At 44.0% G+C, this 520967-nt stretch overlaps 15 protein-coding genes and 2 long non-coding RNA genes across 41 annotated transcripts; 12 read left to right on the top strand and 5 right to left on the bottom strand.

Annotated features, from left to right (window-relative positions):
• Positions 1-857: 857 nt before the first annotated feature.
• ANHX (anomalous homeobox) lies at positions 858-8842 on the top strand. Its single transcript, XM_038152871.1, is given in 9 exon segments — positions 858-1133; positions 1749-1873; positions 2088-2211; positions 3105-3291; positions 3772-3889; positions 4141-4442; positions 5146-5293; positions 8639-8757; positions 8760-8842. Coding segments are annotated over 9 exon segments (1461 nt in total). The 5' UTR covers positions 858-878.
• A 9778-nt stretch (positions 8843-18620) lies between these two features.
• Positions 18621-25916, top strand: YWHAH (tyrosine 3-monooxygenase/tryptophan 5-monooxygenase activation protein eta). Its single transcript, XM_038152658.1, has 2 exons — positions 18621-19040; positions 24497-25916. The coding sequence occupies exons 1-2, from the start codon at positions 18954-18956 to the stop codon at positions 25151-25153; spliced, it is 744 nt and encodes a 247-aa protein (XP_038008586.1). The 5' UTR covers positions 18621-18953; the 3' UTR covers positions 25154-25916.
• On the top strand, positions 19051-20049 carry LOC119707532. Its single transcript, XR_005258781.1, has 2 exons — positions 19051-19795; positions 19888-20049. It is a non-coding gene; the product is annotated as an uncharacterized LOC119707532 (long non-coding RNA).
• Positions 25917-52081: 26165 nt separating the features above from the next.
• Positions 52082-78622, top strand: SLC5A1 (solute carrier family 5 member 1). Its single transcript, XM_038152904.1, has 15 exons — positions 52082-52381; positions 54525-54596; positions 61748-61852; positions 63876-63935; positions 64286-64390; positions 68827-68932; positions 69141-69221; positions 69558-69778; positions 70713-70848; positions 71611-71718; positions 72646-72796; positions 73366-73534; positions 74595-74810; positions 75676-75778; positions 76573-78622. The coding sequence occupies exons 1-15, from the start codon at positions 52295-52297 to the stop codon at positions 76794-76796; spliced, it is 1944 nt and encodes a 647-aa protein (XP_038008832.1). The 5' UTR covers positions 52082-52294; the 3' UTR covers positions 76797-78622.
• Positions 78623-83734: 5112 nt separating this feature from the next.
• On the bottom strand, positions 83735-155422 carry RSPH14 (radial spoke head 14 homolog). Its single transcript, XM_038152603.1, has 6 exons — positions 154922-155422; positions 153561-153663; positions 153264-153382; positions 86484-86709; positions 85027-85163; positions 83735-84056 (listed from the first exon to the last, which is right to left on the bottom strand). The coding sequence occupies exons 1-6, from the start codon at positions 155118-155120 to the stop codon at positions 83797-83799; spliced, it is 1044 nt and encodes a 347-aa protein (XP_038008531.1). The 5' UTR covers positions 155121-155422; the 3' UTR covers positions 83735-83796.
• GNAZ (G protein subunit alpha z) lies at positions 99449-149770 on the top strand. Its single transcript, XM_038152602.1, has 3 exons — positions 99449-100154; positions 120399-121674; positions 147684-149770. Exons 2-3 carry the CDS (start codon positions 120952-120954, stop codon positions 148026-148028), a joined length of 1068 nt encoding a protein of 355 aa, XP_038008530.1. The 5' UTR covers positions 99449-100154; positions 120399-120951; the 3' UTR covers positions 148029-149770.
• A 3422-nt stretch (positions 155423-158844) lies between the features above and the next one.
• On the top strand, positions 158845-172311 carry RAB36 (RAB36, member RAS oncogene family). Of its 3 annotated transcripts, none has more exons than XM_038152647.1 (11): positions 158845-158919; positions 159636-159732; positions 160872-160960; positions 163472-163537; positions 164197-164298; positions 165932-165996; positions 166591-166642; positions 168043-168124; positions 169103-169193; positions 169736-169855; positions 170088-172311. In XM_038152647.1, the coding sequence occupies exons 2-11, from the start codon at positions 159664-159666 to the stop codon at positions 170150-170152; spliced, it is 801 nt and encodes a 266-aa protein (XP_038008575.1). In that variant the 5' UTR covers positions 158845-158919; positions 159636-159663; the 3' UTR covers positions 170153-172311. The 3 variants fall into 3 exon arrangements, with proteins under 3 accessions (XP_038008575.1, XP_038008577.1, XP_038008576.1); XM_038152648.1 differs by lacking the exon at positions 158845-158919 and adding an exon at positions 159023-159070; XM_038152649.1 differs by lacking the exon at positions 163472-163537 and having other exon boundaries at positions 158848-158919.
• Positions 172312-175404: 3093 nt separating this feature from the next.
• On the top strand, positions 175405-275217 carry BCR (BCR activator of RhoGEF and GTPase). 4 transcript variants are annotated; one of them, XM_038152639.1, is made up of 24 exons: positions 175405-175765; positions 176095-177642; positions 222776-222960; positions 233179-233283; positions 233781-233966; positions 237545-237652; positions 239062-239122; positions 239573-239625; positions 239977-240117; positions 248768-248889; positions 250113-250281; positions 251559-251678; positions 252279-252354; positions 252940-253044; positions 253629-253703; positions 254270-254367; positions 255035-255166; positions 262192-262251; positions 262377-262486; positions 263300-263439; positions 264781-264915; positions 265510-265615; positions 266438-266600; positions 267305-267394. In XM_038152639.1, exons 2-24 carry the CDS (start codon positions 176133-176135, stop codon positions 267392-267394), a joined length of 4050 nt encoding a protein of 1349 aa, XP_038008567.1. In that variant the 5' UTR covers positions 175405-175765; positions 176095-176132. The 4 variants fall into 4 exon arrangements, with proteins under 4 accessions (XP_038008567.1, XP_038008566.1, XP_038008568.1 ...); XM_038152638.1 differs by having other exon boundaries at positions 175985-177642; XM_038152640.1 differs by lacking the exon at positions 176095-177642 and having other exon boundaries at positions 175406-175765; positions 267305-275217.
• LOC119707525 lies at positions 264924-278606 on the bottom strand. Its single transcript, XR_005258780.1, has 3 exons — positions 278484-278606; positions 275579-275710; positions 264924-265521 (listed from the first exon to the last, which is right to left on the bottom strand). It is a non-coding gene; the product is annotated as an uncharacterized LOC119707525 (long non-coding RNA).
• SPECC1L (sperm antigen with calponin homology and coiled-coil domains 1 like) lies at positions 278161-337441 on the top strand. 5 transcript variants are annotated; one of them, XM_038152646.1, is made up of 16 exons: positions 278161-278324; positions 292229-292418; positions 297676-297835; positions 298554-300187; positions 301614-301821; positions 307422-307495; positions 307983-308158; positions 309367-309533; positions 311161-311252; positions 316400-316490; positions 318379-318462; positions 319669-319825; positions 323190-323292; positions 332880-332996; positions 333529-333588; positions 335301-337441. In XM_038152646.1, the coding sequence occupies exons 2-16, from the start codon at positions 292266-292268 to the stop codon at positions 335388-335390; spliced, it is 3366 nt and encodes a 1121-aa protein (XP_038008574.1). In that variant the 5' UTR covers positions 278161-278324; positions 292229-292265; the 3' UTR covers positions 335391-337441. The 5 variants fall into 5 exon arrangements, with proteins under 5 accessions (XP_038008574.1, XP_038008571.1, XP_038008570.1 ...); XM_038152643.1 differs by lacking the exon at positions 278161-278324 and adding an exon at positions 278563-278691; XM_038152642.1 differs by lacking the exon at positions 278161-278324 and adding an exon at positions 278692-278824.
• Positions 337442-348270: 10829 nt separating this feature from the next.
• On the top strand, positions 348271-378291 carry ADORA2A (adenosine A2a receptor). Of its 6 annotated transcripts, XM_038152596.1 has the most exons (4): positions 349611-350002; positions 353514-353828; positions 364175-365050; positions 372331-378291. In XM_038152596.1, exons 3-4 carry the CDS (start codon positions 364701-364703, stop codon positions 373289-373291), a joined length of 1311 nt encoding a protein of 436 aa, XP_038008524.1. In that variant the 5' UTR covers positions 349611-350002; positions 353514-353828; positions 364175-364700; the 3' UTR covers positions 373292-378291. The 6 variants fall into 6 exon arrangements, with proteins under 6 accessions (XP_038008526.1, XP_038008524.1, XP_038008523.1 ...); XM_038152598.1 differs by lacking the exons at positions 349611-350002; positions 353514-353828 and adding an exon at positions 348271-349577; XM_038152595.1 differs by lacking the exon at positions 353514-353828.
• A 20086-nt stretch (positions 378292-398377) lies between these two features.
• On the top strand, positions 398378-411774 carry UPB1 (beta-ureidopropionase 1). Of its 2 annotated transcripts, none has more exons than XM_038152466.1 (10): positions 398378-398548; positions 399173-399344; positions 400785-400872; positions 401558-401652; positions 401907-402068; positions 405013-405182; positions 405848-405929; positions 406770-406812; positions 407512-407700; positions 410524-411774. In XM_038152466.1, exons 1-9 carry the CDS (start codon positions 398448-398450, stop codon positions 407682-407684), a joined length of 1086 nt encoding a protein of 361 aa, XP_038008394.1. In that variant the 5' UTR covers positions 398378-398447; the 3' UTR covers positions 407685-407700; positions 410524-411774. The 2 variants fall into 2 exon arrangements, with proteins under 2 accessions (XP_038008394.1, XP_038008393.1); XM_038152465.1 differs by having other exon boundaries at positions 398379-398548; positions 407546-407700.
• Positions 411713-421073, bottom strand: GUCD1 (guanylyl cyclase domain containing 1). Of its 2 annotated transcripts, none has more exons than XM_038152468.1 (6): positions 420941-421073; positions 419129-419213; positions 417497-417662; positions 416670-416761; positions 414829-415070; positions 411713-414352 (listed from the first exon to the last, which is right to left on the bottom strand). In XM_038152468.1, exons 1-6 carry the CDS (start codon positions 420975-420977, stop codon positions 414261-414263), a joined length of 714 nt encoding a protein of 237 aa, XP_038008396.1. In that variant the 5' UTR covers positions 420978-421073; the 3' UTR covers positions 411713-414260. The 2 variants fall into 2 exon arrangements, with proteins under 2 accessions (XP_038008396.1, XP_038008397.1); XM_038152469.1 differs by lacking the exon at positions 420941-421073 and adding an exon at positions 420578-420848.
• A 127-nt stretch (positions 421074-421200) lies between these two features.
• SNRPD3 (small nuclear ribonucleoprotein D3 polypeptide) lies at positions 421201-424830 on the top strand. Of its 2 annotated transcripts, none has more exons than XM_038152470.1 (4): positions 421201-421334; positions 421879-422028; positions 422637-422829; positions 423669-424830. In XM_038152470.1, exons 2-4 carry the CDS (start codon positions 421903-421905, stop codon positions 423728-423730), a joined length of 381 nt encoding a protein of 126 aa, XP_038008398.1. In that variant the 5' UTR covers positions 421201-421334; positions 421879-421902; the 3' UTR covers positions 423731-424830. The 2 variants fall into 2 exon arrangements, with proteins under 2 accessions (XP_038008398.1, XP_038008399.1); XM_038152471.1 differs by having other exon boundaries at positions 421249-421364.
• Positions 424831-433463: 8633 nt separating this feature from the next.
• Positions 433464-453809, bottom strand: LRRC75B (leucine rich repeat containing 75B). Its single transcript, XM_038152891.1, has 4 exons — positions 453345-453809; positions 448636-448764; positions 445605-445717; positions 433464-435134 (listed from the first exon to the last, which is right to left on the bottom strand). Exons 1-4 carry the CDS (start codon positions 453600-453602, stop codon positions 434612-434614), a joined length of 1023 nt encoding a protein of 340 aa, XP_038008819.1. The 5' UTR covers positions 453603-453809; the 3' UTR covers positions 433464-434611.
• A 7016-nt stretch (positions 453810-460825) lies between these two features.
• Positions 460826-493229, top strand: GGT1 (gamma-glutamyltransferase 1). 8 transcript variants are annotated; one of them, XM_038152436.1, is made up of 15 exons: positions 460826-460943; positions 462331-462448; positions 462693-462795; positions 481796-481957; positions 482613-482740; positions 482970-483059; positions 484027-484219; positions 485357-485514; positions 486288-486437; positions 486930-487066; positions 487891-488078; positions 488880-489007; positions 489295-489407; positions 490419-490532; positions 492396-493229. In XM_038152436.1, the coding sequence occupies exons 3-15, from the start codon at positions 462782-462784 to the stop codon at positions 492537-492539; spliced, it is 1719 nt and encodes a 572-aa protein (XP_038008364.1). In that variant the 5' UTR covers positions 460826-460943; positions 462331-462448; positions 462693-462781; the 3' UTR covers positions 492540-493229. The 8 variants fall into 8 exon arrangements, with proteins under 8 accessions (XP_038008364.1, XP_038008368.1, XP_038008366.1 ...); XM_038152438.1 differs by lacking the exon at positions 460826-460943 and having other exon boundaries at positions 462297-462448; XM_038152440.1 differs by lacking the exons at positions 460826-460943; positions 462693-462795 and having other exon boundaries at positions 462296-462448.
• Positions 493230-495577: 2348 nt separating this feature from the next.
• Positions 495578-512390, bottom strand: GGT5 (gamma-glutamyltransferase 5). Its single transcript, XM_038152446.1, has 12 exons — positions 512118-512390; positions 505730-505860; positions 504095-504184; positions 502884-503073; positions 502427-502584; positions 501865-502014; positions 501312-501445; positions 500718-500920; positions 500208-500299; positions 499315-499424; positions 498869-498976; positions 495578-498660 (listed from the first exon to the last, which is right to left on the bottom strand). The coding sequence occupies exons 1-12, from the start codon at positions 512276-512278 to the stop codon at positions 498514-498516; spliced, it is 1674 nt and encodes a 557-aa protein (XP_038008374.1). The 5' UTR covers positions 512279-512390; the 3' UTR covers positions 495578-498513.
• Between the last annotated feature and the right edge of the window lie 8577 nt (positions 512391-520967).

Genomic DNA, 520967 nt, shown 5'->3' with positions numbered 1-520967 from the left:
AGTCGCTCTGTGTCACAATTATCAGTGCTTGTGTGATCCCCATTAACGATTCAAAAGTACTCTACTATGGAAAGAACTTGCTGTCATCTATTCTCTACCGTTCTGCATCTATTCTGCACTCGGGCAGTCCTGTGCGCGCAGCGGGCTGGGGGTGGAGTGCAGGGGCAGCCTCGGAGCCCCGCCTGGGCGGTGTCTGGGAACCCGACGGCGGCTCCGCACCTGACCCCGCAGTGCCCCCGGCGCCGGGAAGCGCTTGGACACTGAACGAGGCCGCGGTGAGGACAGGGATCGGGATCGGGAGCGGGGCGGCTGCAGGGACCGTCGCCTCGCGGCGGGGGGAAGCAGAAGGGGCTGCCGCTTGCGGCTCCTGCACTTCGCAGCTATTTCCCAGCTTCTCCCGGTTTGCCCGGAGGGTTGGAGCTGGCCCAAGGGTGCGGGGAATCGCGCCGGCGTCCCTTTCCCAGGAGAACGGGCGAGAGCCAGCCCCGACGAGCGTTTTGCGTTTTACGGTAACTGCGGTCTGTCCGAGCCCGTCACGTGCAATTTTGGAGAAATTTCACCAAATTAATCTCACCTGGACTTAATGTTTTGTAAGTTTTAACCTGTAAGCAGGTTTTGGGAGAAGTTTAATGTGTCTTTCCGAGCTCAGTTTTCTCAACTGCAAGCCTGGTGTGTCTTTGGCTTTTCAGGGCTGCTTTAGGCCTAGTTTTATTTTAAGCATTTTGAGGTCCTTAGGCTGCTTTTAACAGCACAGTGAATTTATTTCCTTAAAAAAGGAAATAAAATAAAAGCATACCATAGAAGCTAAAAATAGGAGATAAAGAGTTTTTATCTAACCACAACTTTGTGCATTGCATAGAAAAAGCTTCCAACAGGACATGATGATGAAGCAGTTCATGGCCATGTTAAAGAAGAATGAAAATAAGCATCCCCCACCCACCAAACTGCTGAACCTAGCAGCACAGCTTTGCCGGGAGCTCCAGAGCTCTTCTCCTAGTCTGGAGAAGCTGGTTGAAGCCATGATGGAATGCAAGAACAAGAGAGATTTTCTAACTAACATCCATGTTGTCCGGGCTTGTGTGTCCGTTCATATCCATAAAGGGCAACATGATGCAGCCTGCAGACTCCTGGAGGTAGGAATGTGTTCTTCAGTTCTTCACGGAAACAAAAAGCCGTGTTAGAAAAACAGTAGTTAGGAGCCGTTAGTACAGAAGCACCTAAACTGCAGCACATGGAGCACTTCCAGCTTGTGGAAGGCAGTGGAAGGTGATAAGTGTGCATTGCTGACCTGCCGAAGCCTTTGCTACAGGCACTTAGAGTTATCAGCCAAGGGGAGGAAGGGAACTGGGTGATAATGGGGTTGGTTGCAGCAGGGTTTTTGTTCTGCTGTGGTGGTTCTTGGAGTTTTTCACAATCTTAGGGCTCAGGACATAAAAGTGTTGGGAAGCCCAAGATTAGGGGGCTTGGCAGGATAGGAATATATGAGGAAGGCTGGATGGTGCCATTCAAGGTGAGGGGTTTTTGGCCTCTAGATCTGGTAATGCAGACGTTTGCACCAGGGGAAAAGAAGGAATTAGGCAACTCCCTGTGTACAAAGGGAAGGTGCAGCGAGCCATACACTCAGATAATGCTACTAGCTCTGTCAAACCAGTAGGAATCCTCGAGTACATTTCTGTTGAGGGTTTTCTCCTTTGTACACGGTCTGGGTGACTCTCTGGAACGTTTACTTATGCACAGTTTTGTTTTAGCATTGCAAGGCAGAAGAGAAGGAAGAACTGGTGCAACTTTGGCATGAGATTCACTACCAGAGGGTTATGGAGAAACAGCAGACAGATGTTCTGACACCACTGCAGAAATTCCGTTGCAGGAAGAGGTACTGCACAGTGGGGAAACCAAGATTTTTTTCTCTGTAGTTTCCAGATGCAGGGTCTACAGATGCAGAGCCTGGTTTTACACGTCAAGATGCTGCTTCTTGGAGCTTGGTTTTTCTTGGTATTTTGACCACTTGTGGCAATGTGAGAGAAATCCCATGAATGTGAATTATTCCTTTTGGGTCCTTTTTAATCCTTTTTTTCTCCTGTGTACAGGAATCCTCCACCTATTTCCCTTTGTCCTGAAGGTTTGAAGAATCGAAACTACTCAGAAGAAGTACGCCAGCACCTGTACAGGTTTGCTGCAGAGGTGACAGCAAATCCAGACAAGAAACAGCGGGTAGGGATTTGCTAGGGATGCTTCCAATCAAGCCTTTTTGTCACAGAAAAGCAGGACACTGTGATCAAGAGTCTATAACTGGTTTAATTTCTAAATTCTTGTTTTCAAAAGGCTTATTTGGGCTAGGATTCCTCATATTTGATCTTTCCCTAAAGGTTTCTTTAAAAAATCATCAGGTTAGTGCTAAGTAATTTCTCTTGCTGTGGAAAAAAAAGTTGAGGGGCAATAAATTCCTCCCAGGATTTTTAACAGTTTTAATTTTGTAGTGATTGAGCATAGGCAGCCAAACAGCCATCACTCAGCAGAGCTCTATTACAATGATAAATAATTCTGACTTGGCTGAGTAACAGCCTATATAAAATTGCACTTTGTTCACCAGAACATATTTTGTGCTGACTTTTCAAATGCTGGTAATTTGATGTGATAACACAATAGGCTGCCTTGGTGTATGCATGGATCTACCTTCTTTGGACAGGGACACATTTGTAATGGAAGAGATGTGTGAATTAAATCAACAAACACTGTTGATCACTTCCTTGCCAGGTGAGGGCTTCAGACTTCAATGTCTGTCTCTGTGTGTCATTCTGTGGGAAGAGCATGGTTTCGTGAGGGCATTATCTGGTGAGCAGTATAGAATAGGTCTAGAATAGCAGTGGCTTCCTTAGCAAACAAATTGTCTGGGAGTGCAGGGTGGAATTTGTGTTTTCTGCCAGCTCTGAGTTTATAAAATAGCCTCCTCGATCGGATCCACTAGGCCTCTTGGAGACCTAGTGAGTAAATGTCTCTGGCTTTGGAAGGGCTCTTGCTGGACTGCTTTTGGAACCGAAGGGAACTGCTTGATTATTTGGATGTGATTTTTTTCCTTTGATTTCTCCCTGCACCTGGGTTTGCAGGAGGGATTGGCTCGGACCATGAACCTGCAGCCAACTCAGGTCTATAATTGGTTTGCAAATTATCGACGACGTCAGAAATCCCGCCTCCTTCAAGTGGAAGAGCTCAACAATTCATGTCCTGAGAGGGCTTTGGCTTCCCACAGAAGTGAGCCACGGGATAAAGGATCCGACACTCCACAAACTGCAGGTTTGTCTCTTCCTAATGGGTTCAGGATGTGGTCCAGAGAGGTGAAAATCAATTTTAAATTCCCTCAGGAAAGGAAGGATATTGCTTCTTCAGAACAGCATGATGTGCTGATGGATCAAGTGGATGCTGGAGGACTCTGCTTCGGTGGAGTGCTTCATTGTTTGGCTCCAGGCTGTCACTCCAGAGGAGCAGACACTGTTAATGCCTGTGCAACAACAGGTGAAAAGAGATGCCTGGCTTTAAGGAGGCACCAAATGAAAGCAAATACATGGGAAGCAGCAGGTTTTAGCTCTCAGATTCTGGAATCAGGGCAGTGTACTCCAGGAAAACCCAGTATTTCCATGTCCTTCCACAGACACTTAACCAAACTTCAGTCACAAGGAGCACAGGGGTCTTGCTGCATTTGGCAGATTGGACTTGTTTTGTTGCCTTTGGAGTAATCATTAGCATTGTTTCACCTGCCTGGCCTGCACCTTTCAGATGGATCTCATGAGCAAACAGAGATAACCCATGTGCCCTGTGAGCCAGGATGGGAGCAGTCAGCTGCACCTCTGTATAAGCCTCCTGAAGGAACATATTTAAAGATGCTGCAATCCAGGTGATGTATGGCATCTTTACAGTGACAGTTCAGAAATGAAACAACATTTACACGTATTCACAGAACTGACTTCCATGTCGGTTTCTTGGGGGACATCACTTGGGAGTCTTGCCACCACTGATGGAAACGTTCCATGTCCAGTCAGAGCAGTTCATCCCCCAGCTGTGGAGGGCAGGATTCAGAGGTTTAGCTGGGGGTTCCCTTTTGGCACAGCAATATGTCTGGCTGATTCATTTTCTCCATCATTGCAGCTGTATGCAGAGCCCTGAGCTGTATGAAGCTGGAACAAGCATGGCTTTGTTCACCACTCACAGTGCTGAACAACCTGTACCTTTTGGCCCTGAGGCTGTGATGGATCCAGGAACCTGCTTTGGCTCTCCTGTGCTGCTGCCTGGAGATGCAGTGAGCAGGGCTGCTGCCAGCCCCTGGCAGGGGAGCTTTGTCCTGCGCTCTTACGAGTCCTTTCCCTCTGTGAATTACTGGGTGCCCATGTGGTGGGCCCCTTACAGCAGCGGAGGAATCTCGGGCCCCGTGTGGACCCCAGGTGCAGAAGGTTAGTAAAACTGCACCCAGATTGTTGACCTTAAGATTTTCCAAGCTTCTCTTCCCATTGCTGTAAACATTCTTGCTCACTTAAGTGTCCTGATGAAGGAGAGCAGGGCTTATTTGGAGCTTTGGAGTTCCTCTTCCATGATAGTTCAGTGAGAAAATCTGTGGATTTAAGGTGTTGAAACAGACATTCTTACCTGCTCTTTTCCCTAAACTGCAGCCACTTCCATAAGATAGTGGTGGATTCCTTTTGGTATTTCCATTGAGAGAGTCCCTCCAGGTGTTGTCTGTTCACCTTGCCTTTTTGCAAGCTTCTGGGTTTTTAATGCCTGTCATCATTAAAATATTGCCTGAGAAAAAGTCTGGGAACTTAACTGTGACATGATGCTTGTCTTCAAGCACATGTTTTCACTTTCCTCTCCCTCTTGCTGCTTTTTCTCTCTTCCTCTTTGTCTTCTTCCTGTCCAGTCTTGTTCAGCATTCCCACCATCTCTTTTCTTCTCCCTGTTCTTCAGAATAGGCTTGATAGGATGCATAAGTGATGCCCACTTGCTTTTGCCATCAGTCTGTAGAGCAGGAAGGGCTGTAACTGCCATTCACCCAGGCTCTGGTGAACGCAGAACAAGGAGAGAAGGAATAGCTGGGTCGGAGGCTGGGGCTATGTTATCTGTATCTGTACTTATGTTTAATTTGAGCATTTACTTCAGCAGGTATCAGAGTTCCCTTGAGCACAGTCCCTCAAGCTGGCTGTGTTGAAGCCAGTTCAGAAAGAATCATTCAGCAGTCAGATTTACAGGATGAAAGCTTAATCCTTAGAGGAGGACAGCTAGGGACCCTGGAATCTATTCTTCACAGGTAAAAGGAGGGAAAGCACAGGGCTGCCTAAAGGCAGGAAGGAAATGATGCAGAGTCCAGCCATGTCTTGATACCCTGTTGAAGAGAGTTGCAGAAATAGTGACACACCTCATTTCCAGAGACTGCTTCTCCTTGTGTCCATCCTTCTTTGCCAGTATTTAGATCTGCACATGGGTAATCTTGTCTAAGCATACAAGTGTGTGTGTGGCATAAAGGAGATTTGCAACCAGCCTAATCAGAGAAGGTATGACCCCCTGCTTTTTAGGCAGGTTCAGTTTCTGAACTATTTGCTTGGTTTTGGCAGAAAAGCCTAACCTGTGCTGATCCAGTGAGGGCTGTTTCTGTTGGTTCTGTGGGCTGGGTTGGTAGGGCCTGTACTTAATCCTAAAATAGTTCTTGTAGCTTCACAACCTCATGACAAGATTATTCCATAGTGCAAGCCTTCTAAATTGGAAGATGGAAAGACAGGCACTGTTCTCTTTCTGTTTTCCACCTATAACAAAGGTTTCAGATTTCAGATTTTCTCTGGGAATTGAGAAATTCAGAGAATGCAAAACAACAGAAATTTGTGCCATTTTCCATATGTTATACAACTTCCATAATGTTACATAAAAATAAACACTGCCAGACATTATGGGCTTCCTTTAATTTACTGATCTGCAAGACAGAGCAGGAGCAGCAGCCCCATTTTATAACCCTTCTGCCTGACACTGACCAGTGTTTGTGCCAGCATGACGCTGTCAGTTTGTCAAAAGGAGAGGTAGAAGAATCTTTATTCCCGCTTCTTTAAAAATGAGGAAGCAGAGGCACAGAAGGCTTTGTGGCTTGTTAAACAAGTAAATGCAGTGATTCACTGGAGATAAAGATTGGTGAGGCTTTGGCCCCAGTTCCCTGCAGAAAACATTTCTGCCTTTCACCCCTGTTTCTCACTTGCCCTGGTGCCTTGTTCACATTTATGTCAGACTCCTTGCTCTGAATTGCTGGGGAGAACCCAGGTCAGGCTGTGAAAACCTCAGGCTGTGTTTTAGGATTCACAGTTTAAAACAGTGGCTAAAGATCATGAAAGATCAGCAAGGCTTGCTGGCAATATTTTGGCTGGATTTAAAATTGCATGTTCTGACTCTAGAGTGAGCTCATGTTTATTTTTAAAATATGTTCTGCTAGTAGAAGAAATCTATGGTGAATGTCTCCTTGATGGGTATGCCAGTGTGCCAGGCATCCACACACCCTTTATCATATTCCTGTGAGGGGCAGGACTTGCTGCTTTGTTGGCACCTTTTGGTGAGGATATAGTTATTTGAACCCTATTTGTAAACACTGTTTAGTGGCCTGGTCCAGGTCCCCCCAAAACCTTGAGCTCCTCAAAATTCCATGAGTGCTATGGAACATCAGTCTTTTTCAGAAGTGAGTAATGCTTAGGCTGCAATTTCAGCAATTTCATTTTGCAGTTTCTCTCTAGGGAGCCAGGAGAGCTCATGCAGGTACTCTTAGGTAAGATCACTGCTCAGTCAGTGAGGATCACCTGTGTTACAAGGCAGAGCCCTCTAACAGAGTCAGGGATTGGAGTATTGTTTCCAGGGTCCTCTTGAGCAGTCATGGTGCAATGAGCATTACTCCTCTGGGGACTCGTGGGGGCAAGAGATCAAACTGTCTGGTCGAGGCAAATGAGGGTTGCTGTCCTGGAAGGACAGGGCAGTGATGTTATCCTGGTTTTAGAGGTAAGAGTAACACGAAGAGAAGGAAATTATTTAGCCAAGATCACCTATGTGGAGTGGACTCAGTGTTACGCTTTCCTTCTTCCTGAGCACTGGGATAGAGCTACAAGTCAGCTAAAAGACCCTTAATCTGCTTGTCTCATTTTTAAAGATGCTCACCTGGAAAGGATGTGGCCTCAAAGCTTATCAGAACAATTCCTGTTGATTTCTTTCATGGGCTTTTTACAGCCACTCCTACACACCTGGGCTGTGTCCAAACCTCTTCTGATCTACAGGGCTGTGAGGTGGGAGTGTGAGAGGGAACCAGGCTGGAAGCTGACTGTCTCCATCTGCTTCTGCTGCCTGAGAGGAGGGGTTGATCCAGCAAGTGGACTGGAAGCCCCCGTGGGACACCAAACAGATGCTCCCCTTTACAGACAGTGGTAGTGTATCCTCTTCACTCTGCAAGTCAGGACAGGTGGAATGTAGCCCAGCTAATGGCTCTTGCAGAGTGGAAATCTCGTGCCTTCCATTTCAGAGAGAAAAGCACACTGAGCTCTATGGAGCAAGGCATTCTGCATTTGTGAGCCAGCACATTGATTTAGAAAATGTCAGTGCTGAGATGTTCGTGGTAGCTTGCATTTCTGGGATTCCAGCTCAGAGTGCTGAGAATCCTCCTGCTGTTGGGCTCTCCCCTTTGGACAGCCCAGCATCCTGACACTGGCAGCCAGCAAGTCCCAAACCCACCGTCAGAGGCTACTTTTTTGGCATGTTGCATAACTGAATTGCAGAACTCGTTGCTAAGGGCACTGTGCATGTCGGTGTAAGTGGGCTGTAAAAAAGCATGAGACAAATGCTTGAGAGGGTGGGAGAGGGAGTTGAGCCCATTTGTCATTAGGAAATATGGCTCTGAATGCAGCTTCCAGCACAGGAGTCCCAGGGCTGGTCACTGGAACCTGGGGAGCATTCCAAGGAAGGGCAACTTGACACTTACCCTGTTGGTTCTACTTCTTTCCTGTACTCTCCTATTGGGCACCTCTTGTCTGGGCCCGTATGGACACGCACACCTTGGCTGTTCCTAGTGGTGGTATGGGCACTGTTGTTGCATTAGAGAGACTTTTGAGTTGGTGATGATGGGAGAGAGCATCCCATTCTTGAGTACCCAGTGCCTGCTACTTGACCCAGTGCCCACAGACTGATCTGTTTGGGGAGGCTGGCAGAGCCTCCAGGGGAGTGTGGATGGGGAAGCCGTGTCCCCAGACTCTACTGGTGGCCTTGGAAAGCTGTAGCAGAAGCATAGCCAATGTTGTGTCTTTGTCTAAAGCCACATGTTTTGACTGTTAAAGTCTCTGCTTTTAAAACACGTTCCAGGAGCTTTGGTAGGCACCTCCTTGTTTATGGAGAGTGCTTTGGGACAGAAGGAAAGTTGCAAATTGAGATGTGATTCCCTGTATACCGCTCCTGGTCAGGGCAGTCTTCCCACTGCAGAGCCTGTATTTTCATTTTGAGAAATGGGGCAGGTGTGTAGACAACAGAACTCTATCGAATGAATAATCTTGCCAACAGCCCCTCTTGTCCTGCTGCAAAACATTACAGTAAGTGGCAAACAGAACATAAATACAAATGCACTTGTATATAATTTTTTTCCCAGTTCCTCTCAGACTGTGTTTGGCAAGCCTCAGTGCCCACCTGTTTCTGCACCCTGTGTGGAAGAAAGCCAAGTCCTGGGACAAAGCCAGGTAAGAACACACCTAAAGTTCAGAGAAAGGAGCTCTGTACACACAGTCCCCTGCAGCTCTCTCAGAGGAGATGTGAAATCTCATATCATATTTAGTATGAAATATGTTTGATCTAAGCACAGCTTAAGTCCAGTTCAGAGCAAGCTGAGCATTCCCTGGCTAGCACCCGGCAGATAGTAGAAGGAAAAGTGGTTTTGTTTTTTCCTATCTGAATTGCTAGTCACACCCTAATTTTACTAAATGTGTCATTGAAATGGTGGCCAAAAGATCCTATGCATATCCAAAGTGTCGTTTAAATTTCCAGCAATGGAGGGCTCACCTGTAGAACAGTCACACAAAGATGGCTGCTTGAGGTCCGACCCTCTAAGGTGTCTTGCACAATTTGACTCTGTTCTCTCAGATCTCTTAAAATGTTTAATGTGATTTTCATTTGCAAGTCTGTGTTATTGTTGAGGAAAAGGAATTTTGCCCTGTTCTGAGATGGCTGATGGCAGTACACAGAGCAGGGTGATCATTGGCCAGGATGAAGAAGATAGTTCCATGCTAGGGGTGCAGTCTGCATGCCTTCTGATGGGGACTTCAAGGCCGTAGAAAATACAAGTTAGAAATCTTGTGCTTTAAGGGGATGGGAGCACACCTCTGAATTGTTACCTAAAAATAGGACCCAAGAAAGCCCTCTAAGCTGCACATTGATGTATTTTTTGGCTTCACCTTTGTTGGTCTAACAGTCAGTCAGCATCCATTGCTGTTTCCCTTTCAGTGTGAGCTGCTGGGGAAAACCTTTTCAAAAGAGATTACAAAAAGCAGGACCCATATCTGCTGGCCTCATTATGAGAAGTGGCTGCAGCTCTGAGGGCAGTAACAGAACCTCTTTTGAGCCACTGAAAGCATCAATATAAAGATCTGTATCTTGGAAAGTGCCCTTTTTACCAGCCATAATGTAAGCCAGACGAGAAGGAAAGCTTTGGGCATTAATAATGAATGAGCCTTTTCTAAGATTCCCAGAGCAGGCTGTCTCTAGCTAGTTTTCATCTTGCTGTTCTGCATCCTTGCACTGATTTTTGCAGTGGTGAAGAAACATGACACTCAGTACACTATGGGCTGGGAGCAAGATACTGAGTGATGCTTGTAGATGTCAAATGGGACATCTTCAAATCTTTGTAATAATTACTCAGTTCAAGAATTCAGAAAAGCAATTTTTGCTTATTTTAGTGTGTGCTCTACAAAAAGGAAGAGCTTGAATGGGTAAATGATTTTACAGCATTCTACAGACTTCCTGGGCACTTTGCTTCTTGCTGAATTGACTTACTCTGGGCTTGTGGCAAGAATATGCAGATATTTGGTTCCTATGCCTAAACCACAGAGGTGCAGGTGAAAACTTTCTCTTGTCCACGACTCAATTTTTTTTTGGTAGGTCACGCATCCTGTTAGAACCAAAATGAGAGTAAAATGAAAGCAAACAAACAAAAAGTTAATTCATTTTGGAGATATTTCTTTCTCTCCCTGAGCAGAGCTCCTTTCCTTAAGGCCATCACTTCCTTAATTATTTAATTCCTGTCTTACCCTCTGTCAGTTACTGGCTTTCACAGGAGCCAAAGCCTAGGGCAAAGCAAAGGGAATTGCTCTGCTCTGAATTCCTGGAGTTGGATTGGGCATTGGGCATGGATTGTGCTCATCACTTCTACACGCACTGATGCATTGCTGTGGACTTGGAGGGGAAGCCGGCCTTTGTCTCTTCATGCACACAGCCCTGACCAGTGCCATTCCCTGCCATCGCACACCTTGTGCTGCTGTCTGCCCAAAGGAGCTCTTCCACCATAACCAGCTGTGTTAAAATCATACCTGGTGAGGCTTTGGTTCCTTCCTGTGTCTTTCAGGTCCTGGAGGATCCAGTTGTTGACTCACTAACCAACGACATGTTCCAGGCAGCATGCCTGCTCTGTGAATTTTCTGACAGTGGACGGATGTGACCTGCCTGCAGATACACTCCATGTGTCTGCAGTTCCCCAGGAAATACCCCATTGCTTCCTTTTTTTCCTTTTCTTTTTTAATAGAAGAGGAGTCTAATGGGGAGAGGAACAGAGTGAGGGAGAAGGATGGAGGTGTGTTCAATGGTTACTAAGTTCTGTTTAGTTACAGTTTTATTAAGAATTTTGCAAAGGATAGAAGAAACCAAAGGTTCACTGTGGATTGTAGGTTTTCCTGGAGCTGTCTGAAGCTGCACTGTAAATGTTAAAATAATCAAGGCACTGGTTCTGTGGCAGTAACATAGATCTAATCATAGCACTGGCCCGATCCGAGTCCTTGGTTGCATCATGAAGGTAAATGACGCTCCTGTGCTCAAAGGAGTAAAATTTGGTTACGTTGCCTTGCAGTGGATATTGGATAACCTTTTCTCAGGCTTGGAAAATAAGGTCTCAGTAAGTGCTGGTAAAACACTGCTATTTCTTATCCCTGCCTTCCTGTTGCACTGCAGGGTGTAACTTCTGGAGTGTTCCATACTCCGTAGTGCCACAGGTGACACAAACTGGAGCACAGCAGCATTTTCAGTGCTAGGGCATGCCATTGAATTGGTGTTTAATACAAGAAGTAGCCCTTCATGCAGGTTTAAAAGTAATCCTGCAAGTTATAGGGTGGGTTTTATGGGTATTTTCCTGAAGTGTTACTGTTTTTTAAAAAATCTGTATTGCAAAATGGGTCCCCATTGCCAAACCTCCAGACAGGAGATACAGGAGGAAAATGCCTCCCTTACCTTTTGTTACAAAGTTTTCAAGTAAAGATTTTCACTTACTGTTTCTCTGGAGTTCGTTTCTTTCAAGGTAAGGATGTGAAGTGATAACTTTCACGTGGCAATTATGTATTACAACGCAGGACCAGCTGCCGTGGGAACACTTGTGGGTGCCGAGAGCCTGAAGTCTCCATTATTTTGGGGACCTCACTAGGAATAACCCCTTTCTTGTTTGTGTTTGGAACAGCGGTGCTTGGAAAGGTCACACACGTTACCGTTTATTGCCGTCAACAGCGGGCCCGTGAGCGAACCGGGCATTTCTACAGGGAGCAAAGATGCCGGGCTTGTAGGGCCGCCCGAACACCCGTGAGGGACGAGCCCGCCCTGCCCTCACAGCCCCGGCCACCGCCCGCCCGCTCTCCTCCGCTCGGGCCCGTTCCCGCCGCCCGCCGCCGCCTCCCCATTGGCCCTCGGGCCGCCCGCCGCCGCCTTCCCATTGGTCCGCGGCCGTTGGCAACAGCGACAGATATATCGTGCCGCGCCCTGATTGGCTGTCGTCTCCCGCCGAGCCATAGCAACAGCGGGGCGCGCGCGGCTCCTCAGGGGGCGCGCGGGGCGGGGGGACCCCTGAGGGGCGGGCGATGCGCGGGGGCCGCGGCAAAGCCCCTTCTCTCGGCGCTGCCACCGTCCCTTCCGCGGTGCACGGAGACGCGACACGGTCCGGAGCCAGCCAGCGACGCGGCTCCATACAGAGGCAGCAGCCCCATAGCAAAATTCCCACTGGATCTTGCTGGGCTGCTGTGCGAGATCCCAAATAAGGTACTTCAGTTTTCATCCCTGCTGATGACATGTCGCTACAATGACTCTGACTTAGGCAGCCAGTGGTACATGATACATGCGGATGAAAGCCAGGGAGGTTACACTTCCCTGCTGTTGAAGATGTATTGGAGTAAAGAGGAATGACGCCTCTCCTACAATGAGATGTATTTTCAGTTCCTTTCAAACACTTAGTTCTGCTTCCTGTCAGGGGAGAGAAGATTAGATTAGCATTGCCTGTATAGAAATTTTAGATAGCTGTCATTCTATATAGGTTCTTTTCTAAGAAGCAACCCCTGCTAGGGAATGCAGGTATTTTGGCTTGGCATATAAGTGACCTTTGTTCTACCACATTAACACCACCAGTGTCCTAAGACCTTGTAAGTTTTAAAAATAGTTCAAGAACACAGTTGTTTTGAGTTTTTAGTTAAAAAGAAGAGGCTCAATTCAGCAAAATTCCTCAGGACTGCTAGAACAACAAGTCTCTTTTCCAAACTTAAATCTGAAAAAGGATTTTCAGCCAAAGCAGAATTAAGGCCTTTTCTCTTATACTTAATGAATTTCATTTCTGAATTTGGTACAGTTGCTCTCTAGAGGACAACTGAATTTTCTAGGTCATTTCCCAGGTGAAATAACTTATTACTTTTCTGTAAATTTATGTTAGACAATTCAAAGTTTGATATGTAAAATCAAGGAAATTAAAAGTATTTCCCTTTAAGAGATGTAAAGTACCATGTATTTTGGCCCACTATTGCTCCATGTCACCTGGATATTGAACCTGCACAAAGCCCTTCTGAGGAGCTAATTGCAGTTGGACAGGAATTTGCAAGTGGTGCCTACAGATGATCTCACGGGACTTGGCCATGCTGGGTTACAGGGGGCTGAGCAGGATTCAGAGGTGTGCTGCTGCTTCCCCATCCATGAGCCAGAACAGATGGAGTGCCTGGCCATGCAGTAGGGGAAGAGAACGAGTGAATCTGTGCTGAATGCCAGTAGTGCTTTTGACCTTCTCTGCTTGTGCTGCTGGCTGGAGTTAGTCTTTCAAGGAGAGCCTAGGGGAGTTCTTTCCATTTTATTCACATTGGGGTAGCAATTTGTTCAATTTGTGTCTTACCCTGTTCTGGTTTCCTAGATGTGATTCGTGTCCCCATCATGTTCTGCTTAACCTATCCTACCATCTGGAGCAAGCTCTGGATGTGTTTATGTTGTTCTTCCTTGGAGCTGTACTTAGAAGCACGCTGAGCACGTGGCTGACCTGCCCTGAGCTGAATGTGCTGTACCTGCTGTTGTCATTCCTCCTCCTCCACATGGTTTGCCCTAGCAAAGGAAGGAGCTTGCCCTAGATAGAAAAAAAACAAAGTTATTTTTATCTTAAAATGCATATAAGGGCCCAAAGTACAGTGTCTGTATGTGTTGATTGGTCGCAGAAAGGGGATGGAAATCTAGGAGCACTTTCAGAAGTTGTTACTTGGCCCTCCCTGAGGTGAGAGGGCGCTTTCCCGGTAGGCAGCATCCGCGTTTTCCAGCACTGCTGCTAGAGGTGGCTTTTCTCTTGGCAGTTCAGCAGACAGCCCTGAGCCTGGCAAGGGGGGAGGCTGAGGGTGCTTCTGCCCTGGGAGTGTGCTGTGGAAATGGCTGTGTGGAGGTCCTGCACAGCAGCTGCCATGAAAACTTCCCTGAACTAATCCTTGTTGCTACAGAGGATCCAGGATGTGAGCGGCAGCTTTTCCTGCTCGCAGTCCCTTTGGCAGTTCTGCTTACTGTCACAGTCACTGGTGCATCCAACACCCACTCAGGACAAATGCTGGGAGACACAGCTTCAAGGAGGTGTTTTCAGGCAGTCTCTCATTCTGGATGCCTGGCTCACCTTTCTTGGGGCCTCATTCTTAGAGGAAATGAGCACTTTGTGCAGTGACTCAAGTAGGGCACCCAGAATAAGAGGCCACGTTTGAAAATGTCGGGAAAGGCATTTTATTTTATCTCTGCACTTCATTAGTCTTATCCCCAAAGTCTTTCATGTTATGTTCTGCAGTGAAAGGTCATTGTTTCAGATCAATCATTTTCAGTGGGATTCAATCCAGTTCTAAGTCAAACTAATCCACTTTGGTAAAGGTTGAAGGGCAGTAAAAATTCATTTGTTAAGACAGATCTGGTCTTATTTTTTAAATGTGGCTGTTGATGCTGAGTCCTTAATTTTTTATGCTCAGCATGAGGTGTCTTTTGGAGAGATTCCAGAAATCGTAGGGTTGAATTATTTTGTGTTCATATTGTTCTTTTACTTCCAGTATTTTCTTAACACAGGTTGTTTCTTTTTCCTCTTACCTGTAGAGCCTCTTTTCAAAATGGTGCTCTGGTGGCAGCTGCTGCTATGCAGGCTTTTTTGTGTTTTCCTGTTGAAGCTTCTGAATCCTGGTTACTTTCCCCTCATTATATAAAGAGTAAAACTGCATTCTTCTATCTGGGCAGGACTAGCAAACACCGTAGTCTGAAGTAGCTCATGAGGAGTTAAAGCTGCTTTCAGTTAGCTACTGTGCTCTCACCACTTAAAGGAACCCCCACAACTGAGCATGCTTGACACCCCCCTGTGCATATCCCTGAATCATTCTGGCAAGGAAAAACTGCCATCATCTTTTATTCAGACATAGTGCTGTTTCCTCACTGGACTCTGAAATGAGCAGGTGCTGGAAGATAGCACATTTTGCCAGAGAGTTCTCAGGGTTTATCAGCTTGTGTCTGTGCAGGATTTTGAACATGCAAAAGGCTACTGTGTGTGAATACTGAATGGTATTAAATACACTGCAGCAATCCCAAATAGGCTTTGGGGCACAGACCCTTTCCCAGGAGGGAGCAAGAGCTTCACAGGTTTTGTACAAATCAGTAGCCTTCTGTTTTAAAGTGTAGGTTAATAGATACACAAAGCACTTCACCACAATGCGTGGCATGAACCCTGTTGCTGCTGCTGCTCCGGCACTGTCATCTTTCTTCATTGTAGGATATACCCTTGAGTTATGAGGGAGCTTCTGTGAGTGATTCAAGATTAATATGAAATTGAAATATGACAAAGAGTAGAATATTTTCACACACTGTGAGAGCCTAGAGGCTTGTTAAACTGTGGTGCATGGTTTGGCTAGAAGTATGTCACTGAAATTGCAGTCCCTTGTGGTTTGGGAGAGAATCATCACACTACAGCTACACCCACTGCTATCTCGTGCTCTGATCTTGTCGGTGGTTACACCATCTATCCTCCTGATGCACATTTATCTCACTGGGGGAATGTGCTGCTAGAATTCTAACAATAAAAACTACAGATAATCCTAAGCCTCTGGAAGAATCTGTCCCTACAGCACTATCTGAGCATCATGCCCCACGTAAGGGCCAGTCACAAGTATTTCCAAGATCAGATGTTAACAAACTCCATCTCTTCCACAGTTGTCTCTACTTCATTTGCTGTGATGTGGAAGCTGGTTAACCTCCCCCACCAGTGGGTGGTTTCTCTTCTCTCTCTCTGTTCTTCAGTATCTTGTCCCAAAGACTTTCATCATTTACCAGTTCCCTAAATAAAACATTTCCTTGCTGCAGAAAGGAGAGGGAAGATCATTTTCTCCAGGGATCAGGAGGATGTTAGTGGCAGGGACTTTGTAGCAGCACTTGAGTCTGGGAAAGAGTGGCACAGTGTGTGTGCTCCCTCAGTGCTTCCAGGACAACAAAAGGGGAGGTGTTCCACCGTGGGGAAGCCTGGGAATGGCACATGGTGCTTTCCTTGTGCTGGTGCTTCTTCACCAGTGTCCCTGCAGCTAAACATCAGCACTGGGGAGACCCCCTCTGAGACAGCTGTGGTGTCCCCAGTGCCCCTGTGCGAGTGAGCACTGAACTGGAATGGCATTTCAGCAGGAAGCTATTTATGGAACATGGGTGCTGTCCAATAATCAGATATGCCTGTGGAGCAGAGCCACTGCCTTAGGTCATAGTGCAATTTTCAGTGCCATAAATTTCTCCATCTACAAATTCTTGCTGGGTGTGGTCACTTTTTGAACAATTCTCAGTCCTGCCTCATGAGAGCAGTATTCCTGAGCTTTGACGGGAATCACGGAGTGATGCCTGGCATCTGAGCTCAGCAGGGGAACCACAGTCAGGCACTGCTTGCACCCCATTCAGCACTCTAATAAAAGGCCTGTTGATTTTTTCTTTTCCTTTCCTTTTTTGTTTCAAGACATTGTGACTCATAAATATTGTAGAAGATTATAAAACTCACTGTGTGAGCTCTGATTTCTGTTTATTTGTACCTCTGTGTAACTGTGGAGCCTGTGCTGAGGGTGGAGATCCAGATCACTAGGCACTGCATGCACAGGAGAATATGGGTTCTCTCCCCCAGGCCTGGGATGTGAAATGCAATCTCTCCCCTTTCTTTAGGTTACAGTCAGACTTTGGAAATGCTGCACACAACGTTGCCTTATTTTAGCACTTTTTCTTGAAACTGTTGAATTTAGATGTGTATCTGGTTTTAGAGCAGCGAGGTTACACGTGACCTCGTGGATTCAAGGTTAGGAATTTTTGAGATGCTTTAGACTGAGAAATAGCTGTTTTACAGAAGCCTCCGTTAAGGAAACCAAGGCATTTAATGAGAATGTTTTGTGCATGTGTAGATACATCCACATATATTTGGCAGATTAATGCAGATTGGTTCAGTGGGTGAATAACTCGTTTTAAAAATACTTTGTAGTCCATTTCCCTGGGGAGTCTGAAGCTGCTGTACAAGACTAGAAAGCTGCTGGTAAACCCTACATATTTTCAGAGCTGTTGGAATCCTTTGCAAACTGACTAATCTCTATTGAGAAATTATTACAACTGCAAAGGTTCCCAGCTGAAGTGAACTGGGCAAGGAGGATTGGCACATCTCTCACTACTCTTGCTTAAGGGTCAGATGCATTAAAAATTGTATTTTTACATGGAATCATATATTTTCAAAATCACATGTTTGCTGTCTATACCTAAACATTTATTCTAAGGTAAAATCAATGCAAGTTTTAAAATAATTATGGTAATAAATAGGGATGCTTGGGATTCATTCTGTTCAGGCTTTGGATGTCACTGCCTTCTCTTAGAAACAGCGAAAACAAAATCCCAGTAGGGAAAAGCCCCATTTGGCTTGCTGGGATGCATGCACGGTGGTGTATGTGCTTCACACTACTGCAAGGGCTGTTTCCAGAATGTTCTGGCAATCAGTTCATAACTTGCTACATTTTATCTTTCATGCCTTATTACATATAACTCTAATTTATTCTTATTTGTCATATTTATTTATGTCCTTTAACAAGCAATATTAATCGAATCCCTTTTAAAACCACAGCATTTATTTTAAATGGCATTAGGGTTTAATGCACAAAAGCCAGCAGCATTAGAGTTAAGGCTAAAAACTTTAGTCTGACACCAGGGACTGGATTGACTCATTTGAAGCAGTGTGAGAGTACCGAGGGTAGTGGAGAGCGTCGGGAGGAGTGCGAGCAGCCTTGTCCCTGCTTCCCGCCTGTGCTCATGGACTTTCTTTCCTTCTCTGGGGGTGAGGACAGATGTGAGCTTACATTGCCACAAGTGCTCTGGTGCTGAACTGTCTGCAGGTGAGCACACCTTTGGCTCAGCTGTACAGCAGCTCCCCATAGCTTCAGCGGTGCAGGCGTGTTTAAATGCTGGCCAGGGTTGAATGGGAGAAGTTAATCCATGATGCATTGTAAGAGATGAGTAACGTGGCTCCCGGCGTTTGTGCAAGGTTCTTACTTTGAGGTAATTTTAATGTAAGAATGGTAGTCTGTTAATTTATGAAAGAAGAGTTTGACTATTACGCATTAAAATACGTAGTAAATTGAGTTTAGCTGCATCTCTTAGGTAAGGCAGTAAATTGGTCCGTGGTACCAGCCGCACAGCTCGGGCTGTTTGAGGGCAGCCGGGATGCGAGGTCCACTCGTTTCCCCCACAGAGGCGCAGCCTGCGGCCGCACAAAGCAGCCTTGGGGCCGGGCAGGGTCGCACACGTGAACGCGGAGCGCGGTCACCCCGACCGTGGTCAGCCGGCGGTGGCCCGCCCGCGCCTGTGGCGAGGCCAGGCAGGGCGGGCGAGGCGGTGGCGGTGTCCGGGCCCGTGTCGCGCCCCGTCCCGCAGTGCCCGCGCCCCCCGCCCACCTCCACCTTTGCAGCAGGAAAATGCAGCACTCCCAGCGCGCACGCGCGGCCCGCGGCCGGCGCCCCGCGATGGCTATTTATAGCAAGTGACGTCACCTAGAAATAGAGCGCGGGGGAGCGGCGCCCCCTCCCCTCCCCTGCAGCACCGCGGCTCCGCCCCCTCGTTGCCTTCCCGGCGCGCAGGCGCGGGCGGCGGCAGCAGCGCGAGGCTCCGAGCCGCACACGCCGCGGTCGGTCCGGGAGCGCGGCCGGCGGGCGAGGGAGCGGCGGCCAGCGCGGCACAGCACAGCCCAGCTCGGCACAGCCCAGCGCGGCACAGCCCAGCTCGGCACAGCCCAGCGCGGCACAGCCCAGCTCGGCGCGGCTCAGCCCGGCACGGCCCAGCGGGCGGCTCCGCTTACGGTTCCTGCTCCCGCCACCCCTGCGCGGCCAGCCGCACGTCCCTGCCCGCCTTCCGCTCTCTCTCAGGGGCGCGCAGAGCCCAGCCCGGCAGCCACCACGGAAGCGGCCATGGGGGACCGAGAGCAGCTGCTGCAGAGAGCCCGCCTGGCCGAGCAGGCGGAGAGATACGATGACATGGCCTCGGCCATGAAGTCGGTGAGTGGGGCCGGTAGCGTGGCGGCCGCGGGGCGTACTCGGGGAGGAGTGTGTAGGGGAGTAGCGGCGGGGGAGGGAGGGAGAGGAAGTGCGGGCTGGTCCGAGGCGGGGTTGGGTCCGGGGAGGATGCGAGCCGCCGGCTCCCGCCCGTCGCGGTGAAGAAAGGAGGGCGGGAGCGGGAGCCGGACCATCCCGCCGGGACACCTCGCCGCCGTGCGGGGCGGTGCCCGGTACTACCTGCCTTCGGCAGAGATGAGACAAAGAGCAGCCGATCCAAACCGGCCCTAGCACCCCCTTTCAAAATGTGTTTCCTCCCCCCCTCATTCCCTCCGTTCCCCCGTAAGGGCTGTCTCGCAGCCCTCCCGCTCCCCGGCTGTCCCTGCCCCGGGGGTGTGGCTGTCCCCGTGCCCTCCTCTCCGCTCCCCACCGCGCCAATCGGGCTCGCAGTGCGGCCATTTGAATGCCGCCCGCCTCTCCTGGCGGCGGGAACGCTGTGCGTTCCTCTGCTGCAGACGGGGCCCATCCTCGCCCACCTCCCTCCCGCCCCCATGGGGTGGGGGCTTTCACCTTGGGGTGCGTCTCCCCTTCTGGGCATCCGCCAGCGTTTGGGGGCGCTGGTCCTGTGGGATGGGCGCTGCGGCGGGGGCTGTCTGGGGACACAGCGAGAGGAGCCCCTTCCTCTTCCAGACGTTTCTATTGCCTCGCTGTAAAAGACACGAATAGAGACCTCACTCGTTGACATCGGTGACTCAATGGTAGTAGCTGCGTGCAGGTGTGAAAGCTACCCCCTGTTCTTCCAGGAGCGTTTCCCGAGCTTTAACGTTGCCTTTTTGCCTCTTCTTTGTAGGGTAACAGTTTCTCAGTGCATTCCATACCCTGTTGAATACTGGAATGTGTTTAAACAATGTTACATTTGCAACTCTGCTCCTTTCAGAACCAAGCAATGGAAATTATTTGTACTGATCTGACTGTACTGATACATAATAAAATTGTAGAATGACCAAACCTATCAAGTCTAGTTCCTTTTTTGAAAACAAAGCATTCACACGATCCGAATGTTATGGGTAATGTTAATGCCACTGGATGCTTAGCAGTGTCTTTCCATATCAGATTACAGTTGGTTTGTTCTTGCTGATCTGTCCTCTGTGAACACCAAAGGCCCCAAGAGGTACTGCTTCTCTTGAGAGTTCTGCTCTTTGAAGGCAGAAGATGATTTTAGTTTGAAAAAGAGCAGCTTCAAATGGAGTCCACATTTTTGTTGTAAGAATGTCACCTCCCTTAAATGAAGGCAGTAAAAAGACACTTATTTTGCTGCTTTTGTTCACTTTTGCTATTATGTTGTAATAAATGTTACAACCAGTCCAGTTCTGAAACGGTGATACTTCTGAGTATCTCAATACCAGAGCCACAAGACTTTAAAATAAGGTGTATTTATAATTCTATCTCTAGAATTCTTGCTACAAATAATGTAATAGTAACAGCTCTTCTTTCAGTTGGTAATTTTAAAAGATGAAAGAGAGAACCTGCTAAAATGTACTGCTCAAGAAGACAATTTCTAGCTGTTGCTAGTAGAATGCTTTCTGTTTCTCCAAGAACTGCAGACCTGCAGTGGATGTGTGGTCTCTGGACACATGTGAAACCATGAGAACACAGTTGCTTTTCCTTAGGAAGTGTGTAAATAAAGTACTTACAGCTAGCGTGTGTGTCCAGTTGTCTTCAAACTGTTCTAATTGCTATGCAAATTTTCATTCATTCATGTGGCATTCTCATCTGCAATGCTGCTTCTGCTCACAAATAAGTTCTGTGATCATGAGCTTCTGTAACTGGGAGCTCCAGAACACTTAGTAAGTGGAGTCTTGAAACTTATAGATACTTTTAAAATACAGAAAGCAATCTGAATTTAAAAGCAACAGTTCATTTATTTAGAGCTGTTCACGTACTGTTGCATATCTGTGATGCAGCATCTGTTGGTTATTTGGCTTTCCCAGGTGTTCACTCCAACATGGCAATTTCCAGAATGCTCTTCAGTCTTGAGGTTGATTATGCAGGTCTGAGCATAATCTGTGGAATGCTCTGAGAGCTGGCTCTCCTCACAGCTCATACTTCTGTTTCAGTGATTGCAAATAAGTGAGAGAGAATTCAGAAAGGTTTTCATCCATATAGGTTAATATTGAAGTAATCTTGTAATCCAGAGAATTTAGACTTCCTCCGAAAGGAAGGAAATCAGTATTTTAACTCCGAAATCTATTCTCCAAGATATCTTGATTTGAAAGGTTTATTTTAATATTTTTAAAATCTCTGAATGTAACACGTCTGATACTTTTTAAAGGTGCTACGTCAATGTAGTGTGCTTTCAGTGTAAACTGAAATCTGAACAACTAATTTCAATTTTAGATATTACTACACTTTACAATACAGAATTTAGCCAACAGCATGGTAGTTAGTTCAGAAACATAAAGTAACAAATGCTTGTTTTGGGGAAAGTGTGTTTGCCTGATTTTTGACTCTGCCGCTGGAGAAAAAAAGTGACAAGGCTGCTGTTTCATCTGTCAGTGTAAAGCTGGAGAAACATTTATTTTTTATTCCCATCAATTCTTTCTATAAAGAAAAATGCTAGACCAAGTAGCAGTTGTAGCTCAAATAAGGAATTTACTGCTCAATGCAATTTTTTGTTGTAAACTTTTTTCATGGAAGAATTCGTCTTTTTGATTGTAATGTGTGAAGTGGAGAGGAAAATGAAATAGTTGCTGTTACAAATAATTTGGTTTAGTTTACTAAACATTAATTTGTAACTATTAAAGTCATTTTAATAGCAAATACAGTCATATGCAAATGGCATTCTTCCATGGGGCATGGCATTCCCATTGCATTGAGTGCTGCTCCAGGATTCCAGCTGTTTCAAATAAAGCTTACACGGTAGGTACAGAATTGTTTCTCAACACACTGGAGAAAAATGCTTTGGGTGTCAGTGTGAAAGGTTCTCAGTTGATGCAACAAATGCTTCAGCATCCTGAGATTTCAGCACTGAGTACCCTTTGGTTTAGATGATTCCAGAAACCATGAGAAATTGTAGCTGTGTAATCCCTTTGGTTTTTGGACAGTATTAATCCTAATAACTAGTGCTTAGGACCTCTATTGATTTATGTTGCTTTTCCAATATAGCTACATAGCGGTAAAAAATAATTTACTTTTTAAAATTGGTAAACATGGGTGTGAGATACAGAATTTCAAAATTAGTCATGTGAAAAATACCACACAGTGAAATAAATTGAAGTATTGAACTGAAGTTTTTGAAACAAAATAGCTTGAGGTTCTAGTTTGTTATGTAGGCTTTCTTTATGTGTATATGTAAATGGACTTTAAAAGTGTGGGATATTCTATATTTTTAGTACCTATCCCTGAGTGTCTGGTTTGGGGTTGATGAAGTGTGTTTGTGTAGGAGAGGGAAATGAATAGTCTTTAAAGTAAGCAGTGCCCTCCCCTGCTGGGAGATGACTCCCTCATGGCCTTCTCTGGGGTACCTGTAGCTATAGAGCTTCCAGTTCGTGGTATAGAGCTCAGAAACCACATGATACAAGAAACTGATCTGGTTTAAATTCATTAGTTGGTTTCTGTTTGTTCCACAGTGATGGGCTGCATAGCTTTGTATCAGGCGAGTTTTATTAATTTCCCCTGGCTTTAGACTGGCTCAGGTACAGTCATTTTTGCAGCACCTGGTTCAGAGCTGGCTCTAGCTGAGTGATGTGCTCTGGCTGACAAAACCAGTATAATCATAGGCCACTGACCTGGGCCAGGTCATGGATCTGCTCTCCGTGGTGGAACGTTCACTTTGGGGTGTTTTCCATGGAAAACAGCTCAGCTTGGTGTATGGCCTGCGTGGGATCACACACAGAAGTAATTTCTGAGCTGATGGAGTACTGCCACGCTCATTAGCATGGGGAGTCAGGAATTCAGGGTTATAGTCAGGATTCCTTTTATATGCTCCCAGTGAAAGAAGTATTAATATCTTTACTAGAAAAGATTTAGGTAGGTTGTGGCAGAGATTGTTGAGGAAAATATTGTTTGGGAGCTATGATGAAGATTCTGAAGATGTCATTAGAGTTTATTCCTGGGCATTTCATCCTCTGTAGGTTGCCTCTTATTCCATTAGGACAAGCAGAGCAGTGTCTTTTGGTAGTTCAGGTTCCTGAAGTGTGTAAAAGTAATTTTGGAGATAAAACTAATTGACTTAATATATTTTAAGAACAAAACCTAAATTTGCAAATAAGTTCTCTCTTACTGTAAGAGTTATAATTAATGTAAAGTATTTTTTTTTGATTTGGAAATAAGCACATTTGTTAGAAGGTCCACTGCCTACACCAGCAGTCTCAGAATAGTGTAAATATTTGTGACTTGATTGTTTGTAGTATTTAAGTATTTGACTATAAACAATCTGGTGCCTGTCAAGCAGTGTAAATGTGTACATTTTTAAAAGAAGTAGTTAATGATTTGAACAGTGTCTGAGCAAGGGCGAGTTTATTTTCACACCAAAATACATATCCTTAGAATTCTAGTGACTACCTTTAGACCTGTATGGCTAAGGTAGAGGAGTTGCATTTTTCATCCTAATTCCTTTGAGTTTAATTTCATGCGTATAAATTTTTAAAAGTAGAACAATTTCAAGTGACCATGGGTGTGATAGCCTGAATTAAAACATGAAGTGAAATAGGCCTAAATATACCGTGTTAGAAGTATTATCCTTCCGTCTCAGCTTTTTGAAGCAGCAGTTCTAAGCTGATCATGGCTTCATTCCTGATTTGCTGTCCTATTTCTATACAGATTCTTTCACGTCCTATCCCTGGAATTTGTCTGCAGCCAGTTAGCAGAAATCAGGGTAACTTTTGTGTTACTCTGAGTAATCGCTCACTACATGTCTGAAAGAGACCATGAAGCACTAATTCCATTTGTGCTGTGCAGAGCTTAAAGACTGCAGCGCTTCCTTCTCTGCTGTCGAATGGAAGCAAGCAGCAGGAGACTGAAGTGTGAGAACTGCACCAGCTTCCAGTGTTGCTGCTGTGCTCCAGATTCAAAAAACTGGTGTTCTAGGTACATTGAAATTCATCATTAAGTGTGTAGTCTGTATAATTACAGCAGACTTCATAAAAAACCTGAGCCTTCCTCTGTGGTTGCTTCTTCAGTACACAAGCTTGACTCACTTTCATTCAGTGAATGTTCTTTGCAATGGCTTCTAAATACTCCTTCTATTACTTCAAAACGATGGGGATTTCTCTCTTTTAAGTCCTGACTGCAGAACAGTTTTAAACTTTCAATGTTACAAAGTTAATCCCGTCTAGAAGGAATTTTGGGGTCTAGAAGAAGTTTTGAATCTTGCACTTCGTGATGAGAGTGTTGAAGGAGGTTTGCACACTCTTGTCTAAGGCAAACCCTTTAAATTTGCTCTTTGTCTGTATTTTCAGGTAACTGAGCTGAATGAGCCCCTCTCAAATGAGGATAGAAACCTGCTGTCTGTAGCCTACAAAAATGTAGTCGGAGCCAGACGGTCCTCCTGGCGCGTCATCAGCAGCATAGAGCAGAAGACTATGGCAGATGGGAATGAGAAGAAGCTGGAGAAGGTTAAAGCCTATAGGGAGAAGATTGAAAAGGAGCTCGAGACAGTCTGCAATGATGTTTTGGCTCTCCTAGATAAATACTTGATCAAGAACTGCAATGACTTCCAGTATGAGAGCAAGGTCTTTTACCTGAAAATGAAGGGGGATTACTACCGCTATTTGGCAGAAGTTGCTGCTGGAGAGAAGAAGAACAGTGTCGTGGAAGCCTCAGAAGCTGCCTATAAAGAGGCTTTTGAAATCAGCAAAGAGCACATGCAGCCTACTCACCCCATTAGGCTTGGGCTGGCACTCAATTTCTCAGTGTTCTACTATGAAATCCAGAATGCCCCTGAGCAGGCCTGCCTTTTAGCCAAACAAGCCTTTGATGATGCCATAGCAGAGCTGGACACACTAAATGAGGATTCCTACAAGGACTCCACTCTCATCATGCAGTTACTTCGAGATAACCTCACTCTGTGGACGAGTGATCAGCAGGATGAAGAAGCAGGAGAGGGCAATAATTAATAAGCTTTCCTCTGATCCCTCTTTCATCCACTTGGCCATCCCCACCATCACCAATATTTCCTTGCCACAGTCACACTAAATATCTAGTGCTAAGCATATCTGTATTGTACAGCTGTTCAGATCTGCTGTCCACTTTATCAAGAAGCAGTTTCAGATGAGTATTCGTGGGCATTGATGGATTGATTGGTTTATTGGCCCTATTTATCTTAGTTGCACTTGAGCAGTGCAGAAGGAGGCATTTTTAATTTGCCTGTTGATTGGAAAATGTGGAAAAGAATAATGGAAAGTGATTGAGGATAACTAGATTCCAGTTAAAGTTTTCTGTTTGAAATGAGCTGACAGTTCTGTTAAGCAGTACATTTTGTGCATGCAAAGTAAGTTAGCCACCCCAAATTTTTTTCAAAGAAAACAGTTAAGCTGATGTGAAATGACAACTCTGTTCATCAGTTTACAATAAACTATTTGAAATGTGAGGTTTCAGTAGCAATTTGGTTTTTTTGCCTCTAACTTATGTGCACAGTTTCTTTAAATGCAGTGCATCTACCTAAGAGTTTTGATACTTGTAACCTTTTGCAGTTGTTTTGAAGAATCATGAATTTATTTTTTGTAAACTCTTTGGCTGTTTAGTTGTCTGTGTATTCTGACAACTCTATGTCAATATTTGCCCATGTTAAGATGGATGACTGGGAAGCCAGACTTCTAAATTAAATGTTTTGGAATTAAGTGAATAAAATAAAATGCTGCTTCAGGGATGTTATCTCTACATGAGCTGTCCTGTCTTTTGTTCAGAGCAGAGATAGAGTTATCCAACACATCACTGATGGGTTAAAACATATTGAATCAAAAGTTTATTGAGAAGTTGACACATGCTAAACAACACAAAAACACTACAGTGTGTGCTGAGAGAAGAAAAACCCAAACCCACAAACCCCAAAAGCACCTGCAGTGGGGGTCACCTCTATTAAAGTGGAGTTTCCCAAGGTGGTATATTTAGTTGTTTGCTCAGTACAAGAGCTGCTGAACAGTTGTAAAGCACATAACTTGCCATATCAATGCAGAGACTTGTTTGCTTCTGTCCACTGCAACTTCTACGCTCTTTCTCTGAAGTGCTGATCACCAAATCAGCTTTATAGCTGAATATCCCAGTAGCTATTTCATATTTACCTGCTTCAAACAGAACCAATACTTGTTTCTAAGGTCTACCTTTCTCTATTTAGCTCACTTAAGTCTAGTCCACAAACTTAACACTGTTTGTTTTCTCCCAACAATTAGAGTACATGCATGTTTATTGGTGCTGTACACACTTCTGTCATGGTGTGTCCCAGCAGCAGGAGAAGTTAGCTGTATCCAGAGTGCCACTGGCACCTGAGCTGGCTCAAAGGTCATGTGAGTTCTCATTTATCAGAACTGAGAGTTTTTAATTATAGAAATAATTATTACTGGTCAGAATCGCCCACAACAGCTGCTCATACTTTTTAAAAGCAGTGCACTTGTTCTTTTTAAGTATCCAGAGTTTTAGAATTTTTAATGGTAGGTTTGTGTGCATTTATGTATTCTATCATCTTGGAGATAATTCTGCCTTTATTATATCAGTAAAATTGACAATTGAAAGAGTAACAGAACATCTGAAAAAGATGAAAATAGTGACACACCTTCCTACTGCCCCTGTGGAACCAAGGTAAAACTTGGCCATGAGATTGCCTTTTTACATTGAAACACTCTAGATGGTTAGTAAAATATTGGTAGCTGGTAGGTTAATTTCCCTTTTGATAGAAGTACCTGTCTTTTTGTTCCCTTTTTTATTAATATTTTTTCTGAATTCCAAAGCCGAGGGGTGCTGTCTCATCTCAGTTACAGTCTTGTGCAGACCCTTCATCACAAACCCACGAGCACTGTGTGGTTTGCAGGTGAGTCAGCGGGGCTGGCCTCTCTGGGCTGGCAGCTGAAGGGTGCCTGTTGCCCTGGAGCACAGGATCCCAAGTGGAGACTGAAGCCATTCTGCAGGGTGATGCTGTGTAGCGGTGAATTGCATTCCCAGGAGGAAAGCAGATATTTCTCTGTGTTTTCCAGCTGTCAGTGAATGAGCCCATGACATGCAGAGCATGTTTTTGTGGTTGTGTTTTGGTGGGAGTTAGTAGAGTTTTTTACGGAGCGAGAAAACAAATGCTCCAGTGCAATCCATATCCTTGTTTACACTTCAGCAGCTTTTTCATTTCCTGGGCCCTGGGATTGCTGAGTGCTTTTTTGCAATCCTTACTGTGATCTGGAGGAAACCAAAGCTGATGAATAGCCCATGTTTATTCCAATATTTTTCAGTAGACCACAGGATTCAGGTATTTTGGAACTGGTATTTCTCATAGGTGGCTCCCTATCACTCTCTAAAGTAAATAAAATCCTGGGCTATGCCCAGTTTCTTGTTTGAAAACACCAGATGTATCCACCAAAGGTGCTTAGTTGAAGTTCACAACGTTGTTTGAAGCAGGGGCAATTCCAATGGAAAGACTCAAAATTGAGTGACTTTGCCCCCTGTCCCTGGGGGGGATTTCTTTATGTGTCCTTGAAGGCATGAAAGGTTCTTTGCTGCTCTTGGCAAGGTGAGGGTTTCATTAGTGTCCATCTGAGCATTACTTTTGCCCAGAGCCACAATTTTCATTTCTGTCACAGGCAATCTTTGTTGAGAGGTTCAGTCACTCTGGGGGTGCTGGTATAATATTATTAACAAGGCCTGTGCATATCCTTGAATTTTTAGCATCCTGACAGCTGCTAACAGTAAGGCAGCATTTCTGTGATGTTAAAGGAACTCGAAAGTTATGGTGTAGTTAGCCCTTAAATTATTTGTGTGGACTATACAGGGACAGAGATACTTTCAGTCTATGTCCTAATCTGCTCAGACATGTTCAAGTTTCACAGGAAAGGTTGTGTTCATCTCTCAGAGTACAAAAACACCCCTACCCTATGGAACCCACTGGAACAAAATGTGCCAATGCTATGGGACACCAAAGTATGTGCTGAGAGGCTGTTCTTCAGCGTGAGCAGTAGCACTGAAAACGTGAAGGTTCTAGGGAAGGAGAAGCCTTCAGAAGAGAGGTGAGACTGGAGGCCCACGGATAACACGTATCAAAGGACCACAGTTCCTCTGGTGGGTAACCATTCACTCTGTTACTACTTGGGTCTCACTATGGCTTTGAAAATAGATTTTCCACATTGCCTTTCCTTTGCCTGTAACTTCAGGCTGTGGTTTTCCATTCTTAATCCTCACACCTGCGATCTACATCTGTAAGTTGGATGGACTGACTTCCAGAGCCCAATCTCTTTCCAAAGGAGCATGGAGGGTGTTCCCTAACCCACTCTCAGGGCCTCTTCCAGCAGCTGCAATAGGCTGCTTTATAATAATCCAGAAAAAAATCAAGTGAGTGTACCTCACATTGAGGAAAAGAAAAGCCTGGCTGGATTTTAAGTCATGTAAGAGAATGACTTAATGATAATGGAAGTTAGGAGGGTGAAAACTGATGTCATTATACATTATAAAACATTTTCTGTCAGCATGGGAACAAGTTTCAATAAACCAATGTGAGTTTAAGGACAGAGAGAAAACAGCAAAAATATTCCAGTGCTTTGTATCCTTGGTTTTTTGAAATTCTATCCACACCACATATCTGAATTAATTTAACATAATTGATGAGGAAAAATTGGCTAAACCACTTCAACAACACAAGAGACCTATTTGGATAGATCTTGGGTTCATTGAAGCAGCTCCTTGAAATCAGTGGCAGATTTTGAAGGATGTGAAGTTGATTATCCACATAATTGACAGAGGATGTTTAGATCTTGTTCTGAACAAGCCTACAGTACTTGAAGTTCCATAGAAGCAGATGGTTTAGTGTCTGAGCTTTAATGATTTCTGAGAAAAATGAAGATGTTTTTTGAACACTGAGGTCAGGCCAGGTAAATTTTTAATTGAGGTTAGAAATGGAACCATCTGTTAGAAATAACAGTGTTTATTATGACTTTCCTATATGCCAACTGTGATTTAACATTGAATAACTAACATTGAATAACTATAAATGTAGTAATACACATTTATATATATATATATATATATATATATATATATATATATACAACGCACACACTTCAAGTATACACATTTTTCTGAATCTTCAGTGTTACTTGTCTTATATTTTAGTCTAAATGATTTTAACTAATGATTATGAACCAGCTTGGTCTGTCCCAACTCAAACATTATAGCCAGATGAATTATTTTCATTCAGTTGGGTTTTTGTAAACCCCAGAGTGCACCGAGGCAAAGCACTGTGAGTATTTCAGCAGTTAATATATATATTTTTATATATTAGGAAATCATTAAGAAATCACTTATGTGCTGTAATGTACTCAAATTAGTATGAGCTATTTTCACATAATTCAATAATGTGATCGATTCCACTTTAGGACTCAATCTAATAGTAGTTGAACTCTTCCACCTCTGAAGAATTAAGGGGTTTAACAACACGTCTAAGAGAAGAAACAGATCAAAATATACTGTCCATGTGACTTTCAGTGATGTTTTGCCAGTTGTAAATATTAAATATAATAATTATTTGTAAATTGTAAAAAACATACATTATTAGAAATATAAGCCTATTGTATTTGCAATAATTGTATATAACGTTTATGGCATTTAGAGAACTGCATCCTTGTTTGAACATCTGAGGAATGTCCTTTATTCAGGGATTTCTCCAGCAGAGGCTACTGAAAGAACAGGGCTGGCAGAAAAGCATTGATTCCTTCCCCAAGCACGTAAGGCACACATTGGAGGGAAGCAGGAGCCGCAGGGGGTTGGCAGGAGCAGCATTTTCCTAACAGGCTTTGTGGCTGTGGCTGTGCCCTTCCAGCACAAAAGCACATCTGACTCTTGCAGAGGGCAGAGTAGGTGGATGACAGTGATTAACTGCTTTCCCTGCTGAGCAAAATGGATTGTGTTCTCTGTCTGCAAAGACAAACCAGTGCTTGGCCATGGTTTCTTTGTTTTGACTCAGAAAAAAGCCAAATCCCGGGTGGATATTTGTTTGTGAGGTCCAGCCCAGTTACTCCAGTGACACACCTGCCCAGGGCGTGGGGCTTAGAGCACTGCCCAGAGGGATGCAAGGTGTGGGCCCCGTGCTGGGGCAGCCTGGCCACCACCTGCAGTGGCTTCCTCTCCCCATGGCAGCCAGAGCCACCCTGGAGCAGCCATCTCTGCTCCTGCCTCCCAGATCCAGAGCAGGGAGCAGAAGGCTGGGCCTGCCTTTGGCAGGAAGTGGCCCAGGTCTCTCCAAGGTCTCTCTGGCTTGCTGTCCGAGGGGTGAGTGAGATTCCAGCATGTCCTTGAAGGGCAGAGACATCTCTGCTCTCTCGTGCCACCCAAAGCTTTTTAAGGACTGCTATTTGCCTCTTCTGAAACAAGTCCTGTTAAGCTCCTCTGACTCTAAGATGGCATGGAAGGATTGGGAAGTTCAGACATTTTCTGTCGTTGGTGTCATCGGAGCCCAGCGTTGCTCAGAGAGGAGCATGCTTTGGTACCACTGCTGAGTCATTCTCTGGGTTTCCACAGCTGACACTTCCTCACTTTGAGATTGGCCACAAGCCTAGGCTAAAAGGGGACAGAATTAACTTATTTTTAGATTAGTGAAGCTCAGCTTTAGCTGAGCTTATTAGCCCATTGTTAGTTGTGTTTAAAACAATTGCTTTAAATTTTTACTAAACATATTATGTGTGTATGTATGGTGTTAATTCTGCCATAAAGATTATGCTGAATCCTTGGATTAGGAACTTATTAGGAACCACTGAAGTGCCAGATCTCTGGGTAAGGTATAATGAATTATTCATACTGTTATCCTAGTGCAATCACAATAATGTCTTGGTGCTAATAGCAAGTGGATGGGCTGACACAAAGTAAGGAATACCCAGGAAATATTTTATTCAACCTATATTCTGATTCCTCATGACAAATATATTTTCTGACCTCACAATTTATTTCTTACTCAATAAAAACAAGCCTTATTTTTTCTCTGTTATTTCAACTTTTGTTTTTGAAATTAACTCCTTTTTTAGGGCTAACTAGCCTGAGAGCTGAAGCCTTTAACAGCTTCTGGGACAGCTGCTGCAAAGTTTTGCTATTGTTCCTCACTATTATACTTTGTCCATATTGGTGAGCTGCATGTTACCATTTCTTCTGTTATATGTGATCTTTATCGTCTGTATCAATCAGAGCAGAATTTGTCTTATTCTTAATTAACCTAGGACTTTCATGTGCACTTGTAAAGCATGGCACTTACAGTGGGAATGAATTAGATATTTATGCATATTAATCTTTATTACTTAAGGCAACACAGTTTATAGCAGATTTATTTTTGCTTGACCATTAGTCATTACTCTATATTTTCCTCTTTCTCCCTTTTAAGTAAATTCTCAGCATTTTGTTTTACTTAATGTTGTCATATATCATTTTTCATCAGAGAGATTTATCAGAAGTCAAACAAAAGGACATAGTTTTGTATTTTGCCACAGTTTCTTAAAAATTCCTAGTTTCTGAAATAAGACTGCAGCCTGAAGCATAGCTTAATGCAGATTTTTCAGTCTCACAGCTCAGCCTGACAAAAGCCCATCCCACGACCAAAACAGTCCTCACCACCTATTTCCCATTTCTTTTTTTTTCTAGCAGTTATTTTCCTTAATTCTGTGCTGACCCTGCTGAGCTTTCCTTCCCCTCCACTGCAGAAATAATTCTGATGAATTCATGAAGATGTAACTGGTGTGTGAGACCTGTTGATTGTATGGGAATGCCCAGCTTAGCCTGATTTTTGTGTGAGATGAGCAGCTGGCTGCTCCATGAATATCTTTCGATTTAGGGAGGAAGTGTATAAGGACAGAAGAATAACTTGGGGGAACCACTGCTGGCCTTCTTTGTGTCTGTCTCTGGTGTTTGTGCTTCTGCTCATCAACAGCGTGAGATATTTATTCTCCCTTTCCTCTCCTCCTCCTCCCCTTTTCCTGTTTCTCTCCCTCAGCCACCACATCCTTCCTTGTGCTACTTATCTCTGAGAATTTTTCTTCCCTCTCTCAGTTCTCACTCTGCTGTGATTAAGCACCTGGAACACTTCCAAGCTGATGACTGCAGGGTTTTGCAATGAAACCCCTTGGAGATTTACTGAGTGGGCTGCTCTGAAGGAGCTGGACTTTATGAGCCCTCATGCCTGCCTTTGTAGAGATTTGGGAAGTGCTTGGCGTATGAAATGCGTTGTTGCTCTCTGAGTTACAGCAACAGTCTGCATGCGGTCTTGAGGTACAAAAATGTTTCCTTGGGACAAACTGTACAAAGTCCTTTGAGTAGGAACGTGCTCCTTTCCTTTGTGCTGAGCTGTACAGACAGCTGGGCTGGTGGGCACTGCTGCCAGGGACCCATGAGAGTCTGTGGGTTAGTCTGAGACAAATATCTCACCTACAGCCACGCTCAAATTAGGTTTCTGCACTTCACATTATTTGAAGTTTGGGTCTGAATAGACCAGCTGAGGTTCATCCTCACTTCCACTGTAGAAAACAAGTCACTTTGAGTAGATGTTGCAGGTGCAACCCTGCATTGCTGAGCTGCAATGTTACAATCACAATCCCTGCATCTGAGTCTACATTAACTCCATCTGAAAGGAGTGCTAGAGGGCAGTAATTGTGCTGAATAAACTATACTAAGGTTTTGCTTTAGAGAGACTATGTGAGGGTGCTTTGCTGGATGCTGATAGAAAAATACTGTGTGGTAGACCTGGCAGCTTTCTCAGGAGCATCGCCCTCAGCTTTTAGCCTGCAGGCTGTCCTCAGAAGGCAGAGCTTTTTGTTACTTTATCTTGCACTCAAGGCTGTATACACGGATAAAACACTGTGTATCAATAATGCTGGCCTTTTATTGCCAAGAAGCTTTTTCCCAGGGGTTTTATAGCCATTTAACATAAAGCTGGCAGTAGCATTGTCTGCTGGCTGAGACTGGCCAGAGCCAAAACAGGATTGAATGCAGAAAGGGTATTTGTACTCAGTAAATTTAAATATTTGGGAGTATAACAGAAGTGGAAGAAGATCTAGAAAATGAAAAAGAAGGGACACTCTTCCATCTTGGTGAGGGTCTGAAAGGGCTTTCAGTAAAAGGAAAACACATTTTCATCTGTCAGCTGCCAGGGTTCTTATTATTGTGGTTTCAACTACAAAGAGCAGAAGGAAGAGGGCAAAGGAATCTCCTGCTTGAGCCCTGTACAGGTGTGGCAGCAGCACCTGGTTATTGGCATTGCTCTGACAGAGCCCTGGGTAATCAGTCAGAGAATGGAAATATCTTAGAAAATGTACCTATATATTCTACGTAGTGTGACTTCCCTCAGTGTCTCTGGAGATTTCTGACAGCTCCTTCTGGAGTGTCAGAAGTCCCTCCAGTGAATCAGTGTTTGAACCATGCTGAAACTTCCTGTGACCATGCATGCTTTGATCCAGAATCTCTGACCTAAATAACATATTAGAGGTTAGAGAATTAAGATCTTTTAAAAACAAATTGTAGTTCAAATTACTTAAAATTTCTCCTTTTTTGTCTTCTATCTGTCCTTCAATCTGTCCATCCATTCCTTTTCCTTGCATCTCTCCTCGATACAAAGTTCATATTTTTACCTCAATTATCTTTTATCCTGCTCTTCCCTGAGCCCTCTTTTGTCCTTTCTGACCTATCTTCCCACTTTAAAGCACTTTCTTCCTGGCCTCATGGAGCATTGCCATGGTGACCACATGACATCATTGCACTGGGAATGGTTGCCTTGGGAACCAGATGATGTCATCGCACTGGAGTCGGTTGCCATGGTTACTGAGTTGGCTGAGGTGGCTGGGAAAAAGGGTTTGTCATCTGATGGGTGCCAGGAAATGTTCCCATAAACTGGAATAAAGAAGAGACTTTTATTTATATTTTTGTATTCCATGGAGGGCCACCTGTGGCTCAAAGCCCCCCTTGCTTTACGTGCTGTAACTTCTCTGGCTGGGCTGTTTCCATTGCTCTCTGGGGTCTTGCCCACCCGTTTCTACTGTTGAATATTGCTGCGAACATCAAACCACAAGAAAATGGAGAAAAGCTGCGTTGTCCTGTGGTTCTGCATAAGATGGGATTGCAGTTTCTATTGCTCTTTGTTTTTTCCTCTTTGGTTCCCGTGGTTTCTGAGATAAATAACCCAGCCCGGTATTTATTGGAGCAGACATCAGAGGTGCTGTAACAGTGAATGTCACAGCCTGAGCTTGCTGCATCTGCACCAGGCTCTCTGCATGCCTGTAATTTGTTTTCCACTTCTTTCCTACCTTTCCCAATTTCTGTTTCATCACTGCTGACATGTACCTGTCTTGTTTTCATAATTCCAGCAGTTCCCAGAAACGTCTCCTGTGAAAGGCGAAGCAGAGGTTAAATAAAAAGTAGGAGGCAGCTATTGGAGAGAAGAAATGTACTCAAGAACAAGTTTAGTGAGGGTGTGTGATTCACGTAGGGATGTGGGGATGTAAATAGTGGTTAGCAGTGTTTGTGATGTGCAGATATGTACCTCTGGCAGCACTGGTGTACGTACATAAACACACATGCAATTGCTCTATGGATAAATAAATTAACTTTTAATGTAAATAGCTTTTCCAAGCTTTCTGCAGTTTGAGAGAATTACATGTCTAGGGCATATTGGTCAAGTCATGCATGTGTGAATGGGACTGCCTCCACATGTCAAAAAAAATCTCTGCTCTCAGTACCCCTGCAGATGCTCTGGAGTTCACCAGAAACTAGTTACAAACTTCCCCCTGAAGGTCATGGAACGAGCCATTCTCTGGCCCCACTGTGTGCAGTCATCTTCAGGCTGAAAATCAAAATCCTTACAATTACTGTGGAGCTGCAAACAGGAATGCAGCCGAAGAAGCTATGGAGAGTGCTGATGTCAGGCCAGGTAACCGAGGAGTTTAGGGGCACCTGAACTATTTACTGAAATCCAGGGCTCCTGAAATGTTGGGAGGACGCTGGAATGGGGGTAGCAGCTCAGCTCTGGCAGAACTAGGAGGAAAATCCAGAGGAGGAAACGTAACTTCATTGGGCAGGGAGCAGAATTTCCACTTAGGTATGGGGAGAAGAAAGGGAATAGAGGTTGGGGGTTTTTGATGTTTGTTTATTTTGGATTCCCCTCCTTATGCTTTACAAGTACTGCTCGATTGACTGTTTAGTTATTCAGCATACTGAACAAAGCAGTTTCAGTCTTTGTGCCATAGTAGCTGTAAAAGAAAGTTGTGCTTCATACCTGAGATAATTTACTGTCATTTTGATCGGATGGCAAGGAACAAAACAGCTCCCAGAGGGGGAAAGCTGCAGCCAGTCGGTGCTCAGGTCTTCCCAGCAATCAGGTGAGACATGAATAGTCACTTGCTTGTGCTTCAGATCTGTGTGTAAATCCTTAAATTCTAGTTTGAAAACAGTGTTTAGTTAATTTTCACGCAATGGTGGGTTTGCAGATCAGGCTGTTCTGTTCATGGTGAGCCAAGGGACTTGCATCACTGTAAAATATGTCAGTAATCATGGCCCTTCCTGGGCTTTAATGCACTGGAGCAGCCTTGCAGGTACCAGCCTGGGATGTTGCTGAATCTGGAATTGTAGGGATATTTGACCCTTCTATTAATGGCCACTTGTGTTACTTTTTCTGTTAACTGAGCTTCAGAATGACCCCTGAACATGGGTTTGTTTTATTTCAACACTCTACCTGGCAATTTGAGGGTATTGTATTTAAGTACATTTTAAACAGTTATGTTTGGATGACATTTACTGGTAAAATATGAGAAAGCAAGCAAGAAACTAGACTGTGTTTGTTTAGCTGTCAGGGAGGTGTGGGAAAAGTTTGGTAGAGCTTATGGGGTTTTGGTAAATTTTACCAGAAATCCACATTTTTATAATTCAAACTCCAGCTTTTCCTGCCGCTGGACTTTCACCAATGTCAGGTTTCTGTAAATATTTAAATAATAATTGCATGCTGTGCTACAGCAATACTGGAGATCTCAAGAGGTACAAAACTGTAGATTTGTTTTCCACTAGTGTGGAGCACTTGGGGTTTGTACCTGGTGAAGTTCTGTGAGTAGCAGTGGAGGTGGGTTGTGGTGCTGCAGGACAGGCAGTCCTGTGAGAGCTCAGCTTTTGCTGACTAATGCTTCCATCTGCTGGAGAAGTTTGTTTGCACAGTATTCACTCTGTACTCAGAGAAATGAAATCTTGCTCATGAAACCCCCAAGGATTTACTCATCCTTAGTTACTACAAGAAAACAAGTTCCTCTGGGATTTTAAGCAGCTAACACAAATCACTTGGGTGCTCTATAGCTTTACATCTAAAAGATGTAGCTCTGCCCACCTGGAACCAGTACTCATGATTTATTCTAAAATATCATCACTTACACAGTAGTTAAAGTACAGATTCTACAAACATCTTCCTAGTGGGTGATTTTGGGACTTGTGACTCAAAGTGGTGCTTTCACTGAGGGACTGCAGAGGCTGCAGGACTGTGCCTTTGCACTTCATGGCCAAGCAGGATGGAGCAGATAGCCATTGGGACAGGCTGGATTCCAGTGCTGGGACTACAAAGTTCACTCAGTATTATTTACACTCCCCTGTACATCAGGATCTGGGCTCCCAAAGCATATTTTTGAATTGGGGAATTAACTTTGTCTGCAATAAACTTGAGAACTTTGAATAAAACTTGTGTCTGTACTGTCTAACAGAGTACTTCCCTGCCCACCTTTCTCTCTTTAATGAGTTATTTTCTCATTTTTTCCTGCAAATCCATTGATTTACTGAAAGAACAGCATGAGATAGTTACTCTATATTTGCATTATGTTTTTATTCTTATTAAGTTACGTAGGAAAAGTGTGCAAATGAAAAACCACACCCAAAACCATAAAATTTGTGGAGAACAAATTTTTTCTGTGTTACTTGTTGTTTATGACAGTGTTGTTAGGAGTAATGATATCAGAACACCTTTGGACTTGATACAGTGGCATTACAAATAAATACAACATTCTTATGTTAGATAAAAATTGCAACTTTATAGACATAAATGATAAATTATATATAAAATTTATAAGCTTATCAATAAGATTAGATGTACTAGTTCAGGATTATTAAAATTAGTTCAGGATAATTTTAGAGGACGTAATAAAGATGTAGATTCTTCTATATAACATAATCCTATTTGAAGATTACATACTGAGATATGTCTATTTATATTTATTTAAATATATTCATTCAGTAAACAATAAAAAGGACAATAAACAAGAAAGTGAGAGCACCTTGCCCCTGCCTCCCTGCAGTCTCTGCAATTTTGTGTCCTTTGGGATCATCCACGGGATGATCACTTGAAATTTCACTTGATAAAAGTTATAAAAGTTATTGTACAGGTGAAAGTTTGAGATGGCCTTCAACAGCCAACCCATGGCACATATCAGCTCCACCTCCTTCCAGTTGGTGTGCTCCACAGGGCAGCTGTCATTGGGGTGTGGGGCTTGGCTGTGCAAGGATCACCAAGGGCCCTTAGCTTCAAGGCGAGGACTTGGAATTAGGGTCAAACACCAAAAAAGGGATGGATTTTAGGGACCTAATGTTTTTAAAATGATGAGAGTGGTAGGAAATATAGACTTTAGATTTGCTTTTGTTGTTCTTCTACTGCTAAGGAGAAATCATTCAAGATGTCTTTCACTGATGACACTGATATGTTTTGTGAGTAAATGGATCCAATATGTGTGAGGGTTTGTGCTTTTTTTTGAAAATAAACAGCTCAGTACTTCTAGGCAGCCAATATTCTGCTCTGGGTGTTGAGAATGGGGGAAACAAATTTATGAATGGTAGGAACACTACAATCTGGCTCCCAAAGCCATCATTTGTGTGGACAATAGCTGCTGTTTACCTTAGCAGCTATCAGAAGCTGTGTTTGAGTAGGATTAATTGAACTGGAGGTGCAGTTTGAAAAACCAGGTGGAACCCAGAGGCAAAAGCTTAGGCAGTTATTGTTTTCCTTGTGTTGTTACTTCACGAGGAGAAACATATCTGAAAACATATCTTCAAAACATATCTTCACTTTGCAGGAGAAACATATCTGAAGCTGCCATTGGTAGTAATTTAATAAAGAGGATTTTCTTGCATTAAAAAAAACCCCAAAAACCCCAAACCAACGCAGGCTGCCCACCCGTCATGTTAGGCATGCAAATAAAGGCAGAAGGAGTGCTTTTCACTGAGTGCCCATGCAGGAGCACATTCCATTGCTGATGTCTGTGCTTTGGTCCTCAGAGGGTTTTGGCTGTCAGTATCTTTATGGCTCACATACCTTAGCAGGCTGTCACTCACACCTGCAAGTCTCTGCACAGGGAGCTTGAATTTCTTTTCACTACCTGTGAGCTGAGATGAAGCTGCTTACTGTCCTTGTGGATGGATGCATTTGCTCTTGCTGCTTCAAACTGTTTTCTTGAAAGTTACTAATAATTTAGTATTTAGCCAATTGTCAATTCTTAATTTTCATTGAAAATCTGCTTAAAGTGGCCTTAATTGCCTCTCGCATGATGTCATAGCTTTGGACAGTGCCATATCCCAGGGAAATTATGTTTTTTATGTGCTTCATGTAGGATTGTAAACACAGAGGTGTTGGGATGTTGTGTTGATGGACATGATTCAAATCATAAATTGCCATAAAATTTCAGAACCAGTTCCAGCAGGTCAAGAACATGAATGCAAAATTGCCACACCCTGGTTGTCAGTGACCAGATTCACAAGAACTGATGACAAATTTTTCATTGAATTAAGTAACAGGCAGAAAATGCTTCCCCCTGAAAAATATATTTATACCACATTAAGCACAGTAATGTTCTGTAACTTTGGAGATGATATTGTTTATTTTAAAGGAAGAAAAACGTCTGTGTGTGTACAGGAGGAGGGGAGGGTGAGTATTGATTTGAGCAGTTGAGTCATGGAAATCAATTTGCTCTTCAGTTCCTGGAGGATGGCATTGCAGCTGGTGACTGCCTCATCCTTGGTGCCACTGACGGGGCAGAGAGCAATTCTGCTCGAAGCAGGACCTTGCTATGCCTTGGACAATTTGTCCAGCTGGGAATAATGATTTGTTTCCAGTGCTTGAATGATGTCAGCAACATTCTCAGGTGAGACTGTGGCTGTTTGCAAGCTTTCTAGATGTTGTCCTCTCTACACGTTTGTGATTATGGAACACCCTGAGCTGGACTGGACCCACAAGGATCATTGATTCAAAGTCTGGGCCCTGCACAGGACACCCCAAGGATCCCACCCTGTGTCTAAACGTGCTCTCCAAATGCTTCTGGAGCTCTGGCAGGGTTGGCACAGGCTGGGGACGCTCTGTTGTGTGGTGTCAGGGCTCGTTTTCAATCTCATTCTATTCCATCTTGGGAGCAGCAAACGGAGGCAGTTTTGTTGGAACACGCTGAGCGTTGAGCGGTGCTCAGCCTGGTGCAGAAGCAGCTGAGGACTCCTGATTGCACTGACCAGCCCAAAGGCACAGAAACAAGGCAGGGTTCTCTGCCCACACAAGCTTGCCTGAACAGTTTTGCTGCCTTCTTTCCTTCCCTGTGCCACCTGTACTAGTTCAGTGCACACCTTATCTATTAATATCAATCCTGTTCAGTCTGATTTGCAAGATGTCTCTCATACTAATTGTTCCATTGTAAATTTTGGTGTTCCTTCCACCTTTTTTCCCCTCCCTATCTATAAGATCTTGTTTCCATGTGTTTAATAAACCTTTTGTTGAGTTTCTTGGTTCAGATGCAACAGTAGAACACTCTTTTTGCATGTTTGGAATTGTTTCTTTCTAACTTTCTGATTGCTTTAATAAATAAGCCAAACAGATGAGTGGTGATTATAAATTTCCTCTTATTTTTGGTCCTGATGCCAATGCACATCAGCCTCCCTTAACTCTGAGCACTGCATGGATTACTGGTTAGTAAATGTTTTAAGGTGCTTATGGATCACATGATTGTACTCTTCACTGCTTGGTTTAGCTCCTATGTGAATGACAATCTAAGAATATAAATGAGTCAATTACCCAGTACTTTGTGTTAGAAGTTCAGTGTTCCACCCCTTTTACCTTTGCTGTTTTCAGAGTCAGAAGGTTGGAGCCAGCCAAGATTTATGTGGTGTTGAGTATTTTACTTTTTTCCATGGACATGATGTAAAAAAATACCAATTCTTCACCTCCTGTCACTAAATCTTTCCAGACTTGTACATGGAGCTTTTATATTTCTGGTGAAACCAAATGTCAGCAGTGCATCAGAGTGGCACTGTGATGTCTCAGCTGACTTCAGCCATGGGAGTTGGCTGTGCCTGTGCATATTCACCACGAGTCTGTTTTTTCACCAGTACAGTTTGTGTAGTTGAGGATTTCTTTTCTGTGGATCTGGGATACCCTCTTGTGGATCACAAAGCATGTTGAAGTTCTGTAACAGATCGCAGCCTATTTCCTGTAACAAGCTGTTCTGTAGAAAAACAGGAAATAAAAGAAGTAACTTGTTTTTTCTCCAAGGTTTCTTCAGGATAAACCACAATGCAGCCTTACAAATTTAATTCCTGGGATATCATTATGGATTTGTTTTTTTGGTTTTGGTTTTTGGTGGGGTTTTTTTGTTTGTTTGTGGGGTTTTTTTGTGTTTGTTTTTTGTTTTTGTTTTTGTTTTTGTTTTAAGTGTAGAATATTTAAGTGGATAACCAGGGAGTTAATGAAATTTACTGATGTAAAAAAGTAAAGATGGTCTTTGCATGAATAAGGACTTAGATAATAAAAGCAAGCTCCAGCCTGCAGTTGGAGCACCTTTTAAAGACTAGGGAAGGCTCTTGTTCTTCTGCCAGTGTGGACCTTGCTTTGTCAAAGGGTAGATCCACTCTTCTGAATTCATAATGTTTTAGAAACCTTATCAGCAGGGACCTCTGGCATGGTCCTGTACAAAGCTCATGTACAAACCTTATTAAAAAGCACATGATATGTTTGTTGCCAAGGAAACACAAGCCATTAAGCCCTAGGAACATAATTCATAAAAACAGAATTTTATCTATTAACATCTACTTTCCCCATTAGTGCCACGAAAGCTCCATGAAACAGCCTCGCAGGCTGCAGCTAATGGATGTGCCATAGCTGGGAACGAGGAGGGGAACGAGGAACTGCAACTCACTGAGCTCCAAGGGAGGAGAGGCCAGGACGAGGTTTGTTTTCATCTCTTGTGCTCCTCAGGTGCTGAGCAGCTGTTTGTCCCACTCCTGTTACTGCTCCTTATCAATCGCATCAAAGACGAGTCTTTGCTAAGCAGGGAAGATCAGGCCTGCATTTTCCAGCAGGTCTATTGGTATATGAAAATAAAAATTAGGCTCGGGAAAGAGTGAAGTATTTTGTATTGGTTTCAGATTTAATGTCTTAGTAATTTTAATTTTTACTTCTCTGGATTTAGTATGTGTATTCTGTTATAATTAGCTAACTCAAAACGGGTTTAACATGAATTGTGCTTATAGATAGCATTTTAAAATTTTTTGTTTATTTGTTTTGGTCATTCTCAATTTGCTTTTAAAATCTATAAGCTGTATTCTTCCTCTTTTTAGGAATTAAATTGGATTCATTAGTTTTTTTCATCCTAATACTGCAAAGTACTTAGAAATTTCTTGTGAAGGATCCACTATGGCTACACAGGGGTCCTGTGCCAAAATTCCACTGTACTCGTGTTCTAGGAAATATTTGTAGAAAAAAAAAGAAAAAGAGGAGTAAAGTGAATGTGGCTCAGTTTTTGCCTGGTCTAAGCTATTGGCTGCCACTCCCGAGTGCTGTCCAGGAGCACAGGCAGGATCCCAAGGCTGGCCTGAGTTATTGTTTCTCCTCAGCCTCCTGAAGGGTGGCTGTGCTCAGCTGGGGTCGGTCTCTTTCTCCGGGCAACCACAGACAGAACAAGAGGACACAGCCTCAAGCTGTGCCAAGGGAGATCCAGGCTGGAATTGAGGAGGAAGTTTTTCACAGAAAGAGTGGTCAAATACTGGAATCATCTGCCCAGGGAGGTGGTGGAGTCACCATCCCTGGATGTGTTTAAAAACAGCCTGGATGTGGCCCTGGGTGCCATGATCTAGTTGAGGTGTTGGAACATGGGTTGGACTCGATGATCTTAAAGGTCTCTTCCAACCTAGAAATTCTGTGATTGTTGACACTTTGCAGCCACACATTTCAGCTTTGGGATCAAGAAGCCAAAGTGAACTCAGGGTCCTTGCTGCACCCTATTCTCAGCCATTCCACCAATTTGGAGCCATCATTTCTGTATTTGAGAGCTGAATTAACACTGCTGTCTGGAAAAAGTGCTGAATTTACTGGAGTGGGATAAGGCTTATGAATCACTGGGATGTGTAGCCTCAGTCTGCAAGTCACCCATCAACAATTTAGTGTAATAAATCAGTTACAGTCACTTGGTGAAGTCCATTGCCAGCTTTTCCCAGAAGTTATTTGGGCACCTCTCCTGCAGCTCTGGAGAGATCTGTGCATGAACTGAACAAATGGTGATTAGGAGCTCCCAGACTTTGCCCCCTCAGCCCTGGTGTGGTTTCAGTTAGCTCACATGCACTTTCTGCTCAGATTAGTCACAATGAAGTGGGGCTCTGAGGTACACTCTGCTTTCTCCAGGATTTGATGGGCCTTTACTTGGTAACAGCCTCAAGGATTTGGCAGTGAGTGATTAGTAAAAAATTAGTATGTGGCACTATTGACTTTTTCAGCTCCGCTAGAATTACAATTTGTCAAATCTCTGACTTGTGAGCCTGTGATAGCAGATCTGAGTGCAGAGATGAGCTTGTCAAACAGCCTTGTACAGCAGGGTGGATTTAAAGAAAAGGAAACGTGTCGGGGATCTCCAGATAACATAGCTTAGTTTGAAGTGTGCCTCCAGAGAACATGAAGGACAAGGCTAACTTCAAAGCTGGATCAATTGCTCAAGGCTTTGTCTGATCAGATTTTGAAAACCACCAGGAACAGAGATTTCTGTCTTTCTAGACAACCTGTTTCAGGACTTGAGCCCTTACACTTAATTTTCCCCCATCTATATTCACTTGTGATTTCTCCTGCCCCAATCTGACCATTGCTTCTTGCCCTTGCACTGTTATCTCTAAGAAGTGTCTTTATCTCACATGTAATTAGCCTTTAAATGTTTGATTACAACAGCTGGATTCCTTTCCCAAACCTTCTCTTCCTGAGGCTAAACACACTCAGACCCTCAGCCTCTCCTCACATGCCACATGGTGCAGAAAATCAGGGTTTAGTGATTGTCCCTGAGCTCTCTGCAGGTTACCAGCGCCACCTCGGTGACAAAAAGCCCAGGGTGGGACACAGTGTCCCAGGGCTGCCTCACAAGTACCTCCAGCCCTAGCTGCTCCCTGTGCTCTGCCAGTCTTACACTGCCATTGCAGGGTTAGTGCTTGCTGCTAGCCCAGTGCACAAAAGGATGTCCTCAAATGATCTGTGTCCTGATATCCATGTGTTTTCCTCTGCAAAGCAGGAAATCAGGACAATTGTGTAACACAGAAGTTTGTGGAGAAGTTTCTTCTTTGATAGTAGCTTGCTTTTTTTTTTTTTTTTCAAGTTCAATGTCAGGAAAAGCACAGAGCTACTGCAAGGACCCTTGAGCCTCCTGAGTGCCTGGCTATTGCAGCATTGCTGATCTCCCATTCAAGCACAGCACGCCAGGCTGTGGCAGAAAGCATCCTGAGACTGGGAGAGACAACATTTCTGTTACTGGTGGGGATTCCAGCGCTCATCTGGCACAACAGCAACCAGCACTGAGCAGGGACTAAGCAGTGAGAAGGGAAGCCTTGAAACCTGGGCCTGCCCTGCACTATTTTCAAGCAGTTTGGGGCTTCAGATCTGCCACCACAATCTGGGAGGTGACCCCAGCCATGTGGGAGTTTTTATCTGTGTTATGGATGCACAAGTATGAGTAGCAGGCTTCCTTTGTGCAGCTGTAGGGAGCTGCCTTTACTGCTCTGACAGTGAAGGTGTCTCCTCCTGTCCCCAAAGTGTTGAAGAGGTTTGTCTTGGTGGATGTTATTGAACAGTGATTTGCTCATAGAAGTCACCTGGCTGTGGCATGGTCTGAGGCCGTGGGGGACTCACTGAAGCGCCTGATCGTGATGAAAAGTCTCACATGGTAAAATGAGTCTTCTTTCTCTTACTGCCAGCTGTTCTGGACTCTTAAGGAATCATTAACAAGTAGTAAAATAATAGCCACTCTAAATCACTTTGGTGTCCTGTGGTTGTACAACAATGATTATTATTCTCTACCCCTTGTGATCTCCTTGGAGAAAGTACAGTTTAAATACTATTTCAGTCAAGTGAGGTAATTTCTAATGTATGAACATGTAAAAGTAGCTTTTTATGTGTTTCCTAATTTGAATTCTCAGCTTTTTTATAGAAACTCCTATTACTGATAGACAGGGAATATCTCAGAATTTTTCAAAGTGGCAATCTAGTGTAAAAAAATAATGTTTCAGGATGTGGAAAAAATTCCAAAAAGTTACAAGTATACAGCTTTTCAGTAAACACGTGTGCTATTCCCCTGACAACTGAAAGGGCCTCACTGGTATTGTCATCAAATTATTTTTTTAAATTAATGTGTGATTTGCTTGCTCTCTAAAATACTGAAATAAAATTTTATCTGCAAGCACAAATGGAAGCTCAAACTCTTAACTGTCCCTCTGGGCTACACCCAGGGTGTTCTGGAATGTGCATCTCCCATTCTATCTGTGATCTTTGCATGATGTGCCCTAAACATTTACTCTTCTTTTGCATGAGCTTAAGGGAGGACCACCAACATTTGAGAAGTTAGCAGGGATTTTTGCTCTTCTGGGACAGATCTCTCAGAGCAGATTGTGAGCTTGTATTCCAGTGGGATGTATTCCCTCTGCATGTGATCCATCTGGGTGGTGTTGGAAGCTGCATTCTTGCCTGGGGTGACTTCGGTCCTCCCCTTGATCCACACAGGTCAGCCTTACATCCTCAACCCTGTTTTCAATAAGCAACGTCCTGATCATGTGAAACTTCTTAATTGATGCTGAAAAATATGTTCCATATTTTACACACCCTTCTTAAACATAGTGTTCTACACGGTGCAACTGCATCTGAATCACCCCAGTTCCACGCCTGCAGGGTTGTGAAAGTGCAGGGCTTTTCAAAGCTCCCCACCTTCTCCCTGTGCAAGCAGATACAGAGAACCTGTCATCAGTGCTGATCTTCCTGCCAGCTGCCACCCTGCTCACACTCCCAACCTGCGCTGTGGGCCAGGCTGCCAAAAGCTTTGTCCCGTGATCCTTGTTTCTGATAGATCCACGTGTGGATTTTGTGTGCTGTGCTAGTGTGTGGGGGAAAAGCAAAGGAACGATTGCTGTAGGGACAAGAAACAGAACAAGTGTAGGGCTGAAAAGCTGGATGGAATTATGACCTGTTCTGTGGATCCATCACAGGTCCTGCTGGGTCCTGAGCTTCCTGGCAGCTAAACAGGCTGTCAGAGCAATGCAAGCCCACAGGAGCTTTTCCTTTCAGCAGTATTATTTGAGAAATGGGTGAAGCTGTTACATTCTCCTGTTAGAACTGTTCTTTATTGGGCTCTTATTGATTTCCCACTTCTAATTGCTAATAGTATCCTTCTCTGGCTTTAAAGAAGGAAACTGCAGATGTGGAGTCCCCATAAAACCAAGATGACTTTTATGAGGGTTTTTTTTGAGGGGGTGGGGAGCAAGGGAAAAAGGAAAAGCATTCCAGGAATTTGTTCCTTTCATATTGGTATGGTTATCCTATTTATGGATGTGTTTCATTGTTTCCATTCAACGCTGTTGAGCTGAATAAATTGGTGTATGATAGTAAATGTTGTTCTAGGCTGGAGCTGTAGCTTGTGCCATGGATGAAAAATATCGCTGTAATAACTGGTTTGGGAACAAATGATAATTTTGTATCAAATCTTGGAGCAAGAGCCTGGCACCGCTGAAGAGAAAGGAAAAAGGATACAATGATGAATTTTTAGTTGCTTTATGGTAATCCTGGGATGGCGGGAATGCACAGAACTGCTCCAGGAGGTTTTCTCCCTGAAGAACATTTCTGGTGGAGCACATCCATACCTGGGTCCCCTGTCCCCCCCGTGTTCCCGGGGCTCTGCAGGGCTTTGGGGAATACCGGCCCATCCGGTCAGTCGGGCTTTGTGCCCTTTGCAGCTCGCAGATAAGAGGAACGATACGGCTTTTGAAGCCAGTGTGTTCCTAAACCTTCTCCTCCTTGTGCCTGAGCGGTGCATTCTTAGGCGTAATGGGCCTCCGTGCTCCTGGAGCAAGGGGCAGGTGGCTCTGGCTTTGGGAATGCTGATGGTCCCCACTGCTGCCTCTCTGAGCACCGCTGGGATTAGCGCAGCCGAAACGTGAGGTGTGGAGCATCAGCACCCTGCCTGCAGCAGGGCCAGCCTGTGCCACAGCTGCGGGAGCTGGTCTGCTCAGCAACAGCTACACACTTTGGAAGGGTTTCCTGCCGTGAAGAGTCTTATTATATTTAATTATCAGTTTGTCCGTCTCCTTACATCACAATGTGAGGAAATAGATCTCGCTGCACCTGTAAAGAACAAGGAGGAGTTTTTGATGCTCTGCTGCCAGTAAACACTCGGCTAAAAATGTCAGCAACCAGCTTGTTCCTCAGCCAGAATCCCGGAACCAGCCCCACCCATCCCTGGGTCACCTCCCGTGGTTCCTGATGCTCTGCTACACCTGGAGAAATCCTCCCCTAAATGCACACGTGGGCCGAAATAACATCGATCGAATGGAGAAAACCATTGATATCTGGGGTCCATGAACTATAAATCCTTTCAGAAATGTCTTCTTTCTACAAAATGACCTTTAAAGTCTATCCAAAGACTGCATCACACTTATTTCAGGGGAGAAATGTACCTGGTAATTTATTGATATTTTTTGTTTTCGGATGTCAGTATATTTTTCACACTCCTCATTATTGCCATTTCTCTCCTTTCTTTTTCCAACAGTGACGTGTGTATAATCTGTTTTGTTGTTGGTTGGGGGGATTTTGTTGATTTGTTAGCTTTTCCTTCCCCCTTGTAGGGATTTGTTTGCAGGCAAATTTTTCACTTTTATCCTGACCAGAGATTCCTTAAAGAATATTTCCCCAGGTTCTCTCCAACAGTATTTTCTGTTCTCTCTCATTTTCAAGAAGCTTCATATATATTTTGTAGAATACTACTGAGATTATGTCCCCATTTTATTTCTCAACCAAACACTTTACAAACACTTTTAACTGAAGAGCCCCTGGGACCCTGTGCAGCAAATTGGACATTAATATTAGGCTATGACATTAGTAGATTATGATCTTTTCCCCCCATCACTTAGATTTCTTTAATCAAATTAAACTGTCAGATACAATAAATAATAACATATTTGTGGCTGTTTATTGCTGGAGGGCAATCAAAACATACCCACAAAGGCTGAGGCTGTCTGCTGTTCAGGAGTAATTACATTGGGTTTGAGCAAATCAAGCAGGGCAACTAAGGCTGTCATTGGGTCTCCTGGAAAAGTGGAGAATTATTTCAGTGGAAGGGGCATCAGCAGCTCAGCTCCTGTTCATTTCTCTCCTGTGTTTTATGCAGCTGAGATGCTGTTTTCCCTAAAGTGTTTCTGGAACATGAGTGTTAAAAATACTTGTGAGAGCTGGGATGATGATTATGCAGCTCCTTTGCATAATTCCTTCTGTTATTTAGGTTTAGCAATAGCAGAAGTGGCAGGCCAGCATGTATCCATCTCTGAAAAAAATGTTTTTCTGGACACATTGTTTCAAGGGAAAAGGGAAGTCCCAAGAAAGCAAAACTGTAATATATACAAAATACAATGGATTAGATAATGAGAATAAGGCATAATGTCCTGTGTTGTTTAGTCTATTATTTATGAGATAATAATTATAATAATAATACTTTGTTTTAAAGAGAATGCTACTCAGTTGAGAAGTTGCTTGTGGGCATTAATCTGCTATCAGGTGGCTAAATCTGGAGACAGCCTGCATTGGCTTTGGGGAGTAATTTTTCATCTGTTATTCAACTTTATTAGTCCCAGTGAAAATTTCAAACCAATCTCTTGACATTAGTCCTCCCCTATTAACCTCCTTAAATATGAGAATTAATAAAACACTAGTAAAGAACAACAACAAAAATTATTTGCTCTCTTGACCTGTTTTGTAGGAAGAAGCCCTGAGATTGTTGTTTTTATAAGATTGGCAATGCTGAGATACTGCAGGGCTGAGTGTACTTAGTGATCACACAGAGATAATTTAATCAGTTGCTGAAGAAGTGAATGTATTTCCTTGCTTCATTTCTGTTGGTCTATCTGCATATAGACCTATTTTTATGTCCTCTGATATTTCTCCTCTGCAGAGATACTGATCAGAAAATTAGCCTTGAAGGTGTTCATTTTTGTTATCTCTTTTGTCTCTTGATAAATACGTGGTTTTGTTCATGTTTCTTAACCTGATCCTCTCAGTGAATAAGAATAGAATGACCTTGCTTTCTTTCTGATAACCTTTTAGGAAAACACCTGTTTTCCTGCTGATTTTTTTTCCTATCTACGTCATACCTACTGGACTTCAGATCTTTTTTTCCTTTTTGTAATTCCTCTTCAACTGATTGCACATTTCAGTTTCCCACATTTTTGCCATCCTTCTGTGACTAATTCTTCTAATTAGAACCAGGTTTTGCTCACTTACTCGAGATTGCAGAAAGAGAAAAAGGACATTTGGCATTAAAAAAAGGTGTTAAACAAAGGACATTTGGCATGAAAAAAAAGGTGTTAAACAATCCTCTAACTGCCACCCTCCATTATTAGAACCATATTAGGAAAGCTGTGCTGAGAGCCTTTGAGTTATATTTTGTCCACTTGCAAATATGAACTCTTTTCCAAGTTCACACTGCATGACTAGGAAACCATCAAAGGAGAGTAGAGAATTTGCTAGCATAGTATATGGCCTTCTGCAAATAAAAGAATTACAGATTTTTGTCTGTGTTTGTCCTTCATTACTTGTACAAAGGATACTGTATGAGTTAGCATTTCTGACGAGCATAAAAATAAATCTAAATAAATCAAGAGATGTGAAGGAACGCCAGGGAAATGGTTAGAGGAGTTCCTCTGTGGGAGGTACTTTGCGTGCTGATGCATCTTTCTCTTTGTTTGTAGTTTATTTGTTTTACCATTGCTTTATCATTTGTCATCCTCAGGAGGAAGACTTTTGCACAAAAGTTTGTAAGAGACTTGGCTAAGTGCCAGTAGCTCTCACATTTTCTGTGCTACAGTTCCATTTTCTGAGGCCAGCACAGCAACTGCAGCTTCTACCCAGCTATGAGCTGCTCTGTGCCCCATCAGACAGTTGTGGCTGGTCAGCTGGGAACGCAGATCCATCACATTTACTCCATTTGGTCTCCATCAGCAGCCTGGGGTGGGAATTTGAACCAGCTCCTCACTGGTCTGTAGCTAATTGCCCTCTCCTCCATTCTCTGTTTTGTCTATCAGTTCTGAACAGACATATTCATGAGAAGCTTCATGTCACCAGGCTCTAACCAGAGGGGAGCATTCCTTATAGACAGGGATCAGAGACACTGTGTTATCTTACTTCAACTATTTGGTTTTCTCACTCCCGTTAAAATCTCTCTTACTTCAATAAATTGCCCTGGCTCACAGGCAAAACTAGAGAAATACCCTCAGTATATCAAATTATTTGTCAATTTGTCTAGTATTGGAAACCTAAACCTGCTTGAGGAAACTCTTCAGGATGATGAGAGACCCACAGAAGCACATTGCTAGCTGAGAGTGAGGAAAAGAAACTTGATTCCTGACATGGTGTTCACCCATCACATGAGGAGATTCACTCCCGCTTATCTTTGAAAGCTTCAACACCAAGGAAGATTTAGCCTATTTTCAATCTGAAAACCTGCCTGCCCTTTCAGTGCATACCTTTTCGATGCATTGAATCCAAGCAGTGAATCACTGAGTACACCAACAACCTGCAATGCTTCCAGGTTTCTCTTTGGGCTGCAGATATGAGGATGTGGAGATGAGATATTCAGAGCCTTGACAAAGCTGCCTCCCCTTCTGACAGTCATGTAGATTATGTTGGTTTCTGTTTAATTTCTGTTTGTGGCCTACAGAAAAAAAAAAAACAAAACAATAAAGTTTGTTTCCACTGTACATAAAGATAGGAATTGTGTGATGATTATTTTTTAGATGTTGATTCTCCATTAGTGTTGCAAACCTTGGAATTTTGTTGGTGTGGCCATACTAGGAGCTGTGGGCAGAGGCTGCAGTATTCCTCAGCCTCTGAGCTCTCTTCTGCAGAGCCTGGGGTGACAACACAAGGCACATTAGGGTAGATCAGTTCCTGACTAATGTTTTCTTTTGCTTGCCTCTGCAGGCTGACACAGAAATGGAATTAATGAAAACCAAACTTTTTGTTAGGTGCAAGGACCTGGAGGAAAATGCGTCAATCTCTGTAAAGAAGTGCCATCTGCAGCCTATCTTAGGCAAACTGTTTCCTGATAATTAAGGTTAGTAAATAAGTCTTTTATTTTCCACTGAAATACACAGCAGGGAAGGTCAGAACTAATGGGAATTTTGGATGCTCAGCAGCTTCCAGGGTTAATTTTTTCTCTGTTGGATTTAAAGCTAACATTTCACAGTCATGTAGGACAAACTGAAGAATGTGTTTGGGAGAGATGCCTGAACTATCAAAGGGTTAGCACTGTTTTATAAGAGTATACTGCTCAAACAATAGAGAGATTTTAAAATTTCCCTCTTTCAAGTAATCCCATTGTATTATAGGTTCTTTGTTGCTTTTTATTAGCCACAATTACCACAGGGTAGTTTACCCAGGAGAAAATCGTTGCCAATGAACAGAGTGCCAGCCCTCGATTTCATCTCCGAGGAAATAACACCTGCAAGATCAGTCAGGCCTGCTTGCTTCCCATGGGCTGCTTGTTCTGCTCACTGTCACTTCAAGGTCACATTTCACACCCAAAAGGCTGTAAATGAACAATGATTCCCTAATATCAAGCAGGGAATGGGACTCTCAGACATCCTCAGAGCCCAGAAAAGTGCCTGGCACCCGGATATGTTGTTCTAAATACCCTGGATTTCTCTGACCCCTTCTAGCTCAGAGGATCACGGGCATTATTGGGGGAAGCCTCCTTACTCAGAACTGTGAGGATCTGTCTGTAAGCAGTGTGCTCCACATCTTTGTGACCACTTGCTTTGCTTAGCTTAATTCTGAAGTCAGAGGAGCAAATAAAGGGAGAGCAGACCCAAGCTCTGATGAACTTTGAACTAACTCAAATGTGAAGCTGATTAGCTACAATAGACAGAGCCAACACCTTGGTCTAAACAGCCTGAAATTCAGCCCAGTAAGCTCCTGGGTCCAGGTCTTGTGTTCACACGCATCTTTACCTGTATCCATGTGAGAGATGGAAGCAGATTGAAGTTTTCTCCTCCCCAGAAACACAGGACTGTTTCTCCATTGACTAATGCTGCTGAGCTGAGAGATGACACAGAGGTTGTCCCAAATCCTGGACCCCTGGGTTTTCCCCAGGTGCCAGGTCACTCCTCACAGATAATTGCTTACCATCATCAACTAAAAGAACTACATCTTCCATGACTCGATTTACAGGTACAACCACTTAAAAAAAAAAAAAAGTATTCACCCACAGTGAGGTAAATATGCAGGTTTATTGCAGCCAAGCCACTCCTTTCTGTGTCATTCCTTCTCAGACATCTGCTCGTGGATGTTAAAACCCCGAGCACCTTTGGCAGGGACACTGAACTGTGAAATCTGCAGCACCTGTAGCAGAGGAGCACTCTTTGGGAAAAAGTTGTCCAGGGGAAAGCAGCAGCTTCAACTTGTGTCCCGTTGGAGACAAGTGAATCTGAAGTTATATATTATATAAGACGTAGGTGATGGCAGCAGTTTATCATTAACCTGAACTCTGCAAGAAGCACATAAGGAGAGAAAGAAGAAGAAAGCCAGAGAAGCAGCCAGGATGGAATCCATCATAAGGATCAACAATGCTGCAGACATCTCTGTTATTGTTGTCTACTTTTTGATAGTTCTGGCAGTGGGACTATGGGTATGTTGGGATTTTATTTTGTTTTACTTAATGAGCGGGTAGATTATAGAGTCTTGGCAAAATAGCTTAGTACGAGAGAATGTGTAATTAGATGAAGATTTTGATGCTTAATTGCAATAGTTAACAAGTGCGTGGTGGGCAAAATGTGGGCACTCAGTTACATCAGAGGGGACGGTGACCCAGGCAGGCATCCCTTCGGTGGATGAATGGAACCAGTGGGGAAGGTGGAGTGATGGGGTTTGTGTGGGACGGAGCCGAGGGATGCGATCGGTAAAGCTCAGCCAGGGTCCCTCTTGGACACAGCTGCACCCGAGAGGCAGCGTTTGGCCTCGGAGCCCTGGGGCTGCAGGGAGACCTGCGGCGGGAGGGATGGATGCCGCGGGAAATGCGCGGAGGGGGAGCTCAGGGCTGGCAAGGGAGGGGACGCCGTGTGCGGCGGGGTGGGGTGGCGGTGTGGCAGCGCCGACAGCGCTGGGACGGGGACGGGGACAGGGACGGGACAGGGACGGGACAGGGACGGGGACAAGGACAGGGACGGGGACGGGACAGGGACGGGGACAGGGACGGGACGGCAGAGCCATCTCGGCCGAGGCTGCGGGGCGAGGGCGGCGTTGGCGGGGCTGTGTCCCGGCCCCAGGGGCAGAGCCGGGAGCTGCGGGCAGAGCAGCCCCGGGCAGGTGTGGCAGCGCCGGCGGTGCCTCCTGCCCGGCCCCAGGGGCAGAGCCGGGAGCTGCGGGCAGAGCAGCCCCGGGCAGGTGTGGCAGCTCTGGCGGTGCCTCTTGCCCGGCCGGCAGCGCTGCGAGGGGAGCCCGGAGCCCCGGGAAACAGCCCCAGAGCCAGGGAGAAAAGCAGCGCTGGCACCTCAGAGCTGAAGCGTTTGAGGGAACGGGCCGATGCGCCGAGAAACGGGAACGGCGCTGAATTGCCCTGGGGCAAGCCCTCCCGGCCACCTCAACATCTGACCAGAAACAAGCAGAGAGGAGGGATTGCCCTTCAGGAATCCTCGGCTTTCCAGGAGCATCCCAGAAACATTCCACAGTGCAGAAAAGTCAGCTGCAGAACAAGCATCCCTTTCCAACAACCTGGCAATATTTTGAGGGGCACCAACAATTTACAGTTAGCACAAAGTGGACGCAGCATTTTCTTTGCCTCTTCAGCACGGGAGTAGAGGCCAAAAATATAGCCAAAAATCTGAAGCCCCGGTCCACAGGGACACCTTGTTGTCTGGCAGGAGGGAGCTGGGTCTTACCATGAGAGTCTGGCTGTTGCTGTAGTTGAACTTCAGGCTAAAGATCTCTGACAATAAGGGGCTGATCTCTGGCTTCTCAGGCCATTGTGTGCTGAGTTAATTCCTGGAACCTTTTCCTTCCAGCCATGAAGACATCCTTGTTGGACAAATACTTACTCAGTTGCTGTGTGTAGTTAAATGTAAATCCATCATATTTACTTCCTTTCTTCTGCATTGGAAGAAAATACATGGATAATTTTCCCAGGTCTTCTTTCTCTATTTACCTGTTCAAAGTCCATCAGAGATGACAATGGAAATCCAGTAAATAGTGGCTCAGGGTCATTAATAAAAATTGGAGGAAACTTCCCTCTAAAGCCCATCCCTTGACAAAGACAACACAAGTTTGTAAAAAGGAAATTTTAGCTGGCTTCTTCTTTTGGAACCTCAGAGGGAATTGGGCACAATGCTGATATCACAAGAAAACAGATACCTGTAGGGGCAGGATGGTATTGAGTAAAAAAGCTGCATACCTTCTGTAAATAAACTTGCACCTTATAGTCTATTTTGATGCCTGAAAGCAAAGGCTTTTCACCCCAATGAAAAATTCATGTGAGCTTTTACTTGAGTGAAAATTTTTCTTGGGTAAATTTAATTTTATTTAGTGTTTCACACTATAATGAAAGGTGAAGGAATGAAACTTGAAGGGCTAATGCAGATGTAGATAAAAGAATCATTGTTCCATTGTATTATTTTCTTTGTCATAAGGTTGTTCTTTTTAGTCACTCTGTTTCTTTCACTTCACCCTGCCCATGTGTTTTGTCATCGCTTCATTCTAGCTGTTTGTTCTCAGCCTGTGTACAGCTTGCCTAGTACACTTGACATGTGATTAAAACTTTCTTTGTTCCTTTTTTCCAGGCTATGTACTCCACCAACCGAGGCACAGTGGGTGGGTTTTTCCTGGCTGGACGGAGCATGGTGTGGTGGCCGGTGAGTGCTGTGTGCATACACACGGGATGTGCATCTGACTGTCCACTCCTTCCATACCCAGAGCTCTGTGACACTGCTGGGGCTGGGATGGCTTTGTTGGGTGGCTGCAAATCCAACTCTTTCTCCAGCCAGTGGTGTCACAGGGCAGACTGCACAAACAAAGCCACGGGATGGGCAGGGAAAAGTGTTGAGGGAAGTTGTCTGTGTTCAGCTCTGAGCTGTCTTACTAATGCGATCAACTCGTTTGAATATGGTTTGAATTGGTAATGTCACTACAGACAAATCCAGTGCTTTGCCTTCCATCCCACTTAAAAAACTGTCAACATCCTGGAAATGTTCTGATATGTTATTGGTAAAATATATTTAAAATGTTGTTAAAGATTAGCTGTGGGTTACACTGATTGTCTTCTGTGGATCTCTATTATCTTCCAAGGCAGAGAACAGGAGTCAAAGCTACAAAGTGTTTTTAGGCATCCATTCCATCAGGCCATTTGGCAGAAATGATGTTAGAAACAAATATCTATTCCTTCCTGATCACACTGTCTCTTTAATATGAAAAGCAGACAACTTAGACAAACCTGCATTTTCTGTATTACTGGAATACAGGAAATGTAATAGTGTTTTATATTATTACATGATTCCATTTGTTTGAATGGAATTCCTCAACACTTCTGATCTTGCATTCAGTCTCAGAAAAGGTTTCTGCATTTCCTTAAGGTTTGGGAGTCAAGACTCCACACACATTGATTCAGTTACAGGACCAGGAGACTGAGAGTTAATATTGGCTCCCTAAAGATTTAGGACTTTTTTTGAAGCAGGCTGCGGAAATACCTGCACACCTGTCGGTCCTATGCTTCAGAGAGCTGCTCTCTGCCTTTAGAAGGCATCGGGATAGCCTCTTGAAGGACATGAAAGGGTTAAAGGCCAATGACAGTAAAAGGTTTCTTCATCTGATGTAGTAGATCTAAGAAAATTCAGGTTCCTTTGGAAGATTGAGGAAAGAGAAAGTTTCTGAGTTATTTTAAGATAAAATCCATTATTCTGGGAGAAGAGAAGAAAACCTAACAGATTACTCTACTTAACTGTCACTTTAATCAGGGGGCTGGTTTTAATCTTGTGCAGTTCTGTCTGCCTGTCAAGAGGATGTGAATACCCTTTTGTGCAGATGTAAATGGTGATGGAGGCAGCAAGGCAGCGAAGACTCACCACAGGAAAGTTCTGTCTTGCTCCAGTGGCACTGAGAGCTCCTAATGATCCCCCTGAGACCTGGGGGAGAGGATCTGACACCGAGTCCTCTGCCAACACAAACCCAACAGAGCCAGCAAGCTCCCCTCCTCCGGTGGGAGGCCAACAGGGATCACCCCACAGCTCCCGCCAGGATCCCCTCTCTCCTTCCCAGACTCTGTGAGCTCAGTGTGGACAAAGTGCTAGTCCTCAGTGCAGTCCTAGATCTCCTCTTCAATCCTTCCCTCTGGAATGCCAGGAGTGGCTTCCCATGCCATAAAAATGAACCCTTCTTGCTATTCTTCCTCGTATCACTCAAAATAAACAAAGAGCAAGCCCTCCAAAACCACAAACTAAATACTATGTCAGCAGCACCACCCTGGAAAGTTTGCCTTGGATAGAAGGAGATTCCAAAACACCGATTCTCGCAGCTTAGCAGGTAGATGTGATGTCAATCACCCAGAGCAAACTGGGCTGAAATGATGAGGAAACCAATGAAAGTATGGAAAGTTTAGTCAGAGATGTGATCTTAGCTCTGCAACTGCTAAAGCTGTGTGGGATGTTTTACTTTGTGCTTTGTCTTCACTTTTGTGCCAAGTCAGGGCTAACCTGGAATAGTTCTGGATAGCCTCAGTGCATTTCCACAGGAGGGGTGGGGGCAGTTGTTTCGCAAGTGGACTCTTGTTTGTCAGATTTCTCCCCTGCCATTTCAGGATAATGACCCTTGTCATGTAATTGCTTTCTGGAACAGAACATAATGAAGAAAAAAAATCCTTCCACAAACTTGGTATAAACCTAAATCCCCTAAACTAACTGCATTTTTCAGTTGCTGTCTGTGTTCATGCTCTGCAGGGCACCCACAAGTGGCTTTTCTGACCCTAGAGGGAAGGAGGCTTTTGAGCAGTGTGTGAGGATCTCTTACTGACAAGGGAAAGGGATTCTCTTCACTTGAACCATCTAATATCTGTGGTTTGGTAGACTAGAGGAGACCCTGGTAATGTAGGGCTAGAGATTATTCCTACCTTTAGTATGGATTTTGAATGTTTGTAGTCACTGGCAAACTGTGATTGTGATTGGACTTCTCAGTGTATAAAGCAGGACCAAGGACATCCTGGGTCAAAACTGTCCTGCTTTGGCTCTGATTGTTCTGCTCCAGCAGAATCCAGGAAAGTTGCTCAGCATTTTGCAGAACCAAGCCCAGAGATAGTTTTCTGGCTGAGGTGAGAGTTCACTTCCCTGGAATCACTGCCCTTGTGCAGTGGCTGAGCCATCTCAGTAGCTCCACGGTTAATTAGGGATAAAGGTGTATATGAGCATTCTCCCAGATTACCCGAAACTGAGATCTGCTGTTGGTTAGTCATAAGGTAAGAAATGCTTACGAAATGCTGTGCCCTTTCCACTGTCTTTTTATAGAAACTGACAGAAAATCTTCAAGAAACTGGTCTTGGTCTCTCGGGCTTTGAGGGAAATATCTTCAGGAACGACTCATGGCTCTTTAAATCCCCATAATCAGCTCTGCTTTTTCCAAAAAGACACAGAGAAGTTCAAGGCAAGTGACAGCTCTGTAGCAATGGGCCTTGCCAACTTCAGCTTCCTTTGCTAGATGAAGGAGTTGGGTTCAGCCAAATGCTTCCTGCCATTGTAGGACGCGAAGTGTCTGTTCCTGCAGAACAGCCAGCTTTGGTAGCAGCCACTCTCACAGGATTAACAGCCCTTCATGCACAATTAAAAAACCTCAAACTTTTGAAGCTTTCCTGCTTTTGAATTTTCTTCCTCAGGTTCTGCAGTTTTGCAGACAGATCTGTCTGTACAAAATTATGGGTTACCTTCTACACCTCAGTTCCTGAGGAATGAATGGTGATAGGACAAAGAGTATCTGCTGAGCAGGAGAAGGCCAGCTCTGTTAGCAAGACTAACTGAACAGTAGTGCAGGGTCAAGGGCACTCCAAAGAGAAATGTAACTCAGCTTGTTTCTGCTCATGTACATTTAGATCTTTGTGAGACAGATAAGAATTAGGGGAAAAACCCAACAGATTCTTGCTTCAGCTGTGCACAGCTAATCTTTGTGGCCATCAGGACTGACCACTGGCAAGATTTCTCTGATCTTTGCAGCCAGTTAAGTTTTACATAGTCTCAGGATTTTGCCCACTTGCTGAATCTGACACTGCTGTGAGGAACCAGGAACAACAATTCTGCTGTGAATAAGATTTGCGTTTCCTTTTCTTAGGTAAAGTAGAATGAAAAATTACCTTGTCAAGTTCCATGGAAAAAAAAGTGCTAAATCAATAGGGTAAAAAGAATAATGAAGTCATCAAAGCAAAGCTCTGATAGAAAAGTAGAAGTTCAGTGAAATGGATTTCTACAGAATCCATGAGACTTTCCAGCTGGCTGGGAGGGGTTGTTTCTGTCTCAGAGTACAAAGTGGGGAGGTGTCCCATCCTCCTGAGCCTGTGCTGTTCCAGGTTTGGTGGAGCACAGGTATTTTGATGATTATTGTCCATCCATCCCTCCTGCTTAGTACACTGGGAATTGTAAAGATGTGGTTTAATTGGGTAATAATGCAATTCATAGAAATTTCAGATTATCTCAGAGCCTTGGAAGTGTGGCAGTAATAGTGCATTGTACTGATTTTTTCCAAAGTGACTGAGGGTGATCCCAAAAAACTCAGGTAGGAAAAGTAATGCCTTTGCATCAGAGTAAAGTCCCATGTTGCAGGGCAGAGCTGTTAAAGAAAAGCATGAACAGTCTCAAGGAGTAGGAATGAGAAATGTGTCAGGGAAGAGGCATTTGAGAAGCAGCTTCTTCGGGAGTCATACCTCAGGGATGGCTCAGGACCCTGTGGGGTGAGAGGATCCCCTGCTGTTCTAAGGATCAGTAGGAAAAGGGTTTGGTACTGAGCTAATGCCTCCAGGAGGGTGGGCACGGGGCAGGGGGATGTGCTGGCAGGTCCTGGCAGGGAGAGGAGCCACGGGCTGTGCATTCTGCACACTGCCACTGCAGCTGCCATGGCCTGCAGAGTGCATCCATCCAGCTGGGAATGGCCAGGGCCAGGATGTCACTGCATCCTCCACCTAATGAGAAGAGCAAGGTGAAAGAGTTAATGAGTAACAGGAAAAAACACAGTGATCATCATCTGTTTCAGGGTGGTGGTACTTCTGCTGAACAGAGTGCTCTTGTTAAGGCCTGACCTCTTAAAATATATTAAAAGAGTTAATGTTCCACATTTGCCTCAGGTTAGTTCAGGTTTTTCATCCTCTTTCCCTCTTAGCAGCTTCTGTCCCTTTCAGCCAGCTTTCTTCTTCTCCTTGCCTCCTAGATCTGTCCTTAAAGTCAATTCACTCACACATTCACTGAGAACAGTGAACACTTCCAGAAGATTGTTTCCCTCTGCCATTCCCAGTTTCAGCCCAGAGTTTTTAGGATGTTCAGCGGCATCTACCAATGGCAAATCAAGGATTCCAGTAATCAGCCTTTCCAATACAAAAATCCCATAGCAGTAGGTTGTTCAGCAAGGCAGCTCGGGCCCAGAGCCCATCTGCCTTCTTTCCTCATCCTTAAAATATGGCAGATGGGAAATTTCTCTTTCCCCTCTGGCATCAGCAGCCAAAGGAGCGTGAGGGTATTTGGTCAGCACTCTTCTTGCTGTGACCATGCTGCAGATTTAAGGGTAATCTGCATTTTCCTGGCCATGAAGAACATGAAGCCATGTTCTCCTTTCCCAGGTGTATGACATAATTGAAACCTATTCTTTTAATTGCATCCATTATTAGTATGTGTTGATCTAAAAGTTCTGCTGTATTTGATGTTTCCTAATTCAGAGAAAAAAATTTAGCATGTCAATGTGGGATCTGCATTCACATTGTTTTGTCCTTGTGCTGGTCCTGAATATGTTGGTAGTTCTGCATTGGTTTGGTTTGGTTTTGTATTTGTCTTTCAATACAATGTTCTTTTAGATAAATTTGAGAACACAGCATCAGCAGCATTGCCTACACAGTATGCACTGGGGGACAAAGCTTGTGCCTGTCACTTCTCAAAGTTCTTCTTTAGCTGCTTTTGTTTCTTGGATCTGCCTTTAAGCTTTTCAACCAGGAGAGAGAACACATTAAATAAAATCAGAGATTAATGTGGTTAATATTTTCTGGTGATTGTATTTCTAGTAACCTAGATTTAAGTTTAATTATTTATCTCCAAGGAAAGCATTGGGCAACAGTGCTACTGCGGGGTAGAAGTGGTACATTTTTCTTCACTATCATTTCTGGAAAAGCATTGCTGTCACAAACAGGTTAGAAGAGACAGAGGTCTTTTGTTTGCCAATGTTTGTTGCAAAACTTATCAATCCTGCAGAAATGTCGTATGACCAACTGGTTACAGTTCTGTAGGGCACAACTGGCTTTTAGAAATGTGTAAAAAAACCCCAAATCCAGAACCCAGTGAACTCAGAAACATAAATTTCCTGTCCCAGCAAAAGAGCAGTTCGTCTGCAGGAAAAGACTTGAAGAAGTCAAGAGATCAAACCGAGGGAAGATAAAAACAGTAAGCCTGGAAAAGAAAGAGTGGAACCCTCTGAACTGCATTTGTGTGCTGCAAATAAAAATAGGGGAACTTAATCTATTTTATTATCAGAGATCAGGATTGTGGGTTGAAGAGCGTGGTTGCTGCTTATGGCTATGCCATAGCTCTATAGAATAAATCTGCTCTGCAGAGGTGGATTTCTAGGATGAAATCCTTCATCCTCCCAAAACTCCCAGACACACTGATTGAATATTTGCTGCTATTCAAATCAGTTGGACTCAATGATCCTTGTGGTCCCTTCCAGCTCAGGATATTCCATGATTCAAATGAGAGTATTGGAAGAGAAATTCCCTTGCCTGCTTTTTATGTGGTTTTCTTTTTAACCCTGTCTATTGTTGTTGTTGTTTTAATTTTCAGGGCATGTAAGAAAAAAATAGAGAAGATTAAAAAAAGTTCACTTCCATTTTTTCATCTCAGAACTTTTCCAGCTTCCTTGTCCTCTGCCCACAATACTCAATCCAATCCAACCTCTTTTTTATGCCTGACTTCTCATCCTGCATTCTTCAGTACCTGACCCAATAAATTATCACTGGGTATTTCTGCTGCCTTTAATGTGTTCATTTTGAGGAAATGAAGCTCATTCCTTTTCATCTTTTCTATTGTCTAAGATACTTGATTAAGAATTAGATCTTTGTGGATGGCTCCTGCCTGTCTGTAAACCAACAGGAGCCTTTCAATTTTTTAATTTCTCCCTGTTCATCAATTCCCATGTTCTCCCTACTGTTCTGTTTGTATGATCAATGCAATATTGGGGGGTCTTAAAGATCCAGCACTTCTTAAATATAACTCCTTGATTTACTATTGCTCCTAGCTTCCAGAGGCATTTTCTCAGCAGACATTCCTGCTAGGCAGCTTTCAGAATTTAATTCAGTTCTGAGATACCTTTTGGCTAAAAGTGAACCAAGTCCAGCTGTCACCAGTGGCACATTTGGACGCACAGGCTGTGCAATATGGAACAGGGAGTGCAGGTTTGGCAAGTGGGGATGCCCTGGTCATTTCCTCCTTGAACAAGGAAGATCACAGTCTCCTTCCCTGATTGCCGGGATATCATCCCAATGCCAGTTTGGCAAGTTTTGCAAACATTTAAAAATATCTATTGGTGTAATATATATTTTGGACTCAACTGGGAGATATTTGATTCAACATCCTGTTCTCCCTCACTATTGTAGATGGGATGGCTGGAGGCTCTGGTTTCAGTGGGAGCAATGAGTGGGAGTCCTGAAAGCTGTCAAGGAATTGATTGTCTGTCATTGTCATCATCACCACCACCGAGTTCAATGTGCCAAATGAAGGGGATTTTTTAGCAATTCCCATGAACATAAGAGCCAATTTTTGGTTTTTTTTTCTCTTTGCAGATTGGTGCTTCTCTGTTTGCCAGCAACATTGGCAGCGGGCACTTTGTGGGAATAGCAGGAACAGCAGCAGCTGGAGGAATTGCCATTGGAGGATATGAGTGGAATGTAAGTGGCATATATGCCCGGGAAATACTTGGGACATCTGGATTATATGCAGAGCTTAATCAAAATAACATTGCCTAATAAATGAGGACTGTCAAAGTTTGTGCTTGGCAACACTTGTTTTTTGCACAGACCAGTAAGAGCCAATGTAATCTAGTATTTAACTGTCCAAGCCACTGGAAAAGGTTACACTTTTCAGCTGAGGCTTTTTAGAGAGTATTTGAACCAAATAAGTTGGTGGATTTTCTTCTCTATGCATATATTTTTATTACTTTTAAAATATTTGTGAACAACATTTTCAGACTGCAGGATGCTGGGAAGAATTTATCCACGGTAATTTTTGCAGCATTTTGCTATGTAAAAATTATTGAAGGGGCTTTGATTTCTTCACAGGCTGTAGGGAATTTTGAACATCCTTCACAAGCACCTGCATTCCAAAAATCTTTTCCTCTTTACCTTCTCCTTCCTGTAATTATGCTCGTGTTTTGCTTACGGTTCCAGTACGGGGTAGAGATCTCAAATAGCATTGCATATATCACTGATGTATTAATGAGCTTCCCGGAGTACGAGGGTCAGCGTAAGCTGCAGCAGCACGGAGACTCCCCAGAACGACTGCAGTCCATTTCCTTGTGCTGTCAGGCTCCGAGGGTGCGGCTGGCAATGTCGTTGTTGTGCCCAATTCACCCTCGGGGAGGGAATTAGCCATGACACAAAGGGTTGAATGAGCCTCCACAGGTCGATACTTCCCTCGCATTTAATCCTGAGCAGCGAAAGAATCCTCCCACCCCGGGGGATTTGGCTTGTGTTCCTTAGCAAAGAAATGCTTGGTGCAAATAATCGAGTACTGGTATGATATAAATGTTTAAGGAGAAGGCCAAAGCTCAAAATGAACTGTACGAGATGTGCAGTTTATCTGTCAGCTCCCTCTTTTTGATCATATCAGGCCCACGGCAGACCTGATTCTCCTTCTTTCTCCAGCAGAACAAAGCAAATCAAAACAGAACACGAATCTCTAGGGCCCATATCCTTCTCCAAACATCTCTAACACTTTATCGCCTGCGAGGCTCCTGCTGGAGCAGTGTCAATGCACAGGGCACAGCAGTGGTGGGTTGGGAAGCAGCCCTGATGTCTGGGGGTGTCTGAGCAGACACACTGCAGAGTTCATGGCTTACAGTGGCACAGTTGACACACATTACAGAAGTAATGAGAGTAATACCAAATTTGACTGTCGTCATCCTTGTGTATCCCTGTTCCATTCAAATAATTTCTATTTTGTATCAGAATGACAGCAGAAGCTGACTCAGTGTTTCTTGTCCATCTTACAGTTTTGACCTAACGGCAGAACTTAAAAGACACAGTTTAAAAGCCCTCTAAGCCCTGTGGACAAAATATATACAGAGTGAAGCTCTGAGGGTAGGAAAATGTTTTGAATTTGTTGATTTAAGTATGTACAACTCGATATTGAACAGCATTCCAACCATTTAAATCAGAAAACTGTGGCACTGCTATACAGTAAGATTAGTAGTTCACAGAATACACTTGGACACACAAAATACATTATTAAATTGTAATATAACAATACAACATATTTTACAAATTGCATGTAGTGCATCCTGTACAGTCTGTGAAATTGTTGTAAAGCATTCAACCATCCTGGGCTTGCTCTGAAGAGAGCTGGGGTAGTCTGGTGCCACTGGTGGAGTTGAGATTCAATCCTAGAGGGCAATCCTGTGAGGAGAAATCAGCTGGATTTGTAGGAAATACACAATCATGTGTGCTTCTTTGGGACAGCTAGCATGAAACCCAGGCTGCATTATACCTGATGAAGTTTTTAGCCAAAATTCCATCCCCACATTTTCAACTGTAAATCAGAGGACAGAGCAGGACCTCTTCCCCCCACACCCCTGCAGTACTCAGGTTTTTGTGATTTCACTGGTCTCTAGCTGCTGTTGGCTCTGATAAATGGTCTTTGGCAGCAGTGTCTAGAGACAGGAGGCTAATTCAGCTGATCTTGTCTTGGCTGCAGGCTCTGATATTTGTGGTGATTCTAGGATGGATCTTTGTACCCATCTACATCAAGGCTGGGGTAAGTCAAACCACTACATTACACTTGTCTTTGCTGCTCATTTCTGCAGCTCAGGGCTGGAGTATTGCAATCTCATTATGAATGGCATGAGATCCCAGTGTGCCCGAGCAGCACTTTGTTGTATCTGTGTACTTGAAAAATGAGGATTCTCTGTTCTAAGACCCGAGCTGAGAGGTACTTGGTGCTCTCTCCTTGTTCTCCTTTGATTCCTGGAGCTGCTCTTCCTTGAAACTGCAATTACAGTCTCCTAATTTTGTGCTCCACTCTCACAGTATCTGAGTACCAGAAATCTTCCTCTAATTTGATTTGTACCTGTTCCCCATTATCTAAAGCCTTCTCTGCCTCCCCAGGTGGTGACAATGCCAGAGTACCTGAGGAAGCGTTTTGGTGGGAAGCGGATCCAGGTCTACCTGTCAGTCCTTTCCCTGATCATATATGTTTTCACCAAGATCTCAGTAAGTGAAACTTGTACAGCAATTCTTCCATTCTACACTGATCTAAAGAAAAGAAATGCCCTTTTACAATATTGCTCTCACAACTGCTCCACCATTTCAGGTTTGGAGCTCTTGGCTGAATTAACAACTGTAAAAGTAGGATTTTGTGTTTTCTTTATTCTGTCCAGTGAGACTCTGTGCTGCAATCCAAAGTTTTTTCTTCCTGGTAGTATCTCTTGATGCTTGTTGTGCTTTGTCCTCTTTTTAAAGTTTTAGGGTTTACTTTTACATTTGCTCTTGTCTAGAAAACATCAGAGTGGAGGGAAATTTTTATTATATTATGGTCAGTTATCTTAGGGGTCTGTGAAACCCAAGGCAGGAATTTTTGTCCCTAGATTTCATATTTATCTGTTTTAGTATCCTCTGGTGAACATGCCATCAGTAATATAGATAAAGGAAAAAAGCAAGGGGACTATGGATAAAAAAAGAATAACAAGAATTAGAAAATGGAAGAGTGGGGAAATGGAAATGAGGGAAGTTGTAACAGCTGAGGTGAAAGGAGGGAAGAGGAGAGATTCTTTTAATGGGCAAGTGATTGGTGTAAACTTTAAGGTGCTATGAAGTTAATATTTATTAAGTAAATGGATGTGTTTCTGTGGAGTAGTAAAGGGAGCTGGTATTTTCCATATGTCTTGAAAGTACCAAGCTTCTAAGGAAGTCCACAGTTCAGGCATACTTCAGTCTGTTGTTTTGCAGAAGTTGTCATGGCAGATTAGTCTTTGCCCTCTGAATGGGAGCTGAGTGATAATAGTGCAATTTAAGCTAAAAGATTGGCCTTTTGCTCTCATTCTCACATTATAACTGATCCTTAGAGAGGTTATAAATTAAACAGGTTGGTAGCACGAACTGGCCTCAGAGCTGGATTTCTATATATTTCAAAAGGATTAGAGAGTTTGCTGTAGTTGTGCTCAACTATCAGAACTCCTGGTACAACACAGAGTTCTGGATGTTCCAGCTGCAGAGAAACTCCTCCAGTCAGAGACTCACAGCCGTTTTCAGCAACACATGTTGGTGGTGAGCCTATCAAGGTGCTGTGCAGGTTCTGAGTTTCCTCTCCAGCTTTGATTTCCAGCCTGTGTCACGCCTGAGGCTCTGATTATGGGATTTTGCACTGTTGCAGTTGGAGTGTCCTGTTTCCAGGAAAAACAGGTTCTGCATTTAAGCTTCCGGTGTGGTCATGAGGAGCAAACACCCTCTCCACAGTTAAGGCATCCATACAGCAGCAGGTTACCTGGGCCCCACTCTACCATTGGCCCACCCCAGCTTCCCATCCACCCCTTTATTCCAGGTGTTTGTGGGGAAGTGCCATGGGTCACTGTGCTGTGAAGGTGAAGAACATGGTGTTTGATCTCCTCTAAGCATTTCTTTTGTTTCCCAGCTGCCCTGGGCAGCTCTGGCAGTGTCTGTGCCTGTACAGGTGAGATTCCTGCAATGTGCAGACAGGTCTCTGCATGGCTGCCTCGGGTACTGCCTTTGGATGGGCAGGATCTGCCCAGGACTGATTCACTGTCTCTATCTGATCCAGATTAGGCAGAGCAGCCAGTCCTTGGGGGTTTCAGGCGCTGTCAGAGGATCTCAGAGGAGGTTTTGCTATGCCATGCTGCGCAGCACCGTGCCCACACGGTGGCCAGAGCAGGGAGGGAAGGGCTGTTCCCTGGTGGGCTGCAGGGAGCTGTGCTGTGGGGAGAGGCACAAGCACAGTGAGGGAGCCCAGGCCTCCTTCCCCACTCACACGTTGGATTTCCAAACACATCCACGTGTTGACAAGCCATTGTATTTTACTTCCTGCAGCACTGCCTTGGCAAACACTCCCCTGTGATCTCTGGGGCTCTCTGAGATTTGACAGGGGAGGATGGGCTGCTGCCCTGCCCTGGATGGGAGGTCACATCCACCAGCAATTCTCACTGCCTCTTATCCTTGCAGAAGAGCGGCATCTCTTCCTTCTGGGGTAGTTATTTCATGTGCTTCTTCCTTACTGTGTTGAAATATTATGTAGTGTACTTAATAATATAATTATAACAATGCTTTCTAGGGAGCTGTATCACATGTCATGTTGTGTGACTCCTGCTGTGCTTTCTGGCACAGTGCCACCACCCTGTGAGGATCAGATTCCCTTTGCACACCTCTACAATGTCCTTGCCATTTCTCTTTCCTTGCACATTTTCTGTGGGTTTTGTTGATTTCTTACCTTGCTTTGTGGCTAATCAGCCACTTGAGAGACAAGGACATGCTGCAAAGCAAGGAGTTCATCCTTGGGATCAGGACACACATGATTTTTGAGCCCAAAGGATTTCTGTCATACAGAAATCACCTGTTCCTGCTCCCTAAGTGTGCAGCACATTGTGAGTAGTGCCCAGAGCAGCTTGCAGAGGCTTTTTAGCCACTAGTGTTGATGATACTGGTCATTATGCCAAAGGAAATGGTCAGGTAAAAATAAAGTCTTGATGGATAGTAATAGGCTAAGTTACGACAAGACAAAAAGGAGTTAAGGTCTGAATGTTTTTGAGGAAATCAGAAATTGTAAACTGGAACTTCTAAATCTGTTACAGCATTTTCTCTCTGTTCATTGCGCATAGTTTCAGTAGGAAATCTATGGGCAAAGACTTCCCAGGGGAAAGAGGAAGAGAAGAATAACCTTGTCCTAGGAGTGCACAGTGCAGGGGTTAGAGCAGGTGCCCCTGCTCTGGCACCCGCAGGCTGAACTCAGCTGGCACTTGTCTGGCCAGCTGTTCCTTAGCGATCCCTGCCTTTGCAGAGATAGCCTGTAGTGTAAAGGAAAGAGTGACTCATTAGAGATTAGCTAAAGACTGTCTTTTAAAGAGTATGAATGGAGAAACAGGGAAATATTGGAAGGCAATAATCGTACTGAGGAGGAGGAGCAGTGTAACTGGAATATAACTCAGCAATTTGAGGAAGCTGATGCATTTCTCAGAATGCTCAATAATTAACTATACATTTCTTTGTGGGAATCATTTTAGGCCCATCAATATTCAATGATATGTAGGCTAAACTAAAGCCAAGAGCAATAGGAGGAATGTCTGGAACACGGACTGATTAGTGGTGTGAAAAGATAGGAAACAAATTACCATAGAGAAATGGGGCAAAGGATACAGACTGATAGCCACTGGGGTAAGAGCTACAGGTCCTGGTTCCCAGTGCCAAACGAAAGCCTCTCAGAAATCTGCTCCAGAGGCAGTTTTGGGAGTGGGAGCTCTGCTGTGACTCCCACTCTGCTCCACAGAAGCAGCTGTCTGCTGCCAGCACAGTGGGGCTGCCGAGCTCCGGCCTCTTCCTCGCTCTTCAGCAGGAAGCAGGGCGAGGTCCTGCCCTGCAGTCTCAGTTTGTGTCTCGGGAATGAAGAAGGTTTTCCTCTCCGGCATGTCCCAGCTGCATCCCTCCCTGTGGAGCGTGTGCCTGCTCTCCCGGGGCAGCAGCAGGGCTGGGCTGGGATCCCCGGCCCTGGCTGGCCCTGGAGCCCCGCAGGGCTGTTGGGGGAGGCTTTAGCCCAGGGCTCGGGCAGAGCTGCGTGTCATTGCTCCAGCTGGTGACCCCCACGGGGACTCGCTGTCGGCTGAGGAGGGCAGTCCCTGGGCCATCTGTGGGCGCTGGAGATGCAGAAGGAGGAGGGTGGCCGGGCTGCAGAGCAGCCCCGGAGCTGCAGGCTCAGAACCAACCTCTAATGAAAGCATAATTTACAGTAAGGCATCACAAGTGCACCGGGGCAGATTATCCTGATTGCAAACTTGTATAAATAACATTGATGCCAATTATCTCTAAATCAGGAACTGATTTAATGGGATTAACGTCCCAGTGTTACTCTGAAACCTGAACAACTCCTTCCTTATGCAAGAGCTAAAGGTTTCCTCTCTTAGCCAACTGCTGTCAATTCTTCTGACAGGAACTTAAAAATGGAAGATATAAGATGTTTGCCTTTATAAGATGTTTGCTTTTAATGCAAATACACTATTTGTCCTGAGCCAGCAGGACGAGCTACACCACACGTGAGCAGTAAAGAGATTTGTGAGGTGACACTGAAGGAAGAGAACTGTTCTGGAGGTGTCGCACAGTCCAGCCCTGCACACAACAGCAAATGGAACTCACACCCAGTTTTAAGCAGTTTGTTTTGAATCTGTCTCTTAGTGCCTAAGTACTGAGCAGTGAGGAAACTGTCTAGAGAAAACAGCCCTGTTAAAAAAGGCCTGGGAATTCTCTGAGAAGTGTTACACCTCTGGTACTAAGAACTTCACAGTTCTGAGGGGACACTGGCAGATGCACAAAAATGGCTTCTATTTTCTTTTTGATTTGTGTGTGCAGTACTGTAAGGGGCAGAGTTGTGTATTTCAGTGCCCTCATCATGGAACTATGTCACCATGAACCTACCATTTTTTCTTTTCTAGGCTGACATCTTCTCTGGAGCTGTATTTATCCAGCTGGCCATAGGGCTGAATCTTTATTTGGCCATAATTATCCTGCTTTCTATTACTGCTCTTTACACCATCACAGGTGAGTTTGCAGAGCAGTCTGGTAAATCAGAGATGTTGAGGGAGCCAGAAGAAAGAGAAGTGGAGAAAAAGGGAGAAGTGAACGGGAGGTTATTTATAGTGGTCCTTGAAAGACAGAGGTGGTGAGAAAAGGGAAAAAATGAAAAAAGCATTTCCTCTGAGACATTTGTCCAGGGCTAACTAATTTGTCCTGACTTCTCTGCCATCAGGTGGCCTTGCAGCTGTGATTTACACAGACACCTTACAAACGTTCATCATGGTATTGGGATCCTTTATTCTCATGGGATTTGGTAAGTAAATCAGATTAATTAAACTGGAATGTTCAGCCACAAATCTTGCAGTGGTTACAGGAATGAATCCTGCAGTGTAAAACTGCTACCTTAACCAGGAGGTTTCAGCTCCTGTATCTATTTATCAGGGAAGAAAATAGGCATGTTGCCAAAAGTAGGCCTCTTTAGTCACTGGGTCTCTCTGTCTCCCAAGCACAATGAATGTGTAAGGTAACAAACAGCATCCCATGACAGGATTTTTATGTCCACATTAAGGAGCCTTTTCTCCTCACGCTCTCAAGCTCTGAGATTTCAGTAATAAATCCTTTATGGCTACCTTTATTTTCTGTGTTTCAGCATTTGCTGAAGTGGGAGGGTATGAGGCTTTCATGGAGAAGTACATGGCAGCCATTCCATCCAACATCTCCTACGGGAACACGGTGGTGGATTCCGCGTGCTACACCCCTCGCCAGGACGCCTTCCACATCTTCCGCGACGCCACCAACGGGGACCTGCCCTGGCCAGGGCTGGTCTTTGGCCTCAGCATCCTTGCCATGTGGTACTGGTGCACTGATCAGGTAATGTGGGAGCCCAACACCTTGCTAAGGCCAAACACAGAGCTCTGTGCTCCAGGGTGATCTTCCCCTGCAATGCAAAGCTGGGCCACAGAACTGGCTCTTACTTCATGACTGGTCAGCGACTTTTCAGTTCCTGGTTTCAAGGCATCTCTCACATGTAAGAAAATGGAAGGGTGTTCTTTCAAGTCTTCCTGCACACCTCTGCCCAGCAGATACCGTGTCTGCCTCCTTTCTCATTTTTATGTGTGACCATGTGTGAAAACACAGAGAGGTTGTGCTGTGAACACTCACTTAGGAAGCCATGGAACAAATGGCCCTTGTTAGACTGGGTCTAGATACCATTCCCTTTTCAGTAAGACAAGTTTGTTTCCTATATATGCAGCTTTCATCTTTGCTTGCATAGTCTTGGGGAGATGTTCTTTATATGTTTGGTCTTTCAGCCTGGAGACTCTTCCCCAATCATCTTCCTTCTCTCTAAAACCTACTGTCCAATTTCCTCAAGAGATCACACTGACATGAGTAAAGAAAAATGTGCTCCTGCAACATGTGAATGGGTCTCCAACAAATGATCTCTCTGTATCCTGAATTGTGAGAAAGATCATCTTCATGATTTCTCAACAAATTAACAAAATCCCCAATGTAACTGTATTTACTGCTCAGTTAAATATTCTATTCCTTTTTGGCTTTTTAGTCTGTCTGCTTAAAAAACTTCTTGTGAGAGAAGTCTTACCCCTCAAACATGCACTGGATAAACAATATTTTCCTTTACTTATTTCAAACATATTCTTTGATTTTCATGTAGTTTTCATTTTTCCTAGTGGCAGAAATGCTAAATAGGCTCTTTTGCTATCACAGAAATTAAGAAGTACCTTGTATGTGGAACATGGCATGGTGTGATCATGGAAATGTTATAGCTGCCATGTGTCATTGACAGGTGATTGTCCAAAGATGTCTCTCAGGCAAGAACATGTCCCATGTGAAGGCTGGCTGTATCATGTGTGGGTACCTCAAGCTCTTGCCCATGTTTATCATAGTGATGCCGGGAATGATCAGCCGGATTTTGTACACAGGTATGATATGGATATGGAAATGCAAAGTTCTTGCTGCCTGCCTTTCATTGCCAATCTCTCTGTCCCTTCCAAAATACCTGTTAGACTGTCATCTTCTCATCCAAATAGTCCAGGACCTTCAGCTAACTGCACTGTTAGAAGCCACAGGCCTTCCTCTTTTCCCTGATCCCAGGTTTCTGCTGATACTATTGCTGCCTGTTTTAGGGGAAAGAAACGCCACAGTCCCTCCCCAGCTGTCTGCCTGTTGCAGCCCCACTCTGACTGAATGAGTGGAAAATGCTGTCCAGGACAGACACTGGGCTGGCAATTGGAGGGACAGGGCCATCAGACACAGGCTGCAGGGTTTGGGGCCATGGACAGTCCCAAGGGCAGCATTGGGAAATGCCACTTTCCTGTCTCCCTGACCAGCAGAGAGCTTGGCTGTGTTTGGCAGGAGGCAGAAGAGAGAGGTTCAGGCTGCAGGGAGTGGGGTTTGTGTTCCTCTGCTTGTTTTTCTACTTGGTCTCCTTGTGTTCTTCAGCCCTGGTCTGACAAATGAGTCCAGATTTTCTTCTGACCTGCAGCACTTGTCAGTATTCTTTTAGAGAGGAAGGGAAGGAAAGAGGCTTAGAATCACCTTCCTCCCTGCCAGCAAACCAAGGATGAAGTCAAACGTGTCAATCCAGTGGCTCACACAGAGATACATTCTAGAAGCTCTGTTAATTTGGGAGCAATCTGTTGTTTACATGACCTTGTCTCAGCGTCTCACTATCCTCTCCTCAGATGTGGTGGCTTGTGTTGTACCTGAAGTCTGTCAGCGCTACTGTGGCACCGCAGTGGGCTGTACAAACATTGCTTATCCAAAACTGGTAGTGGAGCTTATGCCAAATGGTAAGACACTGTCTGTATTTGTTGTTTCTTTGTTTTAGGAAAGCCAGACTGTGAAAACAAGTGATAGAGGGAGTCCAAGACATGTATTTATTTCCAAAATTCTTGCTAGAATTATGTACCATTAACCAAAGGGGTTGTCTGTATTAGCAGTAGGTGCAGAATAGCTCCACACTGACAGTGCCAGCTCTCAGCTGGCACATGCTGCATGCTGAAATGGTAAATGAGCTCCCTTTTTGTGAAGGTAAAATATAACCTGCTTGGCCAATCATTTATAAAAGACTCTCTGCCAGGATCTCTGAGCTGGAGGCCTATTCCTGTGGTCCTCCTGCCAAGCCCAAAGAGATGGGCGCTGGCTCATAAGGCAAAAAGCCAGGTTATGATATTACAGAGACCATGGCACTTCCCTGATAGCTTTGGTACTTTCCCATCCTTTGATAACTGTTGTTAAAATCCTGCAGTACTTCCCCATTCTCTGTGGCTAGACCAGACCACCTGGAAAAGTGGCTCACTCTGGTTTTCAGACAGTACAAGAAACCTGGCTTTTTTGGCAAATATCTGGTTCAAAAATATAATACAACCATGTGAGCACTCTTCTGCAAAGAAAAGGAATAATTTTTGTATCTGTTGGGAAAAGTCTGCTTAATATTATTTTCTTTTTATTAATTTAATTTCATTTAATCAGGCAGAATTTACTAAAGAAATACCTATGTGCTAAAAGCTCAAGAGTTTCCCTGGCACTGCTGTAAACAGCTTTTTGCAAGCTCTGCTTGCCCAGCAAGGGAATGTCAGGCAGGATTTTATGTCAGGCACGCAAATGTGCCGCACACGCTCAGAGCTGGCCGATGGAAAGGGTCGGGCAAGCAGCTGGTGCCAGGCACTGAGGCTGTCCATGGAATGCTCATCCCCGTTCCCATCTTTGCGTTCCAGGTCTGCGGGGTCTGATGCTGTCGGTCATGCTGGCCTCCCTTATGAGCTCCCTGACATCCATTTTTAACAGTGCCAGTACTTTGTTCACCATGGACATTTACACCAAAATTCGGACGCGGCCATCCGAGAAGGAGCTGATGCTGGCTGGCAGGTGAGCCGGCCGAGCCTCCCCTGGGCACACCCCGGCCCGCCGCCTCCCGGAGCCCGGCCCGGCCCGGCCCGGCCCGGCGGGGCTGCCCCGGCTCCTGCGGCCGAGCGCCGCTCCCGCCCCGCCGCTGCCGCGGGGACAGCGCGCCCAAGGTGCTTCCGAAGGAACACGCAGTGTGTAGCCAAGCTGATTGTCCCTGCTTCCCACTGCTGTTCGAAATCCTTTAAATTGCCTTCCTGGGCTTCGTGCTGCACCAGGCTGTAGCATCAATGAACTGGTTCTAGTTCATCTGCTATTGATTTGTCTCTGGACATAACGACCACAGGAGAAAAGTGATTCTGTATGTTTTGATTGCATATTTAACCATGTGCTGATGGATATTTGACATACACAATACCCTACTTGGATTTCTTTTGTTTGTTCAGTGCTAATTTGCCATTATGATTGATTTCACTAGTTGAAAAACAAAATGAACATGTAAATTATTGATTAATTGATGTTCTTTTTTCTTTCTGATAGATCATAGATACTTCTTAGCAGATGACTAATTGAATATCTGGCTATGTTTACAGGGCATTTATGTTGCTCTTAATTGGCATCAGCATTGCCTGGGTTCCCGTGGTGCAGTCAGCTCAGAGTGGGCAGCTCTTTGATTATATTCAGTCTGTTACCAGCTACCTGGGACCTCCCATTGCTGCTGTTTTCCTTCTTGGTATCTTCTGCAAGCGTGTCAATGAGCAGGTAAGTGCAAATTAGGAAACAGGTATGCCATATGTTCCTGTAGGAATTGGGACAACTGTGGTTTTTTTTTTTTTTTTGTTTTTGTTTTTTTTTTTTTTTTTTTTTTTTTTTTGTTATGAGCAACTTCTTCCTGTTTATTTTAATCCCAGTATAGCCCAGGGATTTTGTGTCACTATACCCCAAAGCTGGAGGTTTCAGAGATGAGTTGGATAAAGTTCTTTCATAGTCTGATTGATAAACCATCACCTAGGAATTCATAGATAGCTCTGAAGCTTAGGTTACCTATCCCTTTGCCAAGAAGTGTGTGAAAAGGATAACCTATGGACACATATTTGAAAATTTCATTTAGGATATTGGTCACCAAGCTGCTTTACCAAACAAACCACCTCTTACCTATCCTGTCCAGCTGGGTTTTTAATATCCCCAAGAGTGGAAACTCCACAGTGTCTCTAGGCAACCTGTTCCAATGATCAAGCACCTTTGCTGTAAAACAAATCAAGACAAAAGTTTAAACAGAATTTCCCATGTTTCAGTTTGTGTCTGTTACATTTGGGCTGGAGTACTGTACACCAGGCACCCACCAACAGTACTGAGAATTAAGCACTTACTCAGGGCCATTAGCAGGTCACTCAGACACACTGATTTCAGGAAGGATGACACAACGTTCTGGCTGGTTCCATCGTGCCAGAGCTGTCAGAGATTAAGACCTCAAAGGTAAAAAGATATGAGAACAGCCCCTGGGGTGTGCAATCCACGACTGAAACCTGTCCTGTGGAAGGGGGCAGTTGTGCGGAGCCAGATGGACTGTGAGAAACGGTCTGGACGCAGTCCTGAGGTGTGCCTAACATCTCAGAGCTGTTCATTGCCCCTTTCTTTTGGACTCATACACTGAGCTGTAAATAAGGTCACTGAAAGCATCTGGGTTAAAACCCACATGCCAAAGCCACTGTAACACATAACTACATCCATGTTTCCTCCAGCAACTGTTTGAGAGCTCAGAGTTTATTTCCATGCCTGAAATGACTCATTTTGATCCCTCTTGTCACACCCTTGTCTGCAGGGTGCCTTCTGGGGCCTGATCATTGGGCTGCTGGCTGGACTCAGCAGGATGATTGCAGAGTTTGCCTATGGAACTGGCAGCTGTGTGGCCCCTTCCAACTGCCCCTTCATCATCTGCGGCATTCACTACCTTTACTTTGCACTGATCCTCTTTGGGGTTTCTGCCATCGTCATCCTGGCAGTCTCCTTCATGACCAAGCCCATTCCTGATGTACACGTGAGTATCACTGCAGTCCTGCTTCTCAAGAAATGGGACACGATGAAACCACCAGTTCATATTTGGTATGTTACCCCTCAACACTTCAGCCACCCCCAGCATACAGCTCTTGTAAGAAAGCAAAGGAAATAGTCTTCGACACCGAAATAGTCTGTGACACCTGTCACAGATCTTCAGTGACTCCTAATAGCCTGGGACATCCCAGGCATCTGGGATGTGGCCTTACAGCCAGCTCAGGTGCTGACCAGGCTGTAATGCTGCCGGCTGGGCTACGGGGTGTACCCAGGAGCTGCATCAAAGCCGGATAGCTCAGCTCTGAGGGGGGCTAGTCAGCCCAAGCTCTGGCAGCACCTCCAGCCTGTGCCTTAGCAAGCCTTTAGTGATATTCAGCTTAGTGATTCTCAGCTCATGAGTGATTTCAGCTCTTGGGCTTGCTAGGCTTGGCTGGGGCATGCAGCAGGCATTCGGAAAACCAGGAAAGAGAGGAGAGCGCTGTGTGAGGTTCCAAGACGATGTCTTTATTGGTCTTCTTTGTAGCTCTTCCACGGGGTGTCTCGAAGGTCTCAGGGACAGCGGCTCCAACGAGCCAGGCAGAAACAGGGGTTTATATAGGGCAAGGGAGGATTGAGGATTGTCCAATGGTAAGGGTTAAAGGAAAGTGGCCTATAGCCTTACAGAGAGATAAGCAAGGGTCCGAGAGCGGGAGAGAGGGGCTCCTAACATCCAGTCCTCATGACTCAGCATCCTGCCTGTCTTAGGCCTCTGAATGCCAAGGCAGGTTTGCAGGGCCTGCACCTGCCACAAGGCTGGTTGGTCTCTGTGTAGTCAGCCCATGACCCATTCAAGTCCTTTTGTTTCATGGCAGCTTTACCGCTTGTGCTGGTCCTTGCGGCACAGCAAAGAAGAACGGATTGATCTTGATGCAGATGAGGAGCAGGACAGAGCTGATGAAAAAGATAATGAATCAGGTAACTGTTGAATACCTAGAGATTCTGTCATATATTTGAGTATCCCTATTTCATTCCTGAAGGAACATTAACTTGCTTGATAGTTGAAGACATCCTCCTTCTCCCCAACAACAAATCCTCAGCCCCCACAAATTTAAATGGCTTATGAGCTGCCTTTTCCAATCTCTCAAGCTCAGTGTAAATCAGAAGTGAAGTGGTTTTGAAAGGAGAAAATCTTATTCTCTTGGTAGCTGGGTGGCAGCTCTGGAACTAAACCAATGGCAATGCTGTGGGTCAGAGGCACTGTGCATTGGCAGAACTGTGTGTGACTCCAGCACTCGGAGGGAATTCACCTGCAAACAGTGGGTTGTGGTCAGGATTGAAGGCACCATGAAAGCAGACTGCAAATCCACCTGCTCTCTTTACTGGGTTTCTGGTGCTGCTCCCAAGTTCCTTTTCATCAGTATCCTCAAATTAATTTATTTGTCTTTCAATTAAGAGTGTAGAAAGTATTGAAAAAAATGGAGTTTAAGCTTTGAAGCACAGTTTGCTTCTCCAATACCAGGCCAAGTCTCTGGGCTGCCAAGGCCCAAGTGTCTTCTGCAGAAGGATCTCTTGGAACATGTAGAAAATCACTCTTTTCCAAAACGAGGTGTGAAAATACAATATTAACTTTATTCTTGTACTGTTTTGTACTAAAATTCTTCCACTGAATTACGACCATAAATCAGAATGAGAATATCCTCAGTCCCAGAGATCAAGTGTGTGCCATGATCTGTACTCACCTTTCCTGACCAGAGTGTTATTCCTTCCAGTTAATGAGGAAAACCAGGAGGACCCGGGATGCTGCAGGAAAGCTTACAACTGGTTCTGTGGCTTGGACCAACAGAAGGGCCCCAAACTGAGCAAGGAGGAAGAAGAGGCACTGAAGAAGAAACTGACAGACACCAGTGAAGTGCCACTGTGGAGAAACATTGTGAATATCAACGGCATCATCCTCTTGACTGTGGCTGTGTTTTGCCATGCCTACTTTGCATAACCCTCAATCACAGTCCTGAAATTGTACTGCATTGTCCAAGCAAAAATGATGGTTTGTAGATTTACACAATTAGATACACATTGTATTTTCATCATCTACATTTGTAAAACATCAGAGTGATTTACTCACTGATTTTGTGATCATAATTTCAACAATTTAAAGATGAAGGCCACTGGGATTTCAAGAGAGAGAATTTCTATTTAGACATTGAACCAATCCAGGGCTAACTGAGGTTCAGAATTTCCATCCAATATTCTCTCTGCTCATGATACATTTCATTCTTCAGGTTCAGAACAAGGCTGCGTGAGCCATATTTCATATCAGGTTTTGTGAACTATGTTTTAGGGTTCATGACACTTTTTTGGTTTTCAACCCTTCCACTGCTCATTCAGTTTTCCTTTTCCTTTGGCTATGATAATTTGATTGCAAAAAACTCACAACCACTGAGGGACTGTATTACAAACTCAAATTAAAACATTGCTTTTGTCCCTCCAAACATGGGATATCTTAAGGATTTATGCATATATCAATGTATTTGATATTATAGATAACTTTCCATTATCAGTTTTCCCCCCTTTTTGTCACTTTCCACTGGGTTGTGTTTCTCAGTTGTCAGTGGAACACTAACCTCCGAATTGATCACATTTTGAAACTGGGGAATACCTGTCTTGATGATCCTGAAAAGAATTTTGCTTACAGTAGATTATCTGTTTAAGGTTAAATTCCAAAGGTCCTCCTCTCTTGATATTTTAATATAAACCTCTACTTGAATGTGAAGCTTTTTATACAAAATACATGTATTATATATACACAAGCAATACATTATGTATATGCACTATATATATTATATATATTTAAAATATGTATTTATGTGTGTGTATAGATATTTATTTCTTACTGATCAATTCCCACCCTGGTGTGCCAAGGCCCTCTTTACTGTGGGCTTGGAGCCAATGTACTGCCTGTCTATGGACTGTGCCACAAACCAGCCCACGCCCATGGTGGAACATCCTCAGCGTTGGAATGCTGGGCTGCATTGTGCAGATACATCCAAGGGCTCTGTACTGCTTTTCTGCAAAGCTATAAATCTTCCCTCTGAAGATTTCATTGAGAAATAGGATTCCTGCTGCATGGCAGCATGAGTTAGCAGTTCAGGAAGGAGAATAGTCACAGCTGTGGGATATCAGCTAAACCAGGCTGATTGTCTCCACTCGATAAGTTTGGTACCAGCTGGGGACACAGGAAAAGACAGATTTAACACTTCAAAGCAAGAAGCAATAGATCTTCTTTTCATCTCATTCAGCTTCCTGGGGATCAAGTGTAGGAAAAAGATGCTGGTTGCTCAGTCAGGCAGTGCCACAATTCCCTGCTCCCTTTTGCACACGTTGGTGGCACTGTGCTGTCCCCGAGCATTCCGAGGTTCTGCCACAGGATGCTCCGGGCTGGCAGCAAGTGCAGCTGGAGGGGAAGGCAGAGCAGCCCTGCAGTGCCACAGCACACTGCTCTGCCTCCTGGGCTGTCACCACACTGCCCTGCCTCCTGGGCTTGCAGCACTGCCACTTCTTCATCTCCTGGCAGGATCTTTGCTTCATTTGGATGTCACCCCAAATGCTCTGGATTCCAGCAGAATTGCTGCTCTTCAGTAGAATTGATGCTACTCAGCATAATCCCTGCAGGGTCCTTTGCACAGGCCGGATCAAATCAATACTTCAGAAATACCAGTGCAAGCCTTAACACGGTGATAGAGTATTTTAAAGACCATGGAATTAATTGTATTTAATGAACTATGAAGACTTGTATGTATTAAAGTAATTGTATGTTTTGAAGTATTTGGTGTCCACAAAGTGATGGGATTTTTATATAATATGATGGAAGACAGAGAAACTTCATTTGGTGTCTAGGTTTTAGCTCTGGGTAATAGTAATGGATGAAAAACAAACAAGGAAGATGTCACTGAGGATTACCCAGATCCCTCTTTGTCATTCTTTGCTACAAAAATACCGTGAAATTATAAAGCTATTTGGATAAAGACAAATAACACAAGAGATTTCCTGGCAGTCTGAGCAGCCTTTGGATGACATCCTGGTTAATCAGGCATCATTGCATGATTTTGCTCCTCAGAACCACAGAGTTTTGAAAATCTAACCCACAGTTTCTCAGGGATATTCACTGTATGTCCTAAGCCACCTGATTAATTCTGGTCTGAAGGTGGATGCTGTGGAGGGAACAGCTCAAATGTTTACATAAAGTTTGACAGCTATTCTTGACTCCTGTAATTTTGTAGAATTTCAAAGAAAAACTGCTTTATATTGTGAACAGTTGATAAAATTGTAATGTTTAGCTAACATTAAATGCCAACAATTGCATTCAGGATTTTAAGGAAGAAAATTACTTTCCTTCAGTTTTCACGGGAGCTCTGTCCATGAGCTGCTGTTGGGGACACTCAGCTAAAAGCAGTAGCTTACACTGTTCTGGCCATTGTCATGCTTTTGAGATGGGAACTGTGAGCACACCTTTTCCCCCAGTGTTTGACTATACATTTGAAAAATGTCTGCTTAGTGGTGAGACTCCAGATAAACCTCTGGCTCACAGCACAAAGTACCTGCATGGGATGCACAGCATAACACAGCTCTGTTTCAGGGGATCTTGAGACATCCCAGCTTACCTTGTCAGGTAAGACACATGGTTAAAGCTTATTTTAATGGACTTTAGTTAGATATACAGAAATATTTTAATAAAATAAAATATGCACTTAGTAGCACTGTCAGCAAATTGTGACACTGCTCTGTAAAGAACACACACTCTACAAAATCCTCCATTTAAGAAATACTACATAGTTCTCAGGAAAAATCCTGAAAAATGGTAATCACTGTTCATTTAATTTGTCTGTATCACCCACAAAAATGTATCCAAGTATCTCACAAATGTTTAGTATCGATGATGATGAGAACACTCTGTTCTTAGAACTCAGAATTTGGGTTTATTCCTATTTCATTATTGAAAAACCTCATGCACTGAAATGCCAGGGGAGGGAAGGTCTGGCACTTTGTTTGGAATCAATCTGCAGTAGCCAGGGTTTGGTTTCAAGCAGACTGTCTGGCCTTGCTGAATTAGGCCATGGCACAAGGCTGAGCTCCTCAGGTTCAGGTGATTGTGGTGATTGGAGCCCAGCAGCAACTGGGATTGCCAGGGGACTCAGCTCCCTGACCTTCCTTAATTGGCAAAACCAGGAGTGTTCCTGTAAAGTAAAAGCCAACACAAAAATGAGGAGCAAAGCTAAACAATAAATCCATGTTCTGTCAGTCATTGTATTTGAAGGGCACTTGAGCTCATTTGGTCTGAAGTGTGGAGCCAGAGGAGTTTAGAGCTGACATTTCTGGGGACAGACAGCACAGAAAAGGCTGGGCACAGGCTGTGGGGTGGCAGCAGAGCTGCTCTCAGGAAAGCTGCTGGGTGCTTTGATTTGCTTAGTGGTCTTATGTGCCAGCTGCAGATGTCTGTGCCCTGCAGTGTTCTCTGGGGGAGCAGAGAACCCACAGAGAGGGAAGGGAGCAGCAGTCAGAGACCTTCCCTTGTGCTGAACTGAGAATCTGTAGTCCCAGATCCAGTAACAGCAGGCAATACACTGCTGAAAGAGATGGGAAACGCAAAAACCTCTGGCTTTATTTGGTGATTCATGGCATTTTCTCATGGAGTGTGTATTGTAGGCCTGTGCTGGAGAACCTAAAGGACAGACAAAACTTCACTCCCTCCAATCTCTACTGGTTGTTTTAATGCAAGACAGTATAAGCAGCGCCTCAAGTGATCATCCTTATTATTAATAAAAGAGGTTGCCTTTTTTGTGCCTCCTGAAGAATATTACTTCTTGCCCTCTACCATGGGCAGCTGTGAGATAGAATAATTCCCCTCGAGCTCCTGAGGCCACCCTCCTGTCACCTGGCAGAGTTGAGGCCAGAGCAGCTGTGCCTGCCTGGATCAGCACCTCCCCTCCTTTTCTGGAGGTACCTGCAAGAGCTTCAAGCTCAAGTGTGAGTTTCTTGTCACTCTGCAGCATTTTTGTTTATAGTAATAAAGTTATACAGCCTATAACTTTAAAAATGTAGCTTATATGCAAGATATGCTAAAACAAATTGTTAAAATGGGTTTTATTCATTCCAATGGCAAACTTTGTCTTGCTAAAGAGAAGTCCTGTGCTTTGAGCATATTAGCTTCGTGTGTAGCTGTCTCTGCTCTTCTGGTTTCATGTCATTAGTCAAATCTGATTTTCCCAGCCAATTTGGTCCTTAGACAAATTTCTCACTATATGATTAAAATTTTTTTTTAATAGAAAAGGTAGTAGTGGAAGACAAATATACTATCTGCTTTGAAACATGAAGAGATGGAATTAAAAGCTGCCGTTTTCCAGAGCAGGACAGAATTATTTCTACCCCTCGGCCTTCTGAAAGAAGGAAAATGAGTCTGTAGTTGCAAGAACAAAGAGCCATAACATTCTTAACCTTCTAGAAACTGTTAGAAAAAATTCAACGTGACCTCTGCCTGGGTGGGAAACAAGACTCCACAGGGAAGTCTTGTTTCCCATGGACGCAGCTGTCTTGTCTTCTGGTGCTGCTGAGGACTGCTGGGCAACTGGTTTGAGAGCTCAATCTGTGTAGAGTGTAACTGCATTAATTCCAGTATTGACCTGGGACCATATGAAATATATCTGGGCCATTATAATTGTTGGCTTCAAGCTAAAAAGGCAAATTTATTTCATTGATGTTAAAAATTTGCCTTGGTGCTAAAGCCATCAGGGCATAGAGCACTGGGGAGGGTCCAGTGCTAAAACCAGAGACTTGCTGTACACACAGCATTTCCTCTGAAAGGGTGAGTTTAATTAGGGTGTGGGGTGCCAGATCCTGAGATGTTAATTTAAGTATTTGTAATGCGTATGAAGTAATTCCAAAAGATCTTCAGTATTTTTGTGACCAAGTCTGTGGTAGCTTTATTATGGAGTGTTCCTGACTGCAAGCTAAGTCAGTCCAGGGAAAGTGTTCATAAGGTGTTCCTTTGATGTAGCCAATTGTTTTACTGGCACCTACAGTGCTAATTAATTCCAGCCTCATGAAATGGGGACTCCAGTCTCTCATCCCAAAGCAGGGAATTAGCCCTCAGCACAGCCTGTGCCTTTTGATTATTATATCTGCAACCACCTTTTTGTCAATAATGTAGCTTTGTAAGTAGAAAACCCCAATTAACAGTGGTTATCAGTGGCTGTTCCATACACAGACTTTAAATCCTGGCATTTGCAGAGGCAGCACATGGTCAGTACAGCCCAAGGGAATTCCTGTCGTGTTTGGAGTGTGATGGTTTCATGTTGTCAGATGTTAACAGTGCCAAAGAATTGCTGAGACAAAAGCTGACATGTGGGAGGGCCCCAGTAGTGTCCATATCTCAGAGTTCACCTGAGGCTTTGTTCCGTTTCTGTACTGTGTGTGTAAGATGAGAACACTGATCCATGGAGAGGCTTTTTTGGGAACAGTTTATATTGTCTTTAAAGCATTGATCAGGCTGATACTTGGAACACCCTACTTAAGGTCCAAATCAATTTCTTCTAGTCAGAGCAGTTCAGTGTGGATGGTCTTATTTCTGCATCTGAACAAGCTAATTATTTTGGGAACTCACTGAAGGGTGAAACCTAAAATATCAGGGAAGGCTGTGACAAGGTTGGACCTGGGTTAAAATGATGACTGTTACCAGATTTTCCTGCAGTTTTGTCAGAGCAGCTGAGCCTACACTGTGCTGCTCTAGTCCTTTAGCATGTTATTAAAGCTGCCTGGCTTCTCTTATTGAGTTGGATGCACTCTGGCACCAATATGTATTACGTATGAGTGCCTTATGTGTTTAAAAGGCAGAGTTCCTCTTGCCTGGAGGGAATGAATCCAACTGACTCAATACTTTTAAATCACATCTTTATAGGAGAGGAAATTCACCCTTTGGTTACATTATGGAAGAGAAACATTTTAACTGCAATCAGTCCTACAGGAAGAGTTTATCCTGTGTGTAAAGGTAATGCAGTTGGAGTGTGACTGTGGGTTTGAATGGAAAAACAGCCCTGACAAATAACCCCTTTTATAGACCTGATGCAGCTTCTTTGTAGCTACAATTCTGGATATAAAACTCCCATGTGAGAACAAAACCCCAGTGAAAAAAAATGGGACTTGCTGTGAAGCTGTGCCAGCCACCCTGTCACATCTTCCTTGGCGGCTGAGAATGGCCAGGGCTGTCCTGCTCATTTTTGTTATTTCTTTGCCCAGGCCTCCTGTTGAAGCCTCTGAAATGACACTCTTGTAACTGCAGACAGAAATTTGCAACATGTCAGCAGTGACCAGGCTTGAATTCCCAGAGAATAAAATGCTACTGAAACTTCCCACCACTTCCACTGCCCTTCAGCTCAAACCCAGAGGTGCTTTTGTTCCCTATTACCAACAATTCCAATTAGGGAGCAGAGCCCTCTCCTGTTGGAGGGGCCCCAACTCAGCTTTACCAAGGGCTATCCTGGTAAAGGCTTTCTGACTTTGGTCTTAATCCCATGTTCAACAAATGTTTGCAGCAAAATTCGAGTGAATTCCTGTTGTTAGATCTATTTGTCAGCATGGACAAATTGCTGGAGGGGTTAATTGTGAACATTTCTAATATAATTAATTATTGATTAGTGTTTGATAGGCTGAGGTTTTTTAAAAAAAGGAGAGAATATTATGAAGAAAACAAAAAGGGTTGGTGTCTTATATCATAGGAAAATCTTGGTAATTTGGGCATTAACTCCTAGTGGAGAATTTCACACTTCCTATCTTTTCTTCTCCATTTTTCTGCTTGTGACCTGAAATATAGATGTGAAACTCTTGCCAAATAACTTTTCAGGAGAAACCCATCCAGAGTAAGTGAGGAAGAGAGCTCTAGTGTTGAAGGTCTCATGTAATCATGTACCTTTTACAGCCAGACAACAACAGAGGGCAATAGATCTCTAGAAAAGATCGCGGCTGCAGAAGGGTTTCCAGTCGATCACGGTGATGGCGATTTCGGCAGCTCTTTGCACGGCCTCGCTGGGATCATCCAGACACCGCTGAAACGTGTCCCTGTGAGCCAGCAGCGTGTGGCGGCCCTCTGGCAGCTCAGCCAGCAGGGTGAGGGCTTTGATTGCATTCAAACGCGCTTTGCTGGTTTCCTCAGCAACCAGCATCAGTAAAGGTGGAATGGCTTCAGCACCCATGGCTGAGGATCTCCCTGAAAGGAAATAAACTGGCTTTGAAATGTGTAATGACATCTGATCATCATCCTCTTGGGCTGACACGTTCCATTCCCTGTCTGGCTGCAGCTCTGAACAGCCCTGGAGGTGCAGGGCACAGAGGCAGAACATGCTCTTCTTTCGGAGACCAAGGTTGGCTCCCAGCTGTTTATTTTTAAGGAAAAAAAATCTTTCATGGTTAACTTTATCTGCCTTGAACATTAGTATTTCATTTGCAACAAATTATCCAAAAATACATGAGGCACTAAATGATAGAATAAACTATGTTTTGGAGGGGGGTGAGGAGAGGAATTCGTTAGATGCCCTCCAGAACATCCTCCAGTCTTTCATCTTTAAAAACACTTCAAAGACCGAGATCCACTCCTGAGTTGTCTTTGGAAGCCCGAGGAAGGTTTGCAGAGGAGGACTGGAACACAACTGCTGTTATTGAGTCTTTTATGTCTAATTACTCATTCATCACACTGGAAATTTAGCAGTTAGTATTTTCTGTGTCATGTAAGTTACTTGGGAGAGCTACAGACCTTATTAATATTCATTGCTCTCCCAGCTGTGAGAGAGGAGCTGCCTCTAATCCCAGAGTGTATCCAGAGAGCAGCGCTCCTCTGCTGAGCACTGGTGACTCAGTGCAGCTCCAGGTTTCTGGATCTCTGTGTGGTCTGGACTTGAATGGAAAATGTTCCCCCTCTGGAGGGAAATGATGCAGGTGAGGTAGATAAATAACTTGTTGACCTACTTAGGGGAATGAAATGTGAAATATCCCGTTCCCGCTAGGCACTGTGACGGAGCAGCAGCAGTTGCTAAAGACAGCGATAAAGAAATGTCCCAATCTTAATTTCTTGACGAGCACTAACATTGTCAGAAACCGAGGACTTGGGGAGTGGGGGGCAAGTGTTTTGTTACTTAGTTGCCCTAGAATTGGATTTCCCCAGCAGAGCTGCCGTCTCTCACCCTGAGGTGTAACGAGAGCGAACATCAGCGCTCCCGTTGAGTTGACTTGGACTTCGGGCTGTGTGTCTTCCAGCAGCCTCAGCAGCACAGGAATCACCTCTTCTTCGCACACGGCGATTTTCCCCTCAGCATGAGAGCTGTGTAGAGAAGATGGTTAAACTCGAACTGTGCCTGCTGCCCGTGCAGCCCCCTCGGCCTCTGGCCACCCCGGGAGCCGCAGCCCTGTCCCGGTGCCACCAGCCCTGTCACGGCTGCTGCGCCCCTGGAGGGACCGTCCTGCCCCCCAGGCACCCGAGGGGATGGCTGTGCCTGTGGCTGCTGAACCCCCTGCTGATACAGGCCCGAGGACACCACACCGACCTGCCTGGACGAGCTTCACAATATTCCAGGTTATTTTTAGGTACTATCTGGATTTTTAAAAAAGCTTTCTATGATGCATTGGACCCCGATGGGCAGCTGCATGTAACAGGATGTGGGATTAAGGGTGTTGCTGGTCCTAATTGTAATAGAGTTACAAACCTGGCTGGCGAAGCCTCTAGAGATTTAAAAACTTGCTAAACCAGAGGGCTAAAATGAATTCTTCCCCCAGATCACTTTTCTCTCTTTCTATCCAGCCTCTCTAATGAGGAGAATATTTAATGCAGCCCAGCCATTGCAGGGACCTAGAACGTAGCTCATGTCCATATTTCAGTTACATTTTGCTTTCTTTCTATGACTGATGTTAATTATACTCTTTTATTCTAATACCTCTCTATTATAGAACATGAGGAAATGTGTAGTGCCAGTTGATATGTAAACTACATCAACTGCAGACCTTTTAAAATTAGACATTTGTCAAACACTTATTATATTTTCTGATTGCAGTGGAGTGGACTTAAGTTATTTCTTTCATCCATTCTCTGATACACAAATCTAATATAAAGATTGCTTTTTCTGATCACTGATGTATGTGGCAGCCTGTGGCAGAAAACTATTTCTATCTTCAATCACAGTGAAAGTTTCCAAGGATCTCTAATTTTCTGAGAGAGAGCACTTCTCCAAAAACTTAAGGGAGATTCTCCCTACCTCCATAGTGGTCAGAATCCTGTTTCTACAAGATTTTTCATGTAAGATTTTTTTCCTAGCAGGGCTGTACCAGGAAAAAAATCCTGATTCCACTGCCAATACTGAAAACAAACAGAAGGAGAAGGAATGACTGATGAGCATCTGCTCTCTTCAGTGATTTATAGCACTTAGGAATTTTTTAAGCCCATGTGCTTCATTTTGTTTTACCCATGTGTGCATTCAGGCTGATAGTACTTTACATGTGAAATGTGGCAGCTTCAGTGTGTAGTGGAACACAGCTGTAAATGAATGGCATTTATTTACTCCTGAATTGGTTCTGAATTTACTCCTGAATTTATTCCTGAAAGAATTAGTTTTTTTCTTGTACTTAAGCATTAGAGATATTTCTTTACCTGATTTCTAAGAGGACCCAGGCTGCTTTGCTCCTGATGGCTGTGGAGGGGTGTGAGAGCTTTTCTTTCAGCACAGTAACAGCACCAGCTGCCAGGGCTTCAGAAACCTCCACACGGAGGCAGTTGGAGAGTGTACCAAGGATTAGCTCCTGGATCTCATCCAACTCTGTCTTCAACTTCAGGACCAGTGGGGGAATCAAACCAGCCTGCAGGACACCACCAGCCCCTGCAGAGAGGACAGGAAGGAGCACGGGTGAGAGCTGAGTGCAGTTACTATTGCTACCTGCACCTGGAATTTCTTCAGAGGATCAATTCCATGTGGGAACTCATTTCCTTACACAGAAGTGGGATTGAGAGATGGAAACTGCTCCAACACTCCCCTGTTTATAAATGTCATCTCAGCATTGCTTCTTTGGGAAGCTTCTCCAAAACTCCTCTAAAGAAATTAATACCAAGTAATAATCAACATGACAATTGCTTTGATGTTCCCAGTTTCTCTGTAACATTTCTCCCAAAACTATCCTTGCAAGGAAAATATAGGAAACATACATACATTACAAAGTCACCTTCTATGCAGCCTTTCTAACTGTTCTCAACATGAACAAATGCCAAGAGAGACAGAGATGTTGGCCTTTAGAGCTCGTTCTTTTATTCTCATGGTGGTTTCTACTGGGGGGAAGTCAAGATTTTGGGAACTGTCAGCTTCCTCACACATTTCTTTGTAGTAGTTCTGTCAAGGCAAAAATTTAAATTCTGAACTTTCCAGCAGTCAGTACTCTTGCACTGGCTCCTAAAATATAATATCAAAGGCAGAGAGATCATAACTTGCCTGGCAAGTGATGTCTTTGCTCTGAGCAAGAGTCTGATTTGTACCATTTCTCACCCTTTACTAAGTCAACACTGCAACAGCAATGCCAGGGGAAAGCAGAATGTACTGTCCACGAGTAACTATGTGAAAACAAAATTCTCCAGCTTGTCTTGTTGCTAAGACTGATTCTTTGGTTGCTATGAGAAATGTGGCTCCTTTCAAAGTGATTCATATATGGTTAGATAAGGAAGTTTTGTGGTAAGAGTCATCAAGGTGTTTTCAAATGAATCTTTACAGCAGAGGCAAGTGGGAAAGACATTTTAATGACCCTTGGTAGTGCATAAGAGAAATCCCTCACCTTGATAATTGGGTGAAAACCAGGATTATAATCTAGAGGTTATTCTGTTGTACATATTTCTGAGGCTTTGCTAATACTGAATAACTTATGGTACTGACTTACTAGGATCCATGTTACAATGCCTTGGGGTGATATTACAGCTCTACTACCTGTGCTACATTTGGAGGTCAGTTTCTGTGAGAATTCAAATAAATAAGGAAAATCAATTCCAAGACAATTCACATTGAAGGCTAACAGCATTTTACAAACAAGGATTTCTCCTTGTGCCAGAAAGCCAAAGCAGGAAAGGAAAGTGAAATAATGTTCTTTGAAGGTGTGGCTCTGTGTGTCACTACACAGGGGAGTTGGTGCTTTCACTGTGAAAAAACCCAACCAACCCTATATTGTTCCCTGGAGGAAAAAAAGAAATTTGTCAAAGAGTAACTCCAGCCCATTTATACTGTTCCTGCAGAAGGATGTGATAAAGGACACCTGCACTATTGCTCTGCAAAGGACTCTGTTGGAGGGTCCCTGGGAAGGTTAGACAGCAGCAGGAATATGTCTGGGAATTCTTCGTGCCTTATGGAATGCCAAGCAGTAGGGAACCCACTCGTGAACTGCTCCCAAGGAAGCAGACTAATGCAGTTAAATCGTATCCAGAATTCCTTTAGCCACACTTCCCAACAGTCTTTGGAAATGGCCTGTGAAATAAAAGATTTTTCAAATGCAACTTTTAAAACTCCTCCCAAAGTTTTTCATGAAACAAACTGTGTGGCCTGAGTGCATGAAAATGGGATCCCCAGACTGCTCATAGTCACCATATGCACTTCTAAATTCTGGGTGGAAATCAGTACAGAATGTCAGTTTGGGAGGCACAGTTTTGGAGGAAGAGCAGTAAATCAGATGCAACAGCCTTAGGCTCACACTGCCTGTCACAAGCACCTGTGTGTAGCTTTAACTCACGTGGATCCCAATGTTCCTTGGGACAGTCCATAAGCAAACCCTTTTTGCACACTGCAGACACACTCCAGTTAGAGCCCAGACAAACCACTGCTTGATTTAACTTAACTTTCCATCTGTCTGAAACAACTGCTGCTGTAACATTCTCTCTATCTCCCTCAAGCTGGGAGATGTACTTGGCTCTTTCCTGTTTTTTGTACTTGCTTTCAAATACTTACTAGCCTTTTTTTAACCCATCATGTTAAATTTCATTTTCACTTTGCTGCAATTCCCTCTTTTTCAGGAACTTCCTTGCAAAGTTCTCTCAATTCTCTTGATCACTTCATCATCATACAGCCAGGTAGTATAACCAGCACTCAGGTTTCACTTCTTTCTGTCTGGGTGTTTCAATTATCTTTAATGTATTCCAGCAATACATTCACACAGCCAGGGCTGCTTTCACTTGCCTTTGGCTTTATTCCTTCCAGTTAATGTTTATTGACTTTCTTTGCCTCAGTCATCCCTCATTTATTGCACTTCTTGTCTTCTTTTGGTGCTGGCCTTTACTGTGGCACTGCAGTCCTGGGTGTGAAACCCAATGAAACCACTTTGTGTCTGTGTCCATAAGCTGCTGAGATAATGTATAATGTTGTCTAGAACAGCTTTGATTTTGTACAGCCATTAACCAGTTTTTATTCTGAGGCTACTGGTGCTCATTTTGTCTGAACACTTGGGATGTTTTAATGTTTGGTGTTTTTTTTTTTTTAATTGATTTTGTTTTACCGGGCTGGGTCTCTCTACCAGGAGCTTTCTTGTCTACTGTTTTTGTCAAGCTGTCTGAGCTCAAACGCTGTCGTGCTACGAGAGGGAGCTTCTCAGATATAAATATAGAAATAAAGATGAATTGTTTGACCTTGTCAAAACTCTCAGTGTGGTGAAGAGAAAGAGGGTGGAGGGGAAAGGCCATCAACAACAACAAAAAGAGACTACCTAACATTGAGACTGAAATTTCCATGTGGAAATTCGTCATGATTTTCCCAGGGGAACCACAGGTTGAAAGGTCTAGGGAGGGAAAAGGGAGGAGGCAAAATCAGTGGCAAGTTGTTTGGGAGTCACTTCTAAATGAGAGAGGTCTCAGATCCTTGGATCTTAGTGCGTGAGCAATACGAGGGGAAAGTAAGCTGGGGTTTTGAGTAGTCCTGTACTGAAAAATACAGTGGCACCCTCAGGATACAAACTTTTCATCCAAATGCTGCCCATTCAAAAGGGATTTGTCTATTGCAGAGAGTGTTCTAGATACCCTGGGCCCAGTGAAGAAGTTGGGAAAAATGTTTTCAAAATGCAAATAGTTGCATTTGCAGCTGCATAGTTAATGTCATTATTGATCTGTTTTTCTGAGAACTTGCAATCTTCCCTTGGGCTGCTTTTTATCTGAGCACTCATCTCTTCCTTCTCATAACTGTCTGGCCACTCTCATCCTCCCTTTCCTGATTTTTATTTCAAATAGGCCCAAAGAGGAGTTGCCATTTATTCTGTTCTCTCGATATGGCTGCAGGGCATGTAAACAAGTTAAATTTAGTAGAAGATGAAGGAGTTATTTACAGTACATAAGAACGGTGTTTTGTTTTGGTTTTCAATTCCATAAATCAAATCACATTGCAAAGCCTTTTCCTTAAAAATGCTGGTTTTCAACTCAAAATGATCTGGTCTGAAGCATGTGCCTCATGCATGGCCACAAAGCGATGACTGGTGTAATGGAACACAGAAAAATAATATGGAAACACAGATTGTCTGGAATATGAATCTTTGTTGGCACCTTGGATGTGTCTCTGCAAGGGTCACACAAGTATTTGAAATGCTCAGTAAAGGCATTTTTGCTTAGGAAGGGATGCACAGGAAAAGCAAAGCAGAGCCATGGGAAGGGAATCTTCTGCCTGGCATCACAGGTGATCCTGACTTAACTCCCAAGTTAAGTGATCCTGCCTAAACTCCCAGAGCAGCAGCTCTCTTGCTTGCCCTGCAATAGTTTATCAGCATTTCAGAGGGAAGAAAGGGTTTATTACTCTTGTGAGTGCCACCATACATCACAGACACTGGCTAACTGTGCTGGGTGATGCTTCCTTGGTGCCGAGAGTGACACTTTGAGTGACAGGATGAGCACAAGGGATGCTGCCCCTGCACACCTTCCTTAATGACTCCTTGCTCACTACTGTTTAAATGGAAAAAATATAATTTATTCTGGGAAGATCTCTGAGTCACCTGTCACGAGAGCACAGTTTATGAACCTTGTAGTAGCTTATTTAATGCTAAGATTCAGCATCTTGATTCTCAGTGCTTCCAGCATTATGGCTGTGTCAGGGAGCAGATTGAATATAATACTAGAAATACTAGAAAACTGGGCTGAACTTTCTGGTGAGTTTGGAGCAGGAGGCAGATCACATTCAATGAACTGCAGCTCACCAGCCTAGAACCCATCAGCTTCACCAAGACTCTACCTGAAGAGGATAATTCTCTTGACCTCTTCGAAAAGCAGAATATTTTGCTCTTCTTTGCAAGAATAGTTCTCTGTCTCTCCATGACAATCTAACAGGAACAAACAGCAGTGTCCCAAAGGATGGCTGTGCCTAGAGACAGAGGCTATCTCTTATCTGAAAGGACTGAGGGGTGGGAAGTCTCTGTTTACATGAACTGAAGAGCTACTGGGATATTGAGAGAACTGAGGAATACACTGCAGAGATTGGATCAGACTAGAAATAGTAAACAATTCTGTATCAAATCATTTCAAATGGAAGCATTGGCTGGAGGCATTAATCTTATGAGAGCCCTTAGGGATTCACCAGGTACAAAATCACAACCTCAACAGTAGCGTCTGCCAGATCTTAATTAAAAATACAAGAGCTTTATAAAACTTTATAAGCTTTATAAAAGCATTATGTGATCTGCTTTTGAAGCCACTGAGAATTTTTCCAATACTCAGGATTTTGGGAAGCTGTCTGAATAAAAGATATGACAGAAATGAAGGTTATAAAAATATTAAAAAGTCAGTAGTACCCTGCAGGGGGACATAATGTGGCTGCCTCTAGGGATGATTTAAAAACCCAAAATGTTTCCAGTATTAACAAGGAACAGGAAAGATTGGTCTGATAAACAAGAGGTTCCTAAGCCTCAGTAAAGAATGAAAGAGATTCCTGCATATCTTGTTTTTGTTTTCAGAAACTTTGCTTTGAGCATGTGCAATTGTAATATCAAAACACCACTGAAAAAAATTAGCATAGAAACTACACCTGATATATCTGCAATAGCTTCTCTGGTATAATTTAGAAATCCAAGAAACAGGCTACTTAAAAAAAAAAATTGTCATTTTGATAGTAATTAAGACTGCCTGTGACCACCGGCTTGAAAGGAGTGGGTTTAATTATTTAAATAATTAATGGCCAGTGAAAAGAGGAATAATATCTAAATAATTTTTAAAAATTAGTCTAGAGAACATATTTTACCATATCGCTAAAAACTCTGAGAATGAATTAGATAGAATAGACTTGTGTTTCACATAGAAATTATCTAAAATGAGAAATAAACCCCGTGTTCTGTTTTTGTACAAGAACTAGCTACAGTCCAAGACCAATAACTGACCAAGACCAGACCCCTCATTCTGACCGAGGGCAGTGTCAGATCCTTCAGCGGGAAATCCCCCAAAACAAAGATGGAAATAATTAAATGTGCTCTCTGTTGTGACAGCTCATAATCCAGCAACTGTGGATTGCTGGTCATTCATGTGGAATCTGAAAGCAGTCTCCACAATGAAAGCAACTTTTCCTTCTTTTACTGAGACTGAAACTTGTTATCATATACAAGAAAGCAAACGATCAAAATGAAGGTGAAGTAATTTTTTCCTTGCTCAAGTTGTTGATAGTCTGCCTGTAAGTTGCAGGAGAAGCTGTGCTATCTTCAGTGTTTTATTTACCCCTTCAGAATTCCAGGTGCTTGCACCTCCCTTTTAAATAAATTTCTAGAAGTTTTCTAAATTTTTAACCCTCACAGTCATCCTGTGTACCCAAATGTGTGAATGCATATGCACACACACAGCATGCCACTGATCTTCCATGCAGATTGATCACACAAACTGGGAAAATGCTTGGATTTTACTTCTCTGACAAAATATCTTTATCATTAAAAAAACCCCACAAAACAAACAAACAAACAAAAACAAAAAACAAAACCAAACAAAAACAACAACAACAACAAAAAAAAAAAAAAAAAAAAAAAAAAAAAAAAAAAAAACAAAGAAAAAATTTGTAAAAATTCACCCAGAGAGCTGGAGGTGTTTTTTTCTTGCTCTTTTAGATGAAGAAGGAAATGTCACCCTGAAATTTATTAATTTTCTCTACAGGGAAGACTTTGCCAAAATACATGGAGGAAGGAAAACAATCTGACATGTGCACTACTTGTGCCAAAGTCCTCAGATCAATGACTGTAGAGAAAATTAAAGCCTTAAGATACCTACTCCCAAAAAGCTGAGCCTCAGCCACTGAGGCTATCCCATTTCAGATTTTCCAAGTCAGAATTTGTCCTTTTTTTCTGCTGGTCAGTGATGGGCACGTGTAGTTCTAGGATGAGAATAGGAGGGAGCAGTGCAGCCCTTAACCATAAGAGCCTCTTGAATTTCAGCTTTCACAAGTACCCACTGGGACATAGAGTGTTCTCAGAAGGCAGTGGATTTACTGTGCCTGACAGAAAACATTCTGAAGAGAACCTGGACTGGCACATCCACAAACACTGACTTAAATCTTGGATTTTCTACTTTATACCAAGCACGTACATCAAGTGTTTCCAGCTCCTGTAGCAAGTTTCAGTCACAGAAAAATGGATGCTGTAAGGTGAACATGACATTATCAGTTCGACAAACATTCTTATGGTTATTACTTCCATTGTGGCAATTTTTAGAGATTCCTGTGGAGAAAGGTCTGCCTTGTCTCAGAGGTTTGTAAAGATGTGTGAGAGCTCATTTCCTCCAGAGATGATTGTCTGGCTGGCTGGGGTGGAAGGAGTGGCTGGGGAGGAGGGAGGCAAACATTTGTTTCAGACAAGCCAGTTGAACAGCTGAGAAACCATTCAGAGCCATTTTACACTAATAAAAAGATATTTTAAGTCCAAGTGTCTTGCAAGCCCCTAATGTGAGAGCAAGGCACAACTGCAAGTTTTCAGAACTTCTGCTGAGAAAATAGGTTGAAAGAAAAATAAATCCTCTTTTGGGGCAGAGTGCTAAATAATTAAAGCAAAATGAATGAAGTTCAAGAAACAGTTTTCTCAACTATCTTAAATTCCTATTCCTGGAAGTATACCTCTGCAACTGGAATTCTGCATTGCAAAATGGCATTACACAGCCAAGTGACCTTTAGAACATCCTGGTTATTTTTAAGGTTCACCTTCTATAACCAGTGAATTGTCCCCACACATGCTCAGACATTAATAACATATTTTTCAGTTTTGTTTCTTAGGAGAAATATGTCATTAAGATGGTGAAAGTATTCTCGGAACTTCCACAGTACAACGAAATGGCAATCCATCAGAAACAGAGGTATATGAATGAGAATGTTTCCTATAGAGATTTGATTATACTACTGTCAAACATTAAAAATGAGAGGCTTAAAGCAACCAAATATCTAGAATTAATTATGTGTCAGATTCTGAAGAATTTTGTCTTGAAAATTAACATAAACTTGCTTTGAAGATATGAATCATTGCACAGACTGAAAATTGAACAGACTGAAAGACTGCAAATAGTGGTAGAAGAAAACAGGAAGAACTTAACGGGAACATGAATTCAGTCTCATTGTGTAAGCACAGCTTTTTTGCATTTTCTCCATTGTTAGAAGGGCAGGAGATATGTGTTATGTGTTATATGATATATTATTTCAAAAATTACCTGATAGAAATTTCAAAGTAGGAACTGGAGAAATTGTAGTGCTGACAAATCCACTGCTTCTATTTACTGGTCAGGCCTGCTGGCAAAGCAGCAACAGGACAATTTTATCCTACAGTTCACACTGCTTCCACTGATGCCAAGATGAGCACAACTGACTGTGAGAACTGATAAAACCTCCTGAAAAGAAGAATACAGTGCTACAGGTGGCTGAAATCCTTTTCTGCTTCAGATGCTCTGGCTTGGCAATTTTGTTTGGAATGAGAGCAGAAGAAACACATCTTGATTGGAACCACAGGCCCAGATGGCTGCACGACATGAGTGGAGCTGGGTGGAACAGCAGATTGAGCCTCCCCTCTCCACTCAGACTGCTACTTGCAGATTCCATGTTTTCCATGGGAAGCCATGTTCTTTAGGAAAACTGCTTTCTGTACTCAATGAAAATTGCATTCTGTTCAGACTGAGCTCTACAATAGTGCTTTCCAGTGTCTTTTAGCCTGTATTTTATTTCAAGCAGTGAAAAATTAAAAAACCCTAATTGAATACAAGCCTGCCAAGGTGTGGGCTGCTTTTAGGATGATTTGTTTTTTAAAGTACCTCCACAGTAAATGTTGGGCACAACAGCAAATGAAGCTGTTACTTAACCTGAACTAAAATATTAGGTCTAGCTTCTGTAAACATGCCAGATTAAGCATAGGCACTTCAACAGTACTACTTATGTGCTTATCTATTAGAACATTATATACAGAGGATTCAAAACTCTGTTAAACAGAAACAGAGAACACACTTTGTGTGTCTACTTTGTACTTTCTATAAGTGGGCTGGTAAATAGATGGAAAACTCTCAGAGTTTATGTAGATGCAAAACCAGCTGTGGGCCTGACATTGAATAAGTGGACAATTATCTAAACCAATTACTTAGTCCTGACTGCAATACTACAAATTTTTAAAGAACTGGACTGGCATTTGAAGTCCCCATAGTAAAGCTACCTGGATGTTCCCAGCTCTTCTTCTATAGCTTCCCAGAGTTACTTTTGTGTCCTCAAAAAAAAATTGTCTGTTTTTATTTTTTTAATTACCAAATAATTTCTGGTAATCAGACACAAGGAGGTCATAGAACAGATCAATAACAGTGCCTTATGAAATTGTAGTTATATGTGATTCTTACATGAAGTGGAATTATTTTTCACAAGAAAATGTGAAGTCCAATTATAACTTGTTTTTCTAAGTATCTATTAAATGATATATAATCCTTCTGAGGGCCCAATTTGGTACTTCTTCATCTGGTAGGAACATAAGTGGCAAAATGAAATATATTTGAAATCAGTACATTTCTTTTTGTTTGTTATTACAAAAAATTTTTAAACCCCCACTAAATGCCTACTGATGTCCTCAAGTGGGAGAGATCTACTTCCAAGCCACTCTTCAGTGAATATTTAATCGCTCTTATGAAGTGCAAAACTCCCAACCAGGAAGATTTCAGGAGGGAAGAGGGTACCCTAAGAACAACCAACAACCTGTTGCTCAGACCCCTTTAACAGAAGATCTGAAGCTGGTACAATTTGTTTTAAAAGCTATGGTTTCAAAAAATTCCTGGCACTCTTTAATTGAATCTCCTGGTGCAATTCCCAAAGATTTTTGTATTTTGATCTCAAGTGATTTTTTCTGTTCAACCCTCATGGATCCTTTGTAGTATACTTTACTAAGTGATCTCCAGTTTGGTTTAATGTTTGAAGGGTTTTGTTTTGGTTTTTCCCCCATTCCTTTGCCCTTAAGAGTGAAAAATGAACAAAGAATACTTTAATTCACCCTTTTTTAAAATAACATAATAATGTAGTCTTGAAGGATGGGCTCTTTACAAAGAACTATGTTCCTTTATCTTGTTTCACAGTATCACTGTAGCTTTCTTCCCACTGAGGCTCTGAAGGAATAGGAGTGCATGGATCCATCCCTAAGCTTAGGATAAGCAAGGACTGCTGTGGAAAGTTTACTGCACAGGAAAGCCAAGGTATCTTCCAGGGCTCTGGGAGAGCAGCTCTCCTCCAGCTGCTGGATTTAGTGTTTGTTTTCCTCAACTTGGCTTCAGTAGCAACTGCTGATGCAGCAGCTGAAACAATGAGCTGCACACATAGTAGGTACATAATAGAACCGTGAAGGAAGGGGTGTAAAGCACTCAACATTTGTAGGGTTTGGTTGTTGTTTTCTTTTTAAAGTTCTTTTTTAGTTGATTGTGATATTAGATGTAATGCATTGTCTGGGTTCACATTCTCAAATGTCTCTCATGATTTGATCTCATAGAAAGAGTAAACTGCTGATATTAAGCAAAACCCTCAGTCACCTGAAGGGTGAGAGAAGATAAAAGGGTGAAATCCTGGTAGAAAGTGAATTTTCATCCTAAATGATGAAGCCAAATGAGGTCAGGATGATACCACCTGATAGAAGGTGCATTCATGATTTTTTCCCCACCATCTCACAGTCACTGATACAAAGCAACAATATATCAGATAGATATAAATATCAGATCCCAATCATCTGTACATGATGCTATTTTAAACTTTTCCACGTGAGAAAAATGGTTAAAAATAAAAATACAGTCCTTTTATGCTCCTTTAAATGTTCTGTTCAGTTCTTCATGCTGAGAGAATCACAGACCTGTCTATAAATATCTAACCCAGATCTACAATTGCTTGTTAAAAAGAGAGTGTTTGGTAGAAGATTGAATGAAATACAAAATGTCTTTTATTGTATTTTTATTAGAGACCAGATGTGGCCTCTCAATTTACCCTCTATCATTTGGAGATGTACATTCACCAAGAACATTGCATGTGTGCATATAAATATTTTCACGTTGTCATGGTATAATAAAGGGTAATTGATTAGAAAAATCCCTATGGGACTTTCCACTTAAGAGCACTTTTTTGTTTTAGCACGATTGTCTTCAAAATAAACATGTAAGAGGGCATCTATTTCGATTGATCCAGCAGAAAGCAGCAGTAAACAGGCAAGGCTTTGGCTTTAGGTTAATGAATAGCACTGGCAAGTTAAATGAAACTCGTGCAGCCAACGAGCCCAGGAGGTCGTGTCTCGGATGCTGCACCTCAGCAGTCAAACGCTGCTTCCTCCAAATGCAAGCCTGCTCTGGTGGGGCAGAAATGGTGACCTCGCCGACACAGAAGAGTAAAGGGAAATCCAGTCAGATCGCACAGGTCCTTAAAATGACTCTTTGCATTTCCACACAAACTATCCACTTTCTATAGTTATTTCTGTGCAATCAGTCTGTTTACGGAGTCCTGGGCTAAGGACCTGGATTTCTGCGCTGTTTGACTTTGGCTTTTAATCACCTGTCCAGGCTATTTGGAGACTTATTTCTCTAAATTCCTGTGGGAGCTTAGCTACATGTAATGCAATCAATCCATGCTGAAAGGCCCTAATTGAGGATTTCTGGATGCAGGACAAGGCAAAACTGAAGAAAACTTAGACATATCTGCTGAGGCATTTTTCAGGCAAGTTGGTTTTTAACTGTGCCATTAATCAACAGCAAGCTCCCATATGGTGGTGTTGAAATAATAGCCCCCAAACTTCTCAGACCTGTCCCATTACTCAGGTACTGCATGTCTGTAATTCCTTCACTGCCAACATTTGATGTATGCTCTGGTGCCTCTCCCAAAGCTGGAGGAAAGCAGGTGTTCTGTCACAGCAATGCAAAATGCCTAAAGCTGCTCTCTCTGTAGACAGCATGCGAATGATGATCATCCTAGCCAGGATGATGGTGGTTGGTGCTCTGCTTCTGCCACAGTTGGTTAGTGTGTGGAAGATGCCTTTTCTCACATATCAAGTACTAGGCTAAAGATACATGTAATGTGACAGTTTCTATAGTAACTACTTTTTCTTTATGGAATTGCAGATTAAACCTGTACACCTTGTTATTGTTCTTCTATCCTATTATCTAGACTACTCAGTTACCACAGATACTTTTTTTATTCTATTCCCTTGCCAACATAACTATATCAGGGATTTATGCACTTGTAAGTAAAGAGTATATATGAAAAACAAAACACTTACAAGTTTTTAATTGACCACTATCTATAAATGCACTGAGATGTTTGTGCATGTATATTGAAAGCTAAAATTTCAAAACAAGACTGTAGAAATATTTTTATTAAAGCAGGTCAAAATTATAATTGGAATATTATTGTTTTTCTGGGAGAGCAGTGCAAGTTATGTACATGACATTTATTTTTAAACAAATTTTACTAGAACAAATTTGCCATTCTAGATGTACTGGCAAACTATTCTAATGTGAATGACAACTAAGATTCCTTATTATAGGAAAATTTTCTCAATATGGCTTACTGATTTTTACATGGAATTATTTCATTATTATAATTCATCAATGCTACAGCTCTGCTGATAATATCACTAGTGGAAGTGATATCATTTACAGGAATCAGATGCTTTCTGCTTTGTATTATGTGGGAAAAAATGCCTGCATCCCGTCTGTGTGTGAGTCTCTATTGCTATCTCCAGCAGAAGTGTATCAGTTACAAATCAAGCTTATAAAATTAGCAGTGTAGGGAGAAATCAGCTACTTGATCAGGGCTGCAGATTCAACAATGCAACTAGTATTGTAGCCAAAAGGAAAAAGACACTAGGAAAAATGTAAAATATGAATTGGGTAAATCCATTAATGAGATAAAATAAAATGATACTCATCGTTAATTAAAAAAAAAAAAAAAGCTGTAGTAAATTACACATACAGAAATGCAAAAGGCAGAAGGGGAAAATCAGAAAAAAAAAATCCATCCAGTACTGAGCAGCTGAGTGACGGTAGAAGCGGAAAGCAAACAGCAGATAAATTCCGTGTAACTAAAGAAACTGTTTTTTCTCCCTTTACCCTTGACCGTATCCTTCCAACATGTATGCGAGTGGTTCGCCCTAAAACACGCATTGTGAAATCAATGCTAGAACTGCTGCCGCTGCCAGAGCCGGGCACCGCTCTGCTGCAGCGAACATGGACCCGCGGAGCGGCCCCGGGCGCGGATGCAGTTGTGCAGAGGCAGAGCCCGCGGCACGTCCGTAGCCGCGCATTATGTAACGCGCGAGTGCGGCGGAGCGTACGAGCCGGGAAAGAGCCACGAACCCCTCGCCAACACCCAGCTCCTTCTGCGCCGCGGCGGGGCGGGGGCTCCGGGGGCTGCGGGCCCGGCCGCCCCCCGGGCGGGAGCCGGAGCGGAGCCGGAGCGGAGCCGCCCGCCGGCCGCGCCGCCGCCCCGCCCGCGGTACCCCCGCCGTTGGCGTGGAAACGGGCCGGCGGCTCCGGCTCCTCCTCCAGCGCCAGCCCCGCGCTCCCCCTGCCCGGCTCCCCGGCGAGAGCGCGGAGCACCTCCCTGTCTCCCGCGGGGGGCCGCCGGACAAGTGCTCCCGCGGCCGCCTTTAGAACAGCCTGGGCTTTTACGGTTGTGTTTTCTAGGGAGAAGATGGGAAAGGGCAGGTTCCTGCTTCTGCTGGGGCTGCGGGGCTAGTCCCTGCAGTCGCGGTGTGTCTGCTCGGCAAATCACAGATGCTGATGTGAAAAAGGGCCAAAGCAGGGGAGAGGCGTCAGTGGATGCGAGCGTTTGTACTGATGGATTGAGGAGGTGGAGGCTGCCTGCCTGGTGCTGGAGAGGTGAGTGCAATATTCCGCATTTCCTTCTCTCTTAAATCAGTTCAGTGATGAACATTTCCAAAATAAATTTTAAAAAAAAGCACTTTTATAGCAAGAAGGAAAAGATGTCATTTTGAAACAATAAGCTGTGCTTCTGCTGGATAAAAAATCTGAGTGTCACTGTGAGGTAGGAACATTTTGCTGTGTGTAGACAAAAAATAGTAAGGGAGGCAGGCTGCTGATACAGTGAAAATGACCTTCTCAAGGGATACCGGCCTTCTATTAGCTACTGCTTCAGCTTGGGCCCTTCTTCTAAAAATTAAGTGGTCTCCGTTTCCTAGCCTGAATCGTAACCCGTTAATAGCCAATACCTGAGCCTTAATAAGATCTGTTGTGTTCCCTTAATGATTCAGAAAGATAATCCATTAGATTCTGCCTGTTGGGAGAAGAACCTCCACGCTATGTAGCACCTCCTCCCAGGGAAATGCAGCCTGGATAGCATTCTATCGGAAAAGACTCCTGCTGCCAAATTTCTGTAATAAGTCGTCCTGGTAGCAGTCTCATGTGCTCGTTGGAAGGATGTGTGGCTCTGCAGAGCCTGGATGCGTTCCCTCTCCGTGTGTGCCCATGCATGTGAAGGAATGAGGAGGGTTCATATTAATCTGCACCTGTGGACGGCTCCCATCTGCACTTGTGAACCACAAGTTTTTTCGTATCTTTGCATTTGCATTTTGGGTGAGTGCTTCATACACAGAACCCCCAAGCCTTCAATGTTAGCTGAGACAAATAGATGTCAGTTTAATTTCTGCTCGTAGAACTGATCTTATCTGCTTTTAGCTGTTTCACTGTAGAAGCCGTTTAATGTGTGTTCTTACAGTATTTATTCTGCAAGATACTGACCTATCTCAACATTTTCCTGGGAAGATTTGAGAAAAAAAAAAATCACTGGATTTCCCTCCAGCATTTCTACATATTTGTTTATATCCATTTTCTGATAGCCTGACACCCACAAATTGATTTGTATTTGGGCTCAGTATTTCGCGCCATTGTGGGTCACACCCTTCGGGTGGCCATCAACATTTCATCTATAAAGGTTACAACATCAGGTCAGGAGCTGTGAATACCTACTTGTGGATCCCAAAGGGGCAAAAAATGAGTGTGTATTTTGGACTTAGGAGAAATTTTGTATGGCTTTATAGATATAGACGTTGGAAGTCCGAGCTGATGCCTTAGGTGCTGTTATAGGCAGAAATCCTCACTTTTCTTCAACAGGCACAGATTTGACAGCTGAACAGACACAGCTCTGCAGAACAGAGAGTGTTTTGCCATTAATGTGGCTGTCTCCATCAAAGCATTTGTTTGGAAGCTATCATGCAAAGAGCACAGATCCCTGCCCTTGGATTAAGGACATTATCAGAGGAGAGGCCTATGTGTATAGAAGGATGAAGATCCAGTCTTCAAGAAGCCAGTGACAGGTGTAATCAAAAGAAAACCTCTTAGTTATAAGGCATACTTAGGAGAAAAACTCATGCTGTCTTTTGTTACCAAAGCACTGATTGCATTTTCAGAGAAGAAACCCCTTCTGTGTACATATGTATGCTCATAAGGAAGAAAAGCTGATTAATTCTGTGCAAGGCATGGACATTTCACTGTGACAATGGACCTTACAGAGAGGAATAAACTCCGAGTGCTACATAAAGAATGCTACACCTCTGGCTGAGATTATGTGCTTGTCACTCCACAGGCCACTGGTGAGAAGAGTTGAGTAAGTCTTCTGCAGGTACTACCTTGAATTTTGTAAGCCTTCAGAACAGTTTCATGTTTCAGTTGCAGACCTTGGTTTTTAATTTACCGTTGATAATCTAAAAATAACCAGTCAGGTAGCTCTGAAGGACTGAAGTAAAAGTGTTCTGGTTGTCTCAGTTCTGACTATGCACTGATGGAACAAGGTGTGTTAAATTTTAAGAAGTGTAGATGGAAATAGATATTTGTCCCTTCTTAAGGAATCTACCTGCTAAGCAGTGGGGGAGGGCATAAGGATAACAGAAAATTCAGTAGGTAATAAAAGCTCAAATCCTTAAATGGTGAAGTCAGCTCTTCCTCTCCAGCTTAAGCAGATAAGGATTTTGACAGCAGCCTTGCTTGGTACACAGGGGTGAGGCAATATAAGGGAACGATGCCTTTTTCTCTCTCCCCCTCCATGAATTAAAGAAAAATACTTTCAATTCCTTTGGGTTAAATCACAGTAATCCCACTTATTTCAGAAGAGATTCTTCAGATTTATGTAACTGAAAATGAGCGTTGAATCTGACTATCTCTGCTACAGCTCTGGTCCTGCTTTCACAGGAGTCACTGGAGGTTTTGTCATTCATTTCAGCTGGAGAGAGCCCAGTACACACAGTTTCACTGATCAGGTTCTCCCTTGCCTTTGGGAACAATGCTGAACAGTTTTGTAGTTGGTTTCAGTGAGGTCACAGGTTCAATGACAAATTCAGTAAACTAATTCATAAATTTTCAGTTACTTGAATCATGCTTTTTTACTGAGAAAATGGGAGTATTATTCCCATGTTAAGGTTGAGAGTACCCACCCTCAGCAATAACAGTTTCTATACAAGCAATCAACTCTTTTCTTTTTCCTAAGAGAAAACTTATTCAAAGGCCCTTAAAAATCATAATCTTGGCCTATGTGCACAAAATCATATTTATACTTAGAGAGAATTGTCCTATTTTTATTTAAAAAGAAGGCTAAATTTTGTTCTTTGTGATCCCCAAGGTATCCAGAATTAATCCACATCCATTACTAGTTACAACAGATTCCCTTCACTTACTTGAGAGGTTAATTTGACTTATATTTGGTATGTTATATTCAAAGTTCACATTTTTATTAAGCTTTCTGGAATTCAAGAGTGATAATTAGGAAGTCCAAATTTCAACTATTATATTGAGGAAAGAATAATCCCAAGAAAAACGATACTGTTCCAAAGCAACCAAAATCGATTATCTTCACAAAGTTCCCAGACAATTCAAGGTATGTGGAATAGACAAGATGACAGAGAAGGGCTAAATACAGTTTGATTAATTCATTATTGCATCAGGAGTTGATACATATTAACAATTTAAGTTGTCTTAGCTTTCAAGTGGAATCAAGGACAGAATTTTACCCTTGACATGACGGCCACAGAGAAAATACTATTCTCTGAACTGTTGCTTTTCCTTAACACTGAAGGGCACTGGTGGAGTTGGATGGAAGGAACAGATTGGTGATGGGGCCATCTCTTCCATCCTACCCAGACTTCAAATATCAGTTACTACTAAATACATTTAAACTCACAACTAACAAAACACATGGCAAAAATTCAGAAGACAACAGCTCTGGGTTTTTGTTTTTTTTTTGTTTTTTTTTTTTACTTCTTCAGCTCAGAGCATTTTCTGTGGTTCAGCAGAAGCTCGACTCTACTCAGAATCCCATTTTATTATTTAGTATTGGACACCCAGTGAATCATTAGGGAACACGGTTTTACCCAAGAAATTCTATTTGCCTTTTGTTTTCTCTTTAAGCCCCTTATACCAGAGAGTTGTTTCTTCTCTGGATTCCTAAGCCATCACATCAAAAAGACAAATGTGATAACACTTCCACATGATTCTACATTGCAGAAATAACCTGTTGGATTACCAGTGAACACCTTGGCCAACAGAAAATCTTAAAGAGGCAAATCAAAAAATTCTAAGTATTTGTTTTGCTCACACACATCAAGAATAATGACTGGAAATTAAATAATAATTTCATAGGAACTACAATTGGTTAACCTGTTATTTTTACAGTGGATTTATGAAATAGTAATTGCCTGGACTTGGCAGTTGGAAGGAATTATTCTCATCACTTTCAGATGTCCATAACATGGACATGTACGTACAGAGTAGTTGTTGAGCTTCCCTTTTAGCTGGTGGAAGAAAAAGAGATTTCTCCATTGGAGTTACCCAGACTAGTTTCTGACTACCATGTTAGTGTGAGATTGAGCTGACCTCTGGAAATGACAGCTCCTCTCCGCTGCTTCTGAGGGAAGCACTGTGTGAGTAGCTCTGAGATAGCCACCTACATGCAGATGCTAAATCTGCACAGATGAATCCCACTCTTACTGGCTATAATGTAATGTTTAACCAAGATTTAGTAATTAATTATGAAGATATTTTCATGGTTCATCATAAATATTTGTAAGTCATAATGCATTTGCCATTCCCTACCTACCTGCCCTGTTTCCTTGATAGTGACTGGGTGGCGTTGGCTTCCTCCTCGGAGTATCTCAACAGCGGTTTGGTCATGGCACTGGAAAGGCTTCACTGGAACAGCACCAGTAATCCAAATCTTTTATCAGTTTTTCCTGGTGATCCAGGAATTATTCTAGCATACATTCCCGGTGTGTTTCTACTGATTTCCTGTGCCTGCTTTCTATATTTTCAAACCTTGCCCTGACAATGTGAAATAAGCACCTTTATCTTCATAAACCACACGAATGCAAATACAATTAGGCAGCATAGCAAGTGTTGATGTACAAATACAGTTGACACAGTTGTGTTGTGGAAGGAAACAACACAGTGGAGCTGAATTGATTACAATTCAGTGTCATGGCACAGTAACAAAAGCCCAGCTGGGTGTTTAGCTCTGAGAGGGCTTGCTGTTCAGAGGGGGCATGCACCTGGTTATTATATTCCTTCCTTTAAAAGAGAAAAGTGTGTATGATTCAAAAGGATACTTACCTACCAGCTAAGGGAACATCTTTCTGAAGATAATACAATTTGAGCTATTAGGTTGGATTTTTCAAGTAAAGAGTTTTGTCTCTGAATATTACCAGCTAATACAAACACTGGAATGCGTTAACAAAGTATGATTTCTTTTGGATGTATAACATCTATTAATACATATATATGCATTAGAATTTTTTTTTGATGTATTATGAGGAAAGAAAGACCATGATACTGGCTGTTGCCCCTCTCTAGTGTTTATGTTACAGGAGAGGATTCAAACCAATACCACAGCGAATATTTTTCATATCATTTAAAACACTCAATTCAGTAAATTAATGCATATGATGCTAACCAAACCTCTTACAAACTACAATTTTCCAGAATTAACACCATTGCACAGGAGTATCTCTTGGTACTGCCAGCAAGTTGATTATTGCAACAGGCCTTGGCAAGAAGATCTTCTCTCAAGATGCCTTTCTGTGCCTGACCTTTTAAATTTGGCAGAGTTCAGGGTACCACAGCAGAAACCATTTTGTGATGGGAAGATATTAATATATTCTTACCATTGCTAAGAATCTATTGAGCTTCCATGTTATATTGCTCAGTAATGGTAGAACCTCACCTTAATCAGTCATTTCAGAGACATGTTTTTAATCTCTTTTTCAATCCATCTATGTCCATGAACAGATAAACTCACCTTAATTTGTAATTCAGTGACATTTATGTAGGTATTTAAAATTCTAAGGCTAGCCTACTCCAAATTTGAACAATTGTTCTATTATCATATTGTTTCTGTTCCCTGACTAGATGTGCAGTAAGTCCTCTGATTATGTTTCATGCTGTGAATGTTCCCGAAAGCAAATCTGAACTTTGCCTCATAGCTGTGATTACACAGGTGTGTCAAGTTTGCTTTTTGCATGTGTGCTTACAAAAAGCAACAGAATACTGAAGACTTTATGTATTTTTTTTTTAAGTTACAGGAACAAATTTTTGGCTACTAGGTTCAAGGGATCAACAATTGTTTTAAATGTGGCAAGACTTGAGGCTGATGTGCTGTTCGGTATTATATCAGCACAATATTATTTGCTCTCACAGGTCAAGTAAATATACAATGATTTAAACAAATTAAAGTATCAAGTAGCATCAGGAAGAGGTAGGACCTTTAAGACTGCAGACTACAATTCTCCCTTTTTCCAGAGAGGCCTCATTGTACCCTGCAGTCCTGAATGGTGCAAATTCTATATAACAGAAGTGAAAACATCTATAAAGTAATAACAGTAATAACCTACCATATAGACAAAGAACTGAATTACTGGATCTCTTACAGTCCTGACCTCTGTCAGCGCACGCGGGTTATAAACTGAAATTAAATGTTTACAGAGGATATTACTCTGGTCTGTGACAAGAAAAACCTCTCTCTTTGCTGTATCCATGGCCTAGCAATTCTACCCTTTTCCCACTTCTGCAGTCAAGGAAACCAAGAACAGCCAGTGATATTGTGGCCTCTTGGGATCATACCTGGAAACTGTTCTAATTCACACTGTGACTTAGGCAGCCCCAGCCTGGCTCTACAATAAAAGCTGGATCACGAAGTCCTTTCTCCCTCAGATTAAGACTAGAAATGTTTGAGTTTCTCTGTATTTTTGATTACTTTATGTTGCTTTCCTAGTTGTGTCTTCTGGTACTGGAAGGCAATGAACCCCAAGTAGAAAATACTGGAATATTCCAATTCAGAAATCATTTAGGCAGAATAGATCTGGAAGAAATGGGTAATGCCCATTATAGTAAAAGTGTGCTTTGAAGGGGAGATTGGGCACACAGGCATATGGAACTCTGGGACTACCTTTAAATATTGTAGACTTAATCACCAAGTGATGGGAGAACTTCTCAGTGAGCAGCACAATTACAGCCTCCAGGTATTTTCAATCAGTACTTCTTCGTGGTGGTGGATACCTCCAGTGGCAGGAGCCTGTAACTCATCAAAGCTTGTCTATACAATTGTAGCTTTGCATTTTGGATACCTTATGTTTTCATGATTAACCTGTCAACAATTATTCACAGACCTCATTGAAAGTTTACATAAATAAGTCAATTCAAGAAAATAGTGACGTGTTTGTTTTAAAGGAGACCAGATGGAATGCTGTCAATCTGTGCAGCACTGGTCTTACTCAGCTGTGAGATATGAAGTGCAAATGGAATTTCTGAGACATGGCGTTTATGATCTGTCTTTATGTTGCAAAGATTTATAGTTGATGGAGGTATGTTAACAGTACATCAATCTCATTGTTTACTTGGTGTCTGCATCTTAGTATCAGAATCATCAATTACAGACCCCATAATTTCTAAGATGTAATTTAGAAGGATATGTTTTTTCAGAGTGAGCTGGTCACAAAATACATAGAAAATACTATTTTTCACTACAGTTTCTTGAGCTTCTGTTGGGATTAGTCAGAGGCAAGTGGTGATCAACCACTTATACAAGAAATAGAAGGTCAAGATTAAAAGATTTCAGAAAATTACACAGGTGTGCAAGAGGTCAAGGACTTGGTTCTTCTTTTTAACTTTTGCAAAATCCTTTAGAAATGTCACCATTACCAATGAGCTCCCTCCTGCAAGAACACAAAAAATGGGAAGGGGACAGTTAAAATTATTTTTGTGCAGAGCACTAGTTAAGAGTGGACATGAGAATGTGAAATACAAACTAAAATTTTACCTCATTCAAATTTTACCTCATTCCTATGTACTGAAAAAAAAAAAAAAAAGAGTAAAGAGTTCTCAGAATAGCCAAGGAGACACAAACAGTGTCATGATGACAATGTACTGACTTGTTCAGTGCCACTCCTGTGTTTCTAACAGAGCAAAACTACTTACAGCTTTTAGTGGAGGTTTCCTTATTGCACTGAGCCTTCAGCCAGCAAAGAGGTGACACAAACTGGGGTTTATTTATCCTGAGCTGTTTGGCACAAAATATTCTTTGGGATGAGGAGACTGCCAGTAGGTGTGTGTCCAGCAATCCTAATGGGATTGCTGCCAGCTGGAAGAGATCGAAACCAAATTGGAATTGCTGTAAGGTGGGTTTGGGCTGAAAACTAAGCCAGCTGTGAGCTCTGTAGCTATTGCCTGCTTTTGTGCCTTTGGCAGAGGTGAGGAGATACTTTATCAGGCATTTTCCTGGAGTTGAAAAGTAAGAAATTTTATGTGCCTTGTTTTCTGGGAGCTTTTTTTGGGTAGATTGTGGGTTGTTTTCTTACTACAAAGATGCATCCTGTGGGGGAATTTTTCAGCCTTGCTACAGCAGAGATGCAAAAGTTGTTTGAAAGTCAGAGATGGCTTTAAAAGGCAGTATCCTTTTTCACAGTTAAAATACTGATTCCAAACCCTCAATTAAACAGTCTTGAGGTATGCTGTAAATGAACCAAAACATAACAAAAGCTGTGCTTTTAGGCACAATTCTCCTGGTAGTTACCAATCAAGGAACAGTGTGGTACCTAACCAGTGGCACCTGAGATCACTGAAAGTGCAGACCCCACACCTCATCCCAGTCAGCCAAGTCATCTGAGTGCCCTCAGAGATGTCCTTGTAGTCCTTTAATGAAGTTTTCAAGATGAATTCTTGTTCTGCTGTGCATTTGGATATTTCCCTCCCATCGTCTCCTCTCGGTAAATCTGCTTTGTGAGTTCAAGGTGGATTTGGAGGCTCTACAGCTGCAATAGCTTTTGCACTGTTTTGACCCATCATGGCTTGCTGAGAAATTTGTGTCCAGCCCCTCTGCTGAAGGCTGGATGTGCTGTGGGTAACCTCCACCATATGTATTATTTCATGTCCCAGATCTGTGCCTGTTTCACAGAGCTGCTTCTACAATGATATCAACAGTAGATTTTTAGCGAGCAAAAAGAAATAAAATGGTGAGTCATCAGCTTTTTTCCTGCATATCTCATCTGTGTGAAATACAGAATGCTAACTAGAATAGTTAGGCATCAGCGATAAAATTCCAGCTTTATGTGCCATCTTAATAGTAGGCTAGAGTGTCACCAGAAGTATTTTTTTCCTGGTAATATGAGAAATGAATAACTAAGGATCCACTGCTGAATAATGAATAAACTAAACGCTCGATTAGCAGCTTTCAGATAATTTTAGTGCTGCAGCTAGTTGAGTCAAGAAGAGATGTCACTGAGAGTAAAAGGAACAGAAAAGCAACTACCTGAGATGCTGCTGTTAAAGCTGTGCCGTGAGGATGGTGGTGTACATTGGGCTGGTCAGTGAGGCTCCCCAAAAGCTGATAGGACAGCCTCATGCAGGCAAAAACTGTAAAATTTGGGGGTATTACTATTAACAGTAACAGTAGATCATGTGTGTAGTCTCATAAATCAACCCATCAGTTCTCAAAGCATGATTCAAGAGCCTGCTTCAAACAAAAGCAACGAAATTACTAAGGTCCCAGAATGGTGAGCTGACCTCTCTATACCTTAAAGAGGAGGAGACAAGTCCACTTAGGGTGTGATACAAAAGGGAAACTTTTCTGACTCAGCAAAGGAGAACTTGTACAACAGGAGAGAGATGGATTATTTAGAGACAGAATTGAAGGGATAAGTAAAATTGGCTGCATGACTAGGAAGTTTGCAGGACTACAGAGAATAAAAAAAAAGGGGGGGGCAAATATCTGAATGATGAGACTGCCCTTACATGCAACACAACTTGAACAGGAGCAGTGATTAGCCTCCTCCCTCTCTCTCTCTCCACACACGTACAGACAGAAAAGTACTGGTAGTGTTAATGGAACACCAAAAAATCATCAGTATGTGCAACAGAATTGGAAGCTACACCTGCTAATATTACTAGTAGTAGTACAGTTACCAATGAAAAATAAAACATCAAGAAAAATTACTGGATTTTGGTTTATCCTTAATAACAAAATTAAATCCATCTATCATTCCTATGTTTCAGGTTTGGGAAAAAAATAACAATTTACAAGCTTGCTTGAGGCTGAAAATTAACAACTTTGCCCAGCTAAATCTAAATCATGGTACTCCTATGTTAAAGTAAATACTCAGATTAAAAATCAACACAAGCTTCCCCAAAAGATGAACTTACATTTAGCAGCTTATTTTGTTACTTATCCATTTTAAGAGTAATTAATGTTAATCAACATACAATACCTAATGTTTTGTATTTGTTTTATAGACAAAAAAATCTATTCTTGGAATGATATGAAAGCCATCCACAATTCTGACAGAATCAGTATAGCCCTATGAATACGTGAAGTCATCCAGTCAAGTCTTGTCATAGCATGACTCAAAATGGATGTGGTCAAATCTGGCCTCTGCTCTTCTAAGGTTGATGAAACTAGGAACAAACATAGTGAATACCTGCAGAAGCCAGGCTGGGAACATGTGCACAGAGCAAGAAATTAATGTTGAAACACAATGATACTGATCATGCTTCAGCATTTCCTAGAAATGCAGTCATGCTGAGATCATACAAAAGCAGGGAGCTGAAAATTAAACTATTTTCGTATCTATTCTTACAGAAGTTCTCACCATAGATATTCCAATATATGAAGAGTATGAATCATGCACGGAATACTAAATTTTCCTCAGTAAAACAGTCGTTATTGCTGGCACTTTGGTATCCTGCTTGCAGCATTGTTAAATACATTGTTTTTATTTTCATCCCGTTCAAAACCAAATAGAGGCTCATTTCAAAACCTAGTGAAGTCAACAAAACCATTACTTTTTGTGGTAAGTAGATCACAGCCACAGCACTTTACAGCGTTTGGAATGTTTTTACTGTTATTTTCTCCTAATAAATACTGTGTCTGTTTCTGATGAGGAAGAACTATGAATACCCTCACCCCAAAGTGTCGCTTATCATAGGGTGCCATTTCACCATAATTACTTAAGTTCCTCCAGCTCATTTTACGTTCTCATTTAGAGCCACATAGAAATATTTTTCATCTCAGTAGAAAAAGCAAGGTTGAATAAATGGAAAAACCTAACATTATCTAAGGAACTTAAACTCTTCAGAAGTGGTGAAAAACACACTGAGACTATTGCTAGAGATGTGTGCACTGCACCCTTAGCTTCCCTTTTTGGATAAATTAGGCCTTCATACTCTTCAAATCAGTAACCTGCATCTCTATCCATGACCAACTTGCTTATTAAAAGACTTCTTTAAAAGTCTGATGAAAGGAATTTAACCACCAGTGTCCTCTAATATTCATTGTATGTTCAACATAAGCTGCTTAGAATCAATCGGGAGTGAGGAGCCAGCAGGGAGTGACTGGGATCCCTGTGCCGTGTGCTGGTGGGTGTGTAACTGCAGCAACTGCAGCTGGGGTGTGAGGAGGGTGTGATCACCCCTCCAGGGGGAGAGAATTGAAAGGAGAGACTGAAGATAAATCCTCGTAGCTGCTAAACCTCAAAAGGATGTTGGGTTCTTTCTGGCAACAGCAGTTAGTCGGTGGTGGGGTTTTGTGTTGGTGTTTTGCTTTGGTTTTGTTCAGGGGGAGGTGTCAGTGAAGGAAAAATGGGAGCTAAAGAAGTTGATGCATCAGATACCAAGGTCTTTTTGCTTTACTTTGAGTGAAAAAGAACTTAGTTTCTATAGGTCTCTAAAGAACTTTATCTAGCTGGCAAAATGATGGTTTGGCTTGGCTTTTGAAACCATGAGCTTATTGGCCATTGTACAATGTTGTACTTAAATGTTTCTGGTTGCAGAGTAATTTTCTGTGAAATAATGTGTATCTGTGTTTTGGATTTGGCACAAAGCAATTTCATATCAAAACCAGAACATGGGTAACTTCCTTCATATTCATCTTATAAAAAAAAGGTCCTTTGAATTAGAGAGTGACTCCAACAACAGCTCAGCTGTCTGAGGTGTACCTGCTGAAGCTCTTGCAGGGAGCAGAAGTGTACGACTGTTAAAGCTTCTGAATTTCAAAAGAGAAGCAGAATGAGACCAGGCGTAGGCTGCAGCTGTAATCTGTGCTTGGTAGCATCCAAGTCCTCTCCCATGAGTCACACTGCTGAGAACATTGTGGATTCTCTTTAGCCTCTTGGGATTTATTTTTTTGGCCCTGGACTGCAGTCTAAAACTTCTTCCACTTCTCATCTCCCTTTTGCAGATAAAATAATGTTTAATTTGAGTTGTTAAGAAGAAACCTAGAAAATCCACAGTTCTGATGTAGATACCTTGTGACAGTTCATATGGTTAATTTTATGTGTGGCCTAGGGCTGGGAAATACTCTCTACCCTACCTCCCCAATTAATCCCTGATGATAGCCCTGCCTTTTATGCTGATATTGACATTCCCTTTCTTTCTCTTATTATATTAGGAACAGCATTTTAATCCATAATTCTGTCTTGCTGTGAGGTTAATAACCTGACAAAAGTGCTGAAGTTTTCTTGTCCTTCCCTAAATTCCCTTGTCCTTCCCATCATGTGAACTATTGGCTTTATTCTTCCACTGTGCTGCTTTCCTCTCTTCCATTTCGACCAGCTCTTCGATGTTTTTTCTGCACCATGTTGCTCTTTCCTCTCATGCTTTCACTGAGCTGCTGCCTCTGAACTCCCTTACGATTCATGTGAATCTTCTATAATCCCTTTTTGACTTTTTCTCGTGTTGGGAACTTACTGCTCCTGCATACTCATTCAACCTATGTCTGTTTTTCTGTTTTTTCATTCACCGAGGTTCTTTTGATTTGTTCTCTGTGAAACATTACTCATTCTCTGTTGCTTAGTTTCCAGCTTTAACTATCACATTGCCAGTCCTCCCCTGCTTTCCCCCAGCCTTTCCATGAATTCACTGGTTATTACTTCTACTGAAATGGTTCCTGTATTTTGCTCTTCTCCTTCCAAAACCATTTGCTCTGCCTCTCCCTGCAAGTCTGTTCTTGCCAGCTTTCCAGTCCTGATCCACTCCCAACAACGTCCTTTCTCTAGCAAAACCATTCTGATGGAAGTCTGATGATCTAGGCAGTTTCTTCCACCATGAACACCCTGGATTTATTCTCCTCTTTTTTTTTTTTTCCTAGTGTAATTAAATTCCATATGTGCAGGCCCATCTTTACAGATTCTGAGTCAATCCTTTCCCTCTGGTCTTTTTTTTTTCCTGTGTACAGATTTCTGCTGATCTTATGCCAGTATGATATAGTAAGATGTGCCCATCTGCTCTTCTCGCCTCATCTTTCCTTCCTCTATTGCTATCTCTTCCTTCTTTATGGAGACAGGATTTCTTGCTTCCTGTGAATATACCATTCAGTTTACCCTAGAAGTCTTACCTACTAGCCTCAGTGACTTTATTCTTTCATTCCTTGCCTTAATCTTTGCCATTCCTCCAGTTCTTTCTCTTAAAACCAGTAGAACAGTTGTGATGTATTTCTGTCTCCAAGATGCTTTCTTATGCATCATCACACATAAAACTCATCTGTTGTTTCCAGGATTCCCATTTGCTGGAGCATCTTCTCCTTGTCTCTTGCTTGGCCTTGAGCTTCAATCTTTGAATCTTCACTGGCTGCTTTTCTCTATTGCATTAAACAAACCTCCTGTCCTCAGGACACTGTTATCTGTACCCAGACTCTCATGTTCTCACTGCAGAGATTCCCATAGCTCATGCCTGCCACTGGAACAGCTAAAGCAAGCATGGTTTTGCTTTATTATGTCAACTTTAAGGCACAGGAAGAGAAACTTCCTTTTACAAGGCTATACTGCTCTCCTGTTACAAATCCCTCTTAAAATTTCTTTAGCTAAAACTATCAAATTCCCTTATCTTTCATAAGGTATTGTGTGCAGTAAGGTTGTATGAGTTATAGGAAATTTGCCATTACATTAATGAAAAAAATCTAATGTTTACTAGTTTACTTTTTTTTTTTTCAATGTAATAAAATAATCTCCTTAGCCCTGTAAGATTTATGAAACAGCAACCCTGTGATAGTGAGCCTTAGCTCTTGAATCACCCACATAAGGCTTACGGGTCCCACTAATGACAAAAGCCAAACAGCAACACTAATGAAGACATAACCTCCACTGCTGTCATCACCCGAGTGCTTACAAAACACTGAGTGGCTACTGCATTTTGTTTGCTGCTTTATTGCACACTTCTAAGTGGGTCTGATGTTTGTACATCCCTAAAGCAGATGCTGTGTGTGTTGTTTCTTCTCACCCTTGTCTAGCAGCCAGGATTTCCTGCACACCCACTGCTAGACCCACTGTAATATTCTTGTTCTTGTGGTGCTTTTTGATGCCAGTCTAAAGGTCACCTCGAAAGCGGCTGCTGTGGCAGACTGTGGTTTGGCCAAACCGCTGTGAAGCACAGCAGCTCCCTGTGCAGCCACTGCTGCTGCTGCTCTGGGTTCTGGCCATGCAGCTCAGTACAGAACTGTGGTGTACCTGGCTCTAGTCAAGAGTCAGTCATTCTCATGTCTGCATACTCGTGCTTCTTCTCCCTTCTCACTGTCTTGTGGATGTTGCTAAAACAGGTCATAATTTAAATAACTACTAAGTATTTTAGGTATTAATGCTTCACAGGATTTATGTTTCCAACTTCCTCTGGTAAGTGGGGTGTGCACAGTTAAAAGAAAAATAACCAATAGGTTTTTGTTGAATGCTTGGTTCATAAGAAATACTATGTTTTCACTTTAAGTTCTTAGGTTTCCCTAAATCTTGGATGAAGCCTGTATGCTAAATTTTGGCCGGGTGATATACTTGGCTGGTGAATATCCCTGACCAGCATAATTTGTATTGTGGTACTGCTAAAGTTTATTGGATATTTTCCAAACAATAGACAAAGATGTTTAAGCTAATGAATAGAATATCTCACTGCAGCAAATCTGTTCTGTTGCATGTCAGGCACACTTGATTATACACTGATAGGTCTATGCCTACACAATAAGTAATTTTCTTTGGGTTCTCCATTATCTCCTTGTAAAACTTCCTTCTGCCATGTATCACAGAATGGCATCCCTAGGTGGCAATTCTATTAGTTGAGCTCAGATTTTATGCCACAAATCTGAGTATTTCTATAAAATCACAGTGGGAATCAGCAGATGAGAACCTAATGGAGCTACCAATTGTTCTTCCTGTAAGGGTGCTGAGAGCAGCTGGGGCTGGTAACAGTCAGTGCTGGTGACTCTAAGGAGCTCATGGTATGGCATCATGATCAGTTCTGACCAGTGCCCTTCTCATCCCCTGCCTTGGACTGAGTTCTGAATTAAATTTTTTTAATCATTGCCCTTTCACCATCTTGGACAACCTTTATTGTAAGAATCCCATCACTACACAGCAGCTTCTGTTATTTGGTGGTGTTTACTGTGGCTGAGGTCCTGTAGCATGAATATGCATTTCTTGACTCACTTTGCTATTCCTCTCATTTTGGTATCTTTTGCACAGACATTAAAAATTTCTTGGCTCTGTCTTGGGGAGTTGGTATAGAGGACAAGTCCTATTCCTCAAATAGACAGCAAGATGGATCAAGTAAAACAAAGATTATTTATTCAATATTTAAATATTTAGAGCACAGCTATCACTGAGGCTGATTATACTTGGAAACTCAGTGCATTTCTTTGTCACAAGCAGTATCTCAAAATGGGTATCTAAGAAATGGACAAGCAAAAATCATCTTTGAAAAGATGTGCTTAAGGGAGTTAAGTGGCATCACAAAGAACCCCCATGACAAAAAGGGTCAGAATTTGGTAGTGTCCAGTCAAACACTCAGCTCATTAAATAATGACACTTCTTCCCTCACTCATCTGACTAACAGAATACACATTTTAACTGCTGCAAAAAATAAACCTCAGATACATCAGCTTTCTCTGCTGTTTTCTTGTTCAACAACTACATCTGGCCTATCCTTCGTTTTGGGGGGGGATTATAGTGCCTCAATGTGCAATTGAAAGTTTTGTCATAACTTGAACATCCTTGTCTTTCAGGTTTCAATGATTGTATGAAGAGAATGTCAGTAACATCTGTGGCCACAATTTTAAAATAACTTTCTTCTGCTATAAATGAACTTCAATCCCCATACATTAAACAGTAAATTAATTTCTGTGAAGTTATTTCAACCTTGTATTTCTACAGTATGCATGTCTGGGACTCTTTCCTGGATGCTTCCCAGATCCAAAAATCTGCACCAATTTTTCCATTTCTTGTAAGCCTCAGGTCCTTTATTTTTCTCTCTCTGCCTAAAAAAAAAAAAAAAGCTTGCTTAGTAGAACACTTGATTTCTTCCTTAGTAAATGCCTTGGGTATGTCCTGATATATCACACTCCCTTGTGTCTTCTTCTCTTTCATTAATAGTATAAAAATGATTGAAAGTTAAAACATGCAGAAATAAGGTTTTGTTAAAGTACAGAAATTCTCAGTGGATGTGTATAATAATTTGAACCTGATTACAGTAGCTTGGCTTACACTTGTAGGTCTTACATGAGTTCTGTGCCACTTCTTTCTAGATTTGCTTGAGTTTGCTTTTATGGGTATAAAAGCTTTTTACTGTGTGTGAGTGGGCTGGTGGTCATGAAGCTAAATTATCAGATCACTTGCATTTGAGGGAGAATACAGCTTTGTGCCTACATCTCCAGCTGAAATTCCTGCTGCCAGCAGCATGCTGTGTGCAGTCTCTGCTGTGACAGTCACAGCCACTGGTTTTGTTCTCAGCTTAGGAGTCAGTGCCTTTCTACAAGATCGTGGGGGAAGCATCTTCCCAGGCAGGTTCTGTAACTCTGTTCCATGATGATGTGTCAGTAGCTCATGAATCCAGAGACAATACTTGGATCTTTCCTTATGGAAGTGTTTACAATTGAATTGTGGTGGTGTGTCATTCTCCTTCCCTATGCCTCTTCTCCCTCTGCTGCCATAACTTGAGAACATGCTGGAAAAGGGATAAGTGTTTATATTGCACACACACAGATCAGTTTGCACAAGCCAGGAGTGATGGATAGGGGCAAAGATCGAGCCTAGATATGAAACCAACAATAATGAATGGTTTCATTGGCTACAAATGGGTGGTCAGAACATGGTAGCACATGGTAGCTCAGCTTAATGGGCTTCAACACTTCAACATAATAACCAGTGCAGAATTTTGTTCAGGCGTCCTTCCCACTCCAGGAATTGGTAGCATTCCTCTTTGGTAGTGGCAATAGATCACCATTAGGTCAGGATTTGGGGCATGTTAATCTTATCTTGTGGGAAAAGCTACCCATTCTAGTGATGACAAAATAGCCCATCTATATCATCAGACTTAAAACCCCCATGTTTTCTTAACATTTTGAGTCTTCAGTTGTCAGGAGAAGGCAAATATGTTAGTTTAGACACACAGATACAGTATAATCTGGTCATTTGAATAATAAGATTTTTTTTTAAACAAACTTTAGACAAGTGTGCAAGTGAAAGGAAGCAATAGGGCTTTCCACTAGAGTAAATGAAAATACACTTACCTAATTAGAAACTTACAGCCATAAAACACTTACATGTTTAATATGAAATCTGATTTTAAGAACCCAACAAATTCTAGACTGCCTTATTTTCTGACTGTATTCCAAGGAAAAGGAAACCTGGCAAGAGGAAGTTCATCTGTATATAGCCAGGGCAGTAAACTGCAGTAATGTAATAGTTTGTGAAGTTTCCTGAATTTTAAAAAGTATTGATTGTGAACATGAGAGATTTTTTTCACTGTATATGGGAAAACTTACTCAAGTACACCAAACCTTCTTCTGTACTGCCTATTTGAAAAATAGAATGTACTACTGTGCTTTACAAAGCAATAATATAATCACCTCATTGTGTTACTACTTGAAATAGTGATATCCAGTGTAAGCAATAGGAATGAGTAGAACTAAAAAACAACAACAAAAAAAACCAACCAGGAATTCAAGAGTGCAAAACTGATATGTATTACATACTCCTGGTCCTTCCTACAATAAGTGGATCCTACTTTACCTTTTTTTGGTGTTAAACATATTAATGAATGGCAAAAAAAAAAGTTGATATGTAAAACGTGGAATATGAATGATGCATCTGAATGTGGTGTGGAAATATGCAATAGGAAATACTCTACAGAATGTACGAGCTGAATGAAAACAAAAGATTATTCCTGAGAGAGTCCTTCTACCCAACTATTTGTCATAAGTGTTTGAGGCAAATAACATGAAGTTTAAAAAAGATCTGCTTGTCTTATATAGTTATAAAATCTCCAGACTGCTCCTAAGACTGCTGCTTTTTGGCAGGAATGTGTGCCCTCTTGCTGCTCATTGCTAGCAAGCCTCTTTTGTTCAGGATGGAACTGAGAGAATAAAGAGAGGGAGTCTCATGTGTGTTTCTTGCAAAATTCTTCACCTGCAATCACCACAATACATAGAAAATGTCATAAAGAATTCAGCAAGTGGTTTTATCAGTTACATGAAAATGAGGCCTGTGATGATGCAGATTTAAAGGAGAACCAGTTTGAAATGTCCTCAACGTGTCAGAATAGGTGAGATTAGTGGAAGCAGCTCTGGTTTTTACATAAGTACAATAAGAATCTGGCCTGCTATCTAATACAGGAATTTCATTCTCTCTTCATGGCCAGAAAGTTATTAATTAAGAAACAGCTTTCTCAATTCTAATTTCTCATTTTCTGTGATTATTGGAAAAAGTGACTTATTTAAGAAAGTGTAACTCCTCACTTGGGAGGGTTTTCCTTTCCACATCTTCAGAGTAAGTAAAGTTGTGCTAATTGCCATTCTATTAATGCGTACACTATTATTTTAATTTTTCACTGATTAATCTGTTCTTCATGTGCTAATGTCCTGTCATTCAAAGAGAAGTATGATAAATATAGCTGATATTAAGACTCTCTTGTAGAATTTCAGACCAGATAAGAGCAATACATGGTGCATTTGGGGCAAAGGATTTGGATGTCTTTACATTTAAGATATCCAAAAGGCTTAAATTGCCAGCCTGTTCAAGCACTGTGGTCCCTATAGGCAAAGACAAGAGACAGGCATTTCAAACTGCTATGGAGAGGTGACTCTGTGTACTGACTGGATAGTTTAGAACAACTCAGAGTAAGATTAGTTTAGAATATAATTCTAACTATATTCTATAACCATATTCTAACCATTAGAAAGTCAAGTACACGAGGTTGCAAGTAGTTGTAGTTATACTTTTCTCACAAAAGCTTGAGTCTCAACTTCTGGCTTGGAACATTCTGTCTCTCTCCTGGTAGTGTGGAATCATTCTCTTTAACACATATTTTAATTTATTGTCACATCTACATTTAAATATTGGTAAGTTCAAACAGGAAAACTTCTAAAGGCTTGTAGGGCAACTTTGAAAATGGTATTGGGAGACTTAGTTTTATTAAAATGTGGTAGAAATTTTTCTTTAGTAGACTGCAAGTTTCTGTAAGGATCTCAGTGCTGTGTACTTTGGTTTGCAAATGCACTCACTGAGGAGCCTCCAGGCCCAAGTAACCAGGCAGCAGGAGAGGTGCCAAGGTGTGCTGGGGCAGCACTCAGGGAGGAAGCCGTGACATCTGTGATTCCGCTGCCCACTGTGCTCAGAGCTTAGTGAGAGCAGCAAGCCCTTCCTAGAAGAGAGGCAAATGATCACCAATCAGCTGTTAGGAATGTGTTTTCCCTCTGCCAGAGTAACTGCTTCCTGCTGCTGCCTTCTGCAGAGTTCCAACTAGTAGGCTTAAACTCTAATCTGGGAAAGAATAATTGCTCTAACAGTCACTGAAAAGCTCTCTGCCCTTGCTTGGGATGGTGTTTCATGTGCTTCTTGTATGAAAAATTCACCTTGTAGTCTCTGTTCTCTTCTACTGTAGCTCAGAATTTTCCTGTATTGAAATGGAAAGAGAGGAGGCTCAAAACCACTTAGCTGCTTGGCTATGGAAAGAAGCTTATAAAGTTTGCATCTCTTTTTTGATTAAGCAAGATGCAGGTACTGTGTTTAACAATACTGTTCTCCAAGGGGAAAAATGAACTGCTACAAAGCTCAGTAACTCTTCCTTTCTCAAATTCATGAAGCAAAGTTAATCAGTGTCTTTTGCTTCTTAATTTAGTTATTTAAATGTTCAGTGGAGATAGATAACATGAAAGAAAACTCAGGAGGACATCTATCTGAGTACAAGATATTGATATAAATAGAGAGGCTGGGAAAAATAGTTGTGAGTTTTCATTTTCTCCTTCAGACAAACCAGTCGGAGCAGAACTGCAGGAGAAGCACTGCCATAAGCTCTTGCTGAGGGAGAAACTGGGGCACAGCTCAGCACTGTTTGTTTTCACGTAGGTTTAGATAATAAAACACAGAAGGCTAAAAGGGAGATTTACTATTGTTCAGAAACAACATTTTCTTCATTTGTGAGTTTCAGCTGTCCCTATGCTTTTACTATAACTTTAGGTATTTGCTTTTCTTTACATTCTTTTCAATCCGTATTTTCCATTTGGCATAAGAAAAGGTTTAGAAGTCTAGAAGTGGAGGAAAAAGTGAGTGGCTTGCTGCAAGGAAGCAGAGTCTCTCATTCATTTATTTTCCCATTGTTCGGCAGGTGGAAAGCACAGATTTACAGAGCTGAACTGGATCAGCTGAAGAAGTGGGGGAAGAGAAACCAAACAAGTACAGTAGCAGTGAAAAGAGCTTCAGCTTTATCTTGCAGCATCACCACAGCAACCAGAGAACACGATCACAAGAAAAGGCTAGAGCGGAGAAGGCAAAAGTGCGGCTTCTTACCTTTGGACAGAAGGCAGCAAAATCATTATGCAGAACAGAAATGGGTATTTGATGGTTCTAGACAAACTGTGGCAAAGGGAAGTGTCCCGTCATTAACAGGAATGTGCCACAGTTCACGCACCGGAAAGGGGAGTGCCATGAGATCTGCTGAAGAGACTATTTCTGTGGCTGCATACCTACATGGGTTTGCACCCTTGCTGGGACTCAATTAGGTGGCTGTAGGCATTGGGGATCATCAGGTATTGGATAGTGACCTTTATTCCATTCGGGGTGTACCTGGCACGAGAACTGAAAGACAGTGCAGATCTTGAGAGACGCCAACAGAGTGAGCCAGTCTGCACCCTTTCCCTTCTGTACCTGCCTGCTGTACCATGGGATGTCGGCAAAGCTCGGAGGAGAAAGAGGCAGCGCGGCGGTCCCGTAGGATTGACCGCCACCTGCGCTCTGAAAGTCAGCGACAACGAAGAGAGATAAAACTCCTCCTCCTGGGCACCAGCAATTCTGGGAAGAGTACTATTGTAAAGCAGATGAAAATCATTCACAGCGGTGGCTTTAACTTGGAGGCCTGTAAGGAATACAAACCTCTGATTATCTATAATGCAATTGACTCTCTCACACGTATCATTCGAGCTCTGGCCACCCTCAAGATAGAATTTCACAATCCTGACAGAGCATACGATGCAGTGCAGCTTTTTGCCCTGACAGGCCCAGCTGAGAGCAAAGGGGAGATCACCCCTGAGCTGCTGGGGGTGATGAAGAGGCTGTGGGCAGACCCTGGCGTGCAGGAGTGTTTTTGCCGCTCCAACGAGTACCACCTGGAGGATAACGCTGCCTACTACCTGAACGACCTGGAACGGATCGCAGCCCTGGACTACATCCCCACGGTGGAAGATATTCTACGGTCTCGGGACATGACCACAGGGATTGTGGAAAATAAGTTCACCTTCAAAGAGCTGACTTTCAAAATGGTGGATGTGGGTGGACAGAGATCTGAACGCAAAAAGTGGATCCACTGTTTCGAGGGGGTTACAGCAATAATTTTCTGTGTGGAGCTGAGTGGGTATGACTTGAAGCTGTATGAAGACAACCAAACAGTAAGTGCACCTTCTGCTCCTTGTTCTCTTTCCTTCTTTTCCTTTCTCTTTCTTCAGTATTTGGTCTTTTATCTCCCCTCCTTCTTTCCCACTCAAGGCAGTAATCCCCAATCATCAGGAAAACCCAGAAGCTATGGTTCCTTTATTTGGATAGTTTTCCCCACTGGACAGAGTTAGTGATTTAATGTTACTTTTGGGAAATGGAGGCGCTTTTCACATGTCCGCCAATTTTTAATTTTTTTGGTGCCTTTAGCTAAAAGTTTATATGGTTAACTGTTACTTCAAACACCACTTAGAAAGGTAGGCAGTAGTGACATCCTGGTGTACAGGGATGGTTCATTTGGGCAACAGAAGGTCCTGGGAAATGTCAAAGGTAAAATAATAGTAAGTAACAGTTTTCTCCCCCTTTTTTCCCCAGGATTTTCATTAGGAATTTGGGATGAAATTAATTTTTAAACTTAATTAAACATGTTTTTTAATTAATATGACATTTTTATATTTAAAATATTGACTGTTTCTAGTTAAATGGCCAATTTGCCTTGTCCAAAGAACAGCCATTCCCATTTAATAGTCTTTAATGTTAGCTTCTGGTTTTCACAGCATGCAAATACAGTAGCCGTGGGGAGTAGATGAATGCTTACAGATACACAAATATATATTTGCTGTGACTTTCAAAGTGCCTGAATTAAGCTTCACAGGGGTTTTACTTTAAAAAATTTTTTTGACAGCCTTGTAAAACATGCTGTTTAAGAGAAGGGAGTTTGTGGGTAGGAATGCATGATGGCTCCTTTTTGTTGGTATAGCTTATCACATATATAATATTTCCCTATTCTAATCTTCTGTAGTAACTTTACTGTTTATAAACAGCACTTCTGTTTTCTTCTCTGTACTATTCTGATGAGCCATTCCACAGTCCTGTGTGTGGACTTACCCTTCATTATCTGGAGATTCTTGTCTTAGAAGGCATTAGTGCCTTCTTATTGTAACAGATTTCTGTATCTGCTTTTTGTTTAGTAACCTCCTCCTGACGTGAGAGAAACATTGCCACTAATTATTTCTCCTCATTTTCAGACATATTAGGAAAAGCATTTTACATTAGACCCTGACTAGGAGTTTCTTGCAATTCTTTTGACTTTTCCTGCCTTACTGTTCAGATTTAAAAATCAAAAAGAACTACCTGAATGGGAAAAAAATCAATATACTCTGAAAAATCCTTATGAGCATTGGTCCATACAAGATCAACAATAGTACCTACATTGGTATATTACTGGAACTGCAACATTGAGACTGCCACTCATGAGAAAAGCCCTACAAGTGATTGAATTGCAGAGTGTAAAATGCTTCCTGGTGTAGTATCTGTGGTGAAGAGAACTGCTAAATAAAACTAGTCGACTGCCAAACATAACTTACTGCTTGAGATAGCATGTAAGAATCTGGCTGATTTATAAACTGTGAAAGTTGAGCAAATGATCTGGATGAATATGAAAACTTGTGTGATCCTGTTGACAGAAGTGGAGAAATGCTATGCGTGAACTCTGTCTTTATTGAAGATGCGTTAAAGTAATGATTGACAGATATGGTAAAAAATGGGGGGAAAACCAGTTCTGCACACTGTGGGTTCTGATTATAGCTGAGTCGTGAAGTCGGCTGAGGGTGAGATTGTTGTAGTGACACCAGTGAGCAGAACAGGAGAACAAAAATAATGCCTGAACTGTCGGCTGCCTGGACAACTTTTCCTTTGTGTGACATTTTAAGTGACTAAGTTAAATTTATCCTGAAAACAAATAACAGAAGGGGAAAGCTGACTTTTTCAGGGGCTTTTGTCTTTCTCCTGCCATGCTTTATTCTGGGTAACATCATTCCCAGGAACAAAATCACCTGAGTTGATAGTTTGTAGACGTGGACAAACCAATATTTTTGCTTGTTTGTTGAACATATGTGATATTTAGCTGTTTACTAAAGAGAAAGCCAAATGAATAATTATGGTTCACTTTTTTCCTTCACCTTGAATGCTCTGTCACTCTGTAACAATATTTTTCCTGCTTATCTAGGGTTATTTGGAAATGTGATCTGTGTCTGGTTTCATTTCTACAATATCTTGGGAGGTTTTTCCCCTACCTAATCTAATAAATACAGCTTTATCATTTCATGCACCATAGCTAGTTAGCATGACTCAACCACGTAACAGCTGCCTCTTCTTTTGACACAGTTGCAAAATTGTAAAATACCTTTGCGTTACTATTGATTTATTGTATGATTATTATTCCTGACCAGCACTCTGAGAAGGTTGCCTTAAGTTTTTATATCCCATGCTGATTTCTTCTCTATTATGTCAAATAAATTACTTGTCTTATTTTTCATGTTCCTTAGCAGCTGATTGACCCATTGTATCTTTTATTGCATATTAAGATACCATCTCTGGCCTTTGATAATGTTACATTATCAAGTAATCCTTTTTTTGCCTTCTTGCATGTTGCATCCTGCACTTCGAAGGCACTACCCATTAATATCTAAATGTTTCATCTTCATTTCTGTTTCTCTTTTAATGAATGTGTGCTAGAGAATGTAAATAATCTGTACTCTCAGAAGTCACTGCTGCTGCCTGTTCCCATGGAAAGGACTCTTGGTTTCTTTGTCAGTGTGCCCATCTGTCCAGCTCTGTCCTGCTGTACATTTCACGGATGATTTTTTTCCACAGCCTGTAGCTGCAACAGGGTTTGAGATGTTAAAGGTGCAACAATAAAGTACCTAATGAACTGAGTTAAACAGGAGTGTGTGCCTGAGAATTTCTGAGGTCAGTAGTCACTAGAGATTCACATGGTGCAGGAGATACCAAGTAACTGTTGTGCAGGTCTAAAAATGGCACTGGTTCAGTAATAATGTAAGTAAGGATGTTAGAGGAAAACTGCTTGCAGGTAACAAGTAATTTTTATTCCCTTTCTTACAGCTACTGCAACTGAATATAAAAATTAAATTTTTGGCTTTCTGAGGCTATTTTTTTAGTATATTGTTGAAAGGAAGATGCAGATGAAAAAGTCAGAATGCTGCAGCAAACAGTTCAGGTTGGAGTAGGCCTCATGCAACCCTAATTGCTGGGGACATAATCGAACCTCTCAATTATCCAATAATAACTGGGAAGCCTTCTGTCATATGTTAATTGTATGAATTTTGAACAGAAATCCTGTTTCTGTAAGGAATTTTTTTATCAAGTAAATAACATTGGTAACATTTTTTTCTTCCCTTTTTTTTCCCTGAGGCCAAATACTTAAGGGGCTTATTTGCCTTTCCTGACAGTTCAGCTTTTTCAGTAATTCAGGGTATTAAAAATCCTTTCTGGCATGCAGCTCTTTTTCTGCAATGCTAATACTAACAGGACAGAGGGGAAATTGTGATCTGTGTACCCATAGCCCCTCTAGTACCTGTTATTACCAGTGGTAAAACATCATGTCAGGAAACATTTTTCTGACAAACTAAGTCACTTGGGAATCCTAGAAAAAGACTGACCTACTCTGTTACATTTTTTCATGAAGCTTTTCCATTTCAAGACTTTTCATAGTGAAGTTTGTGTGGGAGCCTAGATGACTTCAGTACTCGTGTGTGTAATCTTTCAACACTGCCAATGAAATTCTAGCCTTTTTGCACTTAACAAAGTAATATATATATATATATATATAGTCCCTTACCCAGCTGTAACTTTATATAGTAATGCATCACAATTCCCACCTCAGGACCTTCTAAAATACGTAAACAGCAGTAAAATAATGAATATACATAACAGGAAATGATTGATCAACTGCCAATTTGCAGGTTTTTTACTAGATATTCTTTCAAGTCTGAAGATTTATTTTTGTTTACATTGTTCATTATAATTGTATGCTTCTTATGTGGATATTCTCACATAGAACACATGGGACAGCAGTTTTTCATATTTTGGATTTGTTGCCATACCCTGAACTTTACATTCTATGTAACTTCAGATACTAGCAGTAACTTCATATGCAAATAATTCTGTTTGTGTGTTCACTAAATTATTTCCTCTAATTTGGAAAAAAAAAAGGCAATAAATATGATAATGTGCCACACTATGGAATTAAAAATAACAGACTCATTCTAATGGCATTGTATGATTGCAGGAAGATGCCAGTATCAGGCTGTAAAAGCCTGGGAAGCTTTGCTTATCTGTTTCATGTCAATAGACTAATCCCTAAGACAACCCTGTATTTAAACCTACAGAGAAATATTTCCATCACTATAGAGCAGTAGGCTTAATTAGAAGAAATGCACAGGGGCAAAACCAGAAAGATTTTTACCTGTTTTGGAAAACCATGGCACAGAAGTAATGGACCTACTGGGCAGTATTTGCCTGCCTTGGTATCCAGGGCTAGTTGTCAGACTTACATCTGAATTAGATGACTGAATTTCCTGACGTATTTAGGTAGCAGCAGGCAATGGCTAAAATCCCCCATGACAAATGCCTGAGAGATGATGTAACTCCCTGGTTTTGGTCTCTGTGACTGGCTGTATTCAAAAGTCCTAGACTGGGTAAGGTGTTTTGCTGTGATTTTTAAATGAATTCCAAGCATTACAGCACTAAGGTAAGTAAAACACTGAGGCATCAGGAGTGGCAGAATGCTCCTAAATATCCTATGAACTTCAGGCTCAGAATAGTTCTTAGGTGGAAAGACACAGGTACTGACAGATGAATAAACAGAACTTAAGTTAACATCTCAGTGATCCAGTAACACTGCTGCTCTTCAAACTATAAATGAAGGAAAAATCCCCAAGCAAAACCCAGCTGAATTCCAGGAATGCCTACCAGTGTAGAGGCAGTAAAGCTTGCTCTGTAACTGCAGGGTTAAAGCAGCATAGTACACATGAACACAAGGCACCTGTCAAGCACTGGGAGAATTGTCATGAGTCAGAAAGCCACAGCCACTGTCAGGCAGAGGAGCTGATCATACACACTGGATAATATCAGTTGGATAAAGAATCAGTTTGTGAAGGAAAGAACTGAATGTCTCTGCCTCTTTCAACAGGTTTGGAAAGGCATGAACATCTCAAATATATTGTATAGGAAAGATCCAAGTGAAATTGGAGAACTGGTTATAGCAAGCAAGGAGTTAGAAGAGGAATACACCAGAGCAATACGAGGTTCTTTGACAGCATATTGTCATCTTCATGTGCAGCTCTCTAGATGACTCTATTGCAAATCATTTCCTTAAAAGCAAGCTGCAAATTTGCCCTCAAAGAATCCCTTGAACAGTAAGGAATGCCACATAATTTTAGGGCTGTGAGGCACATGTGACAAGCCTGGCCTAGCCTTATGGATAATATGCTTCTTGGACATGTAGAGGTTTAATTTTCAGAAGTTAATTAGGTTCTCTGAAACTTAATGTGTATGAAGTAGAGTGGCATAGTTCAGGCAATCAGTTTTACTTCTTTGTGATGAAAATATGTAGGTTTTAATGCAAACATAACAATAAACGGAGCAACTTTTAAAAGACTTACTAGAAACCTTGATGTTATAGATGTAGCTTGGAAATTCACTTGACTGCAGTGTAAGGGGTCAAGATCCCACTCAATCTCAATGCCACAAAAAGAATAATGTGGTCTGAGTTTAGAAACTTAGAATCCATGTAGTGGGAGAGAAGGGTTGATATCATCTCTCATAATTCTGTATGTTGTCTACTTAACAATCACAGTGAGTAGAAATGTGCCAACAGGGAGAAAAAAAAAAGAAAAAAAAAAAAAGGAAAATTCCATCCTGTTCTAGAAAAACAGCTACTTTGGTTTATTTTTGTAGGTGTATAAGCTGTCACAACTCTCTGTGGTATGCCAACCCTGGACAGAGTAGTGGGGTCCAATTAGCTTCAAAAACCAGCAGAAATGCTGGAACACAGAAGGATCCTTGCTGTTAATAAGCTTCAGAGTGAGTTTTGGTGGTGGTGGATTTCTCAGAACTTTCTTCCATTATTACAAGTCAGTAATTTAGATTGCAGGTCAAATCAACAACCTTGTCAGGCCAGCATTGGCCATGGACTGGTCCCTGAGCATTCTTGTTCTTGGAGGGCTACAGGATTCATCATGTTCTCTTTTTCAAAATTTACTATTGAGTTTGTCCACTGCCTTTACACTAATATCCTTACAGGGTAATCATCCTAATAACCTTTTATACCGACTAGTGTAACACTGGCTGAGCATGTTCTGGCTGAGGTAGACAGCACTGGTAAAAGGAGCCATTCTAGGCCCTGACAGAAACTTTTCAACTTAAGAAAATATAGATGTTTGTTATAGGCTCTTGCAAGAGGTGGTCAGTTTTATTTAAGCGATAGAGTTTTGCAAATCCAAATACTTTATCATCAAACCATACCTAAAAATATTCTCATGAGGCAGTTTGAAGCAGCACTGAATCTAGACTAGAGCCTTTTCAGATATAACTTTCTTTGTTCCTTGGTTTTTTGCATATAAAATATTCTGTGTATGCAAAACTCTTACTCAACTTGAAATTCATTTTGCTTGTTTCCTTTGTAAGGATCATTAGTGACTACTCTCTGTCAATTCTGCAAAATCCCTGAATTGAATTACTTACATGAATTTTAAAAAATCTCCACGATTTGGCATACAGCTGAAATTAATTCTAATTCTGCTATATTGTTGTCTTAAACCTGGCCTGTGTTCATGGCATGTATTAATGTAATGTTATCTGTTACTATAGTTACTCCTTCTGTCATTAACTAAGGTATTAAATAAGCTTGGACATTAAACAGATCCTATACACTTACAGAGCTTTAGTAATTTGCCCTTGTTGCTGCACTTTTACTGCTTTTTTTTTTTTTTTTTTTTTTTGATTGTGTGCTGCCAAGACTGAATACATATGCCTGTATCTCGGGAAAGATTTTTGAGCATCAAAATGCATTTTTTGAAAGCTATTAATGTGCTTAGTTAAACTTTCAACTTGTCAACCAATGACAGTGTCCCCTGATTATACTTCAAAATTAGCAGACAATGAATAACTCCTCTACTCCAATTAATTCAGCTCTCTAACTCCTGTCATTTATTTTTTAGATATTTAAGCTTGATACTGTCCTTTCTTTCCGTTATTAAGCTGATTGAGACAACTTGCTTTCAAAATACACAGTCCACATACTCTCTGTGTACTTTTTCTCATTATTTACTGACTGGTCATATTTTACTTTGCTAATAGGAACCAACTCCCAGCCATTTCCCATCAGTAATAATAAACTGTTGATAATAGTTTATGCCAATTTAGCATAAAATGAGAAGCAAGAATCCTTTAGTCAGTTGTGGGGAGGAAGCTTGTGCCTAAACTGATTTTGTGGAAGACCACTGATGGTGTGTCAGACGTGGTGCACCTCCTCCAGGACAGCCAGGCCCCTCAGTTCACCACCCTGATGTTCTCCCTCTGCTCTTTCCCTGCCAACACAGCACTGGGTGTCACAGCTGCTGACAATGGCTTCAGCCCAACCCTGCCAAAGCTCCCAGCACTTCAGCAGCCTGAGCCTTCCCACTGCAACTCTGACATAGCAATGAGCTTATTTCCATTAATATTTCCCCAGATCAGTTGGAATTCTGCTGGTGTAAATGTTTTGCAGTAGCACCCTGGTAATACTGATTAGGGATGTCATTGGACTTGTCAGAGTACACTAATTTTTATAAAGCCTGTACTGATAGTGTGCATTCTCCTGGCAGTGCTACAGAGAGGGATGGCTCCAATAGGAGCTTGCTAAGTGCCTTTGCTATTCTTCAGAGATCAAATCAAAGCAGGAATTAGAAATAAATAAATCAATAACACCTCAACAACCCACACATGGAAAAAGGAAAAAAAAATCCAACTGAATTGGAAATGTGAGAGGTTAACAAAGGAGGTTAAAGATATGTTAAAAAAAAAAAAATAAAGTTGACAGGAGTAAATGCTTTGTGCCTAAAATGTCCTGGAGGCAGTGCTTTGCAGAGCATGTGGCTGTCATTGCTATCCAGCAATCCAGACTGAGACTTAGAGCATTTTAAAAAGTTTCAAAAGGTTAATTAGTTTTGTAGAGCTAAAAAAAGTGAAGTACCTGCTTAGTGTATAAATACCTGAAGGAGCAAAAAATACTCAATATTTAAAGAAATACGTAATCTGAGAGAGAAAGGCAAAGAACAACTGTCTGGAAGTTAGGTCAGATAAATACTGACTTGAAATAGTGGGGGGTTTAATTCTGTTGTTTTAGGAAAGAAGCTGAACCAACTTTTCTCTGGCAGCTAAGGCTGATCCAGGTGGCAGCAAAGACATAAAGGTTATTGATGTGTTAGAAATCATGGAAAAGCCTGAGAATGGTCACGAGTAGGAGTAGTGCTCATTCCCCCAGAAGGTGGTGGGATCAGTAGCTCAGCTGAAGTGCATCTACACCAACACCCACAGCATGGGCAACAAACCAGAGAGCTGGAAGGCACTGCACAGCAGGAAAGCCATGCCATAGATGCCATCCCAGAAATTGGAGGGATGACTGGCACCACTGGAGTGCTGCAATGGGTGGCCAGAAACTCTGCAGAAGGAATAGGAGAGCTGGTGGCTGACGTGCTGCTTGCAGGCTGCCCTGGCACAGCAGTCACAAAGCGAGAGTTTGCAATTCTCAGAAGCAAGGAGGGAGCTCAGCAGAACTGGCACCTTGCACTTGGCCTGTTTAGGGGACTGGCTGTCCTTTGAGGGGACAGCCCTGAGGCCAGGAAAGCTGGACATCCTTCAAGAAGGAAATTTTAAAGGCACAGGAGCAGTACAGGTTGTCCCCATGTGCTAAAAGATGAGCCAGTGGGGAACAACTTGCTTGGGAAACCTGTCTGGTCCTGGCTTGGATGGGTGTAGTGGTTTAATAGAGTCCTGTAAAATATACAACTAAATGATGAAAATCCTTATATTTATATCATCACACATGGAGCTTAATACTTGAAATATTTGTTTTACTGAAGAAGTACTGGGAAATTGTACAGAATTCCAACAGATCGTATTGTAGATATTGATTTCATTTTATTGATAGTAGTTTTCAAACAACAAAATGAATTAAAGTATTACTACCACTGATTTCAATATGAACAAAACCAGGCTCCAGATTTTAATTCTTTGTATTTTGCTTTCCTGATTAATACTTCTGTATTTCTGTGCTCTTTGCATTCGTTATTTGCTATGAGGAAATTGCTCATTTTTATTAGTATGAATTTTCTTTATTAATACTGCACATTCTCAATTGTTTCCTTTATTGGTAAATAGATCCTGGATGATATCTTGCTTTCTGACTCATGAAGCTGACTTTCCTATTTAGAAATCAGTTTTATGTGCAATTTGTTGTATTGCTCAATGTACAGGTACAATATAAATAGGGAAGCTCTTGTACAATATCAGAGAAAAGTGAGGCACTGTACAGCTAAGAAATACAGAAGAAAAAAGTCTGGCTTTCCTCAGTTTGATTTTTCAATCATTCTCCCTCATCAATGGAAATATTTTCATGAATAAGTCATCCCCATTCTGTAATACCACTCTTTCACTTTTTGAAGTTGACATAGCTCAATAAGAGCTCCTGCTAAAAGGGCATCAGTCACACAGCAGGGCAATGTCAAGTGAGGTGCAGCTGGCCAGCAAAGAGAAGATGACTTATCAGATAAAGTCTTGGCTCACCTACATGATTGTGTATTGAATTTACAGCCCATGCTGGTAGATTGACTTATTGCTTGGTATCTGAACTCTTTCCCATCCATAAACCTCTGAAAAAATCTTGGTTTGGTTTTTTTTTTTTTTCATTTTTTATCCCACTTATAAGAATCATTATTAGGTTGAAGAGGGCATAAATTAGTTTTCAATTTTGCACTAGAGGCAGAAAAATTAATAAATAATATGATTTTATCGTTTATGCAGTAGTATTTTTTCTGAGGAGCCCTGTCCCATGTTTTGAGGTTTTTTGCTCCAAATTAGCCAGCATCTGTCTTGAATGGAAGGTAATTGGGAGTTATTAGTTAGAGATTTACTTGAAAAGTATTCTGAATATGGATTTTACAGATGGTATGATTTCAGTTAGTTGCAGATTCTACTTAATGTTAAGATTTTAGAGAAATTATAACCCTTGTTCCACTGAAGGCTTTTTCAAGGTGCCTTCTCAGTTGGATTACACAAAGGATTCTAGGGCATGCTCATTAAGAAGTGATCAGAGTTTTCTGGAACAGCTTGACAAATGCTTTTATAATTCAACTGTTTCCTCTGTTATGAAGATGATTATCCTCTGAACAATAGGGAAATTACATGATTATCCAAAAGTGCAAGCTGGAAACCAACAGGTTTTCTATGGTAATAAATCCTGGACATAAAACACCTCCACTGTTGTTAAAATTCAGTGATAAAGTGGTATCTGTGTCATACAGCTCTGATTAGGGCAAGGGGCATTTCTGGTGGGAGAAAGAAGATAAGTTTTTTAAAAATGGAAGTGTCATATGATGACAAATGCACCTTCCAGAAAGAATGATTGAGCCATTGCCATCTAAATCCCCTAATGTATCCTCGAAGGATCTCTCCTTCAATAGTTGTTTAGTGTCCTGCTGTTCTCTCTCATTGTTCAGCAGATGACAAATACTCCCTCTAAGTCCTTGCTGCTCCTTTTGATGTGCTCCTCTTGATTCAGTGTTGGTATTTATGTCATACATTGCTGTTCCAGGAGCCCAATCCCCAGAGCTGAGGCCTGAATGGCAACATCGTAATATAGAATTGTGTATGAGAGGGTGTGTATTGGTTTTAAAATTTTAGTAATTATACTTTATAGATGCAGTCAAAAGAGCATAAATCTGCAGTGACTCTACAATAGCAATTCCTAAACTTTTCCATATTATAATGTTCTTTCTCTGTGGTAGAGCAGTGGAGATGAGGGGTTCATTTCTTGATTGTTCTATCACTTTGCATCAGTGGCTTAATCTTCCTTGTCTGTCTTGCTTTTCTCTGTTCCAGATGTGTATGGCTTATTAAAAAAAGATGTTTTTTGAAAGAGATACTTCTTAAAACACTTTTTTAGCATAAAAATGTCCTAGAATATTTGTTGCACGCAGAGCTTGGATAATTGGTTTAGCAGACTGGCATATTACCCTTGTTTGAATGTCTCTCAAAAAAAAAAAGGAATTACCAATAAACATGCCAGAAGTCAAGCTGATTTTATAGATAAAGACTAATAAACATTTGGATAGATCTTCATCAGTATGCACTGGTCATCTGCCTTATGATTTACAAGTTTTTTTGAGAGTAACTTCATGCAAACAAGTCAACACAACATTCTTGACTTCCATTATTAAAAGGGACAGCATTTTGACATAGTGAAGTGTTTATTTTCATAGACTTATATTTTAAAAATACTTTTGTTCTTGGAAAATGAAAACCACACCAAGCCTCTATGCAGTAAATGTTCTAGGAGCAAGCTTTTAAATTATACATCTATTTACTGTTTGGTTTTCATACATTTTCAAAAGCTGCCTTTATATGACATACTGTACTCCATTCTCCTTGAGGGTCAAAGTACTGCAGTGAAATCTGCCCATGCAATGGTCTTTTAAGGACTAGAGTTTATATTTTGAATCAAAAAAACAGATTTCCTAGAATCCAAATGCTTATTTATACTACTAGAATAATTTTAATAGTGCTCAAGTTTCAAGTCTCTATAATGAGTAAACAACCAAAATGATTCATCTGAATAAGATTCATTAATAAAAATATAGATAACCCAGTGCATTTCCTGCTTCCAGATAGATTTTCTAAGATTAAAAGAATTTTGAGGTTTTTAGAATATTCAATGTACTCAAGAGTTCAAATATGAGAGCCTTTTTGAAAGGGTTAAATTTAAATTTTGTATGAAATATTCTACTTGCAATAACTGAAAGGAATTAGAAGCTTTATACAGGTAATATTTTAAAATTTAATTAAATAGTTTGGAGTTATGCAATGTTTTTTTTCAATTAACAAAAGTAATTCTGTAAGCTTAAATCGTCTTCTCTTTCCCTGAGAAAGGCTTCAACTTCTAATAGCAAAATCTTAGCAGCATTTTATTTTACATTGTTCTGGGAAATCTTGCATCCCATTCCTGCCTTCTCTGCAGGTCCGGTTTGTCCTGCCTATCCCTTCTCCTGCCGCTGTGAGGAATTTATTCTGGGCCTGTTCTCTCCAGAATGCATTCGCTTACACACATGATCATTTACAGACAAGAACCCTAAATTTGATTGCCTGCTTCAGCAATACAGCATCTGTCATTTAAACCATCTCTTTATCCCTTTTTATGAATATTTTAATGCCAAGAATATAAGCACACTTCTGTGCTATTTCCATGGAAACCTGAAGAGGGACTTGAAATGAATGCAGTGGAAAACAGAAGTTGGAGGAGAAGGCATCTCAGGTTCTCTCTGTGCTTAGGACAGATTCAGGGGTCACTGGACCAAAATTATTTTCTGCTATAATTGGGTACAAAATTAATTACAGTATTTCTGACCTAATATTTAAACACTAAGTTGAAAATAGGAAAGCAGTACACAACCCAAGAGCTTTTTCCCTTTTAATGGATTGAATAGAAAATCAGTCTACACTTCCTTAAGGAATACGAGAAATGGACAAGTGATAAGCAGCCTTGCAAATAAATTAAATCCCTTCCAGCCTGCAAAAGCTGGTAACTTGGTTAGTTTTCCTCCTTGTTTCCTCTGTTATAAGTAATTCTCAGAATGTCCCTTTCTTGATTCAATCCTAGATCCATTAATTAAGACTCCCCCAACCAGAAAGGAGTTATTTTACAGAGACAACACTAGAAGTTGATTTGTTGCAAAAGACATCAGGCAGGCTGCCAAGGCTACTGCATTGTTACTCACATGGAGTAAACATTTAAGAAAAATGTTAGTGTTAAAAAAAAAGTTAGTAAACGTTAAAAAAAAAGTAGTTCTGTAATATCAGAAATAATCAAATGTTCAAATAGCTTCTCTTTTTTCCTTCCCTGTTGCTCTGTTCTGTTATCCAACTTGTCATTACTCCACCAGCACTTCCTGTGATTCCCCTTGTGATCCCACAAGAACCAGTTCAAGTGACATGGTAATGTTTTTGAAATAAGCCAATAATGCTGTTTCTATTGTCTCCTGAGAGCAGGAGAGTCCCACGAGACACCTCCTTGTGTAACTCAGTCTCAGCACATCTGACACCCCTCTTGATCTCAGCTATCAATTTCAGCTGGAATTATTTGATGGCAAGATAAAATAAATAATGTGATGTGTTAGATGTATGGAATCCAACAGTTTAAGGAAAAACAATCTGGTCTCACTGAAATTCACACACACAATCAACAATAAAATTTGGTGATGGATGTACAAAAGGCACAGCCCTATCTTCTAGCACTGCAAATTCTAGGATTAAAGTGCCACAAGAGTGGTACTTTCCCCAGTGTAGGAGAGAAGGAATTTTATAATAATAAAAGAGGATCCATTTAGAAGTAGCCACAGCCAAGATTCTTTCTCAGATTCTTTCTCTGATACCTAGAGAGACCCTTAAATACACCAAAATGACTCTTACTCTACTAAACATGAGGAAGCTGGGGACAGAAGACAATAAATCTGCCTTTCTGCAAATGGTCAAATGTATGGTGATTTTAAAAAAATTACTCATTTGCAGGGAAAAAATATTTTCAACCATTATTATAAAAGAAAAACAATTAGGAATTTCATTATTTTAACAAGATATTTATATTTTAGATGGCACAGCAAGGGTATCAGAAGTTTTTTTTCCTAATTCCTTTGCAAGTTTGAATTATTTTAAACTGTGCAAATTTCTGTGCTAATATGAATGTTACAAACCATTATTATGGAGATCTGCTCAGCCTCTAATGGTACAAAATTATATAAGCACTGTTTCTCATCTGGAATGTACAAGTCAGAGGAAGAAACAGCACTGGAAGAGTGAGGAGGTTGGGAGTAAGTTTGAATTGTGAAGCATTGTGGGTTGAGGATGAGGTGGAGAGGAGTTTAAGTGCTCTGGTGCAATCAAATAATCAAGAGTTAGTAAATGGGAGAATGTTGTTGTAACCTTATTTTGACTGTCTTGTTTGTGTATATTTTGATTCCAACTTTATATTGATGACGGGTTTTTTCCACAGATTTTATGCCTCTTTCAATGGATGCAATGATTTTTCTATGATTAATGGGGGCTCATGTGATAAATAAGACTGTCAACTGCAGGAGCACTGCCATCATCTCTAGCAGAGGGAAGAAAATGTGAAATGAATGGAACACAGGCTAACAGGAAAGCAGAAAGTTAATGTGGCTTAAGCAGTGGAACACTATTGGAAAACTGTACTAGAACCTGGCATAGGTCCACGTTCCTTTTTAGTTCCAAATGTGTTTATTAAATGACAATTTTATTAGGTAATCCCACACTCTTCCTAACTTTTCTCAAAGGAACCTAATTTGAGATGCTGTGATTTGATTTGTAGTAGTTCTGATTATTCAGAGCTACACCAGATATCATTGATATCTTGAAAAACCTACTAATCTTGTTAAATACATTAATATATGTGCTGAAAACTTATGTTCTAGAAAATTAGATTGGGTGTCTAGAATTACTGGGTTCCTTCTAACTATAATTTATCATTGTATAGATTGTTTCTTCCCTATAATTTCTCATTGTATAGATTGTTTCATTCCCTATTTATAAGTTCCTTTCAACAGCACCTCTTGATCTGACAACATGCTGTGGAAACAAATGTAGTCAATGAAATATTCAGATACAATAATTATAAGCTTGAGAAGAAACCAGTAATTCTGGTTTTTGAGCAGTTCATAAACAGCAAGTCTGTAGTAAAGCATGAATCCGTAAATTGAGTTGTGACTCTAAAGACAAATGTTGACTATCACAGGACATTGTCCATCTTGCAAGTTGAATGAGACAGAGCTCAGTGAAGAGAAAATGTGTTCCTGTAACCTGGGACCACAACATCAAGGTGTTTGGGGTTTTCTTAAATACAGTCCCGATTGAACAAAATTAGTTCTACTTCTTTGTAGCCCAACAGATTAGAATTTCCATCTCAAATATGAGAGAAGCATTTGTTCAGCATACCTCATCATTTCTTTCCTTCTCCAATTGCTCTGAAATAACTTCGTAGAAATTATCTCTTGAAACTGATTTGTTCTGAATCCCAGCAATGTTGCTTAAAACCAGAAGAATTTATTGAAAGTGAAGACAAGATTCTCCATGATGCCAAACATGCTGGTTTTGCACTTTTAGTACTTTTCTCAGTTAATGCAAAAAAGGCCAAGATCAGACCCAGATTCAGACCCTCTGCTTGTGGCTGCTTTGCAGTTTCCCTTCAGCTTTCTTCCTCTTGCCTTTTCATTCTTGACTCTTGCACTGACCTTTGTGCTCCTCAGCCTTTGTTCCTTCCAGGTTAGTAGGAGGCAACCTCAGAACCCCCACAATGGGAAGAACTTTTTTAGAATTACAGGCAAGGGTGCTAAAAATATCCACTTGCTCCTGCTACCTTAATCTTGCAACATGGACAGGCTACAAAGGGAACGCAGCTGTTGTTCCCACAAGAGCTCTTGCTGTGCTAAACTCTGTAAACTCTACCCAAAATATCTTCAAAGGTGCAATAAAACAAGAAGCCAGTCTCCTGCAAGAATTTCAGGGTAAGTTGCATCCCTCTCCACATCTCCCACAGTCTGAGAAGTGGTCTCAGGATTTGTGAGACTTTTTTCTGTGCAGTGAATTTCTCAGTATAAAGCGCCATTTACCTTTTTTTGGTGTATAATAGGCTGCTTTTATTGCTCAGATACTACTGAAGAATGAAACAACTGGCCAACTTATTCTGGTGAAAACTGGTTCAGCATCAATGTGAACCAGTCTCTCTCTCTCTTTCTTTCTTTCTTTCTTTGTCTATCTGTCTTTCTGACATTTAAACACTCCAGATTGGACAATGCAAATTTCTAGAGGTCAGTACTTTCAGTGCCAAGAGCTTTTGCCTATCTTTCAATGAGAAACACTCACTACTTCAAATGATGGTGAAGTGTGTGAAACAAACTTTTTCTAAGCTGGGCAAGACTAATGGGAAAGGCAAAATTGCCTGGGAACTGAAGCGATTTCACATGGGTTACATAAAGGAGAAATTTTCACCAACAGGGAAATAAACAACTGATTTCTCCCCAAGGATGAGCTGTTCTGACAGCCAAAACACACAGACAAGCTGTACTAGGTCACAGCCAGTACCTGCAGCAGTCTGTGTCTGACTGTGGGCAACAATGGACATTTAGGAAAATTATGGGAACAGATCAAGCATACACTGATATTTCCTGCAATTTACCCTCCCAGGTAACTGAACAGCAGATTGCATCAGCATCAACATCAACATTTGTTTAAGTGCCCTTTTAATTTAATTGCTTCTTGAACCTAATTATACTTTTTTTGACTTTTACTATTATCATTATGATTCTCTAACATCTCATGACAGAGTTTTACATTTAATTATGCACTGTATGGAAGGAATACTTGTCTGCTGTCAGATAAATTAATTTGATGTTTCTTACTTCTTGCATGGTAAGAAATGGTGAAAAACTAATCTGCTATTCAACATTTCCATACCATTCATGGTTTTATGAGCTATGACGTGTTCTCCCTCAGATATTTCTTTTTGAAAAGAACTAGTTTATTTAAATTCATATCATAGTCATTCCATGCTTATGATAATTCTTGCTGGTTTTCCCTGTTTTCTCATCCTAATGTTACAAATGACTCCTCATCTTACATCATTCATAAAGATCCAGAGAGTCTTGTTTGAAAGCTGGGCTTGAGTGTGTTGAAATGAAATCCTACTTACTTAATAAACACTCTTTTCTTTATATCATATGGGTATTTTCTCCAGAGAAAGGGCATTCACAGGCACGAGATTTTGCAATCTGTCCCCATGTCATTTTAAAAAGGAATATTAATTTCCTCTTATGTAGCAATATATTGTTTTACTTCAATTAAGACAATTGTCAGAAAGCAATATTCACCTATTAATACCCTTCCCCACCCTGCAATGTATTAGAAAAATGCCAATTTCAAAGAAGGTGTAATGAAAAGCATTCTTTCTTTACACAGACAGTATCAGCAAAAGCTTGGATTATGAATAAACTATACAAAAGTAGGTTAGTCAGTAGCCTGAAAGAGTAAATAAACATTTCTCTTTTCACTTGTGTATTCCTGTGTAGTTCTCTTGCAGATTTCTGCACTATTTCAATAGCTTAAGGGCTATTCCAAGGACCAGAGAGCATCAAAGAACAGAAAAGAGTAAACCCTGGATATTCCAGAAAGGCCACAACTCCGTTCATTAACTATTTCCTTTTCATCCTGCCTCAACAACATAATAGTGACTCTTTCCATCAAAGGACAGCCCTTGTGCTTGAATTCAGCTCTTTGGGAGGCAGAGTTTGAGACCTGCTGAGAACTGTGTGTGTGAAACTGACTTCTTATTTATGCATTCAACTATAAATATGCTTTTACATTGCATGGAATTACAGAAATGTAGGCTGGATGTGATCCCTAAAGGTCTGGACTACTGCCAACAGTAAATCAGGCCAGCTATGGCTTTATCAGTTATTTGAGTGAAAATCCTCTATGGATGTAGATTTCACAAAACTCAGCAAATTGTTGCAGATCTGTGCTAGTCTTCTAGAGAAAATCAAACATCTAATCTGAACATCCTAAACTTTAATTCATGTTCATTGCTGCTTATTCTTTCCTCTAATACTGCTGGAAAGAGTTCTGTGTCATCATTACTTCAAGTAATTGTAGGCTGTCACCCTTTGGCCTCTTCTTTGGCAGCCCAAGCAAGCCCAGCTCCCTCAGCCTCTCCTTGAAGGTCACTGCAATGTTCTGTCTTTTGGGTAGATGCAGACTGGAAATTAGGAAGAAATTAACTATGAAGGTGGTGAGGCCCTGGGACAGGTTGCCTGGAGAAGCTGTGGATGCCCCATTCCTGGTGTGTCCCAAGGCCAGGCTGGATGGGGCTCTGAGCAACCTGGTCTAGCAGAGTGAGGCCCTGCCATGGCAGCAGCTGGAACTAGGTGATCTTAAAGGTCCCTTTCAACCCAAACCATGCTGTGATTCTATGAATGTCTAGACACAGAAGGCTGACAGTAAGCTTAAGGGTCTCAAACAAGGATAGCTAAAGTCCTGGACCACTTTATGTGTAAAACTATGTAATATTTCAGCTGTGAGGAATATATGCTTGAAATGCTCCTTTTGTCCTTGAGTTAAGCAAGCAATCTAAAGACCTGGAAGAAAACAAAACCAAAAAAAACCTACCCTGCTTGAAAACACTGAGTAAGTGTTGAAAGCAAATGATTATTACCAGGAATAGAAAAGCTGGACTCTATTACCATATAAAAAGCTCAATCTAAGGATAAAACATCCAGGTATTTACAACTGAAATATGAATTTTAATGACACTTTGAATATCTTTTCAAGAACTGTGACATTTTAAATGAATATGCTTTTATCAAGAAAATGTTTTCAAGCTAGATTTTTGCTAACCTCCAGAAATATGCAGCTTGCCTGGGATACTGTACAATGCTTAAAAAACTCCACCCCCCAAAGCAAACATGGGTATTGTAGGCTGCAAATTTACTTCTTAGAATAACATGAAGATCCTAATTTGTACTCAGGAAATCTTAATTTGCTGCCACTGTGAAAGACCCTGGAGATTTATTTTTATATTCCCTTTATGGGATGTTTGCCCTCTTAGTACTGCTTGTGCCCCAAAATGATCCAAAGAGGAGCAGAGCACATGCACTCATAACACAGCAGCCAGAGGCTTCTGTAGCATGAAACTTTGCTGACTTTGGGGCAGTAAAAGCAGAGTGTTAACAGTTGTTTGCTGAGCAACTGAAACACACCAAACCCTCCCTTAAGGATAAAAACCAAGCTACCTGCCCATTTTGTGATTCTCTTGGGTACTTTTACTGCAAGCCTGGCAGCACTGCCCTGGCTAGACACTGGCTGGGAAATGTGTAGGTTTTATTATGCTGGCCCATTGGGACATTAAGTTTCTTTTGTCAGCTGCAGCAGCATTACTTTTGCCAATCTATCCCTATTACTGCTTCTCAGAAATGTTGACTTGGTGGCTGTTCTGTCAGGCACAGGACCGATATTGACTGCCCCATATTTCTATTTTCTTGAACATACCTTTTTCTAGAACTTTCCTCTGGACTTGCAATTCTCTTATGGCTAGTGATAAATATAACACCTATCACATGCCCATTTTGTGACTTCTAAATATAATTTTCCTGTACTTCAGCTTACTTAAAAGATACGTGAAGCCAGTCACAAGCAACAAATCAGTCTATGAGCCCATTTCTATTTTGCCCTTTTTTTTTCGCTTGTGGCACAGCCTTTAATACTCTGGCCAGACATACAGGAGTAGTCTTTATCTGGATCTTCTAGCCTTTCTACGGAATGATGAATGTCCCACCCTTTCTGGCCCTTGAACTCAGTAAACTTTTCCACTGTTCTTCTAAGAGTTTTCTATGTATCCTTTCTTTAAATTCCCTTTAATTTATAGGTCCTAGCAGAAGCACCTGTTGTCCTGCTCCTTTTCTTGGAAATCCCCCGGCTCAAAATCTAATCCTCCAGTCAGGAAATTTAATCAAACTTCTTTCTCAGCTCAGCTTCCTTTACTACAACCATAGCTTGGTGTCAGACTGTACTTAGTAGGATTAACAATTCTGCATTGTTCCTGATCTAGGAATACAAAATAGTTTTGATAGATAGTATTAAAGATTGCTTTACCCCAGTCTGTCACTGGCACAAGTATTACTCGCATGTAAGAACTACATACCAATGTTTACCTGAGCATGCACTCCTAAGACATGACTTGCTGCAGGCCTGAAAAGTGTCAGGGATTAATTTTCGAAGACAAATGTTCAGGACTCCCTTAAAGTAATATTCCCAATTAAATCTGCTTTGTCTGGTTTAGTCCACAGTAAGCCTTTGTAACACTGCAGGATTTTCTCAGTCACAGAGAACATACATGGTAAAATATTAATGATGTTGTTCATTGTCATCCCATACAATAGCCAAGCCTAAAGGTCCTCTTGTAATTCTCGTTCACACTGCCAGATTCAGTTATCATCTACACAGTTCTATGTAAAGATAATAGCAATATTCAACAGGAAACCATCATGGGAGATAGTATGCTGCACTACCACTTTATAAGGTTTATTTTCCCTTGCTTCTCTGAAAAAGAGGTATCAAATACTGACTACTGCCTCCTTTTCCAGTTTTACATTTGCATGTAAAAAATGTAAGTATGAACAATTACAGTACATTACTTTTAAAATAAAGAATAATTAATTTTGTAGCTTACAAATTTTGTTTACTAATATATAGTTTCCTCCTGATTTGAGAATGAATATGATTTTTAAAAAACTCAAAACAAACTTGTTTCATGCTTAATAATTTTTTTGCCTTCACAATATAAATAGATATCTCCCTATCAAAATCACACAAAATTTCTTCAGGGCTCCACTTCATAATACATATGTTTCTCAGCCTTCTCTAAGCTCATTTCATAGTAGAGATTCAATATTCCTACAATATAAAACCTTTTACCATCCCTTTCAATTTCCCTTCATTGTGGTGGCATAAACTAACATGCTATGTTAGGTTTTCACCTTTCTACACTTCACAGTCCTCCTATATGCAGGACACTGAAAGGCATTTTGGTAGGAAGGACATAAATAGATGGTGTGTGTGCGTGCATGTATCTGTATGATAGGTGCACAGCTATCATATACAGCTGCTTTTAATTATCCCGACCTCCTTCTTGTTTTGTTTACAACGTGACTGAGCAGGATTTCCTGCAGTGGTTTTAGACCAATGTAATAAATTGTTTGGGTGATGGGATAATGAGTTTGTCTGCTGGCAGAATAAGTTAAGCTGCTAAGTGACTTAGGAAGATTTCTTAGTGAATTCACACAGTGGGACTTACTCTTCTATGTCACCTCTTCTAATTTTGACAGTTTAGAATGCCAACATTTTCCAGGAAAACTTTGGGCTCCCAGGATTGGGAAGAAAAAGTTTAGAAACCAAACCAATTTTGTCTAGTCAAATCCCTATTGCTTATCCCATCCCTTCTGGGAGATGACAAGGCTAGGAACAGATATATACAACCCAGGTAAAGAGTTTTATCCCAGTTTAATTCTACCTCAGTGGGGTTCATAATTTCTTTGAGAGGTGTTGGATTAAGTCGATTTACTTCTCTCCAACAGATAGTTTCTTCTTTTGGATTTTTAGATGAAAGAATTTTTTTAAAACTCATTAAATTGTCATAATTGTTTCCCATTTTGTCCAGCAGCCACCTGAGCATATACATTTGTGCAGAAGCCTTCTTCCTTTGAACAAAAGAAGAGTCATACAATAGTTTTGTATGCCTCTCTTACCCAGCACTCAGTCAGGACTGCCTGACTGCTACACGGGAAGGACATTTCAACTAGCACTCATTGTAGTCTTTTTTACAAGAAAAGAGTGCCTCTTTGTATTTACCCAAGATATCACTTGCTTTCTGTATTTTTGTTTGTGCAATTCTTCTGTTTTCCCTCTGCCTTTACTCAAGCATAGTTTGAATTCCTTAACTACTTTGACTATGAATGTCCTGGGCAATGGTATTTCTTCATTTGTTTTGTAGACTGTCCTTATTTCAGAATGGATTCCTTTTTTTTGTTTTTTTGTTTTTTTTTTTTTTTTTTTTTTTTTTTTGTGTTTTTTGTTTTGGTTTTTTTTGTTTGTTTTGTTCTATTTACTAAACTTAAAGAAAAACATCCAACTGATTCAATTACCTTTTTATCCCACTACCCCTTCCTCAAATACTTTAGCTTCATCTGCTTTCTTCAGAAGATTTTAAATCATGGATCTCTAAAGAAGATATTTGAAATAGAGAGTTTCATGCCATTTTGTGAAATAGCTCATAGCTACCAGCATATGCTAAATGTCAGCCACTATTGTAAGGAAATCCTTTACAGGAAAATGGCAACAGCTTCCACTGGTTATTCCAAGATTTACTGACATTTAAAGATTTTCTAACTTTTCTAGAAAGTAAATATTACTATTCCTGTGCACATTTTATTCATTATTGTTTATGGCTTACACCAGAAAAATTTAACTTGGTTTAGTTAGGGTTTTCAAATCCTCAAGTGCCTACCAGTTTTAAAATAATGATGATGAAAGAGATACAATGACTGAAAGATGAAGTTCTTAAGCTTTTAATACAAATGACATTTAATTCCCCTATTTGTGATAGTTTCTCTCTTCACAATTTTTCATTTTTAATTTCAAAGCTCTCCCAGCTGTGACTAGAAAGATTTAACGTGAAAGCTGAAAGGAGATACTACATTACAATTTGGCTCCATTTACAAACTCTGTTCTTTTAATTACTTGCTATCTTTATAACTGGGTCTTCCCTTTTGAAAATGCTTACTTGTTCAGAACTCTTTCCTGCTAAGCACACCTCTACTGTTCCAGAGGATGACCAGGGATATTTGTGCCTCTGCAAACTGGAAGCGTAGAAGCAGCCATCTGTTCCTTAGCATGTTCTTTCCCTTAAGCAACCAATTCTTGTTCTTATGGTCAGAGAAGAATTTGCAATTAGCCCCCAACAAGGCCATCTGGGTAAGGCATTGGCATTATCTTGCTTATACCCCAGCTTGTGTATAACTGTAAAATTACAGCAGCACATTTTTTTCTGACCACCTGGCTATGTACTCTCTTCAGGATTCCAGAACTGGAGAACTGGAAAAGACACTGCAGAGAAGAATTCCTATCATTATTTTACTATGTTTTATTACACCTTTGGGAGTCACACAACAATTTATTCTATTTTTATTATAATAAGTCATAACCCTCTCAAGTTCACTTTCCCTATGATATGTAAAGTAGTTTTACAATATTGTCAAAAGCAGAAATGAGCCTGTTATGCTGGGAGTAGATGAGTGGATATACCATGTATGTTTAGCGTCAGCCTTGACCTTAGAACTGTGGATATATCACTTAAGGTATGGCAAGAAATCATGTGGGATGAGAAGATGGAACAGTACTGGGGAGAAGGACTCAGGGATGCTGGTGGGTGAGTGCTGGCCCTGCCCTGTGTGTGCTGGGACACGGAAACCTCCCTGTGCTGGGCTGAGCCCCCAGCGTGGGCAGCAGGGGAGGGGGGGATTCTGCCCCTCTGCCCCTCTGAGCTGAGAACCCACCTGCAGAGCTGCATGTAGCCCTGGGGTCCCAGCACAGGAAGAACATAGTGAGTCCAGAGCTGGAGTGAGTCCAGAGGAGGGCCACCAAGTTGAATAGTGGGATGGAGCACCTCTCCTATAAGGAAAGGCTGAGAAAAATTGGACTGTTCAGCCTGAACAAGACAAGAGTTAGGGGTGACCTCAGTGTGGCCTTCCAGTACATGAAAGGAACCTACAAGAAAGATGGAGACTGAATACAAGGGCCTGCAGTGACAGGACAAGGGGGAATGGCCTCAAACTGGAGGACAGTAGATTCAGATTAGGCATTAATAGGAAACTCTTCCCTGTGAGAGTGGGGAGGCACTGGTACAGGTGTCCCAGAGAGTCTTTGGATGCCCCATCCCTGGAAGTGTTCAAAGCCAGGCTGGGAAAGAGTGGAAGGTGTCCATGGCCATGGCAGGAGATTTGGAACTAGATGGTATTTAAGCTCCCTTCCAGCCTGAACCACTGTATGACTGTAAGATTTCAAGACTTGAGTTTTCCTTTCTGATAAATTTCCTCATTGTTCATTGATACATTTTCCTTCTTTGGCTATTAAAATCCTGATCTGGATTTGGGGGGTTCATTTCCCAAGGTATATCACACATTTATACCATGCAACCACAGCCTGGCATAGTATCACGTGCATCTTTGCTGGAAATGATTCTTGGTTGGCTTACTTGCTTTTTAACTAAAAGAAATGGTATTCAGTTTAGTTAAGGATATTATGATTTTCAGATGTTGAGCCAATATTAAAATATTACACTGAAGAAGAAATTTCTTAGGTGTCAAGATCAACAATTTGCTAATATTTTTTTATATTCTACAAGAGATCACCAAGCTTACAATAATTTAAAACTGTCTTCTTGTACGTGTTCATAACATCTCCCAATTTTTGGAAGGGTTTTAACTCTCTGCTTTTGTCCTTGGATTACAGATTCCAATGGAGGATTTGGTAGTAGAGAGGCAGTGTTATGATTCACTACAAAATACAGTAATGAACACAAACCTCTTAAAATGCAATATCCTGTTGGTAAGATTGTTCTGAGAGTTGGCCAAAAACCTGTATTAGCTCTAAAAGATTTTTTTTTCAGACTATTAGTAGTGAAAGCATTTTGACTGAGATAAAAATTTTCTTGCTTGGTTATTTATCAGCTACAAAACCAGGAAAGGAAATCTGGAGTATTCGAAAACAGATCTATGATGTTTCAGGGGATTATCTGTTATGTCAGTATTTGCACTGGGAAAAGAAATGCACAAACATATTTTTAAAGCTATGTTTTTACACCTATAAATCGGTTTATATATAAACTAGGCTGGAGTGTCAGATGACCCCACCTTACATGGAAGAAGTAAACAAACAGCCCCCGAATCAGAACTGTCTGACTGAGCTTGTGTTTCAGTGTGCCTCGAGAGGCTGGTGAGTCAGCTTTGCCCCTGGCTGCCGAGGCAGTGCCAGCCTTGCCGGTGCTCCCGGGCCTTTGGGAATGACCAGCAACTGCCACCAGCCCTGGCTTTCACTGTAAACACACAGCTACATCAGAGCCTTCTTGGAACTCAGAGAACACAGGATGCGATTCTGACCAATTCACCTCTTAGCAAATGAAAAGGAGTAATAACACAAAGTGAGGAAAGTATAAGAGGTAATTTGAAAAGCTTATGTTAACCAGTCCTCCTATTTCAGCAACTATGCATTTTAAAGGGACATTTTTTTCTGTACACAGCTTTAGTGTAACAATAATGATCAAAACTGTTGCAGATTTCCCCTGAAATAATAACAATGCAATGTATTTCATTTCCAAATAAAACAACATAAAAAGTAAATTTTAAATAAATTATATTTTCATATTAATTTTTTGTGTAATAAACAGGACATTATTATTCTCTCTTCCTCTCACCAGGTGACTCTGCTGAAGTCAAGGGAAGTGCACTAGACCAACTGACACAAATTTCAGGAGAATTAGGCCCAAAATACTTTATTTCTATTAAAAGCCAAAGTCATCATCTTTTCTCCACTGTTTGTTCCTTCCAAACTGGAGAACTGGCCAGAATACTTCACAGTTAAATAGCAACAAAAATGCCCAGACTCTGATTATTTTCATCCCCTCTGAACACAAGCCAGACAAATGGAACACATACATATTTGCAAATAGTCTTGTAAACCAAATATACCCTTGGCTTTTGATATCCCAAATCCCTGCTGTTCACTTACCCTGGATCACTCCCATGACTCATGATGTATGCATAACATTTTCTGAAACCTAAACTGGCTGGAAAAATATTGACCTTGCCAAAAAAAGCCTGATTAAGACATTTTCTGTATCTACTTTTGACAATACCTGAGTGATATTTCTTTTAATAATCTATAATATTTTCTATTCAAACCATTACATTTATTTACACCTACTCGTAGTTGTAAACCAAGCAATAAACACAGCTTCTCAAGCACGTGGTACCATGGACAGCTCCAGCTGCATCACTTTAAGTGTCACAGTGGCAACAATAGCCCAGGAACATTCAAGACAGCCGCTGATTTTTAACAGAGCTCTCTTCTTTCAGTCTATAGCAGCATTGGATTTTAATTTCCAAACATAATTGAGGGGGTCATGCTCAATTGTTCTTAAATGGAGTTCACCTGCTCAGGGCAGCAGACAGAGCTGTGAGCTTTCCACAGTTCTGCTGAAGCACTATTGCTGACACTGTTGTTTCCTCTCCCACAGAGTCGAATGGCAGAAAGTTTGCGTCTGTTTGATTCCATCTGCAACAACAACTGGTTTATCAACACTTCCCTCATCCTTTTTTTGAATAAGAAAGATCTGCTGGCAGAAAAAATCCGACGCATCCCCTTAACAGTCTGCTTTCCTGAATACAAAGGCCAAAACACTTACGAGGAGGCAGCAGTCTACATCCAGCGCCAGTTTGAGGACTTGAATCGCAACAAGGAGACCAAGGAGATCTACTCACACTTCACCTGTGCCACTGACACCAGTAACATACAATTTGTGTTTGATGCAGTGACAGATGTCATCATTCAGAACAATCTCAAATACATTGGCCTCTGCTAAGAATCTTTGGGTTTAATCTGTTTTTCTGGAGTGATAAAAAAGGGGCTAACTGCTTCCACTTCAATGGAAAAAAATTGGGCAATGCTTAATAGCCCATGGAGAGAAAAGGGGAAAATCTGATATATGAACACAGTTCCTCTTATGCCCCTTAACCTACTACGTAATTTTCCCCAAATATATGTTCTGGAGAGTGAGAACCTCCTCTCCAAGAAAACCAAACATCCCCAGTGAAAAAAAACCTCAACCAAAAACTCGAAAACCCCAAACAAAAACAAAAAAAGAGATTGAGGCCAAACTCTGTGGAGATATTTCACCACAGTCACTGCACTTTTATTCCATTTGTTTCATTCCATTTCCTACAGTGGGAGTGTTATCATGTTCTGTGTATGAAATGACTCTTCATCCAGTTGTCCTAAAATCTTATTGACATAAAAATATAAATCTGGTGAGTGACAGATGAACTTGTTTGCAGGGTGGGGAGCAGAATGCTTGTGTTGGGGATAAAAGCTAGTTCCAACCAGAAGCTACTGAATGAGAGAGTTTAAGCAAAATACTACTTAAATCTGTAGAGAGTGGGCATGCACCCACAATACTGGTATCCACAGTCAAGAGTATGTACACATCCATCATGTATGCACATGCACATGACTCTCAGCATATACTATGTACACACCTCTGCTTTACTTTACTGTTTCTTATGGACACCTTGCCTATTAAAGGAATTGTTGGTGCGCAACTGTTTTGTGAGTTCCTAACTGACTAGCAGCTCCTTCTGCTCTTTCTGGCTTCAAATATGCAGCAAAACTACATGAAATGAATCTTTGAATAGGCCAAATTAAGGTCGGTGTTTCTTCTACTGTTAAGGAGTTTTATACATCAAAACAGTCTTCTTTTACATCTTTTTTTGCCAAATCTTGTGGTGTTTCATGAAAAACCAAATTATATTTAAGAAGTAGGTTAGTGTTCCTTTTTTAACACAGATTTAAAAAATAAATCACAAAGCAATTTTTTAAATTATTGTTGTAGTGTCTGGATTGCTGAATGTGAAAGTTGCCAACGGACAATTCTGTTCCACTGCTCCAAATACCTTCTGGGTATTGTAATATTATAACAGATTTCCCAAGAAGCAGGAGCCATGGAGATTGTGTAGTGTATAACCTCAAAAGTCTTTTTTTGTTGGTTTTTTAAATTATTTTTAAAATGTGATGTGTTATTAGAAGGTTAAAGATGAGCGATATGAACAACAACTAAATGTCTTGTTATTTCAATTTAATAATTTAAATTATTTACAGTTTAGTGAAGTTAAGGAAACTGAAGAGATGCAATCCTCCGCTCCAGGTTTCATCTCGTAAAGAAACACTACTGGATGGAGTAACCTCCCTGCAAAAGTTTGAATGCATAAGAAGCTCTGTGGGACTACACTGGAAAATCTCATATGGATTATATAGACCTAAGTCTTTGGTCAGTTGGTTCTTTCCCTTGCCATACAAAAGACTTCTTAAAGACATCAGTGTAAAGTTGGTGTGTAAATAAATGTTTGATAACTGTAAAGCACATACGTACACAGAGACACAGACACACATGCACACTGGAAAATCACCTTCTACTTTTGTTCCCCTTATGTACTATGATTAGTGCAAGAAATCTCAGCCAAGGGCTCTAAGAAAATTAAAACAAAATGGTTAATAACATCAACATTTAAATTGTCCACTTCAAAAATAAATAATTCAAATGATACTGAACGTGCCTATAGTGTGTTCATTAAGTAGTGTTACAACAGTTACTTGATTGGATAATGCTTGTGAAGTTTTCTTCAATCTAATTTTGAACAAGATATTTTATCCCTGTACTGAAGACATGGGGTCCCTTTAAGCATTCCCTGCCAACTGTTACACCTGAAGAGTAGAGGCAAAAGAGCAAATGAGGCTGTGCCTTCAAGGTATAAAGGGACACAGAGATCTGTCTGCCATGGCACACAGAGAGTTCTCACGTCTCACTTGTAGTGAGGAGCTGCTGCCTGCTTGAGATATTTGTACTCAGGCTGCTTGGCTTTGCAAGTTTACTAAAATCTCTATACAGTAATTGCTAGTACATGCTCCTCTAAACTTTGTTTACTATTAAATTGCTATCATTTACCAGGGAAATTATGCAGTATTTCTAGTCCAATTTGCTTTTTTACATGCAATATCCAATTATTAGCCAGCTGAATGGTGGAAAAGGTGGGAAGTGAGTCAGGGCTCCCTTTCCCAATGAATGGCCTGTTGGATGTTGTGTCTCCTTCACCTCTTTCTTTCATTGGACTGTGGCCTATTCACATTAGTGAAAGAAGAGACAAGAAAACGCCAGCATTCATTACAGCATAGCTTCGAGGTAAGAAAGGTGGATAAAACCAAAAGTGGAGTCAATTATCAGGGGGGTAGCAGACACTTTATATTAAAAACCAAATCTTTATTCAACTAAGAAGGTCTTTCTAGCATAAGTATTAGAGATGATGAAGTGGAGAACCTAGGACATTTTAACAAAGGCCCAAGGGGATTTCTAAAGGAAAGCAGCCAGTTCCATTCCTCATTGAGTGAAAGCTATCTTGGAAAGGAGAAATGAAAGTGAAGCACCACCTGTGCTCCTACTTGACTTAAAATCAGAGGCATGGGGATAAACAAATAAATAAATAATTATGTTTTAATAATCAAGTCACATAATCATGTTTTCTGAATAGCTATTTCTTGCTATTAACTCTCTAATAATTTAATTCCTATGATGTTTTTGATTTTAGTATTCTGAGTAATTCATGGTTACTCTGTTTTCTCTCTGAAGAATTCAAGATGTTAAAATAAATTATGTTTCATACAGAGTTTTCTTTATAAAAAAAATCTGTATAAGAAAACTGAGGCATAGCAAAGTTAGAACTAAAAAATCTGTTGGCTGAAGACAGGTGCTGAAATTAAATCCCTTGACTCTTAGTCATCCACCTGGATAAATCATGCAATAAATTTGCATCTATTTTCTCAGTTCTCAGGTTTATCAGTGATGCAGTGCACTGCCACCTGAAAGAGCTTCATTAATACAGCTGGGATTTCACTTCACCTGGGCAACAATGACATTCACAGAAGAGATGTCCCATCTGCTGCAGTAAGAATGCCATCTGTCCTTTCAGCATTTGCACTCCATACAGCAAAACAAGTTTTGAAGGGAAAAAGGTATCCTTAGAGTCCTTATCCACACATTCAATTAGTTATGATTTTTCAAGAATGAAAAAGTGGAGACCCTAAGAGTCAGTAGGGTAGGAGAAATGTTATCTCTTAGGCTCTTCCCAGACAGAGGTTCTGGTAAGCTTAAAAATCCATTGCCCCATCCATTCCACCTCAATTTTCACCTAAAAGAATGAAGTACCCATAAATGACAGGATAGGTAAAGGTAAGAATTATTAAACCTTTCCAGTGTTAAAGACACCATAATGAAAGATATTTTTTTCCTAGAACTATTTTTGCAGTTGCTATTTCTGAGGTCATTTATCATTGCATAACACCCTTTCACTAACATTATCAAGTATTATATATGTCAGCTAATTGTTTTTATAAAGAGAGGAAGTTTTGATATTAATTTCTTTAATGTTCCTAATTTTCTCCTCCTGCTGGCCCTTCTCCCTCTTCTATCCTCTACTGAACATATATATCTATCTATTTTTGTCTTTCTTCTGCCCATTACTTTTTTTTCCCTAAGTTGTTGCTCCTTCTGGAAATGTTACTCCTCAGTGTTCTCCCAGTCTTTGTGCATTCTCCTACCTTTTGGGTTTTAACTATTCCACAGTTCCTGGAAGATACTGTTACACATCCTTAAATTTAGGAATCAAAAATACTCTGTAAGTGGATTTGCTCAAAATAACCACATTTTCCTAAATTACTCCTTTTTGGAGAAAGACCAGGTGGCCTGGCATAGAGCTAGCTGGAGTCACTGACCACTTCCCAGGTAAACAGCTACCCTTCATGCCAAGGGCATGTACAGCTTCTGTTCCTTTTTGTCTAGCACAGAGCACGTTGCTTTATTGGCCCTGCAAATTACCTCAGCTCTAGAGAACAGCACAAATCGAGCTGTGGAGTGCTGCAGTAGTTGCTGACCTCCTCCAGCTGATCCAAGGTACATCTGTTACCCTAGGACAACATCCTAGCTCATTTTCTGGATGTGAGGTGTACAAGTGAACGCAAAGAGAAAGACAGTTTCTTGGCCAGCTGAAAAAGGCTGAATTACCAAGCAGAGACTATTTCTGTATCTGTAATATGGCAAATGAATTACATCAGGCCTCGTGACTCTTACTACTTATTGGAAAATATCTGTGGTTATCCTTGATACTTCCCCAAATTGTCTCATAGCAGAAAGTTCTGCACCTTTTCGTTTTCCTTTTAAATTGCCCTCTCTATGTGAGTCCATTCTACACTGACACAATTCTGCTCCAGGATTTATTTTCCAGCCCTTAAATACAGGCATGTATATGTTTATAGATACATTATATTTTTATCTAAATAAACAGAATACATGACTCAAAAAACCCACCTTTTCCAAGAGTAATTACTCAGAGCTGCTTTTACAGACTTTTCCATACTGATGTTCACAAAGTTGTTTAGCCCAACATATTAATATCCTTCATATGAATGGAATTATTGGAGACTTTGAAAAGGATTGCTTGCATGTTAAAATACAGCTTTAGGTTTTTTAGAATTCATGTATAGTTAGCAAGGCTCTAAGTGTTCATTTAATTGTTTTTAAGCATCAGTAGTGAAACAGAATTTCTCACACAATATACTTTGCTATGAATTTAAACAGTATGGCTTTTTAACTGATCATTTCTACTGAAATTTTATTTTTAAAACTGTAATTTTTATCAACTGGAAGAGAAGTTTAAGACTAATGCTCAGATTTAAACACTTATGAAACTAATGCACTGTGATCAACAGCTGCTCCATACCTTGAACAGAAGGGAAAAAGTGAAATTTTGATGCAGGGTTTTGAATACCAATTCAAGCATGTAGTGCATTGTATCTTGAGCAGGTAGCCTTAACTTGCATAAAACCTAAGAAAGTTAACTAAGGAAAACTAAGATAAGCAAAAATAAACAAGATACTGTTTTAAAATATGAGTTTCAAGGGAAATGGAATAAATTAAATCTGGAGCATAGGTGAATTTACCTGATTTCCTCTCTGCGTTGTCTACTTGAACACTTAACTGCTTAAAACCTCCTACCTTCAGGTAATTTTGCCAGCATGTCGAAAATCTGATGGGTGTTCTTCCGACAGATATCTACTGGATCATCCAGGAGCCCAGTGAGGGCAGAAATGACTCCACTTCGTATTAGCCCTTCCCTAAAAACAACAATGGAGGATTTAACACAACATAATAAAACTTGTATATGTTTGAGACATTTAATCTTCACTGCTCTTCTTTATGCTGCATCTGTCTGACAAAACTTAGGAACTGTTCTTATTTCTCACTGAACCATCACCTCCCACAGGGTTCAGTAAACTTTGGAATTGCACCTACCTGCCAATGCTGTGCAAAGCCATTATAGAAAGAACTTCTGTTGTTTTCCGCCGGACAGTTTGGTCTTGATGCACCAGCAAAGTCTTCAGGCTATCCAAGAATCCTATGAGACATCAGAATTCATTTTAACATTTCTTACTTCCGGCATTAATTTGAAATAGCAATATGCATCCTTTATCTCACAATTTGAAGGGCCTCAGAATTTTCAGCTTGTCCTGCCAGTGAAATTCTCATTGCTATATCTCAAGTAAGGAAGAAACTTTCAAATTTCAAGGCCTACTGCCAAAAATGTCACGCTACAAACAAGCTCCTGACTCCTTATCAAGCTAAATCCTAATCCTGCAGATATAAAGTGACATAACTCTAAAAATAAGACAGTAGAGCTACTGATGTCTTTAGAAAAGCATGGTTTTGCAGGATTGACAGTCACTTGTCTTTTTTGAACAGAAATAAATGTGGTGAACCATTAATGATTGTGTATGCACATATGGCACTCACCAGAGCCAAAAAACCTAACAACCCCAAACTAACAACAATCTCACATTGCCTTGGCAATCAACTGTTCATCAAACACTAACTTAATAAATTTTGAACATGACTAGTCTCTTTTATGAGAGGAAAAAAATGTAAAGGAAGTAAACAGAGAAAAAAGCAGTAGCAAACAAGGATTTTTTTTCTGTGTTACATAATGAGCTATGTAGATATACCACAGACTGCTAAAAATTGCAAAAATAAGCTTGTGGTTAGGGGCTTTTTGCCCCCCCAGAAATCAAAACTCAGGATTCTTCCAGGCTTTCAAAATAAGTATTGGCCAGATGTAGTTCTGATGAGTAAGATAAATTTGGTTATATTCCTTTCTTTTCTAATTTCTCATTAAGTTCCAGGCAAGTGGGTGATGATGGTGAAGGGGTTCTAACTTTGAACTAATTAGGTGGGGGTTTTTTTATTAGCCTATGTTAGGAATTAGCTAAAATTGGAATAAAGTCTGGGGACATGGTTTAGTGGTGATCATGGCAGGGCAGAGTTAACAGTTGAACTGGATTATCTCAGAGGTCTTTCCAACCTCAACAATTCTATGATTGCATGGAAAGAAAGATTCTGCACTACTTTTGTATTTAGGGGTTGATAAAACTTACAGTGAGCCAGTGATGAATCCTAAAGTGATAATTCTTATAATAACTGTCATGTAAATGGTATTATAATATTCTTTACCTTTCTATGGTAAAACAAACAGGAAATTTTTCCTGGGCATCTTGCATCATCAAACATATTGTAAGGAAAAAGTAATGGAAGAAAGTGAAGTGGGGTTGTCCCCTCAGCCTGCCCCACTGTGTCGGAGCTAGTGAGAACAGACCACTTACCTAATGCTATTGCCTGGTAGACTTTTTCTGGATCGTGGACCAGATCGCAGAGAGCCATCAGCGCTCGCTGCTGCGTCAGCAGCTCGGGAGACTGCAACTCCTCGTTCAGTTTAGGAAGGGCCCTCCTCCCAAAGGCCACGGCAGCTTTGGTGGGGTCTATTTCAGGGGGGAGGTAGGCCGAGATACGAGGTTGTGCCATCCCAAATCTTCCTGAGAGTCTCTTCCTGAGAAAGATACTCCCTATCCCTAAAACCAGTTCCAAATGGCTGTACTTGGTGACTGGGCAGATAATGTACCATAAAGACACCTACTGACTTTAAACAGTGCTCTGTGTCCCCAGGGAGCTCTTTTAGCAAACATACACTGTCAGGAAGCTGTGAAAGAGGCTGGAATCGTGCATCATCAGCACTAACGTGTGTCCATCTGCTGAATTGTCTTAATCTGGTTTAATTCTCACTGAACACTGTAAAGAAAAGAGAGAGAGAAAGCTTAAAATTTCAAGGAAGGATGTTAAAATTGATAAAGGGAATGTTTTTTAAAGGGTTCAAGGGAAGCAGCCCAATGCCCAAAATCGAAGCAGACTCAAAATAATAAAATTAAAGCAAAGGAAAATAAAATACCTCTTTTTTCCCAAAGGGAAAAAAAAACCCCACCCCAAAAAACCCAGCCCAAAACGCATTTTAAAGGGATCTGGTTAAAACCAGCCCTCAGAATTCGGCAATGTTTGATAGAATATGTGAGGGCTGCCTCCCCCTCCACCCCCCCCCCCCCCCGCCCTTCCCTCAGTACGGAAAGCGCCTCAGCTGATTGAATACTTCGACCTCCAATATAGAAAACTTTAAAAATAATTTTAAAAACCCCTAAAAAACTAAAAAAAAAAAACCCAACAAAAAAAAACCCCAAAAAACCAACCAACCAACCAAACAAAAAACCTAAAAAAAAACCCAAACAAAAAAAAAAAAAACAACCCCACACACAAACAAAAAAACAAAACAAAATCAAAACAAAACAAAAGTTAAAACAGCCTCTAAACAACTCCACTTCTCCCTTGAGGGCAAACAGAACAGGCTAAATAACCGAAGGCTCCGGGCCCCATTACCGAGCCCCGGCTCCCGCCCCTCAGCGCGCGCGTGCCCGGGTTGCCACAGCGCCCGCTCTTTGCGTACGCGCCTCTTCGCGAATAGCGACTAACGCCGCCGAGCCCCGGGTCCGGCTGCGTCACCAGCGTGAGCACCGCGTTTGGCTGCGCTCGCGCTGAGGGAGTTACGTCAGTGGCGTAGTTGGCGGCGGGGCGCGGGGCGGGCGGGGGCTGAGGCGCGGCCCCTGAGGGGACCCGTGAGGTGTCGGAGTGGCGGCCGTTCTGCCTCGGTTCTCTGCTGAGTGTGGTTCTCTGCTCATTGTCCCCTGTTTTCAAAGTAATTTTACTTGAACAAAATCGAGGAAAATTCAGAGCGAACAAAATGGTGGTCTAGTTAAGGGCAGAAATACAACAGGCGAGTGCCTTGGGGTACAAGGACTGAAGGGAGCGCAGTAGTTTTTGACTAGATTTTCTTTCCTAATCTTCTCCAGAATGTCACTATGAGCAGCTAGAATGTGTAGTAAGGGTTTCCATTATTACTTAGTTTCACATAACTGTTCAGAGGAAGGTACACGGGAAGAATGGATCACTGCAATGTTGTGCCACAATTTAAGGGTGTTCTGGATTGTCAGATGTTATCTGGCATCAGGAAAAAACTCTGAACAGCTTGTGCTATAAAATGATAGTGCAGATAGTGAAGTCGTTGAGATGTTTTTCATTATGTCTGAGTAACAATTGTAATAATCAAAGTTCTTAAAAAGGATTTTACAAATCCAAAGTAATTCTGATGAGCCGGATTAAAATGCATCACAGGAATAGGTTCTGATTTGTTGATCTTCAAAATCCATAAAAGAAAAATTGCTACTTTAAAAAGGAAAGGATTCATTTTTCTGCAACATTTTAGATCTGATTATTTACTTTACAGGTGATTTACCTGAATTAGATTAGACTTCTACTATGTACTTGTAAAAGGTCGCCTGATTTCCATAGGAAGAACATGAACTTTTCTCAGTGTAGAAAGAGCAGAACCAAATCAGAGACTTGTCCCTCAGTGTTACCTCTGCTTTTGGTGCGAGTTGTTCTGTCTTGTCCTTCACTGCAGCTTGGAATACTGATTTTGTTAGTGGTCATGACATTAACTTATTTTATGTATGCCTTCCTCATATCCTTTGTCTATCCACAGAAGCTGCTGGCACTACTGTTCTTGCAATGTTGAGATAAGGAGGGTTGTGATGCCATGGAGACACTGTTCCCAGCCCTCCCTGGTGACTGAATCCCCTTTCAGCTCTTTAAGAAGAGATGCTTTAATGCATCATTCTCAGTATGTTTAGCAGCTTTTTATTTCTTAAATTCTTTTCCTGTAATGGTGTGTCTTATTTGTTGATATGGTAAATTGGGATATGCTTGTGTGTGTGTGAGATATAGACTAAATACATCAAATATAAGGGAAGATGGCCTCTCAGTTTTGAAATATATCTGTGTGGTTGCCTTGGTCCCTCCTGTACTTTGCATTCACTGAGATGGTTGAACTGTGGTTTTTGTAGCTTAGTTTGTGAAAGAGCTCTAGGAGAGGTGCACTGAGTCAATCTGTGTACACATGACAGGTGTTTACCATGCTTAGGAGGTGTTGAACTACAACTAGAACATGCAGAAAGAAAGTTAGTGTTTGAAACTCTTACCAACTCATGGAGTTCTTGTTTTCAGAACTATACTAATAGTTCTGACATTAATTAAGACATTAATATTGCCATAAAATCATTCAAGCTGGCCAGAAGGGCAGGAGCACACCGTAGCATGGGTCTGGACCTCTTGAGGTTTATATGGTCACAAGTAGCATAAGTAGAATTCTCCATATGGTAAAAGATAAATACGTAATGTCACCTTCTGTGGTGAATAACCCATCAGCTACAAGTCTGGTTCTTTGTGGGGAAGTGGCTGTCTTGGTACAGATCATATTCGTACCTGAAGTGATTTAAAAGCAATTTCTCATGGAGGAGAATAGAACATTAATTCTAAGCAGTGGACTAGTGATTTTCTTGAGTATTATTCTTTATGTGTGCTTGTAAGACACAACTCTGGGTTTTTTTTCTTCTGTACTTGCTCACTGTTTAACATTACTGGTCTGTTTTGATGTGCCCTTTAACATTTTCAGTCTGCTGCAGAAGTGGGAGAGGCTTGTCTCCTGGTTCAAAACCTCTTCCTTTATTAAAATATGACTGTTAGAATGGGAGAGCTTTGTTTTCTCCTGAAAGTCGAAAATTTAAACCCTAGTAAAATACATAGCAAAATCCTATGTTGCACTCTGGCTTACTAAATAATGTCTAAATTAATGAGTTAATTGACAAAACTTATGTAATGCAAAATGGCTGTGTAATTTCTTATTCCTTGTCTTTGGTGTTTTGTACATTAGAAAGCAAGATTATTAATGAGTAGAAAGACATTTATATAATTCAGAATGTCTCATTAGTGGCATGCGCATTCTGACTTTAAAGCTGAGATGAAATCAACTTGAAATGCTGGAAAAATCCCTTGGGAGTTTCTTTATAATTGCTGCTGTGCTTAATATTAGCACTGTAACAGTTCCCCCCTCCATTCGTTTCTTGTCTAATAGGTTAATCCTGCTCTTTGTCCCCATATATACAACGATCCTTGAAGAAAATAGAACTGTTGCCTTATTCAGGATTAGGGACCATTTGGTTTATTGAGGAGCAGTTCTCGATCAAAGGAATCTGTATGACCACTAAAAGGAGTTTGTTGTTCTAAACTACTGCTCTGTGTATAGTTCAGTTACTCCATCTCCGCCTTCCCGGGCTGTGGAAGAAGGGGGAGGAAGGGAATTGTTGCAAACCTGTTGCTATGGCCACGGAGCAGGGGCTGGGCTGCTTGTGCGGCTGGAATCCTCTGCATCAGCTGCTGCTCGGTGAGTCCTTCCTTACACTTTGCTACAGGATGAAAATGCTCCCTTTAGAAATGTTCTTTCGATTGCCAGTGAGAAATCAGTACCCTAATAAGGGTCCCCTCCCCCAGCAGCCCACGAGGTTTCCTTACATAACCAAATTGATGTAGCTCAGGTGAGACATCTGAATGCATTTGTGATTTTCATGTGAACATTATTCTTTTTTCATGTCAGACAGATTTCATTCTTTCTGAGCTGATCTTGGATGAAAGTTTGATGTTATGCCAAGAAACGTGGCAGCTTCATCTTTCCTCCCTTCTTCTGACCACATGAAATCTGGGATCCCTAACATTAATTAATGTACTTAGTGCAGAGGGATTTGAAACAATGATGAGCAAGATTTTTAAATTAAACACTGCAGAGTCCTTTGAGGGCTAAACTGCAAGCACTTGGCTTGAATTAAGTGAGCAATTCTCTGTCCTCCCAGGGAATTAGAGTTGGTGCCTTGTAGTTTCAGAAGGCCACTGTTTGCTACTACAGCTGTGCATACTGAGATGGTCCTGTTTGCATGAGGAACAGCTTTCCCTCCTTGCAGACTGAGTTGAAGAGCCACCAGTTGTACTAAAAAGAAAAAAGGAAAAAAAAGATGACAAGTCTGCAAGAACTTGGTTAGTCTTTATCATGTTGTCCCCGTATTGAGGTAATTCCTGAATACTGTGTTTCTCTTTACATATTTTCAGACTTGTAGAATTTAACTGAACTTTGAGAATGAAGTCCAGCCTAATGCATTTGGTTCCCCCAGTGAGCAGAGAAAGAATAATCTCCCAGTTTCCCAAGGTAAGTATTTTTTATCGCTTTGGTCACAGTATTTAGCTCCTGCCACACTGATCTATCTTTCCATTGTGCTAATATGGTATTTTAATTTAATTTAATGTACGCTTGTTGTCTTCTGTTATAATTGCAAATTATTTAAGATTCTTTCAAAGTTTAGTGTGACCTCATAGTCCCATTCAATGCTGATCTCTTTAATAACAATCCTCATTCTTCTTTCTAACCTTTACAAAAAGTGACTTCTGTGACAGAAGTGGTATCTTTCAGCAAAACAGTAATAATTACACGCATAAGAGCTCCAACACTGAGGGCAAAGAGGAGCCAGAGCTGACATTAAATTTGCCAAAAAAATCTAATTAGGAGTCTTTGGTTAGAGAATTTGAGGCAATTTTAATTTTCTGTTTGTACAAGAACCTTAGTCATACAGTAGATCAAATGTAGTAGGTACTGCAGAAACACAGACAAAATACCTTTGATGTCCCCAAAGACTTCTGTATTTGAAGTATAATAGAACCGTTAAGGACAGGGAAGGGCAAGGAATTAACACTTGTTTTTTTCAGTTGTTCAAAAGATCCTTTTAAGGGAGCTCACTTTTTTTTTCCATTCTTGATCTCAGCCACATATTTTGATTTTAATTTTATGAAAATACCACAGGTGTTTTAAGCAAATGCAAGGTAAAATGTATTTTCCTCATTTTTAACTAATTCTCAGTTAAAGGGCTAGTAGTTAAAACAGTGCTTCACACTTACATAAGATTGAAAAACTTCACAGTAATAATGACTTGCTGGTGGTATACTCCCCTCCGTGTTTGTCTTGTGTGTCTTAGATTGTTGGGATAATTGAAGGCATTTCCTGTGGCACAGAATGACGAGAAATGGATTTGGTCATGAGTGCTTAGGCAATGCTGGACACTGACACTCAGAAAGGTGCTCAAAGGATGGTGTTGTCCCAAGGAGTTTTAACAAACACAGCTCTGGGGAAACCTTCCTGCCTTCTAACCCAACCTACCCCTTTTCTTATGCCAGGATAATGCTGTTCTTGACAAACCCTGTGAACAATAATTTTATCTGTTTTTCCTGGCCAGTTTGACTTCTTGCCAAGCAGCCATCACCCAGTTTGTCCCAGCAGCTGTTCTCTCTTTTCAGTGGTACACACCTGAAGCCTGTCTGCAGTTTAAAGAGCACTTCCACGCACAGGTCAGGACTGCTTGTCAGCGGAGCACTGGAACAGCTGGGTAAGTTTGTAATAACCCAGGTAAGCAAGGAAGAAAGTATTTTAAGCTCTTAATAGCCTCCTTTCTTCATTGGCTTCCCCCCACCCCTGCCCCATCCCCGTTCCTCATATTCCTCCCTCCAGTTCAGCCCCTCCATGGGCAGTTCTCTGACCTGTTCCACAGTATGTTAATCAAGTGCCTCTTCTTCTGCTGGGATAGGTAGCATTGAAAAAATGGTGTCGTAGTTTAGAAATAAAAAGGTTTTTAACACCCTTTAAATAAACACTTAGTTCAAAAGATCTAACAGATCCAGCCTTGCTGTGTTCTCTGTAGGTGTTCCAAAGCAGCAGTTAATAAAGGCTTTGCAGGGATATAAAGGCAGCAGTTCTAAGTTTCTTGAAAAATCTGGGAATCTGGTTTTAGTCTTTTTGAAGTATACATGCTGAGGAGTTCTCTTAAAAGATTCCTTAAAACTGGAGCAAAAATCTGGTAAATATATAGCGTTTAAAAATGAGAATAAGCTGGTTTATGGTCTACTAATAATCTTGAAGTTGGTTTTTTCCCCTGCATTATCTCTCCACCAGAACTGTTACTACTACTGATTTGATCTCTGAAGCAAGGCAAGACAGCTAAACTGTGTTGAAATCATGACTATTCAGTAAAAATAAATAGCTGTACATTTTAGTGATAAATGCTTCTGGTTTCAATGTGAAGGATCCTCCATAAAGTGGAGCTCCTATGAATACTGACAATTAGCTCACTATTCCTCCAGCTCTAGAGCTGCTGACATGAGACTTGTCATGATATCCATCTTTAAATGCAACTTTATATTCATTTCACTCGGGAGTCTTGCTAAAAAAAAAATTTGCCGAAAATATGTCACCCTGAGAGACATCAGTGACTTTATTCCTTTTTTAGAAACACAGTCACTATCTTAGTTTTGTGTAAATTTGTTACAAGTGTCTGGACAATTTTCCAAGTAAGATGTGCTTATTGAATTGAGGTATTTTTTCCTTCCATTTCCTAGTTGTATTCGTTTGGGATTTTTATTATTAGGGGTTTTTTTATTTCTATAGTAAACCAACTCTCAATGTAATTTATTCTGGTAACAGAGTATAATGAAAAAGCTATATGGTTTGTCTTTGTGAATAGAATTAAACTACTTTTCTGTCTTTTCTGCTTTCTAGATATGATTATTATTTGGTCATTTAGGTAATTTTTTGGTGGAACGGGAGTAGGAACAGCAGCCAAAGTGTTTTGTACAGTACTTGTAAAGCTTGACAGGAATAGCCATTATCTTGCTTTTCCATTACCCCAACTAATAAAATATTTCTTTGTCCTTTGGAAAGCTAGTCTGATAAATTCAGCAGCTAATGGCTTTATTTAATACTCTCCTAACAGTCCATCATTGTGTTAAATGGTCTGATCTAGGGAGTTTTTTTCCCCCAGCAAAAATTAATGGAACTCACACCTCTAAACCATTCCTTACTCTTTGGCTTTTCCCTTAAGGTCATTGATTTTATTCAGTATTTTCTCAGTAGCAGTAATCAGGAGCACAGGGGCCTGTGGTCACCCAGTTAATGTTGACTGGCACATATAACTTTTTTTTTCTTTTCTTTTTTGGAAATGTTAATCATGCAGTTTACCAATCAATTTTTCAGCTATTTAGAGTAGATAACTTGGAATCAGCATCACATGGAAGTTGATGTAACCAGAAATAGTATTCAATAGAAGATTAACTCCTTTATTAAAAAGCCATTCCTTGATGGAAAAGAACTTTAAACCTCTTAAGCCATTTTTGTACCATTTGCACAGGAAATGTCAATCCAAGTTTAGGTCAACAAATGAACTTAAATTCACTTATCCACCTGGATCTCCTAAAAGAGACATGGGTTCAATTTGAAGAGTGCAGGCTGAGTCACCTAAAGCCCATCTGCTGTATCCTGTGGAAGGACCCAGAGCAAAGAGGATTATTTGCATGAAGCCAGGTTCAGATTAATATTATTCCAGATAGTCATAAAATGTATTGGCTCTAACCCTGTGGGTTGTTTTTCCCAGAGGCACATTCTGCAGTGGGTTATTTTCATTATCAGCAATTTCTTATTTCTGCACTTAGGACTTCATTTGTACTGTTAAATTCAATGAGAAACTTGGGATAAATTGGAATGCAAAGGATGCAGATACACTATGGTCTTATGTGTAAACCTATGTAAAATTATGCCAAATGCATATACTTATAGTCAAAGCAATTTTAATAGGATAAAATTTGTTCCACTAAATTGAAATTAAGAAAAAAACAGAGTAAGAAATGAACTATTTCTGCTCCAGAAGGGTTTGGTTTCTTGGTGGCTTTCTTTCTCGCAATTAAAGACTCAGACCATGCAGCACAGTGGCACGTAGATAGACTCAAGTCACGGGTACATGTGCTCCTCACTTGCAATTTAAAGATCTAAATCAGAATTTTTAGAAGGAGACTGTGAAATTACTACTAACACTACTACTACATGTAATATTTTCAAATACTTATAACAGGCTGAAAATATCCAAAGTGGTTGTGGTAGGAGACCTGCATGTTGGGAAAACCAGTCTTATCAACAGGTATGCTATATCTCAGCTGATGGTTGATTCTCCTGTTCCTCAGATAAATGTTGTAACGTTTCCATTGCTGGCTTTAGAGCAGCGCTTCATGGTTCTGGATTGAACCTGAACCAGTACTTTGTGGTTTTGTTATTAAATGAAGACAAAATGAAGTCAAGAGTATGAGACAGTCTTGATACATCAACACAGAAAGTTGTGCTCTAGCACTTCAATCAGTATATGTTACATTCTTAGGCATTTTTATCTAGTCAAATATGATACAGTGTTTTCTTAAGGAATCCAGTCTAAAGGCTAAACAATTAGAAAACAATTTGTGTCTGAGTCTAGGTTTCATTTGGGTCAATATTTATGACCCAAAATATGTTCCCTTGTAACTAAAACTGGAAGATACTGTACCTCCCTTGAGAGCCCAAAGATGTTTTATTCTGAGTCTCATATTATCCTGAGAGCTTACTAGATATATGTGCTTTCTAGTTTGTTGAACAGTATCTCCTTTTCTTTTAGTTAATGTCTTTATGGTTTTTTTGTCTGCTTCTACATTATATAGCAAATCCACAGTTAGTTTTTTCTTTTCTTCATAATTTACCCTAGATAGTGTTAGTTTTGCAGTTATTTGTACTTGTCTTACTAGTTTTTCATCCTCTTTTTTTCAATTGCAGATTTTGTAAAGATAATTTTGACCGAGACTACAAGGCAACCATTGGAGTAGATTTTGAGATTGAACGTTTTGAGATAATTGGAATGCCATATAACCTCCAGATGTGAGTTGAAAGAGCATGATTAAGCATTGCACAGAGTACAGTCTCAGCAGAGCTTGAATTGCTGCAGGCTGTAGTGGAATAAATATTTAAAAAATATAATACAATTGCACAAAGAATAATGTGATCTGAAGAAAAGATTCTGTCTCTGGACTTGCAGTTTTAGTAGAAATTTTACTCTTGGATTTCTTATGCCTAAAAAAATATTACAAGCTTGTAAATGAAAATTCATCTTGGATGTCTTGCACTTTTTCAGTGGAGTTCTGTCACTTTTACTCAACATTCATGAAAGAGAAGTGGAAGTTTTTGTCACAGCCACCAGTGCTGGTGTAACCCCAGTCTGTGATTTGAGTTTAGTAGGCACAGTGAACACTGAACTTGAATTTACTGGGGATTTTATTCCTGCAGTCATCAAAATTAATTATAAGATATCCAGTATTTCAACATCTCTTAATTAGCAGCTAATTAATTGTCCCTAAATCATAGAAAGGCTGGAGTGGTTTTATTAGAATGTGAACCTGACATGTTTGATTTTCAACTTTGCTTGTCAGACGAGTGGGAATCCTGCCTTTCTTCCACCTGCTTTGGGTCTGTGGAGTGGTGTCCCTTTGTGTTTCTGGTGGCCAGCAACATTGTTCTGTAGAGGGCATTATGGAATCATCTGTAGTGTGACCTAGAGCAGAAATAAGATGCTTTGCATGAGATATTTTAGTGCATGAATTTTAAAAACCTTTTTACTTAGGGACATTTTTTTTTTATGGTGAGATTGCTTGATGTTAATAAATGGCTCGTGGTATTTATTGAAAAATCCATTTCCCACTGATTTCACTTCAGTTGTGTTTGGGAAGTTTTGCCAGGTACTATCCTTTTGGAACTTGAGTCCTTCTAAAAACCCAGACTCATGCATTAGCGTTTTGCAAACTGAAGCAATACGGTCAGGTTGCATTATCTGCAAAGTCTTCAGAAGCTGGGTAGAACATTTCCATATGATAAGCACTAGTGCCCCCTCTTGCTGAGAGATTTCTATACAAGATATATTTGCAAGCATCCGTGGCTGGCAGTACAAGGCTACAACAAAACCTCTGTAGTGCTGGCAGTAGCTGAGGGCACTGCATATCGTGTTCATTAATGAGAAGGACATTCTTGATTTTATTTAATGGTGTCATTAGTACCTGCTAGACTGAGCTGCAGGTCTCTCATTTGTAGTGTAGAGACAGATATCTTATCTGGCAGTTGTAAGATTCTAACATGGGCTAATACATGACTTAGCTAGTATTAGCACAAAAAATTTACAAAACTAGATTGCCCTAGAAATACGTGCGAATTACATAGGTAAAAGAAAAAAATATTTTAAGAAAAGGACATTACCATGCAGAATACAAATATTTGAATTGTCTCCAAAATTATTAGTATTTATTAAGAAAAAGTAAAAATGGTGTTTGCATGTCCTCATTAACTAATAGAGCTTTACTGTATTTCTACCAGTAGTTAATGAATAACGTGTTCCAGATGGTGACACCTCCCTGGTATCACATTCTTCTCTGCCTTGTACCAGTCTGCTGCTTCATTAACATGTTTACTCAGGTTACCCTGGGTTTCATTAACCTGAAATTTCTTTTTTCCCCCCATTGCACAGATGGGACACAGCAGGTCAGGAGAAGTTCAAGTGCATTGCATCTGCTTACTACCGAGGAGCAGAGGGTGAGAGCAATATTAATTTGATCCTGCTTTTGTTGGGAGCCTGTATTTTGTACAGCAACCTTTATCCATATGTGCTTCTCAGGAAAGTACCTATAGACACACTGTGGTGGAATGGATTGTCTATTGTTGCAGGGAAGAAGGGATGAAGAAGTTAATGACTTGATGTGTTGTCACATCTGCAATCTCTGAGTGTTCTGATGGTGCTGTGATAGAAAGTGGCACTTGTGACTAGCGGGAAAGAATTTGAGGTTGGGTGAGATTAATGCTAGAGTTGGAAGTGGATATTTCTGGCTTTCCCTTTGGTAAGAGACAATGCTGTGGTAATTTGTGGTCCCACAATGAAAGGGTTGATAGCACTGTAGACTGCAGACTATAGATAAAACACTGAAGATAAGGACTTAGGTCTTATTGGGTACTAGAAAAAAAAAAAAAAAAGGAATGAGCAAATGGATAGTCTTCCACTTCCTATGTGGTAAATCTGTTCTTACACCTTATACATAAACATTCTCTCTGTTTAACTAGACAGGTTGGAGACACTTCTGATACACTTTCTAATTTAATTAACTTTTTTTCTGGTCTTCTCTTTTATTGCAGTTATAAAAACAGTGTTTGATCTGGCTGATATCCAAACTTTGGATCACACCAAGTAAGTTTCTGCATTTTGGCTTATCTTTTAAAGGTTTTTACAGCAGGTTTAATTGCCTTCCATATGTAGGTGTTAAGAGCTTGCTGGATCATGAGTGTATTTTCTATTGAGCTAAGAAATTAAAAATGACAGTTACTACTTTGGATTACATAGGGAGGGATTTTTCTGAAGAAAATGCAGAGCATAAATTTGAACTGCTTACACTTGACTTCCTTTAAAGTCAGTGCAGAGAGAGAGGCACTTCAGTGAAAGCTTGATCCTTCCAAAGCTAGACATGCAGCAAAAGATGAAGTGCACTCCAAAAGCTTTTCTTTTTGCTTCATTTGGTATAAATAGAATAACAGGCTGGAATCTAATGTAAATGATAAAATTGATGAGATGCATCTCATGCATAATGTCTCATGGGCCTTTCATTTTCTAGGTGCACTGTTATCCCAAATTTTTTTTCTCTAGTTTCTGTGGTTCTGATGGGAGATAGGCTGTCAAAAAGAGGAGAGAAAATTAAAACTCCAAGTATGTGTAGATACAGCTAAACTTACTAGTTCAGATCCTTGTAATTATTTGGTTACAACAACACACTAATTGTTATGAGTAAACTCATTCTGCTTCTAGTGCAGGCTGCAAAACCCTGCATGGATCTATGATCCACACTGCTGTCACAGCTCAGAGTATATGTATTTCTAACGTGCTGTTGTGACTGTAATGCAGGTACAGACTTCTTTACAACCTGTACTCTGTCTTATTTGAATGTGTACTATGGTGCTTAGCTCATTTACATAGGACTTTGTAAAATAATATATATATTAGTGTCTCTGCTTGGCTGAAAGTAATTGAAGCCTGTGAACCTGATTTCCCACACACGCACACACTCCCTCCCCTCCTTGACTTGTGTTGGATGACTCAAGAGAAACTTGATTGCCAGAGTAACAAGAATATAAAAGCTTGTGAGACAAGAATCATACAGCCTTCATAGGGAGCTGTTTTATAATGCTGAATAGATTATTTCACTCTTTATTCCCATTTGGATCTAACCTGCTATGTGGTTCATACCTTTTCAGTTGCTTCTCGCTTTCTTATTCCTTATCTCGCACCAAACTTTGCCCTCTCCCTTACACTGAGAAATATCCTCTCTGGGTGCTAAAATGATTATTGAATTTGTACTCTGCCATGGGTATGATTTTTCCTTAGTGGGAGACATGTATTCAAAGGAGTTGGAATAGCTACTGCTCTCTCTGTCTAGAAAAAAAGGCTTTTGATACTCTCACATAAGTTCTTCCATTCACTTTTCTTGTGACCCTATTATCTGTCATATTCTCCTGTACTCTTTGTTCCCTCTGACTGATTCTTGATTATTTTTTTCTTTTTTTTTCTTTTTTTTTCTTTTTCTTTTTTTATTTCAGACAGTGGTTAGAAGATGCATTGAGGGAGAATGAGCCAGATTCCAGCTTCATCTTTCTGGTTGGAACAAAAAAAGATTTGGTGGTGAGTAAATTGAGTGCAGATAAGGAAATCAGATTTCCTCTAGTTCCTCAAGCGATTTCCCTTGCAAGTTGTGCACAATGTCATTGAGATAAAGACCTTGAGTGAAAAACTTAAAAGGTAAATTGAACAGCCCACTTGAAACCAATTAAAGAAGAGACTCTGAAAAAAAGGGTAGTTAGTGAAATATTTATTGCATGACATTTTTCAAGCATAGTGATCTTGAAGGCTTTGTTGTTGTTCTGTAACTGTTCATAGGTTTTATTCTTTCTCTCCATTTAAAATAACTGCAGTATAAAATTTAGAGCATTATATGTATTTTTGTTATGGCAGCAAGCTTGACATGCTGGATATGAATCCTAGAAATATGGAATTCTAAGCTAGATCCTCACAAGTGAGTGTTAGAGTTCAGAGAGCTATTGGAAAAATTAGAGGGAAATTGGTTTTTAAGGAATGGTGTGTTCATTACTCAGGAACAGGGAAGGTTTCTTACTTGATTGAATATCACATAATTTTCAAAAGAACAGGGTGAATGCAGTCTCTCTATACAATTCTCAGTCTTGTGTTTGTCTTTCTGTAGAAAAAAGATTTTTAAAGCTTTGAAAACAAACTTGTTTATTCTGTTACTAGTTGGTCCTACAACTCTTCTGCTGAGAATGATGGAGTGACAAGGATTTAAAGACCATTAACAGGGCTGCTGACTTGATAGTTCTTTACCAGGGAATGTGTTAGATACAAGGGTCACTTGTTAACTCTTGTTTTGTTTCAGTGCTGTGGGAGCTGAGTGGAGATTTCCATCAGAAGCCAGTACTGAATAGTTGAACGTTCTTGTGGTCATGTCTGATTGCCCAAGTCTAGGCAAGGTCAGAAAGGCCACTGAGAAAACTGGAAGCATCACAGTGTAGGTGCTATGGCAGTGCCTGTGTGCTGTTGCCAGCCCAGGCACACTTCTGTTCAAGCTGTTCCATGTTGTTTGCTCAGTCAGATGCTGTGTGTGAAAGGACAGAGCTGGATGCCATCCGTTTTGCCAAGGAGATGCAGGCGGAGTACTGGTCGGTTTCAGCCAAAACAGGTAAATTACTGCAAAGGATGTAAAAATAGCATAACCACGAGGGCTGATGTTGGAGTGGGAGGAACTTATTATGCCCCCATTGCCAGTTTTTTTGTTGTTGTACTTGTGTTTTGTTGCTATGAGAAACTTCAGGCTTATTAATGGCTGATTTTATTTGAGCGTTTGTATGTGTGCTTTCACTGTCGAGTGTGCAGAAAGAAATAATCAAGCTGCTTTGCAGTATCTGAGCATGTATAATTCATAGATAGTTACATAAATACACATGTGCACTACTACTCAACGTTTGCAATGGAAAAAGATTACACCACAAAATGAATTCTCTCTGTTGCTGGCTAAAAATAAAGGTGCAGCACAGGATACAGTATTCCAAAATATGAAAATTAGAAATTCTTTCTGCAGTTATCAGAATGGGGAACAGATTGTTGGAGAGGCCTGTTCTGTCCCAATATTGAGCAGTCAGCTGTTCACAGATGTGCTTGTTATGCTTGATCATCTGTTGATGGGCCTTTATAAAAACACATAATTTCTGTCTTGTTTCCTAGGAGAAAATGTCAAAGAATTCTTTTCCCGAGTTGCTGCCTTGGCCTTTGAACAGTTCATGATAAAGGAGCTGGAGAGCACTCCTGGGCACAGGGCCCAAATTGGGGCAGGAAATCTCATCAGTATGTGGAGTTTTGCTTTTGGTGTGCATTTTTCTTGTTTAAAGTCTGAAGGCTTGGGGAGGTTTTTCAAGCATCAGAGCCAGTTTCAAACACCTGCAAGCATATTCCTATCATTGTCCACCCAGGTTTTAGCCTACAGGAGTGACTGAGCCCACATCCAGCTTTTGTTACCCTTAATATCAGATGGTATCATTTCTTGTATGTTGATTTTATAACTTTTTTCTTTCCACAGAGCTGGAGAAGAACATTGTGGAAGTTCCAGAAGACAATGCTCAAGTCAGCCTGAGCTGCTGCTGACTGTCAACTGTTTCTGCAAGTGCCACGCTTCTCTGCAGCAATGCTCTCAAACCAGAAATAGTGAGCTTTATTTTTAGAAATGAGGGAGGAAAAACTTACCCAAACTTTCTTGCTGAGAGTTCCCTCGCTGCTGCAGGCTCCCTGTGCAGGGTGGTACAATTGTTATGTAAACCTCCTCTGTGTAGCTGAAACATAGCATCCTTGTCTTAATGCAAGAAGACATTGCCAGTGCCGTGGGCTCACCTGTCTGCCAAAAAGGCTTGTAGTCAAAAATGATGTCATTTTAGTGTGGTGTTTTTTGATAATTCTCTAGAAATCTTAGCTAGTGAAGTGGCATTCTCTCGTGGGAGCAGGAAACAAGTGGCAGTTCAGAATGAAGGGTGGTATAAATATGGTTTTGCCTTTTAAAACAATAATGTAAAATAGCTCAGATTGCTTTTATGTATTCCAAGTATTTGAAAACTATTTGAAAATAAATATTTTAAAGTATCAGGCTTGGAAGTACACAAATGCAGACTGCATAGTTTCCACTCTGGTTTCTCCATCCAGCAAAAATGTTTATTACTTTTCATTTTCCACTTGAGAATCAGAGCCCAGTATTAAATATTTCCAAGCCTGAAAGAAGTCCAGGTAGGAACTTAGTTGTTTTAACACAGCTGTCTAATATTTTGAAAAATGTTGCCAGATAAGAATGCTATTCTTTTCCATTCTCTTGACTAAGAAAGAATGGTCACACAGGTGCATAAAATGGAAAACCTATAATTTCCCTCTAATTTTTCCAATAGCTCTCTGGACTATACTCTGCTGTATCTAGCTTAGAATTCCATGTTTCTAGTATCAATATCCAGCACGTCAGGCTTGCTGGCATTAAAATTATATAATGCTCTAAATTTCATATTGCAATTATTTTAAATGAAGAGAAGAAAAACCTATTAATAGTTACAAGGTACTGTTTCTTGAGTTATTTATTCAATCATTGCAGAAACAACAGTATCTTTAAAAATAATTATAACAGGACTCAGATTTGAGCTGTTGAGAAATAAAGACATTCGTAATAAATAAATGCATCAATCTGAAAATATTCTGGATTCTCTGCCATTTTCCCCACTTTGATAAGAAATTGGAAAAAGTGGAGAAAAGATAGCTTGAGCATGCTTTTTATTACTTTTTCCTTTTGACGTAAGTTAGAGCAGCTTCCTAGAATATGATGAATAGAGATCTAGGAACTCTGTGTCTTTTTTTATCAGACAATCTTCACTTTGGCAATTGTGCTGCCTGTTGGCAAGGACACAAATGTAGCATTTGGTGGAAAAAATGAATCTGTGAGGGTACAAAAGGAGCTCTTTATCCAAATGTGTAATATTTCGACCTTATGATGTTCTGTGCAGTTGTTCAGTTCCAAAGTCTGTTTCACAAGGGAGGTGAATTTACACTGTGCTCGTAACACAGGCTTTGGCTGGGTAGCCATGGCCTTTGTGTTTCCTGAGCCTGAGTGAGAGTGGAGATGGTTCACTCTGCTGCAGCAGATCAGGTTAGCTGGGCTTCAGTGCTGGCATGAGAGACAGTGTTTACACTGCAAAATGACTCAGGAACAAATCTAAGAAAAGATCCATTTGGGGTTTGTTTGGTTGGTTTTTTTTCTCACCAAGAAATACATCTCCTAAGGGTTTTTCTGTTGCTGAGCTCAATTATTGTACAAAGTCACAGAGATGCAATCTCTTCAACAACACGATCATGTTGCCTGGGAAATCAACTGGGACAGTTTTTTCTTAGGGATTCAGCACATTGCATGATGTCATTACTGTTTTGTATCATCTGGAGCTCCAAAAGCTTCACGTACAAATGTAATACTCTATCAGTCATCAGCTATCATGGGACAATAGCCTGAGTCTGTTTATTAAATGGTGGATGCTTTGAGACTGGGTGGTTTTTGTTTGGTGATTTGTTGGGGTTTTTGTTGTAGTTTTTTGTTTGTGTGTTTGTATTTGGGGGTTTTTTTGCTTGCTTGCTTGGTTTTAAGGGTATTAATATTTTTAGTGTGGTATTATATTAATAATTTATCATCTAAAACGAATCTTGGATCATGTTGCAAATGATGAGTTGCTTAGGAAAGCACAAAGGAAACTAACCATAGAAAATAAATATAAATTTGTAAGTTCTACCTGGCCAATGTTTTATCTCTGTAAATCCCTTCTATCAGCAACAATTGACTTTAAAGAAACCTTAATATTTTGGAAAACAGTGTTGAAAAAAACTTTATTAACTCTAGGTAGAGTAAACCACGATTTCTATACCAGTTGAAATCCCCTCAGTGATCATGGCAACAGTCACAGTCTCAGCTTCCATGTGGAATTTGCAGATGAGAAATTGAAGTAGCCTTTGGAGTCAGTCTGAAGCAAAGGTAAAGAGCAAATGTAATAATCCATTTCCCAAAAGAAGTACTGAAGTTGTGCTGTTTCTTGTCTTTAATAAGTAAAAGCTAATGTGTTCATGGATTGTGGATGCATTTGTGCTGAGCAAACCCTCTGGTAATGGATCAAAAGCCATTTAAGAAAGCCACCTGACAAAGTTAATTTCTTACTATAAAAGCCTTTTCTTTTAATTTTTAACAGTGTTATTCATCTTTCGAGTTATTATTTGACACTTAAGGTATGATTGTTTATACTTACATAGGTCATGGGATTCAGAATTCTCTGAATCCTGTTGGTTCCTTGCTCAGGTTCACATTGTGGTGGAACTGGAGTCCATTCTCCATGAATAAATCTGTCCCCCTCTGTGGGTTTTCAGCTTCCCATTAATAGTTAGAGGTTGATCTAATGTAACACACTGGTGAGTGAGTGCTCTGAACACTCTGTATCACATCTCTGAGCATGCAAGTCATAATGAAATGTTTGGCAAGTTGTAGGAGAATATGTATTTGGTGATGGAGAGGGTTGATCACTTTCCTGCATTTTTGGCCTGGAAGTTGTTCTCACAGTGAGAAATTGCCATTGTGTGAATTTGGAGAAGGAGAGTTCTTTTTTTTTTCCTCCAGGTTCATACAGCGATTTAGACTGAATGGGACTTCCCAGGACTTGTCAGCTTTGTCAAACTCCTCCAAGAATGCTGCTTTGTGTTAACAAAAATACCATTTTTTAGTTTCAGCCACATATTAATCAGAAACCATGGTTTATATCTAATTTTAAAAGTTCAGCTTATGTCCTACGGTTTTTTGTTTGTTTGTCCTTAAAAACCCCTGGTTCTTCCGCGTGGGATGGTGCTGAAGACCAGCTCTCGAGTGCCAGCTCTCGAGCGTTACCCGGAGCCAAGCGGCTCCTTCTTCCCGCAAGAGGGAGCCCGGCGGTCACTGCAGGATCGGATCCGTGCCGGCTCGGCAGCGCTTTGCGATCTCTCAGCGGCCAGCAGAGGGGATGTGCCGGGAAGGCCGGCCCGGGTTTAGCCCCTCAGCGCACGATTCTCAGTCTCAAATCACAGGTATGTGTCTGCCACCGTAGTTTTAAAGAAATTTTGTATCCAGTTAAAATACTGCTCTCTTCAATGCATAAAGTATCAGCAAAAATTCAGAGAATACTTCAAATCCCAGTGGAATTTCTGGAGTTGCGCTACCTCAGTAGATAAAGAGGGTGTAGCTGTTTAACAGTATTATTCACTAAAAGGTAAGTGTGCACACACAAATCCCTCATGTGACTCATTACAATTCTTACTACCTCCAGAAAGGACACAAATGTCAGAAAAGCGGACCCAAGTAGAAACCACTCCTGAAATAAATCAGAAGGGTGAGCCTTCAGTAAAAGTTCTGTATGAATTCAGAACAGATCCCAGTGATGGCACATAGCTGCCATTGTTTATAACCGTGCCAGTACAATCTTATGATTTCTAGGAATACATTGCATGTCAGAAATTTGTTGGTCAAACTGCCACTAAGCAAACAAATAGTATCAATAGAGAAATGGCAGTTTATTTTATTTCTGTGACAGACTGAGAAGTCTTGGATGATTTATAGAGTTATTTATTAAACATATAGATTTTATGACAATTTAGCTCATAATCTGTTTTTCATATAGGTCAGCCAAAGCCTGTTATGTGTTAAAAGCTGAGGAAACAAGTGCAGGAAAAGCAGTTAAAGCCAGGAAACAAAACCAAGAGGGATGAACTATGCAAAAGTGAATATATGAGTAGCCATTTGTGATATAGCTGAAAGTACCCCAAAATATTTTCATTGGCATATAAAAAAGCAAGGAGAGGAAAACTGTTTTATGGATTTTGAAACAGCACATATCTCAAAGGTAAAACAGCTACTCCTGTGGAGTTGTGCTTTTCATTCCTATGGGATTTTATTAGTTCTTATCAGGACTATATCCCACTCTCTTTTCTAGCAACACGTACAAGAAAAATATGCTTCACCACAAACATGAAAGAAACAGTTTTATGGGAGGGTATGAGGGGCACATATCATCTTTGCTTGTCCTCCAAACAGGAAAGATGCAGCTTCTGTTGCTTTTTACCCTTTTTTCAGAGGTTGAATTAGTACAGGGAAAGGACACATGCTGTAAGCAACGTTAAGAAGGAAGTGTGGTGGTGTGATTTCAGAAGGAAAATAATACCCGGCAGCCAGATTTCTGTTTCAATGATTTGCCACCCCTTCACCCTCAGAGGTGAAGTGTGGGACTAAGTTACTGGGGCTAAATAATGTACAGGACAAAAGTGAGACTAATGCCCAAACAAAACAGCCTTTATTGTCAGTATCAGAGTTATTTTGGAGTAGCAGTTGCCCATCTCAGAAACCCATCTTATAATTTATTGGCAAGGAAGGTAGGATTGAGGGAATGACAAGCCTGCTACTAACCAGCACTTACATGAGTGGGGGAAAACGTGACCTTTGAAGGTGAGCTGCATCAATGCCGGGGGGGAGAGCCTTGCTATGAACACAAGAGAGAGCACAGAGACGTGCTGGTGTTTATACATAATATATGAGGGCATGGCTGTATGGACGGGAATGGATACCTCCCTATGCGCACAGGGCTGTGTGCACGGCATGTTCTTAACCAGTCTCAGCTACGGTCACGTCTCTGCCGTGTGAGGATGCCCAGACCTGTGGCTGGAAGGGCGAGCGGCCGGGACCGCTCACGACTTTGCCTTTGTCTCACGGGCAGCCATGAGGAAGACGCTGCGGCCCCCCACCCCTGCGGGTCCCCCGGCCCGGCGGGCCAGGCTGCCCCTTTAAGAGGCCCCAGCGCCGAGTCAGTGCCTGCGCCGGGTCCTTCCCTCCCCTCCCCTTCCGCAGCGCCGCCGGAGCCGGGCCGCGATGGGCCGCCGCGGGCAGCGGGGGCTGCGCCGCCGGGGGGGCTCTCGCGGGGCCGCGGGGCGCACGGGCACCGCCGGGTAGCGGCGGAGCTCGGCCGGGACGCGCCGCCGCATCGCCGCCCCGCGCGGGGACCGTGTGCGCCCCGAGCGCAGCACAATAGCCGGGAGGAGGAGACAGGGAAAGGGGCAGGGGGAGAGGAGGAGAGAGAAAGAGAAAGCACAACACGGGGGCTGGCGAGGGAGCGCGGAGCGGAAGGCTCCGGAGCGTGGCCGCGCTGAGGACCGTGCCCAGGACGGCGGCGACAGGAGGTGGGTGGGGGGCGATATTTACCTTCCCTCCCCCGCTCCTTTGTCCACGCGCTTTGAAGTGCTGGGGGATCGCTGGGGTGGGAGCATTGTTGTTCGCTAGCAAACGATCGGTCATGCCGGGGAGAGAGTAGCGAGTGTACGCGGGGCTGGGGCCGGCAGAAGGAGAAGGAGACGGGGAGGAGAGACGATTGCGAGAGAGGATTGCTGCCTGCCTTCCAGTGCCCTGCATGGACCGCGAGAGAGACGCGCTGAGTTGACCCTGCCCGAGCTGTTTCTGCTTCTACATGTGAGATCCGGTTGGTTTTTTCTTTCCACCTCTTTCTCTCCAGCCTCCTTCTCGTATTCTCCACTTACTCCCGTATGCAAAATGGTGGACCCTGTGGGGTTTGTAGAGGCTTGGAAAGCACAATTTGCAGACTCTGAGCCTCCTAAAATGGAGCTGAAATCTGTGGGAGACATTGAACAGGAACTGGAGATGTGCAAAGCATCTATCCGGAGACTGGAGATGGAGGTTAATAAGGAAAGGTTCCGCATGATTTACCTGCAGACTCTTCTGGCAAAGGAAAAAAAAAGCTATGATAGACAGAGATGGGGTTTTAAACGTGTTTCTCAGTTGCCTGAAGGGGGTGCAGAGCAGCAGATCCAGGACCTGCATCATCACCAGTCTGCTGACCAAGACGAATATGAAAAGAGCAAGTCACATCATGGGGAGGAAAAGTTCAAACCCAGGATACCCTCTATGCGGAAGCTGTCTACCCAGAGTGATGGGTCAGACCTGTCACCTTTGGATAGCCCCCACCATGGGGAAGGAGAGCAGGACAGGTGTAAGTACTATGGTGAAGAGAAACTGAAGAGAGTTGTAGAAGACATGGAGAATCGCTGTGATACAGATGGCTCTCCTTCAAAACACAGATCGGCTTCCACTCGCAGACTGGTGGGATCTGCTGAGAAGGAGGGATCGTTCGAACCTAAGGAGAGAGGGAACAGCACCAGTGTGGCAGCCCTAAGGTCCAATTTTGAGAGAATGAAAAAGGTTAATTCGCATTCTTCTGGCGATAACAAGGATGTTGTTGAAAAGCCCTTCTATGTGAACATGGAGTATCATCATGAGAAGGGTCTAGTAAAGGTCAATGATAAAGATGTTTCTGATAAAATAAGCTCCCTTGGTAGCCAAGCCATGCAAATGGAACGCAAAAAGTCTTTGCACTCCCTCCCTTCTAACATGGTACCCAGCTTCAGCGAGTTCCAGAGGCCTGCCTACAGGGGAAGGTCCTCAGAGAGCAGCTTTGGCTATGATGGAGAATATGAGGATGCTGAACTAAACCCCAAGTTTCTTAAAGATAACCTGATTAATGCTAATGGCAGCAACCGCTCACCTTGGCAGCCCATGGACTTTCAGCCGTATCAGAGTATCTACGTTGGTGGAATGATGGGGGAAGGAGAAGGAAAAGGACCTATTCTGCGAAATCAGGGCCCACCTGACCAGGAAAAACATCTCACGTGGCCCAGGAGATCTTATTCCCCCAGGAGTTTTGAAGATATTGGAGGAGGATATACACCTGATTGTAGCTCTAATGAGAACCTTACCTCCAGTGAGGAAGACTTCTCCTCAGGACAGTCCAGCCATGTCTCCCCCAGCCCCACCACTTATCGCATGTATCGGGATAAAAGCCGTTCCCCCTCCCAGAACTCCCAGCAGTCCTTTGACAGCAGCAGCCCACCAACCCCCCAGTCTCAGAAACGGCACCGGCAGCAGCAGGTCATCGTGTCTGAGGCCACTATTGTGGGTGTACGAAAAACAGGACAGATCTGGCCAAGTGATGGAGATTTGCCCTCTGCGAGATGTCACCAGGACAGCTGTTTCCACGGGGATACAGGTGTGTACCAGCTTTTTGCTTAGTCTTTGAAATTTATCGAGCAGGGAATGGCATTCTGGAAATGGATGGGAGACCCTGGGTGAATCACTGTGAGGAGGCAACTGTTTCATGTGAGAATTCTGCGTTTAATTTGTAGTTTTGCTGTTTTAGGAAGATCCTACAGAAGTATATGTCACACTGCATTTTAGGAATTCAATCTGGATTCCCAGAAGGGTTGATTCAGGCTTCTTCTGAGAGGATCAATGGAGTCCCATGTTATTAATTTCTTAAAGTTTCAGTCTGAGCACTGAGCTGAAAAGGGGCCAGAACTTCACCAGGTATTCACCATTTGTGGTGAATTCACCCCCAGTTTATTCCCTTCCTCATACTAAGGAGTAGTTAAACTCTACCTCAGAGGTGGTAGTGTGCTGACAAGCCACAACCTGAGGGTTTTGCCAGAGCTTTACCGATAATGATGCTGCTCCCACAGTCTTGTTTTTTCCTGTCTGTATTAATTGCAGTGCTAGTTTCTCGTTCTGTCTCGTGTAAGCCTTCAATTAGAGCTGATTGGAGGTGATGATTGTGCGGCTCTGTTCTTGGAGCCTTCTGCTATCGCTGAGTGAAGAAAGAACTTGGAATATCAGGAAGCCCTGAGGGAAAAATGTTAACTAAATTTCAGCAGAATAAAACTTTTCATTTGGGGAAGAATGGGCAATGTTTGAATCCGTTTTTATGTAACTCATTCAGGCATGCAGGTGTGTCTGTGGAATCACAGTGAGTTTATAGGTGGAAGAGGCATACAAGAATTGTATTAATTCAGATGCAGTTTTTGAATGTGTGTGGATGTCTGGACCTATTTAGCAAGGCAAGGCATGTAATGTAAATAGTATCTTGTGCTAACACCTGTAGTCTCTTATGCAGTAAATGAAAATCAAATCCAGGAATGAAGAAAATAAGAATGTTTGTTTTGACAGATTTCTTTAATTATAAATCTGTGAGTTCTCTCATGGGTTTTCTTTGTCTCTTTGAATCTCTCATTTTAATAAGGGATTAACATGTTATTTGTCAATGGGACCAAATTCCTGTAGTAGTGGGTGAATTCAGAGGCCTGTCAGAGATGTCACTTTCTCAGGTTGTGAGAATTTGCTCTGTTACTTCTCAGAAGAGTAACTGCTCAAAGGAGATGTCCGGCTTTATTTTGCCTGCTGATTGTTTTTGTCAGCAATACTTTTGGGAGCAACAGTGGAGGGAGAACTCTTCTGTGCCATGCTGCCATCTCTTATCTCGTTGTGTTAATGGAAGGCTGGACAGTTGTAGTGGATGTTCAGTGTACATGGAAGCTCTGCACCTCCTCACAGTGACTTCTCCCTTATCAGATTGGATGGACATCCCTGTTTTCTCTCTGGGACTGCTGCATTCTTCCTGGGTTTTAGGGTAGAGGCTGAGTCTTGTGCTCATTTGAACTGAGCTCAGCCATCTGTCTCTGCTCTTGTTTACTGATGCTCTTTAGATGACTGGGAAGCCTCCTGGCATTTTCAGTTTTTGCAGGAGGAAACAAAGGGGTAAAAATAACAAAGGTTGATAAAGCTTGAGGATAAATTCAGCTTTCAAAAAGGCAATAGGTAATTTTTATTTTAAATAATTTAGCTGGAATGCAGTGATTAAAAAAAGGCAGCTGAAAAGTCAGAACACTTAAAATTCCTGGATGCACTGGAAAGCTTTGTGTCGTGTTCCTAAGGATGACCACACATTGCAGGCAAGGACAGAATGTAACTGATCCACCTTCTGCTTTCCTCAGCACAGGGGGTGACATGGCAAGCTTAGCAGGAACTTTCACCAGATGGCTAATCAGCACTGTCTTGCACATTAGCTGGTGGCAACTTTTTACTTAACTGAAAGGGCTTCTGCCTTCAGGAGGGCTGTGTTTCTGATTAATTTCTGCTGAGCATCATTTTAGATGAGTTTTCTTTCCTTCCTGATTGGGATGAATTTTGATCTGAAACCAGTTGGCAGCACATCCTTTTCATAAAACAAACAAAAGGCCTGAGAGAGCACTGTGTGATTATCTGGCTGGCTCCCATTCCCAGCTACCCTGCTCTGATGCGGGCTGTTCTCCATTCCCACGTGATACCAAAGCCATTCACAGATCCAGACAGATTTTCCAGCACCTGTGGTTCAGTCACTGCTTCTGCCAGGCTTCCCTAAAGTTTTGCTTGAACTTCAATCACAGTAGGTTCTGGCCAGCCTTCATGTTAATCAGCATCAAGTGGGGTTTATTCAACAGTACTTGACTTCCCTGTGTATTCAGACTGTTGTGTGTTTTCTGGCTTTGCCTTTGATCACTCTTCCCTTAGTAAAGCTGAGTGTGCTGTGGACAGGTGCAGTGTGAAATTTCCATCTGGATCTGTCCCAGTGCACCTTGAGCTTGGCCAGCAGACGCATGCTGTTCTGTCCAAATTATTTCATGACTTCACAGTTAAGTGATGTTTTCCTGATTTTGCATTACAAAAAAATCAAGTGGATGGGGTCTGAGCCAAAATTTGAATCTGGGTTTTTGGAGGGGGATTATCAAAAACATTAAGGCAGACCAAGGTATAGTAGGCTTTCAGTTTTTTCCAAGGAGCAGCATGAGAACTTCAGGGTTGAGATTTGGTAATAGCTGTACTTTCTATTAAATGTACTTAATGAAGCCTGGGCAAATATATTAGGATTAATTATGTATCACTAATTTCCTGTAGTGGGAATAGAAAAAAAATCACATCTTAACTTTGCATTAAGCTTGAATATCTTTACTATGATTGTGAAGAAAGAATAGGATTTTTAAAATTCTGCCTTCTGTTAAACATTAGTTGCAGAAATAAACATGAGAAAAGCCACCCATTGTGCATTTCTGCTTATGGTCAAGGGGAAAGCTGCACAGTACTGTTAGGGAGCAATGAGATCTTGCAATGGCCTCAGCTGGGACTGTTTTTAACTAACAGCAGTTTGTTAATGGAGAGCACACTGGAGCTGTTGCTTGGCTTTGGAGCTTGCTGCGTAAAATCACTGTTCTCACTCTGTGTGAAATGGTTTTATCTGTCTGCATAATAACATGGAAACTTTCTGGAGTCCACATAAATAATATTTACCTGCGCAGCTGCCTCCCTCAAGGTGCCCCAGGACTAACTTCTGTTCACGTGAGAAGACTTGGTGGTGCTCTGAGAGAGTCGTGCCAGGCTCTTTCTCTAGACAGCCACCAACCACCACAGTGCTCAGTATGGTCAGTTTGGGGATATGTGTCATTTAATTCCATTGGAGTGAGGTTTTACTTATTTTAGCCTCTACTAAATGTGGGAGTTCTCAATGTCCCTTTCTGGAGAGCATGGAACGTTCCCTATTTTTTAGTGAGTTAATTGTAGAGAAGGGAAAGAGCAGTGGAATTTATGCATGTGGACTGCAAATCTCACAATTCCTGTTACGTCAGCAGAAGGCCATTTAAAAACTTCTGCTTACCTAGAGCTGTAGGTTCTTCAGTTTTTGTGTGCCTTAAATGCCTGACCAGATAGGCAAGCATGTGAATTTCCTGCTTTTAAGGCAAACTCGACACTACTTATTTGTAAAGTCCTAAAAAATCATGTAGTGTGTCATCATGGGAGGACCTTATTCTGTACCAGTTTCTGCCAGGGTTTGCTTCCTGAGTTATTTGCATCTTCTGAGATCTCAGACAAGTTTCTTAACTCTGCACTTCTTCCACCCAGTATTGCATTCTGTGAATTTTAGTTTGAAGATGTAGTTTGAAAAGTTCTTTGCAGGATTTTGTGGACTCCTGAGGCAGCATGTCAGTCCTGTCGCTGTTGTTCAGAAGCACAACTTCCCTTTGAGCAGCTGAGGCAGACTTCAGTCCACTCTGTAGAGATTCTTCCTTCTGAGGAGCTGAAATGTAGGAGCTTTTGGAATGTGCAGATTGCTTGTTAATTTTAAGGCCTGCTGGCCATAGGTCCTGCTTTCCATCTGTGACTTACATTGGATCAATAATGCAATTTAAATTTTCCTGACACTTGTTTAGTTCATTTTGCTATTACTTCTTAAACATGTTTTAATTCTTTCCTGTGATGATCAGTGATTTCCTAGGAGCACTGACGGCAAGATGCTGTTTAAATGCAACCCCCCACCCTGCCTTGCTTTTCAGTGTTTTAGTGGCTTTTGAGATTTTGGAGATTATCAGGATGCTTGCATTACCACTCCCCTCTTCTTAGTTTGGGAGAGTGAAGAGCTGCCTCTCTTTCTCTTCCAGATTTTTCTTTCCCTACAGCAGAGTTTAATGGAATCTACAGAGCTGCTTTATGTCCCCAGTGACTATAGTGGACTCTGAAGTGTTTGTTTTGTTCCTTCTTCCACAGAGAGTTGCTGATGTTTACCTCAGGCCTACCAGAAGTAATAGCATGTAGACAGATTTTATTTTTCTTATGTTCTGGTACTTCTGCAGTCACGAAGCACCTGCCTTTGAAATGGGAGTGTACCCCAATCCACATAGTAGTTGTCTGGTACTGGGGAACCCTGGAGTCTGCTGGTGTCCCCTCATGTGCCTGTGAGAAGCTCATTTCATGGTCCGTGACAGGGGATCAGAGAGGGACTGCCTCTCCTATGCAGTAAGCAGACAGAGAGCTGTGAATTCTGCAGGTAGTGGGTCAGAAAGCTGCTTGTCCTCCCTGCACCCTTTCCAACAGTTTGAAAGGGTCTCTGGCAGTGGAGATGAGCTCCCTTTGTGAGCTGCCACTGCTGCAAGAGGGCTTGTGCCTGTTGGAGGCAGGCAGTGGCCTGAGGCTGGGCGTGTGCAATGCATTACCAGTGCAAGCTTGAAGCTTGGGAGTGGGGTAGGAACGGAGCTAGGACCAAGCAGCCCCAGAGCCATAGGATATCCATGAGCATCCATACTGTGCTGAGCACAGACTGCAATGCTGTGCTGGATACAAAACTGTTGGACCCAGGTGATTGCAGCTTGGTGATTTCACAGAGCCAGGGACTCGAGCCCTAAAGCTTCGCAGTGACTTTTGAAGGAATTTACTTGTAAACACACACATGTGTGTGTCCGTGACACACATGTGTGTGTCGGTGATGGACTTTGAAGCAGTGAATTATATTGGTGAATGAAGTGCTTTGGTCTCCTCTGTCTTCTCATCTCTAGCAAGGCAGTTAATGGATCTGGTTTTAATCTTGAAGATTTTTATTGTTTAGTGTAAACACACATGACCCCATGTACAGACTTCCAGGATGCAAAACTGGAACATTATATTTTTAATTCTTATAGTTATGCTATCTCTTGCTGATGCTGAGAAAAAGAAAACTAAGAGCTTGCTAATTTGTGGAACTAATTGCTCTACCATTTTTCCTAAGTGTTTCCATTTGTCTAATAGCTCTGGTTTGGATATTTGGATACAATGCTAAGTATTGTGTTCAGTCACTCCTTCATTGACAGCTTGCTTTTCACTGCCACCAGAAAGTTTCAGTGAGACCTGAGATTAAAAGTAATAAAATGAGTTGACTGGAGTGGCAAGGAGGCATCCTGAGTAACAGATTTGGGATGAAAGAAAAATAAGGTTTAATTAGAAAATTTGCTAAACCTTCAAGTGTGGGTTAGAAAATGCTTATTTTTGACTACTGGGCAGCATACTAGAGCTATATACTGACTCTTAAAAGAAGTGTTGTGGGTGAGGAGTGTGATTTGTAATCCAAATTTGGCTTTGAAGGCTACCTGAAAGAAAGGCCAACAAAGGAGGCCTAGGCCTGTGAAGGTTTGGGCCCCAGTAATAGGCTAGAAACAGTTCTTCTTCCAGTTCTAGCATGTTTAGCAGTTTGCTCTCTAATGCCCTCCCTTGCTCCCCAACCTCTTAGGGGTAAACAGCTGTCGTGCAGAGGCAAGGGGGACCTGTATTTGAGCTTCAAGGAATTTTGGAGGTCAGTCCATAAAGGTTAATGAGGTGAGACTTGGCAAGCTGTTTGAGAATTGCTCCATTTCAATTACCACAGGGAAGCATATTGCTGCTCATGAAAATCAGAGTGCTGATTGGAGGCACAGCTTATCTGGAGCTTGCTTTTCCCCAGAGAAACCAAGACCAGCAGTTTGGGTTTTTTTTTTTTACTGTCTCCTCTTTGATTTGTTCTGCTCAGTCAGATAAGCATGGAAAGAATAATAAGGGTCTGATCCTGTTCTTCTCCTGGTGAAATGTAGGTAATCTTTTGCTGGCACACGTAGGAAAAGAAAGGGTTTTCCAATCCAGGTTGAATGGCAGATGGATGGAGGGGTAGGCCGCAAGTGACTAGAGAAATGCTGGCATGGATTAGTTTAGGTGAGAGCGTATGAATGAAGGACTTCTAAAATGCCAATTTGAGTGTCTTGGGTTACAAAGCAGGTTTTGGCCAGCTCACTGATGACAAAGTGGATTGCTTTCCTGATCATATCTTTAAATTACAAGTGATGTGAAAGTAACCATAAGCTGTAAATAAATCCTTGAATGTTGGTCGGTCCTTCTGCTGAGACAGTTTTACAGATCCATAACTTCTCTAATTTTTTTTCAAATTGTACTGTATGTGTTTTAAACAGTGAAAGTGTCCTGTGTAGGACAATGTGTTGTATTTCTGTCACAAAATCTGGCTCAATCTGCTCAATTTGTCTTTTACTAAAACAACAAAGCACATCTCCCTCTCCCTGTCTTCTTCCTAAGCGCCAAAATGGTATCTCTCAGACCCTTTCTTAACCAGGTTATGGCTCATACAGTAATCAGATTATTGCAAATGTAATTGGAGTCTCTGCTTTAGAGGAGGCTCTGCCCAAATGTGGCAGCTGGAGTCAAGTTAGTTGCTCATGGCTACGCGGATACTCGAGGAGTATGTGTGTGAGGACTGCCCTGTAGGAAGTGTAAATTACTAAAGTTCAGTGTGTTGGTTTATACTACTGAATTGCGCCTGTTGGTATTACAGGCCTTTTGCATAGTTGTTACCTTTTATTTTGTTATTTTTCAGTCATTTCACCAATCTCTGTTACTACTGGGTGGGGTGGGTTTTTTGAAAAATTATTATTTATTTTATCTTGTGGAGGAGAAAGATTATTTTCCAGAAGAGTAGATCCACCACAACCTTCTTTCTTCTAAAAATAATGTATTTTTTTAAAACCCTCAAAACCACCCCATCCTCTTCAGGAGCTTCTGTACAAATTCTGAAGTAGCCAAAATCCACAAATTACTTGCAGATTGATCTATGACAACAGCACAGTAGCAACTATGGCAGGCTGCTGTGGATCACACAGTATTATCTGAAATCTAAGCAGGCAGCCCTGGCAGGAGGAGTTACTTAATAGTGAGTAACTTGTGTGCTTGGACTCCAGCTCCTCTCCTTGAGGTATGGAGAAGTGCACTGTGCAGCCTTGGCTCACTGTGTGTGTTTACTTCTTGGGAACTCCAGAATATTCTTGACTCCACACTGAAACGCAGCTCCTTCTCTGTTGGGGTATTTACCAGCTATTCTGTTATCAGCAATTACGCAGTCCCTTGGCTGCAGAGCTAAGGAGGGAGTGCCCATTTTGAGCCCACAAGATGGGTGAGGCTGGAGCAGGCTGTTGTTAGATCAGTTTTAAGAAACCCAGCGCACAAAAAGCCACCAAAAAAGCAGCAAATCCCTCAGTTGCCTACAGTCACATCTGTGTGTTCCTTCGAAATGGGCCAGCAGCTTCCTACGGTAATCTGTTCCGAAGGAAAATACTTTGTTCCCTGGAGCATCGGGCTCCAAATGTATTTGAGCTGCTAAAAAGTGAGTGTAATTGGTCTGTTGTCACCAGGGAGGTGTCACACACACCTTGCTGCAGTGCAGTTACACGGCAGGGTATGACTGCCCAGCAAGGCAGCCCCTGGCTGGGCTCGGGGTGTCCCAAAGGAGGTTAGATTATGGTGCTTACAGTGAGCCAAGGCACAGAACACTTGTTTCTGTGCCTGCTAGTCCAGCTGCCTCAGCTCATAATTCACTGTCTCATTTTCAGTTCTGCTTCCTGCTAACCTAGAGCTGCTCCGGAAATTTTTTTATAGTGGCCTGAAGTGACATTATGACATGAAGTTTCAGAAAATAATATGCTCAGAACAGTAGGTCACTGTTGGAATACTTGGATGCATTTTCCCCTGTCTTCGCCTGTCACTTCTATAAACTGTCCCCTTTGTTTGAATCCTTTTAGGTAGAACAAGTATGGGAGTCCCTTCCCTGGGTGGGACACTTTTGCTTTGCACTCTCCTGAGGTGGTCGTTGGACCTGTCATTCTGACTGGGATGAAATCACTGACATTGTTCTGAGAAAACACAATAATGCCTCAACTGTCTTTGAGGAAATCATGGTATTTGGATGAATAAATTTCTCTTTGCCAGCTGTATCAATAACTTATTTGGATTTCTAGGTTAATCAGCAGAGAATGCCCAGTTGCAAAATTCTATTGCAGTTCTCCCACCTAAGCCTAGTTGTGGTGGATACCAAAGCCAGTGCTTAGCTGGGATTGAAGGTGTCTTGTGTAGGTGATGGGCATCCTGCACTAAATCAGTGGCTGCAGTGAGGAGAGGACATCTTACAGTCCATTCCTTGTTTTACTTTTCTTGGTTTTCTTAGAAAGCTGATGAGTGAAATCTGCATTGCAAGGAGAAGAATCTGACAGGCCTCAGATGAAAATAGTCTCTTTAGCCTGGGGACATACATCACTTCTCTAGTCCTAGTATTGATCATCTGTGGCTCAACAGCTCCTGATATGGGGTAAATGGGGTATTGAGAGGAGAATGTTTTAGTCAAATCCAGAGTATTGTCTCAAAGGCTTCCTAAGCTGGAACAAGTACCTCTCAGTTCACAAAAGCAAGATCCTCAGGGGCCCTCAAGAGCTGCTTCTGACTCTGACAGAAAGCTGGTGCACTTAATGTGAGCAATACATTGGGCTTAAAAGTCACCTGAATAATTGTTTGGGTGAATCTTTTGTTCAGCCTTTTCTCCATTGGCATCTTTCCTGGGGAACTTACTCAGGGAATGAAGTACACTGAATAACTCATTTGTGTTCTCCATTGTCTGCTCTTGCCCTCTCTCTCTTGAAACCTGTGACTGTAATGGGCCCAGAGGCAGATGCTGCTCTAACAGAACTCATGATAAGCATGCGTGTGATCAGGTGAGGGGGCTGGTGTGTGACAACGAGGATTGTCTTTAGTCCTTGAATATATCCAGAAGAGCCAGTGTGTGCTCAGCTCAACAGGGAACCTGGAAACCATTTGCTGTCTTACACGTATTCAACAGTTTAGTTTTTTCCTGGCAGAAGGGCCATTGGCAGACCTGGCTGATGGTCCCCATCCTCTTTTCAGAGGATAGGAATCAAGGAAATTCCCTGGTTTTCCTTTGATGTTTCAGGTGGTGTATTGAGCTACAGGCCTGACTGCCTTCTTGAATTGATCTGTATTGCATGACAGGGATGAGAGACTGATTGCAATTTTGAGATGGTTTACATGGTCTGGTGCTCTTGCCATTCAGATGAGGGCTGGGTTCTGCTTCATGTGAAAGCAGAAGGTCTCTCGTATCTTATGAATTTATATGAGGCCACAGTGAAGACAATTATTTTTCACTTCCCTGTATTCTTGAGTGATGTTTTAACACACAATGCAGAGAATGCAGACCTGTCACTGCACCCATTTAGGCTTTGGGGAGGCACTTGCTCTGTTTGACTTGCTGAATTTCTTGAAGGTCCTCCTGAGCACAGCTGAGCAGTTCCACAAACCCATAAGCCTTTTCTTTTGTATTGTTGAGAAACCACACTGCTTGATATAGAAATATTTACATAGGATTTAAACATCACTTTGACCCTTCCTAATCCAAATTGATTTTGTAATTTATGTATGCACTGAGTGAAATATGCAGTCACAGAGCTGAAGTCAACTTGCTATTACCAGTTTCTCTGTATTGCTAAAAGGGTTAGTGTTCTCAGTAGGAAAAATATCAGGAAAGAAGGTATGCATCTGGAATAAGTAACAAGGAAGGAGCAGGAGAGCTTCACAAATTTTGGTTGGTTGGTTGGTTTTTTTGGCTTGGGTTATTGTTTTTGGTTTTTTTAATAGTTGAACACGCCAGTGACTACTCTTGAAACTTCTAACAGTGTCTTGGGAAAGACTTGATTGAGGTCTTGCTGCTGCCAGGAGATTTCTAGTGACTGTTTTGCTGTGAGTGAAGATCCACAGCACTGTTTGTTTCTGTGTAACTACCTGAACCAGAATTTCCCAAAATACTTTGATTTGAAGTCTGAACTTGAGCTCTGACTTCAAAAGCACTGATAGGGTCTTCACAGGCTTAGATGATAAATGTTTTAAAACTGACATGCATGCAGGTTGTGCTGTTTCAATAGCAATACTGATGTGGCTGAGAGCTGCTCAGAGCTATGCTGGGCAGGCAGTTCAAAACTGTAATTTTGTTTTGAAGTTTCTTGTACCTCTTGGAGGACTATGTTAGCTGGCCATATGTATCTGCCATGCCTCCTGATTAGGTGCTATGGAAACCCTAATGTAATTTGGAAAGCATTTTTACTTTATTTAATAATTCTTTCAGCTATCCTGCATCTGCCATCCTAAAGGGGAAAATGGCCTGACAGAGTGAGAAAATGGTATTTACATCAGAATAAAAAATAATTCTTTCTAGTTTGCCCAGTCCTCTGAGCTAGGACTCTCAGAATGAGTTCTGGTTAGGTAAGGCTTTTTCAGTATTCATGGAGAGAAATCTGTCTGTTATGTCTGTACAGTATCTGAGATACCAGCAGAAGGTGCCTGCCTCTCTGCGGGGCCATTGTCTGCAGGCAGTGAGGCTGTGTCACACCCTGCTGTGATGGGGCTGTTCAGTGGCACTGACCTGTCCTGTGTGCTCAGCAAACGTGCCCTAGGCCTGACCTTGGCTACCCCAAATTCACTCAGCCTTGAGCACTGACCTATACATAATTTGTTGTGGTCTCTGCTCGAACTGAAACACGAACTAATGTGATCTAAGCTCTGCTTTGTTCTATGCTGATAGGTAAACATAATAAAATTTCTACTGCAGATAAAGGGTTACACGTCTTCCACCAGTTAGTGTCCTCCATTCCTGAGCGTGTTAGAAGTCTCAGTATCTCCACTTAGAGCAAAGAAGGAGGCCTGATTATCTGTTATGTAAATGTGTCCTGAATATTTATGTGCACAAGGAGAATCTGAAGAGGAAGAATTTTTAGCTTGAATATTTTATTCTGTATATAGGTGTTTCAGACTGGTTTCAATGTATATGCAAATATGCACTGATGCAAAGATACAAGCAAATTTAGAGAGTTCTACGTAAACTTTATAAGGGACTTTTCCTTGTAATTAGACTAACATCTGGTTAAGGAAGCATTCTGATGCTAAAACTGGTTTTCCCATTAATAGACACTTGCCATGTAGGGCTGATGCACATTGAAACAGGCTTGTTTCATAGTCTTTAATAATTGGTTGCTTTGTGGTTGTGTTTTTTAGTTTGTAAGGAAATGAGTAATTTGCAAGTTTTTTTCCAAACATGTAAAGAATGAAAAGGGAACTTAAAAAGAAAAACAGCCTTAGGTTTATAGCAAGCTTTTATCTTAATACAGTGATTTGCATAAATAAATTTCCAAGTGTGTTAATGAGGAAATATGCTGCTCAGTCTTTTCAGTTGTTGAAGCTCAGGGTTTTAGCTGAATTTTGGTGAGCTCTAGTGTACTGGAATCAAATTTGGTGCATTTCTCCTGGATCACACTTTAGTTAGTAAATTGATTAACTTCCTCTATGGGTATGTATTCAGAAATTGTTTTGTATCCATGTTTAACTTTTAAGGGAAAATACTGTCAAAAAACCCCCACAAAACCCCAAAACAAAGCACAGTGGAAAAAACCTGAGTTCTGTTGCTGGAAGCTTGCCCTTTCACTGATTTCTACAATTCATATGCTTGCTCTCACTATTTCTCTTTTTCTACTTAATTCTGTGTTCATATTAACTCATTCAGTTTCCTCTCTAAGTAAATAAGCTCAGAATCTGGGGGTTTTGCCTGTGGCAGTGGATGCTCCTTATGTGTTAATCTCTGGGTTTTCTGCTTCTTCCTTTTTTTGGTTTATTTGCTTAAAATTTGAAGCACGAGCTGCCTTGTCTTACAACATGTATCTGTGTATGTCTTCCAGTATTTTCATATTATGCCCCTTGAGGCTAAATCTTGATTTAAATTGTCTCTGGTGCTAAAGCCTCATGCTGTGACCTGCTGCCCTGTCAGCCGTGCCAACAACTGCTCATTTCTAGCTTCACGCTGGGAACTGGATCAGGGAATTTATCTGTGGCATTTTGGGGAGTTTTGTTTGGTTTTTTCTGAGCCAAAATCAATCAAACAAAAATCACAAAACTCATCCAGCCAAAGCACAGAACCCCTCTAAGCATGGATCATAATCTGTCCTCCTACAAATGTTGCTGGTGGAGCAGTAACTGGTGGGGTGGTGGTGGGGCACAGAGTGTAATGCCATGAAAGACAATTTACACTTAAAGCCCCAGTCCCCTGTGACTCCAGGGCTGTTAATTCAAATAACAACAGAACATTAATGCTGACAAGTCTTGTTTAACTTTAGCAATTTTACTTATGACTACCCAGCTGCTTTGGGGTTTCACAAAGAGGTTTGGGGTGTCCTTTGAGCAGAGTACCTCTTCCCCAGGAAGTCTTTTTTCTGCTGCTGGCAGTGTGTGAATGAGTAAAAGCTGCCTGAGAGCTTGCAGATATTTGAAATTGCTTTGTAGAATAAATCCAAGTGGAATGCTAGACTGAAAATGGGAATATTTGAAGTAAGACAGACCTGATGACATCCATTTTCTGTATGATGACTCCCAGTTGCCTACGTAAGTACTTTGTGGTTTCAATTATTACATCAGCAAATACATTGACTGGCTCTGACCAGGAGAAAATGGAAGAAAAGATATAATTACTCATTTTTACTAAGACTTAAAAAGGTGACCAGCTTCTACCAAAAGGTTCTTTAGGTCATGCATCATCTGAAAGAAGCACAGGAGGGATGCCAGGTCAGCACAGCTTTTAGAGGTGAGTGGACCTCCTTCAGTGTTTGCTTTCTCTGTGTGTGTGAGTGTTCACGGGCTAAGATTTAATGTCATTTTTAATGATGTAATTACTGTAATGAGACATCTGTAGAATTACATCTTACAACTATGTGAATATTTTCCCTTTGTGAGTGTTTTTGGGAAAGTGGAGTTTTAGAGGTCATTTGTAGGCCTTTTTACATTTGTTTGCTTTGAAATATAAAATGTCATGTCCTGGCTTAATAGTGGTACTAAGATTTCTGTCAGATGGTGTGATTTGCTTAAAAAGCTCAGTCTTGAACAAGGAGAAGGCAAGATTCACCATGGGGAAAAAAATACATGTAGCTTCCAGCACTGAAACATTTTTACAGTTTCTCTGTTCAGCTTTATTTTGAATGCTTATGTGACTCCCAGATAAGACTTCTATTTTTACCTGTGACTGCTGGCTCTGCAGAGATTTGTGAACTCTTCTGACTTAACTCTGCTGAATTCCTGCCTGTGCACCAGCCAGGTGCTACATTTCTGGCTTCAAGCTTCTTTTGCTTTTTCTGTTCCTGTTCAGTCCACAAACATGGGAAAAAACTGCCCCACCCTGCTGACTCATTGAGCCCAGAGCAGTCCCTATATTCCCAAAATAGGATTACTATCTGAGGCACTTTGAGCAACTCAGCAGAGCTGGGTCTGGTTCTCTTCTCTAGAACCTTTTAAAATAGCTGATTTCTTGTTCTTGGCTGCTGCTCTGCCTCAGCCCCAAGGTGATTTCCTTAGCTTGTATTCATTTAAAGGGCTTTTACAACAAATGCAACTGTTGTAGAAAATCAACTCGTATGTAGAATAATCCTTTTAACAGGTTTATTCTGATGCTCTGTTGAGTGTGTAAGTGGATTTGACTCCATTGTTTAGTATGTCCTTGAAGATGGCTCCAAATGAAACCTGTCAGAGTGTGTCCTATCTCTGTGTGCATACCAAGTGTGCCTGGGAGATGTCAGCCAGTGCCGTAGGCAGTGGGGAGGAGTTGCTATTTGTAGGGGAAAACTGGGGGTAGCAAACCATTCCTGCTGTTTAACACTGTGCTGTCTACAACTCAGTCTCTCAGACAGTGCTGAGAAAGTCTTGTTGCTCTGCCAGGACTCAGCACCTTGTAACAAGGGCAAACTCACGTTCTTTTGCCTGTTCTTCTCTCCTTGCACAGCCTGCAGGTGTCCAGTGGCTCACCCCAGGGGCAGCTGTACTACTGAATGTATCCCCTTAGCTTGATTTGCTTTGGGAGCAAAGGGCTGTCTGAAGGCAAATATCAATTATTAATTCTTGGTTTTAAAAATACACAAAGTGACACGCTTTTTGTCTTTGATTGAAGTAAACAGCAGTCTGCTTTCTGTCAGCAATGCTGTGCAACCCTGTTGAAATGCCTCGAATTTTGAGTTCTTGCAGAAAAGTACATCCTGGAAAGGGCTGTGTTTGGCAGTGAAATAGTCAGCAAAATGCCTGGAAAAGAACATTACAACCTTGAGCACAGCCCTTTGGAATGTAGCAGGTTCCTGATAAGGCAAAAATTGGGTGGGTGAATGTTTTTCAGAGAAGCAGGCCTGCAGAAAGGAAGAATGTTAGGGATGGTAGGAGTCCTGTGCTTAGAGAGTCCTGGGGTTTGTTCTAAGTATGTTGAAATATAGTTTTAATAGTATGAAAGTCTGTGTGAGATTTGTGATGAGGGTAGGTTATCTACTTTTAAAAGGATAATTTGTCATTTTATGTTTCAATGTGCAGAATTGGAGGTTGGCTTAAAAAATGCACATAGGGATCCTATACCTGACATGGGAATGGGGAGTAGAAAACTCAGTCTGAGATTTTCTGCATAAAAGAAGAAGGATACACACTGTTAAAACTGGGGGTTTCTTTCCATGTATTCTCTTGCACTGCTGTAATGATATGGCCTTATTTGTTCTTGGGATCCGCAGGTGTTTCAGAAATGTGGGTACGTTCCCTGTCCATCCAGGGAAACGGAGGGTTTTTTTTGTCCTAGATCATCTACAGATGGTAGTCTGGGATCTTGACCCTGGACTTTAGTTTTGGTTCTAGAACTGCCTGCGTGCATCTCCTGTCATGATGTGAGGTAGTATCATCGATGCTAGATTAGCTTTGGCCGCTCTCATTTTGCCTGTGGTGGTTCCAGCAGTATGGTTTCACCTTTCTTTTCACTGTGTCTGGTAGAGCACTGCTGTGGATAGGGCCTAAAGGGCCCTAGTTATTTACTGCCTTTTTGTTGGCTTATGCTGGAGTATTTGGATGATAAAGAACCCTACTGGTGACCACATCTTCTTTTATGTAACCAACCAAACAACTACTTTTAATTACTAATGCATGTAAATAAACTGAAGCTCTAAAGCAGTTTGTGTCTCATTACCAGGCTCCTTACTGGGAAACTCTTCTGTCTTTCTTTTTTTCTCCCAAAATTTCTGTGGCTCTTGGCATGGTACAATCCAGGGGTCTGACTTTTGTTCTCTTACTACAGTGCAAGAGACACTTCTTTTGACCATAACTGTTGTTAATTGAATGGTACCTGGCAATACAGAAATTTTGTGGCAGGAGAGAATATTTCAGGGAAGTCCAGTCTATTCTCCCACTGAGTTTGCTTAAGAAATCAACCAAGCCTTTAGCTGGCAACAATAAAGGAGACAGGAATTGAAAAAATTCCATTTTTCCTGTGCTACAGGATTGACTGCTAGACTAACCGGCTTTTCTTATTTGCAGTTCTCCAAAGGCAGATCTGTATGTTGGGGGTTTTTTGGGTTGATGTTTGGTTTGAGGTTTTTGTTTGTTTGCTTCAGATTTTTTGTTTGTTTTTTTCATTTGTGTTTTAACTGCTTAGAAAGGTGCATTTACAGTAAAGGTAATTTGTGTTTCAGAATGACTTACTAACCAGTAAGTTCCTGCCAGAGCAATACTCCCCTAAATTTTAAAGCCTTCCAGGTAGGTCTCATTAACATTCTCTTGCAAGATCAGTGAGAGAAGCTGGCGTACTCAGCCAAGAATGCAACTGTCTTGTGATCTGTGGTATATTACCAAGCCTGGAAACTGAAAGTTTCTTCCTTGAAGCAGTTTTTCCCAGGTTTTCCCTGCGTGGTTGCTTATTTATACCCTTTGTACCTATTATTTTTTTCCAAAACTCCATTATTGTGTGTTCTGCTTGTTCTACCTCTTAAGGAGAGCTTTAACATCTGAAGTTGCTGATGCTCTGAATCAGCAGCTCCCTAAACCAGTTCCTGTGGTGTGTTTACAGTAGTGTCAAGAACTAAGGTGGCACTGTTCAAAGGAAAAAGAAATACCCAGCCCTCAGGAAATGTATGGTTTGAGAGGAGCAGTACCTACACAGCTCTCTCGACTCTCCTGAGAGCGGCCCTGCTGAGCTGAGCCCTCCTGCATGTGCACCAAGTGTTTGCTCCCCAGCATGGCCTTTCACCAGCACAGTGGCACACTTTGCTGGAGAGGACTACACCCTTTTGTAGCTGGTGTTGGGAGGGTATCTGCCTTTCCTAATGCAATGAAAGGGACAACTTGGTTTATGCATTGGAAATTGCTTTTACCTTCAGTGTTATTGTCTCTTCTGCCCAGCTGTGTGGTCTGAGCTGTCAGATGTTGAGCTCAGGATCTCCTAATGCATTGCTATGATTTTAGTTGATTTTTTCTTCTCTGCTGAAATATGTTCATTTTGCAGTCTCATGAAGTGAAGATTACTTCTGCCTGGGAGCAGAAATGTTATCTTCTCCAGAAGTGGCTGTGGCCATCTCAGATGCTGATTTCTCTCCTTGTTGACAGTTTTTGGTTGTGGTGTTTTTCTCCTGTCTCAATGCCCTTTATATTCTGGTATCCCTGGTGTCTATGTGCCATGCATGATTCAGTTTCATATGTAATTAGTTTCCTCTTTGGTGTTGATTTGTCTATCCTGAGCCTAATTAAACCTTAATTGCTCTCTGATACCTGTGTAAGGATTCGTTCTGTGTATGATTTGCTGCTGCACACTCCCACACTCCCTCATTAGTCTAGCTTAGCCATACCCTGAGCTGGCTTAAAACCAACTTTTATTTCAGAGTCTTTGTGTTCCTGTCTCAACACTTTGCTTTTTATCTTTCATTTCCCTCCATCCCTTGGCCATCATCTGCTTCTATGCAATGCACTGTCACCTTTGGGGCAGCCCTGCAGTGTGACTGGGAGAGAGGAGGGGGGGAAGGCTGCAATTACAGCAGCAGCCTTGGGGAACCCTAGAATCATGTGAATAGGAGCATGTGAACTCTTGGAGGGGGCTAATGGACTTGGCAGAGATGCTTCTGACTCTGCTTCTGCTAAAACAGTTATTCTTTATCCTTCATAGAGAGCGTGTGTGTTTGAGTATCAGGTGATGGATGGGAGTCAGGCTGTAGTAAAGAATGTATGAACAGAGAGCAAAGAGCTTCGAGATACCTGAAAAGGTGCTAAAACAGTAAAACTGCCCTTTATCTACTCAAAGCCTGTTGTTCTGTTACCCTTAACCTTTGGTATCATTGTATTTATTGTCCTCAGGGGTCACCATACTTCTACAAGTTGCAGAAGAGCTGTGCTGAGGAGCAGTAGTTACAGGAATACACTGCACCAGAGTTACTCAGTACAACCTACATCAAGAGGGTTTGTGAGACTGCTGCCAGCACGTTTGTAAGCAAGGGCTTAAGGAAAGGGCAGTAGTTCTGGGGATTGCATCCTTCTAAATTGTTGCCAGACCCTTTGGGTTTTCTTAGTTTTGTTTTTTCTCTGACTACCATTTCCCTGGAAATCGCACATCCATTCTGAGGTGGTAGGGAGAGAATGTGTGCAAATCAACAGCATAACAAGAAAGAGTATCTGAGTTCTATTGCTCTGCTTTTATCTCTAAAAAATACTGTGGCACCATTTCTAGCTCCAACCTACGGGGAGGGGTTTTCCAGAACAAGTTGTTGGTGATCCAGAATGCACCAGCCAGAGGGAGGGTAGGTAGCTGTCACAAACCAGGATGAATAAGTTGCTTATCTGATCCATCCTGAAATGTCTAATCTGTCACAGGTGTCAGAATCTGGGTATATGCTGGAGGATAAGCTATATTTACGAAATGTCTTGGAGGGTGTGCAAGAAAGAGGTGAGGCTGAGGGGGGAAGAGATGACATTTAATCCCTTGCTTGCTGAACCCTAAAGGTTTGCTTTGTGTTGGTCTGCTCCCCTGCACTTCCCTCCTACTTTAATGGCAGTGTTGAATGACAAATGGAGGCAAAGCAGTGAAAACAGGAAACATAATCCCTTCAAAATAACTGGTGGGAAAGGAGGAAAGAAACTGTAAATAAAGGAACCCCTGCTTTCATGGGGCAGCTCCACAGAACAGCTAGTTGCATGCCAACAAGAAGGAGCTGATATTCTCTGAGGTCACCAGAGAGTCCTTTTGGGCTCCTGGAAGGGTGAGGAAGACCTAAAAGCAGGGGAGCTGTGGTCTGCTCTGTGTTGTTTTTGTTATTGTTTTGGTTTTGTTTCTTTTTAAGAAGCAGGTTTAGAACCACTTGCCGTGACTACAGTGTGAGGTTTGGCTGGGATGTGATTTATATTCACACATTGTTGTAGGCTGCAGAAGCCCTCAGCTTTCTGTGGCTGTGAGAGGCCAGCCTTGCTTCTGTATTGTCATGTGGTCATTGAGAGCAGGAGGGGTGGACAGCTGGCTGCAGGAGCTGGCTCTGCACAGGAGGGAGCGTTCAGAGCAGCGAGGAGCTGCTCAGCAGGACCTGTGTTGCCTCACACTGGTTTTCTCACTTGGCTGTCTCTGGACCCTGGTTCTTGTTTCTGCTCTGTGAGAGGGGGTGGGAGTGTCACAGCTGTATTGCACACCCAGAAGAGCTTGAGGGGCAGACAGAAAGAGTTATGGTAGGCTCAACAAAAATCTCTGTCAATGGAGCATTCTAGGAGGCATCATGTTACCTGCTGGGCAAGGTTGAAGGCTTAAGATTTCCACAAAACTTGATTAAAGATGGCAGATAGAGACATCCTACCGGTTCATGTGGTTTGTCTTCAGGACTTTTGATGCCATAGCTTTGGGGGGTTGTTGGATGCAGAGCCTTCAGTGGGAAATTCTTGAGGCTGAATAAAAGTGAAGAGAGCAGAAAGGGGAATCTCTACTCTACTCTGACACCCTCTGTGAACAGTAGGTACTGAGTAGCTTGTGGAGAAGCTACTAACCTAAACTGGTGAACAGGCTTTTGCTAGAGCCCAGCCTTCCCAGCTCTTGTCTCCTGATCATGACTGGGGATGGTAAAAGGCAATTTTCCTTCTGGCTGTGCTGATTCCTGTTCAAGAAAGGAAAGAAAGCCTGAAGGGAGCAGGATCCCTTTGGTACGGGAAAGAAAGTGGGATGGCTGAGGGGGATGTGCTTTACCTCTGCACCTCTATCATCTTTTTGTGGAAGATGAAGATTTTCCTTCTAAATTGTAAATTTCTTTGTTTTGAATGTCACTTACTGCAAATGGACACCAAATCCCTGGCAGAACTGCCTGTGGATGTGTCTGAAATGCACCCTGTGGCAAGCCCCTTCACTGGAGCAGCCAATGGCAGTGCCAGGCTTTGGCTGTGTTCACACGTTCTAGTTAACTTTGGTTTGGACCTTTTCTGAAGCAAGCTGGGCACAGCTTTCCTTTTTCCCCCTAAATCTGTGAGGATGAGGGAGATCGAGCAGCTCTGTAATATCTCATCTGAAATAGCTAGAGGAAGAAAATAAGTGACATGGATCAGTACCTTGAGCCTTCTGTTTCCAAGTGGAGCCCATGTTAATGGAAAAATGGTTCCAAACCTGTGCCCAGGAGCTGCTAGGTGAAGACTGGCAGCCACAGTTGCCTGGAATGTGGCAGCAGCTTGGATGCTACAGAGTCTGGGCTCAATAAAGGGATACAAGAAAGACAGGTGAAAATGTTGGATGACTCATCTGTTTATTTCTTGTTTTCTTAGGACTTCTGTTAGTGGGGTGTGGATCTGTAATAGTGTTAATTTAACTGTAATTAAGTCAGTGTTAGAGAAATTTGCCTGTGCATATTTTTAGGTAGTTTCAGCCACTACTTGTATGTTTGTATATGTTTAAAGAGTTTGAGAAATACTGTTTGTGAGGCTCTTGCACTCTAGCCTCTCTGTAGCTATGCTTCCATTCTGGACTTCCTCAGAGTGCTGCTGCTCATGCATTTGCCTCATCTAACCCCTGTTAATCCAAGAATTTAGTGCTCAGACTTCTGCTGCCTGGCCTGCCCCTTAAGTTTGCAAGAGTACATGCAGAAAACAGCTGGTGGACCAGCTGTGGCAGCATTAAAAACCAGAAGGTGTTGTCAAAGCTGAGCTGATGTTTGTTACCTGAGCTGTGCTGTGGAGTGAAACTCCCTGCTTACTTTGAAAATTGCAGGATAGGCTGAGAGGAATGTGGTAAGTATCTACATTTGAGTATCACTGCTTACCTGAGTTTAGAGGAGTAGCAGTTCTTCAGCTGAAGGAACTCTGAGGACCAGAGGAAGACACAGAAGAATTTTTGAAAGGGAACACACATTTCATGTGTTACCACTGACTGTGGTAAATGTTACCCAGGCATGTTTCATTGGTTCTCCCATTGTCCCTCCTATGGTTACTCTGCCAGTTTTGCTTTTTAATCTGATCTTTTATGGCCTGAACTTGGAGGACTTGCCTCCAGGGAAAGCTGCAGCTTTTCCTGCTGCTTAGATTCCCTTTCTGTGGCCACCACCCTCCAAACTCACTGCTTTGGGCTCCAGCTGGGTTCTGCTGAGAGCTGTCACCTGTTCAGCTGCTGCTTCCCTTCTGTGGCTTTGTCACTTGCCACTTGTTGTGACCCAGCTGTTGCCTGTGGAATGGGAGCTGTCACACACCCTGGGGTGGCATCTGCTGCTGGCTCTGGGGCAGGACTGGGGCCCTGCAGCCACATGCCAGTGCTCAGGGCCACTTGGGCTTGTTCTGGTCCTTTGTCCCCTGCATCTGCCTGAAGCCTGGCTGGTGGAAGTTCTGGGTGACTAAGGTGCTTTGTCAGACAGCCTTCTCTCCACTCCTTTTCCCAGAAAGGCTGCAGGCAGGTGAGACTGTACCGTGATTCACATTTTCTTTATAAATTCTCCAGCCTTAGGTAGACTTGGAATTTCCCCAGCATTAAACATTAGCACTCGGAATAAATAACTGCAAGCTGGAAGGAAGGGGAGGATGCCAGGACATGGCATCTGTGTGCTTGCCCTGTTGTCCTGAGTCCTTTTTTGTGCCTTGCTGATGCTCTCCCCTGGGTGTTCTGGGGAGAGCCCCCTGCTCCCAGCCCCCAGGGCTCTCCCTGCAGCTGCCAGGGAGGGAGGCACAAAAGCTGCCTGTGCTGCTTTGGGAAACAGCTGATGGCTCAGCCCTGCTTTAGAAACTTCTGCTCAGCTCCAGGTGCTGGGCAGGGACCAACACTGCTGCTGGTTCCTGGGGGAATGGTGGGAATTTTGGAATTTTTATCTGCTGGACAGAAAGGGGTCCTCCACAAAAACGCTTTGAAGGACCTTCAGCTTTTTCCTGCCCAGTGTAGCAAGATGGGATTTCCTCTGCCAGCTACACAGATTAGTTTGTTAAAGAGCTGTGGATTGATTTTTGAGCACAAGTGCCTTTGTCAAGGCTGCTGTACAGGTCTGGAACAAGGGTTATTTCTCTCTTAAGGGGAGGAATTTGCAGTCAAAATTTGCATTTTGAAAGTTCTGTGCATTGTCTCAGTGTATCCTGTCACTTGTAAATATTCATCACCTTCAAAGACATTAGTGAGGGTAGTTCTGAGCCTTTCCTGAGACACCTGCCCTAAAAGTCTATGTATTTGTTCAGCTCTGATTAGCAGCCATTTGGATCAGTTTGGAATCTGTTGTAAATTAAAGTGTACAGGCAGACTTTATCCTTCTATATTTGTTTCTATGGGAAGGTGGAGGATGGTGAGAAGTGGAGAGGAGTATGGAAGACAGTACTGTTTTTGATTGGGATTGGGTTTCAAAGAACTCCATTGTGTAAAGGCCGAGGTGAAGGAGTTATCTTTGATAACAGCCCTTTTCTCTGCAGTCTTTGTGTTTAGGTACTGCTGAGAGTGTGCCATCTCCAGGTACAAAGAAACGGCTTAAGGACAGTGTAAAGTGTGACAGAGAGTTTTCTGCTTGTGTTTTAAATAGAAAGCTACCACCTTATTACATGAATATAGTTAGATTTTAAAAGCTTGAGAATATTACTGCTTGGATAGACAGTCACTGAAAGCTGTGAAGACGAAACACAACTGAAATTGTCTTGTGTTTGTTTTCACTGATAAACTTCATGCATCTTCTGGCAAGAAATTAATGCTCAACAGGAACAGAATGTCTGGCTCTCCTGAGGTGCAGGCATTTCTGTAACTTTTGCACTGCTGAGGCAATGACACTCAAAATGACACTTAGTATCTGTTACCACAGTTTCTGGATTTAATTTAGCCTTGTTTCCATTTCCCTGGCAATACATGAGCAGGTTCTTGCGTTGGCTTGTTTCTTTTTTTCAGCTTGGTGGTAACCACACCCAGAGTTCAAGTCCCAGCACACTTAACATTCCCAATTCTTTAACTGCTGAAATACTGGTCAGAAAGTGCTAATAAATTTGTTTGAGGGAGTATTTATTTCCGCCTGAGTCTGAAGTATCCGGGAATGTATTGTAACCTTAAAAATCTAAATGTGTCATGTACACCTGTGAAATCCTGGTAAAGAACCTTCCTCAAAGCTCTGCCTGGCACATTTGAAGCATTGTCTGGGTGAAACTCTGTGATTTAGAAAAGCCTTGTAGTACCAGCTCTGAAATCCTGCTCGTTCCCATGTTGATTTGTCCATGTGAACATATCAGAAACCCTTCCTGCTCAAAAGACATTGGTCTGCAGAGCATGACATCATATACTGAAGTCTGATTCCAGAATGTCTTAATGCTAAATTGTTACAGCTGAATCAGTATTTTCCCTTTGAATGACAATTAATTAGGGGTGCGCTGTCCTTGGGAGACTTTAGCTGCAAAACTGGACTTAAGAATGAAAATTAAAGGACCAGCTGAATGGAAAATCTGTATCTTTTGATTTACTTTTTTGTATCATTTCTTTGCCAGTCTGTCTTTGTCAAGGTCAGATTTTATACTGAAGCTGAAAACTGGTGTGAGACAAGGGTAATTTATTAAATGAATTTGCTACTGAGGCTTTCAAAGTCATGGTTTATCTCTGAGCAGGAGGCCAGACTCCTGGTATAGCAGAGTGATGTTCCCACAGTGCTGTCCAACTGCACTGGCAAGCTGTGTCCTCTTCTGCCAGGAGCTGCTCCTTCCTCCCTTTTGGTCTCCCCTCTTCTCTGGGGATGCAGTTTTGCTGTGATCAGAGCTGAGGCTGCAGAAATACCTACAGAATTTCTTAATTCCACATGTCAGAGCAGCAGCATATAAAGCGTGTCATGTTGCCACTTTTTTTCCGGTAGTGATGTCTCATTTGTGCCTGTGCATGGGCCTGGCATCAGGCAGGTTCTTCATTGGGACTGGCATCCATTCTCTTTGGTCTGTGTTGCCTCTGGGGTAGCTGTTTCCAGAACCATCTCTTTGCACTCCTGCTCTGTCAGTGTCTGCTTAACCAGACTCACAGTTTGTTCCTTGTCCCTTCCTTTGATGTCCTTGCTGGCACTGTAAGGTGATACAGAGGGAAAGAGGTTTTTATCACTGCATTAATCCTCAGACAGCTGGTTCTGCTGGTGGTGAAAAACTACTTCATACTCTCCAGGAGGCTAATGTCTTCAGAATTTGTTGAATAACTGTGTTATGACTGCAGGCATAATAAGCTATAATTGCAGATAAATGCATGTACAAGTTGGTGACTGACACCATTTCTGTGCATGCATAATGTCCTTAGCTGTGTTCTTTTGGGTAGCTGTTGCAGTCTGGTGTCACTTGCTGCACTATGGCAAAGTGGAGAGGCTTCTTCCCTAGGAAATCTGGTTTTACAATGTTCTGATAGCAAGTCAGCCAGACTCCTTCACGTGTGCTATCAAAGATGTGCTTCTCATGTTATGGCTTGCTGTGCACACACTATCAAATGCTTTAAAAGTCCTGTGGAGAGTGTTGATGGTTTTTATGGGTTTTTTGGAATTGCAATGTGCAGAATATTTAATGGTTCAGCAGTAAGGCCTTTTCACATTTGTGCGGTGCATAAAGTGTGAGCTATTTGAAACTCTTGTGTCAGAAAATACCCAATCTCATTCATTGACATACCAGGTTTTGACATGCAGTATTGTCTGTACACATAATGTAAATTTGTTTGTTTAGTCAGCATAAGAGCTCTGACCCTGGAAGCCTTTGGCACTGCTTAACTTTCTCCTACTTGCTGAATGTACAAGCCTTGGTTGGAGTGGTTTGGTCACCTGGAGCATCCCAGCTGTGCCACAGCTGCCCCTGAAAAGGTGAGAGTTATCCCTTCTCAGGGCAGTCTGTGCAGAGGCTGACGCAGAGCTTCTCCTCCAGAGTCAGTGTAAGGAGGCAACGGCTGCTGCAGAGCTCTGTGCAGGCCCTAATTTCCCTAAATATTTAATTGCATGGTGTAGGTTACCCATGGCTGTGCATTAGTGTGGTCTTTGCTGTCTGTGTGTGCTGCACAGTGAGCTGCTCGTGCTGCCCCTGAGCTCACTGTGTGCCCTGTCAAATCTGAGCCCCTGTTCAATGACTTGCCCCAATCACTGCCCCAGGGTTGCTCCTTTTCCTCACTGAAGGGCACTTTCCTGTTTGTTTTAATTATGAGTCTTTCTTCTTTCTCTTTCAAATAAAATGCTGTAATTTTTTTTCCTAAATTGACAGGCAGTCTTGTAGTTCACTGTTAGGAGCCATGGATTAAACAAAATATTTGGATTTGCTTATCTAAGTGTTTTTCTGGGGGTTTTTTACATAAACATTTTAAAGAATTGCAGTAGGTCAAAGGATCTGCAGATCTTAGCTGTGCCTGCTTGTACATAGTGACAGCATCTTGCTTTGTGTTTGTGTTTCTGGAGGAGTGGTTTTGTTGTTCTAATTTGGATTATTCTGCAAATTACTTTCTTGTCTCAACTAATATGTGCTTCAAAGCACTGACTTTTTAGTGTTTCTTCTGACCAAGTGTTCTGAGATACAGTCTCACTAGCTTCAGTGAAAAGAACTTTCTCAAATGAATGATAAGAATCTTTTTCTGGTAACAATTTCTTTCCTATTTCTTGGTCCTGGCCCGCAGGTATCTGAGACTCTTCACTGGGGGGAAAAATAGTCTCTGAGGGAGAGTCCAGACACGTGCAATTTTAAGCCCACAGTAGTAAATATTTCAGTGCATTATGTGTAGGGATCACCTCAGGAGTTCAGTTCAGAAGTGTCTCTCAAGTGTAGACCATCTGCTGAAGATCAGGGCTGACAAGCATCCACAGAGGACTTGAGTTAACAGAAGAAACTAGCCTGGGAGGGGAAGCATGGAGAAAATCTTCTTAAAGTGCTGGGCGGCATTTTGATGAACGGAGCGCATTACTGGAGTGCAGAAACATTGTCTCAGCTGTTTGACTAAGAGTTTCCAAATGTTTGGTAGTACAGACTTGTTTTCTTGCATCTCATTTCTGTGGCCTTACTTCATGTTAAGCCTAAAGATGGAACTCCAGATTTGTAATGGCAATTGCTATGCTGATAGCTGTCTTCAGGAATGTGGCAACAGCTAGAAAACATTGGAGAATGCAGCACATGAGCTTAAATGAGAAGCGCAGTTGTTGAAATGGGTTTAGGAATTCGCTTAATCTGCTTCTGTATTTCTCCAAATGCTGTCTTCTTTTATTCCAGGGGACAAACATTATCTGTAAGGATGGGCAGGGTGACAGGGACATTAGAAGTGCATCTGTTCTGTTATAGCTTGAGGTGGTGAGAAGTCCAGGCTTTACAGTGCCATGATTGGAGTACATTTTCTTTGCCTGTGGGCAGCAGCATGCGCGGTTAAGGGGCAGCAAGTAGTGTTTTTACACACCCTTCTGAAATCATACTATTGTATTTTGGGACAAAATAAAAGGCAGGACTTTGGCACTTCCTGACATTTGTTGAATTACCAGAACTGCAGAACATTTTAAATGCCCTCCACCTCTTCTTTGTTGCTCAGTCATCTCTTTGATACTCTTTAAGCGATGCTGCTGCCTGTGCCTCCCTGCAGAGGATGAGATGGCAAAGCTTCCTCATCTGTTAGACTGTGGTCTTCAAATTCTTTTGTGTTAAAGAGAGTTAACGTGGCAAAAGGCTGGTTTGAAAGACTTTGCCAGTGAGTGTTGCTCTCCAGAGAATGGTTATGAACATCAGCTATTCACCCTCAGTTTTCCTAGGGAGGAGAACTAATTTTCTTTCCTGCAGAATTACAAGATTTGGTTACTTCCTGAGTCTAAAATATTGTGCCATGCTGCTTAAACCTTGTTAGCAAGCTTAAACTTGCTGAAGAAGCATTTGCTTCTTCTATTCCTCAACCTGTCAGGTTTTCAGATTATCTTTGCTTGTGTCCTGCCCATAGAGCCAGGTGGAAAATAATAAAGCCCCTCTGCTTATCTGTGGTCAGCACCGACTGAAAGGCAGAGCTTATCTCTCCTCCCCATGTGTCCTAGAGGAAGCTGGGCTGAAGCAATGAATCCCATTCCTAACAACAGGAAAACCCAGAATTTGACTTAAAGGGGATGATTGATTGGAGAAAGCAAACAAACAAAAAAAAGACCAAGTAACTGGGATTGGTGCCAAGTGGCTGAAGCTCCATTTGTGGCCTGCTCAGGTGTGGCAATGCCCAGCTGCCTTCCCACTGCAGCTACAGAGCCCCCAGAGCAGCACTGCTGGGGCTGCACCAGCAGTCTGGTTGGGTGTGCTGGAGGTCAGGGCAGCATCCCACAGATTCATTTTTATTTGTTTTTTGAAGTTGCATTCTGGAGAAGCATGTACAGCAGGTTTCAGCTCAAGGAAGAGCAGAGACTGCAGGTGTGAGCAGAGGGTGGTGCAGGATTCGTACCGGAGCTGGCTCAGTCTTTGTTAACCTTCCTCACACGTCAGTGCTGTGACAGCAGATGTGATGTTGTATTCGAGGGCATGATTTCAGGAAAACTGCAGGTTGTGTGGGAAGCATGTCCTTATACAATGACCTTCCTACCTGTAAGCTCTCAAAATAATAATGCAGAAGTGTTCAAGAAGATACCAAGTCAATTACTGTGTAAGCTTGTCTGAGGACCAGCTGCTGGGACTGGCATCCATCAGGGGGTGTGGAGGGGTAAAAACTGGAAACATCATGAATTTGAGACTGAGGAAGATTATTCTCCATGCCCTTGCAGAAGCTTTGACTAAAAGATTGGTAGTAGAACAGGTAAAAGAGGAGTAAAGTGCTGCATCCAGAAGAGCAGAATAGTGCTTTGAAGAGGGTTAATATGCAAGATTTTGGGGGTCCTGGATCTATGTAATTCTGAAATTCTTCTGTTGTGTATGACAGTGTGTGTTGCTGGTTTCCATAGTAACTTAAAGCTGTCTCGTTTTCCTTGTCTCAAAAAGCTGTTCCTGAGCGATGCTTTGGAATTTCTCTTCTTTGCAATTGAATAATTCGGCCCTTAACTGTATAGGCTATCCTGACTCATTTACCAAACCCTCCCGCCATGAAAAGTGCAATTGAGAAGCCTAAGACGAGTTAGTTACCTGTAGGAAATTACTTTTGCTCAAAAAACTGCAAATAGATATTTTTCTAGCTTTTACTTTACAGTTCTGAGTATAGGTAGCTATTATCTCAGTTTAAAAATGGAGAAAGTCAAGGCATTGCTGGATGCTAATCTGGCTCTTCCTAGAGTCCAGCTGTTCACCTGCACAACAAAAGATCCCAGCTGTTGTCTTTCTGTAACATGTCCTTAAAGTAATGAATAAAATAGTATATTCAGCACATCTATACATGTTAGAAAGTTAAAAAGCAATGGAAGAACTTGGGGTGTTGTTTAAAAAGCCACATTTCTAAAATATCGTGACTTTTCCCTATTACATGAAAGGAATTGCTGTCCCAGATGGTTGGACCCAAAGGGATTTGATATAGACCAGGATTTTGTGCCAGGTATTGTCTTAGTAACCATGGTGCTATGCTGTCAAACCTTGCAGAAGAGTTTCCTAGACACTTTTCCAGTGATTGCTGTGAATCACTGACTCTTTTTTTTAGTCAGGCTTTGTACATCTACTAGATGCATAGAAGTACATGGTGCCATGAAAAACGAGCTGCCCAGGTGATACTGGAAGTAGGGATATTTTTTGCTGGTTTCCAGAGCAGTCTGATTGCACTCAGAGAGCTGTGATGTTATAAGCAATTGAATTTAAGTTACTGGAATACTTCTAATTTCCAGCAGTCCTGGAGGCGTGGAAAGTGTCTGCCTTGGATTTGCTGCATGCCAGAGCTTCTTTTCTCCGGCTGTCATTCTCAGAGAATCCACCTTCTCTTTGCCATCCGGTCTTTTTGGATTGAATTCTCTGTTTGTCACCAGCTCTTCTAGCCTTCCATGTCTCCTCAGCTGAGATTTTTGTTCCTAGCCTTGCAGACAGAAGTGTACCTAAATTAGGCTTCAGTCCTCCTGATTTGCAGCTCTAGCTCAGCATAAAGCTGTTCCCCTGTAAATTAGTTTTATCCTTTTTGGTGGAATTTTGCTGTAATTCTGATGTTACCAGGATCATTTATTAGCCACAGCCAGGAGAGGCATTAACTTATATGCATGTATAATCTGTTACAAAGGTGACATTGAATGTGTTCCCAGGTAAGGGAGAAAAAGGTTTCAATTTCTTTAATGGGGTAAAAATCTCTGTCACCAGGAATTCCTGACCCTTTGAATGAAATACTGAGGGAACATTCAGAAATTTCTGGGATTTGTTTGCTTGTGCAGAAGAAAGTTGTTTGATGTGTTTTCAATTGAAGCAACTGGCTTTGAACTTCTATTTCATACTTCTTCTTCAGTGTTTTCTTCCATTTCTTCTGGACAGTACTGCAGGATGTCTGTGTTCCATTTCTTGCAAGGAATGACATCCCTGTCAAAAAGAATGCCACTTCTTTTTCCATGTGTGAGCTCTTTTCATCCCTGATTGAGAGCCTTGCTCTGTAAGACCAGGCTCGTGGAAGAGCTTTTGGCGTTGGTTGCCATTGGTAAAATGCTCCTTGTACCTGGCATGAGAACAGAGGGAAAGATTGGGAACAGGGAAATAGGTTTGACTAGACCTGTTGTTGCCATTTAAAGAAACTAGCAGAAGGGGCTTGTCCAAAGTGGTTTCCTCTTTCCCTTTTACCTAACTCAATAACCATGGAGAGTGGAGAGGGAGAGATTTAAATTACCCAACAAATAGATAGGGAGTAACTCCTGACATCAAAGATTATCTATATATATGTATTTTATACACAGCTTTTGGGCCTATTAATTGAGCTGGCTTTGGTAGGTTCAGAATGGGAATGTGGTGTTTTGAGGCTGGGCACTAAACCACAGAGCTGAGCTCACGGAGTGGTGCCTGAAGTTTTATGGCCTTGGCCTCCCTTTGCTTGCAGGCCTCCAGATGTGGAGCACAACCCACACTGGCATTCTTAGGATTTCTGTAATGTATGGACAGCATTCAGTAGGAAAAGCAGATTATTAATAGAATCTGGAGGAGGTGGGATCTTCACTGAAAGTCTCCCGAGTTTCTTACCAAGCTGCATGGGGCAAGCTGCTGTGCTGGAAGCCAGGTTTCCTGGCCTCTGTGCAGCAATGGGGCATAACATTCTTCCCAGCATTTTCATAAAACAAGGATAGAGAAAGAGGAATATTCACCTCCAAAAACTTTTCCAGCCTTTTCCAACCTTGTGGGCTAAGCAAGAGGAGTCCCAGCTTTTTGGAAGGCAAGAAAAAGCTTCACATTCTGTTCAGAGAGAAGCAATGAGGAGAGGCAAACTTGCCATCTCTAGAGGGCAGATTAGAAGGAAAATAGTGTTACTGGGGGAGAGGCATATTTTAATCCTGGACTGTTGATGTGTCTGAAAGATGAGTTTGGGTTTGAATAAGAAGTTGCCCATCCAGAGGGAAGCTCATTTTGCAGTATGGTCATTCCAAGTTTTAGCTGAAGAGTGGATTTTAAACCCTGTCTTTTGAAGGCACAAGCCTGCCTAGTGCCAGCTAGTGCCCATCTCTCCACATTCCCAATTCCCAGGATGGACTTGTCTGTGCTTCCATGTGACAGTGGTATCTGCTGCTTGGTTACCACACCTGGGGAGGAACAGCATTGATCTCTCATGCCCCTGTGAGACTGTGCTTGGGATGCCAAGACCTGCAGGTCTCCAGTGAGCTTGGGTTCCACCTGTGCCATTTGCCTGTCCTGGAGTGTGGGTGTGGGGCCTAAGCTCCTGTTTTAAGGGCTGCTCTGGGGTTGAGCCCCATCAGGTGCACTGTTGGTAGCTGTAGAGTTAATTCTGTCATTTGACAAGGCCCTCCTGCTGCAGTAACTGCATTGCCCTTCGTCCCCAGTGAGCTGGGCTGTTGTGGCTGTGTTACCTCCTGTCTGTGCCATCCCTCTTGCTAGGAGCATGGCCAGCCTCGTGGAAAGAGCCCCCTCTGAGAGTGGCTGATAGCCAGCAATCCCTTTAGAAAAGTCTGTGTGCTGTGAGAGTGTTGTGCTGCAGATCCCACTGTTACTAAATTTTACATTTCACCCTTGGCTTTTTGCCAGGTCCCATGGGGATGTTGGTTTCCAAGAAGCAGTTACAGAAAACGAAGAGTGGCTGCTCTCTGCTAGGGATCTATCAGGCAGTGCTCATCCTTCCCTGGGAGGAGAGGGAGGCAGCCCTGAAAGGAGGGATCACAAATCCTCCTAGACAAGACTCAACAGCAGCAGGGATGCTTTGTGGTACTGGATTACTTGTGTGAGCACTTCTGGTCCTGAGATTCTCACTGCCTTTGCTCCCACGACCTTTTGTACCTCTCTGAGGTAGAGCAGTGTGTGCACGACTTCAAGGTAACTTCAGGTTTAGTCCCAGACGAAATCTCCAGGCTTGGGAGGAGGGACCTGGCAGTTGAAGGTCCTGCCGTGACTAGTAGAGGACAGGGACAGTGACTGAGGACCCAAGTCCTCTGGTTGACACACAGGTTCTGTGATGTCCAGGCCATTGCAGTGCCACCTTTTGTTAAGGCTCAGCTGTGCTTTTTGGTTCTGCTCTTCTTGTTCCCCTCCCATTTGTCAGCATCAGGTGCTGATCATAGGTGCTGGAGAGCTGCCTTGCAGCAGAGTTCAGCAGAGGGTGGGTCCTTGTGCTCCTGAGGAAGAGGGATGTAGTAACCAAAGGCAAGAGACCCATCTGCTTGGCACACAACTGAGCATTGAGTTGTACAACTACCTTTGAGATGTAGTGACTGGGCACAAGGGTATGCTGGCTTTACCTGGGAAGTCCTCTCCTTGCTCACTGAGTTTGGCCTTCAGCTTCATGGAAACTTGGTGTTTAGATTCATTAATACCCATGGATCAGCAGTGCAGGTGATTATGAAAATTTAAATTTTTTTTCTGAGCTGTTGCATTCAGGAGTAATATGCAAATGGAGTGAGTTATGCTGTTTTGTTTCTCTTCTCCTCATTCCCATCTGTTAAAAACAAACCCTTAAACAAAAATGAAGTTATTCCATCATCATCTTTCATCTCTACAGGCTGCTGTTAGAAGGCAGCTTTGCCTTTATAAAGTACTGAGGTCCAGCCCATTTTTATTTTAGGATAGAAGAGACATAGAGGCTTGTTTCACTTCCTGCAGCTCCTGCTGTGTGTAACCACTTGTGGTCCCCAAGCCCTGGGTTGCTGATGTGAAACTAACAACTTAAACGGTTGTGATTATTAACAGGAAGAAAGTGCCTGAGGATATTTGTCATCTCTTTTGTGTGAACTGTGTTTCTTCCATTACAACTTGATGTCATTCTCTGTGGCATCTTTAACACCTGCTGGTTTTATAGTCTACACTTACTTGATTGAAAGCTTCTTGGCCAAGGATCTAGGCTAAAATTTGCTCAAATAGCTTGAGTCTAAGTCTTATTTTCATGAATTAACTTGGGCTGGCGAGGTACCAGTGTGGTCCCAGAAATTTCACATTTCGACTTACATTCCCAAGATGTAATTCCTTCTTTTTTATTTTTAATGTTTTTGGGTTTAGAAGGAGAAGTTAATATTTGGGACAGAAAAGGAGCCCCTTGAAGGTGGTGATTGTTGTTTTATGGTAGTGATGTCCTGAACGGGGTTTCCATTGCCATATACAGCTTTTGTAATTAAATACGTGCCCGCTGTGCTGGGTAAGTGCATTTTATGAGCTATATAAAATCTGGACTTGGGCATGCGCCCACTCTGAGGAAGTAAACCAAATCCCCAGGTTAAGGTTTATTTTTTGGGGACTGTCTGTCAAACCCTTTTCTTGGGGCAGGATCAAACTTTCCACTTTATGTGAGTGGATGCTGTGCTTGAAATAATTGGCTGGCTAGTCCCATGTAGCAACTGAGAAGCAGTGTTTCTTCTTTCTGCTGTAGTAGTATCGACAGGAATCTTGTCTAATCCCATTAATTCTTCAGTATTTCAATCCTATCAAAGTGTGTGAGTCTGTCAGACAGTGTAGTTGTTGTTTAAAATTGCTGCTGAAAATTAAAGGAACCATTAATGCAGGAAACCTAGTGGTGTGCAGAGGTTTTTGTAGAAAACAGTGACTGTGCTGTTGAACAGTATCTGCTCTGTGCAGCTTGCAGTCTGAAACGTCAGAACTTCTATTTCAGGGCTGTGGCAAATTGCTTGAAGCTTTTTAGGGCTGGACCAAGCATCAACACAACACGTCTTCCAAGTTTCTGTAACAGTCCCAGTAAAGCAGTATCTAAATATAGTGCTGATGTACAAGTGTTCCTTTATTTTCCCCTGTTGTGTTTTACTTGCTTCTGGTTGTACGTGTGTTCCATTTAAAGATGGTTAGGCTTTTTGCTGAAGTTTTCACTCAAAATATTTGGCTGTCTGCAAACACGAGATGAAAGGCAAGAGATGAAAGTAAATAAATACATTTCCTTTAAAAGGAATGAAGATTTGAGGCAGCTGTGCTGCATGGAGGAGTGCAGCCATCCTTCTGGGCATGTGCTCCCCTACTGGCACAAACATTAGCTGTGCACACAATTTACTCAGTTCAGAGCAAGTAGCTGGGCTTGGCTAATCTTTTTCCCTTTCAAAATGGTCCAGTCAAGTCAGAAACCATGGCCTGGATCTTCTCCCTGTGACAGGGGAGCATAACTGTGAAGATTTCTTCTGTTGACAAGTGATTCATCCCCTTCCAGTAAGCAGTTTATCCCATCTAAGATTTTTGTTTGCTTCCGGACATGTCTCTGGGCCATATAAGGAGTTTAGGTTGACATAATTTCTAAATCAGTTCCTTGAGGGTAGGTGGGGTTAAAGTACCTTCCACTGCAATACAAGCTGCTGTCAATTTCTGTATCCCCACCTCTGTTAACTTGAATTGACTCTTGAGGCCAAAGAGTCATTTAAGTCTGTATTCTTTCTAAGGTGTCTGGTTAAGGTGCCAAGACCATATATGTACTTGTAATGTGTTTTTGGCACCAAATTCTCTTATCTCTTGCCTGACATAAAGGGCTTTTGGAAGCTCAGTGTCTTGAAGATTTTGGATATAGGTTGCCCTCCATAGAGCTTCTCTTTGTGTTTCTGTGTTTGTAGAACTGTTCTCCTCTCAAAATACTGATTGCAGTGTCAGTTCATGCAGAACATGTCACAGCCAGGGTTTGCATGGGCACTGGTGTGGTGCCAGGCCAGGCCAGCTCCCTGCAGCTCTCAGCCAAGCAAAGGGCTCAGGGCTCCCTGGCACAAGGGGAGCTGCGTCCCATCACCAGCTGCCCTCTGGAGCTGCCCGGGCAGGGATGTGAGTGCCTTGGGGCAGGGATGTGAGTGCCTTGGGGCTTGAGAGCTCCTGACAACAGCCTCTGCTCCTGCTACTCCCATATACTTCCCTTTTTAATGCTTTGTTCTCTAGCAAAATGTTGCTTGTAGAGGGGGGAGGGAGGACATCCCAGGCTATTATCTGCTAAGTAGGTCGTAATTCTGGTAAATAATTGATTTTTTTTTTCAGGCTTGAAATCAGAAGCAGGTCTTAAGTGCCAGTGTCAGACCACTGTGATTATCACTCCTTCTGGAATTTCAGTGCTTCAGCTTGAAGGATAGTTGTCTGGCTCTTTTGGGAGGGGTGTGGCACTGGAAAGAAAAGGTGAAAGTAATTCCAAAGCCATATGGAGAAAGCATTTCTTTTGCTGTGCATTGGTTTTAAAGTTTTCTTACTTTAAACTAGCTCCTGTGAAAATTCTCTGCCTCTGGCTTCTGTTGTGCTCTGGAATAGTTGCTCGGACTCCTCACCTGTTTTTATTAAGCAGTGGAATTTGGAAATGAAAGTGTTAACAGCAGTGAGCATCATCATTGGCTGTGTCTGCTCTGTATGTGACTGTCCATGCTGTACTGCTTAATCTTTTAAAATCTTACCCTGCTGTGCAGACTGCTTAGTAGGAGCCTGCTGTGGATTGCTTGGGCTCAGGCTGTATTTTGGCAGACCAAATCCTGCTCCCAGATAGCTGCTGGGACAGCTGATCGTTCTTCTTCTGTGGTGTGTATATGTGTGTGTGTGTTTGTGTAAAGACACTTGGTGTATGTTTTGTGGTTTTGAACTCTGGACACAGAGCATTTCCTTAACGAGCTTTTTTCACCTCAAGGGAAAGAGCTCTTGTGCGGGGATGTGGGGTGTGGAGACACACTCCCCTGGAACTCTGTTTATTCTGTGACTTGCCTGGGGGTGAGCCCTCCCTGTGAGCAATCCTTGGCTCCATCACCTGCAGTACAGCAATAGTGCAGAGGCTGCTCTGGGGCCTGCAGTGGACAGAGCTGGTTTCACAGGTGAGTCCTTCTCCTGCTTTGCTCCCTCCTGCAGCGGCTGAGCTGAATTGCAGCTTCTGGGTGCCCTTGAAGAATGTGTGTGTGTGTGGCTGTCACAGCTGTTCAGGCAGCCAGGCTCTGATCCTGCCTGGCTCTGTGTATCCCTGCATATCCAAAGCTCCTCGGAGTACTGGGGAGCTGCAAGATCTCGGTTCTTGGCCTTAGTGCAGAGTTACTGAGTGAAACTGCTTTGGGACTTGCTGGGCAGGAGAACACTCAGTCTGCTTTGGGAACTGCTGTCTGAGCAGGAGCTCTTCTTGGTGTGTACAAGTCTGGGTACAGAACAAAGCTCTTGAGGGATGCCATCATTTGCACAGGTTGTTTTGTCTTAGTTGGGACTGATGTGGTCCTGTTTTCCTTTGGCTGGAATTCATTGGCATTTTAGTACTTCCCCTTGGCATGTCTTCAAAATCCCTTGTTGGCTCATTCGTGCTGTGGGATGGCAGGGCTTAATGAAGTGGTGGTGTAACACATCTGTGTTACCAAAATAAGCTCCCTCTTATCCCATGTTTTAATAAAATTTGAACAGCAATGAATCAGTCAGTGATGCTGAAGTGTAAACCAGCATTGTTGGTGTCTGATGAAGTACACCACGAGCTCAGACTGAGAGGTCTTTCCTCTCATCTGCTTTTCAGCTTCTCTGGGAACTCTGGCACCACTGTGCTGCTTGTTCTTGATTTGTGTTCTTCTAAATTTATTCTTCATAATAATTGGAAGAGGACTTCCACTTCTAAAAGCAGGCTCCATACAGAAGCACAGTTTGTGAAAAAGGTGGTGTGGGTATGTCAGCTGAGAACTTCCCAACCCAGAGCAGACCTTGACCTTCATCTTAACCTAGAGGTTTCAAGGGGAAAGAGATGGGGAGAAGATGGTGTTTATTAATGCTGGTAGGAAGCTGTGTTCCACCTTCAGCATCTTTAATTAAAAGAAATTCCTATAACTACCTTGCCGTGACTATGAATGACACCAAAGTGTTTTTTCTTCTCCAGCCAGATGACAGGAAGGCACTGAGCTTGGGCAGCAGCTGTGTTCAGAAAGGGTTGTCAGTGGTGTAGGCAGAACCATCTGCCTAGCAAGACATTTAGCTTGGGCTGCTTTTTCTAGGCCAAGATAGTAAATCAATAGCTTACTTTTTGTAGTGTTACAAGTAAGATGTCAATGGGTAGATTTACAATGTAAGCAGAAAGAGGGAGCTGCCTTTATTGGCTTCTTAGTGTCTCAGATGCATTAGTGAGAAAACACAACAATATTGCACAAAAATAAAGCCAAAGCAACTCACCTTGAAAGATTCGTATCAGACATTTCACTGTTTCTTTTAAATAGACTTTAATACCCCCCGCTGCCTAGGGCTGACCCTCCCTTCCCTTCTCACAGAGCTGTCAGTTCAGTGAAACTCTTGTTTGAACAGGCCCTTTCCTCTCCACATGCCAGCACTGTTGGTCTGCTCCAGTTCAATACAGGAAAAGGTGTATAGAGAAATGGGGAGGGGTTTTAAGAGATCATGGGGTGAGAATTGCTCCATTTTGTTTCAATTAATTTTATAATCTACTTCTCTGGAGATTCCTGTCACCAAATGTTTGAGGTGACTGCAAAACTCTGAGGCAGCTGTGAAGAGCAAAATAGTAAATATTATGCTGGTCATGGGTGGAATTTTCTTCACCTGGCAGATGACAGAGCCACCTGGGTATGAGAGCAGCAGCCCTCCCAATGCAGTCAGTACATGCAGTTTCCACTTGGGCTTTGTTACTGATGGTTTTTTTTTAGAACTGAATGCAGGCTGTAGTTTGAGCACAGCAGTCGTGCTGACCTGAGCAGCCAGGTTTGCTGCTGCATGCCACCCCTGTGCTCTTAGGCTGCTGCATTGGGGGAGAGGATCAGTGAAATGGAATAGGAACTGCTCTGGCTTATCAAATAACACTCTTTCCAGTTATTTTTAGCTTAGCCAGCTCTTGCTGTGGTCTGCCATGGTCCCTGCAAATGTGATTTAGGGGACAGCGTGTGGACATGGACAGGAACCTACACAAGGGGAACTGCTTGAGTCCTAAAACCTTAGCCCTCGTAAGGAAGGCCCTGCTTTTGTTGGGAAATACTTTTGACTTCCAGGTTCTTCTCCTCACAGCAGTGCATGGTTCATGGTTGTTTGCTTGTTTGGTTTTGCTCTTGGTGTTTTTTCCTTATTTTTCATGGAAACTTTTTCTCTCTTTCAGTCAGTTTGCACCTCTGATCTAGTCAATGCTAAAGCTCCTGGTGCCTTTGGCACAAAGCCACACGTACTTCTGAATGCAGCTGCCTGTCCATGTATCTCTGTGCTGAAACGTCTCTACATGTGAACCAGGCCTAAAATTTGCTTTCTGCCTGTTAGACTTGCAGTAAATGAGGACAGCTAAACTTGGTGCACAATCCTGAGCAAGGAGTGGAAAACTACAAAGGTGTTCCAGTGTGCTTTGGGGTTTCCTTTGCCAAGGACATCCAGTGGCCTGACTGCCAATAGGAACTGAACATGGAAACCTTTCCAGCTTTCCTGAGAAAACATAGAACAGGAGAGGAATCTAAAGGCATAGATGCTGTAAGGAAAGAGATTCGTTTTCTGCTCTCTCTAAGGCAGAAACCTGAAGTTTCATCTGTGTTGTGGGGTGTGATGTTGTGCCAATATCACTCAGTGGTAAACAGGAGGAACAGTGAAAAAAGAAAAGAGGTAGCAGGAGTTTCAGTGCTTTGGGCCCTGCCTGCACTGTGGGTATTGGGGCTCTCTTCCTCAAGTGAGTGGCTCCTTTGTAGTTCAGCCTTGACCAAATCTCTCTGTCTTTACCTGTTGGCAGGATATTTGCAGCCAGTCATGCTGGGAGCATCCCTTGTTCATGTATGTGTGTGTTTGCTGTTTAGGGCTCTAAGTGGGGACATTACACCTTGTAAGTGCCTAGAAGGACTTGCAGCAGCCACTGGGACATACAGGCACTGTCAGCTGTCAGAAGACATGCTCAAGTCTTGCCTTCTGCAGTGGTAATGGGTAACTTTGTCTCCTAATGTTAGTCACACCCCACTGCTGGTAGTATATCCTAGAATTTACAAATGGCTGTGGAGACACCCTGTATTTGAAAGGCCACATCTAAACATCTGTTCTCCTCCTAATCACAACTGTTGTTATCGGTTGGACTCCCCTGGCTGGTTTGTGGTGTGCACTGGTTGTGCTTCCCTCCCAGTATTTCAGCTGGGTTGAAACTGCTCCAAGTGTCAGATGTCTTGGAGAGATGGGAATTTACACCTCTGCTGCCCCTGCCCTGCTGCCTGCTGTGCTGTGCACTTTGTGCAGGCCTGGCTGGGTGTGAGGTGTGTGATTCCTCGGCGTGCAGCACTCTGGGGCTGCTGACTGGAGTTGTCAAGATGAACAGCAGGGAAGTTGTGCTGGCAGAAGGGAGATCTTTGGAATTTGCATGCTACAGAGCAGTCGTGTCTGGACTCTGCTGGATAATCAGGTTAGCTTCCTGGATTTTTCTAATGACTCTCAGTAGCTGTAGTGAGCAGCTGCTTCTGTCCTGTGGGAGGATGCCTTAGAGTTCCCTGAGGTGGAGAATGGCCTCAGTAGTCCCAGCTTTCACATAATGGGTGGATCATGGAACGTCTCTGCATGGGCATTAGATCTGCATGGATGTTGAATCTGTCCCCACAAACACACCAATGAGAGCAAATGCAACATGTTTTAGTAACAGACTGCTGCAAACAGATCAGACCTGTCCTCTAGTCTCTGCATGAACTCTTCATAGAATATATGGACAGATTAAAGAACTCTGATCTTCTTTTTTAGATGTTTAATGATCTGGGTTTGACACACCTAAAAGATTAAAAGTGGACTGCAGTTAATTCATCTCCTAAAGACTTAAAGGCGCTGTCTGCTATGGGGATAAAGCTCATCTGTGTAGAGACAGAAGTTTCTTGGAGGCTGGTTAACATCCATGGCCTGGGATCCCCCCGGGGGAGGGAGGGAGGGAGGGAGGGAGGGTGAAGAGAACCACCAGCTGTCTTGCTGCTTCCATATGCAAGGTACATTGCTTTCTCCTCCTTCCATTTCAAAAAATAAGATGCAGTTTGCAATCTGTGCATGCATATACACACTTGACTCACGTGTGAATCTTACCCTTCCTTAGCAGACATCAAAGCACTTTGTAAAATTCACATGTGACAGGTCTTGTTCCTGCAGCCACTCCACATGGTTGAGAGATGATTTACTGGAATGAGAGCGCAGAGGATGCAAACCTGAAATGGATGTTGGTGATTGTAGGAAAATCTGCTGAAATTTTGGATGCACAAAGTTCTTTTTTGCATGCCGCATAAGCTGCAGTTGTCATTCTAGTGTCCAGCAATGTATTTAGAAACTTCCCTTCCTGGGGTGCTGTTTCCCTTTTGTTCTGTTCCCTGGAGAGGCTTTCATGTCTCCTGCAGGAGGGACAGTGCAGCCTGTGTGAAGCTGCTTGTTTAGCCCTGGCTTTGAGCTGATGGCTGTTTCCTGGGGTGGGCTGTGCTGTGTTTTACTGCAGCCCATGCTCCCAGTCAGCTTGTTCAGCAGTGTGGGGGATCATCCTCTGGACATTTTCAGTGATGGGGTGCCTGGTAAGAGTCTGTCAGCACTGATAGCTGCCTTCACTTCAGGTGCCTAAAGGAGAAACATGGTGTGAGGCCATAGGCAGGCTTGGAGCTAACTTGGGATGGTTTTGTCTTTATTTTACCTTGTACTGAAGAATGAGTTTAGAAAGTAATGGGACTTTTTGTTGCTAAATGAATTGGTTTTGTACGTGAGGGGTGGCTTCAGGGTTCACTGAACATCCTTACTTGTAGGTGTACTGTCTTTACGTAGAGAAAAGATAGAAAGGATGAAGAAAATAGTTTGTTTTGAATCTGTTTAGCATCCTAGCAGAGCCTTTTCTTCATCCATACAAGAAGAATAAAGTTGTAGGGATTGGACATGGCAAACATGTCTGTTCTTTTTCTTTTGAATTTGCTCTTTGTGTCCTGGGGGACAGGCTCCTGGTATAGGTAAACAATACAATTTGTGGATAATAGAATTTGTGGATCTCAGTTTTGTGTGAAATTGTACATATTGAGTGTGCTATTTCCTGGGTTTGGAGGTGATGATTCAGGATATGTCAAAGAAATAAGCAAGATGTTTAGCTTTCCATGGCTTGGTTATTATATCTTGTAGAGAATGGTGCTGTACTCCCCAGGCAGCTGCCTTCACAGCCCATCCACACTGATGTACTTCGACATGTGCTCAGCACTGGGCCTGAATCCCTGATCCTTCTCCAAGTAGCCTGGCCAGCACTAAGAAATAAAGTGACATGTTTCTGTATTGTTTATCACCAAGTAAACAGTGATATGCAAAATCTGGAGCTAAGCTTGGAAGGCACATTAGTAACTTAAAGGTTACAAAGGAAAAATAAAAATAGAAGGGGTGTTGCATTCCAGTAACTTATCCCTAAAGCAGCCACGTGTAAATCCCAGGAATTGACTGAGCTTCACCCTGAAGGAAAATGAAGCAGTGTTTTGCTAATATGCTCTTCAGTTGCAGTAGGAGCTTTTAAGTGTGCCCACCCCATATCTGCTGTGCGTGTATCCTTCCAGTTTGGATTTCTGAGCCATGAACTAGATCACAGAGCTGATCCAGCTTAGAAGGGAAGCGTCAAAGATATTTTTCTTTGAGCTGGCTGAGTTCTTTATCTGGACCACAGGCATCTGTGGGGTTGCAGAACTGAGAGGATAAGAGGGGAAAGGGCAGTGAAGTGGTTTATGGCTTAGTGGGGGAAACCTAAAACCCTATTGCTGCCAAGACAATGCATTGTCAAACTATGGCCTCACACATTCCCTGGCACAGAAACACAAGGGTGCAAACTGCCTCAGTTCTGTTCTGCTCTGCAGCTGTGGGGATGTTTTTGGAGTGAGTGTAGACATTACAAACTTGTGCTAGCCGTGGTGCCATTCACAAAGAAGCCACAGTGATGTGGGGCTTTGGCAGGATGTACGGCTCCCTTCCCCCTCCAGGATTCTAGGTATTTACTTAGGCAGGCAGGTCTGAGCTGCTGTGGCTTCACTGCTCTTTTAGCAGGATTAGCTGGAGCACAGCTCGCTTGGAATCTTCTCTGCATGCTGCTGTTAAGCCTCTCAAGCAGCGATGGATGTTGTGCTGCTGTGAAAGTATGACACGTGCATTTGAACCATTGTGTGGCTGTGGATTAGATGCAGATAATCTTTCTTTTTACTTAGAAGTTAATTTCTTTTAGCCTTCCTGCTTTCACATTAGGTCTATGATTTCATATTTCCAAAGAATGAATGTGGCACGCAGCAGGAAGGGTGTAGGCAACAGGGCAAGGGAGCAGTGTTGCTGTGCTCTCTCTGAGTGCCAGTGATTTTGTAACTGAAAATATGTTAGATTCTTCCTTACCCCCCAGCCAGGTGAAATTTGAAGCAGTGAGGGAGGGAAGCAGTTTAGAAGAGGGGAAGGACAAGGTCACAGAGGAAAGGAATATTATGTTTGAGAAAAACAAAAGAAAATTAAAATGGGACAGGGATGAAAAGCAAGATGAGAGGATGGAAGCAGTAACTGAGGAGGGAAATGCTAGAACAGACTCATATAAGCTGAAGCAAAACAAGGCCAGGCTGTTGCTGTCAGAACCAAAGGTGGAAGTAAATGCTTGAGTGGTTTTTTGCAGAATGGGTGAATTAATGATGAGCCTTTGTAGCCCCAGGTGGTTCACAGCCCATTGTGCTGGTACAGGAGAGTGGTACTGTGAGAGTATCAGAGGGCCAGGGGTAGAAACAGCTCCTCTTGTGTGCTGAGAGGGCTCATTTCTGTAAGTCCCAGCTGCTGCTCTTCTCTATGGGATGAGACCTCTTTCATGTTAGCCCAAGAGGAGGAGAAAGAGCTGTGCCTGGTGGTGGGGTGAGAAGCAGAGCACACGTGGAGCCGTGTCCTCAGTCTCTCTCAGGTGCTCTCTCAGCACACCGTGTTGGAGCCATCAGCCTTGTTTGCCTGCCCTTTTTCTTGTCAGCAGTTACCTGTTGTTGCTGTGGTTCATCTTCCTCTGGCCTTGATGGCAAAGTTATTGATAGTAACTCTGAGCCTGGCTGGCCCTAAAATGAGAATGAGAACCCTCTTAATGCTCACCCTAACAGAAACACTGGCTAAGAAACCAAGTGCTCTTGCTTGAGCCCAGGTGCTGTCTCCACTTGCCACCGAGCGTAGCAGCACCCAGAGCAGCTGGAGGTGTCAGAGCAGGTGAGCTCCTTGCTCTGATCTCTTTGCTCTGGTCCTGAGCTCCCAGGTGGAGGCTGAGCAGCCTGTGAGCATTGTGCTGGGCTGAGGAGATGTGAATAACCCAGTTTCCCTGGCAACAGCGGGCTCTTTCATCACAGAGACACAAGGCTACCTCTGTTCCTGGTGCTCAGGCTTGTGTAGTGTATCTGGCTATGGCAGTACTTTGCTTCTCTGGGAAAAAAATGGCATATAAAAGCAAGAAGGTCTTTCTGCCTTTGAGATAATTAAAATCTCTGTAGGTAGATTTCAGTGCTGCATCCAGCAATAATAGGAAGAAGAAGGATTATAACTACTTCTGAGCTTATTAATGTGTGAAGAATCCCTGGAGGATACAGAAATAAAGTTTTAAATTCTGTGTGGGACTTTATGAACAGATCTCATAGCAGTCTGTGACACTGATAGATTTGTGAGATGACTTATTTTCTTTTTTATGGCTAGGGAGACAAAGTGATTCAAAGGTAGACTGAATCTTATTGCAAAGCAAGGAATAAATATCCCTCTGAGCTGATCCTCCACCTGGCATTTCCTCCAGTTTCAGGTAAAGGTTTTCCTGTGCAGTAGGAGACAGAACTCGTTCTGGGAGGTAGAAGTGTGAAGCTGGTTTTTAGCTGGAGAAAGTGGAAATACTGTTATTCACTGCAAGCCTTTCTGCTGATGTATTTTAGTCTGCATTTACTCCCCCACTAAGAAAAGTGGAGCAAACTATTCATTTTGAGAGTGAGCACTGGGAGTGAAAAAAATATTCCTGCCTTCATTTCCATGCAGCGACTTGGTCTTGTTACTGCAGGAGTGCGGGGAAATGGGTTTGGATAAGAATAGTTTGAAGAAACTCCTGCAGGAAATAGGAACTCTTCCTTGAGTGGGCTTGAGACCAGTGGAAGTGCCTAGTACTGATGTTCCTCCTTGGCTAACACCCATGTTCAGTTGTCAGTGATGTATCACACAGGTTTCTTGGGTTTTTCCTGTTTTCAGCAACTCCCCTTCAAGCTGCTGTTCAGCAAATCAACTTACATGGTGTTTTCTGAATGGTTGTGGACTCCAACATCTAGACCAAAGTTCCTTCCAGAAAACAGATACCACCTTCCCTCTTGTTGCTGTGATTGTGCACAGTCTAACAAGTCTTTTGAGGAACTCTGAGAGCTTGAGCACAAAGTAATAATTTGAGCAGGTGGGTGACATAAAACTCACTGAGTTTGTTAAAATAATATTGCCGCAGTCCTTCAGCAGCCTCAAGGCCTTGTACCAGGCTGTTACTTAGCTGGGTGGCATTTGGTACAAGCTGAGACAGAGGCTCACATCTACAGTGAGTTTATTGTTGGGTTTTCAGTAAATTGTTTGTGTAAATTCCCAGACCAGCTCTCCCTCCTGAAAAAGCCACATAGATCAAGTTTTATTCTGTTCCACATAAAGTTCACATCTTTTACTGAAATGAGTCATGCTTTAACTGAGTTTACTGTGAGGGAGGAAAGTGGGCTTTAAAATGTTACTCCTCCACCCTGCCTTAGTGATGTGTAACAGGATTATTAGTATGCTTGGCAGCAGCTGCTTATTATTTTAGCAGAACCTGGATATTTGTGAAAAAAAAATTGTTTCTACTTGTATTCAAGTGTAACTGTTTTTCCTTTTTTTATGGCTTTGTCTTCCATAAGGCTCGCTGGTTTTTGTAAAGGCAGATCTAGCTGATCTCCTTGGGGTTATTTTTCAGTCTGGGGAGCAGGGTGGCATTCTATGACTTGCAGCTGAAAGAGGGGGAACAGCTCTGCCATTTTGTGGGCAGTGGCCCGTGCGTGGCTGTTACTGTCACACACAGGACACTGCTGGCCATCGGCAGGTGAAGGTGCTTCACAGGCCCCTGGAGATCGTGGTGTGGTGTCACTGTGTAGACACCAAGTTTGGCTCCTCTGTGAATATTTCTTTGTGCAGAGAGATGAAAAGCCTTTACCTTATGCTAGAAGGAGCTGCTCAGTGTGTGTCCTTGTTACAGATTTTTGCAGGAGCAGTCTCTGTACACAGCAACTAAAGATGCCATAACCAGTTTTGCTACTCATTTTTCCTGCAGAAGTTCATTGCTGTCTCATGCAGTAATGGTTAGCTTGACTCTTCATACCACCATCCTTTCCTGCTTGTGTTTTGGATGTGTTGTTTTAGGGCTTTTTGGAGGAGGGGAGACGGGATGTATAGAAGGGAACAGTGTGGTGGTTTGTTTATTTGTTTAAGGGGTTAAGCTCAAAATAGGAGGAGGGGCAGCCAACAGAAAAGGACCTTTTAGGATTTTATTTTTGTCAGTAGGTTGGTTCACTTGACATGGAGGACCTTTCTTTCCTACTCTTCTTGCTGCGGAGAGATATGGAGAGAGTTACAGTTCTCCCCTGAGTTATGTATTGCCTGTCTTACCTAAACTGGCAGGGGTATAATCTGATCTTGATTGGCAGAAAACCCAGAGTCTGTTACCCAGTAGATTCCTAAATCCAGACTGGTAACTTTTATGGAGCCAGCAATAAATGAACCATCATTTATTTTGATGCTAACGCTTTTGAAGGAAGATGTGAGGGAAAGAGCTGTAATTAAATGGCAACTAACTCAAGAAAGGACTTTGCCTTTTAGGACTTAGAATAAGTGAAATGAACTTTTGGTGACAACGTGAATTTCATTATATTTACTCCTCTCCTTGACATGTGTTTCACTTTGGGTTTCCTGATAAGTGACCCCAGGAGGCGTGGGGCCGTGCCCTGGCTGAGCAGAGCCTGTGCTGTGTTTTGCAGATGCCCCGTTCGGGGGGACCCCGCCGGGCTACGCGTACGATGCTGACCGCGCCGAGGAGCAGCGGCGGCACCATGACATGATGCCCTACATCGACGACTCGCCGTCCTCCTCGCCACACCTCAGCTCCAAGAGCCGCGGCAGCCGCGACACGCTGTCCTCGGGCTCCCTGGAATCCACCAAATCTGTGAGTCCTTCCCTGCCTCCCTGCTCCCAGCAAAGCCTTGCGGCACTGCCAGGGTGGTCGGGCTTAGTGGGGGACAGACGGGGACTGCCAGTGCTGTGGGGCATCACCCAGCGTAACACAGCACTGCCTGGTGTTGTACCTTGTACATTTTATTTTAGCCTAACTTCAGGGCTCCATGTTGTGTGTGGCATTCACATTCTCTGAAAAAATTCCTTCGCCCAGGATTTTTCTCCTGAGAAGCTGAGAAGCCTCAGAGAAAAGGAAAACAATCCTTATCTCATTTGCTTCTCTTGTGTTGTGCTCGTGTGGAATGTGTTTGGGGGTTGTTTACCCACAGGTGATTGTTTTATTGGGTTCTGCTGTGAGTTGTTTTCACTCATTGGCCAATTGGGGCCAAGTTGTGTTTGGGCTCTGGAAAGAGTCAGGAGTTTTCATTATTATCTTTTAGCCTTCTGTAAGTGTCTTTTCTGTATTCTTTAGTACAGTATAGTATAGTGTTCTTTAATATAATATAGTATCATAAAGTAATAAATTAGCCTTCTGAGAACATGGAGTCAGATGCATCATTCCTGCCCTCATCGGGGCTTCCCTGCAAATACAATAGTTGTGTATATGATTTTTGAGCCCTTTGTGCATTTTAATGGAGAGAATTGGTGACTAATTGCAGTTCAGAGGGTCTCTAAATAGCAGATATTTTGGAAAGGAGGCTGTGGACCAAAACACGTTCATACGTCTCTGCATGTGAGTTGTCATTGCCTTTCACAAGGAAGATAAAAGTTATTTTCAGGTAGGTTAAGGGTTTTGATCAAGCATCTGGAAGATCTATTTCCCTCACCCTGTGAAAATGGAATAAAAATAATTTAAAATGCCAGCTCTGAAATGGTGACTTTGGGTGGGAGATGGCCGCTACTTGTAATGGATTTGACTATTCACTAAATAGCTGTCTATATAATCAATTATCTAGATTAAAAATACAGAAGGGGCTGCCTTGCCTGACCTGTGGCTTAACGTGGCCCTTCAGTCTACCTTGCTTTGGTTTTGCTTCAGGTTCAGTAGCATGGCTATAGCTTGAAACTTCAGGAAAAATTCTATTTTTGGTTTTACAATATTCTTGGTATTGTGTCGTCTGCATGCCTTGGTAAAGAACTCTTGGCTCTGCTGTCTTCACAATCCAAAATATCTTAGTTTCAGCTTGGATTAGTCTCTTTGACTTTCAACCTTTTGTTTCTTTTTATCCTTTTGCAATAGATTGCAGAACACTTGAGTCCCAAGTTGATTTTTTCCTGAATATTTTTGTCATTTTCAAACTCTTGGGTTCCCCAGATCATTCATAAAGATGTTCAATAGCACAAAGACAACTGTCACTTCCTTCTTACAGTACTACTAAGAAAATGTGCCAATCTCAAATTCCCACATTATAAATGACACTTTGAAATCTCTCATCCAAGTGTTTTAACTTATGTGTTGCCTTTATATTGTTCTTTCCTGTTAATTAAGGTATCATGGAAGATAATTATGGATATTTTAGAGATATCACTGTACATGTAAATCAACACCATCACCATTATCAGGCAGTTTTATTTATCTTGCATCAAAAGGCAAGTCAACCATCATTATACACATCCTCCTGCTCTCTGTTGGTTACTGTCACAAGCCATGCTTACTTCTTCCAGGATGGATTCTAGGCTAAGAATCCTTCCTGATACAGTGTCCTTGTTGTTTCTCATTTATAAAATTCATTGTCAAGATCTCTTAAAGCATTATCAAGTAGATATATTGTTGGTGTTTGCTTAATTTTATTTGACTGTAAAGTGTAGAATCTAGTTAGCTGCTTATGCTTTAGTGTATTCATTTTGAGATGCTTTCTTATCTCTCAAGGTGAGAATTCTTGTGATATGTAAGAGGCTTTTGAGTGAAGAAATTATCATTAGTAGATTCAAAAAAAACTCCAAAACCGTTTTAATGTTGGCTTGAGATTTTCAGGTTATGTTTCTCACGATGAAGGAAAAAACACTGTGTGACTACACATGGCTGAGAGTTATCTTCAAAGAACCAGTTATGACAGTGCCCGTGACTGGAGGCCTGGAGGAGACACTGCCTAATAGTTAATTTTTTTCTTTATTTGTTTGAATGTTGACTCATAAGCATTTAACAGTAGTTAATTTAAAAGTTACTTTAGTGATGCTTGAAGGCTGCTTCTTCAAAAATCATTTTTAACATAAATTGCTGCTTTATTTTCTCTGACTATAAAAAGATGTTTCATGGCTTCCAAAAGAAAGAGGGGTCCTGATACAGATTGGACTTCTAATCATGAACTTCAGCAGATTCAGTTGATCCTGTGTGTAATCAGTCCCCAGATGACAATCCCTGGACAGTCCATGAGAAGCAGAAAGAGACTAATTTATATCCAGGTATATCCCAAGCAAGTTAAGCTTTCAGTCACCATGAGCTGTGAGATGGCTTTTGCTGAGCTGTGTTTTCAGCTATAGTGGGAAAGACATCAGTAACAAAGTTAAGTGTCAAACACACTGCTGAGCCAAACAGATAGCATGTGTTGGACCAGAAACACCAGGACATGTCTCTTCCATTTTCTTTCATACTAAACTTGATTAGCAGAAAATGTGTTTTGTTTAGATGTGTTTGCTTTTAAATTTGTCTTCTTACCCTTTTAATTTTAACTGAGGTGTCTGCAGTTGCTTCTGAAAATTTCAGATTATTTTTATGGCCAGAATCTGGAAGTGAAGTGAACTGTATGCAGCAGCACAGTGCATGCCCTGCATACATCATGGCAAAACATTAAGGTAAAGTCATTAGAAGTTAAGAACTCTTGAATCATTATGATAACTTTGAGTTACTCAATTGTCCCATCTTTCCTGTGGGCTCCTGCACTGTGCAGTGGCTACAGTGAATGGTACTCACTGGATTCAATATTTCATTTCCAGAGCTGCACCTTATTTACAGGACACTGCAGACTCCAGTCTGGGTACAACAGTGTTCATTTCCATTAAGTCCAGATACAGCTGGAATGGCACACAGGTCTTAATTGTCCTTGCAGTGTTCCTGTGAGATAACAGGATGATATGTTCACTAACCACAGGCAATCAGGGCAGACAGGTTATGGGAGAAGCATCTGCTAATTTTGGGTGTTTAATGTGAGACGTGGAATGTTCTGCAAAACCGGGTTCTGACTTTTAACACAGCTTTCTTCACATTAAAGTAAAATTCCTTTCATTTCACATTGCAACCGAGAGTTAACAGCACTCCAGTCACACCCCCAGAAAATGGAAAATGTAGCAAAGAATGATATTTTAAATTTATTTTTAATAAATATAAATCTAAGTAATTCACTTATCATCACACAGGCATTGAGCATTCTGCTGGGATTTATCTGCCAGATATTTATCATTTCTTCTGGTTTATCTGCCTCATCCATGGGGCCTCTTGGGGACTGCATTGTTGCTATCTGAATATTGAGGGCATTTTGCTTTGACTTATTTTATGGGCTTGTTCTGAGCTTTGTACTTTTCTGCCAGGTGTTTGACTGAGTTCTTCCACCTCCCTAGAGCAGCTGTAGCCCATGCTTGGTAGCACATCAGGGCTCACTTACTCTGTCCAGCCACCAAGTGCAGAGTGCCAGCAGCAGTGTCTCTTGCTAGAAGAGAATGAAGGGAAACCTCCTGGACTGCTTGTGAAGGAGCTCCCTGCTGTTCCCTCAGTGTGTAGGGAGACCAGCTCCCAGCACATTCTATTCCAAGAACTGAGGGTTGCAGCTGACTTCCAGAGGTTTGTGGTGTTTACACTTTGCACCTGGACAGTGTTTTCTACTCCCTCCTACCGCCTGTATCTTCTGAGCAGATGAGGAGATGCTGCCTGCTCTGCCCCCAAACTGTGCCACTGCAGCCACAGCTGGGGTGTTCCCATTCCACCTCTTGCCTGCCCACTGCTCAAACTGTTGCTGTCCAAGGAGGAGAACAAGGCTGCACTGGCCTTGGTTTTGTCTGTGACCCAGAGAGGGACAAGCATCAGAGCTGTTTGGAGTGTGGACCTCAGCAGCCCTTGATTTGTCATTTGTGTGGAAAGGAGGTCTTAACAAATGTTTGTAGAGTCTGACCCAACTCGCTCCATTTCTTCTGGCTCTTCTAGAATCCCAGGCTGGGCTTCTGATGCATGTCCTGCCATAAAACCTGTGCTTTTGCCAAACTTTGCTCTGAAGCAAGCCTACAGGAGCAATGGAAAAAGGAGAAATAGGTTCCACTAATGCTTGAGATGTTTGTTTATTTAACTTGAGAAGAGATTTAATTTTCCCAAACCTTCCTTTCTGTAACAGCTGAACTGTTACGATTGAACTTTACAGAAATTCTGGAAACCTCTCTTGGAAAATGTCAGCCCAAATGTTTGCCAAATAAGACAGTGCTGGTAGCTTCAGAAAGTGTCAGACTGTTGGTAAAAAATAGTGATAATTCATTTCCAGAAAGAATGTGTCTGTTTTTCCCATACAGTGAGGGTGAAGAGCAAATACCTGGATTAAGTTAGAGGAGGACAGAGGAAGAGCTTGGTACAGTATTAGGCCACAGGAAGGTGTAGGCCCAGCTGGAAACGCAGTGACTGACACTGTTCAGAAGAGAAGAGTCACTGCCAGGAGCTCTGGGGTGGGGAGCTTGCAGCCTGGAAGCTAAAGAAGGCTGGGAGAAGGGGGAAGCCTCACTCACTGTCATCCTGGTGCTGCTCCTCATGTGAGGAGAGGTTGCAGCCTGGGAAGTGCAGAAACAGGAACGGCCTTTGGGGATGCTCCCCAGCAGAGGCAGGCTCAGGGACGTTTGTGGAGCTCTGTGGAGGTGGGTGCAGGGCAGGCAGTGGAAAAGTAAAGCTCATTCCACTGCCCCAGGAAATGAGGAGAATTCCTTCTCAGGAATTTAAAAGATGAGTTTTTGACGAAACACATCTTTCCAATTCTTGCATATATCAAAGCAAGGGAGGCAGGAGTGCTAAACTCCTGCTACTACTTTCTATTTCCTACTGTCTGTCCTGTTTGGAGGAGAAATTGGCTGGTGCTTACAGGCTTTCAGGTAGAATTTCTCTTTCTTTTTCTGCTGTGCATCCATGATTGGTGCAGCATTGGCAGCCATTACCTGTCCTCAGATCAGGTCCCTTTGTTCCTGCTGTCTGCCAGCTCAGCAAGAGCAGGACTGTGGCAGAGCAGGTTGTGGCTTTTGCTCCTAGCTTGGTCCCAAGGGGACGCAGAGAAGCTGACCTCTGAAGCTACACAGTAAATGGGATTACTGCTCCTCTTGGTACTACTCTTGCTAGCATGTCCTTCCCCCTCCAGCATTTCCTAATCATTCTCCTTTCTTCCTCTCAGTATTTGAATTGGTTTGTTTGTTTTGTTTTACTGTCACTTTCCCCTCACCACCCTCAACAGATGAAGCTTTTCCTTTTTATTCTCCAATTCTTTGCTCCTTAAGGCTCTGCCTGGATGTAAGCCCTTCCTGAGGAGAGCTGGCACACCAGTACTGGTGTTATAAATAATGTTGGCTCCTCTCCCTGCTGCTTCCCCTCCCCACATGGAGCATGATTGGCTTGATTACAGAATTTGCCCCATTTAATATCACCAGGACAATGAGACACCTCCAGCAGAAGCTTTCAAACATATTTACACTTTAAAAATTGAACAGAATGTTTTTCTCCTTGGTAAGCTGGCAGCTTCTGTATGAGATTGTGAGCTGTCCTTATGGGAAACCTTGCCTTTGAACACATTCATTGCATGGTGTATGAACAGCCTGTACCAAAGGAAGAGTTAAAGTGCCTTTTAAACACCCACTTTGAATCCCTGATTCTCTTTAAAGAGCTGTGTCAGCAGCAACCTCTTTGCAAAATCTTACGTATTGTGGTTTCTAGATTCTTAATCTGTGCTCTTTGAACATTTGCAAGAAAACAATTATTGCTGTTAATTTAAACAAGAACCAGGAAGCCCCGAGTTCTTGAACCAGAGTCAGGAGGAGCTGAATCTGTCTAAACCTTGGAGCTGGTGAATGTCAGCCTCGCAGTAATTGAACACAGCACACAATGCCAACCTGGTTAGTAAACTAAAATACTTAGGCTGACAAGCTGTAAACACATTCAGCCCAGCCGTGGCTCGGGGCCAGCATGTGCTCTCTGATATCTCCAGAGCTTCCAACCCCTCTCACTGGCCGCGGTTCAGGTTGCAAGATTGCACTGTGACTCAATCTTTTGGTTTTTAAGGCTTTGGAATAGCAAAAAGCATCACCCAATTGAGAAGAGAGGAGAACACCAGGATCTTATGGGCATGAGATACCTGTGTAATTTCCTGTAGCCTGCTTTCCACCTTCCTTATTGTTTTGGTTTTTTTTAAACGTAGTTCATGAGGAGTGGAAGCAAAGCACTGATGTCTTGTTTGTTCAGATCTGGAGCTCCCACAGCAGGGAGACAGGAATGCTCTGACTGCTGCCCTAGTACAGTCCTGTAAGACTTACTCTGAAACGTGGGTAGAGAGGTAGCCAAAAGATGGGAGGGCAGTGGAGAAAGGCTAGACATGGATGCTGGCGTCAAAGAGGCAGGGACAGTCAGAGCATGAAATACCAGTCAGACTTGTACAAGTGGAAAACAGGCTAACCAAGCTGGGTAGGAAAGATGGGATGGACTGCTGACCACCTGGCACTCCCTGCTGAGTGGTTAGGGTTTGCCAATACAGGCTGCTCCCACTTCCTGCTGGGAACATCCCATCTGCACTTTGGTAATAGGTGTATTTTCCCCATCCTCTGTGGTCTGGTAGCTGTGGTACCAGCTCCTCCACTTGCCACAAGCAGCTCAAAGATTTCAGACTGCTCCCTTCTTGCCAGGTTAGGGAAAAGGAGTCCTCAGCCTTGGCAGGTCTCCCTGTAGTGGTGGGAAGCTTGATAGCAATGCCCAGGATGTTCCCTCTTAACTGTGCTGGCTGGAGAGCAGGAGCAGAGGGGCAGTGAGGCTGTTGGAATCAGTGTTGCTCTTTGTTTCTCTTCTGTGCCAGACACAGGCAAAGCAGAAATGCCCTTGGCCCAGGGTGCATCACAGCTTGGCTGCTGTGTGTGCAGGCTGGGAGGACAGTCCCACAGTCTCTGCCTGCTCACTGCTGTCCTGTTCTGGGCGAGCAGGTGAGCCTGCTCCCAGCTCTGTAAGTGAGGAATGGTGTAATACCAAATAATAAACTTACTCTTCTTCCTCCTGATGTTGGCACGAAGTGGATTTCTGAGTCTTGGAGTACATTTCATAACACGTGTGACTTAAAAGTACCCTGAGGCTGAAGAAGCACAGGGGCTGTTTTCCAGATGTTCCTCGTACTCCAGCAGCCCCAGCTGACTCTGTGAGCAAAGGCCTCCCTCAGCAGGAGCTCTTGTCAGGACACAGCTCCCGGGAGGGAACAGGAGCAGCAGCACAATGCTCAGAGCAGCTCCCTGGTGGTGCATTGATCCCTGACACAGCAGGAGCAGGGGATCATCTTTTCACACTGGAGGAAGCTGTATGTAAATTTGAGGTACTGCATTGGAGATCTTGTAATGTGCCCTGTGATTGCTGGAACAGCTCCCCTGAGGGTTTCTTGAGCAATGGCTGTGCAGAGCATGAAACAGCCAGGCCCTGCCCTGTGTCCTGGCTGCCCGTGGCCGAGGCTGCACTTCTGCAAGCATCACACTTGGAAAAATGCCCCTATTAACAAAGGCTTAGGACAAAACTGGACTTTGCACAGTGCCCTTGTGGTAATGGCCAGGAAGGAAGGCCTGCAGTGTGTCCTGGGAGATGTTTGTCTCTCTGAAAGCACATCTCTTTTAAAGGGAGGAAATTACCATTCCGGCAGAAAATGCCATCTCCATCTCCGTCAGCTGACGGTGCCCAGCAAGAGCTGGCCTGTAAATTAAAGCTTTTACTCGTGAAGAGAAAACTGTTCTCAGTGCTCTAAGGAAAACTGTTGTGCCGCTGTCGTGATGGGGAAGTTTAAGTCATTTAAATAACTTGTCATTGTGTGCTGCTCTTTACAGATGTTACAAACATACCCAGCTGGTTTTTAAATCCTCACCTCCTCCAAGAGAACCCGGTAAAGACAATTATAGTGCTGTGTCAATATTGACCAGTTACCTCATCCTCAGCATGCGGACTTTGGAGCACTGTTAGTTTTTCTCAATGCTTCTTTGTGTAGCTGCACTTCTTCTTTTGTAAGTGTTGTAAGAAATCTTTGGAAACCAAGAGCAATTGTGTTTTTCTTGCACCAGGGCTGCCACATCCCTTCCTCTTTGGATGAAGGCAGTCTTTGTTAACCATCTTGGGGCTGCCTGTCTCGATTACGTGTGTGTACCTTGCCTTACAAAATGGTCCACGAGCTGGACATCCAGGCACTCCTGGCACAGAGACCATAAGGAATGGTCACAGCCTTGTTGAACGTTTCTATGCCAGTCACACGGGTGTCCATGGATGCTCAGAGTCTGGTGCAGTGTTCATTTTACCATGTAGTTTGTCACTTGTGTTCTTCTGAAGTCTTCTGAACACAGACTGGTGAATTAAAAATTTCTGCCTTCTTTGAGATGCCCTTTCAAGATTTTAATAGGCACCGTGGTTCTTACTGAATGCCACCGAAGGGTGGGATGCAAAGAGAAGCTCTTCTTTCCATGTACTACCTAATCTGTGTGTAAATCTTACTCATTTCCTTAGAACAGCTTCTGTCTGCCACTTTTATTTAAGAGGTGGTGGTGGTGTTTGACACCTTGCAAAATTTTTATGAAGAAGTTGCTGCAAGTCTTTTAGGCTAGAATATAGCTTGTGAAATTTAATGAAACTGTTTGAAAATCAGGCTGGTTATTGATGAGACAGAATCCAGAAATATCTGGGATCGTGAGGATCTGTTTCTTTCTTTGTGTTGTGCGTAGGCTCAAAGTCACACTCAGGATGCGATGGCTCCTGCAAACTGAACCTCTAGCCCAGGTACCTCATCTGTACATCTGCAGAGGACCCTAAGGGGAGCTTTTTGAGGGGCAGCTATAGGACTGTATACTCAGTCACTAGAGTGGAGTGAACTGCTCTGCTTCCTGATCCTCCCACTGGGAAATCAAAAGCTGAAGATTCCTCTGGATATTAAGAGTAGGATGGAGCCCCAAAAAACCTACCCAAATCCCTTGAAAAGCATGTACTCTTTCAGAGCCAACTTCTGACTCTATTCTTAGAGACATTTAACAACTTTAAAAGGCTGCAAGAGTTTTAAAATGCTATTTCTGTGAATAACAGAAATAAAAAGAACTGGGAATAGGACTCTGTAAAAGGGGGATGTTTCTCATTATTTATAACCTTCTTTGCTCGACCAATTTTTTTTCTAGCATTTTTGGAAAGACTCAGTTTCACTTTATCGGGTTAAACCCTTTTTCAGGTAACAGTTTTGAGAGGAAGGATAATTGAAATTCAACAGAAGGGATTACTGCTTCTCTTAAGGCTTCATGCTAGTCTTCTCCATTAGCCCTTGAACGTAGTCATGTGGGGCATTTTCCCCCTCTCTTTCTTCAGTTGTTTTGGTTAAGAACTCCTTCATGGGATCCCAATAAGAAAATCAGCACGTGCATTGCAAGCCATGCTGATTATTCCATCCTCTCACAAAAATAGACATTGTGCTAGGTGGCACTGAAAAATGATTTGGGGAATAGTAGAGAGTGGGAGGAAGAACATCCCTGTGGAGCCAGGCCAGGCTGTGACCGTGGCGTGTTCGTGCACACCTGGGGAGGTGCAGAGGAGTGATCCTGTCTGCTCACAGAAACGCAGCTTTGGAGAGCTCCTGTGGAAGGAGGGAGGGCATTGCACAGAACAAGGGCCCTAACATTTGTTTAGAAGGATGAATTCTGAATTTTTAAGTTCCATGTTTTGAATTTTGTGAAGAGGTCTGGGCACCTGATTGAAACACTACTGTTGGATGACTACAGCTGAAAACTGTAAATAATCTAAATGGTATCGGTTGCTGGTAAATAAAAATTTCTTTAATGTTTTATGTTTGCATATGTCTAGAAACAAGATGCTGAGCACAAGTGGATGTTTTGGTTTTTAGTCTGAAAGTAAATCGAAAAAACAAGTGTGCTCTGGTCAACTGACTGGTCTTTTACTCTTCATCCTCATTCTTGGGGTGTTTTCTTACTTTCCCTGCAACTTGCTCTTTATTTTTTTAATTTTTTTTTGTCCTAAACAACTTCTTTGTAGAGTGAGCCAGACCTGGAGAAAGGCCTGGAGATGAGAAAATGGGTCCTGTCAGGAATCCTAGCCAGTGAGGAAACCTACCTGAGCCACCTGGAGGCCCTGCTGCTGGTAAGGCTGGGGCCAGATGCCAGTGCAAACACTGGTACTTGAATTCTCACTGCTGCTTCTATCCAGAGTTTTCCTGAGCTTCACATACCATGGGTTACAAGTTGCTGGGTGCAAAAGGTTCCTCCTCCAGTAGAGAGGGAGGCTTAAAGGAAGGAGTGGATGTAGCAGAGATTGGGAGTTGTTAATGTGGCAGTATCCAGGAGCTCTCTTTAAGTATCCTGTGCCAATTATTACGTGTTGCTGTACAGTTGGACAGAGATTAGGGGAATGGAGTGCAAAGGGATTTTAATTGCAGCATTAATATCCAGGGCCACCTACCAAGGATGGCTGATCCTCATGAGAAAACTTGTTCATGTCTAGCTTTCAGGAGTTCTGTGAATGCAAGTCTCACTTTTCATTAGGATGAAAACTAACTCTATGGAGGGATGTGTTGCAGTGTGGCAAAGGTGAATGTTCATAGTTTGCATGATAATTATTTCCTTCTTTCCTCATTTCAGCCTATGAAGCCTTTGAAAGCCGCTGCCACCACCTCCCAGCCCGTGCTGACCAGTCAGCAGATTGAGACAATATTCTTCAAAGTGCCTGAGCTCTATGAGATCCATAAAGAATTCTATGATGGGCTCTTTCCCCGAGTGCAGCAGTGGAGTCACCAGCAACGTGTTGGGGACCTCTTCCAAAAGCTGGTGAGTCAGCTGCCATCACCACAGGTGCTGGTACCCTTCACCCATCTCACAGGAGCTGGAGGTTCCCTCTGGGGACTGCAGGGACCAAAGGGATCAGAGTCTGAGGCTGGAATAGATGAGAGGTTTCTCACCTCCTCACTTTGCCACTGCACGGGAGGCCCTACAGCAAAAGTGGCTCTTTCATTGTCTTTAATTAAAGACTGCAGCAAGCTGTGGTGGTAAAATAAATACAATTTCACATAAATGTTGAATCTCCAGAGTTTCTGCAGAGTCCGCAAAGCATTTCCTTTAGATGGAGATGGGAGGGTGGCAGTATTACCAAGTGAACTTCTCAACACCAGCAGTGAAGTGTTCCTCATTACTGTTGAACTCCCCCACACATCCTTCCCTCTCTCTCTGGTGCTTTGCTCTACCTGGTGCTCATTTATGCTCATCACCCTTGGCTTTGCTTTTCTGCCACTATCCTGGCCTTTCTGTTCCCCTTGCTGTTATGCTGATGCAGTCAACCTGCAGCTGAGAATCCTCCAAGCAACCTCAACAAAATTCTCTGAGTGCAGAAAAGGACAAAGACATATACAGCATATTCCTGAGGTTGAATTAAAATTGCTGAGTTTCTGAGCCAGATGACAAATTGTTTGCATTCTAGGAGGTTTTTTTTGCCCCTTTAGCCTCTCCCCTAGCATGTGCAGAGAGCAAAGGATTAAAGGAGCTGGTTTTTTCCTTTTTAGAGAAGAAAAGAAGCTCTGCATTCCTGAGGTGCCTCTGGTTCTCAGGGTGGGAGTGACATTCCAGTGAGGGGTTTATTGGCTGGGGAGTGTGCTTTACCAGGGTCCATCAATTGTTAGCAGCTGTGTAGCCCAGCATCAGCCCCATCCCCTATGGAGCAGGGGGAGCTAGCCTGGAGGATGATGCTTTCTGTACAAGCCAGCAGCTCAAGATGAAAATACAGGAATCTGCTTTTCACTGCCAGCATGTTTGAGCCAGGAAGGGTCAAGCTGGTGCCTTAGTGAAGAGTTCACGGTATGCAATTTGAGCAGCTGGTTTGAGAGGACAAACCCAGCTGCTGCTGGGTGCTGAAGCAGACACAGAAGGCTGCTGGAAGTGGCAGCCTCACAAGCTGCCCTGGACGTGTGGTGCAGCAATGGGAATAGCACTAATTGGAGAAGACCTGAACGTATTCCTTGGCAGGGCTGTCCAGCAGCCCTCTACTCACTGCACACCTACTCAGGCTTTTGTTTCAGACTATTTCTTGTTGCTGGCTGATCTCAGGTGCAGGAGTTCAGCCCTTTCTCTGCTCTTACGTTCCCCTGATTTTTCTGCATTTGTGACAGAATTGTTGATTTTGTTGGATTAGCATTGGAAACAAAGGAACAAATTGCCCTGGTGCAGGAGGCTTTGGGCTGGCATAGCAGTTTTAGTTTCGGGTGGTTTGGGACAGCAGTGGTGGGAATTGCAAACTCTTTGTTGGATGAGATAAAGCTAATAATTCTTGGCAGGCACTGGGAAGCAACTAGATGAGAGAGACAGCAAGAACATCAGGCTTTATAAGGCATCTACACTGGATGTACATCAAATCTTTTGTTTACTTGTGGTCATGTCATGCAGTCTGATGACAAACACTGAAATATCCAGATGTCCCTGGGGACATTAATTTTCTGTACTCACGCAAAACACAGCACAGTAGATTGAAGTTACAGATAGTATGTGCAAAGAGTTCTAGAATTCCGTGTGTTCTGGCACAAAGTATGATCTATTTGCAACATCAAATTGACTGTTATTACACCTTTTCCTGTTGAGAAAAAGAAAAGATGCCAGGCGTGTGGGAGTGAAATATGCTTCTCATTTTTGGAGAATATATTGTACATATTTTTTTATAGCTAGAAAGGAAACTCTTTAGAGCTCTTTTTAGAAATGAAGACATATTTAGCAAACATGCTCACTGATAGGCCTCAGAAACAAAAAATATCCAAAAGCTAGCAATTTCTACCAACTCTTGTTTCATTTTCAGTGGTTTCTTTTTAATTGAAAAAAAAATTAATCAGCATGAAAACAGTGTGTGAGCATTATTGCTTTCGTTGGAAGCTCAGTTTTTAATGAAAAAGATGTCTTTGTGATGACACATTCAGAGGAGGAAAATGAAAGCTTAGAAAGACTGTTCAGGAGTGGCAGGAAGTGAAAGAGCTGCATGGGAATGGAGAAACTTTAAAGCTCTGCCATGTTAGCTGGCATCATCCAAATCTGAATGGCAGAAACCCTGCAAATGGTCAGTAATTCTAACAGCAGCTTCTTCACAGGATTGTGCCTCAGTGGCAAATACAGATTTCATTCTCTCCATGCTGCTGGGGTCATACTTGGTATAAGTGAGCACAGTTTTCTTCAGCTTCATTCATAACTGTGTAATTTTGTATAAGGGTTGAGATTGGTTTCTAGTCTTTCAGTAAAATGTTACCTAGGAAATAGCTCACTGTTTCTCAGCCCTGTTAACAGGGCTGTTCATTTGTGCAGGGAATATTGTCCTGGGAGTGGCTTTTTTCTCTTCCATCACCTTTGGCACAAAGCTCCACAGAGAGTGGGGAGCACAATGGTTATGAGAGAGAGCAGGAGAGGGAAGGAGCAGTGGGGAAGTTCCCTGCTCTGCCTCTTGCACGTCTGGTGCAGCGGTGCTGAGGTGAGTGCAGCCCCCTGGCAAAGTCTCCTTGCTGCACCCTCGGCTGCTGCCTGGCCCTAGGGGCTCGGGCTGCCAAGGTGTGCCCAGTCCAGCCTGGCAGCTCTGCAGCACAAAGCCAGCTCTGCACTCCAGACAAGCTTGGAGGCTACCCAGGGATTTCCCATGCTGGATCTTGTGTTCTCTGGCATGAATATGGCTGAAGTTCCTAAGTCAGCAAACGGGATCAATGCTAAGACTCTGTGGTAATAATGACTTACTGCTGCACTCTGAGGCCTGTTCCATCCTCTTCTGGACCAATTCCATATTTCTTCTGCTGGAAAAAACCTGCCATTTTCTGTCACCTAGTGCCCCAGTCACTGCCATCCAAACAGATTGTGCTCTTGCTCTCCTCTGTGTTTTCAGCACTCTGCTGCCCTTATTATAGTGCTCACTGAGGCAGATATGGGTACTATCTGGGTTTGATTTAGTATATCCACCATGCAAAGGCCAACAAGTAGCTTACTGGGGTCACATTTGTGCTGTTGGGCTGAATCATTCCTCCCTGATTCATATGTTGTGGCAAAAAGCCAGCAGCTCCAGTTACATCAATGAGCTGCAATATTAATAGATACTAATCTGGCAGTTTAGAAGGGAAAAATAGATGTCAGAAATAAGGATGTGTCACTCTCATAGGCTTTCACATCCTTCACAAGTAAACTTGTTCAGCATAGAGGTGGAACATGGGGGCACAAGTGCTGGTTGGACAAAGTTACAAAGTTGAGAGGTCAGAGATGTCGTTCTGGGCCTGCTCAGCATTCCCTGCAGTTGTTAGGTGTGAAAGAAACATGACCTGGTCACTGGATACCAAGACTGACCATCCCAAACTGCCTTCTTCCACAGCATTTATTATATTTTGTTTTGCTTCCTGCAGGCCAGCCAGCTGGGAGTGTACCGGGCCTTTGTGGATAACTATGAAGTTGCTATGGAGACAGCAGAGAAATGCTGCCAAGCCAATGCTCAGTTTGCTGAAATCTCTGAGGTAATGTCACGGTGTTCAGACACACGAGCTGTCTGGCTCTGACTAATACCCTGCCATGTCACTCCTGTCTATTCTCCAAGTACCTCTGCAGCCCTGACTTCTGGAGGAGTTGTGAGCTCCCACAGACTCCCTGCTTCAGCTCGTGCTCTTACTCTGAATTGTATCCTGGGCTGGTCACAGACACAGCCTGTGTGTGCTGTCCCCACTCAGGGAGTCTGCTGGAAACTGGCATTGCTTTCAACTTCTCCAGCTCTGTGCCACCTTCATGCATTTCTAGAAGGGAAAGCTCCATGTGAGTTTTCTCCAATGTTTCTCTTGTTAATGATGACTCTGGCTGTGGTATAAAAGCCATCCTTAATGGCTTGCACAGTGGCTGTCACTGGGATTGCAGGCTTCAGTGGCATGGAGAGGAGAGGGTAATTCCCTCATGTAAAAGGCAAGTGTGTCAACCATAAATCTACACTGCTATTCTTTGGCCTGCTCTGATTTCCTCCCTGACAGAGGAGTACCTGTCTCAAAGCATTTTGAATCTTTTTTTCTGGCTTCCCAGACCATCAGCTTTCCCTGCAGTGCATGGTCTAATTGACTCTTTGTATTGCAGTGATTATTTCTTGAAGAACTCAGTTGCCAAGAAAACATGAATTTCATATGTGTCTCCTTAAAAACAATCAGATAAATCATCAGAGCTGAGCAGTACCAGGGGCGTTTAGTGCTGTGAGAAAACTCCTGAATACACTATGTATCACATGTCCCTTGAGACTTGTGAGAAAATGGTAAAATATGATCTCTCAGTTTTGCTGGTTTTGACAAATAATTCTGAATCATGCCAGTATCTACTGTGTTTGGAGTGATGGTGATGGTCCTTCTGCATTTGTGTCCCGGTGAGGATTTTGCAGCTGAGCACATTAATGCATGGAATGGCCCATGGCAAAGAGCAGAGTCCCAGACAGTGTTCCTTTGCTGCTGTGGAGGAACTGACGTGTCCAAGGTCACCCAGCTCTCAGTAGAGGCGTAAGATGTATAACCTGAGGGTTTTGAATGCCAGTCCTGTACTTTATTTATTGGTGCTGGGACAGTGGCTGTGTGCTTATGGATGTCTTGTCTGCAGGTGATGTAAAAACTCCCTCATCCCCGTTGCTGTAGGTGGTTCCCTGCTTTGCTGCATGTCTATTGACAGGTGCTCCTAAGAACATTGCTTAATATTTGAGATGTGTGGGTGCCTGTGACATGGCAGTGGTGGATTTACCAAGAAGGAAAGTGCATTTTTCTATCACTGACTTGAACTGTGATAGGGCTCTCCTCCTTTCACACCTAGGCTTTCCCCTGGAGGAGCAGATAGTCTGTTGTGTTCCCATGTGGTATTTCACGGTGATTGACCATCTGCTACATGGGTTTTCTTTTTCTTTTAGAATCTAAAGGCCAGAAGCACAAAGGAATCTAAAGATCAGACGACGAAAAATTCCTTGGAAAGTGAGTGATCCGTGGAGAGGAGACTGGTCTGTCAGGACTGTGTGGAGGCTGTTGCCACACCTCCACCCTCCCTTTTTCTTTTCGAATGCTGGAAGGTTATGGGGTCTGCTGGCTCTACCTGGAAAGTCAGTTCCCTTTTGCTAAGTAGCAGAGCTCGTGCAAAGTAGGCTGCCTGCATGGGGAAGTGCCTCCTGGCTTCAAACCTCATCAGCACCTTTGGGCAAAGCCAGCCCAACCTCTGGGCTGTTGTGATTTTAAGGGAACATCTGCTACCCAGTGATAGCACAAATGCAACCCCAGCAGTGATGGGTTTATGGGGGCATTTAGAGAGCCTGCTTGAGAACAGGTTCCACGGTGCTTGTCTTTGTGCACATGAGTAGAAGACACCCCATGCTAGAAGGAGCTTCCACACCCACTCTTCCTGATATTCCTGCTGCTTTGTTTCCGCAGCTCTGTTGTACAAGCCAGTGGATCGAGTGACCCGCAGCACACTTGTCTTGCATGTAAGTATCTGAAGGGGAGTCTTCAAACTTTAGACCCCTGTCCTATTTTCTTTGACCTTCAAATTTTCCATGGAGGTGCAGGACTGCAAAAATAAACCTGTTGAGCTGCATAAGAGCCTCTTCCCTTTACACCAAGGAGATGGAGTCTATGGGTAGGATGCTGCTGTCTTTCCAGTGATGTCAACAAGAAGTGCAGGGTATTTTAATCTTTATCTAGAGATAAAGCCTTTCTCTCATCTGTGTGAAGAAGCTGGAGCATCTCGTCCTATAGCTCTGATTAAGGGTGCTCGAGCTCTCCTGCCATCCAGTGCTGCCCGTGACTGTGTTCTCTGTTTGTGTTCCTGCTGTCAGGATTTGCTCAAGCACACTCCCGTGAGCCACCCTGACCATCCCCTGCTGCAGGATGCTCTGCGGATCTCACAGAACTTCCTCTCCAGCATCAACGAGGAGATCACTCCTCGCCGGCAATCCATGACTGTAAAGAAAGGGGAGGTGAGTCTTCCTGCCTTGTTATTTTCTCCGTTTCTAAATACTGGTTATGTCTTTTCTGTAGAGCTGACTAGGAAGTTATGCTGTTGAGCTGTTTGTTGCTAAGATACAGTTTATCCAATGTCCTTGTTCCCTAAAGGATGTGGTGCAGCTCCCTCTGTTTTCTGTTCAGAAAACAGTTTGGAAACCGAGAGAAGTATGATTAGAGTTTTGTCCTTAGCATTGTTATAAACATTTGTCACATGTAATTCCCATGATGCACATTGCCATGCACTAAATGGATTTGTATTTTACCTGCAAACAGAAACCAAATGGGAAGCCTAGGAGGAGAAAAAGATGACGGAACATCAGAAGTCATGAAAGATTAGGAAAAGCTGTTTTCCAGCATCTTCATTTTCACCATAAAATTAATTTTCTGCATTTTTATTCTAAAGGAGAGTGTTGTAAATATGACTGGAAAGCAAAACAAATGGAATGGGTTGGGAATGCCAGAGAGATGATTGACTCCTGGGAGTGTAATATAACCCTTTTCAGCTCTGTAAGGAGCTGGACTGCACCCAGAAAGGTCTGAGATGTGCAAATCCTTCACCTGCAGTGTTGTGCAGGGAGACCACGGAACTTCTCTGTGGTGAAGTCTGCATTCCTCAGTGGCTTGATTCAGCTGCCTCCTAAGTCTGGTAAGAAGGGATTCATCCCCTCCTGATAAAGAAAGGCCAGGACTGGCAGAAGGGTTGAGAGAGGGAAGGATGTAGAGATTTGACACAGAGAGCAGCAGCTCAGATAGTAAAGGTGTAAGAAGAGCTGTGGCAGCATTCCAGACATGGGCTGATCAGCAGTGACCCAAATTACCCTGTACAAAAACATCTCTTACAAAGCCCAGGAGATTGTTAAGATGCCATGAACCTTCATGATTTATTCCCAAATCCTGACAGCTAAACATGCTTGCTTTTAGCTGTTAAACTGATTTTCAGCTGACAAAAGGTTTGCTGGAAGCTGCAGATCTGGGAATTTGGTGCACTTTGTCCTGCAAGTCTTGCTCATTGTCTCATTTTGTCAACTGAGGACACCTCCAGCTGAGAAAAGAAGAGGAGGGGCCGAGCAATTGGAGGCTGAGGTAGAAGCTCAGCCATCAGTCACCAGTGCCTCAGTGACAGGGGATGGCCTCGTTAAAGTGGCTGTTGATTGAGCCATAGCAGAAAGCACAGGCTAGAATGCCCCTTGCAGGGGAGGGAGCAGTTTGTGTTCTCTGGTTGTCTGTCAGCATCTCAGTGAGGGATGCAGGCTTTAAAACGTGTCATGCAGAATCCTAATGAGGTGCCAGAGCCCAGGCAGAGGAGGAGGGTCAGGAGGATGATCCTGCTGATGGCTTTTTGGCGTGGTGTATTTGTCAGATGAGGGGAGGCACAGCAGGACTGGGCTCAGCAGGCCCGGTCACACTCTCCCTGGTCCTGCAGTGACTCTAGGTATGATGTGGGGAGGGAGGAAGAGGACATACCAGAGGAGAGGGCTGGGGGGGACTGGGAAGCCTTTGTGCCCTTCCTCACTGCACACAGCTTTTCCTGAGCCCAGGGAAGAAAAGGACTTGCCTGCCACTCAGGGAATCTGACAGTGAATATTTTCTTTAGTCATTTGGCACCAATATCCCCCTTCTATCAAAGCAGTGCCCCAGTTGAACCCTGCGTGTCCTGAGAAGTAGGTATGTTCGCTCTCCATGTAGTAATGCAGAGACACAAATCTGCTCCCAGCTACTCTGTGTGGGTTAGTGATGGCTGTTCCTTCCTACAAGCTGCTCAGCTTGGGGTCATAACTGGGTTTTGTTTATGCCTGTAAATCTTTCCTTTTCTACTTATCCTTTCCTCCCACTTGCCTTGCTGGTGCTTCCCCCGGGGTGACAGGACAGTGTGTGGATTGCATCTCCTAATTGACTGCTCTCAATGCATAATGCATTTTTTATTTTAATGAATCACTAGCTTGCTTTGATGGCTTTTTTTCATTATTTGTCTTCCTCCCATTGAAGTTTCCTTGGTGGAAAGGAAGGAGGGTAAAATAGCCTTTTCCTCTCATGTATTGCTTAGGTGCTGATCTCAGTTATCTTTTTTTCCCAGTCCTTGCCTTTTATGTGGAATATTTTTTCCTTTTGAGTGTATTGTGGGGAGGAATCAAATCTCCTTTGCCAGCCTCTTGCTCCAGCTCTTTTTTCAGGATTGCTTTGAACTGGGGGAAAGCAGCCAGTTGTTAATCTCCCTAGTGACAGGCTGCTAAGGAGGGGAGTGCAGGTCAGGAGAGAGTACAGGCTCATCAGCACAGTGTTGTTCTGTTTTGCAGAGGTGATTCCCTGCTTTGGGAGCAGTGACTCAGCCTGCCCTGCCTGCTGAGCTCCCTGTGTGGTGCCAGGTGTCCATCCTGCACTCCAGCCCCCAGTGCTGCTGGGCTCCAGAAGCTTTGTTCTAATCTAGACTTATGCATAGGAACTGGGAGGTTTCTGTCATGTGGTTTGATTTGCTGGGCTGGATGAGTATTTCAGGTAGCGCAAAGAGATGGGAACAAAGGGAGTAAAATCCCTCCTCAGAGGGCCAGAACGAGCTGCAGCAGGGAAGGCAAAATTGGTGCAGTGAGCCTGTGAACAGAGAGTTTGGTCCTTGCTGACTGTAGCAGACTTTGCTGAGGGCCAAGGTACAGAAGAGACAGCAGAGCCTCAGCCCCAGCCTGGCAACACAGGGGAGCCAGGGGGGCATCTCTGGCCTTTGGGGTCTGTTTCCATTCAGCTTGGTCCACCACATTCTCTTGCTCCCTTATTTTCTTCCCATCTTTCTACTTTCATAGTTTTACCTTTTTTACTGTTTTTTAATGAATTATCTACAGGTATCCACTTTGCTAACCCTCCAAAGAACCAAGCAAATGCATGGAGGGGAAGGGAGTCTAAGTAGCCCTGTACTTTGTGGCTTGTGAGTGGTAGAGAGTCACCCAGCCCTTGGGGCCATGGAAGAGGCATCTTCTTGTCACTGCTGATCCCTCTGCACCACTGTTGTCTTGGTTTAAATAAGGAACGAGGTTAAGGTTCTGCTGGGGACGGTGCCTTGGGGAAGAAGGAAAAAAAAATGCACTGGGATGAAGGAAGTGCCACTGTCACATGCAGAAGGAGGGCAGTAATAACCTTCTTTTATTAACAGAACAGCTCTAGGTACTGCGTGTTGGGATTTTCAGCTAAGCCCAGATGCAAATGACTGTAGTGCTTGTGTCTTGGCCTGCCAGAGGTCAAGGCTGGTGTTTCCAGCTAATTCATTTGTGAAAAGCAGAAATGAATGAAACAGCAAAAAATTGCAGATTTCCCTTGAGAGGTGCTGGTCCCTTTCTTGACTGCTGCTCCTCTTGTCCTCTTTGCAGAGTGTTGTTCCAGGGCAGTTCAGACCAACCTGAGTGTGGTGGCTGCCACTCTGCCTTGCCTTGGCCATGTCCTCCCACCCTCTCTGAAGTGTTCATGCTGATGTTTGTGTGATCCCACAGCAGCACAGAGGAAAGGAGCCTGGAGTTTTGGGTCACTGCTGGCTGAGTGGCTTCATGTCTGGTCCCACCAGCACCAGTCCAGACGCAGGGGAGCTGACAGGCAGCTTTTTCTGGGAACAAGCCCAGTAGATCACATCACAGGTCTGCTTGTGCTACTGTACACCTCTGTCCTTGCCCTGGAGAGGAGAGGCTGCTTGGCAAGCTGCTCTGCTGTTTCTAAATGTGGTTTTAAACTGCAGTCGAGGGACTGGCTAGCATTGCCTTAGGCTTCTGTTTGACTTTGCAGAGGACCAAGTGTGCTAGAGAAGGGAAAGGACAAAGGACGTGTGCAAGGGAGCAGAAGTGCAAACTGAAGCCTTTGAAAAGCTGGAAGTGATGCTTAGACACAGCCGTGCACAGCATGGGGCCTGGTGCCTCCTGTCCTGGAGGCCTTGGGCAGATGTTGGCAATAAAGCACTCAGAAATTATCTTGGCTGCTTCACACTCTGTCTTACAGCTGGAGCCAGAGAGCTCCTGGTGACAGGAGCTTTGGGAAGAAGAAAGAGGCCATTAAAATGCTCAAAGAGCAGCCAGTTTAACTCCCTAGGCAGAGCATCCTTTTTCTTTTTATTTTTGCAGTGCTGGTCTTGCGACACACTTACACACACGAGGAATCATTTTCTTCCTACGCTCTGCAGAAAGCCAAACCACCTCTTCCTCACTGACATGTGCCAATACCCATCTCCTGGTTTTCCCCTCCTCCCTGTGCCTCACACATGTCCCAGCCCTTCCTGGGGCTCTCACCCACGCACGCTGCAGGCCTCTGCTGTCAGCACATCGGATGAGCTCCTTCCTCGGCACACGAGCGGGGAGTGATGGCCTTTTGTGCAGCTGTGGGTCTGCTTGAGTAGGGGTTTAAATTCCACTTTTTGTAATGTGTCTCAGACAAGCTGGCCACACTTCCTGGAGTTAATCAGTGTGTGACAGCAGCAGGATTCATCATGTGCAAACAGCACAAAAACACTGTAGGATGAACAGATGAGCACACAGGTAGTCGTGAGCTTGGTAGCAGAGGAGGGGAAGATGCTTGGTGACAGAGGTAAGAGGAGGAGGAGGACAGCAATAGGCAATCCAAAGAGGATAACCAAGCTCTGGAAAAGGTACAGGGAGAGCTCTTTTGTTCAGAGCACTGAGGTGGGTGGGAGAAGAAGCAGATGAAAACGTGCAAAGAAAAGCGGGGCCTGGAAAAGAGATGTGGAACCTATATTGCACCAGTACAGGAGCTTTAAGAGCCACTGAAGTTAACAGCACAGACCTTGTGTGAGAGATTAAAGATGACCCTAATTCACTCTATGATGACACAAAATCAAGACTTTTCTCCCACACTTCCTGGAACATCTTTCTGAAGCTGAGCTGAGCTCCTGTGCTGGACACCTGCCAGACTTGGGGGCTGTCTGTGGAAGAGAGGGGGTCACTCTGCCACTTTCCTGCTACTATCACCCTATCACCCTAATCTGATGTTCTCTTGGATGTTTATTTGGTGTTTCTGTAGTCAGTGTTATTTCAGAGTATTTTAGGAAATCTTTAGCATCTTTGGTTACTTTAACAAACTGATTAACTCTGAGAATGAGGTAGAGAGATGGTTTCCCACAAAAGAGCTATTACATGTCAGTACAGCAGGCTCACCCATCCAAAAAACCTTGTGTTTCAGGAGACCCCATTTAACAGAAGGCCGCCAAAGGAATAGCTGTTGGTGGCCCTGGGTGGGAGGAGTTGACCAAAGTCTTGGTTCCAGAACTGTGCAGCTGAGGTGGCACAGGCCTCTGAGTGGCACAAGCCCTGTCTGAGGAGGCTGCTGGCTCCCCCAGGGTGGGAGAGGATGGGCTGACTCATGGCAGGAGGTCCAGGAAGGTGCCCTTTGCTCCCACACTGTGGGGTTTGGCGGGGATCTGGTAAGCCATTGGGAAATCCTTTTATTGTTTCCCTCTGACCTGCTGAACCTCCCAGCAAGATGACTCATTTGCAGCAAAGGATGTACCCCTTTGCTGGAAGTGCCCCTCCTCAGCTCCACGGATGCTGAGCAGCCTGGGGCATGCCTGTTTTACCCAGCCCTAATGAAAGTTCTCTTTTCCAAGAAAAGCTGGTAGTGAGGAGAGGTTTCCTGACTTGATTCACAAATGTTTTCTCCTGCACTCTCCTCCCCAGATGGTTGGTTGCTCTTATGGCAGTTCACCCCTGCTGCTTGCTGGAGAGACACCTTCCCAACTAGGTCCCATGAGCAAGAAGATAAGAAGAACGAAAGGTTCTGGGAAGCTCCATGTTTCTCTCTGACTGACTGGAATATATCTCTTTCACCTCTTTCCTTCTGTTCCAGCCGAGCTTAGGAAGTACAGGCATGTCCTCTTCCACCCAGCTCTCTTTGTGGGACTTTTTGCTGCCTCGAGGTTGCACTGTGTCTGTGTCAGTGATAGCATTGAGTTCCCAGGAGTGCTAACCCAAATAAACTCAGTGCCACCTCAGCCTCAGATGGGATTGTGAAGGTTGTTGGGTCATTTGGCATGGAGTGGCTGAGCTTTCTGCTCGGATTTTGGGGAGATGTGCTCTCAGCAGGGTGCTGGCTGGGGCATAGCTCGTCTCACATGCTGCCAGTGCCTGGCAGAGGCAGACAGAAGGTCAGGTCAGGACTGTGCCCTGTCAGTGAGTGCCAGGCAGGGAAAGGACAGTGCCACATCCTGCTGGGTAGCAGAGATGAGTAAGCTGTGAGAACGTCTTTACACCTACGAACAATGAGCAGAGGTTGAGCTGGCAGCAAGCAGCAATTCTCATTGCTCCAGAGGAGCTGAGCTGATTTGCAGTGTAATTAATATGCATCAGATCTAAAAACCTGAGATCAGGGGTTTGGCTTGCTCAGAAAATATCTTTCCCTGCTTATTATTATTGCTCCCAAATGAAATTCTTTGCAGGAGCAGAGAGTGTTCTTGTGCTACTGGCAACATACCTCCTCCTGTTTGTTTGTTTCTTTTCAAAGCTCAGTGTTTCTAGTTTCCTGTCTGAGGCTTGCTCTCCCAGGCAGGAGGGGAAGTCGTGCTCAAGTGCCCATCAGCAGCAAAGGCAGAAGTGCAGGCAGGAGTTCTCTCCAAAAACACTGAGAAGAAGCCAGGACTATCACACCCACCTAAAAAATAAACACTAACATATGTACAGGCCTTTGTGAGCTGAATCACTGCTGGATGCCAGATCTCCCCAGAGTCCTGCCCAGGATGGTGCAGCAGTCTGCCAGGGAGCAGCCTTGCTTCCTGCAGCTCTGGGAGAGGTGCAGCTTTTGCTGCCATGCTTATAGATTTCCAGGACCTTCGTGTAATGGAAAACAGCACCAAGATGAGCTGCTGACACTGCTCCACGTGCTTTTGCAGGTAGCTGTGGTGCTCTTGTAGCTGCAGATGGGAAAATGCAGGCTCCTAGTCCCTATCAGGAAGTGTAGGGTGCTGTGGGACAGACTGTGGAAAGAAGAATTATGTCTGCAAGGGCATTTCTTTGTCATGTGTTCCTTGCCCTGATGCCTGCTAGGCTCAGGACTGATGTGGTTTGTTTTAATTTTGGAGAGCCAAGATGGGAAGAATGGTAGGCAGGAGGAGAGGCAGTGTGGGGGTTTGCAGTCCCACACCCGTGGCAGGGAATGTGTTCAGGGTTTGTTAAATCACGCAACAAACAGAACCCAGGGGCATCACCTGAGACATGGAGGCATCGCAGCTGTGGGTGTCCTGACCTCGCCCAGGGGAGCTGCTCTCGTGGTGCTGCCCCTGGAGACCCTCGTGTGTGTGTGTGTGTCAGTGTGGGGGTCCTGAGCCTAGGGCTGGGCGAGGCTGGCAGTGAGGAGGCTGGGGAGGCTGGTGAGCCTTGGACAGGGTTAGCAGAACTCTCCTGCCTCCAGCCACAGCGCTGTCTAGGCAGGTGAGGGATGTCTGATATGTCACTTAGGGATGGCAGAGGAGCATCCTCTTGGCTGGAATAACAAAGGAAGTACAGGTCAGGGAAGAGTTCCTTAGCATACCTTAGCATGTGTGGAGAAGCTGATGGTTCCTGCTTGTACTGGCTGTGAAGTGAGGCAACACTGACAGTTACACATATTGGTGGAAATAAAACCTGCCCGGAGCTGAATGCCCTGACATCTGCTTGAAAATCAGTGGGAGGTATCTGTTCCAGGTGTTCACTGAGTCCTGCTGATCCTGACAGCACAGTGGAGGACCTGAGCACAGAGCAGGGCATGAAACTCCTGTCGTGGTCACTGGAAGGAGCACACAGCCACCTGTCTACATGCCAGCATTCCAGCCTTTTGGGCTTTTCACTATGGAGTCATCTGTCCTGCCCCTCCCCCATAAGGGAATTAGGAAAGCAATGGTTCTGCTTACCAGTGTGTGCCCTTCTTTAGGAGGCTGTTAAACTCCGTGGAACTAGAAGCAGGACTAAAGGCATCAGAGTTATGCAGCTTCTTTGCATCTTCTAGGTTTGGAGAATCTTTATATGATATATTAAGAGGATTCCAATAGGCACATGGTGAGGGTACATCCAGATGGTCTTTTTAAAGCAAAGGCTGATAAGGGACTCCTGAGAAGTTTGCCAGATACACATGTTCAGGAATTATCCTTTAACAGCACTTGTAATGAAGAAGCAGCAATGGCGTTCAGCTGTTAATGTGACAGAGTCATTCTGTGAATGAGAGGAAGGGGTCGAGGAGAGCTTTGCTGTCCCTGCTGGGGTGGCTGAAGCTGAGGCAGAGGCTGGGAAGTGACTCTGAGAAGTGGCTCTGGGAGAAGCGGTGTGTGCTGCTCTCTGCTGGCTCGGGAGGGGACGATCCGCTGGCAGGGATTCAGGGACTCTGGAGCTGGGCAGCGACTCGCGATGGGCTCAGAACAGGTGATGGAGAGAAGCCCGAAGTCTGACCCCCCCAGGGTGGGGGGAAGACACATGGCTCTTTCTGCCTTTGGAAAGAGGGCTGCAGCAGGGAGCAGAGCTGACAGCAAGGAGTATTTAGCAGGCTTTTTCATTTTTCTGAATTAGACAAATGTACTGAATTTGCTCTGGTATGAGTCAAGTTTAAGGACTGTGTTGCCCCAGTGCCAAATTTGGAGCTCGTATTGCACTGGAACATTTTCCCTGTTTTTTTCCCCAGCACCGGCAGCTGCTGAAGGACAGTTTCATGGTGGAGCTGGTGGAAGGGGCTCGCAAGCTACGCCATGTCTTTCTTTTCACTGACCTCTTCCTGTGTGCCAAGCTCAAGAAGCAGATTGGAGGGTGAGAGTTTCCTTTTGGACTTTGTGCTTTGCACCTCAGCTGCAACAGAATCGTGGGTTTAGCCTGCAGTTTTAGTTGCATACGGATACCCCAGACCTGGGTAACCATAATGCACAAGAAGTAGTTAGATAAGAAATGATCAGTAAGATAGGAATGTTTACTGTATGAGATTCTGTCTAAGTCCTGACTCCTCAGGAAAGGTAATTTCTCCCATGCCTGCCCTGAGCCTACCTAGGAGAGCAGAATATGTTGTAGCTGCTGGTATTCTGGACAAATGGCAATCATTTTTCTATTTCCCCTTTCTTTTAATAGGTGACATTCTTCACTTTTTTTTACGACTAGGGTTGTTAATTTTGGCTTTGCAGCTGCAATCCGTTAACAGTTTTACAGAAAAATGGCAAAGGTGCAGTAAACAGACTATGTGTCAAGCCCAAAGTGCAGTTATTAAAGCAGTTTTGCTGACAATTTTCACATGTGAGGGGGGAGGAACCATTACCAATGCACTTGCCTCAAATAGGGCTTCTCTTCATTTGGTAAACATTCTTCTTGGGGAGACATCTCTTATCTTCTTGCCCTCCTCAAGCAAAAAAATTATGCCTGCCCTTTTCAAAGCACGTCCTTGTGAGGACTGAACCTTCAAAGGAGTGGGACATTACCAAGAGTGGATGTTCCTGACAGCACAGGTGAAGAGGGAATAAACGACATGAAACATTTAAAAAGTGCTGCTTATCCTGGTGAAATCCCTGGAGAATGGCAGCTATGAGCTGTAGTTTCTCTCCCTGGTTGGATTACACAGAGGTTTATATCCATTGGCCCACCTGCCCCACCTTGGCCCCAGCTTGGTCATGAGAGACTCAGGTTGAGATCCCAGAGGGCCAGCAGGTCACAGGTGTGGCACAGCTTTAGAACTTTGCCACACCAGAGGCTTCAAAGAGAGAGCACGCAGGACCAAAATTGTCTGCAGGAGGTGGATGTGGTTTCTCAGGATGAAAAGAACTAGATAACAAAATGAGTTGCCTTTTTATGTGCTGTACCAGCTACTGGCCCTGCTAGGCTGTCTTGATGGAAAGCAGCCTGTTGCCAGACTTTTTCTATATGGGAATCACAGCGAAGTTGGGCTGGTGTCTGCATCTTCTGCACTATAGCAGGGAAGGGCTTGTGGGAAGGACCTGGTGTAGCCAAACACCAGTAGCAGTAAAAGGTTTGGACCTCCTGCCTTTCAGAAAAAGCCAACAGTATGACTGCAAGTGGTACATCCCACTCACCGACCTCAGTTTCCAAATGGTGGATGAGTCTGAGGCAGTGCCCAATATCCCACTGGTACCTGATGAGGAGCTGGATGCCATGAAGATCAAGATATCCCAGATCAAGAACGACATCCAGCGGGAAAAGGTAAAGGAGTTGTGCACTCCGGGGCGATGCAGACACAGGGTCTGTGCTCAGATGAGGTGCTGGTGGCAGCTCTCCCAGGGCTGCACGGTGTGGGGAGCCAGGCTGCAACAGACTGTTCAGCAGGGGCTTTGCTCATCTGAGTGCACAGCCTGGGTGATGCTGCCCTGTCAGGAGGCAGAGACAAAAAGACCCTGTGTACCCAACAGCTCCTCTATTCCTATGAGCATCCATGTGGAGGGCAGGGATCTTATGCTGCAGACATGAAAAGGATTGGGAATGTTATTTGCCAATTTCTGGCTGTTAAATTATGATCCCGCCAGTGATTTTGGTCAGAAGCCATATACTCTTGAATTTTAGCAGGCTCAGTGATGCCTTTGAAGCTTTTTCCTACTTCGCTGATGTCAAAGCAGCAGCAAATGTAAAAAAAACCAGCAATTATGCTGACAGTCAGACATAGACTGGTGTCTCTGGCCCAGGCTTCTCTTTGCTTGCAAGATACGTTTTCTGAGAGCTGTTAGATCCCAAACCTTCCTGGAGACTAAAAGAGAAAAAAGAGTTTGAACACTGGTGGTGTGTAGAGCAGGATATGAATAACATTGGTCATGCTGTGGGAAGGTTATTCCCCACATTTCCAAAGAACATGCTTCTGTCTCTCGGCCCTGGCTGGCTTTCAAGGAGGGCTTCCTGGAAAAAGTAAGGTATTGGGAAGAATTGTGGAAGCTGTTTACTCACCAGCTGCAGGTGTCTAAGATTCGTGCTCTGGTGCATCAGTGCTAAACAATACACATGGCTGGGTTTGGTACTGGATTTTATCCAGGAAAAACCATATTTTTAGCAGACTTCTGATGAAAATGGATCAGCGGGTGGTGAGTGGGAGAGTTCTGGGCAGCCTCTACAGAAGTTGCTTAGAGTCTCCTTAGTTAAGGACACTTGGAGGACCTGGCAGTGCTATGGCTGCCCAGTGACATGATGCTACTGCAGCCTTGGGAACAGAAAATACAGGGTGCAGCTGAGAGTGGCCACACACCTCTGCACTTCAGCTGGGACAGCTGGAATCAGGGAACAGAGCCCTGTCCATGTGCAGAGGTTGTGCAAATAACACCCTTCTGAGCAGCTGGGAGTCCTGTGGATCCTACTGACAGCATTTCTTCTGCTTTGGGGCCATTTACCTACTCACAGGGTAGAGACTGTGGATTTCAAAATAGCAGTTTGTGTAAATGAGGGCAGATTTGAAGAATAACACATGTCCTCTGCTCCCTCTCTCCCACACCCTTCAGAGAGCCAATAAAGGCAGCAAGGTCATTGAGAGGTTGAAAAAGAAGCTGTCGGAGCAGGAATCCCTCCTACTGCTGATGTCTCCCAACATGGCCTTCCGGGTACACAATCGCAATGGCAAGGTGAGGACCCCTGTCACCCTCAGGGGCCAGAGATCCTGGGGGCTTGTGTCTGTGACTGCACAGCCAGGGCTTTGTGGCCTCTACTGTGTGTCCTCAAAGCACTTTCCAAGCAGCAGACACCTCACCCTTGCTGTGCTAAAGGTTTTGATGGCATTCTATAAGGCTGTGACTAATTTGCATTCAAGACCAGTATTTAAGAAATAACCACAGAAATGAATCCCCTGTCTCAGCACCAGTCCTGGTGCAGCATGTCACTGCTTCATCAGTGTCTAGGCCTGTGCTGGAGGCTTTTGGCATTCCTGGTGCAGCTGAATTCCTGTTGTGAGGAATAGCACAAGCTGCCATGGGAGCTGCTGCAGGGCCACAGCTGCCCTTGGCAGGGTGGGGCTCTGTGAGCTCTGGCTGTCCATGTCGGTATCATGGGCACGTTGCCAGAGCCCAGCCTGTCTTGACAGAGATGTGATGCAGGGTAAGTGGCAGGAGTGCCAGCAGAGCAGTGTGTCCAGCAATTTGCACCGGGGGAGGGTGAGAGCAGGCAGACCCTGCCCTCAGTGGTGCATCAGACTAATGCATACCCTATTTCTTTCTGTTCCTGGGTAGAGTTACACATTCCTCATTTCATCGGACTACGAAAGGGCAGAGTGGAGGGAGAATATCCGGGAACAGCAGAAGAAATGTGAGTATCCCTCAGCTGTGGTTGGTACAAATACTGTGATCTTAAGAGAGCAGGGCTCCAGAGGATGAGGTGTGGGACAGACTTCCCTGCCAAAACAGAGATCTGCATTGAAATCCACAGCACAATATGGATGTCTTCTGTCTGAGGCTGTTTGGGCAATTTCTGCTGCAACAACGTGTGAGGAATGTGTAGAGAGAGCAGTTAGTAAGTGAATGTGTGTAGAGATTCTTCCATTTACCCTAGAGATCAGAGCTCAATGCAGTTCCAGGTAGAGGGAAGAGCCGCCCCCTATTTCCCTGGCTCCATTCAAAAGAAAAGTAGTTACTTTTATGGCATGGTGTTTTTGGCTTTGCAAGGAACTAAGAACCCCTCTATTTCCAGTGAACCATCCTGAGACCTCGAAGAATAACTGAATATGCCCCCAGCAGAGCTGCCTGCAGCAGCAGCAGTACTGCCCTGAGCACCTCGGTGCTGCTGCTGAGCAGTGCCCAGGGAGCACTATCCCATGTGTGCCCAGGATGAGGGGTCATGCATCCAGCCTCTCCTTGGAATCTTAACTCCTCCCTCTTCCAATCTCCTTGGCAGGCTTTAAAAGCTTCTCACTCACATCAGTGGAGCTCCAGATGCTGACAAACTCCTGTGTGAAGCTTCAGACAGTGCACAACATTCCCCTCACTATCAATAAGGAAGGTAAGACCTTTGGGTTTTGCTTTCACACAGTGCAGCTGCAGTGAAACTCTCCCCCTGTCTGATTTTGTGCTTTCCCCTAGAACTGCTCTTACTGTTCCCTTTTGCTACAGGTTGCAGGCATCCTCCAGTATACATTAATCAACTATTAAGTGGTCCTTGCATGCAGCTGTTGTGCAAGGTATTGGAGTGCCTGCTGGGGTCCTAGCTTGGGACAGCTTTGAGCTATGTCTGAGAATCCTTTGGAACAACACTAGTTGGCCAAAATTGTGTCAGGGATCATCCCAAATTACTACTTAATCTGCTAGTGTAGACTTAGCCTCTATAATTTACTTTTTCTCCTTTGAGTTTCTTCCATGCTGTCTTGCTGATGCTAGAACTGTCACTGTAAAGTCCCCCGGGTGAGAAGGTATTACAGGTGCCAACTGTGGAACAGTCTCCTGTCTTGCTGAAGTGGTTGTTACTTGCTCCTGCCATCCTTGGGGACGGTTCACCCTCTGCTCATTAACGTGTGTAATATCAGTCTCATCACTCTCACTCTTGGCTCCACTGTGAATGTAACAGAATCCCTTGGGTCTTTTGTACAGATGATGAATCCCCAGGTCTCTATGGATTCCTGAACGTCATTGTCCACTCAGCCACGGGATTCAAGCAAAGCTCAAGTGAGTTGCAGTTCTGGGACACACAGGAGGTACTGATAGGGGGTAGATAAGCCATGTGCTGGGACAGCTGGGCATGGATTCTGTGGTGATGGTGAGGAGGTGTTTTGGGGAACTGGAAGTTCTACTCTTAACTCCCAAAAAGATCACCATCAAGGATCAAGCACCCAGCATTTATTGTTTGGCCTAGTCTGTTTGAGGCTTTAAGCAGTGTTTGCTGATCACCCAGCTGTTCTAAGAAACAAGTCAGTCCTTATCCTGAATTCTTTCAGCTATATCTTGTTTTACAATGAAAGAATGAAAGGTGTTCTCTGGCGTCCAGATTTTTTGTTGGGAAGAAAGTGGTGTTGAAATTCAGGGGAATGACTTGACAAAAGGATCAGAAAAGATGACAGAGCTTCTCAAGGACAGCTGGGCTGATCAAGGTGATGAGATTTGTATGGGATGGTGTTACTGCTACTAATACAGAGATGATGGAAATGAAGGCACCTTGTGCATCTTATTAATGCAAGTTAGGAGATTCTAGATATTTTTTTGAAGTTTTTGTCTCCCCTGTCTCCCCGCCTCAGATTTGTACTGCACATTAGAGGTGGATTCTTTTGGGTATTTTGTGAACAAGGCCAAAACTAGAGTTTACAGAGACACCACGGAGCCCAACTGGAACGAGGTAGGTTTGATTTTTCTCGATGTGACTTGTTCCATGTGCCAAACATCAACGCGTGATGGGCAGAAGACATGCCTTTGGAAGAGGCTGCTGCCTGCTCAGCACTTGTGCAGCACATGCTACTTCTCAGAAAACACTTTTCTGCCAGGTTCATTTGGCTGTCAGAGCTTGCAGAAGATCTTCTCTTGGATTAGCAGTAGTTAAACAAACAATTTGATACAAATGTGTCTTGTCCAGTATTTCATCTTTTAAACAGATGAATGCTTGACAGTTTTTTTAAAGACACAAGTGAAAATATGTTGAAGGAGATGGTTTTGTTTACTTGTTGAGAGGGGGAAGAATTAGCTATAGACATTTTGCCTGTTTACAGCCAACTCAGACCTGCTGGTGAGCAAAATCTCTTACATGGAAGGTGAGCAAATTTGTGTCTTTGAATAATGCTTTGCTGAGACTTGTGAAACCTGACTAAGGGGTGACCATCCAATTTGACCACCTTATAGATACGAAATACAATTTCAGCTTATTTCTAGACCAATTTCAGTAGGGAGGAGGTTTTGGCCAGTCCTTAAGTGTTCTTCTGATGATTATTAAAGAGACTGTATTGATTATTCTGAGACTGGTGTCCTGTTGTAATGCAGCCATTGCTCTTTCCTTTCCTGGTGCCGTGCAGGAGTTTGAGATTGAGCTGGAGGGCTCACAGACACTGCGGATTCTGTGCTATGAAAAGTGCTACAACAAAACCAAGCTCACCAAAGAGGATGGAGAGAGCACAGATCGCATAATGGGGAAAGGACAGATCCAGGTAAGACTGTGCTCAATTCATTCCTGATACCCTTACTGCAAAACATCACAGGACTTTTGAATCCTGCAGTTCACCACAGAGGTTTTTTTCTGCCTTCTGATTGTCTCAGCATTGAAGATTTTTCCCTCAGATACTGAGGTACACAATGTGATTCTCAGGCAGGAAATCAGCAGCTTTGTCCCTCTTGCTTTGTGCTCTATGCCTGCTCCATGGAATAGCTGTTTGTTTTGATCTCTCATTTGCCCATTAACTTCAAAACTTCCACACCACTGTATAGCAAGTGCCCCTGGGCACTGGTGAAGATGCTTCATTTGTGACAGGAGGATGCAAGAATATTCTCTCTACTCTGTAAATCACGTGCAGAAAGGCTGCCATCTGTGTGTGCTGGAAGTTGATGGACGTGTTGGCCAGGCCCTGGGACAGCCTGCCTGTCCTAGTGACTGCCATGCCCACAGCGTGGTGTCCATGACAGCAGGCAGCATCCGAGGAACATTTCCACCGCTGGGAATTGGCCTGGGACACTTTGTGTGGCAGATGTGTAATACGGTGGGGGAGGTGATGATTGCAAAGGGCTGCTGCTCTTGGGGAGCTGCTGTGTGACAGAGCACTAAAGCTGCATGTAGGAGAAATCAGGCCTTGTGTGGAGGAAAACATGGGGAACATATGTCCCCCATCCTGTTCTAGTTTGTTGCACTGCCTGTCCACAACTTTAGGAGGGTGTTTAAATGCCTGCTCTGAGGACACATTCTTTGTGTTGGAGTGGCTGTTGAACAGAACAGGGACCCTGCCCAGATACCTCTCCCTTTCTGTCTTGTTTAAAGAGCTCACCAGTTCCCCTCCATTGAGGTCTGGCTGTTCATCTCCCTGTGGATGACAGCTTTCCCTGGCAATCACTGGAGTGATGGTCATGCATGCCAAGGACATTTGTGGGATTGCAGCAGCAGTTCACGGTGAGGGTGGCCTGGGGATCACGTCCCACCTTTGCTCTGGCAGGGTTCATTGCCTAAATGACTTTGATCAGCCTCTTCCCTCCCTCTCTCCTGTTTTCAGAGAGAGCTTTTGTCTCAAATGCATGGTGGGATTTGGAAGGGAGCTCGTGTGCAGATCGATAAATGCCAGCACAGGCTGCTCCTGTTGTGTGTCTCGGCCGAGCAGGAATCCCTATGTCCCTTCAGCTAACAAAGGCTGTTTTCCACAGAGCTGAGCAACTACAAAAGAGCAAGTCTTCAGCCCTGAAATGCCCTGGAGATTTGTGTGCTCATAACAGAGCCCTGAAATCACTGACCTGCTAAATTCTACAAATATGTCACATAGAAAGATTATAAAAAACCAAATAAAATCTTTCAATTTTGGCATCTTTTTGGCAATTTTTTTCCTTCTCACAGCCGTGGGCATTTTTATGCATAGCAATTGTATATTCTGTAAATATATTTTATACTTTAGTAAATAAAAATACTCTTTGATGGAAATTAAATATTAATTGCATCTTGATTCTTTTAGAGAAACCTAGACAGTGGGAAGGTTAAAAAAATCAATTAAAATGTTTTTAATCAATGTACAAATGTTGCATTCTGTTGTATCATAAAAGGCACATGAAAAAGCTCTCCTGGTTTCTGTAAATCTCCTTTGCAATTTATAAAGAAACTTGATGAATTGCCAGAATAATCCCTTAACTTTCAGTCATTTCTGTCCCGTCATGGATTTCAAACACTATTGAATCAGAGAGGTCATATGACAGTCTGGTAAGATTTTGGATTGATAAAAATTCTTAAAGGTTTTGATTTTGGTTTAGTTCTATTTTTGAAGTAAACACCATTTCTCTATTAAGAAACCATAATAATGCAACAATAAAATGTGATTACAGCCTGAAGGTTGGCTGTTCTCCCAGCTGCTTTTATATCAAATTTTGTTTACCTTAGAGTTTGTAGTTTATCCTGGGTTTCTGATTTGTTGTTGCACTGTCAATTTTCAGCCCAAGTTTGTCTGTCTAAAGGCAAGGTCTGTGAGGTTGGGTGAGGATTTTTGTTTCATAAATTCCTTTTAGTTAAAAACTCTGGGAACATGAAGAGTTGTGTCTGCATCCTCCTTTGATAAAAGCAGAGAAGTTTCTCTGTTGGCCAAATTGCAGTGTATTGTTAAGCCATGTCTTATTGTAAATATGTAACTTCCCACTACTGGGAATTCTGACTCACCAAATACTGAGCCTCAGTGATGAAGACAATCAAGGAGACTAGGACTGTTTTGGCTGTAAAAATGTTTATTAAGTCTCTCTGTTACATTATGGCAGTGAAGGAAGGAAGGCTGGAAATTGGTCCATGTCACAAGTTTCCAGGAATGGGCAGCAATTTTAATAGCTCCCATTGCTCATATTTTCTTTTCCTATGGAATATTTTATTTGTCTGTCTTTACAGACAGATCCAAGAGCTGCTTTTTTCCTGCCAGTCTGCAGGTTTTTTCTCTCTGAAACATAAACCCATGAGGTTTTAGTGTAGGAGAACCTCCTGTAAATGTAGGAGTGAAGTCCTCCCCAGCCCTGGGCACAGCAGTGCTGGGTGTGCAGTGTTGAACTGACTAGCACACATGGCTGGGGGCTTCTGTGCACCTCAGGCATGAGAAATATTATTCCTTGTACAGGAATAAATATTATTCCAGTACACTGTGAAACTGCAATTACTGGGGGAGCTGGAGGAGGACAGGATGGACATCACATGATGGGAGGAAATGTGAGGCTTAGTTCAGCTGTGGGCATAAGCCCCTCTCATTGTGAGCACCCTGGGCTTTTCTTTCTGTTGTTGCCTTGCAGTCCATCTTTGGTTCTTGGCTGGCCCTTTGGCTCCTTGAATTGTCTGCACTTGTGGCAGACACACAGCCATGTTTGGGGTGCAGCAGCCTTTTGTTTGGCGTTGAGACTGTACCATTGGGCACATTTGTCAGCAGGAGCAGCCTGGCCGTGGGAACTGTGAGTGAGTGAAGGGATACTTCACCCTGTGATCCAGCTCCTCCCACTGGCGCCTCCTAGAAATGCCGTTTCCTTTGCTGTTTTCTTTTTCTGCATGATCAGCTCAAGCTAAATATTTCCTTTTCCCTCACAGCAGAGCTGGAAAATCAGTGAGGATGTGACCTTAGATTACTCATTCCATGGAGCAGCACCATTCCCTGCTGCCTTGCAGAACAATCACTCTCACCTTAATTATCTGGGATGCCTCACAGCGGTGCCCGTGGCTATTTCAGGCACTAAGTTGTTTTCCATGTAAACTGATTGTCCCATGCTGTACCTCCCAAGTGTTAACTTGGAAACCTTTTACTCACTCAAGCTTGTTTAAACAGTTTGCTGAAGCAGAACGTTGTCCCAGCAATGAAAATAGGGGGGAAATGAGGAAGGCAATGGGTCATGCCTAAAGGGTGATGGTGGGAAAGATTAACCTGTCAGTGGGGAGCTGTGAGAAGAATGGGGTTATGGCAGGACTGGGAGCTCCCAGCAGCAGTGAGGCTATGACAACATGTATGTCACATTAGTTACAGTTCAAAATTGATGGAGTGTAAAGTTGCCTGGGAAATTTAATAAAGGGAAGAAGTAAGGTGAATGAATACATAAAACACACTAACCTTAATGTTCCACAGTCCATGCTCTTTCATTTCCACTGAGCCTTCTTTGTTTTTCCCTCCTTCTGCATGTTTTCTTTTCTCTCTGGGGAAAAAGAAATCATGATCAAGCTCTCTGTGGTTGTTTCCTAGGGCAGAGCATAGACAACCTTCCTAGTGCCTGGCTTGCATTTGCCAGAGCAGCATTCCCAGTTTGCCTTTTTCCAGTTCTCAGCACACTGCTGTGCACTCTCAGCCTTTCCTGACTGCTGTGCCCTGTTTGAATTCAGTGCTGAGCTGCTGCAAGGGCCAACGACCTGCATTCAGAAACCCCTGTGGTGCTGAGCTGCTTTGTTCTGTTGTGTTTTGGGCAGGATACAGAGAGGTATTGGCTTGATTCATTAGTGACTTTGGGGCTGTATCTTGCCACTGCAAATACCAAAGGCCACAAGGGGAGGGAGCAGCAAATAGACAGAGTGGCTGGTTTGTGTTTCCCTGTTCAGCATGAGCTTTTGGTGGGGGCTGTGAAAAGAAGCCCATGCAATGCTGTCTGTGAGGGTTTTAGCAGCTCTGTTTGCACAGAGCATGGAAACAACACAGTGGCTCTGCTTCAGTGGAGATGGGGCAGGCCACTTAAACCAAGCAACTGTTTGGAGGAACTGTGTAGAGGAGCAGTAAATTCCACTGTCAAATGCAGAGGCAGCAGCTGCACAGTGCCTCCCCTGCTTGAGCTGGCACAGCGTGCTCAGAGCTGCCTCCCTTTGCCATGCTGGCCGTGGATTGCATTCTTCTACTCCATGTTCCTTCTTTCAGGTCACTGATCTCCAAATCAGGCCAGAAGACAGCATGGCCTCATTTGTCCTCTGTGCTGGAGCATCACTCTTGCTAGCTCATTGTCCTCAGTGTGCTCTCTCCCTGCCTGCTCCAGCTGTCCTTTCCCTCTGTTGCTCTTGCTGGCCTCGGAAGGTCAGTCATCACTTGGGACCACGACTGAAGCTTGATTGAAGTCCCAGTGACAGTTCTTGGTTTCCTGTTGACTCTGTTATGTCCTGCTGTGACTTATCAGACTGTTAGACCTGATCTTCCTGTCTCACTCAGTGTTGCTGAGAGCTTATTCAAGCTTTGCTCTTTTAATAGCTTCCATCATTTTGCTTTGTTATTTAAAAAGCACCTTGGAGGAGTTTGGGTTTTTTCCCCTTAATTACTGTTGTTATTGCCAGTGATTTATGCAGGGTTGGCTGGGTCAGCCAGCCCTGGTGCCTGTTCTCCCTGGCTGTCCCCATTCAGTACAAGGCATTTTCCAGCAGGAGTCAAACAGTAGGAGGGAGTGCAGGGGTCCTGCCAGCTCTGCAGGAGAGTTCAGAAACAAGGGAACAAGAGGCAGCAGCAGATACATGGAGGTTTACTCGTAGTCCTGGCTCAGCCCCAGCAGTTATCCAGTGAGGAAAAGTCTCTGTGAGCTCTCAGCTCCAGCAAGGAAAAGTCTTTGCGAGTTCTCAGCTCCAGCACTCTGCTTCTGCTTGTTCTTTGTAGCAGTGTCAAAGTTAATCTTGAGGCAGAGCAGGATGGTTTTATTCTTTAACAGTTATTTACTTGATTTTGTTCTGTGCCGTGGCAGGAATTCCCTGGTCATTACTGAGACATACCCAGTAATACCTGTTAGCTTAAATAAACCGTAACTGGATTCTGCTGGACTCTCCCTTTAAAGTTTTTGGCAAATATTCAAACCCTCTTTCCCCTTTAGTCTTAAACTATAAATAATATAACTCCCTGCTATAAATAATACACTTAGTGACTCCATTCTAAAAGCATATGGAAAACTGGTTCCCAGCAAGAGGATTGGCTGTGACTGTGTCCATCAGCTGGGCCATTTTGGCAGCTTAACCAGATGACTCCTCAGAGCTGGAGATCAAGCTTTCAGGAATACTTAACATGGTTGCTCCTCATAGGAAACCAGACACTTCAGAAATGGTTTCCTCTTGTTTCTGGGAAAGAATTCTGTTGTTGAAAGAAATCAAGCTTCTAGCACGGAAGTTCAGGGTAGAACAGCCTAGAAACTGGCCAGCTCATAGGGCCCTTGGCCAGCCCCACAGGCGGGGCGGATCTGTTCTGCTGGAGTTAAAAGCAAACCCCCTTGGCGAGCAGTCCTGTGTTTGGGGTCGCTGAGGCACTGAAGCCAAGCACTGCTGCCCATCGCCCCCCTGGACTTTTGCACAGTCCCAAAATGTGGGAGCTGCTGGTTACTGACAGTTCCTTACAAGGGCTCTTCAGGAATTTCTGCCAGCGTTGCACCTACAGGAGCCGGTCCGATTCGCCGGGGAAGCATGTGTGCGCTGGCAGCATCCCGCTGTGGGCTCACATCCGTAACAGAGCGCGCAGGGAGAAGGTTGGCCTCGCTCGTTCTGTTGCTGCTTGGGGTCTCTGCAGCGGGAGGAAGCGGGGAGGAACTTTGCTCTCTGCTGCTTGCCTTTCTTTGGGGAGTGGGGAAGGTTAAGGTGGGGGCTTGTCTCTGTAGCTGTCAGCAGCGCTGGGCTGCTCTGTTGATGATCTGAGTGCGACCATGACCGTGTCTAAGCTCTCCCAGAATTTCCTGCAGCTGCCATTGTTCCAGCATTTCCCTCCCCTGCCAGAGCTCTCTGGCCCTGCACGGGGCTCTGTGAGAGGGGGCTCTGGTTATGACTGCCTGTTTGCTGACAGCAGTAAACTCAAAACAGAGTTTGCTGCAGTTGCCTCCTCCTGGTCTTACTGTGCCTCCGTGTTCAAGAGCCAAGTGCTACAAAGCTGTCTCAGGAGGCACTGAATTCTTGCTTTGGCTGGTTCCAATGGCTGATCAAGCCCCCAGGCAGAGAGCTCCTCCTCTCTCTGGCCAGTCTGCCTGGAGCTGAGTGCCACTCCTCAGGCCTTCAGATGTGTTTGGGCTCTCACAAGGCACTAGTGGAATTGCTGAGTGACTTTCTAGCACTTGAGTCAGGTCCTCCCCCAGCCTCACAACTGTCCACTCAAGATACCAAGCCAAGCTGAAAATGAGAGATTGGAACTTGTTTCTGTTTCATGAGTGCTTGCAATAGCAGGGTCTGGTGTTCTTCCTGCCTCTGTGCTCAAATAGAAATGAAGAGAGATAGGCTGTTTGAAGGACAACTTTCCATTTCTCAGCAGATTCAAATATTGGTTGTGCCCCCTGAGGTTGCCTTTATTGTTGAGCAGACACTGCTCTTATGTTGCTAGGTTTTCCATGGGTATGAACCCTCATCAGCCCTGTTTAGAGAAATGCACAATATCCAAAACTTGGTTTCCCTGAAACCAGGGAAACTTTGCAGTGTGGGTTTTCCTATGGAAAAGAAATAACAAGGTAAAAGTGCTCGTGCTCTGCTCGCAGAAGCCTTTCAGGCTAGCTGGTTTCTCTGAAGTCTGTTCCTAGCTCACGGGTAACTTCTCTTTTCCAGCTGGACCCGCAGGCACTGCAGGACAAAGATTGGCAGCGCACAGTCATCTCAATGAATGGGGTGAGTGTGGCAAACAGAAATTAGCTCTGCTTCTGTACCTCCTGTGGGCTTTATTTCTTTGCTCTTCATTGCAGCATGAAGAAAAGAAAATGTTTAAAAAGTAACAGCTGTTCTCTTTGGTTCAGGTGGAAGTGAAGCTGTCAGTGAAGTTCACCAGTCGGGAATTCAGCCTGAAGAGGATGCCTTCCCGCAAGCAGACGGGCGTGTTTGGGGTCAAGATTGCCATTGTCACCAAGTGAGCTGATGGGTCACATTTCTCCCCGTTGTGTTTCAGGAAGACAGCTGGCCGGTGGGGTGCGCCTGCCTGTGTCCCCTTGAGGGGTTTGGCACTCCAGCCTGCTCCACTAGTGTAGGAATGTAGATGTGGCTGCAGACAGGAATGCTTTACAATCTCTGAGCTTCATTTTTTGCAGAGATAAAAACCAGTGTGCACGCAGGCTGTTTACTGACAGCCTATCACTCCTCTGAATTCCGGAAATCCCCCTTGCACTTGCCTTCTCTGTAGTTAGCTGACATGGTCACAAATTTCCAGAGCCACTGAACAGTGATGTTTCCTTTCCATAATCAAAAATGTTCAAGGTCTTTGGATCCCATTGTACTATTTTAACCCCTGATCTTTTGTAATGAATCATTTGCCAGCAGAAACCTGTTTTTTCTGTTGCATGGTTTGGGAAGTGTGGTATTTCCTCCCCATGGAATTGCATCAGTTTGAAAGCAGCAGAGTTGCTATGTATCCAAGGGCTATTTGGGAATCCTCTGATTACCTGGGCAGAGTCGCAGGCTCTGGGGGCTCTGGGACCTGGCCAAGAGCTGAAGTGCTCAGGGAAGCTGCAGAACAGCCAGAGCAAGGCTGAGATAATCAAAAGGGGAATTTTAAAAGGAGTTTTTCAGCTCAGTCCTGAGTGCCTGCTCAGACTTCCTACCACCCCATTTTCCAGAAGAGGTTTGCACAGGGAAATGTCGGGGTGCTTGGAGCCATCCTGGCTGGCTGGGGAGCGGGCACGGAGGGCCTGGGCTGGACTGAACTCTTCTGGCTGGCTTCCTTCAGGAGAGAGAGGTCGAAGGTGCCGTACATCGTGCGGCAGTGCGTGGAGGAGATCGAGCGGCGCGGGATGGAGGAGGTGGGGATCTACCGCGTCTCTGGAGTTGCGACCGACATCCAGGCTTTGAAAGCTGCCTTTGATGTCAGTAAGTATTTGTGTCTGATTTTTCCCTTTGCTCTCTGAGAACCCGCCTGAGCTCCCTGTCAGGTGGCTGTGCTGTTTTTAATCTTATGTTGCCCAAGAAGCATTAAGAAGTAGAGATTCTCACTCAAGGAAAACAGTTTTAACCCTGGCTGCATATTTTATTTACTGATATAACCCAAGACATAGAACAGGATGGATCCTTGTACCAAACCATGCTCTTTCATTCTTTCCAGCAGAGATTAAATGATGGCTTTACCTGTCTTGCCAAGTCTTTGTAAATGGCAGACACCTCTCTGGGGGAAATCAGCAATCAGAAGTCATAATATCTTCACTGTTGTGAGGTGTCCAAATTAATAGAAGTCCTTAAAATAAAGAATGTTTTGTGAAAGCCAAAGTTCCTTAGAACTAGGAGGGGTATTTATGAAACTGGGTTCGGGTGGTCAGGGCTTCTCTCCCTAACTCCATCTGGACTGATGTGCACAGGCTTAGAAAATCAGATCACTTTGAGCAACCTTTACAAAGCTCTGCCTGAGATCAGGCGGGTGAAATGCTTCCAAATTGCTGAGGTACAAAAAGTGAAATTTTTCCCTACTTCCAGCTTCCATGTGGTGGTCCAAGAACTGTTGAAGCCACACTCCAACAGTCACAAGATCTGTGCCAGACACCCAAATTTACCCTCCCTGCACTTTTCCTTTAGTTTCTAGTGAAATTTCCTTCTTGTGTTTTCTTTTCAATCACCCTAAGATATCAAAAACCACTGATGAATCACTGCTAGTGCAAGTAAGGGTCTTTCACAGTTTAAAAACCAACTTTTTTTCATTTATGTGAAATGCTGGCTTGCACTGCTTTATGCAACCAACACTGGTTGGTGTTTAGTTCAGGGAGAAGGGCTGGTTTTGTTGCTCTTAATAGAACAAAACAGAAATATAAGCCCTGAATTGCCTTAGCTACACTCAATGGGGAGTTAGAGAATCTCAGAATGTCTTAGTCTAAGCTGTTACAGGCAGGGAATTGCAATAACAACTCCTGTCAGTAATAAAAGTTGAAATGCATATAAATACAGTCAAGTAGGGCTTGTTCAGATCAGGTCAGGTTTGCTGGCACAGCACAGCTAGCCCTGGGAGGGTGAGGTTCCCTTGCTTGATGTAAAGCAATGAAGTGTTTGCAGTAATTTTTACAGTGCTTCTCAGCTGGAAGGTTGCTCATTTAATCCGGAGAAAGTAAACAGGAAAACTCCCAGCTATTTGGGCAGAGACGAAAGATTAACAGACCCAAAGCAGGGAAAAGAAGGAATGCAGGGCCAGCAGTTCCTTTACCCTTCCTCTGCTCTCCCCTCTTTCAGATAACAAGGACGTGTCGGTGATGATGAGTGAGATGGACGTTAACGCCATTGCAGGCACCCTCAAGCTGTACTTCCGGGAGCTGCCGGAACCCCTCTTCACAGACGAACTGTACCCCAACTTTGCTGAAGGCATCGGTAGGTGCAGCACGAGGAGCCCTTGGTGATGGAGACTCTTCCATAGGAGGCTGCTCTTAAAGCATCGTAAAACCCAGATTTAGAGTGTTGGACAAAAGCTGGAACAAGTGGTGAGGGGAGTGGAATGGAGCTCAGAATGACATTGCCTTCCCACGTGATGCAGTATGAGCGCCTGCCATGCTGTTCTGCAAGCTGCAAAAGCCCAGGTTTCTGAAGGATAGGTTCAGGACAGAATGCCAGCCTGCCTGCTGGGACCCTGCACACTCACTGCCCAGGCAGGCTTCAGGGAAGCCCCCTTTGGAGGGGAGGGGGATATGTACCTCATCTTATCCTGATGCAGAGAAGAACATCAATGATTGAAAGCCTCAAAGCACTTGAACTGCTTTGAAAAAGAGAGAAAAGGATTCTTAATGCATTTGTGAAATAAAGGAATGAGATGCTGTGGGGTATTGATGTGCAACTCTGACCTTCCAGCCTATGATGACGTAGTCACAGTCCTTTTGGGACCATCCATGTTGGCTGTTCTGGGACGTGGTTCAGTCAGTCAGATTTGCACTCGCCGCCTGTGGTGATGTCTTGTTCTCTGTCTTGTAGCACTTTCAGATCCTGTTGCAAAGGAGAGCTGTATGTTGAATCTGTTGCTATCACTTCCAGAACCCAACCTTGTGACATTCCTTTTCCTTCTGGACCATTTAAAAAGGTAATATGTGGTTCCTTCAGAAATGCATTTAATGTGTAAAGCTATTTTGATAAGTGGAGCCTTTTCTTTAAATACCTGCTTGAATACCTTTAAATACCTTTGCTTTAAATACCTGAAATGAAGAAGTATTTGCTGGTCTGCTGTGAATGCTCATCAGATAACTATTGTCTCATACTCACTTAGTGAGGTGGTAAATCCTGAATTCCATTTCCACTCATAGTGAAAAAGGATTAGGACTGGAGAAAAGGAGTAACAAAAGAGTCAGGGCTTATCTATCACAAATGCAAATTTCTGCTGCAGTGTCACTGAGACTGCACCTGCATCTGGATACACAGATCAGGAAAGGTTTTTGTATAAACCACGAAGATTTTCGTATATTTAAGGTCTAGGGAACCTTGTCTCAGAAGGTGTCTGAAATTCAGTACGATCTATTTTTTAAATTCCAGCACTTTGCCTAACTGCAGTTATCAGTTCATTTTGTAGTCAAGTCTTTCTGATTTTGTATATGTCTTTGTAATATGGTTGTACCTGTGAAAAAGTATTGCCATGCATTTGATATTAATGCAATAAAATGGCTTAATGCTTGCCCAATGTGTTGATTTGCATAAGTATGTTGTTCATACCAGAGGCTGTCCCTGGAGACATGAAAGATCATCTTGTGATTAAGATTCTGGATTAAAATCCAGGAAATCTGGGCTTTAGTTGTGTTTCTGCAGACTTTTCTGCCCTTGGGCAAATTTTTTAAACATTGTGCCTCGGTTTCTCATTTCTAAAACTCAGATATTTATGAAGGTCTGCCTTGTGCATTGTTTTTTCTCCCAGGGTTGCTGAGAAGGAAAGCGTCAACAAGATGTCCCTGCATAATCTTGCCACTGTCTTTGGACCAACACTGCTTAGACCTTCGGAGAAGGACAGTAAAATCCCTGCCAACCCAACCCAGCCCATCACCATGACTGACAGCTGGTCACTAGAAGTCATGTCCCAGGTAAAATCCTGAATCTGCCATTCCATCTTGTGAAGACACGTTCTGGGAAAGCACAGTCCTGTGGCAGGCCTGGCTCAGTGACCCCGCTGGGTTTTTTTGGTAAATGTGAAACAGCTTTTGCCCTCACACAGACATTTTAGCCTGTCTGTAGAACAGTGTTCCTTCAGGCAGGTCAGTCTACATCTGTACAAATATGGCTTTTCATGAAGGAATGTCTGTGTGTGTGCATCCTGTGTGTGCTCCTGCATGGGAAGAGTTTCTGGGGAGCTGTGTCCCAGCACCATGCTGCTGGCCTGGGATAAAATGATTGGCAGTGTTTCCCCAATGCTCCTCAGCACTTAAACCACCTGCACTGATGCACAACAAAATTCTTTGGCCGCTGCTGCCTTTGAAGGCAGAGGATTGGAGCACGGAGCCTGTGTCACTGAGTCAGACTGGTTTGTATTTCTCCATTGAGTAATGGCAAATTCTAGATTTAATTTTTTCAGTGCTGGAACCTCCAGCGCGATTTTTCCACCTGGAATCTAAAAAGAGTGTCTCTGAAGCATGTCAAGTTCTACTATTTCTACTGCTGTTATACAGCATATATTTAATACACAGCTGCTAGATGTCCCAGAGAGAGCTGTGCCGCCAGCTCTCACATAGCCAGGATGAGAATGAATTTTTACAGGGCTTTAGTATTACCTTGTAATTTCTCTTTCCAGGTTCAAGTTCTTCTGTACTTCCTGCAGCTAGAGACTATCCCTACCCCGGACAGCAAGAGGCAAAGCATTCTCTTTTCTACAGAGGTGTAGGTGCCTGCAGTACCAACAGGACACAAACTGCTTTTGGCCTAACTGTCACCCTGGGAAAAAGATGACTGGTGTTTCCTCGGACTGGCCTGTTCCTGTGCTAGGGAATTCCAGCCCTCAGTGCTTCTGCAGTTTGTTACCCAGAGACAAGCTGGAGAGAATGGAGAAAACCCTCCCTGTGCTGGTAGAACCAGTACTAACCGGAGGTGGAGCTGTGCGGAATCTCCACTAGAAGGAGCAATAGACACTTGGACAAATGCACCACAGAATGTGGTGATTATTCTTGTTAGGAATGTGACAGAAGGTATTCCTCATTTTATGGATTTAATTTATCATAAAGAAACTTCAAGATTTCTACTGGACCACTTGATAGGACACCCCTTTTTGGGAGAGGGGACGTTAAAGGATATATCACAACTGTGTCTTTAATAACTGCTGTTTTTCAAGTACTGTTTGAGGCCACAAAAAATAGCATTGCTTTGCAAGAGGAAGGAGAAGAGAAGGGTCTGGGATCTAAAATTCTCTCCACAGAAATTCAAGTCTTGATTTGAATATGGTTCTAAAGAAATCAAAGAGTTTTATGTACAGCTAGAACTGTTGTCTGGTTGGGGGCTGGGTTTTTTATTTTGTTTGTAAGTTTTTTTGGCTCACCCAGCCCTTCCCATAGAAATTTTTGTACACCCCATGGAAGGAGATGCCCTGCTCTTGCCTGTGTTGTACTTCTGATGGGTTTTGTTGGGTTGAGACAGACTCAACAAAATAAAATAAATAAATAAATACAGCAAATTAAAGAGAGGCAGGGAAGATAACAGTCAGTTATTCTATTGTTTGTTTTCTTATAAAAGCAGGGGCAATATTATCCAGGAAGGATTGCTAAATTCCTTAGACCCCACCAAACTTAATGAAAATTAATTGGGAAGACTATTAATACCCAACACTCCAAAGAAAACACACTATCTCTGCAAAAGTAATTGAAGAATTTGTGGATAAAAAAAAAATCAATGGCTCTCAGTTTGACTGGCTGCTTATTCCAGACTTTTATCAGAAACATCTTTTTTTTATGATACTTGAATTTTTGGAGGCTTTGTACATTGTTTCTACAAGAGTCTTTTTCTGATAGATACAAACTCTCTGAAAAAATGCCAGAATGTACTTTGTGGACAATCTAGCAAGTAGCATGCATTGTGGATTCTCCAGAAATTCCAACTCTGTTTTAATTAAGAGCAGTGGAGAAATTTCTGTGGAACTCCATCTAGCAGTACAAAAAATCTGGCCAAACACCAATTTTGTATTTCCCTCCCTAAATCAGTTGAAGCTACAGGGGTGGAAAAGGCAGCAGTATTTGTCCAGGGAATTGAAACTGCAGAATCTAATAGCTGGTATCCAGAGCCAGCATTCTGGCTCTGAAGCAGTTGTGCCAAACATGCTGGGGCTGGGAGCGATGCCATTGTCCTGAACTGTTCCAGCCCCTGCTACTCCTACCCAGCTATGCAGCATCCATTTAGTGGCATCTATCCATCATCATCCTGGCAAGAAGTACAGCTGGAAGACAAGGGAAGGAATTGGCACAAAAAGGGGAGGGAGGGACAGATGCTGAAAGATTGGTAGGGTCAGGTTGTCAACATCATTTGCAGGGAAAAATGACACAGAAAGCAACTCCTCGTGTGCTGAATTGCACATTTTCTGATGGGTGATCTGCAAACTCTCAAAAAAAATAGCAAAGGAGTGTTTCAAGCAAATAGAAAAAAATTAAAGGGAAATGATTTTGTAGTCACTGTAATTCTGACTGCTGCAGAATATTAGAAATTATTGTACTGTGAAGTGCGAAATCAGAAAGGAACAAATATAAATTTCAATTTTGTGAGTATATCAATATTTTGCATGCTTTGTAAGGATTCTTATAGGAATTTAATATTGCTTAGTATCCCTCCCTCCTTAGGTCTGGGAGCAAACCTCTTTGTAATGTAATGTACAACTAGAAATTCCTTCTCTCTTGTATGTATTTCCACAACATTCCAACTTCTGAACCCGCAAAAAAGAAAAAACTCTCTGTAGTAGGAAGTGCTTTTTGGGGGAGGGAGGGAATGAAGGCAAGGAAACTTGAAGGCTTAAGATTTTGATTTTTTAAATTATTCTATTCATTTTTTGCCTGTTTGAAGGTAAAAATTGGTCACAATCCTGAAAAACCATTGACTTGAGCCATGTCGTGCAGAGCAGTAAAGCATTCTCTGTGTTTGTTTCTCTGTATTTGTTCTCCCTTTTCCCCAGCAGCTCTACAGCAATCCTTGCACTCCTGCCTGCTCCCCCTCGGGGAGTGGAGCTGAGGCAGGAGCACTGCTGGTGACTTCATGGAAAAGGGAGAAACCCCAAGCTACACCTGGTGCAGCTGGGTGATAGCCTTTGCCTTTGGTGTTTGCAATCTGTGCTGCTCCTTGCAGTGTTGAAACTGGAAAGTAATACCATAATGACTGTGCCAATTTACTTTTGCCCAACTTTTACATTTTTATTTATATAGGAAGTTAATTTTAATATTAGATTACTGATCTATAGTGTATAACCATGAGAAAATGGCTTTTGCTTTGGTTACTGTGACAGGTTGTTGCTGTCAGTCTCATTACAATGCTCAGTTCTAATGTAATGTTATCTAACATGCAGGCATGTGGATCAGGGAAAAAAGTTAATTTAACTTAACCCATTAATTATTTCTGTTAAGTATGAATATGTTTTCCCCAAAGCTGGTAATTTTGGGCTGGAAAAGATAGTGGATCGTATTGCTGATTATGAAATAATGGACTGATTTGAAATACGAGAATTGATTTCTTGAATTTCCTTTAATTTTGCAATTCATTTTTTTTCCAATAGTCTTATGTTTTCAGAAATTAAATATTTCCAAAAGGCTTTTATAGTTTTTTCCCAGGGATGTTGGTTGGGGTTTTTTTGTTTGTTTGGAGGGGGTTTTTTTGTGTTTTGGCTTTTATTTTCTTTCTTTTTTTTTTTTTTAATAAGCCTTATCATACTTAAACAAAAAGGGAAATGCAAAACTTGGCTTCAGAAAAGGCCTGCTGATTTCTCCTCTTATACATTCCCTTGTGAGTTGTGTCAGAAAATTGAACTCTTTAATTTTCTATGTTTAAAGGTACAATATAAACAACACAAGAGCACACTAGCAAGAAGTTACCCTTTATGTGTGCACTGGGACATTTTGCTCCTTCAGTTTCTAATATATTGGAGAGACTTTTCTACAAATGTCGCTTTCAGGAACAGGAATCTGAAATGTTTAAATTTTCAGCTTAGGAAATTCAGGTGATCATGATAGTCTGTGTCTCTTCAGTTTAAGGAGGGGAATAAGCATCAGTTTCTTGGCATTTAGAAACTACCTTAATATTCTTGTGGGTTTTTTAACACTGAATAGGTTTTTAAGTAAAATTTTAAAAAGTTAAGTAAATGAAGGGAAAAGTTTTCTAAGATGGACAAGAAATAACAGTTACTAGCTCAGAGTCAGCTTTGTGTTTGTGTTTGCTTTATATAGGAGGGAAGTGTCAGAAACCAAATTGAAATACATCCATTCAAATGCTGCTGGTCTTCTTTATTCTTGCACATTTTTAACAAGTTGAGGTAGTAGCTAAGCTATTTCAGGCTGTATTTTAATGCTGCTATTTTTCAGTGTATAGCTAAGGGCAAAATCCAGCAGTGGGGTGCCCGTCCCTGCCAGTGCCCGCTGCCTGCCTTGGCTCTGGCCGTCGTCGCACACACGTGGAACTGTCCGGCACCACGCGGCCCTCGTGCTGTTGGCCGTGAGGTGGTGGAACCACAGAGGATATTTATGGGATGTGCAGGATTTTTAAAGTTTATTAGTTTTACCTGTTTAAAACTGTTTTATGGTTGTTCCTGTTAGTTTTCTATGAGTTTATTTAAACAAATGGACTGTTCCTTAAGGCAGACCTGGATCTCCAGATTAGTTTGTCACCTGTGTAACACTGGAAGGCATCACGATGTGTTCATTTACTTTAATGTGCCATTCTTTCGGGTGTGTATAAAATGTAAACTGACCAATGTGGTAAATTTTAAAAATGTTTAAAGTCTGATGGCAAAACCCCAACCTTCTCTGATTCCTCACTAGGTAATCCTTTTGTTTCAGTACTTGGTCACCTACTGGGATAATTTTACCAGATGTGGCATTCTTCTTACGGAAGTTTTAGTATAAAATGGGAAATGTTTTAAGAAAAAAACTTTGCCTTTCTCTTTTTACTTTAATTCAAGATGACAGGGACTTGTAGGAACAGAAGACCAATACATTTGTGCAGGAACTTGGCGAGGATTTGCTTCTGTTCCTTGAAAAGAAAAATCTGAAAGGGCAATTCCTAGATACAATCAAATTAATCAAATTCTCGTAGATAGTCACTTGTTTATGCCCTCTTAAATTTCTGCTCCAGGGATGTTTTTCTTTGTAGACTTTGCTAACACTGTCCTACTACTATTAGTGAAAAATAATCATGGTACCATTCCCTTCCTTTAACACAGGGCCTGTACAAACTGAGATACTGGAGCCTTGGACTAGTATTAGCAATTATCCATTCTGATCTAGGATGAAATAAATGTTCATGTGTGTTCTGTGAACTTTCTAATTGAATAGAATTAAATCCATAGATTGCCCTTAAAATCAACAGAAGCTACAAAGGAAGCACTTATAGTTAATAGACTGTTCCTTAATAATCCTTAGGGAATGAAACCATCACAAATGGAAAAGGGAAGCAAAATTAGGAATTGCTCAAGGTCATGTTGCTTGGGACTAGAATGAGGCTCTTATTTTGAGTTACAGAAGCTCATGCCCTAGATAACCCAGCAAAGGCTCTCTTGCCAGTAAATAAACATGAACATGGGAATGCCAGGAATTTAGCCACAGCAGCCTCACAGTTCTGATGTGCTGCAACCCCTCTTTCTTGCTAGTGAACATTCACAGTTCAGTGCTAGAAAGCAAAGCTTATCACTTGCTCTCTACCATTTCTCCCTGAGGCAGCAGCTATAGTGCCTGTTTGTTAAAGTAGGTGAAACCACCACAACAAAGAAAAAAGCTCATGAAACTCCTAGAGCCACAAAGTTGGACTATTGTTTAAACTAGAAGTCTGTTTTTGGGCTGCACAGATAAAATTCCACAACAGCTGTAATGACAGAAGGGTTGGGGCAGTAAGACCAAAGCAAACCTGAGTGTGTGTGTTGCCTTGAGTCTCCCTTCCGTGACCATATCATTAGATTTATGCCTCCTGGGTCAGGCAAATTCATAAATGCTCTTGTCGAGAATTAGAAAATTACTAAATTACCTAGTTTGCCTCCACTGTTGATTCTCTTGTGTTACCATCTTACAGTGACATTGCTGGAGACCACTGCAAAACATGCAGTGGTTTTTAGGTAATTCTTTTCCTGCTGCCATGGTTCACCTCACAGTAAGACAGACCCTTCCTTTCCCAACAGAACCACTTCACATCTTTCTGCGCTGTAGCAAATACCACACTGAGAGATTCAGTTTGTAGCAGAGCTACAAAACAGAGCCCTGGAGATAATTAAAATATTTCCAGTCTTCTTGTGCAGAGTGGACCAGGTAGTGCTAAAGTTCTGGGCTCATGCAGGGCTCTAGTGTGAGCTAAGTAAAATTCTGTCATTTACAGCTGTTCAAGCATATTTGGGAATTCATATAATTACAGAGTGCCCAAGCCTAGCGGAAGTGTTTGCTCTACTGCTTTGTCTTAATACCAATCGTGTTCAAATTCTCCTGTCAAAAAAGGTTCACCAGAATAGAGAAAGTTCTATTTCATGCTAGAGCTTTTGCTTGTGTAACTGCTGTGGTCTTTTCCCCTGTGGTAGGATGTTCTGAGAATCTGAGACATTCTACAGATGAGCTGTTTCTCTAATCTGCAGAATGATTTATACCACACAGCATTTTATATCCCTGTGGATGTACAAAAGGGCAGGCTTGTGTACAAAACAGCTTCCTGCCTGCAAGGAGACTCCAGCAGCTTCCTGGAGATGACCCCAGGCAAGGGTCACAGCAGGTCCAGCCCAGCAGCGAGCAGAGGCCTGGCTGCTGCTTGGGCACTCCCATCTCCCCTGGGCCGGTCTGATGAGGCTCAGAAGGCAGCTGTGAGTTCCTTCTTACTGCACCCAACCAAGTGATCAACTGCTGATCTAGAGTAGCTCAAAATTCCTCTATTTTAGTCCCATTTTGGGAGAAACAGGGGCAAGGCTAATTTGGGATCCTACAAATAGCTGAAAACCATCTCTATCTAAAACCTATTTCATATATGGTAGATGGTAATGTGAAAGCTGCTACAGCAAAAGGTCATTTCTCCACAGGAGCCTTTTCTACTCCCTGCCTCCTTTACTGCTTCTTGCAGCCTGAAGAAGTCTCGTCTTGGGTTTCACAGTCACATACAAAACTTGCGGAATGCTGGATAAAACTTAGCTATGCAGGGACCAATGTTTCAGGAGTACTAAGAGTGATTATGAAGGTAGCAAAAAGAGGGTAAGGAATTGTTGTGTTGGGATAACTGAAAAGCATCACAATGAAATGGTGAATTTAAAATGATCTCACAACAGGGCACTAAAATGTTGTCCTTTCTGTGTCTGTCCAGGAAAAAAAAAAACAACAAAAAAAACCAAAACAAAACAACTCAGCCTTCTCTTGCCTATGTAAGTTGTGTAGTTTGTTTTTATCTCTAGTATTATAAGTGTTAATAATCCATGAAGAATTCCAAGGAAAGGAGTTGAGACTATTTATTTAAATATAAATACAATTAAATTATATAATTAGTCCTAAATTATCAGATGTAGAAGACAAACAACTTGTTATTGTTTGGATAATTTTGGGTTTCATCAGAGCTAATACTGTTGGCATTATTTTAAACACTACCGTGTTAGGGAGTCAGTTTTTGACATTTTATCTTGCCGTTGGTAGTGCTTCAGTATCTCATAGTGCTCAGTTTTGGGGAAAGAAACCCTAATCCTAACAGTTTAATATGGAAAGGTGTTGAAACCATACTGCTAAACATCTCTCCGTTTAGGCCCAAAGAGAACAGGAAGGAGAAAAATTGTCATTTTGGATTTTTTTTTTTAACTTTCTGAGAAATGTGGTATGAAAAAGGGATCCAAGAACTGTATTTGGGGGAAAATGTCTTAAGGCATTTGTAGCCTTTCTTTGTACACAATGTTAAATAAAATCTCCTGTATCTATGTTGTCAGGTTCTTTTGGTCTTATTTAGATAAAAGTGGGCCTACATTACACTGAATGTGTTAATTGCTTTCAGCTGAGTTTGCTGGGGGTATGGAATATAACACTGCTGTTTCAAAATAAAAGCTGTTTCTTGTTTTACAAGGTAAAAGCTGTATCACCTAAAATCTAGAGGTTAGTATAGAGAACTAAACTGAAACAACTTGAATGTGTGGAAATAGTTTACATGGAAGGTAGAGAAATAGCTGAGCAACTCAGCCCATGCTCAGATCTGTATGAGTTGTTTTGTAGGATTCTGCTTCAAAACCCGTCCCGTCTCAGACTTTGTCAACTTTCCCCTTGTGTGCAGAGCACTTGAACTGTAGTTAGTATTTACTAAGAAATCAGCTCTGGCCTCCAGTTCTTCAAACACTGCATGAAATTAGTGGGATTTTGTAGGAATCAGTGTGGAAACTGAATCAGTTATTTAAATCAAGTCAACTTGGTGCTTTATTTAAACATTGTTTAAATTATTAATGTAATTAAAGTACATTTATGTTTGAATATAGTCCAAATTTAATATAATATATAAACGTTTCTACAATAAAAATATACCTGCTTGAAAGCTCTCTAGCCCATTTCATTAAGTGTGGATCACAAAGATTGCAGGGTTCCATTGCAACATTGGAAGTAGATAAAATGTAACTAACTGCAGTGTTTAAAACCACCGAGTGTCATGCTTACCCTGAACTGGGCAAAGAAGGGGAAACTCAATGACTATTACTTGTACTTCTGACCAGTGGTGTGACTAGATAATATAAAATAGCTTTCCAATAGCTTCAGTGTGGAATTCTTCTGCCGAATGGTTCACCCTCTCCCAGGAAGTGAACCCTTGAAGTGCAGCCCCATGGAAGAGCAGCCTCTGGATGAGCCTGGAAGGGATTATGTCCCGCTCCAGGCACTCTGCACCCACAACCAGCTCCTACCGTGTCCAGCTCTCCGCTGACTGCCAGCCTGGAGCGTCCCAGCCACTCCTCCTGGATGCTCTTCCCGCACTGAAGGCCCCGGGTGAGCCTGGTGCAGGCCTGAGCAAGGCAGAGGGCACACACCTGCGGCACCTGGAGCGAGAGGGAGCGAACAGAACCTAAGGCTGGAGCAGGATGAGAAAGAACATGAATATAACAACCACGGATGTTCCCTGCAAATTGCTCCACTTGGGCAGGTGTCTCTCCATTTTCCAGACAGCCCTGAGGCTTGGAAAGGCTGCCCTGGGGCAGCAGCTCCCCTGAGGCCTGCGGGATACAGCTGTCAGTGTGAGGCAGGATCAGCCGTCCCTGCCTGACTCGGGAGAGACATTTGTCTGCTCTTTGTTAGAAGCCTCCAGTTATGGAGATTCTGTAATCCTCTGGGGCAGGCTAACCCAGAGCTAACCACAATGAGAAAGCGTTCCTAGCAGACAGCTGAACCACTCTTGCACACTTACAGCACACAATACTGCCATTTAACGCATTTTTTTCAGCGTCCTTTCAAGTTCCAGAACCAAGATCCAAGGCACATGCACTGTCAGCTAGCAGCTTGTTCATGAATTCACTGAGCTGAGTGACTGCTTCCTGCTGCAAAACAGAAAGCTGAGCCCTTTGTGGGCTACCGTGAGAAATACACTGTTCAAAACAAATGCAGCCACTTTTCACATCCTTAATACAGAAGTCGTGCCATTGAAATGCCATTTTTTTGCTGATAGCTTAAAAATCAATCCAAAGGTAGAAACAGGACAACATTTCGCTGAAGGTATCATGGAACAGAAAATGTAGCAGAATGACATTGGCCATCCTGTAAAAAATAAACAGCAGGATTATTACTTAAGCATAAAGGAGCATTTCACTGTCAAACGAGTGCACCATGTCCGTGAAGCTGCCTGCCACAGGAATCCCCACCAGGTAGGAGCAGGCAGAGTGGCAGAGAAATGGACAGGGAAGGGGATCTCCACGAAATTGACTTTGTGAGACACACAAACAGGAAAAATTTCCCACCACGTAAATCAAACGTTGTTGCAATATCTGGCAGCACACATCCTGCCAGTTTTAAAGGGAATTCTGATGTAATGAAGATATCATTTACTTTGATTTATAATATTAAAAATTTAACTTCACCAAAGATAATGAGGGAACTGTAAATCATACTTGCCCTACCAGTCTGCAACCTACAAATTCCGTATTCCTGTGAATTCTAGGAAGGAATGTACCTCAAGGGAGAACAAGCAACTCAGTCTTACACTGAAATGTTTCTTTTGCTAAAACAGCTGAGTGAGGAGAGAAGCTTTAGTCTAAACAGAGGGAAACTTTTACAGAATGTGTCAAATCAGCACATTTTCTTCATTACTGTGTTCATAGCACTTCCCAGGCAGTGTCTGTAAATACAAACTCTGCTATACCTCCCACCAAAGCGCCCACGCTGCAATTTGGGGTTATTAACTTCAGTTGCTGGTTGTTCGTGGCAAGTCAAACATCCTGCACAGTGATGGGCTACAAAGCTGAGCTTAGTTTAGTGCATTTGAAGGGAGCTCAGACTCTGAAAGCTCGTGTGCATGTGAATTCTTGTCACCTAAGAAGGCAAAGCTATTTCCTACCACAATGTGCTGGTTTTGGCTGGGGTAGAGTTAATTTTCTTCAAGGTGGCTAGTACAGGCTATATTTTGGGTTTGTGCTGAACAGTGAAGAAAACTCTAGCCCATTTGAGCCACAACACACATTTGAATATCTTCGCACTCGAATGAAAAGCTAAAATTATAGATCTGGACATTAAGGCACAGGTTTCCAAGACCCACAGCTCCCTCACCCACACTTACGTTTCCTGCACTGTGCACACTTGGTGCCAGAGCCTAAATGATGCATGCTTATTCCCCCAACCCAAAAACCCCCGCAAAATAATTGATTTTTTTCCCCAGTCCCATGCGGGCCCTGGGCTGGGGCCACTGCCGCCCTCCTACCCTCAGCAACGGAGCTGGGGAAGGGTCTGGAGCACAAGTGCGATGAGGAGCGGCTGAGGGAGCTGGGGGGGCTCGGCCTGGAGAAAAGGAGGCTCGGGGGGACCTTCTGTCCCTCTGCAACTCCCGGACAGGAGGATGCGGCCGTGAGGGGTCGGGGCCTGCTCCCGGCAACAAGGGATAGGATGAGAGGAAATGGTCTCAAGCTGCGCCAGGGGAGGTTCAGGTTGGACATGAGGAGTACTTTCTCCACAGAAAGGTTAATCAGACATCGGAACGGGTTGCCCTGGGAGGTGATGGAGTCACCGTGCCGGGAAGTGTTTGAGGACAGATCTAACGTGGCGCTCACTTCACAGACATGTTCTAGACGACCCGGTGGTGTTGGGAGACAGGTCGGGCTCTAACACCTCAGAGTCTTTCCCCCCTACCCGAAGCCGCTCCCCCGCGGCTCGGACACCCAGGCGCGGAGCGGCCGCGCTCTGAGGCAGGGGCCGCCCTGAGGGCGGGGCCGCCCCGCGCACGCGCCGCCCGTGCCCGCGCTCCGCCCTTTCCCCTCACGGCCCCCGGGCTCGCGGGGGGCGCGTGCGCGGTGCCGCCAGGGGGCGGGGCGGAGGCGGGCGGAGGGGGTCCCTGCCGTGCGCGCGCCCCTCCGCGCCCCCCTCCCCCCCCCCGCTCCCGCCGGCCCGGCCCGCGCGGCGCCCCCGGAGCCGGGGCTGCGGAACAGCGGGAAGGAGGCGGCGGCTGCCCCGGTAAGCGCCGAGCGCCGGCGGGCACGGCCCGGCCCCGACCCCCGCCCGCCCGCCGGGGGGTCGCCCGCGGCCGCGCAGGCTCCGGCAGGGCCTGTGTCCCGCGCCCCGGCCGCAGCGCCTCGCGGCCGCGGGAAGCCCCCGGGTTCGGCCCCTCCTCACCGCATCCCGCCGAGGGGCCGCGCTGTCACCCCCGCGGCAGTGACAACGCCCCGCGCCCGCCTCGGGTACCCCCGCGCCTCAGGGGCCGCCCGCGGCACCCTCCGCCCGGCCTGCCGCGTCCTCCCTGACAGCCGCGTTGCGATGGCCCCGCGGGGCAGGCGCGGAGGGAGCGGAGCGCCCGCCGGTCCCGGCTGGCGGGGCGGCGCAGGTTGGCCCGCATTTGCATCTCGCGGTGGAATCGTTCGCTTCACGCTGCTGGCTGGTGCCTGTGAGAGGGATGGTGGGTGCGTGTGGAGCTCCCTGAGGAAAAACGCGGAGCGCCCGCCTTCAGCAGCTTTCTAGTTGGGTATTGGTGTGTTCGGGAGCATCTTTGTGTGAATTCTGGTCTCATGCTTCTCTGGAGCGCGGTTTTTCTGCCTTTTTAGAGCTGAAGGAGCCTCTAAGTTCCAGTTTTGTGCCTTCTGTCTGCCATCCTATGCCTCACTATTACAGCTTCTAAGTCTGTCATGACCTGGCGTTGCTAGGGATGTAGGAAGCCAGGTTCCTATAGCTGGGCCAAAACCGGTCACCAGCCTGTTCTGAGAGGTTCTGTACGCTGTGTCTTTAGAGAGGAAAACAATGCAGTGCTGTGCTGATGCTCAGCAAACTGCACCCTCCTCTCCACAGCAGCATCTGTGGTTGTGTGAAGTGTCTGTCTGTGCTGGGATCTGGAAGACACAGTTCTCTTGTAGCAGAAAATGTGTCATGTAAGTGGTTCTGCTGGGTGAAAAAAGCTCTAAGGAGCCGTGGGTTCTCTTGGAGGGTATAGTCTTCGCAAGCTCTGCTCACCCCAAAAGCAAACATAAACGTTCTGGAGCTGCTTCCTGCTTCATTAATGGTGTGGACTTTGGCTGCTGAAAGATAGGCAAATTAAAGCCACTGGCTGCTTTTAGCACTGGGGATCACAATGTAGTGCTGTAGTAGCTCAGAAGAAGAGAAGCAGTTTCTTCTCTGTCTCCAGCGTGGTTGAGTGTTGTTAGGTAGTTGCTAACAAAAATGAAAAGAGAAGGTCATTGTAAATAGTCTGAGATTAAAACTGGGAAAGTGAGACGGGAGTCGTCTCATGTTTCTTGTAGGACTGGCGCTTCACTTTCAGCTAATGGAAAAACCAGATTCCAGGCTGGTAAACTAGGTGAAGTAAGGAAAAAACCCCTTGATTTCTCAGATGATTTGTATGACTGAAGATACATGTCTTTTTCTTTCTTTTTTAATATGATACATCATTGGGAACAAAACCTCTCAAATATATTTAACTTATTTTTCTATTCCCGTCAAATAAAGGGCCATCTAGTTAGATAATGCAGCCCACATTTTCCCAGTTATTTTATCTGCTCAAGCTAATTGTTGACATGTGTTTTAGTGTGATCATCAGTAAAGATCTGTCTTCTCTCTTTGATTGTTTGAGGGTTTGTTAAATTAAAGTCTGATGAAGGTGGAACATCACAGTGGGAAAACCTCTGTGCAGGGATTTCCACATGTCATGGACTGTTACCTTCTATTGTGATTTGCAGCTCCAGGATGTTTTTCCTTTCCCTTTGTGCTCTAGGCTGGTGTGATCTCTGTGGCCTTCCAGGCATCTGCTAAAGGTGTCTTCTGCATCAGGCTGGAGCTAAGGTTTCCCTCAATGGAGAGAGATCAAAGACAGCTTGGGTGTTAGGCTGAGGTCTGGCACTGCTTGGCCACATCATTGTCAGCATGGGCATTGGCATGGTTTGCTTGGGCCAGCTGGTATTTTCCTGAGCCATACCTGGACATCATTTAAAGGTGGCAAATGCCAGGTCTAAAACTTCCTGAATTTTAGAAGTTTCTGTCTAAGCACATACTGGGATGGATATTTTTATGCTGCAAAGATTTTATTGTACAAAATAGATCTGATGTACAGTCAACATTTTATGTATTGATAGATATATACTTAGAAGTAACATTTTGAAGTCAAATTTGTGCCATTTTTGCTTTACTGTTGGTAAGAAAGAGGAAAATAGATTCTCAGTAGGTGGAGGCTATGGAAACTCCTTAGGAGATTTTTCAGTAATGTAATTCGGAAGCTCTTTTTTGACCTTGTGGTGTTGGAGCCTGTCTTGGCAACAAGGATCCAGTCCTAGCAGTATGTAATGCTATTAATGAGACTGAATCACTATTGCTCATTGGGAAAACAGCATAAGAAATGTTAGGCTTGTACTTCCTGGCTTAAAAAATCACCCCATTTAGTCTTATTTTTGGTCTTTATACTGAAAAAGAGAGAAAGAGCAAGTGTTGGAAGCTGATTTATGTACATAATGGTAGCCTTACATGACTAGTTACAAGGAACCTATTACTTGTTTCTTTTGAGCTTATTCCAACTGAAACGATCGGAGAAGCCTCCATTTGGAGCACTTAGCAGTAGTGCAGCCTGGAAGTAATCACAGGATTCTATCTTTAAACATAAATAATTCATTAGTCGAGTTTTCACACATATGTGCATGTTTTTCTTTGGGAAAGAAGACTTTACTGTCCTACACCTACAAGGCACTGCAACTTTTGATCTTCATCTTCTTGGGGTACTTCAGTTTTGCCAAGAACTGACACTGTTGCAAATCAGTGGCAGAACTAGTAGCTTCCCAAATTGCAGGGAAGAATAATACAAGGATAAATTGTGAAGTTAGGTGAAAGGAGACTTTATGAAGGGTTTCAATGCACGAGGTTTCAGTACCAGAAAAAAAAAATTAGAACAAGTCACTTGTTGCATATCAAATGTTTATAAAGCCACTAAAGCAAAATTTCAGGAGAGTAAATAACAAGTTTATACTTACTTCAAAACTTGGTTAGGCATTTTTGAAAGATAAATCTTGCATAAATTTTTTTTTCCATCACTGTGTGCCAGAATAGAGCCAAGGTGATGACTGGCTGCAATTAATTGTTAGATATGCAGTTTTATTCAGGAAAATAAACTGAGCACCTAACATGTAGTATTTAAATAATAGTAAAAAAGAGTTAAGGTAGAGTTGAAGTACTCGAGTGATGTATTTGATGACATCAGTCTGAAAGTATTTGTATATTTTGGATGCTAAAAGCATTTCCTTGACTTTGGTCATTTGGCCAGGGTGGGATCCATGCTGTGCACAGGTACATGCAGTGAGTAATGACTTTCTGTGGGATCTGCCTTTGGGGAGGTGGGTGGGAAGCATGACCAGGGTGCTGGTGTTTTTACTGCTCCCTGAAACTTTCTGTGTTCTTCTTAATGCGTTTCTGTGGATGTTCTTAATTAAAAGCACACAGTGGTTTTGGCAGATGGAGCCTTCTTGAAGCTTCGGCTGCGGAATTTCCTTGCTGTGTGAGGGTTGGTGCTGGAGAGGCTCCTTCAATGCATTTCACTGCTAGAATGTTGGCTGTCTGTGGATGGACAGGCCTTAAGTGATATGGGCAAGTTTATAAAAATGATCTGCTAAAGTTTGACTTTCTCTGTTTAGCCGTAGGATTTTAAATTTTTTTTTTCTTTTTGCTGAGTTGCCAGATTATACTGAGCTAAAATTGTCTTTTATTTAGCAAAGTAAATGACATTGAGGGTTGCTAATGGGTGTGCATTTAAAGTAGCATCTGCTGTGCAGTGTGTTCAGACAATGGTCTTGCCTGTTTCAATTCGCTCTTCGCTAACAAGTGACCAGCACTTTAAATGGTTAATGGCAAATATTTCCTTCAAGTCCCTGAAGGAATATAGGCTTTTCTGGAAGAGAAAAGGAAAACTAAAGCTACTTTTATAGGCATGATTCCTTCCACAAATCTGAGTAACTGCGTACCCTTGAAGTTTTAGTTTTGTTTTTATTTCTTTCTGTGACAAAAAAAAAAAAAGAACCTTCTTTCCTTTCAGTGACAGAATCATGCAAAGCTACTTTGGATCTGCACTTGCTTATATGAGATGGACAATTAATGTCTCTTTTGGAAATGATGAACTTCTTAAATACATACAGTTGTTGGTAGTTGTTGTCATCAAATTATTCTTGATTTAGGATTTGTAAATATGAGATGCATCATTGAATGTGGCGATATCATTGGATTGAACTCTACTGAGGTCATCAAGAATTAACATGTTAAAATGAAAACTTTGTGACATAAACTTTTCCCCCATTACTGTTGCTGTTCTTTCTAGTTTTATACGAAACTACAAGACAGGGTTTCCTCAGCCTGCAGCATGGGTGTGCCTGTGACTTTGGAAGAGTTTAAAGGTGCCATCATGCTGTTCTTCAAAGGTTTTGATAGCTTGCTGGGGTAGATATTGCTGTAACCAATGTCAATTCTGTTTGTAAAAACTCAGGAAAAATAGTAAAGACAATTTAAAGGATATAGATCCAAGTGTACAGATGAAATTTCAGTCTACTTTGTTTCATATTTAGAACTACATTTGCTGTGTTAAAAACATTAAATTGTACAAGTTCTTGTTACAAAAACTTCTTGACAGTTTCCTGAAAATCTTTCTGATATACACACCTGTAAAACATAACTAGTGTGTATCTACAGAAGAAAATTAAGTCTATCAGTTATGGACATTAGTGTTGTAATATAAAGGATATTTGCAGGAAAAGAAAAATACTTCAGAATAGCCTTTTTTAATAGGAGGACTGCATTTTTCTGGAGGAGAAACTATTCTGAGGCTTTCAGTCACACATCAAAGGCTTGCCAGGAAACCTGGAGATCCAGGAGCTTTTCAAAGAAACACCTTAAAAGTGTTTCACGGTGGAAAGTGCACTTGGCATTCCATGAGGATATCAGCACATCAACAGCTACATCAGCTCGGGTTGCTGTACTGGGCTTTTAGTGCTTTCCCTGGTTTGTCCCATGTAGAATCCTGCACTCCTCCAGCAACCAGACTGTCCCAGGGAACAGCAGCTCCATAAACTGCCTGGTGATTCACCCTTTTCTGGAAGGCTTGGAATAAAATTTGGAAGAGAAATAGTCTTACCCTTTTTCCCTGGGGAAATAAAAATTTACCAGTAGATGGAAACCTCTCCATCCTGTCACAAGGACTTTTTTTCCATGAGACTCAAATTTATGTCCTTGAGCTCCTGTAACTGCTCCTCCCTTAGTGATACCGGAGTATTTAGGAAGGATTTGCATGTGCCTCTGTCTCTGCTCTGTCTGCCAAGCCTGAAGCCTTTAAACCATGTAATGAGGGTGCTGTTGACAGGTCTTGGAGGTTAGGAAAGATGTGGGCCACTGCACAGAATCTGTAGATAGCCAGGCTTCAGACCCCTCAGTGGCCTGTTTTGTGACGTGGTGATAGCATAGAAATAACACAGTTCATCTGTGCCCTGGCAGAGTGTGGCTTGGAAAGTGTTGGTGGCTTGGTGGGGGACAGTAAGAGGTTCATTTAAAGCAGGGCTGTTCTGAGAGGCCAATAGCCTGAAACTGAATTAAAACAAATTTGGGGCTACACCATCTCTGAAAGGATGAGACTTCCTTCTTGTTCCCAGTCCCGCTGCTTCCTTTGCATGGTATCTAGCAATTACAAGGTGAGTCAGATCAGTCCTGATCTGTCTGAAAGACCAACTCATCAAAAATGAGCTGTGATCTCTAGAATGGAGAGAAGGGAGAGGACCGAGCAAGGGGGTGGGACCGCCTCTTTAGGTGGCAAGGTACAATTAAGTTATTTTCATGACTAACTTAAGCAATCCCCAGCAGGCACTTTCCTCCCCCAGCCTTAGCAAGATTGACTTGTGCATGAGCCATTCCCATTCAGGCCATTTGCTTGGTGCATCTGAGACCAGGATGGTCCTTCTGGGCTTGGGAATCCCAGAGCTGTAAGCACCTGGGGCCTGGGAAGGTCCTCAGGTGATGCATCTCTTTATTGCTTCTTCTGTTCTCCGGGACTTTTTTGTTGCAATGCCTTCAAGAATGTTGTCAGACCAGGTTGGGGGTGAAGTGGACATGGCGAGCACTCAGTCACCTCCCAGTTCCAGGTGGCCAGGCAATAGAAATACCTCAAGCAGAGAATTAATCAACTGCTGGTAAGAACAGATCTATCACCATAACCATCCTGGTATCAGGACTGGGAGCATTTGGATTTTGCATGAACTGAAGATCTGGTGGAGTGTTTTGGATGAGCATGAGACCTAGTCAAAGTTAATCACTTCTCTTACAGGTTTTACCTGTAACACATGTGTGCTGGGAGCCACTGGTCTGCCTCCTGAAATGGCTCTTTGCACGTCCTTTCTCTGTCCCCTTCCTGTGATGGGCCCCTGGCTGCTCCCTGCCTTACTTCTCCCTGGGAACTTGATGCAGCAGAAGCCTTTGCTGCAGTTGTTGATATCTGAGTTCAGCTGATAACGTTTACAATGGACCAAAGGGAGGAGGTCACCACTGGTCACCTGCTCGAGGCAGCTCTTCTGGGAACAGCTGTGCTGGAGGGAGAACGTTGCAGTGAAATGTTGTATGCTGAGCAAGTCAGTTTGAAAGGAAAGGAAGCTGTAGTGTTGGTCCTACACCTTTTTCTGTGCTGTTCTACCAACTCCCCTGGTTTTAAAATTGTCATGGCTGGTTTTGAAAGTACTGCCAGGCAGTGCCAGGGGAATTTCCACATATGTGTTTGTCAGTAGGACTCATGGTTGTAGGAATCACAGCGATTAACACTGTAAGCATTCTACCAGTGGACTTTGGTTGTTGTGTGAGGAATACAGTATATGCTTAAGGTTATAGGACACTAAATACACCTTTGTAACTGGAACGTCATTGATTTTTGGAGGAACACTTGCTTTAGAGCATGCTTGGAATAACAGGTAAGAGCACTTCCAGTTAGAGGAGTTAACTGATCGAGTATCACTTTTTAGATTGTTGGGGTTTATGCTTAAAGCTGCTCAGTCCTTTGGCTGGGAAACTTTGTGGGTTTTTTTTTATTTTCCTGAAAAACAAGTGTCATTGTAGGAGTTAGCTCTGTTTTATCAGAATACTAACCCAAGGGGTTTACAGAAAAGGTTGACATGTCTGCTGTTTGTTCAAGCATGTAAAATCTGTCATAGAAGTGCAATTGCTGCCCAGGAAATAGGTATATGCTGCCTCATCTCTTAGTGTGTGGCTTAACACTTGGATGCAACTGTAAAATTTTCCGAAAGGAGTGAAAAATGACAGTGTAACCAAATTACCAGTATTGTCAGCACCAAGAGTGTTTTGATCTGGACTGTGAGCAGCTGTAGTTAATGGGCATGTTAAAAGTACTGAGCTGACATAGAATGTTTTGTAATCAGCTCAACGATGGATACCAGGAACGTATGGATTTACCTGGTCTATTATTCTGTTTTTCAAAGCTATAATTAAAAAAGTCTTCTGAAGCTGCAGTCAGTGTAGAAGCTCCTGCTGAGACCAAGTCATGGACAGTGTTGCCCTTCCCTGTTGAACAGTTTCTCCATGCTAGTTGATGAACAGTTGTTTTTTCTTTCCTTGGCAGCGGTTTGAAATAGCAGTTGTTTGAAATAGGAGCTTGAAAACAAGGCTACATAATTTAATTTTGTTATGAAAAGGCCTTTAGAGCACAGTTTGTGAGTTCAGGAGTTCTGTAAATGTTCCTGTCACTTGTCTGGAATTTTAAGTATTGCGACGGTTACACATCGCTTGCAGCAGCTACAGCTCTGAAGTTTTCTCCAAAGAAGGAGTAGAGAAATCGAGGTGTGCAACAGCCAGTTTTTGCCCAAAGCTCTGGTCTTTCCTGCCTTCTGTTGGAAAGAGGAGTAGCAGTAGCAAATGCAGCTTGAAAACAGTGGATGGATAGCATAACTTAAATGCAGAATTACTGTTTTTGTAATTCCACAACTTGTAATGGAAAACTGTAAAAGCTCTTCAGAATTTTTAAGACAGAAAGTAATAGAAAAGTCTTTTCTCTCATAAAGGCTCCCTGCAGCCATCGCTGCAGGAATGCAGCCCGTGTGCTCCATCTGTATTGCACTGCAATGCGCACTTGTGTATTTTCCTCGCAGCACAGGAGCGTAGCAGACACTGCCCACATTGGCACAGGGATCCAGCCCACCTGGAGCTCCATCCCACCTGCAGCTGTGGGCAGATGCCTTAGGAAAGAACCCAAACCCAAAATCTTCCCTCCTACCCTGACTGCTCTCCCACCTTGTAATTAGTTTTGGCTCAGAGGGGTTTCTGAGCCCTTTGTGCTCGGATATTTAACAGCCACTAGGAATTTCTGTACCTTGTGCATGACCAGTCTCCCCATCTCCTCACACAAAATACATTAAACATACGCATAACTTTTTTTTAAAATTTAGAATCTGGCTCTGAATTAATTTGCTGGTCTTTAGTTTTAGTTTTTTACTGGAAGAGATGATTAACAGCCACTCCCAGTCTGCCTTCTCGATGCCATTCCAGATTTGATAGGCTTTTTTCTTGTTCCCTGTGAGATATCTCATGGGAGCTCTTATATAGCTTTGATCTTATTTTTGCCCCTTGCTCGATCAATTTAAGATGTGTAAGGATTTTTTTTTTTTTGAGGTTGAGAGAAGAAGTGCACATAGCAATTAAAATGTGGGTAGATGGGCAAAAAATTGATTTGTTGAGTGTGATATTTGTGTTTTATGGTTCATTCTCTTTTCCTTTCTGTAATAATTTCTGGAATTGCTTTGCTTTTTTTCTTTTCCTGTTCCAAACACTGTACTGATAGTTTAATGAAGCTGTGAATCAGAATGCTGTAGTCTTGCTGAGCAGTAATGATCCACTGAGAGCACATTTATATTTGAAGCTGAGGTTGCTTTCCCGCAAGTGATAGATGTGTTTGTGTTTACCTGCATTTAATTTTGTTTGCTGTTTTTATTGTCCACTTAGTCTCATAAGGGTTTTGTGATTCCATGGACTCTCCTATTATCCTTGGTATCTTAAATTACCTGCTAGCATCAGCAAACTTGCAAGTCACTAAAACTGATGTCTTGATCTTAAGCAATAAAAGAAATGTGCTATTTGCTCTGGGCTGCTGGAATCCAGTGGCTTATATATCATGTTTTTGGAACTATGGAGCAAGAGATATTGTTGTAGGGTGCTTGTGCAGCTTGCCAGCTGAAAGTTATAGAGAGCTGTGTCTGTTTCTAGATAGCTTATTTCATATTCCAGGTATGAAATGCTGTCTGTGCTGTCTTGTCTGCAGAGACTTGGGAAAGTTCTGTATCTGTGTTTTACAGGGGCTTGATGAGGCTGTGTTTTATAATCTCTTTGCCTTTGTGCCTTTTGGGACTGAAGTGTAAGTGACCTGAAAACGTCATTCCCTAATTATTTGGGCAAAGTTGTCAGCCTAAATATATCAAAACCAAAGAATTTGCACAAATACAGAGTGAAAGTGTACTGCCTCTGTTGCTCTTAGATGTGAGCAGTTTCTTCTGTAACTTGGGTCTTTGATTTTCCAAAAGTGCTCAGTATCCTCAGATTTGAGAGATTGTTTGCTTCTTTTTTTTTTTCTCTTAAAAGATAATTCTAAGATTATTTATAATTTTCTTAATAACTCATGATTTTTAGTAGGTAGCGTTGCTTAGTGCCTCTCAAAAATACTTTTGTTGCTCAACCCTCTATTGTCTTCCAGGCACAGGAAACTATATTCTGTACTCTTGTAACTACTACTCTTTACTTTTGTGACAACAATGTTAGCATAAACAAGCATATGAAATAATGGATGAGATTAAAATAATCACAGTAAGGAATCATCCCCTCCCTGCCCTGCTTCAGTGCTCAGGGTTCTGAAGAGCAGTGCTGAAAGCATTGCATGTTGGCTGGCTGGATGTATCATATCAGTTTACAGTCAGGAGCAGAGCCATGCTATTGGGCAAAACAGTTTTAAATTATTATTTATGCAGTTGTGTTTGCAGCTGGTATAAAGCACAGGACTGGTTTCACATGCCTTCACCAGAGCAGGGAGAGCACTCCTGAGCAAGTTCTCCTGTTTCCTGGACTATGTGTGCTGTGGAGAGAGAGACGCCTGGGAAAGGATACAGGTTAGAGGGAATAGTTACAGTTTAGTTTAGGAATGCAGTCTTTCTATCTGATATTTTGGTGGTGTTTTGGCTTTTTTCCATTTTGATTCATTGATACTGTTTGTGCTATCATTAATCAAATGTTTTCCATTAACGTCTTCTGCCTGTTGATGAGTATTTTCTTTAGTAGTGGCTTTTTTTTCCCTTCCCTTCCCTTCCCTTCCCTTCCCTTCCCTTCCCTTCCCTTCCCTTCCCTTCCCTTCCCTTCCCTTCCCTTCCCTTCCCTTCCCTTCCCTTCCCTTCCCTTCCCTTCCCTTCCCTTCCCTTCCCTTCCCTTCCCTTCCCTTCCCTTTTTTTTTTTTTTTTTTTTTTTTTTTTTTTTAGGAGGAGGAAGTGTGTATAAAGGGAAAGGAAGTCTTCAGTAATTCTTTCTCCCTAGGGCAATATATAAAATACAGTTTTATATGCAATATTTTCTTTTTAAAACAATAGTGAAATAATATTTTAGTTCTCGTTTGAATTGTTAATGTTGCATGTTACTCTTCAGGAAGCTTCCTTTGGTTAGAGAGTGTTTTATTTCTTATTTTAAAATTTCTTGTTAGATTTTCTTGTTGGGCAGAGACAAGATTATTGCTGATTCTTAATACTGTTTCTTCCTAAGGAATGTGGTTGTGTTCTTCAGAAGCACAAAAGCAGTTTTTATCTGCCGTACCTGCCTTTTGAGAAACTGGGTGAAGCAGGGCTTTTTCTACTTCCAGTCACACAATATTGATGTCTTCTGCTTTCAGTGCTGAAACCCCATCTTCTTTTTCCTTCCTGGAGAAGGCAGGAGGGGAGAAATTGGCACAGAGAGGCCATAAATTCACTTTAGGAGTCTTAGTAAACAGCTGCTTTTAGAACCTGTAATGCTAATTGGTATCTTGTTCTTATTTTCTGTGACCCATTTGTATATTTTTCTCAATTTTTTAAACTCTAATCATGTAAACTTCTTTCATTAGGAAAGTAACTAGTAAGGTTTAGTTTCTCTGGCATTAAAACAGGAGCAGTGGTCTCTAAGCCTTCTTGTCCTCTATGTATCTTTAAAGTTTCTGGAAATGTGGTTCTACCTTTGAGTTTCGGCGAATCAAAACTACTGGTCTTGAGTGTCAAATATATGGATATTTTAAAGTAATGCTGTGATGAAACATGAGGATTATGCTTAGCTGACATTGTTGAGTTGTGCTTGCTTCCACCCCTGCTTTGCAGTTGCTGTTCTTGAAGCGAACACTGTGGCATGTTTTCAGGAGCACTTCTCATGGATGAGAACCATTTGAGTTCACAGAGTCTTGTCACTGCTGACCCCCTGAGATATCTTGATAGCAGTAAAAATGGTTTGTTCTGTGAAAGGTAACGTTAGCCTGCATCTCTATAAGGTCATCCATCCAGTGGGTTATGTTATTCTTGCCTGCTGTAATAAACAGATCCAACTGTGTTTACTGTGCATGCAAAGCTCGTGTGTGCTGTGTCTGGCTTTGCAAGGTGTGTCAGGGCTGATGAATGTGCTCTGCAGACGTGAAAAATGTGCATTGCAAGCAGCCAGTGCTGGGTGTCTCCATGCCAGCCAGAGCCACTGCTTTATCTGCATTGCCAGGCAAGGCTGTCAGGCTTTGCCAAATCACAGTCATATCACTGCCAGTGCCCTAACCCTCCTGGGAGCACTGCCTTCTCACTCTGTGAGCTGTCAGAAGGGGATGGTTCTGACTGACTGGATTTATCCAGGTGTGTCATTTTCCTTTGGAATAATTTTTTAAATGCAGTCAGCTTTGCTACAAACTGCTCCGTGAAAATTCATTGGGTTATTCCTCAAGTGTGCAGTGGGCAATTTATTTGTCTGTAAAACATCAGCAATACCACTCAATAGTAAAGATGCCAGTTCTACTAAAGAACTCTATCCTCTTTAGTATTTTTCATTTTTAGTTTACAGTTGAATAAGATCAAAAGCACAAGTAAGTGATTCATAAACATGAAAAAGACAAGAAATAGAAGTGTGGCAACTTAGATGGTAACCAGTGTTACCATCTGCTTCTGGAATCTAGTAGGCAGTTTAATATTATGTTTAATATTATGTTTAATATTAGTTTAATATTAGTAGGCACTTTAATATTATGTGTGTATAGCAAACATATTACCTTCATGGGGCTTTTCTGGTTTGGGTTTTGGTTTTCTAAGGAGTCTCTCATTTCAAATTATCTCTCAGTTATTTAGTCTTCTGTGAAAGTGTTCTGAATACTTGTAGCTATATGGCAGGACTTGTGCATTTTTGACATCGTGATGATGAAACTGCAACAGCAAACAAAGTTTTCTGTGTCTGTTCATGGCAGCTTTCAGAGCTAAAGGGAATCTGGAAGCTATAAACAAATATTTTCAGTGTTTTAAGATGAAGCTTCCTGTTGCTTCTGTTAACAGTACTTAGGGATTTGAGGAGGCAAAACTCCTGCAGTTTTACTGACTTTTATCAAAGTCAGAGTTGAAGTATACTTGTGTGTGCAGCTGAGGTTGTGCTCAGAAGGAAGGAGTGTGTCTAAGGGTATGGTGTTAATTTTGTTAGCTAAAACTATTTAGTACTTCTGACCACTGTGTTGTTATGTCAGATATCTCATGCACACAGTCATCAGTCTGCTTCTTGTGCCTTTGAAATGCTTCAGTTTTTAAGAAATGGAAATGACTGGACATGTTTCATGTTTCCAGTCAGCTGTGAGATACTGGGCTCACGTAAACCTGATCACTAGCTTCCACCTGGAATCCCTAAGACTGAAAGTGGAGTGGAGATGTTGTCCTTTTAATCTTCCATCCCATGACATGTGACTCAGGGGTGATGAAGAAAACAGCTGCCAGCTCTCACTCTTGCAGGAGGAGAAGATCCTGGTGTGTCTAGTCTTTCTGGTAGCCCGTGCTTGAAGTTCTGGCTGTTCTGTGGCTGTCCTGTTAGTCTGTGCTTCCTTGGAATCAGCTGCTGTTGTTGTAATACCTACAGTTTTCTGCTGTGGCCGTTCCTGGTTTGGATAAAGCCAGCTTTGTTTTCTGGGCTTTCATCTGTGCTTGTGGGTGGAATGGCAGTGCTGGCAGTTCTCTGCTGTCAGAGACAGCAGGCTGGGCCCGGCTGCAGGAGTGTCCTCACTGCGGGCCGTGGAACACAGGGAGCTGCTTCTGCTTCCTTCCTGCAGATAATCCTCGTAATCATGCAACTTATCTTCCATTTTGTGATGTTCCATGTGATTATTATTATTATTTTTAATAACTGGTTTGAGGGAATCTGAATTTTTCAACTTCTTTAGATTTTTTGTACAGTAAATTTTTCTCCACGACTGCTGTTTTACCGAGCTAGTGGTAATCTTTTCTCAGATCCTGTGTTGTTGGTAGTTAAGCTGTTGCCTGAATACTCCCACAGTGTTTTCCTTCCCACAGTCAGAAATAAAGGACATTGCTCCCTAACAAGCCTTTCTTTTGCTGGCTAACGAGTGAACTCAGCAACATGGGTCACTTGTAAAATATCCTCAGTTCAATGCCATTTGTGGAATGAGAACTTAAAAAAAGAAATTATTATAATTTGGAGTGGAGCTTAGTCCTTAGCAAAAATCCCTTTTAAAAAAGGCAAAAACCATTGGTCAGTCACATGCATTTCGTTTGGCTCTAATTTGTGGTCTTTGCTGCTCTTCTGGATTTCTGGTCTTAAATAGAACATTATAAAAAAAGACATTGCTTTTCATCTGTATTTTATGTTTAAAGTTTCTTTCTTTCTGCTTGTAGATTTGTTTGTAAATGCATCATAAACAGACAGCCCAGAATGAAGAAAGCAAGCAGGAGTGTTGGCTCAGTGCCCAAAGTGCCTGGAGTAAATAAAGCTCAAACAAGTGAAAAAGCCAAACCAGAAAACGGCTCCTCAGTGTCTGCAGTAACAAAACTCTCCAAAACCGGGACATCAGCTTCTCTTTTGAAGGTAATAACCAGTAGAACATTCTGATAATTTGTATTTTTTGCACTAAAGCTTTAAAAAGGGTAGAATTTCCAGGCTTGTCTTTAATACAGTTAGACTGGAGGTTGCATGGGTAGCTGGAGGGAATCTGGGCAGTTAGGGAGTCTGGGCAGGGTGACAGGATCTGGTGTGTCATTCATGCTGTACTTCCATACTGCAGCATGAGATGGAGAGCAATGTGCTGTGCAGGACTTGGCTGTTGTGCAAAAAGAGCAAAGTGGGAGTTGTGTTCTGACGAATTTTATTTGTTTGGTGTTATGCTTGAATGGTGTCAGTGACTAATAGGATTTGATAAGAGTTATTTACTGATTCTGAAAAAAGAACTAATGAACTATCTAACATGAGAATGAGAACTTCTTTATATCAGTGATCTGTGTCGGGTCAGTGCAGCTGAGTTCTTCTGGCTGTTTTGGCCTGTGCTTTGTGTTGAAGTACTGCTTGAGCTGAATTTTCACAAGTTGATTCTTGCTCCCAGAACAAGTTCAAAGGTAGAGGTTTTCTCTTACAGTAGGAAAACAGGGCAGTATATGGAGGAGCATGGCTTCCAACAAACATTTAGACGCACTGAGGTGTGCTACTGTGGAGTTTTCACCTGGGAGCAACCACATCTGGGCTGGATGGATGGAATGAGCCTGCCTGCTCTGCCTCCTTTTCCTGGCACGGAGACGTGGCTGGATCCAGCTCCCTTTGCTCTCTGCAGCCCAGTGTGCAGCACTGTGCTGCTGCTGCCCTGGAACAGATGAGCAGAGCAAGGAACAGGGTGTCCAGCAGGGACCTGAGCCACTGTCACTGACACACAGGAAGCCACAAAGGCCGTTTAAGTAACTGGCAAGTAAAGATCCAAAATTATAGAACTATAAGAGTTGAGGTCTCTCTGTAATAGCCCTGCAGGGTTACTGAAGTCAAAAGGTGTGTTCCCTTTCTCTTCTCCGTTTTCTTGTATGGAAGAATGATTAATACTTTTGCTGATGAACTTGCAAGCCAGGTTTCTGGGAGGTTTTCTCCCAGTGCCCCTCCTTTCTTCCATCACCCAATGCATCGTGCAGTTTTCTTAGCTTTAAATAATCTTTTGATGCTTGTTGACACTACATACTTTATATTTCTAGAAACCTCTCAAAGCAACTAAAGTCCTTTGTAGTTTACTTATCAAGTTTCTTATGTCATTCCTCTCAGGGAGATAAAGGAGGAGGATGATGTAACACTGAACAGATTTGACCCAGTATGCTTTCACAATTTTACTTATATTAGTAACACTTCAGGCTATGTGTTGGTGTGGGATTAGAACAGTTTATGAGATTGAGGCACAATGACACTTTTGTCTTGATTACTAAGGCTTATCTCAGGTTGATGTTCAGCCAGGCTTACTTATACAGTTGGATGTCTTTTACTTGTTATGGTGCTGTTGTGCCAACTGTGTGACTTAATGGTAGTGGTGAATCTTCTTTGAGTGTTCTGTACTTATATAACAAAGTTAGTTGTTTGTGGGGCTTTTTGTTTACAGGTACTGACAAATCACATAATTTCTGGCTTGAAAGAAGTATCAATAGAAGTTACATTTTAAAAAATATTTTAAAATATAATTTTATATTTGATATTCTTGATGAAACATTTGGCATATTGTTTTTCTCAGAGGTTGTGGGATATTCTCTTGCAGTTGAATTTGTATGGGCTCTGAATTGCTTTTAATATTTTTGACAAAAAAACCTGGCATTAAATAACTTTATTGCAATGCTTACTAATTTATTCAGTCCTTTAAGCTGGATATTGAGTGAAAGGCCCCTACTAAAGAGTAGAAATATAGTGCTACAACAATCTTGCTTCAGTCAGTAATAATGTTGCAAAATTGAAAATTATTTTGTAATTCTAGCATCCCTTTCATGATATAACTATGGGCCAGCATTCAGCTTTGGGTGGGCTTCTTTAACTGCATTGTTCTACACATTTGTCCTTTCTTGTGGAGTTTTCAAAGCGTGTGGACAATGAATACAGGAGGAAACTGGGACCCACCCTTCAGCAGAGCTGAGCCTGTCCCAGGGTCTGGTTCCCAATGCCCTTGGCTGGTTCCTTCTCTGTAGTTTTTGTCTCCCACTTTGCCCAGCTCTTGGGTAAATGTTCAGCACCCACACACCCCACAACCTTTATTACTACAGAAGTTTAACTGCTAGCCACTTTTAATCTGTCAAAAAATACTCTACAAATAATGTATTCTTATTTTGAAGATCATTATTTTTTGACTTCTTCAGCTAATGAGCTTGTGATCCTGCTAACACTCCCAGCTGTAATTAGACAGCAGCTATACTTCAGACGAATTGCAAAATCCAGTGTCCCTGAAAAGCCAGGACTTGGAGACCAGTATTTGAATATTAAAAATTAGAGTGTGTTTTCAGTATTCATGTGTCTAGGCTTATATTCTGTTTGCAAAAGGCAGTAACTTAATTACAGATTGTTGTGAAGTTTGATGTTTGAAAGACTCAAATACAGCAACAACAACCATCAAAGAAAATCTTAGGTAGGAATAATTATATATATATAAAGGGATTTGAATGAGTTGCAGTAAATAGGATATACCTGTTGAGAAACTAAGATGAAATGAATTGTATAGGTCATTATTCAAGTTTCGTTGCACTGAAAGAAAGTGGAGAGAGGATAACAGAATATGAATTGTATAATTATAAAGTGGTTTTTTTACAGAAAAACAAAATAGGTCTGGATGAGTGTTTCTAATTATGGGATTTTCTAATTTTTCATATTTTAATGTAGGAGTTTTTATGCTAAGCAGGATGGCACAGCTCTTAGTAAATGGGAAAAAGCTGTTTGATAAATATACACCATTGCTTTTGCTTCAATTAAAAAGACATGCTACAAAAATACTTTGATTTTAAAGGTTCTGAATGGTTGCCATTGTGGAACATTAAGAAGAGAGCTGCTGGTTTGTAATTTTTCCAAAGCTTTGCTAAATAGTTTTCTTTGCCAAGAGTATAGTGTTACAGCTTTGAGAAACTGTTTACTAATTGGCTGCAGAGGAGGCAGTGCCTTCCAACCTAGACCAGAAATAGTTTATGGGTAAGTCAGAAGAAGAATGGCTGTCTTAAATTCCTTTGTTCAGCAAGGACTGCAGATGAGTAATGTCTGAACGTGTGTATTTTATTTCGTTTTTTTTCCTCAAGCTGAGTCACGTCTTGACCTATTTGGCTTGATAACATGTACTTGTACTCGAAGTGTCTAAAAGCTTAATCTAATTTCCCCAGTCTTTCAGCAGGGTAAAGATGCCGACAGCTCATAGTCTGTTCCATCACGTTTGCAGGAGGGTGGGCAGATCCAGCAGCAAAGCAGAAAATCACTGTTCTGTGCCTTCTTGTGATACCTGGGTTTAGGCAGTAGTTGCACAGGGCTGTTTCCCTCCCCCTGTGCCTCCATGCCCACAAAATGAGCTTCAATTAGATACCAAATTGAATCAGATCACAGGTAAACCAGGGTTGTTGTACACCCGTAGTTTGTGCTCAGCACATCCTCCCCACATGAGTTGGGTGGGCTTTATGGCTTTTGTAGCCCTTTGATATTTTTGCTTCCCTATTTATATTTCCATTGTCTGTGCTGTTTGCATGGCTGTGTGACGTGGCAGATCAAGGAGCTGCTCTGACTCCTGGGAGGAAGGAGCCCTTGGAAGAGCCTTGTTTGCGCAGCAAACATCAATGGCATTTTCAAAGCAGAAAAGCCAGCTTTAGATGCACGTCGGACTAGATCCTTGGAGTGATGGGTTTTCTTCCAGCCTTTCATAAACCATCTCGGAAGGCTACACCATTTCTGACATGATTCAATAAAAGCATGCTTGTCCTAGAGGATTTTACCCTTACAAATACATGTTTCTATCTGTAAAATTTCTGTATTTCTGTCAATTGCATGCAGAGCAAATATGTTCTCCTCCCAAAGCTCCCTTTTGTTTTGTAGCTGCTAAATGGCCCAGATCCCATCCATGCTCTTTCCACTGTGCTGTGTTCAGTGTTCCTAGCTGTTCTGGAATTGGCATTTGTAAAAAGAGACTATAGAGAATAGAATGACATGCAACTATTGTTTTAATTAAGCAAGTGTACCTTTATTCTAAATGTATAGAATTGTAATGTCTGCAATATAGTTTTTAACATGAATGTGTGTGGGAGCTGGAAGTTACCAACTTGCAGACATGATGGAAGGCAACTGGTTAACTCCTACCTTTTAGCTGGGATGTTGGAGGAGAGTTCAAATGTGTTATCCAGCTGAATAATACAGTTGCTCAAGGAATGCTGCTAGCACAGCTGTTTCCTTTTAAATTTTTTTCTTGTATAATGGGAAAAATGTTGCACATTTTGATTTTCACCATTTGAAAAATTGTATTTTAAAGAGTATAAAGTCTTCCAATTAATGCTTAAGAGCTTAGTATTTCTAGACTTTGCTTTATTCTGAAAGATGTATTCTCTGTTTGGGAGTCTGGTTATTGAGAATCCTGTGCTTGCTGCCTTGTCACATTCCAAGCAGCTTTTGTGGCTAACAGTACTTTCAGGAACAATCATATCAGGTTAGATAGAAAGTCCATCAAACAAATACCCCATCTCTTAAAATTCCCTGGAAAAGAGCTTGAAAGCAAGGCAAGGATATATGGTGTGAGTAGCTTTTCCCCTGCCTCAGTCCTAGTTTCTATGGTCTGTAGCTTAGTATTTTGAACTAGAGATTGTATTTTGCTAATGTTGGACTGATTTTTTGTTCTTCTTTGATTTGAGCTTTTTGTTGTGAATTTGTCCACCAGAAAATATTTGATCATACTCAATTGAAGGATATTATACTAACTTCCTGGTATTTGGTGGTTTAGTTATCCAAGAATTGCCCTCATTTTTCTGCATAAGCAAACTTCCAGTCAAAATTGAGAAGTTTTACACTGTGGTGTTTTACTGTGCTTTAATTGATTTTTTAAAAAATTTTTTCTCCTTGGTACTGAAAGAGTAAGAATTTTTGTGGGGAGAGAGAAGACTCAGTTTCTAGGCTCACTCATATGTGAGGAGGTGAAGTTCCATTTCAGTTTACTGACTCTGCACAGTGCAGCGCATTTACACTTTTCAGCATTCTTGCATAGACACATGACTTGTCAAATATGTACTTTTTAAACTGATGGAATCTTTAACAGTAGAAATGCTGGCTGTGCAGACTTCTGGACCAGCTGTTTTAAAGCTGCTTCTTCCCTTTCTTTCAGACTAAGAGTAACGATGACCTCTTAGCAGGGATGGCTGGTGGCGGTGGAGTGACAATGACCAACGGTGTCAAGGCCAAGAAGAACTCTTGTGTATTAGCAGCATCTTCAGCTCCAGGGACAGCCATGAACAGTCTGGAAAACAAACCCAAAACTATTGCAGGTAAGTGGATCTATTGATTCTTAAAGGTGGAAGTTGGAGGCTTTTTATTTTCATTTAATGTATTGAGGATCCAGGCTGTCTACTGAAGTGCTCAGTAACACCATGGTCAAATCACACACCTTCTGAACTCTTTTCCTGTTTTTAATAATGTAATTGCTTTTTTGGAGGGTGTTCCTTTTAGCTTTTTCAGTACTGACTATGCAACTGTTATATAAGATGAAATAATATAATTAATTTAGAGAATCATAGATTTTTCTAAAATTGTCTGTTTAAAAAACCCACGACACAAGCACTAAATCTCTAAGATGAATTGTTACAATGAACATTTTAGACAATTTGTATTGCTTTACAGAAATAAAGTAAGAGGGCTTTCAAAAACTGTTGAGAAAAGTGAAATCATTTAGTGTGTTATTGATATGGATTGAAATAGGTCTTGCCTTTCATTGCTGTGTTTTGGATTCAGTAATGCTTGCAAAGCTGTAAAGCATCTGGAAATAAAAGAGTAATGATCTATCTTTATTTTTATGCAATGAGATGAAAATACAGAAAACAAAATGCTGGATGTTGGGTTAATGCTTACTTCTAATATTTTCTATGAAATGTATTTAGCAGTGTGGTTCAGAAAATCAGCCACTGTATTGCTGATACAAAGCACACAGCCTGCTGCGGCAGATACAGTATTTTAAATTCATGTTCCTGACTTTCAAAAAACATACAGGTACAAGTTCCACAGCTAAGCGTAGCACTTCATCTGGAAATAAAGAGTCCAGCTCTTCTAGAGAGAGGATCCGGGACCGTTCTCGTTTGAGCCAGAGCAAGAAGCTGCCTCTGGCCGGGCAGGGGCCCAGCGAGGCGCTGCTGGCCAAGCGTTCCCGCAGCCGCACCAATCCCGAGTCCGACATCCGCATGAGCAAGTCCAAGTCAGACAACCAGATCAGTGACAGAGCTGCCCTGGAAGCAAAGGTGAATGATCTTCTGACGTTAGCGAAAACTAAAGATGTGGAAATCTTGCATCTGAGAAATGAATTGAGGGACATGCGTGCTCAGCTGGGACTCAACGAAGATCATCTCGAGGGGGATGAAAAATCTGAAGAGAAAGAAGCCATTGTTGTCCATCAGCCAACTGATGTAGAGTCTACACTGCTCCAGTTACAGGAACAAAACACTGCCATCAGAGAAGAGCTCAACCAGCTGAAGAATGAGAATAGAATGTTAAAAGACAGACTAAATGCTTTGGGCTTTTCTTTGGAACAAAGGCTGGACAACTCTGAAAAGCTCTTTGGCTATCAGTCTTTGAGTCCAGAGATTACAGCTGGCAACCACAGCGATGGTGGGGGCACTCTGACATCTTCAGTGGAAGGTTCTGCTCCTGGATCTATGGAAGACTTGTTAAGTCAGGATGAAAACACTCTCATGGACAACCAACACAGTAATTCCATGGATAATTTAGACAGTGAGTGCAGTGAAGTTTATCAGCCGCTGACATCAAGCGATGATGCCTTAGATGCTCCGTCGTCTTCAGAATCTGAAGGGGTACCAAGTATAGAAAGGTCTAGGAAGGGAAGCAGTGGCAATGCAAGCGAAGTGTCCGTAGCTTGTCTGACAGAACGCATACATCAGATGGAAGAGAATCAACACAGTACAGCTGAGGAGCTCCAAGCCACGCTTCAAGAGCTTGCGGATCTGCAACAAATAACACAAGAGCTGAACAGCGAGAATGAAAGACTCGGAGAGGAAAAAGTAATCCTGATGGAGTCTTTGTGCCAGCAGAGTGACAAGCTGGAGCACTTCAGCCGCCAGATCGAGTATTTCCGGTCCCTTTTGGATGAGCACCACATTTCCTATGTAATTGATGAAGACATGAAGAGTGGGCGCTACATGGAGCTGGAGCAGCGCTACATGGAGCTGGCGGAGAACGCTCGCTTCGAGCGGGAGCAGCTGCTGGGGGTTCAGCAGCACTTGAGCAACACTTTGAAGATGGCAGAACAAGACAACAAGGAGGCCCAAGAAATGATAGGGGCATTAAAAGAAAGGAATCACCACATGGAACGGATTATTGAGTCAGAGCAGAAAAGCAAAACAGCTCTGGCATCTACCTTAGAGGAGTACAAAACCACAGTAGCCAGTGACCAGATTGAGATGAACAGGCTGAAAGCTCAGCTAGAGCACGAAAAGCAGAGAGTGGCCGAGTTGTATTCCATACACAACTCTGGAGATAAATCAGATATACAAGACCTGCTGGAGAGTGTCAGGCTGGATAAGGAAAAAGCAGAGAGTTTGGCCAGTGGTCTGCAGGAGGAGCTGGCGCACACCCGCAACGATGCCAATCGATTGCAAGATGCCATTGCTAAGGTAGTGCTTAAAATACCATTGCATTCTAACATCCCACATACACAATGGCCTATTGGCCTCTAGTTCTTTCAGAAGTAAAAGATTAATTATGAGCTTAATTGGATTGCAGTAGTGTTAGGACTGATTACTTTCTCTTGACTTTTGTTATGAAAATGATGTCACCATTTGAAGAAATTATATGGATACATTGAGCTACAGGGTGACTGCTGTGTTACTTCTAAAAAATATTTAAACTCCACAACTTATTTCAGCAGCCGAACTTAGCACAGTATCTTAAATACTGTTTAATTTAGTGCTTAAATTGCACACCTTCTGCAAGGCTTTATGTGCTGATTAGGCTTTGGATCAAAATGTTTATTTCCAGTTCTGTTTTGACCCAAATATTTCCAATTTATGCAGTAGCTATGTCTAGTAAAAGTATTTACCATAATTTAATGTAAAAGCAAGAATCACACAATCTATTTAATAATGTTACCTATGCATTTAAAGGTATATCTTCCTGAAGAGACAATTTATGCCAAATTTGATGTGTGAACTGTATATTAGCTGCAAATCAACATGTTAGTCATGATCACATGCCTGTTAGAATCACCTTTAACTGAGGGTGAAAAACATACTAAGATGGTTTTATAATTAAAGTTGGAGAGTTATTAAAATAAAAACCACTATTAAAATAAAAACCACTGAAGCAGTTGACATAAGAGCAGGGTATTTTGTCTGTTAAACTTGGCGCCTGCCAGCATTGCCCACCCTAAGCCACAACCTATTTTCTCTTGTTTTTCTGACACCCTGTTTTTGCTGTTCCTGTGGCACTGATCCCAACCTGTTACTTATGTTAGAGTTTTATGAGGTAGGATAAAAAAGCCTCCTCCCCTGCTTCTGAAAGAGAGAAGTCAACCACTTCTTCCCTGGTTTTTTTTTTTTTTTCAAATTAATTGTTTGATTGACTCCTCTGAGAACTGCTTCAACTCACTAACACACCTCACACACAAACGTCACACTTGCTTGAGGAAATCACTCATCACACAGGTCCAGCAAGCACTAAAATTGATGCACAAGAGACCAGGTTTTTTTCTCTTTTGGCTAGAGAAAGGAAGGGTCAAGAGTTTTAACATTTCCCCTCCGCCCTGTCGCTTTTCCGTGGCAGCTGGATGTTAAATTGGATCAGCTGCTCATGAAACCTCAGCCTTGGTACAGTGGTGGTGTTGCTTCACTTGTATGCTCTGAGAGTAGCTGGGAATGCTCACGTATCCAGCCTGGGAATAAAAAAAGTTTAACTTTGGCCCAGGAAAAGAGTTGCACTAGAACAATGTGTAGTCAAAGGCTTATATTTCTCCTGTATTTGTCTGGTTGCAGAAATAGATTGTGTGGTAGTTACAAAACAAAAGATATGCTTAATATGCAACTGAGATATATTCTTCTTTAGGTGGAAGATGAATATCGAGTGTTCCAAGAAGAGGCCAAGAAACAAATTGAGGATCTCAATGTGACTCTAGAAAAGCTTCGGACAGAACTGGAGGAAAAAGAGACTGAGAGGAGTGACATGAAAGAAACCATCTTTGAGTTGGAGGATGAAGTAGAGCAGCACCGGGCTGTGAAGCTCCATGACAATCTTATCATATCTGATTTGGAGAGTAAGTATTATACATTTCTCTTGAGAGAAAGGATAATTTAAGAAAAGCTCAAGTAGAACACTGTAATATTGAAAATATTTTCTCTTGTCTTTTGTATGTCTGAATTCAAGTCAGACTAGGTTTTGCAGAATCCTTACACACTAGGGCAAGAAAAAAATCAAGTTGGCTTAGCTTTTCCAGACCCACTTAGTAGTTGGTGTGGGAATAAAACCTGTGAATGGAGAACAAATATGAAATCTGCTAATACTGTTTTCAAGTTGTTCTTCAAAGTAGAAAAACATGTGGTAGAAAACATGTTTACTGTGTACCTGTCTAGCTCTCTGTGCCTTAGTTCCCTCTCTGATCTTGGAGACCTGCTCAGACATTCCTACCACAGGCTGGAATTCTGCAATTAGTCTCCATCTAATTAAGAACATGGGCAACTCTACCCTGGCAAGCTGGAGTTACACAGTGCTGCTTAGAGGATTCAAATATCTGTTAGTCTTCCATGTTATTCAAAGATGGAACAAGATAGCAAAAAAACCAAAGCATGATTCCTTCTAACAACAAGGGAAATATTCATAGAAAGGGTTTTTAATTGGTCTGCTGGCAATAAAAGTTAGTCTTAAGCAAGCTGAATTGTTTATTCAAGCTCAGTGTCTTCAGACATGGCTGTGAATGTTGTTTCCCTAAGCAACCTCTTTTATCTTGAAAGGCAATCAATTCTCTTTACAAAATAGTTTTAAGTTCTTATTCTGATTTTTTTCCCTTTCTGGGCTTAAAAACAGTCATTTTGGAGCAAAGACTCAAAAAGGTTGAACAGTTTTCTACTTGTTTTGTTTTGCCCATTAACTGAAATACACTCGTGCAGGGAACAGCACTGTGGTCAAGTTACATATTTAGCTATCATTGCAAGGCAACTCTGATTTTTAGATGCTTCTGCTTTGTGGGTACAAACCAGCTGTCAGATATTTAATTTCGACTGGTGAAAATTCAGGCAGACAAACCTCTGCCAGGGGAAAAATTCTCAACAAAAATTGCAACAGTCTTTGTTATTCATTGGTCTTGGAAAATTCATGTGGACCAGCCAATGTCCTGACGCGATCCGTTGGGGAAAGCGAGCTGTGGTTTTAGTTCTGTGCTGGAGGGACAGTGGCATCTGGTGGCAGTAAGAGTGGATGGCACCCGAAGAGTCGTGTACACTTTAAAAAGTGCATTTTTTCTGACAGCTTGAAAACTCTGTTGATTTTGGGTTCATAGTTAAACCTCTTTCAGGAGTTTTTTTTTGTGGCAGTCTCTAAGTACTGAAAACATAGAACATGGTGAAAAATCTGGGACTTACAGGTAGTACACACAACATTTAAGAGATAGAATTGTAAACACAAAATGGAAAATTATAACTTAAAGATTTTGTTAAAGACAGACTTCACATTTAGGAGAAGGATGCCTCATAGATGAGGTGGTGAGTGTTCATTCCATTTAATGATTAATCAACACAAACAGTAATGTAGAAATGGGAAACATTCCAAGCACTTAGGGCATGCTTCACTGTGGGCTTTTCAAACACCAAAAAGAGGCACAAGGAACCTACAATGGAACATTTTTCACATTAATCTGGGTATTGAACTGTCGCATTTGAGCTGTTAGTATGTCTGTCTGCAGAAACAGGGGTCTCTTTGATGTGTGCAGCAGGATGCAAATTGCATTGATGAAAAGCACACAGTATGTTCCTGACATGCATCCAGATGTGGTGAGAGCTGCAGTCACTGCAGCTGAGCTCATTACTTCTGGGATGAGGAGTTTTAAGCACAGTGCTTTAAGGGCCTGGAGGGGAATCCTAGCGAGGAGCAGCTGAGGGCACCTGCTTTGCTCAGCCTAGAGGAGACTGAGGGGAGACCTCACTGTGGTCTTCAGTCCCTGCTCTCTGTGACTGGTGACAGGACTTGAGAAAATGGCTGGAGCTAAGTCAGGGGAGGTTTAGGTTGGATAGCAGGAAAAAGTTATTCACCCTGAGGGTGGTTGGGTACTGGAACAGGATCCCCAGGTCACGGCCCCAAGGGTGCCAGAGCTCAAGGAGTGTTTGGACAATGCTCTCAGGCACAGGGTGGGATTGTTGGGGTGACCTGTGTAGGGCCAGGATTGTGATTGACTCGATGATCCTGATAGATCCCTTCCAACTGAGGATATTCTATGATTCTATTCTATGTAAAAAGTAAGAAATATTAAAATAATCTGTCTGTTTTATATCCTCCATGTTGTGCTGAGCTGAAACAGGCAGTGGGGAAGGGGAAGGCTGACGACTGCACTAGATGGCGTGTTCCCTCTGGGTTTCACTTCTGACTCCCAAAAACTTGCAGTAGTCAGGTAGCCCAGCTGTCACATGAGTCATCTGCAGTAACTAAGTGGGAAACAGAAACCTGTTATTCTCCCAAGCAGTTCATAAGAGTTTGTGGGGAATTTTTTTCCAGAAAAGTTTGACTCCTGGTGTGCAGAAAATGTGTGTTTGTGGGTTAGCTTACACTTCTCAGAGGTTTCTTCTGAAGCACAAAAAAATCATTGCTTGTTTTCTTAGCACAGGTGCACATAGGTTCTCCTGGTCTGTGACTATAAGTCAGTAAATTTTTAGGACAAGTGTAGGTGAGCTAGAAGGTGGATATATTTAATTTTCATTGAATAGTTCTTTTGTGGAGCTGACAGTGTTAGTTTTAATTCTGCTATATTTCATTCAAAAAGGATCTTGACAGCAGTTATGAAATGAAATGTTTGCTTTACCATATTTAGGCCTTTTCTAACAAAGTGTTGGAAAAGTCAATAGGGTGTTCATTTTTTTGTACCTTTTTTAACATTTTTAGTTGGGATGTTTTTGTGACTAATGGTAGACCCTTAAAAAGTCACCTTTCTTGCTGTATAGATGTATTATGTGACATGATGAGCTCAAAAGCAAGATTGGTCTACTAATTGCCTGAGCTTTGGTATTTGTACCCAGTGCCTCTTCCTTACAGAAGGAATCTGTGGTTCTTATACTGCTCTGCACTTGTGGTTGTTGGGATAGCCATTTCTGTGCTAAAGAATCAAAATGCTCTCCCAGTGTAAGGCATGCCTGTGTAACCAGTACAGAAACTGTGAGAGTGTTCATTTAGAACTGCCTGTGTCAGAATTATTTCATTTAGTGTCCCTTCCCAGGAATTATCATGTCATTTTTTCTGAAACTACTGCACGTAAATATTTTTAGTATTTTTTCCCCAGAAATGATTGAAATTATACAGTTGAATGTCGATACTCATTTTTATTTTGTTATGATAAATTCTAACTCCTAGTTATATTATAATTAGTAAAAATTGCAGATACAGAACATCGTGATACCTTTTCTCTGGTAGCCTTACAAAACTCTTCCTCCACCCCCAGCCCTAGCTGTAAATGTTTTCTTTACCATTTGTAATCTGCATGTCCCATAATCTTTTTTTTTTCTGCCTCTTAGTCAAAATGTGGCTTAAATCAATATCATTTTCTGAAATGTAGATGTAATAGGATCCTGCAGTGAAACATGAGCTTGCTGATTTGCCATTTTTAATTATCCTATTCATTCATCAGAAGATTCTCCTTGTTCTTCATTTACCCTAACGTGTAGTTACTTTTTCTTTTATCTCAGTCTTCTTTGTTGTCTGTGATCATTAAAGAAGGAGACTGGATCATGGTAGAAGTACCTGTCCTACCATACTGAAAATTCAGGCAGGTGGAGGTGGGTGGAAAGGGTTTGTGTGTGTTAGAGAAGAATGTGGAGTTTGAAAGGATGCAGAAAGGAAAGGTGCCACATGGCAGTCTCGACCTGTTTTGACTATTGAATATTCAGGCTGTAGTTGGTGGAAGAGGTGAAATCACTTACATTAGTCATAATTTCTCACTGCATTTCAAATTCAGTTGCAGTTTGGTGGGGGGTATTTTTAGTTTCCTTGGTTGATTGGGAAGGAGAGAGAGCACTGTTTCCAACAACTGCTGTAAACGGCTCTGTGTTATTTATGTACCTGCAGAATATTCAGACCATTGTGTTTTACTTCAAAGCATAAATACACTAAAATTTAATGGTGCGTTTCATAACTCACAGAAGCTCAAAACAATGGCACTACACAAGCTTTAACTGTGGGTGCATTTATGGTTTCTGGTTTGTGGTTATTTTTAGATAGCTTGCTTTTAGCAGCACTGCAAATTTTGTTTTTAAAAACATTTTTTCTTTGAACTGTTTTAAAAGTGAAAATTAACATCAACTTGATTTAAACGTATTTAAAGGAAAAGTGGGGGGGAGAGCAAGTTTTATAACTTTGGCCTAAAGCTGGCCTCTAGTTCTGAATTTAGCTCAAGTTGTGTATCAAGAGACAAGCTAAAAATTGGAGGGTTTTGCTTAAGTATCATGGTAGCATGAGACTTGAGTGGCCCACCCTGCAGGCTTATCTTGAAAGCTTTAAGATCAGCTGGGTGCAACTTAAAATGGGCAGTCTCACATGTCTATTTTTTATGTTCCCACTTTTCCAAGTTTGAAAGGTTATTGTGTTTTCAGGTTTATATGATTCTTGTCAAGAAAGTAACTGTGACTTTAAAAGTCCCTGTACCTGGGGCTGTTGAGGAAGGTTTTGTGTATTGAACAGCCCAAATGTATTTAGGCACCTTCAGTCAGGTTGTGGAAAGAGCATTGCTAATATACAGGAAAAATATTTGCTTCCAGCAGGTGTTGGGATAATGAACCTGAAGAAAAAAATGCATTTAGTCAGTTTCTCCATCATTTTTACAGTTTTTACAGTCACACGATGCTACAGAAATAAAACATCCTAGAATCCAAGGATCAGTGAAGTGACACGCTGATTAGAAATTTCTGCTGCTTCATTAGTTGCTTAGTTTTAAGAATGGAGTAATCAATCTCATGGTCCTTGTGTATTGAATAAAGTCACAAATGAGCAATAATTGCAGTAGCCAGTCTGTCAGACGCCACACACCCTGCTGCTGGTCAGGCTGTGCACCCTGCTGTGTTGCTGCTGACAGATTTAGGGGACCCTTTCTCTCATAACAGGAGCTCACAGACTGTTTGGCCTTTTGCTGTAAATATAGTTTGCTTTGACCTCAAATAGTAGCTTGATAGACAAGAATGTCAGATTCTTGGGGACATGAGTTCAGTTTTATCCCTGTGGAAGGCAGGGCTGCGAGTGTTATGTCAGCTGCTTAGTGGCAGGAATTAAACTGTGAATCAAAAGGCTTCCTGTAGCTGCAGCTTATGTTTGAGGAGGGGAAACCCCCAGACATCCATGTTTTTAGGATCCTTTCATGTTAAATTGCCCACCTGGTTTACTTGCTCTTTGCTATTGCTTTGTCATTTCAGTATTGTGGTATGGGATTTGTATAAGAATTGAGTTTGCTTATGCTGCTCCCCTTACCAGTCACAGAGGAGTGTGTACCTATTAACACCCTCTGGGAAATGATTCCCTCTCATGCTATGTTTCTTCAGATGTCTTTGGTTATAAAAATGTCTTCTCTGAGTAAGTCTTCAAAAACATTTGCAGATCTTTTCAGTTATTCATTTTTAAGTAGATAAATCCCTGACTAAGATCTTATAGGGAATTTAACTTTTTTTCCAGATACAGTTAAAAAACTTCAGGATCAGAAGCATGACATGGAAAGAGAGATCAAGAATCTTCACAGGAGACTCCGGGTAGGTAAAAACCAAAAAAGTCAATAAATTGTCAGCTTGGAATGTCTTAAGACCAGCTTATGAAATTGTGAAAAGATATATCATTAGATACAATGCCAATAAAATAATTATTTCTGAAAGACAGGCATCATGGAAATATATTTACCAACCTACAGACACTAAACAATGCTAAAAATTTCTCAGTGTCACAAAGATATGATATTGGGCTTAGGAGAAAATGTTCCTGTGTATTTTGATAAGGCATTTAATATTAAATATTTTTCTCCTTCACTTTGAATATTTTATTTGTCTCCAGAAAAGAAATTCATGACTTTCAGAGTCTAGTTATTTCCAGCAAAACCTCTTCAATTTATCTTGTGAATTGGGTTGTGCCTAACACTGAACAAGTGCCTCTGTCGTTCCTGTAAATCCTTTCCTTTAACAGCATAGGAAAACTATGAATAATAAGGATAACTTTTATTTTTAACTTCCAAATTCGTGCTTCCAGGAGGAGTCAGCAGAATGGCGACAGTTCCAGGCAGACCTGCAGACTGCAGTGGTCATTGCCAATGACATCAAGTCCGAGGCCCAGGAGGAGATCGGGGACCTGAAGCGCAGATTGCACGAGGCACAGGAGAAAAATGAGAAGCTCACCAAGGAGCTGGAGGAGATAAAGTCACGCAAGTATGCCACTGACATCAGGAACATTGGTCTCTTTTGCAGGAAAGGGGCAGTTTGGAAATCCAGTTGCTTAATTATTGAGGCTCCAGAAGTTTGTAAATCCTCTCACTGTGGGGGTCTGTATTTCAGCAAGCTGCTTTATGCTGCTTTCAGCCTTTTACAACAGCAATATTTATTTCTTTATGCTGTATACTTAATCCACCTAGGGTTTTACAAAACCAAGTTGGAGTGGAGGATTTTTCCAGTTTAACGTCTAAAAATGATTTGGCTTCCCACAGTGTGAAAAACAAGCAGTGTTGGCTTTCCTGTACCATCATTAATATTTCTTTATTAGCAGTCGAGGCTTTTGGTGTGGTTAAAAACACAGCTGGGTTTTTACCGGAGAAGAAACTTTCATCTAGTTCTGCATGTAACTTACACTGTTTTCTTTCCACTGATAATTAGAGATGCTTTCTCTAGAAAAACAAAAATAATCCAAAGTGTGACGTATTGTGGCTTGAATTAGGTGCTCCAGATATTTAGAAGCTGAGTTATATGTCTTTCAGAAGTAATAAAGTCCTCAAACAGGAACATCTTGGACAGGACCATTTGAATCCTGACTACATTTCTCTAGGGGTCAGATCTGTATATAGCTTACAGTAATGATGCTTGTGATGTGTATATATAAAACAATTGTTTTCTGCATGGATGGGAATTTGGTGGGATTTACATTACATTTAGTCCAGCATCTAGTAGGATAGGAGATCCTTTCACAGGCTGTGAAACTTAGAAAAAAGCTAATGCTGCCTAAAGATGTATACCAGAAACATATTCTTATCTCCTTAGTATTAAATTGTTTTCCATTTATTCAGGTGGAAGAAAATTCTCCCCTCTGAGATGATTATTTTCATGTGGAATGATGAAATCCTTAAGTCTCAATTTTTTCCATCCGTGTGAGATAGGAGTAGGAATTAAGCCTTATATCAAATACTGATCTGATAGACTTTTTTTACCAGATGGTGAGTTCTGTTGCTGACAAATAGTAAGAAATTACAGTGAAAATTTGGGTTGATAACCTATTTCTGAATTACAGTGGAAAGAAAACTAGGTTAATGTAATGGCCCATTTGGACCATAGATTTTAATTCAGCTTCAATTTGTGTTGATTTTTTTAAGCCTTTGCATGTTAAAATGTTTTTTAAATACCCTAAATGAGCAGCACATTGACTTCAGGCAGGAGGAAGAACGTGGTCGAGTGTACAATTACATGAATGCAGTAGAGAGAGATTTGGCAGCTCTGAGACAAGGCATGGGCCTGAGTCGCAGATCCTCCACCTCCTCAGAGCCGACTCCCACTGTGAAAACGCTCATCAAGTCCTTTGACAGTGCCTCCTCCCAAGGTGGGTTCCAGCAGCCCGGGCAGCAGCTGCACCAGGCTGCCCTCTGCCTCTGGTCATCTGATGGCTCAGAGGCAAACTGCTTTATCCTGTCCTGACCTCTGAGTGATGGCTGAAACAAACCAACCCAAACTGGATTGCAGAACAGATTGTTCGCTGCAGTTAAGTGCAGGCATCCTTTTTTGCCTTGTCTTTATTTTTCTCTTTGCTGTCGCATTGCTAGTGACTCATCTGCTGGATGCTTTGATTCAGTGCTCCTGTATATTAGAAATACATAAACACATATGACACACATAATTATAGCTGGGAGCACAGCTGATTTCAGCCTGATTATTAAAATGTGAACTTAATGTTCCAAATTAAGCATTTAAAAGCCATGTAATAGCTAGAGCTGAGTTTATTTCTTTTAATAACTTATATTCAGAGCTCTGATGACAGTTAAAAGCAAGATCCAGCCAGTATCACCTATTGAAAGATATAGGAGGTATTTTCTAAAATGAAAGGAGTCTCACTCTTGAGACAGTGGACTTTACTATGATTCTGATTGTGGGAAGAACTGGTGTTCTTCTCCATAGGTGACCAGAATAAGGAGTCCAAGTAATTATTCTGAAATGAGAAACATTTGGGTTTCACCTTTAATGGCATATGAAACCTTGTGTGGATTAAAATATTTCCTTTGCCGTGTCTTTGGGTTTTGACTTTCATGTCCAACAAAGTCACCATAAGTTTCATGTAAAAAGTCTTGGTCTGAAGCAGACTAAGTCAGCAGAGCCAGTGCAGTACTGTGCACAGCAAAGCTGCTTTCCTGCTTTCCACTGCTTAGAACCAGGAAGTTTAAGACACAGAACCATCTCTGTTATTTAACCATTCTGTAAATGCTTCTATTTCCATGCTTGCTCGTTTTCTTCCCAGGTATTTACAGTTTTTTACTTTTCTAGTGTTAATTTAGAAGGTTTTTTTAGTGTTACTGTAGGAAGGTGCTTTCCTGCCAGAGTTAGTTTAGTTAAATGATAAAACCCCTCTCCCTTCTTTGGAATCTTTTATTTCAAGCTAATATCTGCCTTCTACCTCAGCATTCATGTCTAATCATGTTGTTAAATCATCAGATCACTGATTCACCAATTTAGAATTTTTCTGTTTTCATACATTTCTAAAAATGTTACTTGTTTAATCCCAAAATTTAAGGTATATAATAATCTAGTGCTCATGGACTTTGATTAGAAGCTAGAAAGGAGAAGCAGGTGATATAGTTTATCTTTCTTGTATTACTAGCAGAGCCAGGAGCCTGCTGCTATCTCTTTAATTGTCTGAAGATCAGAGAACTAGTAATGCCATGATTTACATCTGCCAAGGTAATAGTATCCTGCACCTTAGCCTTGTCCACCCCCAGCCAACTCAGGCTTTTACCATGGATGATAGAAAGACAGCAAATGAAGGTAATTGCAGGGGAGTAAATGTGTAGGCATACTTTCAAATGACTTTTCAGTCAATTGCTAATTGAAATTCTGAGAGTGTGATCTGGTAAAACTGGTAATGTAAAGTACAAGGTGAGGGTTGGCTTTAGCAGTCTCCTGTTGCACTGCAGAGCAGTGTCATGCTCACCGTGGCTTCCTTTCCATGTTCCTCCTAGTTCCAAGCCCTGCTGCTGCCGCAATTCCTCGCACTCCCCTGAGCCCAAGTCCCATGAAAACTCCCCCAGCTGCTGCTGTATCCCCCATGCAGGTGGGTGTTTTATGACTGCACTTAATCCTTCTCTGTGAAGAAGATTGTGTGAAACTACGGGTGTAACGTACAAATATTGGCTGACTTGCTGGGGAAATAATGATAAAATGTTGCCTTAAGTAATTATTGAACTGTTCAGTCTAACAAGTCTTTCACTGAGAACCACGTTGGAAACTTGGAAGTTCTTGTTCAATATTTGCAACCATTGCTATTGCTGTGCTATTAAAAAGCATGAGAGGAAGACTTTATTTGCATTCCTTAGTTTTCAGTTTGTCAGTTCTTAGTCCTCTGCCTGGCAGGGAAACAGCAGTAATCCCCTGTGGCAGTGACTAAGGACAGTGCAGAATGTGTCGACAATCATCAGTGTGAATGTGTCTTTCAATGCAGGCCTTGCAGGTAGGGTTGAAATAATTGCAAATTTCTGCTCTTCGTTCATTTTGCACTGGCAGAGTTTGGCCAGTGGGTGATGGTGCTGTGTACTTTGTTCTGTCCCCTCTGAAGCTTTGTCCTTTTGCTCAGCTGCTGCAGCAGCCAGGGTGCACTGAGCATTGTCAGGACTCTGATGTTCAGCTTTGTGGATCTTTGCTGGCTTTATTATCTCACTTGCTGTATGAAGTGAGATTTTGGCAGAAGCCAACAAGTTTAAGGACCAAGCAGATGGGACCAGATTCATAAAGAAAAATCAAAGAATGTACGTTGTTTTACTCCTTGAATTCCATAATTCCATAATTCTCCTTTTGCCTTCAAGATACTGCTATCCAAAAGTTCCAAAACTTGATTTTCACTGTAGGTCAGTGTAATGATTTGGTAATACATTCTCTCTGCCTGAACTGAGGACTCTGTAGCCATGTTAGCTTTTAGTCCTCAAGGAACAATACCTGGAACAGACTGACTGTTCTCCTGTTCTCAGACTAGTGCAGCTTTTATTCATTTAAGAGTGAATTTCATGAAACAAATAGATAGCCGTAAAGCAAAGAGAGAGAATTAAATGGTTTCTTGGGAGAGCTCCTGCTGCTTCTTGTGGTTCAGTCACTCTTGACAGCAGTTTTCTAAATTAGTTAAATGTGACAAGTTTGCTGACAGATGCTTTGTTCCTATTGATCTGGCTTTATATTTCTGTTTATTTCTGCACTCTTGTAGGAGGAGGCAGACTTAATCTCATGTTCCAAAGGGCTGAACCAGACCTTTGCAGACAGAAGACTTTTTGGTGAAGCCTAAGGCTTATCTCACTTTATTTACCTGTAAATTAACCATGAACCAAAGTAATCTCTTAGAATACTGCAAAGCGGCTCAGGTTTACAGCTCTTGTTTGATGTTCTTGATCTGCCAGAGTTACTTGAATTTTGAATTCAACTTCTGGTATAGGCCCAAGTCATTAACAGCTGGATACTCATTAGTGGGAAACATTGCCTGAAAAACAAAGAGAAGGGTGTGTAAATGAAAACAGCTTCCATTGTCTTTCTGAAGATAGGTGGTTTTCTTCAAAGTGCTTGTGATTATCCAGAAGGCAATTGGGTTTCATGACCTCAGTTATGTGAATATTTTCTGTTCAAGAGAGAAGGGGCTTGAGTTTTCTTTATTTTCATATTGCTGCCTCATTTTCTACTGTTGCATTCTGTGTAATTTTTTTAAAAACATTTTTTGTTTGTTCTCTCTTGCAATTGAAAGGCAAGATTTTAATAAGTAATCACTATGTGAGCTGACCTCTTGGCTCCCACCTTATAGAAGTCATCTATGGTTTAAGGTCTTTGAGGAAAGGTGGATCTCTGTATGGGTGTTGCAGTGTTTATTATCATTAATTTTGGTTCCTCTTAAATGCTGTTGCAGAGGAAGTATTTACATGGGCACCTACTGAGAAACTGGCACAGTGTTGGTACTTCCATAAGATGGATTGGTTGCAAAAAACATTGTCCAAGTACAGATGCATCAACCATGTGCTTTGTCTCTGGACTGTGAAATGAATTTCCTCAGTCTTGAGGCGTTTTTGTTTGCTTGGTTTGTTTTTCTTTACAGCTATGTGTATGTATAATGAGATAGATTCTTGAATACATTTTGCAACTCAAAACAAACAAACAAAACCCTTTCTGGCTTCAGGTCCAAGCCTGCAGTGGAACATAGCTGTGTTTTACTGTGGCTCTTAGCAGTACTGCAAAGCAATTTAGGAAGAAGTATGAAGAGAATGCTCTTCAGAATGTGATAACAGCCCTACTGGGTTAGCCTGAAGCTTAGCTGGTCTGGTATGCCACTGGGAGTGACCAAAGCAGATGCCTAGGGAGGAATATAAGGACAAGGGAGTATATCTGCTGCTTTCCCTGGGTACTTCCATTTTCTGTTTTGTAGCTGGAGGACTCTCTGTAACAGACATGGTTTCAGATTTACAGGTTACCCTTGAATGTCCTGAAACAGATGTGGTTTCAGATTTACAGGTTACCATTGAATGTTCTGAAACAGACATGGTTTCAGTTTTACAGGTTACCATTGAATGTCCAAACAGACATGGTTTCAGATTTACAGGTTACCATTGAATGTCCTGAAACAGACATGGTTTCAGATTTACAGGTTACCATTGAATGTTCTGAAACAGACATGGTTTCAGATTTACAGGTTACCATTGAATGTCCAAACAGACATGGTTTCAGATTTACAGGTTACCATTGAATGTCCAAACAGACATGGTTTCAGATTTACAGGTTACCATTGAATGTTCTGAAACAGACATGGTTTCAGATTTACAGGTTACCCTTGAATGTCCTGAAACAGACGTGGTTTCAGATTTACAGGTTACCATTGAATGTCCAAACAGACATGGTTTCAGATTTACAGGTTACCATTGAATGTCCAAACAGACATGGTTTCAGATTTACAGGTTACTGTTGAAAGCCCTGTTTTGCTTTTAACATATAAACTTCCAAGGTCCAAGCAATTTAGTGTCAAAGCCTTCCTGTATCTTAACTAGTCAATATGTGAAGAACTGTTTGTTCTGCAATTGCCATGTGCAGGTGCACTGGCATGAAGTGCAGAGTGATCAGAAGAGGTACCTGGATAGTGGTGATGGTCGTGTTTCCTTCCATAGCTGACAACGGACACAAGGATGACTTGTCAGAAGCCAAATATTTGGAGTTGAAGTGATTAGTTCATCCTGCCATAGTTCTGTTTCAAATTTAAAGCATCTCCCAGACATCTGTGCACTGCTACATCTATGAAGGCAGGTGAAAATAGATAAACATCAGTTGGTCCATGTTCCTCTGGTTTGCAGTGCATCAGTCCCTGTGTTACTGCTGGTAGCTGTGAGATTTGGAATTAGGAACTAAACAGGGCAAGGGAGCCCTGTCTGCAGTGCCAACAGGAGCAGAGAGACAGCCAGTTTTATTGCAGAGACATGACCAATATACAGCAAGTTATCAGCTGAGTGATACAGCCACTTTCTGACAATTCCCATAAAGGATGTTTGGTTTTAAGGGATAAAGGTATGTGGTTATCCAGCTCTGTACATACCTGTGTTTCTTGGCTGAAGCTCTGTACTCCCCTGTCTCTGTAGTGCCAGTCCCACAGCTATCCAAAATTAAATAGTTTTATTTTAGCCTCATTATCTATTTTAGCTGTTTCCTGGAGTGAGGAGATGCATTGAAATGGCTCACTTTGGTACAGTTCATATCTTTTAGTTAGGAAATGCTTGTGGTTTTTTTAAGTAGGTGATGTAAGAGTGAAATGGCAGCTCTCAGGGGAAGCTGTTGTGGACATTTCTGTGCATGGCTCACAGTCACCTGCACATTTAAAGGTATAATCTTTGTGTGTGTGTGTGCAGGACATTGGATATATGAAGTGATGAAATTTTTCATGCTGTACTTTAGCAGTTGTTCTCTCCATTTGATTTCTGGCAGAAAAGCATAACTCCAGTTTGACTCTAACTGATGAATAAGTAGCCCTTTAATCCTGCCTGTGCTATAGGGTGCAGTAAAGTATATCCTGTTAACTTATTTTGATCACAATTCTGGACTTGTCTGTCTTGCCTACATAATTTGGTGTGAGAAACATCTGACAGCTAGTATTTTATGAAGATAAGACTCATTTAACCTTGGGCCAGATGGAGACCTGAAAGAGTTTTCAGGATAAACACATTAGTGGACTGATTATGATTAAATATTGGAATATAATAGAAAGGACAGGGTGAATAAAGAATGAACTATAATTTGCAATAGGCTCTTTGAAATGATTAATTTGAAATAATTGTGGGCGATCCTCCATGAGTCTTCAGCAACTGAATCTGTTTCAGTAACTATAAGGGTAATTATTGCTTTGTACAATTCACTGTGTGAGACTAAAATGCTTATTTTAGTCCTTTTCAGTGCTTACTGAATTGTGTGTACAAGTCTGAACACAGCTGTGATCTTGTGCTTGCTAAAAGCCATATATTGCTAAATATTTGTATAAAACTTGAAAACTAAATGCTCAATTGATAGCTTTTTAGAGGAGAACAAAAATTGAAGTGACTTGAGAAGACAAAAAAAAAATAAATTGTGTTTTATTATGTCTTTGACCAATAATAAAATGTGTCTCTCCATTTGTTCCCAGAGCATCTCAGTTAAATATGTGGGAACAAAAGCTCTTGACATTCTGAATAAACCCCATTTTTTTCAGTAGTGTTTTTCTTATCAAAGAGTGCTTTGGGTCACTGTACCCATTACACTGTTCTCCCAGCTTTCCAGGAAGAGGCACAAAGCTATAAAGGCTTATGTTAATAACACAGATCATGCACTAAAACCTTGGCTTTGCATAGGGGGTTCTGTTGGTTTAAATAAACACATCAAGTTTAACCAGAACAGGTTTGTTCAAACAAAATATAAATGAAGGTGAGAATTAATGCAAAAACTACAGGGGCATTCACAGCCTTAATTTTTAACATTGGTCTGAGGAACAGGTCTCAGTTTAAAGAAGTAAATGTTACAGGATCAAGGCATAGTCAGATTGGCAAAAGTAAAGGTTTTTAAAGTAAAGAAGGAAAAAATTTCAAAGTTTCCTCTATTGTTGTAGTTCTTTAAAATTAGTAATAATGTCATATCTGAATTTCTAAAGCTAATTCTGCAATTCTGTATTTGTTTTTTTTTAACCTTCTAGTTGTGTCTGACACAAGTGTTTTTCCATTTCAGAGGCATTCCATAAGTGGGCCAATCTCAGCTTCAAAACCCCTTGCTACACTGACAGACAAAAGACCAAGCTATGCAGAAATTCCTGTTCAAGGTACTGATTGAAGTTCATTTAAACTTGGGTTTTAGCACTGCAATTGATAGTTTTTTTAAAAAATTATTTAGTATCCAAAGCATTCTCATGTTACATACTTTTTATTATCTAAGTATCTTAGTAGAATCATAGACTCTTATGTTTAAGTTCTTTCTACTTGTGTTTCATCACGTGTGGTGATGTAACATGAAGATGCTTTTTTGAATTTCTAACAGAACCACAATTGCATGCTGATAACTTGGTATTATTCTGACAAGTTTTAGTGTGTGCATAAACTAAGATCACTTGTAAAATCAAGATAAGATAATTTCAGGGACATACCTTGCAGCTGTCCCAAATAGTAAAAAACCCAACCTCCTCTGGGGTTGCAGGTTTTTAACCCCCCCAAAATGAAACAAAGATGATGATTGGCATTGTATTGCATGTGAATAATAAAATAAACTAATTAAGTAGTGAACCTTCAGGAGCCAGATGAAAAATTGAATGGAATTGAGTGTTGATTTATCTATTTCCCAATATTCCCCTGTTCTGTGAACTTTGTTTTGTCTCTCAAAACACTGTTCACAATGTGCTCTTCCTGTGAGAATGAATGGCTATCATGTGTTGGGTGTAGTTCTCTGATTTATGCCTGCTTTAGGGGCTTTTTGTGTGTAGATGTTTCTCAAGATAATCCCCATATGACTCCAGGCTGAATATTTCCTCTCAATTTGGTATTCCTGAGGTCTGATGTTTTCTAAAAGGTTGGGTTTTGTTTTTTTTTTTCTGTAGCACTTCATAATAGTCTGTATGTGCCAGATTTCCTTCTTGCTTTTGTTGAATCCATATTGAGGCTACTTGTACAATGCAGCTGCAGTTTTAATTTTAGAAACTTTGATATTTTTAGGAATATTGAAATGCCTTTCCAAGAAGATAATACAGGATTCTTTAATTGTTACAGAGTTCAGGGTGAGACATAGGGGTTAGACATAAGCTTAAACACAAAATGAATGGTATGTTTTACATGGCTTTTGTGTTTTTTTTCAAATCAGTGAATGCAGGAGCAGGACTGTGTTCCAGGAGTGAGGGTGCCAGACAGAATTCCTGTTTACAGCCATACAGATATATTTTTAATGTATCTCTCCAGCAATGTATAAAAATGCCACGTTTTCAATTAATAAACGGGGTTTCACTTTTCTTAATCCTTATTTCCATGAGGTTTTATATTCAAATCACTGTCTTCTACGTGTTTCTACGTAGGAGTATGTAAACCTTTTGTTTGCAGTTTTTACTTGAAGGAATATTTCATAATAAGAAATAGCTTTGATTTGTTGCTATAGAAAATTAATTTTGTTGTAGTTTTTTTTACTTATTGGTGTTAGGCAGAACTAATCTTGCAATGCAGTATGTAAAGGCACCTTTTAGACACTACTGCATGGAGGAAGAAAGGAAAAAATGTGGTTTTATTTAATAATAAAATGAAAAAAAACCCCAAAGCCCAAAAAATGTCAATCCAACAAAACAGGGAGGAGGAAAAAAGAAATCACCTGAGGGATAAAGCAATCTGCTTTACCATGGAACGTTATGAAGAACATATTGAATATGTTTGGCCCTGTGCTGAATGGGGGTTCCTTTCTCAGCCTTTTGGTGTAAAGGTTTTTTTATGACCAGGGCAAGTGGATTAGCAAGAGGCTTTGGGGCAAAAGGCTTAAGGTGCTCATGGTGTATTCCTGGTGCACTTCATTGGCAATGGGCAGTTTTAGGGCTCTTCTATCTTCCAGATAGAATCACCTGCCCTCCCTGAAACAGCCAGACTCGGGCTCTGGTGGCCAGTATTGGTGACTCAGACCTGAATGTTTGTGTTTGACTGGAACCTTCAGTAAGGATGACTCCCTCCTTTCTCTTTGTCCAGAACATTTGCTGAGAACATCCTCCACCAGCCGGCCAGCGTCTCTGCCCAGAGTCCCTGCCATGGAAAGTGCCAAATCCATTTCAGGTAACACCACTTTTCAGGTAACACTATGGCTTTTAGGTGGTCAGGAAAATGAGGAACTCTCATTTCAGTCATGTACTTGCAGGTCTGCTATGTGACTGGCATAACCCTCAAATTCTTCAGTATTGCTGGTGATAGTTACTGGACATTTGATGTTAACTTTAAATTTTAAAAAAGCCAGACTTGCTAAATAGAAGTTTATGCAGAGTGTTAATTTACTATCAAGCTGTATATACTGATGTCTCAGGATCAGCAGGGGCTTCTAAAACCAAATCTTTATTAATTACAGCACAAATAGTGTGATACTGTGGAAATGATGCTTTGTACAATCCAGGCAGAATTGATTTTAGATCAATATTTTTAAAAAAAACCCTATATTTGAGTAAATGCTTAAAAGTTTTAGATAGTTTTTGTTTGTATAAGAACCCAAACGTCTTGTGTCTGGTATTTATAAATTAATGTACTTGCCCCCAGGTCATTAGAAAATAAGTCCTTGGTTTATGTAGAGAGTTGAATCATTGATTTGCACAAACATGAATAATGGTGATTATTAAAGTATAAAGGCAAACCTTTTAACTACTTTTAACTGGAAACTCTTCCGTGTAGAGAACATGTAACAATTCCAAATTTGGTTTTACAGAGTACAATGCTTGTGCTTTCACTTGAAAGAAAAATCATTTCCTTTGATAAAATGAAGCAAGCTCTGTGGAATGTGGCTGATTGGTCTCAGGTCAATGTTTGATATTCTTGTTGATGATATTTAATTAATGTCCAGAGCATCACATACATGCCAATTCTTCATTAAAATTAAATGGAAATAGAACAGCTGTCATCTCTAAACTGATTTGGTTTTCTTTTTCCGTAACTACTTGAAGCTTTGCAGTGTAATTGTATGGACTAGAGGAAAATAAATGTTTTGATGTTAAAATTCCTTCTCATTCATTAAATCCTTCAAATGGAAATAGTCATATTCCATTAAGATACATCCATCAAACTTTCTTTGCTTCAAAGTACAGGCTTGATCATAAATGCTTCTAGTGCAGTCTAAATCCTTCATATTTCCACAGTGGAAAGCATCAAGAGGAATGTTGACACTTACTGTTAGATACAAGTTTCTGTGCTTGGTTTCTGAACTAATGCTTGTCTGAGAGCAAGTTTGAAAGTTTTTATGTTTGCAAAGGATAAATGCATGGGCAATTCCCCCCTTAGTGTCTCGAAGAAGTAGTGAGGAAATCAAGCGGGACATCAGTGCGCCTGATGGAGCATCCCCAGCAGCTCTCATGGCAATGGGTACCACCTCACCCCAGCTGTCCCTCTCATCTTCTCCTACAGCATCAGTCACCCCTACAACCAGAAGCAGAATAAGGTAACAGTCCCTTATCGGGGTTAATTTCACAGCTGTCTGCCTGCATCCCTCTAGTGTGTATTGGTACTGAGACTGCAGACCCCACACAGTAATGATCTTCAGTAATCTGTAAGAGCTTCAGAAAGGTTTTTCTACAGCTCAGTATTTGTTTTAAAAGTTAGACTAAAACTTAAGCTTTTTAAAGCTTATGAGTTAATGGCAGATTTTATACTCCCCTAGAAAAGCAAGCCTAAAGTCATGTCACTAAATAATAATAGCAGTTCAGAATGCCACAAAGCCAAATTCAGGAAGTGAGCTTGCAGCACATGCAGCAGATCATGCAGACTGGCTGGACCCAGGGAGACCATGATAAACCCTAACTTCTGTAATCCCAGTTGAAGACAAAAAGCAGCATGCCCAGATCTTAATCCCAGACACTGACAGGTCTTTTTAATAACCACGAGTCAATGGACCTGGGTTTTTTTCTCCCACAGATGGAGTCATAGTGCAAGTCTGAGCAACAAATGGCCAGACAACCTCCTTTGATTAGTTAGACAAAAGATAAGTCTGTGGTAAATATAAAACTTTTCCTCTCTGTTGTGTTATCAGTCAGAGGATTTCAAAGTATTTAATCCTCAAGTTATCCAAGTGAAGTATGTCCTCAGCTCTGCTTCATAGATTGGGAAATTTGCAGACAAAGGTTAAATAACTCTGTCAAGACCATTTCTCACAGAGCTTCCTGACAAAGCTTTTGTACAGCAGAAGTATTAAATTCTTAATGTTCAGAGACACTTGCAATATATATAAAATTCTAAGGTATTCACAGCTGTGGGTGCTTTTGAAAGTGATTTTTCTGAAGTCAGTTGAGATGGGCCTCAGTGCTGCCCTCCTTTTATTGTGCAGAAATTCAACTGAGTTTAATTGTGAGTACTTTACTACCAGCAATTAATGTGTTTGTTAGCACCTAAATTTAAATGAGTACATCCAGAAATAAGTTTGTAAAAACCCCTAAAACGCCTGTATAAGAACTTTCAACTAGTAACATCGAGTTGTATTGGTGTCAGTCTGCAGACTGGAGCAAATAGTGTGGCATTCCAGGGTGAAACTGTACAGTTGTAATTATGAAATCCTTACTGTGCTCCCAACCACTGCCTGCAGTGTTCAGTACTACAAAAGACTTAATGGGCTGTGCAGCAGTGGGTGTGTGGTGATGAGTGTGGCCTTTGGAGACACTCTAGTTTGTTACATGATCAGATTTCTCTTTTTCCCCTACCTTTTTCTGCGAGTTATTGGAAGATTAACAGTTTTTGGTGCAGCTCACTAGAACAAATACTTGCAGTTTACTGTTCCCTGTTCTAGGTGAAACTTGGTTAGCTCTGATTTGGAATGCAGTTGACCTAATATGTGAACATGTGAGATTTGTATGTCAAACCATTTCTCATTGTCTCCATTCAACTTAATGCTAATTTATTTTCTTCGGCAGTGTTTTCATAACTGTGAGAACCTGATATAAACCATGTGCTCTTACTGGAATTTGAGAACAGGCTGTACAGCTCCCTCATGGCTAAACAGTATGTTTAGCATAAAGAGAGAGGGATATTTTTATTTGAGTTCTATTGTTGCCCCAGATCTCTGTTCTTCAGTTCTCATAGTGTTGCATAACGCTCATTATAGATTGAATATGCAATCCCATTGTTACTTGTTTCAATCACCAAAGGAGAAAATCACCAGTGTAAGTTGTTGATACTTGTACTGATTTAGGAACTGAAGTACAGAATTTCTTGAAGCATCATTCTGGCTGTGTGGTGCCCATGAAGTTTAAGTACAGTGACCTACTCAGATAATTTATTTAATATTTTAAATACACAACTGTTGACTTCCTTGTCATGTTAAATCAAGATGAGCAGCTAGGTTTGAAGGCTCAGCATCAAAGGTAGCAGTTACTGATTTGTGTTTACTGTCCTGCTGGACATAAATTTTCACGGATGTTTCAGCTGTTATCTCTAAGTAACTTGGAGATCCTGCCCATCCATATGCCAGTGAAGACTGGCCAAGCAAACTGCAATACATGTACTTAAGATTAGCTCCTTAGAACATTTCCTTGTCTGTTGGGCCACGTTCTCTTTTGTGCATTGACCAAGAGATGCTGGTACATGGAACAGTCTCTGGTGTTCTGTTTATAGCACGCATGCAGGAAGATATTCACATTCCATGGATGCTTTCTTTTCCCTTAGCAGGAGCTGGAGAGTTGCTACCTGTAAATCTGCAGCAGAGAATCCACTGATGCTATTATTGACTTCCACATTCCACCCCTCTTTCCAGTCACCGTATGGGCTGTAAAGAACAAAGAGCTGAAGATTTGAGTGAATGTATACAATCCCAATGTCTTTTGGGAAATATTCAGAAAGAGTAACTTAGGGTATCATTTCTGTGAATTTTGTGAAAACTTTGCTTACATCTGATAGAACTCTTTAAAAATGGCAGATGGGGAAATCTTTGGGGTTCACTGATAGCTATCTTATTTTAATTTTACAAATGGAAATTATTAAAAACAAGAAAAATTGCTGTCACGCTTCCTGTGTGGTAACTAATGGTGTAGTACTTGCTCTTTTTGTCAAAGACTGTTAATTATAATATCTATAGAAATACTGAATCATGTAGCCAGGCCATTAAAGAAGTATTAGCCTTTATCATATATATTTTTTTCATCTAAGAATTCTTTTCTGAATCCTGGTAAAGAGATGCTTGTAATGTAAGGCTCATGACAAAATGGCCAACTTAGTCAGGTTGTTCTTTTGTTCTCCAAACTTTTCTTAAGGTAAAAATTTCTTAAGATAGCTTGACAAACTGGAATTGAAATTAATTGACTGCTTTTATTGTGCTAATACATCAAATGGCAGATCAGCCTACATAGATCTCCCCCTTCTTTTTTTGAGAACTCCAGGTCTCAGGCAAATGTTCTGTTAATAACTCCGTGCTGCTCAAATGCAAACTTGTGGTTTCAAGGTGACATTTGTAATCAGCCATGAGATGCAAAAGAGATAGCATCAGTTTATATTCTTTCTAAATAAGAAATAAAGTCACTTGAGTTAGCTTAATGGTTCAGGCTTGTGAGCTTAATTTTTCAAACTATTAGGAAGAAATATCATTGAGGTGGAAAGATCTAGTAAAAAAAGCTTAAAGGAAAAAGAAGGATGATTTGCTAATGAAAGAATTACTCCAAACTAACTCAAAAGTCTTTTGCAGGTATTCCTGTGTGTTCTATTTTTCAGTCATAAGTGCTGTATCCTGCTACTTCCAGTATGCCAAGAATTTGTCCTTCTATTTAAGCCTTTATAAATACCTATTTCTGTTGTGTTACAAGCTCTTCTGGCCTTGTTCCTAGGGAAGAGAGGAAAGATCCCTTGTCTGCCCTGGCAAGAGAATATGGAGGCTCCAAGAGGAACGCCCTGCTCAAGTGGTGCCAGAAGAAAACAGAGGGCTACCAGGTACCTGCAGAGCTGGCTGGCTCTGTGTGCAGGGGCTGCCAGGCAGTGGAGCCTGCCCGTGGCACAAGCCAGGCTGCTCCACACCTGACTGCATGGACTGAGTGCCCTGGCATGTCCTGTACCCTCCCCTTGGAACGTGTGCTCCCAGTGCTGCTCCAGCAGCAGCAGCTCCTCAGTCACTTTGCTCCACAGCTTTTTCTCAAGGGGGCAGCTGCCCTCCTACTGAAGCACTTGAAATCAGCCTTTCACAGGTTGCATTTGTGAAACTGGAGCTGAAACTTTATCAACTTAATGTTTAAATTAATGTTTCCCAAATGCAGCTAAAGTACCATTTCTCAGATTTCCGAGATTTCTTTTTTATAGGTAATTATCATAGGGTTTTCTTTGGTCTTTGAATGCACTCCCATTTGGCCTCTCAGGGAGTTTCTTTTGTGAAGGTGGCATTGTCTTGCATTTTGAACTTGGCTTTCCACTGTGGTTGTAGACTTTTTTTTTTTTTCACTTGGTCCAAATGTTATCAGAAGCCAAAAGAACTAACAAGATAACTGTCCAGAGTTCTCCTGATTACATTATTTTTTCAAAAGAATAGTGGCTTCAGCAAACTAAACCAGGATGTTAATAGTCTGACCATGATGTATTTGTTTGGTTAACTTGTATTGAAAGTGTTTGGAGTTCCCAACACAATCCTCAGTTTAAGAACTTTACTCTTTCCATGACTTGAGCCTCACAATGCAGGAGGAAGTTCAGAGCCACATAACAGGATGGTGGCCCATCCATAGGAAAAGTCCTCCTCCAGCACAATGGACAGGCTGGGATATAACCCTCCCCCTCTTCCTGTGGCACGTCTGATACTCAACTGTGCTATTTCTGAGGAGAAGCAGCTTTGTGGAAAGAGCCTTTCTCCTTCCCCACGTTTTTAAAAAGGCAGGATGTTACATTGCTTTATAAATCCTCAAACCGAGTGCAAAAATATTTTCCCATATTGTCTTGAAATGAAAGATGACTTTGACAGCTTCGTTAATCTGGTTAGGAAAAGTGATAGAAATTATTCCAAACTTTTCACTCAGTAGTTGTGTGCACACTGAAGAATACACTTCTGATTCTACAGATTGCTGCTTATAATTCCTGGAGTTTTATAAACACTGCTCAAAGGATAGCTTTTGAGACTTGGTGTATTTGTTTCAGAACCTGCAGCATGGTACTGAGAAAGCAGAGAGTATCTTCAGAGCCACTGCAATGCCTTCATTGAAATTGTAAGATAGTATCAGGAGGTTATATTAAGTAGTTCTGGGAGAAGAATGCTTTTGCTTTAGGCACATTCATTTTTCATTTCTTTGTTGTACAGAATTTGATTATTTTCAGCATCTCCTGAAAGTCAGTTCTGGTTGAACACTGTGTTGGTGGTAATCTAATGTTTTAAACATACCCAGCACTGTATTCATTGTGAGCAGTGCTTATCCAGATTTCTGGCATCTCAATGTTATCAATAACAGATAAGGATCTTTTTCTTTTTTTATTTTCAATGAATCTCTGCTTCATTTAATTTTATTTTAAAACTATGTGTGTTCAAAACTGACAAACAGGAGACAAGCATCAGGGAAATGAATATCTCCCTTCCTCATTCAATCTTGCTGAAGGTACTCAGCTCTTCTTCCTTCCCTGTCATGCAAGCATGGACAGGATACCCTCTTTACCCCCAGCTCTTCTTGGTGTCTCACACTCTGCCACAGATCCCTTTACTCCCCAGCATTTCCTATCATCAGAACTTCTACTTTTCCTCTGTACCACTGTTGTTTTGTTTGCTTTAGCACCTGGGTGAGAGCCAGCACAAGCTTTCTGAGCTGCAGGTTCATGCTGGCTGCCCAGCCCTCCTCTGTCTCTGAGCTGCTGCAGGAGCCTCACAGAACACAAGTCCTAAATATCCCAAGCTTTTCCTCTAGGAAGAGCAGCAGGTCACCTTCTATCCAGTCTCCAATTTCTATCCAATATTAGCTGTAAATATGGTAGGCTGAAGGAAAGATACTTGTAGATGGAGTCTGTAACAAGTTCTAAAATGACCTGGAAGATTGTAACCATCATTGGGAAACAAGCAAAAGAAAAGAAAGGATTAGAAACCTTTTGTTTCAGAATAATTATTTTCTTAATTTTGTCCTATTCATATTGAACTACCAATATAGTAGTATGGTAAAACCCTGTAAGCCAGTATTTTTCAAGATGTGTTTAAATCACAACTGATTCATCCACTGCCAACAGTAATCACTTTTTTTGTCTTGTTTTCTGCCTCTCACCTGGAGGTGATGTCTCACAGCTGTAGGTCTTTATGCATAAATGCATGTAAGGTATTTATAGAAAATTATTTCAGCTGTTGGTGTTTCACAGGGAAGATGGAACCATGCACCTTGAGTTAAAGCTCCATTTCTAACAGAGACATGTTTTCTCCTGGCATTGTTTTGTCTTTCATCTCTGGTGTTATATTTCATACTGGATAGTGGAAAGTAGCTAATAAATACTAAAAAATAGTAATCACATAAGTAACCAGATACAAATTGTAATTTCTAGAATTTTTTTGAAGGTGTACAGAGTTCTAGGTGAGCTGCCAGTGATTTACCCTGTTAAACACCAGGTGTGGTGGAGTTGGTTTATCCTTATCAGCAGGGTAAAATGCTGCTGATATCTATTTTATTTAATAAAATTAATTTATCTTCTTTAAAGAGAAGAAACAGACAACAAAAAAAAAACCCACACCAAAGTCAATCCAAAGAGAGAAGGTTTTTCTTTACTCCCAAGGTACTTGTGGAAAATACAGCCCTACAAAATGGAAGAGAAATAACTCCTGCTTCCTTATCCCTTCTAGAAAATTGCTTTTAAGCTTTTGATTAAAAGCCTTTAGTACTTATTTCTGCTTTAGAAGCTTGAAACTTTGTGAATGCTAAATAATTCAAATATGATAGTGTGGTGAAGCTCTTAATTTCAGTCCATTATAGTGGAATAAACCCTGTGAAAAAAAACTGTAAATTACTTCATTGTACACTTTTCTTGATTTATTCAAGCAAATTTGGAGGGGAATAAATGGTCACCTTTAAATGTAGTTGTTAATATTTAACTGTGTTCCAAATGTTTTTTTCAAGACCTCGGGAAAAAAATCGTGTGGATACAGCCAATGAAAATAAGAGAAGTTACTGGTGTAAAAGCCTGAATTGCTTCATCTCTTACTATATTGTAGCTTTTAACATGCTGCCTGAGTGCTGTTTGCAGGCAGGATTTCTCCTTGGAGCTCGGGTTTGGAGAATGGTGATCTGCAGAAGGTCAGTGCAGGACTAGCAGAGGCAGGTTCTCTATTAACTTCCACCCAGAGCCTGTCCAGCCCTGACACGATTGCACACACCAGTTACTGAGCTGCATGGTACTCTGGGCTCAGCAGATCTCTAAGCCATGAGGGAGGAGAGCTGCTCTCAAGATAAGCATTTAGATAAAAGAGGAGCAAATCACCTTTAGTTTTCAGATCAGCAGGCACAAAATAGTTGAAATTTCATTGTGTGTTAGCTTTGCTCAGGATCTGACACTGCTGCAGAGTACAGAGCTAAGTGCTGCATTTTTCAGAGGAGAGAATCCTCCTGGCTCCTCTAAAATATGTGCAGTGTCATAAAACTGTCATAAATTCCAGATATCTTCAAAGCATAAAGTAATCCCATCCAGCTGTTATGGAGCATTTACCCTGGCTGGAACACAGCTACTTTCATTTTGAGTACACAGCTAATAAAAGTCTCAAAAAGGATGTGAGCATGCATGTTTCATGTTAAAAGAGGACCAACAAACAGGATACACACATCCTTACCCATTCTTATCTCCACCAGTATTTCCATTTATTTTCCATTTTTGTCAGCATTCTGAAAGATAACGCACTTCTAGAAGTCTGGCACCAAAAAAGCAATTGTCACAAAATTGCAACAAGAATAGACTAATTTTTTTAAAGAAAAAACTTTCTTTAAGATTTACACACTTTCTAGCTACAGATGTACTTAGTGTAGCCATGTCCTCTTGTCCTCTATTTCATGCAGTGCTGCTTTCTGGAAAGACTTTTGCTGCAAAGACCTAATGTTTACCTCCTGTGCAGATCAAAGCTCCATGTCTTACAAAAAATTGATTGCTGTGCTCAATGCACCTTGGAGTCAAGCAATGCTTTCATTTGTGCTTGGGCAATAAGTGTAGAGTAACAAAACTAGAAGTAAAAAATGGTTCAGATTCCTTTTTTTATTTTTTTAACTTATCAACACTACGCTAGGTCATATCCTATTCAAAGTACTATATTGATTTTTAAAATGCACAAGAAAAGGACACGACTGTGCTTATGTGAGCCTGTGTTCAAATGCTGACTCCAGGGTGTGCAGTCTGCGCTGTCTGCTTGATTCATCAGAGCAGTCAGGATGCCAAAGCACTTCTCTCCTTGGTTTAAGCTGATGCTTTCGCCAAAAATCTTTGAGTTATGGAAAGACATGCTTCCTTTTTGTGTTTGGATTGGATTCTGATACAAGAGAAATGTCAACTTGTTAGACTTAATTATGACAAAATTTAGAATAAATTATGAAGCTGTCTGTACCTCTAAGTGTTTCAGACGTTAATGTCTGAAGCTATTACTGGATTTTGTGAGAATGACTGCTTCTTTTATGGTTCCTCTTTATGCCCAAAGTGAAAAATAACATGTGTTTGGTATGGAAAGAAACATTACCAGTCAGTGTTTAAGGGTTTTGATGGTCTAGATTTGCCATTTACTGTCTTTCCAGAAGTTGGGATTGAAGAGGCAGTAGCTGGGACTGCTACTAAGTCTATCCCAGAAATACTTTCATGTTCTCACTGACTGCCAGAAGCAGATAGCCACAGCTTCATTCCATGATCTGAGAGCCAGTGAATCCTGATTCAATGGAGCATGGATGGCAGTCCTGTTGTAGTTAACCTTTGTAATCTTCTGTAATGGATCCTCTTTTCTTTTGTGAATGCATCTTTAAAAGCTTTTAAAAGCATTTTACTAGTAATTTTCTGCCAAGGTCTGTACACTTAAACTTCAAATCTTGTTTTAAGGCTTTAATATATTAGAGCACAGAGTCATATTAATGATTCTGCTTTCTCAACCCACTTATTTAATTAACTAATACAACAGAGACATAGACACATGCTTTTATTTTCTTCATGTCCTGATTCTTTTGAGAGCCAAACCAAGTTTGGATATGGGACTTTCTCCTCCTTGTGCAGAACAAGGGGTGAAGAAATAGCTGCTATGCAGGATGCTCCTCTGCTGGAGTTCTGATGTCCACAGTTCAGGGAGATTGAAGCTGGGGATATGTATAAAAAGTGATTAAAATTGCTTTGTTCCTAATTTGTAACTGCGAGTTAGGAACAATGTTTTCTGAAAATGGGTTTCTTGATGTTTGTGGAAGTTTTCTGGGGGGATAAAAAAAGTAAGGAGTTACTGGATTATAATAGTTAACATCTGGTTCTTGTTTTAATTTTAAAACATATTTTCTCTGACTTTAGAAGACCCTCTATTAATTTAGAACTATTGCAAAAAGCAATAGGAGAAAATTTTAGAATGAGCAGCATGCTGGTTAAAACCACTTTAAAATGGTGAGTTTTAGAAAAGCTATAGGTTTGCAGAGGTTGGTAGATTGATGTTATGCAGAGCCCAGTCTGTTGAGCAGTGTAGAAAGTTTCATGGGGAATATGGTTTTAGTATTTTTTCCTATGTGAGCTCAAGGGAATCCTCATTTTGTGGTGGCTGCTCCTACTCTGCAGTTTCCAGTTCAGTAGGGGCTGGAGTCATGCTTGAAATGCTGCTTGGTTTTGGATCTACCAAGTTGTTCAAGTACCATCTGTTTGTCACTTTATATTTTTATCTTCTGTCTCCAGAATGTCTTACAAATTTTTAACTCAGTTGTTTACTCCTCGTTGGAAAGTGCCTTCCACAGATCTTGTTATGACAATGGTCTGTTGCTTAATGTTTGTAAAAATCACCTTTTAAAAAACCATCTACCCCAAATACAGAGGTGGCTTCACTCCCATCCTACCTATTAATCATTAATAGACAAGGGATGATAAATGCCCTTCGAGTTCATTTATCTCCAGAAAAGCTTTTTCCTCATTTGACAATTTATCTAAAAGTATGTCCTTCAGTTGCTTTAATACTTTGTGGTCTGAAATGTCTTGAAGAATAATTCTAGCTTAGATTCCAGCAGAATTCTCTTAATAGAGCCAATTACTTAATAAAAGCAGTAACAAAGAAGAAATTATGGCAGAGATTTTAGATTGATGTTCTGTTTACCATCAATTCTTTGAGAAATAAGAGCTTAATGCAAGATTGATTTCATTATCCTGACCAAGCTTTTTCAAAAAAACCACAAGTAGTTAAAAGCATTTAGGAAATAAAATTTGCCGTATTTAAATGTGCCAGATATGTGCTCAAAGCCCTACATGAAAAATTAAATTTTCAGTTTAAATGACAATCTGTCCCATTTCTAGATTTGTTTTTACTGTCTGACCAATTTTATACTTCTTTTAGTCTGAGAGGTAATAATAATTCATAATGCTTACAGCAATTGGAAACAGAAACCAGTCCCTTTTAATTGTTTCCTTCCGTTGTATTTAATTCAGCTTCTCTGGATACATTAAAATTCTTGGATGATAGGTTTGTTTTCTGCTTGTTGTCTTAATAATAAAAGCTGGACCCTACAAGATGATTTAGAAAAATGGGATACTCTCAGTTTGATTTTGTTTGAGAACCAACCAAACTTGTAGGTGTACTTCGAGTGGCCCTTTTCCTCCACAGTGTTTATATTAAAAATTCAGCATTCTATGGATACTTACTAATATTAAAGTGAAGATTTTAGTTTGTACAATTGTAATGTTGAAGAGAAGGTTTTTGCTTTTTGTCATTTCACTGTGGCAATGCCAGTGTACATCTTTCTCCTCCCCTTCCCACATCACTTGGTCATCTCAGGGAAAGAACATTTCAGCCAAGAGCTGAAAACCGGGTTTGAGTTTTTCTCCGTCAGTGGATTGTGTAGAAAAGCACACATGATCATTCACACCTGATTTTTACAGCCAGCTTGCCACACAAGTCTGTCACAGGAAAAACCCTTTCCCTGCCTTTCTCCATCTTACTGACACAGGTATGAGCATGAAGCTCAGAGGGTAGGAGGAGAGAACTTTCCAAAAAGTGACTTCTGTAAATGGACACATGTAGAAATTTATTTGCTTTAACAATGTGACATTTTTCCCTTTTTTTCTTACAACCTCATCCTATGTGTTGCATATGTTTCATTAATTTAAGTAACATTGAGAAAGCTTTAACCGGGCATTAATTTAAATCCAATTTCCTGTCTCTCTTGAGGAAAAAAGAGAGAGCTTTTTTTTTTTTTTTCTCCCTTCATTTTTTTCTCTTTTGCTGTTGAGTTTTCCCAGCCTGTGGCTGGGGGAAGCTGTGAGCAGAGCAGTTCCCACAGCCCGGGGGTCTCCAGCGCCGTTTCCGCGCGCGCGGCTCCGGCCGCGGGCCCTGTGAGCCCCAGCACGTACACTGAGGCCAGAGCTGGCCTGCACGGGGCCACTTCACAGCAAAAGGGCTGGAGCTGAGCAGGAAACCAAGATTTCCCTCACATTCTTCTCGAAATTGCCCAGAGTTTTGTTTTTTTCCTCTGTGGCTGTTGTTCATTTGAAGTCCAAGTGGCCTGGGCTGCCTGGCACAGAGCGCTGGCTCTGGGTGGAGTTCTCTGCCTTAGCAATAACCAGTTTTAGTGTCTAGTCCAAGACAGCTGCTTCTGATGATGACTAAATTGCTGTCAGGTGAAAGATTGGCTCAGGTGATTGTGATCCCGCACTTCTGTCACTGCAGCTTTTAGTTTCTGCTGTTAAAACTTTGAAAACTAAGTAAACTGTGTAGCATTTACATTTTTTGAAATTTTTTTTTGTTTAGGATTTTTCTCCTGGGAAGCTGAGAAGCCTCAGAGAAAAGGAAAACAATTCTTATCTTCTTTGCTTCTCTTGTGTTTTACTCCTTTGAAATGCCTTTAGAGAGTGTTTACCCACAGGTGATTGTTTCTTACATGCTGCTCTGAGTTGTTTTCACTCATTGGCCAGTTGGAGCCAAGCTGTATCAGACTCTGGAAAGAGTCACGAGTTTTCATTATTATCTTTTTAGCATTCAGTAAGTATCTTTTCTGCATTCTTTAGTATGGTTTAGTATAGTGTTTAATATAATACAGTATCATGAAGTAATAAATTAGCCTTCTGAGAACATTGGAGTCAGATGCATCATTCCTGCCTTTGTTGGGGCATTTTCCTGCAAATACAATACTTCTGCTTGAGCCCAGTTAAGTGGGTTAGATATTAAAGCATATTTATATTTCTCCTTGAAAGTGTAAAAGATATATGATATATTGTTGTTACTGGTTGTTTCCTAATTAAAGTTTAAACTGACTGCTATCCACTTAGCCTCTCTAACATTGTGTGACTGCCAACAGCCAAATATACAGTCATTTAAAAGGTCACTGAGGCATCTTGTTCATAACTCTCTTGGACTGGGCTGACTCTCCAATAATTTATACAGTCTCATGAGATGTATTTACCAGTGCCACTGAGTTTCCTACGGGAACTAAAAGATCAGGAGTGCAAGACAGCAGATTTCAGTTTCAGTCCCAAAGATTCTCTGCTGCTGTCAGCACTAAATCTGCTGGAACATCTTTATTTCCAAATGAAAGTTAACTTTTGTTTGTGATCTTGTTCATATCAGTTTCTATAGAGAAATGGTTTGTTTAAAAGAGAAAATACTTTTCCTCATCCTTTCGAAGTTTTGTCTGGATATTAATGTAGTGGAAGCAGAAAATAGAATGAACATGAGCAGAGATAGGAGCACATTGTCAGATCAGGGATTTGGGCTACTCTGGGGCACTTGGACTCGTTTGCTTTTCTGTCTTGGGGCTGTGCTGTAGAGCATCAGGGTTACTCATGGCCAGCTCTGGGCAACAAGATGGAGCTGTGGGACATCCTGATGCAGGTACAGCTGCGTCATCCTCTGGATCCTGTGGATAGAAACGCTTCCATGAGTGTTACACTAGGTTTGGTTTTCAGTTGGTTTTGTTTAATCCAGTTTGATTTGGCTGTTTGTTTAAATAGAAGCACTGATTTAGTGTTTCCAGTGTGAATCTCTGGCCCTCACAAAAATGTCTTATTCCCATGCCTCTGAAAAGCTGAGTGGAATTTTCACTTTTAAATTTGTGTTTGTGGTACAGTTGCACCAAATCCATTGCCTTCTCTAGCACAACATTTTACAGCTTTTAACATATACTCAAGCACACATTTTGTACTTTTTTATGAGGGAGGACTTAAAATTATCAGAAATTAATATGTAAAATAACTGATTTTCTTACCACTGTATTATTTTGTTTTCCTCTGTTAGTAGTGCAGTTCTTTCCACAGAACTTTGGTATTGGGCTGTCCACTTTCTCTGCCAATTTCTTTGAAGGTGTTAATAAGAAGTATTGATGAATTGGTAGCATGTCAGATTATTATTTTAATATTGCTTTTATTTTTTTCCCTTCAAGAATATTGACATCACAAACTTCAGCAGCAGCTGGAATGATGGCCTGGCTTTCTGTGCAGTTCTCCACACTTATCTCCCAGCCCATATTCCCTATCAAGAACTGAACAGCCAGGACAAGGTAAGACATTCAAAATCCCATTCCCAGGACTGCAGTGCTTTAGTTAACATGAGTTAATAAAGACCAGTGAACTAATTTGAGTTCTAAAAACCCCAGTGTTACTAGGATTTCCAAATCATCTCTTTGTATTCTGGTCTGTCACAGTTCCTACCTACAGGTTGGCCCAGGATGTACAATTAATGATCATAGATCCTAAAAACAAAATATGGTTTCATTAATGCATGAAGAGATTTTTTTAATGCTTTTCAGAGAATAAATAATCTCTTTTTTAATATTTTATAACTCAGGTGTTCTTTGCTGACAATGATATTCAGCATTATCTTCTGAACAGGCAATTAATAAAATTTTTTATAAATTTTTTGGATGCTATTAAGACACATTCATTCCTATGGCTCTTTAAAATTACTGTTGTCAAATCATATACTCCATTTGAAGTTTAAGTAGTAGCATTATTATGAACATTCTTAAGACCATTTTGTTATGTTTGAAATAGTATTTCCTTGATTTCTAACATGTTTTTCATCTCATGCAGAGAAGAAATTTCACTTTGGCTTTTCAGGCAGCTGAAAGTGTTGGCATCAAATCTACTCTGGTAAGATTTAAATGTATATTGAATTAATTATGACCCACTTATAAAAATCAAAATTACTCTGTATTGTAGTTTCAAAAGATCTGGATGTTTATACTTTAAAATAGCATCAGATGAGCTCAGCTAGAGGTTATTGCACTAAATAATGTTAAGCTTTAAAAGGAAGGTTCACCAACACTTATCTCCCAATATGAAAATAAATATTAATAACAGCAGTGGATTTTTTGAGAATGAGATTTCAAGAATCCATTAAATCTGTTCTGTCTCTGACCTACTCTAAATTATTCAGGATTTTTTGAACTCTGGAGCTACAAATCAAGCAATGTAATTTGTTCCTTTTTCTCAGTGTAGTGTGAGAGTTATTTGCCTCTTAAGTTTAGACTTTTAATTTGTCATCATTGCAAATAGTTGTAAGGTTTTTTTCAGTGATGGTTTAAAAGTTGTCTTACACAAATTTCACAATAAAAGAATTCGTTTTCAGTAGCAGAGTGTTTGCTAGAACAGGAGTATTTCTGAAGGTGTGGAGTTGGGAGTATCCCAAACCCTTGTGAGTGATCACAAAATCTCAGCTGAAATGGCCATTATCAGAAATGAGATTTAAGTGATACTTCTGCAGCCTAAGTTCTAACAAAGCTGCCATAGTTAGCAACTAACAGTACAACAGAGTTTTTAAAAATAACACTTTCCTTGATCCTTATCAGTGCTTTTACCCCCCAGCATTGTGTTTGCTGACAATGGCAGTGCAACTCCTGGGCTTTCGTACTTTGACTTTGGCACTGATTTGAGATGTGGAAGTTTTTTACCAAGTGCTGATGTAAGAATGAGATAGTGGAAAATAACTACAGAAATTCTTGCATAACTCAGCCTTAGTCCAAGTGGTTGCTGTCTGCCCTTCCTTTTTGTGATGTACTTCATTAAAGAGATTCCAAAGAGGCAAATTGAATGGAATTCAGTCTAAGTGCAAATTGCATCCATCTTAAGAAGTTAGTATCTGTTTACATACCTACATGCACGCTGTGTGTGATGTGGAGGTTTGTGGATTTTTTCTCATCTATATTACATGAGTGAGGGGCTAAGAAGGGTGTGAAACCTGCTGTATGTAAACAGGAGTGGAATGCGAGCAGAAGTTACTCATTCTCTGAAGAAGGTGTTCAGCTAAAGAACTCACAACTTCTTCTTTGAGTTCTGAAGATTCCTGCATCCAAAGCTTTCAAGCAGTCTTACAGTAAACAGAAATTACTAGGAACTGCATTACTTTGATTTGCTTTGTACATGTGCTGAAGAGAGTAGATGGCAGTCAATGATTTGTTGGTGCTTAGCCTGATGGGAATTTTGAACTTTAATTAATATCTGGGCCTGGATTCTGTGGCTCACAGTTCCTGGGTAGGTTGTGTTGATTTGCAAGGCTGGTGCAGGGTTCTGTGAACACTAAAGTCTGACTGTTGCACCAGCTGGGCTCAGTGGGGCACAACTTGAGCATGCACAGCATCAGGCGTTTCAGTCTTAAGCCAACAAAAGAACTGTCTACAGATATGCTATTCATTACATTTTGTAAGTAATACCAAGATATGTGGAAGAAAACAGAGCTTTCTTCATCAGTGCTTTAAATTGTGGAAACTTGACAGATTTACCGTTCCCAGGAATGTGTGCAAGCACTGCCACATTGCTCTCAGGGTTTTCATTCCTGATTTTGACCAATCTGTTTTCTGTGACAGGACATCAATGAAATGGTGCGAACTGAGCGTCCAGACTGGCAGAATGTCATGCTGTATGTTACAGCAATTTACAAATACTTTGAAACCTGAACCCCAATCATTCAGCAGATCCATGGGATACAACCAACGTGAGCTACCAGATGAAAATCTTACTGAAATGCTAATCCCCATTTCACTGAAAACTGGCAACATTTGAGTCCCCTCAAACTTCAGTGACACTATCATGGATTGCCTCAGATTGCTTCAGCTACTAAGCATGGGAACAACTGTTTAAAAGTAAGAACTTGTTGCCACAGTGCTTGGAATAACCCAAGTTATTAAGCTATTCAGATTAATTATGTAGCCTAAAGAGCCTGAACTACTTCTGTGCTGCCTTTCCAGTCAGCCTTCCTGAAACTTTGCTGGGAGAGTGAGATGAATGCTTCCTCTGGCATATAGGAGACTGGATGTACAGATCAAGCTTTGAGAAGGAAAAGGATAACATGGCATCATATTACTGAACTTTTTGTAGCATCCTGATTTCACAGACTCTGAATATTCTACCCCCAGCATATGGCAACCCCATACAGTAGAGTTCTTAATGGTGACTTAGTTACTGCCTATCCGCTATTTTCCATCCTTTAAAATGTGCACAATATTCTAGGAAAACAAGCTTTGATTCCATAATGACAAATTGAGGGGAAAAGTGCTCTTGATACCTCGAAAAATCTGGCACAGAAGAAGTCTTCATTCTAAAGCTTCATTATAAGCCTACCTCTGTCACAGTGATGTGGCTTTCATCTTTATCTTACGGATTGTAAAGACTAGCACATGCAGCTCCTAGCTTTCAGGGTACACTACACTTCAAGGAATCTGTGCAAAGTCCCTGTGCTTCCACTGTAACAGAAAGGAATCGATGATCACCCCTTGTCTGGCTTGTTCTTTGCTCTCTCCCTGCTTTGCCTGTGCAGCCCTCGCAGCCACCCCGGGCTGTCCTCTGCAGCAATACGAGCACACGTCCTGCATGTCTGTGGTGGAAGTGTGGAACTGGGATGGCATTTCTTCTGCTGAGAAGATACTTCAATAAGATGTAATAATGAAGTAGTTTGTCTCAAAATCCAGCTTTGCCATGTTTTCTTTGTGGTTTTCGTTGGTCTTGCACATCCTCATCTGGGTGACAGAAGGTGAGATGTTCTCTGGGAAGGACTGTGGAGGAACTGATGTAATGTGTGTCCACCCAGCCGTCTCAAGCATTGCGTGGAAATGACTCACTGTCACAAGGAAGGAATTGAGAAACTTTAGTCTGCTCAACTTCTTTTTCTTTCTGCAAATGTACCTGAATTCATTTAGCAGCTCTTGGGCAAAAGAGTTTAAGTGCCTTAGCTATCACTGAGTTGATACGTGCTGGCACTTCAGGGCCTGCTGTGGAATGTTAATGGCTCCCAATGGTTTCATGGCTCCATTTGTCACGAGCTGTTTGTTGTAATCTTGTTTGTCAAATCGAGGGGAGACATCACTCTGTCATTGCTTCTGCCTCTTGCTTTTCTGAATACTTACCAGCAGTTCAGCCATGGAACATCTCATTAATATTAAGCAGAAGCCAGCTTGAGCAGTGAGTTCTGTAACAGCTGCTATTTATAAGCACAGGCTCTTTCAGCAGAAACCCCATTGTAAAGAAAATAAATCTGTTCTATGGTGCTCTTACGACTGTTAAGGACAGTTTGAATGTCATAGATGTTAACCCAGTGAATGCAACTGTGCTTGGCATCTGTGAAACTTCTTCATGGTAAAAAAGCACAGATTTAACTCAAAAGTATTGCCAAATCCAAAACCCCATCATTGAAGAACGTAGCCCACATGAAGAGTAATAATTCAGCATGTCTCTAGCATTGTATAACAGTACACATTTACACTGATATGTGCCTGTGAGAATTATGGAACTTTGCAAAATTACTACTTAACCTGTGCTGAGGACCTTTGGAGAAGTTTTCAGAGCAGAGGTGTCTCAAACATTCTTGCAGCTCTTTAGAACTAGAAGTAGAGACCCTCAGATTATTAATTGGTGCGTTTGAAGAGCCAGCATAATCTAGAGACAATTGTTGCAAGCGAGGTTTCAAGTGAAAGATCTTCATTAATAGATTTTAATAAAAGTCTGAAATGCATTTTCCTCTCCTCTATATTTCTTCAATTTTTTTTTACTTCACTAGTTTCAATAAGAATAGTCTTAGTGGAAATACACATGATTGCTGTCTTGCTTTTCTGTCTCCTATTATTAAATTCCATATTTTGCCAGTTAGTGTTTAAAAACCCTTCTGTTTATCTTCTGAACTGATATCCTTATCTATGATTGTCTTACTCATTGCCTTAGAGTTAAAAAATAATATTTTTCTAATGAAAACGATAGCATTTCTTGATCTAAATTCACTCATCACCTGTTTTGGTGAGGTAATTCGAGCTTTGAGCTGATTTTTTTTCTGTCCAATGGTCATCTTCATTTACCTGGAATGTTGTCAGAGTCCTGAACTGCAATAACCCTGAGAGTGTCACCATTTGTCAAAGGAGGAATCACGTTTGCCAGATCCCTTCTGTTAAAACATGAACTGCTGGTCTTTAGAAAGGAAGAGAGAGAAAAGCTAGCAGTAATTATAATGGGGATCTTGTCATAAACTTCAGAGCTCTGAGAACTTCTTCTTGGTGTGATCTGTCTGATAAAGCTCCGTGAATCCAGCCCAGGAGCCCTGGGCTTCAGGAAGAGGAATTCTGTGTCCTGATGTGTCTGAGCCTTTGCGTGGCAGGTGCTGCACAGCTGCCCAGGGGAAGGAATGCAGCAATGGAAGAGCTAAAGCAAACACAATGCCCTGCTGCACTCTGCACTGTGGCTTCTTCTGAAGGTTCAAACCACATTCAGTTGCTCAAGAGGAAAAATAGCAGTAGCCCTTCTGGATGTGGAATAAATATACTGTTGTGTTTAGTTTCTGTTCATAGTTAATCCTGAAACAGCCTGGTTTCTTGTTCATGTCAAGTTTATGCTGATTTACTTCCCTTTTAATCCAGAAGGTATTTCTGAATGTACTGAAAATCATGTTGTCATCCATTTCTGTTTTACTATGTGCCTTGCAAAAGCCTGTGCTGTAGAGCATCAGGGTTGCTCATGGCCAGCTCTGGGCAACAAGATGGAGCTGTGGGACATCCTGATGCAGGTACAGCTGCGTCATCCTCTGGATCCTGTGGATGGAAACGCTTCCATGGGTGTTACACTAGGTTTGGTTTTCAGTTGGTTTTGTTTAATCCAGTTTGATTTGGCTGTTTGTTTAAATAGAAACACTGATTTAGTGTTTCCAGTATGAATCTCTGACCCTCACAAAAATGTCTTATTCCCATGCCTCTGAAAAGCTGAGTGAAATTTTCACTTTTAAATTTGTGTTTGTGGATAGTTTATCCAGAATTTAGTATATAATTGTGACATATTACAATTTAAAGGTAGATTTTTGTCTCTTTTGCATAAAATATATTCTTCAAGTTACATGTAGTGTTTCTGATCGTTTTTGTCTCGAATTTTATGAAATATTTCCACTGTTTATGTTTTTCTGTAATGTTCATCTTTGTGTGTTAGAAGGCCCTTAATTTGCCAGAGCTAAATGAACTCTGCTTTAATTTATTGGTGTAAACTCCTGTTCATGTCCCTGGCAGAGAATGCTCTGGTTTTAGGTGCTTGAGGAGAAATAAATTGGAGCCCTCCTGTCATGGTGCAGTGTTTGAGCTGCTGAGGCTCTGCCTTGTGCATGGGGTAGCTGTGACATTGGAGTCTAATTTCTCTTACTGTTGAGTTCTTAGCTGTTTTTTCAGTCTCAGCACTCCAAACATTTGGGTTCTTTTGCATCACCAGAAGATTACTTTCACTCAATTCTGTTTCTGTACGGATTTGGCCTAGGGCACAGTTTTTATTCCAGCCCAGTTTTAACCAAGATTATTTGGGAAGCTGGAGATTTGGAGAACTTGTGAGTCTTTTTCTTCCTGCCTGTGCCTGGTCTGGGGACGCTGCCTGGTGTTCAGGTGGTGTGTGACAGTTCCTTCCAAAGGCTGAAGTGAAAGTTACACCTTTAAACTGTGACTCCTGCGGTGACTTCACTTCTTGTTTGCCTCTTGCAACTAACACAGCCCCAAGCAGGAGCTCCTAAGGAGCAAAATTCTTCTGGCAAGGAATTCAGCTGTACATCTCCATGCTGCTTTTTGCCTACTGTGAGCTATGCTGAGGTGGTGTAGAAAGAGAACCTTAAAATAGTCATGTTCATGGATGAACTGAGTTAACTGTATGCTTTGTTTGTGGTCCTTCCCTAGACTTGGTAAATATTTATTTCTGTTTGGCTTTTATGTTCTGTGAGCTCTATTTCTGCAGCTCCCTCCTTTAAGCTGCCATCAGTGTATCCCTTTCTTCAGGCTCATGTGAACCAGTTGGAGGCATTACTTGGTGAGAAGGGCTGTTCAAGTGTCCTTGTCAGCCACGAGGGCTGGACGTGCCACTGTGCTTTCCCAAGTTAGTGTGTGTTGACTGGCAAAACACAGACAGCTCTTCATACATTCAATTGTCCCTATTTAGAAAGGTATTTTTAATAGTGTTTCTGCTTTCATAGGAGAGGGGCTGGATGGGTCTTAAATTACCGTGTGGCTTGCTGTGTCCCTCCTTCTTCTAAGTTTCTTCTGTTGTGTTCCCTGATTTCAGAATGAGCCTTGTAGTACACTCTATAATTATCTAACCCAGGATGTTAAGCATCTGGAATATGTAGCAAGTATGCCGTGGATAATTAATGCTAAATAATTTAAAAGGTCGAGGTTTGTACAGTTCTGATTTCTGTTCATTGATACAAGTTGGTTTTTCCTTATGTTTTTGCTACACTTGCCAGTTGTTTGGATGCAACACCCTTGAACTTGGTTTGACAAAGCCACTGTCCTGATCTCCTGGAGCTGATTCATTCTGGGATATTAGAATTATTTCCTCCCAATGAAGCTTTACTAAAACCTATGAATACCAGATGACTTCCTTCCATGTGATGTTAGCTTTCGCTTGGAATATTCCTTACCCAAAGGCCACTGTCTGCCTCAGAGTTGCATGTAGGCTTCCCATCAGTCCCAGCAGGACCTGGGGATGCAGAGCAGGAGGGTAAACTTCTGGCAGAATATTACAGCAGCCTGGTGCAATTAAGCTGGTTTCATTTTAATCCCCTATTTTCAGGGGTTTTGAGTTTAGGCAAATCATTTACTGAAAGCTGAAACGTGGCCTGTTGGTTCTCCACTGGGAAGTATGCTTCTGTTTAATAATATTTTTATGAGATTGTATTTATGAAAACGGAGAGAAAAATGTCATAAAGCTAGTTTTGTTGCACTTTTCTAAGGCTTTTGTATTTTGCATAGTTCTAGAATATGAGGAAGTTGCTTGGGGAAGTCAAGGCTTGGAACCTGCTGTGCCCCAGCACAGGAATGTGTGATGTGCATTGTCACCGAGTGATCCGTGTGTTATTTGAATTGCTTGTAGCTGGTGTGTTTATATGGCAGTGAGGGAGCCCAGCAGACATTTCCTGCTGCACAGGAGCCAATGGCAGTCCCAGTTCCACAGTCCATGAACTGACCTGTTCTGACTGCAGACTGCACTTGCAATAATGGAATAGTCCATTTTGATTCTGAGCTTTTTCAACAAATGAGGAAAAAGGGGCTCTTTTTTCTTTTTATTTTCTTATTTTTTTCCCATTGTTGAAATTTCCCTGGAGGCTTTTAATGGTTTCCAATTATTGCATATGTTCAGTTAGGATGGTTACTTGGAAATCAGTTCATCTAGGAGGGCACAAATACATGTAACATTCTCAAGTAATTAATCCTTGTAACTCACAACATTTCAGTTTGATAGAAACTTTTGGTTTTGTGTGTATTGTAAGGTTATTTTTTCTGTCTGTAAGTAGCACTTTTATATGTACCTGAAGGGTTTTTTTTGAACAGAAATGGTTTTTTTCTGTATATTATCTAATGGGAAGAAAGTATAACACTACTAAACAAGGCATAGAGTAGTTTGCCTCCAGACTGTAAGTTCACTTTAGGTCAGTAACGATCAGGAGCTGTTCCGAGTATCTGAAATAAATCAGTGATCCCATTTAATACTGGACAACTCTCCTGATCAAACCCAGAAGGGCATTAATTGGTGCCCTCCACCTCTTGGAGGGCACTTCCAGTTCAGGTGTGAGGCAGAACTGACAGAAGTGGGATGAATTTTGGACTTGGTGGAAGAACAGAATTTTCTTGATGCCTCAGTCTGACTTCACAGCGCTATAGTGGATAAGGACTAACCTTGTTTGAGATGACACTGCAGCCAGTAATGCTATCTCCTAAATAGCTAATTTAAAGCTCACTTTCCATGACCTTTAAAGATGATATAAAACCCAGTGATTCTAAAAGCTCTTCTCATCCTTCCAGCTTTTCTGGTTTGTATTGGTTTTACTCTTCCCTGGAACACAGCTGTTGTGTGTCAGTCTGTGCACGGGTTTAGAAATTCCTCCAGACGAGTGCGAGTACTTTGCTTTTTTCCAGAACCCTTTTGAATAGTTGACACGTGTCTTACATAGAGAGAGGCTTTGCATAAATGTACAGATGTACCCACATGTGTAAATGTGTGTGTGCAGATCCGTGCTCCTGCAGGTCCTGAGAACATGGAATGTGTTTCAACAAGTGCTCATGTCTTGAATACTTAGGCTGGTGTACTAGTGTATATATTTAAATGACAAGGAGGAAAAAACATGCTGTTTGCTTCTGGTTAGAGCTGAGAAATACAGCTCTGAGGAGAATCTGAATGAGTGTTCCAATTGTGTTTCACCCTGTTTGTGGTTTGAAAGACCCAAGTTGGTAATGATTGGAACTTGAGAAGTCAGCAAGCCTGTGTTAAGCTAAACCTTTTGGAGGACCCAATATGCTTTCAGTTTGCAAGGACCACTAAAGACCTGGGCATTTACTTTCTCCATGTGTATTCTGTATGAGTATTTAGTATGTATGCCTTCAATTTGCCAATGTTGCCATGTTTTCTTCTTAATTATTCATGAAATAAAGGTTGCAAATAGGAGAGTGTGTGTTTGTTTTCTTGGCTGAAGGCCTGCACACGGGGCTGTCCCCAGGCTGGGTCTGGCACTGTTTATTCAGGAGGGTTGCAGGAAGCAGTGGGGAGCTGAGCAGTGTGTGCCAAGGCCTTGTGTGCACATAAGCTCAGGATTTTTTTGGAAATCTTGGGATACCAGCAGCCCCTGTCCCCAAAGGGTTTTAAGTGATAAGACAGAGAATACCCCAGATAAGAGGGACACGTTTGAGGCATCTGCTTAGCCTGGATTGTTCTAGAGAAGGAAATTGCAGAGTGTATGTCCAGTTTAGGCAATTTCTGTAACACATTGCAGAATTAGAATTACTTAAACGTTCCTTAGCCCAATCCAAGCAGGGCAGTCGTGTGCTCACCCCCTCTCTGTCTCTAAAGGAGTTGGGCTGGAGAGAGGTTGGGGTTTAATCTCTAGAACAGTTCTGACTATCTAAAGCAGAAGCCTAACCACGTATTTTTCCAATTTTTTTTTTGAAAATACAGCTTAGAACACCTTAAACCTGGTTTGGTCTCAAATTGTCCTGGATGGTGACTGTTTCCAAATGCTGGTTTGGAGCTTTAATTTCAAGTGCTCTAGAATAAATTGGATCCAGAGGTTTGGATTGAGCTCCTATTTATTGTAAATATTGTCCTGAAAGGCACTGCACTGGCTAGTATAGGTATTTTATTATTTTAATTTTCCCTTTTTTTTTTTCTGACTGTTCAGCAATCCAGAAAATTCTTTGTCTCAGTAATGTTATTCTGCAAGAAAGTGTCTTGTTTCTCCTTTCTTGAGGTGAAATGCTCTCCCTGAGAACTCCTTGCTGTCCTGCTGCAGTGTCTGGAGCTGCTATAGGTGTGTGGTTTAAGAACATGCCTGATTTAAGAAAACATTTTAATTCTTAAAATGCATTTATATCCTGTTTTTCATACTTCTCTTGCAAATAAATGTTTCAGAAGTGTATTTTGTTGACTCATGTCAGAAAATAGATGTTCTTTTCTAGAAGAAGCTCATGGCAGCTCCATGGGAGGGACTGGTCCACGTGCAGTGGGCATCTGAGGGCTGGACACGGGCAGGCCTGGGGGATGCTAAACCTGCAGGGTCTGCACAGCCTGTAGGGCTGCAACTTTTCAATATCCACTGAAGTAATATTCCCTCACCAGAATATTTTCATGCATTGCCTTCCAAGCTGTCACTAGAAAATTTTGTTTAAAATGTGAAACCAGCTCCATAAGGGTGTCTAAGTTGAATATAATAAGATTGGTTCATTAATTTTTAAGATCTTAGTGTAATGAAATGCTGCAGCTCTATGGAATAGTGAAATAAATACCTCAGAAGCAACAGCAATATAATCCATTGTGTTGAATCACAGAATCTGATATTGGAGTTGTGGTTTTTCTGCAGTTAAATTCTGTGGAGGAGCTAGGTTAGCAACACAGACCTTCTGCTGAAATTGTGCTAAAGGGTTTCACAATTGCTTTATCAACAGAAGAGACTTGGATTAAATCACGTCTGCTGCAGAGTTCTACAAAGGGCAGAGATCAGAGGAGCTCACAAGGTGTGCATTATTACCACACAGAATTATTTTAGAGAGAACTTATCATTGAAAGTTAACTCCTTTCTAAACTTTCTTGTGAACTAGGAAGCTATTTACAGCCAGTAGCTTCTGCAAGAACTTAAAAAAACAGCAAAAAAGGGAGCTGGACTCAGTGCCCCTCTCAGCTCCCTCACCCAGTGCTTTGTCTGGGGTGTTTTTTCAGCACTATCTTTCCCTGAGCCCAGCATTTCATGTTGAGATGTTCTCATATCTCAAGCTGGTTTTCGTTTTCATCCTCACTACTAAAGGTTGAGTGAAATCTCCTTTGAGTTTGCTCAGGAAGCTGTGTTGGCATTGAGGAAGCCCCAGTACCTTCTCTGGGAATTGCTGCTTGGTGCTGCAGCCCAGCACCTTGAATGGGCAGGTTGGCTAATCTGTTCCTGGCAGCTCAAGATTAGAAGAGCATTTATGTCTAATTAAATATTTCTGTTAGTTTCATTTCTATTAGAAGAGTTGAGTTGAAACTTCTCCCATGCAAGCCTTTGTTCAGAAAAAAACATTGTCTGTGAATTTTTAAAGAAGCAGATGAGGGAGTGGTGCCACCAATTCTAATGCAGGTTAAGGCTTTTATTAGCCTTTGTCTGCTATTTCCTCTGTGTCACCATTGTTCAACCCTTATTGTAGGACTGAATTTCTGTATGTTAAATGCCCTATTTGAAAAATAAGACATCGACTTTTCTTAAATGGTCTTTGTCCTTCAGGATTTTCAGTTCTTTGGAACCTTCTTAATCTCATTGCGAAAATGGGGTTGGACACAGTAGTGTCTCTTCACAGTATTTTTGCTCTTAGACATCTGCATTGATTCTATAGTGTGGGGCACTGTTTGTGCTTCTCTGCAGTGCTGTGCATAGCTCACTCCCTTGTTTATGTCCTTTTCTTAAACCATTTTAGGCTCTTTCCTCACGCCAGAAGCCTAAAAGTTAAGCTCTTAAAAATGAAAGAAACTTGAGAAGGAGACATAACAGTCTGGAGACAACTTCACTGAGCTGTTGACAATATCATATTTTTCAAAAATAAATATCCCACAGAGCACCAAAATGCCACTGTGTTGAGTTAAGGCTGTGTCTCCGTGGGGCCACACTCTGAGTCCACTGGCTGCACCAGGGCACAGCCTGCACTGGGCTTGGCCAGGGCTGTGTCTGCAAAATCACAGCTTTGCCTTGTCAGCTTTGCAGTTCAGGAGCTGCAAAGAGTCCTCCCCAAAACGGCTGCTCTGAGGAATGAATACAGCTGGACTTTGGTCTGGGCAGAGACAAAACGTCAGAGCAGGGTTTGGTGCCCTTCTGCTCTTGGCCAGAGGTAAGGCTGGCATTGAAATGGGGTGCCAGAATACGAGCTCCACTCTATAAACCCCTGAAGTTGTGTCACTTTGCACCAACATTTCCAGCACACGCTCTTCCCTAGCAGGGAGTGGTGGGGGGCAGGGTCAGCAGCCACTTTTTGTCTCCAGTTTGTGTTGTGACAAAGGTGGGTTATGCACGATGTGTGTTTTGTAGAGTTGTGTAAGGGTTGCCCTCTCATTGCTCCTCAGAATAAAATGAGAATAGTTCAAGAGAAGAAGAGTCAAGTGACTTCTGCTGGGCCTTTCAACTCAACAGTTCATTTATTGTGTAAAGGTAAGTTATATTTTAGCTGTTGCTCTGCAGCTCCCACATGATGATTCATGCTACCAGTTTTTCTTCTATTAATAGTTTACAGAGAGTGCTTAAATTTAGATTGAATTCCATCTCATAGTCTGTCATGCTGGATAGCATTGAGAGCAATAAAGCCACAGTCTGTTTGGGCAGTGTCTTTTATGGAGAATAGTCAACTCCTGACATGAAATTACTGAAAATCCTTCCTTCATTCCTGACCCAGGCTGGACTCAGACTGTGTTGGGGATATGCTTTGCATTTCCCTGTGAGAGCAGCTCTTACCTTGACTTCAGCTTCTTTTCCGTAAGCCTTTGGTAAAAGCTGAACTCCTCCTGTGCTGGAGTTGAACAGTTGGTGCAAAAAGGTTTCAGTCTCTGACATGGGAGTGTCCCTCGTTATGATTTTAGCTATGGGCATTGCCAGCACAACTCTGCATGTGTAACTTTGTTAAAGGAGACCCTCTTCAGAAAAATCGAGCTTTTCCCAATGTTGATTTAAAAAATGCTGTCAAATATTTAATGTTGAACAATGTGTGTGAAATAATCACATAGATACAAACACACATACAGATTTTTATATATATATATATATATATATAAATAAATATAGATACAGATCTGTCTTTACTGTTGAAGGATTTGCTGCTGGATCCCTCGAGTAACTGTGCCCTCATCCCTTCTTTTAGACTAACACAGGTGTCTTTCATTGCTTTTGAGGAGATTCAGGCAGTATTTGTAGGAATGGGATATGTACAAGTCAGAACACACCATTTTAAATGTCCTGTTTAACAGAATTGAACACGCGTGCTAATGCAACCCTCGGTTTGATGTTCTTGGCAAAATACACATCCCTTAAATGTAATTTTGCACATATTAAATAATTCAGTCTCGTTAGAAAGAAAAATTTCATGACAGAGAAGAGCCTCAAAACTGATAAATCATTAATCTCTTTGTAAAGACAGAAATAATTTTTCTCTTTGAAATAAGAGTCATTCTTCCAGATTCTGTCCTAGGCAAACTGATCGTTTTCAGTCCTCCACATGGAAGCCTCAGTACCTGGGTACAATTTTCTGCTTCCCAGGGTGGCAGGCTGTGTTTGGTTGAGTCTGTTTTGTGTTCCAGGGGTATCCCTGGTGTGCCCAAGGTGTCACTTGGGCAGTGCCAGCAGAGAGAAGGGCGAGTTTCTCAACAGGTCTCGAGCATGAGGTCTTTATTTACTTTGCTCTCACCTTTTTGGAGTAAGCATTTCAAGGGTTGTTCTGCACAGGCTTTCTCGAGTTTACTGCTTGAGGTGAGTTGCTAAATCTCAGGAGTGCAAATATCCTTATCACCACTTTTCAGCTGCCCAAAACTCAGGAGTTTGGCTTGTTCAGTGAGACAGTGAACAGGATGTCACTGCAGCTCTGCTTTCCAGGAATGAGAACGCCTATCTTGGCTGCTCATGGGAGAATCAGAAAATTTAATTCCTGTCCTTGCAGTCCTGGATTCCTTTCAGCTCAGAGCTGGCTCTGGACGTGTGGCAGCCCCCCCATCCCCCCCCACCATGGCTGTGGGGGCTGCTGGAAGCTGTTTTGTTTCCAGGAGGTTTCAGCCTGTCTCTTCATGTCATCCTTTCTCAAACTGTGCCTGGGCACAGCGCTCACAGTAATGCTGGTTTATTCTCCAGAGTGAGCAAGGGAAGTTGCACTCTCTGGTGCTGCCACCCCTGCATTTATTATAAAAAACAAAGAAAAGATGAAAAAGCTGTTTGTATTCTTTTCTGTCAATTTACTGTCATTGGCCACTGGTAAAGGAGGTAGAAGTCCCCAGAGGTAAGGACAGTGCACATGGAATCTGCACAAGAATCATGGTCTGAGACTTGACAGGACAATGGCTTAGAACCACTAGAAAGCCAATTCGGTTTTTAGTTCAAAAGAAAGGTAACAGATCTATTCAGATCTTATTATAGTAATGGAAGTTATCCTATCCAACTGCTGAATAGGACATAAACCAGCAGCTGCTCATTATAAACACAGTTACTTGTGCAGAAGTGAGAAATGAGCATGCAGGAGCCATAGAGGGTCTGGCCTCGCTGCTCTGGGAGGTGTTAATGCTGATTTTAACATCTTGGATCACTGCAGAGTTCCCAGCTGCACAGATACAATCAATAGGTGACAGTGGGGATCTGATATACCATCCAAACTGGAATGGCCAGTGAGGGAAGGAAGCAGTGCTTCTGGTAGCAGAACACTTTTATAGAAGGAAAGCAATTCCTAAGAAGCTTTAGAAGCTGGTCAGGGAGCCCTTATCAGCCAGTCCTGTGAAAGTGCTTGGACATTTGTTTCGGATCTTCTATGACTTGCTGATTTAAAAGAAAATCTATGTAGTCTACATCAAATGCTCTTAAAATTAGTTAGCAAAAAAATCAAAGAGCTGCAAGTGGGAAAAGAAACACCCAGTGATGCATTTCTGGAGTCCTTCAAAGGTATGGTGATCAATGCTTGTGACTTGGGAGACTTGTGAGGTGATATATTGAGGATGAGATGGTTGGAATAAACCAGTCTGGCAGTTCAGCAAAGAGGGTTGACTGCAACAGCTATGTTTAATGTATTCGAGAACAAAATAATATTTAGAAACTGCATCCCTGCTCCTTAAAAGTATTTTGATTTCCAGCTTTCATTGATTTCAGTGGGAGAGAGTAATTTGGATGGCTTTGAGGATCTGGGCCAAAGACTGAGGCAACCTCTGCAACACAGCAAACACTGCCCTGGAAAAGAGCAACACGGAGCAGATGCAGCAGAGCATGGCAGGCAGCTGATTCTGACTTGCTCCTCTAGTTCAAAAACAATTGCACAGCATAACATTTCATGGAATATCAACTAGGAGTGGGAAAATACCACCTCTTGTACAGGGCAGATGTGAGGCCTTTACATGAGTAGTATCCCATTCCTAGTGTCAGCATTTTTTTAAAAAGCTCTGGTAAACATCATGTAGGCAGGTGGCATTTCTAAATCTATCATCTATGCAGCATGTTTTGATGAGGCTTCTAACTTTCTCATCTCCCACTTTTGTTTTTTCTCTTGACTTGGCTAGTCAGTGGATGTGTTCCTTAAAATCATTTCATGTTACTGTGTGGTAAATTACTCCAGCTTTTTCTGTAACTTCCTGGGAAAAATTACTTTTTTTTTTTTCTCCTCCCCAGAGGATTCCCATTGTGTTTGGAGCAGCCTTCACTCTGCTCTGTAGTTCCCAGCTGCCTGGCTGAGCCAGCCCGTGAACCAGCCTGCCTTCCTGACTGGGGTAAGAGTGGAGGGGAGGGCAGCTCAGGCGCTGGCTGCTGCTGCCAGTGTGGATTTTTAATGCTTAGGTGCTCGTAGATTTTGAGGTTGGCACTGAAGGGGCTGGTGCCAGTTCTGCTCCTTCTTTCCTACTGTCTTGTTACACCAAGGAGATGTGAAGCATCACTCGTGCTGCTGCTGCCAGGGAAGGCAGGGTGAGCAGTGCTGGGTGTCAGTGATGTGGGAATGTTTTGGAGTGGGGAATCCTGGAGCAAAACCTCACTGTATGACACAAGCAGTCCCTGCACAGAGGGACCTGGCCTGGCTGTCACTGAGGTGGATCAGTCTGCCACAGGCTGGGACCTGCTGTGGAGCTGGTGGGAAGTGTGGAGTCACGCTGGTGGTTTTTCCTGTTTGCAATGTCCACCCAATAGGAACACACAGATTGCTTACTTGCTAAGAGGTAAACTTGAAAAATAGAACTTAAAAAACTTAGAAGATACCCACAAAGACCAGTGGGATCAAATTCTTGAGAGGTTCTCTCCCTGTTTCAAAATTGCTGCGGGATGAGTCACGGCTGTCCCCAAGTCCTTCGGAGGAGCGGGAGCTGGCCGGGGACAGCCCCAGGGGCACCGCCGGCAGGAAATGTGGAGTGTGCTGGGGGACCCACTGCCGCCTGCCCGCTGGGAATGGAGCTGCTGTCAAAGAGTCAGTATCTGCAGAGAACTCTTAAACACTTCCAGAGTGGTAATGCACAGGGTTCCTTTCCGTGGGTAGCAGTGGCAGCTGCTAAGGAAGAGAAGGGAGTGAAGCTGCTCTGTGAGTGCAGCCTGAGCCGGTGTCCCCCGCAGCACGGCACGGGGCCACCCCGCCCTGTGTGCTGCAGCTGCACGCTTCGGCTCGCTGGGTGCGTTTTCCAGCCTGGAAAGAAGTAGATGCTTAAAATAATGTAGTGAGAAAGCCCTCCTCTCCTCTCCTCCCCTCTGCCCTCTCCCCTCTCCTTTTCCTTCCCTTTTCCCTCTCCTCTCCTTTCCTCTCCTCTCCTTTCTTTCCTTTCATTGTATGCAGATCAAGTCCGCTCAAAGCGCGCTGCTGTCACTCGCAGGTCCCTCACGACAAGCCGGGACTCCCAAGTAAGTTCGCTCTCTCTGCAGCCCCGCTGCGGGGATGCTCTCCGGGCCGTCCGTGTGGGTGCCGGGTCGCCGCCGGCCGCCCGGTAAAGCTGCGGGGCTGCCGGGCGCCCATCCCGCGGGGCCGGGGCCGTTCCCGGTGCCGTTCCCGGTGCCGCTGCCGGTGCCGGTGCCGCGCCCGCCCCGCGCCGCCCTGCAGGGGGAGCCGCGGCGGCCGCGTCCTGCGCGGAGGCGGGAGCGGAGCGGGGCAGCGCCGGCACCGCCACACGGCTCCGGGCGCGGCTGGAGCGGAGCGGCGCCCCGAGGCCAGGTGGGTGAGGCCGGCGGGCCCGCGGGGAGGGGCGGCGGGGGCCCGGGGTGCAGCTCCCGGGGCGGAGCGGGACCTCCCGGCCGGGGCGGGCTGCGGGGCTCGTCCCGCCGGAGCATCCCGAGCGCGGCTCGGTCCCGGCCCCGCAGCCGCCGTGCGCGGCTCGGTTTCCCTCACGGCGTCCCGCGGTCCCTCTCCTGCCCGTCCCGCGAATTTGAAAAGCGGCCGTCCGCTGCCCTCTCGGTGCAGCCGAGCGCCCAGCCCCAAGACGGGGCGATTTTGCCCTGCTACCGCTTTCTCCTGCCCCGGCTCGGACGGTGTTTCCCCGTGGAGCCGGTGCTTTTCACTCCGTGCTGATTCCCGACTGTCAGTCCCTCGACACACCCCCGCGCTCCAAGATGTTTGCTCCGCGGATCTTCCCTCAAACATCAGGTGCTGGACTTTGCCTCCCTGCACCCACCCCTCCTCGGCCTTCCAGCAGATATTTGTGCTTAATCATAAAATAGTGATTCCAGAGGAGCGCCCTTCATCCTGCAAACTTCTCTGTAGTGCTTTCAAAGGGGATTTCTCTGCACTTCACAGTCGTGTTAAAGGGAAAAGGGCAGGGACTGAATAGATGGCTTCAAACCTGTGCGGTCTCGTCCCATTGCTTGCCCCAAAAGCCCCAGCTCTGCCTTATCTCTGCCCAGCCGCTGCAAGTTCCTCGGCAGAGCTCCTTCCGCTGTGCCCGGGAGCGCTCAGCGCCGGCACCCCGCGATGGAGCCGCCCGTCCCCGAGGGGCCCGTGGCCTGTGCCGGGGGACAGGGCAGCTGGAGGCCGGCAGACAGGCTCGGGCTGTCTCCGGAGCTGCAGGATGTGGGTGCGGGGTTTTGCCGTGCCCTGGGCTGACCTGCCCTCCCGGAGTGCCTGAGGCAGCAGGTGCGCTCCCGTCCCGCCGTGTCCGTGCCGGTGCGCCGTGCCCTCCCCGGGGATGCTCCCGGGAGGAGATTTCTGCATGGTGGTTTGTGTGGTCTGAGTCACGGCTGCTTTGTTGCTCTTCTGTGCCCTGGACAGTGTGAGTTTGGGGGGTCTCGAGTGCAGGGGGGCTGCAGGCTTTGCCATGGCCTGAAAGGAGGAAAGGTGGTTGAGCACCTTCTTCCAAACCGCCTGGGGCACTGAGCCCACCGAGAGACAGGAAGGGTTAACTTAAAGAGAACAACATGACTCACTTGGTAAATAGTTAATAGAATTGCTGTAACTACTTAAAATGATTTTCCTAAGCAGATGGCCAACTATTAGATAACTCTGTCTTTGGATGTATTTGTTTTCAGGTTTCTTATCAGGCTTGTAGGTCTCAGGCACATGTAACTCAAGAACTGGAGTAACTGATAAATTCATTCTTCTGCATGAGGGAAACTAGCAGAGAGAGAGAGAAAGCATGGCCAGCCCCTGCAGTCAGAGACACCCCTGGAGCATATTGCCCAAGTGAGGTAGAAAAAGATTGGATAAAATGACCAGCAAGGATGTGAAAAATATTTCAATTGAATTAGGTCTGTTGAGGAAATACCTTATTTTGAATCTCAATAAAAAAGTCAATATAAATGTAATCACATACCAGAAAAACCTGTGGAAACGAAATCCTGTCTGATGTGGCAAATGGATTGAATTCTGAATTAACCAGGGAAGCTGTGAACCTCTGAATTTGTAGAGAAAACATGTGGGTACAAACTGCAAACATGTATTTGTGTACATAAAATAAAAATGACCTGTTGCAGGGTGTGAAAAAAAAAGGCAAGCAGGTCTCCTTTTAAATGGTGGCCATGTGGTACATTCGTAATTTTCACGTGTATATAATCTGTGTCCTTCCATATGTACTTTTACACGTAAAAAATAGAATCAGCATCACCCTGTACCAGGTCAAGGGATGCTGGCCCAATAATGATGTTTTTAGCCTCTGTCCTTCCATTAGTGGGTGCAAAAGGCACTAAAGGCCTGAGCTGGAAAGCCTCTGCCAGGTCTCCCATGTTTGCATTTCTGTTTTTGCTGGTATTTTAATAGGGTGTTTCCATAAGGGCTGCTGCTGCTATTGCATTTGAATACAATCAACTTTTGAAAGCTCTTCATCTTTTTTGTTTAATCTTCAACGGTGGATGTCATGTAGGGCTGTGTGCTTAATTCTCTTGAGAACCACTGGGAAAAGCTCAGCCCTGCAGAAGGTTTGGGGGAATCTTTACTCTTCATTTCAGTCCTGTCTCTCAGAAGGGTCTGGTCCCCCCTTGGTTTTGAACCTGGCTGCATTTCCATCTTGTGTTGAGGGAAAGCCTCTCCCTTTACCACTTCCTTTCTTCCTGGCTGACTGATGGCTGCATGATTTCTTGTCTGTACAGGATGTTTAAGGTTTCACAGATTTCTCACCATTTTCACCGCGCTTCAGCTCTTCACTGGGGTTTGACATTTCTGCCCACACGAGGTGGGACAAGGCACAGACTGGGGAAAGTCTCTGAGTTCTGCCCAGCTGGGAGTGAGGTGTTCTCCATCCAAAGGCTGGTGCCAACATCTCTCTTGGTGTCCTGCAAAGTTTGTCATTGTCTTCAGCTCAAACAGATTCTGGCTCTGCTTGTTCATTTTCTCATTTGATCTGGATTGTGATTAACTCCCAAGGTTGCTCTTTATTGTGTGATTTCCATCTGAAAATGGAGATGGGCTATTAAACATCTTTTTGGTTGGACTCTAAAGTGAAAACCAGGAAAGAGATCTTGAGCCGTGTTTCAAGGAATCAGAGAAGATCCTCACAAGTCAATGGAGGGTTGTTCCCTTTATCAGGATATCTGGTATTCAGGACCAGAAGGTTTGGTTGCTCCATGGACTGTCTTCAGGTTTTGCACAGTGCACCTGAACAGCCTTGGTAAAGCTACTTGAACAAAACAGCACCAGTTCCTTGCCTCTCTGCTCATTTCAAAAATGCTGAGGAAGCTGCCACTGAACGAGATGCTTTTGTGGTTGAATATTGAGAGTTGGACTGTTAAGGGTGAAGAACTGGCAGCATTCTGCCTTGGGAGGGCAGGAGGGTCTGGGCAGATACACAGACGGTGATTTAACCTCTGGAGGCTTCAGTTCCTTCTGTAGTCACAAGATGCCTCTCCCTTTAAAGGTTGCATCTGTATCAGAGATAATTATTGGTCGTATTGCACTCTTCTTTTTTTTTTTTCTTTTTTTTTCCTGCACTAGATGTCTGTAGATGAGAATGGACAGATGGCACATACAATTCTCAATTATGGAAAATATCCTTAGGAGACACTTGGAGGTCATCTAATCCAGACCTCTGTCCAAAGGCAGGATCAGCTATGGATTTGCCATTCCTGACATCTTTCTCCATCCTGCTCCTAAAGACCAGCAGTGGAGACTCCTCACTTTCCTGGTGTGCAGGAAATACCCTGATGTCCAGCTTAAACCTCCTTTGCTCTAACTCATTCTTCATCCTGATCACAGTGGGCAACCCACAGACAATCAGCAGAGTGTTTCAAAGCACTTCACCAAATGCAGGTATTTGGTAAATGTGAGTGGGTAAGGGTGTGATCTCTTTCATTCCTCAGCCTGGGTCCTGGGGCTCTTGCCGATGGGGATTTTTACATTTTTATTTCTTTAAAAGTTACACATTTCAAGCCCAAATAAAGTAATTTTATTACCACTACAAAGGCAGCTGTGGAAGACAGGGTTTGAAAAGAAATGACAGCTACAAGACAAATTGTATTTATCTTAGATGGTAAGTCAGGGGTTGCATGTAGTAGGTTTATCACTATCTGACAGGTAACAAGATAAAGTCCAGGTGTTACACAGGGATGTGGAAAGACTTGAAACAGGAATAAAGAATACTTTACAAAGCATTTTTAGGGAACATTTGCAAACAATGCATCTGAGACAATGGAGGAGTTAGCAGGGAGGGAAACTTCTTGCAGGGATGATTTGAGCCAGAGCCAGGGGGAGGGAAAGGCATGCCGGGGCGAGGGAATCTTCCTGTCCCTCTGTGATACGAGCAGAGGAAAGGGGGGTTTTCCTGGAGCTTTGGAGACGTGACGGGTGACATGCTGGGCTGCTGTCTGTGTGTCGATTAGCATTTGTGATTGCTCCCAGTTCCAGGGGGGAAGGCACCGGCATGCTAGTCCTTGCAGCCTGGGGCTGTTCCATCTGCGGCAGGCTGCGGTACGGCATTCCCTGTGTCCCTGTGCCCGCTGCTTGTGCTCCCAGCTCCTGCCGTGGCCCTCGTTCCGCAGCTCCCCGGGGGGCTTGGCTGCTGGAGCCTCTGGAAGCCAGCCCGAGCCGCGGGGTCCCGTCCGAGCATCCCCCGGGCAGGGCAGCCCCTCACCCGGCCGGGGCAGGAACGCTGCTGAGCGGAGCCGAGTGCAAGCTTTTAGTGCATCCCTTCGGGAATGGTGAGCTTTGCAGTTTTCCCTGTTTGAAGTTCCCTCATTTAGCATTCAGACCTCAGAGTCTCCTCTGTTTTTCCCCTGGCATTGCTTTGTTGGAGATGTTTTGGTTTGGGTTTGCGCTGTCGTGTTCTCCTCTTGCTTCTTGTCTCCCCTTCCCCCCCTACCCCCTATTTTTTTCTAGCTAGGGCAGCACAAATGTTTCTGCTCTCTCTGCCTGTTCTCTAACATTGGCCTCTTATGCAAATTCCCCTTCTTGTACTGGGAAAGTCCTCCACAAACAGCCCTATCATTTTGGTAATTGAGTTTTCCCCAATAGAACAGGATTGTCAGATCCTGGTATGAATCAGCTGTTGAGCTTAAGGACTTAAGGGAAGTGGGTGGTTAAATGTCGTATTCTCTGATAGTAACAACTTTGGTTTCAGTATGAGATCCATGTACTTGGGCACAGACTGGGATTTTCCATAGGAAACATTCCCTTGGATAAAAGATAGCTAAGAGGTATGCAGCTTTTTACTAAAATCTTCAGAAGAGAGGCACGTGATTGAAAGTGATTTGAATAATTGCAGTTTCCACATACGTCCAATCCACAGATCAGTGCCCAGGTTCAATGGGATGGTGGAAAATCACATCAGACTGACCTGGGCTGGCACCAGCACCATTACAGCTCCTGGAGCATGTGTGGGGAGGCACACTGACATTTTAAAAGTTTGTAAAATGTTCTGCAGCCTGGATTTTGGCAAAAAAAAATGACCCTTGCTGATGGCTGCCTAGTCAGGGATTATCTGGGACTGTTCCTGATAATCCCAAAATGCAGGCCTTTTAAAACTGAGGCACCTAACTTTGTCAAACACCTGAAAAACATTAATACTTTCTTTTATGTCATCCTGTGTCTTATGCAATGTTGATGCAAACTTTGCTTGACCATTATGATTAATTTTGGGTTCTTGTTAACTTTCCTACCACATTCCTAAAGGGAAACCTTCCTTTTCCTCCACGTAGCCACCCTACAGCCCAGCAGTATGATTACAGCAGGCTAGAGATGGACGCAGTCCACCTGGGAGGAACCATCCTAAAGGCTTGGGGTATCTGTTCTGAGAGCTTCCCCGGATCCATCTCTGCCTGACTAACATCTTTTGTGTTTGGAGTCAAGTGTCACAGTCCCTAAGGAATTTGCCTTGGGGGTCTTTTTTGGTTTATCCTCGTTTGGCAAGGTGTGAGGATCATGGTTGTCATGCATTTGAGAAACGATTACAGGTTTCTTTACAGATGGACTTTTTCTATGATGTCTTGTTGTGCAGAGACTGTAAAACATCTAAAGTTTTCACAGGACAGAAAGGCCACTTGCCGAGGCTGGTGGAGGGATCCCTGCTGTGGTGTGGTCCTGATAGCTGCTCTCTCCTCTCTCCTCCTCTCCTCTCCTCTCCTCTCCTCTCCTCTCCTCTCCTCTCCTCTCCTCTCCTCTCCTCTCCTCTCCTCTCCTCTCCTCTCCTCTCCTCTCCTCTCCTCTCCTCTCCTCTCCTCTCCTCTCCTCTCCTCTCCTCTCCTCTCCTCTCCTCTCCTCTCCTCTCGAGCAGCAGCTCATGAACACCCAGCAAATGCAGGAAAATGTTTCCTGAAGTGATTTATGAGCGGCTGCCGGTTCTCCAGTGTGATGGTTCGAGGCAGAAGGACAGAACCCACTGGTGAGAAGTGTCATTTCCCCAGCAGCGCTGTGCTCTGCCCCAGCCCAGCGGCGGCGCCGGCCGGAGCCGCCGGAGCAGGAAGCGGGAGAGGTGCGGGGTGCGCTGGGGCGGATGTGCTCTGACCGCAGCTCAGGGCTGGGGAAACGACAGAAGGACTTAGGAGTCCTCACAGCACCACACTGACACTCTGCATCAGTAACAGTGCCGTTGGAAAGTTCTTAATAAATCGCATTATAATCAAGGACTTGGGGAAAACCCAGTCCCTTTGAGTACGTCCAGTGTGAGTGTGGCCGGCTGTGACAGTGGTCACCTCACGAGGGTGACAGCAGCGTGGTGCAAGACACAGCAAAGGAGAGGCAATGACAAAGTGAGGGCATGCGGCCTGGGGGCATCATCAGAGCATCGACTCCTTATCCACAGAGGGTGGCAGAGTCCTGAAAATGTCTTCAATAGCTCTGAGGCTGCGACAGCAGCACGGACAGGATGGTGAGGCTGACACTGAGCAAGTAAGCATTAGCAGTCAGAGTGCCTTACAAAATGGATGAGGGAAAGTTGCTGGAAACAAACTCAAGGGACAGAAAATGTGTTATTGTGGCTTTTGCCTGCTTTTGGGATGAGCAGTGTCCTACAATGCTTTCATCAGGATAGGGAAGGACAGCTGGGGAACCATTTTAAGGTACCTGGAGAGAGACAGTAAGAGTTACATTCTTTCTGCTGTGGAAGGATGTTGGTTGACCTGCTACAACGGCTCTACCTGCTCTGGGGTGAGTTTTTGTTTCACCATCGCAGTTTATGCAAACACTGCTGGCAGCCTGCAGGAGCAGCTCGAGGGAGCAGGAGCAGGGATCACGGGGCATGGTGGAGAGATAACCTGCACTTAGAGAAGGTAAATAGGGTTTGGGAATAACTGGATAAAAATGCAAGAAAACTAACACATGTACCCAATTCTCAACTGCCTGTCTGGAAACTTCATACAGAAACGAGAGGCAAAGTCACATCTGGAGAGAAGTCTGCTCCAATATTTTAAAATAGACCAGAATGGATACATCAGCAATATGATAAATATCTTCAGAGTAAATTCTTCCCTTGCCTGTATTCCTCAGTGGGTCACCTCTTCTTTATATTGTTTCATCATTTCTCTTATTTTGTGCTTGAAGGAAATGCTCCTCGTATGAACACAGCTGGCTTTAGTAGGGCTGTGAGGAGGCAGAGTTTGCCTTTGAGTTCTTCCCTCACACAGGAAAGGAAAACTGGCTCCTCAGAGACATTGTGGATGATATTGGCAGTAGTAACTTGTTTCTGGCCATGGTACATGGTTTTAATTATGCTTTTTTACTTGTCTGCCTTATGAAAGCCTATCCAAATGCTCTATTTTTTTTTTTTTAGAAACGCCGCATAGATAAATGAACATCCGCTGTCCTGAGTACAAAAAATTTGCTAAAAAATCCAATATTTTGGTGTCTTTTGGCAATATATCCTGATGCCTGCTGCCCAGCGAGACTTTGGTGACTTGACAGGGGAGCTGTTTTCCCTTCTGTTTGTTTGGTCTGGCTTATTTAACTGCTGGTCATTCATCCTTACTTAGTTTTGCCCTCCTTGGCTTTTTGTGACCATTAGAATTGGAATAATTACTGTGAGGTTTTTTTCCTTGCTTTTAAACATTTATAACATCCACTTAGGAAAAAAATATGGTCAAATGTGTTCTGTTCTAATCTTCCGCTACCACAATAAAAATTAATCCACTTCTAGCACTTGGAGGGCAGGAGGCAAAGCTGCAATATTGGTTTGGGATTTGCCATTCCTGTCAGCCAGTCCATCTTGCTTGTTGTCCAGTGGGATTTCACTTTTGGGGTAGTTTTGTTTTTTAGTTTTTTTCCTAATGGGCATAAACAGGAGGAGAAGAGAGGCACAGGACAGGCTGGCAGGGTGTTTTTGGTTTTGTCACTGTTGTTTTTTGCTGTCACTGATGCAGCAGTCTGGGTGTCTCTGGTAAATCAGTCAAGACTTTACATCCAGGTTCACCATGCTTGTTGCTGGAGTACAGCCTCCTTTCTTGGCCTGGACTGCAGCAGGGATGGAAATGTAAAACAGAATTGTTGCCCCTCTTTCCCATTTTTAAACTGATAGATAAAGTTCAGGCATAGTACAGGTCTCTGAAGAGCCATTTCTTCTGCCTTTCACAAGTGTGTGGAGGGAAGGTTTTAAGTCTTGGAGAGCTGTTGCTTTCCTGTAAGAGGGGATTACACCAAATTTAGCAAAGCTCAAGCTCTCATTTTACTTATTATTTCAGGAGAACTTGCAAAGCCTATCCAGAAAGCTTGTTACTCCATTGTAGGTTTGTATTACAGCAGACTTCACTTCCCAAGAGGAGACAAAGTCTGTGTTTCCAAAAATCCTTGGCCTTGCATTTTTGCAGTCAAACCATCAGTGGCTCAGATGATATTTTGGATAAAATCTGAAATGGTGCCTGGAAGGGTCAGACAGGCATGTGGAGTCCCTTGATAGAACAAAAATCTCCACACCTGCCCATGTTCTGCACTTGCAATGGTGTCCATGCAGGCAGGCGTGCAAGGGCCTCCAGGGAGGGCTGAGGGAAAGTGCAAGTGCTCCAGGTACCTGAAAACCAAGACCATGGTGTGCTGATAATTTTGCCTGCTTTGTTTCACTTGTATCCTTTGTTAACAAAGAGCAGTCTAGAGGGAAATAGTCTATTATTAATATTTAATTTCCTCCTATTACTGTAAGCAGATGACCTAAAAGATCATTTAGGCAGCAGCCAATAATAAAGCAAAGAGAGGAATCAGAAAATGTATGTCTTGGTTAGGTGGGTGATGCCTCCTTCCTCCTCTTTCCTGCCCCACCCAGCCACTGCTCTTCATCTTTCCATGGGAGGCAGGGCTGGGGATGCTCCCACAGCTGTGAGTGAGCACTCAGGGAGCCGGGAGCTGCTCTACATGAAGTGTTCATAAAATAGTGAACTGCAGAAAGGAAACTCTTGAGCAGCACTGAGAAGTGCTCCTGCTGCCTTCCCTATCGTGCTCCCCAAAGGACACCTGTTTTCATTATGTTTTACAGCCCGGGTTGTTTTGCAAATTTGTGTTCTGCCTGTGAGCACATTGGCTCGTTTATTGACTTGATCCTCTGAAGTGGTGGGGAGAGACAAGATTTCTTGGAGTCTTTGATTTAAAAGATAGGGAGATTCTCTTTGAGCTGAAGGGATTTCAAAGAGAGGATAAAAACTGACAAGCATCTCCCCCTCCAGGCTTTGGAAGGTAGGAAACAAATGATTTAGCAGCACCAATTTTTCTGCTTGGGGCCATGTGTGAATTCAAGGACTTTCCCTAAGGGAATTAGGTAATCTGCATGTGGCTGGTACCTGGGAAGGGTCATGTCAGAAGGAGGTGCAAGATTGTGATCTGTGGAATGAGCCCTGATGAACACCCCCCTGGCCCCCTTAAGCTGCCTGCTGCCTCTCCTGCCCCATCCTAGAGCAGACACAGAAACCACCCCCTCTGGGGCCCGGGGAAGCTGCAGTCTGTCACCTACGTGCCCACAGACTGTCTTGGGTGCCCCGAGGGCTGCTGATCATCTGGAGTTTTTGCTAATAGGTGAGAGGAGCTGTCAAGCTGAAGTGTCACAGGCACTGTGAGCCTGGCAGGCACAGAGGTGCGTCTGCTCTGTACCAGCTGACAGAGCCTGGGCAGCCCAAACCTCCCAGAGCAGGATGGACTCAGCCTGCTGGGGCCAAGAGCAGCAGCTGAGCTTGTCTGAGGTGGGTGATTTGAACCAAGCAGTGGCCAAGGGCTCAGCCCGATGCTTTTGGCACTCAGGAGAGAGAAGGGGCAGCACCCCGGTCCAAAGCCAACTGGAGATGCCGAACTAAAGCTTGCTTAGGCTCTGCTGGTGAATTGCTTCATGGGAACGTGTTGTGCAGATGCTTTATTGAATTTTCAAGGAGGAGTTTCTCATTGGGACTGAAATATGAGAGAGAACAGAGTGTTCCAAGTCACTACAAACGAACAGAGCAGCAGGTCTACAGGTTTGTGAATGACAAAAAAGGTTTATTTAATAATGGGGGAAAGGCCGGAACATAGCCCGGGGTATCAAGAAGGAATTAACAAAATAAAACAAGGGCTTATGAAGAAATACTAATTGTAGCTGTCCAGCCTGTTGGATGATACAGGTTATTATTCTTAAGTTTCAAGAAGCTTGCCATGCTGATCCCTCAGGGGCCTGAGATGTTAAATATATACTTCCCCAGTGAGTAAAGCAGGTTGTTAATTAATTTTTTCTTATTAAACCTGATTGCTGAGCCTTTGGGTCTTGCATGAAGTAGACAATTCTACAATAAATTTAATTTTGCCTCTGGATCTACGTCATCTTCTCTGGGTGGTCTCTATTTCATTTTGTCCCTGTGCAGTGAATTTCTAGCTGTATAAGCAGAAAGACTGAGCCTGTTCTTGTTTTAAAGCACGTTGCTCATACTCCTGAAATGGAGATTTGTTATGTCAGGTGAGCACTACAGCAGCTGACACTGTGAGAGAGGAATGAGGAGAGGTGGGTGAGCTCGGGTTGAACATGAACCCTCCTGGGCTGTGGCACATTCTGGCAGCAGCAGATGAGGTTGGGCTTGTGTGGCCAATAATTGGTTTTTCTAATGTCAGTGGCTACTCAGCGGCGCTGAAGCAGAGACAAAATGTTGTTTTGTCGTGGCTGGGACACCTGCTCAGCTCCAGCCATTTCTCCCCTGAGATGTGCTGGCTCTGCAGTACTGCGAGTGTTTTCCGGCCCATCTGAGAGCAGAGGGTGGAAGGACATGCTGTCCTTTTCTGGACATAACATTCCAATTGCTTCAGAATAAATGACTGGGGCTTGGGAGGAAGAATCAGGCCACTGTTTGTGTAGAGAGATGGAAGCAAGAGACAAATCCAGAGATAAAAAATTCAAATTCAACATGAGGCCATGAAAGAGTCAATGTAGAAGGTTAAAAGCTTTCTGTTGTGTCAGAGAACAGTGTGTGATGTAGCCATTAAACTTCAGGTTCCAGCACTGTTCTTTTTCAGGTTCAGGCAGAGGTGTAGGAAATTTCAACTTTGTGCTGAGCCATTGGTATGTGCAGAAGTTCCACAGTGAAGTTTGTAACTTTCCTTCATGTCCTGCTGGAGTTTGAGATGAGCCAGAGTCAGGTTAAAAAAATGCATCTAGGAGTAGTGTGGATTTGTGATCCTACTGAAAGGAGCTCTCAAATGGGGAAGAATATCCAGAAATTTTGCTTTCATCCTCTTCACTGAGGTGTATGGGCTGTGAACATGATGGCATAGCAGGACTGTAGGTAAATCCTCTGAGCATCAGGATTAAGGTGCCCAGTTCTCAGGCTGGCTCCTCCCAAACAGGGCTTCCCTCAGTTCTTCTGACTCCATCTCAGAGGAGCTTGTAGGGGAATTATAGTGGTTTAGCAGTAGTTTGGGCCCAAGTATGTCAGAGTAATTTGTTCTTTTTTTCTAAACTTGGCCTGGCACTGGAGTTTGATGCGCTGTTGTCCTGCATGGTGAGGTGTGAGGCTGTGGGAGGTGTGTTCTCCCACTCTGTCCTGCTGAGGCTCTTGGGGGCTCACACCCACCTCAGTCTGAGCCATGTCCTTCATCCCCCCCACCCCCACCCCCCCTTAGGAGCTTGTTTTGCCCACTGTTTCCTTTGTTAGGTTGTTTTTCTCCTCCTACCAGCTTTTTCCTGTCTTTTTTTCCTCCCTTCTTGCTCACACACATGCACAAAGCATTGTTTATTTCTCATCCTGCCCCTTCTGTTCTCTCTGCCTCCAGAGCTTCTTTACTTCTCTCTTATATTCATTCTAATCCTCTTCCCTAGAAGCTGGGCTAGAGGGTGAGGTTTCAGCATCGCTGCTTTGAAACAAACCTGTTGGGATTTGTAATGGACAAGCAGATGCTTGCAGGGGCATATCAGTGACATCCCTGAAATCCAAGAAAGTAAAAGCCATCTTTAGGAAGCCACTGAAAAACCAAAGGTTTTGCTGTAGGAGCACAGACAATATAGAGACTTCTTGGGGTTTTTCTTCTTTAAAAAACATTAAATGGATGATCTTTATCTTCCTCTTAATAGCTAGATCACACACTGATATCTTCTGTTGATTTCTTCCACTAAAACCAAACAAAACACAGAAACAAGATAGCTAAAGGTAGAGAAAAGCAAGGGTTTTGAAGCATGTCCAAACCACCAAGAATCATTCACTTTCCTTTCAAATGCAGCATTAGCAATAGAGCTCTAAATCAATGAAAGGTCTAAAATTAGATTATATTCCTGAGATCAGATGTGAATCACAAGTTAATCATATTTTCTTTTATTATCACTGTCTTTACCCTTTTATTTTATCCTGAGAAATTAGGTTTCTGACTTGAAAACAGAGTGAACTGTGAAGGCATCAAACCCTGATGGGTGAGACCACGCCAGATCACCTGTGGATGGGGCTCAAAAACCTTGTGTTTTGGAGGTTCATGTTCCATCCAAAACTGAGCTCGGTGATTTATCAGTTAGTGCTGTGTTTCTCTCTCTCCTAACCCTCTGATGTATCAAGCTGTTTCTTAAATTAATGAGAAAATATTATTGCTAAAGCTTGCTAAATAAGGTTTGCAACCCACTCTGGAAGTGACAGGCGAGGACAGCAAGCAATTATCTCTTGACTGTGGCACAAAGCTCAGGCAACTGTGTTCTTCCTTCTGTATTTTTAGCTGAAACTGTGGTGAAGTGCACCCGTATCTGAAGCAGAGGTACGAGGTGACCTGCAAGGGTGTGCAGGTGATGTGTATCTGCTCCTATGAAATGCAGCTGCTGGATTGTTTCCTCACAAGCAGCTTTAGCCCCAGAGCTGTGTGCAGGACACTGCAGGAACTCAAATGCAGCCCTGAGCTGCACTCAGGGCACTGGCACTGTGCCTCTGTGTGTATTTCTGGGAGAGATGTGTTTTGGTGGGCCTGGTGGTTGTAGGTGAAGGATGATGCTGTCCTGGATGCAACAAACACTCTGGACAGTGCAGGTATAATGAACAAATGGTTTGCTTATAAGATACAGATTTACATGAACAAAAATAATGGAGTTGCAGGAGGGGAGCCTGCAGAGAGCCTTGCAAAGACTGTGCATGGTCATCAGGAGTGTCCTCAAAGATGTCCCTGTCTGAACAGCTTGAACAGCTTCTCCCTGCCATGGATCTTGTTCCGGTGCCTGGATACATGGAGGCCAGACAGGTGTGGCCCCAGAGGGGTGTAGCTGCCCTGCAAATGAGGGCTCATGTCCTTGCAGAGCAGGGTACTGCTGCAGCAGTTTTGTGGCAAAGCACGTGAGGGTGGGCAGCACGTGATGGCTCAAACCCAGTGTTTGCCATCAGAGGGAGACAGGTGTGTGTGAAAGGCTCCTCCACCTTTCCTCTGTGCAGCCTCAGCACTTGCCAGGACATAATTAGTGGGGCTCTCGTGTTTCAGGGCGGGCTGTGGAGCAGCTGCTGAAGTGCCAGCTCAGTTGGTAGCCTCAAAAACAAAACGTCCCTTGTTTCTCATCACCACTGCGAAATGCTGCCTTCCTGAACTTGGGTTTGGCCCCGCAGCTTTCAGGATAGACAAATGTGAGAATTTTGCCAATAATGTATTCTTTGAGGTCTGTGTAATATCCGTTATCAATTTAATGTGCCACTTTAATGAGATTTGGCTCTCTCCATCTCTTCCATAGAGCTGATTACTTAGTGTATGTGGTTGCTGTTTTCTTTTCTTTTTAGAGGAAACTGCAAGTGAAGAAGTTTAATGTTTGCTTCAGCTGAAGAGAATATTTCCCAAGTCCTGGTGGGAAAAGGTGAAAAAGAGGACCAGAGGATGTTGCTATGGTATGGAGATGACAGGAAGCCATGACTAGAAGAGGGACTGTCAACAGGAAACAAAGCAACGCAGCCAATGTTGCACTGCTGTACAGTACAGCTGCCGTGCTGCGCTGCCTGCTGGACTCTGAGGCTTGGGGAGCACTGTCTGTCCCCAAGGGAGAGTCTCCTGTCTGTTTGTCTGCTGGAGTCTGAACTATTCTGCACCTGGTTAATCCACTTTGCTGGAGCTGGCAAACCCTGGGCTATTTTTCTTGACACCATCTACTGTGAAGTCTTTGAACAGCTTTGGGGAGAAAAATGTGTGCGTGAGCAGCCTTCCTGGGCTGGCAGCCGAGCCCTCCACGGAGCCCAGGCAGCTTTGAGGGGTCCTGGCTGTTCAGTGCTCTGCAGATATGAACGCTGAGCTTTGGGCCTGGTTGTTCTCACCATGCTAGTACATGGGAAGGACGACTTCCTCTCAGACATAGCCTACATCATCCTGGAACTGATCATCGCCGTGCTGGCCATCCTGGGCAACATCCTGGTCTGCTGGGCCGTCTATCTGAACAGCAACCTGCAGAACGTCACCAACTATTTCGTGGTGTCCCTGGCTGCTGCTGACATTGCTGTGGGGGTGCTGGCAATCCCCTTTGCCATCACCATCAGCACTGGCTTCTGTGCCTTCTTCTATGGCTGCCTTTTCATTGCCTGCTTTGTCCTGGTCTTGACGCAGAGCTCCATCTTCAGCCTCCTTGCTATCGCCATCGACAGAATCATTGCCATCCGAATACCCCTCAGGTAAGCACGGGCTGGGCTGGGGTGGTGAGGGCTCAACATCCCTAAAAACCACAGGCCTGAAGATGAATCAAGGAAGGAAAACGTAAATGAGGATCCATGCTTTTTCTCTTGTATTTTGAAAGGAACTTTTCTAGCTCCTAAAGTCTGCCTTGGCTGGTGGATTTTCTGGTTGCTTCCTTTTCCTGTTCTTCTCTGTTCTCCTATGGTGGGTGTCCATAGCATCACAGAAGTGCTGCCTGGGAGCTGCCACTCCATACCTGGGCAAACTGTGCCCTGAGCTGCAGCCAGTGGCACTGGAAGGATAGTGGAAGGCAGAAAGGGGCTGAGGTCAGCTTGTCCCCCTCCCCATGGGGAGGAGGGGGGTTCTGCCTGAAGCTGTAGCAGCAGGGCTGGGGGGGGGGAAGGTGGGGTTTTCTCTCAGGGGTCTGTTAAATGTGAAGGGAGAGGAAGCAGCTGGCTACCAAGAAATGGGCCTTTGGAAGATTTGGACTGGCTCAGGCACTGCCTCTGGAAGCACAGCATAGATTGGGTCAAGGTGGAGGCTTGTCCCAACCCACACCTGCGGGTGGGGATTTTGTGGTCTCTGCGGTTTAAAGAAAGAAAAGGACATTTTTATGACTAAGACTGGCTGCTACTTGGTGTGGAACCAGGGAGGCTGGCATGGGACAAGGGGAAGTTTTGTCACACACACAGGGGCTGCTGCTCAGTTCAGTTTGGCAGGAGCACATAGCTGTGATGGGCTCTGTGTGCCCGTGGGCGCGAGGCAGCGCTGCGTTGCTGCGACTGCTCCGAGGCACTCGCTGAGCTCCAGAGATGGAGAGGAAGCCTCTGGAGAGGCTGCTGCAGGAGAACTGTAGGAGTCTCCTTCCTTCCTGTCTTGTCCTGAGGAGGATGCAGCACGCTGTCAGGAAAGGAGAGACCGCCTTCGTGTCCTGAACAACCAATGTAGCTGCAAAAATGGAACCAATTTCTGATTTTTATGCTCTTGAATTTGAGTTTTTGGACATCCTCACTCTTCTTGAGCTTAAATCACTTGTGCTGATCTGTACAATTTAGTTCTGTCTCTTCTGAATACTTTGGTCATGCAGCACTTATGTCAATTAACACAAACCTCCTGTTCAAAACCAGAATGGGAGCCCTGGAGAGCGGAAATTGCCTTTCCATGTGGACCAGTGCAGCCAAGTCTTTCCTGAAGCCTTGCCTCAGCAAGTTTGTGCTGCTATAACATTGACTCCAAGCCCTATTGGTCATACCTGTTACAGCCTCTAGTTTTGATGTAGGTCTAAGGAATAACTCTTCCATTCCATTGCAGAGAAAACTCTGTTGATAATAGTTACCTATAAACTGGACTGTCTCCACATTTTATAGTTCTGCTATAGATGATTTCAGTTTATAAACCAAAATAATGATAAATGGTACAAGGAAATATGTTGAGTAGCCCCTGGGAGCTGCCTCTGAAATGGTTTTGAGAAGGGCTGATGTCTTGATTTCATCTCTCACGAGGTAACTCTGAGGATGTCTGCTGACAGTTTAAGCACTCTGATTGCTAGAGGATGACTTGCCAGGAAAGGGATTTTTAAAATCTGGATTTCTGCCCACTTTTTGGGCTATCACTGTAACTATATTGTCTTGAAAATGTAATTTCCTGGAACAGCCAAGGTAAAGAGTCTTTTCAAAAAACCAGACTACATCAGTGCTGGGCATGACACCGGTTTCACTATCTTGTTTTGGAAAAAACAGAGCACACCCTCTTCTGCCCCAGGAACTGAGGGACTGATCGGATGCAGAAACCCACAGGTAAATCCATGGGTTCCTCCTCCTCTCTGTCCTCTGCTGGTTTGTCTTTTCACAGCAGGAGTGATGTACTTGCCAGTTGTGTTCGCCTTTAGAATTTATGGATGAATAAGCATTTATAGCCTCAGACACGCTGAGAAAGTGAAAGCTGATTATCTGAAGAGGGAAATGTGGTATAATTTAGATTGCCCACATCCTCACGTTTTTTGTTTTTTCTAATAGCTGTCTCAAAAAGGAGTCAAACAATTTGATGGAAAGTTCTGCCACTAACAGTGTGTTGTTTTAACCTCATCCTTTAATACCTGGGAAGGGCCCTTCTCCTCCTCACAGGACATGAAAGGTACCAGCAGGTGTTCCTAATATTCATCAGCTGAATCACTAATAAACCAGACTTCCTTCACTCTAGGGAAACAAAAAAGGGCCAAACCTGTGCTTTATTCTTTTGTTTGTCTTTAAATATTTCATGTCTGATGTGTCCTAATGAAAATAAATCCATATGTAGATGTGCATTCCCACAGAAATAAACTGTCAGTATTAAGAAGACAGAAGAGTGGGTTTTCTGATACTGCTTGGTTTTGGACCCCTCAGTATATTATTAGTTACCTTTGAAATTATTTTTTTTGTGGAGAAGATACCCTCCTCCAATGAAAAAAAATGAAAAAATATTTAGAGGTGAAATTTAAAAATAGATAAAAAAACTAATTTGTGAATTTCTTATTTGTTCTGCCTTTCAAACAATGGAAATGTTTTTTAGAATTTGGTCCATTTTCCACAAGTTCTCAAGCACTTTGCTGAATTCTGCCAGGTTTTATACAAATGTAATACTCTGCAAGTGGCAGTAAGGCACTCCCAAGGAAGGGAGCCCAAGCCATTGTTCACTCTAGGACAAAATGAGGTCTCTCACATGGCAGGTACCTGAAAACCTGCACTGGCTAATATCAAACCCCCAGGTGCTCTGAACAAAGCTGGCTGTGAGTCTGAGCCCCGGGATGAAGCCCTGGGCCAAGAACAATTGCTGCTTTCCAGGCTCCGTGGTGCCAGCGAGGGCTCTGTGGGCAGCGTGCCCAGCCACGTGCTCCAGTGCAGGCTTACTTGTGTAAGGATAGTCCCAGGGAAGGACAGGTAGCTCACACACTGGAAAGAAAGGGGAAATTTTCCTTCCTGCAGCCAAACAGAAAAGTTTGATGAGGTTGCTGAGGGTGCTGCTTGCTCTCTGTGCCGGATTCAGGCATGAAACACGTAGGTTATACAGTTCCAACTGCAGGCCTTTTCCTCTGCTGAAAGCTGCTTTTGCTGCTGCAAGGCTTCTCTGGGGAAACATTATTAAGGTGCAGCTCCCTGATGTTTGGAGCTTTGGGACTGATTTATCCCACGTGGTGGTGATTTAAACTGCAGTTCTGAGGTGGCATTGGGATGTTTTTCTGCCAGAGGACATGAAGAACTGGCTTCCCAAAGTCTAGGAAGAACAGGGGAGATGAACACCAACCCTAAATAAAGTATAGGATGTGCAAGGGACCTTTGTGCTGAGAACAGCCTGTTTCAGTAGTTGCTTTAATGCCCCAGGGTTCCTTTCTGAAGTGCTCATATGTGAGCATCTAAACCAGTGAATCAGGGTTTTAATGTTTTATTGCCACTTTGAGCCATATGTGGACTTATTTCTTTCCCTGCTCACCATAAACCTTTTGACTTTATGGCAGGCATTTCCTACATATGCTCATATGTTAAATAGATTTAGGGCAGGTTCGGTCTAATGTGAGAACAGAGTAATTCCTCTCCTTCTTTTAAATGGGCACAGCTTTGAAAGCAGTGCCTTCGTGGCCTGCACAGAACTTGCTGTTACCAAGGTTTTATTCAGGAAGGTGATCATGTCACAAGCAGAATATGTCTGCCCATCATTCCTGCTCCTGCTGTTTAAAGAGATAATGCTGGGCACCTCTGCCCACCTGTGGGGCCCCACCTCCCCCATCTCCACAGCATGGATAAACACCAGGATCTGTTGGTACCTGGCAATAGAGGAGGAAGGTTCCAGACTGAGTGGTTTGGGAAAGCTTGTTTAGTTGGTACATGTGAAGGTCTCAGTTTGATTTCTTGCCCTGTCACAGATTTCCTGGATGATCTCCAGGGTCTCTCATTTCTACATACATGTAATAGGGATTGAATCTCCTGCTTGGTCCTGTCCCTGAAGGCTGCAGCTGCCTGAGGTGTGAGCTGTTGGGTGGATGTGCTTGGTGAGCAGCCTTTTGTAGTGATTTGTTAAACACCTTTGAGAAGTGCTGGAATTCAGATCAAAGCCCTCAGCTGAGCACAGGCATTCTGGGTGATGCAGTGTCTGAAAAATGCCCCACATCTGACAGAGGATGTGCAGTGCTGTCCACCAAAGGAGGGTTTGGAAGACAAGCAGCAGGATGGCTGGGCACTGTGATGGTGAGTTAGGCCAGCTACATATCACTCAGTGAATTGAAAGATTTTAACTTCTCCCTGAAGACACTCTGGACAGACTACCAGCTCTGTCTTCCACCCAGTCTCAGAGACTCTATGAAGGAATCTTTGTCTTCATGGCACAGAACTTAGTCCAAGGACCCAGAAGTGGCACATCCACAGCCAGGTTACCCTAGGCAGCTCAGAGGAGCTGTACATTCACCAAAGGCAGCTGTTCTCCTGCTCCATTTTGCCAGCGGGGTGGTTGGGAGAGCTGCAGGGCAGGTTGAAACTATTTTGGGGAAAACTTTCACACTTTCATGTGTTTGCAAAAGTTGGGCTTGCTTTAGAGGAGACATGTGACTCTATCCCCACCATGAGCATCCCTGTGCTCTGCACTCACGTCCTTAGTGTCTGGAATTTCACAAGCAGAAGTGGTTGTTTGTGTAGCAAGTGTGTTATTTCCAGGAAGCAGAACTGCTGCTGCACAAACAATCCAGTGCTGTCTGGACACATCAGACATGCTGCAAAGTCACCTGCCAGCTATGCAGATCATGGGCTGCATGTGTCACCAGCTCCTTTCAGCAGGTTGTGTCTCCTGCATGGTGCCAACAACTCCCTGGGTAGGGGATGTGTCTGGGCAGCCCTGAAGTTACCTTGTAGAGCTCTGCAGCACTGAGGATATGGAGAGTGGCTTTGGCCTGGCTGCTGTGAGCCTGGAAAGATACTGAGACAAAGTACACAAAGATGTACACAAAGTCTTCCATGACATCTCCAAGTGGATAAGAGGAAAGAGTCCAGGAAAACCCATCTGGACTATAATGCTACCTCAGCCAAGTCAGTCAGAGGTGCCTCATGTGGATCCTAGAAATTAAGCTCTCAAACAAATTAACACTTCTCAGTGGGTACCTGGCCAGCACAAGGCCATTGGCTTTGTCACCAGATGCTGTGAGCTTTCTGTCCTGACCCTGGCAGATACTGAGCAAGGTGTTATGGATATGCACTCCAGCATAATGCTCTGCAGCTGGGCAGCTGCTTGGGTCCAGTGCTGTTCTGAAGCCTTGTAAAGCTTCTTGCATGGGAATCCCCAGAGGACAAGAGGGAGGGGGAAGTGTGGTGGGGTGTTTGTCTGGAGCAGTAGTGAATATATTTTTAGTGGAAGGGAAGGGACATCTCTAGTCGTGGGATAACAGCTGCACAATTTCAAAATTCCTCTGACAAGATGTAGCTAATTCCAGGGCTGCAGGGTTTTCATGGCTGTGGGATGTTTTTGGGATTTTTTTGTTGTTGTTGTGTTGTTTTGTCTTTTTTGTTTGTTTTTGTTTGTTTTCTTTTGTTTGTTTTGTTTTGTTGTTTTTTCAAGCTTCAAGGGCCTCCAGCACTCTCTTGCTCCCTGAGTGTACATTTCAAAGCACAGATGCTGTTTTGATGTGTTGATGAGGTCTGAATGGAGCAGCTCTCTGCCACCATTCCTGCTGGGCCCTTTGCATCCTTTAAGCACTGGGCAGGATCCACTAATTGCTGGAAAAAACCTTTTACTCCCTCAGAATCAGCTGAATTCCTTCCTCATTTCTGGAAGGGCAATTTAGGTGTGTTTTGTGTGTGCTGGGAATTGTGCGCTTGGCTCCCTTATCCACTTACTCTTTTCTGGTTTTGAAATGCAACTGAGAAAGGGAAATTCAAGCCTGATGGGTCTTGTTTTTTCCAAGGCCCATTGTCAAGGATTTAAAGCATATGCAGGATCTCCATTCTTTACTGTGCAAAAGCAGCCACTCTTCTCCCCTGTCATGAACTTGTGCTGGGATAGGAGCATGAACCTGTGGGAGTAATTATTTCACTGGGAGATGGAAAGATTTCTGTGGTTTGTTGTATGATTTCTTGTAATGTTTGTTTTTGGAGAGAATTCTGGGGACAGAGGGAGAAGGAGCACTGGGTAAACACTGGGAGCCCAGCGCTACTGTCCGGTCAAATACAGTGTGGGACTCACGCTGCACAATGTGGGAATCCAGCCATCTACTTTCCATGCTAAGCATTACCCAGGGAAGGAAATTGCATTGAAATGTTAAACTGCTTCCCTAATTTACATTTTCAGACGGGAGAACTAGTGGAGTCAGCTCAGGATTCGCAGTAACCTGTGAGGCCCTGGAAACTGGCTGATATTTCAAACAAACTAAGGTCTCTGCTGCACTGTCAGATTCTTACCATGTTGCTTATTGTTTCTTTCAACAGATCTTGAAAGATCTGCTAAGAGCACTGGCTTCAGCCAGGCATCAATTCCTCAACCACTGAGGTCCCTTTGGTGTGTGCAGTGCAGGCTATGGCACAACTGTAGTCAGAGAATTATCCCCAGCTTAATTCCTCTTTTCTGAGAAAGATGTGGGGTCGACTTAGCTGGGCTGGTGAGGAAAACTGCTGACTTGCCTCAGTTATTTCAAGAAGGTTGGTGGTGCTGGTCTTCCTGAAAGTGCCAGTGAGGAGCAGAGTGAGGTGCCATGCAGGCAATGCCAACCTGGCTGCTGCAACTGAGCCAGCAGGATTTCCCTGGAGCACACCAGAATGTGGATGCAGGCCTGGTGGCACTGTGCCTCCAGGCTCTTTTGTGCTATTTGGTTTACAGATCTACTGCAAGACAGACCTAACAATTCCATGCTAAAAGGCTGCTCCTTTGCCAGGAAGGAGACACTGCCTTAGCCTTTGGCAAGAGACCCACAGTGGTCTTCATCACAAGGGTCAGAGCAGTGCTCTTGGTTATCCAGGCTGCAAGATCTATGCGTACACCCAAGTGGACTGGTGTAGTGAAGGAGCACAGATGAAAACTGAATTAATTTCCCTGCTTTTCTGTCAACTATTTGCTTGGACTAAAGGAAAGGGGAGGGAAGTAGGTGGCAGACAGTGTCACCATGTCCTTGGTGTGCTGCATGGGTTCTGCACATCAGTGCAAAGGCCCCTCTGAGGAAGCAGGTACCTTTCTCACTGTCTTCTGGAACACGGGGCCACTGTGAGTTTGTGTGGGTGCCAGCAGCTTGTTCAATGACACTCATATAGCTCCCATCTCCTCTGCTTTACAGGTACAATGGCTTGGTGACTGGCTCTCGAGCCAAAGGCATCATTGCCATCTGCTGGGTGTTGTCCTTCATCATCGGCCTGACCCCAATGCTGGGGTGGCACAAGCGTGCCCAGATCGAAGAGCTGGGTTCCAACTGGTCCTCTCCCATCAACTGCAGCAACAGCATGGTGGCGTGTCTCTTTGAGGCCGTGGTCACCATGGAGTACATGGTCTACTACAACTTCTTTGCCTGTGTGCTCCTGCCCCTCCTTCTCATGTTTGGTATCTACTTGAAAATCTTCATGGCAGCCCGGCGCCAGCTCAAGCAGATGGAGAACAAGATGGTACACGGGGAACGTTCTCGCTCCACGTTGCAGAAGGAAGTCCATGCAGCCAAGTCTTTAGCCATCATTGTCGGGCTGTTTGCAGTCTGCTGGCTTCCACTACACATCATTAACTGCTTTACCCTTTTTTGCCCAAACTGTGCCCACGCTCCCCTCTGGCTGATGTATCTGGCTATTATCCTGTCTCATGCAAACTCGGTTGTAAACCCCCTAATTTATGCCTACCGCATCAGGGAGTTCCGATACACCTTCCGTAAAATCATCAGCCAGCACATCCTGGGCCGGAAGGAGCCGTTCAAGGCGGGAGCAGCCAGCTCCAGGACTTCCACCCACGGTGGGGATGCAGAGAATGCCAGCATACGGATCAGTGAGTATGCACTAGAGGTGTACACCAACGGAGAGATCCACAGGGATCCCGAAAAGCAGGACTTAAACAAATGCAAAGCTGCCTTGGAATGGCACCAGAATGGAAATGCTCTAGACTTGGAGACAAACGGACATCTTCCCCATTCCTGCAAAAATGGGATTCTCTCAGACGCATGCCTGAACAGGGAGCTTCACAGTGAAGAGCTAATTGATGCCCAGGTGTCTTACTCAGATCTGGAAAGAGCAGCCTTTGCTGCAGCTGATGTTTCCTGATGAGACTTTCGAAGTTTTCCTGGTAGAATTATTTTTTTTCCATTGGTGACCTCTGCCATGGCAGAAAGGGAGGTTGGGGGGCGGGGGGAGAGCAGTGTATTCAGATCGCTGTGGAGAAAGGGGTCCATATCCAGGACTATTGGATGATCCTAAATACCAGACTGGAGAAAAGCCAAGAGACCACTGAAGTGGACTAAGGATGGAGGGACACGTTACCCATCAATGACCTGTCCCCAAGAGCAGTGCCAAGGTCGAGGATGGCATTCCAAGTTCAGCACTGGGAGACTGCTGATGCAGGGATTTCGGGACACTTTGCTGTACTGTGCCTGTGGTTGAGTGTTGGTTTCACTGTCTTTACCAATGGAAATAGAAGCGAGCCTGGAAGTATTCCCTGAATAACAAAGAGCAACTGGCAAGGGCCTCTGAGTACTGTGGCCCTGCAACAAGAAGAAGGGGGGAAAGCAAAATCTACTGTCAGGAAGGATGCCAGGAGCTGCTTGGAGAGGGAAGGAATTTACCTATAGGAACTCTGGATACTTTCAACCATGGCACTTTGTCTTTCAGTTTGTGTTCTTAAAGCTTATACTGCAACAGGTTGCTCAAATGTTTTTTTTCCACATGATGATAAGGTTACTTCATGTTAACTTATAAAAGATGGGCAAGAGCTCATATCCGTTCCCTGAGTGCTCGGTGTTCCAGATGCACATGGCAAATATAACCTCTTACCACTCCACTTTGTCCAACAAATCACCAAAGCTGAGCCTTGCCAAGGATTTCCCTTGGCAAAAGGGCTGTTAGCAGGACGTGGTGCTGTGGGCCAGGGCTGTGGGCTGTGTCCTCAGGGCAGGGCTGTGAAGGGCTGTGGGTGTGTGAGCTGTTTGTAGGCTGGTGGCACCTTCTGCTTTCCCCCTGTCTCTGTGCTTCTCCTCCTGAGCTCCTAGAATGCAAATTCTTTCCATGGCCCCAGATACGTGTGATGGAGGGGGGATTATTTTCCATATTTCAGTCATCTTCATCCTCACTCAACAGGCTAAGGGACGTTTTTTTACTTCTTTCTTGGGATAGAGAGCAACCCACACACATACCTTGACCTAATTTTGGAATTCCAATGAGCTCTATTAAAAAAACTATTCTCCTGTGATTTCAGTTTTTTCCTGTGAAGCCTGATGTGTTCCTGTGGTACAGAGGCCAACAGAGGTAGCTCTGGGCTCTGGTTAGAAGATGCTCCTGCTCTGAGAAGCTGAAAGGTGTCAGTGGTATTGGAACTCAGCTTAGAAACTGCAGTTTCTACTTTCTGTAGAAGTGAACAGGCAAATTTGTGCTGCAGCAAGTGTACACACTGCTGTTGTTTGTTGCAGAGGTGTTTCACTGCAGTTTGGTAATTTTCTGGAAGGAAAATTAAGGAAGTCCAGCAGCTCAAGGACAGCAGAAAACTACATCAGCTTGAATTCTACCTGAAGATTGTCTGGGTTGTGTTTTTCAGACAAATAATCCATGTCCAGTACTATCAGCCTTCTGGAGAGACAGGCAGTAGTGGTCCTACTGGGAAGTAAAAAGTCTGGTAATTCCAGGGATTTGAAGCTTATTCTCTGGCTGAAAACACCAGAAATATCCCTCCTCAATCTGGTTCCTCCTTGTGTCTGTCCATGAACATTTCAGAAGCCAAAGGGGATTTTCATACTTGAGGAAGAGCAGGTTAGGTCTGTGTGTTCTTATTCCATGTTTATTTTATATGTTGTGAACTATTAAAATGAAACATCAGTTTTATTTTGAGGAGAATTTTCTTTTTGCCAGTTTCCCTACACGAATGTGGGGAGAAGTTTGTGATGCTGAATGTGTTGGAGTATGCAGCTGCTCCAGGCTAGCACAAAGCAAACTGTGAGACGGATAAAAAGATGTGGCTGCCACCGCAGTCCTTAGCAGAAAGACAGGCCAGTTTGGAAAACAATCGATTTCATGGTTTAATTGAACTGCTGCTTTCTTGGCAGGGCTCTTCCCCATGATCTGACGTCAGAGGAGAGGATTATCCCTCCAGCAGCATGAAGGAACTCTGAGCCATTTCCCTGTGACTGACGTCATAGGTAGCTCCTCCATAGGGTGACTCGGGATCTCGTTACTCTTGATCCTTCTTGATGGAATATTTCTGTAGGTTATTTTTGTGATGGCTTCTCTGACCTCCTGTAACAGTGGCAGAGGAAAACGGGGGGCCGTTCTCTTCAGGCCTCGGCTGGGAGCTGAAATGTTACTAAGAATAACACAAGATTACATCCGGCACTCATGTCAATAACAATTAGGTCCACAAAGACCCAGAGCAGGGAAGGAAGTGTGGGAAAATACCAGCATTGCTCATGAGCTGGAACACACACGAGTGCAGAAGTGTTGCCTGTTGAGCTTTAGCTGCCATTGGTAAAGGGATGGTTTACACTGCATTGAATCAGACTTTCTACAGTTGGTGTGGATTGCTTGCTTTCTATATTTCCTGAGCATCTCCACACTTATGGCAGTTTCTTGCTTGGTTGCCCCAAGAATCAAGTTGATCTATTTTGATGGACAAACTTAGAATTGCTTTGCTTTCCAGAATGCTCTGGAAAATTTTCCTGCCCAACCAGATCACCACGTGAGTTTAGTGACTTTCCACATGTCTTGAATTTAACTTTTGTGTTTCTGCTTGAGCTGCCCCCAAGTATCCATTTCCTTTCAATACTAGGGATCAAGACTTGAAGTGAAAAGGGTGTGTGAAGGGGGTGGGCTGTGTGCAGGAGGAAGGGCAGGGTACAGAGAGGGTGGTTTGTGGAGCTGTCTGCAGTCACAGGAAGGAAGAGATGGAAGCTGCACCCCATGTTAGGCCTTCTGGCAAACATATGGCTGAGATGGACCCTCAGAGGATGTTTCTGAAGCAGTTGTTGGGGAGAGCAGGAAACTTTTGAACAGAATTTGAGACTTCATATTTCTTGTTTCGTCAGGATAATAATTTTAGGGTTTCCTGCTTTTTGGTTTGTCTTCCATTAAAAAAAAAAAAAAAAGAAAAAAAGAAAAGAATAGTTCCCATCAATGAAGTGTGCTCTTTCCTTCTCCTGGCAGCTCTCCACTCTTGAGAGAAGTACCTGCCTTCCAAATTTCCTAGGACCACTCATATCCCATTTTTCTTCCAGCTGGAGAACATTTAGCTGACCCAGCTGTTCTGGATAAACAAAGATGGTGCCAAGACAAAGGGAAGAATGAGGTGACTATCAGGAGAGAGGCTGGAGAAGACCTTCCTGGTACTCCCAGGTGCAGTGAGTCCAGAGAGTAGGAGCTGGGGTCAGCAGAGACTAATTTAATTGAACAAGAACTTCTTGCTAAAAAAGTCTGAAGATGCATAGAGAGTTGTGATGCCTCATTTGGTGTGAGGGCATTCCATGAATTTCACCAATTCCCGGAAGACTCTTAGGCTCCAGAGTTTATTTGCTTTATAAGAGTTTTGGAGAAAGCAACGTTTGATCCGTTGCCAGGAGTAATTTTACCAAGAGTTTTTGGGGCTCTCTCCTCAATAGGGCACTGCTTTTTGTGTGTGCAAATAAATGCACTTACAGCTGTATCCTGCAGAGTCCCATTTGGATCAGAGATATTTCAAAGCTCTGTGCAAGTTTGAACTGCAGCTCTTGAACGAAGAAGCAATTTGGCACGGTGGGACAGCTGGGAATACTGCAGACAGAAGGAGTTTCTCATTGATCCCAGTTGGTGCTAGGGTGCAGGTGGACTTGGAGTGGCATAGACTAGTCTGAGCCTTTGATCATTTTTGACGATGCCTCAGGGGATGCTGGTGGAAATAGAGAAGTCTCTAAGGTGTGGAAGACTGGAGGGTCAGGATGGGCAGGAATTCTTGGTAGTGAAGGAGCATTTGTAGAGTAGGTGTTTGGGAGGATTTCAGGGGAGCAGGAATGTGCTGGGAGGTGCTGTGGGGTGTAGAGATGATGCTGGCTTGAGACCAAGGTGGGACTTGCTGAAGGAGGACTCTGGAAGGGATGCACAGCCTTACAGCTCTCCTGGGGTCACTACAAGGATCAGCCCTTCCTGGGGCATGCACAGGGTTGACTTTGTAGGATCTATATTGACTGAGGCAGGGATGGTTCTTATGGATTATGTTCTTTCCAGATACATTGTCCCATTTCATCAGCACCTCCAGGTATAACAAATCCCCTTCTGCTTCATAAGCATGGGCCCTACCTAAAACCAAATCCTTCCAGCCGAGTTCTGTGGAAGGACAAACGGGCTGCAGTGGTGCCACAATGCATTAAACCTGCATGCAATACTCTCTGGTGGTGTTTCCTAAGTTCAGCTGCCTAAAAGTCAGTTCTCTCCCAAGTTGTTTTGGGCATCAAATTGCACTGAGTCATTTCAGTGTTTTTTTTTCTTTCCAGCCCTCAGCTTCCGGCTGTCTTTATGGCAAAACACATAAAGAGTAACAAAAATCACCAGTCCCTCATTTGCATGAGAGGCGACTAACCCTGATAGATGAGACTCCCCAGACTGGGGCAATGTTGTGTGTAACTCCCCACCTTACTTGCCTGCTGGGGCTGTTCAGACAAGGATGTGTTAAAATCAAGACTGGAGCCTGTTGATCTGAGACCATCCATCCCTCCCTCCTGTCTCAGGAGCTGGTGTTCCTGCCCTGTCCTGTGAAGAGGTTCTCTGTGGTCTGCAAACCAAGACACTATGAACACCCTGCTGCACATGCTGTCAGTATGAAACAATTACTCTTTTAATTTAAATGTTTTATGATATAGGTGTTGTTTTCCCTTTGTCAGTTACCGGTGGGGGGGAGGGTGGGAAGGGAGTGGGAGAATCTGTGCATGCAAATGTATTTAAAGTGCATTGACCAAAGGTTTTTTTGAATCTGTGAAGTTTTCTTATCTGTGAAGTCATCAGACTGCTGGGCAGTGAGGAGCCGCTGGTGCTGCGGAGTCTGTCTTGGTTACATTTCTTAATAAGCATTAAAATAATAAAATATATTTGTAAAAGAGAGTGTGAGTGCCTTTGTCCCAGGAAGATCCGGCTGGCTGGATCTTGTGTGCCCGCATTTTTTTATTATGTTATTAGCTTTCTCCATTGATTGATCCTTCTGGAGACCTCTCTCCCTGGTGCTGTTTGTGCTTTCACAGAAGTGATTAGCATGGACTAAAGTGAGAGACCCAAATGGACTGGAAGACTTCTCCCATCGTGGCAGTAGAAATCCTTCACGGCTGTGTATGGAACACAAAGTAGAGCTGTTTTCACCCAAACCATTGCCCTGGCAGGAAGGGGGTGTTCCACAGCAGGACCTGAGGGTCCATAACTGCAACAGCTTTGCCAGCTGTGACTGGGCCATCCCACCCTGCTGGCTCTCCTTCCATGGGGCCCTGCTGGTGCACCTCAGACCATCACCCTTTCAGACTTCTGCCCAGTTCTTGCCAGCCAAATTAGTCTGGAAATGGAGGCAGGAAATCTAGATGCTGCTGTGGTGTTTCTCCTGTCAAATCTGAGCAATGCTGAAGCAAAAGTAATTTCCAGCTTTTTCCACCTGGCAGCTACTAAATGTGGTTTCTAAGGAAGTTAATAGAAGTCTGTTCAGTCCAGGAGCACTTGGAATTGGGAGATTCTGAAATGAGTCACCAGATAGCCATCAACCACCTCATTCCCTCTTCTGGCTCACTTTGCAGCTGTGCTCAAGGCCTCCTCACAGGAGGTCCCAGTTTGTGGAGAGGTGCTAGCACCCCAGTGCTCTGCAGCCCTGGTCCTCTGCAGCCAACTGCCCAAGCTGTTCAACCAAGTGTGTAACTGAGAAGCTTTTTGATTTTCCCTCCTTTCACAAACGCTGTGTGTTTTGTTCTGCAGCATCAAAGGCCGGGAGCTTCTGAACAATGGGCGTCTGCAGGAGCCCAGCAGGAACAATGCTGTGCCTAAGAAAGAGAACTTGGAAGAACAGAGAGAGCTCCCAGCTTAACAGCACAATTGGCCTGATCAGAAATCTCTGCTCAGAGATCCACACCTTGGCTCAGTCCCCCTGAGCAATTAGACTCTGCAGGGCTTCTGCTGTAGACAAGAGCTGGCTGCAGCCCTGGGGAACTGCTGACATTTCTGAGTGGTGAAGTAGGATGGGGTTATGGAGGATTAGTAGGTTTTCCCTACAAATGGGAAATAATGATTTTGACTCTAAAGAGCTTTTCACAGTACTTAAAGCAGCAGAATCTTCCTTGTCACTTTTGTCCCCAAACAGGAAGACTTTGCTGCTAAGCATAATACACACAAGTGTCTGCATGTGTTTCAAGAAGTTTCAGGTAGTTAAAAAGCTCTGAGCACCTCCTCTGAGGCCCTGTGGACCTCACAATTTACTTTCACAGGAAAGATCCCTCCAGTCTTGCATTTGACTGTGACCATGTAAGAAAAGATATTCTCTGTGTGTTCATTCATGGGAAGGAGACAGACTTTTGCCTGCTCTGAGTGACCCTGAGAGGAATCCACTTCTCTGATCCCACAAATAAGCACCTCAGGTCACATGATGTGACTCACTGCAGGTTGGAGTCTCACTGAATAGGAAATGGACCTGTGTTCCTCCATGACTTCCCAATCTCCTCTTCAGTGTTGTTCAGACAACACAGAGGGGTATCTCTGGATATTGGAAAAGTTTCCTCAGAAATGATCCAGTGGGTGGACTTGTTGGAGGAGTTTTGGCTGTAAGATGCAGTTATTTCTCTGCTTTGGGACTGCAGCAGTCACTGCTAAGATCCTGCAGTGTCAGGAAAGTGCTGTCTAGATCTCAGAAAATCAGAATTTCATTTCAAGAATTAGAGTCCTTGCAACACATCAGAGAAAGTAATGTTAACCAAGTTTGGGTCTGAGAGCAGCGTGGTGATTTTTCAGCAGGTGAAAGGCAAGGAGTGGGAAAAGAACTTTCCATCTGCAAGTTCAGAGTAAGCTGTACAAAGATGAGGTTATGTGGAGTGCAGATCCATAATGTGTGGTCCAAGACTGTTACCCTGAACTCCAAAGCAAAGACTGTGGTTTCTGGGAGTGTTCTGCAATCCAGAGAGGTGACTGCAACTTCTACAGATCCCAGGGAAGTCTTTAAACCTGCTAGCTTGGACACTGACAGCAGTGGAGCTGCAATTGAACGGGTTTAGCCAAGGATTTACTCAGAACCGGAGGCAGCTCCCTTCTTTTGTCTTTCCTAGTAACAGCTCATGATGACAAAGAAGAAATCTATGTGTGTGGAGTATCTTGCTGTGTCAGCTGTTGATGAGATCATGGGCATGTTTTTTGGGCTGGTATTGGGCTGGGAGTTAAGCATATGTTGGGTACTTCATGCTGGAGAACTTGCAGCTGCATCAAATGATTTTGGCATTTGGGTATTTGGCCTCATCTGGGCTGTGAAAGCTTTTGCCTGTTCTTTGGGATTTCCATGGATGCAGGGCTCTTGTGCAGTGTGGTCATTGCCTCCAGGAAAAAAACCCACCTCCTAATAAAGAGAATTGAGCAGCTTGGATCAGTTCTATGAAGAATGCAAAATAAGCCTGGGCCATCTCAGGGTAAGCTGCACTCACGGTGCCTCCTGAACCCACGTCCTGTTATTGTTGGTGTGGAACGTGAGGGTCTGGGCCAATGAAAATAAGGAAGGTGACTTGACAGACACAGATTTTATCTTTTGAGATTCGTCATGACCTTTCTTGTGTATAATAAATAAAGTTGACTCAGGAATTGGCAAGTGCCCTATAACACGCAGTCCTGGTGTTGGGACTCGGCAGAACGTTCTGCTTAGCAATGCACTCTGTTGGCTCTGTTTGCCAAGTTCCTATTTTGGAGGTGCTGAAGGGCTGAGCAGTGGCAGATGCTGAAGCCTCTTGTGGACAGGTGTGCTGGGCCCAGCACCTCTGCCCTTGCTGGCTCAGGCTGGTGAAGGCCATTCTCACTCCATGCTCATACAAGCTTTTATGACTGAGCTATAGAAAAAAGAGCTCTGACAAGGAGAAATGCTGTTCACAGGGCTGGGAGTCCCGGGCCCAGGCGGGCTCCCATCCTTCCACATCACTGCATAACCTGCCAGGCAGTTAAGTCAACATTAAACAATATTGCTTCCTGTGTTAATGTCTTGAGCAGCCCTGCCACACACACTGGATCCTGTGATATTAAACCATTCCATCATCCAGAGAATTTGACTGGTTTCACAGGTGACAGGAATGGTAGCTCTGAGACTTGCCGAGTGACTCCCTGACATCCTGTCTTCTCTGTTAATGTGATTGTGAGCAATCACAGGTTTCCTGATCCAGCCCTGAGATACACAAGGCTCCTTGCTGGCAACTGAAGATTGTGCTGCTGACTTGAAGCTGTTCTGTGCTGGTAACACATCCAATTGTGAAGTTATTGTGCAGATCCAAAAGACTTTGGGGAGAAGAGGGCTAATGTTTGCATTCCCGATCCCAGAGAGGCTACCAGGGGACAGCTGCAGTTAACTCACAAGGATTATGACTGATTGAAAGGCAGAGCCTCAAGAGGAGAGCACTCAGCAGCAGTACAGGGGTGCTGGGCTACGTGGCACCCAGCACCTTAAAGGACAGCTGACTGCCTCGTTTCTGAGGTGCCTGCCATTTGGGAGAAGTCCAGTATTCCAAGTGTTTCCTGCCTTTCTTTATATCCATGCCAAAAGCACTAACAGAATAGGGTGGAGACAAAAAAAAAAATCTCAGACGCTCCCCAAGATCCTCCTCTAATTCCAGAAGGATCAAAATGCTAAAGGTTGCATTGGAAAAACAGAAATAGTCTTTTCTCCCACCATCGGTAACTCAATGCCACGAGTAAAGCTGAGACTCAGCTGCTTGTTCTACAGCTGTGTCCTTTCTGAAGTCATGAGAAACAGCATTTTGGTTTCCTTCCAGAGGAAATACACAATAATATCCCTAACTTGCACTGAAGCCTTCCAGTCTGCTGAACTAACCCAGCTAGCATTCATCCACAACAAAATTAAACCCAAGATCCCCTATTCCTTATGGATTGAGCCAATGCATAAGAATCAAGTCTTTTGATCAGAAACACTTCCAGTTTGCTTTCTCTGAGCACTTGCTTCCCAAGCAATTTCTCTCCCATCCTAAATTTTATGTTTGCAGATTATCCCTCCTTTCCTGCCACACACCAGACCTAATGCACAAGAAGTTTATCCAAGATGCAGGGGCCACCTGTGCCTTTCCATGGTTCAGAACTACCTACACTTTCAAGGACTGCAGCACCCGTGTTCCTGTAGATTTTCCCTGTGTGGCTGGAGAAGACGTGCTCTCTGTGCTAACAGAAGTCTCTGATTCCCTTGCAGCAGGATCTTTTCCATCAGCATTTGATTTGGAAACACTGTGTGGGACATACAGTCCTCCCTGGGAGAGTTTAATGCCTTCTTCTCATCAAAAGCATGTGGCTGTGTCCTGGGGTCAGGATGTCAGTGACATGTGGCTGGCACTGAACACTGAAGCCTGTGTGTCAGTCAGGTCTTGGAAGAGCTGTGCTCCGTCTGCTGCACAGACACGTTCATGGTCTCCAAAGGGAGGTCCTTGAGGACAGAACCATGAATTCAGTGTTTTCCAGGTGGCTGTGTTCTCTCCGTGCCAGATGAATCCCAGAGCTGTGAAATGTGTCCCTGTTCTTCTTCCTAAAGAGATGCATCTGCTGATGTCAACTTCCAGGTAAAGACACACAGGAACCTGCTCTCCCTCCGCATCTGTGGCCTTTGGCCTCTGCTGGTAGTCAGGCATCCCAAGAAAACTAGAAGTGACCTATAACCCTTTTTTTTTGCTAACCCTTGGCCAGTGTTGCAGAAAGAGAAGTAACAGCAGTTTTCCAGCAGGTGAGACCCTCCAGTCCGGCTAAGCAGGCAAGAAAAATAAACACAGGAAATATCATCCATGCAATAAGATAACAGAGAAAGGAGAGGCTGGGAGAGCTTTGTGATGCTTGTTTGTTGAGGGGAAACCCAGAACTTGGAGCTCTCTCCAACAGGACCAAGCAGATGTCAAACCTCAGCACAAAGGAAGGGGTTATTGCCTGGACAGAGAGGAGAGGAGAGAAAAGGAGTTTTCTGCTTTGCCCAGACAGAGCAGGGGTTGCTCTCCAGGGTATGGGGTCTGTGGAATGAAGATCTTGGGTCTAGATGTGGGGTGAGTTAGTGCTTTGCTCCAGGGCAGAGACTCTGATTACCTCTGCTCTGTTTTTCTGTCTCAAAAGCAGTTCTCAGTCTCAGTGTTGATGGAAATTCTGCTCTGTCTCACCTGTGAAACCCATTCCCTGAACTCTTCCCTTTGTGTCCCATCCCCTCAGATCCAATGGGCTTATCAGAGCCTTCACACTGCTCAGTTTACCCCTGGTGGAATGGCAGAGCAGTATTGTGGTGAGGCATCTGCTGGCTCCATCCCTGTGCTCAGTGAGATGGAGAAACCACCTGTGGTGCCCAAAATAGCCCATGCCTGGGCAATCCAATCCAAATGGTGTTGATAGTGCTGGGGGATTCCCATGCCTCATAAAGAGGCTTTTGTTGGGAGGATCTAAACTGAGCTCCAGGCCTTGCCAGCTGTGGAGAGAAGCAGATGGATCTGCAGTATAAAAATAGACGGAAGCAGACTTGTTCTGCCTCTTTTCTTCACCAGCTCAAAGTACAGCCCCAGAGGTGCCTGGTCAGCAGAACCAGAGCAGGGAACTGGGTGCTTTGCAGCTGCCAGTCTGCCTGAAGCCCATTAGCTATTGTCAGAGACAGAAATTTATCTCTTCTCAGTCCCATTGCCTTACAGCTGCCATGTGGACAATCTTGCTTGCTTGCAGCTGTTGGCAGCATGTTACATCCCATTTCCCTGGGGCAACAAAAGCAGGAGAATGGGACATTTCTGTGAGACACCATGTCTCTGAAAGAGGTATTAGTCTGTGGCTATGTCCTCTGAGATCTCTGTTCAGCACTTTAGGAAATGTGCTGAAGACTTGCACCAATGTGTTAGGGGCTGTTTCAATAGCTGACGGGTAGATTCTGCAGCATCTGAGACCTTTGTGTACTGCACATGGAAATCTCACCTCTTCCCAACCCCAGCTACAGGGGGAACATTTTGGACTGGCATTGTCTTTGTTGTTGCTCCAAGGGACGTGGCTGCCTGTTTCAATACCATAAGTTCGTATCAAAACTCTGAGGTTAAAAGACCTTCCAAGGGCATCTGATGCTCATCAGCCTTGGTCTCATATAGATTAAAAGGGGATGTCCCCTGTGGGTACCTCCAGGCCCAGTTGTTCATCCCAGTACTTTCCATCTGAGATTAGAACTTTTTCGACTCTAAAATATGATGGTTCTTGCGCACAAAAGCAATTGAGAGGCTGCACCAATATTCAGTATAGGCAGGACATGTCCCTGTCAGTCCATCAGTCCTGTGTTTGCATAAAATCCCCTTCTCAGCTGGCATCCTCACTCCATCCCTCCCCACTAGCTGAATAAGGGGCATGTAGATGTTTCCTGAAGGGGCTTTCCAAAGGCACTCATTTGATACACACAGGGCATCTTCCTCTAATGATTATTCCTGAGGTAAGGTAATTGAAGCTGACTCTGCATGGCTGGCAGAGATCATGGGATGAATAGGAATAAAAGTATTGTTCCAATAAATTCAAATGTGTTGTCTCTCTTTATGCTACCAAACTTCTACCTGTGCTGCTTGTTTTGAAGGTGGTTGCACTCTGCCTTTCCTCCTCACTTTTTTCTTTTTCATTTCATCTTGTGAATCTGTTCAGCACTTTTTTCATGTTTAGATTTTTGTTTCTTTGCTGGTTTCTTCTCCTCTGCCTCATGCTCTCCTGCTTCCTGAAAAGCTGCGTGCTGTGGTGTGTCAGGCAGAGGCCCTGAGGCTGGCCATACCTCTCCACACTGGCATCCAAGGATATGCCAGCTGATTCCCTGATATTTCTTTGTGTCAAATAGCAGCAAGAAGGGAAGAGGGAGCAAAGAATAGCACCATTGGGAGAAACCAGGTCAGAGGCTGAGGTGCGTGTACAAATGGGGCCCTTTTGATGAGAAATTTCCAAAAGGCTGCAGAGAGTTTCTCATCAGGAATATTCTACCTGATCACAGACCCTTGTGCTCTCATTTGGTGCTGGGAGTCAGGAAACAGTGGTAGCATTGAGCCTTTCCACTTATTTACAGCATTTCCTTTTGCTTGCTGGGGGCAGAAAGGGTTGTCTAAAGGTGTTTCATCTGCATAAGTCTGATTTGCCAAGTAGAGGCAATTGCTGTTCCTATACCTTGGGAAGCACATGGTGGGGGAAAGGTGATTTCTGGAGCCCAGAGACTGGGGTTTTTCCTCACACATCTAGAAAGCCTGGATTGACAGAACTGCTGACAAGAACCCACCAGTAACATGCCAGTAAACAGACTAGGAAGCATCTGTCCTGCATGTCAATGGTGTAAATTTGACATTTTACCCGTTTCTTTTTTTAGCTGCTTAATGTTTGGTACTTACAGGAATGTTTCAGCCACTAAATTGATGGGATTCAGCTCACAAGATGTTTCATCGTTGGGGACTGTCATGAGAGGTCTCCACACTTCATGGGGGAGCTCAGTGTTGCCTCCACTTTGGACAGTCAGAGGCTGGGATCTGGGGGGATGGAGCCTTCACAGGAAATTCCAGCAGCACTGCAGGAAAGGTGGGATTAAAACTGGGGGCTCCAGCAGTCCAGTCCAGACCGCATTTCCATCTCCACATGTCCAGTGAAACCCTAGATACAAACCAGAATCAGGACTACACGTATGCTGTGATCGCTGTGTTCTTGGTGCAGCGCAGCAGGGGAAACACCCTCAAAACACAGCCCTTCTTAAGCTCTTGATTTGGGCAATAACTTGGTCTCATAATTCAGCAGCATCCGAACCACAAGTGCAGCATGTGTATATTGGTACCTCCATTTTTCCGGGTGGTCAGCGGGGGTCATTTTTACTTTTGTTTTGCATTGTTTAACTCGGACAGGATGCTCGAGCTGAGGACCGGAGCAGTGAGTGCTCCCTCTGCTGTCTGTGGTCTTTCAGGTTCCTGGCTAATCTGCTTCCTGCTCAGATTAAATGATTTGCCGGGCTGGAGATGACACTGGAAGCTGTTTGGTCTGCAGATGGCTCTGCAAAGGACCCATCAAATACATTTATTGTTGATTATATGCAAAGCCCAGCGTGATTCACAGCCTGTGTGTGACTGTGAAATCAGGTTTGGACCAAGCCTAAAACCCCAATGAGAAGGGATGGATGTATCAGTTTCATATTCAGCTGAGGATGGACGGGGGGACACTCATGCAAGTGGTCTTTCCTGAGGAGGTGACACCTGTCATGTGTCATCCTGCGTGAGACAAGAGGAACTAAAATCCCGTTCAATTTTGTAGGCACACAGTCCGTGGTAATTAGGAACGGGGTTGTGGCTGAGCCTCATCTCAAATGGGCCACAGCTGTGAAAAGCAGGTGACCAGCATTGAACGCATGAGCCATGGAGTGCCCAGTGCACTGACCAATCACCAAAGGGAACAGAGGCAGGTGCAATGCGTGAATAATGAGGGGCACAAAAGGCTGGGCTAAAGAACTGGGTGGCTAGATGCCTGCAGCCTCTGAAGTGATATGGTGTTGCTCTGTATGGGTTGAAGCCTTCTGAAATTGTATGGTGATACTCTGTGTATCACCTGCAACACAATTTGCAGTAGAAATCTCAGATCTGTGAAGCAGCTTCTTCTGTGGGCTTCTTTGATGGTTTTTTTCAGGCAGGTTTCTGTACTCTTAAAGGAGAGAATGATGGAGACTCAGACCAGAACACATGACTTGACTCAGCATCAAGACTAAGGCCCTTAGGGAGGTGCCAAGAAGTCAAGGGGGAACGGGGCAACCACAAAGGGTTTTTAAAAGCAATTAGAAAATTTAAGAGCAAAAGTGCCTCTAAATTACTCTGAATGTTGTGATTATTAAGCTTATTAACCCTGGTCATTATTTGTTTGGGTGAAGATAGAAAATATTCTGACTGTTTGAACTGGGGAGTGTCTTGCCAGAGAGCAGCAGCAAGTTGTCAGGCAGCCCTTCCCTTTGCCTTGGACTTGTGTGGCTTCTCACTTCATATTTATGAGGCTTCTTTTTGCTTTTGGAGGGTCTTCCCCTGTGTTTGCTTGTTTTGTGGGTTTTTTTTGGCCCCTCAGGACTCTCTATTTGCAGATCACGTTCTGGAATTGTGCTCAGGAAGACATTCCTGTGTTTCTTGACTGTAACATAAGTGATCCTTTGTTATGGTGTTTCACTTAGTTCAGGTGCCCCTGAAGGATGAGCAACTGTGGTCAGAAGCAGCAAGGTTTTCTGGCTGTGATTGTTCACTGGCCTGGCAACTAATAAAAGTGCTATTTTTCTTCACCTTGGTTAAACTGCAAACATGTCCCTGCATGCACAAGATGTGGAGGTTCAATAAACCCAAAGGGCTCATGTTAAGCAAGGTAAATCATCCTGAGAGGCTGGGTGTTACATGGTTTTCTACATTTAAAACGGAAATTACCTAAAGTATCTTTCTTCTTGTTAAGTTTGGCCCTTGCTTTGTTAGCAGCTGTACACATTAAACAAGCTAAAATAAAATATAGCATGAGATATAGAAATAAGACAAAGGAATAAGAGAATCAAGCAGCAATCTGATCATATATGAGTTCATCCAGACCATATGGAAGCTGTGAATTGTGAGCAGGCAGCTAAAAGACAAAATTGTAGTAATTTTAGAAGTTTTGTTTGAGTTTATGAAAGTAAGTGAGAACATACTTATAGGCCAAGTATGTGGGTAAGGGAAGCTGAGTCAGTGGCAAATCAGAGGCAGGAAGAAAGAGGTGGATGCAGAGGTCAGGACTGGGAAGGGTTATTGCCTGGGATATGAATATTTTGTCTAATGCATAAGGAGATGGAAAGGTGAAGAAAGGCCACAAGCATATTAGCTATTTGTAAATTGCACTACGCCTTCCCTCCCTCTGCCCATTTCCAGCCATCGTGTGGAGCAAGCAGCAATATGTGTGCATGCTGCATCCATCCATCTTCATAATAGCTGGGTTAAATTGCACAATCTTTAGGAATATCATTTGCAGGCAGCTCTTATTGCTGCTCCCAGCCTCTGTCCAGTAATCTGTGGCTCCAGGGGCTGGGCACATTTTGAAACTGTGGTGAGACAGAAAGTGTTTGTATGCTGCTGCTCCTCTCACCTTTATATTCTATTATTCTGCTAAATCATTGCTTTGTAAGTAAGCATTCTTCTAGGACTGGTAATTCAAGACCTCGTGATTCAACATGACTAGAGTATGATTCTTTGTACCTGTAGGAAGTGAGGAATCTTTCCATCCAGATGCTTATATCCTTGGGGAAGGCTTCCACTGAAAACTGCAGCTTTGTATATACAGAGCTTCCCAGTGGTTTGGTTTCTGAAGAGATCTTGCTTGCAGTGGAAAATTACACAATGCTAGAAGGAAAAAGCTTTGAAGACCTGCAATAGTTTACATGAAATTAGGCACGTAAGGTGACCAGAGAAGCACAGGCCAGCAGATGTGATAGTCAGTGTATCCTTTTTTTAGTGAATCTCTGAAGTGTTGCAATTCCTCGGGATCACAGCCTAACTGGATGTTGTTTTGCAGTGCTGAGCAGCCCTTCAGTGTAATTGCCTCTTCCCTCCCAAAGCCTGAACATCTGGATTTATGGTGACAAAAGCAATCCAGCAAGAAAGGACATGAGAAATGGTACCCCTGTGGATTAGAAGAGATACTAGATATGATCTGAGTTACAGCACATGCAAGACACTCTCTGGCATTCCCCAATTGTCCCATCCCTCAGTAACAGTTCCACTGCTGCTCTCCTCTCTTGGGAACTGCTGCTCACAGGGATGGCTCCTCAGCCAAAACATCTCTCATAGCTTCTCTGCCATCATCTAAATGGTGACACATCAGCCCCTTTCCATAGGAACTACTGATAACAGCCTCTACCATTTTGCCCTAATATCAACTTATTAATTACCTTTCTGTGTTTTAGGTGGATGTTAGTTAATTTTCACCTGCTCCCCTCTCTGGGGAGAACATACAACCCATGTGTTACAAGATCAGAAAAACTCTATAGCTGAAGGGGATGCAACAGTAATTGAGGTGACCATTGTCTCTTTCTGGGACAATTATGAATTTTGGTGCCTCCTGAAAGAGCTACATGGACCCTACTCACACATCTTCACCTCTGCCTGAAGTGCCTGCTAATGCTCAGTGGAGTCAGGGTGGGGAGTGTGGATGTGTAGATAGGCAGATATGTGTTCTTTGCTGCTCCTTCTGATTAACACAGGAGGAGGCTGTGCTAGAGGGGCTTCCCAGGGCACAGCCTGGCTTGATGGACGCTTTTAAAAAATATCTAATTTTATTTAATTCCTGGAACTGAGCTGATGCTGGTGACTGTCATTATGCCAGGCCCAGGAGGAACTGAACTGTGTCAACATATTTGTGAGTGACACGCTTGTGACTGCTTCCCATTGTGGAACAGAGGATGTAAAGGGCGAGTGAACAGATAGCAAAAATCTCCAGGCATGCAAATAAAGGGGGGGGGTATGCATTTTTTCCAAAACCATTTATTTTTGGTATGTAAAAAGAAGGTCCTTTGTTCAGGGTATTTCTCACCCAGACTTGCATCTTGGAGAAAAGCAAGAGCTAGTGCTCATGTTGTTGTTAGTGATTAAGAATTCCCACAGGAGACCCAGAGTATCTTTGACGTAGGCTCATTCCTTTGTCTGCTGGCTGCCTCCATCCCCATCAGCGAGGTTTTCTCTGCCTCTCTCTCTCTCTTCTCCCATTGCCTTCTGCCCCTACCAACTTGAAACAGCATCTTTTGAATAATCTTTGTTGACAGAAGCTGTCTTAGTTGTAGATGCTGCAGGGGTTGGGAAGGCTCCTCAAGCAAAGTTCAGTCCTTGGGGTCGTGGAAACCAGCCAGGAATTTCTGCTCTCCCATTCCCAGGGGCATGAGGAGCCCACAGAGGAAAACCAAAGGTGACCATTTCCTCAGTTTAAATGTCATTGACCTGAATTGCAGATGTTTTCCAAGACTTTTTAAGATCACGAGAGTAGTTTTGGAAATACAACTGGTATCTTGATGGAGAATCATTTCAAATTATAGAGTCCTATAAAACAATATGGGAAATTCTTATTTGAAAAGAAGAAAGCATCATTACTGTCTTTTTCAAGTCTTCAGAGCTTTTTTTTGGTTTTATCACACTGGATACATGTGTGCAGCTTGTTCATTGAGCGAGCTGGATATTAAATGGCCAGATATTATTTCTTGAAAATCAAGATAGTCTAAAATGTTAGCTATGTGCTATAGGATCCCTGAGGATAGTGTGTTACTTAGAAGGGGAAAGGAGGTGACAGTGGGACTAAAGCTGCCTCTTTTCTGTAAGGGTGATATCTTTACAGCTCTCATGGGAGGAAGGACATGTTCAACCTAATAGGATAATGGAATAATATGTTGAACATATCAGCTTTGACACAGACCATCTGGTGGCTGTAGACACAAATAACCTAAGGAAAACAAATTTGAAATGTTTCAGGAAATGGCTATATGCATGCAGCACAGTGGGGGGGGCAGGAGGGTGCCTGTGTGTAGAAGGAAAGAGATAAAAGCCCCTCTCTTTGGCTGTGGGAAGAGTGTCTCACTCATTCCTGGAAAGGACTACATTCCATCCTTAATGATATTTGGGCTATAAATTTAGTACTGACATCTCCTCAGGACCCACAGAACTCTGCACTGTGAGGCTGGACCAAAGGTCTCACATGGAGTCTAGCTGGTAAACAGAAAAATCCCCAAAGCCAAACAAAGAATCTTCCTACAGTTACTGCTGGAAATTTGCTCAGAAATTGTTGGTATGGTAACTATTGCTCAGCAGGGAAATTATCTCCACCAGTAGGTCATCCACAATCTCTTCCCTTCCTTCTTTCTACTGCCTTTGTGTTTCTAACACATCCTATCTTCTTACCTCTGTCCAGCTGGTTTAAATTCCAGCGACCTGCGTGCCTCTCAGGTCAAGTGACGCGTTGTGTCTTGAGGCAGATGTGAGTCTGTTCTGTGAGCACAGCCTGGCTGGCACATTTCAGCTGCTGTGTGACCACCGTGAGACCCAGAGGTGTCACTCCCATTCCTCTGGGTTCCCTTGCCTGTGGCTGGGAACATGTCACCAATGACAGTATCAGTGACATAAAATACTAACAAGCCTTTAAAAGATGCTGGCAATACCCAAAATCTTGCAGAGGCAAATCAATGCTTGCAGATCTCCTCTTGCCTTGGTGCACAGGAGCTGTCTCATTTGGAAGTTTTCGGTTCGTGCCATTACAAGTCCACAGACATTTGTATGGGCTCAGGAAGGACAGTAGAATGTGTTACACTCTTCATAAATGCTCCTTCCTCCATCCTCATGTGCCAGCAGCACATCAGCAGCAAGTATAACTTTCCTGTGCAGGAATGGCTTTGATAAAAGGTCCACTAATAAGATATACTCCATTGACGAGTTATTTCTGGCACAGACAGAACTGGAAGGAAGTCAGCATTACACACAGACACTCTTTGGCCTGGGAAGGTCTGAGAACCCTTTAAACACTTGGCTCAGAAATGGCTCTTTTCCTTTTATCTAGGAGATTTTTCCTTTCCTGTTAAGTTAATTAAACTTCTGTTTTGTCTTGGTCATGCCCTTTTGCCAGCAACCAGGCTGTTCATGAAGACACCAGTTCAATAACCATCATTTGGAGCATCAAGCTTATGTTCTCACTTGTTTGCCAAGTGCAGCTGCAGCTGTCTGTCCAATTTCACATGTTCCTGTAAGCCAGAGATATTGGCCTTCACTACACAAATGTGCCATTGAGGCCTCCCAGCATCCCTTCCATGAGCTGTCCTTAAAAGATGGCAAGTTTTGTTGTCCTCACACTTCTCTGAAAAAGGGCTTGTTTGCACTGAACAACTGATTTGGGTTGCAGTGAAATCTGCAGTCCAAGTGAGATACTACTTCTGGTTAGTGCCCCGCATTCTCAGTAATATCACAGATATTCTCACTATGGAATAAAGGATGTTAACTCAGAAATAAATTCTACAGCAGATCAGGTTATTCTCAAGCAGAAGCTTCCAGACTGGGTGTCAGTGTCAGTCCCTGTGTATAAAAACCTCTGAAATCCTGAGAGAATGTGTCTGGGTGTCAGAGGTATGGATCAACTCATTGGGTAAATTCACTTGAAGGGTTGAAGCCCCTTTGCCACTTCTTAGCACAAAATTGTGTTCCCACATCAAGGTGCAGCAGAAGGATCCCACAGATGCTCCCGTTTTCCTTCCTTTTCCTGCCACTGATATCACTCTGCAGGTCTAGTTCCTTCTGGTCAGAGGGAGCTGTGAGTTCAATGGCTTTGGTGAGAGACTAATAAGGAAGTATTTAATATAGAGAATGTCCTGTCTTTGGGCCAGCTTGTGCAACCTGCACTGGAGGTCCTTTTATAAAGAGGATAAAGATCTCTCTGTATGAGAGATCTAACACATTTTCCTTAATAATTCTAGTGCTGGGAAGGGTCTCATCCTCTGTGAGAGAGAGCCTTACAGCAATTTCCTCAATCTCAGCATGAATGCCTTCCCAGAAAAGCAAGGTGTTGACTGGTAGTGGATGTTGCTGTTCCTTTTGTGCTGTCAAGTGTGAAACTAAAGATTAATGTAGCACTCTATTGACTGCTGTGTGCACGTTTTGACCTGCCCGAAAAATATTCAGTGCCTATCCTAAAAGTTACCCATATGGTGTCCAGTTCAGTGGGCAAGCTCTGGAAACAAACCTCTTCAAGGTCCCTGTTGAGTTGCTTTGAATACCTTCAAACCCCGAATCATACAACTGAGAGCCAGGGCAGCGTATTGAATCATTTACTGGCACTTTGCCACTGGCCAAGCTATTAACCAAAGCTCTCACCCAGAAGATAATGGGTCTTGGGGCCATCTAATAGGCTCGCCTGGAACAATTTGCAGGTTTTTGCATGAAATAATTTTTCAATTACTTTTTTGCTCTTAAGGGCAATGTAAGGCTCCTTCATTCTGCATTTGGTTTTAACTTGGATGGCTCTGAGGTAGCTGTTTGGGATTACAGATCCTTTATGCAAGGTTAAATGACTGAAAATTGTCCTTTTCAGAATTTCAAACAAACTGCCATTCCTTTCAATATGATCTATCAAAAGCTTTTCCAAAGTTCATACAGAAGTTCATATAGAGCTTCCACTCAGAGAGGAACTCCTTAAGGATTTTGAAGCTAGCCCTCTGATAAATAAAAGCCCATCTTTCTCAAAATCAGATCACTCAATTCCAAATTAGATGTTTGCTAATTTCATTGTCTAACAATATTCTTGACAGGAATCGGGCAGAAGAGAAATGTCACGTTCCAGACTCTTCCTTATCTCTCTGGCTCTTACACTTTGAAATACCTAATTTCTACAAAGTTTGAAACAAAAGATCTTTCTCCTCCCGTGAGGGGAGGGACATCTTCCTCTTCCCAGATTATACCTAAAATTCATTCATTTTGGTACAGACTACTACCCACTTTGATGAAGGATTAGAACACTATTTATAGTAGGTGCTTAAAACCGGGCTTCCTGAACCCGTGGAAAACAAATGCGACAGATTTTATTCTTTTGTTCTTTTAATAAACTGTCCGTGAGATTCTTCCCCTCCCCTCCTTTCCTGCTGGTTTACTTGCATTCTTATACGATCAGTGTTTTGCTCTTCAGTCTTTGTTCCAGTTTATCAGCAATTTACACACAGTTGTTTCCCAGACTCCATGATTTCAACAGCAAAAATAACATTGACCTTTTGAGCCCATGAGCAGTCTTGTTGGTGGTAATTTAGCAGAAAGTTATAGTAATGAACAAGAACTCTGCTCTTAAATGTTAGATCACTAAATGTGTTTTATGAGTCTTTATTATTTCTTTAATGCACTTCCTGTGCACCAGGGAGACAGACAGATTCCGGGGGAAGATGAAGCTTTTAATTGGCAAAGTAGCCAATTTGCAAATCTCCTCTGCTTTAAGGATACATTTTCAGGTGTAATTCAGTCAAAGCAATCAAGGAAAATGTTTCTAGCTAGAAAGACAACAGAACTAACAGAAGGGATCTTCCAAAGATACATTAACTCTGAAAACTGTGAGCTGAGCTTTTCCTGCGGGAGGGAGGGGAGAGTGCTAAAAACTTAGATTTCACCGCCCGGATTTGGGGCTGCACGGGGCTTCTTTGGTCCCAGGCATGCCTGAGAGCAGACAAAATGTATTGTCAACAATGAACTTCCTCAGTTTTCAGCCACTTCCCCTCACCCAGCCTTCAGAACAGCAGGAAGCCAAAAGCAGGGGACACAAAGCCGACTAGATGAGGTTTGCAATTTGGCTCTGCTACTCTATAGGTGATTGTACCTGTGGCTGTTGCAGAGTTCACGGTTAAGACAGGTAGTATGAATGCAGGCTGGAATTTTCCATCTATATCAAAATCCTCAACTTCACTTTGGCTTAAGTTTACATACAGACCCATTTCTAAAACTGATAACTGTGCTTGTAAGGATTTAGGCAGAATTAGGAAGAGAGCTTTGTCTGTAAAAAACCCAAACCCCAAAAGCCTCACCAGAGTTAAGTGTTATTAGCAAGTGGTACAAAGGAGTGACTTTAAAACAGAGAATTTTGGTTTTCCGGTATCACAGCACCCTTAAACCAAAGCAGAGAGACAGGAAGGTTACCAGCTCCCTTCTTTTAGCTGTGGATTAAGGAGCCTGAAGCTTGTGTTTTATCTTCTCTCTGTATTTTAGACCTTCTCCTCTCCTACACTCTTATTATGCTAATTGCCCTTCACTGCCTGTCTCTTAAACTTGAAATGTTTTGAATCAGGTGTGTTTCAAGATAATTGTGTTATATTTCCACACGAAGCAAGGGAATTTGTATTTGAGATGAAGCAATGTAAAGACCTGACTGCAGAAGAATTCACTTTATTTTGTGGCCACTGGAAGAGGACATTGTAGAAGATGATTTAAAGGAGCATTATAAAAGCAAGCTTAGACAGAGCACCAACACCATGTGCCCTTGCAGGACACATCTGAGTCCACTGAAATCCCTTCAAAGGTGTTAATGACCAGCAGCATAACACTGGGGATATTTGAGGCAGGTACTGGATTAGGGAAGTGAGTTACTAATTTATTTGGCTGCTCTGGGGAACTCTGTGTGACCAATTTCAAGGACTGACATGCAAAGAAAGTGTCAGAAATGTGATTCGTGTGATGAGAGTAGCAGGGTTTGTGAGATGCTGGGTGTTTCAGAGGGAGCACATACCCTGCTACTGCCTTAGGAAGGACAGACAGAAATGCTGCCTCTAATCCTCCCTGTGAGCACTGGTTTGTGATGCTGTTGAGCCTTTCCTCCTATCTTGGGCTACAGCAGAAAGCCTTTGCTTGTTTGTTTAAATCTTTTCTTGGGTCTTTCCCAATTTTAGCCTGAACTCCAGATATTTGGCTCTTAAATTAATTCTCCAGGGTGCTTCTGACTAATGCCAGGGTGCTAGTGTGGGGTTTTACAGGAACACTCGGGAACAGTTGCAGCACAGAGCTGTGGACCAGCACTACCAAAGCCCAGGTTTAGCTCTGTGATGGTGTCTGTGCAATGCAGGGTTTCAGCACAGAAACACACGAGAACTGTTTCTGTACAGATTGCACTGTGTGGTCTTGACTTCTCGACTTTATGGACCACCCTGACTGAGGGCAACGGAGATGAAAAGCATGTGCACTTCAGAACTGTTTTGCAGGAATTTCCCCTCGGTTTGAAGTGCTTTTGTTCCATAAAATACTTATTTTCCTCTAAATCAGTTATTACAGTTTGGGTTCATACCAAAAGCTTCAGCTGTTTCCCAAAACAACTACTTGGTCCAGGTAATGCAGAACTGAGAAGTTTAAATACAGAGGTTTGAAGAAGTCAGAATCAGAACTGGGATCTGGATTCGAGCATCCTACTTAACAGATAATTGCAATGACTGGGGTAGAACATTCAGACTTAAATCCAAGCCCTCTAATATGCTTTGTCTGGGATATGGAAGGCATCTTCCTTTATTAGGTTACTTTCCTGCTCAACATTAACATTTCGTGCTTTGAAGGTTTATTGTGTTGGCCGGAGTTATACCTTTATATACACACAGTCCCTATGGAATACCCTGGTCTCCTTTCATCATTATTAGTAATTCTAGGCTTGTCATTTCCTATTCATGCAGTCTGGACCTCACCGCGTTGTTGCAGGATGGTTGATACGGCGCACAGGAAATGTTCTGTTTTTTCAGGTCTCCACTGTTCCTAAGTATTCTTTTCAGGGGCTTCAGTTTTATTGCCATGAAGTCCATTTCCTACATGTAGTACAATTTACTAAATTACAAATAAACAAGGCACCAATAGAGAAGTCAGTGAAAGTTCACACTAAGAATAGAACTTAAAGAGAAAAGTTCAGTTATGTGACCTTCTTCAGGAGCTGGATACAAAATAGACCTGCTGTTTTTCCCTTTAATTTGCAGCCCAGGCAGAAAAGAACTTGAACAGTTCCCAGAGAAACCCAGGCCCTTCTGTTTGTTTCTACGAATCCTCCAGAAATGCTTTATCTGTTGACATCCTGGCTATGCTGATACGGAAATGAACTTACTTGGCCTCCTTGTTCCCCCCTATATTGTCAGCTGGCTTTTTCAATGATCTCCCTCCCTGCAATGTTTAAAGATTTACCAAATGTTACAGACAGGTACCTTTAAAATTGGCCATTACAGAAAATTAGGATCATCAGATGAAAAATCTAATGTATGTATCAGTCACTGCTTATTACTGTCCCTCAGAAACATGTTTGGGAAAGAAAAGTAATTTCACTGAAAATTTTTTGGTTAGAAAGGGTGAATTAGAGAGGAAGAATCATGTCTCCAAATGCCGTGATGAAACCAGACTACCCCTGGACACTTTCTGCCTAAAGTTAAATATTAGACACTCTCTCCCTGACATTCTTTTTTTAAATTTAGTCTAAAAGGCTTAATATTTAACTCAAAATACCTAACAACTGCAAATGCTAAGTGCTGAAAGTTGTTACATCCTCCAGCAGATACATAAAGCAGTGCTTAAGCCCAGTGGGATATATTTAGAGAAGTGTAGCCATCCCTGGACTTCGTGTTCCACTCGAATGAGAAACCCGGTTGCTATGTTGTGAACTTCTGTGTGTTTTGAAGCAGAAGGCATGGCCAGTGGTTCAGTGGGAAAAACTGCTTTAAACAGGGTGTCTGCCTTGGACCCGCAGAAGGAAATGGCCTTTATTTGATGCATTTTTATTTTGTCCCAGATCAGGTCTTAATTGGTTCAATCCTTTATCTGACATTAAGTCTGGTTTTGGGATGGATTTCCAATTATAATGGGCCTCAAAATCCATGTTAAACTCAAAGTTAATTACTACTGGCTCCTGTTCAGAGTTTTACTGCAACTTCAATGGACACACACATATCCCTGAGAACCACTGCCTTTTTATGACTTATTTCCAGGCCTTGTTGTTGGACAGGTATCACTAGAAAAAGCTCCTAAAGATGTTCTGCTTTTAAATGAGTTATGTCTGAAGCACAAGAGTTGCTCCAGAAGTGACAAGTGGCCAGGAACGGCCCCATCCCCTCAACATCCCATCGGCTGGACCGATGGAACCAGGGCTGGTGATTTTTTTCCTTTTCTCTCCTTACCTCTCCTTTCCTTCCTTCTTTTTCTTTCTTTCCTCTTCTCCTTCTCTCCTTCTCTCTTTTTTCCCCCTTTCTCTCTCTCTCTCTCTACTCTGTGTTCATACAGTAAGTCAGGGACCAACATAACGGATTTCCACGCCAAGTGACTTTTTGTGGACACTCCGACTTCGCGGTCCTTTTCCAACTCGAGCATTTACGAGTGCTGAGCTCTCCCTGCCCCTCTGTGACCGCGCTCGCTCCCGGAGCGGCGGAGCCCGGCGGCGGCGGCCTCCGGCCCTGAGGGCACCGGGCGGGACCGTCCCGCCAAAACCCGTGAGGGGACGGGGCGTGGCCGACGGGGCCGCCCGGGGCAAAGTCCAGGGGCCCCCCGAGCGCCTGAGGGGCTGCGCGCGCTCGCCCTCAGCCATGGCCGGGGAGCTGGAGTCGCTGGAGTTGTGCCTGGAGCGGCACATCCCGCCCGGGGAACTCGCCGAGGTGAAGCGGATCCTCTATGGGGGCGAGGCCAGGTGCGCCACCAGGACGGGCTCGCCCCCCCGCTCTGCGGGTTTCCGGCTCCGCGGGGATGTCCAGGCCGAGAGTGAGGGGAAGGAGGCAGTGTGAGGGCGGGTGTGCAAGACACAGGGCTGGGCTGAGGGGAAAAAGGAAAAGTAGGGCTGGTGGTGCTGCAGTGAGGTGACTGGGATTTTTTTGGAGGTGATCCAGGTGTGGGGAGCAGGGCAGTGTGAGAAGATGACGGACAGGGACGGAAGGCCTGTTTGGAATAGTGATATCGGGGCCATGGAGCCTGAAAAGTAGGGATTAAACTTGGGGAAAAAACATAGGAGGAAAAGTGTTTGTAATCCAGGTATGGCAGGTGGAAGTTTGCGTGTGTGCTCCTTGATTTCTGCAGCAGGGTGTTAATGTCTGGGAGTGACAGGAGGGCAGTGGGCGATGGTGGCGTGGAGGTGAAGGGTGGGATCAGCGCCAGAGCTGGGCTCTGCCTGTCCCTCGGCTGATGGGTGACATGGGGCATGGGAGCTTGGCTGTCTCTGCAGGGTAAGGCCGAATTGTCATCCCCTTGGTCCCTTGCATTCAGAGCAGAAAAAGAGAACGTGTCATCTTGAAATGTCTTTGTGTCCTGTTCAATCCAGAAAACTTGATTTGCCAACTGCTGCACTGTCAGCAGCTCAGGAAAGAGATTTTGAACTACAGGGCTATGGATTTGAAGCTGCTGTGGAGCAATTGAGAAGGCCACGTATCGTTCGAGTGGGACTGATACAGAATAAAATTCCTCTTCCCACAGACACAGCAGTGGCAGTCCAGGTACTGGGACTGGGGCTGTTTCTGTCTCCTCTTCTGCTGGATTGAGACATAACACAGTTCAGTTGTTGATTTTAGGAACTGTATCATGAAATGTCCAGTTGTCTAGCAGTACTGGACCCATCACTACTGCAGAGCATCCTGTAAAGAAATTTGAGTGACACATTTGGTTTCATTGTTTCTCAAAAACCTCTCTTGTGTTTACCTAGCACACCCAACCTGCTTGCACTTTTTCCAAAGCTAAATATTTAGTAGCTCATTTTATACATGAAAATCCTTTGCCTCTAAGATGAAACACAAAATCATTTACACAAAATCAAAAGGGATGGCCACCAGTGGAAACCACAGGTGCAGTTCTTGTTTTAATTGAGAAATGTTCCATTACAGGAAAATCCATTAGTGGAAACAGATTAATAAAGCTGTGTTCATTATTCTTTGTACAGCAGTGAGTGAAATCTTATTACAAGATAACATGGTTTAGTGGTGACTTGGCAGTGCTGGGTTAATGGCTGGACTTGGTTGATGATCTTAGAGGTCTCTTCCAACATTAATTATTCTGAAATCATAATCTCTTAACATCTTGGACACAGCAGCACTGAAGTGACAAATATGTATAGAAATATTCTCCTGAGAGCAGCTTTAAAAAAGGGAAAGAAAATACTGCATTTATAAAATCTGCTGGAGTAGTAGTTTTGTACAGTGACAGGACAAAACATTTCTGAAGTAGTTTGTTTTGGAAAGATTACCTATCACAGATGCAGATCATTAATTCAGTGAACAGATCAAGTTTGGGGATTCTTTATAACAGCTGTTGAATAAAGTACCAGCTATATTAATGATTTTACTTTATGAATAACTAGTTAACTGTTTCTGTAAATCAATATACAGTTTTTGATTTCGTAGACATGGACAAGACGGCAGTCTTGTCTTTATTAATATTTTTTTTGAAACCTGAAAGTAGCAATGCGAAGTACTACACCTGTGCTTATCTTTGCGTAGAATACTCTAGAAAACGAATTAATAAATACTTTGATGATTTTTCTTGGTCATAATTACTTAGCTCTTAGGACAGAGGGCTTAACATCATCCTGTAGGTTGCTTATAATGAGCAGCAAAATTACAGTTTTTGTTGATTCTGTTTAGATTTTCAGCTTTTTGTAAGGCAGCAGTGAGTTTCCAGATATAAAAATGTTGCAGCCATGGAATTAGAATCCCATTGGAATGCTTTCTCTATTTGCAGCATCTAAATGCTTTTAAAAATCTGTATCTGACTCTATTATCTGTGTTGAGGAATGATACCTCGAGTTGCTCCCCCTGAAAGCATGGCACTAAGTACAGAACAGTGTAAACTCAGTGTGAGCAAAGGGTGTAAAACCAGGCAGTTGGCACAGAGGTGAGTTAGAACGTGTGGCTTTTTAACGGAGTGACATTTCTCACAATCAGGTGGCTGCTCTGCACCGACGCATCGAAGAGATGGTGGCAGTGGCTGCAATGTGTGGGGTCAACATTGTGTGTTTCCAGGAGGCTTGGAGTGAGTATTTGCTGTGCTTCCCTCTAGGCTGGCAGATGTCAAGTGCCCTCTATTTTAACAGGTGTCTTGTAAGTGAACAGTAAAAGTCTTCAAGATACAGCAGTTGACTGTAGTGATTTGCTTCCTAAAGGAAAAACCAAAGAGTCTGAGGTAGCAGGACTGTATGGAAGAGACATGAGGGGTGTGTGGTATTGAAGACTGCTGTATGATATTCGGAGCTCCTTCATGGCATCCCTCATGATCCTTTCCTCATTTTTTTCTCCTAAAACTTTGGGGATTTTTTTTCTAGGTATTACTATTTAAAAATCTGTTTTTAATTAACATGAGGTGTTTGAGGCTTAATTGAAGCAAAACTCTTCACTTTCATGGGCAAGTGAAGGCCCATGAAATGTTTGTGAAAACAGGTTATTCACAGTGTACTCCAGTGACTGGGCTATATTGTCTTTTTACTCCTGCTGAGAATTCACTAAATGCTAATCCATTCTCTTCTGGTTTGCCCTGTGCGAGCTCAGATCTCCTTGCCCTGGCTAAAAATATTTTTAAATAACTTTTGCCTTTAAACAAGGAAAGCAGTTGAATCATTCTTAATTGTTTAATTTTTTTATCTGTATTCATGCAGATATCATGTATTTCTTGAGTGACATGAACATTTTTGTACATTTTGCCTTGCTTTGGTGTTTTCCAGCCATGCCCTTTGCTTTTTGTACAAGAGAGAAACTTCCTTGGACTGAATTTGCTGAGTCAGCAGAGGATGGGCCAACAACAAAATTCTGTCAAGAGGTAAAAAAACCAAGCTAGCAGGCAAAAAACAGACCACCTGACATCATTTGAAGGAAAAGACAATATGCCAGTGGACCGGCAGGCAGAATTTGCTGTATTTCTGACTCGTACCTGTGTTGTCTAACATTTCCAGTTAACATGTAATGCTGCTTTACCTTTTCTTTGAATGAGCTGTTTTCAGCTGGCTGTGGTGCCTGTCGGTCTGGGGTACTGCAGGCTGGTGGCTAATAGAGGAATTGTGTTCGTTTGTGCAGCTTGCAAAGAAGTACAATATGGTCGTGGTGTCTCCAATCCTGGAGCGAGATGAGCTGCATGGTGGAATTCTGTGGAATACTGCAGTGGTCATTTCTAATTCTGGAGCACTCCTTGGCAAAAGTAGGAAAAATCACATTCCAAGGGTTGGAGATTTCAATGAGGTAAGGTGCAGTGTTGTGACAATCAAGTTAGGCTTACCTTGCAGCTCTTGTTTGTGCCAGCGTGTGTTGTGTCAGAGTCACACTGTAGGAAATGCAATGTGTTTCTAGAAAATGTGGTTCACTTACTGTCGAATCAGTTTTTCTGAGATGAAGTGATAGTTAATTTATCAAGAAGGAATAATTTTTTTGAGAGCGATGAGTCTTAAAGGAAGAATAACATTGAATCTTGTTGGGTGCTCTTCCTTAGCCCATTGAAACTTCAAAAGTGTCGAGTATCCTTTAAAAGGATTGTTTAAGCTACTGCCGTGTTATGTTTGTTGTGCATGATTGGCCTGGGTAGTTTTGTCTGTCATGTGTGCGCATTGAACTTACTTTAATTTGCAGGGCAATTGTTTCATGGTTCAAGCATGAACATTACTTACTGCCTTTCTGTTTCTCTGTGAGGTTGTCTTGGAAATGACAGTTCTTTTGCTTGTGCTTATTCGAGCAGAATCCCTTAATTCCTTGTGCCTCCTACTGAATAGCTGGTTTATGGCATCTTCTGTTTACTAATGGCATGATTGCAGCTGAAGCCCCCAGCAGGTTTTGGGCCATCCTCCAGAATCAGAAACGGAATTGGCAGTAAAGGCAAAGACTGGTAGATCTGAAATGTGTTTATCCATCCAAACAATTATCACATGCAGAAAGATCAAGATTAAAAATTAACCGAAGTCTAAAAATACATTGTCTTACCTAACTAAATCTCTCCTTGTCAGCTAAAGTGAGTAATTAACAGAGGCATTTCTGCTAAGCACCGGAGGCTGCTGTATACCTGCAGTTGCTTTTGTTCCCTGTCTGACTGCTCCAGTCATCAAACTGAGGCTTCGAAACCTAAAGTGTTTTTTTATTAATGTAAAAAGTTCTTTTGGGTGTCAAAACTTTGTGTTCAAAGACCTCTGGAAGTTTTGACCTTGCTCGCAGACCTGATCAGGCTGGTTTGAGTTTCTCCAGAGGAGGCCGTTAATAGAGTTCTACACAATGAATTTCTGGCACAGTCCGTCAGTCACTGGCCTTACCTTGTATTTTTAACACTTATTCTGATATTTAATATTATTTTATCAGGTCTGTCCTTTAGCTAGTGAAAGTAGTAACTAACAAATCCATTGGTTATTTCCACGTTTTTTATTTGTTCTTTATGTAATCCAACAAAAAATAAATTCCTGTTGCTTGTGCTTAAATATTATTCTTTCAGTTCTGCTTACAGTATTTAGTGGAGAATCAACAGATTCCAAGAAACTCATTGTTTCCAGCTATGAAACTGTAATGAGAGACACCTAAAAAAAGAAAGTATTTTTACTTTCTCATATGAAGTATAAATAGAGTTTCACTAGGAGTTTTGCATAGTTGCTAAAAGAAGTTAGTTCTTAGAATCCTAAATGCCAGAATTACTACAAAACTATCTGTTTATAGCTTCCAGATATTCTAGAATGATCTGGCATTTCTTCTTGTATCTACGTGTTACAGAATCAAGTAGTGCTTAACCAAGACAGCACTGTCTTCAGCTGGCTTTGTTAGCAAAGCATTAAGTCCACTCTTCTGAGCTGAACAATTCTGATAAAGCAACTTCAGAAACCACCCAGGCTACGGGAAAGGATTATATTCATCTGTGTTACTTTAATGTTGTTTTCTTTATCAACAAAGTTAAACCTCAAGGAAATATCGAATTTGAAATTATTTCTTGTGGGTTGTCTCTGTAGGGCAGATGGGAAAGGAGCCTTGTTAAAATTGTGCCCATTGAATCAGTAAGAACTAAGTGGAAAGGGCAGAGAGGTTGGTCTGTGGCCTATTCTGCCGTGTGTGGGAGGCCCTATAAACAAAGATCAATCTTTCTTGAGACATCATAGTTTATTGCTGTGGAGAGGATTGTGACCTCTGGTGTGAAATAAAGAAATAGGAACTGATGAATTCCCTGAAGCAACAGCATTCTTGTTTTTCTTCTGCTGTTGGAAGAAAAGAAACTGAGAATAGGAGAAAAAATGGAAATATATTCATTCAGCAGAATTGTTTTGAAAAAGACTTGTGTGAGCACCCACCATGTGGTCTGCTGTCTACAGACATGAGAGGAGATCAAATCACTGCCCAAGGGACTGTGCAATTTCATGAGAACTGATAATAAACAAGAAACATGAGATGATTATTTTACTGGAATACTGAACCTGTAGCCCATGGTTTCAGAAGGTGACCCCCTGTATCTGTCATGCCATTGGCCCACATGTACAGGAGGCCCAGGTTTGTTCCCCAGCTGTACCTGCTTGTTTTAGGCCTCAGGTGTTTCTGCTTCCTTCAGGACCAATGGCAGTGGTGGTTACAAGGAACAGATAATTTCAACAAAGAGGGGTCTGCTTTACAGCACCTTCCTTCTGTGATGAGAGACGTGTCTTGTTGGGTCAGGATGGTGGATTGCGTCCCTTGCTCTTCTGTCTCAGATCAGCACCAAAGGATGCTGTCAGGAATCAGCCTGGCCACTGCAACTTCTGTGCTCCCTTGGGATCCTCAGTATTGTATCAGGAATGTTGGGTGGCATGTTTTGTCTCCTTCTCTGTGGGTCTTCTATCGCTGTCGTCATCCCTGTGTGAGCCTGGTGATGGTACTTTCAGAAAGCAGCACATTTTGGAAGTGCACTGCCTGCTGCATATAAAGAAGTTCCTTTGCTTGCAAGCAGGTGTAAGAGTGTATTTTCAGTGAGTACACACTCCTGCTGCTGCCTTGGCATTTCTGTGTCCATCTTTTCTACTGCCTAAGTGGCTTTGTAAATCTCATCATATTATCCTCAGCCTTCCATCTACGGATTAAAAAGCTTTTTTAGTTGGAGGTAGTTCTTTGCACTTTTTTAAGAAGTCTGCCTTTGTGGGTTTTGTTGTTTGGTTGGACTTTTTCCTTAGTTTTTTCTTTTGTTTGTTTGTAGTCTACTTACTATATGGAAGGAAATACAGGACACCCAGTGTTTCAGACCCAGTTTGGGACAATTGCTGTGAACATCTGCTATGGGCGCCACCACCCTCTGAACTGGCTCATGTACAGCATGAATGGAGCAGAGATCATCTTTAACCCTTCAGCCACTATAGGGGCACTCAGGTAAAACACAAACTGATCTGTGCCATTGCTCCCTTTCTGGGTTAACTGAACCCCTGAGCCCCTCACTGGGGCCCAAAAGGCGCCTTGCTGAGGTCTTGGAAGTGTAGTCTCCTTGTTTTGCCTTCAGAAAGGAGCCTGCATTCTCCTCCACCAGGAATTTTGGGCTTCCAGTCTCCTCCCAGTGACTGATTCTCTTTGAGAACTTTGTTGTACATCAGCAGATCTCCTGTCTTTGAAACAGCATTCACTAGCATCCAGCTGGCGCTCTGAAAACTGAGAGTTTATTTAGATTTTTTATGTAATGTTTTTGCTATATAATAGGTAGTGGTCATGTTCAGGCTTATTTTACCAACTTGCATTGTCCGCCTAAGGAGAATGGTATGAAATTGCAGTTTTGAGAACCAAGCTGAGATACCCTTGTCTCGGAATTTTCTTTTAAACTTTTGGCAATTTTATGATTATCAGGCCTCTTGAACCAGACTGGACCAGTGTAAATTGTCCCTTGGGATTAATCTTCTGCACATCAACATTAATTGCACCCGACTGACTTGATTTCCTAAGAGCTGAGTGGCTGCTTTGACAGCAGATGTGCAGTGTGAGCCAGTGAGTGTGGGTTTAGCTCTGAAGCGTGCAGTTAATGAATGCCTCTCCTCTGTGTGTTGCAGCGAGGCGCTGTGGCCCATCGAAGCCAGAAACGCTGCCATAGCCAACCACTGCTTCACGTGTCCCATCAACAGAGTGGGAACGGTTCGTATGTTCCTTGCTTCGTTCATGCCATCACTCGGGCCTTGGAGCATGGGTTTGTGCAAGGCAGGGACTGGTGGCACTAGAATGCATGGGTTCCCCTGCTGGGCAACCACTGTACTGGGGTTTATGATGTGATTTGAAGATGGACAGTGATGAAGAGATTGAGAGCTGCCTCTTGCTGGCAGCCTACTTTTTGATTGCAGCTGTTTCCTGTTCTTGAATTGAATCTTTGTAATAGGCACACGCCCTTTTGCTAACTCTCCCGGTTTCTCTGCTGGAATCAGTATTCTTTTAGCTAAAATGACTGAAAAATTAATATATCCTTAAGTCAATGTTACACAACTTGTGGCTGTTGTACAGCTACTATCTCTTTCTGGACTGTAAAATTCTATAATGAAATTTACTAGCGCATGCAATAGGTCATTCTTACCTTCAGACTGGTCCAATTACACTATGTGTATATTTTTAAAATTACATTCCCTGCAAAAAATCCAGAATTGTCCTTGCTGCTATGTGAATATGTTTGCCTTTTTTTGTGATCTGAAAAGATATGTTTGGTTAAATATCTCCTCTTTTGCCTCTTTAAACTTGTGAAATGGATACAAGGCATGTTCCCTAAAGTGTATGAACAACAGGCAGTGATACAAAAAGACCTTGTGTTCTGTGCTATCCATCACAGAAACTAGGCCTCTCTGATGACTCCCTTTAGACAGTGCTGATTGTGTGCCAGAAAAAAATATTTGTAGATTTATATAAACTCCCAAAATATGATAGACTAGCAAGGATTTCTTGAATGAAACAGAATTATACTGCCACCTATGGATTCCTCTTATTTCACAGGAGTACTACAAGAACGCCTTTACTTCTGGAGATGGTGGAAAAGGTATGTTCAGAAATCACATTCAGTACCAGTTCCCAGATTTGCTGGAAGTTAAAGACAATTATCAGTGAGGAGTATGAGATTTTCTTGTATGTACTTATATGTTGAAACACAGTGATTTGTGCTGTGAAAGCTGTGGCTGCTTGTGGCTCCATCCAGAGTGTGCCTGTGCCTTTTTTAGCCAGTTTTAGAGCTAAGTGTTTTTAGCAGCTGCATGAGAAAGGTCAGTGGGATCCATGGCTTAGTAGTACAACAAATGTGATTGATTTTTGGCAGAACTCAGGAGTTGTGCAATTTGAAATAACATCTTTTCTGTGCCTCAAATCCCAGTGTTTTCACCTCTGACCTTTTATTGAAAATAGAATGGGTGTATCTTTGCCAGCTGTTTTGAAAATGTATAATTTGACAATTAGAATTCATTTAAATGCAAAGTAAAAAGCAATGAAAGCAAAGCCTTTAGTCCAGAGACTTAATAATGGGAAAGCATAATGGTACATGATTTGAAAGGCGATGCAGGGAGATTTTCCTGATAACTGCACGGTGTACTGTGCATGAAAATTATAACTGGCCAAAGCTGCAGTTATTTTAGGATCACGCTGTGACTCTTCAAGATGATTATCTTGCCTAAAGGACAGCGAGTCCCCAAGAAATGGAGTCAGGTTTTGTGGGGCACTGCCTGTTAAGTTACAAACCTATTTGCAGATGGCAATACGTGCTTCTTTAAAATCTCTCTAAGCACACCACGAGTTGGGCCATTTCTATGGCTCGAGTTACGTGGCTGCGCCGGACGGCAGCCGGACCCCGGGACTCTCCCGCACTCAGGACGGGCTGCTGGTGGCAGAGATGGACCTGAACCTCTGCAGGCAAGTCAGTGACAAATGGAATTTTAAGGTAAGCCTGACTATAAAGGAAATACAATATTAGAACAAACAAGCTTTGATAATGATTCTATGATATTACAATAGTTCAAAGGCAGCCTTTCTTTTTTCTTTTTTTTTTTTTTTTTAGCAATTCAGAGCTTAAATTGTTGAAGTAATTTAACAGGATGTTATGGAGGCCCAGAGCATAAATAGATTTGGAAAAGGAGTAGCTAAATTCAGGGAAACTAGGCCAGTGGCTTTCAGATGAAAACCCTAGCCTCAGGACCTTAATGTGGATTGCCAGCAGCTCTGAGGATTGCTGGGGAAGAGTTTTGCTTTCCTTATGCAGCAGATGTAGCCATTTGTTGCTGAGCTGAGCCAGGTTCATTGGCTCTGTCTAGCATGGTATATATTCCTAAAGGCCTTAATTGTCATTTTTGGTGAAATTTACTGAAAACCCAAACCCACAAGCTTGAGAACTTTCTGAAGGCAAAATTCTTGCAATGTTAACTTCCTGAATTTGTGGATATGTTGAAACTACAGAGAAAGAACTGTGTACTGTATATATTCATCTCTGAAGCATCTTAACACACTTTTGAATTTATCTAAATCAGATTAAGATAGCTGCAAGCCACTCCATATGGCTTTAACAAGCCTTATTTATTACTATTTTTTTGTATTCTGAGGTAAAGCTAATTTGCTTCATCTTTCCAGAGGGCATAATTGGATTTAATTTGTCCAGCAGCAGTGCTGGTTGAAGAAGTGGCTGCTTCAGCACAGCTGCTTGCTAACCCTTCAGCTGTACCAGTGCAAGCTCTGTGGGGTGCTATGTTATATACTGATTTAGTGGAGTGAGCAGATTTATTTTTGTTAAACAAACTACTCTCCTTTTTTATTCTGATCAAGTTTACAACAGGCCACACAAAGATCCTGTTGAAACAAAAAAAAAAAAAGAAAAAAAGTGGCAACTCTGGAAATAGGCTTTGTTGATGAAGAAAACATCTTGTTTGCTTCTGTGGAGACAGATCTTTTGTTCCAGTTCTCAGTACTGCTAAAGACTAGAAAGATTTCCCAGTCCCTCTTAAGATCAGCATGATTTGAATCCTAGCAAATAGACCAGAATGCCTGGCTAGCAGCTGTACAATATATGTAGGTTCTTTAGTGATCACCTGTTATTTACAATAAGTAATCATTTGCAAGGAGTGTCAGTTTTTGGGCATCATGCCACTGCAAGCAGACATTTATTTTATAGAGCTGCTTCATTTGCCTGTTGGGCATTACAGTATGGTGCAATAATCAACATGTTTTGATGTCAGTTTGACATAAAAATGAAAAGTCTCTGTGGATTTGAAATGCTGAATAAGCTTTCTAATTGAAAAAATAGTAATTTCTTATCTACAGCTCAGTTTCTTTGCTAATATTTCTAATCCATACATAGGGATTAAAACCAAGAAGTAATTTCAGGTCATCTTCTCTAATATAATTGCATTTGTTATTTTACAGATGCCTGTGGTAGGCATGTGGTTGTTGCCATAATGGAATTAAGTTGTGCTAAAAGATTCTTAGCTTTTTAAGTCAGGCACGCATTGAGTTTTGCTTTTCCAGGAGAGTCTGAGGCCCTTACTGCAGAGTTGAGGCTTGGTGTGTCAGGAAGCACGTGGAGCATTGCTTCTACCAGCTTAGGAGGGGTATCTGGACAAAAGCAATTGTATTGATTAGGAAAAACAAACAGTAAAAGCAAAACACTGCCCTTTGGCTGATTTGTGTGGAGTTGTGTATTTTTTGTTGTCTTCAGCTGCTGTGCTTTCAGCACCTTTATTTCACGGTGATGGTGTGGAGTGCTATTGTTGGGTTTTGACACTTGAGGCACAGCTGTGGTTTTGTTTATGTCACAGGGGAGAGCTGTTTCCTTTTCCTCTCAGTTGTGGCCAAGATAGAGGTAGTTCTTGCTGAGGGGAATGAGGAAGAGTGGTCACAGGTTTTCTCATCCACTGCAGGAAACCTTTAACACCAAGTAGGAACCTATTTAACCTGCTCTGGTATCTGCATTTTGCACCCAGTGATGCCTGAAAGGGACATTCAGTAGAATGTCTTTGCTAAACTGAGATCAGCAAAGGGGTTAAAGAACTTTAATAAAAGTGTAATTTTCCCCTCCCAGAGCCAATGTTGTGGGTTGTGCACTCAGAAGAGGACAATGGCACTCCATCAGGTGCTGTATTGCAGCACTCCAGCACTTTCTCTGTTGCCCAAACCATTGACATTTTGTATTATTAACGGGGTGAAGTAAGAGTAACCCCAACACTATGAGTGACACATATGCAAACTTACTGCTGGCAGCAGGCTTCTCTGGTTGTCGAGGTCATGACATGAAACCCTAATTACAGAGACACTCCTCTGCCTTCATTGACATAACTTAAAAAAGTGTCGATGCATAAGAAAGGAAATCCACCTTTCACATTGAACTTCCAGCTATCCAGAATAGCTATAATAACTAGTTAGTCAGTGGACGTGACTGTCACTGAAGGAGAGCTGCAAAACAGGAAGGTGTTCATTTAAAAGTTTGACTTTTCGGGGTGGAACTATATTTCTTTTTTAGTTAGAAATACAATCCTAGGCAGCATAATACAAGTTCTTTTATAAAAAAAAGGTTTTCATAAAAAAAAGTTCTTTTGTAAAAAAAGTTTGTGCTAAAGCACTGAAGATCTTGATTTTGAGGGAATTATGGTTTTGATGTTTGGGACAATTAAGTCATGTATTGTCATAGAAACAAACAGCCAGTGGATATAAATTTTTTCTACTGAAGTACTTTTCTAGCTTACTTGAAAGAACTGAAGCTTTGATTTTTCTTTTCCAGATGACTGGTAGATATGAAATGTATGCAGAAAAGCTTGCTGAAGCAATCCAGCCTTTCTTTATACCCAATATTATCAAAGAGTAAGAGAGAGCATCTCATTACACTCAAATGTTACAAGACAAATTCAAAGTTACTGTTGGATTATAGCTTCACTGTGAATCACAAGTTGCTGTTTCAATGTTGTGTTTAATTTCATGTAACCATTTTAAATAATAGGAGTCAGAATTGTGTTATGTATGAAAATGGCTTCTTAAGTGTTTGTCATTCACACTGCTGAGTCTAATGTTCCTTGCTTGAAATACATCCAGTGTTTTTCTAGAGTAGATACACATACAGTGTACTGTGATAGAGTTGATAGGATGAGTTCAGAGGACATGAACATTTTTATGTAAGCTTTGCATTGTTCATCTGTTTCTGCTTTCTGGTTTTTACCCTCTGCCCAAATGCATAATTTAGGGAGAAATGAGGCAGAAATTGTTTTCATCTGGGTTTTGTTGGCTTTTTCTGCTTACAAACTACTTGAAGCAGTTCAGTTATAGCTGAGTAATGTACCAGACATCCCAGTTGTGTGAAGATCTGTGTGTGCTGTAAAGCAGGACTGCTTTGGTTCTGCTGCCTTTTACACAACCACAGCTGGAGTAGTGTCTCTGCCGGGCCCCTTCTAGGTGCAGAAGTGGTGCTCAGAGAGATGCTTTGGCATCTTCTGAAGCTCAGAGCCCTGAAGGGAAGCAGAAATAGAGACCCTGGCCAGTGCCCAGGCAAGGCTGGGGTAGTTGCATGCTTTTCACTGAGAACAGAAAGCTCACGATGGGTAAGGAAGACTCCTTCCCTGGGGCTGCACTCCAGTAGGATATGTGGTGGCTGCAGAGTACACAAACCAGCTGTGGAATAAAGGTAGGAACGATACATTGCTATTCTTAGGTAGTACTGAAATTTTAGTAGTATATTTAGTATTCTTAGGTAGTATTCTGCAATTTTGCTTCATATGGGTGTTCAGGCAATGCAAACTGAGTACAATTTACAGCCCAGCAACTATGAATTTGAAGCTAATAATAGTAATAAATATTTGAACTCCTGTTTTCGTTTTTCTAAAATTACAATTCTAAATTACAATTTCATATTTTCAAAAATGTTTTTTCTAATAAACTTGTTAATAAATGCACTTGCTACGTTATGTTACCAGGTTATTTGTGAGCTTAACCTTTATTGAGAATGGCTTAATTACAAATAAAAATATATTTATGTATAAAATCCCTGCATGTAAAATCCCCTTCCTTTGCTATTGACATCCTGACAGAAACAAAGCAACAGAACATTTTCAGGGTGTTTTGATAGACAGTCTTGTAAGAGGAAAGAAAGTTTCAGAAAATGCAGGTGTTCTGGATGCCTGTGCAGTGAGCTGCTTTTTCAGTTGAATTTGTGTCACATACTCAGTCTTTTCACTGGGCTTTTGCTTCTTCCCTGTGTTTTCATCTCTCACAGCCATCTTCCATTTGGCAGCTGTACGAGATCCTGTTGTGCCAGTGGACCTCTCCTTTCGTCTGCACTAGCTTGGACAGCTTTGTTTATCTTTCACTTTTGTTGAAGCATTTAAACCCTGGCTACCCAACACTTAGCAGTCGGTATTGTCACACCTGTGTGTGCACTGCAGAACACTAAGCCTGCCCTTAGGTTCACGTTTTCTATACGCCCAGGATTCACTTTTGGTATCGGAAACAGTAAGATGCTGAATGCCAATTACACGCCTTTGTAAGAATTGTTTTTATTCAACTAATCAAGCCTGCTCTAAGATAAATCCTGTGGCAGTTTAATGGTATTGAATGAACTACCTACCTGAAAATGCATGGGTTAAGGAGGTACTCTAACGGCCTGTAGCTTCCATACCTGTTAATTATTAACAGAGCTAATACACTCTCTCAAAATCAAACATCACGATTTTGGCCCTGGACATAAAAATTCCCAGATCAGGAGTCTTCTGGTTGTTTACTTTGGAGGAGTTGAAAGGCATTACCTACAAGAGGTTTTGTACCTTTCTTCTGGAGGGATTCTGGTGGTGGCACTGATGGACCAGTTCTACACAAATCACGTCGTACCTGTTGCTCATCACTGCCAGAATGTATTTAAACTTCACCAATGACAAGCAAAGTTTGACACACAAAGCTTCCTGTCACGCGCTTTTTGTAATTTTTTACGGGTTACTGCATTTTAGATGTCTGTTACTATTTTTTGCCTTTGTACAAGGAGCACTCTCGATTCTACCAAGTACTTAGTCAACACTGTGTAGTTTTCAGTTAGTCAACAACTGACAAGAGAAAATGTTTATCTTGGTAAAAAAACTTTCTATGCTGAAAGTAGATTCCTATATATTATATCCACACAGTTTCAGAACTTGAACAGTTCTTTACCTAAAACCATGCCAGAGATGTGGGACCTCTGTCTTACGTGCAAATTTTCCTAGTTTTATATCAGTGCTGATTTTCCTACTCATTTTCATATAGGCAGGACTGAAGATTGAGACTTGTAAGAAATTAGGATGGATGAAGCTGAAGTAAGTGGTTTTTCTTACACTTCAGAGTGCTCCTCAGGTAACAGAGGAAAGGGCTATGATGGGCTGCTACCAATTTCACATAATGTCTCAATATTGCAACAACTTAATCCACATACAGCTGCGGTGTAAGAGCTAGAACAATCCAAGTTCCTGCCTTCTAACTCGTAGAAGGTATGTTTGTATTTCCTCTTAATTGATTTTAGCTCTTCTGAGACTGTCACTGAACTAATACTAACAGCAAAATTTGGCTCAAATTATGATTTAGCATTTTAGATACAATGCAATAGATGCTGTCAGATATTTACACTTTACACAAAATATATACTATTAGTGTGGATGATCATTTTCTGCATTTGCTTAATAAGTTTAAATATTTAGAATGTTCCTATTTAGAATGGATTCTGCAGAAACTGGCACATGTGGGTGGCATAACATTCAGAGCTTTTTGCAAAGAGCAATAAAGACTTCCAAGTGCAAATAAAACCTGTCCACCTAAAGTTTTGGAGCAATATGGAGCTCTGAGCTGTCATCCAAGAGGATTTAGCCAAAAGAGATTGAGTTTGTAGTGCAAGGGAGTAATTCCAGCATTGCAGTTGCATAAATGGTAAATCTCTGTGAATTTGGTAGATGGGAAGCTTCCTACATTGCAGACAATACCGATGAGCCAACAAGGCATTTTTTGTTGTAAAAAAGTGGTTTAAATTAATATTTTTCCCTTTTGCAATATTCTGCTGAACTTCAAATCCATAGGTCTTGTATGAAGACCAGCCCTTCATGCTTTGACAGAGAGAGAAACAGGTATTTTCTATTTTTTTCTTTGTTTACCTAAACCTATGCAAATATTACCAAGTGTTGAAATTCATAAATTTGGTGCTTTTTTCTTATGTGTTTAATTTGAAAATAAGCTGAAAGTGAACAGGCTTTGGGCCTGTATTTTAGAACTGCTGTCAAATAGGCAATTTTGAAAATTAGGGGAAGAAAAAACCAAAGATATTGCAAAATCAGATACACCATTGGGGGAAAAAAAAAGTGAAGACATTGCAATATAGTCCTGTCAATGTCTATAAAGCCTCCCTTGTTGAAGGTCCCACTGCAGTCCAGGAGCGAGGTGTGTGCAGGGGAGTCCTGAGACGAGCAGCCAGCTGCCCTGCAGGCTGTGCAGGAAGGAGCAGGAGTGTCTGGGTGGGTGTCAGCTGTCTGTGTAGATGAACAGAATATCTTCATCTGTGCCGTAACTCGTCCTGGCTTCCTCAAAGTTGCTGATGCTGGTGCAGCATGTTCCTGGGAAGGAGGAACAAAATGTTACAAAAAATTCAGAAGGATTTGCTGGTGAAAGGTTCTTACATGGGATGTAACAGAATCCACAAACCAAACTGGTATAGAGACTACACCCAGCAGTTTAGGTTACAGCTTTACTCAGGTAGATTTTCTCACCTTAGAGAGCTCACTGAAGCAGTGCTGCAGATAGGTACCAAAGTGGCCCTTCTGCTATATTCTGCTCATAGACATTTCAGCATCTCTCACTAACCCATCTGAAAGCCAAACAAGCCAAATGCTGGAATGCCTATCTGAATTCTTCAACTAAATCACACCACGAAATGCAGCACTGATCTAATTACCGCGGCAAAACCCCTTCTGACAAATTGGGTAGTGATGCTTAAAATGCCTGTGCGCTGTGAGGGGAGGTGCAGTTGTGCCTCTGTGTCAGACTCGTTAGTAATGGCTGAGAATCCATCCAAAAGGGACAGGCTACTCACGGTCAGCATAGGCAGGGTTGTTGTAGTAAATACTCCCTGAGGCTTTGTTGTAGCCACATAACACAATGAAATGGCCCTGGTAGTCAGGGCTCCTGCAGAAGCACTTCTGTCCAATGGGAAGGAAGCAGCAGTATTTGACAGGACTTGAGCAAAGATCACACAGCAGCAGGACTGCGTTCACAAGGACAATGGCTACGTGGCCCTGGGACAGGTGGTTCTGGATGTCTTGAACGGTTACTGTGCTGAAAGGAAACAAACAGACACACTTCTTGAAAGAGACTGGTGTAAAGAAAGTGCCTGATGGTGGACAGTGCAGCTGGCACTTTATAGATATACTATACATACACTACAGATATACTTCTGAGTCACAGGTACAGCTCTTTGCTGTTTAACCCCACAGGCTTTGCAATGGACAAAGCCTGAGAGAACCTGTAGCATTCATAGCCTTTTCATTTCACTGCTGCTGCTGAAGTGCAGAACAACAGCTCTGTATTTTGCAGTAACACATTCTGAGATGACACATCAGATGCCCCAGAGAAGAGAATTAAAGGAGCTGGCAACTCAGTAACTTGAGGGACTTCTGTTGTAGGGAAATTTTAAGTGAAGTGTTCTCTCTTGCTGTTAGAAAAGCTTATCTCTGAAACACCAAATCTTTATCGAGTGAGTGGTTAAATGTTGTGTAACCACTAACCAAATTAGGATGTACCCAGATTTGCCTGTGTCACACAGGACTGTGATTCTCCTAGCTGAAGTTTTGAATTCTTTGTATTTTAGACTTTTTTTCTACAGAGAGTAAGTATTCACCAAACATCACCTATAACCTCATCTGATAAAAGCTGTCTCTCCCTGAGGCAGATGGTGTGTTCCATATGTGTGAGAAACTCATCCCTTGGATCTGTTCCAGATGTCTGTTCTGTGTGCACCACCTGACTGAACTCATGTGTTTTTATTTAATCCTTCCCAGTGTCATTTCCCCTCTGTGATGCCCCACCTCAGTACTGCACAGGTAGATATGCCCTCTGTCCCTGCCTTGATCAAGGCCAGTCTTAAGACTGCAAAAGCAAGAGGGACTGCATGTCCCTTCTGTCCTGTCACAGCTTATTAATTAAAGTGAAGGAGACTCCATGCATGTTAGAAAGGACATTTGATTCTGCTAAATATAAGTTACGCTCCAGCATTCAAGTGTTATTGTGGTTGCCCCATATCCTCTCTTCTTTCCTTACCCCTAATAATATACCCCACTTCGACAGCAGGGATCCAAATCCAGCTTCACCTACAAAAAGGGATGCAGCTCAAGTTGGATGCTTATTCATTCCCCAATAGAATTTCACTGCTGATTATGAAAATTCTGCAGTTTTTCCATTTCTTCTGGGTTTTTAGTTCTTTCATGGAGTTACTTATTTCATGGTCTCCTTGGCAAAAGCTCCTATGCTAACTTGTAATTTGCATGTTTGTCTGGGAACAGAGATCCATAATGTTTGCATAGCTCTGGGAACAATGAGTTCTGTACCCACACAGCATTCTCCTTCATTCCAGCAATGGCCAATTAGAGTGCTGTAGGCACTCCCTACTGCCTAAGTGTAATGGATAACCAAATTCAAAACATAGTCAGCTCCTATCAGCATTTTTTTATCACTTATTTTGCATCATGACTAATTTTTCTTCAAACTTCATTATTAGCTCTTGATGTGCATGAGGTTTTTTGAGATAGATATAAGAGAAAGACACTAATTGGTAAAAAAAGGCTTAGGGCTTGATTTCAGTCTCTCAGTGATTTAGCTTGGTGCCTCCAAGAAAAGCAGGGGCCCACAGAATCTCCAAAGAGAAAGAAAACAGCTTACCATTTCTCCACCAGCACCTTGCAGTCTTTGGCTTGTGCAAAGAGCTGATTCACTCGATTCTCTTCTGTGTCAAAGTGCTTCCTGTAAAATGACTGTGGAAATAACAGAAGTTCTGAACTGGAATGGTGTTTACCTTGGTTAATCCACCACTTAGAGTCTGCTAGCAAGAGCCTGCGTAAGTTGGAGCTCTGGCTATGGGATAAAAGATCTCTCCCTTAGTTTGCTGGAAACAGGACAAGGATTTCTGCTCTGAATTACAAATTAAATTTGCTCCTGGTCAGGTACTGCTGCAGTTTCTATCCAGTGGCTGTTCAGCTGCCTACATAAGAGAAGCCTGTCTGGTTGCCCAGAGGAAACTGGGCAGGAGCTTGCAATAGTCACCACTGCTACAGGCCCTCCTTGGCCCCTTGCTGGCAGTCCTGGAGAGGCCAAGCTCTCAGTGGATGGGAGGCTGAGTTCCCCTCTCACCTCTAGAGGTGGATCTTCCAGGTCAAGGCTGAGGCACGGTGGTGGGGAAAGTGTGGAAGCTAAACACTGCTGCTGCCCAGGCTGTACCTGTTCTGTAGATAAATACAGGGCTTCAGTCTCCAAGGCTGTCAGAGGTTCCAAAGTTGGAACCTTTCATGAACACTACATGCAAACTTTTTAAAAATTCAAAAGATGGAATCAATATGGGATCATATTGCCTTTGGAACAGATCTGTGCCAGTTTTGGCAGTAGATCAAATTAACTGTGGTTGACAGACAGTAACACACCAGAGCTTTTACAGCATGACACTCTAGGCTTTTAAAGCTGCCTGCTCTCGCCATATAGATGAGAATACTCACCTGATTTTTGTAGCCCTTGTCCACTCCGAGTGTCTGGGTGCAAAATTTATGCTTAACTCCGAAGTGCCGCATTAGGTAGGCCAGGTCTATAGTCCAGATACTCTTTGTTAACTGGAGTTCCTGGATGGCTTTCTGAAACTCATCATTGTCCAAATGATTCAGGTACCTATAGTATCAAGAAAGGCAGGGGAAGGGAAGCACAGATCTTAGGAGAAGCAAAATGTGTGCTGTAGTCCAAGCCTCTACATCACAGCACATAAAAACTGAAACAACAGGCTTGGTTTAGAAGTAACCAAAAAAAAAAAAAAAAAAAAAAAAAAAAGCCAAACCAACCCACAAAGGAGACAGAAATTTAAGGGACGGGAATAGGGAATATTTAACTGGATTTATTGCTGACTATTTTAAAATTGGAAATGTGTGGTGCCTTGACTGTTTTAGAGTGCTAGAAGTGTACAGGTGCTGTACCAGTGTCAAGCTGGTATAGAACTCTGTCCTGAAAGGTTTACAGTGTAATGTACAAGTGTATTAGAGCCAACACAGAAAGAAGAGTTAAAGACTAAAACTTCCTTCACACAATAGATGGATTTTAAAAGGAGGAGCCATAAAGGAATTCAGTAAATATTCAAAGGAAGCTTGTCTTAGGCACTGATGACACAAAAGGAAGAAAGTGGGAGATGGAAGTCAGGAGGAAGCTTGGGACAGGTTGCAAAGGGGCAGGGCAAGGTAGCTACAGGGACTTCTGAAAGTAAGAAAACAAATGGAAGAAAATGATAATAAAAAGCAACTGGAATTGAGGATGCAGGGCAAACAAGGTCAGATCAGCAGGGTAAGAAGATTAATCTTGGAAGCTGAGTTTTGGGCAGACTGGAGTGGCAAAGAGGTAAAGGGAATAGAGGTTACAGTAGTCAAGATGGGAAATTACCAGCACACGGACTAACGTCTTGGCAGAAGGGATGGAGAGAAATGAAAATCTTCTGCTTCATATCTACTAAGTGGACATCTAAATAGGTATTTCTCCTGCACCTAAGCTCATGTTCCTCTGTGGAAGGAAAGAGGAGTTCAGCAGGACAGCTACTAGTTCAAAAAACGGTAAAACCAAAATGAAACAAAAAACACCCCAGAGGGCAACACAATTTTGAAGCTGAAACTACTCCTGGAACACGGACACTCATCCCACAGGTTGGGGCTCAGCAGGACAGAGGTCGTACAGGTACAGCACACACTCATAAACTGGGATACACCTACCCATCACTTGAAAACACAGAAAGCAATCAGATGAGTCACAGCTAACTATCATTCCTTAATTGTAACAACAGGAACAAGGCAACACTTTCGATAAGCTTATGCATGCCAGCCTGCAGAGTTCATAGAGCCGATTAGGTATTCTGCATCTGTGTAATTAGCCAATTATTCAAGAGGGTCTGAAGTTCAGTTTAGTTTATGTTTCCCCTTGCTCCTGCTGGAGAGCTGGGCCAGGCCCAAGCAGCAGTCACTGTCCAAGGCTACCTCAAAAACTGCTGCTCTCCTAAGACTGAACTCATGGCTGCTTCAACACACCTCTTCTCCCTGGTATTTGCTTCCTGCTACCCCTCCCCATGGAATAGGATTTCCCACTCTAAGAGAGCCACTTACTGAAGCACCATCCTGGAGCAGGCCAGCCCGCAGTCCCAGTGGTACAGCTGCTGAATCACTGGCACTTTCAGCTGGATGCAGTCAACTGTGTGAGCAGGACACAAACAATGTCAATCCATACAGGATTTGTTTTGTTTTTCCATGCCACTAAAAGTCAGCCTGTTCTCAGCACTACAACCATGGAAACTTAGGAACGTGGTTTTGTCTGACTGGCAGGTGGATTTTTTTCTTTCTTAGTGGAACATGCATTTAGTATTTCTGTACAGGTAAGAATTTGGTTTAATCTCATACTCCTTTATTGTTCCATACCTAGATCACTGGCTTTCCACCCCCTTTTCCCTTGGAAGTTTGTGGTGGTTTTTTTTTTTTTTTTTTTGGTTTGTTTTGTTGTTGTTGTTGGTTTTTTGTTTGTTTTGTTTTTGGGGTTTTTTTTGTGGGGTGATGTACCCACCACCCCTCAATTGAAGCTGTGCCTCCTCCTGGATAACAGCAGGTAAGACACAGGTATTCATCTTTTCTCTTGTGTCTGATTGTACTTCTGTGCCATAAGAGGAGTTCAACCAAAGTGGGAGAAAACATACCAAGATCCCTGGGCAGGAATCTCTTAGAAGCCCCACAGATTTAAACTTTTTTGACAGATGTCTTTTTTCTCAGGGATGGTAATTTACAGAATTTAAACAAAACGAGTTAAAACTCGCAAGTGGCACCAGATGTCCTTTTGTATTAATTCCGTCAAAACCTCAACAGAGAGGGAAAGTTAATAATCTCTGCCAAAAAGTCCCAAAATACAAGCTCCATCCTCTGCCTCAGTGTTTTATTTTTACGGAGCTGGCAATGTGGTGGTTTCAGTTTCACCACTAGCAGGACTTGAAGAATTGTGCCTGTCATTGCTACTTCAGCATTGACCAAAATGAGTTAATCACAAGGGGCTTTTCTCAATAACCTTTGATCTAGAAAAGGCCTTTGAGAAGTTTTGTGAACAAGGTCCTCTACATTTTATGATGGGAATAAAAATGCATTTGACATCACGTGGACTTGCTTAGTTTTGGGGTAATATGATTTATAGAACTTTTTAGATAATGTTGTTATATTTTTCCTAGTTGTGCCCCTGTTTAATCATGACTTTAAAGAATGGCATACCAGTTGATATATTCAGTCTTTGTAATTCATCTAGCTTAAGAGGATCTCAAGTATCATAACCAAAAAAACCAACCAAACAAACAAACAAAAAGCCCCAAAAACCAACAACAAAAAAACCCCACCAATTCCCACTTGTCCTCAAACCTGGAGATTTCTAAAGTATTTTATCATCATATTTTCTTAGCACGTTATGAATCTGTCCCCTTTTTGTAAACAGCCAGGTACCACATTAACAAGAGGTACGCGTTTTATACGTGAAAGCTTCAGAGAGCAGTAACAAGTTTTCTTGGCCGTCCAGCTTCCAGTCACCTGTGTCCCAACACACCGAGAGCTCTTCAGCGATGGCTGTCGGCTGTCCCGAGACGAGAGCCCCGCCCGTCTATGCCGCGCCTGTAAATCACCCTTCGAACCCCTCTGCGCTCGGCCAGCTCCCCGCCGCCGCGACCTCACCTACGGAGCCGGTAACTCCGCATCGCTCCTGCGGGCCAAGCCCGCAGCACCGCGGCTCGGCACGACCGAGAGGCCGCCGGGAGCCCCGCCGGGGCCCGCACTGCCCGCCCGCTCCCCGCCGCCCGCCGGGCGCTCTCCCTGGCCCGTTCCGCGGGGCGGACTCTGCCTCTCCGCCGCCCCTGCCCGCAGAGGCCCCGCCGGCCCGAGCCGGGCCGCACTGACCTGGCGGCGGCTCGTCGGCCTCCCGGGGGCTCTTCATGGCGGTGGCGGCACCCGCCGCCCGTTCACTGCCGGCCCCGCCGAGCCGGCGGCGCGGCCCCGGGGCCCGGCGCTGGCTCCTCCCGGAGGCGGGGGCTGAGGGGGGCCGGGCCCCGGGGCGCTTGCCCCGCGCCGTGGCGGCGAGGAGAGCGGCGGGGCGTGCGGGCGGGCAGGGGCATGACACGGCGGGCGGGGGGCGTGCCGCCCTGCCCCGGAGCCGGGGCACCGCGGGCTGCCGGGCTGGCCCCGGGCGGGAGCGGACGGGACGAGGCCGCGCCGCCCCCAGCGCTCGTTCCGGTTCCGGCGCGCGGAGCAGGGCGGGAGGCGGCGGAGGCCATTAGCGAGAGCGGCGCGGGCGGTGAGTGCGGTGCGGGGCTCTCCGCGGGCGGTGAGTGCGGTGCGGGGCTCTCCGCGGGCCTCGCTCGCTCCCTGGGCGCTCTGGGGACGCGCCCGAGCGGCGCCGCATCCACTGAGGGGCCGGAGGAGGCCGGGTCGGAGCGGCGGGCTGTGGGAGGGCTGGGCGGCCCCGGCTCCCTCACGAAAGGGCCCCGGGCTTGTCGCTGCGCCCCCGAGTGCGGCCGTGCTGCCCGCGGGGCTCGCAGGGGCCGTACCAGTGTGGGATCCACCTGGGGCTCTTCCCATGGAGGTACGAGTGGTTTGATTTGTGGTCCTCAAAAGTGAATTTCCCAGAAGAGACCTGGAGAAGACTGGCTGTTGATGTTTAAAGTCTTCATGGGCACGTCTCTAAAAAGTGTTATTGATGCACAGTCAAAACACATGTTGTGTTAAAAATATGAGAAAAGTGGTGCTTTACACTAATGTAAGGGATGATGGATTGTGTAATTGGAACTTATTCTGCATCTTCCTTTGTAATAAAAGCTTTTGTTTTCCTTGTGCCGCAGGTGTAGAGCCACAGCACTGCAGCCATGTCGATTGGAGTGCCCATCAAGGTTCTGCACGAGGCCGAGGGCCACATCGTGACCTGTGAGACCAATACAGGAGAAGTTTATCGAGGCAAGCTTATCGAAGCTGAAGACAACATGAATTGTCAGGTATCTTTTGTTTCACAAGGATGGAGGGAAGGTTGGCTGATCTGGGCTCCAGAAGGCTGAAAACTTGATTAAATGACTATTGCTTTTAGTTCTGGCATTAAAAAAACCTACTGCTGCTGTTTCTAACCGTGGTGAAGTGGATTCAGCGTTACAGAATGCTCCAAAGAGACCAGAGCTTATTTCCAGTTTCAGAGTGGGGTTGGGCATCCCTGTTATTAGGATCAGAGATTTTAAGTCTATCCTGTGAACAGTGTTTTTCTAGAGTTTGTTGTTTTAAACCACTGAGTGTAAGAATAAAAGAACCTTGATTTAAGAAGCTGAAGCTTATTTAATGTGCATTTCTATAGTCATTCCAAGAAGGCCTAACTTTGATTTCAGGCAAGTGATCATTGGAATCAGAATGCTTTTGTAATAGTTAGTACTAAAATAGCTCTATTAAAACTATTTGCATATAAGAAAACAAAAATAATGATGCTGATAAAGCTAATTTGTAAACTGGTGAGAAAGCAAAAGTCCTGGGCAGCAGGCATGGGGTGTGTTTCAGTGGCCGTGATGCCTTGTGTCACAGCTGAGGCCTGTCTGAGCACTGACTGATTTTTGCCTTCCAGATGTCCAACATAACAGTGACATACAGAGATGGACGGGTGGCACAGCTCGAGCAGGTGTACATCAGGGGCAGCAAGATACGGTTTCTCATCTTACCAGATATGTTGAAGAATGCTCCTATGCTAAAGAGCATGAAGAATAAAAACCAGGGTTCTGGAGCTGGGCGAGGGAAAGCAGCTATTCTCAAAGCTCAAGGTATGTACAGTTTGTTCATGGTCTCTCCCCCAATTTTTCTGTAGAACTGGAAAATTCATCTCTGTTACTGAGGAGATTAAGCAATAAGAAGTGAAAAGATTACTGGTCCATACAGTGTTTTTCTGTATGTTTTATCTTACAGTGAGAGTCAAGGCTCAGATTGTCCCAATTACCTGAATGTTTAGTATTGATGCTACCATAATTTAGAGGTAGTGAGTAGTCTTGTTAAACAGAGCCTTTCTGTTAAACTTAAGGGTTCTGTTCTCCTGCAGTTGTGGCCACCAGCTGTTTGAAATGCTTAGGGAAGGATTCAGGTGTTCTTGTTGAGCTCTTGTAGGAAAACAGCTTTAGTTACCAAGATGGTACTTAAGCTAGTGGGAAGCTGTAATTATTACCTCCTCTGTAGTTCACTCTCAGTTGTGCCTTCCTCAGGGGATCAGTCTAGTTATTAGGTAGTTGAGTAACAGTCATGTGCCACAAAGTCCCTGGTTAACTTCAGTGTGCAGTAACATTTTTGTGGGGGAGTAACTTACTGAGTAGTGTTGAAAAACCTTGCAAGAGCGTGGGGTTCCAAATCTCTTGGGTGACACAGATTTGTGTGTCAGAAGGAACATGAGATGTATGAATATCTACTGCAGTTGTTCTGAGGAGCCAGACTGTGGGATCATTGGGTTCTGGTTCTTCTCACAGAATGCTTCCTGCTCTCACATCACTTTCTGAGCATTTCCTGGCTTCTGAGCAGGAGACCTTGAGTTTTGTTGATATTTTACTTGTTAGATGTTGAGATAAATATGCAGGTATGTCAAATTCATGTCATCCCTGATGTTTTCTCTCTTCAGTGGCTGCAAGAGGAAGAGGCCGTGGTATGGGCCGTGGCAACATCTTCCAGAAGCGAAGATAATTTTGGTCTTGGCCGAATTGCTTTTTTTATTAGGGGTGTTAACTTGACTATGCGTGCATTGGTATCAGTTTTGTTTAATAAATGTTTGTGGCAAAAACTCGTCTGCTCTTACCTGACAGGACAATTCTTGGGCAAATACACTGTAGGTTGATTTCAAGCTCAAGCCAGCTTTGGAAAATAGTGGACTTTATTATATCTAGTTTTGACCACTTTGTGTGATGCATTGGTTTTTGAAGATCATTATGTTTCCTTTTTCTTGTTTAGTCCTGATGTCATTTATTCTCTAAAGAATTAGAAGGCATCCTTAATGAAGAATTTTAAGTCCTACATTATAAAGTCTTACTAGCAGCTGCATTTATGGAAGATACAGCAAAACAGAGGCAGCTTCCTGCAAAGCAGAGCACTGTGTTCTTTAGCTTTATATGGACCTACAGTAGATAGAGGTCTATCTACAAATCTCTATATTGAACTTGTATTCTTGCATTTCTTATCTTTCTCTTTGGATATGGGGAGAATTTTTCATTAGGAACACACAACTTTGATAGCCTGAATCTATATTTGCAGAGAAAAAAAATCTATTCTGACTTTCTTAGCAGTTTTTCCCTGTTTCTGGGAAAAGATGACAGAACATAAAATAGGCATTTTCCCGGATAAGTTTGAAATGCTTTGTAGATTTGAAAGGCAGTGCAGGTGTATGAGGAAAAATTTTATAAATAGTTATCCATTTAACACAACTCAATCCAAATGCTGATGTTTTGAACAAAACTCACTATGAACTTCAGCTTTTGATCTTATTACCTATACACAGTTGTGTAGAGATCAGCTGATCTGCAGGAAGCCAAATGTAGTTGTAACTTCATTAAAGTGTAGCATGGGTGTTTTTACTGACTGAAATGGTTGAAATATTTCAATGTAACCCTTGTGTACCTAATCACATACTTGCATTCGGTCAATTACCAGTCTGTACACACACAGAAGAGCTCCTCTTGCTTTACTGCTTGGATGCTGTGAAGACTCCCTTGTGTGCAGACAGGAAAGTTGAACTAATGTATTAACTTGTTGAATTGTGTGTAAATAAAGCTGTATTTGGTCTCGCATCACTAGGGAAAGCCCTGCTGCATGTTCTTCTGGGTGGTAGTGATCCTAAACATTTGCAATGGAAACCTCCTTAGAATGTGTGTGAGGGATACTTGAGCTTAACTATAAAAGCACTGTAGTGTCATCTTAGGCCTCTCATGGGGAATGTGTCCAAAAGATGGCAGTCCTCACAAACAGGGGCCATTTCCACTGGTGTGAGTGGCTCACCTCTTTTAAAGTCCCTGTTCTTGAGCAATGCCAAGCTGCTGTTCTCTCAGGAGCAGTGGATGTGGCATTCAGCAGCACTGAGGGTGGGGGACAACCAGGAATTTTGGAGAGAAACTGTAGCCTTCCTCAGGAGGTTTGATGGAACAAACTGTATCTGCTTTAAGAAGTTTGGAGCAACTTCTCTAATGCATAACAGCTTTGAAGAAGATACTGGATTTTGCATAAACAAAAAGCTTTGCACTGTGGCTTCAGGTTGAGGCTAAGTTTACGATGAGCTCTTCAGAAAGATACTGTGAATTTAGTGTAAAAATGTTGAAGTTTCACGCTGGTAGCCTCAGCCAAGACAAACATCACTTAGCAATTTCTAACGAGTTACTGGAATGCTAGTTTGTTACAGGCTGCTTTCCAGAGCCTTCCTGTGCTGTGTGTATTATTACAGTGTGATAAATAAAAATTTCCTTCTCACAGATGAGGTCTCACCCACTAGATGGCTCTGTTGGGAAGAGAATGCAGCTCAAGAAACCAGAACCCTCTGGAAAAGAAAAATGCAAGAAATGTGACTTGTGCTATAAAGTCCTTAAACTCAAGGGCTATTATAAACTAGCATGAAAATACTCGCCTTATTTTCTTTCTTCTTCAGTGTTCCCCGAGTGCTGGCTTCCTGCATGGCTGGGTTATTCCAGCTGCTGATGGATGCTTTGTTTCCCTGGTACTTGGCTAGTTGGGCAAATGCACTTAGATGATGCAGATTCCTCAGTTCAGGATCTTAAGCAATCTATTTCCCTGGGATGGCAGATACTAAGGAGAGATGCAGCTGTTTTTAACATCTGCACTTATTGTCACTTTTTTAATCACAGATTGCAGCATTCCTTTTCATTCTTTGCCATCACACTGTGTGTGGGCTTATAAATCTCGTGCTCTTCAGTGGGTTCAGGGCTCTCCATAGTTTCCTGCTTTTGACACAGAGAGACAAGCACTGGCCTAAAGCCTTGTTCCAAACTTGCCCCTTTGATAACACCAGTGCAAGTGCCTTTGAAGTACTCTGGGACAGAGAATCTGTACTGAAGGGGTCCAAAATGGTGTGTGGAGAGGTGCAGGTAGAAATTCGCCTAGTCTTCCAGGGTCAAAACCACAATTGTGCTCTTGTATGAAAACAAGGCATAACATCAGAGAAAAGTTCAAGAAAGTATCACTTGAAAAAAATTGCTTTGCATAGAACTGTAGGATCTTTCCTCACTGACCAGGTGTCTTCATCCTATACATGTGCAGTTCTTCTCTCCAGGTGTGTCTAACTTACCTTTGATCCTAAAGCTGTACTTTTCTTTAGCTCATTTTTCAATGCTCTTCAGAAAACCTCTTCTAGAAGGGCAAACTGGAGTGGGAAATGTGAATTTCTGGTGCTGGTAGTCAGGATAACTGTTCAGTCTGTATCTCTTTGCTACTTGAGCTTTACAGTGAGCTTTCCTGTAAAATACAGGTGTCCTATTTCTTTTGCCAGTAAGATCTGAGCAAGGGTGGAAGACTGATGTCCCAGTGGACCAATGGTTTGGTAAGGTAGCAGTGGATGGAATTCTGAAGTCTACAAGAAAGTGTCAGTGATTCAGTTGTTTATTTCTCAGGCAAGGGTCAAAAGTAGGGAAAGAGTTCTCCCAGGGATCTTTGTTGTTTCCATCCTGACAGAAGTAAAAATTTAGATCTTGACTTGCACCTTATTGCAGCCAAACTGATTTCAGACAGACCTGGTCTTCCTCCTCCAACATTAGATAAAACTTTATGGGACCCTCCTGCCTTCAGTGATTCTTTGGAAGGAAATACAGATATACCACTTTAAAAGCATGGTCATGGAGCAGCCTTGAAGAAGTGCTGAGGGGTCAGTGTGTGCAGATCACTTTGCAAGTGAGAGGAGACTTCACCTGCTCACACCTGCAGACACTAGAGCTGCCAGATGACTGCAGTGTGCAGTCATCTGAAATAGCCAAAGCACTGCCTGCCTGCAAGAATTTTCCAGGTCAAGCTGGACTTTGACTGCTCCAGGTGTCCTGTTGTTGCCTAGACCTGTGATGAGAGCTCTTGATAAAGTCAAGAGTGTTTTGGAGGTGGTGAATAAGAACGTGCCACCCTTCCCTGCTCATGGTAACTGCTCCTCACAGACCAGGGTGTGGGATTATTTCACTCATTCTGGAGGCTGACATTAGTGTGCAGTATGAGTAGTAGGTTTGGGGTGGGTTTATGCCACTTAATTCAGATGTTTAATGAGAAAAGTGTTTGGGGTTTGTGTGTGAGTTGCTTGCTCCTAGTAGACAGGCTATTATTCCTGGCACAGGACCAGTCATTGCATAAGCAAGTATTGTGCAGCCTTCTGCTGCTCAGCAGAGACTATCAGAGTCTATGAAAAGTGGAGATTTTCCAGCATCGTTAATTCAAGGGAGAATGCTGAAGCCCTGGCAAAGAAACAGATTGTATCCAGAAGATGTGTAGTTATGCTGGGAGGAATGAAAAGAATTACAGAAAAACACTATCATTGTTCTTTTGTTTGGTGAACTGCTCACAGTGAGCCTTTAATTTTTTCTTCATTTTCCCTTGCCTGGGGACTTAAAATCTGTTGGGTGGTTGGGGGTTCGCCCTGATTCCAGCTCACTGGAGAGATGCTGGTACATCTAATCCAGAGCAAGCTACTGCTTGTGAGGCAAAACTTCTTACATTTTGTCCCTTGGTGCCTAAAATGTTAATAGGGAGTGGAGCCCACAGCCTCAGAGAAGTTTGGGAACAGTGCAGCTGATGGCCCTCAGCAGACATGCAGTGAAACTGATACTGTGACAATGCACAGACCCATGTGGTGGCATTTTAGAATGTTTATTGATATCTTTACACTCCCCTAAAATCTCAAGTAAACTGTAGGGTGAATAGGGCTTTTTTCCCCTGACACCATACCCAGCTGAGACACAGAACTGGCATGTGGAGATTTCCACTTTTCTCTAACAAAGAGGTGTTGCTGTTTGTTGCTTCATGATCAAATGAGCTCCTTTCTGTCTCATGTCTCTGAAGCAGCTCCACAACAAGCCTTTTTTTGCAAAGCTCATCCAAAAGTCAGTGTTGTTCCCCTTGAAGAGCACTATATCAAAGGGCACTATATCAGATGCATCCTCAGAACCAGACAGGAGTGTGTCATTTGCCTGCAGTCTTGTTCACCTCTTGCTTTTGAGGGCAGCTTGGATGTAGCTGCACAAGTGCTGTGGTCTGGGAAAAGGAGTGGCTGCACTTAGAGGAAATGTTGTTTCTTCCTTTTCTCTTGGTACTTATTAGCATTGGCTTTGTTTTGTCTTTTCACTGCAACCTTTCTTTTTTCTTTTCCAGTTAATGATCCAAATTTGACATGGAGAAAGTGGATGAAGCTCTAGGGACCTCATTAGAGGCTTTTCATGTCAGAATTGGACTCCAAATACATGAAGTGTAATCCTAAACCTAGGCAGAGATTTATACCATGGGATGTGCTGAAGCTTCTGGCTGGAGGCTCTTGAGAGGGTCCATGTAGGAGAGCTCACTTTATCTCCATGGCCTCATTTGAGCCTGGCTTTTACTGGCCCTGCAGCCCCTGGCTGGGCTGCACACCTTGGGAAAGAGCTCTGGGGATGCATCCTGCTGTCCTGCTTGTGAGAGCCAAGTGTTCACCCAGCTCCAGAGCACCTGACCCTGGTGCTAGCAGAAGTTTTGGGGGCTGCCAGTGACACTGTAAAACACTGGGATTCATACTGGAGCTGAGGGATGGGCCAGTCCAGGGCTGAGACCCAGGCAAGGGGCCCTGGAGACGCTCTGGGCTGTTGTCTCTGAGTATCTGGTTACACATCAAACCTGTTCCTTTGGCCTCCACTTGGCTCTCTTTCCATTGCAGTTTCTGAAAAACTAAAACCCCAAAGAACTGTTGGTAAAAGGAGTGGATGGGTTGTGACTTGCTCAGTTTTTCAGTTGCAGCAGAGTTCAGACAAAGGTGCACACATCAAACTGTTGGCTCTGCAAACCGAAAGATTTCAGGGGATCAAGAACAAAACTCTGCTCAGAAGTCTGACATTGAAACCCAAAGGCAGCTGCCTCTGCTAGTCTGGGAAAGGGCCTTTTTCCCATACTTAGTGCCATGTTTTTGTTGTTGAGACATCATGTATTTCAGGGGAATTACACCAGTTGAATAAGGCCCATGTCATTTTTGATAGCTTTTCAAATGCTTCCCATCATTGTGTCCAATGTGGGGCAGATTGACACAAAAATGGACTGGGAGGAATAACCTTCCCAGAAGCTAAGGAACTGGCTGGTCAGAAAGCAGGAAAGTGCCTCTCTTCCACCTTTGTGACACACCCTGCATGCAAGCAGAATGAACCTGCTGCTACGTGGAAGGAAATTCAGTGCCATTGTGGCTCACCTGCTTTTGAGGCCCCTTTGGATGCAGCAGGGGGAGTGCTGGCCTTTGGGAAAAGGAGTAAATGGAATAAAAACTGACTTTCCTCTGATCTCTTCTGCTGAAGAAGAGTTTCTGTGTGGTTCTTCTATTTAGTGGCTGTTCTGGTTTTGAATCAGCATCACTGAACTGGGATCCTGTCAGATCTGAGAGGACAGCAGAGGGTCACAGTCAAGTACTTGGTGTCTCAAAGTGGATCAAGATGCAGTCGTGGCCTTCTGGAGTACTGGCCTCAGCTAGCAGTGTTCCAGCCTGTTCTGTTTTGTGAACTGCCCCTTGGCAGCCTTAAACCAGCCACTGCATCTCTTCTGAGAGCACCTGCTTAAACCACTAAACTGTAAAACAGGTTCTCTGATCTATGGCTAATGTCCCCAGCTGGGCTGGGCTTTCTGCCAGCTGCCCTTGGAGGCTTTTTCATGGAGGGACTGCATGATATGAGCTTGTATTGAGGCACTTTGCCTCTTCCAAGCTTTGAGTCACATCCTCTGCTAGGAGCAGAGCAATCTCTAAAGGCAATGTTTAATCTTCTCTTGTTTGTTTTCTTAAGATGAAACAATTTATATTTTTGACATCTTTGTCAGCAGCTGTCCACTAAGGAGCTTGTCAGCCTGCCCCAAACAGTGCAAACTCCTTTATCTTCCTAGTGCTTGTGATGAGAAATGAATTATAAGTTGAGGAAAAGCCTTGGCAGTGCAAAAGAAAAGGGCCTTGACAGGTTTTGAAGTGTGTGAAATAAAAAATAGATTAGACAAGCCTGTGCTTCCAGCTGCTTTTTGCATCCTTACCTCAACAAAATAATTACCACTTATTTAGGCAGAGTCACTGAAGTGAGGGAGGCTTTTGCTGAACTCAGTGCTCAGCATATTGCTACCTGGAGCATGCCAAGATGCTTACCTGGGTTTTGTGGCCAGAAGCTGAGGTAAAATACAGGATGGAGTTGCAAGGAAGGTGTTGTCCTCCTAGGTAGGGAAAGAATAAGTGCTTTTCTGTTGGAGTAACTGTTCCTTCTTCCCTCCCAGGCACCAATGGCCTCATTAGCTGTGGGGTTGCATCTCCACATGTGGCTGGGCTTTGCAAGCTGGTGCTGCAGGAGCTCTCTGCTGCTGCCTGAGCCCTGTGGAGCCCCAGCTGAGCTGACAGTGCTCACCAGCATCTTCAAGGGGATGCTTTACACCTGGTGACCTCTCCTTCCAGCACACAGCTGCTGAACAGTGTGCTTGAATGTCTCACAGAGCTGTGGTGAGACTGATCACCTGCTGGGGGTGGGGAAGGGGCTGTGGTACCATCTGTGCAGCTGCAGCCTCAGCTTCCTTCCTGCTACATGACACAGGTCCCATCCCAGGCTGACAATCTGCAGCCTGCACTCAGAGGGAGGCTGGCAAACTGAGAATGGTGGAGAGAGAGGCTGGTGTCTGAGTGCTGCTCTCAATACCTGGGATTACAGCAAGTACCTCCTGAGGAGAGTATTGAGTCCTGCTGCGTTACCTGACAGGAGACAGGCTCACTGCAGGGCAGGTGTCCCCTGATTTACCATCATTAACTAAGCTGGTCCCTCTGGCTCTCTGTGAGGAGACCCAAATTAGCAGCTCATCCCTTTAAAACCCTTTGAGAGTCCTGAGCCTTCTCATTCAGTGCAAGGAAAGGCTCATTACAGTTGTGTCATCCTCTCTGGTTGGTGAACTCAGCTGTTATGAAAATTGCAGGTTTGGAGCCTCTAGATCTGCTCCTTGAGCATGCACCTCATCTGTAGGGGGCCCAGGAGCACTTCCCAGCTTTGGAGCTGCATGCGCTGTGCTGCCCAGAGCCCCTTGCCTATCCATGGGATCAGGAGCTGGCAGGGAGTAGCTGGGTGGGCTGGGATTGTTTCTGCTAAGTTACAGCCCATCAGAGTTCATCCAAGAAGCAGTGGCAGGCCTTCATAATTTGCATTTTCACATATTTTTTCACAACCAGTTCTCCATGGGGTACTTTCTGTGGCAAAGCAACCAAGCGCATATAGAGGAATAAACACGCATGCCACAGCTGCTCAGCTGAACCAGTGTTTTTCCTGCTTTATCTCCAGATCCTGGAGCTGCCAACTAGCAGGTGGCATCGCCAAAGATTGGCACAGAATTCCCCTGCAAGGGGCTGAATGTCTCATCCCTGTCCTGCTGGGTAGCAGAGCTCAGACTGAAAGCACAGCTTTGAGCAGGGCTGGAAACAGGCTGGGGCTGAGCCAGGGGCTCTGCAGGGAACAGCTGTGTCAGGGGTGCACTCCACACTGGGGGTCTCACCTCTTTTTAGGGGGGTGCTGCTGTTATGGAAAAGCTGTGAAGATGCCTTGATGCAGAGCCCTAGGGGGACAGTGCTCAAGCCAAAGACCAAATGTTCAGCAGCACTGCTCTCTCTTTGGAGATTTGCACTGGCTCACCAGGCAGCTCCAAGCCTTCATTTAAATGCTTTGTGCCCGAGTTTCCTTCTTGGCACAGAGCAGAGTGCTGCTCTGCTTAGACTGTAAGAGTTTAAGCAGATCTTGCTGACATTTGAAATACTTTTCATTTTTTGCTGAAAGGTATTTTGGAAGGAAAAGAAAAAATTAATACCATCTCTTCCCTAGCAGGGAAGGAAAGGAAGGGCAGAGCCTGGAGAGTGGTGGTAAACGGAGCTGCTGCCAGCTGGGGCTGTCACTGGTGGGGTTCCCAGGGCTCAGTAGTGGGGCCACTTCTGTTTAATGTCTGTTGATTATCTGGATGAAGGGACCAAGGGCATCCTCAGCTGAATTCACAGGTGACACCGAGTTGGGTGGGAATGTTGATCTGCTGGAAGGTAGGAAGGCTCTGCAGAAGGGTTTGGACAGGCTGGATTTGATGGTCCAAGGACAATTGTTTGAGGTCCAACAAGGCCACATGCCAAGTTCTGCACCTGGGTCAGAACAACCCCAAACATGACTCCAGGCTTGGGGAAGAGCAGCTGGGAAGCTGCTGAGTGGAAAAGGCCAGTGGCATCCTGGCTTGTATATGCCATAGTGTGGCCAGCAGGAGTGGGTTGTAGAGCATTGAACAGGATACCCAGGGCAGTGGTTGAGCCACCATCCCTGGAATTAGGTAAAAGAGGTGCAGCTGTGGCACTCAGGGACATGGTTTAGTGGTGGGCTTGGCAATGCTGGGTTAATGTTTGGACTCAACGACCTCAAAGGTCTTTTCCAACTGAAACAATTTTATGATTCTTTAAGATACTACACTGAGAAGGGAAAAATGAATTGTGAGAAGAGAGCAGGTGGTGACCTTTGTGCAGGTTAATGTGAAGGTTATGAGGTCCTGCACCTGTGACTGGAGTGCAGACAGGACTGGGTCCAGCATTTGCAGTGTCAGATTGCAATGCTCAGCACAGCGTCTAATCCCACCTTTCTTCCTCAGAGAACTGGTTTTATTTATCAACCACTTTCAGTGGTTGATCAGAGACACCTTCCAGTGTCCTCACACTCTTGGTCCAAAGGGAATAGATCATTTGAAAAATATCACCAATTTACTTCTTGCAATGTCTTGTAAAATTAGTAAAAAGCATGAAAGGTGTATCTATTCCATGTGAATTTGGGTTGTTTTCATGTAGGAGCGTTCCTTATATGTGTTGCTCTGAGACTAACAGAGACAATCAGCAGAGGAAGGCAAAGTTACCACTGTTAATTTAGAAGGGTGAGGATTTTTATGGGGTTATTTTAATATGTCTAATTTTTTTAACTCTTTCAAAAACTCATCCAAGTCTGAATTCCTGTGGGGACAGATAATTGAGAGGACTTGACTTATCAGCTAAATCTCATCAGTTTACTTCTGCCAGCCCCTTGCAACATGAAGGATGGCGGCCTACCACAAATGAACACCCATGTTTCTCCTTCCTTAAAGGAATGAACCACACTGCCCAATGTGAATGGTACCTGATCCTGTCCATGAGGGCTCTGGTCCATATTCCAACACCTCAAACAACCCAGATACTCAGACTCTGAAGTGCTTCACGCTTATGTCCAAGAGAACTCTTTATTATGTTTACATAGAGCATGAGCAATGTGGAAAACACTGGAAATTCTGCATCAGTGGCTTGGTTTCTGGACAGCATTGGAAATGGTGATGCAGCTGCTCACGTCGTGGCTGTATCAGGAGGTGTGCAGTGTGCCACAAGGAGCCAAAGCTCTGCGCTTCCGACTGGGGAGCACCCGCCTCTGGCACATTCACTGCTCACTCCTCTAGTGCCACAGTTAGGTACTCAGCTGTCAGCTTTTCCTCAATTTCACTTGGAACTTGCAATTGTAGTACCTTGGAACTTGTAATTTTAGTACAAAAGCAGAGTTTTTGAAACCAATCCTACTAATCCACAAGACCGTTCCCATTCCCTCTCCTCCCCCCTCCTCCCAATCCCATCCCAACTCATCCCATCCCCCATGCTCCCACCAACACATGCCTCCTTCCCCTCCCTCTCACCCCGGTCACACAGCAAATATCCTGATGCTGCAGTTCCAAGCCATGTGTCCGCCCCAGCCTATGTGATCCAATGGTCTCTGACCAGGTCCCTTTGTTCAGAGGTTCATACAAAACACACAATAGGAAAAAAACAAAACAAAAGGAGCCAGACACAAGAGGGAGACACACCGCTGGGCTCCAGCTCTGGCCTCTGAGCCCTTCCACTAAGCTCCACAGCACTAGGCTCTTGGGGTACCTCCTTTCACACTCAAGGCTGCAGGTCCCAAGGTTTCCAAGGTGCATAGGAAAAGGAAGAAAGGAAGTAAACTACAAGCCTGTTTCTGTTTTAGGTTCCCCCCAACCCCTTTCCCTCAACCCAATGGCTGCTGGAGGATATTCTTGACTCCGACAGGTCTTTTCCCGTCTTCCAGTGAGACCCTGCCTGGGGACCAGGTTCACTGTAAGTCACTGGTTCCTCTCTGGAACGTGGGCAATGGGTTTGGCAGCAAGGGGAGGGAGCGGAACACGTCGTGGGGGGACGACAGGCTTTTGTCTCACAGCAGGTGGGGGGGAAGATGTCAGGGAAGGCGAGAGAAAAGAGCCAAGGGAAGCCGGTCAAGCTGGCCCTCTGCTTGATGTTTGTACTCAAAACTTCTCCTTGGGGTTGCTTCAGCGTGCCAGCGCCGGCCCGTTGCTCAGTCACCTCTCGCAGCCCTGCTGGGAAAAAGCACGTGGCGGGGTGCTTCCGGCTGCTTCATCCTCTGGCTGGCTGCCCTCGTGCCCGCCGGCGATCTCAGAGTCGCAGTCAAGCGCCTCATAGATGGTCGGCAGCGTGGTCTGCTGGCTGAGGCGCTTGCGCAGGCCCACGAGCAGCGGCTGCGGCATGGAGGAGACGTCCACGTTGTTGCCGAGGTCAACCCAGGCCAGGCAAGGGAACTTGTTCATGTCCTTCATGGTGTCAGTCAGCTCCTTCATGGTCGCCCGTGTCAGCCGGTTGCCGTTGAGGGACAGGTGAGTGAGTTTGGGGAGCGCCCAGAGGAAGGGCAGCAGCAGGCACACCATGTCGTCGTTGAGCTCCGTGAAGCTCAGGTCCACCGAGGTCAGGTGGTCCCCGTTGTTCTGCAGGTAGTAGGCCATGCGGTGGACATCCCGCATGGTCAGGGGGATCCCTGACAAATCCATGGAGTCCTGGCTCACCTTCTTCTGCAGGCTGGTCTTCAGGCTGATGGTGGAGAAGGGGAGACATCAAGAGAGATCATTAAGGTTTAAGCATCATTAAGGGAAGCACTCCCATCCATCTAACCCAAGTGAGAGAGCATTTGGGACAGGGAGAACTCATTAACAACGTGGGCTAGAATGTTAAGGAAAGGGTTAATAGAGCTCACTGGGGAAACAAGCATTTGCACCATACCTCAGGGCAGACTGTTCTGGGGCTTTGCTGTGTATTTGCAGCACTTGCACATAAACTTTGCCAGAACTGGTTCAACACAGGTTGCTAAAGTGTCTCCCACTAGCAGATGTCAAAGGGCTTGTCTGTATGTGCCTATACAGGCGCTCATGCATGGAAAGCAAAAATAACTAAGCAAGCAAACTTTCCAAAAGCACTCGTTTACTCTGTGAGCCGCCTCTCCAGGTGAATGCCAAGGTCTGTGCTACAGAGGAGAGCCGTGTTAAATGTCTGAGAAATGGATGCTTCATCAGGAAAACAACAGGTGGGCAAACTGCACTCCAGGAATGGATTTACACTGCGTGTCCCTTTAAAAGCCTTCACAAGCAGCTCTTAGTCAGTAAGCAGCACCAGTGGCTGCCTATTTGGGTCTCTGTGGTCAGCAGATCATCTGCTGCAGCTATGAAGAGGCAGGGAGGGCATAAGGGTGATAAGAGATGGCCTCAGCCATTTCTTTTATTGTCCGCCGGGCCAAGGAAGCGAGGAGGAGATAGGAAAGCTGTGTTGTGAGGCTGCTAGGTATGCAAAGGGAATGGGGTGTGGAGCCTAATGATGGACTGTGGGTTTGTAAGAGTGCTGTGAGAAGTGGGAACTGTGGAGCTACAGAAGCTGCTGAGGGATGCTTTGCAAAATTGAGTAGAAATGTGTGTTGGTGTAACATAGGAGAACCTAATCCCTTACCGTAAACTGTGCTATTTCTTGCTGCTATTTCAGACACATCTTGCCTTAGGGACATGGGAGCCCTAGTAGGACCCCCCCAGTCAGGTGCTCAGGGGGTCTTGTAAGTGCCATATTGAGTTTGGGAGGATCAGGGTGGGTTAAGCATTAACCACCACTTCCAAGGTCCCCACTCTTCCTATCTGGCTCTCTGTAGTGTCCTGCACACCTGTGGCACAGCCAGTCCCTGAAAGCAATGGGTACATGGGGACATGCAATTTCCTCGGAGGAGGCTACAGCACCGCAGGAGCTCCCGTGGCAGGTGAGAATGTCCCTCCAAGCCTCAGTATTGCCAGGCTCTGCTGGAGCTGTGCAGAGGATGTGGCACTGCCTCTGTAGCTTTGCTTTACATATGCAGTTCATGGCATCCTAGAAATTTCAGCCCTTAATAATCCCCTATAGGCATGTGTTGACATAAGTCAGTACATGTGCACCAGTGCAGGCCACAGCCCTTTGTGGACACTGGCACAAACCTGCAGCTGCACTTCCTTGTAGGAGCATGAGGCAGAAAGACCTCGTGGCCTGCCCTGTCAATTCTTAAACCCACAAATTCCTGCCCTGGGTTTAGCAGTACTTCGCTCAGGCTACTTCTACGTGTCCTTGTATTTCCCATGGGAATTCACTGTGCAAGGCTGAAACCATATCTGTAAGCATGCATTTGGACTAAGGAGCTCTCATGGCAGAGAGCTAATAACAGCACGAATTAACTTCTATTCAGACCTGAAGTACTGCAAGTAAAATGCCTTACTTACTAAATATTTACACATCAGATGACCCACACCACACCTCAGTGGATCACAGGAGGGGCAGGGGGAGCAGTGCTTGTCTGTCCTGTCAAACAGCAGGGACTGATGTACTGGGGAATTATAATTGGTCTGAGCACACAAGGGAGGTCTCCAAAGGGCCTTGAAGATGATACTTGATATCCCTCCACTATCTGGGCCCCAGAGACGGGACTGTGAGGAATTAATCCACCACATTGCTTGTAGCAGTGCATGCTGTGGTCTGGGTGGCACTGAGCAAGTCTCTCTTTTCCTGCTAATCCAAGACATGCTTGAGATCAGCCCAGGCTTCTGGAAGCTGTATTTATTCAACTCTCTTGAAAAACAATGTGTGTGTTTTGGTATAGTTTGTCACCAATCACTGGCAGTGGTGTAGCACAGTCTACCACAAAAGAGGGTTCATCTTGTAAGAAATTTATCAGGGACCAGCCTCGAAGCTGGAAACATCTCAGGTTTCCCCTAGCACAACAAGAGTTATCCTTTTAGTCACGCTAGGTATTTTATCTGGGTGTTTGATCTGGAGTACTTGTTCTAGCAGAACAGAGCATCCAATGCACAGTGCAGGTGTGCATTCACGTGGATCAAGTGAAACAGGGAGAAAGGAAATGAGTGTGAACCTGAGTGCACAGGGTCACTGTCCCCTGTATCCACAAGGGGCTGGTACAAGAGATACAGCAGCCTTTTCTGGCCAGTAGGGGTTTAGAATAAGGCTTTCTTGGGAGTGTGGGGAATACAGGATAAACAAGCATAGAAACAAGCCTGTAACTACTTCAGTGCCTTTTTGGATGAACACAGCCTGTGGCTCCTGGAAATTCTCTTCCCCAGTGCTGTTAAGCCACAGCAGATCTTGGGTGGGTGGGGGACACAGAAAGGAGACATGAGCACAGGGGCACGTTCCCCAACCCTAGACTTTGTCTCAGTCTGTGCAAAGCCTCCTCAGACGTTCTTTTTTTACAAAGCTCCAGGGCACGAGCCTAGTTAGGAGTGGGGATGGGAACCAGGCTGGAGTGGGGACCACTGGAGGGCACGTCTGAGCCGGCACCGCTCCGCGGCTGGCCCTCAGCATCCAGGTGCCGTTTTTCCTGTCGTGTCTGCAGCAGCAGCAGCTTTCTTAAAAGGGGACAAGTTTGAAAGGCTCTTGGGGTCCCTTCTGGAGCGACTTGGCTCTGAGCGCAGACAGTGATGACTGAAGGGAAATGTCTGAAAGACAAAAGCAATGTGCTCGTCTGTCTCTGCCCGTTGAGCCTCCCCTCCCCTCCTGTGCCTGCCGTGTGGAGGCTGCAGTAATAAGTCACAGACCGTGCTCTCACCACAACAGGTACCTTCTGCTGCTCTCCCAGCACCGAGCCAATACCCCAAGGAGGCTTTAATCAAGCAGGCAAATTATCTTCCCATAATTGATTCTCCAGACTGGACTGCTCCTGGCTGAATGTGCTTAAAGCGTCCTGTCCTGTGCCAGAGCCCGCCCTCCCTTCTTTGCTGGCTTGTTTTTCTTTCCTTTCCTGTGTTTTTTGCTGCTTCCTTTTGCCCTCATTGCTGTACCTGCCAGGGTGACTCTGGGCCTCCTGTCTCAAGACTGGGGGCTCCCTCCTGTGTTTAAGCTGCTCTCTTGCCTATAAAAATGCCTCTTGTAGGGATGTGTTTGTAGGAGCCTCATCCTGGTGGACACAGCCCTATGCTGCAGCCAGGCCCTCAGCTCTCTGGTAAGTGCTGAAGCATGAGATGCAACACCCCACGCATGCTGTGAACCCTGGCAGCCTCCTCCTCGCCTCCCTGGTGTTTCTCTGCAGCTCCAAGAGGCACAACTAAACCTCATCTCTAGGGCAAGAACTCTCTCTCTACTGCTTTAGAGGAAAATGGGTCTGCAGTCAGAAATGGGTCAAGGAGATGTGGGTAGATGCTTTACTCTGAATTATCTGATACTTAGTATTTTTTGGAGGTCTGTTAAGCTCTATTTCTTGGGGAGAGAGGGGCATGATACACAGGGCACCAAGCTCTCAGTCATTTGTGCAGCAGCTGAGAAAATACTAGGTTTATTTCCAGGGAAATGGGTCACGTATTATCCCCTAATTTCTGCACTTGAAACAGCCTTTAAGATTGCTTCAGCTGCAGAAGGCTTTTTTTTTCTTTTGTGTGAGATACAACAGCTACTTAGCAACGTGGCTCTTGATGCCCGTGGGACTTGTGGACAGAGGCTGCAGAGCACTGGGAGCTGGATTAATCTACTGCTTCTGCAACTGGTGCTCAGGGCATGTTTGTAATTGTGAGGATTTGCATCTAACGAGGATCTGGACCCTGGATGCAAGGCAGCAGACTGTGTTTGTATTATCTGCAGCAAGCCTGGAGAGGAAGCAACCCTCTACTCCCTCAAATGCTGGAGAAATGGCTTGCAAGTGAGAAATTCTTGGAAACTTTGAGCAAGAAACAAGGGCAATCAGCAGCCCAGGCCCTACTGCCTGCCTGGGGATGCACATCCAGTGAGGAATGGTGCTGGCCCACAGTCCTGTTTATAAAGGATCAGCACCCTGCTTGCAACCCTTGTCCCCCCCTGCTGAGGGATGGGAGCTCTTTGATGTCCTTGCTTCTCATGTGAAAGGTTTTACTTTGCATTGTTCCCAACTCCCTTCTTGGGGTCCGGCCTTTCTCCCATGGACAAGGAGGCAGTCTTCCTCCCACCCTCACTGCCGTTCACCCCTTCCCTGGGTGCCAACTCTGCTCTTCAGCAGGCTGTACCAGCAGTCCTTAGGCTTTGAGCCTGGCTATGGGAGATCCATTCTGGATCAGTCCAGACAGAGCAGGGGACTGAGAGACCTGTGGGTGTCTGGAAAAAAAAAATCCTCTCAGTGAGAAATGTGGGCTGAGAAAGAGGTGAAACCATCTTGTGCCTCCCCAGGCTTTATTTTGGGATAAAAATCTTCCTCTTTCCACTAACACCCAGCCAGTGTTTCCAGCCTCCTGGGAACTCAGCTAGCATAAGCAAATACAGAGCTGTCTTGAAATGGGACAATTAGGAGACCTGAAATTAATTACTAGTTGTTTGTCTCCAGGACCTGTCCAAGAGAATTAACCCTCAGGCCATCTTCCAGGTCCTTTTCCAAGTCCATGAAGCTGCAGGCTCAGCATGTTTGTTTTTTTTATTAGCACTGAATCCCATCAATTTCTTGCTCATCAGCTAAATACTTTGGTGGCAGCACCAAAGGGGTGTAATGGCTCGTGAGTGTTGCCCTGTTGGGACTTGTAGCAGTCACAGTGGTGTCTGGCCTCTTGTTAGCTTTGTGGGGTTTGGGAGAGCTTGTTCAGCCCAAGAATGCTGAAGTTCCTGGAGTCTCAGCTCATTTCCTTGTCTCCATGCTATGGAGAAAGGCTGGGAAGAGACAGTAAGAGATAGAATTTTGCTAATGAGGGGTGCTCACCACTTCATGCCTATTTCTCTGGAGAATTACCAGCTTTCCACCCCTCCGTCTTTTATTTTTACATTAAATTTGTCTCAAAATACAAAACTTTGCTGATGCCAGAAATTCCCATTAGTGGATATCCCCTCTGTCATTAACAGGCACTGCCAGTAGTGGCTAATTATCCGTGAGTCAGGTATCTCTCAGCTGCTCTTCCTTGCACAGAACCTCAGGCATGGCTGGATGGCTTCCCTGCTTTGAGCAGTGATTTAGGGGATGGATTCTGAGCTTTTTAATTGCCTACTTAGCATAATCTGCTTGCTTTGCTTCCCCATTGGCACAGGTGCTGCTGTGCAGGGTTGGCTTTAGCTGCCTCTAATGCAACATGAAAAAGGAAAGAGAAGCCTCAAAAGTACTGACCTAGACCAACGCAGCCCCAGCTGATCCAAGGCTGGGCCGGGCTCAGCTGTGAAGATGGAGGCAATGCACAAATAGGTCACTTCCTTGAGAAGTCCCTTAGTCACTTCTCCATCCTTGTGCCCAAGCTCTTTTGACCAGCTGTGGAGAGGAGGCAAAGGTAGCCTTTCTCCTGTCTCACTCCCTCTGCAGCTGGAGTGGGACATGGAAATAAATCAGCAGTTGTTGATGCAGCTGAGTGCCTCTCTCTTCCTGCCTCTGCTGTCACTTTGTCCTTGAAGGTGTAAATATAATGTATTGACCCATGTCCTTGTCAGACCTTCAACTGGGTAAGAGCCACAAAGGCACAAGGTCTCTGCTGATTGCTTTTCACTACCACCTTCCACCCAGCCTCTGTTATTTCACTCACCGTCTCTCCACAAAAGTGTCCTGCTTCTCTTGCCTGCCAGTCTTGGCCTTTTTACTCCTGGCTCTGACAGGGCAGTGTCAAGCTGCTGGGCGACCCCTTCTGCCACCTCCAACAGCCTTTCCAAAAGTATGGGCTCTTGAAGCTGCTGGGAACCCTCCTCAGGGGTAGTGTTTGGGATGCTCAGCACTGTAAGATGAGGGCACAATTCCTGCCTCCATCCAAAACTCATCCACCAGCTCATGTCTGTCCATCTGACATCTCTGTGAGCAGCAGCTTCTTGGAAACAGTGTGTGGGGCAGTTCCTGTACTCCCATATGATGTTTACCATGTGGCTTTGGTTAACTGACTTGGCTTCCTCTCACTAGAGCAGGAATGATGGTGCCTGTTTACCCTGTTGCATAAGGGTGACATGAAGCTGTAGTTAATATTCTCCTCATGCCATGTGAAGGCTGAGATCTCATCTGCCAGAGCTGTCAGCCTCAGCACTGAGTGATGTTTTCAAGGAAAAAAAAAAAGATGTGAAGCCCTTTAGAGCTGTTTCCTTGAAGTCCTCTAGACACAAGTGCTTTCACTGCATTTTAAAAGTGCATCTAATGCTGCAATGTCTGGCCAATGCACATCAATAACAGAAAGGGAGCAATAAGCCCAGAAGGGATACTCTGCTCTCCACCCACTTTGGATTAGCCATGATGAAATTCACTCAGATGAGCAAAGTAAAGCTGTGGTGAGATTTGTGAAAAGGAAAGGCCATATACATGTGGTGTGGGAGTTAACTCCATACACACAACTGCCTTTGCTCTTCCAGAACCAGCCTCAATGTGAAAAATCTGGGGGGGTTTTGTCACAATTACAAGGCTGTGTCTACTGCCTGCCTGCTTTGTGGAGTCAGGTTTGGTCCTTTGCACTCAGGAAAGGAAGCAGTTACACTGAAGTAGCCAGCTCTGGGGATGATGCAAGTGGAAGATACATTAAGGTTCTCTGACACAGCCTTGCCAAGACAGTTCAGTTGTAATCCAGAGCTTCCTAATCACAGTACCAGACTGTGATCCAGCTCTCCAGACAAAGGCAGTCTTCACCTGATACCCCTCCCCTCTCTGCTCTGAACTGCAGCCCAGTGTGTCTGGCCCTCAAAAAATAATACACCCTCTGGGTCCCACCCTGTTCTGGAAGCAGATGGTGACAGTTTTCTTGAATTCATCACAGCAAGAGGCCCCAAGAATTCTGAAAACAAGAATGAATAACATCTAAAAGTTCTGCATCTGTCAAAATGCCGCAGAAGTGGCACTGATAGCCTAAAAGGTCTATGTCTGTATAAAGGAACATTTCTTAATCCATTACTCTTTACACACTAAACATCAATTTAATGAGAACGTGAAGCTGGAGTTATACAACACTCCAGGATGTATTCTGCTCGTTAAGTGGGAGTGATCTATACAACTGTAAAATGGTGCTAAAACTAAATTCCCTCTAGGATATAAAGGACTGAAAATTGTGTAGTAGTTGTGCTAGTCCCTGCTGCAAAAAAAAAGCGTTGCAGAAATCTTATCCTCCAGCTTTTGAGCTTTCAGTTTTAAAACCCCCAGAGTAAATCTGCAAGAGCTTATCGTCCTAGTTTGGTTAGGCAGCCAACCCAAGTAGGGCAGAGCCAGTGGGGTGCAGGCTGTTGGCTGCAAACCTGAGGCAGGATTTTGCAGGAAAGGAGCCCCTTCTTTTCAGTGTGGCAATCTTAGTCTGAGTATCACCAGAGCAGGTGAAATAGTCTCTTTGGGTGACTGCACAGCTGGGGACTGCAACCCTTCCTTGTACAAAGCATACAGCCACTCCAGGGAGCCCACAGGCATGGATGCAGAGGGCAAGTTGCCTCCCAGCTTCACCTTCAGCACTTTAGTCAAGCACAGAAGCCAGACAGAGCCTGGGCTGGATGTCTCCTGCTCCCTCCAGCTGCTGTTGCATTGACTCCATGGACCCGCAATGAGCTTTCTGTATGGGCTCTGCCTGTGGACTGTGCTTGAAGAAATGTATCCTTATCCTTTTTGCTTTACCAGCCCATGGGTGGCTCAGGTGTGTACCTGCTGGATGTGGGTCCCACTGAGAGTAGCTGGGGTTGTAACTGCTGTTAGTTTGTTTGTGACCCACTGGTTTGGCAGAGGGGACAAACACCTGGTGCGTGATCCGACTCCAGTATTGCAGTACCACATCTCCATAACAGCCCAAATGTAATTAAAACCTGGCAGATGCTCCAAGCTCTCTGTATGGCTGGGCTTGCTAATCATCTCCTGGACCCATCTAACATGCTGCAGAAAGTAGAAATTGCATTTCAGAGAACAAGGGAGTCAGGCATCAGCTCTGTGAAAGCCAGATGCCAAAGCCCAGGAGGCTGCAAAAGCAAGAGGAGAATTTGGTTTCTGAATGTGGTCTCCATGCACAGATTCCTCCCTGCTGCCCTTAACCCCCACTAGATTTTAGAAATTCCTTCCAAGTATTGCTGCTACACCCATGCTCTTTGCAGGACCTAAAGAGCAGGAAGGGTGCAAGCCAAGGGCACAGGGTTTGAGACAGACACTGTAGTAAAATACTCCCACCAGCAGACAGAGGGAAGTGCAGAATTTGGATCATGTAAAAACAGCCTGCCTAAACAAACTTATGCCTCGGTATCTCCAAATGAAGCAGCTATTTCCTGCCTTGCTGCTACTGGCAAGACCCATTTTCTTGCAGCGGCCTCAGATGCCAACTCTGCAGGCGTCTTTTGCTGCAAACTGCAAACCATTTCATCTCCACACTTGAAAGAGAAAGCTCTGCTGTTAAATATTTCATCAAAATTAATTTGCCCCTTATGTAACACATTGTAACTGGGTGTGGTAGCCAGGCAGGCTGGCCCATTTTAGACCTATTGCACATTGCCTTGTTGCCCTCTCCCTGCTTGTGCTCACAGGTGTTCTGTACCTGGCCAATACTGGAGGCCTGACCCCTCTATGTAGGGTTCTCACTGGACCCAGAACTCTTCCTCTGGCCACAAACGTCTTCTCTGTTGTTACTAAGTGATGGGTTTGCAGCACTTTGCAGTCCTCTGCTGTCCCCAGGCTGTGCAATCACAGGGAACACTTCCAGTTTGACTCCTCCTGAAGTCCATCTGAGAAGAGGTTTGCCTGCAAGCAGGAGTTTGGAGTCCTGAACTTCTTCTCTTTAAACTTATCTTGGGAGGGGACAGGGATGCGGTCAGAACTGCCATCTATATCCAGCATCTCCAGTATTCTGCAGGATCCTACAGGGAAAATGTCCTTGAGTGGGTCTGGGAAAGGACTCACTCAGCTCTGAAAGGTCACTCTTGTTCTGTGCTGCGGTTTCTACCTGCAAAGCAGCACAAACAGTCCTGCCCTGTGGGCTGCTGGGGGGGAGAGCACTGGGAGTGCTCGGCTTCTGGCAAAGTGGGGCTACAGGTGTAACAGGCAGATGGCCTGGAAATCATGGCATTAGGGATTTTATTCCTTAAGATGCACTGGGAACCTGCCTCTGAGTCAGAATGAAAGGTATCATGGAAATGTCAATTCTCATGGGGGATTTTAAGTTGCTGGCACACACATCAAAGACCGAAAGCATCAGAAAAGCCCAAGGCCATTCTCAGAGTGCTGCTGATTTTGCATTTCTTTTTATCCAATCCTGCATTTATTCCTGTGAATCTATATGGGGCTGACATGAGCTCTTTTCTTAGTTGCTTCTCTGTCTTTTCTTCAGCAGTGGTGATCTGTGTCACAGGAACAGGGTTTGCTCCAAGAAAATGACAAGAGGAGGAGTGGATTTAAAAGACATGGGGATTGCTCTTTATCTGGGCAGAAAAACCAGCAAGTGGCAAGGAGGGAACAAGTGTGGGTGTCCAAATACACTTTAGTAGTGAAAAGCAGCTGCCAACCAGTAGCTGTCAGTGACCAAGATGCTCTGGGTTGGGTTCTCTGTGCATTTGCACCATCCCAGAGCCCTCTCCAAGTGCTGGCAGAGAAGTGGGAGGTAAGAAGGATGGTCACCTCTCTGCCAGCAACCCTAGAGTGGTTCCTGCTCAATGGGGTGATCAGCTGGTGGTAGTGCCTTGTAATGGGACACTTTTCCCACTGTCAGGGAAGCTTTAAACTAGGACAAGGTGTGATGCAGAGCTGGGAACAGCTCCCTTTGGCACATGGGTGTTTTTGCAGGCTGGCAGCCCTGGCCATGCTCCTGGGGCCAAACACCCTGCAGGCCCTGCAGGAGGGGTGTCTGTGCTGTGCACTCGAGGGGGATTGATTTCAGTGCACTTTGGAGAGGGTGAGGAACTGTAACACCCCACAGAAAGGAGCAAATGGCAAAACACATCAAAGAGGGGGCTTTTGGGGCTGGGTTTTGGAAGAGGCTGCACTGCAGCTGCTGTACACTGTTTTCAGTCCTGCCTCTCTCTGAGGAGGGCAGTGGTGGCAGGCTGGAATGGTGCTTGGCTGCAGCACCGTTTGCCCAGGCACATCCCCCTCTGTGCCCATCCACACAATCCCTGCTGGGCTCTTACCACACTTGGGACTTCCTGCGGGGCATCCCGTGCCGGTGCCATTTCGAGTGCGGGGTCAGGTGGTAAATCAGCTGCCTGCAGATCCTGTCTGAGGATTTCCAGGGGTCATATTCCTGAAAACAAAGGGACAACTTAGACTGCCTGCACCACAGCAGAACATGAGAAAAGGAGGGGGCAGAGGAAGCTGGGAAAGGAATAAAGATGGCAGTGGAGCAGGGTCATGTAGGTAAGGGAGCAGATGAAGAGAGAGAGAAGGAAAGAGGAAGCTGAGAAGGCCTGAGATGCCTCTGCCACATGTCAACGTCTCCTGGGGTGGAGGAGGAGCAGGAGGAGTTCTGCACTGCCAGGAAGAACCCCAGCCCAGCCAGCCTGTTCCTGCCCAGAGCAGGGCTACAATTTCACAGCCCACCCAGGAACCAGTGAAACTCAGAAGAGGGCATACTTTTCTAGGGCTGAGGCAGAGGTGACTGACCTCAATGCTCTGTTGCAGGGACCCCTATGCTGCCAACTCCTTGTGTTACAGGACAGTGCTAAATTTCTATTAATTACCTTCTTGCCATGCTTCCCCAAACTCTGTCTCTGGACTATCTGATACCCTGATGTGGAAAGGTCAGTAAGTGTCACCCTTGCCCCATCCCCAAGGTGTTTCTTGCTCCTTCTGTAGTGGCACACTGACTCCAAGACCTCCTGTGCTGGGAGATGTTAGGACAGGGAACTTTGGCTACTTCCCCATCTTACTTCCTTGCAGTCCCCTCTGCTACTGGAGGTTTGAGTTTGGGAGCTTCCAATGCCAGCAGTTCCCTCCCGCCCCTGCACTAACTCGTCAGGAAAAGAAGGCACCCACATGGCTGCTGCCTTCCTGGGTTATTTTTGCACATGTTCTTTAGTGCCATGACTTGGAACAGAACCTCTTCCTCTGCTGAAACAGAATGGCAAATGGCAGCTGCTGAAGGCTGGGACTTCTGCCTTCTCTATGGTATTTTCCAGTTGCTGACAGACACCTGCATTCCCACCCCTCAGCCCTCCAGCCATGGGCCACATGTGCATTTAGGGATTTGATAGGTGAACACCCAGGAAAGCTGTCAGGGAATGCACTGATTTATTCCTTACTGTGAGCAGTTAAAGTGCTGCACTGGGGGCCAACAGCTGCTCTGTGACTTTGCTCAGCAGCCCCGAACCAGCTGAACTCCCCAGGGATGCTCTGCCAGCATGTGGCAGTTCTCCTGTGCCAAGGGGAGAGGGATCCCAGCCTTTTGCTCAGCTGAGCATCCCCTGATCCCCATCCCAGCTTCCCTAGGAACCCCACAGGGACTGGCCCTGCCTTTGGCTTAGGTGCCCTGTTCTAGACTCCTGCTGTGCTGGCAGGGCTGCAGCTGGCACTCTGCACTCACCTACAACAGCAAACCTCTCCAAGTGGGTGCACGTGCACACCAGGCTCCAGTACAGCAGCTGGCACAGAGCCCTGCGAGCCACTGTTGGCTCGCAGCTGAGAGTTACCCTCCTGTTCTTTCCTGTGTCCTCACTGATTTAATTTCCACTGACAGACTGGGAATTGCACTCAGCCTGCTTGCCTGTAATGCAGTTACACCCACCAGATGCTCAGCCAGGGTCAGGGAGGGGATGTGGTCTGGCATTGTTCTGGGAAGGGCGCTGGTGCTGTAGGTACTGAATTTCTACAAGCTTCTAATTAAACCTCTGCTGGCTTTGAAGGGCAACTCAGGTGCTCAACATCTTCCTTAGGAATGGGGAAAACAATTTCTTATGTAATGGTACGTGTGTCAGTGCATCCATAAGGCGTGAAACTAGAATGGGGGCATAAGCAGGTGTATAAAAATGGTAATGTGTTATCTGCCAAACACATGGGTACTGGATTAGAGCAAGATCCCCTCCTGCTGCCTGCCCTGAGGGGCACTGCACAGCACAGGCTTGGAGAAGGTCTGGTAGAACAGCTGGAGATGAGGTCAAGTGAAGTGTGGTTAAAGAGGTACTACTGCTACAACCCAGCCCTTCCTTCAAATGCTTACATGAATTACACAGACATTACTCTTGGAAAAGGTTTTTTTTTTTTTTTTATCAGGCTGTGCTGCAGCCTATTAATGATGATTAAACTTTGACTAAATGTGGCTTGTCTGTTGAGACATGACTGGTTAATTGTTATCAGTAAGCCTCAGGAGATGGCAGAACAAGGTTAGAAATGCCACTAATCTACACCAGGCTTTCAGTGTATTCCCTGGGGCACTGCTGCTTGCTCTGAGCTGTGTGTTCTTAATATCTCTCTTTGAATAAAGAAATTCACTCTATTCCTCTCCTTATAAAGCAAACATGACACTTGCCAAGCCTAATGAGCAAATGGGTACATTGCAAATCCAAGTGTGTGTGGTGGCAAAGGGTAACAGAAATAGATGCTGGTTGTTGCACTGGGACTGGGACATCTGTGATGTTTGTCTGTTTTCAGCCCTGCCTTTCTGTCTCTGCTCTCCTCATTCTCTCAAGGAAAGTGCTAGAGCATGCAGGGATACTGTGCACATAACACATTTTCTTCCTGAACCCCCAGTGGCAATATATTCCTGCAGCACCATTCTCTGTGGGGAACTCTGAGAGTTTACGGGGGGAAATAATGCTGGGTTGAGGTAGTTACATATGGCAAAGGGCCCAGGAAGAGAGAGGTGGTTTTCCTGCAGAGATCTCTGCTCTCCTCTGCAGCTCCATGAGCCCCCCATGAGCTCTAATTGCTTTGAACCCCTGTGATACCACTGATTATGTCTCTGTCCTGTCCCTAATTTTACTATGGGCACAAAAAGTTATTTCCCAATATCTGTGCACATAGCCATCCCCTCCTTCAGCTGCATTCCCATTCTGAGGTAGTTTTAACTGATTTCTACAGAAAAATGCCCCACAATCCACATGCTGCCAGTCCCAGGGCACACTCTGCCTGGCTCTGGAGGATCGAGTGCAGCACCAGCTGCCCCAGGAGGGCTCTCTGCATCAGTGCTGTGCCACAAAGCATTCACTGAGCTGAGGGAGAATTCACCTTTTTGGGACATTGCAGATCTCTGGCAAGGCTCATCAGCAGGTCATGGGAGATGGGATCCACCAAGTTGAGGAAAGTTGCATTTTTGTAGAGCACTTCATTGAGAAATGTTCCTTCCAGTCCTAGGTCCTACAACAAAAACAGACAGTCAGGCACACAGGCTTCCTCAGAGATGCATCCATGGGATGTTCTGAAACCAGAAAGCAAATCTGATGTGGTGCCAGCTGGATGCCCAGTACAGGAAATTATCCAGCAGAGGTGAAGCAGCCATGTCTGAGCCAGCATTACTGTGCTGGGGGGTGCAGGCAGCCAGAGAGCTGAATGAGATGCAGTGTTAATTTGAGCTAGTCCACCTTATTTCCACCTACCACAGGAAGGTGAGAATTCTATCATTTCCAGACTGGCTGGAGCCTGGAGAGAATTAACTTCAGAGAAACACAGTTTTGTCAGCTCTGTGTGTGAATCTGCTGAAGAAGCCAAGCAGGAAGGCTGGCTCTAAAGCTGCTTCTCCAATCTCAGCTTTTCTGAGAAGAAGAATCAGACCTTTCTCAGGTATTTAGGTGCTGCCATATGCCCTGGTGGTAGCTGGCTGAGCAGAAGTCCTGCCCACCTGTGTGAGTTTAGCTGTGCTGTGAATTTCTCCGTGTGGGGTGCAATGGTAAATTTAGAGGTGGCTTTACACCACAGTCAGAGGAACTCCCCCTCCATCTTCCACAGTGTGAGTTAGGGGAACATCTGTGTCCATGCACCTTATCCGTGTGGACCAGGGGATGGGGCACCTTTGGAGGGAACCTCAGCATCTTTGGGAACAAAAAGCCTTCTGAGGGTCAGATGGATAATACTGCAAAGAACTAAGCTGTTTCTTGCTAAGGGGAAAGCAAAGAGCTAATATACTGACACAGTTGTTACAATAAGAAGGTACCACAGAGCTGTGAAAAACAAGCAAAATTTTTAAAAAATGTGGGAAAGAGAGATCACATATTCAGATATGAAAAAAAAATACCCTAGGAGTAGAGATGTAGAACAGAAAAACTCTCTAGTAGGGATGGTGCTGGGTTTGATTCAGTTGATAAGGAGGGCTCAGCTAAGGGAGGAAACAAGTCTTCTCCCCATTCTGTATGCAGCTGACAGGAGAAATGAATAAGCAAATGGGTGCCCCATATGTTCACATTGCTCTACTGAGTGTGTGTTTCAGGCATCACCCAGTGACTGAGAGCTAAAATAAAAAAAATGGAGGGGGGTGGGGAGCTGCATGTATGCACATACATCACCAACAGGGACAGAGCCATAGCTGGCAGAGGTTTGGGATCTTAACTCCAAGCACCAATCAAAGCCAGTGCTGCAGCCTGCTGGATATGCTGGATTGAGCAGAAAGCACAATCCCAAAAAGACCCTGGCTAGAGACACAGGAAGGGAGAATAAATTAAATGCTTTACAGCCCCATCACTCTGTGTACACAAATGACACCCGTAAGCAGGCAAGGAACCCAAGCAGTGGATCCTGAAGGACAGACAGACATGGCTAGATACGGGCCAGGAGCCTACCAAGGCATCATGCCAGTGTCTCCCTTAACCATAAGGCTTCAGGGAAATGGAGCCTCCCACACCAAGTGTAACGTGCACAGATGAAGAAAGCTGCCATGAGAATGGCATGGCTGGGCATGCAGCAGTGGATGTCAGAGCAGTAATTAAACTCCCCCAGTTGGAACTATACCATTAAGATGAATCTGCATTCCCATTATAAATCCTGCCTGCGAGGGTTTTGTAAGTAATATAGCTGTAAATGTTCACTTCACATTGATATTCCATAAATTCTTAGCCCAGAGGCATTTTTCAGCTCATCTTTTTTATTTCGTTCTCTCATTTCTTGGAAAATTTTGTACCACCTAAAAGGTGGCTGCAGACAGCAGAATATTATAACTCTTGCCAGTTCAGTTGGCTTAGTGCTGTTGTCTTAAAAATGACACTTTGCCATCATCTCAGCACAGGGAAAACAGATTATACCAGACTTTTTGCTGGTCTAAGTCTAATGTCTCCCTGGGCTTCAGCTGAATGATGCCCACCTAGATCAGCAGGAAAGCTGATCTGGCTTGTGCTGGTGGGCGTTTCTGGGGTGGATGAAGTGCAGTGGAGCTGTCCAAGTGCTCATGTACAAAGCACACATGCACCTGCAGTTTGCAGCTGTTCTCCATGCAGTCCTCTGAAATGCTGGGATCTCACATCTCTGTTAGCAGATCTGCTTCTGCCTGCCTTGCTTGCTTTACATTATCACACCCTCTGAACATCCTAGGAACAGCCTGCAGCCTTTTGAAGTCTGCAGCCCACAGGTGAAAAACCACTGGTGATCCATCAGCAGGGTCTGCCTGCAGGGCTGGGCAAGGGGGGTGTGCTGGGAGCAGCAGGAGGCACACATGGCATCCCGTGTCCTCCGCTCTGGCTGAGCTGTCTGCCCACCTGAGCAGGCTGCAATTCCAGCCCCACCATTTCTCTGCCTTCCCTGGGGTGTCTGCACCCTGGCCCAAGGCACAGTGATGAGGTGTGGTGTTAAATGTCCTCCCTGTCCGCTTGAGTGAACAAGGTATCTCCTTTTTCCAGGTAACAAACAGACCCCCACCTGGGACACATTAATCCGTGCCTCCTGAGAGCGTGACACTGCCAAGGTAAGGAGGGACATGCTGGGGACCAAGCTAAGGGCTGAACGTAGCTAGGGGGTGAGGAAAATCTGGGAGTCAGGAAAAAAGGCTGATCTGAGGCTGACACTGGACACATGAGGAGGACTGGTGGTGATTACATGACCCCAGACTGGGTGACAGCTGGGGTGTGGTACATGTTAATGGTGTAAACCCTCTGTCACTGAAACCTCTGAGTGCTCATGAACCAGAGGCTTTGGGGTGTTGCTGGAGGGGTTCCCATCTTGCTTGGCAGAAGGTGATGTGATTACAGGATGCATGTCCCACTGTTCTGTTGGGAGCAGAGGGGCAGACACTGTTTCAACATGGCCAGGCAGAACTGCGGACCAGGAATAACATGGGGAACTGGAAAGGCAGCAGGCAAAACGTGAATGTTCATGACATGGTAATTCTCAAGCGCAGATGTGGGGAAGCCAGGTGTTTAACTGATCCTGAAAGGAGCTTAAAAATGACCTTCCATTCCATATGGCCCTGTGACTTAGCACTCAAACCCTGCCTGTCCACAGATGGACCTTCTGGAGACCTCCAGGGTCTGTGGAAGGTTTCAGTGCTTCAGTCTCCAGGAGAGGTGCTGAGCACTACAGAAAATGACATTCTGTAGTTCTGGCCTCTAGCATACCCTAGTAAAGTCTGTTCATGTTACATTGCCACATCCATGAAGTGAGTGGTTGCCTCTCTTTCTTCACAAGCTTCTTGCAACAGTGCCTCTCCAAAACTGCCTTTGAAATCTTATTCAACCCTTGTCTGCCATAGTGGTGCACACACAGAGGTTCTCTGCTGTGAGTTTATCTGTCTGCTATCTATCAACATAAAAGTTTATCTCTTTTATGTTGAAGGCAAGAAGAGTGTGGTGCTGGTAACAATCTTCAAGTGAATGGTAAAGTAGTGGACAGAAAAAGCAGAGATGTAATTTTTGATCCTGTGAATTCTTACCTGAGCGTGTAACTTCCTGGTAGCCCAGGGCAGTGAGCACCACTGTCAGATGTGTTGTAAAACCCTGCACATGCAGAGCAGACAGGGCTGTTCATGCAGCTCCCTGCAGCTGGTGGTGTGGGTGAACAGGCATCCAGTGAGCCAGTCCCTGCTCCACTGCACTCACACCCACAGGCCACTGGCTACTAAGGCAAGAAATAATGTACATTCCCAATACGAAGTTAGATGATCCTTATCTAATGAAGCAACATGACAAGCTACAAACTGATGGTGTTTGACGTCCACATCACAGGTGGGCTTTGTCCCCTGTGCTACCAGTAGCAGAGTTGCCTGCAGTTTGGGGCAGCTGAGTTTGGCTGGAAAGTGATGGTAGCAGTGAGTGATGGAGGAGATGGCTCTGTTCCAGCAGCAGGGCTCTGTCCTCAGCATCAGTTTGGCACCACACTGTCTGCACACTGGCTTTTCTGTTCCTGAATGGCGGCAGACTGAAACATGCTCCCACTGATACACTGACCCCTTTACCTCTCCTCTCAGCCTCGATTGTCCCAGAGGTGCCCTCCAAAGCCATTTTGGGGTTTCCCAGACATATCTCAGCCAGTCTGGCCGAGTGGCCATAAAAGGACGTGGTGGCAATGGGGCAGCAGTGGCTTTTTTCTGGAGGGGCATCAATCCTGAGCACACCCGCGGGCTGGCATGGAGGGGTGTGGATGAGCACAGCCCAAGCCGGACCCCCCTTCTCCTGCGTGCAGCATAGTTCCCCTCGCAGCCCCTCGCAGCCCCTCTCTCTGCCTCCGGCAGTGGGGCCAGGCGCCCCTCGCCCAGGCTGGGGGTCGGGGGGGTGCTGCTGTCGCCCGGCGCGGTGGGCACCGAGCGGGGGAGGGACCGGGGCACGGAGCGGAGAAAGGCAGCACAAAGAGCCCCGCCGAGGAGGGCTGCACACCCCAGCGCCGGGGAGGGGGCTCCCGCACCGCGGCTCCTGCGCCAGAGCCCGGGCGGGGGCTGCAGCCCCCGGCCCCGCACGGCCCCGCACGGCCCCGCACGGCCCTTTGTCCCTGCCCTGCCCCGGCCCGCATCCCGCGGCAGGTACCTTCCTGAGCAGCCGGAGGATGTGCACGGCGTGCTCCCGCTTGTGCTCCCGGATGGTGGCCTGGATCTCCCGCAGCCACCCCACCCGCCGCACGTAGGGCGCGGGCGAGGCTTTCCGCAGCACCCCGGGCAGCTTCTGCGGGTGCAGCAGCAGCGAGGAGAGGTGGAAGTCGCCGCGGCCGCTCTCCAGCCTGCCGGGGCAGGGCTCCTCGCCGCTCTCCTCCTCCAGGCTGCTCTGCCGGCTCAGCCGGGAGCCCATGGCCGCGCTCCGGCCGCGCCGCCGCCGCCGCGCTCCGGACCGGGCGGGCTCCGGGCTGCGGGGCCGGGGGAGGCGCCGGGGAAGGCGGGGGGTCCGGGCTGCCCCGCCCGGCCGGCCCCGCCCCGGCTCCCCGTGCTCCCGACGCTCCCGCAGGAGCGACGCCCCGGGGCTCTGGTGCTGCGGGGCTCCGCGCTCAGCACCCGCCTCCCCGGCGGCCGGGCAGCCCCGCTGCTGCCTCTGCGCCCCAGCGCCTCCTCCTCCCGGGCTTGTTCTGCCGGGAGATGCTCGGTGGGGAAGACAAAGAGGGACGCGGATGCTGCCGAGACTGCTCCTTCCATCCAGGCATTTTGGGGAGCTATTTTATTCCTGTACAAACTCTTTGAACATCGCGAAAGGTTGTCTAGATTAATAGTAGTTCAAAACACACCATCTGCAGGGACTGCTTCTGTGGGCTGTGTTTTCTATCAGTCTGCTGTTGGACCCAGAGGAGGTGTTTTACCAATCTAGAAAGTGGCAGGAATTTTGCCCACCGCCCATCATCTGCAACTGATAGTATGATGCTGGCGCTGTTCCTCACCTGCTGTGGGTAGAACTGTTTTCCTTGTGTGCATTCTTCCCTCCTCCAGCAGTGCACAGCAAGTTTAGCACAAGCTTTTCCTCAGACAAAATCACTGCCATCCAACAGGATGGGAAAAAACAAAGCCTGGATCCCATCTCCAGGCACTGAGATCTTGCAGGCAGCTCAGTCGTGCATAACCAATGGCTCAGCCTGCCCTGCTTTTTGGAATTGGGGCCATAAGCTGGCTTCTATCAGGACTATCACTACAGTGAGCCCAGGTGCCCATGGCAGACTGTGAGTCCTGCATACAGGGCAGGGGTAGCTGTACTGTGAGGGCACACAGCTATAGGAACGACCTGGGGTTCCCACTGCCCTGTGCATCCGTGGACAAGCATCACCCAATGCATCTGTGGAAGAATGTTGTGGCTATTGGGCTTTCACTTTGGGGGAATGGGGATGGCCATGGCTTTTTGTGCTACAGAGCCTGCAAGGATCATTTTCCTTCTCAACCTTCCTCTGAGCCATGAATGGGGATGGAGATGTGTATGCTTTGCATCATGACAGCCTCTTTCAGATACTCTGCTGGTGATCCCTGTCTGGCTTGAAGAGACAGAGACGAAACAGGGCTGGACTCTAAAGCAGCCTGGCTAATGCATTGATTTTGTCAGTGTCTGTGCAGCCCTCTAGCCATGGTAGGTCAGATTCTGAAGGCCCGTCTCAGAATTTTCCTCAGCTTGACCAGACAAAAGCCCTGACTGTCCATCTACCCATTTGTGCCCTCCCTGCTCTGAGCACCTGCATGAGGGAAATTAGCATCAACAGATCTTGAGATACGGCTGAGACTGACTCAAGCTAATCCTATTTGGAGGGAGTAGATGCTGAGTAAGGACTTCTGGATCTGGTCAGAGAGCTTTGAGAGAGGCGGGTCAAGAGTAAATCACTCATATGGGGTGCAGCGTTACAGCTGCAGAATTGTCACTGGGAGCAAAGGGAAGGACAAAAGGGAGCAGTGGGTAAAGATGTCAAAGGAGGGGTGCACGATGGCCTTTCCCTGCTGTCTGGCAGCTGGACGGGCTGCCACAGATCCGTGCTCCTGCCTGCCCTGCTCTGAGTGCTGCTGAGCAGCAGTGACAGTGGATGTGGAACCAGAGGATCAGTTCATCAGCAGAATGGCTTTGTATGGCTCCGTTGTCTCACACCTTATCTTGAGAGTCAGAGGGAAACATAATCTGCAGTTTATTCGTAGTGGGGGTGAAAGCAGGTGGATTGTCCTGAGGCAGTGGGAGAACAAGGGCACTCAAGTGGCTCAGAGGATGGCATTGTTACCAAGATACCCGTCCTCTGCATGTGGCTTGGAAACATCCTGCCACAGAGCAAATCCTCTTAACAAACAAACAATTGCAGGGCAGTCCAGCTGTCTCCTGGCTGTGCTTTAGCACTGGGAGCACTACAATAGCATGGATAATAGGAGGTAATGAGAAACACACCAGTGCTCCACTTGGCTTCACGGAAGGAGAATGCCTGGCCAGCAGCTCTCTGTAGACTGAGAGATAATCCTGCCCTATCTGTGTGTGCTTCCAAAGGGCACATGACAGGGAGAGGATGTACTTCTATAGCTGAGATGGTCAGCAAGGGGAGGAGGCAGGAGTTTGCTTGGAAAGAGTGGACTCTTCCATCAGTCTGCATCCTCTGGTCCTAATGCAGCTCTAGGAGAGAGTGAGCCAGTAGGTGAGCATGCAAGTCCTGGGAGATACCAATCTACAGGAGTGTCCCCACCTTTCTTTCATCTCTGCTGCAGTGTCAAGGGCACCCATAAACTTTACACAGAGATAGATCAGCTCAAGAGCTTGTTTTGTACAACAGAGTGGGAACTGGGGTTTCTCACAAGGACCACGAGCTGTGGGTTTGAGACTTGGAAATCCCATCCCCGTGGATATTTTAGCACCTCTCAGAAGGATGTTATCTTGTTTCTAAACTGAATGCGGGGTACATGGTGCTGCCAACTGCATCTAGCTGGGTGCAGCATGACTGAGTTAATTTTACCAAAAATTGCTCCTAACATGAGAAATGGGAAAAATGGAAAGCAGAGATCCTTTTGCTATTCACTCAAATTCTGTGCTATAAGCACCTCTCCTTGTCACCCAAGTGCCCAGGAATGGGAATGTTCCCAGTTCCTTGTCTTTCAGGCAACTGGGAAGAGCTCAGATCAGTACCAGGACAGAAGAGCAACTGTACTGGATCAGACCACAGGTCTCTTTCCCGTGGGATCCTCAATTAGCAGTGGTTAATAGAGGTTGTCCAGCAAGGAGGATCAAAACAGGGGGATGTAGGTCAGTGTGTTGCCGCGTACTCTCCTTACCATCAGCCATCTGTAGTTCAGGAATTTCCTGAGATGTGCATCTCTGCATTTAATAGTCTTTTCAAGTTTTTCCTAAACTCTTTTTTGAGCCTGAGAAAATTTTGGGTATCCACAGCAACTTATGGCACTGTTCAGCTGTGTGAAGAAATATTTACTTTGTTCTGAATCTGTCACTCACTGTTTTCATTTGTTGCTTTTGTAGCTTAAATATTGGAAGAGGCAGCAGGCAGTCATTCCTCTTTCATTTTCTCTAAGTCACTCTCAGATAAACCCCTGCTGTGCCCCCTCTCAGGTTTCTGCTTCCCAAATTGAAGAGTCTTGGACTTGTACAGAAACCATTTCATCCTTAACTAAGTCCATTTCATCCTTAACTAAAAGTTCCTCTAGCCCTGCTGTAGCCTCTGCTGCAGTGGGACAGCAGCCATGGGGCTGCAGCTGCACCCTGAGCTACCTGGGAGCACGCTGGGTTTGTGATTTGGCTCTGGCTGCCAGCACTCACTTGGATTTTTTTGATTGTGCTCAAGCCTTGAGCCTTGAGCTGAACACACTGAATACTGAACACTCCTGCCTTGCTCTTGCTATCACATGGCCCCCATGACTCAGTTTCCCATTAGTGGGCCAGGGAGGGGATAACCATTGCTCACCCCATTTATGAATCCACACTGGCAGTCGTGGCCAGGGGTTTCCAAGGCCTCATTTCCATGCTGTCCACCCCTGCAGGGTCTGCAGCCTGTGCAGCTGGGCTGGGAGTTTGGGCTCCCATCTATGGCTGGGGAAGGTTGTGGCTTCCTCACTGGCAAGGCAGAAGGGACTGCCTGGAGTGTGCGCTGCCTGATGTGTCCCTGGTGACCTCTGGGCAGTGCCAGTGCCACGGCAGTCCCTTGCTGGAGCCCTTTCCCTGGTCCCTCTGGGCAGTGCCAGTGCCAGTGCCACGGCAGTCCCTGCTGGAGCCCTTTCCCTGGCCCCTCTGGGCAGTGCCAGTGCCAGTGCCACGGCAGTCCCTGCTGGAGCCCTTTCCCTGGCCCCTCTGGGCAGTGCCAGTGCCACGGCAGTCCCTGCTGGAGCCCTTTCCCTGGTCCCTCTGGGCAGTGCCAGTGCCACGGCAGTCCCTGCTGGAGCCCTTTCCCTGGCTGGTCTGGGCAGTGCCAGTGCCACGGCAGTCCCTGCTGGAGCCCTTTCCCTGGCTGGTCTGGGCAGTGCCAGTGCCACGGCAGTCCCTGCTGGAGCCCTTTCCCTGGCTGGTCTGGGCAGTGCCAGTGCCACGGCAGTCCCTGCTGGAGCCGCTGTCCTTCCCCGGCACAGCCAGGCTGTCACCGCAATCCCTGCCCGTGAGGGAGCCTGCCCATCACGGGGCTGCTCTCATTTGTATGCTGGTCAAGCTGGCTTCCAATGACAATCCTAATTATGTTTGCCTTGTGTATGATGAAGGTTACATTTCTGACTGATTTTGCCGGGCTGGAAGCGTAATTGATTAATTTAGAGTTTAAGAAGGGAAAGAGGATTAAGGCGGAGGTGAGGCTGTGCTGCCAGACGCTGCATTGACTGCTTCACACTTTCACAGCTTCAGCTTTTGTTTGCCTGCAAACCAGCTTGTCTGAGCTCCCAAGTTGTTATTTCTCGTGGCTCTGAGCTTGTTGGCAGATCCCTCCAAGCCGAGCCTCCTGCTGGGAAGGGAGCTGCAGCTCTGGAGACATACATGCAAAGAGCTAGTGCAGGCTCCAGATTTAATTCCACTGTATCCAGGGGCAAATGCACTTGCTGTTCGGCCGTGAGCTGTTCATGTGGGAGCTCCATATCCCACATACCTGCAAGCTCTTGACTGAACGAAGCAGCAGACCTGCAGAAGGTCTATCTGTCCATGACAGGGCAGTTTTGGGGAAGAATTCCTCTTAATGACAACCAGTAGGGGATTTCTTCCCTGAAACTGCAGAGTACATGGAGATGGGGAGATGCAAGATGAACACAGCGTCAGCTGGGCTCTAGTCTTAGGGACTTCCTGCAGCATCAGTGCTGATGGAAGCAGCTGCATGCAGGCAGTCACTGCTGGGGCTCTGCATTTGATGGAGAAATGGTAGCAGTAGCCCATGGTAGCAGTAGCCCATGTAACATTCATTGGGTCTGAAACCTTTTGCTTCTTGCAGCTAAGGCTCTCTTTGCAGCCCACGAGGCCCTTGGTGGTGCTCTGGCTCTGAGGCAGTGATGGGTTTTCAAAAGGACAGAGTTCTGCTACATAATTATGGACACTGGCCTGCTCATTATTGGACAAATTAATCAAGTTCTTGCAGTGCCCATAAAAGCAGATTTGCTGGGCTGTTTACTGCCTGAATAGAGAATATTAGCAACCTGTTACAGTGAGATTGGCCAACACTGCTGTGAGCACAGGGAAGGTCACCAGCCCGCTCCAGTGACGCATGGCATTTCCTTGACTTCTTAGCACGGGGGAATTCTGAGCTTCTGCTGCTTTCACAGTCAGTCCGTTTGGGAACTGAGCTGCCTGGAGGATTTCTGTTACCTCCATTCTGGGAGCACACTGCATCCATTTCATTTACATTAATTTTCTTTTGATCAAATTAAGGTGGGCTGTGAAGACACTGGGAGGTTTGGGTTCCCAGCCTTGCTCTGACCTGCTGCAGAGGCTCTGGCGCCTGGCAGAAAGGCAGAGCAGGCAGCTCTGAAAGCACCACCAGAGATGTTCCTCACCACTCTGGGAGCAGTGGGGCTGGCCAGACCCTCCTGTCCCAGTCAGGAAGGGAATCACACCCCTGCATTGTGGGGCATCTCTTCCAGCCCTGTGGGGGCCTGCAGAGGGAGGTGGTGGCAAGCTCTGGCTCTTCTCACACTCTGCCCCAGGCTCACACTTCCCCTCTCTTTCTGTCCACCTTTTGCACCTGTCCACTGCCACCTGGACCTATGTGTGCTTTCCAAACACCTTTTCTGTCCTTCCCAGCCCTCTGCTTTCCCTTGGCAGACACACAAGACCCTCGGGAAGCCCTCCAGAGGAAGGAAGGGGAGAGTCACTGGGAGCAGCACGAGGCCTTTCAAGGCAGCAGCACAAGTCCCCTTTGTACCACCTTGTGCTTTTGATCAGCCTGGAAAGGGGAGCAGTAGAGTTTAAAAAACAGCAGAGCAATGCAGTTAGTGAAGCAAATGCTGGCAAGTGTCACTTCCAGGGGCAGCCTGTGGTCCAAGGGGCTGCTTTTCTGCTCAGCCACCTGCCTTTGTTTGGAGCACAGAGGTGGCTCTTGCCTGCAGATGCTTTCACGAGGCTGTTGGGCCAGGTAGGGGAAGGCTCTGGGACCTCCCCAGGCATTATCATACCTTAGACCATTTTTAAGAAGCTGATCTAAGACAGGAGAAACATTGGAGGAAAGCCTTGCAAGGACTTAAAATGCACCTTGCCATAGGGCTCTTGCACTTCCAGCTTTTAAGAGGAAGAAATGTCTGATCTTATAATACATCCCTCTGGAATCCCCTTTTTTTTTGTGTGTGTGTGTGTGTCTCATGAAAATATTTCTGAAGAGCTTTTAGAAAACCTGGCTTAGAAGCTCCCCAGATGAAAGCTATGGGCTGGAGTTATGGTTTCATAAAAGAATTAAACCATCTTAAGCCCCTGCAGGAGAGGCTGAAGGCAGCACCTGGTGCTGCTAAGCTTCTTTTGGAATTTGAAACCACTAAGTGCACAGATTATACTGGCTCTAAGCATCTTAGCAAGCAGTTCTAAACCACTGAGAGCAGCCACAGGCCCCTGGGGGAGTATATGGGCCAGGCACTGGAGGCCAGGCTGTGGAGTCTGACCTGAGCAGACACAGTGCATGGAAGTGCTGCTGGCTGGCTTGAGGGGTGCTGCTCAGTGTCCCCATCACTGGCTCTGGCAGAGGGAAGCAAGTCCAGCCAGCACATGACACATTAGTTGTCCTTCTGCTGAGGAGGGTGGCCTCCCTGACAAAGACTTTCATGTTCTTCAAAGATCTCAGCACTTCTAAAATGTGTTTACAGTTCATGGAAGGCCTGGAAAAGCAAGCAACTGTTTTTATTTCTCTTCAGTTTGACTATTTTTCTCCATTTATATCCAAAGATAAAAAGACATCTCTTGCCTAAAAAAAAAGCCAAATGTTTGAACAAGCAGAACTTGGAGTGGGAATTGAGGCATAAAAGCCTTTTTTGAGCCTTTCCTTCTCTGCCCAGCAACCTTTCAGAGGCTGGTTGTTACACACCAGTGACCCAGCATTTAGATTTAGATGGCTGATCAGGAGCAGGTCTCCAAGCCTGTCAGTGAGAGCCTGGTGTGGAAGGGACTTCTCTGGCTGTTCTGTACTTCTCAGCCTCTGGACACTGGACTGGAGCTGTCCCCAGGACCTATAGCACGAGTCTCTCTCCAGGTTTTGCCCAGGTCACCAGTGCCACCCACTCCAGCCTTTAAAAGGTAAGAGCCACTGAGCCAAACTGACCTGCTGCCCTGTTTGCACCATGGATGAATTTGGATTTTACACTGAAGGCATCTGAATTACTTTTTGTCTCTCCCCTACAACACCCCGAGGGGTTCCCCCTGTGGGTTTGACCCAGGTGATCCCTAACCCCACTGCATCTGCAGGGCAGTGCCAGGAGCAGACAGACAGGAAAGGGTAGTGCTGCTGGAAAAGCAAACAGGCTTTTCCTTGGAGACTTGTCTGTGTCATTAATACCTGGCATCACTGAGCTGCTCAGCACAAAAGCTCTTTTGGGCTTTGCCAGGCTCAGGTTTGGTTTGGATAACACCCATGTGTGCCACTTGTGTCCTGTGCACAGAGCTTGCTGCCTGCCTTGGTGCCACCCCGCACATGCTGTCCCTCGTGCCCTGCCACGGATGGAGCCGTTCCAGGCAGGCTGTCAGAGCCTGTGATCTTCAGCAGAGGCATTAACTGGGTTAACCTTTGAAGTAAAGTGAATTTCTAATGGCAGAACAGCAGAGGCCAACATACAAACTTCTACCTTCCCATACTTTTTTCTGTCACCACAGAAAGCACTTTGGCTTTTCCTGTGCTGACCATAGCAGTTCTGTGTGGCTTAGCCCTTGTTTGCCTCGTTGCGTCAGTCCATACAGTTCATTGAGAAGGAATTTCATCCACACCTTAAAGAAATTGAGGAAGATGAAGCAGGGAAGGCTCTGGGGTGCAGGTCCTGCCTCAGTGATTGCAGGCAGCAGTGCTGAAAAGGAAGAAACCCAGGAGGAAGACTGAGCTGCTTTAGAGGAGCTACCTTGTGAGAAATGCTTTAAGAGAGTGACTAAGTGCTTGCCTCCTTTACACCATCATCCCACAGGACAAAGGAAAGGTGCTGGGTGCCACTCCTCAGAACTGGCCTGAACCCAGAGGGACCACGGATGGGGTCCCTGCCCTGGCTGGCTGTCTCCACACTCCAGGGATCGGGTGCTGTTTATTGTCCTGGAGGCTGATGAGCAAGGTGCAGCCTCCCAGTGGAACAGGACAGGCCCTCCAGGGAGAATTTCTACTCTCCTTTTGACGCAGTTTGAGCCAAACCAGGTATCTTCAGGGAGCCTGGGCCAGGAGGCAGGGGCGTGGACGCCACAGCCCGGCCGGGCTAGCCGGCTTCCCTGCAGCCCAGGCGGTGCTTCGGCCGGACAGGACGGGGCGTGAGGGGCTGCAGCAGGGCAGTGGCAGCGGGGACACCCCGTGGAGGGGACGCTCGTGGGATGGCGCTGCCGGCAGCGCACTCCCCGTGGCAGAGCCCCCCTCGGGCAGGCGGCAGCCTCCCGTCTGTGCCATCTAGTGCCCGGCGCAAGAACTGGGACTGACCCAGCCTCTCACCCACAGGGGAACGGCCCGGCTGCCCTGGAGAACAGGCTCTCCTCTCCCTGGGCCAGGCAGGGATGTGCTGGCACGACCCCTGAGATGCCGCAGCGCCCGCACGGAAAGCGGCCCTTAGCTCCAGGTAGGACCGCAGCGCGCAGCGGGGCTGGGGCGGACGGAGGGAGCGGCTCTGCGCGGAGCTGCAGGTGAGGGGAGCTGGGCAGCACCTGCCACGGGCTCCGGGTAGGCAGAGGAAGGCTCGAAGCTCCTGGGAATCCTGCCTCTGCTTTTCAGGCACGGTGTTCCTGTGGCGTGCTCTAATGCTGCGCACGTGTTTTAAGGGATGAAAATAATGACCTCTGACTGGAATTCTCCTATTTGGACAGATTTCAATGCCATTCCAAGGGAGCTGCAGTTAGCTGTACTTGAGTGAACACCCTAGACTGAAAACACTTTATTTTTTAGTGTGTTTGTTATGTCGTTTCTTAGGTAAGTTCCTTTTACTAAGTTACTATTTTTTTTTAAAGTTTCCATGGCTGTAGCTTGATTTGCCAGCTTTGATTCTTAACTCTGCCTCTGTCCTCTTTATCCTTTTCAAAGGAATACTTTTCCTCTTTACAGACCTAGTTTCATTTATAAGCTTTAAGTAAGCGCCAATGAATCAGGAGCTAACAAATTCTAGCTTCCTTCTTGCTGCATTTTTCCCCCCAAATCTTTGTAAGAGATTTAATGGTGGTGTAAGGAGCCTCTAACTCAAACCCATCAATATATATCTATCCTTCATAATGGTTTATCACAGCCTGGCATTACATATTTCTATATTCTATATTGAATTTCATCAGCTGTTATTTTCCCTGTTTCACAGATGTTTTCAAGTTTTGAAGTTTTCCACAGCTTTTGCTAGCTCCATATGTTATCTTTACTATCTCATTACTGGGTCACAAGTAAATATATTGAAGATGCTGCCCCTGGCATCCATAGGACGCCCCACTCAGCTTTTTCCACTTGAAGTTTTGATCATTCATCCTTCTCTTGTACCTTGTATTGGATTAAAAATGATCACCTGATAGCTGCTTCCCAGGACATCTGTTAGTGACTTTAGGGAGTTAGTAGTAAAACTGCTCAAGGAGCAGAAGAGCATATCTTTGTTCTTGGGATCACATCCAGTATCTGTGAGCTCTGCTCCTCTTCCCTTGTGAACTTGGCTGTGGGTTTTCCTCTCCAGGATATATTGCACAGGCGCATTGTGCTGCTTCTGAAATGTAACATTTCCTACTGTTTTTTTTTTCCCCTTGGTGCTTAGTGAGGCTGATTGCTTAGGAAGTCTTGGGAGCCTTTTCAAATATGAAAAGGTAGCAGTGCCCCTTAGCACCTGATAGGTGACTGGCTGTAGTGAAAGCCTGGTGGTTTTGGAGCTGGCATGCTTAGAGCTCTCCTGGGTCTGCTATTGATCTTGGCATGTTCCTGCTTGTGAAGGGACTGATCTTTGAAACTAGGCTCCAGGAAATCATTTAAGGATGTGTTTGCATCCTGCTGAGCACCGAAACTGTGAGGATTTCAGTGGGAAGGAAACTCATCTTGAAAGAGACACAGTCTTTATCTGCCTTCCCTAATTAGCACTCTGTCTTCCTGGAGGTGGTACTCTCCACGGCATCCCCTTGGCAGCAGGAAGCCAGTGCTGGGGTTAAATCCCCACTTGCCCAAAGCTTACCTGGTCCTGTGCCCTGAGAGCTCTGTTTCTGAGGTGCCTGAGCTCAGGGCAGGTGCTTGCTGTGCTGTTTGCACACCTGTGGTGCCCTTCTGCCAAGACCAAGTGTTGCAGAGGCACATTTGGTTCTCCAGCGGGCTCCCAGCTCCTCACAGGTCTGTAAGCTCTTTTATTGCTGTCTCTCAGTTCTTTGGAACTCAGTTTCTAGGGCTTTACACCTTCCCCTGTGTAATCCACTCCCAGATCTGTTATGGGCCACAGTCAGGCTTTAAAGTGTTTGGGTGCCAGCAAGAGTCCATTCTGTGGATTGTTCCCAGAGCTGCTTAATTTTAACAGGGAAGCCCAAAATCTGTGTTTTGCATGAAAGCAAATGGAGGCTTGGACAGGCAGTGTGATTTATTGCAATCATTTAGCCCCAGAAACAGGAGAAAACCCCCTTTCACTCCCCACACCTCAGTGCTGTAACCCCAAGGCCACATGGAGTTGTGGGGCCACATGTCTCCCTTCCTCCAGCCTTCCCCCAGCCCCTGCAGCAGAGTCAGGGGGCTTGCCCAGCTGTAACTGGGGAGGTTTGGTGCAGGGGGATCCCTTCCCCTGTGCTGAGGAGGTGTTTGGCCTCACCTGCATCATCTTCTCTTGTGGCATGACAGGGCTGTGCCTGGGCAGGGCTCAGCTGAGCCTGGCTCAGGAAGGGGTTGTGTGACAGCTGTATCCCCAAACGTCCATCCCAGCTTTAATTACTCTGACACTGCTGCCTGGGTGTAATTAGCAGTTGAGAAAATCTGAGTGTGATTTTAATAAGCTGAGAGTAATGCAATTTGTCTTTTCTGTAAGAGATGCTTTGCAAATAAAAGCTGTAATTAAAAAGCCCATGCACAGGGCAAACGGCAACTGTGCTGTGGGTGTGTGGCTGCTCGGTGTGCAGCGTGCCTGGCACATGGCCTGCCCTGGCACAGGGGTGCCTCTTTGGGACAGCCTTCATCATGGGGTTCCTGCGAGAGCGTAAAGGCTGCAGCATGTAAAAACTGCAGGATTTGGCTCAATTGTGGCTTTTACAAAAGGCTCTTCCCTGTCTTCACAGATGCCCTTTGATATACTGTTGGTTTTTGATAAGAATAAGTCTCCTGGGTGTCGTCCTCCCCATTGCTTTTCATTCCTGTCACTATTGTGTTTCTGTGTTCTCACCCAGGAGCCCAAATTAGCTCGAGGCTGGTGGGATCTCTGTGGCAGAGGCCAGCAAGGCAGCCAGGGTGGCATGGGGGGAGTCAGGAAGCCTTTTCAAGAGCAGCCAGCTTTTCTGGTAGCCTCAGATCTGAACAGTCAGACCAGGCCCTGGGCTCTGCCTCTCCTTCCTGCTCCTTCCTTCTCCTTCCTGCTCTCTTTAAAAAAATCCATATCTATTAAAGGATAATCTCTTTTATCTAGTCTTCTGTCTCTGCACAATTCTGTCCTGCCCTGCTGGAGTTCAAGGTTCATTTCTGGCTGTGGGATCTCTCACAAGGAAGCAGCCCTGTTAAACCCCAAGGTCTGTTTTTCTGGCTGTGAGAGCTCTCTCAGGGAAGCAGCCCTGTTAAACCCCAAGGTCTGTTTTTCTGGCTGTGAGAGCTCTCTCTCAGGGAAGCAGCCCTGTTAAACCCCAAGGTCTGTTTCCCACAAACCCCTGTGACACATCAGGCTGACCTCACTGCCAAGCGTTCCTCTTCCTCAGTGCTGTGGGGCAACTTTAGGGGACAAGGTAGGAGATGGAGGCAGAGCAGCTGTCAGAAAATGGTTATACCCACAGCATCAGAGGGCCAGAGTTGTTGGCTGGGGAGAGTGGGAACATTGCTCCAGCCTGTGGGAAGCCCTTTTGCCTCTATCTACCCCCTGCAAAAGTCCATTTGTGCCTGGTGGCACTGGTTGCTGTGGCTCTGAAAGTTTAGGAGGTGTCTGTGTCTGTAGTACCCTCCTCTTGACCTGTGGGAGATGCCCTGGTCTTTGGGAGTGCGTTACCTGTGGCATCCCATGCATTGCCATTTCTGCCCGGGAAGGTCGGGGGGGCTCAGGTGGATAGAGGGGGGTTTGAGCAGCTTTGTGCTGTGCCTTGCAGGCGTGACTGGCCCACGCTGCCAGCTCATTGCAGCTCTGGCACGTTGGGCAAACAAACCAAGCCTCCTCCAGAGATCAGAGGGAAACATGGCAAAGGCATCTGTGGGTCCCACTGGCAGTGGAAATGGGAGCAGCTGTGGGCTCAGCGGATGGGCAAGCAGCAGCATCTGCCCCCTGCCAGCCCAGAGAGGCTGAGCAGCCCCTGTGTGTGGGAGAGGGAGAGCTGCTGGGGCTGAGCTCCTGTGCAGGGCTGTGTGTCCAGCCCCTGCAGCCTGTGCTGTGTGCTCCTCCCAAAGCCGAGTGTGTGTTCCCAGAGCTGTGCTGGTACAGGCTCTGCCTCCAGCCCAGCTGGTCCCCTCACACTTTCCAACAGAGGTTCCAAGTGCTTTGAGGCATAAGCTTCTATTCTGATCTCTCGTAAGTAAATGGCCATTTCTGGTGCCCTTTGCAGCACCCAAACAAACAAGCCCTGAAGGAGACTGGGACAGGCAGGAGATGAAGCAGGAGGGGACTCTTGTCTCTGGTCTGTACTTGAGGTGTGAGTCCTGTTCTCCTGGTAGCATGGGGCATCTCTCAGGACAGGAGACTGGTTGGTGTTTGAGCACCTATCCTTTCCTCTGTCCTGCGTTATGCTCTGCCCAGAGAAGGAGATGCTGTAAGCACCAAACCTGCCAGACTTCTTTTTTCAGGTGCAGAGGCCAGGAAAACAGGCTCCTGTCTCTGGAGTCTCCTTCCGTAGGACCTTTGTGACTGCCCTTCTGGACAGCACAGAGCCACCCAGTGGTTTCAGTGTCCAGCCTTGGGCTGGTGGAAGCTGAACGTGCTCGGCTGCTTTGCTGTGGTGGGCTGTGAGGGGAGCCTGTCCCGCTGCACAACAGTGCCCATCCCACAGGCGGGCTGTGCCTCGTGGTGTGCACCAAGACTGAGCTGTGCTGTGTATTGCTGTCCTAAGGTCAACACGGATGAGTTGCAAATGGCTACACAGACATGAACTGTATTGCCCAAGCCTTACTAGGCTAAATGTGAGCCTGAAGCACTAGGACAGTATTTGATCTCCAGTGAGTGACTTCTTTAGAAAGAAAAATTCATTTATTTCCTGGGGCTGTTGTTCTAGGGAGCACACCCAGACAGTGTGAAGTGCTGAGAACCACTGGAATAAAAGAGTTGTATGTCCAGATTCTCATCTGGGACATGAGCTGTCTTGCATGGTGTGCACCTTTCCTGTGTAGTGCCAGATGAGCTATTTGTATGTCTGCTGAGCACCCTCCTCACCTGCCCACAGCAGGGAAAGGGGTCCCAGTGTAAAGGTCCATGAAACTCTTGCTTCTGGGTGTTCATCTCCAAGATAGGTTTGCCCTCTGAAGCCTGGCAGTAGTGTAGCCAGAATGTACATAGTCCCTGTCCACTCCGTGCAAATTAGAGCTCTATCCACAGTCTTCTCAGGGACTCAGTGGGATTTGTTCCCTCCCAGCACCTAACAGCCATCAGTGGCTCTTGGCTGGGTTGATTGCCAGCACTCTGTGAGCCCAGTGGCCCTGCAGTGCTGGCAGAAGGTACCCCCAGGGCTGAGGAAGCAGGTTGACAAGTGGGGAGAACAGATTTGGGGATGGCTGCACTGCTGCTGTGCCTGTCCCTCCCTGAGAGGCTCCACCCTGACCCTGCCATGGGGTCCTATTGAAATCTTGCCACACTGAGGTAACCCAGGACAGATTCTGCCTTACCAGGACGTGCTGAATTTGGTGTTGAGAGGTTTCATTTGTTGCTCCAAGAGCAGTAGAGCTGATCCTTCAGCAGCGACTGCTGAGAAAGGAAGAAGTTGTGGGGCTTCCTGAGAAGCACAGCTCTCACAATGCAAAGTTTGCACGCTCAGATCTCTGTGGGTCAGTGTTCATTCATGTCCAGGAATAACTTCTGAGCCTCACATCTCCAAGTCTTACTGATTCTTAAGCAGAATGGAAAGTGGACCTTGTCTCTTGCTGGGGAAGTCTGTGTTCTTCTGGTTTCAGAGCCCTCTTGCTTAGGTTAGACTTTAACAGTGATTAGTTACCCAACAACTTTCTGTAATAATCTGCAAGTTTTCCATTAAGTGACAAACACTTTGTACTTTCCCCCAGCACCTCTGTTGCAATCTAATCTGCTGCCATTTTTCCCAAGGAGATGGAGGGTGCTACCTTCACGTTTTATTTATTTCCTGTTTCCTGTGGAGGAGAGACCAGAGCCATGAGGAACACTGAGCACAACATCCCATGGAGCTCTAGGCACAGTGCAGTGGATCAGTGTCAGCCTCTGCTGTCACTGCCAGCTGCCTCTGGATTTACTGTATATATCAGGCATGTGACAGGGAAGAAAGATGATGTCTGGGAACATGGTTAAGGAACCTGGGGAAAGATTCCTTATTCCAGCCCAGGCACTGACCTGCTCTGAAGCCCTGGGCAAGATTGTCTCTGTTGTCCTGTCTCTAAAGTGAGGATATGAATGCTTTTATCAGGTGGGCCTGTAAGGCTGCCTGGCCCTGATAGTAGCTTTAAAATGCTGTTAAGTAGTGATTTTTTTTGTGGTAGTGATAAGAATTCAGCAGTCTGGACAGGTTATGGAGTTAGGAGATCTTGTAGGTGTAGCAAGTACTGGAGGTTCATATTTGGGAGGCAGCTTTGCACAGTCTCCCCTGTGCCTCTGTCTCTTACCATGAGCATCAGTGGAAAAACAGGGGAAGGGACCTATTATGACTCTGTTCTTCCTCTTTGTGTTTACAGTTTGGGTAGAGTTTACTTTGTCACCCACTCAGCGTGTTTAGGTTGTCTCCAAACAATGCTGTAAAAAACATGCTGCACCTTGAGCACAAGGTGGGGAGCTTTCCTGGGGATGGAGGGGGTCTGCTGCAGTTGTGGTTGTACTGGAAAGTACCTGTTGGGTCAGATTCTTGTTTGGATAATGACACCAGAACACCTCAATGTTAAATGTTTCTGTTTCATTCCCAATAGCTCCAAAGCCAGGCCCTCCCCAAAACAACAGAACAAGAGGGAGTCATTTATTGAGATTATGTAATTTGCAGAAGAGTGCAAATATAGTAGAGCAAATCTTACATCTGTAGGAGAGAGCCAGTTTGTCCTGGATCTGAAAAAATTTCTTTGGCAGCATTCCTGGCAGTTAAAAGGGTTTCTCAGTTGTGTATCTGCTTTCAAGTCCCTTGACACTATCAAAGCAGACCCATTCCTCAGGGTAAGAGAGACCCAGACTGTGATGTGCACAGGAATCCTCATTGCAGTATTGTAAATAACTCCTTTGCTTGAGATGGCACAGTGTTGTGTGGACAGGGGACATCTCTGGCTAGAAAAGTAACCTGTGAACAGGTAAAGGCACTGTTCTTCTGCAGTTCAGTTCACTAGGCATTGCACAAGCAGCCCTTCTTGCAAGGGTCATTCCCAGATCTTCCTTCCCCACCCAGATCTGAGAATTACCCGTAGAGGTTCCTGTCAGTATGAGGTTTTGGTTCTCGGAGCTGGTGGCATTTGTTTGTTTGCTGTTGTATGATCCTGTGGCTCTTGGTGCAGTTCCTGGTAGAGGACAGGAACTCTGTGAATTCCACTTTGTGAAAGCCTGGACTGGCTCCTGCCTTTTCCAATTGCCTCATCTGAGAGCACACAGAAACTTCTTGTTAGACCTGGACTCTCCCTTTATACAGCAATCACAGACCTACCCAACTGATTGTTGATTGTTTATTCAGCAATCCCAGACCTTCCCAACCTTTGAATTAGACAAACCTTGTCCTAATGCCTGATGTGGCTCTTCAAGGTCAAACAACCTTCAGTGAGCAATCAAAAAAACTGAAATGAAGGAAGTCAAAACTTAATTATTTTCCCTTTGGACAGCAGTGGTACATCCTTGAGAGATTTCCTCTCCATTCACAGGGTTCAAGATTTCCTCTGATGGAGAAGGGGAAGATGTGCCTCTCAAGTGCTTCCCGGGTCAGTGTCCAAGACACCACCATTTATGGGATGCACATTTCTTCTCCTCTACAGAGCTCTCAGCCCCTATGGCCATGGAGCTGGGCAGTGCTCCGGCATCAGCCAACTTGGAAGAGTGTAGGAATGGGATTTTCTCTGTCAGGATGGTGTGGAGTCACCAGCGCTCTAATGCAGAGAGTGTCCTCCCTGTCAGGACCCGTGCCAGGGAAAACCAGCAACTTGGCAGAGAATTGTTTGATGCATGAAGAAAAGAAACAATTCTGCCAGTACAGATTCACTCCTGGGACTACCTAACATCAAAGTATTGTCTCCATTCAACTCTGATCTTTGCTCCCCACCCTCTACACTGTTCCCTTTACCGTGAGAAAGTACAGCACGGAAAGCGCTGGACCACTCTGTTCTCATCTTGCCCCGTGAGCCAGCAATTCTTCAGGGACAGGGAGGGGGAAGGGTGGCATGCCTTTACTGCTCAAAGATAGGGCTTCGTTACATCACCCTCCCCTCCTGACCACTCCCATATATGAAGCCTTGCTGCCACTCAGCTCTGTGTGACTGGTCTTGTTTTTGGAGTCCCTGCTTCTGGGAACTCTTGAGGAATAAGAGGCAAGAAAACCAGGCAGAAGTGCCTTCCTTTGGTGTCACTGGCTGAAGGTGAACTGCATCCAGGGAGAACAGAGCTTTTAAAGTAGTGAGTAAACAGCTGATTTTATCTTGGCATCTCCATATTGGTTGGCTTGGGGTGTGAAATAGAGGAGTTGTTTCTTTCCCTTTGTTGCGTACCTTTCCAGCTTGTTAATCCTATTTCATTAAAAGGTGCCTTTGTTTGACAAGCCTTTAGGCTCAGGTTTGAAGAGCAAGTGTTTCTCTCTTGCAAGGATGGACAGGACCTGATCTCCTGTGTTGCTTTTGGCTTGGCTCAGTTAGCAAAGGCAGCAGGGTCTCTGTCCAAGCAACCTGAACAGCTGCTGAGCCACCCTGTAGGGGAGCTGCTGTGGCTTGGCAGGGTCAGCAGCACATGGTCTGGTGGCTTCAAGAAGGACTGGGGCTTCTGACAGGCTGAGATAAGAGCAAGGACCTGGAAGTCTGGTGAGCTGGGATCTCAGTCCCATCACTGGGGAAGACATTTCACCTCTGCATGGCCCATCCAACCCTTTGAAGGCACTATCTACCACCCAAGCTGATGTTGGTCTCTGCTCCTTTTTGGGTTATAAAGCTCTATGGAAAGGTTGGTGCAGGGTCATTGGCCTGAGTATCAGGTTTTGCAGGTAGCATAAGTGACAAGGATTGCTGATAAGAGAAGTGCTGTTTTGGCAAGCTGACACAGGAAAGGCTCCCAGAGTGGCCAGAGGGGTCAGAGCCACACAAACATGGGAAGGCAGATTTCATGGGATCCTAAAGATGAGAAATTCTTACTTCAGTCAATGTCCCTCTGGCAGGTGGTGCTCATCAGAGGAATCAAGGTCTAAGAAATGGCTGAAATCCATAGATCTTGGATCCCTCTTCTTTCCATATCATTCTGTGCTTCCTGAAAAATGTAAGCCCTGTTGGTGTGGGCGGTCAAGCACTGGCAGGTTTCTTACCTGGTACCTGGGGGGAAGGCCAGGAGGCAGGTGCAGAACCACAAAAGCTGCAGGGACAGAGGGATGATGCTGAGGGTGTGATCCAGAAGCAGGGTGGAAGGGCAATGCACCAGAGCTCCTGGTGCAGAGCAGGCAGAGCACTCAGTAGAGCACAGGTCAGGGGATCAGTTGTGTATGTGGAAACTGGCCTGTGAAGGACAAAGAAATACTCTGAAATAAATCAAGCAGTTCACATTTAATTCCTTGTAAGGAAAAAAAAAATCTGTTGCAAAGAACTATCAAGGGCAACTGTGTTTGCATGAAATGAGCAGACAAATTAATATTTAGACACATGAGGGACCAGAGCAGCCCCTGGGACACTCTCTGCTCATTACCAGACCAAAAAGAATGGCCCTCTCCTATGTGTGTTTAGAAAACAAAGACCTGCTCCTGCTCTTGGCTGGATCCCCTCTAATGTGTCAGAGGTGGGCTCTCTAGGGCCAGGGCTTTTTCTCTCAAGGTCCCAGTCCTGGGCTGCATTTCCTGATCCAGGTGTCCACAGCAAACAGGAGTGAGATCAGGAGAGGCAGAGCCATTCAAACCAGCTCTACGGTCATTAAGGTATTCACCTACCTGCACAGTCTTGGTTTAGCAAAACCGGGTGAATTTCAGCAGGTATCTACAAATTTTTTTTCAGTTGGAAACAGCTCTTTTCCAACTTCAGCTGAAGTCTCTGAAACCTCTTCAGTGAATTTAATTGTGAGTTCATTCATTATAACTGGAATCCAGGGATTTTGGTGGCCTCATCCCATCCCATCCAGATGCTCTACAGTCTATAAAATACACAGTTACCTGCCATGGCAGATATAACATTACATAAACCTTACATAAAAATTACATAAACACTTCTGCAGGGCACCAAGAAAGTCTAGACTTCATCTGTGATCTGAGAGTTTCAATGTGCATGTGCAGGACTGGTCCAAGCGCAGCAGTCAGGCGAGACTGGGGAAAACCTCTAGCCTAGAGACAGAGGGCATAGTTCATTTTTTGTCCTTCAGTTTCCCCTTTTCCTGTTCTTTCACCTTTTTTGTCCTCTTCGTTCATTTTGTCCCCTTTTATTCCCACTTTCTCTGTTTTTCCCTTCACCAGTTTAGGTTTCCTTCTTTCCCTGTGTCATTATCTCTCCTTTCCCCTGTCTCCAGCAGCCCTGTCCCTTTTCATTTGGGGATGCTGAGGTGGAGGGCAGGCTGTGGGACTGTGTTGCTGAGCTCATTGCTGGCTGCTGGGGGAAAGGCAGTTCTGTCAGCTGCAAGAACACAGTCCCTTTGGTGGCCTGGCAGAAAGGCTTTGCAAAGATTAAAGGGCTTTACAAAGCTGCTAGATAAATGGGACAGATTGATGTAGGTTTTGGAAACTGCAGAGCTTGACATGAAATTAATGAGTAAGATTGAGTTTAGACAGCAGAGAGATAAGATTGAGGAAAAATGAGAAAAGAAGGCAGAACTTTGGACAGAGGGCATCCACCCTTTTCTGGAAGGGAGAAGCAGAAATGCTTCTCCTGCCACAGCAACCAACGACCTCCAAGCACTGAGGAGCCCCAGTAGTTCACACAGCACTGTCCCAGCAATGCTGCTGCTGCAGCTGCCTCTGGGCTTAGAAGTATATAACCAGAACTGGTTAATCAGTGTGGCTGGCAAGAAAAGGGTAATAACCCTCCCTGTTTACCAGTTATCTTCCACTTGCTTACCTTTGTCCCAGGGAAAAGTGTGCACCTGTGGATGATTATGGGAAAACAGGTCACTAAAATGAAAGCATGTGGGTTTAGTGGGTGGCTCTATTTCAGCAGGTGAATGCCAGTGAAAGCAACTCTCACTGGAGGGAAGGAGGTGCTTGGGCTGTGGACAAACATCTGTTTATTTTCAGCTCTGTAAGGCAACTTTTGTGTCCCTGCTCTTAGTCAACTCAACCTTTTGCACACTAGGCATGTCTTCCATTCTTAAAGTACCTTTTCTCTAGGTGTCCCCTAGTGACCTTTCCAGGGCTTTTTCAGCTGTGATCTCTTTTTTGAATCAGTATTTCTTAGGTCATTTTTAGCCTAAATGACAAATGTCTGCTACCCATACAGCTGGTAGTTAGCTTCCACTGGTTGTCCTTATCATGGAAGAGTAGAGCAAGGTGTCAAAAAGGGAGCTGTTATTTAGAAGAAAGAAGCCTCATGTGCTTCTTAACAGCTCTGTGTTAGTGGGCACTCGAGGTGCTATTTTTGATGCTCATGTTCAGGTAGTATGGATTGCAACACTGCTCTGTTAGAGGGGAAAGACTTCCTCATGGGAAAAATAACTAACCTGCAACAAGAGGTAAACCTAAGGTACAAAATCTTGTAACAGCATCTCTTCCAATAATGCATTGGGATGTTAAAACATTGGGAAATGGAGGCTTTGGGTTGCTTGTTCTGCTATAAAAAGTAGGAGTCTAAACTGTTGACCTGGTCTGGGCTTTGTGAATCATTGCAGGGGTTGCTTCATGAAATTCTTACTGGAAAAAATCAACAGGGGTGAGGGGAAAGAAACAAAAACAAAAATTCCCTGGAAGTGCCTCGGGTTGCCTGATGCTTTTCAGTATCTGCAAGTTCCGTGACAAGAGGTATGAAGGCTTTGCTTCATGTGCTGAAAGATGAATTTGTTGCTCAAGTTTCAATGTAACAGCACATGCTAATTTTTGGGAAATTAAAGGTGACCATGCCATGGACATCACAGTTGGAAGGAGGTGGCAAGTCCTTCAGGAGATCTTTTTTTCTTTATTTGTAATGGGTTGAGAAGAGCAAGTCAGCAATGCACCTGCATTAAACATGGCATTTCTTTTTGAGGTGTGGCTTTGCAGCTTGAAACATGCAAGGCTGAGTTATAACAGGGCTCTCTATTATATTAGTGCCTAGACAGAGACACTTGATAGTTGCCAAATATTATGTACAGCTGAAATAAGCTAGCTGTGCATAGCACAGCCTGCACACAGCAGAGTGTCCACCCTTTGGAACTGCAGGCACTGACTTCAGGTGTCACAACTTTCTCTGACCCCATCTTCAACTCCACTTGTGCATAAGTGAAGGAGTAACTTGCTGAGGAGCATCCAACTTGTTCCAGCTCTGTGCTGGTAAGAACGTGGCACTGCATTGTCCTTGAAGGACAGAATTTGCTTCATTTTGTTGGGTCACTGATAAAAACCCTGCCTTTCAGCTGTGGGGGTGAAATATTACAGTGGGATAAATATGATTTAGAACTGGGCTTTCTTACAGCTTTTCTGAGACAAATGTGGCAGGGAGACTCTTGTCTAACCTAGACCCACTTCAGGGATGTAGCAACTTTAGAACTATGAAAACATTAAGAATAAAACCTGGTACCATCATGCCTACAGGGTCAGTAAATTAGGAAAAGGGTTCTGCTCAGTAGACTGCATCCTAAATTCTCCTGTTAATATTAAAGGTGTGGCAGGCTGAAAGTGCAGATTGACTTGATTGGGGCAGAGACCTGACTTCTTTCCACACTGTCTGCTTTTTCAGAGGATAGTTGTGTGCTCTAGTCACAATCTTTTTTTTTGTGTAGCATCATGAGTCTCACATCAATAAATTAGATACAGTGAGAGGGGTGTGTGTTAACAGCTGAAAGTGGCCTGGACTCTGAAAGTGTAGTTCAGACTGGCCAGTAGGAACAGCAAATCCTTCTGAGCCTAAAGAGTACTTTCTGTGCCAGTATCTACTTTCCAGAAAGCTTCCATTTTTTTTTTCTCTCAAGACCTCTTGGATAATAGCAATATAACTGAAGGGGTCTGTTCTCCTCATACAATGTCTTGAAAGGAGGATTTGAAAGTCACCTTTGAAAAATGGGCACAGGCTGTATTCCTTCCAAATATCTCAGGGCTGACATGCTCATGGTTTTTAGTACTGATTTTTGCACATGTAAATGTTAAACAGAACTCTGTTTTGTGGCTATTATAGAAAAGATGGTGTATTTTTAGGCAGAGAAAATATCACCCTAAAGCTTGGGATTCCGCCAAACTTTGTTAATGAGTCAGTGTAGCACAGCTACCGTCCTTCTGCAGCAAGTGGAGATGTGTGTATCAAAGGTTGGAGTGGGGCAGGGGGACTGGGCTGGTTTGGAGTTGAGGCATTAACCTCTTGCCTGACCCCTCTAAGTCCAGAGACAGCATCTGACAGTGCTGACTGCCATCCAGGCAGACTTTGCTTCATCCTGCAGAGAGCTTTCTGCCAAAAAGTCAGGCTTAAGACATGTGGGCTTGGATCCTCACTGTGCCCAAGTTTCAGGCAGGCTGTGATTTGCTTGTGTTACATTCTGGTTGGGCATTCAACATTTCTGGATGGGCATTGAGCTTGTGCTCAAGAGAGGGTCTGGGGTTTCTGGCAAGCCATGGACAGACACAATGGCCTAAGTTTTAGTAGCTGAGTCCATGAAGTCCAAGGACAGTTTGTACAGCTCCTTACCTCAGACTGGGCTCTGCTGGGTTTTGTGCTACACTTCAGCAGGTGAGCTGCAACCTTGGAACTGCAACTGTGCTTCCAGACTTGGCACAAGCAGACATGCAGGATTGTTGCTTAAAACCCTCAGTGAGATTTAGCGATGGAGAGCAGGTTTCTTCATCCCTGCCTTCCTGCTCTGCCATCCTGCCTGCCAGAGGGTGCTGCTGTGGCAGCAGGCCAAGCAGAACAGGCATTGCATCTTCTCATTGCAGCTGGAGTATTAATCTGATGCCAGTTGAAGGTGGTGTGGCTGTGATTGCTGAGGGGCAGCTGTGGGAGCTGATCAGGTGCCCTGGCACTGCCAGCAGCTGCCCACCCTTGGCAGACAAGTTATTCCCACCAAGTGTAGTCACAGCTCAGTCTGGCAGTGTCTGGGTTTAAGCTGAAGGGACAGACACCAAATCCAGTCTGTCTGTGAACACAAGGGTGCAGGCAGGAGAGGTGTGAGGGTACCTGGCCATGTGGAGACACCGTGTGTTTAGAATCACAGAGCCATTTAGGGTGGAAAAGGCCTTTGAGATCATTGAGTCCAACCATTAACCCAGTGCTGCCAAATCACCACCAAACCTTGTCCTCAAGTGCCATATCTACATGGTTTTTAATTCCCTCCAGAGGTGGTTACTCCACAACTTGCTGGGGCAGCCAGAGCACCGTTTCAGTAAAGAATTTTTTCCTAACATCCAATCTAAAACTTCCCTGGTGCAACTTGAGTCCATTGTATTTGCTCAGTTGCTTAATCAGAACTTCAGAGCTAGAAAGGAGGTGAGGAAAAATATTTGTACCACATACGAACCAAATCCAGGAACACAGAATGATTCTGCTGTTGATAAACAATCTTTGTGGATCCTAAAATATGCATTTTGAGAGGTGTGGGTTCTTGACTCTTCACCTAGTCAATGATTACTTCTGCATTCCTCTGCTACTGTGAATTCAAACATAATGAGTTTCAATGGGTTCACCTCTGTGAACAGAGCAGTTCAAATACCAAATACGAGTTTTGGAGAGCTTTTAAGGGAAGATAAGTGGTTGCTGCTACTCCTACAAGGATGTTTTGCCCCTAGAAAAGGGTTCACTTCCTGAGAAAGGACATTCAGAGCAGGTCAGTACGCACAGGTCTGTGCAAAAGGACAGGATCAACTTGCAAATACTCTTGAGAGGTAAGAGGGAAACAGGAATTACCTTCATCGAGCCATTCCCCTCAGCCTGAAAGTGCTATGTGGGATTTCTTATTCAACAGAATGTGTGAAAATGTTTCTTTTTTAGGAAGCAGATGAAAGCTTGCCGAAAGAGAATGATGGGACCAGACTAACCGGTCTGAATGAGTTCAGGTCTAATAAACAACTTCTAGTTGTTTATTAGGCAAAAGTGCACCTGAAAGCATCTCTTGCTACAGTTGGGAGAACTGAGCTATTTTGATGAAGCATTTTCACTTTAAATTGGGAGTGACCATAACAATAATGTTTCTGATGGGTTTATAAAAACTCATTCTGTACTACTTTAATAACTTATGGTTTGAGATTGAGTTTGCCAGTTGTGGATTTCTGGGAGGTTCTCAACTAGGAAACACTGTGAAAACCATGGGAAATGGGGAATTCTGTGTTTATTACACCTTTTGCCTTTTTTTCACTTCATAGTTTATGCAGAAGTGTCTTAAAATAAAAAAATGCTGATTTGATGCTAAAATTTCTGCAGGAAGACATGAGGGATTTTTGAGGAAAAAGTTGCTTCAAGAGGAAATTATTGTCTCTCTCTCAGTGAACTCAGAGTTTGATCTACATTGGGCAGAATAATACCTGCCGTGGGGCTTCAGAAAAGCCTGTGTCTGTGGAGGAGTCACAAACTGTGATCACAAGAGCTCTCTTTGAGTCACAAGAGCTCTCCTGAGCAGCACCTGGGGCCCAGCTGAGCAGCCCCTTCACTCATGGACTCAGTGCTCAGTTCTTTTCAATGTTGATTATCTCAGCAATAATAAGCAAGGACCACTGATCCCCACTGAGGGCTGTCTCCTGCAAGCTGACGTGTGTCCACACGAGTCTGCAATGCTGGGATTAACCAAGAGGGGGGTGCTGGCCCCTGGACAGGAACCAGCACCAAGGCACTGTCAGTGAGGAAGGCTTTTAACTGAGTTGAATGGAGTTGCTGTGTTTCTCCAGGGACTGCTTTGTCCTCCTGTTTCTGGTGGTAGCAGTGCCTAGGTCTGAATTTGGAAGCCTCTTGGGGCTTCTTCATGGATTGGCTGAACCTCTGTTTTAGTTCCCTTACCACAGGTGGAGCTGCAGACTGCGTAAGACCTCAATTAAAATATCTCGTGATGGAATGTCATAGTTTGTGATGTGTCACAGGAGCGTGGCCCGTGTCCTGTGACAAGAGTCCAGATGTCCAAACTCTCCTTGCGTGTCTTGTGCTGCCTGGGGAAAGTAGGGGAGGATATCTCAAAGCTGATGGCCCAAAGGTGGCTGCTGGGCTGCGAGTGGGAGCACGGGGAACTCTCAGGAGCAAGTGCAGAGGTATGAAGCTCTTGCAAGATGGGTTTAAAGCAGAAACCTGGTGGGCTTGAGTTTGTGGTTAAAGTTTTAGGTGTTGTCAGTGGATGCTTCATTTAGTACTTCACTTGGGAACAAAGCAGTGCCTGATCATGCCTGGGGTCCTTTGTCATCCCACTGCTCTCTCCCCACATCTCCTTCTCCTCTTCCAAATCTCCTGGCACTTTCCCTGACCATGGCGGATTCCTCATCTCTACAGAACGCCCCAGCCCTCTTGGCAGGGATGTCAGACCCTGCATTTCCTGCCTGACACTAACTGGCAATCCCCTGTTGCACTGGGGTATTTTAATTCAAACCCAGTGTCATGTTTAAATAAGGTTGCACATGTTGTGACACATTGAGCACAGGTCAGTGGGGTGCTTGTACAAGCATAACCCTGCTGCTCGCTGGTCCTCCCCCTCTCCTAATGTAAAGTGAGGCAAGCAGGCTGCTTTTTAAATTCCTTGGCTAAGACTGGCTGGTGGACCTTTATAACAGTGAGAAATAATTGTATTGCTTTTAATTGCTGTATAGCCCCTGTCTCCTGGAGGCCTTTTGCTGCTGCCAAAGCACTCTGTGACTGAAGCCAACCTTCCAAACAGCTGGATTTGGCAGAGATGTGGAGGTTAAAGCCAGCCTCAGCAGACAGTAGCTGGGGAGCATGCTCAGGTGGTGGCCTGCAGCTGCTGCTCCTCTCCCATTAATAAATCATAATGGGGACTCAACTCAGAGCCAAGGTTCAAACAGACCATTGGTCCAAAAACTCAGCTGTTTCTGCAGTGTGCCTGCCCAGGGCACAAGGAGTATGGAGAGATGGGTTAGCAGTGGGTATCTGCAGGCTCCTGATCCTTCTCCTGGTTTCTGTACATCAAACCAAACGCCCATTTGGCTCTGCTGTGCCACAGTTGGGAAGGCAGTGAGGGCTGTTTCCCTCTGGGGTCAGGCCTGGGATGGGCTAAGGAGCTTATGGGAGCTGAGCTGGCAGCAAAGGTGGAGAGGATTATCCTCAGCTGGGTTTGCTCTCTGCTCATTGCTGGAGAAGAGAAATCTGCAGGTCTCGAGCTCATACATCTGCTGCTTCCTGGGCAGGATCAGTCTGGCAGATTGCACAGATGCACCTTCCCTAAGAGTATTCCCTTGAGCTACAGAGGCACAGGGTGGTGCCACAGTGCAGCACGGGGTCAGCATCTCTGCATGGCAGCCTGTGTGTGTTGCTGCCCAGTGGTGCCTGTCTTATCCTCATGCCTGGCAGGCCAGGAGCTGTGCTTGAGTCACAGGAAGTTGGTTGGAGGGCCCTTTCCAAGGTCTGTACACTCAGCAGGGAGCAGGACACAGCACGGAGCTCTTCTGGGTCTATGGGATGCTCACAGGTGTGATTCTATTCAGGGAGGAGGTGAGAGCAGAGGCAGTACCTGAAACTTCCCCTTCTCTCCTGCTGTCAGAAATACTTCCCTGAGGAGGCAGTAAAGCTCTGCAGGGGCCCAGCAGTGAGACAGGCAGCTGTGGAGAAGAGCTGCAGAGCCCCAGCCAGGAGCCCAGGGGTTAACTCTGCACTACGGGGCTTGAGTCAGCCCAGGCTTGAAGGACAGCCCAGCACAGAGCAGCCTTCAGACCAAACAAAGTACCTTCTGCTGAGCTGGGGCACAGATAAAAGATCCCATGGCATTTCTTGTGTAGCTTGGAGGAGACTGCCAGTGCTGAAGCTGAAATATCTCTGCCAACAAACAAAACTGTCTTTAAACTCTGAGGCTGTGTGTGAGCTATTGTTGGGGACATAATGGCTTCTCTGTTTCCCTGCACAGTCATTGCTCTGCAAACACACCACTGGTCTCTTTTAAAAGTGGTTGAGTGTAAATTAAGTTCTAGAACCTGGAAAGAGGTTTCATCCATTTACTTTAACTACCCTCAGTTGACAGTTGTTTGCAGAGCAGCACATACAGTAGATTTACAGCTGCTTTACCTGGATGGACATGGGCATCTTTAGCGCTCAGACTGAGACTCACAGATCCAGGGCTTGGACAGCAAATGTGTCCAAATCTCCTGGTTTAAGGCAGGGGGTGAGGCTGGGGCGGGGGGGTCCTGCTTGCTAATCACCCCCCTCTAAGAAAAGTTTTGGTTTGGCTGGCCTTGCCTGTTTCCTCTAGTTAGCTCACTGCTGGCACACTCACTGCTCTGCTGCCTAATCCTGAGTGTGTGGCTGCTGCAGGGCACTGAGTGCTGCTCTGGCTGCTGGAGTTCACTCTGCCTTGGGCTGCTGGCCATCCACAGTGGGGTTGGTGCATCTCTTCTTCACCACAATTCCATGGACTGGCTTTTCTCTGAGGATGGCAGAGGCTTTGGTAAGGTAAAGGACGTCTTGGCTATTGTGCTGAAGTTGTGGTAAAAACCCAGAGCTGCAGTACAAAGGGGGGAGGTGGTCTCTGAAGGCACTATGATTAATTTAGGTCTATTTTGCTGGAATGGTCTTGTAATGGAAAAGAAAATGGGTCAAAGAGTAGCTGTTCAAGCTGTATTTGCTGAGCTGCCTGTCCCAGCAAGGTGGCAGTGGCTGTCCATCCCTTGATAGCTCTGCTCTCATCCCTGTGTGTACCCGGAGAGCTCCTGGGCGTTCTGTGCTCACTCTCAGATGAGCTGCAGCCCCGTGCAGCCCGAGAGCAGCTGAGTGCAGAACTGGGACACATGGGGACCTGAGCACTGGCCATGGCCCTCTGGGCTCATTGGGAAGGTGCTCTGGCCAAGGGCCTCAGGCAGGAATGGGTGCTGTGCTGTGCTGTAGCTTTATCCAGGGTTGATTCCTAATGACCTAGATGTGTTTTGCACTGGTCCTTGGCAACCTTCCAGACAGAGACTCCTCCACAGATATGGCATTTAAAAGCAGATTATGTGAAGTTAAAATTTTTAATTTTTAAATTTTTTTTTGTCCTGAAGATGGTGTCAGCCATGACTACTAGCAATTGTGTTCCTCTCCTTGGATTTCCCTTCTCACCTATTCATCTGGAGGTTTCTGTACTGTTTCCTGCCTGCTCTAGGGCAGGCTCTTACCCGGGTGATGGTTGCTGGTTCGAGGATATGAAAGGAGGTGGCAGCAGGGCTGACAATCCTGTCTCTTTCCACAGGAAGATGAAGACACGCTGTGTGGTGGTGGCAGTGGTGGCTGTAGCCCTGCTGGGGCTGGTCCTGTTCCTGGGGCTGTTCTTCGGGCTGCGCTCTGGGGACACACACACCTACAGGAGGGCGGCCGTGGCCACCGACGCGGGGCCGTGCTCCATCATTGGAAGGTACCCATTCACTGTGCCCTGCCTCTCGTTAGCTCTGACAGCTCTGGCATGAGACAGAGCTGTTGCTTCCCCGATGTTCAGGTGCAATCCTTGCAGTTGCTCAGCATGGAAAATCAATCCCTAGTCTCCCTGAAGAAAGAGGAGATCCTAATAACCCCCAGGCTTTTATCATGCTTGACTGGCTTTACTGCAGTTGCTCACAGAGAACATAGCAGGCAAAGATTCCTTGGATCCATTAACAATGAGAACAAGAGTTTTCTTTCCAGCTCCTTTAAAAAAAAAACATTTATTGAGATATCCTTCAGTTCTAGTTCAGTTCTAGTCTCAAGTGCTGCAGATTTAAGACTCCTCAGAAAACTGTCATTTCTTATGACAGTGTAATGAATGTGTGTGGAATGTCTGTCCCCACGTGTACTCTGTCACATCTCACTGTTTTCAAGCTGGTTTGGATGTGTCTCTAATGAGGGCTGACCTGGTCTGCACACTGACCACTAAGGGTCTGTTCTCTCTGGAGACAGAAGCTCAAAGCTTCCTGAGGATCACATAGGCTGGGTGTGGACGAATGTGCCTCAGAGAATCTGCTCTGATGTGGTGCATGCACTGCTGACAGGGGGCTGAGACACTGTCACATGTCACCTTCCCTTCTGCTGCACAGGGACATCCTCAAGCAAGGAGGATCAGCCGTGGATGCCGCGATTGCAGCCCTGCTTTGCGTGGGACTCATGAATGCTCACAGCATGGGCATTGGAGGCGGCCTCTTCTTTACCATCTACAGCAGCACAGGTAAGGGACAGGGCCACACACAGCTGGATCAGTTGGAGAACTTTACCTAAGGCAGGTGGTTTATCCTACCGGAGAGAAGGTAAATGACTGATGGTCACAGCCTCTGGGGGAATGTCCTCAAAATAATTGCCAAGGAACTGGCTCACGTTGGTCAGAGTCCTCCAGCAGAGACCATGCCTGTGAGCTGAGTCCAGAGCTAAACATCATCTTCCTTGCTCTGTCATTAAAGGAAAAGTGGAAATCATTAATGCGAGAGAAGTGGCTCCAAAAAACGCATCAGAGGACATGTTTGGGAACAACACACAGCTCTCTCTGAAAGGTATGGCAAAGGCTGTTTCACTGCTTTGGGGGGACCACAGAGCTCCAGCATTCACTGCTACCAGCACATCTACATTAAGAACATTTCTTATGATTAGGTTCTTGCCTACATACAGGATTTCTCACCTAGAAATATCCTGGAAATATCCTCTTAAAAACTCTGGCCTGACAAAGAAGCTAAAATCAATGCCCTTTAAACCAGTCAGGGATCCCATCACTTTCTGCTTTTCACTTCATGAGAAAGCAGGTGAATGCAAAGCACTGAGTATGACCTGTTCCACATGTGCCATCTTTCCTTTCCACCTCTTTGAATAAATCTTTGTGTGGATCATCTTGGGTTTTGTCAGTTCAGGTGTCCTCCCTAAATTACTTGTTGTGGCGGCTTCAACTAATGGCTTGGGGCCTCCAGAGAAGTTTCCTACCAGGAAAGTATTTTCTGATAAAAATAGAAAGAAATACTATCTAGTTCTCTTCATGGTCAGTCTTCTAAGCAAGAAGGAACAGCACCTTGGAGGGGGTTTGAGCAGTGTGTTGAACTTCCAGGAGATGCAAATAAAAACAGGATGGAAGCAAACTGCAACATCACTGTGGGATGTGGTCAATCTGTTCCAGTTGTAGTTACAATGCTGCAACAAAGTTTTTGGCTCAAGTACATCACAGTCTGTGTCCTCTCCCATGATAGCTTCTGTGTTCTGAGCAGCTTTGCTCTGGTACAGAGCCTACAGAGGGGAATGACCCTAAAACTGGAGTTACCAGCAAGAGCACAGAGGGGTTTCAGCAGTTCAGAATATGTAGACACAAATGTCAGACCAAATTATTCTGTTAATTCTCACAAGCTGAGCAGGTCACAGTACACACAAGCCCTGCCTGAAACCAGGGCTGGAAGAGACGCCTGCCCTACCTCCTGCTCCATCAACCACTTTCTTTTCTTGCTGTGGGAGACTTAACACATTTCTTTTCTGCTCCAGGAGGACTGTCAATTGCTGTTCCAGGAGAGATCCGTGGCTATGAGCTGGCTCACAAACGGCATGGCAAACTGGCATGGAAAGACCTGTTTCAGCCCAGTATCAAGCTGGCAAGAGAAGGATTCCCTGTTGGGAAAGGCCTTGCTGCAGCCATCAAATCAAAAGAGGAGGCAATCGAAAGCAATCCCTTGCTGTGGTAGGTAGAGCAGTTGCTGTTCTATGCAGAGAAATTCGGGGTGGCTGCATCCAATCTGCAAAGTCCTGGTGTTTGTGCAATGCAGTGTCCGTGAGCAGTGTGCATCCCCTGCAGTAACCACACTCACTGTGCCTGCTGGTGTCACTGCAGATGCCTAAAGGTGCTAAATCATGGGGAATGTTCAGTCCTGACCTTTAAAGGGGGAGAAATTCTACTCCTCAAGTCCATTTGTCTGAGCAAGGTGGAATTAGAGTACGTGCTGGGATCAGCCTGCCCAGTGGCAATGTATTTTCTGAATCCCTGCTTTTCCTCATGCTGTAAGTGCACCAAGCTGATCTTTCCTGCATTTGGAGTAATTGCAATGTCTCCTTGAACATCTCATGTGCTGTCAGGCAGTGGGCATTGGATCATCTCCTACTCTACAATCAGCCTTCCTCAAGCAGTGCCTCTGGACATCCATTTCTGGCAAAGACTTTGAGCATGAAGGGTTTCAAATACTCCTCACTTCTTACAGTCAAACCCTTCTGTTTATGTCCAGACCTGGTAGAGATCGTGCTTAATTCTCCCTTTTCCTTAAAATCTCTGCCAGCTGCAGGTTTGTTTCCTATCCAATTGATAATGTACACCCTGGCCTATCTCCTTTCCTTCTATCAGGCAGGTCCACAGCAGCACAATCATGATCCATCATGAGGGAGCTAGAGAGAAAACAATCTACCTTAAAGTGATCTATCAAACAGGGACTGAAACACGTCTGGATTTACTGGAAGTTGTGAACCTCGTAGTGTAATAGACTGTGCTCTGAACTGCACTGCTGAGTTCAAGGACTGTGGCCCCTCCTCTGCATCTTGAGGCACTTGCTGGCCCCTGGGGTGGGCAGGGAGGGTGGTGCTGAAGTAAAAATCCCTGCTGCAGGCTCCATTGAGCACACTGAGCCTTGGAATTACAGGTCAGAAAATATTGTTCAATTTTATGTCTCAGTGCCAAGATCTGAGGACCCCTGGGCCATGGCTCAGGCAGTTTCTCTTCTCTCCAAGAAGCACCTAGCATGAACACTCATGCTGGTTCAGCTGCCACAGACACACATAATTTTGAACTTGTGTCTCAGACCTGATCTTCTCCATCTCCTCTCTCTGTCAGTGAAGTGTTCTGCAAAGGAGGGAAAATCCTGCAAGAGGGCGAAACCATCAGGATGCCCAAACTGGCCAACACCTACGACACTATAGCCAACGAAGGAGCAGATGCCTTTTACACGGGAAGCCTGGCAAAGCAGATCATTGCTGACATCAGCAATGCAGGTGAGAACCAGGACATCTGTCCCAAGCAGCAGGAGTGACCACACTGCTCGGGGCCCCGGGAGGAGCCGGTGATCTGCAGAAGCCTTGGGAGAGGTCAACCCTGAAGTGCTGCCTCTGAGATCTGTAGCAACAGAACACCCAAAAGAAGCACTTTAACAGATGTGTTTGAGACTCAGAAATGGAGAGTGTTTGCTGTGCATTTCTGTATCGCAGCGCCTCCCAAGTCTGTGCAGTTCAGGCTGTTCACAGAGCCTGGATCCCACGAGTTTGTACCTAAAACGTTACATACGTGGTGGTCCTGTCAACTCTGAGCTGTTTGATCTCAGTACCACTAGATGGTGGCAGTATCCAATCCTCACCAGCCAGCACTGGCTAGCTTGGTGAACTTCCTGTCAGTAATTTACTGGCTTTATTTGTGGTGGATAATTACTTGTTCCCAAAGATGCAAAACTGCATCTTTGCCCTGTAAACAGAATTCCTAAGGACATTTTGTAATCTGACACTGCTGGTGTCCTTTGTAAAAAAGGATGGATCACCAGAGTTCTGGCTGCTGTAAATCAGCCCAACTTTGTGCTTAGACTATCTGAGCCTGAAACGGATCTACCAGGGAGTAAATCTCCTGGGCACACATCTTTGCTTTCTTCACCTTGTTACTTTTGGGATTTGTCCATGTTCCCTCTGATCCTTGCTGTGATTCATGGTGGTGGAGTATGACCTCCTCTTCCCTCCAGAGATCACATAAACCCACATCTCTAGTTTCCTTCTCTTTCCAGGGGGAATTGTCACATTGGAAGACCTGCGGGACTACAATGCCACAGTGATCGAGGACCCCATACAGATCAAACTCGGGGAGTTCACCCTCTACACACCCAGTGCCCCCCTAAGTGGCCCGGTTCTGGCCCTCATTCTCAACATATTGAAAGGTGAGAGTGCCCCAGAGCAGTGCCCCACAGGCAGGAGGAGCTGGGAGAGCTCCAATAACCTTTTTTGGGGGACAAAAGCCTCCCTGATAGCCCTCCAGCAGGTGAGAGATCTGAGAGCCCAGGAGAGATCAGAGTTGCAGAAACATTCCTCTTCTGCTGTAAACTCAGGGATGTTGCCTTCCTACCTGAAATATAGGTGCAAGAGGAAAAATATTTTCCTGTTAGGGGAGCTTCCCTGATACTTGTATGGGTGGAACCTAACATGTACTTGAGGCTTCTTTGGAAAACACCTCTGCAAGTACAAATTCTGCTGGTGACTCCCACAGTGCTCAAAACTACCAGAGCTCCTGAGTTCTCCGTGTGGAGATTAGGACAGTCCAGCGGCTGCATCTCTGCAGAGACTGGGCTTCAAGGTTATACATTTGACACAGGCGCATTAGCAATCCATTGACCCTGTGCTTTGTGTTCACAGTTGTTGTCCTCTGTTGCCAGGATATAATTTCTCTGCTGCCAGCATCAAAACCGTGGAGGAGAAAGGTCTGACCTACCACCGCATCGTGGAGGCCTTTCGCTTCGCCTACGCCAAGAGGACTTTGCTGGGAGACCCAAAATTTGTCGACATTACAGAGGTACCTGGCAAAAGTATTTTCTTTCTGCAACACCAAAGTTGACTGGAACATGGCTTAAAGTTTTTGGGTGACTCCACTTTGTCAGGCATGCTCTGTGCCACTTGCTGTTGAGAGGCACTGAAACAGCTCTGAGTCACAAAGTGATGTCCTGTGTGGGCCATGGCTGAGCTGTGAGGGGTATAAATGGAGGCAACCTTCCTGCTGTAAGGAAAAGCAAACTCCTCAATTCACCAGGAGAGCTGGAGTACATTTAGGTCTAACCCTGCCTGGTTTTATAGTGTTTGAAGCCTTATTCACCAAATTCCCAGCATCCTAGTGGCTCTCTAACCAGAGTCTTGCCTGTAGTAAAATGGAGCAGCAGATGGGCAGGGATAAGACTGCTTGTCCCAACTTTGCACTTTGTGCTTTACTTCTGTGCCTGCAAAAGCAGCAGACTCTGAGCCCAGCCCAGCCTGACGAACACAAATTTCCAACTTCCAGAGCTCCGGTCAGACCTTGCCTTGTCCCTGTCCGAATCCCATTCCTCTTGTCCCTGAAGCAAGCGTAGTCCTGCTTGCCTCACAGCAGTGTGGAAGCAACTTTCCATGGCGCTGCAATAATAGATGCTGATCAACTTCTACACCAAGGGGTGACTTTAACAGCTGTTCCTGTGACAGCTTAAAATGATCTTTTGCTCCAGTGTCTATCTTCCAAGAAGGAAGACCCCTGGGGGAAAACTGTAGCCTCACTGCTGGGATTTGCCACTGTTGTGTGGTCTGAAGCACTGGATATCAGCCTGCATGTCTCTCAATGTGCTGAGTAACTGCGCCGGCTTTCTCTGACAGGCAATCAGAAACATGACATCCGAGTTCTTTGCGGATAGTCTCCGGAGGAAAATCACAGACAACACCTCCCATCCCGTTGACTACTATGAGCCCGTGTACTACACTGGAGACAATGCCGGTACATCCCACGTCTCCATTGTGGCTGATGATGGCAGTGCTGTGTCCGCCACCAGCACCATCAACCAATAGTAGGAGCTCAGACATTCCTTCCCTGTAGGCCTTTGCCATCTTCCTAGTGCTGGTTCTGGGTATCAAACACCCCTGAGCTGTCACCTCTGGGGCGGGGTAGGGGTCAGCAGTGCCGGTGATGGGCACTTCTGCTGAGCTTGCAGGTCAGTGCTCAACACGGAGGCCTCGTGCCTGTGTCAGAGGACAAGATGTGTCCTCTGTCTTGTCGAATTCCACCACAACATTCACTGCATCTGGATCTTCTCATAAGCAGAGCTATTGCTGCTGGTTCTGATTTCCCAGGCTTTTGGAAGGAATTTGAGCTAATACAGCTGGCCTGGAAGCGCAGTGTTTGGCTGTGAGCGCTGTCAGAAAGAGCTGTGTTAGCACATATGGCCTGGAGCCAGAGCGTGAAGTTTATTTTTGTCCATAGAAAATGTCTTCAGCTTGCCACATCTAAGCAAACCCCCAGTCATTCCCAAATGTGCCAGCCCTGGAGCTGTGCTGCCTCTGAATGGAGTGCAGTGCTGCTACCTGGGAGGGGCAGTAGTTGTGCTGGTGTGCTGTGCTGGTTTTCCCATGGGGTCCTCTCAGGGGAGGTGTAGGAAGGGCTCTGCGCTGCCTTTCCTCTGTGTGTAGCTGTGTACTCACGGTATTAACTGCTTCCTTCCCCCTAGGGGTGACAGAAAGTCCTTTACAATGGGAGGGAGTGGAGCGTTACTCCAATCAAATCCCAGGTTTCACATTGCAGTAAATTCAGCTGAAGCTCTGCCTAGATTTGCTGTGGTTTTCACCTGACTTTGACAATTTGTTTTCTCCAGCTTTGGCTCTGATGTACGATCCAACGTGAGTGGAATCATATTTAATGATGAAATGGATGACTTCAGCTCACCTTACATCATCAATGGATTTGGGATCCCTCCTTCTCCAGCAAATTTCATAAGACCAGGTAGCTGTAAACTGCCTTCCTGCCTCAGCTTTTTGGCTGTGATGTGAATGCTCACGCTGCAGCATCTGTGCCATGGGACACAGGCCTGGGACCCGCAGGGGATGGGGCAGGAGAGAGTCTGGAAGGAGATGAGTGCAGGGGATGGTGGGATCCCCAGGAACTGAGCGGGACACAAGCTCAGGAAGGTGGATACTGAGGCTCTGGGCTTAGACATGGAGCAAGAGCTGGAAGTTTGTGAGCTGCAGGTAGAAAGCTGAGCCTCTGTGTTGCCTCTGTGTCCCCAACAGGTAAACAGCCAATGTCCTCTATGTGCCCCTCCATTTTGGTGGATAAAATGAAACGGGTGAGGATGGTGGTCGGTGCTTCTGGAGGAACAAAAATAACTACAGCAACAGCACTGGTACGTGATGGTGTGGGCAAATGGGGGACAACACGAGGCAAAATGGGAGAGGCAGCATTTGGGGGGACACCCATCTGTGCATGTCCTGTGACAGGACCAGGGCTGGGGCTCCCTGCTGGGGGCCAGGGGCTTGAAAAGGAGGTTCCTGCCTGGCATTCTGAGGGCCAGACTTCCAACACCAACTCTTGCCAGGGCTACAAAAGGTCTGCTATTAAATTGCCTCCTTTGGTGACTCCAGTGCCTCCTTAAGTGAAATTTTCTCTGGCAAGTGCAAGTTGTTCTTACCATTTGCACAAGATTTGCTTTGAGTTCTGTTTTCCGAGTCTCCATGAGCCTATTTATTTAGTTTAGAGTTGTTCCCATCAACATCCCAAACTTTGGATCAAAGTCACACAGAGAAGCTAAATAGGAACTCAGCTCAGGCATGGCCTCTGTGAGCTGCTGTGGCAGCCACTCAAACCACCCAAGAGTGACTGCAGCAGTGGCTGTCCCCTGGGCCAGCAGCACCAGGCTGGATCTGGCTTTTCGGCTGAGGTAGAGGAGAAGTCTTTAAGAACCACTACAAACAATTTCCCAAGCCCTGGACTTTGAGAGTGTTCTCACTTCCCAGCAGCTCCAGCCTGCAGTTCAATGCTGTAGAGATGAGCCAGGCCCAAGGGAACTGGTTGTACAATAGCAGGAAGCTGTAGGTGTGTTTGCTGAGGTGACTGTTGTGTGCTTAGTTCCAGCAGCATAAATCCAGCCACCATAGCTTAGGGATCTGATCCTTTTGTTGTGTTAATTTTAGTCACTCATGGTTTCTTTGTGTGGGAATCCTCCTAAGCTTATACAAGCTGCAGTGTACCTGTGCTTTGCTTAGCCAAGAGAAGAACCACTGAAAGCCACGTAAGCCAGAAATGGTGCCTTTGTGTGCTCTGGTGAACATTCTTGAGGCACCTCTGCCTGTGTGGCTCCAAGAGTCAGACTTCTCTGAACAGAGTAATTAACATTAAGGTTTTTTGCTTCTTACAGACAATCATGAATTCCATCTGGTTTGGTTATGATGTGAAGAAAGCAGTGGAAGAGCCCAGAATTCACGATCAGCTGTTTCCCAACATCACAGAGCTTGAGCAGCAAATAGAGGAGGTTGGTCTCACTAGAGCCATACATGAACTTGTATGAGCTGGGCCCCTAGTGCTGGGAGGGCAAGCACTGCAGAAAATCATCAGGTTTGGCTAAATGTTCCTAGGTGAGCAGTAGTAAAGCTGGTACAGGTCTAGTGCTGAGTAATAAAGGTGTTCAAAGTCACCTTCAGTCTCAGTCACACAGATGTGAAGCCAGTGCATTGAAGAGTGACCTCTGTCTAAAACTGAGCATCTGCTTGCAGTGATGCTTGGTACAAAGGACTTGCAAAACAGCAAATCACATCAGGGCCCAGACCATCCAGCAGCCTAAATAAATCCAGTCAGTCTCAGGGAACTCTTGTCCTGTTGTGTAACCTCATGATGAATCTGGAAGGCCTGGCCCAGAGCTAGCAAGGGGGGATGCCCAGAGGGACCTGGGAACAGACTTGAAAATATATTCACAGTAGAGATGTCAGCACAGTACTGTCAGTTGGAGAGCTGATGGCGAGGTCTGCCTTGCTCTCCAGACCACTCACCTGAGCTGGCAGCTTCATTCACCCTGAGAAACTGCACACCCCCAGAGGCCTGAGGCACAGGCTTTGTACTTATCTCATGCCTCTGTATCTGCCTCTTTGTACCTATCTCATATCTCTGTACCTCTGTATTTGGGAAAACAGTCCTACATAATGCAGTTTTAGCAACCTCTGCAGAAGTTCCTCTGTTAATAAGCTTCTTATGAAGGTAACAGCTGAGGTATCTGCCAGCACTGGAGAGGATGCCCTGCTCTCTCCAAATCCTGTGTTTTCCACCACTGCCAAACAGGATCCATCCATCCTGGCTGTTAGTGTGTGAATCTGTGACCAAGAATAGTATTGGTAACCCACACTGAGCACCACACATATCAAATTCTGAATTCCACTTCTTCAAAAGTAGGGCAAGAGGAGGAAAACACGTAGCCCTATGTGACACAGGCCCTGAACGCCTGGCTGGTTGTGAGGGATGCAGATTGCAGGGCTGCAGCAGAGGCAGTTGCCCTGTGTGCTGTGCTCACACAGCTGTGCATTGCAGGCTGCAGCAGAGGTGTGCTCACACAGCTGTGCATTGCAGGCTGCAGCAGGTGCAGTTGCCCTGTGTGCTGTGCTCACACAGCTGTGCATCGCAGGCTGCAGCAGGTGCAGTTACCCTGTGCTGTGCTCACCCAGCTGTGCATTGCAGGCTGCAGCAGAGGTGTGCTCACACAGCTGTGCATTGCAGGCTGCAGCAGGTGCAGTTGCCCTGTGTGCTGTGCTCACACAGCTGTGCATTGCAGGCTGCAGCAGAGATGTGCTCACCCAGCTGTGCATTGCAGGCTGCAGCAGAGATGTGCTCACCCAGCTGTGCATTGCAGGCTGCAGCAGAGATGTGCTCACCCAGCTGTGCATTGCAGGCTGCAGCAGGTGCAGTTGCCCTGTGTGCTGTGCTCACACAGCTGTGCATTGCAGGGCTGCAGCAGAGGCAGTTGCCCTGTGCTGTGCTCACCCAGCTGTGCATTGCAGGCTGCAGCAGGCACAGTTGCCCTGTGTGCTGTGCTCACCCAGCTGTGCATTGCAGGCTGCAGCAGGCACAGTTGCCCTGTGCTGTGCTCACCCAGCTGTGCATTGCAGGCTGCAGCAGGTGCAGTTGCCCTGTGTGCTGTGCTCACCCAGCTGTGCATTGCAGGCTGCAGCAGAGGTGTGCTCACCCAGCTGTGCATCGCAGGGCTGCAGCAGAGGTGTGCTCACCCAGCTGTGCATCGCAGGCTGCAGCAGGTGCAGTTGCCCTGTGTGCTGTGCTGACACAGCTGTGCATCGCAGGCTGCAGCAGGTGCAGTTGCCCTGCGCTGTGCTCACCCAGCTGTGCATTGCAGGGCATCGAGCAGCAGCTGAGGAAGAGGAGGCACGACACGGCGCGGGTGAGCGGCGGCGCGGTGGTGCAGGCCATCCTCAGAACGGAGCGCGGCTGGGCCGCCGCCTCCGACTCGCGGAAAGGGGGCTTCCCTGCAGGCTACTGACCTGGCCCAGCTCCTTCTGCCAGCGCTCTGGTGACACCAAGGTGTGTTTGGGGGGAAGATCCTTTAGATCTGCAACTCAGGGACTTCTCACAGGAAAGAGAACACATTTACCTGTGATTCTGTCGATGGAACTGGGACAGTTCTCTACAGCCATGACCGAAGTGCCTCATGCCACAGCCGTCTGCTAAGACAGGCACGTCCACCAGGACGTGCAGTACTTACTTGAAGAGTCTGTTCTGCCTTGAAGAGTTTGTTCCCTGCCTCCTCTCCATCCCATGAAGACAGATTGGGTGCCCAGTTTCTGCAGAAGGTCCAGCTCACTCAAGCTGCAGGAAGCGTTTCCCCTGCGTGGTGTCAGCTACCGGGAATGTCTCTGTGACTGCTAGAGAAGATATTTGTTTCCTGTTGAGTAGGTGAGAGTTACAGGACTCTGGGACTGGGTTTTCTAAGTTACAAACTAATAGGTCTGTGCCATAGCAGGAAGCCCAGCTCTAGACTGGGATAAGCCAAACTCACCACTCTGTTAACAAAAGATGTTTCTGCATTTCACCCAGTTGATTTTTGGAGATGAGTGGGGAAATGGGGAAATGGATTCAAACTTTTTTATATTTCTGTTGAGAAGGTCTAAAGGGAAGATGCTACCTGTAAAACTCTGAGCACAACTAAAATAAATAAATACGGAGTCACACATTTTCCTTGCCTGCACAGTTGCTGCAAAAAGGGATGGTGAGAGTCTGTGTGAAAGAAGCTCTTCTGAGACTTTTGTTTTTTCTTCACTGCTTTGATGAAATCATGAGTAAGCAATAATAGTTACATATCCAGAACACGCTTGTTTTTCTCCCCTTTGCTTTTTATGATGTCATACTGCAGCCGTGAAATATCAGAGTTTGGGGAAATGAAATTTCTAAAAAAGGGCATGCTGCAGCTACTCTTGTTTAAAGGTAAGTTACTATTAACCAGACTTTTAAGGACCTCTCAGAAGTCGCAGTCTGATATGGAGCAGCTGAGAGTGGTTTGTACCTGCATGAGGGAGTTTGGTGCGGGGCCAATACATCCCATCACATAAACTTAGCCCAAGATCAATACCAAATGATCCACAGGGTGTCACACTCTAGTGGTGTTTTTGAATTCCTTGATACACAAGTGACAGTAAGTTAGCTCATCCATTTGGCTTGTTGAAACTTCGTGTCAGTTTTTAAGAATCTTAAAATACAGAAGAGAAATTGAAAGTCTGAAGTTTTAGGCATCATGCAACCTCTTTCCTAGAAGTGCCTGGGGTTGAGGAGAGCCCAGTTTCACAGAATAAACTGAGAGCTAGACGATGCTTAAATCAGAGTCATGACTTTGACATACATATTTGCATGTATCATTTGACCCAAATGAGTGGCTTTTACCAAACATGTCCTGGATGTGCTCTGGCTCCCTTTCCTAAGCTCTTACTGGTGGTGTTGCTTTAGGTGCAACAAAGGCAGTGATTGTAAATGACCTCTAGTCACTGTGTTCCCTCTTGTTCCCTCAAGAGACCAGTTTGGGGCCAAGCCTGTGTCCTGTTATTGCCGAACTAGGACTTTCACTTTTCCACTTCCTGTAATTCCACTTCTGGTGCTCCTCAGTGTCAGGATGCCTTTAGAATTGGGACTAGCTGAGTTCTTTCTTGTCTAGGTGTGACCTGGGAAATAAAGAAAATTACTGCACAGCAAAATAAGCTTACTGGAATCTTACAGTCACTACAGCTGGTCCAAAATTGGAAGGGAACTGATTTCTGGGAAGTACCTGTTGGACAGTCCTGATTTCTGATACAGGTCTGAGTGGCTGCTGCTGGGCTGCCTCTAACAGTTTATCGAGCAGCAGTTGTTCTTAAGTTCCTGAATTTCTTCTTGCTAGTCAGAAAATTCCCCTATTATTTATAATCTGTGTTAAAAAGCTTCCCCTCTGGAAAGCTTAAAACTCTCCTAGTTACAATTGTTATTATAAATGCATTTGAATTCTTGACTCTGCAGAAGTTGCTTTGTTTGGTTGTTTTTTAGTGGTAGGAAAAACAAAGGAAGGAAGAGGAAGGATTTGTTAAACTGGGCCACAGCTTGCACTTACTCCCTGTGTTTTTAAAAAGCTGTGGATACTTCTGCAAGCTGTAGTTATCTGCATCTCATTTGGACATATCTGTACATGGAGCAGGCACTTCTGCCACCTGCTTGGAGACCACATCCTACTACTCACCCTGTGCTGGGGCTGTCTGTGCATCAGCAGCCAGATGTCAGGCAGTGGTTCCTGCTGTAAAACCTCCAGCTGCACCCTCCGGGCTGCTCAGCTTATGGGATGTTTCAGCTGCAGGGAAAATCTTCTGGATAGGATGAGAGGGAATGCCTTTAAACTGAAAGAGGGTAGGTACATTTAGATTACATATTAAGATGATATTCTTGACTGTGACAGCAGTGAGGCCCTGGCACAGGTTTATCCAGAGAAACCCTGGCTGTGCCATGTCTGGAAATGTTCAAGGACAGGTTGGATGGCACTTGGAGCAACTGGGGTTAGGGAGTGACATCCCTGCCCATGACAGGAGGGTCAGAACAAGATGGTCTCTGAGGTCCCTCATCATTCCATGTCCCACCTTTTGAATGCAACCACCTGGCCCTGCTCCTGGGTGCACACAGTGTGTTGGTGAGGCTGCCTGCCCAGTGCAGGGCATGGAGAACAGGACACATTCCACGACTCTTTCCAGCTGATGTGAAAGGAAGCTGGAAAAGGCAAAGGCAAATTGCCTGAAAAGGCCAATCAGATCATGAGCTGGAGGGCTCACCTCTTGCCCCTATTCTTCAGTCTGACATTAGTACAAGTTTCTTTTGGCAATCATCCAGCCTCTGCACGGAAACAAAACTCAGCTGTGAGAGACAAGTGGCACGAGCTGCACAGCTCCTCAGCTTCTCCAGCAGCATATGAGGCTCCAGAATGAATGACTGTTACTGCTGGAAACACCTGCATGGAGTCCTCTGTGCTTGTGTGATGGGGTTGGCAACAGGTTTAGAGGAGAAAATCCCAGACAGGTTTAAAAACACTTTATTAAAAGTATAACTTAAAGACTTCATTAGAAAATAGAGCAGCCTCTGTACAATGACGCTTTTGAAGTCCGTGTATGTTGATTTCAGTACAAAAATAATGCTCTCTTGTTGGGGGGAGCAGGAACGTGGAGAGACCAAACTGAGAGGCTCTTGACCCAAACAGATTTCAGCAGCAGTGAGGAGGTGGCAGGGCAAGAGCAGAGGTGTCAAAGCAGGTGCAATCTCAGCTTCACCAGGTATTCTGCTAGGAAGGACTGCAGGACTGGAAGTCTCTGCTGTGCTGAGAGATCTGCACTCCCATTCCCTTGTGTCTTGCAAATTAAATCTCTGATGGGTTTTAAAACGGCTTCACTGACTCACTTGCAAAGTTAATAGCAAAGCAGTTAAACTGCAGTGAATACTGGACTAGAGATAATATTCCCATATCTTTGTGGTGGGAAGTAGCTGTGATACTACTGCACTGCAAAGGTGATAGGCTGGAGTGCTGCAGGGTGCTTCACCCTAAGGTGTGTCAGAAGCAAAGGTAATGGAAGACTTAGTTACTTGGTGACTTTGGTTTCCTGCAGTGAAACATGATGGAGATGGACCAGAGCACTGCTGAAGGTGGCCCTGAAGCCTAACAGAGAAGCTGGGAGCGCTCTCCCTGTCTCCAGCCAGTGCCACTCTCAGTTGCTGCTTGTAAACTCTCGGCTCAGTGGGGTTAGCTGGAAATAACCCCGGATCTTGCCAGAGACAGCATCCGGTCTGGGCTGTGCATCTGGTGCTGCAGACGGGGTCTGGCGCCTGTCAGTGCTTCCCCTGCTCAGCTCTGTCTGCTGCTATTCCTGACACCACCACCGATGCACCCAGGAACTGCTGGCTGGGGCGAGGGAGTTAATCAGGGCAGAAAACTTCAGCAAATTAGCTAGATTTGTTTCTTTGGTGATCACGGTCAATGTAACCCTTCCAAGTGAACATAAAAACTGCCCCTCGACAGCGTTTGGGGCTGTTTCCTTTCCCGTTCACCAGCACTGAGATGCTGCCTCTCAGGGTGCCCGGCCACTTCCACAGTGTAAGTGAGCAGCTCTGATGGAGAAACCAGCAGTTCTTCCTGAACTGGGGGATTTCAGATGAATTCCACTTGGACAAGAAGGGAGCAGGGCAGTGCATGGAGCTGGCTCCATCCACGAGTAACTTGATTTCCAGCTGGGTGATTGAGTGCTTGTGGTTATGATCTGGTAACTCATCCATCAGTCACGGCTACAGCAGGGGCCCTGCTGCAGTCCTTGGGGTGCAGCTTCTGAAGGAAAACACATGTCTGGCTCTGGTCAGCTTCACTCGGACCAACACTAAAATGCAAGTGAAGGCTGAGAGTTCAGTAAATGGCTGGCTTTATTGGACAGGCTTTGTGGGTAAAAACACTGGTGTGAAATCTAGCTGGCCCTGTTTTAATTTGTTTTTTTTAATAGTGTGTGCTTGTTATGATGTTTACAGAGGGATTCTATTTGTTGGAGAACTAGGAGTCCCATGGGCTCTGCTAGTGCCTGGCTCTGGTTTCTTTTTCAGACACACACACAACACCATGCCCATGGGGCAATCAGGCTCAGAAGCTTTCAGAAAATGGAATTTTGGAGGATTCTGGGAACTTGACCCTGCATATTTGAAGAACTTTGGGGGTTTTCTGGGTCTTGGGTTTTATTTTCATAAATGTTTGATTGTGTAGGCCATTTTGAGCAGGGCAAGGCTATGGATTAACTGCAAAAAACCCTTTTGCATCCAGGTACAAAATCCAGGACTTTTTGCGTTCAGGTCTCCTCTCCAAAAGTTTTCTCTTTCTGTGATAGTTCTTAGAATCCTACAATGCCCTCTGTGTGGTCTGAAGGGAACACTAGAGACAGCAGGCTGCAGCAAACAGGGATTTGGAGCATGTAGGATATGGGAGAATTCTGGTAATGCCTGATAATGCTGCATCACTTCTCAGCAGTCCTGGTGGTTGCCTGGCCAGGCTGAGCTCCTGATCACGTATACTTTGCAATTTGAAGAAAGTTCTAAAGTTTCCAGAAGCAACGTTTCCACTGCCTTCCTGACCTGCCTTCCCAAACCCTGATGTACCAGTGTTGAGGAGGGGGAACTGGCACAGACTGGGATCTCACCACAGGGAGAGGCACCTCCAGGGAGCTCAGCTGAAGCCTGTTTGTCCCAGGAGCAGGGAAATCTCATGCCCCCATGGGAGGCTATTCTCAGAGTCACCATGTGCAGGGCTGGAGGAAGTGTTGGTGCAGTTACCCTGAGCTTGTGGTTGGGTGAGCTTTGCACCCCCAAGGCAGAGAGCAGCAGGCAGGGCAGCACTTGTGCCACGCTGTGATTTCATCTGCCACCTTGGGGAACAGCTGGGCTTCTTTGGATGGGAAAACAGAGAGAGAGTGTGGAATTTTGATCTCTTCCCTTTCCAAATCCATGCTCTAAACCTGAATGCTTCAGATTTTAAAATCCTGACCCTACAGACGCTTCTCGTTCATGGCTAAAATTGTTATGTATTTCACACTGCTGAGCCCCAGCAATAAGCTTATTGTGGAACAGCCTGAAAGAAACTGAGATTCCATCAGGAATGGAAGATGCAGCTGGGCCATTTCACAGTGATCTCAGTGGGGTTTGGACCAATTTTCCTTTCACCCTTTGTATTCTCTCATTCTGAGTAACTGATGTGCTCAAGAAATATGTTCTCTGTGTATCACATAAGTAATGAAAGGTGTAGCTCTAAACAAGGTTGGCTGACCTCTCCTTGGATTGCCTGAGGGTGACCTGCAGTCTGCTGGAATTAGATGTAATCACAGGCTATGCCCATGCTCCAGGAGACATCCTGATGAGAACAGGAAATTATGGGCATATCCAAGCAAAGCATGTTCTGAGTCTCGTGTGGCTTGTGATGGCATCTCACACTAATATCCAGCCGACTTCCCCAGCTTCCTTTTATCAGAGTAAGCAGAGATGCACTTTCCTTCCTTGGAAATTCCCTGTACAACATTCATTGCAAATTTATCTTTCTTCTCTTTATGTCCTCTTCCCAGTAGGCCAGTCCTAACCTCCTGTGGGGGGAGAGAAGAGGAAATGGAGTGAATGGGGCAGGGGCCTGAGATCTTAACATTGCCAGGTGTGAAACTGTAGGATGTGGATGTGTATGTGGAGCCTGGTTGAGGAATTGAGGTTTAAACAAGAAGGAGGTGAGCCAGAGGCAAAATAAAGGTTACCCAGGAGAGTTACAGAGGCAATCTGCTCCCCACCAAGGCCACTCACCTTGCTGAAAGACTCCTCAAATAGGACACTGTCACCCTGGGTGTGCATGACAGGAGCTGAAATGGCGTGTTCCAAGTCGTAACCAAACCACAGCTTGTTTATAATAGCCTGCAATCAAACAAATCCCACGCTGCCCAACTGAACATGAAACATGGGCTGTCCAGCCCAGGCTGCACTGAGCCAGACCCACAGTCCTACCAGCCTGGTGTCCTGCTTTCGTGGTGACCAATACTAGATGCTTGGAGCAAGTAAAAGAATAGCATGAGCACGTAATACTTCCCAGAATGCTTTCCCTGGCCCACAGTTCAGCCTTTAGTGACCTCTAAATTGCAAATTAACAAAAGTACTGAGGAGCCAAGATCCAAGGAGAGGTCAGTAGGGACTGACCATGGCTAGAAATCTGGAAGGGCTGAAATAACTGGCAACTTGCTGTGGGTTTCACTTACCATGGTGGTAGCACTGATAATCCAGCCCCCCCCAGCTCCTCCAATCACCAGCATGTCTCCTGACTCGGAGATGAGGATGGAAGGCACCATTGCTGAGGGAGGCTTCTCTCCTAGAGCAGAAGCAGAGATATTATTCTTTCCATGTGGCTCTAAACAGCATAGGAGGAACACATCTTTATCTACCTTGCCTTTCTTTTGCCTGCCACAGAAAAACAAGGTGCTGCTCCTTCCTCAAGATGCTCAAGACTTCCAGAAAATTTTCCTTGTACTGAAAGCCCATCTCCCAAGAAACTGGGACCTTTCTGGCACAAGCTAAACAAGCTTCTCTTGATACAGGACAGGGCATCCTACAAGTATTCAGGACTTGCTGCAGCTCATCCAACCAGATGAGGAACCCTTAGCAGAAATCCTGCCACAGCAGCACTGGTGTCCTCTCCCAGCAGGCTGAGGGGGATGCAGCAGGGACAGCTTATGGCACAGAGCCATGTCTGCACCAACACTGCTGTGTCACAGAGCTCAGTGCAAGCCTGTAGCAGCTCTATACTCAGAATCAGAGATGAGCCTAAAATATCAGCAGGCTTGTCTTAGCAGTAGTTTCTCTGCTTCTTCCCTCCCCTTCCCATCAGCCAGTGATCAGCTTCAGCATTTTTTTAACCTCTGATTTCTCTGGTTAGAAACCAAAACTTCTGTATTTCCATACAAGGACATATGTGAGGAGACATAGACACACTACAGGGCTTTATCCTCTTTTAGTCTGAAATAAACTTGCTCTTCTCCAGATCTAGGAAAGGAAAGAGTACCTGTAAATTTACAGGTTGTTCCTGCCCACTTGGACACAGACTGTGTATCCATCCCCAGGCCCTGTGCTTTGTTCTGAGGATGAGGATGCTCACCTGGTTTAATGCTTCTGTTTGCTATGCAGAAGTCAGCAAGTTCATTATTCAAAATGATCCCAGTTTGGTTAGAGTACACAAAGGAGCCAAACCTGCAGGGAGGAAAGATTGAAGCCTTTTAGTGCCCAGGGTTCTCCTATTATGGATGACATTTACTGCACATGGCACCCCGTGAGTAACTCCTGTCTCCTCCCAGCCTGCAAGAGTCCCACTGAGGGTGTCCAAAAGGAATTTGTGCTGCTGCTGGTGACAGAGACAAGTTACTTGTTACTGGTGCCACAGAAATTCAGCAAGAGCTTCAGCAAGTTCAATCCTCCTGAATTAAGACAGCCCTTGGAGTTGATGCTCACAGATCTTGGCTGTCACATGAAAAAGGCACTCCCAGCTCAGAAGCTGCCTAAACCAGTGAAACCCATGGGTTTTGCATTTCTGGTAGCCAGCCCTCCCAGCTCCCCTGTGCAGCTGGCACATGGCCTGTGTGACTCTGCTCCCAAGCCCCGGGCTACTCACGGGTAGTTGATGGTGCTGGTGGCCGCCACGGCGCTGCCGTCCGCAGCGAGCACGGAGATGTGGCTCGTGCCCATGCTCCTGTGCTTGTCCTTGTAGAGGGACTCCAGCAGGATGTAGTGGCTCAGTGTGTGGTCACCACGAGCATCTATCCTCTGCCTGACAGACTCAGCAAACTGGTCAGACAACAGGGTCCCCACAGGCACCTGCCAGCACAGCAAGGACACTGAGCTGGTCACCAAAGCACGGGCCTGTCTTTGGGCTCAGGAACTGAGCCCCAACAGTCAGAGCTTGGGGCCCTGGAGTGGCAGTATTCAGCCCCAGGCACTCTCATCCCAGAAAATGGACCAAGCTCAGCACCAAGGCACCTCAACATTGGCAGGAGTGTGTGCACACCCTTTGTCAGGCAAGCGAGTGCCAGCCTACAGCTGAAGCTGCAGAGTAAACAGCCTGATCCTGCCCTGCCTTGGCCAACTCAGCTGCACTGCTCTTCAGTAGCAGCTCTAAGTATTCTCTTTCCTTCCAGGCTGCAAAGAAGGAGCATGTCAGAGCATTGCTGTGTGCTGTAGCACTGCACCCACACACCATGGAGCTCACCTGAGCTTCAGAGAAGGCTGGGTCACTCATGTGGGGTCTTAGCATGTTGCCAAACTTCAGGGCCTCTGCAATGTAGTGATAGGTTTCTACCTTCTCCTCAGGTGTTGCCAGTGATGCTTTATGGAATTTATACTCTATGGAGCAGGATGAAATAATTTTGTTAATAGACCCAAGGCATTGTTTTTTCAAGAAGTGTAAAAAAAAAACAAAGGTTGAAAGGAGTCTCCTCTTCCCACCCCAGTTTTTATCAAGTTTCCCCTCTGCTTTAGCAGGATGTGGATGCAGAAACAACCAAGTACTAGTTTCCACTGTGACTTCAATTTCTTTTGAAGCATTGGGAAAGTCATGCATCATTTGGCCTTTGCAGCAGCTGTGGTAATGCTGACCCACTGTACAAGTGAACCAGTTCCTCCTCTTGCTGCATAGCATGGTTGCACTGCTGCTTTGGGCCCCATTCTGGCTCAAAAACTCCATTTCTGCCCACTGCATTTTATCACTCTGGAGCTACACTTTCTGAGAACCTCTTGCTGACCCTTTTCCATTAGGAATTTACCTTCCAATACCTTGAGGATGAACATGAGCACTGCACCTCCCATGGGTGGTCCTGGAGCAAATACTTTGGTGTGATTGTTCAGGGTGATGTTCAGAGCTGAGGACACCTCTGCTTTGTATCCCCGAAGGTCCTCCAGTGAGAGACTGGACCCTTCAACAGAGACCCAGGAGCTGCCATTAGCACGGCAACTTAGATCTGCCCACATCAGAGCCTTGGTAAAGCTTGTGAGGAGCCATCCCTGTACAGCCCAAATTCCTTCCACCCAGCACAGCACTGCCCTGACACATCCTCATGTGCTGCCAAACCCCAGGATGCCACAAAGCCTAAAGGAGTCAGAGGGGCGAGTGCATGAGTGGGCAAAGGCCAGAGCAGTGGATGGTCTCAGCCGTGCTTCTGGGCCTGAGTTACAGGAATTGGGGAAAGGTGGCCTCTTCCCATGTCAGCTACCACCCCAAGTGACAAGCAGATGGCATGGGTTGGCTTTCCCCCGGTACAGGCTTGCTGTGAGCCGATGGCTGGGAGAAAGGCCTGTGTATCAGGACTCCCTGTAGCTGTTACCTACCAGCCTTCTTGAGGTCCTCCACCAGGGCCCTTCCTATCTCTCCCTCATAGAACGCTGCAGCTCCGTGTTCCGCCACAGTTTGCAGAGTCTGCTGCAGCGCTTGCCACTGGAAGGTCTCGCCAAGCTTCAGGAATCTTTGACCATCACACAGCAGTGGGCTGTTAAAGAAGAACAGTCATCAGTTTTCCAGCATGAGCTTGTTCTTGCCCAAGGCCAATGACCTCTTTTTCCTACCAAGAGCCGATCTGGATTATGTATGTTGTGTACTTTCCAAGGCAAGTGCTACACTGCAGCCTCTTTTAAAAACCCACTTCTGTGCTTCTCTCCCACTCCACAGCAAGCACTGCCTGAGCACAAACCACAGCAGCTGCCTGTGCTCCATGTCAGCATGTCAGAGAAAGGGTCTGAAGCTGGGGGACAGTGCCCCTCACACTGCAGTTGCATTCATGGGTCTTACCACAGGCTTTTCCCTGGTACAGCGAAGGCTGGGTGATGGAGAATTTTTCCCAGAACTGGAGAAACGACCAGTGGCTCTGCAAGAAGCTTGATGGTTGGTTCAAACAGGGCTTTCCATGGCAAGCGGCCGTGGCGCTTATGGGCTTCCTCATAGCCACGGAGCTCTCCAGGCACGCCAATCCAGCGGGGACCTGAGGAGCACACGGCAGTGTCACACCCAGTACCTCACTGCCTTGAGGGGTCCATCTCTCTGAAAGCTCTCCAGTCAAAGTCTGAGGTGGTAGAGGCAACCAAAGCTTCTAAAAGCAGGCTCGGTTTGTTTATTGCCTTTTCCTGTTCATGTATTTCCCTGTTACTGAGCAGCAGGGGTGTAGAGAGGCTGGAGCCAGGTCTGAGGTGTGCTGAAAGCGTAACAGGCAACAGGCACATGCTGCAGCAAGGGACATGGCAGCTGGACACTGCAGAAATGGCACTCATGGGGCCTGGGCAAACACCAGAACAAGGGAAGCAGTGAAATTCTCCATCCCTGGAGAAGTTAAAAAATGTGACAGGACAAGACCCTGGGCAGCCTGAGCAACACCTGACATCACCCTGCTTTGAGCAGAACTCCAGCTGTCCCTCCCAGCCAGAGTTGCTCCTGACTCCCTTTCAGGCTCTTCCAAGGATAAGAACATCTCCAGAATCTAGGACACACCCCAAAAGATAACGTTCTAGAGAAGGAGAATGAATACAGCAAGAAATGTGGAAAGATCCCAGATGTGCTGCTAAAGCAAGACTGCCTGAGCCCAGCAACTCAAGCCCCGATGTGCCAGCGTGCTTCCCCAGTCTGTGCACACGGCAAGCACACAAGATTGATTTCTTTTGTTTCCCAAAAGCTATTAATCTTATTTTTCTCTGTAAGAACTTCTGGGGAATGAGAGCTTTGGGAAATCCAGTCTGGAACTGCAGACTTTGCAGACTTCCTCTGGAGAGAAGTTACATTGTGATTTCTCCTCATGCTGGCTCCCCATTGCCTCGCTGGTCAGGTTGCCGGTGTTATTACCAAACAGGAATTTTTATGTTTATGGACCTAGTCTTTTTAGTTACTTTTGCAAAAGGCAATCCAGGTAGAGGGTGTTAAACTAAACAGAACTCCAGATCAAGTCAGTGAGTTGCCCAGTTCCCCCCCCTGAGCTCTGTGCACACCAGAAGGGCACACAGCTGTGTCCTTACCAATGGGGAAACCAGCACCACAGCCCGACAGTAAGTTGGGAGGAAACACTCGAGGGACTGTCTCACGGGCGTTGATCACCTCGACTGCTCCTAGGAAGAAGAAGAGGGAAATGCACGATGCTGTCTTCCTGAAGCAGGTGAACATCACACTTCAGTCAGCTGTAGCCCTGCACATGCTGCTGGCCCAGAGCTGGGCTGCTCTGGAGCCTTTTGCCAGATGTGCCAAGTGCACCTGCAGGGCCAGGTGTCAGCACAACTTGTCCTTGACTCCTGTGGTTTTATTTAGAACAAACTAAGCAGTGACTATCTAAAAGTACTGAAAGTACAGGGAGAAGGCCAGGGCTTGTCTCCAGGCAGCAAAGGTTCCCCCCAGGGTTTACGGGCTGGGACATAGGCTGGGACATGCTGCCTCACACCTGCAGGTTCCTGCACTTCTTCTACAGATGGGACATGACAGAGGCATAATGTGAGCCTCATGCTCCTGGGAGGGCCATTTAACAAATAATGATGAGGCAAGTCCATCATATTTGAAGCCCTATACGTAGCAGGGAGCTTGAAAGGACAAAAACAAACCCAAACCCCCACTTGCATACACTCATATTTCAGGTCTAGTCTATCACTTTACTTCTTCTCTGCCTTGTATTTATCTGTCCCTGTCACAGTCCACAGAGCCAGTTGTGCTGCAGGAGCCCACAGTGCTCCCTGGTGTACCAAGCACCTGAGCTGTGCACGGCCACGGGCAGTTCTGTGCAGCAGCAAAACTCAGGTAGCAGAGGAGGATTGTTGTCAGGAAACAAAGTTCCATGGCTCTGCCAAAAGGAAAAAAGAAGAATAACATAGGTGTTCTGCCAAATTAAGCTCTTGCATAAGATACACCCAAACAGTTCCAGATTTGTGACTCCGTGAAACTACTTGGCAGGGATTTTAAAACTATTACATTGCTACAGTGTTCCTTGTTGATATTACTATTAGCTATATAAGCTCTGGGGGTTTTTGGAAGCCAAGACTTAGAAACTCCCACATTGAAGACATAAAAGCAACAAAACAACAGTAGAGTTTGAGCCAAACACAGAAAGGCTCCCCCGCAGACACTGAACATTGCTAGGTTTAGATTTCTGAAGTGGAGATGCATCTCCTGGGACAGGAAGTGTCACCACTGCTTTGGGGAGTCACAGCAGCAGGGTGACAGCAGTGTGGGAGAGCCCCAGGGCCAGCAGGCACTGCCAGAGCTGCTGGGGCAGCACAAGCCCCTCAAGTGCCATCCCAAGGGCTCAGCTGAGGCACTGCCAGCCCAACACTGCCAGCACCCCCCTGCTGCCTGCTTCACTCAGCCACTCACACCTGGCTGCAGTCAGCTGTGGGACTTTGGAATGTACTTTGGGATTGCTTTGGAGGGGGAAGGAGAGGCAAACTCAGCTCATTTTATATCAGAGCTCTTTCCTCCGCACACACGTTCTTGCTGTGAAATGACAATCACAGCTCCCTGTTGTGGATGCTTTGGATTAAGAGCACAAGTGTGCTTTGTGATGTAGCTTTTATATTCAAAATATTGCTCTGAGAGGACAGGCAGGATTCTGATTTGTCCACAGCAGCTGTGTGTCTGCAGAGGGACAAGGCACCATGGAGAGGCCATACCTGTGCTGGCATTATAGATGGTAAATATGACCCCACCACCCAGGCCTGAACTCTGAGGGTTCATCACTGAAGTGCAGATCAAGCCAGCAATGGCAGCATCCACAGCTGTGCCCCCACTTTTCAGGATGTTCCTGTGGTGGGAAGGAAAGAAAAAAGACACTGTTAAAATCCAGGAATGTCACAATGGAGGAACCACACGAAAATGCCTCCTTGGGACCCCTGCAACTTGAGGAGAGCAGCTGGAGAAATGCAGTAGCAGCAGTGTAGGGTGCGAGGGGCACCTTCCTCTGCTGGAGTGAGAAGGAATGATTAGAGGGAAAGAAAGGAGGAAAGAGCAGCCAAGGCCAGACCTGTAGGAGGCTGGACTTCCTCTGGGCAAAGAGTTATGGGAGAGAGAGAACTGCAGCTGCTCAGAAATGCTGTAGACTAAAAGGGACAGCAAGGAGTCCCAAGACATGGAGAAGGATGCTCTGAGCACAGAAGAGGGCTTTCCACACACTAGGAACCAACCAACTGATCTCTAGCTTCCCAAATGCCGTTCCTGATAAAGGCATGTCTATGCTGGTCAACTGGACAGGAGCACTGAGGTGGGAACGCTGGGTCCATGTGAAGCAAACTCCTGAGAAAACGTGTCAATAAGCTGCATTGTTCCTACAGTGTGACTTCCTGGACTTATTAGCACAAAAATGCCCCAGCCTGTTCCCTGTATTCCCAAAGACAAAACCAACAAAGAAAAAAAAACCTCAATTAGGAAACAAATCCTCAACTGCTTCCATCAAGGCACAGGCATTAAGGCAGCCTCTAGCTGCTGACAGCAACGGGGTTCTGTTAGAGAAACGTGTCTCAACAAATGCTTCCCTCAAGAACATCTGAAAACCATAATTTCCTTGCAGTGGACATGGGGTGGCATTTCCTGCACAGCCGGCCAGCAGCCAGCACTGGTGTTTGCTAGGAGGGTTCCCAACTGCTTCATTGGGATATTGCTCAGATAAGGCAAAGCCAGAGAGGAGGCTGGAGTAGCTCGGTATCTGCAGTGCAGCTGATCCCAGAGTTTGCATGGGAGCACAGAGCACGCACAGGGACTGGTGTTTATTTTCCATCCACAGATATGGCTGGGACCTGCTGGGTCTGGGAACAGGATGCTGCCAGCAGGCACGCTGATATGGCTTTCCTGTTTCCCCAAGTGCCTCAGAACCACTGCCTGTAAGGAAATGACATGAGGACAAGTGGGAAGAAAAGAAATAGTAGGGAACATCAGGGTTTCTGTTTGGGATCTGGCTGGCTTTTGGCCTCCTGGGAGCTCCCTGGCTGTAGCTCTGAGCATGGAGACTGAGGCTCAGGCTCACCCATCCAGCTCCTTGCAGCAGGGGATGGACTCACCACACCAATGTCCCTGGGAGGTGTTTTTCTGAAACGGAAGCTGTTAATTGCTGACCACAGAAAGGATACGAGGGCTTCCTAAAAAACTCAATCACCTCTGCAGAAGACCCAGAAAGTGTTAGAAAGTTGGGAAAAGAGGAAAAAAGGACTGCTACATTGAGCCAGGACAGTGCTCCCCAGAGCCCCTGGAGTGTGGTTGTGAGGCACCCCATGTACAAAGCCTGGTGACAGGGAAAGGCATGGTTCTGGCAGGGAAAAACAGCTTTGAAAAGAAGCTTGGAGATGGTATAGTGCACATTTCCGGGCAATGTAATAAGACCTTAACATGGAACATCAGGCACATTTCCCAAAGCCTGAAAAGCACCATTCTCACCCGAATTCACAGCACATTCACACTGGTCTCCAGCCTCTCCAGAGAATGAAACTCAACAGAAAATACACTGAGCTGGCTCTTGGCGTGTGGCATGTGACTCCCTGTGCCTGGCTCACTCATTTCCAGTCACAGACCTGCCCTGTCCCTGAGAGTGATGTTTGGGGAATTTAGGGCCATTATTATAGCAAAACTGCATCTGGATTTATGTCCCATTACTTGGCTCCCTTTAGATGGATCTCTGTTGCAATGAGCTTAGTTATAATGCAAAGTCCTTAATGAAATTGTAGCACCTCCCCAGGTCTCCCTAGAGATACCAGTGCTGCAGCTGACAAGATCTGACAACAGTGTTTTGTCCCATATCCTTCCTGCCAGTAAGCGTTGGGCTTTAGTCATTAATGGAGTTTCCTTATGATAAGGAGCAGAAGGGGGTGTTAACAACCAAGTCCCATTCCAGCAGCAGCAAACAGGGATTCACCTTCCCTGGAAAGGGTGAATGATGGCACCTTGCTCACAGCAAAGATGGGCTGTGCTGGACTGCAGACCAGGACCTCTGCTCTGCCCTAGGCTAGAGGGAGCCCTGAAGCCCCTTTAAACACCCTGGAAATGCTAACGTATTAAATTGTATTGAGGTTTTTTTTTCTGCTAAAGAAGGCTGGGGACTGGGAGACCACCCATTATACAGCAGCTGCCTCCTTAGGATTTATAAAGAGCAAAAGCAACAACTGCTTCTGCTAAAAAGGGCCAGTTACCAAATTTAAAATGTACAAGAAGGGAAACCAAATCCTTTGGGATGTAAACATACTTCAGAAATCTGCTGGGCTATCACTGAAAAGGATTTTTGCATCAGCTTCTCTGGGTAGAACTGAGCTTCCCAGGGCTGCAAACATTTTCTGACTGTTAAAGCCTCACCATTCTCACCCTCCCCACCACCCTGTCCCCCCGGGGGTGTTGGTTTCAAAGAAGGTTGGTTCCCAGGGTTTATGCTAGGCTACACTGGAGAAATGGGGTCAGAGATGGCTGCTGGGCCAGGCCAGGTCAGCTCGCCTTGCTGCAGTGAATCCCACCACTGGGAACGAACATTTTTCCTAAATGTGTCCCTGACCTTATGCTTGCTCATGCTTCTGCCATTTGGGAAACCAAGGAATGCAGAGCAGTGGATGACAGAGCTCAAACAGCACACTGGTGGGGAATATAGAGCTTTTTTGCATGCTTGATGAAAAGAGCCTCTTCCAGGAGGGAGCAAGAAGTTCAGAGCTGGAGGTGAAGTTTGAGTACCTCTTACTGGCACAGGGCAACCATCTCCTGTCTCCTCAGGGCTCTTGACATGAGGAGAAATTAGTGAGGTAGACTGTGGTACCAAATCCACATCCTTGGGTAAAAACTTCTCTGATTCTCCTTTTAGCCTCCCATCCCTCTTCATCAAAGTGTTTCACTTCATTCAGTGACAAGTTTTCTCCCAGGGCAGGCTCTTAGTCTGGACCAGACAGCTGTACAAGGTTGTTTTCAGCTCCCAGCTTCCAGCAGAACAAACACAGCAAGAGACCCAACCTTTCTGAGCACTGAGAGCTGGGCACTAATGGCTAAGAGGAAATTTAGCTCAGGACCTGCCAACATGGATGGTGACAGCTGAAGGCTCACTGAGATTGCTCACTTTCTGCAGGGACCCAAAGAGCTGCCTAAAGAAATCCAGAGTACATGAACACGATCTCCAGAGCTGGAGAACACACGGGCCCTGAGGAGTTTTTCCCAACCCACTATCCCACTCATTGAAATAAAAGATTCCTCCTCGAGCAAGAGGTTTTGTTCAGTTATTCTCAGCAAGTACAATTGACAATTCTATAAGGAACACACAAAGACTCCCAAATGGAAGAATCTAAAACCAACAAGGTATCATGTAATTTCATTCCTGACAACTCACAGAGCATGCTGTTTGAGTTTATCTTTAAAATAAACCAGATTTTTAAATTAAAGAATAAAATCTGTAAGTAAATCAGAGATTAGGTGCTGCTTCTAGATTCCAAGACTTTAGGCACCAGACCAGTTCTCTGAGCATCCCCCACATGGATTCCTGTGAGCTCGGGGGCATTTACAGGATGAAAGGGGTGGCTGTGGGGTCACAGCAGGAGAGAGGGTCTGCAAGGTCAGTGAGGAAGAGCAGGGACAAGCCAGCCCTGTAGTGTGTCTAGGGACTGGCATCTAGGGCTGCTTGGCTTTGCCTGCTCTCACCTCGTTGCTGAAGTGTCACGTGAACTGCCAGTTCAGAGGTGGGGACAGCAGGGCCTAATGGCAAGACAGGAATGCATTCAGGAATTGGATTCAGGAATTGGATTTTAATGCATTCAGAAATTGGATTTTATTGCTACTGCTATGACAAAAGTGCTATGGACGCTAAAATCTCATTCAGCAAAGATAAGGCAGGAAGCAGCTGTATGCTCATCATCTCATGGTGCTCCCATCAGGGACCTGAGTCAGCCTTGAGGAAGGCCTCACCCTGCAGAGTCACACAGGGGGTCACAGAGCAGAGCTGATGGCTCTGAAAGGCTGAGCCCCTGCCAGAGCCCCTCTGCTGTGGCCATCCTCACTGTGTCACTGCCATGTGAGACTTCCTCACCTGTGAAAGAACGTCATTTTCTCACCTGGCAGTTTTCTCTAAGAGCTAATTTACTGCTGAGAGCACTGAAGAGCATCATGTGCTAGGAGCTGAGAGCTTAAAAAGTGGCATACAGGTATAACAGCACAGAAATGTCTGGGAGAAAATTAACACGATCACATGCAGTACAGAGCATGCAATGAGCTTCCCAGAGAGAAAAATGAAGCCACTACTGTGGGCCAGTGGGACAGAGAAAGAAATATGACAGCAACAAGGAAAAGGGCAAATATTATACAGTGCTTCTGATCCCAAGCTCTCCTGCAGAGGAACATTTTTATAAACAATTTTACTTTTATTATAATTTTTTAGAAGGACATGCACAGAAGAAGCTGGGAGAACAACACAGGAGTTTGTCTCGTTCCAAGTCTAAGGACAGCATGAAATGAGCACAAAGATTTCCAAGAATGGCTGGAGGCAAAGGATACCAGGAAAAGCAGCAGCAATCACGCAGCAGCAGGGGAGTAAGCTGACCACCAGGCAGAGGGTGAGCAGTGTGGAGCCCAGGCAAAGGAGGAGAACAGCCATGGCTGGAAAGGTCCCAGAGGGTTGGCAGGGCTGGAGGAGAGATCAGGACCTGATGTGCTGATGCCCCAGGATGGGCAAAAGGAAGGCAAAATGAGATGGGAAGGTGGAGCAAGGGCAGGATTTTGTGGGGATCATTGGCAGACTATCTGTAGGAAATTTAAGTTGGTCCATTGGACTGGAGGGACAGCGCAGACCTATCAGCAAGTGTGCTGGAGGTGCAGCTGCAGCAGTGGTGGAGGCTGGGGAAGCCTATGGAGCTTCTTGCTGAGAGAAGGGAAGGAAACAAGTGAGAGCCCAGCAGCAGTAGCCAACTAGACAAAGTGGCTCAGTTGTTCACTGGCCACAGATTTCTGTGGCTCTCACTTCAACATCTTCCAGCTGATTATACACTACATCAAGTAAAAGTTTACATTAGCTGCAAAAACAAATGCAGTGGTTTTCCCCAGCAGATTCTTTGGGCAATCCAATTAAGTATTTTCCTCTTTTTCCATTAATAGTGATTTTAAAAATACTTCTGCTTTCTGAAGAACATGTGGCTTCACATAAAAACCCCATCTCACTGCTTGACATATGTGCAGCCACAGTATATTTTCTCCAGCTACTCACAAATGCTGTGCCAGCACGTCATTGCCAGAATCAGAGGTGAGACATGGCAAAGTGTGGTATTATGGCACCATGTCTCATGTCACTCCCCCAGCCACGAGGCAGAGCACACAGCTCCAGCATCCATCACTGGAGCATCCAGCATCACATATAAACTTCCATCCTTCTGCTTTCATGGATACAGGCATTTAATAATTCAAAGGACAGTAAAATAATAACATGGGAGTCAGAATGTTTGGGAGAAAAGTTTTACACAAATTGAAGGTGTACAACCTGGACATCTTGAGAACTTTTTTAACCTACATCTTTTTTTCCAAGTGGTATAAATATGTCTTTTATACTTCACCTGTCTTGACTGAATTTCAATTAAATCTGCTCTTTGCTTTTTTCTTCATAGCAGACACACTTGCTGCAGGCTTCAGTCCAGAAACAGACCCCCAAAAAGCAGGGATACCAGTCCCCCTTTCCCTGCCTTCCCTTCCTTGTCTCTGTTGAAGCCTGGCTGCAGCTCTCTGCAAGCTCCTCCAACTTCTTAATTTATCCTAAGTCACTTATCCGACAGATGTACCACGCCACAAAAAGTAAACTTCTTCCTTCCCCACTTAAAACCAGCATTACACTTGGACACTACAAATATTTATGCCTTCCAAAAGGCCAAGGGTTTGCACGGTTGCAAATTTTTGGGACACGGCAATGGAAGCAAGCACCAGCGGCGGAGGCAGAGGCTCCGTCTGCTCGCCCGGGAGCAGCAGCGGAGCGGGGCCGGGGCCGGGGCCGGAGCCAGCCCGTGCAGAGAGCGTGTCCCGTCCGTCAGCCCGAGCCACGACACGCCGAGGAGCCGAGCTCCGTGCACGTACCGGCCGATGAGGGAGCAGCTCTCGGTGTCGGCAGCCACGGCCCCGTGCAGGTACTGCTGGGGAGCGCACCTGGGCTGGCTCAGGATGAGCACCAGCGTCACGGCCACCGCCAGCACGGCCAGCGCCAGCAGCGCCAGGCAGCAGATCTTCCCCGTGGGCATGGCTGCTCCCGTGCCGCCGAGCAGCGCCCCGGCTCTCCGTCCTACCGAGGAGGCGCCTGCCTCGCTCGGGGGAAGTGGATATATGCCGAGCTGTGAGGGAGGTCCCACGGCAGTGGGCTCTGCCCCCAGCCATTACATTCTTTCCGTTAAAAGCTGCTAGTAAGCGAACGGTGTGCTCTGTCTTTCCTACTCTTAGGTGTGAGGGGCTTTTCTCTCTCTTCTGTAAACTTTTCTTGTAGGTCCACAATCTGCCTTTTTTTTGGTGTGTGTGTCTCTGATGAAAACATTTAACACATTCACTCCTGGAGCACTTCAAAGAGAAATCTGCACACTACGCCTTGCTTCTCAGCCTCTCTGGCTTCCCACTCTTGACGCACAAATTACCCAACAAAGGTGGCCTGGTGAATCACTGGGAAAATTACCTCAGCCCTACACTGCAAACCTGGGGTGTTTTGTTCCTCTGAAACTACTCAAAGAAGTAAAGGCTGAACACACCGCACAAAGCTAGACCCTTCATATATACTATTAGTTTACCTTATAGGTGATTATAATCTTAGTGACCTTTTTTTCGTATGTACATCTTGCCAGTGTCCACAGCATACATCTTCTGTAAATGAGCATGAGAGAACAACTGGAACAAAGCAGCACTTTGCAAACATTGGTGCCCAGAGCACCGAGAGCTCAGGGTCCAGCCTGTGCACGGCTGCTCACTGGGACAGACCTGATCCCTCACAGAGCAGGGATGAGCAGCAGGAATTGCTGTAACAGCCTCTTAATTACACAGTTCTCCTTGCACTCGAGAAGTTAAAGACAGGGCTCCACATCTGCCTGCTGTCTTTCTAAAAAGATGTTACCTGTGATCCTTTCCTGCTAGATTTGGGAGAAGGGGAATTCACCTGTGCAATTTACACGTGTATTTCAGAGTAGATTTTGAACTTGTCCCACTAAACTTTATCTTATAACTATGCAATACTATTTCATATGTCATATCTCAATAAATGGATTTGATAGGCTAAAATGTCTTTTTTTGGTGGTTGTATCTTCTCATAAGGTTGAAAATAGTTCAAGAAAAAGTTGGCATGTGTAAACAAGCCTCCTCATCTCTAATGTGACTCTTCACTCCATTGCAAAACATTGCTCATTTTGTAGAGTTTCTCAATCCCTACATGACTTTGATGTTTCATTTTTGACAAATTACTGTATCACTCTTAAGGAATCATCATCCTGCTGTTTCTGGGAAAGCTCTTCCCTTTAAACTCCTAGCAGGGCTGACCACTCAGTACCAATAATACAAATGGATTTTGCCTATTCACTTTCATCAAATGCTGTGGAGAATTCAACTGTTGTCTCTCCAGTTTCTCCCAGCTTCCAGATTTGCGTTTTCACTCAGCACATCAAACCTCTGCATCTGGAAAACTATCTTTGCACAGTCAAGGAGGAGACCTGGAAGAGGCAAGAGAGGTAAAAAGGAGAGTGTCATCTCCCAGACCAAGGGAGAGGACAAGGATGGCCTGGGAAGGCCAAGACATAGTTCTGACTATCCCAACTAACCGCTGCCTCTCCCAGGAAAACCCATTTTTGTTTTTGAACTTTCACCATGTAACCTTTACAGTCTTGGTGCAACATTCAGCTTTGACCATGTGATACTACAAACTCTGCATTGACCCTCCCATGCCAGAAGATGCTTAGCAGTTCATGTGCTATTCAGTTCTTAGCAGTTCATGAGCAGTTCATGTGGGATTCAGGACTTTGACCTCTATTTCACTGTTTGTTTGTCAAAACTTTCACATTTGCCATCATTGTCTGCGAGTTTGCCTTGGCAGAAATCTCCATACATAGCCTTCACTCTCTGGTCTTCTGCTGCTAGCATGAAGGACTTTGTATGCTGCTTGAAAGGGGACTCAGGTATTTAAAGACCCTTACAGGCCAAGATACACTCAGGGAAATTTTAACTAGAATTTTAGTTATTAACAGAATCATTATTCATTAACTTATAAAAAGGCAGAGTATCTTTAAATTGTCCTTTATGTTGTATTGTCCTGCTACATCTTTGTCCAAATCCGCAATCAAGAGATCAGATTTGAATATTATGTAATATTTGAAGTACATGCATTGTTAAGGTTGACGTGAAGACCACAGCTGCCCTTCGGAGGGTAAGAAATTATCAAAGGGTGTAAATCCTCAGATCTCTTTCTCAATTTCCCTCTCAGGTTATTACAGAGCTGTTGAAGAGTCTCAGCCATTGGGCCGAGTTGGTGGGGAGAGTACAGGGAGTCATCTCCTGTACCAGGACCAAAGGGACCAGGGCAGGCTTTAGAGGCACCAGGAGCTTCTCCTTCAGCCTTGCTGGACATTGTGCACCTTGGTTAGTGTATTGCACTAAGCCAATGTAATTCCACCTCAAGCTCCAACATGTCTTGACACACAGAGCTGCCATCTGTGATCACTGCTGCTCTGACAGTAAAGCTGGTTTGGGATGATGGCTGCATCAGCCATGCTTGAGGGGAAGAAAGCTGATTGCTGGTTGAAAGACACCCCTCATAACCAGCCTTGGGAGCCCGGAGGTGAGGAGACAATCCCAAAGAGCCCCAGCATCTACACAAGCTGTAAGCATGCTTTTCATTTGGCAGAACAAACCTGGAGATGCAAATCAAGGAACCACCTTCGGGGAAGATGGAGACCTCTGTGTTGAAGCAGGGTTCGTGACAGTCCAGGGCCAGACGAAGAAAAAAGAGGCTGCAGCTTTGTGTGCAGCAAAAGAGTAGGTTTGTGGCATGAATGACATTTCAAGCATTGTATTTTGCCTCCTTTTCTTTAGTGCTCCTTTCCCTTGATTGAGGGAAAGTAAAGAACAGACAGAAAGTCAGGTATTTGTACTCAACAAAGAAAAGCTAAGATATTGACACTCAGTTTATCACTCTTCATCTCATAAATTTAAAGAACCCTAAATGCACACCAACTCATGAGCCATTCTCACACTAGTGTCCTCAATAACCTCATTTGCCTTGGTCTCTACACTGTCCAAATTATTTTGCAACATACTCAGGGGGATGCCTCTTTCTGCTGGTATTTGTTTGCAGAGCATTGTCTACAATCACCAAGCTCTTACTGTAATAAGTAAGAAGTGATAAATAAATTAGGTTTTAACCATTGGACAAGAGTCTAAGAAAGCTTCCAAGATCTTGCAACCAAAAGCCAAATTGGATGTATTTCATATGCTGTTTGTCCCCTACTTCAGTCATGTTTATTTATAACCCAGGAAAATCAATCAATTCTATATGATACTCAAATAACCCAATAATAGGCAATATTCAGGGAATTTATTGTCCAGATTTTCTGAGGGACATGGCTGTGAGTTCCCCAGTTGGTGCTCATGATCCATTTGTCATCAGAAACTGCTACACACTAAACTTTGCACATTGTTTTTCTTTGCACACAAACAAGTTTACTTTATTGAGGGTCAGGGGTCTGCTCCCACAAAAATCAAGTGTTCAGACATCTGGAAAAACAGATACTTGGAATCAGGAAATTCTGGTACTCAAGAATTTCTCATTCATATTTCTCTTGCCTCTGTTATTCCTCAGAATTCAGGATGATAGTTAAACCCATTAAACTGTCCTGATTCAGGAAAGCCAAATTATCCTTCTTTTGTTACTGAAATCAGAAAAGGGAAATATGTCCCTAATTTACTCATAGGTTTATGTTTTGCTGAGATTAACATTTAAGTACCTTCTGAATCAAGGTTTTTTTTTGGTTTTCCTTTTATTTGGAAAGTACGCCAGGGAATAACTCTCACACTTTTAGCTGAGAAACTTGGCAGTACTTCATCTCAAGTCTTGAAAACACACTTCTGGCTCCAATGTAATGGCTAAACAGATTCATCCAACAAAGCCTTGAAGGGCTGGAGGGTGATCACAAGCATTCCATGTTTTAGAAGCACAGCAGCAGGGCAGTGACAGATGACTGGAGAGGACAAACCTACATCTTGAGGACAGCAAGTATCAACAGTCCAATACTACTCTGGCACTATTTTCCTCAACCACACTGTCCTTCAGTTTCGCACCTGAAGAATGTCTCTTTGTGGGCTGTAAGCATGAGCAAAGGGAAAGCACTTCAATGGGACACCACAGCACACACATCATTTCTCACACCACTGAAAGCCTAAAGGGATCTGCAGAGTGTCAGGGACTCCTCTATCTTTGTTGAATTTTTCAAGGTTAAAGGCAGACCTGCTGCTTCCTTCTTCCTTTCCTGCTGGTTACAAAGTAATGCCTGTTGGAAATGCTCTGTGGGACCCAAACCAGAACAACCTCTATTTCACAGTGACATTGGTGGCCCAGTGAAAGTCAACTTTTGCACAGCTCGACTCAGTGGGACACACGGCACAAACCATTGCCCAAGGGAAACTCTTCTCCATGTACTTAATTCAGTGAGGATATCCAGGCACAGTTTACTGCAAACATCAGCACTTTATTCTTTCTGTAACACTGCAGCTATGCTCAATATTAGATTAACAGTGAAACCTTCTGATTCAGTCCTTAACTCTTGAGTGCCCTTCTGGACCAAATCCCCGAGTTTTCTTAGAGACTACACCTCATTAGTACAATTACTGTAACAGCTGAAAATATTGGCAGGAGAAAACAAAAGGGAGCTTTGTGTGCATCCAAAGACACCATCAGCAAACTCTGCCTGAACTCTGTATTGTCTAAAATAGGCTGGACTATTACATTAGTGACCCCAAAGGATATCTGTGGAGGGTTTTAACCCACATGGAAGTACTAAATATAATATGTTTATAGTATAGTGTGTGTGTATCTATATGTAACCACCTATACAGCTGCCATCATAGGCTCTGTATGACCCAGTGAGCCCAGCCAGTGAGCTCACTGCCATGCTCATTCAGGAGCTGCCTGGATCTGTTTGCTCACTGAGTCCTGCACAGGCTGGAGCTCCCTTGGTCTCCCCTGGGCCCAGCACAGGCAACAAGAGCCACTCTGAACACACGAGGGAAGCACATCAGCTGAGGAAGCTGAGGAATGATTTTTGCCAGGGATCTTCACAGAGAGAAGCAATATACTCAAATCCTGAACTCTTTAATACCAAAAGCCTTAGAAAGATGTTCAGAAAGAGGAGTGCTGTTGAAATACAATTTGGAAGTCAAAAAGGGAATCAATGAGGATGAAAATGCAACACCAGCAAAACTCAGGCTTGGACTAAATTAAGGGGAATGGCTGACAAGGAGCAGAGCATCACCCACAGGGACCTTGCTGAACTTGAACAGAAACCTCATGAGGTTTGGTACAGAGGAGGACAGAGGTCTGCATGCAGGCAGAGTAAGGTGCTCAGCACAGGCTCTCTCGTAGGCTGCTCTCCATGTTGGAGAGGGATCCAGATAAATGGCTATTTAATTTCTGGCAAAACCCACAAGCTTGACTCTGTGTTCTCTTCCAAGCCCTCTACATGCTTCTCCAGCCTCTAACACCCTGGTTCCCAGCTCCACAAAGCAGGGACTATCCCCCACCAAGCAATCCCACTTCTCCCTCCCCCTGCCATCCCCACACTCTGGGTGCCTGGTCCGTGTTCTGGCCCCACGCAGGGAGTCAATGCAAGCTCACACCATGCAGGAGATGAGGGCAAATTCTCCATGGGCTGCACATACTGAGCCCCAGGCAATGGGGATGTGATGTCTGCATTAGGCTGTTTGTGCAGCTGCTACAACATTTTTCTTTTCACTTTTTTTTTTTAAGTTCCTGGTGTTAAGGGTATATAACAACAATAGGGACTTTTATCTTAAGAGATCATCTGAAAACAACTTCATCCTCTCAGTAAAAGGAGCAAGGATGGGAAATATTTTCTAAAAATTCCCCTAAATGACAACTGAGGCTTTTGTGGGATTCCCAGGTAAATGACAGAGCTGCACTGCTGTGCACAGGGAGGCTTTCCAATGTGCTTAATCACACTGCAATTTCCGAGTCAGGAATCAAAACCAGGACTAGCATCTGGATTTCATCTCCTTTCCAAAATGAGCAGGACTGCTGAAATGGAGCCAAACATTGTACTTTCCTGTGAAGTCAGCAGGCCCCACCTCTGCCTATCCCTGCAGCCCTTCCTGGGAAATGAAAGCATCCACACAGCACCCCCACTGGAGTCCTGCAGTTTCCCACCACCTCCCTGGAATCCAGTGACATCCACCAGCATCAGAGTGCTGAAAGGGAGAGTAAGGGAGGACAAGTGCAGCTGGTGCAGGAAGGACAGGAAGGGAGCAGGATGTGCCTCTGGGAAGCCACAAGCTGCTGAAGAGATTCCCTCACACCTGCCTCAGACTCTGCCCTCATGTCCCAGCTTAAACACAGCCTGAGAACTCTGCACCACTGCCCTCTCCCTGCTGCACTTCCAGCTCTTTGGGAAGGATAAATTCCTGGGAACAGAGGCCAGCTGTGTGAGTGCTGCAGGTCAATAAGGGAGCCAGCACTTATGGAAAACCAGAGCAAGCCGAGCTTCTCTGCAAGGGAGTGGGGGAAGAGCAGGTTCTTTACTGCTCTTGTGATCCTCGTGCACTTCACAAGCAAAGCAACAGAGAGGCTGACAGAAGCATAAAACCCAGCTCCATAAACAGCCCTTGCCATGTCCTGGTGCAAAAAAATGAAGGTCATTGGTACTGTGCAACTACAGATGTAGGCTCCTAGCTGTGTCTTGGTTCCAGGGATAACAGCATTGCTTCTCAATAACTTCCTGAATGGCCCTGGGAGCTCATGGGAGGTAACCCTTTCCTTGTGCAAGAGCACAAGAAACTGTTTGCTTTCTTCCCTAGAAAGTGGAAGAGCAGCATGCAGGAAAAGAGAAAATCAATCGTGTAGAGTTTGTTTTCTGTACTTTTCCCTGCTTATCTTTCACTGCTGTTTTACTTTGGAAATTCCCTGGTATTCAAATATGGTGTTTCCAGGCTGTTGCACAATTCCCTTTGGAGCTGTTGTATCACTTATCATTAGCCACTTTCCCACACTGTGATCCTTGTAAATGTCTCCTTCCTCCCTTCAAAATTTTACACCCTTTCCTCTAGGGACATGCTGATATTGTAGTCCCAAAATTTACTCAGCTGGAACACAGGGTAGAAAATGCAAGAAGTCAAATTTTGATCATTCATGAGCATGAACAACGGGAATGGAAAAAAATCCCTGCTTTCCCACATTCAGAATTTAAATATTCATCTTCATCAGTGTTAAATATATAGAGTAAGAATACATGAGCTGAGATGCCTGATTAGTACATATTTTTATTTCAACAGAAAATAAGCTGTTTTCAGAATTTTGTGCATATCCTCCCCTTCTTTTCTGCCTTGGATATTTCATTTTAAGACCTTTCTTTGTACAACAGCTGGTTAAGATTCTTATCATATTGAAGTAAGACATTTTCAGCTTATCAAATTGGAAAAGGCCAGTAAGGTATCGTTAGCAATGCATTCTAGTTCTCAACCATAATGCAGTCCCTTTCCAGATCATGTGGCAGCAGCTGTACCAGCACAGTACATTCCACAAACCTCCTCTGGATTCAAAACCTAAGCCAGTACAGTAATGTGGAGATTTCCACAGAAACCATCAAAAGAAAGATAGTTGCATGAGGAAAAAGGTTGACTTAAGAAAACCTTAAGGGTTTGTGGGGGGTTGTTTGGGGTTGGGTTTTGTTTGGTTTTACTTGAGTTGTTTGTTTGTTTGTATTTGGGGGGTTGTTTGCTTTGATTTGGGTTTTTTGGGGGGTTTTTTTTTGTTTTGATTTGGGTGGGTTTTTTTGTTGTTTGTTTGTTTTGTGATTTTTCAAAAAAAGCAGAGCTGCTGCTCTCCATACCAAAGGGCAGATGGAAACAGCAGCATTTAACAAAAAGAAACAGTTTCTACATGGCACACCAGGGTCAATGGAGAAAGGATAAAATAAATAATGCACACAGTAACATCTGGGGTTTGTCTGCAACAGATTAAAGGACTTCCAGCAGTGACTGGACAGAGTGTCCTAGTTTAATGAAAATTAAATTAATTTGAAAGCTTTTAGAACGCAGAATCTGGATCACAATGTGCATCTCCAGAGCTCCATGATAGCATGCAGAATGGAAAACAGACATGGTCCTTCAGCTGCACACATCGTCCTCTCTGAAATTCAGGAAACCAAAACCCAGGTCCAGGTGCCACAGCCACGAGGCTGATGGCATCTTGGCTTCCCTTCTGGCCCTCTTCTCCTTTCTGTCTGCCCCAGCAATTTTCACAGTGCTTCCACTTTCACTGCCTAGTTCAAGCAGAGTCTTTTGGATGCTGTACATGAGCAGTGACCAAACTTTCTGTCACTTCAGGCCCCTGCATGAGTTACAGAAATCCACAGCTCTCCTGCCAGGTGACTGCAGGTATTTCCATCACCTTATCCCATCAGCATCTGTCCTCCTGCCTGCTGCTTTCTTCTCTGTGATCTGCTTCCTGTCCACACAGCTTTCCCAGCTGGCAATTCCTGGTGCAGCCTCTTGAATGCTGCACAGCCATAAAGCATTCCACACCCAAAATATGTGGAATTCATAATCAGTTACAGAGATCCTCTGGGCTGCCCAAGAGCATGGAAAGTGCCTTCTCACTAAACCTTCATCTCTGTCCTTTCTGGGACAGATGGTGCCTGGGGCTGCTCTCTCCCGGTCAGCTCTCTCCTGGCATGA

Source organism: Motacilla alba, chromosome 15 (genome assembly GCF_015832195.1).
Source record: "Motacilla alba alba isolate MOTALB_02 chromosome 15, Motacilla_alba_V1.0_pri, whole genome shotgun sequence".
NCBI lineage: Eukaryota > Metazoa > Chordata > Aves > Passeriformes > Motacillidae > Motacilla > Motacilla alba.
This window is presented reverse-complemented; position numbering and strand designations above follow the sequence as displayed.

Bases quoted from the DNA above. Each gene is read 5' to 3' on its own strand.
- SPECC1L (XM_038152641.1), top strand. From the start codon at position 288,423: ATGTGTGCTGTGGAGAGAGAGACGCCTGGGAAAGGATACAG. The intron at 300,188-301,613 runs GTAGTGCTTAAA...ATTCTTCTTTAG, and splicing joins TGCAAGATGCCATTGCTAAG to GTGGAAGATGAATATCGAGT. The intron at 332,997-333,528 runs GTAAGACATTCA...CATCTCATGCAG, and splicing joins AACTGAACAGCCAGGACAAG to AGAAGAAATTTCACTTTGGC.
- GGT1 (XM_038152436.1), top strand. The intron at 487,067-487,890 runs GTACCTGGCAAA...TTTCTCTGACAG, and splicing joins AATTTGTCGACATTACAGAG to GCAATCAGAAACATGACATC. The intron at 490,533-492,395 runs GTTGGTCTCACT...TGTGCATTGCAG, and splicing joins TTGAGCAGCAAATAGAGGAG to GGCATCGAGCAGCAGCTGAG.
- UPB1 (XM_038152465.1), top strand. From the start codon at position 398,448: ATGGCCGGGGAGCTGGAGTCGCTGGAGTTGTGCCTGGAGCGGCACATC. The intron at 406,813-407,545 runs GTATGTTCAGAA...AATCTCTCTAAG, and splicing joins TTCTGGAGATGGTGGAAAAG to CACACCACGAGTTGGGCCAT. The intron at 407,701-410,523 runs GTAAGCCTGACT...TTTCTTTTCCAG, and splicing joins GTGACAAATGGAATTTTAAG to ATGACTGGTAGATATGAAAT.
- GUCD1 (XM_038152468.1), bottom strand. From the start codon at position 420,977: ATGAAGAGCCCCCGGGAGGCCGACGAGCCGCCGCCAG. The intron at 419,214-420,940 runs GTCAGTGCGGCC...CTGCTCACACAG, and splicing joins GGCCGACGAGCCGCCGCCAG to TTGACTGCATCCAGCTGAAA. The intron at 414,353-414,828 runs GTGAGTAGCCTG...CCTCCTTCCCAG, and splicing joins CAACCCTGCCTATGCTGACC to GAACATGCTGCACCAGCATC.
- BCR (XM_038152637.1), top strand. From the start codon at position 176,133: ATGGTGGACCCTGTGGGGTTTGTAGAGGCTTGGAAAGCACAATTTGCA. The intron at 263,440-264,780 runs GTAAGTATTTGT...CCCCTCTTTCAG, and splicing joins GAAAGCTGCCTTTGATGTCA to ATAACAAGGACGTGTCGGTG. The intron at 264,916-265,509 runs GTAGGTGCAGCA...TCTGTCTTGTAG, and splicing joins CAACTTTGCTGAAGGCATCG to CACTTTCAGATCCTGTTGCA.
- RSPH14 (XM_038152603.1), bottom strand. From the start codon at position 155,120: ATGGCACAACCTCGTATCTCGGCCTACCTCCCCCCTGAAATAGACCCC. The intron at 85,164-86,483 runs GTAAAGAAATAT...TTCTCTACACAG, and splicing joins TGGGTCCTCTTAGAAATCAG to CTCTCATGCTGAGGGGAAAA. The intron at 84,057-85,026 runs GTGAGAGACGGC...ATTTCCTTTCAG, and splicing joins CGCTCTCGTTACACCTCAGG to GGAGATCCTCAGCCATGGGT.
- SLC5A1 (XM_038152904.1), top strand. From the start codon at position 52,295: ATGGAATCCATCATAAGGATCAACAATGCTGCAGACATCTCTGTTATT. The intron at 52,382-54,524 runs GTATGTTGGGAT...CCTTTTTTCCAG, and splicing joins TTCTGGCAGTGGGACTATGG to GCTATGTACTCCACCAACCG. The intron at 73,535-74,594 runs GTAAGTGCAAAT...CCTTGTCTGCAG, and splicing joins GCAAGCGTGTCAATGAGCAG to GGTGCCTTCTGGGGCCTGAT.
- YWHAH (XM_038152658.1), top strand. From the start codon at position 18,954: ATGGGGGACCGAGAGCAGCTGCTGCAGAGAGCCCGCCTGGCCGAGCAG. The intron at 19,041-24,496 runs GTGAGTGGGGCC...CTGTATTTTCAG, and splicing joins TGGCCTCGGCCATGAAGTCG to GTAACTGAGCTGAATGAGCC.
- GGT5 (XM_038152446.1), bottom strand. From the start codon at position 512,278: ATGCCCACGGGGAAGATCTGCTGCCTGGCGCTGCTGGCGCTGGCCGTG. The intron at 502,585-502,883 runs GTAAGACCCATG...CTTCTTTAACAG, and splicing joins GTACCAGGGAAAAGCCTGTG to CCCACTGCTGTGTGATGGTC. The intron at 500,921-501,311 runs GTGAGCTCCATG...CTGTGCTGGCAG, and splicing joins CAGCCTTCTCTGAAGCTCAG to GTGCCTGTGGGGACCCTGTT.
- ADORA2A (XM_038152598.1), top strand. From the start codon at position 364,701: ATGCTAGTACATGGGAAGGACGACTTCCTCTCAGACATAGCCTACATC. The intron at 365,051-372,330 runs GTAAGCACGGGC...TCTGCTTTACAG, and splicing joins GCCATCCGAATACCCCTCAG to GTACAATGGCTTGGTGACTG.
- LRRC75B (XM_038152891.1), bottom strand. From the start codon at position 453,602: ATGGGCTCCCGGCTGAGCCGGCAGAGCAGCCTGGAGGAGGAGAGCGGC. The intron at 445,718-448,635 runs GTGAATTCTCCC...CTTTGTTTTCAG, and splicing joins ATCTGCAATGTCCCAAAAAG to GAATATGACCCCTGGAAATC. The intron at 435,135-445,604 runs GTAAGAGCCCAG...CTCCACCATCAG, and splicing joins CGCAGGAAGTCCCAAGTGTG to CCTGAAGACCAGCCTGCAGA.
- RAB36 (XM_038152647.1), top strand. From the start codon at position 159,664: ATGAAGTCCAGCCTAATGCATTTGGTTCCCCCAGTGAGCAGAGAAAGA. The intron at 165,997-166,590 runs GTGAGAGCAATA...CTTTTATTGCAG, and splicing joins TTACTACCGAGGAGCAGAGG to TTATAAAAACAGTGTTTGAT. The intron at 168,125-169,102 runs GTGAGTAAATTG...TTGTTTGCTCAG, and splicing joins GAACAAAAAAAGATTTGGTG to TCAGATGCTGTGTGTGAAAG.
- SNRPD3 (XM_038152470.1), top strand. From the start codon at position 421,903: ATGTCGATTGGAGTGCCCATCAAGGTTCTGCACGAGGCCGAGGGCCAC. The intron at 422,029-422,636 runs GTATCTTTTGTT...TTTGCCTTCCAG, and splicing joins AAGACAACATGAATTGTCAG to ATGTCCAACATAACAGTGAC. The intron at 422,830-423,668 runs GTATGTACAGTT...TTCTCTCTTCAG, and splicing joins AGCTATTCTCAAAGCTCAAG to TGGCTGCAAGAGGAAGAGGC.
- GNAZ (XM_038152602.1), top strand. From the start codon at position 120,952: ATGGGATGTCGGCAAAGCTCGGAGGAGAAAGAGGCAGCGCGGCGGTCC. The intron at 121,675-147,683 runs GTAAGTGCACCT...CCTCTCCCACAG, and splicing joins TGTATGAAGACAACCAAACA to AGTCGAATGGCAGAAAGTTT.